The sequence below is a fragment of the Eubalaena glacialis genome, chromosome 2 (genome assembly GCF_028564815.1).
Source record: "Eubalaena glacialis isolate mEubGla1 chromosome 2, mEubGla1.1.hap2.+ XY, whole genome shotgun sequence".
Taxonomy (NCBI): Eukaryota; Metazoa; Chordata; class Mammalia; order Artiodactyla; family Balaenidae; genus Eubalaena; species Eubalaena glacialis.
This window is the reverse complement of record NC_083717.1, coordinates 55,921,499-56,411,045: the sequence shown is the minus strand read 5'-3', so window position 1 is coordinate 56,411,045 and position 489,547 is coordinate 55,921,499. Positions and strand designations below refer to the sequence as shown.

General features: G+C 56.6%; 176 non-coding genes across 176 annotated transcripts; all 176 read left to right on the top strand.

Annotated features, from left to right (window-relative positions):
• Nucleotides 1–2,344: 2,344 nt before the first annotated feature.
• On the top strand, nucleotides 2,345–2,437 carry LOC133086296 (small nucleolar RNA SNORD116). Its single transcript, XR_009700055.1, has one exon. It is a non-coding gene; the product is annotated as a small nucleolar RNA SNORD116 (small nucleolar RNA).
• A 2,688-nt stretch (nucleotides 2,438–5,125) lies between these two features.
• LOC133086302 (small nucleolar RNA SNORD116) lies at nucleotides 5,126–5,218 on the top strand. Its single transcript, XR_009700061.1, has one exon. It is a non-coding gene; the product is annotated as a small nucleolar RNA SNORD116 (small nucleolar RNA).
• A 2,687-nt stretch (nucleotides 5,219–7,905) lies between these two features.
• LOC133086576 (small nucleolar RNA SNORD116) lies at nucleotides 7,906–7,998 on the top strand. Its single transcript, XR_009700328.1, has one exon. It is a non-coding gene; the product is annotated as a small nucleolar RNA SNORD116 (small nucleolar RNA).
• Nucleotides 7,999–10,687: 2,689 nt separating this feature from the next.
• LOC133086572 (small nucleolar RNA SNORD116) lies at nucleotides 10,688–10,780 on the top strand. Its single transcript, XR_009700324.1, has one exon. It is a non-coding gene; the product is annotated as a small nucleolar RNA SNORD116 (small nucleolar RNA).
• Nucleotides 10,781–13,469: 2,689 nt separating this feature from the next.
• On the top strand, nucleotides 13,470–13,562 carry LOC133086486 (small nucleolar RNA SNORD116). The gene has a single exon (XR_009700241.1). It is a non-coding gene; the product is annotated as a small nucleolar RNA SNORD116 (small nucleolar RNA).
• A 2,688-nt stretch (nucleotides 13,563–16,250) lies between these two features.
• LOC133086295 (small nucleolar RNA SNORD116) lies at nucleotides 16,251–16,343 on the top strand. The gene has a single exon (XR_009700054.1). It is a non-coding gene; the product is annotated as a small nucleolar RNA SNORD116 (small nucleolar RNA).
• A 2,687-nt stretch (nucleotides 16,344–19,030) lies between these two features.
• LOC133086294 (small nucleolar RNA SNORD116) lies at nucleotides 19,031–19,123 on the top strand. Its single transcript, XR_009700053.1, has one exon. It is a non-coding gene; the product is annotated as a small nucleolar RNA SNORD116 (small nucleolar RNA).
• Nucleotides 19,124–21,811: 2,688 nt separating this feature from the next.
• On the top strand, nucleotides 21,812–21,904 carry LOC133086194 (small nucleolar RNA SNORD116). The gene has a single exon (XR_009699957.1). It is a non-coding gene; the product is annotated as a small nucleolar RNA SNORD116 (small nucleolar RNA).
• Nucleotides 21,905–24,593: 2,689 nt separating this feature from the next.
• LOC133086483 (small nucleolar RNA SNORD116) lies at nucleotides 24,594–24,686 on the top strand. Its single transcript, XR_009700238.1, has one exon. It is a non-coding gene; the product is annotated as a small nucleolar RNA SNORD116 (small nucleolar RNA).
• Nucleotides 24,687–27,375: 2,689 nt separating this feature from the next.
• Nucleotides 27,376–27,468, top strand: LOC133086482 (small nucleolar RNA SNORD116). The gene has a single exon (XR_009700237.1). It is a non-coding gene; the product is annotated as a small nucleolar RNA SNORD116 (small nucleolar RNA).
• Nucleotides 27,469–30,157: 2,689 nt separating this feature from the next.
• Nucleotides 30,158–30,250, top strand: LOC133086481 (small nucleolar RNA SNORD116). Its single transcript, XR_009700236.1, has one exon. It is a non-coding gene; the product is annotated as a small nucleolar RNA SNORD116 (small nucleolar RNA).
• Nucleotides 30,251–32,939: 2,689 nt separating this feature from the next.
• LOC133086479 (small nucleolar RNA SNORD116) lies at nucleotides 32,940–33,032 on the top strand. Its single transcript, XR_009700234.1, has one exon. It is a non-coding gene; the product is annotated as a small nucleolar RNA SNORD116 (small nucleolar RNA).
• A 2,687-nt stretch (nucleotides 33,033–35,719) lies between these two features.
• Nucleotides 35,720–35,812, top strand: LOC133086478 (small nucleolar RNA SNORD116). The gene has a single exon (XR_009700233.1). It is a non-coding gene; the product is annotated as a small nucleolar RNA SNORD116 (small nucleolar RNA).
• A 2,688-nt stretch (nucleotides 35,813–38,500) lies between these two features.
• On the top strand, nucleotides 38,501–38,593 carry LOC133086477 (small nucleolar RNA SNORD116). Its single transcript, XR_009700232.1, has one exon. It is a non-coding gene; the product is annotated as a small nucleolar RNA SNORD116 (small nucleolar RNA).
• A 2,689-nt stretch (nucleotides 38,594–41,282) lies between these two features.
• LOC133086476 (small nucleolar RNA SNORD116) lies at nucleotides 41,283–41,375 on the top strand. The gene has a single exon (XR_009700231.1). It is a non-coding gene; the product is annotated as a small nucleolar RNA SNORD116 (small nucleolar RNA).
• A 2,689-nt stretch (nucleotides 41,376–44,064) lies between these two features.
• On the top strand, nucleotides 44,065–44,157 carry LOC133086556 (small nucleolar RNA SNORD116). The gene has a single exon (XR_009700308.1). It is a non-coding gene; the product is annotated as a small nucleolar RNA SNORD116 (small nucleolar RNA).
• Nucleotides 44,158–46,816: 2,659 nt separating this feature from the next.
• Nucleotides 46,817–46,909, top strand: LOC133086293 (small nucleolar RNA SNORD116). The gene has a single exon (XR_009700052.1). It is a non-coding gene; the product is annotated as a small nucleolar RNA SNORD116 (small nucleolar RNA).
• Nucleotides 46,910–49,598: 2,689 nt separating this feature from the next.
• LOC133086475 (small nucleolar RNA SNORD116) lies at nucleotides 49,599–49,691 on the top strand. The gene has a single exon (XR_009700230.1). It is a non-coding gene; the product is annotated as a small nucleolar RNA SNORD116 (small nucleolar RNA).
• Nucleotides 49,692–52,380: 2,689 nt separating this feature from the next.
• Nucleotides 52,381–52,473, top strand: LOC133086474 (small nucleolar RNA SNORD116). The gene has a single exon (XR_009700229.1). It is a non-coding gene; the product is annotated as a small nucleolar RNA SNORD116 (small nucleolar RNA).
• A 2,689-nt stretch (nucleotides 52,474–55,162) lies between these two features.
• Nucleotides 55,163–55,255, top strand: LOC133086555 (small nucleolar RNA SNORD116). Its single transcript, XR_009700307.1, has one exon. It is a non-coding gene; the product is annotated as a small nucleolar RNA SNORD116 (small nucleolar RNA).
• A 2,659-nt stretch (nucleotides 55,256–57,914) lies between these two features.
• On the top strand, nucleotides 57,915–58,007 carry LOC133086292 (small nucleolar RNA SNORD116). Its single transcript, XR_009700051.1, has one exon. It is a non-coding gene; the product is annotated as a small nucleolar RNA SNORD116 (small nucleolar RNA).
• Nucleotides 58,008–60,696: 2,689 nt separating this feature from the next.
• LOC133086554 (small nucleolar RNA SNORD116) lies at nucleotides 60,697–60,789 on the top strand. The gene has a single exon (XR_009700306.1). It is a non-coding gene; the product is annotated as a small nucleolar RNA SNORD116 (small nucleolar RNA).
• A 2,659-nt stretch (nucleotides 60,790–63,448) lies between these two features.
• LOC133086291 (small nucleolar RNA SNORD116) lies at nucleotides 63,449–63,541 on the top strand. Its single transcript, XR_009700050.1, has one exon. It is a non-coding gene; the product is annotated as a small nucleolar RNA SNORD116 (small nucleolar RNA).
• A 2,689-nt stretch (nucleotides 63,542–66,230) lies between these two features.
• On the top strand, nucleotides 66,231–66,323 carry LOC133086290 (small nucleolar RNA SNORD116). Its single transcript, XR_009700049.1, has one exon. It is a non-coding gene; the product is annotated as a small nucleolar RNA SNORD116 (small nucleolar RNA).
• Nucleotides 66,324–69,012: 2,689 nt separating this feature from the next.
• On the top strand, nucleotides 69,013–69,105 carry LOC133086289 (small nucleolar RNA SNORD116). The gene has a single exon (XR_009700048.1). It is a non-coding gene; the product is annotated as a small nucleolar RNA SNORD116 (small nucleolar RNA).
• A 2,689-nt stretch (nucleotides 69,106–71,794) lies between these two features.
• LOC133086287 (small nucleolar RNA SNORD116) lies at nucleotides 71,795–71,887 on the top strand. Its single transcript, XR_009700046.1, has one exon. It is a non-coding gene; the product is annotated as a small nucleolar RNA SNORD116 (small nucleolar RNA).
• Nucleotides 71,888–74,573: 2,686 nt separating this feature from the next.
• On the top strand, nucleotides 74,574–74,666 carry LOC133086286 (small nucleolar RNA SNORD116). Its single transcript, XR_009700045.1, has one exon. It is a non-coding gene; the product is annotated as a small nucleolar RNA SNORD116 (small nucleolar RNA).
• A 2,689-nt stretch (nucleotides 74,667–77,355) lies between these two features.
• LOC133086285 (small nucleolar RNA SNORD116) lies at nucleotides 77,356–77,448 on the top strand. The gene has a single exon (XR_009700044.1). It is a non-coding gene; the product is annotated as a small nucleolar RNA SNORD116 (small nucleolar RNA).
• Nucleotides 77,449–80,137: 2,689 nt separating this feature from the next.
• LOC133086284 (small nucleolar RNA SNORD116) lies at nucleotides 80,138–80,230 on the top strand. The gene has a single exon (XR_009700043.1). It is a non-coding gene; the product is annotated as a small nucleolar RNA SNORD116 (small nucleolar RNA).
• A 2,689-nt stretch (nucleotides 80,231–82,919) lies between these two features.
• LOC133086471 (small nucleolar RNA SNORD116) lies at nucleotides 82,920–83,012 on the top strand. The gene has a single exon (XR_009700226.1). It is a non-coding gene; the product is annotated as a small nucleolar RNA SNORD116 (small nucleolar RNA).
• Nucleotides 83,013–85,701: 2,689 nt separating this feature from the next.
• Nucleotides 85,702–85,794, top strand: LOC133086283 (small nucleolar RNA SNORD116). Its single transcript, XR_009700042.1, has one exon. It is a non-coding gene; the product is annotated as a small nucleolar RNA SNORD116 (small nucleolar RNA).
• Nucleotides 85,795–88,484: 2,690 nt separating this feature from the next.
• On the top strand, nucleotides 88,485–88,577 carry LOC133086470 (small nucleolar RNA SNORD116). The gene has a single exon (XR_009700225.1). It is a non-coding gene; the product is annotated as a small nucleolar RNA SNORD116 (small nucleolar RNA).
• A 2,689-nt stretch (nucleotides 88,578–91,266) lies between these two features.
• LOC133086282 (small nucleolar RNA SNORD116) lies at nucleotides 91,267–91,359 on the top strand. Its single transcript, XR_009700041.1, has one exon. It is a non-coding gene; the product is annotated as a small nucleolar RNA SNORD116 (small nucleolar RNA).
• A 2,690-nt stretch (nucleotides 91,360–94,049) lies between these two features.
• Nucleotides 94,050–94,142, top strand: LOC133086468 (small nucleolar RNA SNORD116). The gene has a single exon (XR_009700223.1). It is a non-coding gene; the product is annotated as a small nucleolar RNA SNORD116 (small nucleolar RNA).
• Nucleotides 94,143–96,831: 2,689 nt separating this feature from the next.
• Nucleotides 96,832–96,924, top strand: LOC133086281 (small nucleolar RNA SNORD116). Its single transcript, XR_009700040.1, has one exon. It is a non-coding gene; the product is annotated as a small nucleolar RNA SNORD116 (small nucleolar RNA).
• A 2,690-nt stretch (nucleotides 96,925–99,614) lies between these two features.
• LOC133086280 (small nucleolar RNA SNORD116) lies at nucleotides 99,615–99,707 on the top strand. Its single transcript, XR_009700039.1, has one exon. It is a non-coding gene; the product is annotated as a small nucleolar RNA SNORD116 (small nucleolar RNA).
• A 2,690-nt stretch (nucleotides 99,708–102,397) lies between these two features.
• On the top strand, nucleotides 102,398–102,490 carry LOC133086279 (small nucleolar RNA SNORD116). Its single transcript, XR_009700038.1, has one exon. It is a non-coding gene; the product is annotated as a small nucleolar RNA SNORD116 (small nucleolar RNA).
• Nucleotides 102,491–105,179: 2,689 nt separating this feature from the next.
• On the top strand, nucleotides 105,180–105,272 carry LOC133086278 (small nucleolar RNA SNORD116). Its single transcript, XR_009700037.1, has one exon. It is a non-coding gene; the product is annotated as a small nucleolar RNA SNORD116 (small nucleolar RNA).
• A 2,689-nt stretch (nucleotides 105,273–107,961) lies between these two features.
• LOC133086276 (small nucleolar RNA SNORD116) lies at nucleotides 107,962–108,054 on the top strand. The gene has a single exon (XR_009700035.1). It is a non-coding gene; the product is annotated as a small nucleolar RNA SNORD116 (small nucleolar RNA).
• A 2,689-nt stretch (nucleotides 108,055–110,743) lies between these two features.
• LOC133086275 (small nucleolar RNA SNORD116) lies at nucleotides 110,744–110,836 on the top strand. Its single transcript, XR_009700034.1, has one exon. It is a non-coding gene; the product is annotated as a small nucleolar RNA SNORD116 (small nucleolar RNA).
• A 2,689-nt stretch (nucleotides 110,837–113,525) lies between these two features.
• On the top strand, nucleotides 113,526–113,618 carry LOC133086274 (small nucleolar RNA SNORD116). The gene has a single exon (XR_009700033.1). It is a non-coding gene; the product is annotated as a small nucleolar RNA SNORD116 (small nucleolar RNA).
• A 2,689-nt stretch (nucleotides 113,619–116,307) lies between these two features.
• Nucleotides 116,308–116,400, top strand: LOC133086273 (small nucleolar RNA SNORD116). The gene has a single exon (XR_009700032.1). It is a non-coding gene; the product is annotated as a small nucleolar RNA SNORD116 (small nucleolar RNA).
• A 2,689-nt stretch (nucleotides 116,401–119,089) lies between these two features.
• On the top strand, nucleotides 119,090–119,182 carry LOC133086272 (small nucleolar RNA SNORD116). Its single transcript, XR_009700031.1, has one exon. It is a non-coding gene; the product is annotated as a small nucleolar RNA SNORD116 (small nucleolar RNA).
• A 2,689-nt stretch (nucleotides 119,183–121,871) lies between these two features.
• On the top strand, nucleotides 121,872–121,964 carry LOC133086271 (small nucleolar RNA SNORD116). Its single transcript, XR_009700030.1, has one exon. It is a non-coding gene; the product is annotated as a small nucleolar RNA SNORD116 (small nucleolar RNA).
• Nucleotides 121,965–124,653: 2,689 nt separating this feature from the next.
• LOC133086270 (small nucleolar RNA SNORD116) lies at nucleotides 124,654–124,746 on the top strand. Its single transcript, XR_009700029.1, has one exon. It is a non-coding gene; the product is annotated as a small nucleolar RNA SNORD116 (small nucleolar RNA).
• Nucleotides 124,747–127,435: 2,689 nt separating this feature from the next.
• Nucleotides 127,436–127,528, top strand: LOC133086268 (small nucleolar RNA SNORD116). Its single transcript, XR_009700028.1, has one exon. It is a non-coding gene; the product is annotated as a small nucleolar RNA SNORD116 (small nucleolar RNA).
• Nucleotides 127,529–130,217: 2,689 nt separating this feature from the next.
• On the top strand, nucleotides 130,218–130,310 carry LOC133086267 (small nucleolar RNA SNORD116). The gene has a single exon (XR_009700027.1). It is a non-coding gene; the product is annotated as a small nucleolar RNA SNORD116 (small nucleolar RNA).
• Nucleotides 130,311–132,999: 2,689 nt separating this feature from the next.
• Nucleotides 133,000–133,092, top strand: LOC133086266 (small nucleolar RNA SNORD116). Its single transcript, XR_009700026.1, has one exon. It is a non-coding gene; the product is annotated as a small nucleolar RNA SNORD116 (small nucleolar RNA).
• Nucleotides 133,093–135,781: 2,689 nt separating this feature from the next.
• Nucleotides 135,782–135,874, top strand: LOC133086264 (small nucleolar RNA SNORD116). The gene has a single exon (XR_009700024.1). It is a non-coding gene; the product is annotated as a small nucleolar RNA SNORD116 (small nucleolar RNA).
• Nucleotides 135,875–138,563: 2,689 nt separating this feature from the next.
• Nucleotides 138,564–138,656, top strand: LOC133086263 (small nucleolar RNA SNORD116). The gene has a single exon (XR_009700023.1). It is a non-coding gene; the product is annotated as a small nucleolar RNA SNORD116 (small nucleolar RNA).
• Nucleotides 138,657–141,345: 2,689 nt separating this feature from the next.
• On the top strand, nucleotides 141,346–141,438 carry LOC133086467 (small nucleolar RNA SNORD116). The gene has a single exon (XR_009700222.1). It is a non-coding gene; the product is annotated as a small nucleolar RNA SNORD116 (small nucleolar RNA).
• A 2,689-nt stretch (nucleotides 141,439–144,127) lies between these two features.
• Nucleotides 144,128–144,220, top strand: LOC133086466 (small nucleolar RNA SNORD116). The gene has a single exon (XR_009700221.1). It is a non-coding gene; the product is annotated as a small nucleolar RNA SNORD116 (small nucleolar RNA).
• Nucleotides 144,221–146,915: 2,695 nt separating this feature from the next.
• Nucleotides 146,916–147,008, top strand: LOC133086485 (small nucleolar RNA SNORD116). Its single transcript, XR_009700240.1, has one exon. It is a non-coding gene; the product is annotated as a small nucleolar RNA SNORD116 (small nucleolar RNA).
• A 2,689-nt stretch (nucleotides 147,009–149,697) lies between these two features.
• On the top strand, nucleotides 149,698–149,790 carry LOC133086262 (small nucleolar RNA SNORD116). Its single transcript, XR_009700022.1, has one exon. It is a non-coding gene; the product is annotated as a small nucleolar RNA SNORD116 (small nucleolar RNA).
• A 2,689-nt stretch (nucleotides 149,791–152,479) lies between these two features.
• On the top strand, nucleotides 152,480–152,572 carry LOC133086261 (small nucleolar RNA SNORD116). The gene has a single exon (XR_009700021.1). It is a non-coding gene; the product is annotated as a small nucleolar RNA SNORD116 (small nucleolar RNA).
• A 2,695-nt stretch (nucleotides 152,573–155,267) lies between these two features.
• Nucleotides 155,268–155,360, top strand: LOC133086260 (small nucleolar RNA SNORD116). Its single transcript, XR_009700020.1, has one exon. It is a non-coding gene; the product is annotated as a small nucleolar RNA SNORD116 (small nucleolar RNA).
• A 2,695-nt stretch (nucleotides 155,361–158,055) lies between these two features.
• Nucleotides 158,056–158,148, top strand: LOC133086259 (small nucleolar RNA SNORD116). Its single transcript, XR_009700019.1, has one exon. It is a non-coding gene; the product is annotated as a small nucleolar RNA SNORD116 (small nucleolar RNA).
• A 2,695-nt stretch (nucleotides 158,149–160,843) lies between these two features.
• Nucleotides 160,844–160,936, top strand: LOC133086258 (small nucleolar RNA SNORD116). The gene has a single exon (XR_009700018.1). It is a non-coding gene; the product is annotated as a small nucleolar RNA SNORD116 (small nucleolar RNA).
• Nucleotides 160,937–163,631: 2,695 nt separating this feature from the next.
• On the top strand, nucleotides 163,632–163,724 carry LOC133086257 (small nucleolar RNA SNORD116). Its single transcript, XR_009700017.1, has one exon. It is a non-coding gene; the product is annotated as a small nucleolar RNA SNORD116 (small nucleolar RNA).
• A 2,695-nt stretch (nucleotides 163,725–166,419) lies between these two features.
• LOC133086256 (small nucleolar RNA SNORD116) lies at nucleotides 166,420–166,512 on the top strand. Its single transcript, XR_009700016.1, has one exon. It is a non-coding gene; the product is annotated as a small nucleolar RNA SNORD116 (small nucleolar RNA).
• A 2,695-nt stretch (nucleotides 166,513–169,207) lies between these two features.
• LOC133085896 (small nucleolar RNA SNORD116) lies at nucleotides 169,208–169,301 on the top strand. The gene has a single exon (XR_009699695.1). It is a non-coding gene; the product is annotated as a small nucleolar RNA SNORD116 (small nucleolar RNA).
• A 2,688-nt stretch (nucleotides 169,302–171,989) lies between these two features.
• On the top strand, nucleotides 171,990–172,082 carry LOC133086255 (small nucleolar RNA SNORD116). The gene has a single exon (XR_009700015.1). It is a non-coding gene; the product is annotated as a small nucleolar RNA SNORD116 (small nucleolar RNA).
• Nucleotides 172,083–174,771: 2,689 nt separating this feature from the next.
• LOC133086494 (small nucleolar RNA SNORD116) lies at nucleotides 174,772–174,864 on the top strand. The gene has a single exon (XR_009700248.1). It is a non-coding gene; the product is annotated as a small nucleolar RNA SNORD116 (small nucleolar RNA).
• A 2,689-nt stretch (nucleotides 174,865–177,553) lies between these two features.
• Nucleotides 177,554–177,646, top strand: LOC133086253 (small nucleolar RNA SNORD116). The gene has a single exon (XR_009700014.1). It is a non-coding gene; the product is annotated as a small nucleolar RNA SNORD116 (small nucleolar RNA).
• A 2,689-nt stretch (nucleotides 177,647–180,335) lies between these two features.
• Nucleotides 180,336–180,428, top strand: LOC133086493 (small nucleolar RNA SNORD116). Its single transcript, XR_009700247.1, has one exon. It is a non-coding gene; the product is annotated as a small nucleolar RNA SNORD116 (small nucleolar RNA).
• A 2,689-nt stretch (nucleotides 180,429–183,117) lies between these two features.
• LOC133086491 (small nucleolar RNA SNORD116) lies at nucleotides 183,118–183,210 on the top strand. The gene has a single exon (XR_009700245.1). It is a non-coding gene; the product is annotated as a small nucleolar RNA SNORD116 (small nucleolar RNA).
• Nucleotides 183,211–185,899: 2,689 nt separating this feature from the next.
• LOC133086489 (small nucleolar RNA SNORD116) lies at nucleotides 185,900–185,992 on the top strand. The gene has a single exon (XR_009700244.1). It is a non-coding gene; the product is annotated as a small nucleolar RNA SNORD116 (small nucleolar RNA).
• Nucleotides 185,993–188,681: 2,689 nt separating this feature from the next.
• On the top strand, nucleotides 188,682–188,774 carry LOC133086488 (small nucleolar RNA SNORD116). Its single transcript, XR_009700243.1, has one exon. It is a non-coding gene; the product is annotated as a small nucleolar RNA SNORD116 (small nucleolar RNA).
• Nucleotides 188,775–191,463: 2,689 nt separating this feature from the next.
• On the top strand, nucleotides 191,464–191,556 carry LOC133086495 (small nucleolar RNA SNORD116). The gene has a single exon (XR_009700249.1). It is a non-coding gene; the product is annotated as a small nucleolar RNA SNORD116 (small nucleolar RNA).
• A 2,689-nt stretch (nucleotides 191,557–194,245) lies between these two features.
• LOC133086252 (small nucleolar RNA SNORD116) lies at nucleotides 194,246–194,338 on the top strand. Its single transcript, XR_009700013.1, has one exon. It is a non-coding gene; the product is annotated as a small nucleolar RNA SNORD116 (small nucleolar RNA).
• Nucleotides 194,339–197,027: 2,689 nt separating this feature from the next.
• LOC133086251 (small nucleolar RNA SNORD116) lies at nucleotides 197,028–197,120 on the top strand. The gene has a single exon (XR_009700012.1). It is a non-coding gene; the product is annotated as a small nucleolar RNA SNORD116 (small nucleolar RNA).
• Nucleotides 197,121–199,809: 2,689 nt separating this feature from the next.
• LOC133086250 (small nucleolar RNA SNORD116) lies at nucleotides 199,810–199,902 on the top strand. Its single transcript, XR_009700011.1, has one exon. It is a non-coding gene; the product is annotated as a small nucleolar RNA SNORD116 (small nucleolar RNA).
• A 2,688-nt stretch (nucleotides 199,903–202,590) lies between these two features.
• LOC133086249 (small nucleolar RNA SNORD116) lies at nucleotides 202,591–202,683 on the top strand. Its single transcript, XR_009700010.1, has one exon. It is a non-coding gene; the product is annotated as a small nucleolar RNA SNORD116 (small nucleolar RNA).
• Nucleotides 202,684–205,372: 2,689 nt separating this feature from the next.
• LOC133086248 (small nucleolar RNA SNORD116) lies at nucleotides 205,373–205,465 on the top strand. The gene has a single exon (XR_009700009.1). It is a non-coding gene; the product is annotated as a small nucleolar RNA SNORD116 (small nucleolar RNA).
• Nucleotides 205,466–208,154: 2,689 nt separating this feature from the next.
• LOC133086247 (small nucleolar RNA SNORD116) lies at nucleotides 208,155–208,247 on the top strand. The gene has a single exon (XR_009700008.1). It is a non-coding gene; the product is annotated as a small nucleolar RNA SNORD116 (small nucleolar RNA).
• A 2,689-nt stretch (nucleotides 208,248–210,936) lies between these two features.
• LOC133086246 (small nucleolar RNA SNORD116) lies at nucleotides 210,937–211,029 on the top strand. The gene has a single exon (XR_009700007.1). It is a non-coding gene; the product is annotated as a small nucleolar RNA SNORD116 (small nucleolar RNA).
• Nucleotides 211,030–213,718: 2,689 nt separating this feature from the next.
• Nucleotides 213,719–213,811, top strand: LOC133086245 (small nucleolar RNA SNORD116). The gene has a single exon (XR_009700006.1). It is a non-coding gene; the product is annotated as a small nucleolar RNA SNORD116 (small nucleolar RNA).
• Nucleotides 213,812–216,500: 2,689 nt separating this feature from the next.
• On the top strand, nucleotides 216,501–216,593 carry LOC133086244 (small nucleolar RNA SNORD116). Its single transcript, XR_009700005.1, has one exon. It is a non-coding gene; the product is annotated as a small nucleolar RNA SNORD116 (small nucleolar RNA).
• Nucleotides 216,594–219,282: 2,689 nt separating this feature from the next.
• LOC133086242 (small nucleolar RNA SNORD116) lies at nucleotides 219,283–219,375 on the top strand. Its single transcript, XR_009700003.1, has one exon. It is a non-coding gene; the product is annotated as a small nucleolar RNA SNORD116 (small nucleolar RNA).
• A 2,689-nt stretch (nucleotides 219,376–222,064) lies between these two features.
• LOC133086303 (small nucleolar RNA SNORD116) lies at nucleotides 222,065–222,157 on the top strand. The gene has a single exon (XR_009700062.1). It is a non-coding gene; the product is annotated as a small nucleolar RNA SNORD116 (small nucleolar RNA).
• A 2,689-nt stretch (nucleotides 222,158–224,846) lies between these two features.
• Nucleotides 224,847–224,939, top strand: LOC133086241 (small nucleolar RNA SNORD116). The gene has a single exon (XR_009700002.1). It is a non-coding gene; the product is annotated as a small nucleolar RNA SNORD116 (small nucleolar RNA).
• Nucleotides 224,940–227,628: 2,689 nt separating this feature from the next.
• On the top strand, nucleotides 227,629–227,721 carry LOC133086240 (small nucleolar RNA SNORD116). Its single transcript, XR_009700001.1, has one exon. It is a non-coding gene; the product is annotated as a small nucleolar RNA SNORD116 (small nucleolar RNA).
• Nucleotides 227,722–230,410: 2,689 nt separating this feature from the next.
• Nucleotides 230,411–230,503, top strand: LOC133086239 (small nucleolar RNA SNORD116). Its single transcript, XR_009700000.1, has one exon. It is a non-coding gene; the product is annotated as a small nucleolar RNA SNORD116 (small nucleolar RNA).
• A 2,689-nt stretch (nucleotides 230,504–233,192) lies between these two features.
• Nucleotides 233,193–233,285, top strand: LOC133086238 (small nucleolar RNA SNORD116). The gene has a single exon (XR_009699999.1). It is a non-coding gene; the product is annotated as a small nucleolar RNA SNORD116 (small nucleolar RNA).
• A 2,689-nt stretch (nucleotides 233,286–235,974) lies between these two features.
• On the top strand, nucleotides 235,975–236,067 carry LOC133086237 (small nucleolar RNA SNORD116). Its single transcript, XR_009699998.1, has one exon. It is a non-coding gene; the product is annotated as a small nucleolar RNA SNORD116 (small nucleolar RNA).
• A 2,688-nt stretch (nucleotides 236,068–238,755) lies between these two features.
• Nucleotides 238,756–238,848, top strand: LOC133086487 (small nucleolar RNA SNORD116). The gene has a single exon (XR_009700242.1). It is a non-coding gene; the product is annotated as a small nucleolar RNA SNORD116 (small nucleolar RNA).
• Nucleotides 238,849–241,537: 2,689 nt separating this feature from the next.
• Nucleotides 241,538–241,630, top strand: LOC133086473 (small nucleolar RNA SNORD116). The gene has a single exon (XR_009700228.1). It is a non-coding gene; the product is annotated as a small nucleolar RNA SNORD116 (small nucleolar RNA).
• A 2,689-nt stretch (nucleotides 241,631–244,319) lies between these two features.
• LOC133086472 (small nucleolar RNA SNORD116) lies at nucleotides 244,320–244,412 on the top strand. Its single transcript, XR_009700227.1, has one exon. It is a non-coding gene; the product is annotated as a small nucleolar RNA SNORD116 (small nucleolar RNA).
• Nucleotides 244,413–247,101: 2,689 nt separating this feature from the next.
• LOC133086236 (small nucleolar RNA SNORD116) lies at nucleotides 247,102–247,194 on the top strand. The gene has a single exon (XR_009699997.1). It is a non-coding gene; the product is annotated as a small nucleolar RNA SNORD116 (small nucleolar RNA).
• A 2,689-nt stretch (nucleotides 247,195–249,883) lies between these two features.
• Nucleotides 249,884–249,976, top strand: LOC133086235 (small nucleolar RNA SNORD116). The gene has a single exon (XR_009699996.1). It is a non-coding gene; the product is annotated as a small nucleolar RNA SNORD116 (small nucleolar RNA).
• Nucleotides 249,977–252,665: 2,689 nt separating this feature from the next.
• LOC133086234 (small nucleolar RNA SNORD116) lies at nucleotides 252,666–252,758 on the top strand. The gene has a single exon (XR_009699995.1). It is a non-coding gene; the product is annotated as a small nucleolar RNA SNORD116 (small nucleolar RNA).
• Nucleotides 252,759–255,447: 2,689 nt separating this feature from the next.
• On the top strand, nucleotides 255,448–255,540 carry LOC133086233 (small nucleolar RNA SNORD116). The gene has a single exon (XR_009699994.1). It is a non-coding gene; the product is annotated as a small nucleolar RNA SNORD116 (small nucleolar RNA).
• Nucleotides 255,541–258,229: 2,689 nt separating this feature from the next.
• On the top strand, nucleotides 258,230–258,322 carry LOC133086231 (small nucleolar RNA SNORD116). Its single transcript, XR_009699992.1, has one exon. It is a non-coding gene; the product is annotated as a small nucleolar RNA SNORD116 (small nucleolar RNA).
• A 2,689-nt stretch (nucleotides 258,323–261,011) lies between these two features.
• LOC133086230 (small nucleolar RNA SNORD116) lies at nucleotides 261,012–261,104 on the top strand. Its single transcript, XR_009699991.1, has one exon. It is a non-coding gene; the product is annotated as a small nucleolar RNA SNORD116 (small nucleolar RNA).
• Nucleotides 261,105–263,793: 2,689 nt separating this feature from the next.
• On the top strand, nucleotides 263,794–263,886 carry LOC133086229 (small nucleolar RNA SNORD116). Its single transcript, XR_009699990.1, has one exon. It is a non-coding gene; the product is annotated as a small nucleolar RNA SNORD116 (small nucleolar RNA).
• A 2,689-nt stretch (nucleotides 263,887–266,575) lies between these two features.
• On the top strand, nucleotides 266,576–266,668 carry LOC133086228 (small nucleolar RNA SNORD116). The gene has a single exon (XR_009699989.1). It is a non-coding gene; the product is annotated as a small nucleolar RNA SNORD116 (small nucleolar RNA).
• A 2,689-nt stretch (nucleotides 266,669–269,357) lies between these two features.
• Nucleotides 269,358–269,450, top strand: LOC133086227 (small nucleolar RNA SNORD116). Its single transcript, XR_009699988.1, has one exon. It is a non-coding gene; the product is annotated as a small nucleolar RNA SNORD116 (small nucleolar RNA).
• Nucleotides 269,451–272,139: 2,689 nt separating this feature from the next.
• LOC133086226 (small nucleolar RNA SNORD116) lies at nucleotides 272,140–272,232 on the top strand. Its single transcript, XR_009699987.1, has one exon. It is a non-coding gene; the product is annotated as a small nucleolar RNA SNORD116 (small nucleolar RNA).
• Nucleotides 272,233–274,921: 2,689 nt separating this feature from the next.
• LOC133086225 (small nucleolar RNA SNORD116) lies at nucleotides 274,922–275,014 on the top strand. The gene has a single exon (XR_009699986.1). It is a non-coding gene; the product is annotated as a small nucleolar RNA SNORD116 (small nucleolar RNA).
• Nucleotides 275,015–277,703: 2,689 nt separating this feature from the next.
• Nucleotides 277,704–277,796, top strand: LOC133086224 (small nucleolar RNA SNORD116). Its single transcript, XR_009699985.1, has one exon. It is a non-coding gene; the product is annotated as a small nucleolar RNA SNORD116 (small nucleolar RNA).
• Nucleotides 277,797–280,485: 2,689 nt separating this feature from the next.
• On the top strand, nucleotides 280,486–280,578 carry LOC133086223 (small nucleolar RNA SNORD116). The gene has a single exon (XR_009699984.1). It is a non-coding gene; the product is annotated as a small nucleolar RNA SNORD116 (small nucleolar RNA).
• A 2,689-nt stretch (nucleotides 280,579–283,267) lies between these two features.
• Nucleotides 283,268–283,360, top strand: LOC133086222 (small nucleolar RNA SNORD116). Its single transcript, XR_009699983.1, has one exon. It is a non-coding gene; the product is annotated as a small nucleolar RNA SNORD116 (small nucleolar RNA).
• Nucleotides 283,361–286,049: 2,689 nt separating this feature from the next.
• On the top strand, nucleotides 286,050–286,142 carry LOC133086220 (small nucleolar RNA SNORD116). Its single transcript, XR_009699981.1, has one exon. It is a non-coding gene; the product is annotated as a small nucleolar RNA SNORD116 (small nucleolar RNA).
• A 2,689-nt stretch (nucleotides 286,143–288,831) lies between these two features.
• Nucleotides 288,832–288,924, top strand: LOC133086219 (small nucleolar RNA SNORD116). Its single transcript, XR_009699980.1, has one exon. It is a non-coding gene; the product is annotated as a small nucleolar RNA SNORD116 (small nucleolar RNA).
• A 2,689-nt stretch (nucleotides 288,925–291,613) lies between these two features.
• On the top strand, nucleotides 291,614–291,706 carry LOC133086462 (small nucleolar RNA SNORD116). Its single transcript, XR_009700217.1, has one exon. It is a non-coding gene; the product is annotated as a small nucleolar RNA SNORD116 (small nucleolar RNA).
• A 2,688-nt stretch (nucleotides 291,707–294,394) lies between these two features.
• On the top strand, nucleotides 294,395–294,487 carry LOC133086461 (small nucleolar RNA SNORD116). The gene has a single exon (XR_009700216.1). It is a non-coding gene; the product is annotated as a small nucleolar RNA SNORD116 (small nucleolar RNA).
• A 2,688-nt stretch (nucleotides 294,488–297,175) lies between these two features.
• On the top strand, nucleotides 297,176–297,268 carry LOC133086460 (small nucleolar RNA SNORD116). Its single transcript, XR_009700215.1, has one exon. It is a non-coding gene; the product is annotated as a small nucleolar RNA SNORD116 (small nucleolar RNA).
• Nucleotides 297,269–299,957: 2,689 nt separating this feature from the next.
• LOC133086459 (small nucleolar RNA SNORD116) lies at nucleotides 299,958–300,050 on the top strand. Its single transcript, XR_009700214.1, has one exon. It is a non-coding gene; the product is annotated as a small nucleolar RNA SNORD116 (small nucleolar RNA).
• Nucleotides 300,051–302,739: 2,689 nt separating this feature from the next.
• LOC133086457 (small nucleolar RNA SNORD116) lies at nucleotides 302,740–302,832 on the top strand. Its single transcript, XR_009700212.1, has one exon. It is a non-coding gene; the product is annotated as a small nucleolar RNA SNORD116 (small nucleolar RNA).
• Nucleotides 302,833–305,521: 2,689 nt separating this feature from the next.
• Nucleotides 305,522–305,614, top strand: LOC133086456 (small nucleolar RNA SNORD116). The gene has a single exon (XR_009700211.1). It is a non-coding gene; the product is annotated as a small nucleolar RNA SNORD116 (small nucleolar RNA).
• A 2,689-nt stretch (nucleotides 305,615–308,303) lies between these two features.
• On the top strand, nucleotides 308,304–308,396 carry LOC133086455 (small nucleolar RNA SNORD116). The gene has a single exon (XR_009700210.1). It is a non-coding gene; the product is annotated as a small nucleolar RNA SNORD116 (small nucleolar RNA).
• Nucleotides 308,397–311,085: 2,689 nt separating this feature from the next.
• LOC133086454 (small nucleolar RNA SNORD116) lies at nucleotides 311,086–311,178 on the top strand. The gene has a single exon (XR_009700209.1). It is a non-coding gene; the product is annotated as a small nucleolar RNA SNORD116 (small nucleolar RNA).
• A 2,689-nt stretch (nucleotides 311,179–313,867) lies between these two features.
• LOC133086453 (small nucleolar RNA SNORD116) lies at nucleotides 313,868–313,960 on the top strand. The gene has a single exon (XR_009700208.1). It is a non-coding gene; the product is annotated as a small nucleolar RNA SNORD116 (small nucleolar RNA).
• A 2,689-nt stretch (nucleotides 313,961–316,649) lies between these two features.
• LOC133086218 (small nucleolar RNA SNORD116) lies at nucleotides 316,650–316,742 on the top strand. Its single transcript, XR_009699979.1, has one exon. It is a non-coding gene; the product is annotated as a small nucleolar RNA SNORD116 (small nucleolar RNA).
• Nucleotides 316,743–319,431: 2,689 nt separating this feature from the next.
• LOC133086217 (small nucleolar RNA SNORD116) lies at nucleotides 319,432–319,524 on the top strand. The gene has a single exon (XR_009699978.1). It is a non-coding gene; the product is annotated as a small nucleolar RNA SNORD116 (small nucleolar RNA).
• Nucleotides 319,525–322,213: 2,689 nt separating this feature from the next.
• Nucleotides 322,214–322,306, top strand: LOC133086452 (small nucleolar RNA SNORD116). The gene has a single exon (XR_009700207.1). It is a non-coding gene; the product is annotated as a small nucleolar RNA SNORD116 (small nucleolar RNA).
• A 2,689-nt stretch (nucleotides 322,307–324,995) lies between these two features.
• Nucleotides 324,996–325,088, top strand: LOC133086451 (small nucleolar RNA SNORD116). The gene has a single exon (XR_009700206.1). It is a non-coding gene; the product is annotated as a small nucleolar RNA SNORD116 (small nucleolar RNA).
• A 2,689-nt stretch (nucleotides 325,089–327,777) lies between these two features.
• LOC133086450 (small nucleolar RNA SNORD116) lies at nucleotides 327,778–327,870 on the top strand. The gene has a single exon (XR_009700205.1). It is a non-coding gene; the product is annotated as a small nucleolar RNA SNORD116 (small nucleolar RNA).
• A 2,689-nt stretch (nucleotides 327,871–330,559) lies between these two features.
• Nucleotides 330,560–330,652, top strand: LOC133086449 (small nucleolar RNA SNORD116). Its single transcript, XR_009700204.1, has one exon. It is a non-coding gene; the product is annotated as a small nucleolar RNA SNORD116 (small nucleolar RNA).
• Nucleotides 330,653–333,341: 2,689 nt separating this feature from the next.
• On the top strand, nucleotides 333,342–333,434 carry LOC133086448 (small nucleolar RNA SNORD116). Its single transcript, XR_009700203.1, has one exon. It is a non-coding gene; the product is annotated as a small nucleolar RNA SNORD116 (small nucleolar RNA).
• A 2,689-nt stretch (nucleotides 333,435–336,123) lies between these two features.
• LOC133086216 (small nucleolar RNA SNORD116) lies at nucleotides 336,124–336,216 on the top strand. Its single transcript, XR_009699977.1, has one exon. It is a non-coding gene; the product is annotated as a small nucleolar RNA SNORD116 (small nucleolar RNA).
• Nucleotides 336,217–338,905: 2,689 nt separating this feature from the next.
• Nucleotides 338,906–338,998, top strand: LOC133086215 (small nucleolar RNA SNORD116). The gene has a single exon (XR_009699976.1). It is a non-coding gene; the product is annotated as a small nucleolar RNA SNORD116 (small nucleolar RNA).
• Nucleotides 338,999–341,687: 2,689 nt separating this feature from the next.
• LOC133086446 (small nucleolar RNA SNORD116) lies at nucleotides 341,688–341,780 on the top strand. The gene has a single exon (XR_009700201.1). It is a non-coding gene; the product is annotated as a small nucleolar RNA SNORD116 (small nucleolar RNA).
• Nucleotides 341,781–344,469: 2,689 nt separating this feature from the next.
• Nucleotides 344,470–344,562, top strand: LOC133086445 (small nucleolar RNA SNORD116). Its single transcript, XR_009700200.1, has one exon. It is a non-coding gene; the product is annotated as a small nucleolar RNA SNORD116 (small nucleolar RNA).
• A 2,689-nt stretch (nucleotides 344,563–347,251) lies between these two features.
• Nucleotides 347,252–347,344, top strand: LOC133086444 (small nucleolar RNA SNORD116). The gene has a single exon (XR_009700199.1). It is a non-coding gene; the product is annotated as a small nucleolar RNA SNORD116 (small nucleolar RNA).
• Nucleotides 347,345–350,033: 2,689 nt separating this feature from the next.
• On the top strand, nucleotides 350,034–350,126 carry LOC133086443 (small nucleolar RNA SNORD116). The gene has a single exon (XR_009700198.1). It is a non-coding gene; the product is annotated as a small nucleolar RNA SNORD116 (small nucleolar RNA).
• A 2,689-nt stretch (nucleotides 350,127–352,815) lies between these two features.
• On the top strand, nucleotides 352,816–352,908 carry LOC133086214 (small nucleolar RNA SNORD116). The gene has a single exon (XR_009699975.1). It is a non-coding gene; the product is annotated as a small nucleolar RNA SNORD116 (small nucleolar RNA).
• Nucleotides 352,909–355,597: 2,689 nt separating this feature from the next.
• On the top strand, nucleotides 355,598–355,690 carry LOC133086442 (small nucleolar RNA SNORD116). Its single transcript, XR_009700197.1, has one exon. It is a non-coding gene; the product is annotated as a small nucleolar RNA SNORD116 (small nucleolar RNA).
• Nucleotides 355,691–358,379: 2,689 nt separating this feature from the next.
• On the top strand, nucleotides 358,380–358,472 carry LOC133086441 (small nucleolar RNA SNORD116). Its single transcript, XR_009700196.1, has one exon. It is a non-coding gene; the product is annotated as a small nucleolar RNA SNORD116 (small nucleolar RNA).
• A 2,689-nt stretch (nucleotides 358,473–361,161) lies between these two features.
• Nucleotides 361,162–361,254, top strand: LOC133086212 (small nucleolar RNA SNORD116). Its single transcript, XR_009699974.1, has one exon. It is a non-coding gene; the product is annotated as a small nucleolar RNA SNORD116 (small nucleolar RNA).
• A 2,689-nt stretch (nucleotides 361,255–363,943) lies between these two features.
• On the top strand, nucleotides 363,944–364,036 carry LOC133086440 (small nucleolar RNA SNORD116). The gene has a single exon (XR_009700195.1). It is a non-coding gene; the product is annotated as a small nucleolar RNA SNORD116 (small nucleolar RNA).
• Nucleotides 364,037–366,725: 2,689 nt separating this feature from the next.
• LOC133086439 (small nucleolar RNA SNORD116) lies at nucleotides 366,726–366,818 on the top strand. Its single transcript, XR_009700194.1, has one exon. It is a non-coding gene; the product is annotated as a small nucleolar RNA SNORD116 (small nucleolar RNA).
• A 2,689-nt stretch (nucleotides 366,819–369,507) lies between these two features.
• Nucleotides 369,508–369,600, top strand: LOC133086438 (small nucleolar RNA SNORD116). Its single transcript, XR_009700193.1, has one exon. It is a non-coding gene; the product is annotated as a small nucleolar RNA SNORD116 (small nucleolar RNA).
• Nucleotides 369,601–372,289: 2,689 nt separating this feature from the next.
• LOC133086437 (small nucleolar RNA SNORD116) lies at nucleotides 372,290–372,382 on the top strand. Its single transcript, XR_009700192.1, has one exon. It is a non-coding gene; the product is annotated as a small nucleolar RNA SNORD116 (small nucleolar RNA).
• A 2,689-nt stretch (nucleotides 372,383–375,071) lies between these two features.
• On the top strand, nucleotides 375,072–375,164 carry LOC133086435 (small nucleolar RNA SNORD116). The gene has a single exon (XR_009700190.1). It is a non-coding gene; the product is annotated as a small nucleolar RNA SNORD116 (small nucleolar RNA).
• A 2,689-nt stretch (nucleotides 375,165–377,853) lies between these two features.
• LOC133086211 (small nucleolar RNA SNORD116) lies at nucleotides 377,854–377,946 on the top strand. The gene has a single exon (XR_009699973.1). It is a non-coding gene; the product is annotated as a small nucleolar RNA SNORD116 (small nucleolar RNA).
• A 2,689-nt stretch (nucleotides 377,947–380,635) lies between these two features.
• Nucleotides 380,636–380,728, top strand: LOC133086499 (small nucleolar RNA SNORD116). Its single transcript, XR_009700253.1, has one exon. It is a non-coding gene; the product is annotated as a small nucleolar RNA SNORD116 (small nucleolar RNA).
• Nucleotides 380,729–383,417: 2,689 nt separating this feature from the next.
• On the top strand, nucleotides 383,418–383,510 carry LOC133086433 (small nucleolar RNA SNORD116). Its single transcript, XR_009700189.1, has one exon. It is a non-coding gene; the product is annotated as a small nucleolar RNA SNORD116 (small nucleolar RNA).
• A 2,689-nt stretch (nucleotides 383,511–386,199) lies between these two features.
• LOC133086432 (small nucleolar RNA SNORD116) lies at nucleotides 386,200–386,292 on the top strand. Its single transcript, XR_009700188.1, has one exon. It is a non-coding gene; the product is annotated as a small nucleolar RNA SNORD116 (small nucleolar RNA).
• Nucleotides 386,293–388,981: 2,689 nt separating this feature from the next.
• Nucleotides 388,982–389,074, top strand: LOC133086431 (small nucleolar RNA SNORD116). The gene has a single exon (XR_009700187.1). It is a non-coding gene; the product is annotated as a small nucleolar RNA SNORD116 (small nucleolar RNA).
• A 2,689-nt stretch (nucleotides 389,075–391,763) lies between these two features.
• Nucleotides 391,764–391,856, top strand: LOC133086210 (small nucleolar RNA SNORD116). The gene has a single exon (XR_009699972.1). It is a non-coding gene; the product is annotated as a small nucleolar RNA SNORD116 (small nucleolar RNA).
• A 2,689-nt stretch (nucleotides 391,857–394,545) lies between these two features.
• LOC133086430 (small nucleolar RNA SNORD116) lies at nucleotides 394,546–394,638 on the top strand. Its single transcript, XR_009700186.1, has one exon. It is a non-coding gene; the product is annotated as a small nucleolar RNA SNORD116 (small nucleolar RNA).
• Nucleotides 394,639–397,327: 2,689 nt separating this feature from the next.
• LOC133086429 (small nucleolar RNA SNORD116) lies at nucleotides 397,328–397,420 on the top strand. The gene has a single exon (XR_009700185.1). It is a non-coding gene; the product is annotated as a small nucleolar RNA SNORD116 (small nucleolar RNA).
• A 2,689-nt stretch (nucleotides 397,421–400,109) lies between these two features.
• On the top strand, nucleotides 400,110–400,202 carry LOC133086208 (small nucleolar RNA SNORD116). Its single transcript, XR_009699970.1, has one exon. It is a non-coding gene; the product is annotated as a small nucleolar RNA SNORD116 (small nucleolar RNA).
• Nucleotides 400,203–402,891: 2,689 nt separating this feature from the next.
• Nucleotides 402,892–402,984, top strand: LOC133086428 (small nucleolar RNA SNORD116). The gene has a single exon (XR_009700183.1). It is a non-coding gene; the product is annotated as a small nucleolar RNA SNORD116 (small nucleolar RNA).
• Nucleotides 402,985–405,673: 2,689 nt separating this feature from the next.
• Nucleotides 405,674–405,766, top strand: LOC133086427 (small nucleolar RNA SNORD116). The gene has a single exon (XR_009700182.1). It is a non-coding gene; the product is annotated as a small nucleolar RNA SNORD116 (small nucleolar RNA).
• A 2,689-nt stretch (nucleotides 405,767–408,455) lies between these two features.
• Nucleotides 408,456–408,548, top strand: LOC133086426 (small nucleolar RNA SNORD116). The gene has a single exon (XR_009700181.1). It is a non-coding gene; the product is annotated as a small nucleolar RNA SNORD116 (small nucleolar RNA).
• Nucleotides 408,549–411,237: 2,689 nt separating this feature from the next.
• On the top strand, nucleotides 411,238–411,330 carry LOC133086425 (small nucleolar RNA SNORD116). The gene has a single exon (XR_009700180.1). It is a non-coding gene; the product is annotated as a small nucleolar RNA SNORD116 (small nucleolar RNA).
• Nucleotides 411,331–414,019: 2,689 nt separating this feature from the next.
• On the top strand, nucleotides 414,020–414,112 carry LOC133086423 (small nucleolar RNA SNORD116). The gene has a single exon (XR_009700178.1). It is a non-coding gene; the product is annotated as a small nucleolar RNA SNORD116 (small nucleolar RNA).
• A 2,689-nt stretch (nucleotides 414,113–416,801) lies between these two features.
• On the top strand, nucleotides 416,802–416,894 carry LOC133086422 (small nucleolar RNA SNORD116). The gene has a single exon (XR_009700177.1). It is a non-coding gene; the product is annotated as a small nucleolar RNA SNORD116 (small nucleolar RNA).
• Nucleotides 416,895–419,583: 2,689 nt separating this feature from the next.
• On the top strand, nucleotides 419,584–419,676 carry LOC133086421 (small nucleolar RNA SNORD116). The gene has a single exon (XR_009700176.1). It is a non-coding gene; the product is annotated as a small nucleolar RNA SNORD116 (small nucleolar RNA).
• A 2,689-nt stretch (nucleotides 419,677–422,365) lies between these two features.
• LOC133086420 (small nucleolar RNA SNORD116) lies at nucleotides 422,366–422,458 on the top strand. The gene has a single exon (XR_009700175.1). It is a non-coding gene; the product is annotated as a small nucleolar RNA SNORD116 (small nucleolar RNA).
• A 2,688-nt stretch (nucleotides 422,459–425,146) lies between these two features.
• On the top strand, nucleotides 425,147–425,239 carry LOC133086419 (small nucleolar RNA SNORD116). Its single transcript, XR_009700174.1, has one exon. It is a non-coding gene; the product is annotated as a small nucleolar RNA SNORD116 (small nucleolar RNA).
• A 2,689-nt stretch (nucleotides 425,240–427,928) lies between these two features.
• LOC133086418 (small nucleolar RNA SNORD116) lies at nucleotides 427,929–428,021 on the top strand. Its single transcript, XR_009700173.1, has one exon. It is a non-coding gene; the product is annotated as a small nucleolar RNA SNORD116 (small nucleolar RNA).
• A 2,689-nt stretch (nucleotides 428,022–430,710) lies between these two features.
• LOC133086417 (small nucleolar RNA SNORD116) lies at nucleotides 430,711–430,803 on the top strand. Its single transcript, XR_009700172.1, has one exon. It is a non-coding gene; the product is annotated as a small nucleolar RNA SNORD116 (small nucleolar RNA).
• Nucleotides 430,804–433,492: 2,689 nt separating this feature from the next.
• LOC133086416 (small nucleolar RNA SNORD116) lies at nucleotides 433,493–433,585 on the top strand. Its single transcript, XR_009700171.1, has one exon. It is a non-coding gene; the product is annotated as a small nucleolar RNA SNORD116 (small nucleolar RNA).
• A 2,672-nt stretch (nucleotides 433,586–436,257) lies between these two features.
• Nucleotides 436,258–436,350, top strand: LOC133086415 (small nucleolar RNA SNORD116). Its single transcript, XR_009700170.1, has one exon. It is a non-coding gene; the product is annotated as a small nucleolar RNA SNORD116 (small nucleolar RNA).
• Nucleotides 436,351–439,039: 2,689 nt separating this feature from the next.
• Nucleotides 439,040–439,132, top strand: LOC133086414 (small nucleolar RNA SNORD116). Its single transcript, XR_009700169.1, has one exon. It is a non-coding gene; the product is annotated as a small nucleolar RNA SNORD116 (small nucleolar RNA).
• A 2,689-nt stretch (nucleotides 439,133–441,821) lies between these two features.
• On the top strand, nucleotides 441,822–441,914 carry LOC133086412 (small nucleolar RNA SNORD116). Its single transcript, XR_009700167.1, has one exon. It is a non-coding gene; the product is annotated as a small nucleolar RNA SNORD116 (small nucleolar RNA).
• A 2,689-nt stretch (nucleotides 441,915–444,603) lies between these two features.
• On the top strand, nucleotides 444,604–444,696 carry LOC133086411 (small nucleolar RNA SNORD116). Its single transcript, XR_009700166.1, has one exon. It is a non-coding gene; the product is annotated as a small nucleolar RNA SNORD116 (small nucleolar RNA).
• Nucleotides 444,697–447,385: 2,689 nt separating this feature from the next.
• On the top strand, nucleotides 447,386–447,478 carry LOC133086410 (small nucleolar RNA SNORD116). Its single transcript, XR_009700165.1, has one exon. It is a non-coding gene; the product is annotated as a small nucleolar RNA SNORD116 (small nucleolar RNA).
• Nucleotides 447,479–450,167: 2,689 nt separating this feature from the next.
• On the top strand, nucleotides 450,168–450,260 carry LOC133086409 (small nucleolar RNA SNORD116). Its single transcript, XR_009700164.1, has one exon. It is a non-coding gene; the product is annotated as a small nucleolar RNA SNORD116 (small nucleolar RNA).
• A 2,689-nt stretch (nucleotides 450,261–452,949) lies between these two features.
• Nucleotides 452,950–453,042, top strand: LOC133086408 (small nucleolar RNA SNORD116). Its single transcript, XR_009700163.1, has one exon. It is a non-coding gene; the product is annotated as a small nucleolar RNA SNORD116 (small nucleolar RNA).
• A 2,689-nt stretch (nucleotides 453,043–455,731) lies between these two features.
• Nucleotides 455,732–455,824, top strand: LOC133086407 (small nucleolar RNA SNORD116). Its single transcript, XR_009700162.1, has one exon. It is a non-coding gene; the product is annotated as a small nucleolar RNA SNORD116 (small nucleolar RNA).
• Nucleotides 455,825–458,513: 2,689 nt separating this feature from the next.
• LOC133086406 (small nucleolar RNA SNORD116) lies at nucleotides 458,514–458,606 on the top strand. The gene has a single exon (XR_009700161.1). It is a non-coding gene; the product is annotated as a small nucleolar RNA SNORD116 (small nucleolar RNA).
• Nucleotides 458,607–461,295: 2,689 nt separating this feature from the next.
• LOC133086405 (small nucleolar RNA SNORD116) lies at nucleotides 461,296–461,388 on the top strand. The gene has a single exon (XR_009700160.1). It is a non-coding gene; the product is annotated as a small nucleolar RNA SNORD116 (small nucleolar RNA).
• Nucleotides 461,389–464,077: 2,689 nt separating this feature from the next.
• LOC133086404 (small nucleolar RNA SNORD116) lies at nucleotides 464,078–464,170 on the top strand. Its single transcript, XR_009700159.1, has one exon. It is a non-coding gene; the product is annotated as a small nucleolar RNA SNORD116 (small nucleolar RNA).
• A 2,688-nt stretch (nucleotides 464,171–466,858) lies between these two features.
• LOC133086402 (small nucleolar RNA SNORD116) lies at nucleotides 466,859–466,951 on the top strand. Its single transcript, XR_009700158.1, has one exon. It is a non-coding gene; the product is annotated as a small nucleolar RNA SNORD116 (small nucleolar RNA).
• A 2,689-nt stretch (nucleotides 466,952–469,640) lies between these two features.
• On the top strand, nucleotides 469,641–469,733 carry LOC133086400 (small nucleolar RNA SNORD116). Its single transcript, XR_009700156.1, has one exon. It is a non-coding gene; the product is annotated as a small nucleolar RNA SNORD116 (small nucleolar RNA).
• Nucleotides 469,734–472,422: 2,689 nt separating this feature from the next.
• Nucleotides 472,423–472,515, top strand: LOC133086399 (small nucleolar RNA SNORD116). The gene has a single exon (XR_009700155.1). It is a non-coding gene; the product is annotated as a small nucleolar RNA SNORD116 (small nucleolar RNA).
• A 2,689-nt stretch (nucleotides 472,516–475,204) lies between these two features.
• LOC133086398 (small nucleolar RNA SNORD116) lies at nucleotides 475,205–475,297 on the top strand. Its single transcript, XR_009700154.1, has one exon. It is a non-coding gene; the product is annotated as a small nucleolar RNA SNORD116 (small nucleolar RNA).
• Nucleotides 475,298–477,986: 2,689 nt separating this feature from the next.
• LOC133086397 (small nucleolar RNA SNORD116) lies at nucleotides 477,987–478,079 on the top strand. The gene has a single exon (XR_009700153.1). It is a non-coding gene; the product is annotated as a small nucleolar RNA SNORD116 (small nucleolar RNA).
• Nucleotides 478,080–480,768: 2,689 nt separating this feature from the next.
• LOC133086396 (small nucleolar RNA SNORD116) lies at nucleotides 480,769–480,861 on the top strand. Its single transcript, XR_009700152.1, has one exon. It is a non-coding gene; the product is annotated as a small nucleolar RNA SNORD116 (small nucleolar RNA).
• Nucleotides 480,862–483,550: 2,689 nt separating this feature from the next.
• On the top strand, nucleotides 483,551–483,643 carry LOC133086395 (small nucleolar RNA SNORD116). The gene has a single exon (XR_009700151.1). It is a non-coding gene; the product is annotated as a small nucleolar RNA SNORD116 (small nucleolar RNA).
• Nucleotides 483,644–486,332: 2,689 nt separating this feature from the next.
• LOC133086394 (small nucleolar RNA SNORD116) lies at nucleotides 486,333–486,425 on the top strand. The gene has a single exon (XR_009700150.1). It is a non-coding gene; the product is annotated as a small nucleolar RNA SNORD116 (small nucleolar RNA).
• A 2,689-nt stretch (nucleotides 486,426–489,114) lies between these two features.
• On the top strand, nucleotides 489,115–489,207 carry LOC133086393 (small nucleolar RNA SNORD116). The gene has a single exon (XR_009700149.1). It is a non-coding gene; the product is annotated as a small nucleolar RNA SNORD116 (small nucleolar RNA).
• Nucleotides 489,208–489,547: the final 340 nt, after the last annotated feature.

The window sequence follows — 489,547 nt, the reverse complement described above, 5'->3', positions numbered from 1 at the left end:
CCCTGGTTGGAGCCTGGAGCCTCAGGCCAGGCCTGTGGCCCTCTCTGATGTTGTGTGTGGTGTGGTGAGGTTCCTGAGTGGCCGGTGGGGCTGGAGCAGTGAGCAGGGGTGGGCTGGAGTTGAGCGATGGCAGAAGGGGGCCGAAGGACTAGGCCTCGGGGCTGCACATTTCAGCTCCTCTGCTGAAGCTGCTGGCACACTGTTGGTGCTAAGTGGATCATTGTGGAGTGGGCTGAGGATCGAGTGCTGCATTTAAGCCTGTGTGGTGGCTGGGGGCCTGGAGAGAAAGTTAAGGTATCATTAGGACATGTCCTATGTAATGTCGTGGGATGGGCTGTCATCATTGGGTTGCAGGAGCTGGCCCCGGCTTCCCGAGGATGTGTCTTGTTCATGAAGTGCTGGCATCAGCTGCCTGTGGAGAGGATGGCTTTGGCAGTTCATGGGGATGCAGTGAGGTAGTTAACCTGTGTAAAGTTGCGATCCCATTTCCGGAGGAGTGACTCCACACGGGTGTCTTGCGGGACGTAGAGAGATGGACATGCTGAGGCATCTGTGCCGGCCTCCTTGGGGGTAAGTGAGTTATGTGAACAAGCCCTTTGGTCGTTTTGTTCCTTCTTTTGGGAATGTGCAAAGCGATAGTGTTTCTCCCGGAGGGCATGACGCGGCCGGCCCATGTGGCATGCAGGCCGTTCGAACAGCCAGAGCTTTATCCGGAGCAGTCCATTGGCCGGGAAGAGATGGGGACACTGTTGCCCTGCCAGGTGCCCTGCCGTGGCCAACCACCTTTCCCTTCCAGGCTTCCAAGTCCCCTCGCATGGCAGAGGTCTTCCATTGAAAGTCTGTCTGTGGTCCTCGGGGACAGTGCCTGTGATCACTGTGAGTTGCTCGGTAGTGTCGCTGTGGCAGTGGAGAATTGCCAGGATGCATGCGGTGCTGTGGGCCTCATCAAAGCAGACAGGCTTGCGGTCTGTCTTCCCTGGTGTTCAGTGTCTCTGTGTTCGCATGATGTCTGTGGCTTCAAGTAGGGTTGACTCGCCCTGCAGGCAGCAGGAGGGCACTTAGGACGAGGCTGTGAAGCGTTTGAGCGTTTCCTCAGTGGTCTGGGCCGCGAAACCTGCCAGTTGGAAGCTTGCCGATACGTGGCCGGGAAGGTGGCCTAATTTCCGCTGTCAGGACCCAACCTGTGTCATGGTTGCTGAAGCCCAACACTTCCCCTTGTGGGCATTCCCACGGGGTCACGGTAAGTGATATGGTCTAGTTGGCGAGAAGAGGCACTTGGGCCGAAGTTCGTTAGCCCCTTGAGTAGTGCCGGGCTGCATCTTGCCTATAGGCAACTGCAGGTCAGAGTCAGCCCCCCAGTGGGAGGTTCCCTTGCTTCTGGGAGCGCTGGGAGTGACCCCAAGGGCACATCAGCTGTGCTTGTAGGTGGCAGGGTCTCCAGGTCCACGTAGATGTGACACCCACGGCCGGGAGGCAGGTCTCGTCCAGTCCTTGTGCTTTGGTCAGAAGGCGTGGCTGTGGGAGAGCGGGAGTCTGTGACCTATTTCAGCAGCCCCTGGGGGTTAAACTTCGCATGCGGCCTCTTGAAGCTGACAGGGGTCTTTCTCCTTTCAGTTGGGGGTCCAACCAGGGTGCTGTGTATAAACTATGGCGTTTACTGTTGGAGGTGTCTGCAGAGGGCCACAGCGACACCCAGAGACCAAGACGCGTATTCAGCGCCACACACAGGAACCCACAAGCGCATCCTCGTGCGCAGTCACAGTCACACACGCCCACTCACGTGAATACACAGATACAGTGTCTGACACACCGACCAATGTACGTGCCTAACTTCCTCCAGTCATGCTGTGAGACACGCAATCAGTTTTCGGTAATGAATAGTGTTACTTGGAAAGCAGGTTCTGGGCTCACGGCAAGGTAAGTGTTCGCAAGAATCATGTTCTCTGAACCGTGGTGCAATTCAGAAGCCTGCATGATTTCTGTCCACTTCTCAGGTGCAGCTGCAGGGTAAGGCTGGCCGTCGGCAAAGACAAGAAGACCTTCGCGTTGTCTGATGACTGGATGTCCTAAGGATAACTGGAAAAAGTGGGGTGGGCGCACGTTGCTGAGCGTGGCTGTGGATAACTCAGGACGGTAGGCATTCACCCATACTAAAATGTGTCATTGGATATTAGATTTTCATCAGATGGGCCCAGTGGCTGCAAGAGTGGATTGATTGTTGGTCTTGCCGAGTGGCCTGAAGGCTGTGGATTCCCCAGGCTGTTGGAGTACTTCCGGGTCATGGCTCCTCTGCAGAGCCCCATGGCCTGCCCGTTTGTGTTCTGCAGCGTCCCAGCATGTGCTTGGATCGATGATGACACCCTTGTATGCATTCCTTGGAAAATCTGAACAAAATGAGTGAGAACGCTCTACCGTCTCCTCATCGAAACTGAGGTCCAGCCCGTTTCCTCTCTCGGGGGTATGGGACAGTTAGGAGTGAGGGCCGACGTCCCCTGCTGACAGGCATGCAAACACCACTAAGCGTTCCAGCATTGGAGGGACTCCTGTGTGAGGGTCGACCGTGTCTGCCCATAAGCTGTGTCATCTATGAATCCCCGGTCCCTGCTAAAAGACCGCTGAGGGAATACAAGGGGGCAGGCTGTTCTGCTAGTCTTCAGAGTCGGAGCGTGTGCTGGTGGAGGCCCAGTGAGCTTGCAGCTTGGAGAGGTGTGTTTTGGGCAGGATCACGCTTTGTGCATGCCGCTTCGGAGGTTGATTCTGGAAGCCAAAATGAGCAAGCTTCCCTGGTTGGAGCCTGGAGCCTCAGGCCAGGCCTGTGGCCCTCTCTGATGTTGTGTGTGGTGTGGTGAGGTTCCTGAGTGGCCGGTGGGGCTGGAGCAGTGAGCAAGGGTGGGCTGGAGTTGAGCGATGGCAGAAGGGGGCCGAAGGACTAGGCCTCGGGGCTGCACCTTTCAGCTCCTCTGCTGAAGCTGCAGGCACACTGTTGGTGCTAAGTGGATCATTGTGGAGTGGGCTGAGGATCGAGTGCTGCATTTAAGCCTGTGTGGTGGCTGGGGGCCTGGAGAGAAAGTTAAGGTATCATTAGGACATGTCCTATGTAATGTCGTGGGATGGGCTGTCATCATTGGGTTGCAGGAGCTGGCCCCGGCTTCCCGAGGATGTGTCTTGTTCATGAAGTGCTGGCATCAGCTGCCTGTGGAGAGGATGGCTTTGGCAGTTCATGGGGATGCAGTGAGGTAGTTAACCTGTGTAAAGTTGCGATCCCATTTCCGGAGGAGTGACTCCACACGGGTGTCTTGCGGGACGTAGAGAGATGGACATGCTGAGGCATCTGTGCCGGCCTCCTTGGGGGTAAGTGAGTTATGTGAACAAGCCCTTTGGTCGTTTTGTTCCTTCTTTTGGGAATGTGCAAAGCGATAGTGTTTCTCCCGGAGGGCATGACGCGGCCGGCCCATGTGGCATGCAGGCCGTTCGAACAGCCAGAGCTTTATCCGGAGCAGTCCATTGGCCGGGAAGAGATGGGGACACTGTTGCCCTGCCAGGTGCCCTGCCGTGGCCAACCACCTTTCCCTTCCAGGCTTCCAAGTCCCCTCGCATGGCAGAGGTCTTCCATTGAAAGTCTGTCTGTGGTCCTCGGGGACAGTGCCTGTGATCACTGTGAGTTGCTCGGTAGTGTCGCTGTGGCAGTGGAGAATTGCCAGGATGCATGCGGTGCTGTGGGCCTCATCAAAGCAGACAGGCTTGCGGTCTGTCTTCCCTGGTGTTCAGTGTCTCTGTGTTCGCATGATGTCTGTGGCTTCAAGTAGGGTTGACTCGCCCTGCAGGCAGCAGGAGGGCACTTAGGACGAGGCTGTGAAGCGTTTGAGCGTTTCCTCAGTGGTCTGGGCCGCGAAACCTGCCAGTTGGAAGCTTGCCGATACGTGGCCGGGAAGGTGGCCTAATTTCCGCTGTCAGGTCCCAACCTGTGTCATGGTTGCTGAAGCCCAACACTTCCCCTTGTGGGCATTCCCACGGGGTCACGGTAAGTGATATGGTCTAGTTGGCGAGAAGAGGCACTTGGGCCGAAGTTCGTTAGCCCCTTGAGTAGTGCCGGGCTGCATCTTGCCTATAGGCAACTGCAGGTCGGAGTCAGCCCCCCAGTGGGAGGTTCCCTTGCTTCTGGGAGCGCTGGGAGTGACCCCAAGGGCACATCAGCTGTGCTTGTAGGTGGCAGGGTCTCCAGGTCCACGTAGATGTGACACCCACGGCCGGGAGGCAGGTCTCGTCCAGTCTTTGTGCTTTGGTCAGAAGGCGTGGCTGTGGGAGAGCGGGAGTCTGTGACCTATTTCAGCAGCCCCTGGGGGTTAAACTTCGCATGCGGCCTCTTGAAGCTGACAGGGGTCTTTCTCCTTTCAGTTGGGGTTCCAACCAGGGTGCTGTGTATAAACTATGGCGTTTACTGTTGGAGGTGTCTGCAGAGGGCCACAGCGACACCCAGAGCCCAAGACGCGTATTCAGCGCCACACACAGGAACCCACAAGCGCATCCTCGTGCGCAGTCACAGTCACACACGCCCACTCACGTGAATACACAGATACAGTGTCTGACACACCGACCAATGTACGTGCCTAACTTCCTCCAGTCATGCTGTGAGACACGCAATCAGTTTTCGGTAATGAATAGTGTTACTTGGAAAGCAGGTTCTGGGCTCACGGCAAGGTAAGTGTTCGCAAGAATCATGTTCTCTGAACCGTGGTGCAATTCAGAAGCCTGCATGATTTCTGTCCACTTCTCAGGTGCAGCTGCAGGGTAAGGCTGGCCGTCGGCAAAGACAAGAACACCTTCGCGTTGTCTGATGACTGGATGTCCTAAGGAGAACTGGAAAAAGTGGGGCGGGCGCACGTTGCTGAGCGTGGCTGTGGATAACTCAGGACGGTAGGCATTCACCCATACTAAAATGTGTCATTGGATATTAGGTTTTCATCAGATGGGCCCAGTGGCTGCAAGAGTGGATTGATTGTTGGTCTTGCCGAGTGGCCTGAAGGCTGTGGATTCCCCAGGCTGTTGGAGTACTTCCGGGTCATGGCTCCTCTGCAGAGCCCCATGGCCTGCCCGTTTGTGTTCTGCAGCGTCCCAGCATGTGCTTGGATCGATGATGACACCCTTGTATGCATTCCTTGGAAACTCTGAACAAAATGAGTGAGAACGCTCTACCGTCTCCTCATCGAAACTGAGGTCCAGCACGTTTCCTCTCTCGGGGGTATGGGACAGTTAGGAGTGAGGGCCGACGTCCCCTGCTGACAGGCATGCAAACGCCACTAAGCGTTCCAGCATTGGAGGGACTCCTGTGTGAGGGTCGACCGTGTCTGCCCATAAGCTGTGTCATCTATGAATCCCCGGTCCCTGCTAAAAGACCGCTGAGGGAATACAAGGGGGCAGGCTGTTCTGCTACTCTTCAGAGTCGGAGCGTGTGCTGGTGGAGGCCCAGTGAGCTTGCAGCTTGGAGAGGTGTGTTTTGGGCAGGATCACGCTTTGTGCATGCCGCTTCGGAGGTTGATTCTGGAAGCCAAAATGAGCAAGCTTCCCTGGTTGGAGCCTGGAGCCTCAGGCCAGGCCTGTGGCCCTCTCTGATGTTGTGTGTGGTGTGGTGAGGTTCCTGAGTGGCCGGTGGGGCTGGAGCAGTGAGCAAGGGTGGGCTGGAGTTGAGCGATGGCAGAAGGGGGCCGAAGGACTAGGCCTCGGGGCTGCACATTTCAGCTCCTCTGCTGAAGCTGCCGGCACACTGTTGGTGCTAAGTGGATCATTGTGGAGTGGGCTGAGGATCGAGTGCTGCATTTAAGCCTGTGTGGTGGCTGGGGGCCTGGAGAGAAAGTTAAGGTATCATTAGGACATGTCCTATGTAATGTCGTGGGATGGGCTGTCATCATTGGGTTGCAGGAGCTGGCCCCGGCTTCCCGAGGATGTGTCTTGTTCATGAAGTGCTGGCATCAGCTGCCTATGGAGAGGATGGCTTTGGCAGTTCATGGGGATGCAGTGAGGTAGTTAACCTGTGTAAAGTTGCGATCCCATTTCCGGAGGAGTGACTCCACACGGGTGTCTTGCGGGACGTAGAGAGATGGACATGCTGAGGCATCTGTGCCGGCCTCCTTGGGGGTAAGTGAGTTATGTGAACAAGCCCTTTGGTCGTTTTGTTCCTTCTTTTGGGAATGTGCAAAGCGATAGTGTTTCTCCCGGAGGGCATGACGCCGCCGGCCCATGTGGCATGCAGGCCGATCGAACAGCCAGAGCTTTATCCGGAGCAGTCCATTGGCCGGGAAGAGATGGGGACACTGTTGCCCTGCCAGGTGCCCTGCCGTGGCCAACCACCTTTCCCTTTCAGGCTTCCAAGTCCCCTCGCATGGCAGAGGTCTTCCATTGAAAGTCTGTCTGTGGTCCTCGGGGACAGTGCCTGTGATCACTGTGAGTTGCTCGGTAGTGTCGCTGTGGCAGTGGAGAATTGCCAGGATGCATGCGGTGCTGTGGGCCTCATCAAAGCAGACAGGCTTGCGGTCTGTCTTCCCTGGTGTTCAGTGTCTCTGTGTTCGCATGATGTCTGTGGCTTCAAGTAGGGTTGACTCGCCCTGCAGTCAGCAGGAGGGCACTTAGGACGAGGCTGTGAAACGTTTGAGCGTTTTCTCAGTGGTCTGGGCCGCGAAACCTGCCATTTGGAAGCTTGGCGATACGTGGCCGGGAAGGTGGCCTAATTCCCGCTGTCGGGTTCCAACCTGTGTCCTGGTTGCTGAAGCCCAACACTTCCCGTTGTGGGCATTCCCACGGGGTCACGGAAAGTGATATGGTCTAGTTGGCGAGAAGAGGCACTTGGGCCAAAGTTCGTTAGCCCCTTGAGTAGTGCCGGGCTGCATCTTGCCTGTAGGCAACTGCAGGTCGGAGGCAGGCCCCCCATGGGAGGTTCCCTTGCTTCTGGGAGCGCTGGGAGTGACCCCAAGGGCACATCAGATGTGCTTGTAGGTGGCAGGGTCTCCAGGTCCACGTAGATGTGACACCCACGGCCGGGAGGCAGGTCTCGTCCAGTCTTTGTGCTTTGGGCATAAGGCGTGGCTGTGGGAGAGCGGGAGTCTGTGACCTATTTCAGCAGCCCCTGGGGGTTAAACTTCACATGCGGCCTCTTGAAGCTGACAGGGGTCTTTCTCCTTTCAGTTGGGGGTCCAACCAGGGTGCTGTGTATAAACTATGGCGTTTACTGTTGGAGGTGTCTGCAGAGGGCCACAGCAACACCCAGAGACCAAGACGCGTATTCAGCGCCACACACAGGAACCCACATGCGCATCCTCGTGCGCAGTCACAGTCACACACGCCCACTCACGTGAATACACAGATACAGTGTCTGACACACCGACCAATGTACGTGCCTACTTCCTCCAGTCATGCTGTGAGACACGCAATCAGTTTTCGGTAATGGATAGTGTTACTTGGAAAGCAGGTTCTGGGCTCACGGCAAGGTAAGTGTTCGCAAGAATCATGTTCTCTGAACCGTGGTGCAATTCAGAAGCCTGCATGATTTCTGTCCACTTCTCAGGTGCAGCTGCAGGGTAAGGCTGGCCGTCGGCAAAGACAAGAAGACCTTCGCGTTGTCTGATGACTGGATGTCCTAAGGATAACTGGAAAAAGTGGGGTGGGCGCACGTTGCTGAGCGTGGCTGTGGATAACTCAGGACGGTAGGCATTCACCCATACTAAAATGTGCCATTGGATATTAGGTTTTCATCAGATGGGCCCAGTGGCTGCAAGAGTGGATTGATTGTTGGTCTTGCCGAGTGGCCTGAAGACTGTGGATTCCCCAGGCTGTTGGAGTACTTCCGGGTCATGGCTCCTCTGCAGAGCCCCATGGCCTGCCCGTTTGTGTTCTGCAGCGTCGCAGCATGTGCTTGGATAGATGATGACACCCTTGTATGCATTCCTTGGAAAATCTGAACAATATGAGTGAGAACGCTCTACCATCTCCTCATCGAAACTGAGGTCCAGCACGTTTCCTCTCTCGGGGGTATGGGACAGTTAGGAGTGAGGGCCGACGTCCCCTGCTGACAGGCATGCAAACACCACTAAGGGCTCCAGCATTGGAGGGACTCCTGTGTGAGGGTCGACCGTGTCTGCCCATAATCTGGGTCATCTATGAATCCCCGGTCCCTGCTAAAAGACCGCTGAGGGAATACAAGGGGGCAGGCTCTCCTGCTAGTCTTCAGAGTCGGAGCGTGTGCTGGTGGAGGCCCAGCGAGCTTGCAGCTTGGAGAGGTGTGTTTTGGGCAGGATCACGCTTTGTGCATGCCGCTTCGGAGGTTGATTCTGGAAGCCAAAATGAGCAAGCTTCCCTGGTTGGAGCCTGGAGCCTCAGGCCAGGCCTGCGGCCCTCTCTGATGTTGTGTGTGGTGTGGTGAGGTTCCTGAGTGCCCGGTGGGGCTGGAGCAGTGAGCGGGGGTGGGCTGGAGTTGAGCGATGGCAGAAGGGGCCCGATGGACTAGGCCTCGGGGCTGCCCCTTTCAGCTCCTCTGCTGAAGCTGCCGGCACACTGTTGGTGCTAAGTGGATCATCGTGGAGTGGGCTGAGGATCGAGTGCTGCATTTAAGCCTGTGTGGTGGCTGGGGGCCTGGAGAGAAAGTTAAGGTATCATGAGGACACGTCCTATGTAATGTCGTGGGATGGGCTGTCATCATTGGGTTGCAGGAGCTGGCCTCGGCTTCCCGAGGATGTGTCTTGTTCGTGAAGGGCTGGCATCAGCTGCCTATGGAGGGGATGGCTTTGGCAGTTCATGAGGATGTAGTGAGGTAGGTAACCTGTGTAGAGTTGCGATCCCATTTGCGGAGGAGTGACTCCACACGGGTGTCTTGTGGGACGTAGAGAAGATGGACATGCTGAGGCATCTGTGCCGGCCTCCTTGGGGGTAGGTGAGTTATGGGAACAAGCCCTTTGGTCGTTTTGTTCCTTCTTTTGGGAATGTGCAAAGCGATAGTGTTTCTCCCGGAGGGCATGACGCGGCCGGCCCATGTGGCATGCAGGCCGTTCGAACAGCCAGAGCTTTATCCGGAGCAGTCCATTGGCCGGGAAGAGATGGGGACACTGTTGCCCTGCCAGGTGCCCTGCCGTGGCCAACCACCTTTCCCTTTCAGGCTTCCAAGTCCCCTCGCATGGCAGAGGTCTTCCATTGAAAGTCTGTCTGTGGTCCTCGGGGACAGTGCCTGTGATCACTGTGAGTTGCTCGGTAGTGTCGCTGTGGCAGTGGAGAATTGCCAGGATGCATGCGGTGCTGTGGGCCTCATCAAAGCAGACAGGCTTGCGGTCTGTCTTCCCTGGTGTTCAGTGTCTCTGTGTTCGCATGATGTCTGTGGCTTCAAGTAGGGTTGACTCGCCCTGCAGGCAGCAGGAGGGCACTTAGGACGAGGCTGTGAAGCGTTTGAGCGTTTCCTCAGTGGTCTGGGCCGCGAAACCTGCCAGTTGGAAGCTTGCCGATACGTGGCCGGGAAGGTGGCCTAATTTCCGCTGTCACGTCCCAACCTGTGTCATGGTTGCTGAAGCCCAACACTTCCCCTTGTGGGCATTCCCACGGGGTCACGGAAAGTGATATGGTCTAGTTGGCGAGAAGAGGCACTTGGGCCGAAGTTCGTTAGCCCCTTGAGTGGTGCCGGGCTGCATCTTGCCTGTAGGCAACTGCAGGTCGGAGGCAGGCCCCCCCATGGGAGGTTCCCTTGCTTCTGGGAGCGCTGGGAGTGACCCCAAGGGCACATCAGATGTGCTTGTAGGTGGCAGGGTCTCCAGGTCCACATAGATGTGACACCCACGGCCGGGAGGCAGGTCTCGTCCAGTCTTTGTGCTTTGGGCTTAAGGCGTGGCTGTGGGAGAGCGGGAGTCTCTGACCTATTTCAGCAGCCCCTGGGGGTTAAACTTCGCGTGCGGCCTCTTGAAGCTGACAGGGGTCTTTCTCCTTTCAGTTGGGGGTCCAACCAGTGTGCTGTGTATAAACTATGGCGTTTACTGTTGGAGGTGTCTGCAGAGGGCCACAGCAACACCCAGAGACCAAGACGCGTATTCAGCGCCACACACAGGAACCCACAAGCGCATCCTCGTGCGCAGTCACAGTCACACACGCCCACTCACGTGAATACACAGATACAGTGTCTGACACACCGACCAATGTACGTGCCTACTTCCTCCAGTCATGATGTGAGACACGCAATCAGTTTTTGGTAATGGATAGTGTTACTTGGAAAGCAGGTTCTGGGCTCACGGCAAGGTAAGTGTTCGCAAGAATCATGTTCTCTGAACCGTGGTGCAATTCAGAAGCCTGCATGATTTCTGTCCACTTCTCAGGTGCAGCTGCAGGGTAAGGCTGGCCGTCGGCAAAGACAAGAAGACCTTCGCGTTGTCTGATGACTGGATGTCCTAAGGGTAACTGGAAAAAGTGGGGTGGGCGCACGTTGCTGAGCGTGGCTGTGGATAACTCAGGACGGTAGGCATTCACCCATACTAAAATGTGCCATTGGATATTAGGTTTTCATCAGATGGGCCCAGTGGCTGCAAGAGTGGATTGATTGTTGGTCTTGCCGAGTGGCCTGAAGACTGTGGATTCCCCAGGCTGTTGGAGTACTTCCGGGTCATGGCTCCTCTGCAGAGCCCCATGGCCTGCCCGTTTGTGTTCTGCAGCGTGGCAGCATGTGCTTGGATAGATGATGACACCCTTGTATGCATTCCTTGGAAAATCTGAACAAAATGAGTGAGAACGCTCAACCATCTCCTCATCGAAACTGAGGTCCAGCACGTTTCCCCTCTCGGGGGTATGGGACAGTTAGGAGTGAGGGCCGACGTCCCCTGCTGACAGGCATGCAAACACCACTAAGGGCTCCAGCATTGGAGGGACTCCTGTGTGAGGGTCGACCGTGTCTGCCCATAATCTGGGTCATCTATGAATCCCCGGTCGCTGCTAAAAGACCGCTGAGGGAATACAAGGGGGCAGGCTCTCCTGCTAGTCTTCAGAGTCGGAGCGTGTGCTGGTGGAGGCCCAGCGAGCTTGCAGCTTGGAGAGGTGTGTTTTGGGCAGGATCACGCTTTGTGCATGCCGCTTCGGAGGTTGATTCTGGAAGCCAAAATGAACAAGCTTCCCTGGTTGGAGCCTGGAGCCTCAGGCCAGGCCTGTGGCCCTCTCTGATGTTGTGTGTGGTGTGGTGTGGTTCCTGAGTGCCCGGTGGGGCTGGAGCAGTGAGCGGGGGTGGGCTGGAGTTGAGTGATGGCAGAAGGGGCCCGATGGACTAGGCCTCAGGGCTGCCCCTTTCAGCTCCTCTGCTGAAGCTGCCGGCACACTGTTGGTGCTAAGTGGATCATCGTGGAGTGGGCTGAGGATCGAGTGCTGCATTTAAGCCTGTGTGGTGGCTGGGGGCCTGGAGAGAAAGTTAAGGTATCATGAGGACACGTCCTATGTAATGTCGTGGGATGGGCTGTCATCATTGGGTTGCAGGCGCTGGCCTCGGCTTCCCGAGGATGCGTCTTGTTCCTGTAGGGCTGGCATCAGCTGCCTATGGAGGGGATGGCTTTGGCAGTTCATGAGGATGTAGTGAGGTAGGTAACCTGTGTAGAGTTGCAATCCCATTTCCGGAAGAGTGACTCCACACGGGTGTCTTGCGGGACGTAGAGAAGATGGACATGCTGAGGCATCTGTGCCGGCCTCCTTGGGGGTAGGTGAGTTATGGGAACAAACCCTTTGGTCGTTTTGTTCCTTCTTTTGGGAATGTGCAAAGCGATAGTGTTTCTCCCGGAGGGCATGATGCAGCCGGCCCATGTGGCATGCAGGCCGTTCGAACAGCCAGAGCTTTATCCGGAGCAGTCCATTGGCCGGGAAGAGATGGGGACACTGTTGCCCTGCCAGGTGCCCTGCCGTGGCCAACCACCTTTCCCTTTCAGGCTTCCAAGTCCCCTCGCATGGCAGAGGTCTTCCATTGAAAGTCTGTCTGTGGTCCTCGGGGACAGTGCCTGTGATCACTGTGAGTTGCTCGGTAGTGTCGCTGTGGCAGTGGAGAATTGCCAGGATGCATGCGGTGCTGTGGGCCTCATCAAAGCAGACAGGCTTGCGGTCTGTCTTCCCTGGTGTTCAGTGTCTCTGTGTTCGCATGATGTCTGTGGCTTCAAGTAGGGTTGACTCGCCCTGCAGTCAGCAGGAGGGCACTTAGGACGAGGCTGTGAAACGTTTGAGCGTTTTCTCAGTGGTCTGGGCCGCGAAACCTGCCATTTGGAAGCTTGGCGATACGTGGCCGGGAAGGTGGCCTAATTCCCGCTGTCGGGTTCCAACCTGTGTCCTGGTTGCTGAAGCCCAACACTTCCCGTTGTGGGCATTCCCACGGGGTCACGGAAAGTGATATGGTCTAGTTGGCGAGAAGAGGCACTTGGGCCAAAGTTCGTTAGCCCCTTGAGTAGTGCCGGGCTGCATCTTGCCTGTAGGCAACTGCAGGTCGGAATCAGCACCCCCATGGGAGGTTCCCTTGCTTCTGGGAGTGCTGGGAGTGACCCCAAGGGCACATCAGATGTGCTTGTAGGTGGCAGGGTCTCCAGGTCCACGTAGATGTGACACCCACGGCCGGGAGGCAGGTCTCGTCCAGTCTTTGTGCTTTGCTCAGAAGGCGTGGCTGTGGGAGAGCGGGAGTCTGTGACCTATTTCAGCAGCCCCTGGGGGTTAAACTTCGCATGCGGCCTCTTGAAGCTGACAGGGGTCTTTCTCCTTTCAGTTGGGGGTCCAACCAGGGTGCTGTGTATAAACTATGGCGTTTACTGTTGGAGGTGTCTGCAGAGGGCCACAGCGACACCCAGAGACCGAGACGCGTATTCAGCGCCACACACAGGAACCCACAAGCGCATCCTCGTGCGCAGTCACAGTCACACACGCCCACTCACGTGAATACACAGATACAGTGTCTGACACACCGACCAATGTACGTGCCTAACATCCTCCAGTCATGCTGTGAGACACGCAATCAGTTTTCGGTAATGAATAGTGTTACTTGGAAAGCAGGTTCTGGGCTCACGGCAAGGTAAGTGTTCGCAAGAATCATGTTCTCTGAACCGTGGTGCAATTCAGAAGCCTGCATGATTTCTGTCCACTTCTCAGGTGCAGCTGCAGGGTAAGGCTGGCCGTCGGCAAAGACAAGAAGACCTTCGCGTTGTCTGATGACTGGATGTCCTAAGGAGAACTGGAAAAAGTGGGGCGGGCGCACGTTGCTGAGCGGGGCTGTGGATAACTCCGGACGGTAGGCATTCACCCATACTAAAATGTGTCATTGGATATTAGGTTTTCATCAGATGGGCCCAGTGGCTGCAAGAGTGGATTGATTGTTGGTCTTGCCGAGTGGCCTGAAGACTGTGGATTCCCCAGGATGTTGGAGTACTTCCGGGTCACGGCTCCTCTGCAGAGCCCCATGGCCTGCCCGTTTGTGTTCTGCAGCGTCCCAGCATGTGCTTGGATCGATGATGACACCCTTTTATGCATTCCTTGGAAAATCTGAACAAAATGAGTGAGAACGCTCTACCGACTCCTCATCGAAACTGAGGTCCAGCACGTTTCCTCTCTCGGGGGTATGGGACAGTTAGGAGTGAGGGCCGACGTCCCCTGCTGACAGGGATGCAAACACCACTAAGGGCTCCAGCATTGGAGGGACTCCTGTGTGAGGGTCGACCGTGTCTGCCCATAAGCTGGGTCATCTATGAATCCCCGGTCCCTGCTAAAAGACCGCTGAGGGAATACAAGGGGGCAGGCTCTCCTGCTAGTCTTCAGAGTCGGAGCGTGTGCTGGTGGAGGCCCAGTGAGCTTGCAGCTTGGAGAGGTGTGTTTTGGGCAGGATCACGCTTTGTGCATGCCGCTTCGGAGGTTGATTCTGGAAGCCAAAATGAGAAAGCTTCCCTGGTTGGAGCCTGGAGCTCAGGCCAGGCCTGTGGCCCTCTCTGATGTTGTGTGTGGTGTGGTGAGGTTCCTGAGTGCCCGGTGGGGCTGGAGCAGTAGGCACGGGTGGGCTGGAGTTGAGCGATGCCAGAAGGGGGCCGAAGGGCTAGGCCTCGGGGCTGCCCCTTTCAGCTCCTCTGCTGAAGCTGCCGGCACACTGTTGGTGCTAAGTGGATCATCGTGGAGTGGGCTGAGGATCGAGTGCTGCATTTAAGCCTGTGTGGTGGCTGGGGACCCGGAGAGAAAGTTAAGGTATCATGAGGACACGTGCTATGTAATGTCGTGGGATGGGCTGTCATCATTGTGTTACAGGCGCCGGCCTCAGCTTCCCGAGGATGTGTCTTGTTCGTGAAGGGCTGGCATCAGCTGCCTATGGAGGGGATGGCTTTGGCAGTTCATGAGGATGTAGTGAGGTAGGTAACCTGTGTAGAGTTGCGATCCCATTTGCGGAGGAGTGACTCCACACGGGTGTCTTGCGGGACGTAGAGAAGATGGACATGCTGAGGCATCTGTGCCGGCCTCCTTGGGGGTAGGTGAGTTATGTGAACAAGCCCTTTGGTCGTTTTGTTCCTTCTTTTGGGAATGTGCAAAGCGATAGTGTTTCTCCCGGAGGGCATGACGCCGTCGGCCCATGTGGCATGCAGGCCGTTCGAACAGCCAGAGCTTTATCCGGAGCAGTCCATTGGCCGGGAAGAGATGGGGACACATTTGCCCTGCCAGGTGCCCTGCCGTGGCCAACCACCTTTCCCTTTCAGGCTTCCAAGTCCCCTCGCATGGCAGAGGTCTTCCATTGAAAGTCTGTCTGTGGTCCTCGGGGACAGTGCCTCTGATCACTGTGAGTTCCTCGGTAGTGTCGCTGTGGCAGTGGAGAATTGCCAGGATGCATGCGGTGCTGTGGACCTCATCAAAGCAGACAGGCTTGCGGTCTGTCTTCCCTGGTGTTCAGTGTCCCCGTGTTCGCATGATGTCTGTGGCTTCAAGTAGGGTTGAGTCGCCCTGCAGGCAGCAGGAGGGCACTTAGGACGAGGCTGTGAAGCGTTTGAGCGTTTCCTCAGTGGTCTGGGTCGCGAAACCTGCCAGTTGGAAGCTTGCCGATACGTGGCCGGAAAGGTGGCCTAATTTCCGCTGTCAGGTCCCAACCTGTGTCCTGGTTGCTGAAGCCCAACACTTCCCGTTGTGGGCATTCCCACGGGGTCACGGAAAGTGATACGGTCTAGTTGGCGAGAAGAGGCACTTGGGCCGAAGTTCGTTAGCCCCTTGAGTAGTGCCGGGCTGCATCTTGCCTGTAGGCAACTGCAGGTCGGAGGCAGGCCCCCCATGGGAGGTTCCCTTGCTTCTGGGAGCGCTGGGAGTGACCCCAAGGGCACATCAGATGTGCTTGTAGGTGGCAGGGTCTCCAGGTCCACGTAGATGTGACACCCACGGCCGGGAGGCAGGTCTCGTCCAGTCTTTGTGCTTTGGTCAGAAGGCGTGGCTGTGGGAGAGCGGGAGTCTGTGACCTATTTCAGCAGCCCCTGGGGGTTAAACTTCGCATGCGGCCTCTTGAAGCTGACAGGGGTCTTTCTCCTTTCAGTTGGGGGTCCAACCAGGGTGCTGTGTATAAACTATGGCGTTTACTGTTGGAGGTGTCTGCAGAGGGCCACAACGACACCCAGAGACCAAGACGTGTATTCAGCGCCACACACAGGAACCCACAAGCGCATCCTCGTGCGCAGTCACAGTCACACACGCCCACTCACGTGAATACACAGATACAGTGTCTGACACACCGACCAATGTACGTGCCTAACTTCCTCCAGTCATGCTGTGAGACACGCAATCAGTTTTTGGTAATGGATAGTGTTACTTGGAAAGCAGGTTCTGGGCTCACTGCAAGGTAAGTGTTCGCAAGAATCATGTTCTCTGAACCGTGGTGCAATTCAGAAGCCTGCATGATTTCTGTCCACTTCTCAGGTGCAGCTGCAGGGTAAGGCTGGCCGTCGGCAAAGACAAGAAGACCTTCGCGTTGTCTGATGACTGGATGTCCTAAGGAGAACTGGAAAAAGTGGGGCGGGCGCACGTTGCTGAGCGTGGCTGTGGATAACTCAGGATGGTAGGCATTCACCCATACTAAAATGTGCCATTGGATATTAGGTTTTCATCAGATGGGCCCAGTGGCTGCAAGAGTGGATTGATTGTTGGTCTTGCTGAGTGGCCTGAAGACTGTGGATTCCCCAGGCTGTTGGAGTACTTCCGGGTCATGGCTCCTCTGCAGAGCCCCACGGCCTGCCCGTTTGTGTTCTGCAGCGTCCCAGCATGTGCTTGGATCGATGATGACACCCTTGTATGCATTCCTTGGAAAATCTGAACAAAATGAGTGAGAACGCTCTACCGTCTCCTCATCGAAACTGAGGTCCAGCACGTTTCCTCTCTCGGGGGTATGGGACAGTTAGGAGTGAGGGCCGACGTCCCCTGCTGACAGGCATGCAAACACCACTAAGGGCTCCAGCATTGGAGGGACTGCTGTGTGAGGGTCGACCGTGTCTGCCCATAAGCTGGGTCATCTATGAATCCCCGGTCCCTGCTAAAAGACCGCTGAGCAAATACAAGAGGGCAGGCTCTCCTGCTAGTCTTCAGAGTTGGAGCGTGTGCTGGTGGAGGCCCAGTGAGCTTGCAGCTTGGAGAGGTGTGTTTTGGGCAGGATCACGCTTTGTGCATGCCGCTTCGGAGGTTGATTCTGGAAGCCAAAATGAGCAAGCTTCCCTGGTTGGAGCCTGGAGCCTCAGGCCAGACCTGTGGCCCACTCTGATGTTGTGTGTGGTGTGGTGAGGTTCCTGAGTGCCCGGTGGGGCTGGAGCAGTGAGCGGGGCTGGGCTGGAGTTGAGCGATGGCAGAAGGGGGCCGATGGACTAGGCCTCGGGGCTGCCCCTTTCAGCTCCTCTGCTGAAGCTGCCGGCACACTGTTGATGCTAAGTGGATCATCGTGGAGTGGGCTGAGGATCGAGTGCTGCATTTAAGCCTGTGTGGTGGCTGGGGACCCGGAGAGAAAGTTAAGGTATCATGAGGACACGTGCTATGTAATGTCGTGGGATGGGCTGTCATCATTGTGTTGCAGGCGCTGGCCTCAGCTTCCCGAGGATGTGTCTTGTTCGTGAAGGGCTGGCATCAGCTGCCTATGGAGGGGATGGCTTTGGCAGTTCATGAGGATGTAGTGAGGTAGGTAACCTGTGTAGAGTTGCGATCCCATTTCCGGAGGAGTGACTCCACACGGGTGTCTTGCGGGACGTAGAGAAGATGGACATGCTGAGGCATCTGGGCCGGCCTCCTTGGGGGTAGGTGAGTTATGTGAACAAGCCCTTTGGTCGTTTTGTTCCTTCTTTTGGGAATGTGCAAAGCGATAGTGTTTCTCCAGGAGGGCATGACGCCGCCGGCCCATGTGGCATGCAGGCCGTTCGAACAGCCAGATCTTTATCCGGAGCAGTCCATTGGCCGGGAAGAAATGGGGACACATTTACCCTGCCAGGTGCCCTGCCGTGGCCAACCACCATTCCCTTTCAGGCTTCCAAGTCCCCTCGCATGGCAGAGGTCTTCCATTGAAAGTCTGTCTGTGGTCCTCGGGGACAGTGCCTCTGATCACTGTGAGTTCCTCGGTAGTGTCGCTGTGGCAGTGGAGAATTGCCAGGATGCATGCGGTGCTGTGGGCCTCATCAAAGCAGACAGGCTTGCGGTCTGTCTTCCCTGGTGTTCAGTGTCCCCGTGTTCGCATGACGTCTGTGGCTTCAAGTAAGGTTGAGTCGCCCTGCAGGCAGCAGGAGGGCACTTAGGACGAGGCTGTGAAGCGTTTGAGCGTTTCCTCAGTGGTCTGGGCCGCGAAACCTGCCAGTTGGAAGCTTGCCGATACGTGGCCGGGAAGGTGGCCTAATTTCCGCTGTCAGGTCCCAACCGTGTCCTGGTTGCTGAAGCCCAACACTTCCCGTTGTGGGCATTCCCACGGGGTCACGGAAAGTGATACGGTCTAGTTGGCGAGAAGAGGCACTTGGGCCGAAGTTCGTTAGCCCCTTGAGTAGTGCCGGGCTGCATCTTGCCTGTAGGCAACTGCAGGTCGGAGGCAGGCCCCCCATGGGAGGTTCCCTTGCTTCTGGGAGCGCTGGGAGTGACCCCAAGGGCACATCAGATGTGCTTGTAGGTGGCAGGGTCTCCAGGTCCACGTAGATGTGACACCCACGGCCGGGAGGCAGGTCTCGTCCAGTCTTTGTGCTTTGGTCAGAAGGCGTGGCTGTGGGAGAGCGGGAGTCTGTGACCCATTTCAGCAGCCCCTGGGGGTTAAACTTCGCATGCGGCCTCTTGAAGCTGACAGGGGTCTTTCTCCTTTCAGTTGGGGGTCCAACCAGGGTGCTGTGTATAAACTATGGCGTTTACTGTTGGAGGTGTCTGCAGAGGGCCACAGCGACACCCAGAGACCAAGACGCGTATTCAGTGCCACACACAGGAACCCACAAGCGCATCCTCGTGCGCAGTCACAGTCACACACGCCCACTCACGTGAATACACAGATACAGTGTCTGACACACCGACCAATGTACGTGCCTACTTCCTCCAGTCATGCTGTGAGACACGCAATCAGTTTTCGGTAATGGATAGTGTTACTTGGAAAGCAGGTTCTGGGCTCACGGCAAGGTAAGTGTTCGCAAGAATCATGTTCTCTGAACCGTGGTGCAATTCAGAAGCCTGCATGATTTCTGTCCCCTTCTCAGGTGCAGCTGCAGGGTAAGGCTGGCCGTCGGCAAAGACAAGAAGACCTTCGCGTTGTCTGATGACTGGATGTCCTAAGGAGAACTGGAAAAAGTGGGGCGGGCGCACGTTGCTGAGCGTGGCTGTGGATAACTCAGGACGGTAGGCATTCACCCATACTAAAATGTGCCATTGGATATTAGGTTTTCATCAGATGGGCCCAGTGGCTGCAAGAGTGGATTGATTGTTGGTCTTTCTGAGTGGCCTGAAGACTGTGGATTCCCCAGGCTGTTGGAGTACTTCCGGGTCATGGCTCCTCTGCAGAGCCCCATGGCCTGCCCGTTTGTGTTCTGCAGCGTCCCAGCATGTGCTTGGATCGATGATGACACCCTTGTATGCATTCCTTGGAAAATCTGAACAAAATGAGTGAGAACGCTCTACCGTCTCCTCATCGAAACTGAGGTCCAGCACGTTTCCTCTCTCGGGGGTATGGGACAGTTAGGAGTGAGGGCCGACGTCCCCTGCTGACAGGCATGCAAACACCACTAAGGGCTCCAGCATTGGAGGGACTGCTGTGTGAGGGTCGACCGTGTCTGCCCATAAGCTGGGTCATCTATGAATCCCCGGTCCCTGCTAAAAGACCGCTGAGCAAATACAAGAGGGCAGGCTCTCCTGCTAGTCTTCAGAGTTGGAGCGTGTGCTGGTGGAGGCCCAGTGAGCTTGCAGCTTGGAGAGGTGTGTTTTGGGCAGGATCACGCTTTGTGCATGCCGCTTCGGAGGTTGATTCTGGAAGCCAAAATGAGCAAGCTTCCCTGGTTGGAGCCTGGAGCCTCAGGCCAGACCTGTGGCCCACTCTGATGTTGTGTGTGGTGTGGTGAGGTTCCTGAGTGCCCGGTGGGGCTGGAGCAGTGAGCGGGGCTGGGCTGGAGTTGAGCGATGGCAGAAGGGGGCCGATGGACTAGGCCTCGGGGCTGCCCCTTTCAGCTCCTCTGCTGAAGCTGCCGGCACACTGTTGATGCTAAGTGGATCATCGTGGAGTGGGCTGAGGATCGAGTGCTGCATTTAAGCCTGTGTGGTGGCTGGGGACCCGGAGAGAAAGTTAAGGTATCATGAGGACACGTGCTATGTAATGTCGTGGGATGGGCTGTCATCATTGTGTTGCAGGCGCTGGCCTAAGCTTCCCGAGGATGTGTCTTGTTCGTGAAGGGCTGGCATCAGCTGCCTATGGAGGGGATGGCTTTGGCAGTTCATGAGGATGTAGTGAGGTAGGTAACCTGTGTAGAGTTGCGATCCCATTTCCGGAGGAGTGACTCCACACGGGTGTCTTGCGGGACGTAGAGAAGATGGACATGCTGAGGCATCTGGGCCGGCCTCCTTGGGGGTAGGTGAGTTATGTGAACAAGCCCTTTGGTCGTTTTGTTCCTTCTTTTGGGAATGTGCAAAGCGATAGTGTTTCTCCAGGAGGGCATGACGCCGCCGGCCCATGTGGCATGTAGGCCGTTCGAAGAGCCATATCTTTATCCGGAGCAGTCCATTGGCCGGGAAGAAATGGGGACACATTTACCCTGCCAGGTGCCCTGCCGTGGCCAACCACCATTCCCTTTCAGGCTTCCAAGTCCCCTCGCATGGCAGAGGTCTTCCATTGAAAGTCTGTCTGTGGTCCTCGGGGACAGTGCCTCTGATCACTGTGAGTTCCTCGGTAGTGTCGCTGTGGCAGTGGAGAATTGCCAGGATGCATTCGGTGCTGTGGGCCTCATCAAAGCAGACAGGCTTGCGGTCTGTCTTCCCTGGTGTTCAGTGTCCCCGTGTTCGCATGACGTCTGTGGCTTCAAGTAAGGTTGAGTCGCCCTGCAGGCAGCAGGAGGGCACTTAGGACGAGGCTGTGAAGCGTTTGAGCGTTTCCTCAGTGGTCTGGACCGCGAAACCTGCCAGTTGGAAGCTTGCCGATACGTGGCCGGGAAGGTGGCCTAATTTCCGCTGTCAGGTCCCAACCGTGTCCTGGTTGCTGAAGCCCAACACTTCCCGTTGTGGGCATTCCCACGGGGTCACGGAAAGTGATACGGTCTAGTTGGCGAGAAGAGGCACTTGGGCCGAAGTTCGTTAGCCCCTTGAGTAGTGCCGGGCTGCATCTTGCCTGTAGGCAACTGCAGGTCGGAGGCAGGCCCCCCATGGGAGGTTCCCTTGCTTCTGGGAGCGCTGGGAGTGACCCCAAGGGCACATCAGATGTGCTTGTAGGTGGCAGGGTCTCCAGGTCCACGTAGATGTGACACCCACGGCCGGGAGGCAGGTCTCGTCCAGTCTTTGTGCTTTGGTCAGAAGGCGTGGCTGTGGGAGAGCGGGAGTCTGTGACCTATTTCAGCAGCCCCTGGGGGTTAAACTTCGCATGCGGCCTCTTGAAGCTGACAGGGGTCTTTCTCCTTTCAGTTGGGGGTCCAAACAGGGTGCTGTGTATAAACTATGGCGTTTACTGTTGGAGGTGTCTGCAGAGGGCCACAGCGACACCCAGAGCCCAAGACGCGTATTCAGCGCCACACACAGGAACCCACAAGCGCATCCTCGTGCGCAGTCACAGTCACACACGCCCACTCACGTGAATACACAGATACAGTGTCTGACACACCGACCAATGTACGTGCCTAACTTCCTCCAGTCATGCTGTGAGACACGCAATCAGTTTTTGGTAATGGATAGTGTTACTTGGAAAGCAGGTTCTGGGCTCACGGCAAGGTAAGTGTTCGCAAGAATCATGTTCTCTGAACCGTGGTGCAATTCAGAAGCCTGCATGATTTCTGTCCACTTCTCAGGTGCAGCTGCAGGGTAAGGCTGGCCGTCGGCAAAGACAAGAAGACCTTCGCGTTGTCTGATGACTGGATGTCCTAAGGAGAACTGGAAAAAGTGGGGCGGGCGCACGTTGCTGAGCGTGGCTGTGGATAACTCAGGACGGTAGGCATTCACCCATACGAAAATGTGCCATTGGATATTAGGTTTTCATCAGATGGGCCCAGTGGCTGCAAGAGTGGATTGATTGTTGGTCTTGCTGAGTGGCCTGAAGACTGTGGATTCCCCAGGCTGTTGGAGTACTTCCGGGTCATGGCTCCTCTGCAGAGCCCCACGGCCTGCCCGTTTGTGTTCTGCAGCGTCCCAGCATGTGCTTGGATCGATGATGACACCCTAGTATGCATTCCTTGGAAAATCTGAACAAAATGAGTGAGAACGCTCTACCGTCTCCTCATCGAAACTGAGGTCCAGCACGTTTCCTCTCTCGGGGGTATGGGACAGTTAGGAGTGAGGGCCGACGTCCCCTGCTGACAGGCATGCAAACACCACTAAGGGCTCCAGCATTGGAGGGACTCCTGTGTGAGGGTCGACCGTGTCTGCCCATAAGCTGGGTCATCTATGAATCCCCGGTCCCTGCTAAAAGACCGCTGAGGGAATACAAGGGGGCAGGCTCTCCTGCTAGTCTTCAGAGTCGGAGCGTGTGCTGGTGGAGGCCCAGTGAGCTTGCAGCTTGGAGAGGTGTGTTTTGGGCAGGATCACGCTTTGTGCATGCCGCTTCGGAGGTTGATTCTGGAAGCCAAAATGAGCAAGCTTCCCTGGTTGGAGCCTGGAGCCTCAGGCCAGACCTGTGGCCCTCTCTGATGTTGTGTGTGGTGTGGTGAGGTTCCTGAGTGCCCGGTGGGGCTGGAGCAGTGAGCGGGGCTGGGCTGGAGTTGAGCGATGGCAGAAGGGGGCCGATGGACTAGGCCTCGGGGCTGCCCCTTTCAGCTCCTCTGCTGAAGCTGCCGGCACACTGTTGGTGCTAAGTGGATCATCGTGGAGTGGGCTGAGGATCGAGTGCTGCATTTAAGCCTGTGTGGTGGCTGGGGACCCGGAGAGAAAGTTAAGGTATCATGAGGACACGTCCTATGTAATGTCGTGGGATGGGCTGTCATCATTGTGTTGCAGGCGCTGGCCTCAGCTTCCCGAGGATGTGTCTTGTTCGTGAAGGGCTGGCATCAGCTGCCTATGGAGGGGATGGCTTTGGCAGTTCATGAGGTTGTAGTGAGGTAGGTAACCTGTGTAGAGTTGCGATCCCATTTCCGGAGGAGTGACTCCACACGGGTGTCTTGCGGGACGTAGAGAAGATGGACATGCTGAGGCATCTGTGCCGGCCTCCTTGGGGGTAGGTGAGTTATGTGAACAAGCCCTTTGGTCGTTTTGTTCCTTCTTTTGGGAATGTGCAAAGCGATAGTGTTTCTCCAGGAGGGCATGAGGCGGCCGGCCCATGTGGCATGCAGGCCGTTCGAAGAGCCAGAGCTTTATCCGGAGCAGTCCATTGGCCGGGAAGAGATGGGGACACTGTTGCCCTGCCAGGTGCCCTGCCGTGGCCAACCACCTTTCCCTTTCAGGCTTCCAAGTCCCCTCGCATGGCAGAGGTCTTCCATTGAAAGTCTGTCTGTGGTCCTCGGGGACAGTGCCTTTGATCACTGTGAGTTCCTCGGTAGTGTCGCTGTGGCAGTGGAGAATTGCCAGGATGCATGCGGTGCCGTGGGCCTCATCAGAGCAGACAGGCTTGCGGTCTGTCTTCCCTGGTGTTCAGTGTCCCCGTGTTCGCATGATGTCTGTGGCTTCAAGTAGGGTTGAGTCGCCCTGCAGGCAGCAGGAGGGCACTTAGGACGAGGCTGTGAAGCGTTTGAGCGTTTCCTCAGTGGTCTGGGCCGCGAAACCTGCCAGTTGGAAGCTTGCCGATACGTGGCCGGGAAGGTGGCCTAATTTCCGCTGTCAGGTCCCAACCTGTGTCATGGTTGCTGAAGCCCAACACTTCCCGTTGTGGGCATTCCCACGGGGTCACGGAAAGTGATATGGTCTAGTTGGCGAGAAGAGGCACTTGGGCCGAAGGTCGTTAGCCCCTTGAGTAGTGCCGGGCTGCATCTTGCCTGTAGGCAACTGCAGGTCAGAGGCAGGCCCCCCATGGGAGGTTCCCTTGCTTCTGGGAGCGCTGGGAGTGACCCCAAGGGCACATCAGATGTGCTTGTAGGTGGCAGGGTCTCCAGGTCCACGTAGATGTGACACCCACGGCCGGGAGGCAGGTCTCGTCCAGTCTTTGTGCTTTGGTCAGAAGGCGTGGCTGTGGGAGAGCGGGAGTCTGTGACCCATTTCAGCAGCCCCTGGGGGTTAAACTTCGCATGCGGCCTCTTGAAGCTGACAGGGGTCTTTCTCCTTTCAGTTGGGGGTCCAACCAGGGTGCTGTGTATAAACTATGGCGTTTACTGTTGGAGGTGTCTGCAGAGGGCCACAGCGACACCCAGAGACCAAGACGCGTATTCAGCGCCACACACAGGAACCCACAAGCGCATCCTCGTGCGCAGTCACAGTCACACACGCCCACTCACGTGAATACACAGATACAGTGTCTGACACACCGACCAATGTACGTGCCTAACTTCCTCCAGTCATGCTGTGAGACACGCAATCAGTTTTCGGTAATGGATAGTGTTACTTGGAAAGCAGGTTCTGGGCTCACGGCAAGGTAAGTGTTCGCAAGAATCATGTTCTCTGAACCGTGGTGCAATTCAGAAGCCTGCATGATTTCTGTCCCCTTCTCAGGTGCAGCTGCAGGGCAAGGCTGGCCGTCGGCAAAGACAAGAAGACCTTCGCGTTGTCTGATGACTGGATGTCCTAAGGAGAACTGGAAAAAGTGGGGCGGGCGCACGTTGCTGAGCGTGGCTCTGGATAACTCAGGGTGGTAGGCATTCACCCATACGAAAATGTGCCATTGGATATTAGGTTTTCATCAGATGGGCCCAGTGGCTGCAAGAGTGGATTGATTGTTGGTCTTGCTGAGTGGCCTGAAGACTGTGGATTCCCCAGGCTTTTGGAGTACTTCCGGGTCATGGCTCCTCTGCAGAGCCCCACGGCCTGCCCGTTTGTGTTCTGCAGCGTCCCAGCATGTGCTTGGATCGATGATGACACCCTTGTACGCATTCCTTGGAAAATCTGAACAAAATGAGTGAGAACGCTCTACCGTCTCCTCATCGAAACTGAGGTCCAGCACGTTTCCTCTCTCGGGGGTATGGGACAGTTAGGAGTGAGGGCCGACGTCCCCTGCTGACAGGCATGCAAACACCACTAAGGGCTCCAGCATTGGAGGGACTCCTGTGTGAGGGTCGACCGTGTCTGCCCATAAGCTGGGTCATCTATGCATCACCGGGCCCTGCTAAAAGACCGCTGAGGGAATACAAGGGGGCAGGCTCTCCTGCCAGTCTTCAGAGTCGGAGTGTGTGCTGGTGGAGGCCCAGTGAGCTTGCAGCTTGGACAGGTGTGTTTTGGGCAGGATCACGCTTTGTGCATGCCGCTTCGGAGGTTGATTCTGGAAGCCAAAATGAGCAAGCTTCCCTGGTTGGCGCCTGGAGCCTCAGGCCAGGCCTGTGGCCCTCTCTGATGTTGTGTGTGGTGTGGTGAGGTTCCTGAGTGCCCGGTGGGGCTGGAGCAGTGAGCGGGGGTGGGCTGGAGTTGAGCGATGGCAGAATGGGGCCGATGGACTAGGCCTCGGGGCTGCCCCTTTCAGCTCCTCTGCTGAAGCTGCCGGCACACTGTTGGTGCTAAGTGGATCATCGTGGAGTGGGCTGAGAATCGAGTGCAACATTTAAGCCTGTGTGGTGGCTGGGGGCCTGGAGAGAAAGTTAAGGTATCATGAGGACACGTGCTATGTAATGTCGTGGGATGGGCTGTCATCATTGTGTTACAGGCGCTGGCCTCAGCTTCCCGAGGATGTGTCTTGTTCGTGAAGGGCTGGCATCAGCTGCCTATGGAGGGGATGGCTTTGGCAGTTCATGAGGTTGTAGTGAGGTAGGTAACCTGTGTAGAGTTGCGATCCCATTTCCGGAGGAGTGACTCCGCACGGGTGTCTTGCGGGACGTAGAGAAGATGGACATGCTGAGGCATCTGTGCCGGCCTCCTTGGGGGTAGGTGAGTTATGTGAACAAGCCCTTTGGTCGTTTTGTTCCTTCTTTTGGGAATGTGCAAAGCGATAGTGTTTCTCCAGGAGGGCATGAGGCGGCCGGCCCATGTGGCATGCAGGCCGTTCGAAGAGCCAGAGCTTTATCCGGAGCAGTCCATTGGCCGGGAAGAGATGGGGACACTGTTGCCCTGCCAGGTGCCCTGCCGTGGCCAACCACCTTTCCCTTTCAGGCTTCCAAGTCCCCTCGCATGGCAGAGGTCTTCCATTGAAAGTCTGTCTGTGGTCCTCGGGGACAGTGCCTTTGATCACTGTGAGTTCCTCGGTAGTGTCGCTGTGGCAGTGGAGAATTGCCAGGATGCATGCGGTGCCGTGGGCCTCATCAGAGCAGACAGGCTTGCGGTCTGTCTTCCCTGGTGTTCAGTGTCCCCGTGTTCGCATGACGTCTGTGGCTTCAAGTAGGGTTGAGTCGCCCTGCAGGCAGCAGGAGGGCACTTAGGACGAGGCTGTGAAGCGTTTGAGCGTTTCCTCAGTGGTCTGGGCCGCGAAACCTGCCAGTTGGAAGCTTGCCGATACGTGGCCGGGAAGGTGGCCTAATTTCCGCTGTCAGGTCCCAACCTGTGTCATGGTTGATGAAGCCCAACACTTCCCGTTGTGGGCATTCCCACGGGGTCACGGAAAGTGATATGGTCTAGTTGGCGAGAAGAGGCACTTGGGCCGAAGGTCGTTAGCCCCTTGAGTAGTGCCGGGCTGCATCTTGCCTGTAGGCAACTGCAGGTCGGAGGCAGGCCCCCCATGGGAGGTTCCCTTGCTTCTGGGAGCGCTGGGAGTGACCCCAAGGGCACATCAGATGTGCTTGTAGGTGGCAGGGTCTCCAGGTCCACGTAGATGTGACACCCACGGCCGGGAGGCAGGTCTCGTCCAGTCTTTGTGCTTTGGTCAGAAGGCGTGGCTGTGGGAGAGCGGGAGTCTGTGACCCATTTCAGCAGCCCCTGGGGGTTAAACTTCGCATGCGGCCTCTTGAAGCTGACAGGGGTCTTTCTCCTTTCAGTTGGGGGTCCAACCAGGGTGCTGTGTATAAACTATGGCGTTTACTGTTGGAGGTGTCTGCAGAGGGCCACAGCGACACCCAGAGACCAAGACGCGTATTCAGCGCCACACACAGGAACCCACAAGCGCATCCTCGTGCGCAGTCACAGTCACACATGCCCACTCACGTGAATACACAGATACAGTGTCTGACACACCGACCAATGTACGTGCCTAACTTCCTCCAGTCATGCTGTGAGACACGCAATCAGTTTTCGGTAATGGATAGTGTTACTTGGAAAGCAGGTTCTGGGCTCACGGCAAGGTAAGTGTTCGCAAGAATCATGTTCTCTGAACCGTGGTGCAATTCAGAAGCCTGCATGATTTCTGTCCACTTCTCAGGTGCAGCTGCAGGGCAAGGCTGGCCGTCGGCAAAGACAAGAAGACCTTCGCGTTGTCTGATGACTGGATGTCCTAAGGAGAACTGGAAAAAGTGGGGCGGGCGCACGTTGCTGAGCGTGGCTCTGGATAACTCAGGGTGGTAGGCATTCACCCATACGAAAATGTGCCATTGGATATTAGGTTTTCATCAGATGGGCCCAGTGGCTGCAAGAGTGGATTGATTGTTGGTCTTGCTGAGTGGCCTGAAGACTGTGGATTCCCCAGGCTTTTGTAGTACTTCCGGGTCATGGCTCCTCTGCAGAGCCCCACGGCCTGCCCGTTTGTGTTCTGCAGCGTCCCAGCATGTGCTTGGATCGATGATGACACCCTTGTACGCATTCCTTGGAAAATCTGAACAAAATGAGTGAGAACGCTCTACCGTCTCCTCATCGAAACTGAGGTCCAGCACGTTTCCTCTCTCGGGGGTATGGGACAGTTAGGAGTGAGGGCCGACGTCCCCTGCTGACAGGCATGCAAACACCACTAAGGGCTCCAGCATTGGAGGGACTCCTGTGTGAGGGTCGACCGTGTCTGCCCATAAGCTGGGTCATCTATGAATCCCCGGTCCCTGCTAAAAGACCGCTGAGGGAATACAAGGGGGCAGGCTCTCCTGCTAGTCTTCAGAGTCGGAGCGTGTGCTGGTGGAGGCCCAGTGAGCTTGCAGCTTGGAGAGGTGTGTTTTGGGCAGGATCACGCTTTGTGCATGCCGCTTCGGAGGTTGATTCTGGAAGCCAAAATGAGCAAGCTTCCCTGGTTGGAGCCTGGAGCCTCAGGCCAGGCCTGTGGCCCTCTCTGATGTTGTGTGTGGTGTGGTGAGGTTCCTGAGTGCCCGGTGGGGCTGGAGCAGTGAGCGGGGGTGGGCTGGAGTTGAGTGATGGCAGAAGGGGGCCGATGGACTAGGCCTCGGGGCTGCCCCTTTCAGCTCCTCTGCTGAAGCTGCCGGCACACTGTTGGTGCTAAGTGGATCATCGTGGAGTGGGCTGAGAATCGAGTGCAGCATTTAAGCCTGTGTGGTGGCTGGGGGCCTGGAGAGAAAGTTAAGTTATCATGAGGACACGTCCTATGTAATGTCGTGGGATGGGCTGTCATCATTGTGTTGCAGGCGCTGGCCTCAGCTTCCCGAGGATGTGTCTTGTTCGTGAAGGGCTGGCATCAGCTGCCTATGGAGGGGATGGCTTTGGCAGTTCATGAGGTTGTAGTGAGGTAGGTAACCTGTGTAGAGTTGCGATCCCATTTCCGGAGGAGTGACTCCACACGGGTGTCTTGCGGGACGTAGAGAAGATGGACATGCTGAGGCATCTGTGCCGGCCTCCTTGGGGGTAGGTGAGTTATGTGAACAAGCCCTTTGGTCGTTTTGTTCCTTCTTTTGGGAATGTGCAAAGCGATAGTGTTTCTCCAGGAGGGCATGAGGCGGCCGGCCCATGTGGCATGCAGGCCGTTCGAAGAGCCAGAGCTTTATCCGGAGCAGTCCATTGGCCGGGAAGAGATGGGGACACTGTTGCCCTGCCAGGTGCCCTGCCGTGGCCAACCACCTTTCCCTTTCAGGCTTCCAAGTCCCCTCGCATGGCAGAGGTCTTCCATTGAAAGTCTGTCTGTGGTCCTCGGGGACAGTGCCTTTGATCACTGTGAGTTCCTCGGTAGTGTCGCTGTGGCAGTGGAGAATTGCCAGGATGCATGCGGTGCCGTGGGCCTCATCAGAGCAGACAGGCTTGCGGTCTGTCTTCCCTGGTGTTCAGTGTCCCCGTGTTCGCATGACGTCTGTGGCTTCAAGTAGGGTTGAGTCGCCCTGCAGGCAGCAGGAGGGCACTTAGGACGAGGCTGTGAAGCGTTTGAGCGTTTCCTCAGTGGTCTGGGCCGCGAAACCTGCCAGTTGGAAGCTTGCCGATACGTGGCCGGGAAGGTGGCCTAATTTCCGCTGTCAGGTCCCAACCTGTGTCATGGTTGATGAAGCCCAACACTTCCCGTTGTGGGCATTCCCACGGGGTCACGGAAAGTGATATGGTCTAGTTGGCGAGAAGAGGCACTTGGGCCGAAGGTCGTTAGCCCCTTGAGTAGTGCCGGGCTGCATCTTGCCTGTAGGCAACTGCAGGTCGGAGGCAGGCCCCCCATGGGAGGTTCCCTTGCTTCTGGGAGCGCTGGGAGTGACCCCAAGGGCACATCAGATGTGCTTGTAGGTGGCAGGGTCTCCAGGTCCACGTAGATGTGACACCCACGGCCGGGAGGCAGGTCTCGTCCAGTCTTTGTGCTTTGGTCAGAAGGCGTGGCTGTGGGAGAGCGGGAGTCTGTGACCCATTTCAGCAGCCCCTGGGGGTTAAACTTCGCATGCGGCCTCTTGAAGCTGACAGGGGTCTTTCTCCTTTCAGTTGGGGGTCCAACCAGGGTGCTGTGTATAAACTATGGCGTTTACTGTTGGAGGTGTCTGCAGAGGGCCACAGCGACACCCAGAGACCAAGACGCGTATTCAGCGCCACACACAGGAACCCACAAGCGCATCCTCGTGCGCAGTCACAGTCACACACGCCCACTCACGTGAATACACAGATACAGTGTCTGACACACCGACCAATGTACGTGCCTAACTTCCTCCAGTCATGCTGTGAGACACGCAATCAGTTTTCGGTAATGGATAGTGTTACTTGGAAAGCAGGTTCTGGGCTCACGGCAAGGTAAGTGTTCGCAAGAATCATGTTCTCTGAACCGTGGTGCAATTCAGAAGCCTGCATGATTTCTGTCCACTTCTCAGGTGCAGCTGCAGGGCAAGGCTGGCCGTCGGCAAAGACAAGAAGACCTTCGCGTTGTCTGATGACTGGATGTCCTAAGGAGAACTGGAAAAAGTGGGGCGGGCGCACGTTACTGAGCGTGGCTCTGGATAACTCAGGGTGGTAGGCATTCACCCATACGAAAATGTGCCATTGGATATTAGGTTTTCATCAGATGGGCCCAGTGGCTGCAAGAGTGGATTGATTGTTGGTCTTGCTGAGTGGCCTGAAGACTGTGGATTCCCCAGGCTTTTGGAGTACTTCCAGGTCATGGCTCCTCTGCAGAGCCCCACGGCCTGCCCGTTTGTGTTCTGCAGCGTCCCAGCATGTGCTTGGATCGATGATGACACCCTTGTACGCATTCCTTGGAAAATCTGAACAAAATGAGTGAGAACGCTCTACCGTCTCCTCATCGAAACTGAGGTCCAGCACGTTTCCTCTCTCGGGGGTATGGGACAGTTAGGAGTGAGGGCCGACGTCCCCTGCTGACAGGCATGCAAAAACCACTAAGGGCTCCAGCATTGGAGGGACTCCTGTGTGAGGGTCGACCGTGTCTGCCCATAAGCTGGGTCATCTATGAATCCCCGGTCCCTGCTAAAAGACCGCTGAGGGAATACAAGGGGGCAGGCTCTCCTGCCAGTCTTCAGAGTCGGAGCGTGTGCTGGTGGAGGCCCAGTGAGCTTGCAGCTTGGAGAGGTGTGTTTTGGGCAGGATCACGCTTTGTGCATGCCGCTTCGGAGGTTGATTCTGGAAGCCAAAATGAGCAAGCTTCCCTGGTTGGAGCCTGGAGCCTCAGGCCAGGCCTGTGGCCCTCTCTGATGTTGTGTGTGGTGTGGTGAGGTTCCTGAGTGCCCGGTGGGGCTGGAGCAGTGAGCGGGGGTGGGCTGGAGTTGAGCGATGGCAGAAGGGGGCCGATGGACTAGGCCTCGGGGCTGCCCCTTTCAGCTCCTCTGCTGAAGCTGCCGGCACACTGTTGGTGCTAAGTGGATCATCGTGGAGTGGGCTGAGAATCGAGTGCAGCATTTAAGCCTGTGTGGTGGCTGGGGGCCTGGAGAGAAAGTTAAGGTATCATGAGGACACGTCCTATGTAATGTCGTGGGATGGGCTGTCATCATTGTGTTGCAGGCGCTGGCCTCAGCTTCCCGAGGATGTGTCTTGTTCGTGAAGGGCTGGCATCAGCTGCCTATGGAGGGGATGGCTTTGGCAGTTCATGAGGTTGTAGTGAGGTAGGTAACCTGTGTAGAGTTGCGATCCCATTTCCGGAGGAGTGACTCCACACGGGTGTCTTGCGGGACGTAGAGAAGATGGACATGCTGAGGCATCTGTGCCGGCCTCCTTGGGGGTAGGTGAGTTATGTGAACAAGCCCTTTGGTCGTTTTGTTCCTTCTTTTGGGAATGTGCAAAGCGATAGTGTTTCTCCAGGAGGGCATGAGGCGGCCGGCCCATGTGGCATGCAGGCCGTTCGAAGAGCCAGAGCTTTATCCGGAGCAGTCCATTGGCCGGGAAGAGATGGGGACACTGTTGCCCTGCCAGGTGCCCTGCCGTGGCCAACCACCTTTCCCTTTCAGGCTTCCAAGTCCCCTCGCATGGCAGAGGTCTTCCATTGAAAGTCTGTCTGTGGTCCTCGGGGACAGTGCCTTTGATCACTGTGAGTTCCTCGGTAGTGTCGCTGTGGCAGTGGAGAATTGCCAGGATGCATGCGGTGCCGTGGGCCTCATCAGAGCAGACAGGCTTGCGGTCTGTCTTCCCTGGTGTTCAGTGTCCCCGTGTTCGCATGATGTCTGTGGCTTCAAGTAGGGTTGAGTCGCCCTGCAGGCAGCAGGAGGGCACTTAGGACGAGGCTGTGAAGCGTTTGAGCGTTTCCTCAGTGGTCTGGGCCGCGAAACCTGCCAGTTGGAAGCTTGCCGATACGTGGCCGGGAAGGTGGCCTAATTTCCGCTGTCAGGTCCCAACCTGTGTCATGGTTGCTGAAGCCCAACACTTCCCGTTGTGGGCATTCCCACGGGGTCACGGAAAGTGATATGGTCTAGTTGGCGAGAAGAGGCACTTGGGCCGAAGGTCGTTAGCCCCTTGAGTAGTGCCGGGCTGCATCTTGCCTGTAGGCAACTGCAGGTCAGAGGCAGGCCCCCCATGGGAGGTTCCCTTGCTTCTGGGAGCGCTGGGAGTGACCCCAAGGGCACATCAGATGTGCTTGTAGGTGGCAGGGTCTCCAGGTCCACGTAGATGTGACACCCACGGCCGGGAGGCAGGTCTCGTCCAGTCTTTGTGCTTTGGTCAGAAGGCGTGGCTGTGGGAGAGCGGGAGTCTGTGACCCATTTCAGCAGCCCCTGGGGGTTAAACTTCGCATGCGGCCTCTTGAAGCTGACAGGGGTCTTTCTCCTTTCAGTTGGGGGTCCAACCAGGGTGCTGTGTATAAACTATGGCGTTTACTGTTGGAGGTGTCTGCAGAGGGCCACAGCGACACCCAGAGACCAAGACGCGTATTCAGCGCCACACACAGGAACCCACAAGCGCATCCTCGTGCGCAGTCACAGTCACACACGCCCACTCACGTGAATACACAGATACAGTGTCTGACACACCGACCAATGTACGTGCCTAACTTCCTCCAGTCATGCTGTGAGACACGCAATCAGTTTTCGGTAATGGATAGTGTTACTTGGAAAGCAGGTTCTGGGCTCACGGCAAGGTAAGTGTTCGCAAGAATCATGTTCTCTGAACCGTGGTGCAATTCAGAAGCCTGCATGATTTCTGTCCACTTCTCAGGTGCAGCTGCAGGGCAAGGCTGGCCGTCGGCAAAGACAAGAAGACCTTCGCGTTGTCTGATGACTGGATGTCCTAAGGAGAACTGGAAAAAGTGGGGCGGGCGCACGTTGCTGAGCGTGGCTCTGGATAACTCAGGGTGGTAGGCATTCACCCATACGAAAATGTGCCATTGGATATTAGGTTTTCATCAGATGGGCCCAGTGGCTGCAAGAGTGGATTGATTGTTGGTCTTGCTGAGTGGCCTGAAGACTGTGGATTCCCCAGGCTTTTGGAGTACTTCCAGGTCATGGCTCCTCTGCAGAGCCCCACGGCCTGCCCGTTTGTGTTCTGCAGCGTCCCAGCATGTGCTTGGATCGATGATGACACCCTTGTACGCATTCCTTGGAAAATCTGAACAAAATGAGTGAGAACGCTCTACCGTCTCCTCATCGAAACTGAGGTCCAGCACGTTTCCTCTCTCGGGGGTATGGGACAGTTAGGAGTGAGGGCCGACGTCCCCTGCTGACAGGCATGCAAACACCACTAAGGGCTCCAGCATTGGAGGGACTCCTGTGTGAGGGTCGACCGTGTCTGCCCATAAGCTGGGTCATCTATGAATCCCCGGTCCCTGCTAAAAGACCGCTGAGGGAATACAAGGGGGCAGGCTCTCCTGCCAGTCTTCAGAGTCGGGGCGTGTGCTGGTGGAGGCCCAGTGAGCTTGCAGCTTGGAGAGGTGTGTTTTGGGCAGGATCACGCTTTGTGCATGCCGCTTCGGAGGTTGATTCTGGAAGCCAAAATGAGCAAGCTTCCCTGGTTGGAGCCTGGAGCCTCAGGCCAGGCCTGTGGCCCTCTCTGATGTTGTGTGTGGTGTGGTGAGGTTCCTGAGTGCCCGGTGGGGCTGGAGCAGTGAGCGGGGGTGGGCTGGAGTTGAGCGATGGCAGAAGGGGGCCGATGGACTAGGCCTCGGGGCTGCCCCTTTCAGCTCCTCTGCTGAAGCTGCCGGCACACTGTTGGTGCTAAGTGGATCATCGTGGAGTGGGCTGAGAATCGAGTGCAGCATTTAAGCCTGTGTGGTGGCTGGGGGCCTGGAGAGAAAGTTAAGGTATCATGAGGACACGTCCTATGTAATGTCGTGGGATGGGCTGTCATCATTGTGTTGCAGGCGCTGGCCTCAGCTTCCCGAGGATGTGTCTTGTTCGTGAAGGGCTGGCATCAGCTGCCTATGGAGGGGATGGCTTTGGCAGTTCATGAGGTTGTAGTGAGGTAGGTAACCTGTGTAGAGTTGCGATCCCATTTCCGGAGGAGTGACTCCACACGGGTGTCTTGCGGGACGTAGAGAAGATGGACATGCTGAGGCATCTGTGCCGGCCTCCTTGGGGGTAGGTGAGTTATGTGAACAAGCCCTTTGGTCGTTTTGTTCCTTCTTTTGGGAATGTGCAAAGCGATAGTGTTTCTCCAGGAGGGCATGAGGCGGCCGGCCCATGTGGCATGCAGGCCGTTCGAAGAGCCAGAGCTTTATCCGGAGCAGTCCATTGGCCGGGAAGAGATGGGGACACTGTTGCCCTGCCAGGTGCCCTGCCGTGGCCAACCACCTTTCCCTTTCAGGCTTCCAAGTCCCCTCGCATGGCAGAGGTCTTCCATTGAAAGTCTGTCTGTGGTCCTCGGGGACAGTGCCTTTGATCACTGTGAGTTCCTCGGTAGTGTCGCTGTGGCAGTGGAGAATTGCCAGGATGCATGCGGTGCCGTGGGCCTCATCAGAGCAGACAGGCTTGCGGTCTGTCTTCCCTGGTGTTCAGTGTCCCCGTGTTCGCATGATGTCTGTGGCTTCAAGTAGGGTTGAGTCGCCCTGCAGGCAGCAGGAGGGCACTTAGGACGAGGCTGTGAAGCGTTTGAGCGTTTCCTCAGTGGTCTGGGCCGCGAAACCTGCCAGTTGGAAGCTTGCCGATACGTGGCCGGGAAGGTGGCCTAATTTCCGCTGTCAGGTCCCAACCTGTGTCATGGTTGCTGAAGCCCAACACTTCCCGTTGTGGGCATTCCCACGGGGTCACGGAAAGTGATATGGTCTAGTTGGCGAGAAGAGGCACTTGGGCCGAAGGTCGTTAGCCCCTTGAGTAGTGCCGGGCTGCATCTTGCCTGTAGGCAACTGCAGGTCAGAGGCAGGCCCCCCATGGGAGGTTCCCTTGCTTCTGGGAGCGCTGGGAGTGACCCCAAGGGCACATCAGATGTGCTTGTAGGTGGCAGGGTCTCCAGGTCCACGTAGATGTGACACCCACGGCCGGGAGGCAGGTCTCGTCCAGTCTTTGTGCTTTGGTCAGAAGGCGTGGCTGTGGGAGAGCGGGAGTCTGTGACCCATTTCAGCAGCCCCTGGGGGTTAAACTTCGCATGCGGCCTCTTGAAGCTGACAGGGGTCTTTCTCCTTTCAGTTGGGGGTCCAACCAGGGTGCTGTGTATAAACTATGGCGTTTACTGTTGGAGGTGTCTGCAGAGGGCCACAGCGACACCCAGAGACCAAGACGCGTATTCAGCGCCACACACAGGAACCCACAAGCGCATCCTCGTGCGCAGTCACAGTCACACACGCCCACTCACGTGAATACACAGATACAGTGTCTGACACACCGACCAATGTACGTGCCTAACTTCCTCCAGTCATGCTGTGAGACACGCAATCAGTTTTCGGTAATGGATAGTGTTACTTGGAAAGCAGGTTCTGGGCTCACGGCAAGGTAAGTGTTCGCAAGAATCATGTTCTCTGAACCGTGGTGCAATTCAGAAGCCTGCATGATTTCTGTCCACTTCTCAGGTGCAGCTGCAGGGCAAGGCTGGCCGTCGGCAAAGACAAGAAGACCTTCGCGTTGTCTGATGACTGGATGTCCTAAGGAGAACTGGAAAAAGTGGGGCGGGCGCACGTTGCTGAGCGTGGCTCTGGATAACTCAGGGTGGTAGGCATTCACCCATACGAAAATGTGCCATTGGATATTAGGTTTTCATCAGATGGGCCCAGTGGCTGCAAGAGTGGATTGATTGTTGGTCTTGCTGAGTGGCCTGAAGACTGGATTCCCCAGGCTTTTGGAGTACTTCCGGGTCATGGCTCCTCTGCAGAGCCCCACGGCCTGCCCGTTTGTGTTCTGCAGCGTCCCAGCATGTGCTTGGATCGATGATGACACCCTTGTACGCATTCCTTGGAAAATCTGAACAAAATGAGTGAGAACGCTCTACCGTCTCCTCATCGAAACTGAGGTCCAGCACGTTTCCTCTCTCGGGGGTATGGGACAGTTAGGAGTGAGGGCCGACGTCCCCTGCTGACAGGCATGCAAACACCACTAAGGGCTCCAGCATTGGAGGGACTCCTGTGTGAGGGTCGACCGTGTCTGCCCATAAGCTGGGTCATCTATGAATCCCCGGTCCCTGCTAAAAGACCGCTGAGGGAATACAAGGGGGCAGGTTCTCCTGCCAGTCTTCAGAGTCGGAGCGTGTGCTGGTGGAGGCCCAGTGAGCTTGCAGCTTGGAGAGGTGTGTTTTGGGCAGGATCACGCTTTGTGCATGCCGCTTCGGAGGTTGATTCTGGAAGCCAAAATGAGCAAGCTTCCCTGGTTGGAGCCTGGAGCCTCAGGCCAGGCCTGTGGCCCTCTCTGATGTTGTGTGTGGTGTGGTGAGGTTCCTGAGTGCCCGGTGGGGCTGGAGCAGTGAGCGGGGGTGGGCTGGAGTTGAGCGATGGCAGAAGGGGGCCGATGGACTAGGCCTCGGGGCTGCCCCTTTCAGCTCCTCTGCTGAAGCTGCCGGCACACTGTTGGTGCTAAGTGGATCATCGTGGAGTGGGCTGAGAATCGAGTGCAGCATTTAAGCCTGTGTGGTGGCTGGGGGCCTGGAGAGAAAGTTAAGGTATCATGAGGACACGTCCTATGTAATGTCGTGGGATGGGCTGTCATCATTGTGTTGCAGGCGCTGGCCTCAGCTTCCCGAGGATGTGTCTTGTTCGTGAAGGGCTGGCATCAGCTGCCTATGGAGGGGATGGCTTTGGCAGTTCATGAGGTTGTAGTGAGGTAGGTAACCTGTGTAGAGTTGCGATCCCATTTCCGGAGGAGTGACTCCACACGGGTGTCTTGCGGGACGTAGAGAAGATGGACATGCTGAGGCATCTGTGCCGGCCTCCTTGGGGGTAGGTGAGTTATGTGAACAAGCCCTTTGGTCGTTTTGTTCCTTCTTTTGGGAATGTGCAAAGCGATAGTGTTTCTCCAGGAGGGCATGAGGCGGCCGGCCCATGTGGCATGCAGGCCGTTCGAAGAGCCAGAGCTTTATCCGGAGCAGTCCATTGGCCGGGAAGAGATGGGGACACTGTTGCCCTGCCAGGTGCCCTGCCGTGGCCAACCACCTTTCCCTTTCAGGCTTCCAAGTCCCCTCGCATGGCAGAGGTCTTCCATTGAAAGTCTGTCTGTGGTCCTCGGGGACAGTGCCTTTGATCACTGTGAGTTCCTCGGTAGTGTCGCTGTGGCAGTGGAGAATTGCCAGGATGCATGCGGTGCCGTGGGCCTCATCAGAGCAGACAGGCTTGCGGTCTGTCTTCCCTGGTGTTCAGTGTCCCCCTGTTCGCATGATGTCTGTGGCTTCAAGTAGGGTTGAGTCGCCCTGCAGGCAGCAGGAGGGCACTTAGGACGAGGCTGTGAAGCGTTTGAGCGTTTCCTCAGTGGTCTGGGCCGCGAAACCTGCCAGTTGGAAGCTTGCCGATACGTGGCCGGGAAGGTGGCCTAATTTCCGCTGTCAGGTCCCAACCTGTGTCATGGTTGCTGAAGCCCAACACTTCCCGTTGTGTGCATTCCCACGGGGTCACGGAAAGTGATATGGTCTAGTTGGCGAGAAGAGGCACTTGGGCCGAAGGTCGTTAGCCCCTTGAGTAGTGCCGGGCTGCATCTTGCCTGTAGGCAACTGCAGGTCGGAGGCAGGCCCCCCATGGGAGGTTCCCTTGCTTCTGGGAGCGCTGGGAGTGACCCCAAGGGCACATCAGATGTGCTTGTAGGTGGCAGGTCTCCAGGTCCACGTAGATGTGACACCCACGGCCGGGAGGCAGGTCTCGTCCAGTCTTTGTGCTTTGGTCAGAAGGCGTGGCTGTGGGAGAGCGGGAGTCTGTGACCCATTTCAGCAGCCCCTGGGGGTTAAACTTCGCATGCGGCCTCTTGAAGCTGACAGGGGTCTTTCTCCTTTCAGTTGGGGGTCCAACCAGGGTGCTGTGTATAAACTATGGCGTTTACTGTTGGAGGTGTCTGCAGAGGGCCACAGCGACACCCAGAGCCCAAGACGCATATTCAGCGCCACACACAGGAACCCACAAGCACATCCTCGTGCGCAGTCACAGTCACACACGCCCACTCACGTGAATACACAGATACAGTGTCTGACACACCGACCAATGTACGTGCCTAACTACCTCCAGTCATGCTGTGAGACACGCAATCAGTTTTCGGTAATGGATAGTGTTACTTGGAAAGCAGGTTCTGGGCTCACGGCAAGGTAAGTGTTCGCAAGAATCATGTTCTCTGAACCGTGGTGCAATTCAGAAGCCTGCATGATTTCTGTCCACTTCTCAGGTGCAGCTGCAGGGCAAGGCTGGCCATCGGCAAAGACAAGAAGACCTTCGCGTTGTCTGATGACTGGATGTCCTAAGGAGAACTGGAAAAAGCGGGGCGGGCGCACGTTGCTGAGCGTGGCTCTGGATAACTCAGGACGGTAGGCATTCACCCATACTAAAATGTGCCATTGGATATTAGGTTTTCATCAGATGGGCCCAGTGGCTGCAAGAGTGGATTGATTGTTGGTCTTGCTGAGTGGCCTGAAGACTGTGGATTCCCCAGGCTGTTGGAGTACTTCCGGGTCATGGCTCCTCTGCAGAGCCCCACGGCCTGCCCGTTTGTGTTCTGCAGCGTCCCAGCATGTGCTTGGATCGATGATGACACCCTTGTACGCATTCCTTGGAAAATCTGAACAAAATGAGTGAGAACGCTCTACCGTCTCCTCATCGAAACTGAGGTCCAGCACGTTTCCTCTCTCGGGGGTATGGGACAGTTAGGAGTGAGGGCCGATGTCCCCTGCTGACAGGCATGCAAACACCACTAAGGGCTCCAGCATTGGAGGGACTCCTGTGTGAGGGTCGACCGTGTCTGCCCATAAGCTGGGTCATCTATGAATCCCCGGTCCCTGCTAAAAGACCGCTGAGGGAATACAAGGGGGCAGGCTCTCCTGCCAGTCTTCAGAGTCGGAGCGTGTGCTGGTGGAGGCCCAGTGAGCTTGCAGCTTGGAGAGGTGTGTTTTGAGCAGGATCACGCTTTGTGCATGCCGCTTCCGAGGTTGATTCTGGAAGCCAAAATGAGCAAGCTTCCCTGGTTGGCGCCTGGAGCCTCAGGCCAGGCCTGTGGCCCTCTCTGATGTTGTGTGTGGTGTGGTGAGGTTCCTGAGTGCCCGGTGGGGCTGGAGCAGTGAGCGGGGGAGGGCTGGAGTTGAGCGATGGCAGAATGGGGCCGATGGACTAGGCCTCGTGGCTGCCCCTTTCAGCTCCTCTGCTGAAGCTGCCGGCACACTGTTGGTGCTAAGTGGATCATCGTGGAGTGGGCTGAGAATCGAGTGCAGCATTTAAGCCTGTGTGGTGGCTGGGGGCCTGGAGAGAAAGTTAAGGTATCATGAGGACACGTCCTATGTAATGTCGTGGGATGGGCTGTCATCATTGTGTTGCAGGCGCTGGCCTCAGCTTCCCGAGGATGTGTCTTGTTCGTGAAGGGCTGGCATCAGCTGCCTATGGAGGGGATGGCTTTGGCAGTTCATGAGGTTGTAGTGAGGTAGGTAACCTGTGTAGAGTTGCGATCCCATTTCCGGAGGAGTGACTCCACACGGGTGTCTTGCGGGACGTAGAGAAGATGGACATGCTGAGGCATCTGTGCCGGCCTCCTTGGGGGTAGGTGAGTTATGTGAACAAGCCCTTTGGTCGTTTTGTTCCTTCTTTTGGGAATGTGCAAAGCGATAGTGTTTCTCCAGGAGGGCATGAGGCGGCCGGCCCATGTGGCATGCAGGCCGTTCGAAGAGCCAGAGCTTTATCCGGAGCAGTCCATTGGCCGGGAAGAGATGGGGACACTGTTGCCCTGCCAGGTGCCCTGCCGTGGCCAACCACCTTTCCCTTTCAGGCTTCCAAGTCCCCTCGCATGGCAGAGGTCTTCCATTGAAAGTCTGTCTGTGGTCCTCGGGGACAGTGCCTTTGATCACTGTGAGTTCCTCGGTAGTGTCGCTGTGGCAGTGGAGAATTGCCAGGATGCATGCGGTGCCGTGGGCCTCATCAGAGCAGACAGGCTTGCGGTCTGTCTTCCCTGGTGTTCAGTGTCCCCGTGTTCGCATGATGTCTGTGGCTTCAAGTAGGGTTGAGTCGCCCTGCAGGCAGCAGGAGGGCACTTAGGACGAGGCTGTGAAGCGTTTGAGCGTTTCCTCAGTGGTCTGGGCCGCGAAACCTGCCAGTTGGAAGCTTGCCGATACGTGGCCGGGAAGGTGGCCTAATTTCCGCTGTCAGGTCCCAACCTGTGTCATGGTTGCTGAAGCCCAACACTTCCCGTTTTGTGCATTCCCACGGGGTCACGGAAAGTGATATGGTCTAGTTGGCGAGAAGAGGCACTTGGGCCGAAGGTCGTTAGCCCCTTGAGTAGTGCCGGGCTGCATCTTGCCTGTAGGCAACTGCAGGTCGGAGGCAGGCCCCCCATGGGAGGTTCCCTTGCTTCTGGGAGCGCTGGGAGTGACCCCAAGGGCACATCAGATGTGCTTGTAGGTGGCAGGGTCTCCAGGTCCACGTAGATGTGACACCCACGGCCGGGAGGCAGGTCTCGTCCAGTCTTTGTGCTTTGGTCAGAAGGCGTGGCTGTGGGAGAGCGGGAGTCTGTGACCCATTTCAGCAGCCCCTGGGGGTTAAACTTCGCATGCGGCCTCTTGAAGCTGACAGGGGTCTTTCTCCTTTCAGTTGGGGGTCCAACCAGGGTGCTGTGTATAAACTATGGCGTTTACTGTTGGAGGTGTCTGCAGAGGGCCACAGCGACACCCAGAGCCCAAGACGCATATTCAGCGCCACACACAGGAACCCACAAGCGCATCCTCGTGCGCAGTCACAGTCACACACGCCCACTCACGTGAATACACAGATACAGTGTCTGACACACCGACCAATGTACGTGCCTAACTACCTCCAGTCATGCTGTGAGACACGCAATCAGTTTTCGGTAATGGATAGTGTTACTTGGAAAGCAGGTTCTGGGCTCACGGCAAGGTAAGTGTTCGCAAGAATCATGTTCTCTGAACCGTGGTGCAATTCAGAAGCCTGCATGATTTCTGTCCACTTCTCAGGTGCAGCTGCAGGGCAAGGCTGGCCGTCGGCAAAGACAAGAAGACCTTCGCGTTGTCTGATGACTGGATGTCCTAAGGAGAACTGGAAAAAGCGGGGCGGGCGCACGTTGCTGAGCGTGGCTCTGGATAACTCAGGACGGTAGGCATTCACCCATACTAAAATGTGCCATTGGATATTAGGTTTTCATCAGATGGGCCCAGTGGCTGCAAGAGTGGATTGATTGTTGGTCTTGCTGAGTGGCCTGAAGACTGTGGATTCCCCAGGCTGTTGGAGTACTTCCGGGTCATGGCTCCTCTGCAGAGCCCCACGGCCTGCCCGTTTGTGTTCTGCAGCGTCCCAGCATGTGCTTGGATCGATGATGACACCCTTGTACGCATTCCTTGGAAAATCTGAACAAAATGAGTGAGAACGCTCTACCGTCTCCTCATCGAAACTGAGGTCCAGCACGTTTCCTCTCTCGGGGGTATGGGACAGTTAGGAGTGAGGGCCGATGTCCCCTGCTGACAGGCATGCAAACACCACTAAGGGCTCCAGCATTGGAGGGACTCCTGTGTGAGGGTCGACCGTGTCTGCCCATAAGCTGGGTCATCTATGAATCCCCGGTCCCTGCTAAAAGACCGCTGAGGGAATACAAGGGGGCAGGCTCTCCTGCCAGTCTTCAGAGTCGGAGCGTGTGCTGGTGGAGGCCCAGTGAGCTTGCAGCTTGGAGAGGTGTGTTTTGAGCAGGATCACGCTTTGTGCATGCCGCTTCGGAGGTTGATTCTGGAAGCCAAAATGAGCAAGCTTCCCTGGTTGGCGCCTGGAGCCTCAGGCCAGGCCTGTGGCCCTCTCTGATGTTGTGTGTGGTGTGGTGAGGTTCCTGAGTGCCCGGTGGGGCTGGAGCAGTGAGCGGGGGAGGGCTGGAGTTGAGCGATGGCAGAATGGGGCCGATGGACTAGGCCTCGGGGCTGCCCCTTTCAGCTCCTCTGCTGAAGCTGCCGGCACACTGTTGGTGCTAAGTGGATCATCGTGGAGTGGGCTGAGAATCGAGTGCAGCATTTAAGCCTGTGTGGTGGCTGGGGGCCTGGAGAGAAAGTTAAGGTATCATGAGGACACGTGCTATGTAATGTCGTGGGATGGGCTGTCATCATTGTGTTACAGGCGCTGGCCTCAGCTTCCCGAGGATGTGTCTTGTTCGTGAAGGGCTGGCATCAGCTGCCTATGGAGGGGATGGCTTTGGCAGTTCATGAGGTTTTAGTGAGGTAGGTAACCTGTGTAGAGTTGCGATCCCATTTCCGGAGGAGTGACTCCACACGGGTGTCTTGCGGGACGTAGAGAAGATGGACATGCTGAGGCATCTGTGCCGGCCTCCTTGGGGGTAGGTGAGTTATGGGAACAAGCCCTTTGGTCGTTTTGTTCCTTCTTTTGGGAATGTGCAAAGCGATAGTGTTTCTCCAGGAGGGCATGACGCGGCCGGCCCATGTGGCATGCAGGCCGTTCGAAGAGCCAGAGCTTTATCCGGAGCAGTCCATTGGCCGGGAAGAGATGGGGACACTGTTGCCCTGCCAGGTGCCCTGCCGTGGCCAACCACCTTTCCCTTTCAGGCTTCCAAGTCCCCTCGCATGGCAGAGGTCTTCCATTGAAAGTCTGTCTGTGGTCCTCGGGGACAGTGCCTTTGATCACTGTGAGTTCCTCGGTAGTGTCGCTGTGGCAGTGGAGAATTGCCAGGATGCATGCGGTGCCGTGGGCCTCATCAGAGCAGACAGGCTTGCGGTCTGTCTTCCCTGGTGTTCAGTGTCCCCGTGTTCGCATGATGTCTGTGGCTTCAAGTAGGGTTGAGTCGCCCTGCAGGCAGCAGGAGGGCACTTAGGACGAGGCTGTGAAGCGTTTGAGCGTTTCCTCAGTGGTCTGGGCCGCGAAACCTGCCAGTTGGAAGCTTGCCGATACGTGGCCGGGAAGGTGGCCTAATTTCCGCTGTCAGGTCCCAACCTGTGTCATGGTTGCTGAAGCCCAACACTTCCCGTTGTGGGCATTCCCACGGGGTCACGGAAAGTGATATGGTCTAGTTGGCGAGAAGAGGCACTTGGGCCGAAGGTCGTTAGCCCCTTGAGTAGTGCCGGGCTGCATCTTGCCTGTAGGCAACTGCAGGTCGGAGGCAGGCCCCCCATGGGAGGTTCCCTTGCTTCTGGGAGCGCTGGGAGTGACCCCAAGGGCACATCAGATGTGCTTGTAGGTAGCAGGGTCTCCAGGTCCACGTAGATGTGACACCCACGGCCGGGAGGCAGGTCTCGTCCAGTCTTTGTGCTTTGGTCAGAAGGCGTGGCTGTGGGAGAGTGGGAGTCTGTGACCCATTTCAGCAGCCCCTGGGGGTTAAACTTCGCATGCGGCCTCTTGAAGCTGACAGGGGTCTTTCTCCTTTCAGTTGGGGGTCCAACCAGTGTGCTGTGTATAAACTATGGCGTTTACTGTTGGAGGTGTCTGCAGAGGGCCACAGCAACACCCAGAGACCAAGACGCGTATTCAGCGCCACACACAGGAACCCACAAGCGCATCCTCGTGTGCAGTCACAGTCACACACGCCCACTCACGTGAATACACAGATACAGTGTCTGACACACCGACCAATGTACGTGCCTAACTTCCTCCAGTCATGCTGTGAGACACGCAATCAGTTTTCGGTAATGGATAGTGTTACTTGGAAAGCAGGTTCTGGGCTCACGGCAAGGTAAGTGTTCGCAAGAATCATGTTCTCTGAACCGTGGTGCAATTCAGAAGCCTGCATGATTTCTATCCACTTCTCAGGTGCAGCTGCAGGGCAAGGCTGGCCGTCGGCAAAGACAAGAAGACCTTCGCGTTGTCTGATGACTGGATGTCCTAAGGAGAACTGGAAAAAGTGGGGCGGGCGAACGTTGCTGAGCGTGGCTCTGGATAACTCAGGACGGTAGGCATTCACCCATACTAAAATGTGCCATTGGATATTAGGTTTTCATCAGATGGACCCAGTGGCTGCAAGAGTGGATTGATTGTTGGTCTTGCTGATTGGCCTGAAGACTGTGGATTCCCCAGGCTTTTGGAGTACTTCCGGGTCATGGCTCCTCTGCAGAGCCCCACGGCTTGCCCGTTTGTGTTCTGCAGCGTCCCAGCATGTGCTTGGATCGATGATGACACCCTTGTACGCATTCCTCGGAAAATCTGAACAAAATGAGTGAGAACGCTCTACCGTCTCCTCATCGAAACTGAGGTCCAGCACGTTTCCTCTCTCGGGGGTATGGGACAGTTAGGAGTGAGGGCCGACGTCCCCTGCTGACAGGCATGAAAACACCACTAAGTGCTCCAGCATTGGAGGGACTCCTGTGTGAGGGTCGACCGTGTCTGCCCATAAGCTGGGTCATCTATGAATCACCGGTCCCTGCTAAAAGACCGCTGAGGGAATACGAGGGGGCAGGCTCTCCTGCCAGTCTTCAGAGTCGGAGCGTGTGCTGGTGGAGGCCCAGTGAGCTTGCAGCTTGGAGAGGTGTGTTTTGGGCAGGATCACGCTTTGTGCATGCCGCTTCGGTGGTTGATTCTGGAAGCCAAAATGAGCAAGCTTCCCTGGTGTTCCTCTCTGATGTTGTGTGTGGTGTGGTGAGGTTCCTGAGTGCCCGGTGGGGCTGGAGCAGTGAGCGGGGGTGAGCTGGAGTTGAGCGATGGCAGAATGGGGCCGATGGACTAGGCCTCGGGGCTGCCCCTTTCCGCTCCTCTGCTGAAGCTGCCGGCACACTGTTGGTGCTAAGTGGATCATCGTGGAGTGGGCTGAGAATCGAGTGCAGCATTTAAGCCTGTGTGGTGGCTGGGTCCTGGAGAGAAAGTTAAGGTATCATGAGGACACGTGCTATGTAATGTCGTGGGATGGGCTGTCATCATTGTGTTACAGGCGCTGGCCTCAGCTTCCCGAGGATGTGTCTTGTTCGTGAAGGGCTGGCATCAGCTGCCTATGGAGGGGATGGCTTTGGCAGTTCATGAGGTTGTAGTGAGGTAGGTAACCTGTGTAGAGTTGCGATCCCATTTCCGGAGGAGTGACTCCACACGGGTGTCTTGCGGGACGTAGAGAAGATGGACATGCTGAGGCATCTGTGCCGGCCTCCTTGGGGGTAGGTGAGTTATGTGAACAAGCCCTTTGGTCGTTTTGTTCCTTCTTTTGGGAATGTGCAAAGCGTCCTTCAAACTTCCGTCCCATTAATATGAATAAATTGTATTGATCTTCACACAGAAAGACTGCCACCTTTTTGCCTTTCTGCAGTCCATTGGCCGGGAAGAGATGGGGACACTGTTGCCCTGCCAGGTGCCCTGCCGTGGCCAACCACCTTTCCCTTTCAGGCTTCCAAGTCCCCTCGCATGGCAGAGGTCTTCCATTGAAAGTCTGTCTGTGGTCCTCGGGGACAGTGCCTTTGATCACTGTGAGTTCCTCGGTAGTGTCGCTGTGGCAGTGGAGAATTGCCAGGATGCATGCGGTGCCATGGGCCTCATCAGAGCAGACAGGCTTGCGGTCTGTCTTCCCTGGTGTTCAGTGTCCCCGTGTTCGCATGATGTCTGTGGCTTCAAGTAGGGTTGAGTCGCCCTGCAGGCAGCAGGAGGGCACTTAGGACGAGGCTGTGAAGCGTTTGAGCGTTTCCTCAGTGGTCTGGGCCGCGAAACCTGCCAGTTGGAAGCTTGCCAATACGTGGCCGGGAAGGTGGCCTAATTTCCGCTGTCAGGTCCCAACCTGTGTCATGGTTGCTGAAGACCAACATTTCCCGTTGTGGGCATTCCCACGGGGTCACGGAAAGTGATATGGTCTAGTTGGCGAGAAGAGGCAATTGGGCCGAAGGTCGTTAGCCCCTTGAGTAGTGCCGGGCTGTATCTTGCCTGTAGGCAACTGCAGGTCGGAGGCAGGCCCCCCATGGGAGGTTCCCTTGCTTCTGGGAGCGCTGGGAGTGACCCCAAGGGCACATCAGATGTGCTTGTAGGTGGCAGGGTCTCCAGGTCCACGTAGATGTGACACCCACGGCCGGGAGGCAGGTCTCGTCCAGTCTTTGTGCTTTGGTCAAAAGGCGTGGCTGTGGGAGAGCGGGAGTCTGTGACCCATTTCAGCAGCCCCTGGGGGTTAAACTTCGCATGCGGCCTCTTGAAGCTGACAGGGGTCTTTCTCCTTTCAGTTGGGGGTCCAACCAGGGTGCTGTGCATAAACTATGGCGTTTACTGTTGGAGGTGTCTGCAGAGGGCCACAGCGACACCCAGAGACCAAGACGCGTATTCAGCGCCACACACAGGAACCCACAAGCGCATCCTCGTGCGCAGTCACAGTCACACACGCCCACTCACGTGAATACACAGATACAGTGTCTGACACACCGACCAATGTACGTGCCTAACTTCCTCCAGTCATGCTGTGAGACACGCAATCAGTTTTCGGTAATGGATAGTGTTACTTGGAAAGCAGGTTCTGGGCTCACGGCAAGGTAAGTGTTCGCAAGAATCATGTTCTCTGAACCGTGGTGCAATTCAGAAGTCTGCATGATTTCTGTCCCCTTCTCAGGTGCAGCTGCAGGGCAAGGCTGGCCGTCGGCAAAGACAAGAAGACCTTCGCGTTGTCTGATGACTGGATGTCCTAAGGAGAACTGGAAAAAGTGGGGCGGGCGCACATTGCTGAGCGTGGCTCTGGATAACTCAGGACGGTAGGCATTCACCCATACGAAAATGTGCCATTGGATATTAGGTTTTCATCAGATGGGCCCAGTGGCTGCAAGAGTGGATTGATTGTTGGTCTTGCTGAGTGGCCTGAAGACTGTGGATTCCCCAGGCTTTTGGAGTACCTCCGGGTCATGGCTCCTCTGCAGAGCCCCACGGCCTGCCCGTTTGTGTTCTGCAGCGTCCCAGCATGTGCTTGGATCGATGATGACACCCTTGTATGCATTCCTTGGAAAATCTGAACAAAATGAGTGAGAACGCTCTACCGTCTCCTCATCGAAACTGAGGTCCAGCACGTTTCCTCTCTCGGGGGTATGGGACAGTTAGGAGTGAGGGCCGACGTCCCCTGCTGACAGGCATGCAAACACCACTAAGGGCTCCAGCAGTGGAGGGACTCCTGTGTGAGGGTCGACCGTGTCTGCCCATAAGCTGGGTCATCTATGAGTCCCCGGTCCCTGCTAAAAGACCGCTGAGGGAATACAAGAGGGCAGGCTCTCCTGCTAGTCTTCAGAGTCGGAGCGTGTGCTGGTGGAGGCCCAGTGAGCTTGCAGCTTGGAGAGGTGTGTTTTGGGCAGGATCACGCTTTGTGCATGCCGCTTCGGAGGTTGATTCTGGAAGCCAAAATGAGCAAGCTTCCCTGGTTGGAGCCTGGACTCTCAGGCCAGGCCTGTGGCCCTCTCTGATGTTGTGTGTGGTGTGGTGAGGTTCCTGAGTGCCCGGTGGGGCTGGAGCAGTGAGCGGGGGTGGGCTGGAGTTGAGCGATGGCAGAAGGGGGCCGATGGACTAGGCCTCGGGGCTGCCCCTTTCAGCTCCTCTGCTGAAGCTGCCGGCACACTGTTGGTGCTAAGTGGATCATCGTGGAGTGGGCTGAGAATCGAGTGCAGCATTTAAGCCTGTGTGGTGGCTGGGGGCCTGGAGAGAAAGTTAAGGTATCATGAGGACACGTCCTATGTAATGTCGTGGGATGGGCTGTCATCATTGTGTTGCAGGCGCTGGCCTCAGCTTCCCGAGGATGTGTCTTGTTCGTGAAGGGCTGGCATCAGCTGCCTATGGAGGGGATGGCTTTGGCAGTTCATGAGGTTGTAGTGAGGTAGGTAACCTGTGTAGAGTTGCGATCCCATTTCCGGAGGAGTGACTCCACACGGGTGTCTTGCGGGACGTAGAGAAGATGGACATGCTGAGGCATCTGTGCCGGCCTCCTTGGGGGTAGGTGAGTTATGTGAACAAGCCCTTTGGTCGTTTTGTTCCTTCTTTTGGGAATGTGCAAAGCGATAGTGTTTCTCCAGGAGGGCATGAGGCGGCCGGCCCATGTGGCATGCAGGCCGTTCGAAGAGCCAGAGCTTTATCCGGAGCAGTCCATTGGCCGGGAAGAGATGGGGACACTGTTGCCCTGCCAGGTGCCCTGCCGTGGCCAACCACCTTTCCCTTTCAGGCTTCCAAGTCCCCTCGCATGGCAGAGGTCTTCCATTGAAAGTCTGTCTGTGGTCCTCGGGGACAGTGCCTTTGATCACTGTGAGTTCCTCGGTAGTGTCGCTGTGGCAGTGGAGAATTGCCAGGATGCATGCGGTGCCATGGGCCTCATCAGAGCAGACAGGCTTGCGGTCTGTCTTCCCTGGTGTTCAGTGTCTCTGTGTTCGCATGATGTCTGTGGCTTCAAGTAGGGTTGAGTCGCCCTGCAGGCAGCAGGAGGGCACTTAGGACGAGGCTGTGAAGCGTTTGAGCGTTTCCTCAGTGGTCTGGGCCGCGAAACCTGCCAGTTGGAAGCTTGCCGATACGTGGCCGGGAAGGTGGCCTAATTTCCGCTGTCAGGTCCCAACCTGTGTCATGGTTGCTGAAGCCCAACACTTCCCGTTGTGGGCATTCCCACGGGGTCACGGAAAGTGATATGGTCTAGTTGGCGAGAAGAGGCAATTGGACCGAAGTTCGTTAGCCCCTTGAGTAGTGCCGGGCTGCATCTTGCCTGTAGGCAACTGCAGGTCGGAGGCAGGCCCCCCATGGGAGGTTCCCTTGCTTCTGGGAGCGCTGGGAGTGACCCCAAGGGCACATCAGATGTGCTTGTAGGTGGCAGGGTCTCCAGGTCCACGTAGATGTGACACCCACGGCCGGGAGGCAGGTCTCGTCCAGTCTTTGTGCTTTGGTCAGAAGGCGTGGCTGTGGGAGAGCGGGAGTCTGTGACCCATTTCAGCAGCCCCTGGGGGTTAAACTTCACATGCGGCCTCTTGAAGCTGACAGGGGTCTTTCTCCTTTCAGTTGGGGGTCCAACCAGGGTGCTATGTATAAACAATGGAATTTACTGTTGGAGGTGTCTGCAGAGGGCCACAGCGACACCCAGAGACCAAGACGCGTATTCAGCGCCACACACAGGAACCCACAAGCGCATCCTCGTGCGCAGTCACAGTCACACACGCCCACTCACGTGAATACACAGATACAGTGTCTGACACACCGACCAATGTACGTGCCTAACTTCCTCCAGTCATGCTGTGAGACACGCAATCAGTTTTCGGTAATGGATAGTGTTACTTGGAAAGCAGGTTCTGGGCTCACGGCAAGGTAAGTGTTCGCAAGAATCATGTTCTCTGAACCGTGGTGCAATTCAGAAGCCTGCATGATTTCTGTCCACTTCTCAGGTGCAGCTGCAGGGCAAGGCTGGCCGTCGGCAAAGACAAGAAGACCTTCGCGTTGTCTGATGACTGGATGTCCTAAGGAGAACTGGAAAAAGTGGGGCGGGCGCACATTGCTGAGCGTGGCTCTGGATAACTCAGGACGGTAGGCATTCACCCATACGAAAATGTGCCATTGGATATTAGGTTTTCATCAGATGGGCCCAGTGGCTGCAAGAGTGGATTGATTGTTGGTCTTGCTGAGTGGCCTGAAGACTGTGGATTCCCCAGGCTTTTGGAGTACTTCTGGGTCATGGCTCCTCTGCAGAGCCCCACGGCCTGCCCGTTTGTGTTCTGCAGCATCCCAGCATGTGCTTGGATCGATGATGACACCCTTGTACGCATTCCTTGGAAAATCTGAACAAAATGAGTGAGAACGCTCTACCGTCTCCTCATCGAAACTGAGGTCCAGCACGTTTCCTCTCTCGGGGGTATGGGACAGTTAGGAGTGAGGGCCGACGTCCCCTGCTGACAGGCATGCAAACACCACTAAGGGCTCCAGCATTGGAGGTACTCCTGTGTGAGGGTCGACCTTGTCTGCACATAAGCCGGGTCATCTATGAGTCCCCGGTCCCTGCTGAAAGACCGCTGAGGGAATACAAGAGGGCAGGCTCTCCTGCTAGTCTTCAGAGTCGGAGCGTGTGCTGGTGGAGGCCCAGTGAGCTTGCAGCTTGGAGAGGTGTGTTTTGAGCAGGATCACGCTTTGTGCATGCCGCTTCGGAGGTTGATTCTGGAAGCCAAAATGAGCAAGCTTCCCTGGTTGGCGCCTGGAGCCTCAGGCCAGGCCTGTGGCCCTCTCTGATGTTGTGTGTGGTGTGGTGAGGTTCCTGAGTGCCCGGTGGGGCTGGAGCAGTGAGCGGGGGAGGGCTGGAGTTGAGCGATGGCAGAATGGGGCCGATGGACTAGGCCTCGGGGCTGCCCCTTTCAGCTCCTCTGCTGAAGCTGCCGGCACACTGTTGGTGCTAAGTGGATCATCGTGGAGTGGGCTGAGAATCGAGTGCAGCATTTAAGCCTGTGTGGTGGCTGGGGGCCTGGAGAGAAAGTTAAGGTATCATGAGGACACGTGCTATGTAATGTCGTGGGATGGGCTGTCATCATTGTGTTACAGGCGCTGGCCTCAGCTTCCCGAGGATGTGTCTTGTTCGTGAAGGGCTGGCATCAGCTGCCTATGGAGGGGATGGCTTTGGCAGTTCATGAGGTTTTAGTGAGGTAGGTAACCTGTGTAGAGTTGCGATCCCATTTCCGGAGGAGTGACTCCACACGGGTGTCTTGCGGGACGTAGAGAAGATGGACATGCTGAGGCATCTGTGCCGGCCTCCTTGGGGGTAGGTGAGTTATGGGAACAAGCCCTTTGGTCGTTTTGTTCCTTCTTTTGGGAATGTGCAAAGCGATAGTGTTTCTCCAGGAGGGCATGACGCGGCCGGCCCATGTGGCATGCAGGCCGTTCGAAGAGCCAGAGCTTTATCCGGAGCAGTCCATTGGCCGGGAAGAGATGGGGACACTGTTGCCCTGCCAGGTGCCCTGCCGTGGCCAACCACCTTTCCCTTTCAGGCTTCCAAGTCCCCTCGCATGGCAGAGGTCTTCCATTGAAAGTCTGTCTGTGGTCCTCGGGGACAGTGCCTTTGATCACTGTGAGTTCCTCGGTAGTGTCGCTGTGGCAGTGGAGAATTGCCAGGATGCATGCGGTGCCGTGGGCCTCATCAGAGCAGACAGGCTTGCGGTCTGTCTTCCCTGGTGTTCAGTGTCCCCGTGTTCGCATGATGTCTGTGGCTTCAAGTAGGGTTGAGTCGCCCTGCAGGCAGCAGGAGGGCACTTAGGACGAGGCTGTGAAGCGTTTGAGCGTTTCCTCAGTGGTCTGGGCCGCGAAACCTGCCAGTTGGAAGCTTGCCGATACGTGGCCGGGAAGGTGGCCTAATTTCCGCTGTCAGGTCCCAACCTGTGTCATGGTTGCTGAAGCCCAACACTTCCCGTTGTGGGCATTCCCACGGGGTCACGGAAAGTGATATGGTCTAGTTGGCGAGAAGAGGCACTTGGGCCGAAGGTCGTTAGCCCCTTGAGTAGTGCCGGGCTGCATCTTGCCTGTAGGCAACTGCAGGTCGGAGGCAGGCCCCCCATGGGAGGTTCCCTTGCTTCTGGGAGCGCTGGGAGTGACCCCAAGGGCACATCAGATGTGCTTGTAGGTAGCAGGGTCTCCAGGTCCACGTAGATGTGACACCCACGGCCGGGAGGCAGGTCTCGTCCAGTCTTTGTGCTTTGGTCAGAAGGCGTGGCTGTGGGAGAGTGGGAGTCTGTGACCCATTTCAGCAGCCCCTGGGGGTTAAACTTCGCATGCGGCCTCTTGAAGCTGACAGGGGTCTTTCTCCTTTCAGTTGGGGGTCCAACCAGTGTGCTGTGTATAAACTATGGCGTTTACTGTTGGAGGTGTCTGCAGAGGGCCACAGCAACACCCAGAGACCAAGACGCGTATTCAGCGCCACACACAGGAACCCACAAGCGCATCCTCGTGTGCAGTCACAGTCACACACGCCCACTCACGTGAATACACAGATACAGTGTCTGACACACCGACCAATGTACGTGCCTAACTTCCTCCAGTCATGCTGTGAGACACGCAATCAGTTTTCGGTAATGGATAGTGTTACTTGGAAAGCAGGTTCTGGGCTCACGGCAAGGTAAGTGTTCGCAAGAATCATGTTCTCTGAACCGTGGTGCAATTCAGAAGCCTGCATGATTTCTATCCACTTCTCAGGTGCAGCTGCAGGGCAAGGCTGGCCGTCGGCAAAGACAAGAAGACCTTCGCGTTGTCTGATGACTGGATGTCCTAAGGAGAACTGGAAAAAGTGGGGCGGGCGAACGTTGCTGAGCGTGGCTCTGGATAACTCAGGACGGTAGGCATTCACCCATACTAAAATGTGCCATTGGATATTAGGTTTTCATCAGATGGACCCAGTGGCTGCAAGAGTGGATTGATTGTTGGTCTTGCTGATTGGCCTGAAGACTGTGGATTCCCCAGGCTTTTGGAGTACTTCTGGGTCATGGCTCCTCTGCAGAGCCCCACGGCCTGCCCGTTTGTGTTCTGCAGCATCCCAGCATGTGCTTGGATCGATGATGACACCCTTGTACGCATTCCTTGGAAAATCTGAACAAAATGAGTGAGAACGCTCTACCGTCTCCTCATCGAAACTGAGGTCCAGCACGTTTCCTCTCTCGGGGGTATGGGACAGTTAGGAGTGAGGGCCGACGTCCCCTGCTGACAGGCATGCAAACACCACTAAGGGCTCCAGCATTGGAGGTACTCCTGTGTGAGGGTCGACCTTGTCTGCACATAAGCCGGGTCATCTATGAGTCCCCGGTCCCTGCTGAAAGACCGCTGAGGGAATACAAGAGGGCAGGCTCTCCTGCTAGTCTTCAGAGTCGGAGCGTGTGCTGGTGGAGGCCCAGTGAGCTTGCAGCTTGGAGAGGTGTGTTTTGAGCAGGATCACGCTTTGTGCATGCCGCTTCGGAGGTTGATTCTGGAAGCCAAAATGAGCAAGCTTCCCTGGTTGGCGCCTGGAGCCTCAGGCCAGGCCTGTGGCCCTCTCTGATGTTGTGTGTGGTGTGGTGAGGTTCCTGAGTGCCCGGTGGGGCTGGAGCAGTGAGCGGGGGAGGGCTGGAGTTGAGCGATGGCAGAATGGGGCCGATGGACTAGGCCTCGGGGCTGCCCCTTTCAGCTCCTCTGCTGAAGCTGCCGGCACACTGTTGGTGCTAAGTGGATCATCGTGGAGTGGGCTGAGAATCGAGTGCAGCATTTAAGCCTGTGTGGTGGCTGGGGGCCTGGAGAGAAAGTTAAGGTATCATGAGGACACGTGCTATGTAATGTCGTGGGATGGGCTGTCATCATTGTGTTACAGGCGCTGGCCTCAGCTTCCCGAGGATGTGTCTTGTTCGTGAAGGGCTGGCATCAGCTGCCTATGGAGGGGATGGCTTTGGCAGTTCATGAGGTTTTAGTGAGGTAGGTAACCTGTGTAGAGTTGCGATCCCATTTCCGGAGGAGTGACTCCACACGGGTGTCTTGCGGGACGTAGAGAAGATGGACATGCTGAGGCATCTGTGCCGGCCTCCTTGGGGGTAGGTGAGTTATGGGAACAAGCCCTTTGGTCGTTTTGTTCCTTCTTTTGGGAATGTGCAAAGCGATAGTGTTTCTCCAGGAGGGCATGACGCGGCCGGCCCATGTGGCATGCAGGCCGTTCGAAGAGCCAGAGCTTTATCCGGAGCAGTCCATTGGCCGGGAAGAGATGGGGACACTGTTGCCCTGCCAGGTGCCCTGCCGTGGCCAACCACCTTTCCCTTTCAGGCTTCCAAGTCCCCTCGCATGGCAGAGGTCTTCCATTGAAAGTCTGTCTGTGGTCCTCGGGGACAGTGCCTTTGATCACTGTGAGTTCCTCGGTAGTGTCGCTGTGGCAGTGGAGAATTGCCAGGATGCATGCGGTGCCGTGGGCCTCATCAGAGCAGACAGGCTTGCGGTCTGTCTTCCCTGGTGTTCAGTGTCCCCGTGTTCGCATGATGTCTGTGGCTTCAAGTAGGGTTGAGTCGCCCTGCAGGCAGCAGGAGGGCACTTAGGACGAGGCTGTGAAGCGTTTGAGCGTTTCCTCAGTGGTCTGGGCCGCGAAACCTGCCAGTTGGAAGCTTGCCGATACGTGGCCGGGAAGGTGGCCTAATTTCCGCTGTCAGGTCCCAACCTGTGTCATGGTTGCTGAAGCCCAACACTTCCCGTTGTGGGCATTCCCACGGGGTCACGGAAAGTGATATGGTCTAGTTGGCGAGAAGAGGCACTTGGGCCGAAGGTCGTTAGCCCCTTGAGTAGTGCCGGGCTGCATCTTGCCTGTAGGCAACTGCAGGTCGGAGGCAGGCCCCCCATGGGAGGTTCCCTTGCTTCTGGGAGCGCTGGGAGTGACCCCAAGGGCACATCAGATGTGCTTGTAGGTAGCAGGGTCTCCAGGTCCACGTAGATGTGACACCCACGGCCGGGAGGCAGGTCTCGTCCAGTCTTTGTGCTTTGGTCAGAAGGCGTGGCTGTGGGAGAGTGGGAGTCTGTGACCCATTTCAGCAGCCCCTGGGGGTTAAACTTCGCATGCGGCCTCTTGAAGCTGACAGGGGTCTTTCTCCTTTCAGTTGGGGGTCCAACCAGTGTGCTGTGTATAAACTATGGCGTTTACTGTTGGAGGTGTCTGCAGAGGGCCACAGCAACACCCAGAGACCAAGACGCGTATTCAGCGCCACACACAGGAACCCACAAGCGCATCCTCGTGTGCAGTCACAGTCACACACGCCCACTCACGTGAATACACAGATACAGTGTCTGACACACCGACCAATGTACGTGCCTAACTTCCTCCAGTCATGCTGTGAGACACGCAATCAGTTTTCGGTAATGGATAGTGTTACTTGGAAAGCAGGTTCTGGGCTCACGGCAAGGTAAGTGTTCGCAAGAATCATGTTCTCTGAACCGTGGTGCAATTCAGAAGCCTGCATGATTTCTATCCACTTCTCAGGTGCAGCTGCAGGGCAAGGCTGGCCGTCGGCAAAGACAAGAAGACCTTCGCGTTGTCTGATGACTGGATGTCCTAAGGAGAACTGGAAAAAGTGGGGCGGGCGAACGTTGCTGAGCGTGGCTCTGGATAACTCAGGACGGTAGGCATTCACCCATACTAAAATGTGCCATTGGATATTAGGTTTTCATCAGATGGACCCAGTGGCTGCAAGAGTGGATTGATTGTTGGTCTTGCTGATTGGCCTGAAGACTGTGGATTCCCCAGGCTTTTGGAGTACTTCCGGGTCATGGCTCCTCTGCAGAGCCCCACGGCTTGCCCGTTTGTGTTCTGCAGCGTCCCAGCATGTGCTTGGATCGATGATGACACCCTTGTACGCATTCCTCGGAAAATCTGAACAAAATGAGTGAGAACGCTCTACCGTCTCCTCATCGAAACTGAGGTCCAGCACGTTTCCTCTCTCGGGGGTATGGGACAGTTAGGAGTGAGGGCCGACGTCCCCTGCTGACAGGCATGAAAACACCACTAAGTGCTCCAGCATTGGAGGGACTCCTGTGTGAGGGTCGACCGTGTCTGCCCATAAGCTGGGTCATCTATGAATCACCGGTCCCTGCTAAAAGACCGCTGAGGGAATACGAGGGGGCAGGCTCTCCTGCCAGTCTTCAGAGTCGGAGCGTGTGCTGGTGGAGGCCCAGTGAGCTTGCAGCTTGGAGAGGTGTGTTTTGGGCAGGATCACGCTTTGTGCATGCCGCTTCGGTGGTTGATTCTGGAAGCCAAAATGAGCAAGCTTCCCTGGTGTTCCTCTCTGATGTTGTGTGTGGTGTGGTGAGGTTCCTGAGTGCCCGGTGGGGCTGGAGCAGTGAGCGGGGGTGAGCTGGAGTTGAGCGATGGCAGAATGGGGCCGATGGACTAGGCCTCGGGGCTGCCCCTTTCAGCTCCTCTGCTGAAGCTGCCGGCACACTGTTGGTGCTAAGTGGATCATCGTGGAGTGGGCTGAGAATCGAGTGCAGCATTTAAGCCTGTGTGGTGGCTGGGTCCTGGAGAGAAAGTTAAGGTATCATGAGGACACGTGCTATGTAATGTCGTGGGATGGGCTGTCATCATTGTGTTACAGGCGCTGGCCTCAGCTTCCCGAGGATGTGTCTTGTTCGTGAAGGGCTGGCATCAGCTGCCTATGGAGGGGATGGCTTTGGCAGTTCATGAGGTTGTAGTGAGGTAGGTAACCTGTGTAGAGTTGCGATCCCATTTCCGGAGGAGTGACTCCACACGGGTGTCTTGCGGGACGTAGAGAAGATGGACATGCTGAGGCATCTGTGCCGGCCTCCTTGGGGGTAGGTGAGTTATGTGAACAAGCCCTTTGGTCGTTTTGTTCCTTCTTTTGGGAATGTGCAAAGCGATAGTGTTTCTCCCGGAGGGCATGACGCGGCCGGCCCATGTGGCATGCAGGCCGTTCGAAGAGCCAGAGCTTTATCCGGAGCAGTCCATTGGCCGGGAAGAGATGGGGACACTGTTGCCCTGCCAGGTGCCCTGCCGTGGCCAACCACCTTTCCCTTTCAGGCTTCCAAGTCCCCTCGCATGGCAGAGGTCTTCCATTGAAAGTCTGTCTGTGGTCCTCGGGGACAGTGCCTTTGATCACTGTGAGTTCCTCGGTAGTGTCGCTGTGGCAGTGGAGAATTGCCAGGATGCATGCGGTGCCATGGGCCTCATCAGAGCAGACAGGCTTGCGGTCTGTCTTCCCTGGTGTTCAGTGTCCCCGTGTTCGCATGATGTCTGTGGCTTCAAGTAGGGTTGAGTCGCCCTGCAGGCAGCAGGAGGGCACTTAGGACGAGGCTGTGAAGCGTTTGAGCGTTTCCTCAGTGGTCTGGGCCGCGAAACCTGCCAGTTGGAAGCTTGCCAATACGTGGCCGGGAAGGTGGCCTAATTTCCGCTGTCAGGTCCCAACCTGTGTCATGGTTGCTGAAGACCAACATTTCCCGTTGTGGGCATTCCCACGGGGTCACGGAAAGTGATATGGTCTAGTTGGCGAGAAGAGGCAATTGGGCCGAAGGTCGTTAGCCCCTTGAGTAGTGCCGGGCTGTATCTTGCCTGTAGGCAACTGCAGGTCGGAGGCAGGCCCCCCATGGGAGGTTCCCTTGCTTCTGGGAGCGCTGGGAGTGACCCCAAGGGCACATCAGATGTGCTTGTAGGTGGCAGGGTCTCCAGGTCCACGTAGATGTGACACCCACGGCCGGGAGGCAGGTCTCGTCCAGTCTTTGTGCTTTGGTCAAAAGGCGTGGCTGTGGGAGAGCGGGAGTCTGTGACCCATTTCAGCAGCCCCTGGGGGTTAAACTTCGCATGCGGCCTCTTGAAGCTGACAGGGGTCTTTCTCCTTTCAGTTGGGGGTCCAACCAGGGTGCTGTGCATAAACTATGGCGTTTACTGTTGGAGGTGTCTGCAGAGGGCCACAGCGACACCCAGAGACCAAGACGCGTATTCAGCGCCACACACAGGAACCCACAAGCGCATCCTCGTGCGCAGTCACAGTCACACACGCCCACTCACGTGAATACACAGATACAGTGTCTGACACACCGACCAATGTACGTGCCTAACTTCCTCCAGTCATGCTGTGAGACACACAATCAGTTTTCGGTAATGGATAGTGTTACTTGGAAAGCAGGTTCTGGGCTCACGGCAAGGTAAGTGTTCGCAAGAATCATGTTCTCTGAACCGTGGTGCAATTCAGAAGTCTGCATGATTTCTGTCCCCTTCTCAGGTGCAGCTGCAGGGCAAGGCTGGCCGTCGGCAAAGACAAGAAGACCTTCGCGTTGTCTGATGACTGGATGTCCTAAGGAGAACTGGAAAAAGTGGGGCGGGCGCACATTGCTGAGCGTGGCTCTGGATAACTCAGGACGGTAGGCATTCACCCATAGGAAAATGTGCCATTGGATATTAGGTTTTCATCAGATGGGCCCAGTGGCTGCAAGAGTGGATTGATTGTTGGTCTTGCTGAGTGGCCTGAAGACTGTGGATTCCCCAGGCTTTTGGAGTACCTCCGGGTCATGGCTCCTCTGCAGAGCCCCACGGCCTGCCCGTTTGTGTTCTGCAGCGTCCCAGCATGTGCTTGGATCGATGATGACACCCTTGTATGCATTCCTTGGAAAATCTGAACAAAATGAGTGAGAACGCTCTACCGTCTCCTCATCGAAACTGAGGTCCAGCACGTTTCCTCTCTCGGGGGTATGGGACAGTTAGGAGTGAGGGCCGACGTCCCCTGCTGACAGGCATGCAAACACCACTAAGGGCTCCAGCAGTGGAGGGACTCCTGTGTGAGGGTCGACCGTGTCTGCCCATAAGCTGGGTCATCTATGAGTCCCCGGTCCCTGCTAAAAGACCGCTGAGGGAATACAAGAGGGCAGGCTCTCCTGCTAGTCTTCAGAGTCGGAGCGTGTGCTGGTGGAGGCCCAGTGAGCTTGCAGCTTGGAGAGGTGTGTTTTGGGCAGGATCACGCTTTGTGCATGCCGCTTCGGAGGTTGATTCTGGAAGCCAAAATGAGCAAGCTTCCCTGGTTGGAGCCTGGACTCTCAGGCCAGGCCTGTGGCCCTCTCTGATGTTGTGTGTGGTGTGGTGAGGTTCCTGAGTGCCCGGTGGGGCTGGAGCAGTGAGCGGGGGTGGGCTGGAGTTGAGCGATGGCAGAAGGGGGCCGATGGACTAGGCCTCGGGGCTGCCCCTTTCAGCTCCTCTGCTAAAGCTGCCGGCACACTGTTGGTGCTAAGTGGATCATCGTGGAGTGGGCTGAGAATCGAGTGCAGCATTTAAGCCTGTGTGGTGGCTGGGGGCCTGGAGAGAAAGTTAAGGTATCATGAGGACACGTCCTATGTAATGTCGTGGGATGGGCTGTCATCATTGTGTTGCAGGCGCTGGCCTCAGCTTCCCGAGGATGTGTCTTGTTCGTGAAGGGCTGGCATCAGCTGCCTATGGAGGGGATGGCTTTGGCAGTTCATGAGGTTGTAGTGAGGTAGGTAACCTGTGTAGAGTTGCGATCCCATTTCCGGAGGAGTGACTCCACACGGGTGTCTTGCGGGACGTAGAGAAGATGGACATGCTGAGGCATCTGTGCCGGCCTCCTTGGGGGTAGGTGAGTTATGGGAACAAGCCCTTTGGTCGTTTTGTTCCTTCTTTTGGGAATGTGCAAAGCGATAGTGTTTCTCCCGGAGGGCATGACGCGGCCGGCCCATGTGGCATGCAGGCCGTTCGAAGAGCCAGAGCTTTATCCGGAGCAGTCCATTGGCCGGGAAGAGATGGGGACACTGTTGCCCTGCCAGGTGCCCTGCCGTGGCCAACCACCTTTCCCTTTCAGGCTTCCAAGTCCCCTCGCATGGCAGAGGTCTTCCATTGAAAGTCTGTCTGTGGTCCTCGGGGACAGTGCCTTTGATCACTGTGAGTTCCTCGGTAGTGTCGCTGTGGCAGTGGAGAATTGCCAGGATGCATGCGGTGCCGTGGGCCTCATCAGAGCAGACAGGCTTGCGGTCTGTCTTCCCTGGTGTTCAGTGTCCCCGTGTTCGCATGATGTCTGTGGCTTCAAGTAGGGTTGAGTCGCCCTGCAGGCAGCAGGAGGGCACTTAGGACGAGGCTGTGAAGCGTTTGAGCGTTTCCTCAGTGGTCTGGGCCGCGAAACCTGCCAGTTGGAAGCTTGCCGATACGTGGCCGGGAAGGTGGCCTAATTTCCGCTGTCAGGTCCCAACCTGTGTCATGGTTGCTGAAGCCCAACACTTCCCGTTGTGGGCATTCCCACGGGGTCACGGAAAGTGATATGGTCTAGTTGGCGAGAAGAGGCACTTGGGCCGAAGGTCGTTAGCCCCTTGAGTAGTGCCGGGCTGCATCTTGCCTGTAGGCAACTGCAGGTCGGAGGCAGGCCCCCCATGGGAGGTTCCCTTGCTTCTGGGAGCGCTGGGAGTGACCCCAAGGGCACATCAGATGTGCTTGTAGGTAGCAGGGTCTCCAGGTCCACGTAGATGTGACACCCACGGCCGGGAGGCAGGTCTCGTCCAGTCTTTGTGCTTTGGTCAGAAGGCGTGGCTGTGGGAGAGTGGGAGTCTGTGACCCATTTCAGCAGCCCCTGGGGGTTAAACTTCGCATGCGGCCTCTTGAAGCTGACAGGGGTCTTTCTCCTTTCAGTTGGGGGTCCAACCAGTGTGCTGTGTATAAACTATGGCGTTTACTGTTGGAGGTGTCTGCAGAGGGCCACAGCAACACCCAGAGACCAAGACGCGTATTCAGCGCCACACACAGGAACCCACAAGCGCATCCTCGTGTGCAGTCACAGTCACACACGCCCACTCACGTGAATACACAGATACAGTGTCTGACACACCGACCAATGTACGTGCCTAACTTCCTCCAGTCATGCTGTGAGACACGCAATCAGTTTTCGGTAATGGATAGTGTTACTTGGAAAGCAGGTTCTGGGCTCACGGCAAGGTAAGTGTTCGCAAGAATCATGTTCTCTGAACCGTGGTGCAATTCAGAAGCCTGCATGATTTCTATCCACTTCTCAGGTGCAGCTGCAGGGCAAGGCTGGCCGTCGGCAAAGACAAGAAGACCTTCGCGTTGTCTGATGACTGGATGTCCTAAGGAGAACTGGAAAAAGTGGGGCGGGCGAACGTTGCTGAGCGTGGCTCTGGATAACTCAGGACGGTAGGCATTCACCCATACTAAAATGTGCCATTGGATATTAGGTTTTCATCAGATGGACCCAGTGGCTGCAAGAGTGGATTGATTGTTGGTCTTGCTGAGTGGCCTGAAGACTGTGGATTCCCCAGGCTTTTGGAGTACTTCCGGGTCATGGCTCCTCTGCAGAGCCCCACGGCTTGCCCGTTTGTGTTCTGCAGCGTCCCAGCATGTGCTTGGATCGATGATGACACCCTTGTACGCATTCCTCGGAAAATCTGAACAAAATGAGTGAGAACGCTCTACCGTCTCCTCATCGAAACTGAGGTCCAGCACGTTTCCTCTCTCGGGGGTATGGGACAGTTAGGAGTGAGGGCCGACGTCCCCTGCTGACAGGCATGAAAACACCACTAAGTGCTCCAGCATTGGAGGGACTCCTGTGTGAGGGTCGACCGTGTCTGCCCATAAGCTGGGTCATCTATGAATCACCGGTCCCTGCTAAAAGACCGCTGAGGGAATACGAGGGGGCAGGCTCTCCTGCCAGTCTTCAGAGTCGGAGCGTGTGCTGGTGGAGGCCCAGTGAGCTTGCAGCTTGGAGAGGTGTGTTTTGGGCAGGATCACGCTTTGTGCATGCCGCTTCGGTGGTTGATTCTGGAAGCCAAAATGAGCAAGCTTCCCTGGTGTTCCTCTCTGATGTTGTGTGTGGTGTGGTGAGGTTCCTGAGTGCCCGGTGGGGCTGGAGCAGTGAGCGGGGGTGAGCTGGAGTTGAGCGATGGCAGAATGGGGCCGATGGACTAGGCCTCGGGGCTGCCCCTTTCAGCTCCTCTGCTGAAGCTGCCGGCACACTGTTGGTGCTAAGTGGATCATCGTGGAGTGGGCTGAGAATCGAGTGCAGCATTTAAGCCTGTGTGGTGGCTGGGTCCTGGAGAGAAAGTTAAGGTATCATGAGGACACGTGCTATGTAATGTCGTGGGATGGGCTGTCATCATTGTGTTACAGGCGCTGGCCTCAGCTTCCCGAGGATGTGTCTTGTTCGTGAAGGGCTGGCATCAGCTGCCTATGGAGGGGATGGCTTTGGCAGTTCATGAGGTTGTAGTGAGGTAGGTAACCTGTGTAGAGTTGCGATCCCATTTCCGGAGGAGTGACTCCACACGGGTGTCTTGCGGGACGTAGAGAAGATGGACATGCTGAGGCATCTGTGCCGGCCTCCTTGGGGGTAGGTGAGTTATGTGAACAAGCCCTTTGGTCGTTTTGTTCCTTCTTTTGGGAATGTGCAAAGCGATAGTGTTTCTCCCGGAGGGCATGACGCGGCCGGCCCATGTGGCATGCAGGCCGTTCGAAGAGCCAGAGCTTTATCCGGAGCAGTCCATTGGCCGGGAAGAGATGGGGACACTGTTGCCCTGCCAGGTGCCCTGCCGTGGCCAACCACCTTTCCCTTTCAGGCTTCCAAGTCCCCTCGCATGGCAGAGGTCTTCCATTGAAAGTCTGTCTGTGGTCCTCGGGGACAGTGCCTTTGATCACTGTGAGTTCCTCGGTAGTGTCGCTGTGGCAGTGGAGAATTGCCAGGATGCATGCGGTGCCATGGGCCTCATCAGAGCAGACAGGCTTGCGGTCTGTCTTCCCTGGTGTTCAGTGTCCCCGTGTTCGCATGATGTCTGTGGCTTCAAGTAGGGTTGAGTCGCCCTGCAGGCAGCAGGAGGGCACTTAGGACGAGGCTGTGAAGCGTTTGAGCGTTTCCTCAGTGGTCTGGGCCGCGAAACCTGCCAGTTGGAAGCTTGCCAATACGTGGCCGGGAAGGTGGCCTAATTTCCGCTGTCAGGTCCCAACCTGTGTCATGGTTGCTGAAGACCAACATTTCCCGTTGTGGGCATTCCCACGGGGTCACGGAAAGTGATATGGTCTAGTTGGCGAGAAGAGGCAATTGGGCCGAAGGTCGTTAGCCCCTTGAGTAGTGCCGGGCTGTATCTTGCCTGTAGGCAACTGCAGGTCGGAGGCAGGCCCCCCATGGGAGGTTCCCTTGGTTCTGGGAGCGCTGGGAGTGACCCCAAGGGCACATCAGATGTGCTTGTAGGTGGCAGGGTCTCCAGGTCCACGTAGATGTGACACCCACGGCCGGGAGGCAGGTCTCGTCCAGTCTTTGTGCTTTGGTCAAAAGGCGTGGCTGTGGGAGAGCGGGAGTCTGTGACCCATTTCAGCAGCCCCTGGGGGTTAAACTTCGCATGCGGCCTCTTGAAGCTGACAGGGGTCTTTCTCCTTTCAGTTGGGGGTCCAACCAGGGTGCTGTGCATAAACTATGGCGTTTACTGTTGGAGGTGTCTGCAGAGGGCCACAGCGACACCCAGAGACCAAGACGCGTATTCAGCGCCACACACAGGAACCCACAAGCGCATCCTCGTGCGCAGTCACAGTCACACACGCCCACTCACGTGAATACACAGATACAGTGTCTGACACACCGACCAATGTACGTGCCTAACTTCCTCCAGTCATGCTGTGAGACACGCAATCAGTTTTCGGTAATGGATAGTGTTACTTGGAAAGCAGGTTCTGGGCTCACGGCAAGGTAAGTGTTCGCAAGAATCATGTTCTCTGAACCGTGGTGCAATTCAGAAGTCTGCATGATTTCTGTCCCCTTCTCAGGTGCAGCTGCAGGGCAAGGCTGGCCGTCGGCAAAGACAAGAAGACCTTCGCGTTGTCTGATGACTGGATGTCCTAAGGAGAACTGGAAAAAGTGGGGCGGGCGCACATTGCTGAGCGTGGCTCTGGATAACTCAGGACGGTAGGCATTCACCCATAGGAAAATGTGCCATTGGATATTAGGTTTTCATCAGATGGGCCCAGTGGCTGCAAGAGTGGATTGATTGTTGGTCTTGCTGAGTGGCCTGAAGACTGTGGATTCCCCAGGCTTTTGGAGTACCTCCGGGTCATGGCTCCTCTGCAGAGCCCCACGGCCTGCCCGTTTGTGTTCTGCAGCGTCCCAGCATGTGCTTGGATCGATGATGACACCCTTGTATGCATTCCTTGGAAAATCTGAACAAAATGAGTGAGAACGCTCTACCGTCTCCTCATCGAAACTGAGGTCCAGCACGTTTCCTCTCTCGGGGGTATGGGACAGTTAGGAGTGAGGGCCGACGTCCCCTGCTGACAGGCATGCAAACACCACTAAGGGCTCCAGCAGTGGAGGGACTCCTGTGTGAGGGTCGACCGTGTCTGCCCATAAGCTGGGTCATCTATGAGTCCCCGGTCCCTGCTAAAAGACCGCTGAGGGAATACAAGAGGGCAGGCTCTCCTGCTAGTCTTCAGAGTCGGAGCGTGTGCTGGTGGAGGCCCAGTGAGCTTGCAGCTTGGAGAGGTGTGTTTTGGGCAGGATCACGCTTTGTGCATGCCGCTTCGGAGGTTGATTCTGGAAGCCAAAATGAGCAAGCTTCCCTGGTTGGAGCCTGGACTCTCAGGCCAGGCCTGTGGCCCTCTCTGATGTTGTGTGTGGTGTGGTGAGGTTCCTGAGTGCCCGGTGGGGCTGGAGCAGTGAGCGGGGGTGGGCTGGAGTTGAGCGATGGCAGAAGGGGGCCGATGGACTAGGCCTCGGGGCTGCCCCTTTCAGCTCCTCTGCTGAAGCTGCCGGCACACTGTTGGTGCTAAGTGGATCATCGTGGAGTGGGCTGAGAATCGAGTGCAGCATTTAAGCCTGTGTGGTGGCTGGGGGCCTGGAGAGAAAGTTAAGGTATCATGAGGACACGTCCTATGTAATGTCGTGGGATGGGCTGTCATCATTGTGTTGCAGGCGCTGGCCTCAGCTTCCCGAGGATGTGTCTTGTTCGTGAAGGGCTGGCATCAGCTGCCTATGGAGGGGATGGCTTTGGCAGTTCATGAGGTTGTAGTGAGGTAGGTAACCTGTGTAGAGTTGCGATCCCATTTCCGGAGGAGTGACTCCACACGGGTGTCTTGCGGGACGTAGAGAAGATGGACATGCTGAGGCATCTGTGCCGGCCTCCTTGGGGGTAGGTGAGTTATGTGAACAAGCCCTTTGGTCGTTTTGTTCCTTCTTTTGGGAATGTGCAAAGCGATAGTGTTTCTCCAGGAGGGCATGAGGCGGCCGGCCCATGTGGCATGCAGGCCGTTCGAAGAGCCAGAGCTTTATCCGGAGCAGTCCATTGGCCGGGAAGAGATGGGGACACTGTTGCCCTGCCAGGTGCCCTGCCGTGGCCAACCACCTTTCCCTTTCAGGCTTCCAAGTCCCCTCGCATGGCAGAGGTCTTCCATTGAAAGTCTGTCTGTGGTCCTCGGGGACAGTGCCTTTGATCACTGTGAGTTCCTCGGTAGTGTCGCTGTGGCAGTGGAGAATTGCCAGGATGCATGCGGTGCCATGGGCCTCATCACAGCAGACAGGCTTGCGGTCTGTCTTCCCTGGTGTTCAGTGTCTCTGTGTTCGCATGATGTCTGTGGCTTCAAGTAGGGTTGAGTCGCCCTGCAGGCAGCAGGAGGGCACTTAGGACGAGGCTGTGAAGCGTTTGAGCGTTTCCTCAGTGGTCTGGGCCGCGAAACCTGCCAGTTGGAAGCTTGCCGATACGTGGCCGGGAAGGTGGCCTAATTTCCGCTGTCAGGTCCCAACCTGTGTCATGGTTGCTGAAGCCCAACACTTCCCGTTGTGGGCATTCCCACGGGGTCACGGAAAGTGATATGGTCTAGTTGGCGAGAAGAGGCAATTGGACCGAAGTTCGTTAGCCCCTTGAGTAGTGCCGGGCTGCATCTTGCCTGTAGGCAACTGCAGGTCGGAGGCAGGCCCCCCATGGGAGGTTCCCTTGCTTCTGGGAGCGCTGGGAGTGACCCCAAGGGCACATCAGATGTGCTTGTAGGTGGCAGGGTCTCCAGGTCCACGTAGATGTGACACCCACGGCCGGGAGGCAGGTCTCGTCCAGTCTTTGTGCTTTGGTCAGAAGGCGTGGCTGTGGGAGAGCGGGAGTCTGTGACCCATTTCAGCAGCCCCTGGGGGTTAAACTTCACATGCGGCCTCTTGAAGCTGACAGGGGTCTTTCTCCTTTCAGTTGGGGGTCCAACCAGGGTGCTATGTATAAACAATGGAATTTACTGTTGGAGGTGTCTGCAGAGGGCCACAGCGACACCCAGAGACCAAGACGCGTATTCAGCGCCACACACAGGAACCCACAAGCGCATCCTCGTGCGCAGTCACAGTCACACACGCCCACTCACGTGAATACACAGATACAGTGTCTGACACACCGACCAATGTACGTGCCTAACTTCCTCCAGTCATGCTGTGAGACACGCAATCAGTTTTCGGTAATGGATAGTGTTACTTGGAAAGCAGGTTCTGGGCTCACGGCAAGGTAAGTGTTCGCAAGAATCATGTTCTCTGAACCGTGGTGCAATTCAGAAGCCTGCATGATTTCTGTCCACTTCTCAGGTGCAGCTGCAGGGCAAGGCTGGCCGTCGGCAAAGACAAGAAGACCTTCGCGTTGTCTGATGACTGGATGTCCTAAGGAGAACTGGAAAAAGTGGGGCGGGCGCACATTGCTGAGCGTGGCTCTGGATAACTCAGGACGGTAGGCATTCACCCATACGAAAATGTGCCATTGGATATTAGGTTTTCATCAGATGGGCCCAGTGGCTGCAAGAGTGGATTGATTGTTGGTCTTGCTGAGTGGCCTGAAGACTGTGGATTCCCCAGGCTTTTGGAGTACTTCTGGGTCATGGCTCCTCTGCAGAGCCCCACGGCCTGCCCGTTTGTGTTCTGCAGCATCCCAGCATGTGCTTGGATCGATGATGACACCCTTGTATGCATTCCTTGGAAAATCTGAACAAAATGAGTGAGAACGCTCTACCGTCTCCTCATCGAAACTGAGGTCCAGCACGTTTCCTCTCTCGGGGGTATGGGACAGTTAGGAGTGAGGGCCGACGTCCCCTGCTGACAGGCATGCAAACACCACTAAGGGCTCCAGCATTGGAGGTACTCCTGTGTGAGGGTCGACCTTGTCTGCACATAAGCCGGGTCATCTATGAGTCCCCGGTCCCTGCTGAAAGACCGCTGAGGGAATACAAGAGGGCAGGCTCTCCTGCTAGTCTTCAGAGTCGGAGCGTGTGCTGGTGGAGGCCCAGTGAGCTTGCAGCTTGGAGAGGTGTGTTTTGGGCAGGATCACGCTTTGTGCATGCCGCTTCGGAGGTTGATTCTGGAAGCCAAAATGAGCAAGCTTCCCTGGTTGGAGCCTGGAGCCTCAGGCCAGGCCTGTGGCCCTCTCTGATGTTGTGTGTGGTGTGGTGAGGTTCCTGAGTGCCCGGTGGGGCTGGAGCAGTGAGCGGGGGTGGGCTGGAGTTGAGCGATGGCAGAAGGGGGCCGATGGACTAGGCCTCGGGGCTGCCCCTTTCAGCTCCTCTGCTGAAGCTGCCGGCACACTGTTGGTGCTAAGTGGATCATCGTGGAGTGGGCTGAGAATCGAGTGCAGCATTTAAGCCTGTGTGGTGGCTGGGGGCCTGGAGAGAAAGTTAAGGTATCATGAGGACACGTCCTATGTAATGTCGTGGGATGGGCTGTCATCATTGTGTTGCAGGCCCTGGCCTCAGCTTCCCGAGGATGTGTCTTGTTCGTGAAGGGCTGGCATCAGCTGCCTATGGAGGGGATGGCTTTGGCAGTTCATGAGGTTGTAGTGAGGTAGGTAACCTGTGTAGAGTTGCGATCCCATTTCCGGAGGAGTGACTCCACACGGGTGTCTTGCGGGACGTAGAGAAGATGGACATGCTGAGGCATCTGTGCCGGCCTCCTTGGGGGTAGGTGAGTTATGGGAACAAGCCCTTTGGTCGTTTTGTTCCTTCTTTTGGGAACGTGCAAAGCGATAGTGTTTCTCCAGGAGGGCATGACGCGGCCGGCCCATGTGGCATGCAGGCCGTTCGAAGAGCCAGAGCTTTATCCGGAGCAGTCCATTGGCCGGGAAGAGATGGGGACACTGTTGCCCTGCCAGGTGCCCTGCCGTGGCCAACCACCTTTCCCTTTCAGGCTTCCAAGTCCCCTCGCATGGCAGAGGTCTTCCATTGAAAGTCTGTCTGTGGTCCTCGGGGACAGTGCCTTTGATCAGTGTGAGTTCCTCGGTAGTGTCGCTGTGGCAGTGGAGAATTGCCAGGATGCATGCGGTGCCGTGGGCCTCATCAGAGCAGACAGGCTTGCGGTCTGTCTTCCCTGGTGTTCAGTGTCCCCGTGTTCGCATGATGTCTGTGGCTTCAAGTAGGGTTGAGTCGCCCTGCAGGCAGCAGGAGGGCACTTAGGACGAGGCTGTGAAGCGTTTGAGCGTTTCCTCAGTGGTCTGGGCCGCGAAACCTGCCAGTTGGAAGCTTGCCGATATGTGGCCGGGAAGGTGGCCTAATTTCCGCTGTCAGGTCCCAACCTGTGTCATGGTTGCTGAAGCCCAACACTTCCCGTTGTGGGCATTCCCACGGGGTCACGGAAAGTGATATGGTCTAGTTGGCGAGAAGAGGCACTTGGGCCGAAGGTCGTTAGCCCCTTGACTAGTGCCGGGCTGTATCTTGCCTGTAGGCAACTGCAGGTCGGAGGCAGGCCCCCCATGGGAGGTTCCCTTGCTTCTGGGAGCGCTGGGAGTGACCCCAAGGGCACATCAGATGTGCTTGTAGGTGGCAGGGTCTCCAGGTCCACGTAGATGTGACACCCACGGCCGGGAGGCAGGTCTCGTCCAGTCTTTGTGCTTTGGTCAAAAGGCGTGGCTGTGGGAGAGCGGGAGTCTGTGACCCATTTCAGCAGCCCCTGGGGGTTAAACTTCGCATGCGGCCTCTTGAAGCTGACAGGGGTCTTTCTCCTTTCAGTTGGGGGTCCAACCAGTGTGCTGTGCATAAACTATGGCGTTTACTGTTGGAGGTGTCTGCAGAGGGCCACAGCGACACCCAGAGGCCAAGACGCGTATTCAGCGCCACACACAGGAACCCACAAGCGCATCCTCGTGCGCAGTCACAGTCACACACGCCCACTCACGTGAATACACAGATACAGTGTCTGACACACCGACCAATGTACGTGCCTAACTTCCTCCAGTCATGCTGTGAGACACGCAATCAGTTTTCGGTAATGGATAGTGTTACTTGGAAAGCAGGTTCTGGGCTCACGGCAAGGTAAGTGTTCGCAAGAATCATGTTCTCTGAACCGTGGTGCAATTCAGAAGCCTGCATGATTTCTGTCCCCTTCTCAGGTGCAGCTGCAGGGCAAGGCTGGCCGTCGGCAAAGACAAGAAGACCTTCGCGTTGTCTGATGACTGGATGTCCTAAGGAGAACTGGAAAAAGTGGGGCGGGCGCACATTGCTGAGCGTGGCTCTGGATAACTCAGGACGGTAGGCATTCACCCATACGAAAATGTGCCATTGGATATTAGGTTTTCATCAGATGGGCCCAGTGGCTGCAAGAGTGGATTGATTGTTGGTCTTGCTGAGTGGCCTGAAGACTGTGGATTCCCCAGGCTTTTGGAGTACCTCCGGGTCATGGCTCCTCTGCAGAGCCCCACGGCCTGCCCGTTTGTGTTCTGCAGCGTCCCAGCATGTGCTTGGATCGATGATGACACCCTTGTATGCATTCCTTGGAAAATCTGAACAAAATGAGTGAGAACGCTCTACCGTCTCCTCATCGAAACTGAGGTCCAGCACGTTTCCTCTCTCGGGGGTATGGGACAGTTAGGAGTGAGGGCCGACGTCCCCTGCTGACAGGCATGCAAACACCACTAAGGGCTCCAGCATTGGAGGGACTCCTGTGTGAGGGTCGACCGTGTCTGCCCATAAGCTGGGTCATCTATGAGTCCCCGGTCCCTGCTAAAAGACCGCTGAGGGAATACAAGAGGGCAGGCTCTCCTGCTAGTCTTCAGAGTCGGAGCGTGTGCTGGTGGAGGCCCAGTGAGCTTGCAGCTTGGAGAGGTGTGTTTTGGGCAGGATCACGCTTTGTGCATGCCGCTTCGGAGGTTGATTCTGGAAGCCAAAATGAGCAAGCTTCCCTGGTTGGAGCCTGGACTCTCAGGCCAGGCCTGTGGCCCTCTCTGATGTTGTGTGTGGTGTGGTGAGGTTCCTGAGTGCCCGGTGGGGCTGGAGCAGTGAGCGGGGGTGGGCTGGAGTTGAGCGATGGCAGAAGGGGGCCGATGGACTAGGCCTCGGGGCTGCCCCTTTCAGCTCCTCTGCTGAAGCTGCCGGCACACTGTTGGTGCTAAGTGGATCATCGTGGAGTGGGCTGAGAATCGAGTGCAGCATTTAAGCCTGTGTGGTGGCTGGGGGCCTGGAGAGAAAGTTAAGGTATCATGAGGACACGTCCTATGTAATGTCGTGGGATGGGCTGTCATCATTGTGTTGCAGGCGCTGGCCTCAGCTTCCCGAGGATGTGTCTTGTTCGTGAAGGGCTGGCATCAGCTGCCTATGGAGGGGATGGCTTTGGCAGTTCATGAGGTTGTAGTGAGGTAGGTAACCTGTGTAGAGTTGCGATCCCATTTCCGGAGGAGTGACTCCACACGGGTGTCTTGCGGGACGTAGAGAAGATGGACATGCTGAGGCATCTGTGCCGGCCTCCTTGGGGGTAGGTGAGTTATGGGAACAAGCCCTTTGGTCGTTTTGTTCCTTCTTTTGGGAATGTGCAAAGCGATAGTGTTTCTCCAGGAGGGCATGAGGCGGCCGGCCCATGTGGCATGCAGGCCGTTCGAAGAGCCAGAGCTTTATCCGGAGCAGTCCATTGGCCGGGAAGAGATGGGGACACTGTTGCCCTGCCAGGTGCCCTGCCGTGGCCAACCACCTTTCCCTTTCAGGCTTCCAAGTCCCCTCGCATGGCAGAGGTCTTCCATTGAAAGTCTGTCTGTGGTCCTCGGGGACAGTGCCTTTGATCACTGTGAGTTCCTCGGTAGTGTCGCTGTGGCAGTGGAGAATTGCCAGGATGCATGCGGTGCCATGGGCCTCATCAGAGCAGACAGGCTTGCGGTCTGTCTTCCCTGGTGTTCAGTGTCCCCCTGTTCGCATGATGTCTGTGGCTTCAAGTAGGGTTGAGTCGCCCTGCAGGCAGCAGGAGGGCACTTAGGACGAGGCTGTGAAGCGTTTGAGCGTTTCCTCAGTGGTCTGGGCCGCGAAACCTGCCAGTTGGAAGCTTGCCGATACGTGGCCGGGAAGGTGGCCTAATTTCCGCTGTCAGGTCCCAACCTGTGTCATGGTTGCTGAAGCCCAACACTTCCCGTTGTGGGCATTCCCACGGGGTCACGGAAAGTGATATGGTCTAGTTGGCGAGAAGAGGCAATTGGACCGAAGTTCGTTAGCCCCTTGAGTAGTGCCGGGCTGCATCTTGCCTGTAGGCAACTGCAGGTCGGAGGCAGGCCCCCCATGGGAGGTTCCCTTGCTTCTGGGAGCGCTGGGAGTGACCCCAAGGGCACATCAGATGTGCTTGTAGGTGGCAGGGTCTCCAGGTCCACGTAGATGTGACACCCACGGCCGGGAGGCAGGTCTCGTCCAGTCTTTGTGCTTTGGTCAGAAGGCGTGGCTGTGGGAGAGCGGGAGTCTGTGACCCATTTCAGCAGCCCCTGGGGGTTAAACTTCGCATGCGGCCTCTTGAAGCTGACAGGGGTCTTTCTCCTTTCAGTTGGGGGTCCAACCAGGGTGCTATGTATAAACTATGGCATTTACTGTTGGAGGTGTCTGCAGAGGGCCACAGCGACACCCAGAGACCAAGACGCGTATTCAGCGCCACACACAGGAACCCACAAGCGCATCCTCGTGCGCAGTCACAGTCACACACGCCCACTCACGTGAATACACAGATACAGTGTCTGACACACCGACCAATGTACGTGCCTAACTTCCTCCAGTCATGCTGTGAGACACGCAATCAGTTTTCGGTAATGGATAGTGTTACTTGGAAAGCAGGTTCTGGGCTCACGGCAAGGTAAGTGTTCGCAAGAATCATGTTCTCTGAACCGTGGTGCAATTCAGAAGCCTGCATGATTTCTGTCCACTTCTCAGGTGCAGCTGCAGGGCAAGGCTGGCCGTCGGCAAAGACAAGAAGACCTTCGCGTTGTCTGATGACTGGATGTCCTAAGGAGAACTGGAAAAAGTGGGGCGGGCGCACATTGCTGAGCGTGGCTCTGGATAACTCAGGACGGTAGGCATTCACCCATACGAAAATGTGCCATTGGATATTAGGTTTTCATCAGATGGGCCCAGTGGCTGCAAGAGTGGATTGATTGTTGGTCTTGCTGAGTGGCCTGAAGACTGTGGATTCCCCAGGCTTTTGGAGTACTTCTGGGTCATGGCTCCTCTGCAGAGCCCCACGGCCTGCCCGTTTGTGTTCTGCAGCATCCCAGCATGTGCTTGGATCGATGATGACACCCTTGTATGCATTCCTTGGAAAATCTGAACAAAATGAGTGAGAACGCTCTACCGTCTCCTCATCGAAACTGAGGTCCAGCACGTTTCCTCTCTCGGGGGTATGGGACAGTTAGGAGTGAGGGCCGACGTCCCCTGCTGACAGGCATGCAAACACCACTAAGGGCTCCAGCATTGGAGGGACTCCTGTGTGAGGGTCGACCTTGTCTGCACATAAGCCGGGTCATCTATGAGTCCCCGGTCCCTGCTGAAAGACCGCTGAGGGAATACAAGAGGGCAGGCTCTCCTGCTAGTCTTCAGAGTCGGAGCGTGTGCTGGTGGAGGCCCAGTGAGCTTGCAGCTTGGAGAGGTGTGTTTTGGGCAGGATCTCGCTTTGTGCATGCCGCTTCGGAGGTTGATTCTGGAAGCCAAAATGAGCAAGCTTCCCTGGTTGGAGCCTGGAGCCTCAGGCCAGGTCTGTGGCCCTCTCTGATGTTGTGTGTGGTGTGGTGAGGTTCCTGAGTGCCCGGTGGGGCTGGAGCAGTGAGCGGGGGTGGGCTGGAGTTGAGCGATGGCAGAAGGGGGCCGATGGACTAGGCCTCGGGGCTGCCCCTGTCAGCTCCTCTGCTGAAGCTGCCGGCACACTGTTGGTGCTAAGTGGATCATCGTGGAGTGGGCTGAGGATCGAGTGCAGCATTTAAGCCTGTGTGGTGGCTGGGGGCCTGGAGAGAAAGTTAAGGTATCATGAGGACACGTGTTATGTAATGTCGTGGGATGGGCTGTCATCATTGTGTTGCAGGCGCTGGCCTCAGCTTCCCGAGGATGTGTCTTGTTCGTGAAGGGCTGGCATCAGCTGCCTATGGAGGGGGCTTTGGCAGTTCATGAGGTTGTAGTGAGGTAGGTAACCTGTGTAGAGTTGCGATCCCATTTCCGGAGGAGTGACTCCACACGGGTGTCTTGCGGGACGTAGAGAAGATGGACATGCTGAGGCATCTGTGCCGGCCTCCTTGGGGGTAGGTGAGTTATGTGAACAAGCCCTTTGGTCGTTTTGTTCCTTCTTTTGGGAATGTGCAAAGCGATAGTGTTTCTCCAGGAGGGCATGACGCGGCCGGCCCATGTGGCATGCAGGCCGTTCGAAGAGCCAGAGCTTTATCCGGAGCAGTCCATTGGCTGGGAAGAGATGGGGACACTGTTGCCCTGCCAGGTGCCCTGCCGTGGCCAACCACCTTTCCCTTTCAGGCTTCCAAGTCCCCTCGCATGGCAGAGGTCTTCCATTGAAAGTCTGTCTGTGGTCCTCGGGGACAGTGCCTTTGATCACTGTGAGTTCCTCGGTAGTGTTGCTGTGGCAGTGGAGAATTGCCAGGATGCATGCGGTGCCGTGGGCCTCATCAAAGCAGACAGGCTTGCGGTCTGTCTTCCCTGGTGTTCAGTGTCCCCGTGTTCGCATGACGTCTGTGGCTTCAAGTAGGGTTGAGTCGCCCTGCAGGCAGCAGGAGGGCACTTAGGACGAGGCTGTGAAGCGTTTGAGCGTTTCCTCAGTGGTCTGGGCCGCGAAACCTGCCAGTTGGAAGCTTGCAGATACGTGGCCGGGAAGGTGGCCTAATTTCCGCTGTCAGGTCCCAACCTGTGTCATGGTTGCTGAAGCCCAACACTTCCCGTTGTGGGCATTCCCACAGGGTCACGGAAAGTGATATGGTCTAGTTGGCGAGAAGAGGCACTTGGGCCGAAGGTCGTTAGCCCCTTGAGTAGTGCCGGGCTGCATCTTGCCTGTAGGCAACTGCAGGTCGGAGGCAGGCCCCCCATGGGAGGTTCCCTTGCTTCTGGGAGAGCTGGGAGTGACCCCAAGGGCACATCAGATGTGCTTGTAGGTGGCAGGGTCTCCAGGTCCACGTAGATGTGACACCCACGGCCGGGAGGCAGGTCTCGTCCAGTCTTTGTGCTTTGGTCAGAAGGCGTGGCTGTGGGAGAGCGGGAGTCTGTGACCCATTTCAGCAGCCCCTGGGGGTTAAACTTCGCATGAGGCCTCTTGAAGCTGACAGGGGTCTTTCTCCTTTCAGTTGGGGGTCCAACCAGGGTGCTGTGTATAAACTATGGCATTTACTGTTGGAGGTGTCTGCAGAGGGCCACAGCGACACCCAGAGACCAAGACGCGTATTCAGCGCCACACACAGGAACCCACAAGCGCATCCTCGTGCGCAGTCACAGTCACACACGCCCACTCACGTGAATACACAGATACAGTGTCTGACACACCGACCACTGTACGTGCCTAACTTCCTCCAGTCATGCTGTGAGACACGCAATCAGTTTTCGGTAATGGATAGTGTTACTTGGAAAGCAGGTTCTGGGCTCACGGCAAGGTAAGTGTTCGCAAGAATCATGTTCTCTGAACCGTGGTGCAATTCAGAAGCCTGCATGATTTCTGTCCCCTTCTCAGGTGCAGCTGCAGGGCAAGGCTGGCCGTCGGCAAAGACAAGAAGACCTTCGCGTTGTCTGATGACTGGATGTCCTAAGGAGAACTGGAAAAAGTGGGGCGGGCGCACATTGCTGAGCGTGGCTCTGGATAACTCAGGACGGTAGGCATTCACCCATACGAAAATGTGCCATTGGATATTAGGTTTTCATCAGATGGGCCCAGTGGCTGCAAGAGTGGATTGATTGTTGGTCTTGCTGAGTGGCCTGAAGACTGTGGATTCCACAGGCTGTTGGAGTACTTCCGGGTCATGGCTCCTCTGCAGAGCCCCACGGCCTGCCCGTTTGTGTTCTGCAGTGTCCCAGCATGTGCTTGGATCGATGATGACACCCTTGTATGCATTCCTTGGAAAATCTGAACAAAATGAGTGAGAACGCTCTACCGTCTCCTCATCGAAACTGAGGTCCAGCACGTTTCCTCTCTCGGGGGTATGGGACAGTTAGGAGTGAGGGCCGACGTCCCCTGCTGACAGGCATGCAAACACCACTAAGGGCTCCAGCATTGGAGGGACTCCTGTGTGAGGGTCGACCGTGTCTGCCCATAAGCTGGGTCATCTATGAATCCCCGGTCCCTGCTAAAAGACCGCTGAGGGAATACAAGAGGGCAGGCTCTCCTGCTAGTCTTCAGAGTCGGAGCGTGTGCTGGTGGAGGCCCAGTGAGCTTGCAGCTTGGAGAGGTGTGTTTTGGGCAGGATCACGCTTTGTGCATGCCGCTTCGGAGGTTGATTCTGGAAGCCAAAATGAGCAAGCTTCCCTGGTTGGAGCCTGGAGCCTCAGGCCAGGCCTGTGGCTCTCTCTGATGTTGTGTGTGATGTGGTGAGGTTCCTGAGTGCCCGGTGGGGCTGGAGCAGTGAGCGGGGGTGGGCTGGAGTTGAGCGATGGCAGAAGGGGGCCGATGGACTAGGCCTCGGGGCTGCCCCTTTCAGCTCCTTTGCTGAAGCTGCCGGCACACTGTTGGTGCTAAGTGGATCATCGTGGAGTGGGCTGAGAATCGAGTGCAGCATTTAAGCCTGTGTGGTGGCTGGGGGCCTGGAGAGAAAGTTAAGGTATCATGAGGACACGTCCTATGTAATGTCGTGGGATGGGCTGTCATCATTGTGTTGCAGGCGCTGGCCTCAGCTTCCCGAGGATGTGTCTTGTTCGTGAAGGGCTGGCATCAGCTGCCTATGGAGGGGATGGCTTTGGCAGTTCATGAGGTTGTAGTGAGGTAGGTAACCTGTGTAGAGTTGCGATCCCATTTCCGGAGGAGTGACTCCACACGGGTGTCTTGCGGGACGTAGAGAAGATGGACATGCTGAGGCATCTGTGCCGGCCTCCTTGGGGGTAGGTGAGTTATGTGAACAAGCCCTTTGGTCGTTTTGTTCCTTCTTTTGGGAATGTGCAAAGCGATAGTGTTTCTCCAGGAGGGCATGACGCGGCCGGCCCATGTGGCATGCAGGCCGTTCGAAGAGCCAGAGCTTTATCCGGAGCAGTCCATTGACCGGGAAGAGATGGGGACACTGTTGCCCTGCCAGGTGCCCTGCCGTGGCCAACCACCTTTCCCTTTCAGGCTTCCAAGTCCCCTCGCATGGCAGAGGTCTTCCATTGAAAGTCTGTCTGTGGTCCTCGGGGACAGTGCCTTTGATCACTGTGAGTTCCTCGGTAGTGTCGCTGTGGCAGTGGAGAATTGCCAGGATGCATGCGGTGCCGTGGGCCTCATCAAAGCAGACAGGCTTGCGGTCTGTCTTCCCTGGTGTTCAGTGTCCCCGTGTTCGCATGATGTCTGTGGCTTCAAGTAGGGTTGAGTCGCCCTGCTGGCAGCAGGAGGGCACTTAGGACGAGGCTGTGAAGCGTTTGAGCGTTTCCTCAGTGGTCTGGGCCGCGAAACCTGCCAGTTGGAAGCTTGCCGATACGTGGCCGGGAAGGTGGCCTAATTTCCGCTGTCAGGTCCCAACCTGTGTCATGGTTGCTGAAGCCCAACACTTCCCGTTGTGGGCATTCCCACGGGGTCACGGAAAGTGATATGGTCTAGTTGGCGAGAAGAGGCACTTGGGCCGAAGGTCGTTAGCCCCTTGAGTAGTGCCGGGCTGCATCTTGCCTGTAGGCAACTGCAGGTCGGAGGCAGGCCCCCCATGGGAGGTTCCCTTGCTTCTGGGAGCGCTGGGAGTGACCCCAAGGGCACATCAGATGTGCTTGTAGGTGGCAGGGTCTCCAGGTCCACGAAGATGTGACACCCACGGCCGGGAGGCAGGTCTCGTCCAGTCTTTGTGCTTTGGTCAGAAGGCGTGGCTGTGGGAGAGCGGGAGTCTGTGACCCATTTCAGCAGCCCCTGGGGGTTAAACTTCGCATGCGGCCTCTTGAAGCTGACAGGGGTCTTTCTCCTTTCAGTTGGGGGTCCAACCAGGGTGCTGTGTATAAACTATGGCATTTACTGTTGGAGGTGTCTGCAGAGGGCCACAGCGACACCCAGAGACCAAGACGCGTATTCAGCGCCACACACAGGAACCCACAAGCGCATCCTCGTGCGCAGTCACAGTCACACACGCCCACTCACGTGAATACACAGATACAGTGTCTGACACACCGACCAATGTACGTGCCTAACTTCCTCCAGTCATGCTGTGAGACACGCAATCAGTTTTCGGTAATGGATAGTGTTACTTGGAAAGCAGGTTCTGGGCTCACGGCAAGGTAAGTGTTCGCAAGAATCATGTTCTCTGAACCGTGGTGCAATTCAGAAGCCTGCATGATTTCTGTCCCCTTCTCAGGTGCAGCTGCAGGGCAAGGCTGGCTGTCGGCAAAGACAAGAAGACCTTCGCGTTGTCTGATGACTGGATGTCCTAAGGAGAACTGGAAAAAGTGGGGCGGGCGCACATTGCTGAGCGTGGCTCTGGATAACTCAGGACGGTAGGCATTCACCCATACGAAAATGTGCCATTGGATATTAGGTTTTCATCAGATGGGCCCAGTGGCTGCAAGAGTGGATTGATTGTTGGTCTTGCTGAGTGGCCTGAAGACTGTGGATTCCCCAGGCTTTTGGAGTACTTCCGGGTCATGGCTCCTCTGCAGAGCCCCACGGCCTGCCCGTTTGTGTTTTGCAGTGTCCCAGCATGTGCTTGGATCGATGATGACACCCTTGTATGCATTCCTTGGAAAATCTGAACAAAATGAGTGAGAACGCTCTACCGTCTCCTCATCGAAACTGAGGTCCAGCACGTTTCCTCTCTCGGGGGTATGGGACAGTTAGGAGTGAGGGCCGACATCCCCTGCTGACAGGCATGCAAACACCACTAAGGGCTCCAGCATTGGAGGGACTCCTGTGTGAGGGTCGACCGTGTCTGCCCATAAGCTGGGTCATCTATGAATCCCCGGTCCCTGCTAAAAGACCGCTGAGGGAATACAAGAGGGCAGGCTCTCCTGCTAGTCTTCAGAGTCGGAGCGTGTGCTGGTGGAGGCCCAGTGAGCTTGCAGCTTGGAGAGGTGTGTTTTGGGCAGGATCACGCTTTGTGCATGCCGCTTCGGAGGTTGATTCTGGAAGCCAAAATGAGCAAGCTTCCCTGGTTGGAGCCTGGAGCCTCAGGCCAGGCCTGTGGCCCTCTCTGATGTTGTGTGTGATGTGGTGAGGTTCCTGAGTGCCCGGTGGGGCTGGAGCAGTGAGCGGGGGTGGGCTGGAGTTGAGCGATGGCAGAAGGGGGCCGATGGACTAGGCCTCGGGGCTGCCCCTTTCAGCTCCTCTGCTGAAGCTGCCGGCACACTGTTGGTGCTAAGTGGATCATCGTGGAGTGGGCTGAGAATCGAGTGCAGCATTTAAGCCTGTGTGGTGGCTGGGGGCCTGGAGAGAAAGTTAAGGTATCATGAGGACACGTCCTATGTAATGTCGTGGGATGGGCTGTCATCATTGTGTTGCAGGCGCTGGCCTCAGCTTCCCGAGGATGTGTCTTGTTCGTGAAGGGCTGGCATCAGCTGCCTATGGAGGGGATGGCTTTGGCAGTTCATGAGGTTGTAGTGAGGTAGGTAACCTGTGTAGAGTTGCGATCCCATTTGCGGAGGAGTGACTCCACACGGGTGTCTTGCGGGACGTAGAGAAGATGGACATGCTGAGGCATCTGTGCCGGCCTCCTTGGGGGTAGGTGAGTTATGTGAACAAGCCCTTTGGTCGTTTTATTCCTTCTTTTGGGAATGTGCAAAGCGATAGTGTTTCTCCAGGAGGGCATGACGCGGCCGGCCCATGTGGCATGCAGGCCGTTCGAAGAGCCAGAGCTTTATCCGGAGCAGTCCATTGGCCGGGAAGAGATGGGGACACAGTTGCCCTGCCAGGTGCCCTGCCGTGGCCAACCACCTTTCCCTTTCAGGCTTCCAAGTCCCCTCGCATGGCAGAGGTCTTCCATTGAAAGTCTGTCTGTGGTCCTCGGGGACAGTGCCTTTGATCACTGTGAGTTCCTCGGTAGTGTCGCTGTGGCAGTGGAGAATTGCCAGGATGCATGCGGTGCCGTGGGCCTCATCAAAGCAGACAGGCTTGCGGTCTGTCTTCCCTGGTGTTCAGTGTCCCCGTGTTCGCATGATGTCTGTGGCTTCAAGTAGGGTTGAGTCGCCCTGCAGGCAGCAGGAGGGCACTTAGGACGAGGCTGTGAAGCGTTTGAGCGTTTCCTCAGTGGTCTGGGCCGCGAAACCTGCCAGTTGGAAGCTTGCCGATACGTGGCCGGGAAGGTGGCCTAATTTCCGCTGTCAGGTCCCAACCTGTGTCATGGTTGCTGAAGCCCAACACTTCCCGTTGTGGGCATTCCCACGGGGTCACGGAAAGTGATATGGTCTAGTTGGCGAGAAGAGGCAATTGGGCCGAAGTTCGTTAGCCCCTTGAGTAGTGCCGGGCTGCATCTTGCCTGTAGGCAACTGCAGGTCGGAGGCAGGCACCCCATGGGAGGCTCCCTTGCTTCTGGGAGCGCTGGGAGTGACCCCAAGGGCACATCAGATGTGCTTGTAGGTGGCAGGGTCTCCAGGTCCACGTAGATGTGACACCCACGGCCGGGAGGCAGGTCTCGTCCAGTCTTTGTGCTTTGGTCAGAAGGCGTGGCTGTGGGAGAGCGGGAGTCTGTGACCCATTTCAGCAGCCCCTGGGGGTTAAACTTCGCATGCGGCCTCTTGAAGCTGACAGGGGTCTTTCTCCTTTCAGTTGGGGGTCCAACCAGGGTGCTGTGTATAAACTATGGCATTTACTGTTGGAGGTGTCTGCAGAGGGCCACAGCGACACCCAGAGACCAAGACGCGTATTCAGCGCCACACACAGGAACCCACAAGCGCATCCTCGTGCGCAGTCACAGTCACACACGCCCACTCACGTGAATACACAGATACAGTGTCTGACACACCGACCAATGTACGTGCCTAACTTCCTCCAGTCATGCTGTGAGACACGCAATCAGTTTTCGGTAATGGATAGTGTTACTTGGAAAGCAGGTTCTGGGCTCACGGCAAGGTAAGTGTTCGCAAGAATCATGTTCTCTGAACCGTGGTGCAATTCAGAAGCCTGCATGATTTCTGTCCCCTTCTCAGGTGCAGCTGCAGGGCAAGGCTGGCCGTCGGCAAAGACAAGAAGACCTTCGCGTTGTCTGATGACTGGATGTCCTAAGGAGAACTGGAAAAAGTGGGGCGGGCGCACATTGCTGAGCGTGGCTCTGGATAACTCAGGACGGTAGGCATTCACCCATACGAAAATGTGCCATTGGATATTAGGTTTTCATCAGATGGGCCCAGTGGCTGCAAGAGTGGATTGATTGTTGGTCTTGCTGAGTGGCCTGAAGACTGTGGATTCCCCAGGCTTTTGGAGTACTTCCGGGTCATGGCTCCTCTGCAGAGCCCCACGGCCTGCCCGTTTGTGTTCTGCAGCGTCCCAGCATGTGCTTGGATCGATGATGACACCCTTGTATGCATTCCTTGGAAAATCTGAACAAAATGAGTGAGAACGCTCTACCGTCTCCTCATCGAAACTGAGGTCCAGCACGTTTCCTCCCTCGGGGGTATGGGACAGTTAGGAGTGAGGGCCGACGTCCCCTGCTGACAGGCATGCAAACACCACTAAGGGCTCCAGCATTGGAGGGACTCCTGTGTGAGGGTCGACCGTGTCTGCCCATAAGCTGGGTCATCTATGAGTCCCCGGTCCCTGCTAAAAGACCGCTGAGGGAATACAAGAGGGCAGGCTCTCCTGCTAGTCTTCAGAGTCGGAGCGTGTGCTGGTGGAGGCCCAGTGAGCTTGCAGCTTGGAGAGGTGTGTTTTGGGCAGGATCACGCTTTGTGCATGCCGCTTCGGAGGTTGATTCTGGAAGCCAAAATGAGCAAGCTTCCCTGGTTGGAGCCTGGAGCCTCAGGCCAGGCCTGTGGCCCTCTCTGATGTTGTGTGTGGTGTGGTGAGGTTCCTGAGTGCCCGGTGGGGCTGGAGCAGTGAGCGGGGGTGGGCTGGAGTTGAGCGATGGCAGAAGGGGGCCGATGGACTAGGCCTCGGGGCTGCCCCTTTCAGCTCCTCTGCTGAAGCTGCCGGCACACTGTTGGTGCTAAGTGGATCATCGTGGAGTGGGCTGAGAATCGAGTGCAGCATTTAAGCCTGTGTGGTGGCTGGGAGCCTGGAGAGAAAGTTAAGGTATCATGAGGACACGTCCTATGTAATGTCGTGGGATGGGCTGTCATCATTGTGTTGCAGGCGCTGGCCTCAGCTTCCCGAGGATGTGTCTTGTTCGTGAAGGGCTGGCATCAGCTGCCTATGGAGGGGATGGCTTTGGCAGTTCATGAGGTTGTAGTGAGGTAGGTAACCTGTGTAGAGTTGCGATCCCATTTCCGGAGGAGTGACTCCACACGGGTGTCTTGCGGGACGTAGAGAAGATGGACATGCTGAGGCATCTGTGCCGGCCTCCTTGGGGGTAGGTGAGTTATGTGAACAAGCCCTTTGGTCGTTTTATTCCTTCTTTTGGGAATGTGCAAAGCGATAGTGTTTCTCCAGGAGGGCATGACGCGGCCGGCCCATGTGGCATGCAGGCCGTTCGAAGAGCCAGAGCTTTATCCGGAGCAGTCCATTGGCCGGGAAGAGATGGGGACACAGTTGCCCTGCCAGGTGCCCTGCCGTGGCCAACCACCTTTCCCTTTCAGGCTTCCAAGTCCCCTCGCATGGCAGAGGTCTTCCATTGAAAGTCTGTCTGTGGTCCTCGGGGACAGTGCCTTTGATCACTGTGAGTTGCTCGGTAGTGTCGCTGTGGCAGTGGAGAATTGCTAGGATGCATGCGGTGCTGTGGGCCTCATCAAAGCAGACAGGCTTGCGGTCTGTCTTCCCTGGTGTTCAGTGTCCCCCTGTTCGCATGATGTCTGTGGCTTCAAGTAGGGTTGAGTCGCCCTGCAGGCAGCAGGAGGGCACTTAGGACGAGGCTGTGAAGCGTTTGAGCGTTTCCTCAGTGGTCTGGGCCGCGAAACCTGCCAGTTGGAAGCTTGCCGATACGTGGCCGGGAAGGTGGCCTAATTTCCGCTGTCAGGTCCCAAACTGTGTCATGTTTGCTGAAGCCCAACACTTCCCGTTGTGGGCATTCCCACGGGGTCACGGAAAGTGATATGGTCTAGTTGGCGAGAAGAGGCAATTGGGCCGAAGTTCGTTAGCCCCTTGAGTAGTGCCGGGCTGCATCTTGCCTGTAGGCAACTGCAGGTCGGAGGCAGGCCCCCCATGGGAGGTTCCCTTGCTTCTGGGAGCACTGGGAGTGACCCCAAGGGCACATCAGATGTGCTTGTAGGTGGCAGGGTCTCCAGGTCCACGTAGATGTGACACCCACGGCCGGGAGGCAGGTCTCGTCCAGTCTTTGTGCTTTGGTCAGAAGGCGTGGCTGTGGGAGAGCGGGAGTCTGTGACCCATTTCAGCAGCCCCTGGGGGTTAAACTTCGCATGCGGCCTCTTGAAGCTGACAGGGGTCTTTCTCCTTTCAGTTGGGGGTCCAACCAGGGTGCTGTGTATAATCTATGGCATTTACTGTTGGAGGTGTCTGCAGAGGGCCACAGCGACACCCAGAGACCAAGACGCGTATTCAGCGCCACACACAGGAACCCACAAGCGCATCCTCGTGCGCAGTCACAGTCACACACGCCCACTCACGTGAATACACAGATACAGTGTCTGACACACCGACCAATGTACGTGCCTAACTTCCTCCAGTCATGCTGTGAGACACGCAATCAGTTTTCGGTAATGGATAGTGTTACTTGGAAAGCAGGTTCTGGGCTCACGGCAAGGTAAGTGTTCGCAAGAATCATGTTCTCTGAACCGTGGTGCAATTCAGAAGCCTGCATGATTTCTGTCCACTTCTCAGGTGCAGCTGCAGGGCAAGGCTGGCCGTCGGCAAAGACAAGAAGACCTTCGCGTTGTCTGATGACTGGATGTCCTAAGGAGAACTGGAAAAAGTGGGGCGGGCGCACATTGCTGAGCGTGGCTCTGGATAACTCAGGACGGTAGGCATTCACCCATACGAAAATGTGCCATTGGATATTAGGTTTTCATCAGATGGGCCCAGTGGCTGCAAGAGTGGATTGATTGTTGGTCTTGCTGAGTGGCCTGAAGACTGTGGATTCCCCAGGCTTTTGGAGTACTTCCGGGTCATGGCTCCTCTGCAGAGCCCCACGGCCTGCCCGTTTGTGTTCTGCAGCGTCCCAGCATGTGCTTGGATCGATGATGACACCCTTGTATGCATTCCTTGGAAAATCTGAACAAAATGAGTGAGAATGCTCTACCGTCTCCTCATCGAAACTGAGGTCCAGCACGTTTCCTCTCTCGGGGGTATGGGACAGTTAGGAGTGAGGGCCGACGTCCCCTGCTGACAGGCATGCAAACACCACTAAGGGCTCCAGCATTGGAGGGACTCCTGTGTGAGGGTCGACCGTGTCTGCCCATAAGCTGGGTCATCTATGAATCCCCGGTCCCTGCTAAAAGACCGCTGAGGGAATACAAGAGGGCAGGCTCTCCTGCTAGTCTTCAGAGTCGGAGCGTGTGCTGTTGGAGGCCCAGTGAGCTTGCAGCTTGGAGAGGTGTGTTTTGGGCAGGATCACACTTTGTGCATGCCGCTTCGGAGGTTGATTCTGGAAGCCAAAATGAGCAAGCTTCCCTGGTTGGAGCCTGGAGCCTCAGGCCAGGCCTGTGGCCCTCTCTGATGTTGTGTGTGATGTGGTGAGGTTCCTGAGTGCCCGGTGGGGCTGGAGCAGTGAGCGGGGGTGGGCTGGATTTGAGCGATGGCAGAAGGGGGCCGATGGACTAGGCCTCGGGGCTGCCCCTTTCAGCTCCTCTGCTGAAGCTGCCGGCACACTGTTGGTGCTAAGTGGATCATCGTGGAGTGGGCTGAGAATCGAGTGCAGCATTTAAGCCTGTGTGGTGGCTGGGGGCCTGGAGAGAAAGTTAAGGTATCATGAGGACACGTCCTATGTAATGTCGTGGGATGGGCTGTCATCATTGTGTTGCAGGCGCTGGCCTCAGCTTCCCGAGGATGTGTCTTGTTCGTGAAGGGCTGGCATCAGCTGCCTATGGAGGGGATGGCTTTGGCAGTTCATGAGGTTGTAGTGAGGTAGGTAACCTGTGTAGAGTTGCGATCCCATTTCCGGAGGAGTGACTCCACACGGGTGTCTTGCGGGACGTAGAGAAGATGGACATGCTGAGGCATCTGTGCCGGCCTCCTTGGGGGTAGGTGAGTTATGTGAACAAGCCCTTTGGTCGTTTTGTTCCTTCTTTTGGGAATGTGCAAAGCGATAGTGTTTCTCCAGGAGGGCATGACGCGGCCGGCCCATGTGGCATGCAGGCCGTTCGAAGAGCCAGAGCTTTATCCGGAGCAGTCCATTGGCCGGGAAGAGATGGGGACACTGTTGCCCTGCCAGGTGCCCTGCCGTGGCCAACCACCTTTCCCTTTCAGGCTTCCAAGTCCCCTCGCATGGCAGAGGTCTTCCATTGAAAGTCTGTCTGTGGTCCTCGGGGACAGTGCCTTTGATCACTGTGAGTTCCTCGGTAGTGTCGCTGTGGCAGTGGAGAATTGCCAGGATGCATGCGGTGCCGTGGGCCTCATCAAAGCAGACAGGCTTGCGGTCTGTCTTCCCTGGTGTTCAGTGTCCCCCTGTTCGCATGATGTCTGTGGCTTCAAGTAGGGTTGAGTCGCCCTGCAGGCAGCAGGAGGGCACTTAGGACGAGGCTGTGAAGCGTTTGAGCGTTTCCTCAGTGGTCTGGGCCGTGAAACCTGCCAGTTGGAAGCTTGCCGATACGTGGCCGGGAAGGTGGCCTAATTTCCGCTGTCAGGTCCCAACCTGTGTCATGGTTGCTGAAGCCCAACACTTCCCGTTGTGGGCATTCCCACGGGGTCACGGAAAGTGATATGGTCTAGTTGGTGAGAAGAGGCACTTGGGCCGAAGTTCGTTAGCCCCTTGAGTAGTGCCGGGCTGCATCTTGCCTGTAGGCAACTGCAGGTCGGAGGCAGGCCCCCCATGGGAGGTTCCCTTGGTTCTGGGAGCGCTGGGAGTGACCCCAAGGGCACATCAGATGTGCTTGTAGGTGGCAGGGTCTCCAGGTCCACGTAGATGTGACACCCACGGCCGGGAGGCAGGTCTCGTCCAGTCTTTGTGCTTTGGTCAGAAGGCGTGGCTGTGGGAGAGCGGGAGTCTGTGACCCATTTCAGCAGCCCCTGGGGGTTAAACTTCGCATGCGGCCTCTTGAAGCTGACAGGGGTCTTTCTCCTTTCAGTTGGGGGTCCAACCAGGGTGCTGTGTATAAACTATGGCGTTTACTGTTGGAGGTGTCTGCAGAGGGCCACAGCGACACCCAGAGACCAAGACGCGTATTCAGCGCCACACACAGGAACCCAAAAGCGCATCCTCGTGCGCAGTCACAGTCACACACGCCCACTCACGTGAATACACAGATACAGTGTCTGACACACCGACCAATGTACGTGCCTAACTTCCTCCAGTCATGCTGTGAGACACGCAATCAGTTTTCGGTAATGGATAGTGTTACTTGGAAAGCAGGTTCTGGGCTCACGGCAAGGTAAGTGTTCGCAAGAATCATGTTCTCTGAACCGTGGTGCAATTCAGAAGCCTGCATGATTTCTGTCCCCTTCTCAGGTGCAGCTGCAGGGCAAGGCTGGCCGTCGGCAAAGACAAGAAGACCTTCGCGTTGTCTGATGACTGGATGTCCTAAGGAGAACTGGAAAAAGTGGGGCGGGCGCACATTGCTGAGCGTGGCTCTGGATAACTCAGGACGGTAGGCATTCACCCATACGAAAATGTGCCATTGGATATTAGGTTTTCATCAGATGGGCCCAGTGGCTGCAAGAGTGGATTGATTGTTGGTCTTGCTGAGTGGCCTGAAGACTGTGGATTCCCCAGGCTTTTGGAGTACTTCCGGGTCATGGCTCCTCTGCAGAGCCCCACGGCCTGCCCGTTTGTGTTCTGCAGCGTCCCAGCATGTGCTTGGATCGATGATGACACCCTTGTATGCATTCCTTGGAAAATCTGAACAAAATGAGTGAGAACGCTCTACCGTCTCCTCATCGAAACTGAGGTCCAGCACGTTTCCTCTCTCGGGGGTATGGGACAGTTAGGAGTGAGGGCCGACGTCCCCTGCTGACAGGCATGCAAACACCACTAAGGGCTCCAGCATTGGAGGGACTCCTGTGTGAGGGTCGACCGTGTCTGCCCATAAGCTGGGTCATCTATGAATCCCCGGTCCCTGCTAAAAGACCGCTGAGGGAATACAAGAGGGCAGGCTCTCCTGCTAGTCTTCAGAGTCGGAGCGTGTGCTGGTGGAGGCCCAGTGAGCTTGCAGCTTGGAGAGGTGTGTTTTGGGCAGGATCACGCTTTGTGCATGCCGCTTCGGAGGTTGATTCTGGAAGCCAAAATGAGCAAGCTTCCCTGGTTGGAGCCTGGAGCCTCAGGCCAGGCCTGTGGCCCTCTCTGATGTTGTGTGTGGTGTGGTGAGGTTCCTGAGTGCCCGGTGGGGCTGGAGCAGTGAGCGGGGGTGGGCTGGAGTTGAGCGATGGCAGAAGGGGGCCGATGGACTAGGCCTCGGGGCTGCCCCTTTCAGCTCCTCTGCTGAAGCTGCCGGCACACTGTTGGTGCTAAGTGGATCATCGTGGAGTGGGCTGAGAATCGAGTGCAGCATTTAAGCCTGTGTGGTGGCTGGGGGCCTGGAGAGAAATTTAAGTTATCATGAGGACACGTCCTATGTAATGTCGTGGGATGGGCTGTCATCATTGTGTTGCAGGCGCTGGCCTCGGCTTCCCGAGGATGTGTCTTGTTCGTGAAGGGCTGGCATCAGCTGCCTATGGAGGGGATGGCTTTGGCAGTTCATGAGGTTGTAGTGAGGTAGGTAACCTGTGTAGAGTTGCGATCCCATTTCGGGAGGAGTGACTCCACACGGGTGTCTTGCGGGACGTAGAGAAGATGGACATGCTGAGGCATCTGTGCCGGCCTCCTTGGGGGTAGGTGAGTTATGTGAACAAGCCCTTTGGTCGTTTTGTTCCTTCTTTTGGGAATGTGCAAAGCGATAGTGTTTCTCCAGGAGGGCATGATGCGGCCGGCCCATGTGGCATGCAGGCCGTTCGAAGAGCCAGAGCTTTATCCGGAGCAGTCCATTGGCCGGGAAGAGATGGGGACACAGTTGCCCTGCCAGGTGCCCTGCCGTGGCCAACCACCTTTCCCTTTCAGGCTTCCAAGTCCCCTCGCATGGCAGAGGTTTTCCATTGAAAGTCTGCCTGTGGTCCTCGGGGACAGTGCCTTTGATCACTGTGAGTTCCTCGGTAGTGTCGCTGTGGCAGTGGAGAATTGCTAGGATGCATGCGGTGCTGTGGGCCTCATCAAAGCAGACAGGCTTGCCTTTCTGTCTTCCCTGGTGTTCAGTGTCCCCCTGTTCGCATGATGTCTGTGGCTTCAAGTAGGGTTGAGTCGCCCTGCAGGCAGCAGGAGGGCACTTAGGACGAGGCTGTGAAGCGTTTGAGCGTTTCCTCAGTGGTCTGGGCCGCGAAACCTGCCAGTTGGAAGCTGGCCGATACGTGGCCGGGAAGGTGGCCTAATTTCCGCTGTCAGGTCCCAACCTGTGTCATGGTTGCTGAAGCCCAACACTTCCCGTTGTGGGCATTCCCACGGGGTCACGGAAAGTGATATGGTCTAGTTGGCGAGAAGAGGCAATTGGGCCGAAGTTCGTTAGCCCCTTGAGTAGTGCTGGGCTGCATCTTGCCTGTAGGCAACTGCAGGTCGGAGGCAGGCCCCCCATGGGAGGTTCCCTTGCTTCTGGGAGCACTGGGAGTGACCCCAAGGGCACATCAGATGTGCTTGTAGGTGGCAGGGTCTCCAGGTCCACGTAGATGTAACACCCACGGCCGGGAGGCAGGTCTCGTCCAGTCTTTGTGCTTTGGTCAGAAGGCGTGGCTGTGGGAGAGCGTGAGTCTGTGACCCATTTCAGCAGCCCCTGGGGGTTAAACTTCGCATGCGGCCTCTTGAAGCTGACAGGGGTCTTTCTCCTTTCAGTTGGGGGTCCAACCAGGGTGCTGTGTATAATCTATGGCATTTACTGTTGGAGGTGTCTGCAGAGGGCCACAGCGACACCCAGAGACCAAGACGCGTATTCAGCGCCACACACAGGAACCCACAAGCGCATCCTCGTGCGCAGTCACAGTCACACACGCCCACTCACGTGAATACACAGATACAGTGTCTGACACACCGACCAATGTACGTGCCTAACTTCCTCCAGTCATGCTGTGAGACACGCAATCAGTTTTCGGTAATGGATAGTGTTACTTGGAAAGCAGGTTCTGGGCTCACGGCAAGGTAAGTGTTCGCAAGAATCATGTTCTCTGAACCGTGGTGCAATTCAGAAGCCTGCATGATTTCTGTCCCCTTCTCAGGTGCAGCTGCAGGGCAAGGCTGGCCGTCGGCAAAGACAAGAAGACCTTCGCGTTGTCTGATGACTGGATGTCCTAAGGAGAACTGGAAAAAGTGGGGCGGGCGCACATTGCTGAGCGTGGCTCTGGATAACTCAGGACGGTAGGCATTCACCCATACGAAAATGTGCCATTGGATATTAGGTTTTCATCAGATGGGCCCAGTGGCTGCAAGAGTGGATTGATTGTTGGTCTTGCTGAGTGGCCTGAAGACTGTGGATTCCCCAGGCTTTTGGAGTACTTCCGGGTCATCGCTCCTCTGCAGAGCCCCACGGCCTGCCCGTTTGTGTTCTGCAGCGTCCCAGCATGTGCTTGGATCGATGATGACACCCTTGTATGCATTCCTTGGAAAATCTGAACAAAATGAGTGAGAATGCTCTACCGTCTCCTCATCGAAACTGAGGTCCAGCACGTTTCCTCTCTCGGGGGTATGGGACAGTTAGGAGTGAGGGCCGACGTCCCCTGCTGACAGGCATGCAAACACCACTAAGGGCTCCAGCATTGGAGGGACTCCTGTGTGAGGGTCGACCGTGTCTGCCCATAAGCTGGGTCATCTATGAATCCCCAGTCCCTGCTAAAAGACCGCTGAGGGAATACAAGAGGGCAGGCTCTCCTGCTAGTCTTCAGAGTCGGAGCGTGTGCTGGTGGAGGCCCAGTGAGCTTGCAGCTTGGAGAGGTGTGTTTTGGGCAGGATCACACTTTGTGCATGCCGCTTCGGAGGTTGATTCTGGAAGCCAAAATGAGCAAGCTTCCCTGGTTGGAGCCTGGAGCCTCAGGCCAGGCCTGTGGCCCTCTCTGATGTTGTGTGTGGTGTGGTGAGGTTCCTGAGTGCCCGGTGGGGCTGGAGCAGTGAGCGGGGGTGGGCTGGAGTTGAGCGATGGCAGAAGGGGGCCGATGGACTAGGCCTCGGGGCTGCCCCTTTCAGCTCCTCTGCTGAAGCTGCCGGCACACGGTTGGTGCTAAGTGGATCATCGTGGAGTGGGCTGAGAATCGAGTGCAGCATTTAAGCCTGTGTGGTGGCTGGGGGCCTGGAGAGAAAGTTAAGGTATCATGAGGACACGTCCTATGTAATGTCGTGGGATGGGCTGTCATCATTGTGTTGCAGGCGCTGGCCTCAGCTTCCCGAGGATGTGTCTTGTTCGTGAAGGGCTGGCATCAGCTGCCTATGGAGGGGATGGCTTTGGCAGTTCATGAGGTTGTAGTGAGGTAGGTAACCTGTGTAGAGTTGCGATCCCATTTCCGGAGGAGTGACTCCACACGGGTGTCTTGCGGGACGTAGAGAAGATGGACATGCTGAGGCATCAGTGCCGGCCTCCTTGGGGGTAGGTGAGTTACGTGAACAAGCCCTTTGGTCGTTTTGTTCCTTCTTTTGGGAATGTGCAAAGCGATAGTGTTTCTCCAGGAGGGCATGACGCGGCCGGCCCATGTGGCATGCAGGCCGTTCGAAGAGCCAGAGCTTTATCCGGAGCAGTCCATTGGCCGGGAAGAGATGGGGACACTGTTGCCCTGCCAGGTGCCCTGCCGTGGCCAACCACCTTTCCCTTTCAGGCTTCCAAGTCCCCTCGCATGGCAGAGGTCTTCCATTGAAAGTCTGTCTGTGGTCCTCGGGGACAGTGCCTTTGATCACTGTGAGTTCCTCGGTAGTGTCGCTGTGGCAGTGGAGAATTGCCAGGATGCATGCGGTGCCGTGGGCCTCATCAAAGCAGACAGGCTTGCGGTCTGTCTTCCCTGGTGTTCAGTGTCCCCCTGTTCGCATGATGTCTGTGGCTTCAAGTAGGGTTGAGTCGCCCTGCAGGCAGCAGGAGGGCACTTAGGACGAGGCTGTGGAGCGTTTGAGCGTTTCCTCAGTGGTCTGGGCCGTGAAACCTGCCAGTTGGAAGCTTGCCGATACGTGGCCGTGAAGGTGGCCTAATTTCCGCTGTCAGGTCCCAACCTGTGTCATGGTTGCTGAAGCCCAACACTTCCCGTTGTGGGCATTCCCACGGGGTCACGGAAAGTGATATGGTCTAGTTGGTGAGAAGAGGCACTTGGGCCGAAGTTCGTTAGCCCCTTGAGTAGTGCCGGGCTGCATCTTGCCTGTAGGCAACTGCAGGTCGGAGGCAGGCCCCCCATGGGAGGTTCCCTTGCTTCTGGGAGCGCTGGGAGTGACCCCAAGGGCACATCAGATGTGCTTGTAGGTGGCAGGGTCTCCAGGTCCACGTAGATGTGACACCCACGGCCGGGAGGCAGGTCTCGTCCAGTCTTTGTGCTTTGGTCAGAAGGCGTGGCTGTGGGAGAGCGGGAGTCTGTGACCCATTTCAGCAGCCCCTGGGGGTTAAACTTCGCATACGGCCTCTTGAAGCTGACAGGGGTCTTTCTCCTTTCAGTTGTGGGTCCAACCAGGGTGCTGTGTATAAACTATGGCGTTTACTGTTGGAGGTGTCTGCAGAGGGCCACAGCGACACCCAGAGACCAAGACGCGTATTCAGCGCCACACACAGGAACCCACAAGCGCATCCCCGTGCGCAGTCACAGTCACACACGCCCACTCACGTGAATACACAGATACAGTGTCTGACACACCGACCAATGTACGTGCCTAACTTCCTCCAGTCATGCTGTGAGACACGCAATCAGTTTTCGGTAATGGATAGTGTTACTTGGAAAGCAGGTTCTGGGCTCACGGCAAGGTAAGTGTTCGCAAGAATCATGTTCTCTGAACCGTGGTGCAATTCAGAAGCCTGCATGATTTCTGTCCCCTTCTCAGGTGCAGCTGCAGGGCAAGGCTGGCCGTCGGCAAAGACAAGAAGACCTTCGCGTTGTCTGATGACTGGATGTCCTAAGGAGAACTGGAAAAAGTGGGGCGGGCGCACATTGCTGAGCGTGGCTCTGGATAACTCAGGACGGTAGGCATTCACCCATACGAAAATGTGCCATTGGATATTAGGTTTTCATCAGATGGGCCCAGTGGCTGCAAGAGTGGATTGATTGTTGGTCTTGCCGAGTGGCCTGAAGACTGTGGATTCCCCAGGCTTTTGGAGTACTTCCGGGTCATGGCTCCTCTGCAGAGCCCCACGGCCTGCCCGTTTGTGTTCTGCAGCGTCCCAGCATGTGCTTGGATCGATGATGACACCCTTGTATGCATTCCTTGGAAAATCTGAACAAAATGAGTGAGAACGCTCTACCGTCTCCTCATCGAAACTGAGGTCCAGCACGTTTCCTCTCTCGGGGGTACGGGACAGTTAGGAGTGAGGGCCGACGTCCCCTGCTGACAGGCATGCAAACACCACTAAGGGCTCCAGCATTGGAGGGACTCCTGTGTGAGGGTCGACCGTGTCTGCCCATAAGCTGGGTCATCTATGAATCCCCGGTCCCTGCTAAAAGACCGCTGAGGGAATACAAGAGGGCAGGCTCTCCTGCTAGTCTTCAGAGTCGGAGCGTGTGCTGGTGGAGGCCCAGTGAGCTTGCAGCTTGGAGAGGTGTGTTTTGGGCAGGATCACGCTTTGTGCATGCCGCTTCGGAGGTTGATTCTGGAAGCCAAAATGAGCAAGCTTCCCTGGTTGGAGCCTGGAGCCTCAGGCCAGGCCTGTGGCCCTCTCTGATGTTGTGTGTGGTGTGGTGAGGTTCCTGAGTGCCCGGTGGGGCTGGAGCAGTGAGCGGGGGTGGGCTGGAGTTGAGCGATGGCAGAAGGGGGCCGATGGACTAGGCCTCGGGGCTGCCCATTTCAGCTCCTCTGCTGAAGCTGCCGGCACACTGTTGGTGCTAAGTGGATCATCGTGGAGTGGGCTGAGAATCGAGTGCAGCATTTAAGCCTGTGTGGTGGCTGGGGGCCTGGAGAGAAAGTTAAGGTATCATGAGGACACGTCCTATGTAATGTCGTGGGATGGGCTGTCATCATTGTGTTGCAGGCGCTGGCCTCAGCTTCCCGAGGATGTGTCTTGTTCGTGAAGGGCTGGCATCAGCTGCCTATGGAGGGGATGGCTTTGGCAGTTCATGAGGTTGTAGTGAGGTAGGTAACCTGTGTAGAGTTGCGATCCCATTTCCGGAGGAGTGACTCCACACGGGTGTCTTGCGGGACGTAGAGAAGATGGACATGCTGAGGCATCTGTGCCGGCCTCCTTGGGGGTAGGTGAGTTACGTGAACAAGCCCTTTGGTCGTTTTGTTCCTTCTTTTGGGAATGTGCAAAGTGATAGTGTTTCTCCAGGAGGGCATGACGCGGCCGGCCCATGTGGCATGCAGGCCGTTCGAAGAGCCAGAGCTTTATCCGGAGCAGTCCATTGGTCACGAAGAGATGGGGACACAGTTGCCCTGCCAGGTGCCCTGCCGTGGCCAACCACCTTTCCCTTTCAGGCTTCCAAGTCCCCTCGCATGGCAGAGGTCTTCCATTGAAAGTCTGTCTGTGGTCCTCGGGGACAGTGCCTTTGATCACTGTGAGTTCCTCGGTAGTGTCGCTGTGGCAGTGGAGAATTGCCAGGATGCATGCGGTGCCGTGGGCCTCATCAAAGCAGACAGGCTTGCCTTTCTGTCTTCCCTGGTGTTCAGTGTCCCCCTGTTCGCATGATGTCTGTGGCTTCAAGTAGGGTTGAGTCGCCCTGCACGCAGCAGGAGGGCACTTAGGACGAGGCTGTGAAGCGTTTGAGCGTTTCCTCAGTGGTCTGGGCCGTGAAACCTGCCAGTTGGAAGCTTGCCGATACGTGGCCGGGAAGGTGGCCTAATTTCCGCTGTCAGGTCCCAACCTGTGTCATGGTTGCTGAAGCCCAACACTTCCCGTTGTGGGCATTCCCACGGGGTCACGGAAAGTGATATGGTCTAGTTGGCGAGAAGAGGCAATTGGGCCGAAGTTCGTTAGCCCCTTGAGTAGTGCTGGGCTGCATCTTGCCTGTAGGCAACTGCAGGTCGGAGGCAGGCCCCCCATGGGAGGTTCCCTTGCTTCTGGGAGCACTGGGAGTGACCCCAAGGGCACATCAGATGTGCTTGTAGGTGGCAGGGTCTCCAGGTCCACGTAGATGTGACACCCACGGCCGGGAGGCAGGTCTCGTCCAGTCTTTGTGCTTTGGTCAGAAGGCGTGGCTGTGGGAGAGCGGGAGTCTGTGACCCATTTCAGCAGCCCCTGGGGGTTAAACTTCGCATGCGGCCTCTTGAAGCTGACAGGGGTCTTTCTCCTTTCAGTTGGGGGTCCAACCAGGGTGCTGTGTATAATCTATGGCATTTACTGTTGGAGGTGTCTGCAGAGGGCCACAGCGACACCCAGAGACCAAGACGCGTATTCAGCGCCACACACAGGAACCCACAAGCGCATCCTCGTGCACAGTCACAGTCACACACGCCCACTCACGTGAATACACAGATACAGTGTCTGACACACCGACCAATGTACGTGCCTAACTTCCTCCAGTCATGCTGTGAGACACGCAATCAGTTTTCGGTAATGGATAGTGTTACTTGGAAAGCAGGTTCTGGGCTCACGGCAAGGTAAGTGTTCGCAAGAATCATGTTCTCTGAACCGTGGTGCAATTCAGAAGCCTGCATGATTTCTGTCCCCTTCTCAGGTGCAGCTGCAGGGCAAGGCTGGCCGTCGGCAAAGACAAGAAGACCTTCGCGTTGTCTGATGACTGGATGTCCTAAGGAGAACTGGAAAAAGTGGGGCGGGCGCATATTGCTGAGCGTGGCTCTGGATAACTCAGGACGGTAGGCATTCACCCATACGAAAATGTGCCATTGGATATTAGGTTTTCATCAGATGGGCCCAGTGGCTGCAAGAGTGGATTGATTGTTGGTCTTGCTGAGTGGCCTGAAGACTGTGGATTCCCCAGGCTTTTGGAGTACTTCCGGGTCATCGCTCCTCTGCAGAGCCCCACGGCCTGCCCGTTTGTGTTCTGCAGCGTCCCAGCATGTGCTTGGATCGATGATGACACCCTTGTATGCATTCCTTGGAAAATCTGAACAAAATGAGTGAGAATGCTCTACCGTCTCCTCATCGAAACTGAGGTCCAGCACGTTTCCTCTCTCGGGGGTATGGGACAGTTAGGAGTGAGGGCCGACGTCCCCTGCTGACAGGCATGCAAACACCACTAAGGGCTCCAGCATTGGAGGGACTCCTGTGTGAGGGTCGACCGTGTCTGCCCATAAGCTGGGTCATCTATGAATCCCCAGTCCCTGCTAAAAGACCGCTGAGGGAATACAAGAGGGCAGGCTCTCCTGCTAGTCTTCAGAGTCGGAGCGTGTGCTGGTGGAGGCCCAGTGAGCTTGCAGCTTGGAGAGGTGTGTTTTGGGCAGGATCACACTTTGTGCATGCCGCTTCGGAGGTTGATTCTGGAAGCCAAAATGAGCAAGCTTCCCTGGTTGGAGCCTGGAGCCTCAGGCCAGGCCTGTGGCCCTCTCTGATGTTGTGTGTGGTGTGGTGAGGTTCCTGAGTGCCCGGTGGGGCTGGAGCAGTGAGCGGGGGTGGGCTGGAGTTGAGCGATGGCAGAAGGGGGCCGATGGACTAGGCCTCGGGGCTGCCCCTTTCAGCTCCTCTGCTGAAGCTGCCGGCACACTGTTGGTGCTAAGTGGATCATCGTGGAGTGGGCTGAGAATCGAGTGCAGCATTTAAGCCTGTGTGGTGGCTGGGGGCCTGGAGAGAAAGTTAAGGTATCATGAGGACACGTCCTATGTAATGTCGTGGGATGGGCTGTCATCATTGTGTTGCAGGCGCTGGCCTCAGCTTCCCGAGGATGTGTCTTGTTCGTGAAGGGCTGGCATCAGCTGCCTATGGAGGGGATGGCTTTGGCAGTTCATGAGGTTGTAGTGAGGTAGGTAACCTGTGTAGAGTTGCGATCCCATTTCCGGAGGAGTGACTCCACACGGGTGTCTTGCGGGACGTAGAGAAGATGGACATGCTGAGGCATCAGTGCCGGCCTCCTTGGGGGTAGGTGAGTTACGTGAACAAGCCCTTTGGTCGTTTTGTTCCTTCTTTTGGGAATGTGCAAAGCGATAGTGTTTCTCCAGGAGGGCATGACGCGGCCGGCCCATGTGGCATGCAGGCCGTTCGAAGAGCCAGAGCTTTATCCGGAGCAGTCCATTGGCCGGGAAGAGATGGGGACACTGTTGCCCTGCCAGGTGCCCTGCCGTGGCCAACCACCTTTCCCTTTCAGGCTTCCAAGTCCCCTCGCATGGCAGAGGTCTTCCATTGAAAGTCTGTCTGTGGTCCTCGGGGACAGTGCCTTTGATCACTGTGAGTTCCTCGGTAGTGTCGCTGTGGCAGTGGAGAATTGCCAGGATGCATGCGGTGCCGTGGGCCTCATCAAAGCAGACAGGCTTGCGGTCTGTCTTCCCTGGTGTTCAGTGTCCCCCTGTTCGCATGATGTCTGTGGCTTCAAGTAGGGTTGAGTCGCCCTGCAGGCAGCAGGAGGGCACTTAGGACGAGGCTGTGGAGCGTTTGAGCGTTTCCTCAGTGGTCTGGGCCGTGAAACCTGCCAGTTGGAAGCTTGCCGATACGTGGCCGTGAAGGTGGCCTAATTTCCGCTGTCAGGTCCCAACCTGTGTCATGGTTGCTGAAGCCCAACACTTCCCGTTGTGGGCATTCCCACGGGGTCACGGAAAGTGATATGGTCTAGTTGGTGAGAAGAGGCACTTGGGCCGAAGTTCGTTAGCCCCTTGAGTAGTGCCGGGCTGCATCTTGCCTGTAGGCAACTGCAGGTCGGAGGCAGGCCCCCCATGGGAGGTTCCCTTGCTTCTGGGAGCGCTGGGAGTGACCCCAAGGGCACATCAGATGTGCTTGTAGGTGGCAGGGTCTCCAGGTCCACGTAGATGTGACACCCACGGCCGGGAGGCAGGTCTCGTCCAGTCTTTGTGCTTTGGTCAGAAGGCGTGGCTGTGGGAGAGCGGGAGTCTGTGACCCATTTCAGCAGCCCCTGGGGGTTAAACTTCGCATACGGCCTCTTGAAGCTGACAGGGGTCTTTCTCCTTTCAGTTGGGGGTCCAACCAGGGTGCTGTGTATAAACTATGGCGTTTACTGTTGGAGGTGTCTGCAGAGGGCCACAGCGACACCCAGAGACCAAGACGCGTATTCAGCGCCACACACAGGAACCCACAAGCGCATCCTCGTGCGCAGTCACAGTCACACACGCCCACTCACGTGAATACACAGATACAGTGTCTGACACACCGACCAATGTACGTGCCTAACTTCCTCCAGTCATGCTGTGAGACACGCAATCAGTTTTCGGTAATGGATAGTGTTACTTGGAAAGCAGGTTCTGGGCTCACGGCAAGGTAAGTGTTCGCAAGAATCATGTTCTCTGAACCGTGGTGCAATTCAGAAGCCTGCATGATTTCTGTCCCCTTCTCAGGTGCAGCTGCAGGGCAAGGCTGGCCGTCGGCAAAGACAAGAAGACCTTCGCGTTGTCTGATGACTGGATGTCCTAAGGAGAACTGGAAAAAGTGGGGCGGGCGCACATTGCTGAGCGTGGCTCTGGATAACTCAGGACGGTAGGCATTCACCCATACGAAAATGTGCCATTGGATATTAGGTTTTCATCAGATGGGCCCAGTGGCTGCAAGAGTGGATTGATTGTTGGTCTTGCCGAGTGGCCTGAAGACTGTGGATTCCCCAGGCTTTTGGAGTACTTCCGGGTCATGGCTCCTCTGCAGAGCCCCACGGCCTGCCCGTTTGTGTTCTGCAGCGTCCCAGCATGTGCTTGGATCGATGATGACACCCTTGTATGCATTCCTTGGAAAATCTGAACAAAATGAGTGAGAACGCTCTACCGTCTCCTCATCGAAACTGAGGTCCAGCACGTTTCCTCTCTCGGGGGTACGGGACAGTTAGGAGTGAGGGCCGACGTCCCCTGCTGACAGGCATGCAAACACCACTAAGGGCTCCAGCATTGGAGGGACTCCTGTGTGAGGGTCGACCGTGTCTGCCCATAAGCTGGGTCATCTATGAATCCCCGGTCCCTGCTAAAAGACCGCTGAGGGAATACAAGAGGGCAGGCTCTCCTGCTAGTCTTCAGAGTCGGAGCGTGTGCTGGTGGAGGCCCAGTGAGCTTGCAGCTTGGAGAGGTGTGTTTTGGGCAGGATCACGCTTTGTGCATGCCGCTTCGGAGGTTGATTCTGGAAGCCAAAATGAGCAAGCTTCCCTGGTTGGAGCCTGGAGCCTCAGGCCAGGCCTGTGGCCCTCTCTGATGTTGTGTGTGGTGTGGTGAGGTTCCTGAGTGCCCGGTGGGGCTGGAGCAGTGAGCGGGGGTGGGCTGGAGTTGAGCGATGGCAGAAGGGGGCCGATGGACTAGGCCTCGGGGCTGCCCCTTTCAGCTCCTCTGCTGAAGCTGCCGGCACACTGTTGGTGCTAAGTGGATCATCGTGGAGTGGGCTGAGAATCGAGTGCAGCATTTAAGCCTGTGTGGTGGCTGGGGGCCTGGAGAGAAAGTTAAGGTATCATGAGGACACGTCCTATGTAATGTCGTGGGATGGGCTGTCATCATTGTGTTGCAGGCGCTGGCCTCAGCTTCCCGAGGATGTGTCTTGTTCGTGAAGGGCTGGCATCAGCTGCCTATGGAGGGGATGGCTTTGGCAGTTCATGAGGTTGTAGTGAGGTAGGTAACCTGTGTAGAGTTGCGATCCCATTTCCGGAGGAGTGACTCCACACGGGTGTCTTGCGGGACGTAGAGAAGATGGACATGCTGAGGCATCTGTGCCGGCCTCCTTGGGGGTAGGTGAGTTACGTGAACAAGCCCTTTGGTCGTTTTGTTCCTTCTTTTGGGAATGTGCAAAGTGATAGTGTTTCTCCAGGAGGGCATGACGCGGCCGGCCCATGTGGCATGCAGGCCGTTCGAAGAGCCAGAGCTTTATCCGGAGCAGTCCATTGGTCACGAAGAGATGGGGACACAGTTGCCCTGCCAGGTGCCCTGCCGTGGCCAACCACCTTTCCCTTTCAGGCTTCCAAGTCCCCTCGCATGGCAGAGGTCTTCCATTGAAAGTCTGTCTGTGGTCCTCGGGGACAGTGCCTTTGATCACTGTGAGTTCCTCGGTAGTGTCGCTGTGGCAGTGGAGAATTGCCAGGATGCATGCGGTGCCGTGGGCCTCATCAAAGCAGACAGGCTTGCCTTTCTGTCTTCCCTGGTGTTCAGTGTCCCCCTGTTCGCATGATGTCTGTGGCTTCAAGTAGGGTTGAGTCGCCCTGCACGCAGCAGGAGGGCACTTAGGACGAGGCTGTGAAGCGTTTGAGCGTTTCCTCAGTGGTCTGGGCCGTGAAACCTGCCAGTTGGAAGCTTGCCGATACGTGGCCGGGAAGGTGGCCTAATTTCCGCTGTCAGGTCCCAACCTGTGTCATGGTTGCTGAAGCCCAACACTTCCCGTTGTGGGCATTCCCACGGGGTCACGGAAAGTGATATGGTCTAGTTGGTGAGAAGAGGCACTTGGGCCGAAGTTCGTTAGCCCCTTGAGTAGTGCCGGGCTGCATCTTGCCTGTAGGCAACTGCAGGTCGGAGGCAGGCCCCCCATGGGAGGTTCCCTTGCTTCTGGGAGCGCTGGGAGTGACCCCAAGGGCACATCAGACGTGCTTGTAGGTGGCAGGGTCTCCAGGTCCACGTAGATGTGACACCCACGGCCGGGAGGCAGGTCTCGTCCAGTCTTTGTGCTTTGGTCAGAAGGCGTGGCTGTGGGAGAGCGGGAGTCTGTGACCCATTTCAGCAGCCCCTGGGGGTTAAACTTCGCATACGGCCTCTTGAAGCTGACAGGGGTCTTTCTCCTTTCAGTTGGGGGTCCAACCAGGGTGCTGTGTATAAACTATGGCGTTTACTGTTGGAGGTGTCTGCAGAGGGCCACAGCGACACCCAGAGACCAAGACGCGTATTCAGCGCCACACACAGGAACCCACAAGCGCATCCTCGTGCGCAGTCACAGTCACACACGCCCACTCACGTGAATACACAGATACAGTGTCTGACACACCGACCAATGTACGTGCCTAACTTCCTCCAGTCATGCTGTGAGACACGCAATCAGTTTTCGGTAATGGATAGTGTTACTTGGAAAGCAGGTTCTGGGCTCACGGCAAGGTAAGTGTTCGCAAGAATCATGTTCTCTGAACCGTGGTGCAATTCAGAAGCCTGCATGATTTCTGTCCCCTTCTCAGGTGCAGCTGCAGGGCAAGGCTGGCCGTCGGCAAAGACAAGAAGACCTTCGCGTTGTCTGATGACTGGATGTCCTAAGGAGAACTGGAAAAAGTGGGGCGGGCGCACATTGCTGAGCGTGGCTCTGGATAACTCAGGACGGTAGGCATTCACCCATACGAAAATGTGCCATTGGATATTAGGTTTTCATCAGATGGGCCCAGTGGCTGCAAGAGTGGATTGATTGTTGGTCTTGCCGAGTGGCCTGAAGACTGTGGATTCCCCAGGCTTTTGGAGTACTTCCGGGTCATGGCTCCTCTGCAGAGCCCCACGGCCTGCCCGTTTGTGTTCTGCAGCGTCCCAGCATGTGCTTGGATCGATGATGACACCCTTGTATGCATTCCTTGGAAAATCTGAACAAAATGAGTGAGAACGCTCTACCGTCTCCTCATCGAAACTGAGGTCCAGCACGTTTCCTCTCTCGGGGGTACGGGACAGTTAGGAGTGAGGGCCGACGTCCCCTGCTGACAGGCATGCAAACACCACTAAGGGCTCCAGCATTGGAGGGACTCCTGTGTGAGGGTCGACCGTGTCTGCCCATAAGCTGGGTCATCTATGAATCCCCGGTCCCTGCTAAAAGACCGCTGAGGGAATACAAGAGGGCAGGCTCTCCTGCTAGTCTTCAGAGTCGGAGCGTGTGCTGGTGGAGGCCCAGTGAGCTTGCAGCTTGGAGAGGTGTGTTTTGGGCAGGATCACGCTTTGTGCATGCCGCTTCGGAGGTTGATTCTGGAAGCCAAAATGAGCAAGCTTCCCTGGTTGGAGCCTGGAGCCTCAGGCCAGGCCTGTGGCCCTCTCTGATGTTGTGTGTGGTGTGGTGAGGTTCCTGAGTGCCCGGTGGGGCTGGAGCAGTGAGCGGGGGTGGGCTGGAGTTGAGCGATGGCAGAAGGGGGCCGATGGACTAGGCCTCGGGGCTGCCCCTTTCAGCTCCTCTGCTGAAGCTGCCGGCACACTGTTGGTGCTAAGTGGATCATCGTGGAGTGGGCTGAGAATCGAGTGCAGCATTTAAGCCTGTGTGGTGGCTGGGGGCCTGGAGAGAAAGTTAAGGTATCATGAGGACACGTCCTATGTAATGTCGTGGGATGGGCTGTCATCATTGTGTTGCAGGCGCTGGCCTCAGCTTCCCGAGGATGTGTCTTGTTCGTGAAGGGCTGGCATCAGCTGCCTATGGAGGGGATGGCTTTGGCAGTTCATGAGGTTGTAGTGAGGTAGGTAACCTGTGTAGAGTTGCGATCCCATTTCCGGAGGAGTGACTCCACACGGGTGTCTTGCGGGACGTAGAGAAGATGGACATGCTGAGGCATCTGTGCCGGCCTCCTTGGGGGTAGGTGAGTTACGTGAACAAGCCCTTTGGTCGTTTTGTTCCTTCTTTTGGGAATGTGCAAAGTGATAGTGTTTCTCCAGGAGGGCATGACGCGGCCGGCCCATGTGGCATGCAGGCCGTTCGAAGAGCCAGAGCTTTATCCGGAGCAGTCCATTGGTCACGAAGAGATGGGGACACAGTTGCCCTGCCAGGTGCCCTGCCGTGGCCAACCACCTTTCCCTTTCAGGCTTCCAAGTCCCCTCGCATGGCAGAGGTCTTCCATTGAAAGTCTGTCTGTGGTCCTCGGGGACAGTGCCTTTGATCACTGTGAGTTCCTCGGTAGTGTCGCTGTGGCAGTGGAGAATTGCCAGGATGCATGCGGTGCCGTGGGCCTCATCAAAGCAGACAGGCTTGCCTTTCTGTCTTCCCTGGTGTTCAGTGTCCCCCTGTTCGCATGATGTCTGTGGCTTCAAGTAGGGTTGAGTCGCCCTGCACGCAGCAGGAGGGCACTTAGGACGAGGCTGTGAAGCGTTTGAGCGTTTCCTCAGTGGTCTGGGCCGTGAAACCTGCCAGTTGGAAGCTTGCCGATACGTGGCCGGGAAGGTGGCCTAATTTCCGCTGTCAGGTCCCAACCTGTGTCATGGTTGCTGAAGCCCAACACTTCCCGTTGTGGGCATTCCCACGGGGTCACGGAAAGTGATATGGTCTAGTTGGTGAGAAGAGGCACTTGGGCCGAAGTTCGTTAGCCCCTTGAGTAGTGCCGGGCTGCATCTTGCCTGTAGGCAACTGCAGGTCGGAGGCAGGCCCCCCATGGGAGGTTCCCTTGCTTCTGGGAGCGCTGGGAGTGACCCCCAGGGCACATCAGACGTGCTTGTAGGTGGCAGGGTCTCCAGGTCCACGTAGATGTGACACCCACGGCCGGGAGGCAGGTCTCGTCCAGTCTTTGTGCTTTGGTCAGAAGGCGTGGCTGTGGGAGAGCGGGAGTCTGTGACCCATTTCAGCAGCCCCTGGGGGTTAAACTTCGCATGCGGCCTCTTGAAGCTGACAGGGGTCTTTCTCCTTTCAGTTGGGGGTCCAACCAGGGTGCTGTGTATAAACTATGGCGTTTACTGTTGGAGGTGTCTGCAGAGGGCCACAGCGACACCCAGAGACCAAGACGCGTATTCAGCGCCACACACAGGAACCCACAAGCGCATCCTCGTGCGCAGTCACAGTCACACACGCCCACTCACGTGAATACACAGATACAGTGTCTGACACACCGACCAATGTACGTGCCTAACTTCCTCCAGTCATGCTGTGAGACACGCAATCAGTTTTCGGTAATGGATAGTGTTACTTGGAAAGCAGGTTCTGGGCTCACGGCAAGGTAAGTGTTCGCAAGAATCATGTTCTCTGAACCGTGGTGCAATTCAGAAGCCTGCATGATTTCTGTCCCCTTCTCAGGTGCAGCTGCAGGGCAAGGCTGGCCGTCGGCAAAGACAAGAAGACCTTCGCGTTGTCTGATGACTGGATGTCCTAAGGAGAACTGGAAAAAGTGGGGCGGGCGCACATTGCTGAGCGTGGCTCTGGATAACTCAGGACGGTAGGCATTCACCCATACGAAAATGTGCCATTGGATATTAGGTTTTCATCAGATGGGCCCAGTGGCTGCAAGAGTGGATTGATTGTTGGTCTTGCCGAGTGGCCTGAAGACTGTGGATTCCCCAGGCTTTTGGAGTACTTCCGGGTCATGGCTCCTCTGCAGAGCCCCACGGCCTGCCCGTTTGTGTTCTGCAGCGTCCCAGCATGTGCTTGGATCGATGATGACACCCTTGTATGCATTCCTTGGAAAATCTGAACAAAATGAGTGAGAACGCTCTACCGTCTCCTCATCGAAACTGAGGTCCAGCACGTTTCCTCTCTCGGGGGTATGGGACAGTTAGGAGTGAGGGCCGACGTCCCCTGCTGACAGGCATGCAAACACCACTAAGGGCTCCAGCATTGGAGGGACTCCTGTGTGAGGGTCGACCGTGTCTTCCCATAAGCTGGGTCATCTATGAATCCCCGGTCCCTGCTAAAAGACCGCTGAGGGAATACAAGAGGGCAGGCTCTCCTGCTAGTCTTCAGAGTCGGAGCGTGTGCTGGTGGAGGCCCAGTGAGCTTGCAGCTTGGAGAGGTGTGTTTTGGGCAGGATCACGCTTTGTGCATGCCGCTTCGGAGGTTGATTCTGGAAGCCAAAATGAGCAAGCTTCCCTGGTTGGAGCCTGGAGCCTCAGGCCAGGCCTGTGGCCCTCTCTGATGTTGTGTGTGGTGTGGTGAGGTTCCTGAGTGCCCGGTGGGGCTGGAGCAGTGAGCGGGGGTGGGCTGGAGTTGAGCGATGGCAGAAGGGGGCCGATGGACTAGGCCTCGGGGCTGCCCCTTTCAGCTCCTCTGCTGAAGCTGCCGGCACACTGTTGGTGCTAAGTGGATCATCGTGGAGTGGGCTGAGAATCGAGTGCAGCATTTAAGCCTGTGTGGTGGCTGGGGGCCTGGAGAGAAAGTTAAGGTATCATGAGGACACGTCCTATGTAATGTCGTGGGATGGGCTGTCATCATTGTGTTGCAGGCGCTGGCCTCAGCTTCCCGAGGATGTGTCTTGTTCGTGAAGGGCTGGCATCAGCTGCCTATGGAGGGGATGGCTTTGGCAGTTCATGAGGTTGTAGTGAGGTAGGTAACCTGTGTAGAGTTGCGATCCCATTTCCGGAGGAGTGACTCCACACGGGTGTCTTGCGGGACGTAGAGAAGATGGACATGCTGAGGCATCTGTGCCGGCCTCCTTGGGGGTAGGTGAGTTACGTGAACAAGCCCTTTGGTCGTTTTGTTCCTTCTTTTGGGAATGTGCAAAGCGATAGTGTTTCTCCAGGAGGGCATGACGCGGCCGGCCCATGTGGCATGCAGGCCGTTCGAAGAGCCAGAGCTTTATCCGGAGCAGTCCATTGGCCGGGAAGAGATGGGGACACTGTTGCCCTGCCAGGTGCCCTGCCGTGGCCAACCATCTTTCCCTTTCAGGCTTCCAAGTCCCCTCGCATGGCAGAGGTCTTCCATTGAAAGTCTGTCTGTGGTCCTCGGGGACAGTGCCTTTGATCACTGTGAGTTCCTCGGTAGTGTCGCTGTGGCAGTGGAGAATTGCCAGGATGCATGCGGTGCCGTGGGCCTCATCAAAGCAGACAGGCTTGCGGTCTGTCTTCCCTGGTGTTCAGTGTCCCCCTGTTCGCATGATGTCTGTGGCTTCAAGTAGGGTTGAGTCGCCCTGCAGGCAGCAGGAGGGCACTTAGGACGAGGCTGTGAAGCGTTTGAGCGTTTCCTCAGTGGTCTGGGCCGTGAAACCTGCCAGTTGGAAGCTTGCCGATACGTGGCCGGGAAGGTGGCCTAATTTCCGCTGTCAGGTCCCAACCTGTGTCATGGTTGCTGAAGCCCAACACTTCCCGTTGTGGGCATTCCCACGGGGTCACGGAAAGTGATATGGTCTAGTTGGTGAGAAGAACCACTTGGGCCGAAGTTCGTTAGCCCCTTGAGTAGTGCCGGGCTGCATCTTGCCTGTAGGCAACTGCAGGTCGGAGGCAGGCCCCCCATGGGAGGTTCCCTTGCTTCTGGGAGCGCTGGGAGTGACCCCAAGGGCACATCAGATGTGCTTGTAGGTGGCAGGGTCTCCAGGTCCACGTAGATGGGACACCCACGGCCGGGAGGCAGGTCTCGTCCAGTCTTTGTGCTTTGGTCAGAAGGCGTGGCTGTGGGAGAGCGGGAGTCTGTGACCCATTTCAGCAGCCCCTGGGGGTTAAACTTCGCATGCGGCCTCTTGAAGCTGACAGGGGTCTTTCTCCTTTCAGTTGGGGGTCCAACCAGGGTGCTGTGTATAAACTATGGCATTTACTGTTGGAGGTGTCTGCAGAGGGCCACAGCGACACCCAGAGACCAAGACGCGTATTCAGCGCCACACACAGGAAACCACAAGCGCATCCTCATGCGCAGTCACAGTCACACACGCCCACTCACGTGAATACACAGATACAGTGTCTGACACACCGACCAATGTACGTGCCTAACTTCCTCCAGTCATGCTGTGAGACACGCAATCAGTTTTCGGTAATGGATAGTGTTACTTGGAAAGCAGGTTCTGGGCTCACGGCAAGGTAAGTGTTCGCAAGAATCATGTTCTCTGAACCGTGGTGCAATTCAGAAGCCTGCATGATTTCTGTCCCCTTCTCAGGTGCAGCTGCAGGGCAAGGCTGGCCGTCGGCAAAGACAAGAAGACCTTCGCGTTGTCTGATGACTGGATGTCCTAAGGAGAACTGGAAAAAGTGGGGCGGGCGCACATTGCTGAGCGTGGCTCTGGATAACTCAGGACGGTAGGCATTCACCCATACGAAAATGTGCCATTGGATATTAGGTTTTCATCAGATGGGCCCAGTGGCTGCAAGAGTGGATTGATTGTTGGTCTTGCTGAGTGGCCTGAAGACTGTGGATTCCCCAGGCTTTTGGAGTACTTCCGGGTCATGGCTCCTCTGCAGAGCCCCACGGCCTGCCCGTTTGTGTTCTGCAGCGTCCCAGCATGTGCTTGGATCGATGATGACACCCTTGTATGCATTCCTTGGAAAATCTGAACAAAATGAGTGAGAACGCTCTACCGTCTCCTCATCGAAACTGAGGTCCAGCACGTTTCCTCTCTCGGGGGTATGGGACAGTTAGGAGTGAGGGCCGACGTCCCCTGCTGACAGGCATGCAAACACCACTAAGGGCTCCAGCATTGGAGGGACTCCTGTGTGAGGGTCGACCGTGTCTGCCCATAAGCTGGGTCATCTATGAATCCCCGGTCCCTGCTAAAAGACCACTGAGGGAATACAAGAGGGCAGGCTCTCCTGCTAGTCTTCAGAGTCGGAGCGTGTGCTGGTGGAGGCCCAGTGAGCTTGCAGCTTGGAGAGGTGTGTTTTGGGCAGGATCACGCTTTGTGCATGCCGCTTCGGAGGTTGATTCTGGAAGCCAAAATGAGCAAGCTTCCCTGGTTGGAGCCTGGAGCCTCAGGCCAGGCCTGTGGCCCTCTCTGATGTTGTGTGTGGTGTGGTGAGGTTCCTGAGTGCCCGGTGGGGCTGGAGCAGTGAGCGGGGGTGGGCTGGAGTTGAGCGATGGCAGAAGGGGGCCGATGGACTAGGCCTCGGGGCTGCCCCTTTCAGCTCCTCTGCTGAAGCTGCCGGCACACTGTTGGTGCTAAGTGGATCATCGTGGAGTGGGCTGAGAATCGAGTGCAGCATTTAAGCCTGTGTGGTGGCTGGGGGCCTGGAGAGAAAGTTAAGGTATCATGAGGACACGTCCTATGTAATGTCGTGGGATGGGCTGTCATCATTGTGTTGCAGGCGCTGGCCTCAGCTTCCCGAGGATGTGTCTTGTTCGTGAAGGGCTGGCATCAGCTGCCTATGGAGGGGATGGCTTTGGCAGTTCATGAGGTTGTAGTGAGGTAGGTAACCTGTGTAGAGTTGCGATCCCATTTCCGGAGGAGTGACTCCACACGGGTGTCTTGCGGGACGTAGAGAAGATGGACATGCTGAGGCATCTGTGCCGGCCTCCTTGGGGGTAGGTGAGTTACGTGAACAAGCCCTTTGGTCGTTTTGTTCCTTCTTTTGGGAATGTGCAAAGCGATAGTGTTTCTCCAGGAGGGCATGACGCGGCCGGCCCATGTGGCATGCAGGCCGTTCGAAGAGCCAGAGCTTTATCCGGAGCAGTCCATTGGCCGGGAAGAGATGGGGACACTGTTGCCCTGCCAGGTGCCCTGCCGTGGCCAACCACCTTTCCCTTTCAGGCTTCCAAGTCCCCTCGCATGGCAGAGGTCTTCCATTGAAAGTCTGTCTGTGGTCCTCGGGGACAGTGCCTTTGATCACTGTGAGTTCCTCGGTAGTGTCGCTGTGGCAGTGGAGAATTGCCAGGATGCATGAGGTGCCGTGGGCCTCATCAAAGCAGACAGGCTTGCGGTCTGTCTTCCCTGGTGTTCAGTGTCCCCCTGTTCGCATGATGTCTGTGGCTTCAAGTAGGGTTGAGTCGCCCTGCAGGCAGCAGGAGGGCACTTAGGACGAGGCTGTGAAGCGTTTGAGCGTTTCCTCAGTGGTCTGGGCCGCGAAACCTGCCAGTTGGAAGCTTGCCGATACGTGGCCGGGAAGGTGGCCTAATTTCCGCTGTCAGGTCCCAACCTGTGTCATGGTTGCTGAAGCCCAACACTTCCCGTTGTGGGCATTCCCACGGGGTCACGGAAAGTGATATGGTCTAGTTGGTGAGAAGAGGCACTTGGGCCGAAGTTCGTTAGCCCCTTGAGTAGTGCCGGGCTGCATCTTGCCTGTAGGCAACTGCAGGTCGGAGGCAGGCCCCCCATGGGAGGTTCCCTTGCTTCTGGGAGCGCTGGGAGTGACCCCAAGGGCACATCAGATGTGCTTGTAGGTGGCAGGGTCTCCAGGTCCACGTAGATGGGACACCCACGGCCGGGAGGCAGGTCTCGTCCAGTCTTTGTGCTTTGGTCAGAAGGCGTGGCTGTGGGAGAGCGGGAGTCTGTGACCTATTTCAGCAGCCCCTGGGGGTTAAACTTCGCATGCGGCCTCTTGAAGCTGACAGGGGTCTTTCTCCTTTCAGTTGGGGGTCCAACCAGGGTGCTGTGTATAAACTATGGCATTTACTGTTGGAGGTGTCTGCAGAGGGCCACAGCGACACCCAGAGCCCAAGACGCGTATTCAGCGCCACACACAGGAACCCACAAGCGCATCCTCGTGCGCAGTCACAGTCACACACGCCCACTCACGTGAATACACAGATACAGTGTCTGACACACCGACCAATGTACGTGCCTAACTTCCTCCAGTCATGTTGTGAGGCACGCAATCAGTTTTCGGTAATGGATAGTGTTACTTGGAAAGCAGGTTCTGGGCTCACGGCAAGGTAAGTGTTCGCAAGAATCATGTTCTCTGAACCGTGGTGCAATTCAGAAGCCTGCATGATTTCTGTCCCCTTCTCAGGTGCAGCTGCAGGGCAAGGCTGGCCGTCGGCAAAGACAAGAAGACCTTCGCGTTGTCTGATGACTGGATGTCCTAAGGAGAACTGGAAAAAGTGGGGCGGGCGCACATTGCTGAGCGTGGCTCTGGATAACTCAGGACGGTAGGCATTCACCCATACGAAAATGTGCCATTGGATATTAGGTTTTCATCAGATGGGCCCAGTGGCTGCAAGAGTGGATTGATTGTTGGTCTTGCCGAGTGGCCTGAAGACTGTGGATTCCCCAGGCTTTTGGAGTACTTCCGGGTCATGGCTCCTCTGCAGAGCCCCACGGCCTGCCCGTTTGTGTTCTGCAGCGTCCCAGCATGTGCTTGGATCGATGATGACACCCTTGTATGCATTCCTTGGAAAATCTGAACAAAATGAGTGAGAACGCTCTACCGTCTCCTCATCGAAACTGAGGTCCAGCACGTTTCCTCTCTCGGGGGTATGGGACAGTTAGGAGTGAGGGCCGACGTCCCCTGCTGACAGGCATGCAAACACCACTAAGGGCTCCAGCATTGGAGGGACTCCTGTGTGAGGGTCGACCGTGTCTGCCCATAAGCTGGGTCATCTATGCATCACCGGGCCCTGCTAAAAGACCGCTGAGGGAATACAAGAGGGCAGGCTCTCCTGCTAGTCTTCAGAGTCGGAGCGTGTGCTGGTGGAGGCCCAGTGAGCTTGCAGCTTGGAGAGGTGTGTTTTGGGCAGGATCACGCTTTGTGCATGCCGCTTCGGAGGTTGATTCTGGAAGCCAAAATGAGCAAGCTTCCCTGGTTGGAGCCTGGAGCCTCAGGCCAGGCCTGTGGCCCTCTCTGATGTTGTGTGTGGTGTGGTGAGGTTCCTGAGTGCCCGGTGGGGCTGGAGCAGTGAGCGGGGGTGGGCTGGAGTTGAGCGATGGCAGAAGGGCGCCGATGGACTAGGCCTCGGGGCTGCCCCTTTCAGCTCCTCTGCTGAAGCTGCCGGCACACTGTTGGTGCTAAGTGGATCATCGTGGAGTGGGCTGAGAATCGAGTGCAGCATTTAAGCCTGTGTGGTGGCTGGGGGCCTGGAGAGAAAGTTAAGGTATCATGAGGACACGTCCTATGTAATGTCGTGGGATGGGCTGTCATCATTGTGTTGCAGGCGCTGGCCTCAGCTTCCCGAGGATGTGTCTTGTTCGTGAAGGGCTGGCATCAGCTGCCTATGGAGGGGATGGCTTTGGCAGTTCATGAGGTTGTAGTGAGGTAGGTAACCTGTGTAGAGTTGCGATCCCATTTCCGGAGGAGTGACTCCACACGGGTGTCTTGCGGGACGTAGAGAAGATGGACATGCTGAGGCATCTGTGCCGGCCTCCTTGGGGGTAGGTGAGTTACGTGAACAAGCCCTTTGGTCGTTTTGTTCCTTCTTTTGGGAATGTGCAAAGCGATAGTGTTTCTCCAGGAGGGCATGACGCGGCCGGCCCATGTGGCATGCAGGCCGTTCGAAGAGCCAGAGCTTTATCCGGAGCAGTCCATTGGCCGGGAAGAGATGGGGACACTGTTGCCCTGCCAGGTGCCCTGCCGTGGCCAACCACCTTTCCCTTTCAGGCTTCCAAGTCCCCTCGCATGGCAGAGGTCTTCCATTGAAAGTCTGTCTGTGGTCCTCGGGGACAGTGCCTTTGATCACTGTGAGTTCCTCGGTAGTGTCGCTGTGGCAGTGGAGAATTGCCAGGATGCATGAGGTGCCGTGGGCCTCATCAAAGCAGACAGGCTTGCGGTCTGTCTTCCCTGGTGTTCAGTGTCCCCCTGTTCGCATGATGTCTGTGGCTTCAAGTAGGGTTGAGTCGCCCTGCAGGCAGCAGGAGGGCACTTAGGACGAGGCTGTGAAGCGTTTGAGCGTTTCCTCAGTGGTCTGGGCCGTGAAACCTGCCAGTTGGAAGCTTGCCGATACGTGGCCGGGAAGGTGGCCTAATTTCCGCTGTCAGGTCCCAACCTGTGTCATGGTTGCTGAAGCCCAACACTTCCCGTTGTGGGCATTCCCACTGGGTCACGGAAAGTGATATGGTCTAGTTGGTGAGAAGAGGCACTTGGGCCGAAGTTCGTTAGCCCCTTGAGTAGTGCCGGGCTGCATCTTGCCTGTAGGCAACTGCAGGTCGGAGGCAGGCCCCCCATGGGAGGTTCCCTTGCTTCTGGGAGCGCTGGGAGTGACCCCAAGGGCACATCAGATGTGCTTGTAGGTGGCAGGGTCTCCAGGTCCACGTAGATGGGACACCCACGGCCGGGAGGCAGGTCTCGTCCAGTCTTTGTGCTTTGGTCAGAAGGCATGGCTGTGGGAGAGCTGGAGTCTGTGACCTATTTCAGCAGCCCCTGGGGGTTAAACTTCGCATGCGGCCTCTTGAAGCTGACAGGGGTCTTTCTCCTTTCAGTTGGGGGTCCAACCAGGGTGCTGTGTATAAACTATGGCATTTACTGTTGGAGGTGTCTGCAGAGGGCCACAGCGACACCCAGAGCCCAAGACGCGTATTCAACGCCACACACAGGAACCCACAAGCGCATCCTCGTGCGCAGTCACAGTCACACACGCCCACTCACGTGAATACACAGATACAGTGTCTGACACACCAACCAATGTACGTGCCTAACTTCCTACAGTCATGTTGTGAGACACGCAATCAGTTTTCGGTAATGGATAGTGTTACTTGGAAAGCAGGTTCTGGGCTCACGGCAAGGTAAGTGTTCGCAAGAATCATGTTCTCTGAACCGTGGTGCAATTCAGAAGCCTGCATGATTTCTGTCCCCTTCTCAGGTGCAGCTGCAGGGCAAGGCTGGCCGTCGGCAAAGACAAGAAGACCTTCGCGTTGTCTGATGACTGGATGTCCTAAGGAGAACTGGAAAAAGTGGGGCGGGCGCACATTGCTGAGCGTGGCTCTGGATAACTCAGGACGGTAGGCATTCACCCATACGAAAATGTGCCATTGGATATTAGGTTTTCATCAGATGGGCCCAGTGGCTGCAAGAGTGGATTGATTGTTGGTCTTGCCGAGTGGCCTGAAGACTGTGGATTCCCCAGGCTTTTGGAGTACTTCCGGGTCATGGCTCCTCTGCAGAGCCCCACGGCCTGCCCGTTTGTGTTCTGCAGCGTCCCAGCATGTGCTTGGATCGATGATGACACCCTTGTATGCATTCCTTGGAAAATCTGAACAAAATGAGTGAGAACGCTCTACCGTCTCCTCATCGAAACTGAGGTCCAGCACGTTTCCTCTCTCGGGGGTATGGGACAGTTAGGAGTGAGGGCCGACGTCCCCTGCTGACAGGCATGCAAACACCACTAAGGGCTCCAGCATTGGAGGGACTCCTGTGTGAGGGTCGACCGTGTCTGCCCATAAGCTGGGTCATCTATGAATCCCCGGTCCCTGCTAAAAGACCGCTGAGGGAATACAAGAGGGCAGGCTCTCCTGCTAGTCTTCAGAGTCGGAGCGTGTGCTGGTGGAGGCCCAGTGAGCTTGCAGCTTGGAGAGGTGTGTTTTGGGCAGGATCACGCTTTGTGCATGCCGCTTCGGAGGTTGATTCTGGAAGCCAAAATGAGCAAGCTTCCCTGGTTGGAGCCTGGAGCCTCAGGCCAGGCCTGTGGCCCTCTCTGATGTTGTGTGTGGTGTGGTGAGGTTCCTGAGTGCCCGGTGGGGCTGGAGCAGTGAGCGGGGGTGGGCTGGAGTTGAGCGATCGCAGAAGGGCGCCGATGGACTAGGCCTCGGGGCTGCCCCTTTCAGCTCCTCTGCTGAAGCTGCCGGCACACTGTTGGTGCTAAGTGGATCATCGTGGAGTGGGCTGAGAATCGAGTGCAGCATTTAAGCCTGTGTGGTGGCTGGGGGCCTGGAGAGAAAGTTAAGGTATCATGAGGACACGTCCTATGTAATGTCGTGGGATGGGCTGTCATCATTGTGTTGCAGGCGCTGGCCTCAGCTTCCCGAGGATGTGTCTTGTTCGTGAAGGGCTGGCATCAGCTGCCTATGGAGGGGATGGCTTTGGCAGTTCATGAGGTTGTAGTGAGGTAGGTAACCTGTGTAGAGTTGCGATCCCATTTCCGGAGGAGTGACTCCACACGGGTGTCTTGCGGGACGTAGAGAAGATGGACATGCTGAGGCATCTGTGCCGGCCTCCTTGGGGGTAGGTGAGTTACGTGAACAAGCCCTTTGGTCGTTTTGTTCCTTCTTTTGGGAATGTGCAAAGCGATAGTGTTTCTCCAGGAGGGCATGATGCGGCCGGCCCATGTGGCATGCAGGCCGTTTGAAGAGCCAGAGCTTTATCCGGAGCAGTCCATTGGCCGGGAAGAGATGGGGACACTGTTGCCCTGCCAGGTGCCCTGCCGTGGCCAACCACCTTTCCCTTTCAGGCTTCCAAGTCCCCTCGCATGGCAGAGGTCTTCCATTGAAAGTCTGTCTGTGGTCCTCGGGGACAGTGCCTTTGATCACTGTGAGTTCCTCGGTAGTGTCGCTGTGGCAGTGGAGAATTGCCAGGATGCATGCGGTGCCGTGGGCCTCATCAAAGCAGACAGGCTTGCGGTCTGTCTTCCCTGGTGTTCAGTGTCCCCCTGTTCACATGATGTCTGTGGCTTCAAGTAGGGTTGAGTCGCCCTGCAGGCAGCAGGAGGGCACTTAGGACGAGGCTGTGAAGCGTTTGAGCGCTTCCTCAGTGGTCTGGGCCGCGAAACCTGCCAGTTGGAAGCTTGCCGATACGTGGCCGGGAAGGTGGCCTAATTTCCGCTGTCAGGTCCCAACCTGTGTCATGGTTGCTGAAGCCCAACACTTCCCGTTGTGGGCATTCCCACGGGGTCACGGAAAGTGATATGGTCTAGTTGGTGAGAAGAGGCACTTGGGCCGAAGTTCGTTAGCCCCTTGAGTAGTGCCGGGCTGCATCTTGCCTGTAGGCAACTGCAGGTCGGAGGCAGGCCCCCCATGGGAGGTTCCCTTGCTTCTGGGAGCGCTGGGAGTGACCCCAAGGGCACATCAGATGTGCTTGTAGGTGGCAGGGTCTCCAGGTCCACGTAGATGGGACACCCACGGCCGGGAGGCAGGTCTCGTCCAGTCTTTGTGCTTTGGTCAGAAGGCGTGGCTGTGGGAGAGCGGGAGTCTGTGACCCATTTCAGCAGCCCCTGGGGGTTAAACTTCGCATGCGGCCTCTTGAAGCTGACAGGGGTCTTTCTCCTTTCAGTTGGGGGTCCAACCAGGGTGCTGTGTATAAACTATGGCGTTTACTGTTGGAGGTGTCTGCAGAGGGCCACAGCGACACCCAGAGCCCAAGACGCGTATTCAGCGCCACACACAGGAACCCACAAGCGCATCCTCGTGCGCAGTCACAGTCACACACGCCCACTCACGTGAATACACAGATACAGTGTCTGACACACCGACCAATGTACGTGCCTAACTTCCTCCAGTCATGCTGTGAGACACGCAATCAGTTTTCGGTAATGGATAGTGTTACTTGGAAAGCAGGTTCTGGGCTCACGGCAAGGTAAGTGTTCACAAGAATCATGTTCTCTGAACCGTGGTGCAATTCAGAAGCCTGCATGATTTCTGTCCCCTTCTCAGGTGCAGCTGCAGGGCAAGGCTGGCCGTCGGCAAAGACAAGAAGACCTTCGCGTTGTCTGATGACTGGATGTCCTAAGGAGAACTGGAAAAAGTGGGGCGGGCGCACATTGCTGAGCGTGGCTCTGGATAACTCAGGACGGTAGGCATTCACCCATACGAAAATGTGCCATTGGATATTAGGTTTTCATCAGATGGGCCCAGTGGCTGCAAGAGTGGATTGATTGTTGGTCTTGCCGAGTGGCCTGAAGACTGTGGATTCCCCAGGCTTTTGGAGTACTTCCGGGTCATGGCTCCTCTGCAGAGCCCCACGGCCTGCCCGTTTGTGTTCTGCAGCGTCCCAGCATGTGCTTGGATCGATGATGACACCCTTGTATGCATTCCTTGGAAAATCTGAACAAAATGAGTGAGAACGCTCTACCGTCTCCTCATCGAAACTGAGGTCCAGCACGTTTCCTCTCTCGGGGGTATGGGACAGTTAGGAGTGAGGGCCGACGTCCCCTGCTGACAGGCATGCAAACACCACTAAGGGCTCCAGCATTGGAGGGACTCCTGTGTGAGGGTCGACCGTGTCTGCCCATAAGCTGGGTCATCTATGAATCCCCGGTCCCTGCTAAAAGACCGCTGAGGGAATACAAGAGGGCAGGCTCTCCTGCTAGTCTTCAGAGTCGGAGCGTGTGCTGGTGGAGGCCCAGTGAGCTTGCAGCTTGGAGAGGTGTGTTTTGGGCAGGATCACGCTTTGTGCATGCCGCTTCGGAGGTTGATTCTGGAAGCCAAAATGAGCAAGCTTCCCTGGTTGGAGCCTGGAGCCTCAGGCCAGGCCTGTGGCCCTCTCTGATGTTGTGTGTGGTGTGGTGAGGTTCCTGAGTGCCCGGTGGGGCTGGAGCAGTGAGCGGGGGTGGGCTGGAGTTGAGCGATGGCAGAAGGGGGCCGATGGACTAGGCCTCGGGGCTGCCCCTTTCAGCTCCTCTGCTGAAGCTGCCGGCACACTGTTGGTGCTAAGTGGATCATCGTGGAGTGGGCTGAGAATCGAGTGCAGCATTTAAGCCTGTGTGGTGGCTGGGGGCCTGGAGAGAAAGTTAAGGTATCATGAGGACACGTCCTATGTAATGTCGTGGGATGGGCTGTCATCATTGTGTTGCAGGCGCTGGCCTCAGCTTCCCGAGGATGTGTCTTGTTCGTGAAGGGCTGGCATCAGCTGCCTATGGAGGGGATGGCTTTGGCAGTTCATGAGGTTGTAGTGAGGTAGGTAACCTGTGTAGAGTTGCGATCCCATTTCCGGAGGAGTGACTCCACACGGGTGTCTTGCGGGACGTAGAGAAGATGGACATGCTGAGGCATCTGTGCCGGCCTCCTTGGGGGTAGGTGAGTTACGTGAACAAGCCCTTTGGTCGTTTTGTTCCTTCTTTTGGGAATGTGCAAAGCGATAGTGTTTCTCCAGGAGGGCATGACGCGGCCGGCCCATGTGGCATGCAGGCCGTTCGAAGAGCCAGAGCTTTATCCGGAGCAGTCCATTGGCCGGGAAGAGATGGGGACACTGTTGCCCTGCCAGGTGCCCTGCCGTGGCCAACCACCTTTCCCTTTCAGGCTTCCAAGTCCCCTCGCATGGCAGAGGTCTTCCATTGAAAGTCTGTCTGTGGTCCTCGGGGACAGTGCCTTTGATCACTGTGAGTTCCTCGGTAGTGTCGCTGTGGCAGTGGAGAATTGCCAGGATGCATGAGGTGCCGTGGGCCTCATCAAAGCAGACAGGCTTGCGGTCTGTCTTCCCTGGTGTTCAGTGTCCCCCTGTTCGCATGATGTCTGTGGCTTCAAGTAGGGTTGAGTCGCCCTGCAGGCAGCAGGAGGGCACTTAGGACGAGGCTGTGAAGCGTTTGAGCGTTTCCTCAGTGGTCTGGGCCGTGAAACCTGCCAGTTGGAAGCTTGCCGATACGTGGCCGGGAAGGTGGCCTAATTTCCGCTGTCAGGTCCCAACCTGTGTCATGGTTGCTGAAGCCCAACACTTCCCGTTGTGGGCATTCCCACGGGGTCACGGAAAGTGATATGGTCTAGTTGGTGAGAAGAGGCACTTGGGCCGAAGTTCGTTAGCCCCTTGAGTAGTGCCGGGCTGCATCTTGCCTGTAGGCAACTGCAGGTCGGAGGCAGGCCCCCCATGGGAGGTTCCCTTGCTTCTGGGAGCGCTGGGAGTGACCCCAAGGACACATCAGATGTGCTTGTAGGTGGCAGGGTCTCCAGGTCCACGTAGATGGGACACCCACGGCCGGGAGGCAGGTCTCGTCCAGTCTTTGTGCTTTGGTCAGAAGGCGTGGCTGTGGGAGAGCGGGAGTCTGTGACCTATTTCAGCAGCCCCTGGGGGTTAAACTTCGCATGCGGCCTCTTGAAGCTGACAGGGGTCTTTCTCCTTTCAATTGGGGGTCCAACCAGGGTGCTGTGTATAAACTATGGCATTTACTGTTGGAGGTGTCTGCAGAGGGCCACAGCGACACCCAGAGCCCAAGACGCGTATTCAGCGCCACACACAGGAACCCACAAGCGCATCCTCGTGCGCAGTCACAGTCACACACGCCCACTCACGTGAATACACAGATACAGTGTCTGACACACCAACCAATGTACGTGCCTAACTTCCTCCAGTCATGTTGTGAGACACGCAATCTGTTTTCGGTAATGGATAGTGTTACTTGGAAAGCAGGTTCTGGGCTCACGGCAAGGTAAGTGTTCGCAAGAATCATGTTCTCTGAACCGTGGTGCAATTCAGAAGCCTGCATGATTTCTGTCCCCTTCTCAGGTGCAGCTGCAGGGCAAGGCTGGCCGTCGGCAAAGACAAGAAGACCTTCGCGTTGTCTGATGACTGGATGTCCTAAGGAGAACTGGAAAAAGTGGGGCGGGCGCACATTGCTGAGCGTGGCTCTGGATAACTCAGGACGGTAGGCATTCACCCATACGAAAATGTGCCATTGGATATTAGGTTTTCATCAGATGGGCCCAGTGGCTGCAAGAGTGGATTGATTGTTGGTCTTGCCGAGTGGCCTGAAGACTGTGGATTCCCCAGGCTTTTGGAGTACTTCCGGGTCATGGCTCCTCTGCAGAGCCCCACGGCCTGCCCGTTTGTGTTCTGCAGCGTCCCAGCATGTGCTTGGATCGATGATGACACCCTTGTATGCATTCCTTGGAAAATCTGAACAAAATGAGTGAGAACGCTCTACCGTCTCCTCATCGAAACTGAGGTCCAGCACGTTTCCTCTCTCGGGGGTATGGGACAGTTAGGAGTGAGGGCCGACGTCCCCTGCTGACAGGCATGCAAACACCACTAAGGGCTCCAGCATTGGAGGGACTCCTGTGTGAGGGTCGACCGTGTCTGCCCATAAGCTGGGTCATCTATGAATCCCCGGTCCCTGCTAAAAGACCGCTGAGGGAATACAAGAGGGCAGGCTCTCCTGCTAGTCTTCAGAGTCGGAGCGTGTGCTGGTGGAGGCCCAGTGAGCTTGCAGCTTGGAGAGGTGTGTTTTGGGCAGGATCACGCTTTGTGCATGCCGCTTCGGAGGTTGATTCTGGAAGCCAAAATGAGCAAGCTTCCCTGGTTGGAGCCTGGAGCCTCAGGCCAGGCCTGTGGCCCTCTCTGATGTTGTGTGTGGTGTGGTGAGGTTCCTGAGTGCCCGGTGGGGCTGGAGCAGTGAGCGGGGGTGGGCTGGAGTTGAGCGATGGCAGAAGGGGGCCGATGGACTAGGCCTCGGGGCTGCCCCTTTCAGCTCCTCTGCTGAAGCTGCCGGCACACTGTTGGTGCTAAGTGGATCATCGTGGAGTGGGCTGAGAATCGAGTGCAGCATTTAAGCCTGTGTGGTGGCTGGGGGCCTGGAGAGAAAGTTAAGGTATCATGAGGACACGTCCTATGTAATGTCGTGGGATGGGCTGTCATCATTGTGTTGCAGGCGCTGGCCTCAGCTTCCCGAGGATGTGTCTTGTTCGTGAAGGGCTGGCATCAGCTACCTATGGAGGGGATGGCTTTGGCAGTTCATGAGGTTGTAGTGAGGTAGGTAACCTGTGTAGAGTTGCGATCCCATTTCCGGAGGAGTGACTCCACACGGGTGTCTTGCGGGACGTAGAGAAGATGGACATGCTGAGGCATCTGTGCCGGCCTCCTTGGGGGTAGGTGAGTTACGTGAACAAGCCCTTTGGTCGTTTTGTTCCTTCTTTTGGGAATGTGCAAAGCGATAGTGTTTCTCCAGGAGGGCATGATGCGGCCGGCCCATGTGGCATGCAGGCCGTTCGAAGAGCCAGAGCTTTATCCGGAGCAGTCCATTGGCCGGGAAGAGATGGGGACACTGTTTCCCTGCCAGGTGCCCTGCCGTGGCCAACCACCTTTCCCTTTCAGGCTTCCAAGTCCCCTCGCATGGCAGAGGTCTTCCATTGAAAGTCTGTCTGTGGTCCTCGGGGACAGTGCCTTTGATCACTGTGAGTTCCTCGGTAGTGTCGCTGTGGCAGTGGAGAATTGCCAGGATGCATGAGGTGCCGTGGGCCTCATCAAAGCAGACAGGCTTGCGGTCTGTCTTCCCTGGTGTTCAGTGTCCCCCTGTTCACATGATGTCTGTGGCTTCAAGTAGGGTTGAGTCGCCCTGCAGGCAGCAGGAGGGCACTTAGGACGAGGCTGTGAAGCGTTTGAGCGTTTCCTCAGTGGTCTGGGCCGTGAAACCTGCCAGTTGGAAGCTTGCCGATACGTGGCCGGGAAGGTGGCCTAATTTCCGCTGTCAGGTCCCAACCTGTGTCATGGTTGCTGAAGCCCAACACTTCCCGTTGTGGGCATTCCCACGGGGTCACGGAAAGTGATATGGTCTAGTTGGTGAGAAGAGGCACTTGGGCCGAAGTTCGTTAGCCCCTTGAGTAGTGCCGGGCTGCATCTTGCCTGTAGGCAACTGCAGGTCGGAGGCAGGCCCCCCATGGGAGGTTCCCTTGCTTCTGGGAGCGCTGGGAGTGACCCCAAGGACACATCAGATGTGCTTGTAGGTGGCAGGGTCTCCAGGTCCACGTAGATGGGACACCCACGGCCGGGAGGCAGGTCTCGTCCAGTCTTTGTGCTTTGGTCAGAAGGCGTGGCTGTGGGAGAGCGGGAGTCTGTGACCTATTTCAGCAGCCCCTGGGGGTTAAACTTCGCATGCGGCCTCTTGAAGCTGACAGGGGTCTTTCTCCTTTCAATTGGGGGTCCAACCAGGGTGCTGTGTATAAACTATGGCATTTACTGTTGGAGGTGTCTGCAGAGGGCCACAGCGACACCCAGAGCCCAAGACGCGTATTCAGCGCCACACACAGGAACCCACAAGCGCATCCTCGTGCGCAGTCACAGTCACACACGCCCACTCACGTGAATACACAGATACAGTGTCTGACACACCAACCAATGTACGTGCCTAACTTCCTCCAGTCATGTTGTGAGACACGCAATCAGTTTTCGGTAATGGATAGTGTTACTTGGAAAGCAGGTTCTGGGCTCACGGCAAGGTAAGTGTTCGCAAGAATCATGTTCTCTGAACCGTGGTGCAATTCAGAAGCCTGCATGATTTCTGTCCCCTTCTCAGGTGCAGCTGCAGGGCAAGGCTGGCCGTCGGCAAAGACAAGAAGACCTTCGCGTTGTCTGATGACTGGATGTCCTAAGGAGAACTGGAAAAAGTGGGGCGGGCGCACATTGCTGAGCGTGGCTCTGGATAACTCAGGACGGTAGGCATTCACCCATACGAAAATGTGCCATTGGATATTAGGTTTTCATCAGATGGGCCCAGTGGCTGCAAGAGTGGATTGATTGTTGGTCTTGCCGAGTGGCCTGAAGACTGTGGATTCCCCAGGCTTTTGGAGTACTTCCGGGTCATGGCTCCTCTGCAGAGCCCCACGGCCTGCCCGTTTGTGTTCTGCAGCGTCCCAGCATGTGCTTGGATCGATGATGACACCCTTGTATGCATTCCTTGGAAAATCTGAACAAAATGAGTGAGAACGCTCTACCGTCTCCTCATCGAAACTGAGGTCCAGCACGTTTCCTCTCTCGGGGGTATGGGACAGTTAGGAGTGAGGGCCGACGTCCCCTGCTGACAGGCATGCAAACACCACTAAGGGCTCCAGCATTGGAGGGACTCCTGTGTGAGGGTCGACCGTGTCTGCCCATAAGCTGGGTCATCTATGAATCCCCGGTCCCTGCTAAAAGACCGCTGAGGGAATACAAGAGGGCAGGCTCTCCTGCTAGTCTTCAGAGTCGGAGCGTGTGCTGGTGGAGGCCCAGTGAGCTTGCAGCTTGGAGAGGTGTGTTTTGGGCAGGATCACGCTTTGTGCATGCCGCTTCGGAGGTTGATTCTGGAAGCCAAAATGAGCAAGCTTCCCTGGTTGGAGCCTGGAGCCTCAGGCCAGGCCTGTGGCCCTCTCTGATGTTGTGTGTGGTGTGGTGAGGTTCCTGAGTGCCCGGTGGGGCTGGAGCAGTGAGCGGGGGTGGGCTGGAGTTGAGCGATGGCAGAAGGGGGCCGATGGACTAGGCCTCGGGGCTGCCCCTTTCAGCTCCTCTGCTGAAGCTGCCGGCACACTGTTGGTGCTAAGTGGATCATCGTGGAGTGGGCTGAGAATCGAGTGCAGCATTTAAGCCTGTGTGGTGGCTGGGGGCCTGGAGAGAAAGTTAAGGTATCATGAGGACACGTCCTATGTAATGTCGTGGGATGGGCTGTCATCATTGTGTTGCAGGCGCTGGCCTCAGCTTCCCGAGGATGTGTCTTGTTCGTGAAGGGCTGGCATCAGCTACCTATGGAGGGGATGGCTTTGGCAGTTCATGAGGTTGTAGTGAGGTAGGTAACCTGTGTAGAGTTGCGATCCCATTTCCGGAGGAGTGACTCCACACGGGTGTCTTGCGGGACGTAGAGAAGATGGACATGCTGAGGCATCTGTGCCGGCCTCCTTGGGGGTAGGTGAGTTACGTGAACAAGCCCTTTGGTCGTTTTGTTCCTTCTTTTGGGAATGTGCAAAGCGATAGTGTTTCTCCAGGAGGGCATGATGCGGCCGGCCCATGTGGCATGCAGGCCGTTCGAAGAGCCAGAGCTTTATCCGGAGCAGTCCATTGGCCGGGAAGAGATGGGGACACTGTTTCCCTGCCAGGTGCCCTGCCGTGGCCAACCACCTTTCCCTTTCAGGCTTCCAAGTCCCCTCGCATGGCAGAGGTCTTCCATTGAAAGTCTGTCTGTGGTCCTCGGGGACAGTGCCTTTGATCACTGTGAGTTCCTCGGTAGTGTCGCTGTGGCAGTGGAGAATTGCCAGGATGCATGAGGTGCCGTGGGCCTCATCAAAGCAGACAGGCTTGCGGTCTGTCTTCCCTGGTGTTCAGTGTCCCCCTGTTCACATGATGTCTGTGGCTTCAAGTAGGGTTGAGTCGCCCTGCAGGCAGCAGGAGGGCACTTAGGACGAGGCTGTGAAGCGTTTGAGCGCTTCCTCAGTGGTCTGGGCCGCGAAACCTGCCAGTTGGAAGCTTGCCGATACGTGGCCGGGAAGGTGGCCTAATTTCCGCTGTCAGGTCCCAACCTGTGTCATGGTTGCTGAAGCCCAACACTTCCCGTTGTGGGCATTCCCACGGGGTCACGGAAAGTGATATGGTCTAGTTGGTGAGAAGAGGCACTTGGGCCGAAGTTCGTTAGCCCCTTGAGTAGTGCCGGGCTGCATCTTGCCTGTAGGCAACTGCAGGTCGGAGGCAGGCCCCCCATGGGAGGTTCCCTTGCTTCTGGGAGCGCTGGGAGTGACCCCAAGGGCACATCAGATGTGCTTGTAGGTGGCAGGGTCTCCAGGTCCACGTAGATGGGACACCCACGGCCGGGAGGCAGGTCTCGTCCAGTCTTTGTGCTTTGGTCAGAAGGCGTGTCTGTGGGAGAGCGGGAGTCTGTGACCCATTTCAGCAGCCCCTGGGGGTTAAACTTCGCATGCGGCCTCTTGAAGCTGACAGGGGTCTTTCTCCTTTCAGTTGGGGGTCCAACCAGGGTGCTGTGTATAAACTATGGCGTTTACTGTTGGAGGTGTCTGCAGAGGGCCACAGCGACACCCAGAGCCCAAGACGCGTATTCAGCGCCACACACAGGAACCCACAAGCGCATCCTCGTGCGCAGTCACAGTCACACACGCCCACTCACGTGAATACACAGATACAGTGTCTGACACACCGACCAATGTACGTGCCTAACTTCCTCCAGTCATGCTGTGAGACACGCAATCAGTTTTCGGTAATGGATAGTGTTACTTGGAAAGCAGGTTCTGGGCTCACGGCAAGGTAAGTGTTCGCAAGAATCATGTTCTCTGAACCGTGGTGCAATTCAGAAGCCTGCATGATTTCTGTCCCCTTCTCAGGTGCAGCTGCAGGGCAAGGCTGGCCGTCGGCAAAGACAAGAAGACCTTCGCGTTGTCTGATGACTGGATGTCCTAAGGAGAACTGGAAAAAGTGGGGCGGGCGCACATTGCTGAGCGTGGCTCTGGATAACTCAGGACGGTAGGCATTCACCCATACGAAAATGTGCCATTGGATATTAGGTTTTCATCAGATGGGCCCAGTGGCTGCAAGAGTGGATTGATTGTTGGTCTTGCCGAGTGGCCTGAAGACTGTGGATTCCCCAGGCTTTTGGAGTACTTCCGGGTCATGGCTCCTCTGCAGAGCCCCACGGCCTGCCCGTTTGTGTTCTGCAGCGTCCCAGCATGTGCTTGGATCGATGATGACACCCTTGTATGCATTCCTTGGAAAATCTGAACAAAATGAGTGAGAACGCTCTACCGTCTCCTCATCGAAACTGAGGTCCAGCACGTTTCCTCTCTCGGGGGTATGGGACAGTTAGGAGTGAGGGCCGACGTCCCCTGCTGACAGGCATGCAAACACCACTAAGGGCTCCAGCATTGGAGGGACTCCTGTGTGAGGGTCGACCGTGTCTGCCCATAAGCTGGGTCATCTATGAATCCCCGGTCCCTGCTAAAAGACCGCTGAGGGAATACAAGAGGGCAGGCTCTCCTGCTAGTCTTCAGAGTCGGAGCGTGTGCTGGTGGAGGCCCAGTGAGCTTGCAGCTTGGAGAGGTGTGTTTTGGGCAGGATCACGCTTTGTGCATGCCGCTTCGGAGGTTGATTCTGGAAGCCAAAATGAGCAAGCTTCCCTGGTTGGAGCCTGGAGCCTCAGGCCAGGCCTGTGGCCCTCTCTGATGTTGTGTGTGGTGTGGTGAGGTTCCTGAGTGCCCGGTGGGGCTGGAGCAGTGAGCGGGGGTGGGCTGGAGTTGAGCGATGGCAGAAGGGGGCCGATGGACTAGGCCTCGGGGCTGCCCCTTTCAGCTCCTCTGCTGAAGCTGCCGGCACACTGTTGGTGCTAAGTGGATCATCGTGGAGTGGGCTGAGAATCGAGTGCAGCATTTAAGCCTGTGTGGTGGCTGGGGGCCTGGAGAGAAAGTTAAGGTATCATGAGGACACGTCCTATGTAATGTCGTGGGATGGGCTGTCATCATTGTGTTGCAGGCGCTGGCCTCAGCTTCCCGAGGATGTGTCTTGTTCGTGAAGGGCTGGCATCAGCTGCCTATGGAGGGGATGGCTTTGGCAGTTCATGAGGTTGTAGTGAGGTAGGTAACCTGTGTAGAGTTGCGATCCCATTTCCGGAGGAGTGACTCCACACGGGTGTCTTGCGGGACGTAGAGAAGATGGACATGCTGAGGCATCTGTGCCGGCCTCCTTGGGGATAGGTGAGTTACGTGAACAAGCCCTTTGGTCGTTTTGTTCCTTCTTTTGGGAATGTGCAAAGCGATAGTGTTTCTCCAGGAGGGCATGACGCGGCCGGCCCATGTGGCATGCAGGCCGTTCGAAGAGCCAGAGCTTTATCCGGAGCAGTCCATTGGCCGGGAAGAGATGGGGACACTGTTGCCCTGCCAGGTGCCCTGCCGTGGCCAACCACCTTTCCCTTTCAGGCTTCCAAGTCCCCTCGCATGGCAGAGGTCTTCCATTGAAAGTCTGTCTGTGGTCCTCGGGGACAGTGCCTTTGATCACTGTGAGTTCCTCGGTAGTGTCGCTGTGGCAGTGGAGAATTGCCAGGATGCATGAGGTGCCGTGGGCCTCATCAAAGCAGACAGGCTTGCGGTCTGTCTTTCCTGGTGTTCAGTGTCCCCCTGTTCGCATGATGTCTGTGGCTTCAAGTAGGGTTGAGTCGCCCTGCAGGCAGCAGGAGGGCACTTAGGACGAGGCTGTGAAGCGTTTGAGCGTTTCCTCAGTGGTCTGGGCCGTGAAACCTGCCAGTTGGAAGCTTGCCGATACGTGGCCGGGAAGGTGGCCTAATTTCCGCTGTCAGGTCCCAACCTGTGTCATGGTTGCTGAAGCCCAACACTTCCCGTTGTGGGCATTCCCACGGGGTCACGGAAAGTGATATGGTCTAGTTGGTGAGAAGAGGCACTTGGGCCGAAGTTCGTTAGCCCCTTGAGTAGTGCCGGGCTGCATCTTGCCTGTAGGCAACTGCAGGTCGGAGGCAGGCCCCCCATGGGAGGTTCCCTTGCTTCTGGGAGCGCTGGGAGTGACCCCAAGGGCACATCAGATGTGCTTGTAGGTGGCAGGGTCTCCAGGTCCACGTAGATGGGACACCCACGGCCGGGAGGCAGGTCTCGTCCAGTCTTTGTGCTTTGGTCAGAAGGCGTGGCTGTGGGAGAGCGGGAGTCTGTGACCTATTTCAGCAGCCCCTGGGGGTTAAACTTCGCATGCGGCCTCTTGAAGCTGACAGGGGTCTTTCTCCTTTCAGTTGGGGGTCCAACCAGGGTGCTGTGTATAAACTATGGCATTTACTGTTGGAGGTGTCTGCAGAGGGCCACAGCGACACCCAGAGCCCAAGACGCGTATTCAGCGCCACACACAGGAACCCACAAGCGCATCCTCGTGCGCAGTCACAGTCACACACGCCCACTCACGTGAATACACAGATACAGTGTCTGACACACCGACCAATGTACGTGCCTAACTTCCTCCAGTCATGTTGTGAGACACGCAATCAGTTTTCGGTAATGGATAGTGTTACTTGGAAAGCAGGTTCTGGGCTCACGGCAAGGTAAGTGTTCGCAAGAATCATGTTCTCTGAACCGTGGTGCAATTCAGAAGCCTGCATGATTTCTGTCCCCTTCTCAGGTGCAGCTGCAGGGCAAGGCTGGCCGTCGGCAAAGACAAGAAGACCTTCGCGTTGTCTGATGACTGGATGTCCTAAGGAGAACTGGAAAAAGTGGGGCGGGCGCACATTGCTGAGCGTGGCTCTGGATAACTCAGGACGGTAGGCATTCACCCATACGAAAATGTGCCATTGGATATTAGGTTTTCATCAGATGGGCCCAGTGGCTGCAAGAGTGGATTGATTGTTGGTCTTGCCGAGTGGCCTGAAGACTGTGGATTCCCCAGGCTTTTGGAGTACTTCCGGGTCATGGCTCCTCTGCAGAGCCCCATGGCCTGCCCGTTTGTGTTCTGCAGCGTCCCAGCATGTGCTTGGATCGATGATGACACCCTTGTATGCATTCCTTGGAAAATCTGAACAAAATGAGTGAGAACGCTCTACCGTCTCCTCATCGAAACTGAGGTCCAGCACGTTTCCTCTCTCGGGGGTATGGGACAGTTAGGAGTGAGGGCCGACGTCCCCTGCTGACAGGCATGCAAACACCACTAAGGGCTCCAGCATTGGAGGGACTCCTGTGTGAGGGTCGACCGTGTCTGCCCATAAGCTGGGTCATCTATGAATCCCCGGTCCCTGCTAAAAGACCGCTGAGGGAATACAAGAGGGCAGGCTCTCCTGCTAGTCTTCAGAGTCGGAGCGTGTGCTGGTGGAGGCCCAGTGAGCTTGCAGCTTGGAGAGGTGTGTTTTGGGCAGGATCACGCTTTGTGCATGCCGCTTCGGAGGTTGATTCTGGAAGCCAAAATGAGCAAGCTTCCCTGGTTGGAGCCTGGAGCCTCAGGCCAGGCCTGTGGCCCTCTCTGATGTTGTGTGTGGTGTGGTGAGGTTCCTGAGTGCCCGGTGGGGCTGGAGCAGTGAGCGGGGGTGGGCTGGAGTTGAGCGATGGCAGAAGGGGGCCGATGGACTAGGCCTCGGGGCTGCCCCTTTCAGCTCCTCTGCTGAAGCTGCCGGCACACTGTTGGTGCTAAGTGGATCATCGTGGAGTGGGCTGAGAATCGAGTGCAGCATTTAAGCCTGTGTGGTGGCTGGGGGCCTGGAGAGAAAGTTAAGGTATCATGAGGACACGTCCTATGTAATGTCGTGGGATGGGCTGTCATCATTGTGTTGCAGGCGCTGGCCTCAGCTTCCCGAGGATGTGTCTTGTTCGTGAAGGGCTGGCATCAGCTGCCTATGGAGGGGATGGCTTTGGCAGTTCATGAGGTTGTAGTGAGGTAGGTAACCTGTGTAGAGTTGCGATCCCATTTCCGGAGGAGTGACTCCACACGGGTGTCTTGCGGGACGTAGAGAAGATGGACATGCTGAGGCATCTGTGCCGGCCTCCTTGGGGGTAGGTGAGTTACGTGAACAAGCCCTTTGGTCGTTTTGTTCCTTCTTTTGGGAATGTGCAAAGCGATAGTGTTTCTCCAGGAGGGCATGACGCGGCCGGCCCATGTGGCATGCAGGCCGTTCGAAGAGCCAGAGCTTTATCCGGAGCAGTCCATTGGCCGGGAAGAGATGGGGACACTGTTGCCCTGCCAGGTGCCCTGCCGTGGCCAACCACCTTTCCCTTTCAGGCTTCCAAGTCCCCTCGCATGGCAGAGGTCTTCCATTGAAAGTCTGTCTGTGGTCCTTGGGGACAGTGCCTTTGATCACTGTGAGTTCCTCGGTAGTGTCGCTGTGGCAGTGGAGAATTGCCAGGATGCATGAGGTGCCGTGGGCCTCATCAAAGCAGACAGGCTTGCGGTCTGTCTTCCCTGGTGTTCAGTGTCCCCCTGTTCGCATGATGTCTGTGGCTTCAAGTAGGGTTGAGTCGCCCTGCAGGCAGCAGGAGGGCACTTAGGACGAGGCTGTGAAGCGTTTGAGCGTTTCTTCAGTGGTCTGGGCCGTGAAACCTGCCAGTTGGAAGCTTGCCGATACGTGGCCGGGAAGGTGGCCTAATTTCCGCTGTCAGGTCCCAACCTGTGTCATGGTTGCTGAAGCCCAACACTTCCCGTTGTGGGCATTCCCACGGGGTCACGGAAAGTGATATGGTCTAGTTGGTGAGAAGAGGCACTTGGGCCGAAGTTCGTTAGCCCCTTGAGTAGTGCCGGGCTGCATCTTGCCTGTAGGCAACTGCAGGTCGGAGGCAGGCCCCCCATGGGAGGTTCCGTTGCTTCTGGGAGCGCTGGGAGTGACCCCAAGGGCACATCAGATGTGCTTGTAGGTGGCAGGGTCTCCAGGTCCACGTAGATGTGACACCCACGGCCGGGAGGCAGGTCTCGTCCAGTCTTTGTGCTTTGGTCAGAAGGCGTGGCTGTGGGAGAGCGGGAGTCTGTGACCCATTTCAGCAGCCCCTGGGGGTTAAACTTCGCATGCGGCCTCTTGAAGCTGACAGGGGTCTTTCTCCTTTCAGTTGGGGGTCCAACCAGGGTGCTGTGTATAAACTATGGCATTTACTGTTGGAGGTGTCTGCAGAGGGCCACAGCGACACCCAGAGCCCAAGACGCGTATTCAGCGCCACACACAGGAACCCACAAGCGCACCCTCGTGCGCAGTCACAGTCACACACGCCCACTCACGTGAATACACAGATACAGTGTCTGACACACCGACCAATGTACGTGCCTAACTTCCTCCAGTCATGCTGTGAGACACGCAATCAGTTTTCGGTAATGGATAGTGTTACTTGGAAAGCAGGTTCTGGGCTCACGGCAAGGTAAGTGTTCGCAAGAATCATGTTCTCTGAACCGTGGTGCAATTCAGAAGCCTGCATGATTTCTGTCCCCTTCTCAGGTGCAGCTGCAGGGCAAGGCTGGCCGTCGGCAAAGACAAGAAGACCTTCGCGTTGTCTGATGACTGGATGTCCTAAGGAGAACTGGAAAAAGTGGGGCGGGCGCACATTGCTGAGCGTGGCTCTGGATAACTCAGGACGGTAGGCATTCACCCATACGAAAATGTGCCATTGGATATTAGGTTTTCATCAGATGGGCCCAGTGGCTGCAAGAGTGGATTGATTGTTGGTCTTGCCGAGTGGCCTGAAGACTGTGGATTCCCCAGGCTTTTGGAGTACTTCCGGGTCATGGCTCCTCTGCAGAGCCCCACGGCCTGCCCGTTTGTGTTCTGCAGCGTCCCAGCATGTGCTTGGATCGATGATGACACCCTTGTATGCATTCCTTGGAAAATCTGAACAAAATGAGTGAGAACGCTCTACCGTCTCCTCATCGAAACTGAGGTCCAGCACGTTTCCTCTCTCGGGGGTATGGGACAGTTAGGAGTGAGGGCCGACGTCCCCTGCTGACAGGCATGCAAACACCACTAAGGGCTCCAGCATTGGAGGGACTCCTGTGTGAGGGTCGACCGTGTCTGCCCATAAGCTGGGTCATCTATGAATCCCCGGTCCCTGCTAAAAGACCGCTGAGGGAATACAAGAGGGCAGGCTCTCCTGCTAGTCTTCAGAGTCGGAGCGTGTGCTGGTGGAGGCCCAGTGAGCTTGCAGCTTGGAGAGGTGTGTTTTGGGCAGGATCACGCTTTGTGCATGCCGCTTCGGAGGTTGATTCTGGAAGCCAAAATGAGCAAGCTTCCCTGGTTGGAGCCTGGAGCCTCAGGCCAGGCCTGTGGCCCTCTCTGATGTTGTGTGTGGTGTGGTGAGGTTCCTGAGTGCCCGGTGGGGCTGGAGCAGTGAGCGGGGGTGGGCTGGAGTTGAGCGATGGCAGAAGGGGGCCGATGGACTAGGCCTCGGGGCTGCCCCTTTCAGCTCCTCTGCTGAAGCTGCCGGCACACTGTTGGTGCTAAGTGGATCATCGTGGAGTGGGCTGAGGATCGAGTGCAGCATTTAAGCCTGTGTGGTGGCTGGGGGCCTGGAGAGAAAGTTAAGGTATCATGAGGACACGTCCTATGTAATGTCGTGGGATGGGCTGTCATCATTGTGTTGCAGGCGCTGGCCTCAGCTTCCCGAGGATGTGTCTTGTTCGTGAAGGGCTGGCATCAGCTGCCTATGGAGGGGATGGCTTTGGCAGTTCATGAGGTTGTAGTGAGGTAGGTAACCTGTGTAGAGTTGCGATCCCATTTCCGGAGGAGTGACTCCACACGGGTGTCTTGCGGGACGTAGAGAAGATGGACATGCTGAGGCATCTGTGCCGGCCTCCTTGGGGGTAGGTGAGTTACGTGAACAAGCCCTTTGGTCGTTTTGTTCCTTCTTTTGGGAATGTGCAAAGCGATAGTGTTTCTCCAGGAGGGCATGACGCGGCCGGCCCATGTGGCATGCAGGCCGTTCGAAGAGCCAGAGCTTTATCCGGAGCAGTCCATTGGCCGGGAAGAGATGGGGACACTGTTGCCCTGCCAGGTGCCCTGCCGTGGCCAACCACCTTTCCCTTTCAGGCTTCCAAGTCCCCTCGCATGGCAGAGGTCTTCCATTGAAAGTCTGTCTGTGGTCCTCGGGGACAGTGCCTTTGATCACTGTGAGTTCCTCGGTAGTGTCGCTGTGGCAGTGGAGAATTGCCAGGATGCATGAGGTGCCGTGGGCCTCATCAAAGCAGACAGGCTTGCGGTCTGTCTTCCCTGGTGTTCAGTGTCCCCCTGTTCGCATGATGTCTGTGGCTTCAAGTAGGGTTGAGTCGCCCTGCAGGCAGCAGGAGGGCACTTAGGACGAGGCTGTGAAGCGTTTGAGCGTTTCCTCAGTGGTCTGGGCCGTGAAACCTGCCAGTTGGAAGCTTGCCGATACGTGGCCGGGAAGGTGGCCTAATTTCCGCTGTCAGGTCCCAACCTGTGTCATGGTTGCTGAAGCCCAACACTTCCCGTTGTGGGCATTCCCACGGGGTCACGGAAAGTGATATGGTCTAGTTGGTGAGAAGAGGCACTTGGGCCGAAGTTCGTTAGCCCCTTGAGTAGTGCCGGGCTGCATCTTGCCTGTAGGCAACTGCAGGTCGGAGGCAGGCCCCCCATGGGAGGTTCCCTTGCTTCTGGGAGCGCTGGGAGTGACCCCAAGGGCACATCAGATGTGCTTGTAGGTGGCAGGGTCTCCAGGTCCACGTAGATGGGACACCCACGGCCGGGAGGCAGGTCTCGTCCAGTCTTTGTGCTTTGGTCAGAAGGCGTGGCTGTGGGAGAGCGGGAGTCTGTGACCCATTTCAGCAGCCCCTGGGGGTTAAATTTCGCATGCGGCCTCTTGAAGCTGACAGGGGTCTTTCTCCTTTCAGTTGGGGGTCCAACCAGGGTGCTGTGTATAAACTATGGCATTTACTGTTGGAGGTGTCTGCAGAGGGCCACAGCGACACCCAGAGACCAAGACGCGTATTCAGCGCCACACACAGGAACCCACAAGCGCATCCTCGTGCGCAGTCACAGTCACACACGCCCACTCACGTGAATACACAGATACAGTGTCTGACACACCGACCAATGTACGTGCCTAACTTCCTCCAGTCATGCTGTGAGACACGCAATCAGTTTTCGGTAATGGATAGTGTTACTTGGAAAGCAGGTTCTGGGCTCACGGCAAGGTAAGTGTTCGCAAGAATCATGTTCTCTGAACCGTGGTGCAATTCAGAAGCCTGCATGATTTCTGTCCCCTTCTCAGGTGCAGCTGCAGGGCAAGGCTGGCCGTCGGCAAAGACAAGAAGACCTTCGCGTTGTCTGATGACTGGATGTCCTAAGGAGAACTGGAAAAAGTGGGGCGGGCGCACATTGCTGAGCGTGGCTCTGGATAACTCAGGACGGTAGGCATTCACCCATACGAAAATGTGCCATTGGATATTAGGTTTTCATCAGATGGGCCCAGTGGCTGCAAGAGTGGATTGATTGTTGGTCTTGCCGAGTGGCCTGAAGACTGTGGATTCCCCAGGCTTTTGGAGTACTTCCGGGTCATGGCTCCTCTGCAGAGCCCCACGGCCTGCCCGTTTGTGTTCTGCAGCGTCCCAGCATGTGCTTGGATCGATGATGACACCCTTGTATGCATTCCTTGGAAAATCTGAACAAAATGAGTGAGAACGCTCTACCGTCTCCTCATCGAAACTGAGGTCCAGCACGTTTCCTCTCTCGGGGGTATGGGACAGTTAGGAGTGAGGGCCGACGTCCCCTGCTGACAGGCATGCAAACACCACTAAGGGCTCCAGCATTGGAGGGACTCCTGTGTGAGGGTCGACCGTGTCTGCCCATAAGCTGGGTCATCTATGAATCCCCGGTCCCTGCTAAAAGACCGCTGAGCGAATACAAGAGGGCAGGCTCTCCTGCTAGTCTTCAGAGTCGGAGCGTGTGCTGGTGGAGGCCCAGTGAGCTTGCAGCTTGGAGAGGTGTGTTTTGGGCAGGATCACGCTTTGTGCATGCCGCTTCGGAGGTTGATTCTGGAAGCCAAAATGAGCAAGCTTCCCTGGTTGGAGCCTGGAGCCTCAGGCCAGGCCTGTGGCCCTCTCTGATGTTGTGTGTGGTGTGGTGAGGTTCCTGAGTGCCCGGTGGGGCTGGAGCAGTGAGCGGGGGTGGGCTGGAGTTGAGCGATGGCAGAAGGGGGCCGATGGACTAGGCCTCGGGGCTGCCCCTTTCAGCTCCTCTGCTGAAGCTGCCGGCACACTGTTGGTGCTAAGTGGATCATCGTGGAGTGGGCTGAGGATCGAGTGCAGCATTTAAGCCTGTGTGGTGGCTGGGGGCCTGGAGAGAAAGTTAAGGTATCATGAGGACACGTCCTATGTAATGTCGTGGGATGGGCTGTCATCATTGTGTTGCAGGCGCTGGCCTCAGCTTCCCGAGGATGTGTCTTGTTCGTGAAGGGCTGGCATCAGCTGCCTATGGAGGGGATGGCTTTGGCAGTTCATGAGGTTGTAGTGAGGTAGGTAACCTGTGTAGAGTTGCGATCCCATTTCCGGAGGAGTGACTCCACACGGGTGTCTTGCGGGACGTAGAGAAGATGGACATGCTGAGGCATCTGTGCCGGCCTCCTTGGGGGTAGGTGAGTTACGTGAACAAGCCCTTTGGTCGTTTTGTTCCTTCTTTTGGGAATGTGCAAAGCGATAGTGTTTCTCCAGGAGGGCATGACGCGGCCGGCCCATGTGGCATGCAGGCCGTTCGAAGAGCCAGAGCTTTATCCGGAGCAGTCCATTGGCCGGGAAGAGATGGGGACACTGTTGCCCTGCCAGGTGCCCTGCCGTGGCCAACCACCTTTCCCTTTCAGGCTTCCAAGTCCCCTCGCATGGCAGAGGTCTTCCATTGAAAGTCTGTCTGTGGTCCTCGGGGACAGTGCCTTTGATCACTGTGAGTTCCTCGGTAGTGTCGCTGTGGCAGTGGAGAATTGCCAGGATGCATGAGGTGCCGTGGGCCTCATCAAAGCAGACAGGCTTGCGGTCTGTCTTCCCTGGTGTTCAGTGTCCCCCTGTTCGCATGATGTCTGTGGCTTCAAGTAGGGTTGAGTCGCCCTGCAGGCAGCAGGAGGGCACTTAGGACGAGGCTGTGAAGCGTTTGAGCGTTTCCTCAGTGGTCTGGGCCGTGAAACCTGCCAGTTGGAAGCTTGCCGATACGTGGCCGGGAAGGTGGCCTAATTTCCGCTGTCAGGTCCCAACCTGTGTCATGGTTGCTGAAGCCCAACACTTCCCGTTGTGGGCATTCCCACGGGGTCACGGAAAGTGATATGGTCTAGTTGGTGAGAAGAGGCACTTGGGCCGAAGTTCGTTAGCCCCTTGAGTAGTGCCGGGCTGCATCTTGCCTGTAGGCAACTGCAGGTCGGAGGCAGGCCCCCCATGGGAGGTTCCCTTGCTTCTGGGAGCGCTGGGAGTGACCCCAAGGGCACATCAGATGTGCTTGTAGGTGGCAGGGTCTCCAGGTCCACGTAGATGGGACACCCACGGCCGGGAGGCAGGTCTCGTCCAGTCTTTGTGCTTTGGTCAGAAGGCGTGGCTGTGGGAGAGCGGGAGTCTGTGACCCATTTCAGCAGCCCCTGGGGGTTAAATTTCGCATGCGGCCTCTTGAAGCTGACAGGGGTCTTTCTCCTTTCAGTTGGGGGTCCAACCAGGGTGCTGTGTATAAACTATGGCATTTACTGTTGGAGGTGTCTGCAGAGGGCCACAGCGACACCCAGAGACCAAGACGCGTATTCAGCGCCACACACAGGAACCCACAAGCGCATCCTCGTGCGCAGTCACAGTCACACACGCCCACTCACGTGAATACACAGATACAGTGTCTGACACACCGACCAATGTACGTGCCTAACTTCCTCCAGTCATGCTGTGAGACACGCAATCAGTTTTCGGTAATGGATAGTGTTACTTGGAAAGCAGGTTCTGGGCTCACGGCAAGGTAAGTGTTCGCAAGAATCATGTTCTCTGAACCGTGGTGCAATTCAGAAGCCTGCATGATTTCTGTCCCCTTCTCAGGTGCAGCTGCAGGGCAAGGCTGGCCGTCGGCAAAGACAAGAAGACCTTCGCGTTGTCTGATGACTGGATGTCCTAAGGAGAACTGGAAAAAGTGGGGCGGGCGCACATTGCTGAGCGTGGCTCTGGATAACTCAGGACGGTAGGCATTCACCCATACGAAAATGTGCCATTGGATATTAGGTTTTCATCAGATGGGCCCAGTGGCTGCAAGAGTGGATTGATTGTTGGTCTTGCCGAGTGGCCTGAAGACTGTGGATTCCCCAGGCTTTTGGAGTACTTCCGGGTCATGGCTCCTCTGCAGAGCCCCACGGCCTGCCCGTTTGTGTTCTGCAGCGTCCCAGCATGTGCTTGGATCGATGATGACACCCTTGTATGCATTCCTTGGAAAATCTGAACAAAATGAGTGAGAACGCTCTACCGTCTCCTCATCGAAACTGAGGTCCAGCACGTTTCCTCTCTCGGGGGTATGGGACAGTTAGGAGTGAGGGCCGACGTCCCCTGCTGACAGGCATGCAAACACCACTAAGGGCTCCAGCATTGGAGGGACTCCTGTGTGAGGGTCGACCGTGTCTGCCCATAAGCTGGGTCATCTATGAATCCCCGGTCCCTGCTAAAAGACCGCTGAGCGAATACAAGAGGGCAGGCTCTCCTGCTAGTCTTCAGAGTCGGAGCGTGTGCTGGTGGAGGCCCAGTGAGCTTGCAGCTTGGAGAGGTGTGTTTTGGGCAGGATCACGCTTTGTGCATGCCGCTTCGGAGGTTGATTCTGGAAGCCAAAATGAGCAAGCTTCCCTGGTTGGAGCCTGGAGCCTCAGGCCAGGCCTGTGGCCCTCTCTGATGTTGTGTGTGGTGTGGTGAGGTTCCTGAGTGCCCGGTGGGGCTGGAGCAGTGAGCGGGGGTGGGCTGGAGTTGAGCGATGGCAGAAGGGGGCCGATGGACTAGGCCTCGGGGCTGCCCCTTTCAGCTCCTCTGCTGAAGCTGCCGGCACACTGTTGGTGCTAAGTGGATCATCGTGGAGTGGGCTGAGGATCGAGTGCAGCATTTAAGCCTGTGTGGTGGCTGGGGGCCTGGAGAGAAAGTTAAGGTATCATGAGGACACGTCCTATGTAATGTCGTGGGATGGGCTGTCATCATTGTGTTGCAGGCGCTGGCCTCAGCTTCCCGAGGATGTGTCTTGTTCGTGAAGGGCTGGCATCAGCTGCCTATGGAGGGTATGGCTTTGGCAGTTCATGAGGTTGTAGTGAGGTAGGTAACCTGTGTAGAGTTGCGATCCCATTTCCGGAGGAGTGACTCCACACGGGTGTCTTGCGGGACGTAGAGAAGATGGACATGCTGAGGCATCTGTGCCGGCCTCCTTGGGGGTAGGTGAGTTACGTGAACAAGCCCTTTGGTCGTTTTGTTCCTTCTTTTGGGAATGTGCAAAGCGATAGTGTTTCTCCAGGAGGGCATGACGCGGCCGGCCCATGTGGCATGCAGGCCGTTCGAAGAGCCAGAGCTTTATCCGGAGCAGTCCATTGGCCGGGAAGAGATGGGGACACTGTTGCCCTGCCAGGTGCCCTGCCGTGGCCAACCACCTTTCCCTTTCAGGCTTCCAAGTCCCCTCGCATGGCAGAGGTCTTCCATTGAAAGTCTGTCTGTGGTCCTCGGGGACAGTGCCTTTGATCACTGTGAGTTCCTCGGTAGTGTCGCTGTGGCAGTGGAGAATTGCCAGGATGCATGAGGTGCCGTGGGCCTCATCAAAGCAGACAGGCTTGCGGTCTGTCTTCCCTGGTGTTCAGTGTCCCCCTGTTCGCATGATGTCTGTGGCTTCAAGTAGGGTTGAGTCGCCCTGCAGGCAGCAGGAGGGCACTTAGGACGAGGCTGTGAAGCGTTTGAGCGTTTCCTCAGTGGTCTGGGCCGTGAAACCTGCCAGTTGGAAGCTTGCCGATACGTGGCCGGGAAGGTGGCCTAATTTCCGCTGTCAGGTCCCAACCTGTGTCATGGTTGCTGAAGCCCAACACTTCCCGTTGTGGGCATTCCCACGGGGTCACGGAAAGTGATATGGTCTAGTTGGTGAGAAGAGGCACTTGGGCCGAAGTTCGTTAGCCCCTTGAGTAGTGCCGGGCTGCATCTTGCCTGTAGGCAACTGCAGGTCGGAGGCAGGCCCCCCATGGGAGGTTCCCTTGCTTCTGGGAGCGCTGGGAGTGACCCCAAGGGCACATCAGATGTGCTTGTAGGTGGCAGGGTCTCCAGGTCCACGTAGATGGGACACCCACGGCCGGGAGGCAGGTCTCGTCCAGTCTTTGTGCTTTGGTCAGAAGGCGTGGCTGTGGGAGAGCGGGAGTCTGTGACCCATTTCAGCAGCCCCTGGGGGTTAAATTTCGCATGCGGCCTCTTGAAGCTGACAGGGGTCTTTCTCCTTTCAGTTGGGGGTCCAACCAGGGTGCTGTGTATAAACTATGGCATTTACTGTTGGAGGTGTCTGCAGAGGGCCACAGCGACACCCAGAGACCAAGACGCGTATTCAGCGCCACACACAGGAACCCACAAGCGCATCCTCGTGCGCAGTCACAGTCACACACGCCCACTCACGTGAATACACAGATACAGTGTCTGACACACCGACCAATGTACGTGCCTAACTTCCTCCAGTCATGCTGTGAGACACGCAATCAGTTTTCGGTAATGGATAGTGTTACTTGGAAAGCAGGTTCTGGGCTCACGGCAAGGTAAGTGTTCGCAAGAATCATGTTCTCTGAACCGTGGTGCAATTCAGAAGCCTGCATGATTTCTGTCCCCTTCTCAGGTGCAGCTGCAGGGCAAGGCTGGCCGTCGGCAAAGACAAGAAGACCTTCGCGTTGTCTGATGACTGGATGTCCTAAGGAGAACTGGAAAAAGTGGGGCGGGCGCACATTGCTGAGCGTGGCTCTGGATAACTCAGGACGGTAGGCATTCACCCATACGAAAATGTGCCATTGGATATTAGGTTTTCATCAGATGGGCCCAGTGGCTGCAAGAGTGGATTGATTGTTGGTCTTGCCGAGTGGCCTGAAGACTGTGGATTCCCCAGGCTTTTGGAGTACTTCCGGGTCATGGCTCCTCTGCAGAGCCCCACGGCCTGCCCGTTTGTGTTCTGCAGCGTCCCAGCATGTGCTTGGATCGATGATGACACCCTTGTATGCATTCCTTGGAAAATCTGAACAAAATGAGTGAGAACGCTCTACCGTCTCCTCATCGAAACTGAGGTCCAGCACGTTTCCTCTCTCGGGGGTATGGGACAGTTAGGAGTGAGGGCCGACGTCCCCTGCTGACAGGCATGCAAACACCACTAAGGGCTCCAGCATTGGAGGGACTCCTGTGTGAGGGTCGACCGTGTCTGCCCATAAGCTGGGTCATCTATGAATCCCCGGTCCCTGCTAAAAGACCGCTGAGCGAATACAAGAGGGCAGGCTCTCCTGCTAGTCTTCAGAGTCGGAGCGTGTGCTGGTGGAGGCCCAGTGAGCTTGCAGCTTGGAGAGGTGTGTTTTGGGCAGGATCACGCTTTGTGCATGCCGCTTCGGAGGTTGATTCTGGAAGCCAAAATGAGCAAGCTTCCCTGGTTGGAGCCTGGAGCCTCAGGCCAGGCCTGTGGCCCTCTCTGATGTTGTGTGTGGTGTGGTGAGGTTCCTGAGTGCCCGGTGGGGCTGGAGCAGTGAGCGGGGGTGGGCTGGAGTTGAGCGATGGCAGAAGGGGGCCGATGGACTAGGCCTCGGGGCTGCCCCTTTCAGCTCCTCTGCTGAAGCTGCCGGCACACTGTTGGTGCTAAGTGGATCATCGTGGAGTGGGCTGAGGATCGAGTGCAGCATTTAAGCCTGTGTGGTGGCTGGGGGCCTGGAGAGAAAGTTAAGGTATCATGAGGACACGTCCTATGTAATGTCGTGGGATGGGCTGTCATCATTGTGTTGCAGGCGCTGGCCTCAGCTTCCCGAGGATGTGTCTTGTTCGTGAAGGGCTGGCATCAGCTGCCTATGGAGGGTATGGCTTTGGCAGTTCATGAGGTTGTAGTGAGGTAGGTAACCTGTGTAGAGTTGCGATCCCATTTCCGGAGGAGTGACTCCACACGGGTGTCTTGCGGGACGTAGAGAAGATGGACATGCTGAGGCATCTGTGCCGGCCTCCTTGGGGGTAGGTGAGTTACGTGAACAAGCCCTTTGGTCGTTTTGTTCCTTCTTTTGGGAATGTGCAAAGCGATAGTGTTTCTCCAGGAGGGCATGACGCGGCCGGCCCATGTGGCATGCAGGCCGTTCGAAGAGCCAGAGCTTTATCCGGAGCAGTCCATTGGCCGGGAAGAGATGGGGACACTGTTGCCCTGCCAGGTGCCCTGCCGTGGCCAACCACCTTTCCCTTTCAGGCTTCCAAGTCCCCTCGCATGGCAGAGGTCTTCCATTGAAAGTCTGTCTGTGGTCCTCGGGGACAGTGCCTTTGATCACTGTGAGTTCCTCGGTAGTGTCGCTGTGGCAGTGGAGAATTGCCAGGATGCATGAGGTGCCGTGGGCCTCATCAAAGCAGACAGGCTTGCGGTCTGTCTTCCCTGGTGTTCAGTGTCCCCCTGTTCGCATGATGTCTGTGGCTTCAAGTAGGGTTGAGTCGCTCTGCAGGCAGCAGGAGGGCACTTAGGACGAGGCTGTGAAGCGTTTGAGCGTTTCCTCAGTGGTCTGGGCCGTGAAACCTGCCAGTTGGAAGCTTGCCGATACGTGGCCGGGAAGGTGGCCTAATTTCCGCTGTCAGGTCCCAACCTGTGTCATGGTTGCTGAAGCCCAACACTTCCCGTTGTGGGCATTCCCACGGGGTCACGGAAAGTGATATGGTCTAGTTGGTGAGAAGAGGCACTTGGGCCGAAGTTCGTTAGCCCCTTGAGTAGTGCCGGGCTGCATCTTGCCTGTAGGCAACTGCAGGTCGGAGGCAGGCCCCCCATGGGAGGTTCCCTTGCTTCTGGGAGCGCTGGGAGTGACCCCAAGGGCACATCAGATGTGCTTGTAGGTGGCAGGGTCTCCAGGTCCACGTAGATGGGACACCCACGGCCGGGAGGCAGGTCTCGTCCAGTCTTTGTGCTTTGGTCAGAAGGCGTGGCTGTGGGAGAGCGGGAGTCTGTGACCCATTTCAGCAGCCCCTGGGGGTTAAATTTCGCATGCGGCCTCTTGAAGCTGACAGGGGTCTTTCTCCTTTCAGTTGGGGGTCCAACCAGGGTGCTGTGTATAAACTATGGCATTTACTGTTGGAGGTGTCTGCAGAGGGCCACAGCGACACCCAGAGACCAAGACGCGTATTCAGCGCCACACACAGGAACCCACAAGCTCATCCTCGTGCGCAGTCACAGTCACACACGCCCACTCACGTGAATACACAGATACAGTGTCTGACACACCGACCAATGTACGTGCCTAACTTCCTCCAGTCATGCTGTGAGACACGCAATCAGTTTTCGGTAATGGATAGTGTTACTTGGAAAGCAGGTTCTGGGCTCACGGCAAGGTAAGTGTTCGCAAGAATCATGTTCTCTGAACCGTGGTGCAATTCAGAAGCCTGCATGATTTCTGTCCCCTTCTCAGGTGCAGCTGCAGGGCAAGGCTGGCCGTCGGCAAAGACAAGAAGACCTTCGCGTTGTCTGATGACTGGATGTCCTAAGGAGAACTGGAAAAAGTGGGGCGGGCGCACATTGCTGAGCGTGGCTCTGGATAACTCAGGACGGTAGGCATTCACCCATACGAAAATGTGCCATTGGATATTAGGTTTTCATCAGATGGGCCCAGTGGCTGCAAGAGTGGATTGATTGTTGGTCTTGCCGAGTGGCCTGAAGACTGTGGATTCCCCAGGCTTTTGGAGTACTTCCGGGTCATGGCTCCTCTGCAGAGCCCCACGGCCTGCCCGTTTGTGTTCTGCAGCGTCCCAGCATGTGCTTGGATCGATGATGACACCCTTGTATGCATTCCTTGGAAAATCTGAACAAAATGAGTGAGAACGCTCTACCGTCTCCTCATCGAAACTGAGGTCCAGCACGTTTCCTCTCTCGGGGGTATGGGACAGTTAGGAGTGAGGGCCGACGTCCCCTGCTGACAGGCATGCAAACACCACTAAGGGCTCCAGCATTGGAGGGACTCCTGTGTGAGGGTCGACCGTGTCTGCCCATAAGCTGGGTCATCTATGAATCCCCGGTCCCTGCTAAAAGACCGCTGAGGGAATACAAGAGGGCAGGCTCTCCTGCTAGTCTTCAGAGTCGGAGCGTGTGCTGGTGGAGGCCCAGTGAGCTTGCAGCTTGGAGAGGTGTGTTTTGGGCAGGATCACGCTTTGTGCATGCCGCTTCGGAGGTTGATTCTGGAAGCCAAAATGAGCAAGCTTCCCTGGTTGGAGCCTGGAGCCTCAGGCCAGGCCTGTGGCCCTCTCTGATGTTGTGTGTGGTGTGGTGAGGTTCCTGAGTGCCCGGTGGGGCTGGAGCAGTGAGCGGGGGTGGGCTGGAGTTGAGCGATGGCAGAAGGGGGCCGATGGACTAGGCCTCGGGGCTGCCCCTTTCAGCTCCTCTGCTGAAGCTGCCGGCACACTGTTGGTGCTAAGTGGATCATCGTGGAGTGGGCTGAGGATCGAGTGCAGCATTTAAGCCTGTGTGGTGGCTGGGGGCCTGGAGAGAAAGTTAAGGTATCATGAGGACACGTCCTATGTAATGTCGTGGGATGGGCTGTCATCATTGTGTTGCAGGCGCTGGCCTCAGCTTCCCGAGGATGTGTCTTGTTCGTGAAGGGCTGGCATCAGCTGCCTATGGAGGGGATGGCTTTGGCAGTTCATGAGGTTGTAGTGAGGTAGGTAACCTGTGTAGAGTTGCGATCCCATTTCCGGAGGAGTGACTCCACACGGGTGTCTTGTGGGACGTAGAGAAGATGGACATGCTGAGGCATCTGTGCCGGCCTCCTTGGGGGTAAGTGAGTTATGTGAACAAGCCCTTTGGTCGTTTTGTTCCTTCTTTTGGGAATGTGCAAAGCGATAGTGTTTCTCCAGGAGGGCATGACGCGGCCGGCCCATGTGGCATGCAGGCCGTTCGAAGAGCCAGAGCTTTATCCGGAGCAGTCCATTGGCCGGGAAGAGATGGGGACACTGTTGCCCTGCCAGGTGCCCTGCCGTGGCCAACCACCTTTCCCTTTCAGGCTTCCAAGTCCCCTCGCATGGCAGAGGTCTTCCATTGAAAGTCTGTCTGTGGTCCTCGGGGACAGTGCCTTTGATCACTGTGAGTTAGTCGGTAGTGTCGCTGTGGCAGTGGAGAATTGCCAGGATGCATGAGGTGCCGTGGGCCTCATCAAAGCAGACAGGCTTGCGGTCTGTCTTCCCTGGTGTTCAGTGTCCCCCTGTTCGCATGATGTCTGTGGCTTCAAGTAGGGTTGAGTCGCCATGCAGGCAGCAGGAGGGCACTTAGGACGAGGCTGTGAAGCGTTTGAGCGTTTCCTCAGTGGTCTGGGCCGTGAAACCTGCCAGTTGGAAGCTTGCCGATACGTGGCCGGGAAGGTGGCCTAATTTCCGCTGTCAGGTCCCAACCTGTGTCATGGTTGCTGAAGCCCAACACTTCCCGTTGTGGGCATTCCCACGGGGTCACGGAAAGTGATATGGTCTAGTTGGTGAGAAGAGGCACTTGGGCCGAAGTTCGTTAGCCCCTTGAGTAGTGCCGGGCTGCATCTTGCCTGTAGGCAACTGCAGGTCGGAGGCAGGCCCCCCATGGGAGGTTCCCTTGCTTCTGGGAGTGCTGGGAGTGACCCCAAGGGCACATCAGATGTGCTTGTAGGTGGCAGGGTCTCCAGGTCCACGTAGATGTGACACCCACGGCCGGGAGGCAGGTCTCCTCCAGTCTTTGTGCTTTGGTCAGAAGGCGTGGCTGTGGGAGAGCGGGAGTCTGTGACCTATTTCAGCAGCCCCTGGGGGTTAAACTTCGCATGCGGCCTCTTGAAGCTGACAGGGGTCTTTCTCCTTTCAGTTCGGGGTCCAACCAGGGTGCTGTGTATAAACTATGGCATTTACTGTTGGAGGTGTCTGCAGAGGGCCACAGCGACACCCAGAGACCAAGACGCGTATTCAGCGCCACACACAGGAACCCACAAGCTCATCCTCGTGCGCAGTCACAGTCACACACGCCCACTCACGTGAATACACAGATACAGTGTCTGACACACCGACCAATGTACGTGCCTAACTTCCTCCAGTCATGCTGTGAGACACGCAATCAGTTTTCGGTAATGGATAGTGTTACTTGGAAAGCAGGTTCTGGGCTCACGGCAAGGTAAGTGTTCGCAAGAATCATGTTCTCTGAACCGTGGTGCAATTCAGAAGCCTGCATGATTTCTGTCCCCTTCTCAGGTGCAGCTGCAGGGCAAGGCTGGCCGTCGGCAAAGACAAGAAGACCTTCGCGTTGTCTGATGACTGGATGTCCTAAGGAGAACTGGAAAAAGTGGGGCGGGCGCACATTGCTGAGCGTGGCTCTGGATAACTCAGGACGGTAGGCATTCACCCATACGAAAATGTGCCATTGGATATTAGGTTTTCATCAGATGGGCCCAGTGGCTGCAAGAGTGGATTGATTGTTGGTCTTGCCGAGTGGCCTGAAGACTGTGGATTCCCCAGGCTTTTGGAGTACTTCCGGGTCATGGCTCCTCTGCAGAGCCCCACGGCCTGCCCGTTTGTGTTCTGCAGCGTCCCAGCATGTGCTTGGATCGATGATGACACCCTTGTATGCATTCCTTGGAAAATCTGAACAAAATGAGTGAGAATGCTCTACCGTCTCCTCATCGAAACTGAGGTCCAGCACGTTTCCTCTCTCGGGGGTATGGGACAGTTAGGAGTGAGGGCCGACGTCCCCTGCTGACAGGCATGCAAACACCACTAAGGGCTCCAGCATTGGAGGGACTCCTGTGTGAGGGTCGACCGTGTCTGCCCATAAGCTGGGTCATCTATGAATCCCCGGTCCCTGCTAAAAGACCGCTGAGGGAATACAAGAGGGCAGGCTCTCCTGCTAGTCTTCAGAGTCGGAGCGTGTGCTGGTGGAGGCCCAGTGAGCTTGCAGCTTGGAGAGGTGTGTTTTGGGCAGGATCACGCTTTGTGCATGCCGCTTCGGAGGTTGATTCTGGAAGCCAAAATGAGCAAGCTTCCCTGGTTGGAGCCTGGAGCCTCAGGCCAGGCCTGTGGCCCTCTCTGATGTTGTGTGTGGTGTGGTGAGGTTCCTGAGTGCCCGGTGGGGCTGGAGCAGTGAGCGGGGGTGGGCTGGAGTTGAGCGATGGCAGAAGGGGGCCGATGGACTAGGCCTCGGGGCTGCCCCTTTCAGCTCCTCTGCTGAAGCTGCCGGCACACTGTTGGTGCTAAGTGGATCATCGTGGAGTGGGCTGAGGATCGAGTGCAGCATTTAAGCCTGTGTGGTGGCTGGGGGCCTGGAGAGAAAGTTAAGGTATCATGAGGACACGTCCTATGTAATGTCGTGGGATGGGCTGTCATCATTGTGTTGCAGGCGCTGGCCTCAGCTTCCCGAGGATGTGTCTTGTTCGTGAAGGGCTGGCATCAGCTGCCTATGGAGGGGATGGCTTTGGCAGTTCATGAGGTTGTAGTGAGGTAGGTAACCTGTGTAGAGTTGCGATCCCATTTCCGGAGGAGTGACTCCACACGGGTGTCTTGCGGGACGTAGAGAAGATGGACATGCTGAGGCATCTGTGCCGGCCTCCTTGGGGGTAGGTGAGTTACGTGAACAAGCCCTTTGGTCGTTTTGTTCCTTCTTTTGGGAATGTGCAAAGCGATAGTGTTTCTCCAGGAGGGCATGACGCGGCCGGCCCATGTGGCATGCAGGCCGTTCGAAGAGCCAGAGCTTTATCCGGAGCAGTCCATTGGCCGGGAAGAGATGGGGACACTGTTGCCCTGCCAGGTGCCCTGCCGTGGCCAACCACCTTTCCCTTTCAGGCTTCCAAGTCCCCTCGCATGGCAGAGGTCTTCCATTGAAAGTCTGTCTGTGGTCCTCGGGGACAGTGCCTTTGATCACTGTGAGTTCCTCGGTAGTGTCGCTGTGGCAGTGGAGAATTGCCAGGATGCATGCGGTGCCGTGGGCTTCATCAAAGCAGACAGGCTTGCGGTCTGTCTTCCCTGGTGTTCAGTGTCCCCCTGTTCGCATGATGTCTGTGGCTTCAAGTAGGGTTGACTCGCCCTGCAGGCAGCAGGAGGGCACTTAGGAGGAGGCTGTGAAGCGTTTCAGCATTTTCTCAGTGGTCTGGGCCACGAAACCTGCCAGTCGGAAGCTTGCCGATACGTGGCCGGGAAGGTGGCCTAATTTCCGCTGTCAGGTCCCAACCTGTGTCATGGTTGCTGAAGCCCAACACTTCCCGTTGTGGGCATTCCCACGGGGTCACGGAAAGTGATATGGTCTAGTTGGTGAGAAGAGGCAGTTGGGCCGAAGTTCGTTAGCCCCTTGAGTAGTGCCGGGCTGCATCTTGCCTGTAGGCAACTGCAGGTCGGAGGCAGGCCCCCCATGGGAGGTTCCCTTGCTTCTGGGAGCGCTGGGAGTGACCCCAAGGGCACATCAGATGTGCTTGTAGGTGGCAGGGTCTCCAGGTCCACGTAGATGTGACACCCACGGCCGGGAGGCAGGTCTCGTCCAGTCTTTGTGCTTTGGTCAGAAGGCGTGGCTGTGGGAGAGCGGGAGTCTGTGACCCATTTCAGCAGCCCCTGGGGGTTAAACTTCGCATGCGGCCTCTTGAAGCTGACAGGGGTCTTTCTCCTTTCAGTTGGGGGTCCAACCAGGGTGCTGTGTATAAACTATGGCATTTACTGTTGGAGGTGTCTGCAGAGGGCCACAGCGACACCCAGAGACCAAGACGCGTATTCAGCGCCACACACAGGAACCCACAAGCGCATCCTCGTGCGCAGTCACAGTCACACACGCCCACTCACGTGAATACACAGATACAGTGTCTGACACACCGACCAATGTACGTGCCTAACTTCCTCCAGTCATGCTGTGAGACACGCAATCAGTTTTCGGTAATGGATAGTGTTACTTGGAAAGCAGGTTCTGGGCTCACGGCAAGGTAAGTGTTCGCAAGAATCATGTTCTCTGAACCGTGGTGCAATTCAGAAGCCTGCATGATTTCTGTCCCCTTCTCAGGTGCAGCTGCAGGGCAAGGCTGGCCGTCGGCAAAGACAAGAAGACCTTCGCGTTGTCTGATGACTGGATGTCCTAAGGAGAACTGGAAAAAGTGGGGCGGGCGCACATTGCTGAGCGTGGCTCTGGATAACTCAGGACGGTAGGCATTCACCCATACGAAAATGTGCCATTGGATATTAGGTTTTCATCAGATGGGCCCAGTGGCTGCAAGAGTGGATTGATTGTTGGTCTTGCCGAGTGGCCTGAAGACTGTGGATTCCCCAGGCTTTTGGAGTACTTCCGGGTCATGGCTCCTCTGCAGAGCCCCACGGCCTGCCCGTTTGTGTTCTGCAGCGTCCCAGCATGTGCTTGGATCGATGATGACACCCTTGTATGCATTCCTTGGAAAATCTGAACAAAATGAGTGAGAATGCTCTACCGTCTCCTCATCGAAACTGAGGTCCAGCACGTTTCCTCTCTCGGGGGTATGGGACAGTTAGGAGTGAGGGCCGACGTCCCCTGCTGACAGGCATGCAAACACCACTAAGGGCTCCAGCATTGGAGGGACTCCTGTGTGAGGGTCGACCGTGTCTGCCCATAAGCTGGGTCATCTATGAATCCCCGGTCCCTGCTAAAAGACCGCTGAGGGAATACAAGAGGGCAGGCTCTCCTGCTAGTCTTCAGAGTCGGAGCGTGTGCTGGTGGAGGCCCAGTGAGCTTGCAGCTTGGAGAGGTGTGTTTTGGGCAGGATCACGCTTTGTGCATGCCGCTTCGGAGGTTGATTCTGGAAGCCAAAATGAGCAAGCTTCCCTGGTTGGAGCCTGGAGCCTCAGGCCAGGCCTGTGGCCCTCTCTGATGTTGTGTGTGGTGTGGTGAGGTTCCTGAGTGCCCGGTGGGGCTGGAGCAGTGAGCGGGGGTGGGCTGGAGTTGAGCGATGGCAGAAGGGGGCCGATGGACTAGGCCTCGGGGCTGCCCCTTTCAGCTCCTCTGCTGAAGCTGCCGGCACACTGTTGGTGCTAAGTGGATCATCGTGGAGTGGGCTGAGGATCGAGTGCAGCATTTAAGCCTGTGTGGTGGCTGGGGGCCTGGAGAGAAAGTTAAGGTATCATGAGGACACGTCCTATGTAATGTCGTGGGATGGGCTGTCATCATTGTGTTGCAGGCGCTGGCCTCAGCTTCCCGAGGATGTGTCTTGTTCGTGAAGGGCTGGCATCAGCTGCCTATGGAGGGGATGGCTTTGGCAGTTCATGAGGTTGTAGTGAGGTAGGTAACCTGTGTAGAGTTGCGATCCCATTTCCGGAGGAGTGACTCCACACGGGTGTCTTGCGGGACGTAGAGAAGATGGACATGCTGAGGCATCTGTGCCGGCCTCCTTGGGGGTAGGTGAGTTACGTGAACAAGCCCTTTGGCCGTTTTGTTCCTTCTTTTGGGAATGTGCAAAGCGATAGTGTTTCTCCAGGAGGGCATGACGCGGCCGGCCCATGTGGCATGCAGGCCGTTCGAAGAGCCAGAGCTTTATCCGGAGCAGTCCATTGGCCGGGAAGAGATGGGGACACTGTTGCCCTGCCAGGTGCCCTGCCGTGGCCAACCACCTTTCCCTTTCAGGCTTCCAAGTCCCCTCGCATGGCAGAGGTCTTCCATTGAAAGTCTGTCTGTGGTCCTCGGGGACAGTGCCTTTGATCACTGTGAGTTCCTCGGTAGTGTCGCTGTGGCAGTGGAGAATTGCCAGGATGCATGCGGTGCCGTGGGCCTCATCAAAGCAGACAGGCTTGCGGTCTGTCTTCCCTGGTGTTCAGTGTCCCCGTGTTCGCATGATGTCTGTGGCTTCAAGTAGGGTTGAGTCGCCCTGCAGGCAGCAGGAGGGCACTTAGGACGAGGCTGTGAAGCGTTTGAGCGTTTCCTCAGTGGTCTGGGCCGCGAAACCTGCCAGTTGGAAGCTTGCCGATACGTGGCCGTGAAGGTGGCCTAATTTCCGCTGTCAGGTCCCAACCTGTGTCATGGTTGCTGAAGCCCAACACTTCCCGTTGTGGGCATTCCCACGGGGTCACGGAAAGTGATATGGTCTAGTTGGTGAGAAGAGGCACTTGGGCCGAAGTTCGTTAGCCCCTTGAGTAGTGCCGGGCTGCATCTTGCCTGTAGGCAACTGCAGGTCGGAGTCAGCCCCCCCATGGGAGGTTCCCTTGCTTCTGGGAGCGCTGGGAGTGACCCCAAGGGCACATCAGATGTGCTTGTAGGTGGCAGGGTCTCCAGGTCCACGTAGATGTGACACCCACGGCCGGGAGGCAGGTCTCGTCCAGTCTTTGTGCTTTGGTCAGAAGGCGTGGCTGTGGGAGAGCGGGAGTCTGTGACCTATTTCAGCATCCCCTGGGGGTTAAACTTCGCATGCGGCCTCTTGAAGCTGACAGGGGTCTTTCTCCTTTTCCTCTCAGTTGGGGGTCCAACCAGGGTGCTGTGTATAAACTATGGCGTTTACTGTTGGAGGTGTCTGCAGAGGGCCACAGCGACACCCAGAGACCAAGACGCGTATTCAGCGCCACGCACAGGAACCCACAAGCGCATCCTCGTGCGCAGTCACAGTCACACACGCCCACTCACGTGAATACACAGATACAGTGTCTGACACACCGACCAATGTACGTGCCTAACTTCCTCCAGTCATGCTGTGAGACACGCAATCAGTTTTCGGTAATGGATAGTGGTACTTGGAAAGCAGGTTCTGGGCTCACGGCAAGGTAAGTGTTCGCAAGAATCATGTTCTCTGAACCGTGGTGCAATTCAGAAGCCTGCATGATTTCTGTCCACTTCTCAGGTGCAGCTGCAGGGCAAGGCTGGCCGTCGGCAAAGACAAGAAGACCTTCGCGTTGTCTGATGACTGGATGTCCTAAGGAGAACTGGAAAAAGTGGGGCGGGCGCACATTGCTGAGCGTGGCTCTGGATAACTCAGGACGGTAGGCATTCACCCATATGAAAATGTGCCATTGGATATTAGGCTTTCATCAGATGGGCCCAGTGGCTGCAAGAGTGGATTGATTGTTGGTCTTGCCGAGTGGCCTGAAGACTGTGGATTCCCCAGGCTTTTGGAGTACTTCCGGGTCATGGCTCCTCTGCAGAGCCCCACGGCCTGCCCGTTTGTGTTCTGCAGCGTCCCAGCATGTGCTTGGATCGATGATGACACCCTTGTATGCATTCCTTGGAAAATCTGAACAAAATGAATGAGAACGCTCTACCGTCTCCTCATCGAAACTGAGGTCCAGCACGTTTCCTCTCTCGGGGGTATGGGACAGTTAGGAGTGAGGGCCGACGTCCCCTGCTGACAGGCATGCAAACACCACTAAGGGCTCCAGCATTGGAGGGACTCCTGTGTGAGGGTCGACCGTGTCTGCCCATAAGCTGGGTCATCTATGAATCCCCGGTCCCTGCTAAAAGACCGCTGAGGGAATACAAGAGGGCAGGCTCTCCTGCTAGTCTTCAGAGTCGGAGCGTGTGCTGGTGGAGGCCCAGTGAGCTTGCAGCTTGGAGAGGTGTGTTTTGGGCAGGATCACGCTTTGTGCATGCCGCTTCGGAGGTTGATTCTGGAAGCCAAAATGAGCAAGCTTCCCTGGTTGGAGCCTGGAGCCTCAGGCCAGGCCTGTGGCCCTCTCTGATGTTGTGTGTGGTGTGGTGAGGTTCCTGAGTGCCCGGTGGGGCTGGAGCAGTGAGCGGCGGTGTGCTGGAGTTGAGCGATGGCAGAAGGGGGCCGATGGACTAGGCCTCGGGGCTGCCCCTTTCAGCTCCTCTGCTGAAGCTGCCGGCACACTGTTGGTGCTAAGTGGATCATCGTGGAGTGGGCTGAGGATCGAGTGCAGCATTTAAGCCTGTGTGGTGGCTGGGGGCCTGGAGAGAAAGTTAAGGTATCATGAGGACACGTCCTATGTAATGTCGTGGGATGGGCTGTCATCATTGTGTTGCAGGCGCTGGCCTCAGCTTCCCGAGGATGTGTCTTGTTCGTGAAGGGCTGGCATCAGCTGCCTATGGAGGGGATGGCTTTGGCAGTTCATGAGATTGTAGTGAGGTAGGTAACCTGGGTAGAGTTGCGATCCCATTTCCGGAGGAGTGACTCCACACGGGTGTCTTGCGGGACGTAGAGAAGATGGACATGCTGAGGCATCTGTGCCGGCCTCCTTGGGGGTAAGTGAGTTATGTGAACAAGCCCTTTGGTCGTTTTGTTCCTTCTTTTGGGAATGTGCAAAGCGATAGTGTTTCTCCAGGAGGGCATGACGCGGCCGGCCCATGTGGCATGCAGGCCGTTCGAAGAGCCAGAGCTTTATCCGGAGCAGTCCATTGGCCGGGAAGAGATGGGGACACTGTTGCCCTGCCAGGTGCCCTGCCGTGGCCAACCACCTTTCCCTTTCAGGCTTCCAAGTCCCCTCGCATGGCAGAGGTCTTCCATTGAAAGTCTGTCTGTGGTCCTCGGGGACAGTGCCTTTGATCACTGTGAGTTCCTCGGTAGTGTCGCTGTGGCAGTGGAGAATTGCCAGGATGCATGCGGTGCCGTGGGCCTCATCAAAGCAGACAGGCTTGCGGTCTGTCTTCCCTGGTGTTCAGTGTCCCCCTGTTCGCATGATGTCTGTGGCTTCAAGTAGGGTTGAGTCGCCCTGCAGGCAGCAGGAGGGCACTTAGGACGAGGCTGTGAAGCGTTTGAGCGTTTCCTCAGTGGTCTGGGCCGTGAAACCTGCCAGTTGGAAGCTTGCCGATACGTGGCCGGGAAGGTGGCCTAATTTCCGCTGTCAGGTCCCAACCTGTGTCATGGTTGCTGAAGCCCAACACTTCCCGTTGTGGGCATTCCCACGGGGTCACGGAAAGTGATATGGTCTAGTTGGTGAGAAGAGGCACTTGGGCCGAAGTTCGTTAGCCCCTTGAGTAGTGCCGGGCTGCATCTTGCCTGTAGGCAACTGCAGGTCGGAGGCAGGCCCCCCATGGGAGGTTCCCTTGCTTCTGGGAGCACTGGGAGTGACCCCAAGGGCACATCAGATGTGCTTGTAGGTGGCAGGGTCTCCAGGTCCACGTAGATGTGACACCCACGGCCGGGAGGCAGGTCTCGTCCAGTCTTTGTGCTTTGGTCAGAAGGCGTGGCTGTGGGAGAGCGGGAGTCTGTGACCTATTTCAGCAGCCCCTGGGGGTTAAACTTCGCATGTGGCCTCTTGAAGCTGACAGGGGTCTTTCTCCTTTCAGTTGGGGGTCCAACCAGGGTGCTGTGTATAAACTATGGCATTTACTGTTGGAGGTGTCTGCAGAGGGCCACAGCGACACCCAGAGACCAAGACGCGTATTCAGCGCCACACACAGGAACCCACAAGCGCATCCTCGTGCGCAGTCACAGTCACACACGCCCACTCACGTGAATACACAGATACAGTGTCTGACACACCGACCAATGTACGTGCCTAACTTCCTCCAGTCATGCTGTGAGACACGCAATCAGTTTTCGGTAATGGATAGTGGTACTTGGAAAGCAGGTTCTGTGCTCACGGCAAGGTAAGTGTTCGCAAGAATCATGTTCTCTGAACCGTGGTGCAATTCAGAAGCCTGCATGATTTCTGTCCCCTTCTCAGGTGCAGCTGCAGCGCAAGGCTGGCCGTCGGCAAAGACAAGAAGACCTTCGCGTTGTCTGATGACTGGATGTCCTAAGGAGAACTGGAAAAAGTGGGGCGGGCGCACATTGCTGAGCATGGCTCTGGATAACTCAGGACGGTAGGCATTCACCCATACGAAAATGTGCCATTGGATATTAGGTTTTCATCAGATGGGCCCAGTGGCTGCAAGAGTGGATTGATTGTTGGTCTTGCTGAGTGGCCTGAAGACTGTGGATTCCCCAGGCTTTTGGAGTACTTCCGGGTCATGGCTCCTCTGCAGAGCCCCACGGCCTGCCCGTTTGTGTTCTGCAGCGTCCCAGCATGTGCTTGGATCGATGATGACACCCTTGTATGCATTCCTTGGAAAATCTGAACAAAATGAGTGAGAACGCTCTACCGTCTCCTCATCGAAACTGAGGTCCAGCACGTTTCCTCTCTCGGGGGTATGGGACAGTTAGGAGTGAGGGCCGACGTCCCCTGCTGACAGGCATGCAAACACCACTAAGGGCTCCAGCATTGGAGGGACTCCTGTGTGAGGGTCGACCGTGTCTGCCCATAAGCTGGGTCATCTATGAATCCCCGGTCCCTGCTAAAAGACCGCTGAGGGAATACAAGAGGGCAGGCTCTCCTGCTAGTCTTCAGAGTCGGAGCGTGTGCTGGTGGAGGCCCAGTGAGCTTGCAGCTTGGAGAGTTGTGTTTTGGGCAGGATCACGCTTTGTGCATGCCGCTTCGGAGGTTGATTCTGGAAGCCAAAATGAGCAAGCTTCCCTGGTTGGAGCCTGGAGCCTCAGGCCAGGCCTGTGGCCCTCTCTGATGTTGTGTGTGGTGTGGTGAGGTTCCTGAGTGCCCGGTGGGGCTGGAGCAGTGAGCGGGGGTGGGCTGGAGTTGAGCGATGGCAGAAGGGGGCCGATGGACTAGACCTCGGGGCTGCCCCTGTCAGCTCCTCTGCTGAAGCTGCCGGCACACTGTTGGTGCTAAGTGGATCATCGTGGAGTGGGCTGAGGATCGAGTGCAGCATTTAAGCCTGTGTGGTGGCTGGGGGCCTGGAGAGAAAGTTAAGGTATCATGAGGACACGTCCTATGTAATGTCGTGGGATGGGCTGTCATCATTGTGTTGCAGGCGCTGGCCTCAGCTTCCCGAGGATGTGTCTTGTTCGTGAAGGGCTGGCATCAGCTGCCTATGGAGGGGATGGCTTTGGCAGTTCATGAGGTTGTAGTGAGGTAGGTAACCTGTGTAGAGTTGCGATCCCATTTCCGGAGGAGTGACTCCACACGGGTGTCTTGCGGGACGTAGAGAAGATGGACATGCTGAGGCATCTGTGCCGGCCTCCTTGGGGGTAGGTGAGTTATGTGAACAAGCCCTTTGGTCGTTTTGTTCCTTCTTTTGGGAATGTGCAAAGCGATAGTGTTTCTCCAGGAGGGCATGACGCGGCCGGCCCATGTGGCATGCAGGCCGTTCGAAGAGCCAGAGCTTTATCCGGAGCAGTCCATTGGCCGGGAAGAGATGGGGACACTGTTGCCCTGCCAGGTGCCCTGCCGTGGCCAACCACCTTTCCCTTTCAGGCTTCCAAGTCCCCTCGCATGGCAGAGGTCTTCCATTGAAAGTCTGTCTGTGGTCCTCGGGGACAGTGCCTTTGATCACTGTGAGTTCCTCGGTAGTATCGCTGTGGCAGTGGAGAATTGCCAGGATGCATGCGGTGCCGTGGGCCTCATCAAAGCAGACAGGCTTGCGGTCTGTCTTCCCTGGTGTTCAGTGTCCCCCTGTTCGCATGATGTCTGTGACTTCAAGTAGGGTTGAGTCGCCCTGCAGGCAGCAGGAGGGCACTTAGGACGAGGCTGTGAAGCGTTTGAGCGTTTCCTCAGTGGTCTGGGCCGTGAAACCTGCCAGTTGGAAGCTTGCCGATACGTGGCCGGGAAGGTGGCCTAATTTCCGCTGTCAGGTCCCAACCTGTGTCATGGTTGCTGAAGCCCAACACTTCCCGTTGTGGGCATTCCCACGGGGTCACGGAAAGTGATATGGTCTAGTTGGTGAGAAGAGGCACTTGGGCCGAAGTTCGTTAGCCCCTTGAGTAGTGCCGGGCTGCATCTTGCCTGTAGGCAACTGCAGGTCGGAGTCAGCCCCCCCATGGGAGGTTCCCTTGCTTCTGGGAGCGCTGGGAGTGACCCCAAGGGCACATCAGATGTGCTTGTAGGTGGCAGGGTCTCCAGGTCCACGTAGATGTGACACCCACGGCCGGGAGGCAGTTCTCGTCCAGTCTTTGTGCTTTGGTCAGAAGGCGTGGCTGTGGGAGAGCGGGAGTCTGTGACCTATTTCAGCAGCCCCTGGGGGTTAAACTTCGCATGTGGCCTCTTGAAGCTGACAGGGGTCTTTCTCCTTTCAGTTGGGGGTCCAACCAGGGTGCTGTGTATAAACTATGGCATTTACTGTTGGAGGTGTCTGCAGAGGGCCACAGCGACACCCAGAGCCCAAGACGCGTATTCAGCGCCACACACAGGAACCCACAAGCGCATCCTCGTGCGCAGTCACAGTCACACACGCCCACTCACGTGAATACACAGATACAGTGTCTGACACACCGACCAATGTACGTGCCTAACTTCCTCCAGTCATGCTGTGAGACACGCAATCAGTTTTCGGTAATGGATAGTGTTACTTGGAAAGCAGGTTCTGGGCTCACGGCAAGGTAAGTGTTCGCAAGAATCATGTTCTCTGAACCGTGGTGCAATTCAGAAGCCTGCATGATTTCTGTCCCCTTCTCAGGTGCAGCTGCAGGGCAAGGCTGGCCGTCGGCAAAGACAAGAAGACCTTCGCGTTGTCTGATGACTGGATGTCCTAAGGAGAACTGGAAAAAGTGGGGCGGGCGCACATTGCTGAGCATGGCTCTGGATAACTCAGGACGGTAGGCATTCACCCATACGAAAATGTGCCATTGGATATTAGGTTTTCATCAGATGGGCCCAGTGGCTGCAAGAGTGGATTGATTGTTGGTCTTGCCGAGTGGCCTGAAGACTGTGGATTCCCCAGGCTTTTGGAGTACTTCCGGGTCATGGCTCCTCTGCAGAGCCCCACAGCCTGCCCGTTTGTGTTCTGCAGCGTCCCAGCATGTGCTTGGATCGATGATGACACCCTTGTATGCATTCCTTGGAAAATCTGAACAAAATGAGTGAGAACGCTCTACCGTCTCCTCATCGAAACTGAGGTCCAGCACGTTTCCTCTCTCGGGGGTATGGGACAGTTAGGAGTGAGGGCCGACGTCCCCTGCTGACAGGCATGCAAACACCACTAAGGGCTCCAGCATTGGAGGGACTCCTGTGTGAGGGTCGACCGTGTCTGCCCATAAGCTGGGTCATCTATGAATCCCCGGTCCCTGCTAAAAGACCGCTGAGGGAATACAAGAGGGCAGGCTCTCCTGCTAGTCTTCAGAGTCGGAGCGTGTGCTGGTGGAGGCCCAGTGAGCTTGCAGCTTGGAGAGGTGTGTTTTGGGCAGGATCACGCTTTGTGCATGCCGCTTCGGAGGTTGATTCTGGAAGCCAAAATGAGCAAGCTTCCCTGGTTGGAGCCTGGAGCCTCAGGCCAGGCCTGTGGCCCTCTCTGATGTTGTGTGTGGTGTGGTGAGGTTCCTGAGTGCCCGGTGGGGCTGGAGCAGTGAGCGGGGGTGGGCTGGAGTTGAGCGATGGCAGAAGGGGGCTGATGGACTAGACCTCGGGGCTGCCCCTGTCAGCTCCTCTGCTGAAGCTGCCGGCACACTGTTGGTGCTAAGTGGATCATCGTGGAGTGGGCTGAGGATCGAGTGCAGCATTTAAGCCTGTGTGGTGGCTGGGGGCCTGGAGAGAAAGTTAAGGTATCATGAGGACACGTCCTATGTAATGTCGTGGGATGGGCTGTCATCATTGTGTTGCAGGCGCTGGCCTCAGCTTCCCGAGGATGTGTCTTGTTCGTGAAGGGCTGGCATCAGCTGCCTATGGAGGGGATGGCTTTGGCAGTTCATGAGGTTGTAGTGAGGTAGGTAACCTGTGTAGAGTTGCGATCCCATTTCCGGAGGAGTGACTCCACACGGGTGTCTTGCGGGACGTAGAGAAGATGGACATGCTGAGGCATCTGTGCCGGCCTCCTTGGGGGTAGGTGAGTTATGTGAACAAGCCCTTTGGTCGTTTTGTTCCTTCTTTTGGGAATGTGCAAAGCGATAGTGTTTCTCCAGGAGGGCATGACGCGGCCGGCCCATGTGGCATGCAGGCCGTTCGAAGAGCCAGAGCTTTATCCGGAGTAGTCCATTGGCCGGGAAGAGATGGGGACACAGTTGCCCTGCCAGGTGCCCTGCCGTGGGTAACCACCTTTCCCTTTCAGGCTTCCAAGTCCCCTCGCATGGCAGAGGTTTTCCATTGAAAGTCTGTCTGTGGTCCTCGGGGACAGTGCCTTTGATCACTGTGAGTTCCTCGGTAGTGTCGCTGTGGCAGTGGAGAATTGCCAGGATGCATGCGGTGCCGTGGGCCTCATCAAAGCAGACAGGCTTGCGGTCTGTCTTCCCTGGTGTTCAGTGTCCCCGTGTTCGCATGATGTCTGTGGCTTCAAGTAGGGTTGAGTCGCCCTGCAGGCAGCAGGAGGGCACTTAGGACGAGGCTGTGAAGCGTTTGAGCGTTTCCTCAGTGGTCTGGGCCGCGAAACCTGCCAGTTGGAAGCTTGCCGATACGTGGCCGGGAAGGTGGCCTAATTTCCGCTGTCAGGTCCCAACCTGTGTCATGGTTGCTGAAGCCCAACACTTCCCGTTGTGGGCATTCCCACGGGGTCACGGAAAGTGATATGGTCTAGTTGGCGAGAAGAGGCACTTGGGCCGAAGTTCGTTAGCCCCTTGAGTAGTGCCGGGCTGCATCTTGCCTGTAGGCAACTGCAGGTCGGAGTCAGCCCCCCCATGGGAGGTTCCCTTGCTTCTGGGAGCGCTGGGAGTGACCCCAAGGGCACATCAGATGTGCTTGTAGGTGGCAGGGTCTCCAGGTCCACGTAGATGTGACACCCACGGCCGGGAGGCAGGTCTCGTCCAGTCTTTGTGCTTTGGTCAGAAGGCGTGGCTGTGGGAGAGCGGGAGTCTGTGACCTATTTCAGCAGCCCCTGGGGGTTAAACTTCGCATGCGGCCTCTTGAAGCTGACAGGGGTCTTTCTCCTTTTCCTCTCAGTTGGGGGTCCAACCAGGGTGCTGTGTATAAACTATGGCGTTTACTGTTGGAGGTGTCTGCAGAGGGCCACAGCGACACCCAGAGACCAAGACGCGTATTCAGCGCCACGCACAGGAACCCACAAGCGCATCCTCGTGCGCAGTCACAGTCACACACGCCCACTCACGTGAATACACAGATACAGTGTCTGACACACCGACCAATGTACGTGCCTAACTTCCTCCAGTCATGCTGTGAGACACGCAATCAGTTTTCGGTAATGGATAGTGGTACTTGGAAAGCAGGTTCTGGGCTCACGGCAAGGTAAGTGTTCGCAAGAATCATGTTCTCTGAACCGTGGTGCAATTCAGAAGCCTGCATGATTTCTGTCCACTTCTCAGGTGCAGCTGCAGGGCAAGGCTGGCCGTCGGCAAAGACAAGAAGACCTTCGCGTTGTCTGATGACTGGATGTCCTAAGGAGAACTGGAAAAAGTGGGGCGGGCGCACATTGCTGAGCGTGGCTCTGGATAACTCAGGACGGTAGGCATTCACCCATATGAAAATGTGCCATTGGATATTAGGTTTTCATCAGATGGGCCCAGTGGCTGCAAGAGTGGATTGATTGTTGGTCTTGCCGAGTGGCCTGAAGATTGTGGATTCCCCAGGCTTTTGGAGTACTTCCGGGTCATGGCTCCTCTGCAGAGCCCCACGGCCTGCCCGTTTGTGTTCTGCAGCGTCCCAGCATGTGCTTGGATCGATGATGACACCCTTGTATGCATTCCTTGGAAAATCTGAACAAAATGAGTGAGAACGCTCTACCGTCTCCTCATCGAAACTGAGGTCCAGCACGTTTCCTCTCTCGGGGGTATGGGACAGTTAGGAGTGAGGGCCGACGTCCCCTGCTGACAGGCATGCAAACACCACTAAGGGCTCCAGCATTGGAGGGACTCCTGTGTGAGGGTCGACCGTGTCTGCCCATAAGCTGGGTCATCTATGAATCCCCGGTCCCTGCTAAAAGACCGCTGAGGGAATACAAGAGGGCAGGCTCTCCTGCTAGTCTTCAGAGTCGGAGCGTGTGCTGGTGGAGGCCCAGTGAGCTTGCAGCTTGGAGAGGTGTGTTTTGGGCAGGATCACGCTTTGTGCATGCCGCTTCGGAAGTTGATTCTGGAAGCCAAAATGAGCAAGCTTCCCTGGTTGGAGCCTGGAGCCTCAGGCCAGGCCTGTGGCCCTCTCTGATGTTGTGTGTGGTGTGGTGAGGTTCCTGAGTGCCCGGTGGGGCTGGAGCAGTGAGCGGGGGTGGGCTGGAGTTGAGCGATGGCAGAAGGGGGCTGATGGACTAGACCTCGGGGCTGCCCCTGTCAGCTCCTCTGCTGAAGCTGCCGGCACACTGTTGGTGCTAAGTGGATCATCGTGGAGTGGGCTGAGGATCGAGTGCAGCATTTAAGCCTGTGTGGTGGCTGGGGGCCTGGAGAGAAAGTTAAGGTATCATGAGGACACGTCCTATGTAATGTCGTGGGATGGGCTGTCATCATTGTGTTGCAGGCGCTGGCCTCAGCTTCCCGAGGATGTGTCTTGTTCGTGAAGGGCTGGCATCAGCTGCCTATGGAGGGGATGGCTTTGGCAGTTCATGAGGTTGTAGTGAGGTAGGTAACCTGTGTAGAGTTGCGATCCCATTTCCGGAGGAGTGACTCCACACGGGTGTCTTGCGGGACGTAGAGAAGATGGACATGCTGAGGCATCTGTGCCGGCCTCCTTGGGGGTAGGTGAGTTATGTGAACAAGCCCTTTGGTCGTTTTGTTCCTTCTTTTGGGAATGTGCAAAGCGATAGTGTTTCTCCAGGAGGGCATGACGCGGCCGGCCCATGTGGCATGCAGGCCGTTCGAAGAGCCAGAGCTTTATCCGGAGTAGTCCATTGGCCGGGAAGAGATGGGGACACAGTTGCCCTGCCAGGTGCCCTGCCGTGGCTAACCACCTTTCCCTTTCAGGCTTCCAAGTCCCCTCGCATGGCAGAGGTTTTCCATTGAAAGTCTGTCTGTGGTCCTCGGGGACAGTGCCTTTGATCACTGTGAGTTCCTCGGTAGTGTCGCTGTGGCAGTGGAGAATTGCCAGGATGCATGCGGTGCCGTGGGCCTCATCAAAGCAGACAGGCTTGCGGTCTGTCTTCCCTGGTGTTCAGTGTCCCCGTGTTCGCATGATGTCTGTGGCTTCAAGTAGGGTTGAGTCGCCCTGCAGGCAGCAGGAGGGCACTTAGGACGAGGCTGTGAAGCGTTTGAGCGTTTCCTCAGTGGTCTGGGCCGCGAAACCTGCCAGTTGGAAGCTTGCCGATACGTGGCCGGGAAGGTGGCCTAATTTCCGCTGTCAGGTCCCAACCTGTGTCATGGTTGCTGAAGCCCAACACTTCCCGTTGTGGGCATTCCCACGGGGTCACGGAAAGTGATATGGTCTAGTTGGCGAGAAGAGGCACTTGGGCCGAAGTTCGTTAGCCCCTTGAGTAGTGCCGGGCTGCATCTTGCCTGTAGGCAACTGCAGGTCGGAGTCAGCCCCCCCATGGGAGGTTCCCTTGCTTCTGGGAGCGCTGGGAGTGACCCCAAGGGCACATCAGATGTGCTTGTAGGTGGCAGGGTCTCCAGGTCCACGTAGATGTGACACCCACGGCCGGGAGGCAGGTCTCGTCCAGTCTTTGTGCTTTGGTCAGAAGGCGTGGCTGTGGGAGAGCGGGAGTCTGTGACCTATTTCAGCAGCCCCTGGGGGTTAAACTTCGCATGCGGCCTCTTGAAGCTGACAGGGGTCTTTCTCCTTTTCCTTTCAGTTGGGGGTCCAACCAGGGTGCTGTGTATAAACTATGGCGTTTACTGTTGGAGGTGTCTGCAGAGGGCCACAGCGACACCCAGAGACCAAGACGCGTATTCAGCGCCACGCACAGGAACCCACAAGCGCATCCTCGTGCGCAGTCACAGTCACACACGCCCACTCACGTGAATACACAGATACAGTGTCTGACACACCGACCAATGTACGTGCCTAACTTCCTCCAGTCATGCTGTGAGACACGCAATCAGTTTTCGGTAATGGATAGTGGTACTTGGAAAGCAGGTTCTGGGCTCACGGCAAGGTAAGTGTTCGCAAGAATCATGTTCTCTGAACCGTGGTGCAATTCAGAAGCCTGCATGATTTCTGTCCACTTCTCAGGTGCAGCTGCAGGGCAAGGCTGGCCGTCGGCAAAGACAAGAAGACCTTCGCGTTGTCTGATGACTGGATGTCCTAAGGAGAACTGGAAAAAGTGGGGCGGGCGCACATTGCTGAGCGTGGCTCTGGATAACTCAGGACGGTAGGCATTCACCCATATGAAAATGTGCCATTGGATATTAGGTTTTCATCAGATGGGCCCAGTGGCTGCAAGAGTGGATTGATTGTTGGTCTTGCCGAGTGGCCTGAAGACTGTGGATTCCCCAGGCTTTTGGAGTACTTCCGGGTCATGGCTCCTCTGCAGAGCCCCACGGCCTGCCCGTTTGTGTTCTGCAGCGTCCCAGCATGTGCTTGGATCGATGATGACACCCTTGTATGCATTCCTTGGAAAATCTGAACAAAATGAGTGAGAACGCTCTACCGTCTCCTCATCGAAACTGAGGTCCAGCACGTTTCCTCTCTCGGGGGTATGGGACAGTTAGGAGTGAGGGCCGACGTCCCCTGCTGACAGGCATGCAAACACCACTAAGGGCTCCAGCATTGGAGGGACTCCTGTGTGAGGGTCGACCGTGTCTGCCCATAAGCTGGGTCATCTATGAATCCCCGGTCCCTGCTAAAAGACCGCTGAGGGAATACAAGAGGGCAGGCTCTCCTGCTAGTCTTCAGAGTCGGAGCGTGTGCTGGTGGAGGCCCAGTGAGCTTGCAGCTTGGAGAGGTGTGTTTTGGGCAGGATCACGCTTTGTGCATGCCGCTTCGGAGGTTGATTCTGGAAGCCAAAATGAGCAAGCTTCCCTGGTTGGAGCCTGGAGCCTCAGGCCAGGCCTGTGGCCCTCTCTGATGTTGTGTGTGGTGTGGTGAGGTTCCTGAGTGCCCGGTGGGGCTGGAGCAGTGAGCGGGGGTGGGCTGGAGTTGAGCGATGGCAGAAGGGGGCCGATGGACTAGGCCTCGGGGCTGCCCCTTTCAGCTCCTCTGCTGAAGCTGCCGGCACACTGTTGGTGCTAAGTGGATCATCGTGGAGTGGGCTGAGGATCGAGTGCAGCATTTAAGCCTGTGTGGTGGCTGGGGGCCTGGAGAGAAAGTTAAGGTATCATGAGGACACGTCCTATGTAATGTCGTGGGATGGGCTGTCATCATTGTGTTGCAGGCGCTGGCCTCAGCTTCCCGAGGATGTGTCTTGTTCGTGAAGGGCTGGCATCAGCTGCCTATGGAGGGGATGGCTTTGGCAGTTCATGAGGTTGTAGTGAGGTAGGTAACCTGTGTAGAGTTGCGATCCCATTTCCGGAGGAGTGACTCCACACGGGTGTCTTGCGGGACGTAGAGAAGATGGACATGCTGAGGCATCTGTGCCGGCCTCCTTGGGGGTAGGTGAGTTATGTGAACAAGCCCTTTGGTCGTTTTGTTCCTTCTTTTGGGAATGTGCAAAGCGATAGTGTTTCTCCAGGAGGGCATGACGCGGCCGGCCCATGTGGCATGCAGGCCGTTCGAAGAGCCAGAGCTTTATCCGGAGTAGTCCATTGGCCGGGAAGAGATGGGGACACAGTTGCCCTGCCAGGTGCCCTGCCGTGGCTAACCACCTTTCCCTTTCAGGCTTCCAAGTCCCCTCGCATGGCAGAGGTTTTCCATTGAAAGTCTGTCTGTGGTCCTCGGGGACAGTGCCTTTGATCACTGTGAGTTCCTCGGTAGTGTCGCTGTGGCAGTGGAGAATTGCCAGGATGCATGCGGTGCCGTGGGCCTCATCAAAGCAGACAGGCTTGCGGTCTGTCTTCCCTGGTGTTCAGTGTCCCCGTGTTCGCATGATGTCTGTGGCTTCAAGTAGGGTTGAGTCGCCCTGCAGGCAGCAGGAGGGCACTTAGGACGAGGCTGTGAAGCGTTTGAGCGTTTCCTCAGTGGTCTGGGCCGCGAAACCTGCCAGTTGGAAGCTTGCCGATACGTGGCCGGGAAGGTGGCCTAATTTCCGCTGTCAGGTCCCAACCTGTGTCATGGTTGCTGAAGCCCAACACTTCCCGTTGTGGGCATTCCCACGGGGTCACGGAAAGTGATATGGTCTAGTTGGCGAGAAGAGGCACTTGGGCCGAAGTTCGTTAGCCCCTTGAGTAGTGCCGGGCTGCATCTTGCCTGTAGGCAACTGCAGGTCGGAGTCAGCCCCCCCATGGGAGGTTCCCTTGCTTCTGGGAGCGCTGGGAGTGACCCCAAGGGCACATCAGATGTGCTTGTAGGTGGCAGGGTCTCCAGGTCCACGTAGATGTGACACCCACGGCCGGGAGGCAGGTCTCGTCCAGTCTTTGTGCTTTGGTCAGAAGGCGTGGCTGTGGGAGAGCGGGAGTCTGTGACCTATTTCAGCAGCCCCTGGGGGTTAAACTTCGCATGCGGCCTCTTGAAGCTGACAGGGGTCTTTCTCCTTTTCCTCTCAGTTGGGGGTCCAACCAGGGTGCTGTGTATAAACTATGGCGTTTACTGTTGGAGGTGTCTGCAGAGGGCCACAGCGACACCCAGAGACCAAGACGCGTATTCAGCGCCACGCACAGGAACCCACAAGCGCATCCTCGTGCGCAGTCACAGTCACACACGCCCACTCACGTGAATACACAGATACAGTGTCTGACACACCGACCAATGTACGTGCCTAACTTCCTCCAGTCATGCTGTGAGACACGCAATCAGTTTTCGGTAATGGATAGTGGTACTTGGAAAGCAGGTTCTGGGCTCACGGCAAGGTAAGTGTTCGCAAGAATCATGTTCTCTGAACCGTGGTGCAATTCAGAAGCCTGCATGATTTCTGTCCACTTCTCAGGTGCAGCTGCAGGGCAAGGCTGGCCGTCGGCAAAGACAAGAAGACCTTCGCGTTGTCTGATGACTGGATGTCCTAAGGAGAACTGGAAAAAGTGGGGCGGGCGCACATTGCTGAGCGTGGCTCTGGATAACTCAGGACGGTAGGCATTCACCCATATGAAAATGTGCCATTGGATATTAGGTTTTCATCAGATGGGCCCAGTGGCTGCAAGAGTGGATTGATTGTTGGTCTTGCCGAGTGGCCTGAAGATTGTGGATTCCCCAGGCTTTTGGAGTACTTCCGGGTCATGGCTCCTCTGCAGAGCCCCACGGCCTGCCCGTTTGTGTTCTGCAGCGTCCCAGCATGTGCTTGGATCGATGATGACACCCTTGTATGCATTCCTTGGAAAATCTGAACAAAATGAGTGAGAACGCTCTACCGTCTCCTCATCGAAACTGAGGTCCAGCACGTTTCCTCTCTCGGGGGTATGGGACAGTTAGGAGTGAGGGCCGACGTCCCCTGCTGACAGGCATGCAAACACCACTAAGGGCTCCAGCATTGGAGGGACTCCTGTGTGAGGGTCGACCGTGTCTGCCCATAAGCTGGGTCATCTATGAATCCCCGGTCCCTGCTAAAAGACCGCTGAGGGAATACAAGAGGGCAGGCTCTCCTGCTAGTCTTCAGAGTCGGAGCGTGTGCTGGTGGAGGCCCAGTGAGCTTGCAGCTTGGAGAGGTGTGTTTTGGGCAGGATCACGCTTTGTGCATGCCGCTTCGGAAGTTGATTCTGGAAGCCAAAATGAGCAAGCTTCCCTGGTTGGAGCCTGGAGCCTCAGGCCAGGCCTGTGGCCCTCTCTGATGTTGTGTGTGGTGTGGTGAGGTTCCTGAGTGCCCGGTGGGGCTGGAGCAGTGAGCGGGGGTGGGCTGGAGTTGAGCGATGGCAGAAGGGGGCTGATGGACTAGACCTCGGGGCTGCCCCTGTCAGCTCCTCTGCTGAAGCTGCCGGCACACTGTTGGTGCTAAGTGGATCATCGTGGAGTGGGCTGAGGATCGAGTGCAGCATTTAAGCCTGTGTGGTGGCTGGGGGCCTGGAGAGAAAGTTAAGGTATCATGAGGACACGTCCTATGTAATGTCGTGGGATGGGCTGTCATCATTGTGTTGCAGGCGCTGGCCTCAGCTTCCCGAGGATGTGTCTTGTTCGTGAAGGGCTGGCATCAGCTGCCTATGGAGGGGATGGCTTTGGCAGTTCATGAGGTTGTAGTGAGGTAGGTAACCTGTGTAGAGTTGCGATCCCATTTCCGGAGGAGTGACTCCACACGGGTGTCTTGCGGGACGTAGAGAAGATGGACATGCTGAGGCATCTGTGCCGGCCTCCTTGGGGGTAGGTGAGTTATGTGAACAAGCCCTTTGGTCGTTTTGTTCCTTCTTTTGGGAATGTGCAAAGCGATAGTGTTTCTCCAGGAGGGCATGACGCGGCCGGCCCATGTGGCATGCAGGCCGTTCGAAGAGCCAGAGCTTTATCCGGAGTAGTCCATTGGCCGGGAAGAGATGGGGACACAGTTGCCCTGCCAGGTGCCCTGCCGTGGCTAACCAACTTTCCCTTTCAGGCTTCCAAGTCCCCTCGCATGGCAGAGGTTTTCCATTGAAAGTCTGTCTGTGGTCCTCGGGGACAGTGCCTTTGATCACTGTGAGTTCCTCGGTAGTGTCGCTGTGGCAGTGGAGAATTGCCAGGATGCATGCGGTGCCGTGGGCCTCATCAAAGCAGACAGGCTTGCGGTCTGTCTTCCCTGGTGTTCAGTGTCCCCGTGTTCGCATGATGTCTGTGGCTTCAAGTAGGGTTGAGTCGCCCTGCAGGCAGCAGGAGGGCACTTAGGACGAGGCTGTGAAGCGTTTGAGCGTTTCCTCAGTGGTCTGGGCCGCGAAACCTGCCAGTTGGAAGCTTGCCGATACGTGGCCGGGAAGGTGGCCTAATTTCCGCTGTCAGGTCCCAACCTGTGTCATGGTTGCTGAAGCCCAACACTTCCCGTTGTGGGCATTCCCACGGGGTCACGGAAAGTGATATGGTCTAGTTGGCGAGAAGAGGCACTTGGGCCGAAGTTCGTTAGCCCCTTGAGTAGTGCCGGGCTGCATCTTGCCTGTAGGCAACTGCAGGTCGGAGTCAGCCCCCCCATGGGAGGTTCCCTTGCTTCTGGGAACGCTGGGAGTGACCCCAAGGGCACATCAGATGTGCTTGTAGGTGGCAGGGTCTCCAGGTCCACGTAGATGTGACACCCACGGCCGGGAGGCAGGTCTCGTCCAGTCTTTGTGCTTTGGTCAGAAGGCGTGGCTGTGGGAGAGCGGGAGTCTGTGACCTATTTCAGCAGCCCCTGGGGGTTAAACTTCGCATGCGGCCTCTTGAAGCTGACAGGGGTCTTTCTCCTTTTCCTTTCAGTTGGGGGTCCAACCAGGGTGCTGTGTATAAACTATGGCGTTTACTGTTGGAGGTGTCTGCAGAGGGCCACAGCGACACCCAGAGACCAAGACGCGTATTCAGCGCCACGCACAGGAACCCACAAGCGCATCCTCGTGCGCAGTCACAGTCACACACGCCCACTCACGTGAATACACAGATACAGTGTCTGACACACCGACCAATGTACGTGCCTAACTTCCTCCAGTCATGCTGTGAGACACGCAATCAGTTTTCGGTAATGGATAGTGGTACTTGGAAAGCAGGTTCTGGGCTCACGGCAAGGTAAGTGTTCGCAAGAATCATGTTCTCTGAACCGTGGTGCAATTCAGAAGCCTGCATGATTTCTGTCCACTTCTCAGGTGCAGCTGCAGGGCAAGGCTGGCCGTCGGCAAAGACAAGAAGACCTTCACGTTGTCTGATGACTGGATGTCCTAAGGAGAACTGGAAAAAGTGGGGCGGGCGCACATTGCTGAGCGTGGCTCTGGATAACTCAGGACGGTAGGCATTCACCCATATGAAAATGTGCCATTGGATATTAGGTTTTCAGCAGATGGGCCCAGTGGCTGCAAGAGTGGATTGATTGTTGGTCTTGCCGAGTGGCCTGAAGACTGTGGATTCCCCAGGCTTTTGGAGTACTTCCGGGTCATGGCTCCTCTGCAGAGCCCCACGGCCTGCCCGTTTGTGTTCTGCAGCGTCCCAGCATGTGCTTGGATCGATGATGACACCCTTGTATGCATTCCTTGGAAAATCTGAACAAAATGAGTGAGAACGCTCTACCGTCTCCTCATCGAAACTGAGGTCCAGCACGTTTCCTCTCTCGGGGGTATGGGACAGTTAGGAGTGAGGGCCAACGTCCCCTGCTGACAGGCATGCAAACACCACTAAGGGCTCCAGCATTGGAGGGACTCCTGTGTGAGGGTCGACCGTGTCTGCCCATAAGCTGGGTCATCTATGAATCCCCGGTCCCTGCTAAAAGACCGCTGAGGGAATACAAGAGGGCAGGCTCTCCTGCTAGTCTTCAGAGTCGGAGCGTGTGCTGGTGGAGGCCCAGTGAGCTTGCAGCTTGGAGAGGTGTGTTTTGGGCAGGATCACGCTTTGTGCATGCCGCTTCGGAGGTTGATTCTGGAAGCCAAAATGAGCAAGCTTCCCTGGTTGGAGCCTGGAGCCTCAGGCCAGGCCTGTGGCCCTCTCTGATGTTGTGTGTGGTGTGGTGAGGTTCCTGAGTGCCCGGTGGGGCTGGAGCAGTGAGCGGGGGTGGGCTGGAGTTGAGCGATGGCAGAAGGGGGCCGATGGACTAGGCCTCGGGGCTGCCCCTTTCAGCTCCTCTGCTGAAGCTGCCGGCACACTGTTGGTGCTAAGTGGATCATCGTGGAGTGGGCTGAGGATCGAGTGCAGCATTTAAGCCTGTGTGGTGGCTGGGGGCCTGGAGAGAAAGTTAAGGTATCATGAGGACACGTCCTATGTAATGTCGTGGGATGGGCTGTCATCATTGTGTTGCAGGCGCTGGCCTCAGCTTCCCGAGGATGTGTCTTGTTCGTGAAGGGCTGGCATCAGCTGCCTATGGAGGGGATGGCTTTGGCAGTTCATGAGGTTGTAGTGAGGTAGGTAACCTGTGTAGAGTTGCGATCCCATTTCCGGAGGAGTGACTCCACACGGGTGTCTTGCGGGACGTAGAGAAGATGGACATGCTGAGGCATCTGTGCCGGCCTCCTTGGGGGTAGGTGAGTTATGTGAACAAGCCCTTTGGTCGTTTTGTTCCTTCTTTTGGGAATGTGCAAAGCGATAGTGTTTCTCCAGGAGGGCATGACGCGGCCGGCCCATGTGGCATGCAGGCCGTTCGAAGAGCCAGAGCTTTATCCGGAGTAGTCCATTGGCCGGGAAGAGATGGGGACACAGTTGCCCTGCCAGGTGCCCTGCCGTGGCTAACCACCTTTCCCTTTCAGGCTTCCAAGTCCCCTCGCATGGCAGAGGTTTTCCATTGAAAGTATGTCTGTGGTCCTCGGGGACAGTGCCTTTGATCACTGTGAGTTCCTCGGTAGTGTCGCTGTGGCAGTGGAGAATTGCCAGGATGCATGCGGTGCCGTGGGCCTCATCAAAGCAGACAGGCTTGCGGTCTGTCTTCCCTGGTGTTCAGTGTCCCCGTGTTCGCATGATGTCTGTGGCTTCAAGTAGGGTTGAGTCGCCCTGCAGGCAGCAGGAGGGCACTTAGGACGAGGCTGTGAAGCGTTTGAGCATTTCCTCAGTGGTCTGGGCCGCAAAACCTGCCAGTTGGAAGCTTGCCGATACGTGGCCGGGAAGGTGGCCTAATTTCCGCTGTCAGGTCCCAACCTGTGTCATGGTTGCTGAAGCCCAACACTTCCCGTTGTGGGCATTCCCACGGGGTCACGGAAAGTGATATGGTCTAGTTGGCGAGAAGAGGCACTTGGGCCGAAGTTCGTTAGCCCCTTGAGTAGTGCCGGGCTGCATCTTGCCTGTAGGCAACTGCAGGTCGGAGTCAGCCCCCCCATGGGAGGTTCCCTTGCTTCTGGGAGCGCTGGGAGTGACCCCAAGGGCACATCAGATGTGCTTGTAGGTGGCAGGGTCTCCAGGTCCACGTAGATGTGACACCCACGGCCGGGAGGCAGGTCTCGTCCAGTCTTTGTGCTTTGGTCAGAAGGCGTGGCTGTGGGAGAGCGGGAGTCTGTGACCTATTTCAGCAGCCCCTGGGGGTTAAACTTCGCATGCGGCCTCTTGAAGCTGACAGGGGTCTTTCTCCTTTTCCTCTCAGTTGGGGGTCCAACCAGGGTGCTGTGTATAAACTATGGCGTTTACTGTTGGAGGTGTCTGCAGAGGGCCACAGCGACACCCAGAGACCAAGACGCGTATTCAGCGCCACACACAGGAACCCACAAGCGCATCCTCGTGCGCAGTCACAGTCATACACGCCCACTCACGTGAATACACAGATACAGTGTCTGACACACCGACCAATGTACGTGCCTAACTTCCTCCAGTCATGCTGTGAGACACGCAATCAGTTTTCGGTAATGGATAGTGGTACTTGGAAAGCAGGTTCTGGGCTCACGGCAAGGTAAGTGTTCGCAAGAATCATGTTCTCTGAACCGTGGTGCAATTCAGAAGCCTGCATGATTTCTGTCCACTTCTCAGGTGCAGCTGCAGGGCAAGGCTGGCCGTCGGCAAAGACAAGAAGACCTTCGCGTTGTCTGATGACTGGATGTCCTAAGGAGAACTGGAAAAAGTGGGGCGGGCGCACATTGCTGAGCGTGGCTCTGGATAACTCAGGACGGTAGGCATTCACCCATATGAAAATGTGCCATTGGATATTAGGTTTTCATCAGATGGGCCCAGTGGCTGCAAGAGTGGATTGATTGTTGGTCTTGCCGAGTGGCCTGAAGATTGTGGATTCCCCAGGCTTTTGGAGTACTTCCGGGTCATGGCTCCTCTGCAGAGCCCCACGGCCTGCCCGTTTGTGTTCTGCAGCGTCCCAGCATGTGCTTGGATCGATGATGACACCCTTGTATGCATTCCTTGGAAAATCTGAACAAAATGAGTGAGAACGCTCTACCGTCTCCTCATCGAAACTGAGGTCCAGCACGTTTCCTCTCTCGGGGGTATGGGACAGTTAGGAGTGAGGGCCGACGTCCCCTGCTGACAGGCATGCAAACACCACTAAGGGCTCCAGCATTGGAGGGACTCCTGTGTGAGGGTCGACCGTGTCTGCCCATAAGCTGGGTCATCTATGAATCCCCGGTCCCTGCTAAAAGACCGCTGAGGGAATACAAGAGGGCAGGCTCTCCTGCTAGTCTTCAGAGTCGGAGCGTGTGCTGGTGGAGGCCCAGTGAGCTTGCAGCTTGGAGAGGTGTGTTTTGGGCAGGATCACGCTTTGTGCATGCCGCTTCGGAAGTTGATTCTGGAAGCCAAAATGAGCAAGCTTCCCTGGTTGGAGCCTGGAGCCTCAGGCCAGGCCTGTGGCCCTCTCTGATGTTGTGTGTGGTGTGGTGAGGTTCCTGAGTGCCCGGTGGGGCTGGAGCAGTGAGCGGGGGTGGGCTGGAGTTGAGCGATGGCAGAAGGGGGCTGATGGACTAGACCTCGGGGCTGCCCCTGTCAGCTCCTCTGCTGAAGCTGCCAGCACACTGTTGGTGCTAAGTGGATCATCGTGGAGTGGGCTGAGGATCGAGTGCAGCATTTAAGCCTGTGTGGTGGCTGGGGGCCTGGAGAGAAAGTTAAGGTATCATGAGGACACGTCCTATGTAATGTCGTGGGATGGGCTGTCATCATTGTGTTGCAGGCGCTGGCCTCAGCTTCCCGAGGATGTGTCTTGTTCGTGAAGGGCTGGCATCAGCTGCCTATGGAGGGGATGGCTTTGGCAGTTCATGAGGTTGTAGTGAGGTAGGTAACCTGTGTAGAGTTGCGATCCCATTTCCGGAGGAGTGACTCCACACGGGTGTCTTGCGGGACGTAGAGAAGATGGACATGCTGAGGCATCTGTGCCGGCCTCCTTGGGGGTAGGTGAGTTATGTGAACAAGCCCTTTGGTCGTTTTGTTCCTTCTTTTGGGAATGTGCAAAGCGATAGTGTTTCTCCAGGAGGGCATGACGCGGCCGGCCCATGTGGCATGCAGGCCGTTCGAAGAGCCAGAGCTTTATCCGGAGTAGTCCATTGGCCGGGAAGAGATGGGGACACAGTTGCCCTGCCAGGTGCCCTGCCGTGGCTAACCACCTTTCCCTTTCAGGCTTCCAAGTCCCCTCGCATGGCAGAGGTTTTCCATTGAAAGTCTGTCTGTGGTCCTCGGGGACAGTGCCTTTGATCACTGTGAGTTCCTCGGTAGTGTCGCTGTGGCAGTGGAGAATTGCCAGGATGCATGCGGTGCCGTGGGCCTCATCAAAGCAGACAGGCTTGCGGTCTGTCTTCCCTGGTGTTCAGTGTCCCCGTGTTCGCATGATGTCTGTGGCTTCAAGTAGGGTTGAGTCGCCCTGCAGGCAGCAGGAGGGCACTTAGGACGAGGCTGTGAAGCGTTTGAGCGTTTCCTCAGTGGTCTGGGCCGCGAAACCTGCCAGTTGGAAGCTTGCCGATACGTGGCCGGGAAGGTGGCCTAATTTCCGCTGTCAGGTCCCAACCTGTGTCATGGTTGCTGAAGCCCAACACTTCCCGTTGTGGGCATTCCCACGGGGTCACGGAAAGTGATATGGTCTAGTTGGCGAGAAGAGGCACTTGGGCCGAAGTTCGTTAGCCCCTTGAGTAGTGCCGGGCTGCATCTTGCCTGTAGGCAACTGCAGGTCGGAGTCAGCCCCCCCATGGGAGGTTCCCTTGCTTCTGGGAGCGCTGGGAGTGACCCCAAGGGCACATCAGATGTGCTTGTAGGTGGCAGGGTCTCCAGGTCCACGTAGATGTGACACCCACGGCCGGGAGGCAGGTCTCGTCCAGTCTTTGTGCTTTGGTCAGAAGGCGTGGCTGTGGGAGAGCGGGAGTCTGTGACCTATTTCAGCAGCCCCTGGGGGTTAAACTTCGCATGCGGCCTCTTGAAGCTGACAGGGGTCTTTCTCCTTTTCCTTTCAGTTGGGGGTCCAACCAGGGTGCTGTGTATAAACTATGGCGTTTACTGTTGGAGGTGTCTGCAGAGGGCCACAGCGACACCCAGAGACCAAGACGCGTATTCAGCGCCACACACAGGAACCCACAAGCGCATCCTCGTGCACAGTCACAGTCACACACGCCCACTCACGTGAATACACAGATACAGTGTCTGACACACCGACCAATGTACGTGCCTAACTTCCTCCAGTCATGCTGTGAGACACGCAATCAGTTTTCGGTAATGGATAGTGGTACTTGGAAAGCAGGTTCTGGGCTCACGGCAAGGTAAGTGTTCGCAAGAATCATGTTCTCTGAACCGTGGTGCAATTCAGAAGCCTGCATGATTTCTGTCCCCTTCTCAGGTGCAGCTGCAGGGCAAGGCTGGCCGTCGGCAAAGACAAGAAGACCTTCGCATTGTCTGATGACTGGATGTCCTAAGGAGAACTGGAAAAAGTGGGGCGGGCGCACGTTGCTGAGCGTGGCTGTGGATAACTCAGGACGGTATGCATTCACCCATACGAAAATGTGCAATTGGATATTAGGTTTTCATCAGATGGGCCCAGTGGCTGCAAGAGTGGATTGATTGTTGGTCTTGCTGAGTGGCCTGAAGACTGTGGATTCCCCATGCTGTTGGAGTACTTCCGGGTCATGGCTCCTCTGCAGAGCCCCACGGCCTGCCCGTTTGTGTTCTGCAGCGTCCCAGCATGTGCTTGGATAGATGATGACATCCTTGTATGCATTCCTTGGAAAATCTGAACATAATGAGTGAGAAAGTTTTACCGTCTCCTCATCGAAACTGAGGGTCCAGCACGTTTCCTCTCTCGGGGGTATGGGACAGTTAGGAGTGAGGGCCGACGTCCCCTGCTGACAGGCATGCAAACACCACTAAGGGCTCCAGCATTGGAGGGACTCCTGTGTGAGGGTCGACCGTGTCTGCCCATAAGCTGGGTCATCTATGAATCCCCGGTCCCTGCTAAAAGACCGCTGAGGGAATACAAGGGGGCAGGCTCTCCTGCTAGTCTTCAGAGTCGGAGCGTGTGCTGGTGGAGGCCCAGTGAGCTTGCAGCTTGGAGAGGTGTGTTTTGGCCAGGATCACGCTTTGTGCATGCCGCTTCGGAGGTTGATTCTGGAAGCCAAAGTGAGCAAGCTTCCCTGGTTGGAGCCTGGAGCCTCAGGCCAGGCCTGAGGCCCTCTGTGATGTTGTGTGTGGTGTGGTGAGGTTCCTGAGTGCCCGGTGGGGCTGGAGCAGTGAGCAGGGGTGGGCTGGAGTTGAGCGATGGCAGAAGGGGGCCGATGGAATAGGCCACGGGGCTGCCCCTTTCAGCTCCTCTGCTGAAGCTGCCGGCACACTGTTGGTGCTAAGTGGATCATCGTGGAGTGGGCTGAGGATCGAGTGCTGCATTTAAGCCTGTGTGGTGGCTGGGGGCCTGGAGAGAAAGTTAAGGTATCATGAGGACACGTCCTATGTAATGTCGTGGGATGGGCTGTCATCATTGGGTTGCAGGTGCTGGCCTCAGCTTCCCGAGGATGTGTCTTGTCGTGAAGGGCTGGCATCAGCTGCCTATGGAGGGGATGGCTTTGGCAGTTCATGAGGATGTAGTGAGGTAGGTAACCTGTGTAGAGTTGCGATCCCATTTCCGGAGGAGTGACTCCACACGGGTGTCTTGCGGGACGTAGAGAAGATGGACATGCTGAGGCATCTGTGCCGGCCTCCTTGGAGGTAGGTGAGTTATGGGAACAAGCCCTTTGGTCGTTTTGTTCCTTCTTTTGGGAATATGCAAAGCGATAGTGTTTCTCCCGGAGGGCATGACGCGGCCGGCCCATGTGGCATGCAGGCCGTTCGAAGAGCCAGAGCTTTATCCGGAGCAGTCCATTGGCCGGGAAGAGATGGGGACACTGTTGCCCTGCCAGGTGCCCTGCCGTGGCCAACCACCTTTCCCTTTCAGGCTTCCAAGTCCCCTCGCATGGCAGAGGTTTTCCATTGAAAGTCTGTCTGTGGTCCTCGGGGACAGTGCCTTTGATCACTGTGAGTTCCTCGGTAGTGTCGCTGTGGCAGTGGAGAATTGCCAGGATGCATGCGGTGCCGTGGGCCTCATCAAAGCAGACAGGCTTGCGGTCTGTCTTCCCTGGTGTTCAGTGTCCCCATGTTCGCATGATGTCTGTGGCTTCAAGTAGGGTTGAGTCGCCCTGCAGGCAGCAGGAGGGCACTTAGGACGAGGCTGTGAAGCGTTTGAGCGTTTCCTCAGTGGTCTGGGCCGCGAAACCTGCCAGTTGGAAGCTTGCCGATACGTGGCCGGGAAGGTGGCCTAATTTCCGCTGTCAGGTCCCAACCTGTGTCATGGTTGCTGAAGCCCAACACTTCCCGTTGTGGGCATTCCCACGGGGTCACGGAAAGTGATATGGTCTAGTTGGCGAGAAGAGGCAATTAGGCCGAAGTTCGTTAGCCCCTTGAGTAGTGCCAGGCTGCATCTTGCCTGTAGGCAACTGCAGGTTGGAGGCAGGCCCCCCATGGGAGGTTCCCTTGCTTCTGGGAGCACTGGGAGTGACCCCAAGGGCACATCAGATGTGCTTGTAGGTGGCAGGGTCTCCAGGTCCACGTAGATGTGACACCCACGGCCGGGAGGCAGGTCTCGTCCAGTCTTTGTGCTTTGGTCAGAAGGCGTGGCTGTGGGAGAGCGGGAGTCTGTGACCCATTTCAGCAGCCCCTGGGGGTTAAACTTCGCATGCGGCCTCTTGAAGCTGACAGGGGTCTTTCTCCTTTCAGTTGGGGGTCCAACCAGGGTGCTGTGTATAATCTATGGCATTTACTGTTGGAGGTGTCTGCAGAGGGCCACAGCGACACCCAGAGACCAAGACGCGTATTCAGCGCCACACACAGGAACCCACAAGCGCATCCTCGTGCGCAGTCACAGTCACACACGCCCACTCACGTGAATACACAGATACAGTGTCTGACACACCGACCAATGTACGTGCCTAACTTCCTCCAGTCATGCTGTGAGACACGCAATCAGTTTTCGGTAATGGATAGTGTTACTTGGAAAGCAGGTTCTGGGCTCACGGCAAGGTAAGTGTTCGCAAGAATCATGTTCTCTGAACCGTGGTGCAATTCAGAAGCCTGCATGATTTCTGTCCCCTTCTCAGGTGCAGCTGCAGGGCAAGGCTGGCCGTCGGCAAAGACAAGAAGACCTTCGCGTTGTCTGATGACTGGATGTCCTAAGGAGAACTGGAAAAAGTGGGGCGGGCGCACATTGCTGAGCGTGGCTCTGGATAACTCAGGACGGTAGGCATTCACCCATACGAAAATGTGCCATTGGATATTAGGTTTTCATCAGATGGGCCCAGTGGCTGCAAGAGTGGATTGATTGTTGGTCTTGCTGAGTGGCCTGAAGACTGTGGATTCCCCAGGCTTTTGGAGTACTTCCGGGTCATGGCTCCTCTGCAGAGCCCCACGGCCTGCCCGTTTGTGTTCTGCAGCGTCCCAGCATGTGCTTGGATCGATGATGACACCCTTGTATGCATTCCTTGGAAAATCTGAACAAAATGAGTGAGAACGCTCTACCGTCTCCTCATCGAAACTGAGGTCCAGCACGTTTCCTCTCTCGGGGGTATGGGACAGTTAGGAGTGAGGGCCGACGTCCCCTGCTGACAGGCATGCAAACACCACTAAGGGCTCCAGCATTGGAGGGACTCCTGTGTGAGGGTCGACCGTGTCTGCCCATAAGCTGGGTCATCTATGAATCCCCGGTCCCTGCTAAAAGACCGCTGAGGGAATACAAGAGGGCAGGCTCTCCTGCTAGTCTTCAGAGTCGGAGCATGTGCTGGTGGAGGCCCAGTGAGCTTGCAGCTTGGAGAGGTGTGTTTTGGGCAGGATCACGCTTTGTGCATGCCGCTTCGGAGGTTGATTCTGGAAGCCAAAATGAGCAAGCTTCCCTGGTTGGAGCCTGGAGCCTCAGGCCAGGCCTGTGGCCCTCTCTGATGTTGTGTGTGGTGTGGTGAGGTTCCTGAGTGCCCGGTGGGGCTGGAGCAGTGAGCGGGGGTGGGCTGGAGTTGAGCGATGGCAGAAGGGGGCCGATGGACTAGGCCTCGGGGCTGCCCCTTTCAGCTCCTCTGCTGAAGCTGCCGGCACACTGTTGGTGCTAAGTGGATCATCGTGGAGTGGGCTGAGAATCGAGTGCAGCATTTAAGCCTGTGTGGTGGCTGGGGGCCTGGAGAGAAAGTTAAGGTATCATGAGGACACGTCCTATGTAATGTCGTGGGATGGGCTGTCATCATTGTGTTGCAGGCGCTGGCCTCAGCTTCCCGAGGATGTGTCTTGTTCGTGAAGGGCTGGCATCAGTTGCCTATGGAGGGGATGGCTTTGGCAGTTCATGAGGTTGTAGTGAGGTAGGTAACCTGTGTAGAGTTGCGATCCCATTTGCGGAGGAGTGACTCCACACGGGTGTCTTGCGGGACGTAGAGAAGATGGACATGCTGAGGCATTTGTGCCAGCCTCCTTGGGGGTAGGTGAGTTATGGGAACAAGCCCTTTGGTCGTTTTGTTCCTTCTTTTGGGAATGTGCAAAGCGATAGTGTTTCTCCAGGAGGGCATGACGCGGCCGGCCCATGTGGCATGCAGGCCGTTCGAAGAGCCAGAGCTTTATCCGGAGCAGTGCATTGGCCGGGAAGAGATGGGGACACTGTTGCCCTGCCAGGTGCCCTGCCGTGGCCAACCACCTTTCCCTTTCAGGCTTCCAAGTCCCCTCGCATGGCAGAGGTTTTCCATTGAAAGTCTGTCTGTGGTCCTCGGGGACAGTGCCTTTGATCACTGTGAGTTCCTCGGTAGTGTCGCTGTGGCAGTGGAGAATTGCCAGGATGCATGCGGTGCCGTGGGCCTCATCAAAGCAGACAGGCTTGCGGTCTGTCTTCCCTGGTGTTCAGTGTCCCCGTGTTCGCATGATGTCTGTGGCTTCAAGTAGGGTTGAGTCGCCCTGCAGGCAGCAGGAGGGCACTTAGGACGAGGCTGTGAAGCGTTTGAGCGTTTCCTCAGTGGTCTGGGCCGCAAAACCTGCCAGTTGGAAGCTTGCTGATACGTGGCCGGGAAGGTGGCCTAACTTCCGCTGTCAGGTCCCAACCTGTGTCATGGTTGCTGAAGCCCAACACTTCCCGTTGTGGGCATTCCCACGGGGTCACGGAGAGTGATATGGTCTAGTTGGCGAGAAGAGGCAATTGGGCCGAAGTTCGTTAGCCCCTTGAGTAGTGCCGGGCTGCATCTTGCCTGTAGGCAACTGCAGGTCGGAGGCAGGCCCCCCATGGGAGGTTCCCTTGCTTCTGGGAGCGCTGGGAGTGATCCCAAGGGCACATCAGATGTGCTTGTAGGTGGCAGGGTCTCCATGTCCACGTAGATGTGACACCCACGGCCGGGAGGCAGGTCTCGTCCAGTCTTTGTGCTTTGGTCAGAAGGCGTGGCTGTGGGAGAGCGGGAGTCTGTGACCCATTTCAGCAGCCCCTGGGGGTTAAACTTCGCATGCGGCCTCTTGAAGCTGACAGGGGTCTTTCTCCTTTCAGTTGGGGGTCCAACCAGGGTGCTGTGTATAAACTATGGCATTTACTGTTGGAGGTGTCTGCAGAGGGCCACAGCGACACCCAGAGCCCAAGACGCGTATTCAGCGCCACACACAGGAACCCACAAGCGCATCCTCGTGCGCAGTCACAGTCACACACGCCCACTCACGTGAATACACAGATACAGTGTCTGACACACCGACCAATGTACGTGCCTAACTTCCTCCAGTCATGCTGTGAGACACGCAATCAGTTTTCGGTAATGGATAGTGTTACTTGGAAAGCAGGTTCTGGGCTCACGGCAAGGTAAGTGTTCGCAAGAATCATGTTCTCTGAACCGTGGTGCAATTCAGAAGCCTGCATGATTTCTGTCCCCTTCTCAGGTGCAGCTGCAGGGTAAGGCTGGCCGTCGGCAAAGACAAGAAGACCTTCGCGTTGTCTGATGACTGGATGTCCTAAGGAGAACTGGAAAAAGTGGGGCGGGCGCACATTGCTGAGCGTGGCTCTGGATAACTCAGGACGGTAGGCATTCACCCATACGAAAATGTGCCATTGGATATTAGGTTTTCATCAGATGGGCCCAGTGGCTGCAAGAGTGGATTGATTGTTGGTCTTGCCGAGTGGCCTGAAGACTGTGGATTCCCCAGGCTTTTGGAGTACTTCCGGGTCATGGCTCCTCTGCAGAGCCCCACGGCCTGCCCGTTTGTGTTCTGCAGCGTCCCAGCATGTGCTTGGATCGATGATGACACCCTTGTATGCATTCCTTGGAAGATCTGAACAAAATGAGTGAGAACGCTCTACCGTCTCCTCATCGAAACTGAGGTCCAGCACGTTTCCTCTCTCGGGGGTATGGGACAGTTAGGAGTGAGGGCCGACGTCCCCTGCTGACAGGCATGCAAACACCACTAAGGGCTCCAGCATTGGAGGGACTCCTGTGTGAGGGTCGACCGTGTCTGCCCATAAGCTGGGTCATCTATGAATCCCCGGTCCCTGCTAAAAGACCGCTGAGGGAATACAAGAGGGCAGGCTCTCCTGCTAGTCTTCAGAGTCGGAGCATGTGCTGGTGGAGGCCCAGTGAGCTTGCAGCTTGGAGAGGTGTGTTTTGGGCAGGATCACGCTTTGTGCATGCCGCTTCGGAGGTTGATTCTGGAAGCCAAAATGAGCAAGCTTCCCTGGTTGGAGCCTGGAGCCTCAGGCCAGGCCTGTGGCCCTCTCTGATGTTGTGTGTGGTGTGGTGAGGTTCCTGAGTGCCCGGTGGGGCTGGAGCAGTGAGCGGGGTTGGGCTGGAGTTGAGCGATGGCAGAAGGGGGCCGATGGACTAGGCCTCGGGGCTGCCCCTTTCAGCTCCTCTGCTGAAGCTGCCGGCACACTGTTGGTGCTAAGTGGATCATCGTGGAGTGGGCTGAGAATCGAGTGCAGCATTTAAGCCTGTGTGGTGGCTGGGGGCCTGGAGAGAAAGTTAAGGTATCATGAGGACACGTCCTATGTAATGTCGTGGGATGGGCTGTCATCATTGTGTTGCAGGCGCTGGCCTCAGCTTCCCGAGGATGTGTCTTGTTCGTGAAGGGCTGGCATCAGTTGCCTATGGAGGGGATGGCTTTGGCAGTTCATGAGGTTGTAGTGAGGTAGGTAACCTGTGTAGAGTTGCGATCCCATTTCCGGAGGAGTGACTCCACACGGGTGTCTTGCGGGACGTAGAGAAGATGGACATGCTGAGGCATTTGTGCCAGCCTCCTTGGGGGTAGGTGAGTTATGGGAACAAGCCCTTTGGTCGTTTTGTTCCTTCTTTTGGGAATGTGCAAAGCGATAGTGTTTCTCCAGGAGGGCATGACGCGGCCGGCCCATGTGGCATGCAGGCCGTTCGAAGAGCCAGAGCTTTATCCGGAGCAGTCCATTGGCCGGGAAGAGATGGGGACACTGTTGCCCTGCCAGGTGCCCTGCCGTGGCCAACCACCTTTCCCTTTCAGGCTTCCAAGTCCCCTCGCATGGCAGAGGTTTTCCATTGAAAGTCTGTCTGTGGTCCTCGGGGACAGTGCCTTTGATCACTGTGAGTTCCTCGGTAGTGTCGCTGTGGCAGTGGAGAATTGCCAGGATGCATGCGGTGCCGTGGGCCTCATCAAAGCAGACAGGCTTGCGGTCTGTCTTCCCTGGTGTTCAGTGTCCCCGTGTTCGCATGATGTCTGTGGCTTCAAGTAGGGTTGAGTCGCCCTGCAGGCAGCAGGAGGGCACTTAGGACGAGGCTGTGAAGCGTTTGAGCGTTTCCTCAGTGGTCTGGGCCGCGAAACCTGCCAGTTGGAAGCTTGCTGATACGTGGCCGGGAAGGTGGCCTAATTTCCGCTGTCAGGTCCCAACCTGTGTCATGGTTGCTGAAGCCCAACACTTCCCGTTGTGGGCATTCCCACGGGGTCACGGAAAGTGATATGGTCTAGTTGGCGAGAAGAGGCAATTGGGCCGAAGTTCGTTAGCCCCTTGAGTAGTGCCGGGCTGCATCTTGCCTGTAGGCAACTGCAGGTCGGAGGCAGGCCCCCCATGGGAGGTTCCCTTGCTTCTGGGAGCGCTGGGAGTGACCCCAAGGGCACATCAGATGTGCTTGTAGGTGGCAGGGTCTCCAGGTCCACGTAGATGTGACACCCACGGCCGGGAGGCAGGTCTCGTCCAGTCTTTGTGCTTTGGTCAGAAGGCGTGGCTGTGGGAGAGCGGGAGTCTGTGACCCATTTCAGCAGCCCCTGGGGGTTAAACTTCGCATGCGGCCTCTTGAAGCTGACAGGGGTCTTTCTCCTTTCAGTTGGGGGTCCAACCAGGGTGCTGTGTATAATCTATGGCATTTACTGTTGGAGGTGTCTGCAGAGGGCCACAGCGACACCCAGAGACCAAGACGCGTATTCAGCGCCACACACAGGAACCCACAAGCGCATCGTCGTGCGCAGTCACAGTCACACACGCCCACTCACGTGAATACACAGATACAGTGTCTGACACACCGACCAATGTACGTGCCTAACTTCCTCCAGTCATGCTGTGAGACACGCAATCAGTTTTCGGTAATGGATAGTGTTACTTGGAAAGCAGGTTCTGGGCTCACGGCAAGGTAAGTGTTCGCAAGAATCATGTTCTCTGAACCGTGGTGCAATTCAGAAGCCTGCATGATTTCTGTCCCCTTCTCAGGTGCAGCTGCAGGGCAAGGCTGGCCGTCGGCAAAGACAAGAAGACCTTCGCGTTGTCTGATGACTGGATGTCCTAAGGAGAACTGGAAAAAGTGGGGCGGGCGCACATTGCTGAGCGTGGCTCTGGATAACTCAGGACGGTAGGCATTCACCCATACGAAAATGTGCCATTGGATATTAGGTTTTCATCAGATGGGCCCAGTGGCTGCAAGAGTGGATTGATTGTTGGTCTTGCTGAGTGGCCTGAAGACTGTGGATTCCCCAGGCTTTTGGAGTACTTCCGGGTCATGGCTCCTCTGCAGAGCCCCACGGCCTGCCCGTTTGTGTTCTGCAGCGTCCCAGCATGTGCTTGGATCGATGATGACACCCTTGTATGCATTCCTTGGAAAATCTGAACAAAATGAGTGAGAACGCTCTACCGTCTCCTCATCGAAACTGAGGTCCAGCACGTTTCCTCTCTCGGGGGTATGGGACAGTTAGGAGTGAGGGCCGACGTCCCCTGCTGACAGGCATGCAAACACCACTAAGGGCTCCAGCATTGGAGGGACTCCTGTGTGAGGGTCGACCGTGTCTGCCCATAAGCTGGGTCATCTATGAATCCCCGGTCCCTGCTAAAAGACCGCTGAGGGAATACAAGAGGGCAGGCTCTCCTGCTAGTCTTCAGAGTCGGCGCATGTGCTGGTGGAGGCCCAGTGAGCTTGCAGCTTGGAGAGGTGTGTTTTGGGCAGGATCACGCTTTGTGCATGCCGCTTCGGAGGTTGATTCTGGAAGCCAAAATGAGCAAGCTTCCCTGGTTGGAGCCTGGAGCCTCAGGCCAGGCCTGTGGCCCTCTCTGATGTTGTGTGTGGTGTGGTGAGGTTCCTGAGTGCCCGGTGGGGCTGGAGCAGTGAGCAGGGGTGGGCTGGAGTTGAGCGATGGCAGAAGGGGGCCGATGGACTAGGCCTCGGGGCTGCCCCTTTCAGCTCCTCTGCTGAAGCTGCCGGCACACTGTTGGTGCTAAGTGGATCATCGTGGAGTGGGCTGAGAATCGAGTGCAGCATTTAAGCCTGTGTGGTGGCTGGGGGCCTGGAGAGAAAGTTAAGGTATCATGAGGACACGTCCTATGTAATGTCGTGGGATGGGCTGTCATCATTGTGTTGCAGGCGCTGGCCTCAGCTTCCCGAGGATGTGTCTTGTTCGTGAAGGGCTGGCATCAGTTGCCTATGGAGGGGATGGCTTTGGCAGTTCATGAGGTTGTAGTGAGGTAGGTAACCTGTGTAGAGTTGCGATCCCATTTCCGGAGGAGTGACTCCACACGGGTGTCTTGCGGGACGTAGAGAAGATGGACATGCTGAGGCATTTGTGCCGGCCTCCTTGGGGGTAGGTGAGTTATGGGAACAAGCCCTTTGGTCGTTTTGTTCCTTCTTTTGGGAATGTGCAAAGCGATAGTGTTTCTCCAGGAGGGCATGACGCGGCCGGGCCATGTGGCATGCAGGCCGTTCGAAGAGCCAGAGCTTTATCCGGAGCAGTCCATTGGCCGGGAAGAGATGGGGACACTGTTGCCCTGCCAGGTGCCCTGCCGTGGCCAACCACCTTTCCCTTTCAGGCTTCCAAGTCCCCTCACATGGCAGAGGTTTTCCATTGAAAGTCTGTCTGTGGTCCTCGGGGACAGTGCCTTTGATCACTGTGAGTTCCTCGGTAGTGTCGCTGTGGCAGTGGAGAATTGCCAGGATGCATGCGGTGCCGTGGGCCTCATCAAAGCAGACAGGCTTGCGGTCTGTCTTCCCTGGTGTTCAGTGTCCCCGTGTTCGCATGATGTCTGTGGCTTCAAGTAGGGTTGAGTCGCCCTGCAGGCAGCAGGAGGGCACTTAGGACGAGGCTGTGAAGCGTTTGAGCGTTTCCTCAGTGGTCTGGGCCGCGAAACCTGCCAGTTGGAAGCTTGCTGATACGTGGCCGGGAAGGTGGCCTAACTTCCGCTGTCAGGTCCCAACCTGTGTCATGGTTGCTGAAGCCCAACACTTCCCGTTGTGGGCATTCCCACGGGGTCACGGAAAGTGATATGGTCTAGTTGGCGAGAAGAGGCAATTGGGCCGAAGTTCGTTAGCCCCTTGAGTAGTGCCGGGCTGCATCTTGCCTGTAGGCAACTGCAGGTCGGAGGCAGGCCCCCCATGGGAGGTTCCCTTGCTTCTGGGAGCGCTGGGAGTGACCCCAAGGGCACATCAGATGTGCTTGTAGGTGGCAGGGTCTCCAGGTCCACGTAGATGTGACACCCACGGCCGGGAGGCAGGTCTCGTCCAGTCTTTGTGCTTTGGTCAGAAGGCGTGGCTGTGGGAGAGCGGGAGTCTGTGACCCATTTCAGCAGCCCCTGGGGGTTAAACTTCGCATGCGGCCTCTTGAAGCTGACAGGGGTCTTTCTCCTTTCAGTTGGGGGTCCAACCAGGGTGCTGTGTATAAACTATGGCGTTTACTGTTGGAGGTGTCTGCAGAGGGCCACAGTGACACCCAGAGCCCAAGACGCGTATTCAGCGCCACACACAGGAACCCACAAGCGCATCCTCGTGCGCAGTCACAGTCACACACGCCCACTCACGTGAATACACAGATACAGTGTCTGACACACCGACCAATGTACGTGCCTAACTTCCTCCAGTCATGCTGTGAGACACGCAATCAGTTTTCGGTAATGGATAGTGTTACTTGGAAAGCAGGTTCTGGGCTCACGGCAAGGTAAGTGTTCGCAAGAATCATGTTCTCTGAACCGTGGTGCAATTCAGAAGCCTGCATGATTTCTGTCCCCTTCTCAGGTGCAGCTGCAGGGCAAGGCTGGCCGTCGGCAAAGACAAGAAGACCTTCGCGTTGTCTGATGACTGGATGTCCTAAGGAGAACTGGAAAAAGTGGGGCGGGCGCACATTGCTGAGCGTGGCTCTGGATAACTCAGGACGGTAGGCATTCACCCATACGAAAATGTGCCATTGGATATTAGGTTTTCATCAGATGGGCCCAGTGGCTGCAAGAGTGGATTGATTGTTGGTCTTGCCGAGTGGCCTGAAGACTGTGGATTCCCCAGGCTTTTGGAGTACTTCCGGGTCATGGCTCCTCTGCAGAGCCCCACGGCCTGCCCGTTTGTGTTCTGCAGCGTCCCAGCATGTGCTTGGATCGATGATGACACCCTTGTATGCATTCCTTGGAAGATCTGAACAAAATGAGTGAGAACGCTCTACCGTCTCCTCATCGAAACTGAGGTCCAGCACGTTTCCTCTCTCGGGGGTATGGGACAGTTAGGAGTGAGGGCCGACGTCCCCTGCTGACAGGCATGCAAACACCACTAAGGGCTCCAGAATTGGAGGGACTCCTGTGTGAGGGTCGACCGTGTCTGCCCATAAGCTGGGTCATCTATGAATCCCCGGTCCCTGCTAAAAGACCGCTGAGGGAATACAAGAGGGCAGGCTCTCCTGCTAGTCTTCAGAGTCAGAGCATGTGCTGGTGGAGGCCCAGTGAGCTTGCAGCTTGGAGAGTTGTGTTTTGGGCAGGATCACGCTTTGTGCATGCCGCTTCGGAGGTTGATTCTGGAAGCCAAAATGAGCAAGCTTCCCTGGTTGGAGCCTGGAGCCTCAGGCCAGGCCTGTGGCCCTCTCTGATGTTGTGTGTGGTGTGGTGAGGTTCCTGAGTGCCCGGTGGGGCTGGAGCAGTGAGCGGGGGTGGGCTGGAGTTGAGCGATGGCAGAAGGGGGCCGATGGACTAGGCCTCGGGGCTGCCCCTTTCAGCTCCTCTGCTGAAGCTGCCGGCACACTGTTGGTGCTAAGTGGATCATCGTGGAGTGGGCTGAGAATCGAGTGCAGCATTTAAGCCTGTGTGGTGGCTGGGGGCCTGGAGAGAAAGTTAAGGTATCATGAGGACACGTCCTATGTAATGTCGTGGGATGGGCTGTCATCATTGTGTTGCAGGCGCTGGCCTCAGCTTCCCGAGGATGTGTCTTGTTCGTGAAGGGCTGGCATCAGTTGCCTATGGAGGGGATGGCTTCGGCAGTTCATGAGGTTGTAGTGAGGTAGGTAACCTGTGTAGAGTTGCAATCCCATTTCCGGAGGAGTGACTCCACACGGGTGTCTTGCGGGACGTAGAGAAGATGGACATGCTGAGGCATCTGTGCCGGCCTCCTTGGGGGTAGGTGAGTTATGGGAACAAGCCCTTTGGTCGTTTTGTTCCTTCTTTTGGGAATGTGCAAAGCGATAGTGTTTCTCCAGGAGGGCATGACGCGGCCGGCCCATGTGGCATGCAGGCCGTTCGAAGAGCCAGAGCTTTATCCGGAGCAGTCCATTGGCCGGGAAGAGATGGGGACACTGTTGCCCTGCCAGGTGCCCTGCCGTGGCCAACCACCTTTCCCTTTCAGGCTTCCAAGTCCCCTCACATGGCAGAGGTTTTCCATTGAAAGTCTGTCTGTGGTCCTCGGGGACAGTGCCTTTGATCACTGTGAGTTCCTCGGTAGTGTCGCTGTGGCAGTGGAGAATTGCCAGGATGCATGCGGTGCCGTGGGCCTCATCAAAGCAGACAGGCTTGCGGTCTGTCTTCCCTGGTGTTCAGTGTCCCCGTGTTCGCATGATGTCTGTGGCTTCAAGTAGGGTTGAGTCGCCCTGCAGGCAGCAGGAGGGCACTTAGGACGAGGCTGTGAAGCGTTTGAGCGTTTCCTCAGTGGTCTGGGCCGCGAAACCTGCCAGTTGGAAGCTTGCTGATACGTGGCCGGGAAGGTGGCCTAATTTCCGCTGTCAGGTCCCAACCTGTGTCATGGTTGCTGAAGCCCAACACTTCCCGTTGTGGGCATTCCCACGGGGTCACGGAAAGTGATATGGTCTAGTTGGCGAGAAGAGGCAATTGGGCCGAAGTTCGTTAGCCCCTTGAGTAGTGCCGGGCTGCATCTTGCCTGTAGGCAACTGCAGGTCAGAGGCAGGCCCCCCATGGGAGGTTCCCTTGCTTCTGGGAGCGCTGGGAGTGACCCCAAGGGCACATCAGATGTGCTTGTAGGTGGCAGGGTCTCCAGGTCCACGTAGATGTGACACCCACGGCCGGGAGGCAGGTCTCGTCCAGTCTTTGTGCTTTGGTCAGAAGGCGTGGCTGTGGGAGAGCGGGAGTCTGTGACCCATTTCAGCAGCCCCTGGGGGTTAAACTTCGCATGCGGCCTCTTGAAGCTGACAGGGGTCTTTCTCCTTTCAGTTGGGGGTCCAACCAGGGTGCTGTGTATAATCTATGGCATTTACTGTTGGAGGTGTCTGCAGAGGGCCACAGCGCCACCCAGAGCCCAAGACGCGTATTCAGCGCCACACACAGGAACCCACAAGCGCATCCTCGTGCGCAGTCACAGTCACACACGCCCACTCACGTGAATACACAGATACAGTGTCTGACACACCGACTAATGTACGTGCCTAACTTCCTCCAGTCATGCTGTGAGACACGCAATCAGTTTTCGGTAATGGATAGTGTTACTTGGAAAGCAGGTTCTGGGCTCACGGCAAGGTAAGTGTTCGCAAGAATCATGTTCTCTGAACCGTGGTGCAATTCAGAAGCCTGCATGATTTCTGTCCCCTTCTCAGGTGCAGCTGCAGGGCAAGGCTGGCCGTCGGCAAAGACAAGAAGACCTTCGCGTTGTCTGATGACTGGATGTCCTAAGGAGAACTGGAAAAAGTGGGGCGGGCGCACATTGCTGAGCGTGGCTCTGGATAACTCAGGACGGTAGGCATTCACCCATACGAAAATGTGCCATTGGATATTAGGTTTTCATCAGATGGGCCCAGTGGCTGCAAGAGTGGATTGATTGTTGGTCTTGCCGAGTGGCCTGAAGACTGTGGATTCCCCAGGCTTTTGGAGTACTTCCGGGTCATGGCTCCTCTGCAGAGCCCCACGGCCTGCCCGTTTGTGTTCTGCAGCGTCCCAGCATGTGCTTGGATCGATGATGACACCCTTGTATGCATTCCTTGGAAGATCTGAACAAAATGAGTGAGAACGCTCTACCGTCTCCTCATCGAAACTGAGGTCCAGCACGTTTCCTCTCTCGGGGGTATGGGACAGTTAGGAGTGAGGGCCGACGTCCCCTGCTGACAGGCATGCAAACACCACTAAGGGCTCCAGCATTGGAGGGACTCCTGTGTGAGGGTCGACCGTGTCTGCCCATAAGCTGGGTCATCTATGAATCCCCGGTCCCTGCTAAAAGACCGCTGAGGGAATACAAGAGGGCAGGCTCTCCTGCTAGTCTTCAGAGTCGGAGCATGTGCTGGTGGAGGCCCAGTGAGCTTGCAGCTTGGAGAGTTGTGTTTTGGGCAGGATCACGCTTTGTGCATGCCGCTTCGGAGGTTGATTCTGGAAGCCAAAATGAGCAAGCTTCCCTGGTTGGAGCCTGGAGCCTCAGGCCAGGCCTGTGGCCCTCTCTGATGTTGTGTGTGGTGTGGTGAGGTTCCTGAGTGCCCGGTGGGGCTGGAGCAGTGAGCGGGGGTGGGCTGGAGTTGAGCGATGGCAGAAGGGGGCCGATGGACTAGGCCTCGGGGCTGCCCCTTTCAGCTCCTCTGCTGAAGCTGCCGGCACACTGTTGGTGCTAAGTGGATCATCGTGGAGTGGGCTGAGAATCGAGTGCAGCATTTAAGCCTGTGTGGTGGCTGGGGGCCTGGAGAGAAAGTTAAGGTATCATGAGGACACGTCCTATGTAATGTCGTGGGATGGGCTGTCATCATTGTGTTGCAGGCACTGGCCTCAGCTTCCCGAGGATGTGTCTTGTTCGTGAAGGGCTGGCATCAGTTGCCTATGGAGGGGATGGCTTTGGCAGTTCATGAGGTTGTAGTGAGGTAGGTAACCTGTGTAGAGTTGCGATCCCATTTCCGGAGGAGTGACTCCACACGGGTGTCTTGCGGGACGTAGAGAAGATGGACATGCTGAGGCATTTGTGCCAGCCTCCTTGGGGGTAGGTGAGTTATGGGAACAAGCCCTTTGGTCGTTTTGTTCCTTCTTTTGGGAATGTGCAAAGCGATAGTGTTTCTCCAGGAGGGCATGACGCGGCCGGCCCATGTGGCATGCAGGCCGTTCGAAGAGCCAGAGCTTTTTCCGGAGCAGTCCATTGGCTGGGAAGAGATGGGGACACTGTTGCCCTGCCAGGTGCCCTGCCGTGGCCAACCACCTTTCCCTTTCAGGCTTCCAAGTCCCCTCGCATGGCAGAGGTTTTCCATTGAAAGTCTGTCTGTGGTCCTCGGGGACAGTGCCTTTGATCACTGTGAGTTCCTCGGTAGTGTCGCTGTGGCAGTGGAGAATTGCCAGGATGCATGCGGTGCCGTGGGCCTCATCAAAGCAGACAGGCTTGCGGTCTGTCTTCCCTGGTGTTCAGTGTCCCCGTGTTCGCATGATGTCTGTGGCTTCAAGTAGGGTTGAGTCGCCCTGCAGGCAGCAGGAGGGCACTTAGGACGAGGCTGTGAAGCGTTTGAGCGTTTCCTCAGTGGTCTGGGCCGCGAAACCTGCCAGTTGGAAGCTTGCTGATACGTGGCCGGGAAGGTGGCCTAATTTCCGCTGTCAGGTCCCAACCTGTGTCATGGTTGCTGAAGCCCAACACTTCCCGTTGTGGGCATTCCCACGGGGTCACGGAAAGTGATATGGTCTAGTTGGCGAGAAGAGGCAATTGGGCCGAAGTTCGTTAGCCCCTTGAGTAGTGCCGGGCTGCATCTTGCCTGTAGGCAACTGCAGGTCAGAGGCAGGCCCCCCATGGGAGGTTCCCTTGCTTCTGGGAGCGCTGGGAGTGACCCCAAGGGCACATCAGATGTGCTTGTAGGTGGCAGGGTCTCCAGGTCCACGTAGATGTGACACCCACGGCCGGGAGGCAGGTCTCGTCCAGTCTTTGTGCTTTGGTCAGAAGGCGTGGCTGTGGGAGAGCGGGAGTCTGTGACCCATTTCAGCAGCCCCTGGGGGTTAAACTTCGCATGCGGCCTCTTGAAGCTGACAGGGGTCTTTCTCCTTTCAGTTGGGGGTCCAACCAGGGTGCTGTGTATAATCTATGGCATTTACTGTTGGAGGTGTCTGCAGAGGGCCACAGCGCCACCCAGAGCCCAAGACGCGTATTCAGCGCCACACACAGGAACCCACAAGCGCATCCTCGTGCGCAGTCACAGTCACACACGCCCACTCACGTGAATACACAGATACAGTGTCTGACACACCCACCAATGTACGTGCCTAACTTCCTCCAGTCATGCTGTGAGACACGCAATCAGTTTTCGGTAATGGATAGTGTTACTTGGAAAGCAGGTTCTGGGCTCACGGCAAGGTAAGTGTTCGCAAGAATCATGTTCTCTGAACCGTGGTGCAATTCAGAAGCCTGCATGATTTCTGTCCCCTTCTCAGGTGCAGCTGCAGGGCAAGGCTGGCCGTCGGCAAAGACAAGAAGACCTTCGCGTTGTCTGATGACTGGATGTCCTAAGGAGAACTGGAAAAAGTGGGGCGGGCGCACATTGCTGAGCGTGGCTCTGGATAACTCAGGACGGTAGGCATTCACCCATACGAAAATGTGCCATTGGATATTAGGTTTTCATCAGATGGGCCCAGTGGCTGCAAGAGTGGATTGATTGTTGGTCTTGCCGAGTGGCCTGAAGACTGTGGATTCCCCAGGCTTTTGGAGTACTTCCGGGTCATGGCTCCTCTGCAGAGCCCCACGGCCTGCCCGTTTGTGTTCTGCAGCGTCCCAGCATGTGCTTGGATCGATGATGACACCCTTGTATGCATTCCTTGGAAGATCTGAACAAAATGAGTGAGAACGCTCTACCGTCTCCTCATCGAAACTGAGGTCCAGCACGTTTCCTCTCTCGGGGGTATGGGACAGTTAGGAGTGAGGGCCGACGTCCCCTGCTGACAGGCATGCAAACACCACTAAGGGCTCCAGCATTGGAGGGACTCCTGTGTGAGGGTCGACCGTGTCTGCCCATAAGCTGGGTCATCTATGAATCCCCGGTCCCTGCTAAAAGACCGCTGAGGGAATACAAGAGGGCAGGCTCTCCTGCTAGTCTTCAAAGTCGGAGCATGTGCTGGTGGAGGCCCAGTGAGCTTGCAGCTTGGAGAGTTGTGTTTTGGGCAGGATCACGCTTTGTGCATGCCGCTTCGGAGGTTGATTCTGGAAGCCAAAATGAGCAAGCTTCCCTGGTTGGAGCCTGGAGCCTCAGGCCAGGCCTGTGGCCCTCTCTGATGTTGTGTGTGGTGTGGTGAGGTTCCTGAGTGCCCGGTGGGGCTGGAGCAGTGAGCGGGGGTGGGCTGGAGTTGAGCGATGGCAGAAGGGGGCCGATGGACTAGGCCTCGGGGCTGCCCCTTTCAGCTCCTCTGCTGAAGCTGCCGGCACACTGTTGGTGCTAAGTGGATCATCGTGGAGTGGGCTGAGAATCGAGTGCAGCATTTAAGCCTGTGTGGTGGCTGGGGGCCTGGAGAGAAAGTTAAGGTATCATGAGGACACGTCCTATGTAATGTCGTGGGATGGGCTGTCATCATTGTGTTGCAGGCGCTGGCCTCAGCTTCCCGAGGATGTGTCTTGTTCGTGAAGGGCTGGCATCAGTTGCCTATGGAGGGGATGGCTTTGGCAGTTCATGAGGTTGTAGTGAGGTAGGTAACCTGTGTAGAGTTGCGATCCCATTTCCGGAGGAGTGACTCCACACGGGTGTCTTGCGGGACGTAGAGAAGATGGACATGCTGAGGCATTTGTGCCAGCCTCCTTGGGGGTAGGTGAGTTATGGGAACAAGCCCTTTGGTCGTTTTGTTCCTTCTTTTGGGAATGTGCAAAGCGATAGTGTTTCTCCAGGAGGGCATGACGCGGCCGGGCCATGTGGCATGCAGGCCGTTCGAAGAGCCAGAGCTTTATCCGGAGCAGTCCATTGGCCGGGAAGAGATGGGGACACTGTTGCCCTGCCAGGTGCCCTGCCGTGGCCAACCACCTTTCCCTTTCAGGCTTCCAAGTCCCCTCGCATGGCAGAGGTCTTCCATTGAAAGTCTGTCTGTGGTCCTCGGGGACAGTGCCTTTGATCACTGTGAGTTCCTCGGTAGTGTCGCTGTGGCAGTGGAGAATTGCCAGGATGCATGCGGTGCCGTGGGCCTCATCAAAGCAGACAGGCTTGCGGTCTGTCTTCCCTGGTGTTCAGTGTCCCCGTGTTCGCATGATGTCTGTGGCTTCAAGTAGGGTTGAGTCGCCCTGCAGGCAGCAGGAGGGCACTTAGGACGAGGCTGTGAAGCGTTTGAGCGTTTCCTCAGTGGTCTGGGCCGCGAAACCTGCCAGTTGGAAGCTTGCTGATACGTGGCCGGGAAGGTGGCCTAATTTCCGCTGTCAGGTCCCAACCTGTGTCATGGTTGCTGAAGCCCAACACTTCCCGTTGTGGGCATTCCCACGGGGTCACGGAAAGTGATATGGTCTAGTTGGCGAGAAGAGGCAATTGGGCCGAAGTTCGTTAGCCCCTTGAGTAGTGCCGGGCTGCATCTTGCCTGTAGGCAACTGCAGGTCAGAGGCAGGCCCCCCATGGGAGGTTCCCTTGCTTCTGGGAGCGCTGGGAGTGACCCCAAGGGCACATCAGATGTGCTTGTAGGTGGCAGGGTCTCCAGGTCCACGTAGATGTGACACCCACGGCCGGGAGGCAGGTCTCGTCCAGTCTTTGTGCTTTGGTCAGAAGGCGTGGCTGTGGGAGAGCGGGAGTCTGTGACCCATTTCAGCAGCCCCTGGGGGTTAAACTTCGCATGCGGCCTCTTGAAGCTGACAGGGGTCTTTCTCCTTTCAGTTGGGGGTCCAACCAGGGTGCTGTGTATAATCTATGGCATTTACTGTTGGAGGTGTCTGCAGAGGGCCACAGCGACACCCAGAGACCAAGACGCGTATTCAGCGCCACACACAGGAACCCACAAGCGCATCCTCGTGCGCAGTCACAGTCACACACGCCCACTCACGTGAATACACAGATACAGTGTCTGACACACCGACCAATGTACGTGCCTAACTTCCTCCAGTCATGCTGTGAGACACGCAATCAGTTTTCGGTAATGGATAGTGTTACTTGGAAAGCAGGTTCTGGGCTCACGGCAAGGTAAGTGTTCGCAAGAATCATGTTCTCTGAACCGTGGTGCAATTCAGAAGCCTGCATGATTTCTGTCCCCTTCTCAGGTGCAGCTGCAGGGCAAGGCTGGCCGTCGGCAAAGACAAGAAGACCTTCGCGTTGTCTGATGACTGGATGTCCTAAGGAGAACTGGAAAAAGTGGGGCGGGCGCACGTTGCTGAGCGTGGCTCTGGATAACTCAGGACGGTAGGCATTCACCCATACTAAAATGTGCCATTGGATATTAGGTTTTCATCAGATGGGCCCAGTGGCTGCAAGAGTGGATTGATTGTTGGTCTTGCCGAGTGGCCTGAAGACTGTGGATTCCCCAGGCTTTTGGAGTACTTCCGGGTCATGGCTCCTCTGCAGAGCCCCACGACCTGCCCGTTTGTGTTCTGCAGCGTCCCAGCATGTGCTTGGATCGATGATGACACCCTTGTATGCATTCCTTGGAAGATCTGAACAAAATGAGTGAGAACGCTCTACCGTCTCCTCATCGAAACTGAGGTCCAGCACGTTTCCTCTCTCGGGGGTATGGGACAGTTAGGAGTGAGGGCCGACGTCCCCTGCTGACAGGCATGCAAACACCACTAAGGGCTCCAGCATTGGAGGGACTCCTGTGTGAGGGTCGACCGTGTCTGCCCATAAGCTGGGTCATCTATGAATCCCCGGTCCCTGCTAAAAGACCGCTGAGGGAATACAAGAGGGCAGGCTCTCCTGCTAGTCTTCAGAGTCAGAGCATGTGCTGGTGGAGGCCCAGTGAGCTTGCAGCTTGGAGAGTTGTGTTTTGGGCAGGATCACGCTTTGTGCATGCCGCTTCGGAGGTTGATTCTGGAAGCCAAAATGAGCAAGCTTCCCTGGTTGGAGCCTGGAGCCTCAGGCCAGGCCTGTGGCCCTCTCTGATGTTGTGTGTGGTGTGGTGAGGTTCCTGAGTGCCCGGTGGGGCTGGAGCAGTGAGCGGGGGTGGGCTGGAGTTGAGCGATGGCAGAAGGGGGCCGATGGACTAGGCCTCGGGGCTGCCCCTTTCAGCTCCTCTGCTGAAGCTGCCGGCACACTGTTGGTGCTAAGTGGATCATCGTGGAGTGGGCTGAGGATCGAGTGCAGCATTTAAGCCTGTGTGGTGGCTGGGGGCCTGGAGAGAAAGTTAAGGTATCATGAGGACACGTCCTATGTAATGTCGTGGGATGGGCTGTCATCATTGTGTTGCAGGCGCTGGCCTCAGCTTCCCGAGGATGTGTCTTGTTCGTGAAGGGCTGGCATCAGTTGCCTATGGAGGGGATGGCTTTGGCAGTTCATGAGGTTGTAGTGAGGTAGGTAACCTGTGTAGAGTTGCGATCCCATTTCCGGAGGAGTGACTCCACACGGGTGTCTTGCGGGACGTAGAGAAGATGGACATGCTGAGGCATTTGTGCCAGCCTCCTTGGGGGTAGGTGAGTTATGGGAACAAGCCCTTTGGTCGTTTTGTTCCTTCTTTTGGGAATGTGCAAAGCGATAGTGTTTCTCCAGGAGGGCATGACGCGGCCGGCCCATGTGGCATGCAGGCCGTTCGAAGAGCCAGAGCTTTATCCGGAGCAGTCCATTGGCCGGGAAGAGATGGGGACACTGTTGCCCTGCCAGGTGCCCTGCCGTGGCCAACCACCTTTCCCTTTCAGGCTTCCAAGTCCCCTCGCATGGCAGAGGTCTTCCATTGAAAGTCTGTCTGTGGTCCTCGGGGACAGTGCCTTTGATCACTGTGAGTTCCTCGGTAGTGTCGCTGTGGCAGTGGAGAATTGGCAGGATGCATGCGGTGCCGTGGGCCTCATCAAAGCAGACAGGCTTGCGGTCTGTCTTCCCTGGTGTTCAGTGTCCCCGTGTTCGCATGATGTCTGTGGCTTCAAGTAGGGTTGAGTCGCCCTGCAGGCAGCAGGAGGGCACTTAGGACGAGGCTGTGAAGCGTTTGAGCGTTTCCTCAGTGGTCTGGGCCGCGAAACCTGCCAGTTGGAAGCTTGCTGATACGTGGCCGGGAAGGTGGCCTAATTTCCGCTGTCAGGTCCCAACCTGTGTCATGGTTGCTGAAGCCCAACACTTCCCGTTGTGGGCATTCCCACGGGGTCACGGAAAGTGATATGGTCTAGTTGACGAGAAGAGGCAATTGGGCCGAAGTTCGTTAGCCCCTTGAGTAGTGCCGGGCTGCATCTTGCCTGTAGGCAACTGCAGGTCGGAGGCAGGCCCCCCATGGGAGGTTCCCTTGCTTCTGGGAGCGCTGGGAGTGACCCCAAGGGCACATCAGATGTGCTTGTAGGTGGCAGGGTCTCCAGGTCCACGTAGATGTGACACCCACGGCCGGGAGGCAGGTCTCGTCCAGTCTTTGTGCTTTGGTCAGAAGGCGTGGCTGTGGGAGAGCGGGAGTCTGTGACCCATTTCAGCAGCCCCTGGGGGTTAAACTTCGCATGCGGCCTCTTGAAGCTGACAGGGGTCTTTCTCCTTTCAGTTGGGGGTCCAACCAGGGTGCTGTGTATAATCTATGGCATTTACTGTTGGAGGTGTCTGCAGAGGGCCACAGCGACACCCAGAGACCAAGACGCGTATTCAGCGCCACACACAGGAACCCACAAGCGCATCCTCGTGCGCAGTCACAGTCACACACGCCCACTCACGTGAATACACAGATACAGTGTCTGACACACCGACCAATGTACGTGCCTAACTTCCTCCAGTCATGCTGTGAGACACGCAATCAGTTTTCGGTAATGGATAGTGTTACTTGGAAAGCAGGTTCTGGGCTCACGGCAAGGTAAGTGTTCGCAAGAATCATGTTCTCTGAACCGTGGTGCAATTCAGAAGCCTGCATGATTTCTGTCCCCTTCTCAGGTGCAGCTGCAGGGCAAGGCTGGCCGTCGGCAAAGACAAGAAGACCTTCGCGTTGTCTGATGACTGGATGTCCTAAGGAGAACTGGAAAAAGTGGGGCGGGCGCACATTGCTGAGCGTGGCTCTGGATAACTCAGGACGGTAGGCATTCACCCATACGAAAATGTGCCATTGGATATTAGGTTTTCATCAGATGGGCCCAGTGGCTGCAAGAGTGGATTGATTGTTGGTCTTGCTGAGTGGCCTGAAGACTGTGGATTCCCCAGGCTTTTGGAGTACTTCCGGGTCATGGCTCCTCTGCAGAGCCCCACGGCCTGCCCGTTTGTGTTCTGCAGCGTCCCAGCATGTGCTTGGATCGATGATAACACCCTTGTATGCATTCCTTGGAAAATCTGAACAAAATGAGTGAGAACGCTCTACCGTCTCCTCATCGAAACTGAGGTCCAGCACGTTTCCTCTCTCGGGGGTATGGGACAGTTAGGAGTGAGGGCCGACGTCCCCTGCTGACAGGCATGCAAACACCACTAAGGGCTCCAGCATTGGAGGGACTCCTGTGTGAGGGTCGACCGTGTCTGCCCATAAGCTGGGTCATCTATGAATCCCCGGTCCCTGCTAAAAGACCGCTGAGGGAATACAAGAGGGCAGGCTCTCCTGCTAGTCTTCAGAGTCGGCGCATGTGCTGGTGGAGGCCCAGTGAGCTTGCAGCTTGGAGAGGTGTGTTTTGGGCAGGATCACGCTTTGTGCATGCCGCTTCGGAGGTTGATTCTGGAAGCCAAAATGAGCAAGCTTCCCTGGTTGGAGCCTGGAGCCTCAGGCCAGGCCTGTGGCCCTCTCTGATGTTGTGTGTGGTGTGGTGAGGTTCCTGAGTGCCCGGTGGGGCTGGAGCAGTGAGCGGGGGTGGGCTGGAGTTGAGCGATGGCAGAAGGGGGCCGATGGACTAGGCCTCGGGGCTGCCCCTGTCAGCTCCTCTGCTGAAGCTGCCGGCACACTGTTGGTGCTAAGTGGATCATCGTGGAGTGGGCTGAGAATCGAGTGCAGCATTTAAGCCTGTGTGGTGGCTGGGGGCCTGGAGAGAAAGTTAAGGTATCATGAGGACACGTCCTATGTAATGTCGTGGGATGGGCTGTCATCATTGGGTTGCAGGTGCTGGCCTCAGCTTCCCGAGGATGTGTCTTGTTCGTGAAGGGCTGGCATCAGCTGCCTATGGAGGGGATGGCTTTGGCAGTTCATGAGGATGTAGTGAGGTAGGTAACCTGTGTAGAGTTGCGATCCCATTTCCGGAGGAGTGACTCCACACGGGTGTCTTGCGGGACGTAGAGAAGATGGACATGCTGAGGCATTTGTGCCGGCCTCCTTGGGGGTAGGTGAGTTATGGGAACAAGCCCTTTGGTCGTTTTGTTCCTTCTTTTGGGAATGTGCAAAGCGATAGTGTTTCTCCAGGAGGGCATGACGCGGCCGGCCCATGTGGCATGCAGGCCGTTCGAAGAGCCAGAGCTTTATCCGGAGCAGTCCATTGGCCGGGAAGAGATGGGGACACTGTTGCCCTGCCAGGTGCCCTGCCGTGGCCAACCACCTTTCCCTTTCAGGCTTCCAAGTCCCCTCGCATGGCAGAGGTCTTCCATTGAAAGTCTGTCTGTGGTCCTCGGGGACAGTGCCTTTGATCACTGTGAGTTCCTCGGTAGTGTCGCTGTGGCAGTGGAGAATTGCCAGGATGCATGCGGTGCCGTGGGCCTCATCAAAGCAGACAGGCTTGCGGTCTGTCTTCCCTGGTGTTCAGTGTCCCCGTGTTCGCATGATGTCTGTGGCTTCAAGTAGGGTTGAGTCGCCCTGCAGGCAGCAGGAGGGCACATAGGACGAGGCTGTGAAGCGTTTGAGCGTTTCCTCAGTGGTCTGGGCCGCGAAACCTGCCAGTTGGAAGCTTGCTGATACGTGGCCGGGAAGGTGGCCTAATTTCCGCTGTCAGGTCCCAACCTGTGTCATGGTTGCTGAAGCCCAACACTTCCCGTTGTGGGCATTCCCACGGGGTCACGGAAAGTGATATGGTCTAGTTGGCGAGAAGAGGCAATTGGGCCGAAGTTCGTTAGCCCCTTGAGTAGTGCCGGGCTGCATCTTGCCTGTAGGCAACTGCAGGTCAGAGGCAGGCCCCCCATGGGAGGTTCCCTTGCTTCTGGGAGCGCTGGGAGTGACCCCAAGGGCACATCAGATGTGCTTGTAGGTGGCAGGGTCTCCAGGTCCACGTAGATGTGACACCCACGGCCGGGAGGCAGGTCTCGTCCAGTCTTTGTGCTTTGGTCAGAAGGCGTGGCTGTGGGAGAGCGGGAGTCTGTGACCCATTTCAGCAGCCCCTGGGGGTTAAACTTCGCATGCGGCCTCTTGAAGCTGACAGGGGTCTTTCTCCTTTCAGTTGGGGGTCCAACCAGGGTGCTGTGTATAATCTATGGCATTTACTGCTGGAGGTGTCTGCAGAGGGCCACAGCGACACCCAGAGACCAAGACGCGTATTCAGCGCCACACACAGGAACCCACAAGCGCATCCTCGTGCGCAGTCACAGTCACACACGCCCACTCACGTGAATACACAGATACAGTGTCTGACACACCGACCAATGTACGTGCCTAACTTCCTCCAGTCATGCTGTGAGACACGCAATCAGTTTTCGGTAATGGATAGTGTTACTTGGAAAGCAGGTTCTGGGCTCACGGCAAGGTAAGTGTTCGCAAGAATCATGTTCTCTGAACCGTGGTGCAATTCAGAAGCCTGCATGATTTCTGTCCCCTTCTCAGGTGCAGCTGCAGGGCAAGGCTGGCCGTCGGCAAAGACAAGAAGACCTTCGCGTTGTCTGATGACTGGATGTCCTAAGGAGAACTGGAAAAAGTGGGGCGGGCGCACATTGCTGAGCGTGGCTCTGGATAACTCAGGACGGTAGGCATTCACCCATACGAAAATGTGCCATTGGATATTAGGTTTTCATCAGATGGGCCCAGTGGCTGCAAGAGTGGATTGATTGTTGGTCTTGCTGAGTGGCCTGAAGACTGTGGATTCCCCAGGCTTTTGGAGTACTTCCGGGTCATGGCTCCTCTGCAGAGCCCCACGGCCTGCCCGTTTGTGTTCTGCAGCGTCCCAGCATGTGCTTGGATCGATGATGACACCCTTGTATGCATTCCTTGGAAAATCTGAACAAAATGAGTGAGAACGCTCTACCGTCTCCTCATCGAAACTGAGGTCCAGCACGTTTCCTCTCTCGGGGGTATGGGACAGTTAGGAGTGAGGGCCGACGTCCCCTGCTGACAGGCATGCAAACACCACTAAGGGCTCCAGCATTGGAGGGACTCCTGTGTGAGGGTCGACCGTGTCTGCCCATAAGCTGGGTCATCTATGAATCCCCGGTCCCTGCTAAAAGACCGCTGAGGGAATACAAGAGGGCAGGCTCTCCTGCTAGTCTTCAGAGTCGGCGCATGTGCTGGTGGAGGCCCAGTGAGCTTGCAGCTTGGAGAGGTGTGTTTTGGGCAGGATCACGCTTTGTGCATGCCGCTTCGGAGGTTGATTCTGGAAGCCAAAATGAGCAAGCTTCCCTGGTTGGAGCCTGGAGCCTCAGGCCAGGCCTGTGGCCCTCTCTGATGTTGTGTGTGGTGTGGTGAGGTTCCTGAGTGCCAGGTGGGGCTGGAGCAGTGAGCGGGGGTGGGCTGGAGTTGAGCGATGGCAGAAGGGGGCTGATGGACTAGGCCTCGGGGCTGCCCCTGTCAGCTCCTCTGCTGAAGCTGCTGGCACACTGTTGGTGCTAAGTGGATCATCGTGGAGTGGGCTGAGAATCGAGTGCAGCATTTAAGCCTGTGTGGTGGCTGGGGGCCTGGAGAGAAAGTTAAGGTATCATGAGGACACGTCCTATGTAATGTCGTGGGATGGGCTGTCATCATTGTGTTGCAGGCGCTGGCCTCAGCTTCCCGAGGATGTGTCTTGTTCGTGAAGGGCTGGCATCAGTTGCCTATGGAGGGGATGGCTTTGGCAGTTCATGAGGTTGTAGTGAGGTAGGTAACCTGTGTAGAGTTGCGATCCCATTTCCGGAGGAGTGACTCCACACGGGTGTCTTGCGGGACGTAGAGAAGATGGACATGCTGAGGCATTTGTGCCAGCCTCCTTGGGGGTAGGTGAGTTATGGGAACAAGCCCTTTGGTCGTTTTGTTCCTTCTTTTGGGAATGTGCAAAGCGATAGTGTTTCTCCAGGAGGGCATGACGCGGCCGGCCCATGTGGCATGCAGGCCGTTCGAAGAGCCAGAGCTTTATCCGGAGCAGTCCATTGGCCGGGAAGAGATGGGGACACTGTTGCCCTGCCAGGTGCCCTGCCGTGGCCAACCACCTTTCCCTTTCAGGCTTCCAAGTCCCCTCGCATGGCAGAGGTTTTCCATTGAAAGTCTCTCTGTGGTCCTCGGGGACAGTGCCTTTGATCACTGTGAGTTCCTCGGTAGTGTCGCTGTGGCAGTGGAGAATTGCCAGGATGCATGCGGTGCCGTGGGCCTCATCAAAGCAGACAGGCTTGCGGTCTGTCTTCCCTGGTGTTCAGTGTCCCCGTGTTCGCATGATGTCTGTGGCTTCAAGTAGGGTTGAGTCGCCCTGCAGGCAGCAGGAGGGCACTTAGGACGAGGCTGTGAAGCGTTTGAGCGTTTCCTCAGTGGTCTGGGCCGCGAAACCTGCCAGTTGGAAGCTTGCTGATACGTGGCCGGGAAGGTGGCCTAATTTCCGCTGTCAGGTCCCAACCTGTGTCATGGTTGCTGAAGCCCAACACTTCCCGTTGTGGGCATTCCCACGGGGTCACGGAAAGTGATATGGTCTAGTTGGCGAGAAGAGGCAATTGGGCCGAAGTTCGTTAGCCCCTTGAGTAGTGCCGGGCTGCATCTTGCCTGTAGGCAACTGCAGGTCGGAGGCAGGCCCCCCATGGGAGGTTCCCTTGCTTCTGGGAGCGCTGGGAGTGACCCCAAGGGCACATCAGATGTGCTTGTAGGTGGCAGGGTCTCCAGGTCCACGTAGATGTGACACCCACGGCCGGGAGGCAGGTCTCGTCCAGTCTTTGTGCTTTGGTCAGAAGGCGTGGCTGTGGGAGAGCGGGAGTCTGTGACCCATTTCAGCAGCCCCTGGGGGTTAAACTTCGCATGCGGCCTCTTGAAGCTGACAGGGGTCTTTCTCCTTTCAGTTGGGGGTCCAACCAGGGTGCTGTGTATAAACTATGGCGTTTACTGTTGGAGGTGTCTGCAGAGGGCCACAGCGACACCCAGAGACCAAGACGCATATTCAGCGCCGCACACAGGAACCCACAAGCGCATCCTCGTGCGCAGTCACAGTCACACACGCCCACTCACGTGAATACACAGATACAGTGTCTGACACACCGACCAATGTACGTGCCTAACTTCCTCCAGTCATGCTGTGAGACACGCAATCAGTTTTCGGTAATGGATAGTGTTACTTGGAAAGCAGGTTCTGGGCTCACGGCAAGGTAAGTGTTCGCAAGAATCATGTTCTCTGAACCGTGGTGCAATTCAGAAGCCTGCATGATTTCTGTCCCCTTCTCAGGTGCAGCTGCAGGGCAAGGCTGGCCGTCGGCAAAGACAAGAAGACCTTCGCGTTGTCTGATGACTGGATGTCCTAAGGAGAACTGGAAAAAGTGGGGCGGGCGCACATTGCTGAGCGTGGCTCTGGATAACTCAGGACGGTAGGCATTCACCCATACGAAAATGTGCCATTGGATATTAGGTTTTCATCAGATGGGCCCAGTGGCTGCAAGAGTGGATTGATTGTTGGTCTTGCTGAGTGGCCTGAAGACTGTGGATTCCCCAGGCTTTTGGAGTACTTCCGGGTCATGGCTCCTCTGCAGAGCCCCACGGCCTGCCCGTTTGTGTTCTGCAGCGTCCCAGCATGTGCTTGGATCGATGATGACACCCTTGTATGCATTCCTTGGAAAATCTGAACAAAATGAGTGAGAACGCTCTACCGTCTCCTCATCGAAACTGAGGTCCAGCACGTTTCCTCTCTCGGGGGTATGGGACAGTTAGGAGTGAGGGCCGACGTCCCCTGCTGACAGGCATGCAAACACCACTAAGGGCTCCAGCATTGGAGGGACTCCTGTGTGAGGGTCGACCGTGTCTGCCCATAAGCTGGGTCATCTATGAATCCCCGGTCCCTGCTAAAAGACCGCTGAGGGAATACAAGAGGGCAGGCTCTCCTGCTAGTCTTCAGAGTCGGCGCATGTGCTGGTGGAGGCCCAGTGAGCTTGCAGCTTGGAGAGGTGTGTTTTGGGCAGGATCACGCTTTGTGCATGCCGCTTCGGAGGTTGATTCTGGAAGCCAAAATGAGCAAGCTTCCCTGGTTGGAGCCTGGAGCCTCAGGCCAGGCCTGTGGCCCTCTCTGATGTTGTGTGTGGTGTGGTGAGGTTCCTGAGTGCCAGGTGGGGCTGGAGCAGTGAGCGGGGGTGGGCTGGAGTTGAGCGATGGCAGAAGGGGGCTGATGGACTAGGCCTCGGGGCTGCCCCTGTCAGCTCCTCTGCTGAAGCTGCTGGCACACTGTTGGTGCTAAGTGGATCATCGTGGAGTGGGCTGAGAATCGAGTGCAGCATTTAAGCCTGTGTGGTGGCTGGGGGCCTGGAGAGAAAGTTAAGGTATCATGAGGACACGTCCTATGTAATGTCGTGGGATGGGCTGTCATCATTGTGTTGCAGGCGCTGGCCTCAGCTTCCCGAGGATGTGTCTTGTTCGTGAAGGGCTGGCATCAGTTGCCTATGGAGGGGATGGCTTTGGCAGTTCATGAGGTTGTAGTGAGGTAGGTAACCTGTGTAGAGTTGCGATCCCATTTCCGGAGGAGTGACTCCACACGGGTGTCTTGCGGGACGTAGAGAAGATGGACATGCTGAGGCATTTGTGCCAGCCTCCTTGGGGGTAGGTGAGTTATGGGAACAAGCCCTTTGGTCGTTTTGTTCCTTCTTTTGGGAATGTGCAAAGCGATAGTGTTTCTCCAGGAGGGCATGACGCGGCCGGCCCATGTGGCATGCAGGCCGTTCGAAGAGCCAGAGCTTTATCCGGAGCAGTCCATTGGCCAGGAAGAGATGGGGACACTGTTGCCCTGCCAGGTGCCCTGCCGTGGCCAACCACCTTTCCCTTTCAGGCTTCCAAGTCCCCTCGCATGGCAGAGGTTTTCCATTGAAAGTCTCTCTGTGGTCCTCGGGGACAGTGCCTTTGATCACTGTGAGTTCCTCGGTAGTGTCGCTGTGGCAGTGGAGAATTGCCAGGATGCATGCGGTGCCGTGGGCCTCATCAAAGCAGACAGGCTTGCGGTCTGTCTTCCCTGGTGTTCAGTGTCCCCGTGTTCGCATGATGTCTGTGGCTTCAAGTAGGGTTGAGTCGCCCTGCAGGCAGCAGGAGGGCACTTAGGACGAGGCTGTGAAGCGTTTGAGCGTTTCCTCAGTGGTCTGGGCCGCGAAACCTGCCAGTTGGAAGCTTGCTGATACGTGGCCGGGAAGGTGGCCTAATTTCCGCTGTCAGGTCCCAACCTGTGTCATGGTTGCTGAAGCCCAACACTTCCCGTTGTGGGCATTCCCACGGGGTCACGGAAAGTGATATGGTCTAGTTGGCGAGAAGAGGCAATTGGGCCGAAGTTCGTTAGCCCCTTGAGTAGTGCCGGGCTGCATCTTGCCTGTAGGCAACTGCAGGTCGGAGGCAGGCCCCCCATGGGAGGTTCCCTTGCTTCTGGGAGCGCTGGGAGTGACCCCAAGGGCACATCAGATGTGCTTGTAGGTGGCAGGGTCTCCAGGTCCACGTAGATGTGACACCCACGGCCGGGAGGCAGGTCTCGTCCAGTCTTTGTGCTTTGGTCAGAAGGCGTGGCTGTGGGAGAGCGGGAGTCTGTGACCCATTTCAGCAGCCCCTGGGGGTTAAACTTCGCATGCGGCCTCTTGAAGCTGACAGGGGTCTTTCTCCTTTCAGTTGGGGGTCCAACCAGGGTGCTGTGTATAAACTATGGCGTTTACTGTTGGAGGTGTCTGCAGAGGGCCACAGCGACACCCAGAGACCAAGACGCATATTCAGCGCCGCACACAGGAACCCACAAGCGCATCCTCGTGCGCAGTCACAGTCACACACGCCCACTCACGTGAATACACAGATACAGTGTCTGACACACCGACCAATGTACGTGCCTAACTTCCTCCAGTCATGCTGTGAGACACGCAATCAGTTTTCGGTAATGGATAGTGTTACTTGGAAAGCAGGTTCTGGGCTCACGGCAAGGTAAGTGTTCGCAAGAATCATGTTCTCTGAACCGTGGTGCAATTCAGAAGCCTGCATGATTTCTGTCCCCTTCTCAGGTGCAGCTGCAGGGCAAGGCTGGCCGTCGGCAAAGACAAGAAGACCTTCGCGTTGTCTGATGACTGGATGTCCTAAGGAGAACTGGAAAAAGTGGGGCGGGCGCACGTTGCTGAGCGTGGCTCTGGATAACTCAGGACGGTAGGCATTCACCCATACGAAAATGTGCCATTGGATATTAGGTTTTCATCAGATGGGCCCAGTGGCTGCAAGATTGGATTGATTGTTGGTCTTGCTGAGTGGCCTGAAGACTGTGGATTCCCCCGGCTGTTGGAGTAATTCCGGGTCATGGCTCCTCTGCAGAGCCCCACGGCCTGCCCGTTTGTGTTCTGCAGCGTCCCAGCATGTGCTTGGATCGATGATGACACCCTTGTATGCATTCCTTGGAAAATCTGAACAAAATGAGTGAGAACGCTCTACCGTCTCCTCATCGAAACTGAGGTCCAGCACGTTTCCTCTCTCGGGGGTATGGGACAGTTAGGAGTGAGGGCCGACGTCCCCTGCTGACAGGCATGCAAACACCACTAAGGGCTCCAGCATTGGAGGGACTCCTGTGTGAGGGTCGACCGTGTCTGCCCATAAGCTGGGTCATCTATGAATCCCCGGTCCCTGCTAAAAGACCGCTGAGCGAATACAAGAGGGCAGGCTCTCCTGCTAGTCTTCAGAGTCAGAGCGTGTGCTGGTGGAGGCCCAGTGAGCTTGCAGCTTGGAGAGGTGTGTTTTGGGCAGGATCACGCTTTGTGCATGCCGCTTCGGAGGTTGATTCTGGAAGCCAAAATGAGCAAGCTTCCCTGGTTGGAGCCTGGAGCCTCAGGCCAGTCCTGTGGCCCTCTCTGATGTTGTGTGTGGTGTGGTGAGGTTCCTGAGTGCCCGGTGGGGCTGGAGCAGTGAGCGGGGGTGGGCTGGAGTTGAGCGATGGCAGAAGGGGGCCGATGGACTAGGCCTCGGGGCTGCCCCTGTCAGCTCCTCTGCTGAAGCTGCCGGCACACTGTTGGTGCTAATTGGATCATCGTGGAGTGGGCTGAGGATCCAGTGCAGCATTTAAGCCTGTGTGGTGGCTGGGGGCCTGGAGAGAAAGTTAAGGTATCATGAGGACACGTCCTATGTAATGTCGTGGGATGGGCTGTCATCATTGTGTTGCAGGCGCTGGCCTCAGCTTCCCGAGGATGTGTCTTGTTCGTGAAGGGCTGGCATCAGCTGCCTATGGAGGGGATGGCTTTGGCAGTTCATGAGGTTGTAGTGAGGTAGGTAACCTGTGTAGAGTTGCGATCCCATTTCCGGAGGAGTGACTCCACACGGGTGTCTTGCGGGACGTAGAGAAGATGGACATGCTGAGGCATCTGTGCCGGCCTCCTTGGGGGTAAGTGAGTTATGTGAACAAGCCCTTTGGTCGTTTTGTTCCTTCTTTTGGGAATGTGCAAAGCGATAGTGTTTCTCCAGGAGGGCATGACGCGGCCGGCCCATGTGGCATGCAGGCCGTTCGAAGAGCCAGAGCTTTATCCGGAGCAGTCCACTGGCCGGGAAGAGATGGGGACACTGTTGCCCTGCCAGGTGCCCTGCCGTGGCCAACCACCTTTCCCTTTCAGGCTTCCAAGTCCCCTCGCATGGCAGAGGTCTTCCATTGAAAGTCTGTCTGTGGTCCTTGGGACAGTGCCTTTGATCACTGTGAGTTCCTCGGTAGTGTCGCTGTGGCAGTGGAGAATTGCCAGGATGCATGAGGTGCCGTGGGCCTCATCAAAGCAGACAGGCTTGCGGTCTGTCTTCCCTGGTGTTCAGTGTCCCCCTGTTCGCATGATGTCTGTGGCTTCAAGTAGGGTTGAGTCGCCCTGCAGGCAGCAGGAGGGCACTTAGGACGAGGCTGTGAAGCGTTTGAGCGTTTCCTCAGTGGTCTGGGCCGTGAAACCTGCCAGTTGGAAGCTTGCCGATACGTGGCCAGGAAGGTGGCCTAATTTCCGCTGTCAGGTCCCAACCTGTGTCATGGTTGCTGAAGCCCAACACTTCCCGTTGTGGGCATTCCCACGGGGTCACGGAAAGTGATATGGTCTAGTTGGTGAGAAGAGGCACTTGGGCCGAAGTTCGTTAGCCCCTTGAGTAGTGCCGGGCTGCATCTTGCCTGTAGGCAACTGCAGGTCGGAGGCAGGCCCCCCATGGGAGGTTCCCTTGCTTCTGGGAGCGCTGGGAGTGACCCCAAGGGCACATCAGATGTGCTTGTAGGTGGCAGGGTCTCCAGGTCCACGTAGATGTGACACCCACGGCCGGGAGGCAGGTCTCGTCCAGTCTTTGTGCTTTGGTCAGAAGGCGTGGCTGTGGGAGAGCGGGAGTCTGTGACCCATTTCAGCAGCCCCTGGGGGTTAAACTTCGCATGCGGCCTCTTGAAGCTGACAGGGGTCTTTCTCCTTTCAGTTGGGGGTCCAACCAGGGTGCTGTGTATAAACTATGGCGTTTACTGTTGGAGGTGTCTGCAGAGGGCCACAGCGACACCCAGAGACCAAGACGCGTATTCAGCGCCACACACAGGAACCCACAAGCGCATCCTCGTGCGCAGTCAGAGTCACACACGCCCACTCACGTGAATACACAGATACAGTGTCTGACACACCGACCAATGTACGTGCCTAACTTCCTCCAGTCATGCTGTGAGACACGCAATCAGTTTTCGGTAATGGATAGTGGTACTTGGAAAGCAGGTTCTGGGCTCACGGCAAGGTAAGTGTTCGCAAGAATCATGTTCTCTGAACCGTGGTGCAATTCAGAAGCCTGCATGATTTCTGTCCCCTTCTCAGGTGCAGCTGCAGGGCAAGGCTGGCCGTCGGCAAAGACAAGAAGACCTTCGCGTTGTCTGATGACTGGATGTCCTAAGGAGAACTGGAAAAAGTGGGACGGGCGCACATTGCTGAGCGTGGCTCTGGATAACTCAGGACGGTAGGCATTCACCCATACGAAAATGTGCCATTGGATATTAGGTTTTCATCAGATGGGCCCAGTGGCTGCAAGAGTGGATTGATTGTTGGTCTTGCTGAGTGGCCTGAAGACTGTGGATTCCCCAGGCTTTTGGAGTACTTCCGGGTCATGGCTCCTCTGCAGAGCCCCACGGCCTGCCCGTTTGTGTTCTGCAGCGTCCCAGCATGTGCTTGGATCGATGATGACACCCTTGTATGCATTCCTTGGAAAATCTGAACAAAATGAGTGAGAACGCTCTACCGTCTCCTCATCGAAACTGAGGTCCAGCACGTTTCCTCTCTCGGGGGTATGGGACAGTTAGGAGTGAGGGCCGACGTCCCCTGCTGACAGGCATGCAAACACCACTAAGGGCTCCAGCATTGGAGGGACTCCTGTGTGAGGGTCGACCGTGTCTGCCCATAAGCTGGGTCATCTATGAATCCCCGGTCCCTGCTAAAAGACCGCTGAGGGAATACAAGAGGGCAGGCTCTCCTGCTAGTCTTCAGAGTCGGAGCGTGTGCTGGTGGAGGCCCAGTGAGCTTGCAGCTTGGAGAGGTGTGTTTTGGGCAGGATCACGCTTTGTGCATGCCGCTTCAGAAGTTGATTCTGGAAGCCAAAATGAGCAAGCTTCCCTGGTTGGAGCCTGGAGCCTCAGGCCAGGCCTGTGGCCCTCTCTGATGTTGTGTGTGGTGTGGTGAGGTTCCTGAGTGCCCGGTGGGGCTGGAGCAGTGAGCGGGGGTGGGCTGGAGTTGAGCGATGGCAGAAGGGGGCCGATGGACTAGGCCTCGGGGCTGCCCCTTTCAGCTCCTCTGCTGAAGCTGCCGGCACACTGTTGGTGCTAAGTGGATCATCGTGGAGTGGGCTGAGGATCGAGTGCAGCATTTAAGCCTGTGTGGTGGCTGGGGGCCTGGAGAGAAAGTTAAGGTATCATGAGGACACGTCCTATGTAATGTCGTGGGATGGGCTGTCATCATTTTGTTGCAGGCGCTGGCCTCAGCTTCCCGAGGATGTGTCTTGTTCATGAAGGACTGGCATCAGCTGCCTATGGAGGGGATGGCTTTGGCAGTTCATGAGGTTGTAGTGAGGTAGGTAACCTGTGTAGAGTTGCGATCCCATTTCCGGAGGAGTGACTCCACACGGGTGTCTTGCGGGACGTAGAGAAGATGGACATGCTGAGGCATCTGTGCCGGCCTCCTTGGGGGTAAGTGAGTTATGTGAACAAGCCCTTTGGTCGTTTTGTTCCTTCTTTTGGGAATGTGCAAAGCGATAGTGTTTCTCCAGGAGGGCATGACGCGGCCGGCCCATGTGGCATGCAGGCCGTTCGAAGAGCCAGAGCTTTATCCGGAGCAGTCCACTGGCCGGGAAGAGATGGGGACACTGTTGCCCTGCCAGGTGCCCTGCCGTGGCCAACCACCTTTCCCTTTCAGGCTTCCAAGTCCCCTCGCATGGCAGAGGTCTTCCATTGAAAGTCTGTCTGTGGTCCTCGGGGACAGTGCCTTTGATCACTGTGAGTTCCTCGGTAGTGTCGCTGTGGCAGTGGAGAATTGCCAGGATGCATGAGGTGCCGTGGGCCTCATCAAAGCAGACAGGCTTGCGGTCTGTCTTCCCTGGTGTTCAGTGTCCCCCTGTTCGCATGATGTCTGTGGCTTCATGTAGGGTTGAGTCGCCCTGCAGGCAGCAGGAGGGCACTTAGGACGAGGCTGTGAAGTGTTTGAGCGTTTCCTCAGTGGTCTGGGCCGTGAAACCTGCCAGTTGGAAGCTTGCCGATACGTGGCCGGGAAGGTGGCCTAATTTCCGCTGTCAGGTCCCAACCTGTGTCATGGTTGCTGAAGCCCAACACTTCCCGTTGTGGGCATTCCCACGGGGTCACGGAAAGTGATATGGTCTAGTTGGTGAGAAGAGGCACTTGGGCCGAAGTTCGTTAGCCCCTTGAGTAGTGCCGGGCTGCATCTTGCCTGTAGGCAACTGCAGGTCGGAGGCAGGCCCCCCATGGGAGGTTCCCTTGCTTCTGGGAGCGCTGGGAGTGACCCCAAGGGCACATCAGATGTGCTTGTAGGTGGCAGGGTCTCCAGGTCCACGTAGATGGGACACCCACGGCCGGGAGGCAGGTCTCGTCCAGTCTTTGTGCTTTGGTCAGAAGGCGTGGCTGTGGGAGAGCGGGAGTCTGTGACCTATTTCAGCAGCCCCTGGGGGTTAAACTTCGCATGCGGCCTCTTGAAGCTGACAGGGGTCTTTCTCCTTTCAGTTGGGGGTCCAACCAGGGTGCTGTGTATAAACTATGGCGTTTACTGTTGGAGGTGTCTGCAGAGGGCCACAGCGACACCCAGAGACCAAGACGCGTATTCAGCGCCACACACAGGAACCCACAAGCGCATCCTCGTGCGCAGTCACAGTCACACACGCCCACTCACGTGAATACACAGATACAGTGTCTGACACACCGACCAATGTACGTGCCTAACTTCCTCCAGTCATGCTGTGAGACACGCAATCAGTTTTCGGTAATGGATAGTGTTACTTGGAAAGCAGGTTCTGGGCTCACGGCAAGGTAAGTGTTCGCAAGAATCATGTTCTCTGAACCGTGGTGCAATTCAGAAGCCTGCATGATTTCTGTCCCCTGCTCAGGTGCAGCTGCAGGGCAAGGCTGGCCGTCGGCAAAGACAAGAAGACCTTCGCGTTGTCTGATGACTGGATGTCCTAAGGAGAACTGGAAAAAGTGGGACGGGCGTACATTGCTGAGCGTGGCTCTGGATAACTCAGGACGGTAGGCATTCACCCATACGAAAATGTGCCATTGGATATTAGGTTTTCATCAGATGGGCCCAGTGGCTGCAAGAGTGGATTGATTGTTGGTCTTGCTGAGTGGCCTGAAGACTGTGGATTCCCCAGGCTTTTGGAGTACTTCCGGGTCATGGCTCCTCTGCAGAGCCCCACGGCCTGCCCGTTTGTGTTCTGCAGCGTCCCAGCATGTGCTTGGATCGATGATGACACCCTTGTATGCATTCCTTGGAAAATCTGAACAAAATGAGTGAGAACGCTCTACCGTCTCCTCATCGAAACTGAGGTCCAGCACGTTTCCTCTCTCGGGGGTATGGGACAGTTAGGAGTGAGGGCCGACGTCCCCTGCTGACAGGCATGCAAACACCACTAAGGGCTCCAGCATTGGAGGGACTCCTGTGTGAGGGTCGACCGTGTCTGCCCATAAGCTGGGTCATCTATGAATCCCCGGTCCCTGCTAAAAGACCGCTGAGGGAATACAAGAGGGCAGGCTCTCCTGCTAGTCTTCAGAGTCGGAGCGTGTGCTGGTGGAGGCCCAGTGAGCTTGCAGCTTGGAGAGGTGTGTTTTGGGCAGGATCACGCTTTGTGCATGCCGCTTCAGAAGTTGATTCTGGAAGCCAAAATGAGCAAGCTTCCCTGGTTGGAGCCTGGAGCCTCAGGCCAGGCCTGTGGCCCTCTCTGATGTTGTGTGTGGTGTGGTGAGGTTCCTGAGTGCCCGGTGGGGCTGGAGCAGTGAGCGGGGGTGGGCTGGAGTTGAGCGATGGCAGAAGGGGGCCGATGGACTAGGCCTCGGGGCTGCCCCTTTCAGCTCCTCTGCTGAAGCTGCCGGCACACTGTTGGTGCTAAGTGGATCATCGTGGAGTGGGCTGAGGATCGAGTGCAGCATTTAAGCCTGTGTGGTGGCTGGGGGCCTGGAGAGAAAGTTTAGGTATCATGAGGACACGTCCTATGTAATGTCGTGGGATGGGCTGTCATCATTTTGTTGCAGGCGCTGGCCTCAGCTTCCCGAGGATGTGTCTTGTTCATGAAGGACTGGCATCAGCTGCCTATGGAGGGGATGGCTTTGGCAGTTCATAAGGTTGTAGTGAGGTAGGTAACCTGTGTAGAGTTGCGATCCCATTTCCGGAGGAGTGACTCCACACGGGTGTCTTGCGGGACGTAGAGAAGATGGACATGCTGAGGCATCTGTGCCGGCCTCCTTGGGGGTAAGTGAGTTATGTGAACAAGCCCTTTGGTCGTTTTGTTCCTTCTTTTGGGAATGTGCAAAGCGATAGTGTTTCTCCAGGAGGGCATGACGCGGCCGGCCCATGTGGCATGCAGGCCGTTCGAAGAGCCAGAGCTTTATCCGGAGCAGTCCACTGGCCGGGAAGAGATGGGGACACTGTTGCCCTGCCAGGTGCCCTGCCGTGGCCAACCACCTTTCCCTTTCAGGCTTCCAAGTCCCCTCGCATGGCAGAGGTCTTCCATTGAAAGTCTGTCTGTGGTCCTCGGGGACAGTGCCTTTGATCACTGTGAGTTCCTCGGTAGTGTCGCTGTGGCAGTGGAGAATTGCCAGGATGCATGAGGTGCCGTGGGCCTCATCAAAGCAGACAGGCTTGCGGTCTGTCTTCCCTGGTGTTCAGTGTCCCCCTGTTCGCATGATGTCTGTGGCTTCATGTAGGGTTGAGTCGCCCTGCAGGCAGCAGGAGGGCACTTAGGACGAGGCTGTGAAGCGTTTGAGCGTTTCCTCAGTGGTCTGGGCCGTGAAACCTGCCAGTTGGAAGCTTGCCGATACGTGGCCGGGAAGGTGGCCTAATTTCCGCTGTCAGGTCCCAACCTGTGTCATGGTTGCTGAAGCCCAACACTTCCCGTTGTGGGCATTCCCACGGGGTCACGGAAAGTGATATGGTCTAGTTGGTGAGAAGAGGCACTTGGGCCGAAGTTCGTTAGCCCCTTGAGTAGTGCCGGGCTGCATCTTGCCTGTAGGCAACTGCAGGTCGGAGGCAGGCCCCCCATGGGAGGTTCCCTTGCTTCTGGGAGCGCTGGGAGTGACCCCAAGGGCACATCAGATGTGCTTGTAGGTGGCAGGGTCTCCAGGTCCACGTAGATGGGACACCCACGGCCGGGAGGCAGGTCTCGTCCAGTCTTTGTGCTTTGGTCAGAAGGCGTGGCTGTGGGAGAGCGGGAGTCTGTGACCTATTTCAGCAGCCCCTGGGGGTTAAACTTCGCATGCGGCCTCTTGAAGCTGACAGGGGTCTTTCTCCTTTCAGTTGGGGGTCCAACCAGGGTGCTGTGTATAAACTATGGCGTTTACTGTTGGAGGTGTCTGCAGAGGGCCACAGCGACACCCAGAGACCAAGACGCGTATTCAGCGCCACACACAGGAACCCACAAGCGCATCCTCGTGCGCAGTCACAGTCACACACGCCCACTCACGTGAATACACAGATACAGTGTCTGACACACCGACCAATGTACGTGCCTAACTTCCTCCAGTCATGCTGTGAGACACGCAATCAGTTTTCGGTAATGGATAGTGTTACTTGGAAAGCAGGTTCTGGGCTCACGGCAAGGTAAGTGTTCGCAAGAATCATGTTCTCTGAACCGTGGTGCAATTCAGAAGCCTGCATGATTTCTGTCCCCTGCTCAGGTGCAGCTGCAGGGCAAGGCTGGCCGTCGGCAAAGACAAGAAGACCTTCGCGTTGTCTGATGACTGGATGTCCTAAGGAGAACTGGAAAAAGTGGGACGGGCGCACATTGCTGAGCGTGGCTCTGGATAACTCAGGACGGTAGGCATTCACCCATACGAAAATGTGCCATTGGATATTAGGTTTTCATCAGATGGGCCCAGTGGCTGCAAGAGTGGATTGATTGTTGGTCTTGCTGAGTGGCCTGAAGACTGTGGATTCCCCAGGCTTTTGGAGTACTTCCGGGTCATGGCTCCTCTGCAGAGCCCCACGGCCTGCCCGTTTGTGTTCTGCAGCGTCCCAGCATGTGCTTGGATCGATGATGACACCCTTGTATGCATTCCTTGGAAAATCTGAACAAAATGAGTGAGAACGCTCTACCGTCTCCTCATCGAAACTGAGGTCCAGCACGTTTCCTCTCTCGGGGGTATGGGACAGTTAGGAGTGAGGGCCGACGTCCCCTGCTGACAGGCATGCAAACACCACTAAGGGCTCCAGCATTGGAGGGACTCCTGTGTGAGGGTCGACCGTGTCTGCCCATAAGCTGGGTCATCTATGAATCCCCGGTCCCTGCTAAAAGACCGCTGAGGGAATACAAGAGGGCAGGCTCTCCTGCTAGTCTTCAGAGTCGGAGCGTGTGCTGGTGGAGGCCCAGTGAGCTTGCAGCTTGGAGAGGTGTGTTTTGGGCAGGATCACGCTTTGTGCATGCCGCTTCAGAAGTTGATTCTGGAAGCCAAAATGAGCAAGCTTCCCTGGTTGGAGCCTGGAGCCTCAGGCCAGGCCTGTGGCCCTCTCTGATGTTGTGTGTGGTGTGGTGAGGTTCCTGAGTGCCCGGTGGGGCTGGAGCAGTGAGCGGGGGTGGGCTGGAGTTGAGCGATGGCAGAAGGGGGCCGATGGACTAGGCCTCGGGGCTGCCCCTTTCAGCTCCTCTGCTGAAGCTGCCGGCACACTGTTGGTGCTAAGTGGATCATCGTGGAGTGGGCTGAGGATCGAGTGCAGCATTTAAGCCTGTGTGGTGGCTGGGGGCCTGGAGAGAAAGTTAAGGTATCATGAGGACACGTCCTATGTAATGTCGTGGGATGGGCTGTCATCATTTTGTTGCAGGCGCTGGCCTCAGCTTCCCGAGGATGTGTCTTGTTCATGAAGGACTGGCATCAGCTGCCTATGGAGGGGATGGCTTTGGCAGTTCATAAGGTTGTAGTGAGGTAGGTAACCTGTGTAGAGTTGCGATCCCATTTCCGGAGGAGTGACTCCACACGGGTGTCTTGCGGGACGTAGAGAAGATGGACATGCTGAGGCATCTGTGCCGGCCTCCTTGGGGGTAAGTGAGTTATGTGAACAAGCCCTTTGGTCGTTTTGTTCCTTCTTTTGGGAATGTGCAAAGCGATAGTGTTTCTCCAGGAGGGCATGACGCGGCCGGCCCATGTGGCATGCAGGCCGTTCGAAGAGCCAGAGCTTTATCCGGAGCAGTCCACTGGCCGGGAAGAGATGGGGACACTGTTGCCCTGCCAGGTGCCCTGCCGTGGCCAACCACCTTTCCCTTTCAGGCTTCCAAGTCCCCTCGCATGGCAGAGGTCTTCCATTGAAAGTCTGTCTGTGGTCCTCGGGGACAGTGCCTTTGATCACTGTGAGTTCCTCGGTAGTGTCGCTGTGGCAGTGGAGAATTGCCAGGATGCATGAGGTGCCGTGGGCCTCATCAAAGCAGACAGGCTTGCGGTCTGTCTTCCCTGGTGTTCAGTGTCCCCCTGTTCGCATGATGTCTGTGGCTTCATGTAGGGTTGAGTCGCCCTGCAGGAAGCAGGAGGGCACTTAGGACGAGGCTGTGAAGCGTTTGAGCGTTTCCTCAGTGGTCTGGGCCGTGAAACCTGCCAGTTGGAAGCTTGCCGATACGTGGCCGGGAAGGTGGCCTAATTTCCGCTGTCAGGTCCCAACCTGTGTCATGGTTGCTGAAGCCCAACACTTCCCGTTGTGGGCATTCCCACGGGGTCACGGAAAGTGATATGGTCTAGTTGGTGAGAAGAGGCACTTGGGCCGAAGTTCGTTAGCCCCTTGAGTAGTGCCGGGCTGCATCTTGCCTGTAGGCAACTGCAGGTCGGAGGCAGGCCCCCCATGGGAGGTTCCCTTGCTTCTGGGAGCGCTGGGAGTGACCCCAAGGGCACATCAGATGTGCTTGTAGGTGGCAGGGTCTCCAGGTCCACGTAGATGGGACACCCACGGCCGGGAGGCAGGTCTCGTCCAGTCTTTGTGCTTTGGTCAGAAGGCGTGGCTGTGGGAGAGCGGGAGTCTGTGACCTATTTCAGCAGCCCCTGGGGGTTAAACTTCGCATGCGGCCTCTTGAAGCTGACAGGGGTCTTTCTCCTTTCAGTTGGGGGTCCAACCAGGGTGCTGTGTATAAACTATGGCGTTTACTGTTGGAGGTGTCTGCAGAGGGCCACAGCGACACCCAGAGACCAAGACGCGTATTCAGCGCCACACACAGGAACCCACAAGCGCATCCTCGTGCGCAGTCACAGTCACACACGCCCACTCACGTGAATACACAGATACAGTGTCTGACACACCGACCAATGTACGTGCCTAACTTCCTCCAGTCATGCTGTGAGACACGCAATCAGTTTTCGGTAATGGATAGTGTTACTTGGAAAGCAGGTTCTGGGCTCACGGCAAGGTAAGTGTTCGCAAGAATCATGTTCTCTGAACCGTGGTGCAATTCAGAAGCCTGCATGATTTCTGTCCCCTGCTCAGGTGCAGCTGCAGGGCAAGGCTGGCCGTCGGCAAAGACAAGAAGACCTTCGCGTTGTCTGATGACTGGATGTCCTAAGGAGAACTGGAAAAAGTGGGGCGGGCGCACATTGCTGAGCGTGGCTCTGGATAACTCAGGACGGTAGGCATTCACCCATACGAAAATGTGCCATTGGATATTAGGTTTTCATCAGATGGGCCCAGTGGCTGCAAGAGTGGATTGATTGTTGGTCTTGCTGAGTGGCCTGAAGACTGTGGATTCCCCAGGCTTTTGGAGTACTTCCGGGTCATGGCTCCTCTGCAGAGCCCCACGGCCTGCCCGTTTGTGTTCTGCAGCGTCCCAGCATGTGCTTGGATCGATGATGACACCCTTGTATGCATTCCTTGGAAAATCTGAACAAAATGAGTGAGAACGCTCTACCGTCTCCTCATCGAAACTGAGGTCCAGCACGTTTCCTCTCTCGGGGGTATGGGACAGTTAGGAGTGAGGGCCGACGTCCCCTGCTGGCAGGCATGCAAACACCACTAAGGGCTCCAGCATTGGAGGGACTCCTGTGTGAGGGTCGACCGTGTCTGCCCATAAGCTGGGTCATCTATGAATCCCCGGTTCCTGCTAAAAGACCGCTGAGCGAATACAAGAGGGCAGGCTCTCCTGCTAGTCTTCAGAGTCGGAGCGTGTGCTGGTGGAGGCCCAGTGAGCTTGCAGCTTGGAGAGGTGTGTTTTGGGCAGGATCACGCTTTGTGCATGCCGCTTCGGAGGTTGATTCTGGAAGCCAAAATGAGCAAGCTTCCCTGGTTGGAGCCTGGAGCCTCAGGCCAGGCCTGTGGCCCTCTCTGATGTTGTGTGTGGTGTGGTGAGGTTCCTGAGTGCCCGGTGGGGCTGGAGCAGTGAGCGGGGGTGGGCTGGAGTTGAGCGATGGCAGAAGGGGGCCGATGGACTAGGCCTCGGGGCTGCCCCTGTCAGCTCCTCTGCTGAAGCTGCCGGCACACTGTTGGTGCTAAGTGGATCATCGTGGAGTGGGCTGAGGATCGAGTGCAGCATTTAAGCCTGTGTGGTGGCTGGGGGCCTGGAGAGAAAGTTAAGGTATCATGAGGACACGTCCTATGTAATGTCGTGGGATGGGCTGTCATCATTGTGTTGCAGGCGCTGGCCTCAGCTTCCCGAGGATGTGTCTTGTTCGTGAAGGGCTGGCATCAGCTGCCTATGGAGGGGATGGCTTTGGCAGTTCATGAGGTTGTAGTGAGGTAGGTAACCTGTGTAGAGTTGCGATCCCATTTCCGGAGGAGTGACTCCACACGGGTGTCTTGCGGGACGTAGAGAAGATGGACATGCTGAGGCATCTGTGCCGGCCTCCTTGGGGGTAAGTGAGTTATGTGAACAAGCCCTTTGGTCGTTTTGTTCCTTCTTTTGGGAATGTGCAAAGCGATAGTGTTTCTCCAGGAGGGCATGACGCGGCCGGCCCATGTGGCATGCAGGCCGTTCGAAGAGCCAGAGCTTTATCCGGAGCAGTCCACTGGCCGGGAAGAGATGGGGACACTGTTGCCCTGCCAGGTGCCCTGCCGTGGCCAACCACCTTTCCCTTTCAGGCTTCCAAGTCCCCTCGCATGGCAGAGGTCTTCCATTGAAAGTCTGTCTGTGGTCCTCGGGGACAGTGCCTTTGATCACTGTGAGTTCCTCGGTAGTGTCGCTGTGGCAGTGGAGAATTGCCAGGATGCATGAGGTGCCGTGGGCCTCATCAAAGCAGACAGGCTTGCGGTCTGTCTTCCCTGGTGTTCAGTGTCCCCCTGTTCGCATGATGTCTGTGGCTTCAAGTAGGGTTGAGTCACCCTGCAGGCAGCAGGAGGGCACTTAGGACGAGGCTGTGAAGCGTTTGAGCGTTTCCTCAGTGGTCTGGGCCGTGAAACCTGCCAGTTGGAAGCTTGCCGATACGTGGCCGGGAAGGGGGCCTAATTTCTGCTGTCAGGTCCCAACCTGTGTCATGGTTGCTGAAGCCCAACACTTCCCGTTGTGGGCATTCCCACGGGGTCACGGAAAGTGATATGGTCTAGTTGGTGAGAAGAGGCACTTGGGCCGAAGTTCGTTAGCCCCTTGAGTAGTGCCGGGCTGCATCTTGCCTGTAGGCAACTGCAGGTCGGAGGCAGGCCCCCCATGGGAGGTTCCCTTGCTTCTGGGAGCGCTGGGAGTGACCCCAAGGGCACATCAGATGTGCTTGTAGGTGGCAGGGTCTCCAGGTCCACGTAGATGTGACACCCACGGCCGGGAGGCAGGTCTCGTCCAGTCTTTGTGCTTTGGTCAGAAGGCGTGGCTGTGGGAGAGCGGGAGTCTGTGACCCATTTCAGCAGCCCCTGGGGGTTAAACTTCGCATGCGGCCTCTTGAAGCTGACAGGGGTCTTTCTCCTTTCAGTTGGGGGTCCAACCAGGGTGCTGTGTATAAACTATGGCGTTTACTGTTGGAGGTGTCTGCAGAGGGCCACAGCGACACCCAGAGCCCAAGACGCGTATTCAGCGCCACACACAGGAACCCACAAGCGCATCCTCGTGCGCAGTCACAGTCACACACGCCCACTCACGTGAATACACAGATACAGTGTCTGACACACCGACCAATGTACGTGCCTAACTTCCTCCAGTCATGCTGTGAGACACGCAATCAGTTTTCGGTAATGGATAGTGGTACTTGGAAAGCAGGTTCTGGGCTCACGGCAAGGTAAGTGTTCGCAAGAATCATGTTCTCTGAACCGTGGTGCAATTCAGAAGCCTGCATGATTTCTGTCCCCTTCTCAGGTGCAGCTGCAGGGCAAGGCTGGCCGTCGGCAAAGACAAGAAGACCTTCGCGTTGTCTGATGACTGGATGTCCTAAGGAGAACTGGAAAAAGTGGGGCGGGCGCACGTTGCTGAGCGTGGCTCTGGATAACTCAGGACGGTAGGCATTCACCCATACGAAAATGTGCCATTGGATATTAGGTTTTCATCAGATGGGCCCAGTGGCTGCAAGATTGGATTGATTGTTGGTCTTGCTGAGTGGCCTGAAGACTGTGGATTCCCCCGGCTGTTGGAGTACTTCCGGGTCATGGCTCCTCTGCAGAGCCCCACGGCCTGCCCGTTTGTGTTCTGCAGCGTCCCAGCATGTGCTTGGATCGATGATGACACCCTTGTATGCATTCCTTGGAAAATCTGAACAAAATGAGTGAGAACGCTCTACCGTCTCCTCATCGAAACTGAGGTCCAGCACGTTTCCTCTCTCGGGGGTATGGGACAGTTAGGAGTGAGGGCCGACGTCCCCTGCTGACAGGCATGCAAACACCACTAAGGGCTCCAGCATTGGAGGGACTCCTGTGTGAGGGTCGACCGTGTCTGCCCATAAGCTGGGTCATCTATGAATCCCCGGTCCCTGCTAAAAGACCGCTGAGGGAATACAAGAGGGCAGGCTCTCCTGCTAGTCTTCAGAGTCAGAGCGTGTGCTGGTGGAGGCCCAGTGAGCTTGCAGCTTGGAGAGGTGTGTTTTGGGCAGGATCACGCTTTGTGCATGCCGCTTCGGAGGTTGATTCTGGAAGCCAAAATGAGCAAGCTTCCCTGGTTGGAGCCTGGAGCCTCAGGCCAGGCCTGTGGCCCTCTCTGATGTTGTGTGTGGTGTGGTGAGGTTCCTGAGTGCCCGGTGGGGCTGGAGCAGTGAGCGGGGGTGGCCTGGAGTTGAGCAATGGCAGAAGGGGGCCGATGGACTAGGCCTCGGGGCTGCCCCTTTCAGCTCCTCTGCTGAAGCTGCCGGCACACTGTTGGTGCTAAGTGGATCATCGTGGAGTGGGCTGAGGATCGAGTGCAGCATTTAAGCCTGTGTGGTGGCTGGGGGCCTGGAGAGAAAGTTAAGGTATCATGAGGACACGTCCTATGTAATGTCGTGGGATGGGCTGTCATCATTGTGTTGCAGGCGCTGGCCTCAGCTTCCCGAGGATGTGTCTTGTTCGTGAAGGGCTGGCATCAGCTGCCTATGGAGGGGATGGCTTTGGCAGTTCATGAGGTTGTAGTGAGGTAGGTAACCTGTGTAGAGTTGCGATCCCATTTCCGGAGGAGTGACTCCACACGGGTGTCTTGCGGGACGTAGAGAAGATGGACATGCTGAGGCATCTGTGCCGGCCTCCTTGGGGGTAAGTGAGTTATGTGAACAAGCCCTTTGGTCGTTTTGTTCCTTCTTTTGGGAATGTGCAAAGCGATAGTGTTTCTCCAGGAGGGCATGACGCGGCCGGCCCATGTGGCATGCAGGCCGTTCGAAGAGCCAGAGCTTTATCCGGAGCAGTCCATTGGCCGGGAAGAGATGGGGACACTGTTGCCCTGCCAGGTGCCCTGCCGTGGCCAACCACCTTTCCCTTTCAGGCTTCCAAGTCCCCTCGCATGGCAGAGGTCTTCCATTGAAAGTCTGTCTGTGGTCCTCGGGGACAGTGCCTTTGATCACTGTGAGTTCCTCGGTAGTGTCGCTGTGGCAGTGGAGAATTGCCAGGATGCATGAGGTGCCGTGGGCCTCATCAAAGCAGACAGGCTTGCGGTCTGTCTTCCCTGGTGTTCAGTGTCCCCCTGTTCGCATGATGTCTGTGGCTTCATGTAGGGTTGAGTCGCCCTGCAGGCAGCAGGAGGGCACTTAGGACGAGGCTGTGAAGCGTTTGAGCGTTTCCTCAGTGGTCTGGGCCGTGAAACCTGCCAGTTGGAAGCTTGCCGATACGTGGCCGGGAAGGTGGCCTAATTTCCGCTGTCAGGTCCCAACCTGTGTCATGGTTGCTGAAGTCCAACACTTCCCGTTGTGGGCATTCCCACGGGGTCACGGAAAGTGATATGGTCTAGTTGGTGAGAAGAGGCACTTGGGCCGAAGTTCGTTAGCCCCTTGAGTAGTGCCGGGCTGCATCTTGCCTGTAGGCAACTGCAGGTCGGAGGCAGGCCCCCCATGGGAGGTTCCCTTGCTTCTGGGAGCGCTGGGAGTGACCCCAAGGGCACATCAGATGTGCTTGTAGGTGGCAGGGTCTCCAGGTCCACGTAGATGGGACACCCACGGCCGGGAGGCAGGTCTCGTCCAGTCTTTGTGCTTTGGTCAGAAGGCGTGGCTGTGGGAGAGCGGGAGTCTGTGACCCATTTCAGCAGCCCCTGGGGGTTAAACTTCGCATGCGGCCTCTTGAAGCTGACAGGGGTCTTTCTCCTTTCAGTTGGGGGTCCAACCAGGGTGCTGTGTATAAACTATGGCGTTTACTGTTGGAGGTGTCTGCAGAGGGCCACAGCGACACCCAGAGACCAAGACGCGTATTCAGCGCCACACACAGGAACCCACAAGCGCATCCTCGTGCGCAGTCACAGTCACACACGCCCACTCACGTGAATACACAGATACAGTGTCTGACACACCGACCAATGTACGTGCCTAACTTCCTCCAGTCATGCTGTGAGACACGCAATCAGTTTTCGGTAATGGATAGTGGTACTTGGAAAGCAGGTTCTGGGCTCACGGCAAGGTAAGTGTTCGCAAGAATCATGTTCTCTGAACCGTGGTGCAATTCAGAAGCCTGCATGATTTCTGTCCCCTTCTCAGGTGCAGCTGCAGGGCAAGGCTGGCCGTCGGCAAAGACAAGAAGACCTTCGCGTTGTCTGATGACTGGATGTCCTAAGGAGAACTGGAAAAAGTGGGGCGGGCGCACATTGCTGAGCGTGGCTCTGGATAACTCAGGACGGTAGGCATTCACCCATACGAAAATGTGCCATTGGATATTAGGTTTTCATCAGATGGGCCCAGTGGCTGCAAGAGTGGATTGATTGTTGGTCTTGCTGAGTGGCCTGAAGACTGTGGATTCCCCAGGCTTTTGGAGTACTTCCGGGTCATGGCTCCTCTGCAGAGCCCCACGGCCTGCCCGTTTGTGTTCTGCAGCGTCCCAGCATGTGCTTGGATCGATGATGACACCCTTGTATGCATTCCTTGGAAAATCTGAACAAAATGAGTGAGAACGCTCTACCGTCTCCTCATCGAAACTGAGGTCCAGCACGTTTCCTCTCTCGGGGGTATGGGACAGTTAGGAGTGAGGGCCGACGTCCCCTGCTGACAGGCATGCAAACACCACTAAGGGCTCCAGCATTGGAGGGACTCCTGTGTGAGGGTCGACCGTGTCTGCCCATAAGCTGGGTCATCTATGAATCCCCGGTCCCTGCTAAAAGACCGCTGAGGGAATACAAGAGGGCAGGCTCTCCTGCTAGTCTTCAGAGTCGGAGCGTGTGCTGGTGGAGGCCCAGTGAGCTTGCAGCTTGGAGAGGTGTGTTTTGGGCAGGATCACGCTTTGTGCATGCCGCTTCGGAGGTTGATTCTGGAAGCCAAAATGAGCAAGCTTCCCTGGTTGGAGCCTGGAGCCTCAGGCCAGGCCTGTGGCCCTCTCTGATGTTGTGTGTGGTGTGGTGAGGTTCCTGAGTGCCCGGTGGGGCTGGAGCAGTGAGCGGGGGTGGGCTGGAGTTGAGCGATGGCAGAAGGGGGCCGATGGACTAGGCCTCGGGGCTGCCCCTTTCAGCTCCTCTGCTGAAGCTGCCGGCACACTGTTGGTGCTAAGTGGATCATCGTGGAGTGGGCTGAGGATCGAGTGCAGCATTTAAGCCTGTGTGGTGGCTGGGGGCCTGGAGAGAAAGTTAAGGTATCATGAGGACACGTCCTATGTAATGCCGTGGGATGGGCTGTCATCATTGTGTTGCAGGCGCTGGCCTCAGCTTCCCGAGGATGTGTCTTGTTCGTGAAGGGCTGGCATCAGCTGCCTATGGAGGGGATGGCTTTGGCAGTTCATGAGGTTGTAGTGAGGTAGGTAACCTGTGTAGAGTTGCGATCCCATTTCCGGAGGAGTGACTCCACACGGGTGTCTTGCGGGACGTAGAGAAGATGGACATTCTGAGGCATCTGTGCCGGCCTCCTTGGGGGTAAGTGAGTTATGTGAACAAGCCCTTTGGTCGTTTTGTTCCTTCTTTTGGGAATGTGCAAAGCGATAGTGTTTCTCCAGGAGGGCATGACGCGGCCGGCCCATGTGGCATGCAGGCCGTTCGAAGAGCCAGAGCTTTATCCGGAGCAGTCGACTGGCCGGGAAGAGATGGGGACACTGTTGCCCTGCCAGGTGCCCTGCCGTGGCCAAACACCTTTCCCTTTCAGGCTTCCAAGTCCCCTCGCATGGCAGAGGTCTTCCATTGAAAGTCTGTCTGTGGTCCTCGGGGACAGTGCCTTTGATCACTGTGAGTTCCTCGGTAGTGTCGCTGTGGCAGTGGAGAATTGCCAGGATGCATGAGGTGCCGTGGGCCTCATCAAAGCAGACAGGCTTGCGGTCTGTCTTCCCTGGTGTTCAGTGTCCCCCTGTTCGCATGATGTCTGTGGCTTCAAGTAGGGTTGAGTCGCCCTGCAGGCAGCAGGAGGGCACTTAGGACGAGGCTGTGAAGCGTTTGAGCGTTTCCTCAGTGGTCTGGGCCGTGAAACCTGCCAGTTGGAAGCTTGCCGATACGTGGCCGGGAAGGTGGCCTAATTTCCGCTGTCAGGTCCCAACCTGTGTCATGGTTGCTGAAGCCCAACACTTCCCGTTGTGGGCATTCCCACGGGGTCACGGAAAGTGATATGGTCTAGTTGGTGAGAAGAGGCACTTGGGCCGAAGTTCGTTAGCCCCTTGAGTAGTGCCGGGCTGCATCTTGCCTGTAGGCAACTGCAGGTCGGAGGCAGGCCCCCCATGGGAGGTTCCCTTGCTTCTGGGAGCGCTGGGAGTGACCCCAAGGGCACATCAGATGTGCTTGTAGGTGGCAGGGTCTCCAGGTCCACGTAGATGTGACACCCACGGCCGGGAGGCAGGTCTCGTCCAGTCTTTGTGCTTTGGTCAGAAGGCGTGGCTGTGGGAGAGCGGGAGTCTGTGACCCATTTCAGCAGCCCCTGGGGGTTAAACTTCGCATGCGGCCTCTTGAAGCTGACAGGGGTCTTTCTCCTTTCAGTTGGGGGTCCAACCAGGGTGCTGTGTATAAACTATGGCGTTTACTGTTGGAGGTGTCTGCAGAGGGCCACAGCGACACCCAGAGACCAAGACGCGTATTCAGCGCCACACACAGGAACCCACAAGCGCATCCTCGTGCGCAGTCACAGTCACACACGCCCACTCACGTGAATACACAGATACAGTGTCTGACACACCGACCAATGTACGTGCCTAACTTCCTCCAGTCATGCTGTGAGACACGCAATCAGTTTTCGGTAATGGATAGTGGTACTTGGAAAGCAGGTTCTGGGCTCACGGCAAGGTAAGTGTTCGCAAGAATCATGTTCTCTGAACCGTGGTGCAATTCAGAAGCCTGCATGATTTCTGTCCCCTTCTCAGGTGCAGCTGCAGGGCAAGGCTGGCCGTCGGCAAAGACAAGAAGACCTTCGCGTTGTCTGATGACTGGATGTCCTAAGGAGAACTGGAAAAAGTGGGGCGGGCGCACATTGCTGAGCGTGGCTCTGGATAACTCAGGACGGTAGGCATTCACCCATACGAAAATGTGCCATTGGATACTAGGTTTTCATCAGATGGGCCCAGTGGCTGCAAGAGTGGATTGATTGTTGGTCTTGCTGAGTGGCCTGAAGACTGTGGATTCCCCAGGCTTTTGGAGTACTTCCGGGTCATGGCTCCTCTGCAGAGCCCCACGGCCTGCCCGTTTGTGTTCTGCAGCGTCCCAGCATGTGCTTGGATCGATGATGACACCCTTGTATGCATTCCTTGGAAAATCTGAACAAAATGAGTGAGAACGCTCTACCGTCTCCTCATCGAAACTGAGGTCCAGCACGTTTCCTCTCTCGGGGGTATGGGACAGTTAGGAGTGAGGGCCGACGTCCCCTGCTGACAGGCATGCAAACACCACTAAGGGCTCCAGCATTGGAGGGACTCCTGTGTGAGGGTCGACCGTGTCTGCCCATAAGCTGGGTCATCTATGAATCCCCGGTCCCTGCTAAAAGACCGCTGAGGGAATACAAGAGGGCAGGCTCTCCTGCTAGTCTTCAGAGTCGGAGCGTGTGCTGGTGGAGGCCCAGTGAGCTTGCAGCTTGGAGAGGTGTGTTTTGGGCAGGATCACGCTTTGTGCATGCCGCTTCGGAGGTTGATTCTGGAAGCCAAAATGAGCAAGCTTCCCTGGTTGGAGCCTGGAGCCTCAGGCCAGGCCTGTGGCCCTCTCTGATGTTGTGTGTGGTGTGGTGAGGTTCCTGAGTGCCCGGTGGGGCTGGAGCAGTGAGCGGGGGTGGGCTGGAGTTGAGCGATGGCAGAAGGGGGCCGATGGACTAGGCCTCGGGGCTGCCCCTTTCAGCTCCTCTGCTGAAGCTGCCGGCACACTGTTGGTGCTAAGTGGATCATCGTGGAGTGGGCTGAGGATCGAGTGCAGCATTTAAGCCTGTGTGGTGGCTGGGGGCCTGGAGAGAAAGTTAAGGTATCATGAGGACACGTCCTATGTAATGTCGTGGGATGGGCTGTCATCATTGTGTTGCAGGCGCTGGCCTCAGCTTCCCGAGGATGTGTCTTGTTCGTGAAGGGCTGGCATCAGCTGCCTATGGAGGGGATGGCTTTGGCAGTTCATGAGGTTGTAGTGAGGTAGGTAACCTGTGTAGAGTTGCGATCCCATTTCCGGAGGAGTGACTCCACACGGGTGTCTTGCGGGACGTAGAGAAGATGGACATGCTGAGGCATCTGTGCCGGCCTCCTTGGGGGTAAGTGAGTTATGTGAACAAGCCCTTTGGTCGTTTTGTTCCTTCTTTTGGGAATGTGCAAAGCGATAGTGTTTCTCCAGGAGGGCATGACGCGGCCGGCCCATGTGGCATGCAGGCCGTTCGAAGAGCCAGAGCTTTATCCGGAGCAGTCCATTGGCCGGGAAGAGATGGGGACACTGTTGCCCTGCCAGGTGCCCTGCCGTGGCCAACCACCTTTCCCTTTCAGGCTTCCAAGTCCCCTCGCATGGCAGAGGTCTTCCATTGAAAGTCTGTCTGTGGTCCTCGGGGACAGTGCCTTTGATCACTGTGAGTTCCTCGGTAGTGTCGCTGTGGCAGTGGAGAATTGCCAGGATGCATGAGGTGCCGTGGGCCTCATCAAAGCAGACAGGCTTGCGGTCTGTCTTCCCTGGTGTTCAGTGTCCCCCTGTTCGCATGATGTCTGTGGCTTCATGTAGGGTTGAGTCGCCCTGCAGGCAGCAGGAGGGCACTTAGGACGAGGCTGTGAAGCGTTTGAGCGTTTCCTCAGTGGTCTGGGCCGTGAAACCTGCCAGTTGGAAGCTTGCCGATACGTGGCCGGGAAGGTGGCCTAATTTCCGCTGTCAGGTCCCAACCTGTGTCATGGTTGCTGAAGCCCAACACTTCCCGTTGTGGGCATTCCCACGGGGTCACGGAAAGTGATATGGTCTAGTTGGTGAGAAGAGGCACTTGGGCCGAAGTTCGTTAGCCCCTTGAGTAGTGCCGGGCTGCATCTTGCCTGTAGGCAACTGCAGGTCGGAGGCAGGCCCCCCATGGGAGGTTCCCTTGCTTCTGGGAGCGCTGGGAGTGACCCCAAGGGCACATCAGATGTGCTTGTAGGTGGCAGGGTCTCCAGGTCCACGTAGATGGGACACCCACGGCCGGGAGGCAGGTCTCGTCCAGTCTTTGTGCTTTGGTCAGAAGGCGTGGCTGTGGGAGAGCGGGAGTCTGTGACCCATTTCAGCAGCCCCTGGGGGTTAAACTTCGCATGCGGCCTCTTGAAGCTGACAGGGGTCTTTCTCCTTTCAGTTGGGGGTCCAACCAGGGTGCTGTGTATAAACTATGGCGTTTACTGTTGGAGGTGTCTGCAGAGGGCCACAGCGACACCCAGAGACCAAGACGCGTATTCAGCGCCACACACAGGAACCCACAAGCGCATCCTCGTGCGCAGTCACAGTCACACACGCCCACTCACGTGAATACACAGATACAGTGTCTGACACACCGACCAATGTACGTGCCTAACTTCCTCCAGTCATGCTGTGAGACACGCAATCAGTTTTCGGTAATGGATAGTGTTACTTGGAAAGCAGGTTCTGGGCTCACGGCAAGGTAAGTGTTCGCAAGAATCATGTTCTCTGAACCGTGGTGCAATTCAGAAGCCTGCATGATTTCTGTCCCCTTCTCAGGTGCAGCTGCAGGGCAAGGCTGGCCGTCGGCAAAGACAAGAAGACCTTCGCGTTGTCTGATGACTGGATGTCCTAAGGAGAACTGGAAAAAGTGGGGCGGGCGCACATTGCTGAGCGTGGCTCTGGATAACTCAGGACGGTAGGCATTCACCCATACGAAAATGTGCCATTGGATATTAGGTTTTCATCAGATGGGCCCAGTGGCTGCAAGAGTGGATTGATTGTTGGTCTTGCTGAGTGGCCTGAAGACTGTGGATTCCCCAGGCTTTTGGAGTACTTCCGGGTCATGGCTCCTCTGCAGAGCCCCACGGCCTGCCCGTTTGTGTTCTGCAGCGTCCCAGCATGTGCTTGGATCGATGATGACACCCTTGTATGCATTCCTTGGAAAATCTGAACAAAATGAGTGAGAACGCTCTACCGTCTCCTCATTGAAACTGAGGTCCAGCACGTTTCCTCTCTCGGGGGTATGGGACAGTTAGGAGTGAGGGCCGACGTCCCCTGCTGACAGGCATGCAAACACCACTAAGGGCTCCAGCATTGGAGGGACTCCTGTGTGAGGGTCGACCGTGTCTGCCCATAAGCTGGGTCATCTATGAATTCCCGGTCCCTGCTAAAAGACCGCTGAGGGAATACAAGAGGGCAGGCTCTCCTGCTAGTCTTCAGAGTCGGAGCGTGTGCTGGTGGAGGCCCAGTGAGCTTGCAGCTTGGAGAGGTGTGTTTTGGGCAGGATCACGCTTTGTGCATGCCGCTTCGGAGGTTGATTCTGGAAGCCAAAATGAGCAAGCTTCCCTGGTTGGAGCCTGGAGCCTCAGGCCAGGCCTGTGGCCCTCTCTGATGTTGTGTGTGGTGTGGTGAGGTTCCTGAGTGCCCGGTGGGGCTGGAGCAGTGAGCGGGGGTGGGCTGGAGTTGAGCGATGGCAGAAGGGGGCCGATGGACTAGGCCTCGGGGCTGCCCCTTTCAGCTCCTCTGCTGAAGCTGCCGGCACACTGTTGGTGCTAAGTGGATCATCGTGGAGTGGGCTGAGGATCGAGTGCAGCATTTAAGCCTGTGTGGTGGCTGGGGGCCTGGAGAGAAAGTTAAGGTATCATGAGGACACGTCCTATGTAATGTCGTGGGATGGGCTGTCATCATTGTGTTGCAGGCGCTGGCCTCAGCTTCCCGAGGATGTGTCTTGTTCGTGAAGGGCTGGCATCAGCTGCCTATGGAGGGGATGGCTTTGGCAGTTCATGAGGTTGTAGTGAGGTAGGTAACCTGTGTAGAGTTGCGATCCCATTTCCGGAGGAGTGACTCCACACGGGTGTCTTGCGGGACGTAGAGAAGATGGACATTCTGAGGCATCTGTGCCGGCCTCCTTGGGGGTAAGTGAGTTATGTGAACAAGCCCTTTGGTCGTTTTGTTCCTTCTTTTGGGAATGTGCAAAGCGATAGTGTTTCTCCAGGAGGGCATGACGCGGCCGGCCCATGTGGCATGCAGGCCGTTCGAAGAGCCAGAGCTTTATCCGGAGCAGTCGACTGGCCGGGAAGAGATGGGGACACTGTTGCCCTGCCAGGTGCCCTGCCGTGGCCAACCACCTTTCCCTTTCAGGCTTCCAAGTCCCCTTGCATGGCAGAGGTCTTCCATTGAAAGTCTGTCTGTGGTCCTCGGGGACAGTGCCTTTGATCACTGTGAGTTCCTCGGTAGTGTCGCTGTGGCAGTGGAGAATTGCCAGGATGCATGAGGTGCCGTGGGCCTCATCAAAGCAGACAGGCTTGCGGTCTGTCTTCCCTGGTGTTCAGTGTCCCCCTGTTCGCATGATGTCTGTGGCTTCAAGTAGGGTTGAGTCGCCCTGCAGGCAGCAGGAGGGCACTTAGGACGAGGCTGTGAAGCGTTTGAGCGTTTCCTCAGTGGTCTGGGCCGTGAAACCTGCCAGTTGGAAGCTTGCCGATACGTGGCCGGGAAGGTGGCCTAATTTCCGCTGTCAGGTCCCAACCTGTGTCATGGTTGCTGAAGCCCAACACTTCCCGTTGTGGGCATTCCCACGGGGTCACGGAAAGTGATATGGTCTAGTTGGTGAGAAGAGGCACTTGGGCCGAAGTTCGTTAGCCCCTTGAGTAGTGCCGGGCTGCATCTTGCCTGTAGGCAACTGCAGGTCGGAGGCAGGCCCCCCATGGGAGGTTCCCTTGCTTCTGGGAGCGCTGGGAGTGACCCCAAGGGCACATCAGATGTGCTTGTAGGTGGCAGGGTCTCCAGGTCCACGTAGATGTGACACCCACGGCCGGGAGGCAGGTCTCGTCCAGTCTTTGTGCTTTGGTCAGAAGGCGTGGCTGTGGGAGAGCGGGAGTCTGTGACCCATTTCAGCAGCCCCTGGGGGTTAAACTTCGCATGCGGCCTCTTGAAGCTGACAGGGGTCTTTCTCCTTTCAGTTGGGGGTCCAACCAGGGTGCTGTGTATAAACTATGGCATTTACTGTTGGAGGTGTCTGCAGAGGGCCACAGCGACACCCAGAGACCAAGACGCGTATTCAGCGCCACACACAGGAACCCACAAGCGCATCCTCGTGCGCAGTCACAGTCACACACGCCCACTCACGTGAATACACAGATACAGTGTCTGACACACCGACCAATGTACGTGCCTAACTTCCTCCAGTCATGCTGTGAGACACGCAATCAGTTTTCGGTAATGGATAGTGGTACTTGGAAAGCAGGTTCTGGGCTCACGGCAAGGTAAGTGTTCGCAAGAATCATGTTCTCTGAACCGTGGTGCAATTCAGAAGCCTGCATGATTTCTGTCCCCTTCTCAGGTGCAGCTGCAGGGCAAGGCTGGCCGTCGGCAAAGACAAGAAGACCTTCGCGTTGTCTGATGACTGGATGTCCTAAGGAGAACTGGAAAAAGTGGGGCGGGCGCACGTTGCTGAGCGTGGCTCTGGATAACTCAGGACGGTAGGCATTCACCCATACGAAAATGTGCCATTGGATACTAGGTTTTCATCAGATGGGCCCAGTGGCTGCAAGAGTGGATTGATTGTTGGTCTTGCTGAGTGGCCTGAAGATTGTGGATTCCCCAGGCTTTTGGAGTACTTCCGGGTCATGGCTCCTCTGCAGAGCCCCACGGCCTGCCCGTTTGTGTTCTGCAGCGTCCCAGCATGTGCTTGGATCGATGATGACACCCTTGTATGCATTCCTTGGAAAATCTGAACAAAATGAGTGAGAACGCTCTACCGTCTCCTCATCGAAACTGAGGTCCAGCACGTTTCCTCTCTCGGGGGTATGGGACAGTTAGGAGTGAGGGCCGACGTCCCCTGCTGACAGGCATGCAAACACCACTAAGGGCTCCAGCATTGGAGGGACTCCTGTGTGAGGGTCGACCGTGTCTGCCCATAAGCTGGGTCATCTATGAATCCCCGGTCCCTGCTAAAAGACCGCTGAGGGAATACAAGAGGGCAGGCTCTCCTGCTAGTCTTCAGAGTCGGAGCGTGTGCTGGTGGAGGCCCAGTGAGCTTGCAGCTTGGAGAGGTGTGTTTTGGGCAGGATCACGCTTTGTGCATGCCGCTTCGGAGGTTGATTCTGGAAGCCAAAATGAGCAAGCTTCCCTGGTTGGAGCCTGGAGCCTCAGGCCAGGCCTGTGGCCCTCTCTGATGTTGTGTGTGGTGTGGTGAGGTTCCTGAGTGCCCGGTGGGGCTGGAGCAGTGAGCGGGGGTGGGCTGGAGTTGAGCGATGGCAGAAGGGGGCCGATGGACTAGGCCTCGGGGCTGCCCCTTTCAGCTCCTCTGCTGAAGCTGCCGGCACACTGTTGGTGCTAAGTGGATCATCGTGGAGTGGGCTGAGGATCGAGTGCAGCATTTAAGCCTGTGTGGTGGCTGGGGGCCTGGAGAGAAAGTTAAGGTATCATGAGGACACGTCCTATGTAATGTCGTGGGATGGGCTGTCATCATTGTGTTGCAGGCGCTGGCCTCAGCTTCCCGAGGATGTGTCTTGTTCGTGAAGGGCTGGCATCAGCTGCCTATGGAGGGGATGGCTTTGGCAGTTCATGAGGTTGTAGTGAGGTAGGTAACCTGTGTAGAGTTGCGATCCCATTTCCGGAGGAGTGACTCCACACGGGTGTCTTGCGGGACGTAGAGAAGATGGACATGCTGAGGCATCTGTGCCGGCCTCCTTGGGGGTAAGTGAGTTATGTGAACAAGCCCTTTGGTCGTTTTGTTCCTTCTTTTGGGAATGTGCAAAGCGATAGTGTTTCTCCAGGAGGGCATGACGCGGCCGGCCCATGTGGCATGCAGGCCGTTCGAAGAGCCAGAGCTTTATCCGGAGCAGTCCATTGGCCGGGAAGAGATGGGGACACTGTTGCCCTGCCAGGTGCCCTGCCGTGGCCAACCACCTTTCCCTTTCAGGCTTCCAAGTCCCCTCGCATGGCAGAGGTCTTCCATTGAAAGTCTGTCTGTGGTCCTCGGGGACAGTGCCTTTGATCACTGTGAGTTCCTCGGTAGTGTCGCTGTGGCAGTGGAGAATTGCCAGGATGCATGAGGTGCCGTGGGCCTCATCAAAGCAGTCAGGCTTGCGGTCTGTCTTCCCTGGTGTTCAGTGTCCCCGTGTTCGCATGATGTCTGTGGCTTCAAGTAGGGTTGAGTCGCCCTGCAGGCAGCAGGAGGGCACTTAGGACGAGGCTGTGAAGCGTTTGAGCGTTTCCTCAGTGGTCTGGGCCGCGAAACCTGCCAGTTGGAAGCTTGCCGATACGTGGCCGGGAAGGTGGCCTAATTTCCGCTGTCAGGTCCCAACCTGTGTCATGGTTGCTGAAGCCCAACACTTCCCGTTGTGGGCATTCCCACGGGGTCACGGAAAGTGATATGGTCTAGTTGGTGAGAAGAGGCACTTGGGCCGAAGTTCGTTAGCCCCTTGAATAGTGCCGGGCTGCATCTTGCCTGTAGGCAACTGCAGGTCGGAGGCAGGCCCCCCATGGGAGGTTCCCTTGCTTCTGGGAGCGCTGGGAGTGACCCCAAGGGCACATCAGATGTGCTTGTAGGTGGCAGGGTCTCCAGGTCCACGTAGATGTGACACCCACGGCCGGGAGGCAGGTCTCCTCCAGTCTTTGTGCTTTGGTCAGAAGGCGTGGCTGTGGGAGAGCGGGAGTCTGTGACCCATTTCAGCAGCCCCTGGGGGTTAAACTTCGCATGCGGCCTCTTGAAGCTGACAGGGGTCTTTCTCCTTTCAGTTGGGGGTCCAACCAGGGTGCTGTGTATAAACTATGGCGTTTACTGTTGGAGGTGTCTGCAGAGGGCCACAGCGACACCCAGAGACCAAGACGCGTATTCAGCGCCACACACAGGAACCCACAAGCGCATCCTCGTGCGCAGTCACAGTCACACACGCCCACTCACGTGAATACACAGATACAGTGTCTGACACACCGACCAATGTACGTGCCTAACTTCCTCCAGTCATGCTGTGAGACACGCAATCAGTTTTCGGTAATGGATAGTGGTACTTGGAAAGCAGGTTCTGGGCTCACGGCAAGGTAAGTGTTCGCAAGAATCATGTTCTCTGAACCGTGGTGCAATTCAGAAGCCTGCATGATTTCTGTCCCCTTCTCAGGTGCAGCTGCAGGGCAAGGCTGGCCGTCGGCAAAGACAAGAAGACCTTCGCGTTGTCTGATGACTGGATGTCCTAAGGAGAACTGGAAAAAGTGGGGCGGGCGCACATTGCTGAGCGTGGCTCTGGATAACTCAGGACGGTAGGCATTCACCCATACGAAAATGTGCCATTGGATATTAGGTTTTCATCAGATGGGCCCAGTGGCTGCAAGAGTGGATTGATTGTTGGTCTTGCTGAGTGGCCTGAAGACTGTGGATTCCCCAGGCTTTTGGAGTACTTCCGGGTCATGGCTCCTCTGCAGAGCCCCACGGCCTGCCCGTTTGTGTTCTGCAGCGTCCCAGCATGTGCTTGGATCGATGATGACACCCTTGTATGCATTCCTTGGAAAATCTGAACAAAATGAGTGAGAACGCTCTACCGTCTCCTCATCGAAACTGAGGTCCAGCACGTTTCCTCTCTCGGGGGTATGGGACAGTTAGGAGTGAGGGCCGACGTCCCCTGCTGACAGGCATGCAAACACCACTAAGGGCTCCAGCATTGGAGGGACTCCTGTGTGAGGGTCGACCGTGTCTGCCCATAAGCTGGGTCATCTATGAATCCCCGGTCCCTGCTAAAAGACCGCTGAGCGAATACAAGAGGGCAGGCTCTCCTGCTAGTCTTCAGAGTCGGAGCGTGTGCTGGTGGAGGCCCAGTGAGCTTGCAGCTTGGAGAGGTGTGTTTTGGGCAGGATCACGCTTTGTGCATGCCGCTTCGGAGGTTGATTCTGGAAGCCAAAATGAGCAAGCTTCCCTGGTTGGAGCCTGGAGCCTCAGGCCAGGCCTGTGGCCCTCTCTGATGTTGTGTGTGGTGTGGTGAGGTTCCTGAGTGCCCGGTGGGGCTGGAGCAGTGAGCGGGGGTGGGCTGGAGTTGAGCGATGGCAGAAGGGGGCCGATGGACTAGGCCTCGGGGCTGCCCCTTTCAGCTCCTCTGCTGAAGCTGCCGGCACACTGTTGGTGCTAAGTGGATCATCGTGGAGTGGGCTGAGGATCGAGTGCAGCATTTAAGCCTGTGTGGTGGCTGGGGGCCTGGAGAGAAAGTTAAGGTATCATGAGGACACGTCCTATGTAATGTCGTGGAATGGGCTGTCATCATTGTGTTGCAGGCGCTGGCCTCAGCTTCCCGAGGATGTGTCTTGTTCGTGAAGGGCTGGCATCAGCTGCCTATGGAGGGGATGGCTTTGGCAGTTCATGAGGTTGTAGTGAGGTAGGTAACCTGTGTAGAGTTGCGATCCCATTTCCGGAGGAGTGACTCCACACGGGTGTCTTGCGGGACGTAGAGAAGATGGACACGCTGAGGCATCTGTGCCGGCCTCCTTGGGGGTAAGTGAGTTATGTGAACAAGCCCTTTGGTCGTTTTGTTCCTTCTTTTGGGAATGTGCAAAGCGATAGTGTTTCTCCAGGAGGGCATGACGCGGCCGGCCCATGTGGCATGCAGGCCGTTCGAAGAGCCAGAGCTTTATCCGGAGCAGTCCATTGGCCGGGAAGAGATGGGGACACTGTTGCCCTGCCAGGTGCCCTGCCGTGGCCAACCACCTTTCCCTTTCAGGCTTCCAAGTCCCCTTGCATGGCAGAGGTCTTCCATTGAAAGTCTGTCTGTGGTCCTCGGGGACAGTGCCTTTGATCACTGTGAGTTCCTCGGTAGTGTCGCTGTGGCAGTGGAGAATTGCCAGGATGCATGCGGTGCCGTGGGCCTCATCAAAGCAGACAGGCTTGCGGTCTGTCTTCCCTGGTGTTCACTGTCCCCGTGTTCGCATGATGTCTGTGGCTTCAAGTAGGGTTGAGTCGCCCTGCAGGCAGCAGGAGGGCACTTAGGATGAGGCTGTGAAGCATTTGAGCGTTTCCTCAGTGGTCTGGGCCGTGAAACCTGCCAGTTGGAAGCTTGCCGATACGTGGCCGGGAAGGTGGCCTAATTTCCGCTGTCAGGTCCCAACCTGTGTCATGGTTGCTGAAGCCCAACACTTCCCGTTGTGGGCATTCCCACGGGGTCACGGAAAGTGATATGGTCTAGTTGGTGAGAAGAGGCACTTGGGCCGAAGTTCGTTAGCCCCTTGAGTAGTGCCGGGCTGCATCTTGCCTGTAGGCAACTGCAGGTCGGAGGCAGGCCCCCCATGGGAGGTTCCCTTGCTTCTGGGAGCGCTGGGAGTGACCCCAAGGGCACATCAGATGTGCTTGTAGGTGGCAGGGTCTCCAGGTCCACGTAGATGTGACACCCACGGCCGGGAGGCAGGTCTCGTCCAGTCTTTGTGCTTTGGTCAGAAGGCGTGGCTGTGGGAGAGCGGGAGTCTGTGACCCATTTCAGCAGCCCCTGGGGGTTAAACTTCGCATGCGGCCTCTTGAAGCTGACAGGGGTCTTTCTCCTTTCAGTTGGGGGTCCAACCAGGGTGCTGTGTATAAACTATGGCGTTTACTGTTGGAGGTGTCTGCAGAGGGCCACAGCGACACCCAGAGACCAAGACGCGTATTCAGCGCCACACACAGGAACCCACAAGCGCATCCTCGTGCGCAGTCACAGTCACACACGCCCACTCACGTGAATACACAGATACAGTGTCTGACACACCGACCAATGTACGTGCCTAACTTCCTCCAGTCATGCTGTGAGACACGCAATCAGTTTTCGGTAATGGATAGTGTTACTTGGAAAGCAGGTTCTGGGCTCACGGCAAGGTAAGTGTTCGCAAGAATCATGTTCTCTGAACTGTGGTGCAATTCAGAAGCCTGCATGATTTCTGTCCCCTTCTCAGGTGCAGCTGCAGGGCAAGGCTGGCCGTCGGCAAAGACAAGAAGACCTTCGCGTTGTCTGATGACTGGATGTCCTAAGGAGAACTGGAAAAAGTGGGGCGGGCGCACATTGCTGAGCGTGGCTCTGGATAACTCAGGACGGTAAGCATTCACCCATACGAAAATGTGCCATTGGATATTAGGTTTTCATCAGATGGGCCCAGTGGCTGCAAGAGTGGATTGATTGTTGGTCTTGCTGAGTGGCCTGAAGACTGTGGATTCCCCAGGCTTTTGGAGTACTTCCGGGTCATGGCTCCTCTGCAGAGCCCCACGGCCTGCCCGTTTGTGTTCTGCAGTGTCCCAGCATGTGCTTGGATCGATGATGACACCCTTGTATGCATTCCTTGGAAAATCTGAACAAAATGAGTGAGAACGCTCTACCGTCTCCTCATCGAAACTGAGGTCCAGCACGTTTCCTCTCTCGGGGGTATGGGACAGTTAGGAGTGAGGGCCGACGTCCCCTGCTGACAGGCATGCAAACACCACTAAGGGCTCCAGCATTGGAGGGACTCCTGTGTGAGGGTCGACCGTGTCTGCCCATAAGCTGGGTCATCTATGAATCCCCGGTCCCTGCTAAAAGACCGCTGAGCGAATACAAGAGGGCAGGCTCTCCTGCTAGTCTTCAGAGTCGGAGCGTGTGCTGGTGGAGGCCCAGTGAGCTTGCAGCTTGGAGAGGTGTGTTTTGGGCAGGATCACGCTTTGTGCATGCCGCTTCGGAGGTTGATTCTGGAAGCCAAAATGAGCAAGCTTCCCTGGTTGGAGCCTGGAGCCTCAGGCCAGGCCTGTGGCCCTCTCTGATGTTGTGTGTGGTGTGGTGAGGTTCCTGAGTGCCCGGTGGGGCTGGAGCAGTGAGCGGGGGTGGGCTGGAGTTGAGCGATGGCAGAAGGGGGCCGATGGACTAGGCCTCGGGGCTGCCCCTTTCAGCTCCTCTGCTGAAGCTGCCGGCACACTGTTGGTGCTAAGTGGATCATCGTGGAGTGGGCTGAGGATCGAGTGCAGCATTTAAGCCTGTGTGGTGGCTGGGGGCCTGGAGAGAAAGTTAAGGTATCATGAGGACACGTCCTATGTAATGTCGTGGGATGGGCTGTCATCATTGTGTTGCAGGCGCTGGCCTCAGCTTCCCGAGGATGTGTCTTGTTCGTGAAGGGCTGGCATCAGCTGCCTATGGAGGGGATGGCTTTGGCAGTTCATGAGGTTGTAGTGAGGTAGGTAACCTGTGTAGAGTTGCGATCCCATTTCCGGAGGAGTGACTCCACACGGGTGTCTTGCGGGACGTAGAGAAGATGGACATGCTGAGGCATCTGTGCCGGCCTCCTTGGGGGTAAGTGAGTTATGTGAACAAGCCCTTTGGTCGTTTTGTTCCTTCTTTTGGGAATGTGCAAAGCGATAGTGTTTCTCCAGGAGGGCATGACGCGGCCGGCCCATGTGGCATGCAGGCCGTTCGAAGAGCCAGAGCTTTATCCGGAGCAGTCCATTGGCCGGGAAGAGATGGGGACACTGTTGCCCTGCCAGGTGCCCTGCCGTGGCCAACCACCTTTCCCTTTCAGGCTTCCAAGTCCCCTCGCATGGCAGAGGTCTTCCATTGAAAGTCTGTCTGTGGTCCTCGGGGACAGTGCCTTTGATCACTGTGAGTTCCTCGGTAGTGTCGCTGTGGCAGTGGAGAATTGCCAGGATGCATGAGGTGCCGTGGGCCTCATCAAAGCAGTCAGGCTTGCGGTCTGTCTTCCCTGGTGTTCAGTGTCCCCCTGTTCGCATGATGTCTGTGGCTTCAAGTAGGGTTGAGTCGCCCTGCAGGCAGCAGGAGGGCACTTAGGACGAGGCTGTGAAGCGTTTGAGCGTTTCCTCAGTGGTCTGGGCCGCGAAACCTGCCAGTTGGAAGCTTGCCGATACGTGGCCGGGAAGGTGGCCTAATTTCCGCTGTCAGGTCCCAACCTGTGTCATGGTTGCTGAAGCCCAACACTTCCCGTTGTGGGCATTCCCACGGGGTCACGGAAAGTGATATGGTCTAGTTGGTGAGAAGAGGCACTTGGGCCGAAGTTCGTTAGCCCCTTGAATAGTGCCGGGCTGCATCTTGCCTGTAGGCAACTGCAGGTCGGAGGCAGGCCCCCCATGGGAGGTTCCCTTGCTTCTGGGAGCGCTGGGAGTGACCCCAAGGGCACATCAGATGTGCTTGTAGGTGGCAGGGTCTCCAGGTCCACGTAGATGTGACACCCACGGCCGGGAGGCAGGTCTCGTCCAGTCTTTGTGCTTTGGTCAGAAGGCGTGGCTGTGGGAGAGCGGGAGTCTGTGACCCATTTCAGCAGCCCCTGGGGGTTAAACTTCGCATGCGGCCTCTTGAAGCTGACAGGGGTCTTTCTCCTTTCAGTTGGGGGTCCAACCAGGGTGCTGTGTATAAACTATGGCGTTTACTGTTGGAGGTGTCTGCAGAGGGCCACAGCGACACCCAGAGACCAAGACGCGTATTCAGCGCCACACACAGGAACCCACAAGCGCATCCTCGTGCGCAGTCACAGTCACACACGCCCACTCACGTGAATACACAGATACAGTGTCTGACACACCGACCAATGTACGTGCCTAACTTCCTCCAGTCATGCTGTGAGACACGCAATCAGTTTTCGGTAATGGATAGTGTTACTTGGAAAGCAGGTTCTGGGCTCACGGCAAGGTAAGTGTTCGCAAGAATCATGTTCTCTGAACCGTGGTGCAATTCAGAAGCCTGCATGATTTCTGTCCCCTTCTCAGGTGCAGCTGCAGGGCAAGGCTGGCCGTCGGCAAAGACAAGAAGACCTTCGCGTTGTCTGATGACTGGATGTCCTAAGGAGAACTGGAAAAAGTGGGGCGGGCGCACATTGCTGAGCGTGGCTCTGGATAACTCAGGACGGTAGGCATTCACCCATACGAAAATGTGCCATTGGATATTAGGTTTTCATCAGATAGGCCCAGTGGCTGCAAGAGTGGATTGATTGTTGGTCTTGCTGAGTGGCCTGAAGACTGTGGATTCCCCAGGCTTTTGGAGTACTTCCGGGTCATGGCTCCTCTGCAGAGCCCCACGGCCTGCCCGTTTGTGTTCTGCAGCGTCCCAGCATGTGCTTGGATCGATGATGACACCCTTGTATGCATTCCTTGGAAAATCTGAACAAAATGAGTGAGAACGCTCTACCGTCTCCTCATCGAAACTGAGGTCCAGCACGTTTCCTCTCTCGGGGGTATGGGACAGTTAGGAGTGAGGGCCGACGTCCCCTGCTGACAGGCATGCAAACACCACTAAGGGCTCCAGCATTGGAGGGACTCCTGTGTGAGGGTCGACCGTGTCTGCCCATAAGCTGGGTCATCTATGAATCCCCGGTCCCTGCTAAAAGACCGCTGAGCGAATACAAGAGGGCAGGCTCTCCTGCTAGTCTTCAGAGTCGGAGCGTGTGCTGGTGGAGGCCCAGTGAGCTTGCAGCTTGGAGAGGTGTGTTTTGGGCAGGATCACGCTTTGTGCATGCCGCTTCGGAGGTTGATTCTGGAAGCCAAAATGAGCAAGCTTCCCTGGTTGGAGCCTGGAGCCTCAGGCCAGGCCTGTGGCCCTCTCTGATGTTGTGTGTGGTGTGGTGAGGTTCCTGAGTGCCCGGTGGGGCTGGAGCAGTGAGCGGGGGTGGGCTGGAGTTGAGCGATGGCAGAAGGGGGCCGATGGACTAGGCCTCGGGGCTGCCCCTGTCAGCTCCTCTGCTGAAGCTGCCGGCACACTGTTGGTGCTAAGTGGATCATCGTGGAGTGGGCTGAGGATCGAGTGCAGCATTTAAGCCTGTGTGGTGGCTGGGGGCCTGGAGAGAAAGTTAAGGTATCATGAGGACACGTCCTATGTAATGTCGTGGGATGGGCTGTCATCATTGTGTTGCAGGCGCTGGTCTCAGCTTCCCGAGGATGTGTCTTGTTCGTGAAGGGCTGGCATTAGCTGCCTATGGAGGGGATGGCTTTGGCAGTTCATGAGGTTGTAGTGAGGTAGGTAACCTGTGTAGAGTTGCGATCCCATTTCCGGAGGAGTGACTCCACACGGGTGTCTTGCGGGACGTAGAGAAGATGGACATGCTGAGGCATCTGTGCCGGCCTCCTTGGGGGTAGGTGAGTTACGTGAACAAGCCCTTTGGTCGTTTTGTTCCTTCTTTTGGGAATGTGCAAAGCGATAGTGTTTCTCCAGGAGGGCATGACGCGGCCGGCCCATGTGGCATGCAGGCCGTTCGAAGAGCCAGAGCTTTATCCGGAGCAGTCCATTGGCCGGGAAGAGATGGGGACACTGTTGCCCTGCCAGGTGCCCTGCCGTGGCCAACCACCTTTCCCTTTCAGGCTTCCAAGTCCCCTCGCATGGCAGAGGTCTTCCATTGAAAGTCTGTCTGTGGTCCTCGGGGACAGTGCCTTTGATCACTGTGAGTTCCTCGGTAGTGTCGCTGTGGCAGTGGAGAATTGCCAGGATGCATGAGGTGCCGTGGGCCTCATCAAAGCAGACAGGCTTGCGGTCTGTCTTCCCTGGTGTTCAGTGTCCCCCTGTTCGCATGATGTCTGTGGCTTCAAGTAGGGTTGAGTCGCCCTGCAGGCAGCAGGAGGGCACTTAGGACGAGGCTGTGAAGCGTTTGAGCGTTTCCTCAGTGGTCTGGGCCGTGAAACCTGCCAGTTGGAAGCTTGCCGATACGTGGCCAGGAAGGTGGCCTAATTTCCGCTGTCAGGTCCCAACCTGTGTCATGGTTGCTGAAGCCCAACACTTCCCGTTGTGGGCATTCCCACGGGGTCACGGAAAGTGATATGGTCTAGTTGGTGAGAAGAGGCACTTGGGCCGAAGTTCGTTAGCCCCTTGAGTAGTGCCGGGCTGCATCTTGCCTGTAGGCAACTGCAGGTCGGAGGCAGGCCCCCCATGGGAGGTTCCCTTGCTTCTGGGAGCGCTGGGAGTGACCCCAAGGGCACATCAGATGTGCTTGTAGGTGGCAGGGTCTCCAGGTCCACGTAGATGTGACACCCACGGCCGGGAGGCAGGTCTCGTCCAGTCTTTGTGCTTCGGTCAGAAGGCGTGGCTGTGGGAGAGCGGGAGTCTGTGACCCATTTCAGCAGCCCCTGGGGGTTAAACTTCGCATGCGGCCTCTTGAAGCTGACAGGGGTCTTTCTCCTTTCAGTTGGGGGTCCAACCAGGGTGCTGTGTATAAACTATGGCGTTTACTGTTGGAGGTGTCTGCAGAGGGCCACAGCGACACCCAGAGCCCAAGACGCGTATTCAGCGCCACACACAGGAACCCACAAGCGCATCCTCGTGCGCAGTCACAGTCACACACGCCCACTCACGTGAATACACAGATACAGTGTCTGACACACCGACCAATGTACGTGCCTAACTTCCTCCAGTCATGCTGTGAGACACGCAATCAGTTTTCGGTAATGGATAGTGTTACTTGGAAAGCAGGTTCTGGGCTCACGGCAAGGTAAGTGTTCGCAAGAATCATGTTCTCTGAACCGTGGTGCAATTCAGAAGCCTGCATGATTTCTGTCCCCTTCTCAGGTGCAGCTGCAGGGCAAGGCTGGCCGTCGGCAAAGACAAGAAGACCTTCGCGTTGTCTGATGACTGGATGTCCTAAGGAGAACTGGAAAAAGTGGGGCGGGCGCACATTGCTGAGCGTGGCTCTGGATAACTCAGGACGGTAGGCATTCACCCATACGAAAATGTGCCATTGGATATTAGGTTTTCATCAGATGGGCCCAGTGGCTGCAAGAGTGGATTGATTGTTGGTCTTGCTGAGTGGCCTGAAGACTGTGGATTCCCCAGGCTTTTGGAGTACTTCCGGGTCATGGCTCCTCTGCAGAGCCCCACGGCCTGCCCGTTTGTGTTCTGCAGCGTCCCAGCATGTGCTTGGATCGATGATGACACCCTTGTATGCATTCCTTGGAAAATCTGAACAAAATGAGTGAGAACGCTCTACCGTCTCCTCATCGAAACTGAGGTCCAGCACGTTTCCTCTCTCGGGGGTATGGGACAGTTAGGAGTGAGGGCCGACGTCCCCTGCTGACAGGCATGCAAACACCACTAAGGGCTCCAGCATTGGAGGGACTCCTGTGTGAGGGTCGACCGTGTCTGCCCATAAGCTGGGTCATCTATGAATCCCCGGTCCCTGCTAAAAGACCGCTGAGGGAATACAAGAGGGCAGGCTCTCCTGCTAGTCTTCAGAGTCGGAGCGTGTGCTGGTGGAGGCCCAGTGAGCTTGCAGCTTGGAGAGGTGTGTTTTGGGCAGGATCACGCTTTGTGCATGCCGCTTCGGAGGTTGATTCTGGAAGCCAAAATGAGCAAGCTTCCCTGGTTGGAGCCTGGAGCCTCAGGCCAGGCCTGTGGCCCTCTCTGATGTTGTGTGTGGTGTGGTGAGGTTCCTGAGTGCCCGGTGGGGCTGGAGCAGTGAGCGGGGGTGGGCTGGAGTTGAGCGATGGCAGAAGGAGGCCGATGGACTAGGCCTCAGGGCTGCCCCTTTCAGCTCCTCTGCTGAAGCTGCCGGCACACTGTTGGTGCTAAGTGGATCATCGTGGAGTGGGCTGAGGATCGAGTGCAGCATTTAAGCCTGTGTGGTGGCTGGGGGCCTGGAGAGAAAGTTCAGGTATCATGAGGACACGTCCTATGTAATGTCGTGGGATGGGCTGTCATCATTGTGTTGCAGGCGCTGGCCTCAGCTTCCCGAGGATGTGTCTTGTTCGTGAAGGGCTGGCATCAGCTGCCTATGGAGGGGATGGCTTTGGCAGTTCATGAGGTTGTAGTGAGGTAGGTAACCTGTGTAGAGTTGCGATCCCATTTCCAGAGGAGTGACTCCACACGGGTGTCTTGCGGGACGTAGAGAAGATGGACTTGCTGAGGCATCTGTGCCCGCCTCCTTGGGGGTAGGTGAGTTATGTGAACAAGCCCTTTGGTCGTTTTGTTCCTTCTTTTGGGAATGTGCAAAGCGATACTGTTTCTCCAGGAGGGCATGACGCGGCCGGCCCATGTGGCATGCAGGCCGTTCGAAGAGCCAGAGCTTTATCCGGAGCAGTCCATTGGCCGGGAAGAGATGGGGACACAGTTGCCCTGCCAGGTGCCCTGCCGTGGCCAACCACCTTTCCCTTTCAGGCTTCCAAGTCCCCTCGCATGGCAGAGGTTTTCCATTGAAAGTCTGTCTGTGGTCCTCGGGAACAGTGCCTTTGATCACTGTGAGTTCCTCGGTAGTGTCGCTGTGGCAGTGGAGAATTGCCAGGATGCATGCGGTGCCGTGGGCCTCATCAAAGCAGACAGGCTTGCGGTCTGTCTTCCCTGGTGTTCAGTGTCCCCGTGTTCGCATGATGTCTGTGGCTTCAAGTAGGGTTGAGTCGCCCTGCAGGCAGCAGGAGGGCACTTAGGACGAGGCTGTGAAGCGTTTGAGCGTTTCCTCAGTGGTCTGGGCCGTGAAACCTGCCAGTTGAAAGCTTGCCGATACGTGGCCAGGAAGGTGGCCTAATTTCCACTGTCAGTCCCAACCTTTGTCATGGTTGCTGAAGCCCAACACTTCCCGTTGTGGGCATTCCCACGGGGTCACGGAAAGTGATATGGTCTAGTTGGTGAGAAGAGGCACTTGGGCCGAAGTTCGTTAGCCCCTTGAGTAGTGCCGGGCTGCATCTTGCCTGTAGGCAACTGCAGGTCGGAGGCAGGCCCCCCATGGGAGGTTCCCTTGCTTCTGGGAGTGCTGGGAGTGACCCCAAGGGCACATCAGATGTGCTTGTAGGTGGCAGGGTCTCCAGGTCCACGTAGATGTGACACCCACGGCCGGGAGGCAGGTCTCGTCCAGTCTTTGTGCTTTGGTCAGAAGGCGTGGCTGTGGGAGAGCGGGAGTCTGTGACCTATTTCAGCAGCCCCTGGGGGTTAAACTTCGTATGCGGCCTCTTGAAGCTGACAGGGGTCTTTCTCCTTTCAGTTGGGGGTCCAACCAGGGTGCTGTGTATAAACTATGGCATTTACTGTTGGAGGTGTCTGCAGAGGGCCACAGCGACACCCAGAGACCAAGACGCGTATTCAGCGCCACACACAGGAACCCACAAGCGCATCCTCGTGCGCAGTCACAGTCACACACGCCCACTCACGTGAATACACAGATACAGTGTCTGACACACCGACCAATGTACGTGCCTAACTTCCTCCAGTCATGCTGTGAGACACGCAATCAGTTTTCGGTAATGGATAGTGTTACTTGGAAAGCAGGTTCTGGGCTCACGGCAAGGTAAGTGTTCGCAAGAATCATGTTCTCTGAACCGTGGTGCAATTCAGAAGCCTGCATGATTTCTGTCCCCTTCTCAGGTGCAGCTGCAGGGCAAGGCTGGCCGTCGGCAAAGACAAGAAGACCTTCGCGTTGTCTGATGACTGGATGTCCTAAGGAGAACTGGAAAAAGTGGGGCGGGCGCACATTGCTGAGCGTGGCTCTGGATAACTCAGGACGGTAGGCATTCACCCATACGAAAATGTGCCATTGGATATTAGGTTTTCATCAGATGGGCCCAGTGGCTGCAAGAGTGGATTGATTGTTGGTCTTGCTGAGTGGCCTGAAGACTGTGGATTCCCCAGGCTTTTGGAGTACTTCCGGGTCATGGCTCCTCTGCAGAGCCCCACGGCCTGCCCGTTTGTGTTCTGCAGCGTCCCAGCATGTGCTTGGATCGATGATGACACCCTTGTATGCATTCCTTGGAAGATCTGAACAAAATGAGTGAGAACGCTCTACCGTCTCCTCATCGAAACTGAGGTCCAGCACGTTTCCTCTCTCGGGGGTATGGGACAGTTAGGAGTGAGGGCCGACGTCCCCTGCTGACAGGCATGCAAACACCACTAAGGGCTCCAGCATTGGAGGGACTGCTGTGTGAGGGTCGACCGTGTCTGCCCATAAGCTGGGTCATCTATGAATCCCCGGTCCCTGCTAAAAGACCGCTGAGCGAATACAAGAGGGCAGGCTCTCCTGCTAGTCTTCAGAGTCGGAGCGTGTGCTGGTGGAGGCCCAGTGAGCTTGCAGCTTGGAGAGGTGTGTTTTGGGCAGGATCACGCTTTGTGCATGCCGCTTCGGAGGTTGATTCTGGAAGCCAAAATGAGCAAGCTTCCCTGGTTGGAGCCTGGAGCCTCAGGCCAGGCCTGTGGCCCTCTCTGATGTTGTGTGTGGTGTGGTGAGGTTCCTGAGTGCCAGGTGGGGCTGGAGCAGTGAGCGGGGGTGGGCTGGAGTTGAGCGATGGCAGAAGGGGGCCGATGGACTAGGCCTCGGGGCTGCCCCTTTCAGCTCCTCTGCTGAAGCTGCCGGCACACTGTTGGTGTTAAGTGGATCATCGTGGAGTGGGCTGAGGATCGAGTGCAGCATTTAAGCCTGTGTGGTGGCTGGGGGCCTGGAGAGAAAGTTAAGGTATCATGAGGACACGTCCTATGTAATGTCGTGGGATGGGCTGTCATCATTGTGTTGCAGGCGCTGGCCTCAGCTTCCCGAGGATGTGTCTTGTTCGTGAAGGGCTGGCATCAGCTGCCTATGGAGGGGATGGCTTTGGCAGTTCATGAGGTTGTAGTGAGGTAGGTAACCTGTGTAGAGTTGCGATCCCATTTCCGGAGGAGTGACTCCACACGGGTGTCTTGCGGGACGTACAGAAGATGGACTTGCTGAGGCATCTGTGCCGGCCTCCTTGGGGGTAGGTGAGTTATGTGAACAAGCCCTTTGGTCGTTTTGTTCCTTCTTTTGGGAATGTGCAAAGCGATAGTGTTTCTCCAGGGGGGCATGACGCGGCCGGCCCATGTGGCATGCAGGCCGTTCGAAGAGCCAGAGCTTTATCCGGAGCAGTCCATTGGCCGGGAAGAGATGGGGACATAGTTGCCCTGCCAGGTGCCCTGCCGTGGCCAACCACCTTTCCCTTTCAGGCTTCCAAGTCCCCTCGCATGGCAGAGGTTTTCCATTGAAAGTCTGTCTGTGGTCCTCGGGAACAGTGCCTTTGATCACTGTGAGTTCCTCGGTAGTGTCGCTGTGGCAGTGGAAAATTGCCAGGATGCATGAGGTGCCGTGGGCCTCATCAAAGCAGACAGGCTTGCGGTCTGTCTTCCCTGGTGTTCAGTGTCCCCCTGTTCGCATGATGTCTGTGGCTTCAAGTAGGGTTGAGTCGCCCTGCAGGCAGCAGGAGGGCACTTAGGACGAGGCTGTGAAGCGTTTGAGCGTTTCCTCAGTGGTCTGGGCCACGAAACCTGCCAGTTGGAAGCTTGCCGATACGTGGCCGGGAAGGTGGCCTAATTTCCGCTGTCAGGTCCCAACCTGTGTCATGGTTGCTGAAGCCCAACACTTCCCGTTGTGGGCATTCCCACGGGGTCACGGAAAGTGATATGGTCTAGTTGGCGAGAAGAGGCACTTGGGCCGAAGTTCGTTAGCCCCTTGAGTAGTGCCGGGCTGCATCTTGCCTGTAGGCAACTGCAGGTCGGAGTCAGCCCCCCCATGGGAGGTTCCCTTGCTTCTGGGAGCGCTGGGAGTGACCCCAAGGGCACATCAGATGTGCTTGTAGGTGGCAGGGTCTCCAGGTCCACGTAGATGTGACACCCACGGCCGGGAGGCAGGTCTCGTCCAGTCTTTGTGCTTTGGTCAGAAGGCGTGGCTGTGGGAGAGCGGGAGTCTGTGACCTATTTCAGCAGCCCCTGGGGGTTAATCTTCGCATGCGGCCTCTTGAAGCTGAAAGGGGTCTTTCTCCTTTCAGTTGGGGGTCCAACCAGGGTGCTGTGTATAAACTATGGCATTTACTGTTGGAGGTGTCTGCAGAGGGCCACAGCGACACCCAGAGACCAAGACGCGTATTCAGCGCCACACACAGGAACCCACAAGCGCATCCTCGTGCGCAGTCACAGTCACACACGCCCACTCACGTGAATACACAGATACAGTGTCTGACACACCGACCAATGTACGTGCCTAACTTCCTCCAGTCATGCTGTGAGACACGCAATCAGTTTTCGGTAATGGATAGTGTTACTTGGAAAGCAGGTTCTGGGCTCACGGCAAGGTAAGTGTTCGCAAGAATCATGTTCTCTGAACCGTGGTGCAATTCAGAAGCCTGCATGATTTCTGTCCCCTTCTCAGGTGCAGCTGCAGGGCAAGGCTGGCCGTCGGCAAAGGCAAGAAGACCTTCGCGTTGTCTGATGACTGGATGTCCTAAGGAGAACTGGAAAAAGTGGGGCGGGCGCACATTGCTGAGCGTGGCTCTGGATAACTCAGGACGGTAGGCATTCACCCATACGAAAATGTGCCATTGGATATTAGGTTTTCATCAGATGGGCCCAGTGGCTGCAAGAGTGGATTGATTGTTGGTCTTGCTGAGTGGCCTGAAGACTGTGGATTCCCCAGGCTTTTGGAGTACTTCCGGGTCATGGCTCCTCTGCAGAGCCCCACGGCCTGCCCGTTTGTGTTCTGCAGCGTCCCAGCATGTGCTTGGATCGATGATGACACCCTTGTACGCATTCCTTGGAAAATCTGAACAAAATGAGTGAGAACGCTCTACCGTCTCCTCATCGAAACTGAGGTCCAGCACGTTTCCTCTCTCGGGGGTATGGGACAGTTAGGAGTGAGGGCCGACGTCCCCTGCTGACAGGCATGCAAACACCACTAAGGGCTCCAGCATTGGAGGGACTCCTGTGTGAGGGTCGACCGTGTCTGCCCATAAGCTGGGTCATCTATGAATCCCCGGTCCCTGCTAAAAGAACGCTGAGGGAATACAAGAGGGCAGGCTCTCCTGCTAGTCTTCAGAGTCGGAGCGTGTGCTGGTGGAGGCCCAGTGAGCTTGCAGCTTGGAGAGTTGTGTTTTGGGCAGGATCACGCTTTGTGCATGCCGCTTCGGAGGTTGATTCTGGAAGCCAAAATGAGCAAGCTTCCCTGGTTGGAGCCTGGAGCCTCAGGCCAGGCCTGTGGCCCTCTCTGATGTTGTGTGTGGTGTGGTGAGGTTCCTGAGTGCCCGGTGGGGCTGGAGCAGTGAGCGGGGGTGGGCTGGAGTTGAGCGATGGCAGAAGGGGGCCGATGGACTAGGCCTCGGGGCTGCCCCTTTCAGCTCCTCTGCTGAAGCTGCCGGCACACTGTTGGTGCTAAGTGGATCATCGTGGAGTGGGCTGAGGATCGAGTGCAGCATTTAAGCCTGTGTGGTGGCTGGGGGCCTGGAGAGAAAGTTAAGGTATCATGAGGACACGTCCTATGTAATGTCGTGGGATGGGCTGTCATCATTGTGTTGCAGGCGCTGGCCTCAGCTTCCCGAGGATGTGTCTTGTTCGTGAAGGGCTGGCATCAGCTGCCTATGGAGGGGATGGCTTTGGCAGTTCATGAGGTTGTAGTGAGGTAGGTAACCTGTGTAGAGTTGCGATCCCATTTCCGGAGGAGTGACTCCACACGGGTGTCTTGCGGGACGTAGAGAAGATGGACTTGCTGAGGCATCTGTGCCGGCCTCCTTGGGGGTAGGTGAGTTATGTGAACAAGCCCTTTGGTCGTTTTGTTCCTTCTTTTGGGAATGTGCAAAGCGATAGTGTTTCTCCAGGGGGGCATGACGCGGCCGGCCCATGTGGCATGCAGGCCGTTCGAAGAGCCAGAGCTTTATCCGGAGCAGTCCATTGGCCGGGAAGAGATGGGGACACAGTTGCCCTGCCAGGTGCCCTGCCGTGGCCAACCACCTTTCCCTTTCAGGCTTCCAAGTCCCCTCGCATGGCAGAGGTTTTCCATTGAAAGTATGTCTGTGGTCCTCGGGAACAGTGCCTTTGATCACTGTGAGTTCCTCGGTAGTGTCGCTGTGGCAGTGGAGAATTGCCAGGATGCATGAGGTGCCGTGGGCCTCATCAAAGCAGACAGGCTTGCGGTCTGTCTTCCCTGGTGTTCAGTGTCCCCCTGTTCGCATGATGTCTGTGGCTTCAAGTAGGGTTGAGTCGCCCTGCAGGCAGCAGGAGGGCACTTAGGACGAGGCTGTGAAGCGTTTGAGCGTTTCCTCAGTGGTCTGGGCCGCGAAACCTGCCAGTTGGAAGCTTGCCGATACGTGGCCGGGAAGGTGGCCTAATTTCCGCTGTCAGGTCCCAACCTGTGTCATGGTTGCTGAAGCCCAACACTTCCCGTTGTGGGCATTCCCCCGGGGTCACAGAAAGTGATATGGTCTAGTTGGCGAGAAGAGGCACTTGGGCCGAAGTTCGTTAGCCCCTTGAGTAGTGCCGGGCTGCATCTTGCCTGTAGGCAACTGCAGGTCGGAGTCAGCCCCCCAATGGGAGGTTCCCTTGCTTCTGGGAGCGCTGGGAGTGACCCCAAGGGCACATCAGATGTGCTTGTAGGTGGCAGGGTCTCCAGGTCCACGTAGATGTGACACCCACGGCCGGGAGGCAGGTCTCGTCCAGTCTTTTTGCTTTGGTCAGAAGGCGTGGCTGTGGGAGAGCGGGAGTCTGTGACCTATTTCAGCAGCCCCTGGGGGTTAATCTTCGCATGCGGCCTCTTGAAGCTGAAAGGGGTCTTTCTCCTTTCAGTTGGGGGTCCAACCAGGGTGCTGTGTATAAACTATGGCATTTACTGTTGGAGGTGTCTGCAGAGGGCCACAGCGACACCCAGAGACCAAGACGCGTATTCAGCGCCACACACAGGAACCCACAAGCGCATCCTCGTGCGCAGTCACAGTCACACACGCCCACTCACGTGAATACACAGATACAGTGTCTGACACACCGACCAATGTACGTGCCTAACTTCCTCCAGTCATGCTGTGAGACACGCAATCAGTTTTCGGTAATGGATAGTGTTACTTGGAAAGCAGGTTCTGGGCTCACGGCAAGGTAAGTGTTCGCAAGAATCATGTTCTCTGAACCGTGGTGCAATTCAGAAGCCTGCATGATTTCTGTCCCCTTCTCAGGTGCAGCTGCAGGGCAAGGCTGGCCGTCGGCAAAGACAAGAAGACCTTCGCGTTGTCTGATGACTGGATGTCCTAAGGAGAACTGGAAAAAGTGGGGCGGGCGCACATTGCTGAGCGTGGCTCTGGATAACTCAGGACGGTAGGCATTCACCCATACGAAAATGTGCCATTGGATATTAGGTTTTCATCAGATGGGCCCAGTGGCTGCAAGAGTGGATTGATTGTTGGTCTTGCTGAGTGGCCTGAAGACTGTGGATTCCCCAGGCTTTTGGAGTACTTCCGGGTCATGGCTCCTCTGCAGAGCCCCATGGCCTGCCCGTTTGTGTTCTGCAGCGTCCCAGCATGTGCTTGGATCGATGATGACACCCTTGTACGCATTCCTTGGAAAATCTGAACAAAATGAGTGAGAACGCTCTACCGTCTCCTCATCGAAACTGAGGTCCAGCACGTTTCCTCTCTCGGGGGTATGGGACAGTTAGGAGTGAGGGCCGACGTCCCCTGCTGACAGGCATGCAAACACCACTAAGGGCTCCAGCATTGGAGGGACTCCTGTGTGAGGGTCGACCGTGTCTGCCCATAAGCTGGGTCATCTATGAATCCCCGGTCCCTGCTAAAAGACCGCTGAGGGAATACAAGAGGGCAGGCTCTCCTGCTAGTCTTCAGAGTCGGAGCGTGTGCTGGTGGAGGCCCAGTGAGCTTGCAGCTTGGAGAGGTGTGTTTTGGGCAGGATCACGCTTTGTGCATGCCGCTTCGGAGGTTGATTCTGGAAGCCAAAATGAGCAAGCTTCCCTGGTTGGAGCCTGGAGCCTCAGGCCAGGCCTGTGGCCCTCTCTGATGTTGTGTGTGGTGTGGTGAGGTTCCTGAGTGCCCGGTGGGGCTGGAGCAGTGAGCGGGGGTGGGCTGGAGTTGAGCGATGGCAGAAGGGGGCCGATGGACTAGGCCTCGGGGCTGCCACTTTCAGCTCCTCTGCTGAAGCTGCCGGCACACTGTTGGTGCTAAGTGGATCATCGTGGAGTGGGCTGAGAATCGAGTGCAGCATTTAAGCCTGTGTGGTGGCTGGGGGCCTGGAGAGAAAGTTAAGGTATCATGAGGACACGTCCTATATAATGTCGTGGGATGGGCTGTCATCATTGTGTTGCAGGCGCTGGCCTCAGCTTCCCGAGGATGTGTCTTGTTCGTGAAGGGCTGGCATCAGCTGCCTATGGAGGGGATGGCTTTGGCAGTTCATGAGGTTGTAGTGAGGTAGGTAACCTGTGTAGAGTTGCGATCCCATTTCCGGAGGAGTGACTCCACACGGGTGTCTTGCGGGACGTAGAGAAGATGGACATGCTGAGGCATCTGTGCCGGCCTCCTTGGGGGTAGGTGAGTTATGGGAACAAGCCCTTTGGTCGTTTTGTTCCTTCTTTTGGGAATGTGCAAAGCGATAGTGTTTCTCCAGGAGGGCATGACGCGGCCGGCCCATGTGGCATGCAGGCCGTTCGAAGAGCCAGAGCTTTATCCGGAGCAGTCCATTGGCCGGGAAGAGATGGGGACACTGTTGCCCTGCCAGGTGCCCTGCCGTGGCCAACCACCTTTCCCTTTCAGGCTTCCAAGTCCCCTCGCATGGCAGAGGTCTTCCATTGAAAGTCTGTCTGTGGTCCTCGGGGACAGTGCCTTTGATCACTGTGAGTTCCTCGGTAGTGTCGCTGTGGCAGTGGAGAATTGCCAGGATGCATGCGGTGCCGTGGGCCTCATCAAAGCAGACAGGCTTGCGGTCTGTCTTCCCTGGTGTTCAGTGTCCCCGTGTTTGCATGATGTCTGTGGCTTCAAGTAGGGTTGAGTCGCCCTGCAGGCAGCAGGAGGGCACTTAAGACGAGGCTGTGAAGCGTTTGAGGGTTTCCTCAGTGGTCTGGGCCGCGAAACCTGCCAGTTGGAAGCTTGCCGATACGTGGCCGGGAAGGTGGCCTAATTTCCGCTGTCAGGTCCAAACCTGTGTCCTGGTTGCTGAAGCCCAACACTTCCCGTTGTGGGCATTCCCACGGGGTCACGGAAAGTGATATGGTCTAGTTGGCGAGAAGAGGCACTTGGGCCGAAGTTCGTTAGCCCCTTGAGTAGTGCCAGGCTGCATCTTGCCTGTAGGCAACTGCAGGTCGGAGTCAGCCCCCCCATGGGAGGTTCCCTTGCTTCTGGGAGCGCTGGGAGTGACCCCAAGGGCACATCAGATGCGCTTGTAGGTGGCAGGGTCTCCAGGTCCACGTAGATGTGACACCCACGGCCGGGAGGCAGGTCTCGTCCAGTCTTTGTGCTTTGGTCAGAAGGCGTGGCTGTGGGAGAGCGGGAGTCTGTGACCTATTTCAGCAGCCCCTGGGGGTTAAACTTCGCATGCGGCCTCTTGAAGCTGACAGGGGTCTTTCTCCTTTCAGTTGGGGGTCCAACCAGGGTGCTGTGTATAAACTATGGCATTTAATGTTGGAGGTGTCTGCAGAGGGCCACAGCGACACCCAGAGACCAAGACGCGTATTCAGCGCCACGCACAGGAACCCACAAGCGCATCCTCGTGCGCAGTCACAGTCACACACGCCCACTCACGTGAATACACAGATACAGTGTCTGACACACCGACCAATGTACGTGCCTAACTTCCTCCAGTCATGCTGTGAGACACGCAATCAGTTTTCGGTAATGGATAGTGTTACTTGGAAAGCAGGTTCTGGGCTCACGGCAAGGTAAGTGTTCGCAAGAATCATGTTCTCTGAACCGTGGTGCAATTCAGAAGCCTGCATGATTTCTGTCCCCTTCTCAGGTGCAGCTGCAGGGCAAGGCTGGCCGTCGGCAAAGACAAGAAGACCTTCGCGTTGTCTGATGACTGGATGTCCTAAGGAGAACTGGAAAAAGTGGGGCGGGCGCACATTGCTGAGCGTGGCTCTGGATAACTCAGGACGGTAGGCATTCACCCATACGAAAATGTGCCATTGGATATTAGGTTTTCATCAGATGGGCCCAGTGGCTGCAAGAGTGGATTGATTGTTGGTCTTGCTGAGTGGCCTGAAGACTGTGGATTCCCCAGGCTTTTGGAGTACTTCCGGGTCATGGCTCCTCTGCAGAGCCCCACGGCCTGCCCGTTTGTGTTCTGCAGCGTCCCAGCATGTGCTTGGATCGATGATGACACCCTTGTATGCATTCCTTGGAAAATCTGAACAAAATGAGTGAGAACGCTCTACCGTCTCCTCATCGAAACTGAGGTCCAGCACGTTTCCTCTCTCGGGGGTATGGGACAGTTAGGAGTGAGGGCCGACGTCCCCTGCTGACAGGCATGCAAACACCACTAAGGGCTCCAGCATTGGAGGGACTCCTGTGTGAGGGTCGACCGTGTCTGCCCATAAGCTGGGTCATCTATGAATCCCCGGTCCCTGCTAAAAGACCGCTGAGGGAATACAAGAGGGCAGGCTCTCCTGCTAGTCTTCAGAGTCGGAGCGTGTGCTGGTGGAGGCCCAGTGAGCTTGCAGCTTGGAGAGGTGTGTTTTGGGCAGGATCACGCTTTGTGCATGCCGCTTCAGAGGTTGATTCTGGAAGCCAAAATGAGCAAGCTTCCCTGGTTGGAGCCTGGAGCCTCAGGCCAGGCCTGTGGCCCTCTCTGATGTTGTGTGTGGTGTGGTGAGGTTCCTGAGTGCCCGGTGGGGCTGGAACAGTGAGCGGGGGTGGGCTGGAGTTGAGCGATGGCAGAAGGGGGCCGATGGACTAGGCCTCGGGGCTGCCCCTTTCAGCTCCTCTGCTGAAGCTGCCGGCACACTGTTGGTGCTAAGTGGATCATCGTGGAGTGGGCTGAGAATCGAGTGCAGCATTTAAGCCTGTGTGGTGGCTGGGGGCCTGGAGAGAAAGTTAAGGTATCATGAGGACACGTCCTATGTAATGTCGTGGGATAGGCTGTCATCATTGGGTTGCAGGCGCTGGCCTCAGCTTCCCGAGGATGTGTCTTGTTCGTGAAGGGCTGGCATCAGCTGCCTATGGAGGGGATGGCTTTGGCAGTTCATGAGGTTGTAGTGAGGTAGGTAACCTGTGTAGAGTTGCGATCCCATTTCCGGAGGAGTGACTCCACACGGGTGTCTTGCGGGACGTAGAGAAGATGGACATGCTGAGGCATCTGTGCCGGCCTCCTTGGGGGTAGGTGAGTTATGGGAACAAGCCCTTTGGTCGTTTTGTTCCTTCTTTTGGGAATGTGCAAAGCGATAGTGTTTCTCCAGGAGGGCATGACGCGGCCGGCCCATGTGGCATGCAGGCCGTTCGAAGAGCCAGAGCTTTATCCGGAGCATTCCATTGGCCGGGAAGAGATGGGGACACTGTTGCCCTGCCAGGTGCCTTGCCGTGGCCAACCACCTTTCCCTTTCAGGCTTCCAAGTCCCCTCGCATGGCAGAGGTCTTCCATTGAAAGTCTGTCTGTGGTCCTCAGGGACAGTGCCTTTGATCAGTGTGAGTTCCTCGGTAGTGTCGCTGTGGCAGTGGAGAATTGCCAGGATGCATGCGGTGCCGTGGGCCTCATCAAAGCAGACAGGCTTGCGGTCTGTCTTCCCTGGTGTTCAGTGTCCCCGTGTTCGCATGATGTCTGTGGCTTCAAGTAGGGTTGAGTCGCCCTGCAGGCAGCAGGAGGGCACTTAGGATGAGGCTGTGAAGCGTTTGAGCGTTTCCTCAGTGGTCTGGGCCGCGAAACCTGCCAGTTGGAAGCTTGCCGATACGTGGCCGGGAAGGTGGCCTAATTTCCGCCGTCAGTTCCCAACCTGTGTCCTGGTTGCTGAAGCCCAACACTTCCCGTTGTGGGCATTCCCACGGGGTCACGGAAAGTGATATGGTCTAGTTGGCGAGAAGAGGCACTTGGGCCGAAGTTCGTTAGCCCCTTGAGTAGTGCCGGGCTGCATCTTGCCTGTAGGCAACTGCAGGTCGGAGTCAGCCCCCCCATGGGAGGTTCCCTTGTTTCTGGGAGCGCTGGGAGTGACCCCAAGGGCACATCAGATGTGCTTGTAGGTGGCAGGGTCTCCAGGTCCACGTAGATGTGACACCCACGGCCGGGAGGCAGGTCTCGTCCAGTCTTTGTGCTTTGGTCAGAAGGCGTGGCTGTGGGAGAGCGGGAGTCTGTGACCCATTTCAGCAGCCCCTGGGGGTTAAACTTCGCATGCGGCCTCTTGAAGCTGACAGGGGTCTTTCTCCTTTCAGTTGGGGGTCCAACCAGGGTGCTGTGTATAAACTATGGCGTTTACTGTTGGAGGTGTCTGCAGAGGGCCACAGCGACACCCAGAGACCAAGACGCGTATTCAGCGCCGCACACAGGAACCCACAAGCGCATCCTCGTGCGCAGTCACAGTCACACACGCCCACTCACGTGAATACACAGATACAGTGTCTGACACACCGACCAATGTACGTGCCTAACTTCCTCCAGTCATGCTGTGAGACACGCAATCAGTTTTCGGTAATGGATAGTGGTACTTGGAAAGCAGGTTCTGGGCTCATGGCAAGGTAAGTGTTCGCAAGAATCATGTTCTCTGAACCGTGGTGCAATTCAGAAGCCTGCATGATTTCTGTCCCCTTCTCAGGTGCAGCTGCAGGGTAAGGCTGGCCGTCGGCAAAGACAAGAAGACCTTCGCGTTGTCTGATGACTGGATGTCCTAAGGAGAACTGGAAAAAGTGGGGCGGGCGCACATTGCTGAGCGTGGCTCTGGATAACTCAGGACGGTAGGCATTCACCCATACGAAAATGTGCCATTGGATATTAGGTTTTCATCAGATGGGCCCAGTGGCTGCAAGAGTGGATTGATTGTTGGTCTTGCTGAGTGGCCTGAAGACTGTGGATTCCCCAGGCTTTTGGAGTACTTCCGGGTCATGGCTCCTCTGCAGAGCCCCACGGCCTGCCCGTTTGTGTTCTGCAGCGTCCCAGCATGTGCTTGGATCGATGATGACACCCTTGTATGCATTCCTTGGAAAATCTGAACAAAATGAGTGAGAACGCTCTACCGTCTCCTCATCGAAACTGAGGTCCAGCACGTTTCCTCTCTCGGGGGTATGGGACAGTTAGGAGTGAGGGCCGACGTCCCCTGCTGACAGGCATGCAAACACCACTAAGGGCTCCAGCATTGGAGGGACTCCTGTGTGAGGGTCGACCGTGTCTGCCCATAAGCTGGGTCATCTATGAATCCCCGGTCCCTGCTAAAAGACCGCTGAGGGAATACAAGAGGGCAGGCTCTCCTGCTAGTCTTCAGAGTCGGAGCGTGTGCTGGTGGAGGCCCAGTGAGCTTGCAGCTTGGAGAGGTGTGTTTTGGGCAGGATCACGCTTTGTGCATGCCGCTTCGGAGGTTGATTCTGGAAGCCAAAATGAGCAAGCTTCCCTGGTTGGAGCCTGGAGCCTCAGGCCAGGCCTGTGGCCCTCTCTGATGTTGTGTGTGGTGTGGTGAGGTTCCTGAGTGCCCGGTGGGGCTGGAGCAGTGAGCGGGGGTGGGCTGGAGTTGAGCGATGGCAGAAGGGGGCCGATGGACTAGGCCTCGGGGCTGCCCCTTTCAGCTCCTCTGCTGAAGCTGCCGGCACACTGTTGGTGCTAAGTGGATCATCGTGGAGTGGGCTGAGAATCGAGTGCAGCATTTAAGCCTGTGTGGTGGCTGGGGGCCTGGAGAGAAAGTTAAGGTATCATGAGGACACGTCCTATGTAATGTCGTGGGATGGGCTGTCATCATTGGGTTGCAGGCGCTGGCCTCAGCTTCCCGAGGATGTGTCTTGTTCGTGAAGGGCTGGCATCAGCTGCCTATGGAGGGGATGGCTTTGGCAGTTCATGAGGTTGTAGTGAGGTAGGTAACCTGTGTAGAGTTGCGATCCCATTTCCGGAGGAGTGACTCCACACGGGTGTCTTGCGGGACGTAGAGAAGATGGACATGCTGAGGCATCTGTGCCGGCCTCCTTGGGGGTAGGTGAGTTATGGGAACAAGCCCTTTGGTCGTTTTGTTCCTTCTTTTGGGAATGTGCAAAGCGATAGTGTTTCTCCAGGAGGGCATGACGCGGCCGGCCCATGTGGCATGCAGGCCGTTCGAAGAGCCAGAGCTTTATCCGGAGCATTCCATTGGCCGGGAAGAGATGGGGACACTGTTGCCCTGCCAGGTGCCCTGCCGTGGCCAACCACCTTTCCCTTTCAGGCTTCCAAGTCCCCTCGCATGGCAGAGGTCTTCCATTGAAAGTCTGTCTGTGGTCCTCGGGGACAGTGCCTTTGATCAGTGTGAGTTCCTCGGTAGTGTCGCTGTGGCAGTGGAGAATTGCCAGGATGCATGCGGTGCCGTGGGCCTCATCAAAGCAGACAGGCTTGCGGTCTGTCTTCCCTGGTGTTCAGTGTCCCCGTGTTCGCATGATGTCTGTGGCTTCAAGTAGGGTTGAGTCGCCCTGCAGGCAGCAGGAGGGCACTTAGGATGAGGCTGTGAAGCGTTTGAGCGTTTCCTCAGTGGTCTGGGCCGCGAAACCTGCCAGTTGGAAGCTTGCCGATACGTGGCCGGGAAGGTGGCCTAATTTCCGCCGTCAGTTCCCAACCTGTGTCCTGGTTGCTGAAGCCCAACACTTCCCGTTGTGGGCATTCCCACGGGGTCACGGAAAGTGATATGGTCTAGTTGGCGAGAAGAGGCACTTGGGCCGAAGTTCGTTAGCCCCTTGAGTAGTGCCGGGCTGCATCTTGCCTGTAGGCAACTGCAGGTCGGAGTCAGCCCCCCCATGGGAGGTTCCCTTGTTTCTGGGAGCGCTGGGAGTGACCCCAAGGGCACATCAGATGTGCTTGTAGGTGGCAGGGTCTCCAGGTCCACGTAGATGTGACACCCACGGCCGGGAGGCAGGTCTCGTCCAGTCTTTGTGCTTTGGTCAGAAGGCGTGGCTGTGGGAGACCGGGAGTCTGTGACCCATTTCAGCAGCCCCTGGGGGTTAAACTTTGCATGCGGCCTCTTGAAGCTGACAGGGGTCTTTCTCCTTTCAGTTGGGGGTCCAACCAGGGTGCTGTGTATAAACTGTGGCGTTTACTGTTGGAGGTGTCTGCAGAGGGCCACAGCGACACCCAGAGACCAAGACGCGTATTCAGCGCCGCACACAGGAACCCACAAGCGCATCCTCGTGCGCAGTCACAGTCACACACGCCCACTCACGTGAATACACAGATACAGTGTCTGACACACCGACCAATGTACGTGCCTAACTTCCTCCAGTCATGCTGTGAGACACGCAATCAGTTTTCGGTAATGGATAGTGGTACTTGGAAAGCAGGTTCTGGGCTCACGGCAAGGTAAGTGTTCGCAAGAATCATGTTCTCTGAACCGTGGTGCAATTCAGAAGCCTGCATGATTTCTGTCCCCTTCTCAGGTGCAGCTGCAGGGTAAGGCTGGCCGTCGGCAAAGACAAGAAGACCTTCGCGTTGTCTGATGACTGGATGTCCTAAGGAGAACTGGAAAAAGTGGGGCGGGCGCACATTGCTGAGCGTGCCTCTGGATAACTCAGGACGGTAGGCATTCACCCATACGAAAATGTGCCATTGGATATTAGGTTTTCATCAGATGGGCCCAGTGGCTGCAAGAGTGGATTGAATGTTGGTCTTGCTGAGTGGCCTGAAGACTGTGGATTCCCCAGGCTTTTGGAGTACTTCCGGGTCATGGCTCCTCTGCAGAGCCCCACGGCCTGCCCGTTTGTGTTCTGCAGCGTCCCAGCATGTGCTTGGATCGATGATGACACCCTTGTATGCATTCCTTGGAAAATCTGAACAAAATGAGTGAGAACGCTCTACCGTCTCCTCATCGAAACTGAGGTCCAGCACGTTTCCTCTCTCGGGGGTATGGGACAGTTAGGAGTGAGGGCCGACGTCCCCTGCTGACAGGCATGCAAACACCACTAAGGGCTCCAGCATTGGAGGGACTCCTGTGTGAGGGTCGACCGTGTCTGCCCATAAGCTGGGTCATCTATGAATCCCCGGTCCCTGCTAAAAGACCGCTGAGGGAATACAAGAGGGCAGGCTCTCCTGCCCATCTTCAGAGTCGGAGCATGTGCTGGTGGAGGCCCAGTGAGCTTGCAGCTTGGAGAGGTGTGTTTTGGGCAGGATCACGCTTTGTGCATGCCGCTTCGGAGGTTGATTCTGGAAGCCAAAATGAGCAAGCTTCCCTGGTTGGAGCCTGGAGCCTCAGGCCAGGCCTGTGGCCCTCTCTGATGTTGTGTGTGGTGTGGTGAGGTTCCTGAGTGCCCGGTGGGGCTGGAGCAGTGAGCGGGGGTGGGCTGGAGTTGAGCGATGGCAGAAGGGGGCCGATGGACTAGGCCTCGGGGCTGCCCCTTTCAGCTCCTCTGCTGAAGCTGCCGGCACACTGTTGGTGCTAAGTGGATCATCGTGGAGTGGGCTGAGAATCGAGTGCAGCATTTAAGCCTGTGTGGTGGCTGGGGGCCTGGAGAGAAAGTTAAGGTATCATGAGGACACGTCCTATGTAATGTCGTGGGATGGGCTGTCATCATTGTGTTGCAGGCGCTGGCCTCAGCTTCCCGAGGATGTGTCTTGTTCGTGAAGGGCTGGCATCAGCTGCCTATGGAGGGGATGGCTTTGGCAGTTCATGAGGTTGTAGTGAGGTAGGTAACCTGTGGAGAGTTGCGATCCCATTTCCGGAGGAGTGACTCCACACGGGTGTCTTGCGGGACGTAGAGAAGATGGACATGCTGAGGCATCTGTGCCGGCCTCCTTGGGGGTAGGTGAGTTATGTGAACAAGCCCTTTGGTCGTTTTGTTCCTTCTTTTGGGAATGTGCAAAGCGATAGTGTTTCTCCAGGAGGGCATGACGCGGCCGGCCCATGTGGCATGCAGGCCGTTCGAAGAGCCAGAGCTTTATCCGGAGCATTCCATTGGCCGGGAAGAGATGGGGATACTGTTGCCCTGCCAGGTGCCCTGCCGTGGCCAACCACCTTTCCCTTTCAGGCTTCCAAGTCCCCTCGCATGGCAGAGGTCTTCCATTGAAAGTCTGTCTGTGGTCCTCGGGGACAGTGCCTTTGATCAGTGTGAGTTCCTCGGTAGTGTCGCTGTGGCAGTGGAGAATTGCCAGGATGCATGCGGTGCCGTGGGCCTCATCAAAGCAGACAGGCTTGCGGTCTGTCTTCCCTGGTGTTCAGTGTCCCCGTGTTCGCATGATGTCTGTGGCTTCAAGTAGGGTTGAGTCGCCCTGCAGGCAGCAGGAGGGCACTTAGGACGAGGCTGTGAAGCGTTTGAGCGTTTCCTCAGTGGTCTGGGCCGCGAAACCTGCCAGTTGGAAGCTTGCCGATACGTGGCCGGTAAGGTGGCCTAATTTCCGCCGTCAGTTCCCAACCTGTGTCCTGGTTGCTGAAGCCCAACACTTCCCGTTGTGGGCATTCCCACGAGGTCACGGAAAGTGATATGGTCTAGTTGGCGAGAAGAGGCACTTGGGCCGAAGTTCGTTAGCCCCTTGAGTAGTGCCGGGCTGCATCTTGCCTGTAGGCAACTGCAGGTCGGAGTCAGCCCCCCCATGGGAGGTTCCCTTGCTTCTGGGAGCACTGGGAGTGACCCCAAGGGCACATCAGATGTGCTTGTAGGTGGCAGGGTCTCCAGGTCCACGTAGATGTGACACCCACGGCCGGGAGGCAGGTCTCGTCCAGTCTTTGTGCTTTGGTCAGAAGGCGTGGCTGTGGGAGAGCGGGAGTCTGTGACCCATTTCAGCAGCCCCTGGGGGTTAAACTTCGCATGCGGCCTCTTGAAGCTGACAGGGGTCTTTCTCCTTTCAGTTGGGGGTCCAACCAGGGTGCTGTGTATAAACTATGGCGTTTACTGTTGGAGGTGTCTGCAGAGGGCCACAGCGACACCCAGAGACCAAGACGCGTATTCAGCGCCACACACAGGAACCCACAAGCGCATCCTCGTGCGCAGTCACAGTCACACACGCCCACTCACGTGAATACACAGATACAGTGTCTGACACACCGACCAATGTACGTGCCTAACTTCCTCCAGTCATGCTGTGAGACACGCAATCAGTTTTCGGTAATGGATAGTGGTACTTGGAAAGCAGGTTCTGGGCTCACGGCAAGGTAAGTGTTCGCAAGAATCATGTTCTCTGAACCGTGGTGCAATTCAGAAGCCTGCATGATTTCTGTCCCCTCCTCAGGTGCAGCTGCAGGGTAAGGCTGGCCGTCGGCAAAGACAAGAAGACCTTCGCGTTGTCTGATGACTGGATGTCCTAAGGAGAACTGGAAAAAGTGGGGCGGGCGCACATTGCTGAGCGTGGCTCTGGATAACTCAGGACGGTAGGCATTCACCCATACGAAAATGTGCCATTGGATATTAGGTTTTCATCAGATGGGCCCAGTGGCTGCAAGAGTGGATTGATTGTTGGTCTTGCTGAGTGGCCTGAAGACTGTGGATTCCCCAGGCTTTTGGAGTACTTCCGGGTCATGGCTCCTCTGCAGAGCCCCACGGCCTGCCCGTTTGTGTTCTGCAGCGTCCCAGCATGTGCTTGGATCGATGATGACACCCTTGTATGCATTCCTTGGAAAATCTGAACAAAATGAGTGAGAACGCTCTACCGTCTCCTCATCGAAACTGAGGTCCAGCACGTTTCCTCTCTCGGGGGTATGGGACAGTTAGGAGTGAGGGCCGACGTCCCCTGCTGACAGGCATGCAAACACCACTAAGGGCTCCAGCATTGGAGGGACTCCTGTGTGAGGGTCGACCGTGTCTGCCCATAAGCTGGGTCATCTATGAATCCCCGGTCCCTGCTAAAAGACCGCTGAGGGAATACAAGAGGGCAGGCTCTCCTGCTAGTCTTCAGAGTCGGAGCGTGTGCTGGTGGAGGCCCAGTGAGCTTGCAGCTTGGAGAGGTGTGTTTTGGGCAGGATCACGCTTTGTGCATGCCGCTTCGGAGGTTGATTCTGGAAGCCAAAATGAGCAAGCTTCCCTGGTTGGAGCCTGGAGCCTCAGGCCAGGCCTGTGGCCCTCTCTGATGTTGTGTGTGGTGTGGTGAGGTTCCTGAGTGCCCGGTGGGGCTGGAGCAGTGAGCGGGGGTGGGCTGGAGTTGAGCGATGGCAGAAGGGGGCCGATGGACTAGGCCTCGGGGCTGCCCCTTTCAGCTCCTCTGCTGAAGCTGCCGGCACACTGTTGGTGCTAAGTGGATCATCGTGGAGTGGGCTGAGAATCGAGTGCAGCATTTAAGCCTGTGTGGTGGCTGGGGGCCTGGAGAGAAAGTTAAGGTATCATGAGGACACGTCCTATGTAATGTCGTGGGATGGGCTGTCATCATTGGGTTGCAGGCGCTGGCCTCAGCTTCCCGAGGATGTGTCTTGTTCGTGAAGGGCTGGCATCAGCTGCCTATGGAGGGGATGGCTTTGGCAGTTCATGAGGTTGTAGTGAGGTAGGTAACCTGTGTAGAGTTGCGATCCCATTTCCGGAGGAGTGACTCCACACGGGTGTCTTGCGGGACGTAGAGAAGATGGACATGCTGAGGCATCTGTGCCGGCCTCCTTGGGGGTAAGTGAGTTATGTGAACAAGCCCTTTGGTCGTTTTGTTCCTTCTTTTGGGAATGTGCAAAGCGATAGTGTTTCTCCAGGAGGGCATGACGCGGCCGGCCCATGTGGCATGCAGGCCGTTCGAAGAGCCAGAGCTTTATCCGGAGCATTCCATTGGCCGGGAAGAGATGGGGACACTGTTGCCCTGCCAGGTGCCCTGCCGTGGCCAACCACCTTTCCCTTTCAGGCTTCCAAGTCCCCTCGCATGGCAGAGGTCTTCCATTGAAAGTCTGTCTGTGGTCCTCGGGGACAGTGCCTTTGATCAGTGTGAGTTCCTCGGTAGTGTCGCTGTGGCAGTGGAGAATTGCCAGGATGCATGCGGTGCCGTGGGCCTCATCAAAGCAGACAGGCTTGCGGTCTGTCTTCCCTGGTGTTCAGTGTCCCCGTGTTCGCATGATGTCTGTGGCTTCAAGTAGGGTTGAGTCGCCCTGCAGGCAGCAGGAGGGCACTTAGGATGAGGCTGTGAAGCGTTTGAGCGTTTCCTCAGTGGTCTGGGCCGCGAAACCTGCCAGTTGGAAGCTTGCCGATACGTGGCCGGGAAGGTGGCCTAATTTCCGCCGTCAGTTCCCAACCTGTGTCCTGGTTGCTGAAGCCCAACACTTCCCGTTGTGGGCATTCCCACGGGGTCACGGAAAGTGATATGGTCTAGTTGGCGAGAAGAGGCACTTGGGCCGAAGTTCGTTAGCCCCTTGAGTAGTGCCGGGCTGCATCTTGCCTGTAGGCAACTGCAGGTCGGAGTCAGCCCCCCCATGGGAGGTTCCCTTGTTTCTGGGAGCGCTGGGAGTGACCCCAAGGGCACATCAGATGTGCTTGTAGGTGGCAGGGTCTCCAGGTCCACGTAGATGTGACACCCACGGCCGGGAGGCAGGTCTCGTCCAGTCTTTGTGCTTTGGTCAGAAGGCGTGGCTGTGGGAGAGCGGGAGTCTGTGACCCATTTCAGCAGCCCCTGGGGGTTAAACTTCGCATGCGGCCTCTTGAAGCTGACAGGGGTCTTTCTCCTTTCAGTTGGGGGTCCAACCAGGGTGCTGTGTATAAACTATGGCGTTTACTGTTGGAGGTGTCTGCAGAGGGCCACAGCGACACCCAGAGACCAAGACGCGTATTCAGCGCCGCACACAGGAACCCACAAGCGCATCCTCGTGCGCAGTCACAGTCACACACGCCCACTCACGTGAATACACAGATACAGTGTCTGACACACCGACCAATGTACGTGCCTAACTTCCTCCAGTCATGCTGTGAGACACGCAATCAGTTTTCGGTAATGGATAGTGGTACTTGGAAAGCAGGTTCTGGGCTCACGGCAAGGTAAGTGTTCGCAAGAATCATGTTCTCTGAACCGTGGTGCAATTCAGAAGCCTGCATGATTTCTGTCCCCTTCTCAGGTGCAGCTGCAGGGTAAGGCTGGCCGTCGGCAAAGACAAGAAGACCTTCGCGTTGTCTGATGACTGGATGTCCTAAGGAGAACTGGAAAAAGTGGGGCGGGCGCACATTGCTGAGCGTGGCTCTGGATAACTCAGGACGGTAGGCATTCACCCATACGAAAATGTGCCATTGGATATTAGGTTTTCATCAGATGGGCCCAGTGGCTGCAAGAGTGGATTGATTGTTGGTCTTGCTGAGTGGCCTGAAGACTGTGGATTCCCCAGGCTTTTGGAGTACTTCCGGGTCATGGCTCCTCTGCAGAGCCCCACGGCCTGCCCGTTTGTGTTCTGCAGCGTCCCAGCATGTGCTTGGATCGATGATGACACCCTTGTATGCATTCCTTGGAAAATCTGAACAAAATGAGTGAGAACGCTCTACCGTCTCCTCATCGAAACTGAGGTCCAGCACGTTTCCTCTCTCGGGGGTATGGGACAGTTAGGAGTGAGGGCCGACGTCCCCTGCTGACAGGCATGCAAACACCACTAAGGGCTCCAGCATTGGAGGGACTCCTGTGTGAGGGTCGACCGTGTCTGCCCATAAGCTGGGTCATCTATGAATCCCCGGTCCCTGCTAAAAGACCGCTGAGGGAATACAAGAGGGCAGGCTCTCCTGCTAGTCTTCAGAGTCGGAGCGTGTGCTGGTGGAGGCCCAGTGAGCTTGCAGCTTGGAGAGGTGTGTTTTGGGCAGGATCACGCTTTGTGCATGCCGCTTCGGAGGTTGATTCTGGAAGCCAAAATGAGCAAGCTTCCCTGGTTGGAGCCTGGAGCCTCAGGCCAGGCCTGTGGCCCTCTCTGATGTTGTGTGTGGTGTGGTGAGGTTCCTGAGTGCCCGGTGGGGCTGGAGCAGTGAGCGGGGGTGGGCTGGAGTTGAGCGATGGCAGAAGGGGGCCGATGGACTAGGCCTCGGGGCTGCCCCTTTCAGCTCCTCTGCTGAAGCTGCCGGCACACTGTTGGTGCTAAGTGGATCATCGTGGAGTGGGCTGAGAATCGAGTGCAGCATTTAAGCCTGTGTGGTGGCTGGGGGCCTGGAGAGAAAGTTAAGGTATCATGAGGACACGTCCTATGTAATGTCGTGGGATGGGCTGTCATCATTGGGTTGCAGGCGCTGGCCTCAGCTTCCTGAGGATGTGTCTTGTTCGTGAAGGGCTGGCATCAGCTGCCTATGGAGGGGATGGCTTTGGCAGTTCATGAGGTTGTAGTGAGGTAGGTAACCTGTGTAGAGTTGCGATCCCATTTCCGGAGGAGTGACTCCACACGGGTGTCTTGCGGGACGTAGAGAAGATGGACATGCTGAGGCATCTGTGCCGGCCTCCTTGGGGGTAGGTGAGTTATGGGAACAAGCCCTTTGGTCGTTTTGTTCCTTCTTTTGGGAATGTGCAAAGCGATAGTGTTTCTCCAGGAGGGCATGACGCGGCCGGCCCATGTGGCATGCAGGCCGTTCGAAGAGCCAGAGCTTTATCCGGAGCATTCCATTGGCCGGGAAGAGATGGGGACACAGTTGCCCTGCCAGGTGCCCTGCCGTGGCCAACCACCTTTCCCTTTCAGGCTTCCAAGTCCCCTCGCATGGCAGAGGTCTTCCATTGAAAGTCTGTCTGTGGTCCTCGGGGACAGTGCCTTTGATCAGTGTGAGTTCCTCGGTAGTGTCGCTGTGGCAGTGGAGAATTGCCAGGATGCATGCGGTGCCGTGGGCCTCATCAAAGCAGACAGGCTTGCGGTCTGTCTTCCCTGGTGTTCAGTGTCCCCGTGTTCGCATGATGTCTGTGGCTTCAAGTAGGGTTGAGTCGCCCTGCAGGCAGCAGGAGGGCACTTAGGATGAGGCTGTGAAGCGTTTGAGCGTTTCCTCAGTGGTCTGGGCCGCGAAACCTGCCAGTTGGAAGCTTGCCGATACGTGGCCGGGAAGGTGGCCTAATTTCCGCCGTCAGTTCCCAACCTGTGTCCTGGTTGCTGAAGCCCAACACTTCCCGTTGTGGGCATTCCCACGGGGTCACGGAAAGTGATATGGTCTAGTTGGCGAGAAGAGGCACTTGGGCCGAAGTTCGTTAGCCCCTTGAGTAGTGCCGGGCTGCATCTTGCCTGTAGGCAACTGCAGGTCGGAGTCAGCCCCCCCATGGGAGGTTCCCTTGTTTCTGGGAGCGCTGGGAGTGACCCCAAGGGCACATCAGATGTGCTTGTAGGTGGCAGGGTCTCCAGGTCCACGTAGATGTGACACCCACGGCCGGGAGGCAGGTCTCGTCCAGTCTTTGTGCTTTGGTCAGAAGGCGTGGCTGTGGGAGAGCGGGAGTCTGTGACCCATTTCAGCAGCCCCTGGGGGTTAAACTTTGCATGCGGCCTCTTGAAGCTGACAGGGGTCTTTCTCCTTTCAGTTGGGGGTCCAACCAGGGTGCTGTGTATAAACTGTGGCGTTTACTGTTGGAGGTGTCTGCAGAGGGCCACAGCGACACCCAGAGACCAAGACGCGTATTCAGCGCCGCACACAGGAACCCACAAGCGCATCCTCGTGCGCAGTCACAGTCACACACGCCCACTCACGTGAATACACAGATACAGTGTCTGACACACCGACCAATGTACGTGCCTAACTTCCTCCAGTCATGCTGTGAGACACGCAATCAGTTTTCGGTAATGGATAGTGGTACTTGGAAAGCAGGTTCTGGGCTCACGGCAAGGTAAGTGTTCGCAAGAATCATGTTCTCTGAACCGTGGTGCAATTCAGAAGCCTGCATGATTTCTGTCCCCTTCTCAGGTGCAGCTGCAGGGTAAGGCTGGCCGTCGGCAAAGACAAGAAGACCTTCGCGTTGTCTGATGACTGGATGTCCTAAGGAGAACTGGAAAAAGTGGGGCGGGCGCACATTGCTGAGCGTGCCTCTGGATAACTCAGGACGGTAGGCATTCACCCATACGAAAATGTGCCATTGGATATTAGGTTTTCATCAGATGGGCCCAGTGGCTGCAAGAGTGGATTGAATGTTGGTCTTGCTGAGTGGCCTGAAGACTGTGGATTCCCCAGGCTTTTGGAGTACTTCCGGGTCATGGCTCCTCTGCAGAGCCCCACGGCCTGCCCGTTTGTGTTCTGCAGCGTCCCAGCATGTGCTTGGATCGATGATGACACCCTTGTATGCATTCCTTGGAAAATCTGAACAAAATGAGTGAGAACGCTCTACCGTCTCCTCATCGAAACTGAGGTCCAGCACGTTTCCTCTCTCGGGGGTATGGGACAGTTAGGAGTGAGGGCCGACGTCCCCTGCTGACAGGCATGCAAACACCACTAAGGGCTCCAGCATTGGAGGGACTCCTGTGTGAGGGTCGACCGTGTCTGCCCATAAGCTGGGTCATCTATGAATCCCCGGTCCCTGCTAAAAGACCGCTGAGGGAATACAAGAGGGCAGGCTCTCCTGCCCATCTTCAGAGTCGGAGCATGTGCTGGTGGAGGCCCAGTGAGCTTGCAGCTTGGAGAGGTGTGTTTTGGGCAGGATCACGCTTTGTGCATGCCGCTTCGGAGGTTGATTCTGGAAGCCAAAATGAGCAAGCTTCCCTGGTTGGAGCCTGGAGCCTCAGGCCAGGCCTGTGGCCCTCTCTGATGTTGTGTGTGGTGTGGTGAGGTTCCTGAGTGCCCGGTGGGGCTGGAGCAGTGAGCGGGGGTGGGCTGGAGTTGAGCGATGGCAGAAGGGGGCCGATGGACTAGGCCTCGGGGCTGCCCCTTTCAGCTCCTCTGCTGAAGCTGCCGGCACACTGTTGGTGCTAAGTGGATCATCGTGGAGTGGGCTGAGAATCGAGTGCAGCATTTAAGCCTGTGTGGTGGCTGGGGGCCTGGAGAGAAAGTTAAGGTATCATGAGGACACGTCCTATGTAATGTCGTGGGATGGGCTGTCATCATTGTGTTGCAGGCGCTGGCCTCAGCTTCCCGAGGATGTGTCTTGTTCGTGAAGGGCTGGCATCAGCTGCCTATGGAGGGGATGGCTTTGGCAGTTCATGAGGTTGTAGTGAGGTAGGTAACCTGTGGAGAGTTGCGATCCCATTTCCGGAGGAGTGACTCCACACGGGTGTCTTGCGGGACGTAGAGAAGATGGACATGCTGAGGCATCTGTGCCGGCCTCCTTGGGGGTAGGTGAGTTATGTGAACAAGCCCTTTGGTCGTTTTGTTCCTTCTTTTGGGAATGTGCAAAGCGATAGTGTTTCTCCAGGAGGGCATGACGCGGCCGGCCCATGTGGCATGCAGGCCGTTCGAAGAGCCAGAGCTCTATCCGGAGCATTCCATTGGCCGGGAAGAGATGGGGATACTGTTGCCCTGCCAGGTGCCCTGCCGTGGCCAACCACCTTTCCCTTTCAGGCTTCCAAGTCCCCTCGCATGGCAGAGGTCTTCCATTGAAAGTCTGTCTGTGGTCCTCGGGGACAGTGCCTTTGATCAGTGTGAGTTCCTCGGTAGTGTCGCTGTGGCAGTGGAGAATTGCCAGGATGCATGCGGTGCCGTGGGCCTCATCAAAGCAGACAGGCTTGCGGTCTGTCTTCCCTGGTGTTCAGTGTCCCCGTGTTCGCATGATGTCTGTGGCTTCAAGTAGGGTTGAGTCGCCCTGCAGGCAGCAGGAGGGCACTTAGGACGAGGCTGTGAAGCGTTTGAGCGTTTCCTCAGTGGTCTGGGCCGCGAAACCTGCCAGTTGGAAGCTTGCCGATACGTGGCCGGTAAGGTGGCCTAATTTCCGCCGTCAGTTCCCAACCTGTGTCCTGGTTGCTGAAGCCCAACACTTCCCGTTGTGGGCATTCCCACGAGGTCACGGAAAGTGATATGGTCTAGTTGGCGAGAAGAGGCACTTGGGCCGAAGTTCGTTAGCCCCTTGAGTAGTGCCGGGCTGCATCTTGCCTGTAGGCAACTGCAGGTCGGAGTCAGCCCCCCCATGGGAGGTTCCCTTGCTTCTGGGAGCACTGGGAGTGACCCCAAGGGCACATCAGATGTGCTTGTAGGTGGCAGGGTCTCCAGGTCCACGTAGATGTGACACCCACGGCCGGGAGGCAGGTCTCGTCCAGTCTTTGTGCTTTGGTCAGAAGGCGTGGCTGTGGGAGAGCGGGAGTCTGTGACCCATTTCAGCAGCCCCTGGGGGTTAAACTTCGCATGCGGCCTCTTGAAGCTGACAGGGGTCTTTCTCCTTTCAGTTGGGGGTCCAACCAGGGTGCTGTGTATAAACTATGGCGTTTACTGTTGGAGGTGTCTGCAGAGGGCCACAGCGACACCCAGAGACCAAGACGCGTATTCAGCGCCACACACAGGAACCCACAAGCGCATCCTCGTGCGCAGTCACAGTCACACACGCCCACTCACGTGAATACACAGATACAGTGTCTGACACACCGACCAATGTACGTGCCTAACTTCCTCCAGTCATGCTGTGAGACACGCAATCAGTTTTCGGTAATGGATAGTGGTACTTGGAAAGCAGGTTCTGGGCTCACGGCAAGGTAAGTGTTCGCAAGAATCATGTTCTCTGAACCGTGGTGCAATTCAGAAGCCTGCATGATTTCTGTCCCCTTCTCAGGTGCAGCTGCAGGGTAAGGCTGGCCGTCGGCAAAGACAAGAAGACCTTCGCGTTGTCTGATGACTGGATGTCCTAAGGAGAACTGGAAAAAGTGGGGCGGGCGCACATTGCTGAGCGTGGCTCTGGATAACTCAGGACGGTAGGCATTCACCCATACGAAAATGTGCCATTGGATATTAGGTTTTCATCAGATGGGCCCAGTGGCTGCAAGAGTGGATTGATTGTTGGTCTTGCTGAGTGGCCTGAAGACTGTGGATTCCCCAGGCTTTTGGAGTACTTCCGGGTCATGGCTCCTCTGCAGAGCCCCACGGCCTGCCCGTTTGTGTTCTGCAGCGTCCCAGCATGTGCTTGGATCGATGATGACACCCTTGTATGCATTCCTTGGAAAATCTGAACAAAATGAGTGAGAACGCTCTACCGTCTCCTCATCGAAACTGAGGTCCAGCACGTTTCCTCTCTCGGGGGTATGGGACAGTTAGGAGTGAGGGCCGACGTCCCCTGCTGACAGGCATGCAAACACCACTAAGGGCTCCAGCATTGGAGGGACTCCTGTGTGAGGGTCGACCGTGTCTGCCCATAAGCTGGGTCATCTATGAATCCCCGGTCCCTGCTAAAAGACCGCTGAGGGAATACAAGAGGGCAGGCTCTCCTGCTAGTCTTCAGAGTCGGAGCGTGTGCTGGTGGAGGCCCAGTGAGCTTGCAGCTTGGAGAGGTGTGTTTTGGGCAGGATCACGCTTTGTGCATGCCGCTTCGGAGGTTGATTCTGGAAGCCAAAATGAGCAAGCTTCCCTGGTTGGAGCCTGGAGCCTCAGGCCAGGCCTGTGGCCCTCTCTGATGTTGTGTGTGGTGTGGTGAGGTTCCTGAGTGCCCGGTGGGGCTGGAGCAGTGAGCGGGGGTGGGCTGGAGTTGAGCGATGGCAGAAGGGGGCCGATGGACTAGGCCTCGGGGCTGCCCCTTTCAGCTCCTCTGCTGAAGCTGCCGGCACACTGTTGGTGCTAAGTGGATCATCGTGGAGTGGGCTGAGAATCGAGTGCAGCATTTAAGCCTGTGTGGTGGCTGGGGGCCTGGAGAGAAAGTTAAGGTATCATGAGGACACGTCCTATGTAATGTCGTGGGATGGGCTGTCATCATTGGGTTGCAGGCGCTGGCCTCAGCTTCCCGAGGATGTGTCTTGTTCGTGAAGGGCTGGCATCAGCTGCCTATGGAGGGGATGGCTTTGGCAGTTCATGAGGTTGTAGTGAGGTAGGTAACCTGTGTAGAGTTGCGATCCCATTTCCGGAGGAGTGACTCCACACGGGTGTCTTGCGGGACGTAGAGAAGATGGACATGCTGAGGCATCTGTGCCGGCCTCCTTGGGGGTAGGTGAGTTATGTGAACAAGCCCTTTGGTCGTTTTGTTCCTTCTTTTGGGAATGTGCAAAGCGATAGTGTTTCTCCAGGAGGGCATGACGCGGCCGGCCCATGTGGCATGCAGGCCGTTCGAAGAGCCAGAGCTTTATCCGGAGCATTCCATTGGCCGGGAAGAGATGGGGACACTGTTGCCCTGCCAGGTGCCCTGCCGTGGCCAACCACCTTTCCCTTTCAGGCTTCCAAGTCCCCTCGCATGGCAGAGGTCTTCCATTGAAAGTCTGTCTGTGGTCCTCGGGGACAGTGCCTTTGATCAGTGTGAGTTCCTCGGTAGTGTCGCTGTGGCAGTGGAGAATTGCCAGGATGCATGCGGTGCCGTGGGCCTCATCAAAGCAGACAGGCTTGCGGTCTGTCTTCCCTGGTGTTCAGTGTCCCCGTGTTCGCATGATGTCTGTGGCTTCAAGTAGGGTTGAGTCGCCCTGCAGGCAGCAGGAGGGCACTTAGGATGAGGCTGTGAAGCGTTTGAGCGTTTCCTCAGTGGTCTGGGCCGCGAAACCTGCCAGTTGGAAGCTTGCCGATACGTGGCCGGGAAGGTGGCCTAATTTCCGCCGTCAGTTCCCAACCTGTGTCCTGGTTGCTGAAGCCCAACACTTCCCGTTGTGGGCATTCCCACGGGGTCACGGAAAGTGATATGGTCTAGTTGGCGAGAAGAGGCACTTGGGCCGAAGTTCGTTAGCCCCTTGAGTAGTGCCGGGCTGCATCTTGCCTGTAGGCAACTGCAGGTCGGAGTCAGCCCCCCCATGGGAGGTTCCCTTGTTTCTGGGAGCGCTGGGAGTGACCCCAAGGGCACATCAGATGTGCTTGTAGGTGGCAGGGTCTCCAGGTCCACGTAGATGTGACACCCACGGCCGGGAGGCAGGTCTCGTCCAGTCTTTGTGCTTTGGTCAGAAGGCGTGGCTGTGGGAGAGCGGGAGTCTGTGACCCATTTCAGCAGCCCCTGGGGGTTAAACTTCGCATGCGGCCTCTTGAAGCTGACAGGGGTCTTTCTCCTTTCAGTTGGGGGTCCAACCAGGGTGCTGTGTATAAACTGTGGCGTTTACTGTTGGAGGTGTCTGCAGAGGGCCACAGCGACACCCAGAGACCAAGACGCGTATTCAGCGCCGCACACAGGAACCCACAAGCGCATCCTCGTGCGCAGTCACAGTCACACACGCCCACTCACGTGAATACACAGATACAGTGTCTGACACACCGACCAATGTACGTGCCTAACTTCCTCCAGTCATGCTGTGAGACACGCAATCAGTTTTCGGTAATGGATAGTGGTACTTGGAAAGCAGGTTCTGGGCTCACGGCAAGGTAAGTGTTCGCAAGAATCATGTTCTCTGAACCGTGGTGCAATTCAGAAGCCTGCATGATTTCTGTCCCCTCCTCAGGTGCAGCTGCAGGGTAAGGCTGGCCGTCGGCAAAGACAAGAAGACCTTCGCGTTGTCTGATGACTGGATGTCCTAAGGAGAACTGGAAAAAGTGGGGCGGGCGCACATTGCTGAGCGTGGCTCTGGATAACTCAGGACGGTAGGCATTCACCCATACGAAAATGTGCCATTGGATATTAGGTTTTCATCAGATGGGCCCAGTGGCTGCAAGAGTGGATTGATTGTTGGTCTTGCTGAGTGGCCTGAAGACTGTGGATTCCCCAGGCTTTTGGAGTACTTCCGGGTCATGGCTCCTCTGCAGAGCCCCACGGCCTGCCCGTTTGTGTTCTGCAGCGTCCCAGCATGTGCTTGGATCGATGATGACACCCTTGTATGCATTCCTTGGAAAATCTGAACAAAATGAGTGAGAACGCTCTACCGTCTCCTCATCGAAACTGAGGTCCAGCACGTTTCCTCTCTCGGGGGTATGGGACAGTTAGGAGTGAGGGCCGACGTCCCCTGCTGACAGGCATGCAAACACCACTAAGGGCTCCAGCATTGGAGGGACTCCTGTGTGAGGGTCGACCGTGTCTGCCCATAAGCTGGGTCATCTATGAATCCCCGGTCCCTGCTAAAAGACCGCTGAGGGAATACAAGAGGGCAGGCTCTCCTGCTAGTCTTCAGAGTCGGAGCGTGTGCTGGTGGAGGCCCAGTGAGCTTGCAGCTTGGAGAGGTGTGTTTTGGGCAGGATCACGCTTTGTGCATGCCGCTTCGGAGGTTGATTCTGGAAGCCAAAATGAGCAAGCTTCCCTGGTTGGAGCCTGGAGCCTCAGGCCAGGCCTGTGGCCCTCTCTGATGTTGTGTGTGGTGTGGTGAGGTTCCTGAGTGCCCGGTGGGGCTGGAGCAGTGAGCGGGGGTGGGCTGGAGTTGAGCGATGGCAGAAGGGGGCCGATGGACTAGGCCTCGGGGCTGCCCCTTTCAGCTCCTCTGCTGAAGCTGCCGGCACACTGTTGGTGCTAAGTGGATCATCGTGGAGTGGGCTGAGAATCGAGTGCAGCATTTAAGCCTGTGTGGTGGCTGGGGGCCTGGAGAGAAAGTTAAGGTATCATGAGGACACGTCCTATGTAATGTCGTGGGATGGGCTGTCATCATTGGGTTGCAGGCGCTGGCCTCAGCTTCCCGAGGATGTGTCTTGTTCGTGAAGGGCTGGCATCAGCTGCCTATGGAGGGGATGGCTTTGGCAGTTCATGAGGTTGTAGTGAGGTAGGTAACCTGTGTAGAGTTGCGATCCCATTTCCGGAGGAGTGACTCCACACGGGTGTCTTGCGGGACGTAGAGAAGATGGACATGCTGAGGCATCTGTGCCGGCCTCCTTGGGGGTAAGTGAGTTATGTGAACAAGCCCTTTGGTCGTTTTGTTCCTTCTTTTGGGAATGTGCAAAGCGATAGTGTTTCTCCAGGAGGGCATGACGCGGCCGGCCCATGTGGCATGCAGGCCGTTCGAAGAGCCAGAGCTTTATCCGGAGCATTCCATTGGCCGGGAAGAGATGGGGACACTGTTGCCCTGCCAGGTGCCCTGCCGTGGCCAACCACCTTTCCCTTTCAGGCTTCCAAGTCCCCTCGCATGGCAGAGGTCTTCCATTGAAAGTCTGTCTGTGGTCCTCGGGGACAGTGCCTTTGATCAGTGTGAGTTCCTCGGTAGTGTCGCTGTGGCAGTGGAGAATTGCCAGGATGCATGCGGTGCCGTGGGCCTCATCAAAGCAGACAGGCTTGCGGTCTGTCTTCCCTGGTGTTCAGTGTCCCCGTGTTCGCATGATGTCTGTGGCTTCAAGTAGGGTTGAGTCGCCCTGCAGGCAGCAGGAGGGCACTTAGGATGAGGCTGTGAAGCGTTTGAGCGTTTCCTCAGTGGTCTGGGCCGCGAAACCTGCCAGTTGGAAGCTTGCCGATACGTGGCCGGGAAGGTGGCCTAATTTCCGCCGTCAGTTCCCAACCTGTGTCCTGGTTGCTGAAGCCCAACACTTCCCGTTGTGGGCATTCCCACGGGGTCACGGAAAGTGATATGGTCTAGTTGGCGAGAAGAGGCACTTGGGCCGAAGTTCGTTAGCCCCTTGAGTAGTGCCGGGCTGCATCTTGCCTGTAGGCAACTGCAGGTCGGAGTCAGCCCCCCCATGGGAGGTTCCCTTGTTTCTGGGAGCGCTGGGAGTGACCCCAAGGGCACATCAGATGTGCTTGTAGGTGGCAGGGTCTCCAGGTCCACGTAGATGTGACACCCACGGCCGGGAGGCAGGTCTCGTCCAGTCTTTGTGCTTTGGTCAGAAGGCGTGGCTGTGGGAGAGCGGGAGTCTGTGACCCATTTCAGCAGCCCCTGGGGGTTAAACTTCGCATGCGGCCTCTTGAAGCTGACAGGGGTCTTTCTCCTTTCAGTTGGGGGTCCAACCAGGGTGCTGTGTATAAACTATGGCGTTTACTGTTGGAGGTGTCTGCAGAGGGCCACAGCGACACCCAGAGACCAAGACGCGTATTCAGCGCCGCACACAGGAACCCACAAGCGCATCCTCGTGCGCAGTCACAGTCACACACGCCCACTCACGTGAATACACAGATACAGTGTCTGACACACCGACCAATGTACGTGCCTAACTTCCTCCAGTCATGCTGTGAGACACGCAATCAGTTTTCGGTAATGGATAGTGGTACTTGGAAAGCAGGTTCTGGGCTCACGGCAAGGTAAGTGTTCGCAAGAATCATGTTCTCTGAACCGTGGTGCAATTCAGAAGCCTGCATGATTTCTGTCCCCTTCTCAGGTGCAGCTGCAGGGTAAGGCTGGCCGTCGGCAAAGACAAGAAGACCTTCGCGTTGTCTGATGACTGGATGTCCTAAGGAGAACTGGAAAAAGTGGGGCGGGCGCACATTGCTGAGCGTGGCTCTGGATAACTCAGGACGGTAGGCATTCACCCATACGAAAATGTGCCATTGGATATTAGGTTTTCATCAGATGGGCCCAGTGGCTGCAAGAGTGGATTGATTGTTGGTCTTGCTGAGTGGCCTGAAGACTGTGGATTCCCCAGGCTTTTGGAGTACTTCCGGGTCATGGCTCCTCTGCAGAGCCCCACGGCCTGCCCGTTTGTGTTCTGCAGCGTCCCAGCATGTGCTTGGATCGATGATGACACCCTTGTATGCATTCCTTGGAAAATCTGAACAAAATGAGTGAGAACGCTCTACCGTCTCCTCATCGAAACTGAGGTCCAGCACGTTTCCTCTCTCGGGGGTATGGGACAGTTAGGAGTGAGGGCCGACGTCCCCTGCTGACAGGCATGCAAACACCACTAAGGGCTCCAGCATTGGAGGGACTCCTGTGTGAGGGTCGACCGTGTCTGCCCATAAGCTGGGTCATCTATGAATCCCCGGTCCCTGCTAAAAGACCGCTGAGGGAATACAAGAGGGCAGGCTCTCCTGCTAGTCTTCAGAGTCGGAGCGTGTGCTGGTGGAGGCCCAGTGAGCTTGCAGCTTGGAGAGGTGTGTTTTGGGCAGGATCACGCTTTGTGCATGCCGCTTCGGAGGTTGATTCTGGAAGCCAAAATGAGCAAGCTTCCCTGGTTGGAGCCTGGAGCCTCAGGCCAGGCCTGTGGCCCTCTCTGATGTTGTGTGTGGTGTGGTGAGGTTCCTGAGTGCCCGGTGGGGCTGGAGCAGTGAGCGGGGGTGGGCTGGAGTTGAGCGATGGCAGAAGGGGGCCGATGGACTAGGCCTCGGGGCTGCCCCTTTCAGCTCCTCTGCTGAAGCTGCCGGCACACTGTTGGTGCTAAGTGGATCATCGTGGAGTGGGCTGAGAATCGAGTGCAGCATTTAAGCCTGTGTGGTGGCTGGGGGCCTGGAGAGAAAGTTAAGGTATCATGAGGACACGTCCTATGTAATGTCGTGGGATGGGCTGTCATCATTGGGTTGCAGGCGCTGGCCTCAGCTTCCTGAGGATGTGTCTTGTTCGTGAAGGGCTGGCATCAGCTGCCTATGGAGGGGATGGCTTTGGCAGTTCATGAGGTTGTAGTGAGGTAGGTAACCTGTGTAGAGTTGCGATCCCATTTCCGGAGGAGTGACTCCACACGGGTGTCTTGCGGGACGTAGAGAAGATGGACATGCTGAGGCATCTGTGCCGGCCTCCTTGGGGGTAGGTGAGTTATGGGAACAAGCCCTTTGGTCGTTTTGTTCCTTCTTTTGGGAATGTGCAAAGCGATAGTGTTTCTCCAGGAGGGCATGACGCGGCCGGCCCATGTGGCATGCAGGCCGTTCGAAGAGCCAGAGCTTTATCCGGAGCATTCCATTGGCCGGGAAGAGATGGGGACACAGTTGCCCTGCCAGGTGCCCTGCCGTGGCCAACCACCTTTCCCTTTCAGGCTTCCAAGTCCCCTCGCATGGCAGAGGTCTTCCATTGAAAGTCTGTCTGTGGTCCTCGGGGACAGTGCCTTTGATCAGTGTGAGTTCCTCGGTAGTGTCGCTGTGGCAGTGGAGAATTGCCAGGATGCATGCGGTGCCGTGGGCCTCATCAAAGCAGACAGGCTTGCGGTCTGTCTTCCCTGGTGTTCAGTGTCCCCGTGTTCGCATGATGTCTGTGGCTTCAAGTAGGGTTGAGTCGCCCTGCAGGCAGCAGGAGGGCACTTAGGATGAGGCTGTGAAGCGTTTGAGCGTTTCCTCAGTGGTCTGGGCCGCGAAACCTGCCAGTTGGAAGCTTGCCGATACGTGGCCGGGAAGGTGGCCTAATTTCCGCCGTCAGTTCCCAACCTGTGTCCTGGTTGCTGAAGCCCAACACTTCCCGTTGTGGGCATTCCCACGGGGTCACGGAAAGTGATATGGTCTAGTTGGCGAGAAGAGGCACTTGGGCCGAAGTTCGTTAGCCCCTTGAGTAGTGCCGGGCTGCATCTTGCCTGTAGGCAACTGCAGGTCGGAGTCAGCCCCCCCATGGGAGGTTCCCTTGTTTCTGGGAGCGCTGGGAGTGACCCCAAGGGCACATCAGATGTGCTTGTAGGTGGCAGGGTCTCCAGGTCCACGTAGATGTGACACCCACGGCCGGGAGGCAGGTCTCGTCCAGTCTTTGTGCTTTGGTCAGAAGGCGTGGCTGTGGGAGAGCGGGAGTCTGTGACCCATTTCAGCAGCCCCTGGGGGTTAAACTTTGCATGCGGCCTCTTGAAGCTGACAGGGGTCTTTCTCCTTTCAGTTGGGGGTCCAACCAGGGTGCTGTGTATAAACTGTGGCGTTTACTGTTGGAGGTGTCTGCAGAGGGCCACAGCGACACCCAGAGACCAAGACGCGTATTCAGCGCCGCACACAGGAACCCACAAGCGCATCCTCGTGCGCAGTCACAGTCACACACGCCCACTCACGTGAATACACAGATACAGTGTCTGACACACCGACCAATGTACGTGCCTAACTTCCTCCAGTCATGCTGTGAGACACGCAATCAGTTTTCGGTAATGGATAGTGGTACTTGGAAAGCAGGTTCTGGGCTCACGGCAAGGTAAGTGTTCGCAAGAATCATGTTCTCTGAACCGTGGTGCAATTCAGAAGCCTGCATGATTTCTGTCCCCTTCTCAGGTGCAGCTGCAGGGTAAGGCTGGCCGTCGGCAAAGACAAGAAGACCTTCGCGTTGTCTGATGACTGGATGTCCTAAGGAGAACTGGAAAAAGTGGGGCGGGCGCACATTGCTGAGCGTGCCTCTGGATAACTCAGGACGGTAGGCATTCACCCATACGAAAATGTGCCATTGGATATTAGGTTTTCATCAGATGGGCCCAGTGGCTGCAAGAGTGGATTGAATGTTGGTCTTGCTGAGTGGCCTGAAGACTGTGGATTCCCCAGGCTTTTGGAGTACTTCCGGGTCATGGCTCCTCTGCAGAGCCCCACGGCCTGCCCGTTTGTGTTCTGCAGCGTCCCAGCATGTGCTTGGATCGATGATGACACCCTTGTATGCATTCCTTGGAAAATCTGAACAAAATGAGTGAGAACGCTCTACCGTCTCCTCATCGAAACTGAGGTCCAGCACGTTTCCTCTCTCGGGGGTATGGGACAGTTAGGAGTGAGGGCCGACGTCCCCTGCTGACAGGCATGCAAACACCACTAAGGGCTCCAGCATTGGAGGGACTCCTGTGTGAGGGTCGACCGTGTCTGCCCATAAGCTGGGTCATCTATGAATCCCCGGTCCCTGCTAAAAGACCGCTGAGGGAATACAAGAGGGCAGGCTCTCCTGCCCATCTTCAGAGTCGGAGCATGTGCTGGTGGAGGCCCAGTGAGCTTGCAGCTTGGAGAGGTGTGTTTTGGGCAGGATCACGCTTTGTGCATGCCGCTTCGGAGGTTGATTCTGGAAGCCAAAATGAGCAAGCTTCCCTGGTTGGAGCCTGGAGCCTCAGGCCAGGCCTGTGGCCCTCTCTGATGTTGTGTGTGGTGTGGTGAGGTTCCTGAGTGCCCGGTGGGGCTGGAGCAGTGAGCGGGGGTGGGCTGGAGTTGAGCGATGGCAGAAGGGGGCCGATGGACTAGGCCTCGGGGCTGCCCCTTTCAGCTCCTCTGCTGAAGCTGCCGGCACACTGTTGGTGCTAAGTGGATCATCGTGGAGTGGGCTGAGAATCGAGTGCAGCATTTAAGCCTGTGTGGTGGCTGGGGGCCTGGAGAGAAAGTTAAGGTATCATGAGGACACGTCCTATGTAATGTCGTGGGATGGGCTGTCATCATTGTGTTGCAGGCGCTGGCCTCAGCTTCCCGAGGATGTGTCTTGTTCGTGAAGGGCTGGCATCAGCTGCCTATGGAGGGGATGGCTTTGGCAGTTCATGAGGTTGTAGTGAGGTAGGTAACCTGTGGAGAGTTGCGATCCCATTTCCGGAGGAGTGACTCCACACGGGTGTCTTGCGGGACGTAGAGAAGATGGACATGCTGAGGCATCTGTGCCGGCCTCCTTGGGGGTAGGTGAGTTATGTGAACAAGCCCTTTGGTCGTTTTGTTCCTTCTTTTGGGAATGTGCAAAGCGATAGTGTTTCTCCAGGAGGGCATGACGCGGCCGGCCCATGTGGCATGCAGGCCGTTCGAAGAGCCAGAGCTCTATCCGGAGCATTCCATTGGCCGGGAAGAGATGGGGATACTGTTGCCCTGCCAGGTGCCCTGCCGTGGCCAACCACCTTTCCCTTTCAGGCTTCCAAGTCCCCTCGCATGGCAGAGGTCTTCCATTGAAAGTCTGTCTGTGGTCCTCGGGGACAGTGCCTTTGATCAGTGTGAGTTCCTCGGTAGTGTCGCTGTGGCAGTGGAGAATTGCCAGGATGCATGCGGTGCCGTGGGCCTCATCAAAGCAGACAGGCTTGCGGTCTGTCTTCCCTGGTGTTCAGTGTCCCCGTGTTCGCATGATGTCTGTGGCTTCAAGTAGGGTTGAGTCGCCCTGCAGGCAGCAGGAGGGCACTTAGGACGAGGCTGTGAAGCGTTTGAGCGTTTCCTCAGTGGTCTGGGCCGCGAAACCTGCCAGTTGGAAGCTTGCCGATACGTGGCCGGTAAGGTGGCCTAATTTCCGCCGTCAGTTCCCAACCTGTGTCCTGGTTGCTGAAGCCCAACACTTCCCGTTGTGGGCATTCCCACGAGGTCACGGAAAGTGATATGGTCTAGTTGGCGAGAAGAGGCACTTGGGCCGAAGTTCGTTAGCCCCTTGAGTAGTGCCGGGCTGCATCTTGCCTGTAGGCAACTGCAGGTCGGAGTCAGCCCCCCCATGGGAGGTTCCCTTGCTTCTGGGAGCACTGGGAGTGACCCCAAGGGCACATCAGATGTGCTTGTAGGTGGCAGGGTCTCCAGGTCCACGTAGATGTGACACCCACGGCCGGGAGGCAGGTCTCGTCCAGTCTTTGTGCTTTGGTCAGAAGGCGTGGCTGTGGGAGAGCGGGAGTCTGTGACCCATTTCAGCAGCCCCTGGGGGTTAAACTTCGCATGCGGCCTCTTGAAGCTGACAGGGGTCTTTCTCCTTTCAGTTGGGGGTCCAACCAGGGTGCTGTGTATAAACTATGGCGTTTACTGTTGGAGGTGTCTGCAGAGGGCCACAGCGACACCCAGAGACCAAGACGCGTATTCAGCGCCACACACAGGAACCCACAAGCGCATCCTCGTGCGCAGTCACAGTCACACACGCCCACTCACGTGAATACACAGATACAGTGTCTGACACACCGACCAATGTACGTGCCTAACTTCCTCCAGTCATGCTGTGAGACACGCAATCAGTTTTCGGTAATGGATAGTGGTACTTGGAAAGCAGGTTCTGGGCTCACGGCAAGGTAAGTGTTCGCAAGAATCATGTTCTCTGAACCGTGGTGCAATTCAGAAGCCTGCATGATTTCTGTCCCCTTCTCAGGTGCAGCTGCAGGGTAAGGCTGGCCGTCGGCAAAGACAAGAAGACCTTCGCGTTGTCTGATGACTGGATGTCCTAAGGAGAACTGGAAAAAGTGGGGCGGGCGCACATTGCTGAGCGTGGCTCTGGATAACTCAGGACGGTAGGCATTCACCCATACGAAAATGTGCCATTGGATATTAGGTTTTCATCAGATGGGCCCAGTGGCTGCAAGAGTGGATTGATTGTTGGTCTTGCTGAGTGGCCTGAAGACTGTGGATTCCCCAGGCTTTTGGAGTACTTCCGGGTCATGGCTCCTCTGCAGAGCCCCACGGCCTGCCCGTTTGTGTTCTGCAGCGTCCCAGCATGTGCTTGGATCGATGATGACACCCTTGTATGCATTCCTTGGAAAATCTGAACAAAATGAGTGAGAACGCTCTACCGTCTCCTCATCGAAACTGAGGTCCAGCACGTTTCCTCTCTCGGGGGTATGGGACAGTTAGGAGTGAGGGCCGACGTCCCCTGCTGACAGGCATGCAAACACCACTAAGGGCTCCAGCATTGGAGGGACTCCTGTGTGAGGGTCGACCGTGTCTGCCCATAAGCTGGGTCATCTATGAATCCCCGGTCCCTGCTAAAAGACCGCTGAGGGAATACAAGAGGGCAGGCTCTCCTGCTAGTCTTCAGAGTCGGAGCGTGTGCTGGTGGAGGCCCAGTGAGCTTGCAGCTTGGAGAGGTGTGTTTTGGGCAGGATCACGCTTTGTGCATGCCGCTTCGGAGGTTGATTCTGGAAGCCAAAATGAGCAAGCTTCCCTGGTTGGAGCCTGGAGCCTCAGGCCAGGCCTGTGGCCCTCTCTGATGTTGTGTGTGGTGTGGTGAGGTTCCTGAGTGCCCGGTGGGGCTGGAGCAGTGAGCGGGGGTGGGCTGGAGTTGAGCGATGGCAGAAGGGGGCCGATGGACTAGGCCTCGGGGCTGCCCCTTTCAGCTCCTCTGCTGAAGCTGCCGGCACACTGTTGGTGCTAAGTGGATCATCGTGGAGTGGGCTGAGAATCGAGTGCAGCATTTAAGCCTGTGTGGTGGCTGGGGGCCTGGAGAGAAAGTTAAGGTATCATGAGGACACGTCCTATGTAATGTCGTGGGATGGGCTGTCATCATTGGGTTGCAGGCGCTGGCCTCAGCTTCCCGAGGATGTGTCTTGTTCGTGAAGGGCTGGCATCAGCTGCCTATGGAGGGGATGGCTTTGGCAGTTCATGAGGTTGTAGTGAGGTAGGTAACCTGTGTAGAGTTGCGATCCCATTTCCGGAGGAGTGACTCCACACGGGTGTCTTGCGGGACGTAGAGAAGATGGACATGCTGAGGCATCTGTGCCGGCCTCCTTGGGGGTAGGTGAGTTATGTGAACAAGCCCTTTGGTCGTTTTGTTCCTTCTTTTGGGAATGTGCAAAGCGATAGTGTTTCTCCAGGAGGGCATGACGCGGCCGGCCCATGTGGCATGCAGGCCGTTCGAAGAGCCAGAGCTTTATCCGGAGCATTCCATTGGCCGGGAAGAGATGGGGACACTGTTGCCCTGCCAGGTGCCCTGCCGTGGCCAACCACCTTTCCCTTTCAGGCTTCCAAGTCCCCTCGCATGGCAGAGGTCTTCCATTGAAAGTCTGTCTGTGGTCCTCGGGGACAGTGCCTTTGATCAGTGTGAGTTCCTCGGTAGTGTCGCTGTGGCAGTGGAGAATTGCCAGGATGCATGCGGTGCCGTGGGCCTCATCAAAGCAGACAGGCTTGCGGTCTGTCTTCCCTGGTGTTCAGTGTCCCCGTGTTCGCATGATGTCTGTGGCTTCAAGTAGGGTTGAGTCGCCCTGCAGGCAGCAGGAGGGCACTTAGGACGAGGCTGTGAAGCGTTTGAGCGTTTCCTCAGTGGTCTGGGCCGCGAAACCTGCCAGTTGGAAGCTTGCCGATACGTGGCCGGGAAGGTGGCCTAATTTCCGCCGTCAGTTCCCAACCTGTGTCCTGGTTGCTGAAGCCCAACACTTCCCGTTGTGGGCATTCCCACGGGGTCACGGAAAGTGATATGGTCTAGTTGGCGAGAAGAGGCACTTGGGCCGAAGTTCGTTAGCCCCTTGAGTAGTGCCGGGCTGCATCTTGCCTGTAGGCAACTGCAGGTCGGAGTCAGCCCCCCCATGGGAGGTTCCCTTGTTTCTGGGAGCGCTGGGAGTGACCCCAAGGGCACATCAGATGTGCTTGTAGGTGGCAGGGTCTCCAGGTCCACGTAGATGTGACACCCACGGCCGGGAGGCAGGTCTCGTCCAGTCTTTGTGCTTTGGTCAGAAGGCGTGGCTGTGGGAGAGCGGGAGTCTGTGACCCATTTCAGCAGCCCCTGGGGGTTAAACTTCGCATGCGGCCTCTTGAAGCTGACAGGGGTCTTTCTCCTTTCAGTTGGGGGTCCAACCAGGGTGCTGTGTATAAACTGTGGCGTTTACTGTTGGAGGTGTCTGCAGAGGGCCACAGCGACACCCAGAGACCAAGACGCGTATTCAGCGCCGCACACAGGAACCCACAAGCGCATCCTCGTGCGCAGTCACAGTCACACACGCCCACTCACGTGAATACACAGATACAGTGTCTGACACACCGACCAATGTACGTGCCTAACTTCCTCCAGTCATGCTGTGAGACACGCAATCAGTTTTCGGTAATGGATAGTGGTACTTGGAAAGCAGGTTCTGGGCTCACGGCAAGGTAAGTGTTCGCAAGAATCATGTTCTCTGAACCGTGGTGCAATTCAGAAGCCTGCATGATTTCTGTCCCCTTCTCAGGTGCAGCTGCAGGGTAAGGCTGGCCGTCGGCAAAGACAAGAAGACCTTCGCGTTGTCTGATGACTGGATGTCCTAAGGAGAACTGGAAAAAGTGGGGCGGGCGCACATTGCTGAGCGTGGCTCTGGATAACTCAGGACGCTAGGCATTCACCCATACGAAAATGTGCCATTGGATATTAGGTTTTCATCAGATGGGCCCAGTGGCTGCAAGAGTGGATTGATTGTTGGTCTTGCTGAGTGGCCTGAAGACTGTGGATTCCCCAGGCTTTTGGAGTACTTCCGGGTCATGGCTCCTCTGCAGAGCCCCACGGCCTGCCCGTTTGTGTTCTGCAGCGTCCCAGCATGTGCTTGGATCGATGATGACACCCTTGTATGCATTCCTTGGAAAATCTGAACAAAATGAGTGAGAACGCTCTACCGTCTCCTCATCGAAACTGAGGTCCAGCACGTTTCCTCTCTCGGGGGTATGGGACAGTTAGGAGTGAGGGCCGACGTCCCCTGCTGACAGGCATGCAAACACCACTAAGGGCTCCAGCATTGGAGGGACTCCTGTGTGAGGGTCGACCGTGTCTGCCCATAAGCTGGGTCATCTATGAATCCCCGGTCCCTGCTAAAAGACCGCTGAGGGAATACAAGAGGGCAGGCTCTCCTGCCCATCTTCAGAGTCGGAGCATGTGCTGGTGGAGGCCCAGTGAGCTTGCAGCTTGGAGAGGTGTGTTTTGGGCAGGATCACGCTTTGTGCATGCCGCTTCGGAGGTTGATTCTGGAAGCCAAAATGAGCAAGCTTCCCTGGTTGGAGCCTGGAGCCTCAGGCCAGGCCTGTGGCCCTCTCTGATGTTGTGTGTGGTGTGGTGAGGTTCCTGAGTGCCCGGTGGGGCTGGAGCAGTGAGCGGGGGTGGGCTGGAGTTGAGCGATGGCAGAAGGGGGCCGATGGACTAGGCCTCGGGGCTGCCCCTTTCAGCTCCTCTGCTGAAGCTGCCGGCACACTGTTGGTGCTAAGTGGATCATCGTGGAGTGGGCTGAGAATCGAGTGCAGCATTTAAGCCTGTGTGGTGGCTGGGGGCCTGGAGAGAAAGTTAAGGTATCATGAGGACACGTCCTATGTAATGTCGTGGGATGGGCTGTCATCATTGGGTTGCAGGCGCTGGCCTCAGCTTCCCGAGGATGTGTCTTGTTCGTGAAGGGCTGGCATCAGCTGCCTATGGAGGGGATGGCTTTGGCAGTTCATGAGGTTGTAGTGAGGTAGGTAACCTGTGTAGAGTTGCGATCCCATTTCCGGAGGAGTGACTCCACACGGGTGTCTTGCGGGACGTAGAGAAGATGGACATGCTGAGGCATCTGTGCCGGCCTCCTTGGGGGTAGGTGAGTTATGTGAACAAGCCCTTTGGTCGTTTTGTTCCTTCTTTTGGGAATGTGCAAAGCGATAGTGTTTCTCCAGGAGGGCATGACGCGGCCGTCCCATGTGGCATGCAGGCCGTTCGAAGAGCCAGAGCTTTATCCGGAGCATTCCATTGGCCGGGAAGAGATGGGGATACTGTTGCCCTGCCAGGTGCCCTGCCGTGGCCAACCACCTTTCCCTTTCAGGCTTCCAAGTCCCCTCGCATGGCAGAGGTCTTCCATTGAAAGTCTGTCTGTGGTCCTCGGGGACAGTGCCTTTGATCAGTGTGAGTTCCTCGGTAGTGTCGCTGTGGCAGTGGAGAATTGCCAGGATGCATGCGGTGCCGTGGGCCTCATCAAAGCAGACAGGCTTGCGGTCTGTCTTCCCTGGTGTTCAGTGTCCCCGTGTTCGCATGATGTCTGTGGCTTCAAGTAGGGTTGAGTCGCCCTGCAGGCAGCAGGAGGGCACTTAGGACGAGGCTGTGAAGCGTTTGAGCGTTTCCTCAGTGGTCTGGGCCGCGAAACCTGCCAGTTGGAAGCTTGCCGATACGTGGCCGGTAAGGTGGCCTAATTTCCGCCGTCAGTTCCCAACCTGTGTCCTGGTTGCTGAAGCCCAACACTTCCCGTTGTGGGCATTCCCACGAGGTCACGGAAAGTGATATGGTCTAGTTGGCGAGAAGAGGCACTTGGGCCGAAGTTCGTTAGCCCCTTGAGTAGTGCCGGGCTGCATCTTGCCTGTAGGCAACTGCAGGTCGGAGTCAGCCCCCCCATGGGAGGTTCCCTTGCTTCTGGGAGCGCTGGGAGTGACCCCAAGGGCACATCAGATGTGCTTGTAGGTGGCAGGGTCTCCAGGTCCACGTAGATGTGACACCCACGGCCGGGAGGCAGGTCTCGTCCAGTCTTTGTGCTTTGGTCAGAAGGCGTGGCTGTGGGAGAGCGGGAGTCTGTGACCCATTTCAGCAGCCCCTGGGGGTTAAACTTCGCATGCGGCCTCTTGAAGCTGACAGGGGTCTTTCTCCTTTCAGTTGGGGGTCCAACCAGGGTGCTGTGTATAAACTATGGCGTTTACTGTTGGAGGTGTCTGCAGAGGGCCACAGCGACACCCAGAGACCAAGACGCGTATTCAGCGCCACACACAGGAACCCACAAGCGCATCCTCGTGCGCAGTCACAGTCACACACGCCCACTCACGTGAATACACAGATACAGTGTCTGACACACCGACCAATGTACGTGCCTAACTTCCTCCAGTCATGCTGTGAGACACGCAATCAGTTTTCGGTAATGGATAGTGTTACTTGGAAAGCAGGTTCTGGGCTCACGGCAAGGTAAGTGTTCGCAAGAATCATGTTCTCTGAACCGTGGTGCAATTCAGAAGCCTGCATGATTTCTGTCCCCTTCTCAGGTGCAGCTGCAGGGTAAGGCTGGCCGTCGGCAAAGACAAGAAGACCTTCGCGTTGTCTGATGACTGGATGTCCTAAGGAGAACTGGAAAAAGTGGGGCGGGCGCACATTGCTGAGCGTGGCTCTGGATAACTCAGGACGGTAGGCATTCACCCATACGAAAATGTGCCATTGGATATTAGGTTTTCATCAGATGGGCCCAGTGGCTGCAAGAGTGGATTGATTGTTGGTCTTGCTGAGTGGCCTGAAGACTGTGGATTCCCCAGGCTTTTGGAGTACTTCCGGGTCATGGCTCCTCTGCAGAGCCCCACGGCCTGCCCGTTTGTGTTCTGCAGCGTCCCAGCATGTGCTTGGATCGATGATGACACCCTTGTATGCATTCCTTGGAAAATCTGAACAAAATGAGTGAGAACGCTCTACCGTCTCCTCATCGAAACTGAGGTCCAGCACGTTTCCTCTCTCGGGGGTATGGGACAGTTAGGAGTGAGGGCCGACGTCCCCTGCTGACAGGCATGCAAACACCACTAAGGGCTCCAGCATTGGAGGGACTCCTGTGTGAGGGTCGACCATGTCTGCCCATAAGCTGGGTCATCTATGAATCCCCGGTCCCTGCTAAAAGACCGCTGAGGGAATACAAGAGGGCAGGCTCTCCTGCTAGTCTTCAGAGTCGGAGCGTGTGCTGGTGGAGGCCCAGTGAGCTTGCAGCTTGGAGAGTTGTGTTTTGGGCAGGATCACGCTTTGTGCATGCCGCTTCGGAGGTTGATTCTGGAAGCCAAAATGAGCAAGCTTCCCTGGTTGGAGCCTGGAGCCTCAGGCCAGGCCTGTGGCCCTCTCTGATGTTGTGTGTGGTGTGGTGAGGTTCCTGAGTGCCCGGTGGGGCTGGAGCAGTGAGCGGGGGTGGGCTGGAGTTGAGCGATGGCAGAAGGGGGCCGATGGACTAGGCCTCGGGGCTGCCCCTTTCAGCTCCTCTGCTGAAGCTGCCGGCACACTGTTGGTGCTAAGTGGATCATCGTGGAGTGGGCTGAGAATCGAGTGCAGCATTTAAGCCTGTGTGGTGGCTGGGGGCCTGGAGAGAAAGTTAAGGTATCATGAGGACACGTCCTATGTAATGTCGTGGGATGGGCTGTCATCATTCGGTTGCAGGCGCTGGCCTCAGCTTCCCGAGGATGTGTCTTGTTCGTGAAGGGCTGGCATCAGCTGCCTATGGAGGGGATGGCTTTGGCAGTTCATGAGGTTGTAGTGAGGTAGGTAACCTGTGTAGAGTTGCGATCCCATTTCCGGAGGAGTGACTCCACACGGGTGTCTTGCGGGACGTAGAGAAGATGGACATGCTGAGGCATCTGTGCCGGCCTCCTTGGGGGTAGGTGAGTTATGGGAACAAGCCCTTTGGTCGTTTTGTTCCTTCTTTTGGGAATGTGCAAAGCGATAGTGTTTCTCCAGGAGGGCATGACGCGGCCGGCCCATGTGGCATGCAGGCCGTTCGAAGAGCCAGAGCTTTATCCGGAGCATTCCATTGGCCGGGAAGAGATGGGGACACTGTTGCCCTGCCAGGTGCCCTGCCGTGGCCAACCACCTTTCCCTTTCAGGCTTCCAAGTCCCCTCGCATGGCAGAGGTCTTCCATTGAAAGTCTGTCTGTGGTCCTCGGGGACAGTGCCTTTGATCAGTGTGAGTTCCTCGGTAGTGTCGCTGTGGCAGTGGAGAATTGCCAGGATGCATGCGGTGCCGTGGGCCTCATCAAAGCAGACAGGCTTGCGGTCTGTCTTCCCTGGTGTTCAGTGTCCCCGTGTTTGCATGATGTCTGTGGCTTCAAGTAGGGTTGAGTCGCCCTGCAGGCAGCAGGAGGGCACTTAGGATGAGGCTGTGAAGCGTTTGAGCGTTTCCTCAGTGGTCTGGGCCGCGAAACCTGCCAGTTGGAAGCTTGCCGATACGTGGCCGGGAAGGTGGCCTAATTTCCGCCGTCAGTTCCCAACCTGTGTCCTGGTTGCTGAAGCCCAACACTTCCCGTTGTGGGCATTCCCACGGGGTCACGGAAAGTGATATGGTCTAGTTGGCGAGAAGAGGCACTTGGGCCGAAGTTCGTTAGCCCCTTGAGTAGTGCCGGGCTGCATCTTGCCTGTAGGCAACTGCAGGTCGGAGTCAGCCCCCCCATGGGAGGTTCCCTTGTTTCTGGGAGCGCTGGGAGTGACCCCAAGGGCACATCAGATGTGCTTGTAGGTGGCAGGGTCTCCAGGTCCACGTAGATGTGACACCCACGGCCGGGAGGCAGGTCTCGTCCAGTCTTTGTGCTTTGGTCAGAAGGCGTGGCTGTGGGAGAGCGGGAGTCTGTGACCCATTTCAGCAGCCCCTGGGGGTTAAACTTCGCATGCGGCCTCTTGAAGCTGACAGGGGTCTTTCTCCTTTCAGTTGGGGGTCCAACCAGGGTGCTGTGTATAAACTGTGGCGTTTACTGTTGGAGGTGTCTGCAGAGGGCCACAGCGACACCCAGAGCCCAAGACGCGTATTCAGCGCCGCACACAGGAACCCACAAGCGCATCCTCGTGCGCAGTCACAGTCACACACGCCCACTCACGTGAATACACAGATACAGTGTCTGACACACCGACCAATGTACGTGCCTAACTTCCTCCAGTCATGCTGTGAGACACGCAATCAGTTTTCGGTAATGGATAGTGGTACTTGGAAAGCAGGTTCTGGGCTCACGGCAAGGTAAGTGTTCGCAAGAATCATGTTCTCTGAACCGTGGTGCAATTCAGAAGCCTGCATGATTTCTGTCCCCTTCTCAGGTGCAGCTGCAGGGTAAGGCTGGCCGTCGGCAAAGACAAGAAGACCTTCGCGTTGTCTGATGACTGGATGTCCTAAGGAGAACTGGAAAAAGTGGGGCGGGCGCACATTGCTGAGCGTGGCTCTGGATAACTCAGGACGGTAGGCATTCACCCATACGAAAATGTGCCATTGGATATTAGGTTTTCATCAGATGGGCCCAGTGGCTGCAAGAGTGGATTGATTGTTGGTCTTGCTGAGTGGCCTGAAGACTGTGGATTCCCCAGGCTTTTGGAGTACTTCCGGGTCATGGCTCCTCTGCAGAGCCCCACGGCCTGCCCGTTTGTGTTCTGCAGCGTCCCAGCATGTGCTTGGATCGATGATGACACCCTTGTATGCATTCCTTGGAAAATCTGAACAAAATGAGTGAGAACGCTCTACCGTCTCCTCATCGAAACTGAGGTCCAGCACGTTTCCTCTCTCGGGGGTATGGGACAGTTAGGAGTGAGGGCCGACGTCCCCTGCTGACAGGCATGCAAACACCACTAAGGGCTCCAGCATTGGAGGGACTCCTGTGTGAGGGTCGACCGTGTCTGCCCATAAGCTGGGTCATCTATGAATCCCCGGTCCCTGCTAAAAGACCGCTGAGGGAATACAAGAGGGCAGGCTCTCCTGCCCATCTTCAGAGTCGGAGCATGTGCTGGTGGAGGCCCAGTGAGCTTGCAGCTTGGAGAGGTGTGTTTTGGGCAGGATCACGCTTTGTGCATGCCGCTTCGGAGGTTGATTCTGGAAGCCAAAATGAGCAAGCTTCCCTGGTTGGAGCCTGGAGCCTCAGGCCAGGCCTGTGGCCCTCTCTGATGTTGTGTGTGGTGTGGTGAGGTTCCTGAGTGCCCGGTGGGGCTGGAGCAGTGAGCGGGGGTGGGCTGGAGTTGAGCGATGGCAGAAGGGGGCCGATGGACTAGGCCTCGGGGCTGCCCCTTTCAGCTCCTCTGCTGAAGCTGCCGGCACACTGTTGGTGCTAAGTGGATCATCGTGGAGTGGGCTGAGAATCGAGTGCAGCATTTAAGCCTGTGTGGTGGCTGGGGGCCTGGAGAGAAAGTTAAGGTATCATGAGGACACGTCCTATGTAATGTCGTGGGATGGGCTGTCATCATTGGGTTGCAGGCGCTGGCCTCAGCTTCCCGAGGATGTGTCTTGTTCGTGAAGGGCTGGCATCAGCTGCCTATGGAGGGGATGGCTTTGGCAGTTCATGAGGTTGTAGTGAGGTAGGTAACCTGTGTAGAGTTGCGATCCCATTTCCGGAGGAGTGACTCCACACGGGTGTCTTGCGGGACGTAGAGAAGATGGACATGCTGAGGCATCTGTGCCGGCCTCCTTGGGGGTAGGTGAGTTATGGGAACAAGCCCTTTGGTCGTTTTGTTCCTTCTTTTGGGAATGTGCAAAGCGATAGTGTTTCTCCAGGAGGGCATGACGCGGCCGGCCCATGTGGCATGCAGGCCGTTCGAAGAGCCAGAGCTTTATCCGGAGCATTCCATTGGCCGGGAAGAGATGGGGACACTGTTGCCCTGCCAGGTGCCCTGCCGTGGCCAACCACCTTTCCCTTTCAGGCTTCCAAGTCCCCTCGCATGGCAGAGGTCTTCCATTGAAAGTCTGTCTGTGGTCCTCGGGGACAGTGCCTTTGATCAGTGTGAGTTCCTCGGTAGTGTCGCTGTGGCAGTGGAGAATTGCCAGGATGCATGCGGTGCCGTGGGCCTCATCAAAGCAGACAGGCTTGCGGTCTGTCTTCCCTGGTGTTCAGTGTCCCCGTGTTCGCATGATGTCTGTGGCTTCAAGTAGGGTTGAGTCGCCCTGCAGGCAGCAGGAGGGCACTTAGGATGAGGCTGTGAAGCGTTTGAGCGTTTCCTCAGTGGTCTGGGCCGCGAAACCTGCCAGTTGGAAGCTTGCCGATACGTGGCCGGGAAGGTGGCCTAATTTCCGCCGTCAGTTCCCAACCTGTGTCCTGGTTGCTGAAGCCCAACACTTCCCGTTGTGGGCATTCCCACGGGGTCACGGAAAGTGATATGGTCTAGTTGGCGAGAAGAGGCACTTGGGCCGAAGTTCGTTAGCCCCTTGAGTAGTGCCGGGCTGCATCTTGCCTGTAGGCAACTGCAGGTCGGAGTCAGCCCCCCCATGGGAGGTTCCCTTGTTTCTGGGAGCGCTGGGAGTGACCCCAAGGGCACATCAGATGTGCTTGTAGGTGGCAGGGTCTCCAGGTCCACGTAGATGTGACACCCACGGCCGGGAGGCAGGTCTCGTCCAGTCTTTGTGCTTTGGTCAGAAGGCGTGGCTGTGGGAGAGCGGGAGTCTGTGACCCATTTCAGCAGCCCCTGGGGGTTAAACTTCGCATGCGGCCTCTTGAAGCTGACAGGGGTCTTTCTCCTTTCAGTTGGGGGTCCAACCAGGGTGCTGTGTATAAACTGTGGCGTTTACTGTTGGAGGTGTCTGCAGAGGGCCACAGCGACACCCAGAGACCAAGACGCGTATTCAGCGCCGCACACAGGAACCCACAAGCGCATCCTCGTGCGCAGTCACAGTCACACACGCCCACTCACGTGAATACACAGATACAGTGTCTGACACACCGACCAATGTACGTGCCTAACTTCCTCCAGTCATGCTGTGAGACACGCAATCAGTTTTCGGTAATGGATAGTGGTACTTGGAAAGCAGGTTCTGGGCTCACGGCAAGGTAAGTGTTCGCAAGAATCATGTTCTCTGAACCGTGGTGCAATTCAGAAGCCTGCATGATTTCTGTCCCCTTCTCAGGTGCAGCTGCAGGGTAAGGCTGGCCGTCGGCAAAGACAAGAAGACCTTCGCGTTGTCTGATGACTGGATGTCCTAAGGAGAACTGGAAAAAGTGGGGCGGGCGCACATTGCTGAGCGTGGCTCTGGATAACTCAGGACGGTAGGCATTCACCCATACGAAAATGTGCCATTGGATATTAGGTTTTCATCAGATGGGCCCAGTGGCTGCAAGAGTGGATTGATTGTTGGTCTTGCTGAGTGGCCTGAAGACTGTGGATTCCCCAGGCTTTTGGAGTACTTCCGGGTCATGGCTCCTCTGCAGAGCCCCACGGCCTGCCCGTTTGTGTTCTGCAGCGTCCCAGCATGTGCTTGGATCGATGATGACACCCTTGTATGCATTCCTTGGAAAATCTGAACAAAATGAGTGAGAACGCTCTACCGTCTCCTCATCGAAACTGAGGTCCAGCACGTTTCCTCTCTCGGGGGTATGGGACAGTTAGGAGTGAGGGCCGACGTCCCCTGCTGACAGGCATGCAAACACCACTAAGGGCTCCAGCATTGGAGGGACTCCTGTGTGAGGGTCGACCGTGTCTGCCCATAAGCTGGGTCATCTATGAATCCCCGGTCCCTGCTAAAAGACCGCTGAGGGAATACAAGAGGGCAGGCTCTCCTGCCCATCTTCAGAGTCGGAGCATGTGCTGGTGGAGGCCCAGTGAGCTTGCAGCTTGGAGAGGTGTGTTTTGGGCAGGATCACGCTTTGTGCATGCCGCTTCGGAGGTTGATTCTGGAAGCCAAAATGAGCAAGCTTCCCTGGTTGGAGCCTGGAGCCTCAGGCCAGGCCTGTGGCCCTCTCTGATGTTGTGTGTGGTGTGGTGAGGTTCCTGAGTGCCCGGTGGGGCTGGAGCAGTGAGCGGGGGTGGGCTGGAGTTGAGCGATGGCAGAAGGGGGCCGATGGACTAGGCCTCGGGGCTGCCCCTTTCAGCTCCTCTGCTGAAGCTGCCGGCACACTGTTGGTGCTAAGTGGATCATCGTGGAGTGGGCTGAGAATCGAGTGCAGCATTTAAGCCTGTGTGGTGGCTGGGGGCCTGGAGAGAAAGTTAAGGTATCATGAGGACACGTCCTATGTAATGTCGTGGGATGGGCTGTCATCATTGGGTTGCAGGCGCTGGCCTCAGCTTCCCGAGGATGTGTCTTGTTCGTGAAGGGCTGGCATCAGCTGCCTATGGAGGGGATGGCTTTGGCAGTTCATGAGGTTGTAGTGAGGTAGGTAACCTGTGTAGAGTTGCGATCCCATTTCCGGAGGAGTGACTCCACACGGGTGTCTTGCGGGACGTAGAGAAGATGGACATGCTGAGGCATCTGTGCCGGCCTCCTTGGGGGTAGGTGAGTTATGTGAACAAGCCCTTTGGTCGTTTTGTTCCTTCTTTTGGGAATGTGCAAAGCGATAGTGTTTCTCCAGGAGGGCATGACGCGGCCGGCCCGTGTGGCATGCAGGCCGTTCGAAGAGCCAGAGCTTTATCCGGAGCATTCCATTGGCCGGGAAGAGATGGGGATACTGTTGCCCTGCCAGGTGCCCTGCCGTGGCCAACCACCTTTCCCTTTCAGGCTTCCAAGTCCCCTCGCATGGCAGAGGTCTTCCATTGAAAGTCTGTCTGTGGTCCTCGGGGACAGTGCCTTTGATCAGTGTGAGTTCCTCGGTAGTGTCGCTGTGGCAGTGGAGAATTGCCAGGATGCATGCGGTGCCGTGGGCCTCATCAAAGCAGACAGGCTTGCGGTCTGTCTTCCCTGGTGTTCAGTGTCCCCGTGTTCGCATGATGTCTGTGGCTTCAAGTAGGGTTGAGTCGCCCTGCAGGCAGCAGGAGGGCACTTAGGACGAGGCTGTGAAGCGTTTGAGCGTTTCCTCAGTGGTCTGGGCCGCGAAACCTGCCAGTTGGAAGCTTGCCGATACGTGGCCGGGAAGGTGGCCTAATTTCCGCCGTCAGTTCCCAACCTGTGTCCTGGTTGCTGAAGCCCAACACTTCCCGTTGTGGGCATTCCCACGAGGTCACGGAAAGTGATATGGTCTAGTTGGCGAGAAGAGGCACTTGGGCCGAAGTTCGTTAGCCCCTTGAGTAGTGCCGGGCTGCATCTTGCCTGTAGGCAACTGCAGGTCGGAGTCAGCCCCCCCATGGGAGGTTCCCTTGCTTCTGGGAGCGCTGGGAGTGACCCCAAGGGCACATCAGATGTGCTTGTAGGTGGCAGGGTCTCCAGGTCCACGTAGATGTGACACCCACGGCCGGGAGGCAGGTCTCGTCCAGTCTTTGTGCTTTGGTCAGAAGGCGTGGCTGTGGGAGAGCGGGAGTCTGTGACCCATTTCAGCAGCCCCTGGGGGTTAAACTTCGCATGCGGCCTCTTGAAGCTGACAGGGGTCTTTCTCCTTTCAGTTGGGGGTCCAACCAGGGTGCTGTGTATAAACTATGGCGTTTACTGTTGGAGGTGTCTGCAGAGGGCCACAGCGACACCCAGAGACCAAGACGCGTATTCAGCGCCACACACAGGAACCCACAAGCGCATCCTCGTGCGCAGTCACAGTCACACACGCCCACTCACGTGAATACACAGATACAGTGTCTGACACACCGACCAATGTACGTGCCTAACTTCCTCCAGTCATGCTGTGAGACACGCAATCAGTTTTCGGTAATGGATAGTGTTACTTGGAAAGCAGGTTCTGGGCTCACGGCAAGGTAAGTGTTCGCAAGAATCATGTTCTCTGAACCGTGGTGCAATTCAGAAGCCTGCATGATTTCTGTCCCCTTCTCAGGTGCAGCTGCAGGGTAAGGCTGGCCGTCGGCAAAGACAAGAAGACCTTCGCGTTGTCTGATGACTGGATGTCCTAAGGAGAACTGGAAAAAGTGGGGCGGGCGCACATTGCTGAGCGTGGCTCTGGATAACTCAGGACGGTAGGCATTCACCCATACGAAAATGTGCCATTGGATATTAGGTTTTCATCAGATGGGCCCAGTGGCTGCAAGAGTGGATTGATTGTTGGTCTTGCTGAGTGGCCTGAAGACTGTGGATTCCCCAGGCTTTTGGAGTACTTCCGGGTCATGGCTCCTCTGCAGAGCCCCACGGCCTGCCCGTTTGTGTTCTGCAGCGTCCCAGCATGTGCTTGGATCGATGATGACACCCTTGTATGCATTCCTTGGAAAATCTGAACAAAATGAGTGAGAACGCTCTACCGTCTCCTCATCGAAACTGAGGTCCAGCACGTTTCCTCTCTCGGGGGTATGGGACAGTTAGGAGTGAGGGCCGACGTCCCCTGCTGACAGGCATGCAAACACCACTAAGGGCTCCAGCATTGGAGGGACTCCTGTGTGAGGGTCGACCGTGTCTGCCCATAAGCTGGGTCATCTATGAATCCCCGGTCCCTGCTAAAAGACCGCTGAGGGAATACAAGAGGGCAGGCTCTCCTGCTAGTCTTCAGAGTCGGAGCGTGTGCTGGTGGAGGCCCAGTGAGCTTGCAGCTTGGAGAGGTGTGTTTTGGGCAGGATCACGCTTTGTGCATGCCGCTTCGGAGGTTGATTCTGGAAGCCAAAATGAGCAAGCTTCCCTGGTTGGAGCCTGGAGCCTCAGGCCAGGCCTGTGGCCCTCTCTGATGTTGTGTGTGGTGTGGTGAGGTTCCTGAGTGCCCGGTGGGGCTGGAGCAGTGAGCGGGGGTGGGCTGGAGTTGAGCGATGGCAGAAGGGGGCCGATGGACTAGGCCTCGGGGCTGCCCCTTTCAGCTCCTCTGCTGAAGCTGCCGGCACACTGTTGGTGCTAAGTGGATCATCGTGGAGTGGGCTGAGAATCGAGTGCAGCATTTAAGCCTGTGTGGTGGCTGGGGGCCTGGAGAGAAAGTTAAGGTATCATGAGGACACGTCCTATGTAATGTCGTGGGATGGGCTGTCATCATTGTGTTGCAGGCGCTGGCCTCAGCTTCCAGAGGATGTGTCTTGTTCGTGAAGGGCTGGCATCAGCTGCCTATGGAGGGGATGGCTTTGGCAGTTCATGAGGATGTAGTGAGGTAGGTAACCTGTGTAGAGTTGCGATCCCATTTCCGGAGGAGTGACTCCACACGGGTGTCTTGCGGGACGTAGAGAAGATGGACATGCTGAGGCATCTGTGCCGGCCTCCTTGGGGGTAGGTGAGTTATGGGAACAAGCCCTTTGGGTGTTTTGTTCCTTCTTTTGGGAATGTGCAAAGCGATAGTGTTTCTCCCGGAGGGCATGACGCGGCCGGCCCATGTGGCATGCAGGCCGTTCGAAGAGCCAGAGCTTTATCCGGAGCAATCCATTGGCCGGGAAGAGATGGGGACACAGTTGCCCTGCCAGGTGCCCTGCCGTGGCCAACCACCTTTCCCTTTCAGGCTTCCAAGTCCCCTCGCATGGCAGAGGTCTTCCATTGAAAGTCTGTCTGTGGTTCTCGGGGACAGTGCCTTTGATCACTGTGAGTTCCTCGGTAGTGTCTCTGTGGCAGTGGAGAATTGCCAGGATGCATGCGGTGCCGTGGGCCTCATCAAAGCAGACAGGCTTGCGGTCTGTCTTCCCTGGTGTTCAGTGTCCCCGTGTTCGCATGATGTCTGTGACTTCAAGTAGGGTTGAGTCGCCCTGCAGGCAGCAGGAGGGCACTTAGGACGAGGCTGTGAAGCGTTTGAGCGTTTCCTCAGTGGTCTGGGCCGCGAAACCTGCCAGTTGGAAGCTTGCCGATACGTGGCCGGGAAGGTGGCCTAATATCCGCCGTCAGGTCCCAACCTGTGTCCTGGTTGCTGAAGCCCAACATTTCCCGTTGTGGGCATTCCCACGGGGTCACGGAAAGTGATATGGTCTAGTTGGCGAGAAGAAGCACTTGGGCCGAAGTTCGTTAGCCCCTTGAGTAGTGCCGGGCTGCATCTTGCCTGTAGGCAACTGCAGGTCGGAGTCAGCCCCCCCATGGGAGGTTCCCTTGCTTCTGGGAGCGCTGGGAGTGACCCCAAGGGCACATCAGATGTGCTTGTAGGTGGCAGGGTCTCCAGGTCCACGTAGATGTGACACCCACGGCCGGGAGGCAGGTCTCGTCCAGTCTTTGTGCTTTGGTCAGAAGGTGTGGCTGTAGGAGAGCGGGAGTCTGTGACCTATTTCAGCAGCCCCTGGGGGTTAAACTTCGCATGCGGCCTCTTGAAGCTGACAGGGGTCTTTCTCCTTTCAGTTGGGGGTCCAACCAGGGTGCTGTGTATAAACTATGGCGTTTACTGTTGGAGGTGTCTGCAGAGGGCCACAGCGACACCCAGAGACCAAGACGCGTATTCAGCGCCACACACAGGAACCCACAAGCGCATCCTCGTGCGCAGTCACAGTCACACACGCCCACTCATGTGAATACACAGATACAGTGTCTGACACACCGACCAATGTACGTGCCTAACTTCCTCCAGTCATGCTGTGAGACACGCAATCAGTTTTCGGTAATGGATAGTGGTACTTGGAAAGCAGGTTCTGGGCTCACGGCAAGGTAAGTGTTCGCAAGAATCATGTTCTCTGAACCGTGGTGCAATTCAGAAGCCTGCATGATTTCTGTCCACTTCTCAGGTGCAGCTGCAGGGCAAGGCTGGCCGTCGGCAAAGACAAGAAGACCTTCGCGTTGTCTGATGACTGGATGTCCTAAGGAGAACTGGGAAAAGTGGGGCGGGCGCACGTTGCTGAGCGTGGCTGTGGATAACTCAGGACGGTATGCATTCACCCATACTAAAATGTGCCATTGGATATTAGGTTTTCATCAGATGGGCCCAGTGGCTGCAAGAGTGGATTGATTGTTGGTCTTGCTGAGTGGCCTGAAGACTGTGGATTCCCCAGGCTGTTGGAGTACTTCCGGGTCATGGCTCCTCTGCAGAGCCCCACGGCCTGCCCGTTTGTGTTCTGCAGCGTCCCAGCATGTGCTTGGATCGATGATGACACCCTTGTATGCATTCCTTGGAAAATCTGAACAAAATGAGTGAGAACGCTCTACCGTCTCCTTATCGAAACTGAGGTCCAGCACGTTTCCTCTCTCGGGGGTATGGGACAGTTAGGAGTGAGGGCCGACGTCCCCTGCTGACAGGCATGCAAACACCACTAAGGGCTCCAGCATTGGAGGGACTCCTGTGTGAGGGTCGACCGTGTCTGCCCATAAGCTGGGTCATCTATGAATCCCCGGTCCCTGCTAAAAGACCGCTGAGGGAATACAAGGGGGCAGGCTCTCCTGCTAGTCTTCAGAGTCGGAGCGTGTGCTGGTGGAGGCCCAGTGAGCTTGCAGCTTGGAGAGGTGTATTTTGGGCAGGATCACGCTTTGTGCATGCTGCTTCGGAGGTTGATTCTGGAAGCCAAATTGAGCAAGCTTCCCTGGTTGGAGCCTGGAGCCTCAGGCCAGGCCTGAGGCCCTCTGTGATGTTGTGTGTGGTGTGGTGAGGTTCCTGAGTGCCCGGTGGGGCTGGAGCAGTGAGCAGGGGTGGGCTGGAGTTGAGCGATGGCAGAAGGGGGCCGATGGACTAGGCCACGGGGCTGCCCCTTTCAGCTCCTCTGCTGAAGCTGCCGGCACACTGTTGGTGCTAAGTGTATCATCGTGGAGTGGGCTGAGGATCGAGTGCTGCCTTTAAGCCTGTGTGGTGGCTGGGGGCCTGGAGAGAAAGTTAAGGTATCATGAGGACACGTCCTATGTAATGTCGTGGGATGGGCTGTCATCATTGGGTTGCAGGTGCTGGCCTCAGCTTCCCGAGGATGTGTCTTGTTCGTGAAGGGCTGGCATCAGCTGCCTATGGAGGGGATGGCTTTGGCAGTTCATGAGGATGTAGTGAGGTAGGTAACCTGTGTAGAGTTGCGATCCCATTTCCGGAGGAGTGACTCCACACGGGTGTCTTGCGGGACGTAGAGAAGATGGACATGCTGAGGCATCTGTGCCGGCCTCCTTGGGGGTAGGTGAGTTATGGGAACAAGCCCTTTGGTCGTTTTGTTCCTTCTTTTGGGAATGTGCAAAGCGATAGTGTTTCTCCCGGAGGGCATGACGCGGCCGGCCCGTGTGGCATGCAGGCCGTTCGAAGAGCCAGAGCTTTATCCGGAGCAGTCCATTGGCCGGGAAGAGATGGGGACACAGTTGCCCTGCCAGGTGCCCTGCCGTGGCCAACCACCTTTCCCTTTCAGGCTTCCAAGTCCCCTCGCATGGCAGAGGTCTTCCATTGAAAGTCTGTCTGTGGTCCTCGGGGACAGTGCCTTTGATCACTGTGAGTTCCTCGGTAGTGTCGCTGTGGCAGTGGAGAATTGCCAGGATGCATGCGGTGCCATGGGCCTCATCAAACAGACAGGCTTGCGGTCTGTCTTCCCTGGTGTTCAGTGTCCCCGTGTTCGCATGATGTCTGTGGCTTCAAGTAGGGTTGAGTCGCCCTGCAGGCAGCAGGAGGGCACTTAGGACGAGGCTGTGAAGCGTTTGAGCGTTTCCTCAGTGGTCTGGGCCGCGAAACCTGCCAGTTGGAAGCTTGCCGATACGTGGCCGGGAAGGTGGCCTAATTTCCGCTGTCAGGTCCCAACCTGTGTCATGGTTGCTGAAGCCCAACACTTCCCGTTGTGGGCATTCCCACGGGGTCACGGAAAGTGATATGGTCTAGTTGGCGAGAAGAGGCACTTGGGCCGAAGTTCGTTAGCCCCTTGAGTAGTGCCGGGCTGCATCTTGCCTGTAGGCAACTGCAGGTCGGAGTCAGCCCCCCCATGGGAGGTTCCCTTGCTTCTGGGAGCGCTGGGAGTGACCCCAAGGGCACATCAGATGTGCTTGTAGGTGGCAGGTTCTCCAGGTCCACGTAGATGTGACACCCACGGCCGGGAGGCAGGTCTCGTCCAGTCTTTGTGCTTTGGTCAGAAGGCGTGGCTGTGGGAGAGCGGGAGTCTGTGACCCATTTCAGCAGCCCCTGGGGGTTAAACTTCGCATGCGGCCTCTTGAAGCTGACAGGGGTCTTTCTCCTTTCAGTTGGGGGTCCAACCAGGGTGCTGTGTATAAACTATGGCGTTTACTGTTGGAGGTGTCTGCAGAGGGCCACAGCGACACCCAGAGACCAAGACGCGTATTCAGCGCCACACACAGGAACCCACAAGCGCATCCTCGTGCGCAGTCACAGTCACACACGCCCACTCACGTGAATACACAGATACAGTGTCTGACACACCGACCAATGTACGTGCCTAACTTCCTCCAGTCATGCTGTGAGACACGCAATCAGTTTTCGGTACTGGATAGTGTTACTTGGAAAGCAGGTTCTGGGCTCACGGCAAGGTAAGTGTTCGCAAGAATCATGTTCTCTGAACCGTGGTGCAATTCAGAAGCCTGCATGATTTCTGTCCCCTTCTCAGGTGCAGCTGCAGGGTAAGGCTGGCCGTCGGCAAAGACAAGAAGACCTTCGCGTTGTCTGATGACTGGATGTCCTAAGGAGAACTGGAAAAAGTGGGGCGGGCGCACATTGCTGAGCGTGGCTCTGGATAACTCAGGACGGTAGGCATTCACCCATACGAAAATGTGCCATTGGATATTAGGTTTTCATCAGATGGGCCCAGTGGCTGCAAGAGTGGATTGATTGTTGGTCTTGCTGAGTGGCCTGAAGACTGTGGATTCCCCAGGCTGTTGGAGTACTTCCGGGTCATGGCTCCTCTGCAGAGCCCCACGGCCTGCCCGTTTGTGTTCTGCAGCGTCCCAGCATGTGCTTGGATCGATGATGACACCCTTGTATGCATTCCTTGGAAAATCTGAACAAAATGAGTGAGAACGCTCTACCGTCTCCTTATCGAAACTGAGGTCCAGCACGTTTCCTCTCTCGGGGGTATGGGACAGTTAGGAGTGAGGGCCGACGTCCCCTGCTGACAGGCATGCAAACACCACTAAGGGCTCCAGCATTGGAGGGACTCCTGTGTGAGGGTCGACCGTGTCTGCCCATAAGCTGGGTCATCTATGAATCCCCGGTCCCTGCTAAAAGACCGCTGAGGGAATACAAGGGGGCAGGCTCTCCTGCTAGTCTTCAGAGTCGGAGCGTGTGCTGGTGGAGGCCCAGTGAGCTTGCAGCTTGGAGAGGTGTATTTTGGGCAGGATCACGCTTTGTGCATGCTGCTTCGGAGGTTGATTCTGGAAGCCAAATTGAGCAAGCTTCCCTGGTTGGAGCCTGGAGCCTCAGGCCAGGCCTGAGGCCCTCTGTGATGTTGTGTGTGGTGTGGTGAGGTTCCTGAGTGCCCGGTGGGGCTGGAGCAGTGAGCAGGGGTGGGCTGGAGTTGAGCGATGGCAGAAGGGGGCCGATGGACTAGGCCACGGGGCTGCCCCTTTCAGCTCCTCTGCTGAAGCTGCCGGCACACTGTTGGTGCTAAGTGGATCATCGTGGAGTGGGCTGAGGATCGAGTGCTGCCTTTAAGCCTGTGTGGTGGCTGGGGGCCTGGAGAGAAAGTTAAGGTATCATGAGGACACGTCCTATGTAATGTCGTGGGATGGGCTGTCATCATTGGGTTGCAGGTGCTGGCCTCAGCTTCCCGAGGATGTGTCTTGTTCGTGAAGGGCTGGCATCAGCTGCCTATGGAGGGGATGGCTTTGGCAGTTCATGAGGATGTAGTGAGGTAGGTAACCTGTGTAGAGTTGCGATCCCATTTCCGGAGGAGTGACTCCACACGGGTGTCTTGCGGGACGTAGAGAAGATGGACATGCTGAGGCATCTGTGCCGGCCTCCTTGGGGGTAGGTGAGTTATGGGAACAAGCCCTTTGGTCGTTTTGTTCCTTCTTTTGGGAATGTGCAAAGCGATAGTGTTTCTCCCGGAGGGCATGACGCGGCCGGCCCGTGTGGCATGCAGGCCGTTCGAAGAGCCAGAGCTTTATCCGGAGCAGTCCATTGGCCGGGAAGAGATGGGGACACAGTTGCCCTGCCAGGTGCCCTGCCGTGGCCAACCACCTTTCCCTTTCAGGCTTCCAAGTCCCCTCGCATGGCAGAGGTCTTCCATTGAAAGTCTGTCTGTGGTCCTCGGGGACAGTGCCTTTGATCACTGTGAGTTCCTCGGTAGTGTCGCTGTGGCAGTGGAGAATTGCCAGGATGCATGCGGTGCCATGGGCCTCATCAAACAGACAGGCTTGCGGTCTGTCTTCCCTGGTGTTCAGTGTCCCCGTGTTCGCATGATGTCTGTGGCTTCAAGTAGGGTTGAGTCGCCCTGCAGGCAGCAGGAGGGCACTTAGGACGAGGCTGTGAAGCGTTTGAGCGTTTCCTCAGTGGTCTGGGCCGCGAAACCTGCCAGTTGGAAGCTTGCCGATACGTGGCCGGGAAGGTGGCCTAATTTCCGCTGTCAGGTCCCAACCTGTGTCATGGTTGCTGAAGCCCAACACTTCCCGTTGTGGGCATTCCCACGGGGTCACGGAAAGTGATATGGTCTAGTTGGCGAAAAGAGGCACTTGGGCCGAAGTTCGTTAGCCCCTTGAGTAGTGCCGGGCTGCATCTTGCCTGTAGGCAACTGCAGGTCGGAGTCAGCCCCCCCATGGGAGGTTCCCTTGCTTCTGGGAGCGCTGGGAGTGACCCCAAGGGCACATCAGATGTGCTTGTAGGTGGCAGGTTCTCCAGGTCCACGTAGATGTGACACCCACGGCCGGGAGGCAGGTCTCGTCCAGTCTTTGTGCTTTGGTCAGAAGGCGTGGCTGTGGGAGAGCGGGAGTCTGTGACCCATTTCAGCAGCCCCTGGGGGTTAAACTTCGCATGCGGCCTCTTGAAGCTGACAGGGGTCTTTCTCCTTTCAGTTGGGGGTCCAACCAGGGTGCTGTGTATAAACTATGGCGTTTACTGTTGGAGGTGTCTGCAGAGGGCCACAGCGACACCCAGAGACCAAGACGCGTATTCAGCGCCACACACAGGAACCCACAAGCGCATCCTCGTGCGCAGTCACAGTCACACACGCCCACTCACGTGAATACACAGATACAGTGTCTGACACACCGACCAATGTACGTGCCTAACTTCCTCCAGTCATGCTGTGAGACACGCAATCAGTTTTCGGTACTGGATAGTGTTACTTGGAAAGCAGGTTCTGGGCTCACGGCAAGGTAAGTGTTCGCAAGAATCATGTTCTCTGAACCGTGGTGCAATTCAGAAGCCTGCATGATTTCTGTCCCCTTCTCAGGTGCAGCTGCAGGGTAAGGCTGGCCGTCGGCAAAGACAAGAAGACCTTCGCGTTGTCTGATGACTGGATGTCCTAAGGAGAACTGGAAAAAGTGGGGCGGGCGCACATTGCTGAGCGTGGCTCTGGATAACTCAGGACGGTAGGCATTCACCCATACGAAAATGTGCCATTGGATATTAGGTTTTCATCAGATGGGCCCAGTGGCTGCAAGAGTGGATTGATTGTTGGTCTTGCTGAGTGGCCTGAAGACTGTGGATTCCCCAGGCTGTTGGAGTACTTCCGGGTCATGGCTCCTCTGCAGAGCCCCACGGCCTGCCCGTTTGTGTTCTGCAGCGTCCCAGCATGTGCTTGGATCGATGATGACACCCTTGTATGCATTCCTTGGAAAATCTGAACAAAATGAGTGAGAACGCTCTACCGTCTCCTTATCGAAACTGAGGTCCAGCACGTTTCCTCTCTCGGGGGTATGGGACAGTTAGGAGTGAGGGCCGACGTCCCCTGCTGACAGGCATGCAAACACCACTAAGGGCTCCAGCATTGGAGGGACTCCTGTGTGAGGGTCGACCGTGTCTGCCCATAAGCTGGGTCATCTATGAATCCCCGGTCCCTGCTAAAAGACCGCTGAGGGAATACAAGGGGCCAGGCTCTCCTGCTAGTCTTCAGAGTCGGAGCGTGTGCTGGTGGAGGCCCAGTGAGCTTGCAGCTTGGAGAGGTGTGTTTTGGCCAGGATCACGCTTTGTGCATGCCGCTTCGGAGGTTGATTCTGGAAGCCAAAGTGAGCAAGCTTCCCTGGTTGGAGCCTGGAGCCTCAGGCCAGGCCTGTGGCCCTCTCTGATGTTGTGTGTGGTGTGGTGAGGTTCCTGAGTGCCCGGTGGGGCTGGAGCAGTGAGCGGGGGTGGGCTGGAGTTGAGCGATGGCAGAAGGGGGCCGATGGACTAGGCCTCGGGGCTGCCCCTTTCAGCTCCTCTGCTGAAGCTGCCGGCACACTGTTGGTGCTAAGTGGATCATCGTGGAGTGGGCTGAGGATTGAGTGCAGCATTTAAGCCTGTGTGGTGGCTGGGGGCCTGGAGAGAAAGTTAAGGTATCATGAGGACACGTCCTATGTAATGTCGTGGGATGGGCTGTCATCATTGTGTTGCAGGCGCTGGCCTCAGCTTCCCGAGGATGTGTCTTGTTCGTGAAGGGCTGGCATCAGCTGCCTATGGAGGGGATGGCTTTGGCAGTTCATGAGGATGTAGTGAGGTAGGTAACCTGTGTAGAGTTGCGATCCCATTTCCGGAGGAGTGACTCCACACGGGTGTCTTGCGGGACGTAGAGAAGATGGACATGCTGAGGCATCTGTGCCGGCCTCCTTGGGGGTAGGTGAGTTATGGGAACAAGCCCTTTGGTCGTTTTGTTCCTTCTTTTGGGAATGTGCAAAGCGATAGTGTTTCTCCCGGAGGGCATGACGCGGCCGGCCCATGTGGCATGCAGGCCGTTCGAAGAGCCAGAGCTTTATCCGGAGCAGTCCATTGGCCGGGAAGAGATGGGGACACAGTTGCCCTGCCAGGTGCCCTGCCGTGGCCAACCACCTTTCCCTTTCAGGCTTCCAAGTCCCCTCGCATGGCAGAGGTCTTCCATTGAAAGTCTGTCTGTGGTCCTCGGGGACAGTGCCTTTGATCACTGTGAGTTCCTCGGTAGTGTCGCTGTGGCAGTGGAGAATTGCCAGGATGCATGCGGTGCCGTGGGCCTCATCAAAGCAGACAGGCTTGCGGTCTGTCTTCCCTGGTGTTCAGTGTCCCCGTGTTCGCATGATGTCTGTGACTTCAAGTAGGGTTGAGTCGCCCTGCAGGCAGCAGGAGGGCACTTAGGACGAGGCTGTGAAGCGTTTGAGCGTTTCCTCAGTGGTCTGGGCCGCGAAACCTGCCAGTTGGAAGCTTGCCGATACGTGGCCGGAAAGGTGGCCTAATATCCGCCGTCAGGTCCCAACCTGTGTCATGGTTGCTGAAGCCCAACACTTCCCGTTGTGGGCATTCCCACGGGGTCACGGAAAGTGATATGGTCTAGTTGGCGAGAAGAGGCACTTGGGCCGAAGTTCGTTAGCCCCTTGAGTAGTGCCGGGCTGCATCTTGCCTGTAGGCAACTGCAGGTCGGAGTCAGCCCCCCCATGGGAGGTTCCCTTGCTTCTGGGAGCACTGGGAGTGACCCCAAGGGCACATCAGATGTGCTTGTAGGTGGCAGGGTCTCCAGGTCCACGTAGATGTGACACCCACGTCCGGGAGGCAGGTCTCGTCCAGTCTTTGTGCTTTGGTCAGAAGGCGTGGCTGTGGGAGAGCGGGAGTCTGTGACCCATTTCAGCAGCCCCTGGGGGTTAAACTTCGCATGCGGCCTCTTGAAGCTGACAGGGGTCTTTCTCCTTTCAGTTGGGGGTCCAACAAGGGTGCTGTTTATAAACTATGGCGTTTACTGTTGGAGGTGTCTGCAGAGGGCCACAGCGACACCCAGAGACCAAGACGCGTATTCAGCGCCACACACAGGAACCCACAAGCGCATCCTCGTGCGCAGTCACAGTCACACACGCCCACTCACGTGAATACACAGATACAGTGTCTGAAACACCGACCAATGTACGTGCCTAACTTCCTCCAGTCATGCTGTGAGACACGCAATCAGTTTTCGGTAATGGATAGTGTTACTTGGAAAGCAGGTTCTGGGCTCACGGCAAGGTAAGTGTTCGCAAGAATCATGTTCTCTGAACCGTGGTGCAATTCAGAAGCCTGCATGATTTCTGTCCCCTTCTCAGGTGCAGCTGCAGGGTAAGGCTGGCCGTCGGCAAAGACAAGAAGACCTTCGCGTTGTCTGATGACTGGATGTCCTAAGGAGAACTGGAAAAAGTGGGGCGGGCGCACATTGCTGAGCGTGGCTCTGGATAACTCAGGACGGTATGCATTCACCCATACTAAAATGTGCCATTGGATATTAGGTTTTCATCAGATGGGCCCAGTGGCTGCAAGAGTGGATTGATTGTTGGTCTTGCTGAGTGGCCTGAAGACTGTGGATTCCCCAGGCTTTTGGAGTACTTCCGGGTCATGGCTCCTCTGCAGAGCCCCACGGCCTGCCCGTTTGTGTTCTGCAGCGTCCCAGCATGTGCTTGGATCGATGATGACACCCTTGTATGCATTCCTTGGAAAATCTGAACAAAATGAGTGAGAACGCTCTACCGTCTCCTTATCGAAACTGAGGTCCAGCACGTTTCCTCTCTCGGGGGTATGGGACAGTTAGGAGTGAGGGCCGACGTCCCCTGCTGACAGGCATGCAAACACCACTAAGGGCTCCAGCATTGGAGGGACTCCTGTGTGAGGGTCGACCGTGTCTGCCCATAAGCTGGGTCATCTATGAATCCCCGGTCCCTGCTAAAAGACCGCTGAGGGAATACAAGGGGCCAGGCTCTCCTGCTAGTCTTCAGAGTCGGAGCGTGTGCTGGTGGAGGCCCAGTGAGCTTGCAGCTTGGAGAGGTGTGTTTTGGCCAGGATCACGCTTTGTGCATGCCGCTTCGGAGGTTGATTCTGGAAGCCAAAGTGAGCAAGCTTCCCTGGTTGGAGCCTGGAGCCTCAGGCCAGGCCTGAGGCCCTCTGTGATGTTGTGTGTGGTGTGGTGAGGTTCCTGAGTGCCCGGTGGGGCTGGAGCAGTGAGCAGGGGTGGGCTGGAGTTGAGCGATGGCGGAAGGGGGCCGATGGACTAGGCCACGGGGCTGCCCCTTTCAGCTCCTCTGCTGAAGCTGCCGGCACACTGTTGGTGCTAAGTGGATCATCGTGGAGTGGGCTGAGGATCGAGTGCTGCATTTAAGCCTGTGTGGTGGCTGGGGGCCTGGAGAGAAAGTTAAGGTATCATGAGGACACGTCCTATGTAATGTCGTGGGATGGGCTGTCATCATTGTGTTGCAGGCGCTGGCCTCAGCTTCCCGAGGATGTGTCTTGTTCGTGAAGGGCTGGCATCAGCTGCCTATGGAGGGGATGGCTTTGGCAGTTCATGAGGATGTAGTGAGGTAGGTAACCTGTGTAGAGTTGCGATCCCATTTCCGGAGGAGTGACTCCACACGGGTGTCTTGCGGGACGTAGAGAAGATGGACATGCTGAGGCATCTGTGCCGGCCTCCTTGGGGGTAGGTGAGTTATGGGAACAAGCCCTTTGGTCATTTTGTTCCTTCTTTTGGGAATGTGCAAAGCGATAGTGTTTCTCCCGGAGGGCATGACGCGGCCGGCCCATGTGGCATGCAGGCCGTTCGAAGAGCCAGAGCTTTATCCGGAGCAGTCCATTGGCCGGGAAGAGATGGGGACACAGTTGCCCTGCCAGGTGCCCTGCCGTGGCCAACCACCTTTCCCTTTCAGGCTTCCAAGTCCCCTCGCATGGCAGAGGTCTTCCATTGAAAGTCTGTCTGTGGTCCTCGGGGACAGTGCCTTTGATCACTGTGAGTTCCTCGGTAGTGTCGCTGTGGCAGTGGAGAATTGCCAGGATGCATGCGGTGCCGTGGGCCTCATCAAAGCAGACAGGCTTGCGGTCTGTCTTCCCTGGTGTTCAGTGTCCCCGTGTTCGCATGATGTCTGTGGCTTCAAGTAGGGTTGAGTCGCCCTGCAGGCAGCAGGAGGGCACTTAGGACGAGGCTGTGAAGCGTTTGAGCGTTTCCTCAGTGGTCTGGGACGCGAAACCTGCCAGTTGGAAGCTTGCCGATACGTGGCCGGGAAGGTGGCCTAATTTCCGCTGTCAGGTCCCAACCTGTGTCCTGGTTGCTGAAGCCCAACACTTCCCGTTGTGGGCATTCCCACGGGGTCACGGAAAGTGATATGGTCTAGTTGGCGAGAAGAGGCACTTGGGCCGAAGTTCGTTAGCCCCTTGAGTAGTGCCGGGCTGCATCTTGCCTGTAGGCAACTGCAGGTCGGAGTCAGCCCCCCCATGGGAGGTTCCCTTGCTTCTGGGAGCGCTGGGAGTGACCCCAAGGGCACATCAACTGTGCTTGTAGGTGGCAGGGTCTCCAGGTCCACGTAGATGTGACACCCACGGCCGGGAGGCAGGTCTCGTCCAGTCTTTGTGCTTTGGTCAGAAGGCGTGGCTGTGGGAGAGCGGGAGTCTGTGACCTATTTCAGCAGCCCCTGGGCGTTAAACTTCGCATGCGGCCTCTTGAAGCTGACAGGGGTCTTTCTCCTTTCAGTTGGGGGTCCAACCAGGGTGCTGTGTATAAACTGTGGCGTTTACTGTTGGAGGTGTCTGCAGAGGGCCACAGCGACACCCAGAGACCAAGACGCGTATTCAGCGCCACACACAGGAACCCACAAGCGCATCCTCGTGCGCAGTCACAGTCACACACGCCCACTCACGTGAATACACAGATACAGTGTCTGACACACCGACCAATGTACGTGCCTAACTTCCTCCAGTCATGCTGTGAGACACGCAATCAGTTTTCGGTAATGGATAGTGGTACTTGGAAAGCAGGTTCTGGGCTCACGGCAAGGTAAGTGTTCGCAAGAATCATGTTCTCTGAACCGTGGTGCAATTCAGAAGCCTGCATGATTTCTGTCCACTTCTCAGGTGCAGCTGCAGGGCAAGGCTGGCCGTCGGCAAAGACAAGAAGACCTTCGCGTTGTCTGATGACTGGATGTCCTAAGGAGAACTGGAAAAAGTGGGGCGGGCGCACGTTGCTGAGCGTGGCTGTGGATAACTCAGGACGGTATGCATTCACCCATACTAAAATGTGCCATTGGATATTAGGTTTTCATCAGATGGGCCCAGTGGCTGCAAGAGTGGATTGATTGTTGGTCTTGCTGAGTGGCCTGAAGACTGTGGATTCCCCAGGCTTTTGGAGTACTTCCGGGTCATGGCTCCTCTGCAGAGCCCCACGGCCTGCCCGTTTGTGTTCTGCAGCGTCCCAGCATGTGCTTGGATCGATGATGACACCCTTGTATGCATTCCTTGGAAAATCTGAACAAAATGAGTGAGAACGCTCTACCGTCTCCTTATCGAAACTGAGGTCCAGCACGTTTCCTCTCTCAGGGGTATGGGACAGTTAGGAGTGAGGGCCGACGTCCCCTGCTGACAGGCATGCAAACACCACTAAGGGCTCCAGCATTGGAGGGACTCCTGTGTGAGGGTCGACCGTGTCTGCCCATAAGCTGGGTCATCTATGAATCCCCGGTCCCTGCTAAAAGACCGCTGAGGGAATACAAGGGGCCAGGCTCTCCTGCTAGTCTTCAGAGTCGGAGCGTGTGCTGGTGGAGGCCCAGTGAGCTTGCAGCTTGGAGAGGTGTGTTTTGGCCAGGATCACGCTTTGTGCATGCCGCTTCGGAGGTTGATTCTGGAAGCCAAAGTGAGCAAGCTTCCCTGGTTGGAGCCTGGAGCCTCAGGCCAGGCCTGAGGCCCTCTGTGATGTTGTGTGTGGTGTGGTGAGGTTCCTGAGTGCCCGGTGGGGCTGGAGCAGTGAGCAGGGGTGGGCTGGAGTTGAGCGATGGCAGAAGGGGGCCGATGAACTAGGCCACGGGGCTGCCCCTTTCAGCTCCTCTGCTGAAGCTGCCGGCACACTGTTGGTGCTAAGTGGATCATCGTGGAGTGGGCTGAGGATCGAGTGCTGCATTTAAGCCTGTGTGGTGGCTGGGGGCCTGGAGAGAAAGTTAAGGTATCATGAGGACACGTCCTATGTAATGTCGTGGGATGGGCTGTCATCATTGTGTTGCAGGCGCTGGCCTCAGCTTCCCGAGGATGTGTCTTGTTCGTGAAGGGCTGGCATCAGCTGCCTATGGAGGGGATGGCTTTGGCAGTTCATGAGGATGTAGTGAGGTAGGTAACCTGTGTAGAGTTGCGATCCCATTTCCGGAGGAGTGACTCCACACGGGTGTCTTGCGGGACGTAGAGAAGATGGACATGCTGAGGCATCTGTGCCGGCCTCCTTGGGGGTAGGTGAGTTATGGGAACAAGCCCTTTGGTCGTTTTGGTCCTTCTTTTGGGAATGTGCAAAGCGATAGTGTTTCTCCCGGAGGGCATGACGCGGCCGGCCCATGTGGCATGCAGGCCGTTCGAAGAGCCAGAGCTTTATCCGGAGCAGTCCATTGGCCGGGAAGAGATGGGGACACAGTTGCCCTGCCAGGTGCCCTGCCGTGGCCAACCACCTTTCCCTTTCAGGCTTCCAAGTCCCCTCGCATGGCAGAGGTCTTCCATTGAAAGTCTGTCTGTGGTCCTCGGGGACAGTGCCTTTGATCACTGTGAGTTCCTCGGTAGTGTCGCTGTGGCAGTGGAGAATTGCCAGGATGCATGCGGTGCCGTGGGCCTCATCAAAGCAGACAGGCTTGCGGTCTGTCTTCCCTGGTGTTCAGTGTCCCCGTGTTCGCATGATGTCTGTGGCTTCAAGTAGGGTTGAGTCGCCCTGCAGGCAGCAGGAGGGCACTTAGGACGAGGCTGTGAAGCGTTTGAGCGTTTCCTCAGTGGTCTGGGACGCGAAACCTGCCAGTTGGAAGCTTGCCGATACGTGGCCGGGAAGGTGGCCTAATTTCCGCTGTCAGGTCCCAACCTGTGTCCTGGTTGCTGAAGCCCAACACTTCCCGTTGTGGGCATTCCCACGGGGTCACGGAAAGTGATATGGTCTAGTTGGCGAGAAGAGGCACTTGGGCCGAAGTTCGTTAGCCCCTTGAGTAGTGCCGGGCTGCATCTTGCCTGTAGGCAACTGCAGGTCGGAGTCAGCCCCCCCATGGGAGGTTCCCTTGCTTCTGGGAGCGCTGGGAGTGACCCCAAGGGCACATCAACTGTGCTTGTAGGTGGCAGGGTCTCCAGGTCCACGTAGATGTGACACCCACGGCCGGGAGGCAGGTCTCGTCCAGTCTTTGTGCTTTGGTCAGAAGGCGTGGCTGTGGGAGAGCGGGAGTCTGTGACCTATTTCAGCAGCCCCTGGGCGTTAAACTTCGCATGCGGCCTCTTGAAGCTGACAGGGGTCTTTCTCCTTTCAGTTGGGGGTCCAACCAGGGTGCTGTGTATAAACTGTGGCGTTTACTGTTGGAGGTGTCTGCAGAGGGCCACAGCGACACCCAGAGACCAAGACGCGTATTCAGCGCCACACACAGGAACCCACAAGCGCATCCTCGTGCGCAGTCACAGTCACACACGCCCACTCACGTGAATACACAGATACAGTGTCTGACACACCGACCAATGTACGTGCCTAACTTCCTCCAGTCATGCTGTGAGACACGCAATCAGTTTTCGGTAATGGATAGTGGTACTTGGAAAGCAGGTTCTGGGCTCACGGCAAGGTAAGTGTTCGCAAGAATCATGTTCTCTGAACCGTGGTGCAATTCAGAAGCCTGCATGATTTCTGTCCACTTCTCAGGTGCAGCTGCAGGGCAAGGCTGGCCGTCGGCAAAGACAAGAAGACCTTCGCGTTGTCTGATGACTGGATGTCCTAAGGAGAACTGGAAAAAGTGGGGCGGGCGCACGTTGCTGAGCGTGGCTGTGGATAACTCAGGACGGTATGCATTCACCCATACTAAAATGTGCCATTGGATATTAGGTTTTCATCAGATGGGCCCAGTGGCTGCAAGAGTGGATTGATTGTTGGTCTTGCTGAGTGGCCTGAAGACTGTGGATTCCCCAGGCTGTTGGAGTACTTCCGGGTCATGGCTCCTCTGCAGAGCCCCACGGCCTGCCCGTTTGTGTTCTGCAGCGTCCCAGCATGTGCTTGGATCGATGATGACACCCTTGTATGCATTCCTTGGAAAATCTGAACAAAATGAGTGAGAACGCTCTACCGTCTCCTTATCGAAACTGAGGTCCAGCACGTTTCCTCTCTCGGGGGTATGGGACAGTTAGGAGTGAGGGCCGACGTCCCCTGCTGACAGTCATGCAAACACCACTAAGGGCTCCAGCATTGGAGGGACTCCTGTGTGAGGGTCGACCGTGTCTGCCCATAAGCTGGGTCATCTATGAATCCCCGGTCCCTGCTAAAAGACCGCTGAGGGAATACAAGGGGCCAGGCTCTCCTGCTAGTCTTCAGAGTCGGAGCATGTGCTGGTGGAGGCCCAGTGAGCTTGCAGCTTGGAGAGGTGTGTTTTGGCCAGGATCACGCTTTGTGCACGCCGCTTCGGAGGTTGATTCTGGAAGCCAAAGTGAGCAAGCTTCCCTGGTTGGAGCCTGGAGCCTCAGGCCAGGCCTGAGGCCCTCTGTGATGTTGTGTGTGGTGTGGTGAGGTTCCTGAGTGCCCGGTGGGGCTGGAGCAGTGAGCAGGGGTGGGCTGGAGTTGAGCGATGGCAGAAGGGGGCCGATGGACTAGGCCACGGGGCTGCCCCTTTCAGCTCCTCTGCTGAAGCTGCCGGCACACTGTTGGTGCTAAGTGGATCATCGTGGAGTGGGCTGAGGATCGAGTGCTGCCTTTAAGCCTGTGTGGTGGCTGGGGGCCTGGAGAGAAAGTTAAGGTATCATGAGGACACGTCCTATGTAATGTCGTGGGATGGGCTGTCATCATTGGGTTGCAGGTGCTGGCCTCAGCTTCCCGAGGATGTGTCTTGTTCGTGAAGGGCTGGCATCAGCTGCCTATGGAGGGGATGGCTTTGGCAGTTCATGAGGATGTAGTGAGGTAGGTAACCTGTGTAGAGTTGCGATCCCATTTCCGGAGGAGTGACTCCACACGGGTGTCTTGCGGGACGTAGAGAAGATGGACATGCTGAGGCATCTGTGCCGGCCTCCTTGGGGGTAGGTGAGTTATGGGAACAAGCCCTTTGGTCGTTTTGTTCCTTCTTTTGGGAATGTGCAAAGCGATAGTGTTTCTCCCGGAGGGCATGACGCGGCCGGCCCACGTGGCATGCAGGCCGTTCGAAGAGCCAGAGCTTTATCCGGAGCAGTCCATTGGCCGGGAAGAGATGGGGACACAGTTGCCCTGCCAGGTGCCCTGCCGTGGCCAACCACCTTTCCCTTTCAGGCTTCCAAGTCCCCTCGCATGGCAGAGGTCTTCCATTGAAAGTCTGTCTGTGGTCCTCGGGGACAGTGCCTTTGATCACTGTGAGTTCCTCGGTAGTGTCGCTGTGGCAGTGGAGAATTGCCAGGATGCATGCGGTGCCGTGGGCCTCATCAAAGCAGACAGGCTTGCGGTCTGTCTTCCCTGGTGTTCAGTGTCCCCGTGTTCGCATGATGTCTGTGGCTTCAAGTAGGGTTGAGTCGCCCTGCAGGCAGCAGGAGGGCACTTAGGACGAGGCTGTGAAGCGTTTGAGCGTTTCCTCAGTGGTCTGGGCCGCGAAACCTGCCAGTTGGAAGCTTGCCGATACGTGGCCGGGAAGGTGGCCTAATTTCCGCTGTCAGGTCCCAACCTGTGTCCTGGTTGCTGAAGCCCAACACTTCCCGTTGTGGGCATTCCCACGGGGTCACGGAAAGTGATATGGTCTAGTTGGCGAGAAGAGGCACTTGGGCCGAAGTTCGTTAGCCCCTTGAGTAGTGCCGGGCTGCATCTTGCCTGTAGGCAACTGCAGGTCGGAGTCAGCCCCCCCATGGGAGGTTCCCTTGCTTCTGGGAGCGCTGGGAGTGACCCCAAGGGCACATCAGATGTGCTTGTAGGTGGCAGGGTCTCCAGGTCCACGTAGATGTGACACCCACGGCCGGGAGGCAGGTCTCGTCCAGTCTTTGTGCTTTGGTCAGAAGGCGTGGCTGTGGGAGAGCGGGAGTCTGTGACCTATTTCAGCAGCCCCTGGGCATTAAACTTCGCATGCGGCCTCTTGAAGCTGACAGGGGTCTTTCTCCTTTCAGTTGGGGGTCCAACCAGGGTGCTGTGTATAAACTATGGCGTTTACTGTTGGAGGTGTCTGCAGAGGGCCACAGCGACACCCAGAGACCAAGACGCGTATTCAGCGCCACACACAGGAACCCACAAGCGCATCCTCGTGCGCAGTCACAGTCACACACGCCCACTCACGTGAATACACAGATACAGTGTCTGACACACCGACCAATGTACGTGCCTAACTTCCTCCAGTCATGCTGTGAGACACGCAATCAGTTTTCGGTAATGGATAGTGGTACTTGGAAAGCAGGTTCTGGGCTCACGGCAAGGTAAGTGTTCGCAAGAATCATGTTCTCTGAACCGTGGTGCAATTCAGAAGCCTGCATGATTTCTGTCCACTTCTCAGGTGCAGCTGCAGGGCAAGGCTGGCCGTCGGCAAAGACAAGAAGACCTTCGCGTTGTCTGATGACTGGATGTCCTAAGGAGAACTGGAAAAAGTGGGGCGGGCGCACGTTGCTGAGCGTGGCTGTGGATAACTCAGGACGGTATGCATTCACCCATACTAAAATGTGCCATTGGATATTAGGTTTTCATCAGATGGGCCCAGTGGCTGCAAGAGTGGATTGATTGTTGGTCTTGCTGAGTGGCCTGAAGACTGTGGATTCCCCAGGCTGTTGGAGTACTTCCGGGTCATGGCTCCTCTGCAGAGCCCCACGGCCTGCCCGTTTGTGTTCTGCAGCGTCCCAGCATGTGCTTGGATCGATGATGACACCCTTGTATGCATTCCTTGGAAAATCTGAACAAAATGAGTGAGAACGCTCTACCGTCTCCTTATCGAAACTGAGGTCCAGCACGTTTCCTCTCTCGGGGGTATGGGACAGTTAGGAGTGAGGGCCGACGTCCCCTGCTGACAGGCATGCAAACACCACTAAGGGCTCCAGCATTGGAGGGACTCCTGTGTGAGGGTCGACCGTGTCTGCCCATAAGCTGGGTCATCTATGAATCCCCGGTCCCTGCTAAAAGACCGCTGAGGGAATACAAGGGGCCAGGCTCTCCTGCTAGTCTTCAGAGTCGGAGCGTGTGCTGGTGGAGGCCCAGTGAGCTTGCAGCTTGGAGAGGTGTGTTTTGGCCAGGATCACGCTTTGTGCACGCCGCTTCGGAGGTTGATTCTGGAAGCCAAAGTGAGCAAGCTTCCCTGGTTGGAGCCTGGAGCCTCAGGCCAGGCCTGAGGCCCTCTGTGATGTTGTGTGTGGTGTGGTGAGGTTCCTGAGTGCCCGGTGGGGCTGGAGCAGTGAGCAGGGGTGGGCTGGAGTTGAGCGATGGCAGAAGGGGGCCGATGGACTAGGCCACGGGGCTGCCCCTTTCAGCTCCTCTGCTGAAGCTGCCGGCACACTGTTGGTGCTAAGTGGATCATCGTGGAGTGGGCTGAGGATCGAGTGCTGCCTTTAAGCCTGTGTGGTGGCTGGGGGCCTGGAGAGAAAGTTAAGGTATCATGAGGACACGTCCTATGTAATGTCGTGGGATGGGCTGTCATCATTGGGTTGCAGGTGCTGGCCTCAGCTTCCCGAGGATGTGTCTTGTTCGTGAAGGGCTGGCATCAGCTGCCTATGGAGGGGATGGCTTTGGCAGTTCATGAGGATGTAGTGAGGTAGGTAACCTGTGTAGAGTTGCGATCCCATTTCCGGAGGAGTGACTCCACACGGGTGTCTTGCGGGACGTAGAGAAGATGGACATGCTGAGGCATCTGTGCCGGCCTCCTTGGGGGTAGGTGAGTTATGGGAACAAGCCCTTTGGTCGTTTTGTTCCTTCTTTTGGGAATGTGCAAAGCGATAGTGTTTCTCCCGGAGGGCATGACGCGGCCGGCCCATGTGGCATGCAGGCCGTTCGAAGAGCCAGAGCTTTATCCGGAGCAGTCCATTGGCCGGGAAGAGATGGGGACACAGTTGCCCTGCCAGGTGCCCTGCCGTGGCCAACCACCTTTCCCTTTCAGGCTTCCAAGTCCCCTCGCATGGCAGAGGTCTTCCATTGAAAGTCTGTCTGTGGTCCTCGGGGACAGTGCCTTTGATCACTGTGAGTTCCTCGGTAGTGTCGCTGTGGCAGTGGAGAATTGCCAGGATGCATGCGGTGCCGTGGGCCTCATCAAAGCAGACAGGCTTGCGGTCTGTCTTCCCTGGTGTTCAGTGTCCCCGTGTTCGCATGATGTCTGTGGCTTCAAGTAGGGTTGAGTCGCCCTGCAGGCAGCAGGAGGGCACTTAGGACGAGGCTGTGAAGCGTTTGAGCGTTTCCTCAGTGGTCTGGGACGCGAAACCTGCCAGTTGGAAGCTTGCCGATACGTGGCCGGGAAGGTGGCCTAATTTCCGCTGTCAGGTCCCAACCTGTGTCCTGGTTGCTGAAGCCCAACACTTCCCGTTGTGGGCATTCCCACGGGGTCACGGAAAGTGATATGGTCTAGTTGGCGAGAAGAGGCACTTGGGCCGAAGTTCGTTAGCCCCTTGAGTAGTGCCGGGCTGCATCTTGCCTGTAGGCAACTGCAGGTCGGAGTCAGCCCCCCCATGGGAGGTTCCCTTGCTTCTGGGAGCGCTGGGAGTGACCCCAAGGGCACATCAACTGTGCTTGTAGGTGGCAGGGTCTCCAGGTCCACGTAGATGTGACACCCACGGCCGGGAGGCAGGTCTCGTCCAGTCTTTGTGCTTTGGTCAGAAGGCGTGGCTGTGGGAGAGCGGGAGTCTGTGACCTATTTCAGCAGCCCCTGGGCGTTAAACTTCGCATGCGGCCTCTTGAAGCTGACAGGGGTCTTTCTCCTTTCAGTTGGGGGTCCAACCAGGGTGCTGTGTATAAACTGTGGCGTTTACTGTTGGAGGTGTCTGCAGAGGGCCACAGCGACACCCAGAGACCAAGACGCGTATTCAGCGCCACACACAGGAACCCACAAGCGCATCCTCGTGCGCAGTCACAGTCACACACGCCCACTCACGTGAATACACAGATACAGTGTCTGACACACCGACCAATGTACGTGCCTAACTTCCTCCAGTCATGCTGTGAGACACGCAATCAGTTTTCGGTAATGGATAGTGGTACTTGGAAAGCAGGTTCTGGGCTCACGGCAAGGTAAGTGTTCGCAAGAATCATGTTCTCTGAACCGTGGTGCAATTCAGAAGCCTGCATGATTTCTGTCCACTTCTCAGGTGCAGCTGCAGGGCAAGGCTGGCCGTCGGCAAAGACAAGAAGACCTTCGCGTTGTCTGATGACTGGATGTCCTAAGGAGAACTGGAAAAAGTGGGGCGGGCGCACGTTGCTGAGCGTGGCTGTGGATAACTCAGGACGGTATGCATTCACCCATACTAAAATGTGCCATTGGATATTAGGTTTTCATCAGATGGGCCCAGTGGCTGCAAGAGTGGATTGATTGTTGGTCTTGCTGAGTGGCCTGAAGACTGTGGATTCCCCAGGCTGTTGGAGTACTTCCGGGTCATGGCTCCTCTGCAGAGCCCCACGGCCTGCCCGTTTGTGTTCTGCAGCGTCCCAGCATGTGCTTGGATCGATGATGACACCCTTGTATGCATTCCTTGGAAAATCTGAACAAAATGAGTGAGAACGCTCTACCGTCTCCTTATCGAAACTGAGGTCCAGCACGTTTCCTCTCTCGGGGGTATGGGACAGTTAGGAGTGAGGGCCGACGTCCCCTGCTGACAGTCATGCAAACACCACTAAGGGCTCCAGCATTGGAGGGACTCCTGTGTGAGGGTCGACCGTGTCTGCCCATAAGCTGGGTCATCTATGAATCCCCGGTCCCTGCTAAAAGACCGCTGAGGGAATACAAGGGGCCAGGCTCTCCTGCTAGTCTTCAGAGTCGGAGCATGTGCTGGTGGAGGCCCAGTGAGCTTGCAGCTTGGAGAGGTGTGTTTTGGCCAGGATCACGCTTTGTGCACGCCGCTTCGGAGGTTGATTCTGGAAGCCAAAGTGAGCAAGCTTCCCTGGTTGGAGCCTGGAGCCTCAGGCCAGGCCTGAGGCCCTCTGTGATGTTGTGTGTGGTGTGGTGAGGTTCCTGAGTGCCCGGTGGGGCTGGAGCAGTGAGCAGGGGTGGGCTGGAGTTGAGCGATGGCAGAAGGGGGCCGATGGACTAGGCCACGGGGCTGCCCCTTTCAGCTCCTCTGCTGAAGCTGCCGGCACACTGTTGGTGCTAAGTGGATCATCGTGGAGTGGGCTGAGGATCGAGTGCTGCCTTTAAGCCTGTGTGGTGGCTGGGGGCCTGGAGAGAAAGTTAAGGTATCATGAGGACACGTCCTATGTAATGTCGTGGGATGGGCTGTCATCATTGGGTTGCAGGTGCTGGCCTCAGATTCCCGAGGATGTGTCTTGTTCGTGAAGGGCTGGCATCAGCTGCCTATGGAGGGGATGGCTTTGGCAGTTCATGAGGATGTAGTGAGGTAGGTAACCTGTGTAGAGTTGCGATCCCATTTCCGGAGGAGTGACTCCACACGGGTGTCTTGCGGGACGTAGAGAAGATGGACATGCTGAGGCATCTGTGCCGGCCTCCTTGGGGGTAGGTGAGTTATGGGAACAAGCCCTTTGGTCGTTTTGTTCCTTCTTTTGGGAATGTGCAAAGCGATAGTGTTTCTCCCGGAGGGCATGACGCGGCCGGCCCACGTGGCATGCAGGCCGTTCGAAGAGCCAGAGCTTTATCCGGAGCAGTCCATTGGCCGGGAAGAGATGGGGACACAGTTGCCCTGCCAGGTGCCCTGCCGTGGCCAACCACCTTTCCCTTTCAGGCTTCCAAGTCCCCTCGCATGGCAGAGGTCTTCCATTGAAAGTCTGTCTGTGGTCCTCGGGGACAGTGCCTTTGATCACTGTGAGTTCCTCGGTAGTGTCGCTGTGGCAGTGGAGAATTGCCAGGATGCATGCGGTGCCGTGGGCCTCATCAAAGCAGACAGGCTTGCGGTCTGTCTTCCCTGGTGTTCAGTGTCCCCGTGTTCGCATGATGTCTGTGGCTTCAAGTAGGGTTGAGTCGCCCTGCAGGCAGCAGGAGGGCACTTAGGACGAGGCTGTGAAGCGTTTGAGCGTTTCCTCAGTGGTCTGGGCCGCGAAACCTGCCAGTTGGAAGCTTGCCGATACGTGGCCGGGAAGGTGGCCTAATTTCCGCTGTCAGGTCCCAACCTGTGTCCTGGTTGCTGAAGCCCAACACTTCCCGTTGTGGGCATTCCCACGGGGTCACGGAAAGTGATATGGTCTAGTTGGCGAGAAGAGGCACTTGGGCCGAAGTTCGTTAGCCCCTTGAGTAGTGCCGGGCTGCATCTTGCCTGTAGGCAACTGCAGGTCGGAGTCAGCCCCCCCATGGGAGGTTCCCTTGCTTCTGGGAGCGCTGGGAGTGACCCCAAGGGCACATCAGATGTGCTTGTAGGTGGCAGGGTCTCCAGGTCCACGTAGATGTGACACCCACGGCCGGGAGGCAGGTCTCGTCCAGTCTTTGTGCTTTGGTCAGAAGGCGTGGCTGTGGGAGAGCGGGAGTCTGTGACCTATTTCAGCAGCCCCTGGGCGTTAAACTTCGCATGCGGCCTCTTGAAGCTGACAGGGGTCTTTCTCCTTTCAGTTGGGGTTCCAACCAGGGTGCTGTGTATAAACTATGGCGTTTACTGTTGGAGGTGTCTGCAGAGGGCCACAGCGACACCCAGAGACCAAGACGCGTATTCAGCGCCACACACAGGAACCCACAAGCGCATCCTCGTGCGCAGTCACAGTCACACACGCCCACTCACGTGAATACACAGATACAGTGTCTGACACACCGACCAATGTACGTGCCTAACTTCCTCCAGTCATGCTGTGAGACACGCAATCAGTTTTCGGTAATGGATAGTGGTACTTGGAAAGCAGGTTCTGGGCTCACGGCAAGGTAAGTGTTCGCAAGAATCATGTTCTCTGAACCGTGGTGCAATTCAGAAGCCTGCATGATTTCTGTCCACTTCTCAGGTGCAGCTGCAGGGCAAGGCTGGCCGTCGGCAAAGACAAGAAGACCTTCGCGTTGTCTGATGACTGGATGTCCTAAGGAGAACTGGAAAAAGTGGGGCGGGCGCACGTTGCTGAGCGTGGCTGTGGATAACTCAGGACGGTATGCATTCACCCATACTAAAATGTGCCATTGGATATTAGGTTTTCATCAGATGGGCCCAGTGGCTGCAAGAGTGGATTGATTGTTGGTCTTGCTGAGTGGCCTGAAGACTGTGGATTCCCCAGGCTGTTGGAGTACTTCCGGGTCATGGCTCCTCTGCAGAGCCCCACGGCCTGCCCGTTTGTGTTCTGCAGCGTCCCAGCATGTGCTTGGATCGATGATGACACCCTTGTATGCATTCCTTGGAAAATCTGAACAAAATGAGTGAGAACGCTCTACCGTCTCCTTATCGAAACTGAGGTCCAGCACGTTTCCTCTCTCGGGGGTATGGGACAGTTAGGAGTGAGGGCCGACGTCCCCTGCTGACAGGCATGCAAACACCACTAAGGGCTCCAGCATTGGAGGGACTCCTGTGTGAGGGTCGACCGTGTCTGCCCATAAGCTGGGTCATCTATGAATCCCCGGTCCCTGCTAAAAGACCGCTGAGGGAATACAAGGGGCCAGGCTCTCCTGCTAGTCTTCAGAGTCGGAGCGTGTGCTGGTGGAGGCCCAGTGAGCTTGCAGCTTGGAGAGGTGTGTTTTGGCCAGGATCACGCTTTGTGCACGCCGCTTCGGAGGTTGATTCTGGAAGCCAAAGTGAGCAAGCTTCCCTGGTTGGAGCCTGGAGCCTCAGGCCAGGCCTGAGGCCCTCTGTGATGTTGTGTGTGGTGTGGTGAGGTTCCTGAGTGCCCGGTGGGGCTGGAGCAGTGAGCAGGGGTGGGCTGGAGTTGAGCGATGGCAGAAGGGGGCCGATGGACTAGGCCACGGGGCTGCCCCTTTCAGCTCCTCTGCTGAAGCTGCCGGCACACTGTTGGTGCTAAGTGGATCATCGTGGAGTGGGCTGAGGATCGAGTGCTGCCTTTAAGCCTGTGTGGTGGCTGGGGGCCTGGAGAGAAAGTTAAGGTATCATGAGGACACGTCCTATGTAATGTCATGGGATGGGCTGTCATCATTGGGTTGCAGGTGCTGGCCTCAGCTTCCCGAGGATGTGTCTTGTTCGTGAAGGGCTGGCATCAGCTGCCTATGGAGGGGATGGCTTTGGCAGTTCATGAGGATGTAGTGAGGTAGGTAACCTGTGTAGAGTTGCGATCCCATTTCCGGAGGAGTGACTCCACACGGGTGTCTTGCGGGACGTAGAGAAGATGGACATGCTGAGGCATCTGTGCCGGCCTCCTTGGGGGTAGGTGAGTTATGGGAACAAGCCCTTTGGTCGTTTTGTTCCTTCTTTTGGGAATGTGCAAAGCGATAGTGTTTCTCCCGGAGGGCATGACGCGGCCGGCCCATGTGGCATGCAGGCCGTTCGAAGAGCCAGAGCTTTATCCGGAGCAGTCCATTGGCCGGGAAGAGATGGGGACACAGTTGCCCTGCCAGGTGCCCTGCCGTGGCCAACCACCTTTCCCTTTCAGGCTTCCAAGTCCCCTCGCATGGCAGAGGTCTTCCATTGAAAGTCTGTCTGTGGTCCTCGGGGACAGTGCCTTTGATCACTGTGAGTTCCTCGGTAGTGTCGCTGTGGCAGTGGAGAATTGCCAGGATGCATGCGGTGCCGTGGGCCTCATCAAAGCAGACAGGCTTGCGGTCTGTCTTCCCTGGTGTTCAGTGTCCCCGTGTTCGCATGACGTCTGTGGCTTCAAGTAGGGTTGAGTCGCCCTGCAGGCAGCAGGAGGGCACTTAGGACGAGGCTGTGAAGCGTTTGAGCGTTTCCTCAGTGGTCTGGGCCGCGAAACCTGCCAGTTGGAAGCTTGCCGATACGTGGCCGGGAAGGTGGCCTAATTTCCGCTGTCAGGTCCCAACCTGTGTCCTGGTTGCTGAAGCCCAACACTTCCCGTTGTGGGCATTCCCACGGGGTCACGGAAAGTGATATGGTCTAGTTGGCGAGAAGAGGCACTTGGGCCTAAGTTCGTTAGCCCCTTGAGTAGTGCCGGGCTGCATCTTGCCTGTAGGCAACTGCAGGTCGGAGTCAGCCCCCCCATGGGAGGTTCCCTTGCTTCTGGGAGCGCTGGGAGTGACCCCAAGGGCACATCAGATGTGCTTGTAGGTGGCAGGGTCTCCAGGTCCACGTAGATGTGACACCCACGGCCGGGAGGCAGGTCTCGTCCAGTCTTTGTGCTTTGGTCAGAAGGCGTGGCTGTGGGAGAGCGGGAGTCTGTGACCTATTTCAGCAGCCCCTGGGCGTTAAACTTCGCATGCGGCCTCTTGAAGCTGACAGGGGTCTTTCTCCTTTCAGTTGGGGGTCCAACCAGGGTGCTGTGTATAAACTGTGGCGTTTACTGTTGGAGGTGTCTGCAGAGGGCCACAGCGACACCCAGAGACCAAGACGCGTATTCAGCGCCACACACAGGAACCCACAAGCGCATCCTCGTGCGCAGTCACAGTCACACACGCCCACTCACGTGAATACACAGATACAGTGTCTGACACACCGACCAATGTACGTGCCTAACTTCCTCCAGTCATGCTGTGAGACACGCAATCAGTTTTCGGTAATGGATAGTGGTACTTGGAAAGCAGGTTCTGGGCTCACGGCAAGGTAAGTGTTCGCAAGAATCATGTTCTCTGAACCGTGGTGCAATTCAGAAGCCTGCATGATTTCTGTCCACTTCTCAGGTGCAGCTGCAGGGCAAGGCTGGCCGTCGGCAAAGACAAGAAGACCTTCGCGTTGTCTGATGACTGGATGTCCTAAGGAGAACTGGAAAAAGTGGGGCGGGCGCACGTTGCTGAGCGTGGCTGTGGATAACTCAGGACGGTATGCATTCACCCATACTAAAATGTGCCATTGGATATTAGGTTTTCATCAGATGGGCCCAGTGGCTGCAAGAGTGGATTGATTGTTGGTCTTGCTGAGTGGCCTGAAGACTGTGGATTCCCCAGGCTGTTGGAGTACTTCCGGGTCATGGCTCCTCTGCAGAGCCCCACGGCCTGCCCGTTTGTGTTCTGCAGCGTCCCAGCATGTGCTTGGATCGATGATGACACCCTTGTATGCATTCCTTGGAAAATCTGAACAAAATGAGTGAGAACGCTCTACCGTCTCCTCATCGAAACTGAGGTCCAGCACGTTTCCTCTCTCGGGGGTATGGGACAGTTAGGAGTGAGGGCCGACGTCCCCTGCTGACAGGCATGCAAACACCACTAAGGGCTCCAGCATTGGAGGGACTCCTGTGTGAGGGTCGACCGTGTCTGCCCATAAGCTGGGTCATCTATGAATCCCCGGTCCCTGCTAAAAGACCGCTGAGGGAATACAAGGGGCCAGGCTCTCCTGCTAGTCTTCAGAGTCGGAGCGTGTGCTGGTGGAGGCCCAGTGAGCTTGCAGCTTGGAGAGGTGTGTTTTGGCCAGGATCACGCTTTGTGCATGCCGCTTTGGAGGTTGATTCTGGAAGCCAAAGTGAGCAAGCTTCCCTGGTTGGAGCCTGGAGCCTCAGGCCAGGCCTGAGGCCCTCTGTGATGTTGTGTGTGGTGTGGTGAGGTTCCTGAGTGCCCGGTGGGGCTGGAGCAGTGAGCAGGGGTGGGCTGGAGTTGAGCGATGGCAGAAGGGGGCCGATGGACTAGGCCACGGGGCTGCCCCTTTCAGCTCCTCTGCTGAAGCTGCCGGCACACTGTTGGTGCTAAGTGGATCATCGTGGAGTGGGCTGAGGATCGAGTGCTGCCTTTAAGCCTGTGTGGTGGCTGGGGGCCTGGAGAGAAAGTTAAGGTATCATGAGGACACGTCCTATGTAATGTCGTGGGATGGGCTGTCATCATTGGGTTGCAGGTGCTGGCCTCAGCTTCCCGAGGATGTGTCTTGTTCGTGAAGGGCTGGCATCAGCTGCCTATGGAGGGGATGGCTTTGGCAGTTCATGAGGATGTAGTGAGGTAGGTAACCTGTGTAGAGTTGCGATCCCATTTCCGGAGGAGTGACTCCACACGGGTGTCTTGCGGGACGTAGAGAAGATGGACATGCTGAGGCATCTGTGCCGGCCTCCTTGGGGGTAGGTGAGTTATGGGAACAAGGCCTTTGGTCGTTTTGTTCCTTCTTTTGGGAATGTGCAAAGCGATAGTGTTTCTCCCGGAGGGCATGACGCGGCCGGCCCATGTGGCATGCAGGCCGTTCGAAGAGCCAGAGCTTTATCCGGAGCAGTCCATTGGCCGGGAAGAGATGGGGACACAGTTGCCCTGCCAGGTGCCCTGCCGTGGCCAACCACCTTTCCCTTTCAGGCTTCCAAGTCCCCTCGCATGGCAGAGGTCTTCCATTGAAAGTCTGTCTGTGGTCCTCGGGGACAGTGCCTTTGATCACTGTGAGTTCCTCGGTAGTGTCGCTGTGGCAGTGGAGAATTGCCAGGATGCATGCGGTGCCGTGGGCCTCATCAAAGCAGACAGGCTTGCGGTCTGTCTTCCCTGGTGTTCAGTGTCCCCGTGTTCGCATGACGTCTGTGGCTTCAAGTAGGGTTGAGTCGCCCTGCAGGCAGCAGGAGGGCACTTAGGACGAGGCTGTGAAGCGTTTGAGCGTTTCCTCAGTGGTCTGGGCCGCGAAACCTGCCAGTTGGAAGCTTGCCGATACGTGGCCGGGAAGGTGGCCTAATTTCCGCTGTCAGGTCCCAACCTGTGTCCTGGTTGCTGAAGCCCAACACTTCCCGTTGTGGGCATTCCCACGGGGTCACGGAAAGTGATATGGTCTAGTTGGCGAGAAGAGGCACTTGGGCCGAAGTTCGTTAGCCCCTTGAGTAGTGCCGGGCTGCATCTTGCCTGTAGGCAACTGCAGGTCGGAGTCAGCCCCCCCATGGGAGGTTCCCTTGCTTCTGGGAGCGCTGGGAGTGACCCCAAGGGCACATCAGATGTGCTTGTAGGTGGCAGGGTCTCCAGGTCCACGTAGATGTGACACCCACGGCCGGGAGGCAGGTCTCGTCCAGTCTTTGTGCTTTGGTCAGAAGGCGTGGCTGTGGGAGAGCGGGAGTCTGTGACCTATTTCAGCAGCCCCTGGGCGTTAAACTTCGCATGCGGCCTCTTGAAGCTGACAGGGGTCTTTCTCCTTTCAGTTGGGGGTCCAACCAGGGTGCTGTGTATAAACTGTGGCGTTTACTGTTGGAGGTGTCTGCAGAGGGCCACAGCGACACCCAGAGACCAAGACGCGTATTCAGCGCCACACACAGGAACCCACAAGCGCATCCTCGTGCGCAGTCACAGTCACACACGCCCACTCACGTGAATACACAGATACAGTGTCTGACACACCGACCAATGTACGTGCCTAACTTCCTCCAGTCATGCTGTGAGACACGCAATCAGTTTTCGGTAATGGATAGTGGTACTTGGAAAGCAGGTTCTGGGCTCACGGCAAGGTAAGTGTTCGCAAGAATCATGTTCTCTGAACCGTGGTGCAATTCAGAAGCCTGCATGATTTCTGTCCACTTCTCAGGTGCAGCTGCAGGGCAAGGCTGGCCGTCGGCAAAGACAAGAAGACCTTCGCGTTGTCTGATGACTGGATGTCCTAAGGAGAACTGGAAAAAGTGGGGCGGGCGCACGTTGCTGAGCGTGGCTGTGGATAACTCAGGACGGTATGCATTCACCCATACTAAAATGTGCCATTGGATATTAGGTTTTCATCAGATGGGCCCAGTGGCTGCAAGAGTGGATTGATTGTTGGTCTTGCTGAGTGGCCTGAAGACTGTGGATTCCCCAGGCTGTTGGAGTACTTCCGGGTCATGGCTCCTCTGCAGAGCCCCACGGCCTGCCCGTTTGTGTTCTGCAGCGTCCCAGCATGTGCTTGGATCGATGATGACACCCTTGTATGCATTCCTTGGAAAATCTGAACAAAATGAGTGAGAACGCTCTACCGTCTCCTCATCGAAACTGAGGTCCAGCACGTTTCCTCTCTCGGGGGTATGGGACAGTTAGGAGTGAGGGCCGACGTCCCCTGCTGACAGGCATGCAAACACCACTAAGGGCTCCAGCATTGGAGGGACTCCTGTGTGAGGGTCGACCGTGTCTGCCCATAAGCTGGGTCATCTATGAATCCCCGGTCCCTGCTAAAAGACCGCTGAGGGAATACAAGGGGCCAGGCTCTCCTGCTAGTCTTCAGAGTCGGAGCGTGTGCTGGTGGAGGCCCAGTGAGCTTGCAGCTTGGAGAGGTGTGTTTTGGCCAGGATCACGCTTTGTGCATGCCGCTTCGGAGGTTGATTCTGGAAGCCAAAGTGAGCAAGCTTCCCTGGTTGGAGCCTGGAGCCTCAGGCCAGGCCTGAGGCCCTCTGTGATGTTGTGTGTGGTGTGGTGAGGTTCCTGAGTGCCCGGTGGGGCTGGAGCAGTGAGCAGGGGTGGGCTGGAGTTGAGCGATGGCAGAAGGGGGCCGATGGACTAGGCCACGGGGCTGCCCCTTTCAGCTCCTCTGCTGAAGCTGCCGGCACACTGTTGGTGCTAAGTGGATCATCGTGGAGTGGGCTGAGGATCGAGTGCTGCCTTTAAGCCTGTGTGGTGGCTGGGGGCCTGGAGAGAAAGTTAAGGTATCATGAGGACACGTCCTATGTAATGTCGTGGGATGGGCTGTCATCATTGGGTTGCAGGTGCTGGCCTCAGCTTCCCGAGGATGTGTCTTGTTCGTGAAGGGCTGGCATCAGCTGCCTATGGAGGGGATGGCTTTGGCAGTTCATGAGGATGTAGTGAGGTAGGTAACCTGTGTAGAGTTGCGATCCCATTTCCGGAGGAGTGACTCCACACGGGTGTCTTGCGGGACGTAGAGAAGATGGACATGCTGAGGCATCTGTGCCGGCCTCCTTGGGGGTAGGTGAGTTATGGGAACAAGCCCTTTGGTCGTTTTGTTCCTTCTTTTGGGAATGTGCAAAGCGATAGTGTTTCTCCCGGAGGGCATGACGCGGCCGGCCCACGTGGCATGCAGGCCGTTCGAAGAGCCAGAGCTTTATCCGGAGCAGTCCATTGGCCGGGAAGAGATGGGGACACTGTTGCCCTGCCAGGTGCCCTGCCGTGGCCAACCACCTTTCCCTTTCAGGCTTCCAAGTCCCCTCGCATGGCAGAGGTCTTCCATTGAAAGTCTGTCTGTGGTCCTCGGGGACAGTGCCTTTGATCACTGTGAGTTCCTCGGTAGTGTCGCTGTGGCAGTGGAGAATTGCCAGGATGCATGCGGTGCCGTGGGCCTCATCAAAGCAGACAGGCTTGCGGTCTGTCTTCCCTGGTGTTCAGTGTCCCCGTGTTCGCATGACGTCTGTGGCTTCAAGTAGGGTTGAGTCGCCCTGCAGGCAGCAGGAGGGCACTTAGGACGAGGCTGTGAAGCGTTTGAGCGTTTCCTCAGTGGTCTGGGCCGCGAAACCTGCCAGTTGGAAGCTTGCCGATACGTGGCCGGGAAGGTGGCCTAATTTCCGCTGTCAGGTCCCAACCTGTGTCCTGGTTGCTGAAGCCCAACACTTCCCGTTGTGGGCATTCCCACGGGGTCACGGAAAGTGATATGGTCTAGTTGGCGAGAAGAGGCACTTGGGCCGAAGTTCGTTAGCCCCTTGAGTAGTGCCGGGCTGCATCTTGCCTGTAGGCAACTGCAGGTCGGAGTCAGCCCCCCCATGGGAGGTTCCCTTGCTTCTGGGAGCGCTGGGAGTGACCCCAAGGGCACATCAGATGTGCTTGTAGGTGGCAGGGTCTCCAGGTCCACGTAGATGTGACACCCACGGCCGGGAGGCAGGTCTCGTCCAGTCTTTGTGCTTTGGTCAGAAGGCGTGGCTGTGGGAGAGCGGGAGTCTGTGACCTATTTCAGCAGCCCCTGGGCGTTAAACTTCGCATGCGGCCTCTTGAAGCTGACAGGGGTCTTTCTCCTTTCAGTTGGGGGTCCAACCAGGGTGCTGTGTATAAACTGTGGCGTTTACTGTTGGAGGTGTCTGCAGAGGGCCACAGCGACACCCAGAGACCAAGACGCGTATTCAGCGCCACACACAGGAACCCACAAGCGCATCCTCGTGCGCAGTCACAGTCACACACGCCCACTCACGTGAATACACAGATACAGTGTCTGACACACCGACCAATGTACGTGCCTAACTTCCTCCAGTCATGCTGTGAGACACGCAATCAGTTTTCGGTAATGGATAGTGGTACTTGGAAAGCAGGTTCTGGGCTCACGGCAAGGTAAGTGTTCGCAAGAATCATGTTCTCTGAACCGTGGTGCAATTCAGAAGCCTGCATGATTTCTGTCCACTTCTCAGGTGCAGCTGCAGGGCAAGGCTGGCCGTCGGCAAAGACAAGAAGACCTTCGCGTTGTCTGATGACTGGATGTCCTAAGGAGAACTGGAAAAAGTGGGGCGGGCGCACGTTGCTGAGCGTGGCTGTGGATAACTCAGGACGGTATGCATTCACCCATACTAAAATGTGCCATTGGATATTAGGTTTTCATCAGATGGGCCCAGTGGCTGCAAGAGTGGATTGATTGTTGGTCTTGCTGAGTGGCCTGAAGACTGTGGATTCCCCAGGCTGTTGGAGTACTTCCGGGTCATGGCTCCTCTGCAGAGCCCCACGGCCTGCCCGTTTGTGTTCTGCAGCGTCCCAGCATGTGCTTGGATCGATGATGACACCCTTGTATGCATTCCTTGGAAAATCTGAACAAAATGAGTGAGAACGCTCTACCGTCTCCTTATCGAAACTGAGGTCCAGCACGTTTCCTCTCTCGGGGGTATGGGACAGTTAGGAGTGAGGGCCGACGTCCCCTGCTGACAGGCATGCAAACACCACTAAGGGCTCCAGCATTGGAGGGACTCCTGTGTGAGGGTCGACCGTGTCTGCCCATAAGCTGGGTCATCTATGAATCCCCGGTCCCTGCTAAAAGACCGCTGAGGGAATACAAGGGGCCAGGCTCTCCTGCTAGTCTTCAGAGTCGGAGCGTGTGCTGGTGGAGGCCCAGTGAGCTTGCAGCTTGGAGAGGTGTGTTTTGGCCAGGATCACGCTTTGTGCATGCCGCTTCGGAGGTTGATTCTGGAAGCCAAAGTGAGCAAGCTTCCCTGGTTGGAGCCTGGAGCCTCAGGCCAGGCCTGAGGCCCTCTGTGATGTTGTGTGTGGTGTGGTGAGGTTCCTGAGTGCCCGGTGGGGCTGGAGCAGTGAGCAGGGGTGGGCTGGAGTTGAGCGATGGCAGAAGGGGGCCGATGGACTAGGCCACGGGGCTGCCCCTTTCAGCTCCTCTGCTGAAGCTGCCGGCACACTGTTGGTGCTAAGTGGATCATCGTGGAGTGGGCTGAGGATCGAGTGCTGCATTTAAGCCTGTGTGGTGGCTGGGGGCCTGGAGAGAAAGTTAAGGTATCATGAGGACACGTCCTATGTAATGTCGTGGGATGGGCTGTCATCATTGGGTTGCAGGTGCTGGCCTCAGCTTCCCGAGGATGTGTCTTGTTCGTGAAGGGCTGGCATCAGCTGCCTATGGAGGGGATGGCTTTGGCAGTTCATGAGGATGTAGTGAGGTAGGTAACCTGTGTAGAGTTGCGATCCCATTTCCGGAGGAGTGACTCCACACGGGTGTCTTGCGGGACGTAGAGAAGATGGACATGCTGAGGCATCTGTGCCGGCCTCCTTGGGGGTAGGTGAGTTATGGGAACAAGCCCTTTGGTCGTTTTGTTCCTTCTTTTGGGAATGTGCAAAGCGATAGTGTTTCTCCCGGAGGGCATGACGCGGCCGGCCCACGTGGCATGCAGGCCGTTCGAAGAGCCAGAGCTTTATCCGGAGCAGTCCATTGGCCGGGAAGAGATGGGGACACAGTTGCCCTGCCAGGTGCCCTGCCGTGGCCAACCACCTTTCCCTTTCAGGCTTCCAAGTCCCCTCGCATGGCAGAGGTCTTCCATTGAAAGTCTGTCTGTGGTCCTCGGGGACAGTGCCTTTGATCACTGTGAGTTCCTCGGTAGTGTCGCTGTGGCAGTGGAGAATTGCCAGGATGCATGCGGTGCCGTGGGCCTCATCATAGCAGACAGGCTTGCGGTCTGTCTTCCCTGGTGTTCAGTGTCCCCGTGTTCGCATGACGTCTGTGGCTTCAAGTAGGGTTGAGTCGCCCTGCAGGCAGCAGGAGGGCACTTAGGACGAGGCTGTGAAGCGTTTGAGCGTTTCCTCAGTGGTCTGGGCCGCGAAACCTGCCAGTTGGAAGCTTGCCGATACGTGGCCGGGAAGGTGGCCTAATTTCCGCTGTCAGGTCCCAACCTGTGTCCTGGTTGCTGAAGCCCAACACTTCCCGTTGTGGGCATTCCCACGGGGTCACGGAAAGTGATATGGTCTAGTTGGCGAGAAGAGGCACTTGGGCCGAAGTTCGTTAGCCCCTTGAGTAGTGCCGGGCTGCATCTTGCCTGTAGGCAACTGCAGGTCGGAGTCAGCCCCCCCATGGGAGGTTCCCTTGCTTCTGGGAGCGCTGGGAGTGACCCCAAGGGCACATCAGATGTGCTTGTAGGTGGCAGGGTCTCCAGGTCCACGTAGATGTGACACCCACGGCCGGGAGGCAGGTCTCGTCCAGTCTTTGTGCTTTGGTCAGAAGGCGTGGCTGTGGGAGAGCGGGAGTCTGTGACCTATTTCAGCAGCCCCTGGGCGTTAAACTTCGCATGCGGCCTCTTGAAGCTGACAGGGGTCTTTCTCCTTTCAGTTGGGGGTCCAACCAGGGTGCTGTGTATAAACTGTGGCGTTTACTGTTGGAGGTGTCTGCAGAGGGCCACAGCGACACCCAGAGACCAAGACGCGTATTCAGCGCCACACACAGGAACCCACAAGCGCATCCTCGTGCGCAGTCACAGTCACACACGCCCACTCACGTGAATACACAGATACAGTGTCTGACACACCGACCAATGTACGTGCCTAACTTCCTCCAGTCATGCTGTGAGACACGCAATCAGTTTTCGGTAATGGATAGTGGTACTTGGAAAGCAGGTTCTGGGCTCACGGCAAGGTAAGTGTTCGCAAGAATCATGTTCTCTGAACCGTGGTGCAATTCAGAAGCCTGCATGATTTCTGTCCACTTCTCAGGTGCAGCTGCAGGGCAAGGCTGGCCGTCGGCAAAGACAAGAAGACCTTCGCGTTGTCTGATGACTGGATGTCCTAAGGAGAACTGGAAAAAGTGGGGCGGGCGCACGTTGCTGAGCGTGGCTGTGGATAACTCAGGACGGTATGCATTCACCCATACTAAAATGTGCCATTGGATATTAGGTTTTCATCAGATGGGCCCAGTGGCTGCAAGAGTGGATTGATTGTTGGTCTTGCTGAGTGGCCTGAAGACTGTGGATTCCCCAGGCTGTTGGAGTACTTCCGGGTCATGGCTCCTCTGCAGAGCCCCACGGCCTGCCCGTTTGTGTTCTGCAGCGTCCCAGCATGTGCTTGGATCGATGATGACACCCTTGTATGCATTCCTTGGAAAATCTGAACAAAATGAGTGAGAACGCTCTACCGTCTCCTTATCGAAACTGAGGTCCAGCACGTTTCCTCTCTCGGGGGTATGGGACAGTTAGGAGTGAGGGCCGACGTCCCCTGCTGACAGGCATGCAAACACCACTAAGGGCTCCAGCATTGGAGGGACTCCTGTGTGAGGGTCGACCGTGTCTGCCCATAAGCTGGGTCATCTATGAATCCCCGGTCCCTGCTAAAAGACCGCTGAGGGAATACAAGGGGCCAGGCTCTCCTGCTAGTCTTCAGAGTCGGAGCGTGTGCTGGTGGAGGCCCAGTGAGCTTGCAGCTTGGAGAGGTGTGTTTTGGCCAGGATCACGCTTTGTGCATGCCGCTTCGGAGGTTGATTCTGGAAGCCAAAGTGAGCAAGCTTCCCTGGTTGGAGCCTGGAGCCTCAGGCCAGGCCTGAGGCCCTCTGTGATGTTGTGTGTGGTGTGGTGAGGTTCCTGAGTGCCCGGTGGGGCTGGAGCAGTGAGCAGGGGTGGGCTGGAGTTGAGCGATGGCAGAAGGGGGCCGATGGACTAGGCCACGGGGCTGCCCCTTTCAGCTCCTCTGCTGAAGCTGCCGGCACACTGTTGGTGCTAAGTGGATCATCGTGGAGTGGGCTGAGGATCGAGTGCTGCCTTTAAGCCTGTGTGGTGGCTGGGGGCCTGGAGAGAAAGTTAAGGTATCATGAGGACACGTCCTATGTAATGTCGTGGGATGGGCTGTCATCATTGGGTTGCAGGTGCTGGCCTCAGCTTCCCGAGGATGTGTCTTGTTCGTGAAGGGCTGGCATCAGCTGCCTATGGAGGGGATGGCTTTGGCAGTTCATGAGGATGTAGTGAGGTAGGTAACCTGTGTAGAGTTGCGATCCCATTTCCGGAGGAGTGACTCCACACGGGTGTCTTGCGGGACGTAGAGAAGATGGACATGCTGAGGCATCTGTGCCGGCCTCCTTGGGGGTAGGTGAGTTATGGGAACAAGGCCTTTGGTCGTTTTGTTCCTTCTTTTGGGAATGTGCAAAGCGATAGTGTTTCTCCCGGAGGGCATGACGCGGCCGGCCCACGTGGCATGCAGGCCGTTCGAAGAGCCAGAGCTTTATCCGGAGCAGTCCATTGGCCGGGAAGAGATGGGGACACAGTTGCCCTGCCAGGTGCCCTGCCGTGGCCAACCACCTTTCCCTTTCAGGCTTCCAAGTCCCCTCGCATGGCAGAGGTCTTCCATTGAAAGTCTGTCTGTGGTCCTCGGGGACAGTGCCTTTGATCACTGTGAGTTCCTCGGTAGTGTCGCTGTGGCAGTGGAGAATTGCCAGGATGCATGCGGTGCCGTGGGCCTCATCAAAGCAGACAGGCTTGCGGTCTGTCTTCCCTGGTGTTCAGTGTCCCCGTGTTCGCATGACGTCTGTGGCTTCAAGTAGGGTTGAGTCGCCCTGCAGGCAGCAGGAGGGCACTTAGGACGAGGCTGTGAAGCGTTTGAGCGTTTCCTCAGTGGTCTGGGCCGCGAAACCTGCCAGTTGGAAGCTTGCCGATACGTGGCCGGGAAGGTGGCCTAATTTCCGCTGTCAGGTCCCAACCTGTGTCCTGGTTGCTGAAGCCCAACACTTCCCGTTGTGGGCATTCCCACGGGGTCACGGAAAGTGATATGGTCTAGTTGGCGAGAAGAGGCACTTGGGCCGAAGTTCGTTAGCCCCTTGAGTAGTGCCGGGCTGCATCTTGCCTGTAGGCAACTGCAGGTCGGAGTCAGCCCCCCCATGGGAGGTTCCCTTGCTTCTGGGAGCGCTGGGAGTGACCCCAAGGGCACATCAGATGTGCTTGTAGGTGGCAGGGTCTCCAGGTCCACGTAGATGTGACACCCACGGCCGGGAGGCAGGTCTCGTCCAGTCTTTGTGCTTTGGTCAGAAGGCGTGGCTGTGGGAGAGCGGGAGTCTGTGACCTATTTCAGCAGCCCCTGGGCGTTAAACTTCGCATGCGGCCTCTTGAAGCTGACAGGGGTCTTTCTCCTTTCAGTTGGGGGTCCAACCAGGGTGCTGTGTATAAACTGTGGCGTTTACTGTTGGAGGTGTCTGCAGAGGGCCACAGCGACACCCAGAGACCAAGACGCGTATTCAGCGCCACACACAGGAACCCACAAGCGCATCCTCGTGCGCAGTCACAGTCACACACGCCCACTCACGTGAATACACAGATACAGTGTCTGACACACCGACCAATGTACGTGCCTAACTTCCTCCAGTCATGCTGTGAGACACGCAATCAGTTTTCGGTAATGGATAGTGGTACTTGGAAAGCAGGTTCTGGGCTCACGGCAAGGTAAGTGTTCGCAAGAATCATGTTCTCTGAACCGTGGTGCAATTCAGAAGCCTGCATGATTTCTGTCCACTTCTCAGGTGCAGCTGCAGGGCAAGGCTGGCCGTCGGCAAAGACAAGAAGACCTTCGCGTTGTCTGATGACTGGATGTCCTAAGGAGAACTGGAAAAAGTGGGGCGGGCGCACGTTGCTGAGCGTGGCTGTGGATAACTCAGGACGGTATGCATTCACCCATACTAAAATGTGCCATTGGATATTAGGTTTTCATCAGATGGGCCCAGTGGCTGCAAGAGTGGATTGATTGTTGGTCTTGCTGAGTGGCCTGAAGACTGTGGATTCCCCAGGCTGTTGGAGTACTTCCGGGTCATGGCTCCTCTGCAGAGCCCCACGGCCTGCCCGTTTGTGTTCTGCAGCGTCCCAGCATGTGCTTGGATCGATGATGACACCCTTGTATGCATTCCTTGGAAAATCTGAACAAAATGAGTGAGAACGCTCTACCGTCTCCTTATCGAAACTGAGGTCCAGCACGTTTCCTCTCTCGGGGGTATGGGACAGTTAGGAGTGAGGGCCGACGTCCCCTGCTGACAGGCATGCAAACACCACTAAGGGCTCCAGCATTGGAGGGACTCCTGTGTGAGGGTCGACCGTGTCTGCCCATAAGCTGGGTCATCTATGAATCCCCGGTCCCTGCTAAAAGACCGCTGAGGGAATACAAGGGGCCAGGCTCTCCTGCTAGTCTTCAGAGTCGGAGCGTGTGCTGGTGGAGGCCCAGTGAGCTTGCAGCTTGGAGAGGTGTGTTTTGGCCAGGATCACGCTTTGTGCATGCCGCTTCGGAGGTTGATTCTGGAAGCCAAAGTGAGCAAGCTTCCCTGGTTGGAGCCTGGAGCCTCAGGCCAGGCCTGAGGCCCTCTGTGATGTTGTGTGTGGTGTGGTGAGGTTCCTGAGTGCCCGGTGGGGCTGGAGCAGTGAGCAGGGGTGGGCTGGAGTTGAGCGATGGCAGAAGGGGGCCGATGGACTAGGCCACGGGGCTGCCCCTTTCAGCTCCTCTGCTGAAGCTGCCGGCACACTGTTGGTGCTAAGTGGATCATCGTGGAGTGGGCTGAGGATCGAGTGCTGCCTTTAAGCCTGTGTGGTGGCTGGGGGCCTGGAGAGAAAGTTAAGGTATCATGAGGACACGTCCTATGTAATGTCGTGGGATGGGCTGTCATCATTGGGTTGCAGGTGCTGGCCTCAGCTTCCCGAGGATGTGTCTTGTTCGTGAAGGGCTGGCATCAGCTGCCTATGGAGGGGATGGCTTTGGCAGTTCATGAGGATGTAGTGAGGTAGGTAACCTGTGTAGAGTTGCGATCCCATTTCCGGAGGAGTGACTCCACACGGGTGTCTTGCGGGACGTAGAGAAGATGGACATGCTGAGGCATCTGTGCCGGCCTCCTTGGGGGTAGGTGAGTTATGGGAACAAGCCCTTTGGTCGTTTTGTTCCTTCTTTTGGGAATGTGCAAAGCGATAGTGTTTCTCCCGGAGGGCATGACGCGGCCGGCCCACGTGGCATGCAGGCCGTTCGAAGAGCCAGAGCTTTATCCGGAGCAGTCCATTGGCCGGGAAGAGATGGGGACACAGTTGCCCTGCCAGGTGCCCTGCCGTGGCCAACCACCTTTCCCTTTCAGGCTTCCAAGTCCCCTCGCATGGCAGAGGTCTTCCATTGAAAGTCTGTCTGTGGTCCTCGGGGACAGTGCCTTTGATCACTGTGAGTTCCTCGGTAGTGTCGCTGTGGCAGTGGAGAATTGCCAGGATGCATGCGGTGCCGTGGGCCTCATCAAAGCAGACAGGCTTGCGGTCTGTCTTCCCTGGTGTTCAGTGTCCCCGTGTTCGCATGACGTCTGTGGCTTCAAGTAGGGTTGAGTCGCCCTGCAGGCAGCAGGAGGGCACTTAGGACGAGGCTGTGAAGCGTTTGAGCGTTTCCTCAGTGGTCTGGGCCGCGAAACCTGCCAGTTGGAAGCTTGCCGATACGTGGCCGGGAAGGTGGCCTAATTTCCGCTGTCAGGTCCCAACCTGTGTCCTGGTTGCTGAAGCCCAACACTTCCCGTTGTGGGCATTCCCACGGGGTCACGGAAAGTGATATGGTCTAGTTGGCGAGAAGAGGCACTTGGGCCGAAGTTCGTTAGCCCCTTGAGTAGTGCCGGGCTGCATCTTGCCTGTAGGCAACTGCAGGTCGGAGTCAGCCCCCCCATGGGAGGTTCCCTTGCTTCTGGGAGCGCTGGGAGTGACCCCAAGGGCACATCAGATGTGCTTGTAGGTGGCAGGGTCTCCAGGTCCACGTAGATGTGACACCCACGGCCGGGAGGCAGGTCTCGTCCAGTCTTTGTGCTTTGGTCAGAAGGCGTGGCTGTGGGAGAGCGGGAGTCTGTGACCTATTTCAGCAGCCCCTGGGCGTTAAACTTCGCATGCGGCCTCTTGAAGCTGACAGGGGTCTTTCTCCTTTCAGTTGGGGGTCCAACCAGGGTGCTGTGTATAAACTGTGGCGTTTACTGTTGGAGGTGTCTGCAGAGGGCCACAGCGACACCCAGAGACCAAGACGCGTATTCAGCGCCACACACAGGAACCCACAAGCGCATCCTCGTGCGCAGTCACAGTCACACACGCCCACTCACGTGAATACACAGATACAGTGTCTGACACACCGACCAATGTACGTGCCTAACTTCCTCCAGTCATGCTGTGAGACACGCAATCAGTTTTCGGTAATGGATAGTGGTACTTGGAAAGCAGGTTCTGGGCTCACGGCAAGGTAAGTGTTCGCAAGAATCATGTTCTCTGAACCGTGGTGCAATTCAGAAGCCTGCATGATTTCTGTCCACTTCTCAGGTGCAGCTGCAGGGCAAGGCTGGCCGTCGGCAAAGACAAGAAGACCTTCGCGTTGTCTGATGACTGGATGTCCTAAGGAGAACTGGAAAAAGTGGGGCGGGCGCACGTTGCTGAGCGTGGCTGTGGATAACTCAGGACGGTATGCATTCACCCATACTAAAATGTGCCATTGGATATTAGGTTTTCATCAGATGGGCCCAGTGGCTGCAAGAGTGGATTGATTGTTGGTCTTGCTGAGTGGCCTGAAGACTGTGGATTCCCCAGGCTGTTGGAGTACTTCCGGGTCATGGCTCCTCTGCAGAGCCCCACGGCCTGCCCGTTTGTGTTCTGCAGCGTCCCAGCATGTGCTTGGATCGATGATGACACCCTTGTATGCATTCCTTGGAAAATCTGAACAAAATGAGTGAGAACGCTCTACCGTCTCCTTATCGAAACTGAGGTCCAGCACGTTTCCTCTCTCGGGGGTATGGGACAGTTAGGAGTGAGGGCCGACGTCCCCTGCTGACAGGCATGCAAACACCACTAAGGGCTCCAGCATTGGAGGGACTCCTGTGTGAGGGTCGACCGTGTCTGCCCATAAGCTGGGTCATCTATGAATCCCCGGTCCCTGCTAAAAGACCGCTGAGGGAATACAAGGGGCCAGGCTCTCCTGCTAGTCTTCAGAGTCGGAGCGTGTGCTGGTGGAGGCCCAGTGAGCTTGCAGCTTGGAGAGGTGTGTTTTGGCCAGGATCACGCTTTGTGCATGCCGCTTCGGAGGTTGATTCTGGAAGCCAAAGTGAGCAAGCTTCCCTGGTTGGAGCCTGGAGCCTCAGGCCAGGCCTGAGGCCCTCTGTGATGTTGTGTGTGGTGTGGTGAGGTTCCTGAGTGCCCGGTGGGGCTGGAGCAGTGAGCAGGGGTGGGCTGGAGTTGAGCGATGGCAGAAGGGGGCCGATGGACTAGGCCACGGGGCTGCCCCTTTCAGCTCCTCTGCTGAAGCTGCCGGCACACTGTTGGTGCTAAGTGGATCATCGTGGAGTGGGCTGAGGATCGAGTGCTGCATTTAAGCCTGTGTGGTGGCTGGGGGCCTGGAGAGAAAGTTAAGGTATCATGAGGACACGTCCTATGTAATGTCGTGGGATGGGCTGTCATCATTGGGTTGCAGGTGCTGGCCTCAGCTTCCCGAGGATGTGTCTTGTTCGTGAAGGGCTGGCATCAGCTGCCTATGGAGGGGATGGCTTTGGCAGTTCATGAGGATGTAGTGAGGTAGGTAACCTGTGTAGAGTTGCGATCCCATTTCCGGAGGAGTGACTCCACACGGGTGTCTTGCGGGACGTAGAGAAGATGGACATGCTGAGGCATCTGTGCCGGCCTCCTTGGGGGTAGGTGAGTTATGGGAACAAGCCCTTTGGTCGTTTTGTTCCTTCTTTTGGGAATGTGCAAAGCGATAGTGTTTCTCCCGGAGGGCATGACGCGGCCGGCCCATGTGGCATGCAGGCCGTTCGAAGAGCCAGAGCTTTATCCGGAGCAGTCCATTGGCCGGGAAGAGATGGGGACACAGTTGCCCTGCCAGGTGCCCTGCCGTGGCCAACCACCTTTCCCTTTCAGGCTTCCAAGTCCCCTCGCATGGCAGAGGTCTTCCATTGAAAGTCTGTCTGTGGTCCTCGGGGACAGTGCCTTTGATCACTGTGAGTTCCTCGGTAGTGTCGCTGTGGCAGTGGAGAATTGCCAGGATGCATGCGGTGCCGTGGGCCTCATCAAAGCAGACAGGCTTGCGGTCTGTCTTCCCTGGTGTTCAGTGTCCCCGTGTTCGCATGACGTCTGTGGCTTCAAGTAGGGTTGAGTCGCCCTGCAGGCAGCAGGAGGGCACTTAGGACGAGGCTGTGAAGCGTTTGAGCGTTTCCTCAGTGGTCTGGGCCGCGAAACCTGCCAGTTGGAAGCTTGCCGATACGTGGCCGGGAAGGTGGCCTAATTTCCGCTGTCAGGTCCCAACCTGTGTCCTGGTTGCTGAAGCCCAACACTTCCCGTTGTGGGCATTCCCACGGGGTCACGGAAAGTGATATGGTCTAGTTGGCGAGAAGAGGCACTTGGGCCGAAGTTCGTTAGCCCCTTGAGTAGTGCCGGGCTGCATCTTGCCTGTAGGCAACTGCAGGTCGGAGTCAGCCCCCCCATGGGAGGTTCCCTTGCTTCTGGGAGCGCTGGGAGTGACCCCAAGGGCACATCAGATGTGCTTGTAGGTGGCAGGGTCTCCAGGTCCACGTAGATGTGACACCCACGGCCGGGAGGCAGGTCTCGTCCAGTCTTTGTGCTTTGGTCAGAAGGCGTGGCTGTGGGAGAGCGGGAGTCTGTGACCTATTTCAGCAGCCCCTGGGCGTTAAACTTCGCATGCGGCCTCTTGAAGCTGACAGGGGTCTTTCTCCTTTCAGTTGGGGGTCCAACCAGGGTGCTGTGTATAAACTGTGGCGTTTACTGTTGGAGGTGTCTGCAGAGGGCCACAGCGACACCCAGAGACCAAGACGCGTATTCAGCGCCACACACAGGAACCCACAAGCGCATCCTCGTGCGCAGTCACAGTCACACACGCCCACTCACGTGAATACACAGATACAGTGTCTGACACACCGACCAATGTACGTGCCTAACTTCCTCCAGTCATGCTGTGAGACACGCAATCAGTTTTCGGTAATGGATAGTGGTACTTGGAAAGCAGGTTCTGGGCTCACGGCAAGGTAAGTGTTCGCAAGAATCATGTTCTCTGAACCGTGGTGCAATTCAGAAGCCTGCATGATTTCTGTCCACTTCTCAGGTGCAGCTGCAGGGCAAGGCTGGCCGTCGGCAAAGACAAGAAGACCTTCGCGTTGTCTGATGACTGGATGTCCTAAGGAGAACTGGAAAAAGTGGGGCGGGCGCACGTTGCTGAGCGTGGCTGTGGATAACTCAGGACGGTATGCATTCACCCATACTAAAATGTGCCATTGGATATTAGGTTTTCATCAGATGGGCCCAGTGGCTGCAAGAGTGGATTGATTGTTGGTCTTGCTGAGTGGCCTGAAGACTGTGGATTCCCCAGGCTGTTGGAGTACTTCCGGGTCATGGCTCCTCTGCAGAGCCCCACGGCCTGCCCGTTTGTGTTCTGCAGCGTCCCAGCATGTGCTTGGATCGATGATGACACCCTTGTATGCATTCCTTGGAAAATCTGAACAAAATGAGTGAGAACGCTCTACCGTCTCCTTATCGAAACTGAGGTCCAGCACGTTTCCTCTCTCGGGGGTATGGGACAGTTAGGAGTGAGGGCCGACGTCCCCTGCTGACAGGCATGCAAACACCACTAAGGGCTCCAGCATTGGAGGGACTCCTGTGTGAGGGTCGACCGTGTCTGCCCATAAGCTGGGTCATCTATGAATCCCCGGTCCCTGCTAAAAGACCGCTGAGGGAATACAAGGGGCCAGGCTCTCCTGCTAGTCTTCAGAGTCGGAGCGTGTGCTGGTGGAGGCCCAGTGAGCTTGCAGCTTGGAGAGGTGTGTTTTGGCCAGGATCACGCTTTGTGCATGCCGCTTCGGAGGTTGATTCTGGAAGCCAAAGTGAGCAAGCTTCCCTGGTTGGAGCCTGGAGCCTCAGGCCAGGCCTGAGGCCCTCTGTGATGTTGTGTGTGGTGTGGTGAGGTTCCTGAGTGCCCGGTGGGGCTGGAGCAGTGAGCAGGGGTGGGCTGGAGTTGAGCGATGGCAGAAGGGGGCCGATGGACTAGGCCACGGGGCTGCCCCTTTCAGCTCCTCTGCTGAAGCTGCCGGCACACTGTTGGTGCTAAGTGGATCATCGTGGAGTGGGCTGAGGATCGAGTGCTGCATTTAAGCCTGTGTGGTGGCTGGGGGCCTGGAGAGAAAGTTAAGGTATCATGAGGACACGTCCTATGTAATGTCGTGGGATGGGCTGTCATCATTGGGTTGCAGGTGCTGGCCTCAGCTTCCCGAGGATGTGTCTTGTTCGTGAAGGGCTGGCATCAGCTGCCTATGGAGGGGATGGCTTTGGCAGTTCATGAGGATGTAGTGAGGTAGGTAACCTGTGTAGAGTTGCGATCCCATTTCCGGAGGAGTGACTCCACACGGGTGTCTTGCGGGACGTAGAGAAGATGGACATGCTGAGGCATCTGTGCCGGCCTCCTTGGGGGTAGGTGAGTTATGGGAACAAGCCCTTTGGTCGTTTTGTTCCTTCTTTTGGGAATGTGCAAAGCGATAGTGTTTCTCCCGGAGGGCATGACGCGGCCGGCCCATGTGGCATGCAGGCCGTTCGAAGAGCCAGAGCTTTATCCGGAGCAGTCCATTGGCCGGGAAGAGATGGGGACACAGTTGCCCTGCCAGGTGCCCTGCCGTGGCCAACCACCTTTCCCTTTCAGGCTTCCAAGTCCCCTCGCATGGCAGAGGTCTTCCATTGAAAGTCTGTCTGTGGTCCTCGGGGACAGTGCCTTTGATCACTGTGAGTTCCTCGGTAGTGTCGCTGTGGCAGTGGAGAATTGCCAGGATGCATGCGGTGCCGTGGGCCTCATCAAAGCAGACAGGCTTGCGGTCTGTCTTCCCTGGTGTTCAGTGTCCCCGTGTTCGCATGACGTCTGTGGCTTCAAGTAGGGTTGAGTCGCCCTGCAGGCAGCAGGAGGGCACTTAGGACGAGGCTGTGAAGCGTTTGAGCGTTTCCTCAGTGGTCTGGGCCGCGAAACCTGCCAGTTGGAAGCTTGCCGATACGTGGCCGGGAAGGTGGCCTAATTTCCGCTGTCAGGTCCCAACCTGTGTCCTGGTTGCTGAAGCCCAACACTTCCCGTTGTGGGCATTCCCACGGGGTCACGGAAAGTGATATGGTCTAGTTGGCGAGAAGAGGCACTTGGGCCGAAGTTCGTTAGCCCCTTGAGTAGTGCCGGGCTGCATCTTGCCTGTAGGCAACTGCAGGTCGGAGTCAGCCCCCCCATGGGAGGTTCCCTTGCTTCTGGGAGCGCTGGGAGTGACCCCAAGGGCACATCAGATGTGCTTGTAGGTGGCAGGGTCTCCAGGTCCACGTAGATGTGACACCCACGGCCGGGAGGCAGGTCTCGTCCAGTCTTTGTGCTTTGGTCAGAAGGCGTGGCTGTGGGAGAGCGGGAGTCTGTGACCTATTTCAGCAGCCCCTGGGCGTTAAACTTCGCATGCGGCCTCTTGAAGCTGACAGGGGTCTTTCTCCTTTCAGTTGGGGGTCCAACCAGGGTGCTGTGTATAAACTGTGGCGTTTACTGTTGGAGGTGTCTGCAGAGGGCCACAGCGACACCCAGAGACCAAGACGCGTATTCAGCGCCACACACAGGAACCCACAAGCGCATCCTCGTGCGCAGTCACAGTCACACACGCCCACTCACGTGAATACACAGATACAGTGTCTGACACACCGACCAATGTACGTGCCTAACTTCCTCCAGTCATGCTGTGAGACACGCAATCAGTTTTCGGTAATGGATAGTGGTACTTGGAAAGCAGGTTCTGGGCTCACGGCAAGGTAAGTGTTCGCAAGAATCATGTTCTCTGAACCGTGGTGCAATTCAGAAGCCTGCATGATTTCTGTCCACTTCTCAGGTGCAGCTGCAGGGCAAGGCTGGCCGTCGGCAAAGACAAGAAGACCTTCGCGTTGTCTGATGACTGGATGTCCTAAGGAGAACTGGAAAAAGTGGGGCGGGCGCACGTTGCTGAGCGTGGCTGTGGATAACTCAGGACGGTATGCATTCACCCATACTAAAATGTGCCATTGGATATTAGGTTTTCATCAGATGGGCCCAGTGGCTGCAAGAGTGGATTGATTGTTGGTCTTGCTGAGTGGCCTGAAGACTGTGGATTCCCCAGGCTGTTGGAGTACTTCCGGGTCATGGCTCCTCTGCAGAGCCCCACGGCCTGCCCGTTTGTGTTCTGCAGCGTCCCAGCATGTGCTTGGATCGATGATGACACCCTTGTATGCATTCCTTGGAAAATCTGAACAAAATGAGTGAGAACGCTCTACCGTCTCCTCATCGAAACTGAGGTCCAGCACGTTTCCTCTCTCGGGGGTATGGGACAGTTAGGAGTGAGGGCCGACGTCCCCTGCTGACAGGCATGCAAACACCACTAAGGGCTCCAGCATTGGAGGGACTCCTGTGTGAGGGTCGACCGTGTCTGCCCATAAGCTGGGTCATCTATGAATCCCCGGTCCCTGCTAAAAGACCGCTGAGGGAATACAAGGGGCCAGGCTCTCCTGCTAGTCTTCAGAGTCGGAGCGTGTGCTGGTGGAGGCCCAGTGAGCTTGCAGCTTGGAGAGGTGTGTTTTGGCCAGGATCACGCTTTGTGCATGCCGCTTCGGAGGTTGATTCTGGAAGCCAAAGTGAGCAAGCTTCCCTGGTTGGAGCCTGGAGCCTCAGGCCAGGCCTGAGGCCCTCTGTGATGTTGTGTGTGGTGTGGTGAGGTTCCTGAGTGCCCGGTGGGGCTGGAGCAGTGAGCAGGGGTGGGCTGGAGTTGAGCGATGGCAGAAGGGGGCCGATGGACTAGGCCACGGGGCTGCCCCTTTCAGCTCCTCTGCTGAAGCTGCCGGCACACTGTTGGTGCTAAGTGGATCATCGTGGAGTGGGCTGAGGATCGAGTGCTGCCTTTAAGCCTGTGTGGTGGCTGGGGGCCTGGAGAGAAAGTTAAGGTATCATGAGGACACGTCCTATGTAATGTCGTGGGATGGGCTGTCATCATTGGGTTGCAGGTGCTGGCCTCAGCTTCCCGAGGATGTGTCTTGTTCGTGAAGGGCTGGCATCAGCTGCCTATGGAGGGGATGGCTTTGGCAGTTCATGAGGATGTAGTGAGGTAGGTAACCTGTGTAGAGTTGCGATCCCATTTCCGGAGGAGTGACTCCACACGGGTGTCTTGCGGGACGTAGAGAAGATGGACATGCTGAGGCATCTGTGCCGGCCTCCTTGGGGGTAGGTGAGTTATGGGAACAAGGCCTTTGGTCGTTTTGTTCCTTCTTTTGGGAATGTGCAAAGCGATAGTGTTTCTCCCGGAGGGCATGACGCGGCCGGCCCATGTGGCATGCAGGCCGTTCGAAGAGCCAGAGCTTTATCCGGAGCAGTCCATTGGCCGGGAAGAGATGGGGACACAGTTGCCCTGCCAGGTGCCCTGCCGTGGCCAACCACCTTTCCCTTTCAGGCTTCCAAGTCCCCTCGCATGGCAGAGGTCTTCCATTGAAAGTCTGTCTGTGGTCCTCGGGGACAGTGCCTTTGATCACTGTGAGTTCCTCGGTAGTGTCGCTGTGGCAGTGGAGAATTGCCAGGATGCATGCGGTGCCGTGGGCCTCATCAAAGCAGACAGGCTTGCGGTCTGTCTTCCCTGGTGTTCAGTGTCCCCGTGTTCGCATGATGTCTGTGGCTTCAAGTAGGGTTGAGTCGCCCTGCAGGCAGCAGGAGGGCACTTAGGACGAGGCTGTGAAGCGTTTGAGCGTTTCCTCAGTGGTCTGGGCCGCGAAACCTGCCAGTTGGAAGCTTGCCGATACGTGGCCGGGAAGGTGGCCTAATTTCCGCTGTCAGGTCCCAACCTGTGTCATGGTTGCTGAAGCCCAACACTTCCCGTTGTGGGCATTCCCACGGGGTCACGGAAAGTGATATGGTCTAGTTGGCGAGAAGAGGCACTTGGGCCGAAGTTCGTTAGCCCCTTGAGTAGTGCCGGGCTGCATCTTGCCTGTAGGCAACTGCAGGTCGGAGTCAGCCCCCCCATGGGAGGTTCCCTTGCTTCTGGGAGCGCTGGGAGTGACCCCAAGGGCACATCAGATGTGCTTGTAGGTGGCAGGGTCTCCAGGTCCACGTAGATGTGACACCCACGGCCGGGAGGCAGGTCTCGTCCAGTCTTTGTGCTTTGGTCAGAAGGCGTGGCTGTGGGAGAGCGGGAGTCTGTGACCTATTTCAGCAGCCCCTGGGCGTTAAACTTCGCATGCGGCCTCTTGAAGCTGACAGGGGTCTTTCTCCTTTCAGTTGGGGGTCCAACCAGGGTGCTGTGTATAAACTGTGGCGTTTACTGTTGGAGGTGTCTGCAGAGGGCCACAGCGACACCCAGAGACCAAGACGCGTATTCAGCGCCACACACAGGAACCCACAAGCGCATCCTCGTGCGCAGTCACAGTCACACACGCCCACTCACGTGAATACACAGATACAGTGTCTGACACACCGACCAATGTACGTGCCTAACTTCCTCCAGTCATGCTGTGAGACACGCAATCAGTTTTCGGTAATGGATAGTGGTACTTGGAAAGCAGGTTCTGGGCTCACGGCAAGGTAAGTGTTCGCAAGAATCATGTTCTCTGAACCGTGGTGCAATTCAGAAGCCTGCATGATTTCTGTCCACTTCTCAGGTGCAGCTGCAGGGCAAGGCTGGCCGTCGGCAAAGACAAGAAGACCTTCGCGTTGTCTGATGACTGGATGTCCTAAGGAGAACTGGAAAAAGTGGGGCGGGCGCACGTTGCTGAGCGTGGCTGTGGATAACTCAGGACGGTATGCATTCACCCATACTAAAATGTGCCATTGGATATTAGGTTTTCATCAGATGGGCCCAGTGGCTGCAAGAGTGGATTGATTGTTGGTCTTGCTGAGTGGCCTGAAGACTGTGGATTCCCCAGGCTGTTGGAGTACTTCCGGGTCATGGCTCCTCTGCAGAGCCCCACGGCCTGCCCGTTTGTGTTCTGCAGCGTCCCAGCATGTGCTTGGATCGATGATGACACCCTTGTATGCATTCCTTGGAAAATCTGAACAAAATGAGTGAGAACGCTCTACCGTCTCCTCATCGAAACTGAGGTCCAGCACGTTTCCTCTCTCGGGGGTATGGGACAGTTAGGAGTGAGGGCCGACGTCCCCTGCTGACAGGCATGCAAACACCACTAAGGGCTCCAGCATTGGAGGGACTCCTGTGTGAGGGTCGACCGTGTCTGCCCATAAGCTGGGTCATCTATGAATCCCCGGTCCCTGCTAAAAGACCGCTGAGGGAATACAAGGGGCCAGGCTCTCCTGCTAGTCTTCAGAGTCGGAGCGTGTGCTGGTGGAGGCCCAGTGAGCTTGCAGCTTGGAGAGGTGTGTTTTGGGCAGGATCACGCTTTGTGCATGCCGCTTCGGAGGTTGATTCTGGAAGCCAAAGTGAGCAAGCTTCCCTGGTTGGAGCCTGGAGCCTCAGGCCAGGCCTGAGGCCCTCTGTGATGTTGTGTGTGGTGTGGTGAGGTTCCTGAGTGCCCGGTGGGGCTGGAGCAGTGAGCAGGGGTGGGCTGGAGTTGAGCGATGGCAGAAGGGGGCCGATGGACTAGGCCACGGGGCTGCCCCTTTCAGCTCCTCTGCTGAAGCTGCCGGCACACTGTTGGTGCTAAGTGGATCATCGTGGAGTGGGCTGAGGATCGAGTGCTGCCTTTAAGCCTGTGTGGTGGCTGGGGGCCTGGAGAGAAAGTTAAGGTATCATGAGGACACGTCCTATGTAATGTCGTGGGATGGGCTGTCATCATTGGGTTGCAGGTGCTGGCCTCAGCTTCCCGAGGATGTGTCTTGTTCGTGAAGGGCTGGCATCAGCTGCCTATGGAGGGGATGGCTTTGGCAGTTCATGAGGATGTAGTGAGGTAGGTAACCTGTGTAGAGTTGCGATCCCATTTCCGGAGGAGTGACTCCACACGGGTGTCTTGCGGGACGTAGAGAAGATGGACATGCTGAGGCATCTGTGCCGGCCTCCTTGGGGGTAGGTGAGTTATGGGAACAAGCCCTTTGGTCGTTTTGTTCCTTCTTTTGGGAATGTGCAAAGCGATAGTGTTTCTCCCGGAGGGCATGACGCGGCCGGCCCACGTGGCATGCAGGCCGTTCGAAGAGCCAGAGCTTTATCCGGAGCAGTCCATTGGCCGGGAAGAGATGGGGACACTGTTGCCCTGCCAGGTGCCCTGCCGTGGCCAACCACCTTTCCCTTTCAGGCTTCCAAGTCCCCTCGCATGGCAGAGGTCTTCCATTGAAAGTCTGTCTGTGGTCCTCGGGGACAGTGCCTTTGATCACTGTGAGTTCCTCGGTAGTGTCGCTGTGGCAGTGGAGAATTGCCAGGATGCATGCGGTGCCGTGGGCCTCATCAAAGCAGACAGGCTTGCGGTCTGTCTTCCCTGGTGTTCAGTGTCCCCGTGTTCGCATGATGTCTGTGGCTTCAAGTAGGGTTGAGTCGCCCTGCAGGCAGCAGGAGGGCACTTAGGACGAGGCTGTGAAGCGTTTGAGCGTTTCCTCAGTGGTCTGGGCCGCGAAACCTGCCAGTTGGAAGCTTGCCGATACGTGGCCGGGAAGGTGGCCTAATTTCCGCTGTCAGGTCCCAACCTGTGTCCTGGTTGCTGAAGCCCAACACTTCCCGTTGTGGGCATTCCCACGGGGTCACGGAAAGTGATATGGTCTAGTTGGCGAGAAGAGGCACTTGGGCCGAAGTTCGTTAGCCCCTTGAGTAGTGCCGGGCTGCATCTTGCCTGTAGGCAACTGCAGGTCGGAGTCAGCCCCCCCATGGGAGGTTCCCTTGCTTCTGGGAGCGCTGGGAGTGACCCCAAGGGCACATCAGATGTGCTTGTAGGTGGCAGGGTCTCCAGGTCCACGTAGATGTGACACCCACGGCCGGGAGGCAGGTCTCGTCCAGTCTTTGTGCTTTGGTCAGAAGGCGTGGCTGTGGGAGAGCGGGAGTCTGTGACCTATTTCAGCAGCCCCTGGGCGTTAAACTTCGCATGCGGCCTCTTGAAGCTGACAGGGGTCTTTCTCCTTTCAGTTGGGGGTCCAACCAGGGTGCTGTGTATAAACTGTGGCGTTTACTGTTGGAGGTGTCTGCAGAGGGCCACAGCGACACCCAGAGACCAAGACGCGTATTCAGCGCCACACACAGGAACCCACAAGCGCATCCTCGTGCGCAGTCACAGTCACACACGCCCACTCACGTGAATACACAGATACAGTGTCTGACACACCGACCAATGTACGTGCCTAACTTCCTCCAGTCATGCTGTGAGACACGCAATCAGTTTTCGGTAATGGATAGTGGTACTTGGAAAGCAGGTTCTGGGCTCACGGCAAGGTAAGTGTTCGCAAGAATCATGTTCTCTGAACCGTGGTGCAATTCAGAAGCCTGCATGATTTCTGTCCACTTCTCAGGTGCAGCTGCAGGGCAAGGCTGGCCGTCGGCAAAGACAAGAAGACCTTCGCGTTGTCTGATGACTGGATGTCCTAAGGAGAACTGGAAAAAGTGGGGCGGGCGCACGTTGCTGAGCGTGGCTGTGGATAACTCAGGACGGTATGCATTCACCCATACTAAAATGTGCCATTGGATATTAGGTTTTCATCAGATGGGCCCAGTGGCTGCAAGAGTGGATTGATTGTTGGTCTTGCTGAGTGGCCTGAAGACTGTGGATTCCCCAGGCTGTTGGAGTACTTCCGGGTCATGGCTCCTCTGCAGAGCCCCACGGCCTGCCCGTTTGTGTTCTGCAGCGTCCCAGCATGTGCTTGGATCGATGATGACACCCTTGTATGCATTCCTTGGAAAATCTGAACAAAATGAGTGAGAACGCTCTACCGTCTCCTTATCGAAACTGAGGTCCAGCACGTTTCCTCTCTCGGGGGTATGGGACAGTTAGGAGTGAGGGCCGACGTCCCCTGCTGACAGGCATGCAAACACCACTAAGGGCTCCAGTATTGGAGGGACTCCTGTGTGAGGGTCGACCGTGTCTGCCCATAAGCTGGGTCATCTATGAATCCCCGGTCCCTGCTAAAAGACCGCTGAGGGAATACAAGGGGCCAGGCTCTCCTGCTAGTCTTCAGAGTCGGAGCGTGTGCTGGTGGAGGCCCAGTGAGCTTGCAGCTTGGAGAGGTGTGTTTTGGCCAGGATCACGCTTTGTGCATGCCGCTTCGGAGGTTGATTCTGGAAGCCAAAGTGAGCAAGCTTCCCTGGTTGGAGCCTGGAGCCTCAGGCCAGGCCTGAGGCCCTCTGTGATGTTGTGTGTGGTGTGGTGAGGTTCCTGAGTGCCCGGTGGGGCTGGAGCAGTGAGCAGGGGTGGGCTGGAGTTGAGCGATGGCAGAAGGGGGCCGATGGACTAGGCCACGGGGCTGCCCCTTTCAGCTCCTCTGCTGAAGCTGCCGGCACACTGTTGGTGCTAAGTGGATCATCGTGGAGTGGGCTGAGGATCGAGTGCTGCCTTTAAGCCTGTGTGGTGGCTGGGGGCCTGGAGAGAAAGTTAAGGTATCATGAGGACACGTCCTATGTAATGTCGTGGGATGGGCTGTCATCATTGGGTTGCAGGTGCTGGCCTCAGCTTCCCGAGGATGTGTCTTGTTCGTGAAGGGCTGGCATCAGCTGCCTATGGAGGGGATGGCTTTGGCAGTTCATGAGGATGTAGTGAGGTAGGTAACCTGTGTAGAGTTGCGATCCCATTTCCGGAGGAGTGACTCCACACGGGTGTCTTGCGGGACGTAGAGAAGATGGACATGCTGAGGCATCTGTGCCGGCCTCCTTGGGGGTAGGTGAGTTATGGGAACAAGCCCTTTGGTCGTTTTGTTCCTTCTTTTGGGAATGTGCAAAGCGATAGTGTTTCTCCCGGAGGGCATGACGCGGCCGGCCCACGTGGCATGCAGGCCGTTCGAAGAGCCAGAGCTTTATCCGGAGCAGTCCATTGGCCGGGAAGAGATGGGGACACAGTTGCCCTGCCAGGTGCCCTGCCGTGGCCAACCACCTTTCCCTTTCAGGCTTCCAAGTCCCCTCGCATGGCAGAGGTCTTCCATTGAAAGTCTGTCTGTGGTCCTCGGGGACAGTGCCTTTGATCACTGTGAGTTCCTCGGTAGTGTCGCTGTGGCAGTGGAGAATTGCCAGGATGCATGCGGTGCCGTGGGCCTCATCAAAGCAGACAGGCTTGCGGTCTGTCTTCCCTGGTGTTCAGTGTCCCCGTGTTCGCATGATGTCTGTGGCTTCAAGTAGGGTTGAGTCGCCCTGCAGGCAGCAGGAGGGCACTTAGGACGAGGCTGTGAAGCGTTTGAGCGTTTCCTCAGTGGTCTGGGCCGCGAAACCTGCCAGTTGGAAGCTTGCCGATACGTGGCCGGGAAGGTGGCCTAATTTCCGCTGTCAGGTCCCAACCTGTGTCCTGGTTGCTGAAGCCCAACACTTCCCGTTGTGGGCATTCCCACGGGGTCACGGAAAGTGATATGGTCTAGTTGGCGAGAAGAGGCACTTGGGCCGAAGTTCGTTAGCCCCTTGAGTAGTGCCGGGCTGCATCTTGCCTGTAGGCAACTGCAGGTCGGAGTCAGCCCCCCCATGGGAGGTTCCCTTGCTTCTGGGAGCGCTGGGAGTGACCCCAAGGGCACATCAGATGTGCTTGTAGGTGGCAGGGTCTCCAGGTCCACGTAGATGTGACACCCACGGCCGGGAGGCAGGTCTCGTCCAGTCTTTGTGCTTTGGTCAGAAGGCGTGGCTGTGGGAGAGCGGGAGTCTGTGACCTATTTCAGCAGCCCCTGGGCGTTAAACTTCGCATGCGGCCTCTTGAAGCTGACAGGGGTCTTTCTCCTTTCAGTTGGGGGTCCAACCAGGGTGCTGTGTATAAACTGTGGCGTTTACTGTTGGAGGTGTCTGCAGAGGGCCACAGCGACACCCAGAGACCAAGACGCGTATTCAGCGCCACACACAGGAACCCACAAGCGCATCCTCGTGCGCAGTCACAGTCACACACGCCCACTCACGTGAATACACAGATACAGTGTCTGACACACCGACCAATGTACGTGCCTAACTTCCTCCAGTCATGCTGTGAGACACGCAATCAGTTTTCGGTAATGGATAGTGGTACTTGGAAAGCAGGTTCTGGGCTCACGGCAAGGTAAGTGTTCGCAAGAATCATGTTCTCTGAACCGTGGTGCAATTCAGAAGCCTGCATGATTTCTGTCCACTTCTCAGGTGCAGCTGCAGGGCAAGGCTGGCCGTCGGCAAAGACAAGAAGACCTTCGCGTTGTCTGATGACTGGATGTCCTAAGGAGAACTGGAAAAAGTGGGGCGGGCGCACGTTGCTGAGCGTGGCTGTGGATAACTCAGGACGGTATGCATTCACCCATACTAAAATGTGCCATTGGATATTAGGTTTTCATCAGATGGGCCCAGTGGCTGCAAGAGTGGATTGATTGTTGGTCTTGCTGAGTGGCCTGAAGACTGTGGATTCCCCAGGCTGTTGGAGTACTTCCGGGTCATGGCTCCTCTGCAGAGCCCCACGGCCTGCCCGTTTGTGTTCTGCAGCGTCCCAGCATGTGCTTGGATCGATGATGACACCCTTGTATGCATTCCTTGGAAAATCTGAACAAAATGAGTGAGAACGCTCTACCGTCTCCTTATCGAAACTGAGGTCCAGCACGTTTCCTCTCTCGGGGGTATGGGACAGTTAGGAGTGAGGGCCGACGTCCCCTGCTGACAGGCATGCAAACACCACTAAGGGCTCCAGCATTGGAGGGACTCCTGTGTGAGGGTCGACCGTGTCTGCCCATAAGCTGGGTCATCTATGAATCCCCGGTCCCTGCTAAAAGACCGCTGAGGGAATACAAGGGGCCAGGCTCTCCTGCTAGTCTTCAGAGTCGGAGCGTGTGCTGGTGGAGGCCCAGTGAGCTTGCAGCTTGGAGAGGTGTGTTTTGGCCAGGATCACGCTTTGTGCATGCCGCTTCGGAGGTTGATTCTGGAAGCCAAAGTGAGCAAGCTTCCCTGGTTGGAGCCTGGAGCCTCAGGCCAGGCCTGAGGCCCTCTGTGATGTTGTGTGTGGTGTGGTGAGGTTCCTGAGTGCCCGGTGGGGCTGGAGCAGTGAGCAGGGGTGGGCTGGAGTTGAGCGATGGCAGAAGGGGGCCGATGGACTAGGCCACGGGGCTGCCCCTTTCAGCTCCTCTGCTGAAGCTGCCGGCACACTGTTGGTGCTAAGTGGATCATCGTGGAGTGGGCTGAGGATCGAGTGCTGCCTTTAAGCCTGTGTGGTGGCTGGGGGCCTGGAGAGAAAGTTAAGGTATCATGAGGACACGTCCTATGTAATGTCGTGGGATGGGCTGTCATCATTGGGTTGCAGGTGCTGGCCTCAGCTTCCCGAGGATGTGTCTTGTTCGTGAAGGGCTGGCATCAGCTGCCTATGGAGGGGATGGCTTTGGCAGTTCATGAGGATGTAGTGAGGTAGGTAACCTGTGTAGAGTTGCGATCCCATTTCCGGAGGAGTGACTCCACACGGGTGTCTTGCGGGACGTAGAGAAGATGGACATGCTGAGGCATCTGTGCCGGCCTCCTTGGGGGTAGGTGAGTTATGGGAACAAGCCCTTTGGTCGTTTTGTTCCTTCTTTTGGGAATGTGCAAAGCGATAGTGTTTCTCCCGGAGGGCATGACGCGGCCGGCCCACGTGGCATGCAGGCCGTTCGAAGAGCCAGAGCTTTATCCGGAGCAGTCCATTGGCCGGGAAGAGATGGGGACACAGTTGCCCTGCCAGGTGCCCTGCCGTGGCCAACCACCTTTCCCTTTCAGGCTTCCAAGTCCCCTCGCATGGCAGAGGTCTTCCATTGAAAGTCTGTCTGTGGTCCTCGGGGACAGTGCCTTTGATCACTGTGAGTTCCTCGGTAGTGTCGCTGTGGCAGTGGAGAATTGCCAGGATGCATGCGGTGCCGTGGGCCTCATCAAAGCAGACAGGCTTGCGGTCTGTCTTCCCTGGTGTTCAGTGTCCCTGTGTTCGCATGACGTCTGTGGCTTCAAGTAGGGTTGAGTCGCCCTGCAGGCAGCAGGAGGGCACTTAGGACGAGGCTGTGAAGCGTTTGAGCGTTTCCTCAGTGGTCTGGGCCGCGAAACCTGCCAGTTGGAAGCTTGCCGATACGTGGCCGGGAAGGTGGCCTAATTTCCGCTGTCAGGTCCCAACCTGTGTCCTGGTTGCTGAAGCCCAACACTTCCCGTTGTGGGCATTCCCACGGGGTCACGGAAAGTGATATGGTCTAGTTGGCGAGAAGAGGCACTTGGGCCGAAGTTCGTTAGCCCCTTGAGTAGTGCCGGGCTGCATCTTGCCTGTAGGCAACTGCAGGTCGGAGTCAGCCCCCCCATGGGAGGTTCCCTTGCTTCTGGGAGCGCTGGGAGTGACCCCAAGGGCACATCAGATGTGCTTGTAGGTGGCAGGGTCTCCAGGTCCACGTAGATGTGACACCCACGGCCGGGAGGCAGGTCTCGTCCAGTCTTTGTGCTTTGGTCAGAAGGCGTGGCTGTGGGAGAGCGGGAGTCTGTGACCTATTTCAGCAGCCCCTGGGCGTTAAACTTCGCATGCGGCCTCTTGAAGCTGACAGGGGTCTTTCTCCTTTCAGTTGGGGGTCCAACCAGGGTGCTGTGTATAAACTGTGGCGTTTACTGTTGGAGGTGTCTGCAGAGGGCCACAGCGACACCCAGAGACCAAGACGCGTATTCAGCGCCACACACAGGAACCCACAAGCGCATCCTCGTGCGCAGTCACAGTCACACACGCCCACTCACGTGAATACACAGATACAGTGTCTGACACACCGACCAATGTACGTGCCTAACTTCCTCCAGTCATGCTGTGAGACACGCAATCAGTTTTCGGTAATGGATAGTGGTACTTGGAAAGCAGGTTCTGGGCTCACGGCAAGGTAAGTGTTCGCAAGAATCATGTTCTCTGAACCGTGGTGCAATTCAGAAGCCTGCATGATTTCTGTCCACTTCTCAGGTGCAGCTGCAGGGCAAGGCTGGCCGTCGGCAAAGACAAGAAGACCTTCGCGTTGTCTGATGACTGGATGTCCTAAGGAGAACTGGAAAAAGTGGGGCGGGCGCACGTTGCTGAGCGTGGCTGTGGATAACTCAGGACGGTATGCATTCACCCATACTAAAATGTGCCATTGGATATTAGGTTTTCATCAGATGGGCCCAGTGGCTGCAAGAGTGGATTGATTGTTGGTCTTGCTGAGTGGCCTGAAGACTGTGGATTCCCCAGGCTGTTGGAGTACTTCCGGGTCATGGCTCCTCTGCAGAGCCCCACGGCCTGCCCGTTTGTGTTCTGCAGCGTCCCAGCATGTGCTTGGATCGATGATGACACCCTTGTATGCATTCCTTGGAAAATCTGAACAAAATGAGTGAGAACGCTCTACCGTCTCCTTATCGAAACTGAGGTCCAGCACGTTTCCTCTCTCGGGGGTATGGGACAGTTAGGAGTGAGGGCCGACGTCCCCTGCTGACAGGCATGCAAACACCACTAAGGGCTCCAGCATTGGAGGGACTCCTGTGTGAGGGTCGACCGTGTCTGCCCATAAGCTGGGTCATCTATGAATCCCCGGTCCCTGCTAAAAGACCGCTGAGGGAATACAAGGGGCCAGGCTCTCCTGCTAGTCTTCAGAGTCGGAGCGTGTGCTGGTGGAGGCCCAGTGAGCTTGCAGCTTGGAGAGGTGTGTTTTGGCCAGGATCACGCTTTGTGCATGCCGCTTCGGAGGTTGATTCTGGAAGCCAAAGTGAGCAAGCTTCCCTGGTTGGAGCCTGGAGCCTCAGGCCAGGCCTGAGGCCCTCTGTGATGTTGTGTGTGGTGTGGTGAGGTTCCTGAGTGCCCGGTGGGGCTGGAGCAGTGAGCAGGGGTGGGCTGGAGTTGAGCGATGGCAGAAGGGGGCCGATGGACTAGGCCACGGGGCTGCCCCTTTCAGCTCCTCTGCTGAAGCTGCCGGCACACTGTTGGTGCTAAGTGGATCATCGTGGAGTGGGCTGAGGATCGAGTGCTGCCTTTAAGCCTGTGTGGTGGCTGGGGGCCTGGAGAGAAAGTTAAGGTATCATGAGGACACGTCCTATGTAATGTCGTGGGATGGGCTGTCATCATTGGGTTGCAGGTGCTGGCCTCAGCTTCCCGAGGATGTGTCTTGTTCGTGAAGGGCTGGCATCAGCTGCCTATGGAGGGGATGGCTTTGGCAGTTCATGAGGATGTAGTGAGGTAGGTAACCTGTGTAGAGTTGCGATCCCATTTCCGGAGGAGTGACTCCACACGGGTGTCTTGCGGGACGTAGAGAAGATGGACATGCTGAGGCATCTGTGCCGGCCTCCTTGGGGGTAGGTGAGTTATGGGAACAAGCCCTTTGGTCGTTTTGTTCCTTCTTTTGGGAATGTGCAAAGCGATAGTGTTTCTCCCGGAGGGCATGACGCGGCCGGCCCACGTGGCATGCAGGCCGTTCGAAGAGCCAGAGCTTTATCCGGAGCAGTCCATTGGCCGGGAAGAGATGGGGACACAGTTGCCCTGCCAGGTGCCCTGCCGTGGCCAACCACCTTTCCCTTTCAGGCTTCCAAGTCCCCTCGCATGGCAGAGGTCTTCCATTGAAAGTCTGTCTGTGGTCCTCGGGGACAGTGCCTTTGATCACTGTGAGTTCCTCGGTAGTGTCGCTGTGGCAGTGGAGAATTGCCAGGATGCATGCGGTGCCGTGGGCCTCATCAAAGCAGACAGGCTTGCGGTCTGTCTTCCCTGGTGTTCAGTGTCCCCGTGTTCGCATGACGTCTGTGGCTTCAAGTAGGGTTGAGTCGCCCTGCAGGCAGCAGGAGGGCACTTAGGACGAGGCTGTGAAGCGTTTGAGCGTTTCCTCAGTGGTCTGGGCCGCGAAACCTGCCAGTTGGAAGCTTGCCGATACGTGGCCGGGAAGGTGGCCTAATTTCCGCTGTCAGGTCCCAACCTGTGTCCTGGTTGCTGAAGCCCAACACTTCCCGTTGTGGGCATTCCCACGGGGTCACGGAAAGTGATATGGTCTAGTTGGCGAGAAGAGGCACTTGGGCCGAAGTTCGTTAGCCCCTTGAGTAGTGCCGGGCTGCATCTTGCCTGTAGGCAACTGCAGGTCGGAGTCAGCCCCCCCATGGGAGGTTCCCTTGCTTCTGGGAGCGCTGGGAGTGACCCCAAGGGCACATCAGATGTGCTTGTAGGTGGCAGGGTCTCCAGGTCCACGTAGATGTGACACCCACGGCCGGGAGGCAGGTCTCGTCCAGTCTTTGTGCTTTGGTCAGAAGGCGTGGCTGTGGGAGAGCGGGAGTCTGTGACCTATTTCAGCAGCCCCTGGGCGTTAAACTTCGCATGCGGCCTCTTGAAGCTGACAGGGGTCTTTCTCCTTTCAGTTGGGGGTCCAACCAGGGTGCTGTGTATAAACTGTGGCGTTTACTGTTGGAGGTGTCTGCAGAGGGCCACAGCGACACCCAGAGACCAAGACGCGTATTCAGCGCCACACACAGGAACCCACAAGCGCATCCTCGTGCGCAGTCACAGTCACACACGCCCACTCACGTGAATACACAGATACAGTGTCTGACACACCGACCAATGTACGTGCCTAACTTCCTCCAGTCATGCTGTGAGACACGCAATCAGTTTTCGGTAATGGATAGTGGTACTTGGAAAGCAGGTTCTGGGCTCACGGCAAGGTAAGTGTTCGCAAGAATCATGTTCTCTGAACCGTGGTGCAATTCAGAAGCCTGCATGATTTCTGTCCACTTCTCAGGTGCAGCTGCAGGGCAAGGCTGGCCGTCGGCAAAGACAAGAAGACCTTCGCGTTGTCTGATGACTGGATGTCCTAAGGAGAACTGGAAAAAGTGGGGCGGGCGCACGTTGCTGAGCGTGGCTGTGGATAACTCAGGACGGTATGCATTCACCCATACTAAAATGTGCCATTGGATATTAGGTTTTCATCAGATGGGCCCAGTGGCTGCAAGAGTGGATTGATTGTTGGTCTTGCTGAGTGGCCTGAAGACTGTGGATTCCCCAGGCTGTTGGAGTACTTCCGGGTCATGGCTCCTCTGCAGAGCCCCACGGCCTGCCCGTTTGTGTTCTGCAGCGTCCCAGCATGTGCTTGGATCGATGATGACACCCTTGTATGCATTCCTTGGAAAATCTGAACAAAATGAGTGAGAACGCTCTACCGTCTCCTTATCGAAACTGAGGTCCAGCACGTTTCCTCTCTCGGGGGTATGGGACAGTTAGGAGTGAGGGCCGACGTCCCCTGCTGACAGGCATGCAAACACCACTAAGGGCTCCAGCATTGGAGGGACTCCTGTGTGAGGGTCGACCGTGTCTGCCCATAAGCTGGGTCATCTATGAATCCCCGGTCCCTGCTAAAAGACCGCTGAGGGAATACAAGGGGCCAGGCTCTCCTGCTAGTCTTCAGAGTCGGAGCGTGTGCTGGTGGAGGCCCAGTGAGCTTGCAGCTTGGAGAGGTGTGTTTTGGCCAGGATCACGCTTTGTGCATGCCGCTTCGGATGTTGATTCTGGAAGCCAAAGTGAGCAAGCTTCCCTGGTTGGAGCCTGGAGCCTCAGGCCAGGCCTGAGGCCCTCTGTGATGTTGTGTGTGGTGTGGTGAGGTTCCTGAGTGCCCGGTGGGGCTGGAGCAGTGAGCAGGGGTGGGCTGGAGTTGAGCGATGGCAGAAGGGGGCCGATGGACTAGGCCACGGGGCTGCCCCTTTCAGCTCCTCTGCTGAAGCTGCCGGCACACTGTTGGTGCTAAGTGGATCATCGTGGAGTGGGCTGAGGATCGAGTGCTGCATTTAAGCCTGTGTGGTGGCTGGGGGCCTGGAGAGAAAGTTAAGGTATCATGAGGACACGTCCTATGTAATGTCGTGGGATGGGCTGTCATCATTGGGTTGCAGGTGCTGGCCTCAGCTTCCCGAGGATGTGTCTTGTTCGTGAAGGGCTGGCATCAGCTGCCTATGGAGGGGATGGCTTTGGCAGTTCATGAGGATGTAGTGAGGTAGGTAACCTGTGTAGAGTTGCGATCCCATTTCCGGAGGAGTGACTCCACACGGGTGTCTTGCGGGACGTAGAGAAGATGGACATGCTGAGGCATCTGTGCCGGCCTCCTTGGGGGTAGGTGAGTTATGGGAACAAGCCCTTTGGTCGTTTTGTTCCTTCTTTTGGGAATGTGCAAAGCGATAGTGTTTCTCCCGGAGGGCATGACGCGGCCGGCCCATGTGGCATGCAGGCCGTTCGAAGAGCCAGAGCTTTATCCGGAGCAGTCCATTGGCCGGGAAGAGATGGGGACACAGTTGCCCTGCCAGGTGCCCTGCCGTGGCCAACCACCTTTCCCTTTCAGGCTTCCAAGTCCCCTCGCATGGCAGAGGTCTTCCATTGAAAGTCTGTCTGTGGTCCTCGGGGACAGTGCCTTTGATCACTGTGAGTTCCTCGGTAGTGTCGCTGTGGCAGTGGAGAATTGCCAGGATGCATGCGGTGCCGTGGGCCTCATCAAAGCAGACAGGCTTGCGGTCTGTCTTCCCTGGTGTTCAGTGTCCCCGTGTTCGCATGACGTCTGTGGCTTCAAGTAGGGTTGAGTCGCCCTGCAGGCAGCAGGAGGGCACTTAGGACGAGGCTGTGAAGCGTTTGAGCGTTTCCTCAGTGGTCTGGGCCGCGAAACCTGCCAGTTGGAAGCTTGCCGATACGTGGCCGGGAAGGTGGCCTAATTTCCGCTGTCAGGTCCCAACCTGTGTCCTGGTTGCTGAAGCCCAACACTTCCCGTTGTGGGCATTCCCACGGGGTCACGGAAAGTGATATGGTCTAGTTGGCGAGAAGAGGCACTTGGGCCGAAGTTCGTTAGCCCCTTGAGTAGTGCCGGGCTGCATCTTGCCTGTAGGCAACTGCAGGTCGGAGTCAGCCCCCCCATGGGAGGTTCCCTTGCTTCTGGGAGCGCTGGGAGTGACCCCAAGGGCACATCAGATGTGCTTGTAGGTGGCAGGGTCTCCAGGTCCACGTAGATGTGACACCCACGGCCGGGAGGCAGGTCTCGTCCAGTCTTTGTGCTTTGGTCAGAAGGCGTGGCTGTGGGAGAGCGGGAGTCTGTGACCTATTTCAGCAGCCCCTGGGCGTTAAACTTCGCATGCGGCCTCTTGAAGCTGACAGGGGTCTTTCTCCTTTCAGTTGGGGGTCCAACCAGGGTGCTGTGTATAAACTGTGGCGTTTACTGTTGGAGGTGTCTGCAGAGGGCCACAGCGACACCCAGAGACCAAGACGCGTATTCAGCGCCACACACAGGAACCCACAAGCGCATCCTCGTGCGCAGTCACAGTCACACACGCCCACTCACGTGAATACACAGATACAGTGTCTGACACACCGACCAATGTACGTGCCTAACTTCCTCCAGTCATGCTGTGAGACACGCAATCAGTTTTCGGTAATGGATAGTGGTACTTGGAAAGCAGGTTCTGGGCTCACGGCAAGGTAAGTGTTCGCAAGAATCATGTTCTCTGAACCGTGGTGCAATTCAGAAGCCTGCATGATTTCTGTCCACTTCTCAGGTGCAGCTGCAGGGCAAGGCTGGCCGTCGGCAAAGACAAGAAGACCTTCGCGTTGTCTGATGACTGGATGTCCTAAGGAGAACTGGAAAAAGTGGGGCGGGCGCACGTTGCTGAGCGTGGCTGTGGATAACTCAGGACGGTATGCATTCACCCATACTAAAATGTGCCATTGGATATTAGGTTTTCATCAGATGGGCCCAGTGGCTGCAAGAGTGGATTGATTGTTGGTCTTGCTGAGTGGCCTGAAGACTGTGGATTCCCCAGGCTGTTGGAGTACTTCCGGGTCATGGCTCCTCTGCAGAGCCCCACGGCCTGCCCGTTTGTGTTCTGCAGCGTCCCAGCATGTGCTTGGATCGATGATGACACCCTTGTATGCATTCCTTGGAAAATCTGAACAAAATGAGTGAGAACGCTCTACCGTCTCCTCATCGAAACTGAGGTCCAGCACGTTTCCTCTCTCGGGGGTATGGGACAGTTAGGAGTGAGGGCCGACGTCCCCTGCTGACAGGCATGCAAACACCACTAAGGGCTCCAGCATTGGAGGGACTCCTGTGTGAGGGTCGACCGTGTCTGCCCATAAGCTGGGTCATCTATGAATCCCCGGTCCCTGCTAAAAGACCGCTGAGGGAATACAAGGGGCCAGGCTCTCCTGCTAGTCTTCAGAGTCGGAGCGTGTGCTGGTGGAGGCCCAGTGAGCTTGCAGCTTGGAGAGGTGTGTTTTGGCCAGGATCACGCTTTGTGCATGCCGCTTTGGAGGTTGATTCTGGAGGCCAAAGTGAGCAAGCTTCCCTGGTTGGAGCCTGGAGCCTCAGGCCAGGCCTGAGGCCCTCTGTGATGTTGTGTGTGGTGTGGTGAGGTTCCTGAGTGCCCGGTGGGGCTGGAGCAGTGAGCAGGGGTGGGCTGGAGTTGAGCGATGGCAGAAGGGGGCCGATGGACTAGGCCACGGGGCTGCCCCTTTCAGCTCCTCTGCTGAAGCTGCCGGCACACTGTTGGTGCTAAGTGGATCATCGTGGAGTGGGCTGAGGATCGAGTGCTGCCTTTAAGCCTGTGTGGTGGCTGGGGGCCTGGAGAGAAAGTTAAGGTATCATGAGGACACGTCCTATGTAATGTCGTGGGATGGGCTGTCATCATTGGGTTGCAGGTGCTGGCCTCAGCTTCCCGAGGATGTGTCTTGTTCGTGAAGGGCTGGCATCAGCTGCCTATGGAGGGGATGGCTTTGGCAGTTCATGAGGATGTAGTGAGGTAGGTAACCTGTGTAGAGTTGCGATCCCATTTCCGGAGGAGTGACTCCACACGGGTGTCTTGCGGGACGTAGAGAAGATGGACATGCTGAGGCATCTGTGCCGGCCTCCTTGGGGGTAGGTGAGTTATGGGAACAAGGCCTTTGGTCGTTTTGTTCCTTCTTTTGGGAATGTGCAAAGCGATAGTGTTTCTCCCGGAGGGCATGACGCGGCCGGCCCACGTGGCATGCAGGCCGTTCGAAGAGCCAGAGCTTTATCCGGAGCAGTCCATTGGCCGGGAAGAGATGGGGACACAGTTGCCCTGCCAGGTGCCCTGCCGTGGCCAACCACCTTTCCCTTTCAGGCTTCCAAGTCCCCTCGCATGGCAGAGGTCTTCCATTGAAAGTCTGTCTGTGGTCCTCGGGGACAGTGCCTTTGATCACTGTGAGTTCCTCGGTAGTGTCGCTGTGGCAGTGGAGAATTGCCAGGATGCATGCGGTGCCGTGGGCCTCATCAAAGCAGACAGGCTTGCGGTCTGTCTTCCCTGGTGTTCAGTGTCCCCGTGTTCGCATGACGTCTGTGGCTTCAAGTAGGGTTGAGTCGCCCTGCAGGCAGCAGGAGGGCACTTAGGACGAGGCTGTGAAGCGTTTGAGCGTTTCCTCAGTGGTCTGGGCCGCGAAACCTGCCAGTTGGAAGCTTGCCGATACGTGGCCGGGAAGGTGGCCTAATTTCCGCTGTCAGGTCCCAACCTGTGTCCTGGTTGCTGAAGCCCAACACTTCCCGTTGTGGGCATTCCCACGGGGTCACGGAAAGTGATATGGTCTAGTTGGCGAGAAGAGGCACTTGGGCCGAAGTTCGTTAGCCCCTTGAGTAGTGCCGGGCTGCATCTTGCCTGTAGGCAACTGCAGGTCGGAGTCAGCCCCCCCATGGGAGGTTCCCTTGCTTCTGGGAGCGCTGGGAGTGACCCCAAGGGCACATCAGATGTGCTTGTAGGTGGCAGGGTCTCCAGGTCCACGTAGATGTGACACCCACGGCCGGGAGGCAGGTCTCGTCCAGTCTTTGTGCTTTGGTCAGAAGGCGTGGCTGTGGGAGAGCGGGAGTCTGTGACCTATTTCAGCAGCCCCTGGGCGTTAAACTTCGCATGCGGCCTCTTGAAGCTGACAGGGGTCTTTCTCCTTTCAGTTGGGGGTCCAACCAGGGTGCTGTGTATAAACTGTGGCGTTTACTGTTGGAGGTGTCTGCAGAGGGCCACAGCGACACCCAGAGACCAAGACGCGTATTCAGCGCCACACACAGGAACCCACAAGCGCATCCTCGTGCGCAGTCACAGTCACACACGCCCACTCACGTGAATACACAGATACAGTGTCTGACACACCGACCAATGTACGTGCCTAACTTCCTCCAGTCATGCTGTGAGACACGCAATCAGTTTTCGGTAATGGATAGTGGTACTTGGAAAGCAGGTTCTGGGCTCACGGCAAGGTAAGTGTTCGCAAGAATCATGTTCTCTGAACCGTGGTGCAATTCAGAAGCCTGCATGATTTCTGTCCACTTCTCAGGTGCAGCTGCAGGGCAAGGCTGGCCGTCGGCAAAGACAAGAAGACCTTCGCGTTGTCTGATGACTGGATGTCCTAAGGAGAACTGGAAAAAGTGGGGCGGGCGCACGTTGCTGAGCGTGGCTGTGGATAACTCAGGACGGTATGCATTCACCCATACTAAAATGTGCCATTGGATATTAGGTTTTCATCAGATGGGCCCAGTGGCTGCAAGAGTGGATTGATTGTTGGTCTTGCTGAGTGGCCTGAAGACTGTGGATTCCCCAGGCTGTTGGAGTACTTCCGGGTCATGGCTCCTCTGCAGAGCCCCACGGCCTGCCCGTTTGTGTTCTGCAGCGTCCCAGCATGTGCTTGGATCGATGATGACACCCTTGTATGCATTCCTTGGAAAATCTGAACAAAATGAGTGAGAACGCTCTACCGTCTCCTTATCGAAACTGAGGTCCAGCACGTTTCCTCTCTCGGGGGTATGGGACAGTTAGGAGTGAGGGCCGACGTCCCCTGCTGACAGGCATGCAAACACCACTAAGGGCTCCAGCATTGGAGGGACTCCTGTGTGAGGGTCGACCGTGTCTGCCCATAAGCTGGGTCATCTATGAATCCCCGGTCCCTGCTAAAAGACCGCTGAGGGAATACAAGGGGCCAGGCTCTCCTGCTAGTCTTCAGAGTCGGAGCGTGTGCTGGTGGAGGCCCAGTGAGCTTGCAGCTTGGAGAGGTGTGTTTTGGCCAGGATCACGCTTTGTGCATGCCGCTTCGGAGGTTGATTCTGGAAGCCAAAGTGAGCAAGCTTCCCTGGTTGGAGCCTGGAGCCTCAGGCCAGGCCTGAGGCCCTCTGTGATGTTGTGTGTGGTGTGGTGAGGTTCCTGAGTGCCCGGTGGGGCTGGAGCAGTGAGCAGGGGTGGGCTGGAGTTGAGCGATGGCAGAAGGGGGCCGATGGACTAGGCCACGGGGCTGCCCCTTTCAGCTCCTCTGCTGAAGCTGCCGGCACACTGTTGGTGCTAAGTGGATCATCGTGGAGTGGGCTGAGGATCGAGTGCTGCATTTAAGCCTGTGTGGTGGCTGGGGGCCTGGAGAGAAAGTTAAGGTATCATGAGGACACGTCCTATGTAATGTCGTGGGATGGGCTGTCATCATTGGGTTGCAGGTGCTGGCCTCAGCTTCCCGAGGATGTGTCTTGTTCGTGAAGGGCTGGCATCAGCTGCCTATGGAGGGGATGGCTTTGGCAGTTCATGAGGATGTAGTGAGGTAGGTAACCTGTGTAGAGTTGCGATCCCATTTCCGGAGGAGTGACTCCACACGGGTGTCTTGCGGGACGTAGAGAAGATGGACATGCTGAGGCATCTGTGCCGGCCTCCTTGGGGGTAGGTGAGTTATGGGAACAAGCCCTTTGGTCGTTTTGTTCCTTCTTTTGGGAATGTGCAAAGCGATAGTGTTTCTCCCGGAGGGCATGACGCGGCCGGCCCATGTGGCATGCAGGCCGTTCGAAGAGCCAGAGCTTTATCCGGAGCAGTCCATTGGCCGGGAAGAGATGGGGACACAGTTGCCCTGCCAGGTGCCCTGCCGTGGCCAACCACCTTTCCCTTTCAGGCTTCCAAGTCCCCTCGCATGGCAGAGGTCTTCCATTGAAAGTCTGTCTGTGGTCCTCGGGGACAGTGCCTTTGATCACTGTGAGTTCCTCGGTAGTGTCGCTGTGGCAGTGGAGAATTGCCAGGATGCATGCGGTGCCGTGGGCCTCATCAAAGCAGACAGGCTTGCGGTCTGTCTTCCCTGGTGTTCAGTGTCCCCGTGTTCGCATGACGTCTGTGGCTTCAAGTAGGGTTGAGTCGCCCTGCAGGCAGCAGGAGGGCACTTAGGACGAGGCTGTGAAGCGTTTGAGCGTTTCCTCAGTGGTCTGGGCCGCGAAACCTGCCAGTTGGAAGCTTGCCGATACGTGGCCGGGAAGGTGGCCTAATTTCCGCTGTCAGGTCCCAACCTGTGTCCTGGTTGCTGAAGCCCAACACTTCCCGTTGTGGGCATTCCCACGGGGTCACGGAAAGTGATATGGTCTAGTTGGCGAGAAGAGGCACTTGGGCCGAAGTTCGTTAGCCCCTTGAGTAGTGCCGGGCTGCATCTTGCCTGTAGGCAACTGCAGGTCGGAGTCAGCCCCCCCATGGGAGGTTCCCTTGCTTCTGGGAGCGCTGGGAGTGACCCCAAGGGCACATCAGATGTGCTTGTAGGTGGCAGGGTCTCCAGGTCCACGTAGATGTGACACCCACGGCCGGGAGGCAGGTCTCGTCCAGTCTTTGTGCTTTGGTCAGAAGGCGTGGCTGTGGGAGAGCGGGAGTCTGTGACCTATTTCAGCAGCCCCTGGGCGTTAAACTTCGCATGCGGCCTCTTGAAGCTGACAGGGGTCTTTCTCCTTTCAGTTGGGGGTCCAACCAGGGTGCTGTGTATAAACTGTGGCGTTTACTGTTGGAGGTGTCTGCAGAGGGCCACAGCGACACCCAGAGACCAAGACGCGTATTCAGCGCCACACACAGGAACCCACAAGCGCATCCTCGTGCGCAGTCACAGTCACACACGCCCACTCACGTGAATACACAGATACAGTGTCTGACACACCGACCAATGTACGTGCCTAACTTCCTCCAGTCATGCTGTGAGACACGCAATCAGTTTTCGGTAATGGATAGTGGTACTTGGAAAGCAGGTTCTGGGCTCACGGCAAGGTAAGTGTTCGCAAGAATCATGTTCTCTGAACCGTGGTGCAATTCAGAAGCCTGCATGATTTCTGTCCACTTCTCAGGTGCAGCTGCAGGGCAAGGCTGGCCGTCGGCAAAGACAAGAAGACCTTCGCGTTGTCTGATGACTGGATGTCCTAAGGAGAACTGGAAAAAGTGGGGCGGGCGCACGTTGCTGAGCGTGGCTGTGGATAACTCAGGACGGTATGCATTCACCCATACTAAAATGTGCCATTGGATATTAGGTTTTCATCAGATGGGCCCAGTGGCTGCAAGAGTGGATTGATTGTTGGTCTTGCTGAGTGGCCTGAAGACTGTGGATTCCCCAGGCTGTTGGAGTACTTCCGGGTCATGGCTCCTCTGCAGAGCCCCACGGCCTGCCCGTTTGTGTTCTGCAGCGTCCCAGCATGTGCTTGGATCGATGATGACACCCTTGTATGCATTCCTTGGAAAATCTGAACAAAATGAGTGAGAACGCTCTACCGTCTCCTTATCGAAACTGAGGTCCAGCACGTTTCCTCTCTCGGGGGTATGGGACAGTTAGGAGTGAGGGCCGACGTCCCCTGCTGACAGGCATGCAAACACCACTAAGGGCTCCAGCATTGGAGGGACTCCTGTGTGAGGGTCGACCGTGTCTGCCCATAAGCTGGGTCATCTATGAATCCCCGGTCCCTGCTAAAAGACCGCTGAGGGAATACAAGGGGCCAGGCTCTCCTGCTAGTCTTCAGAGTCGGAGCGTGTGCTGGTGGAGGCCCAGTGAGCTTGCAGCTTGGAGAGGTGTGTTTTGGCCAGGATCACGCTTTGTGCATGCCGCTTCGGAGGTTGATTCTGGAGGCCAAAGTGAGCAAGCTTCCCTGGTTGGAGCCTGGAGCCTCAGGCCAGGCCTGAGGCCCTCTGTGATGTTGTGTGTGGTGTGGTGAGGTTCCTGAGTGCCCGGTGGGGCTGGAGCAGTGAGCAGGGGTGGGCTGGAGTTGAGCGATGGCAGAAGGGGGCCGATGGACTAGGCCACGGGGCTGCCCCTTTCAGCTCCTCTGCTGAAGCTGCCGGCACACTGTTGGTGCTAAGTGGATCATCGTGGAGTGGGCTGAGGATCGAGTGCTGCATTTAAGCCTGTGTGGTGGCTGGGGGCCTGGAGAGAAAGTTAAGGTATCATGAGGACACGTCCTATGTAATGTCGTGGGATGGGCTGTCATCATTGGGTTGCAGGTGCTGGCCTCAGCTTCCCGAGGATGTGTCTTGTTCGTGAAGGGCTGGCATCAGCTGCCTATGGAGGGGATGGCTTTGGCAGTTCATGAGGATGTAGTGAGGTAGGTAACCTGTGTAGAGTTGCGATCCCATTTCCGGAGGAGTGACTCCACACGGGTGTCTTGCGGGACGTAGAGAAGATGGACATGCTGAGGCATCTGTGCCGGCCTCCTTGGGGGTAGGTGAGTTATGGGAACAAGCCCTTTGGTCGTTTTGTTCCTTCTTTTGGGAATGTGCAAAGCGATAGTGTTTCTCCCGGAGGGCATGACGCGGCCGGCCCATGTGGCATGCAGGCCGTTCGAAGAGCCAGAGCTTTATCCGGAGCAGTCCATTGGCCGGGAAGAGATGGGGACACAGTTGCCCTGCCAGGTGCCCTGCCGTGGCCAACCACCTTTCCCTTTCAGGCTTCCAAGTCCCCTCGCATGGCAGAGGTCTTCCATTGAAAGTCTGTCTGTGGTCCTCGGGGACAGTGCCTTTGATCACTGTGAGTTCCTCGGTAGTGTCGCTGTGGCAGTGGAGAATTGCCAGGATGCATGCGGTGCCGTGGGCCTCATCAAAGCAGACAGGCTTGCGGTCTGTCTTCCCTGGTGTTCAGTGTCCCCGTGTTCGCATGACGTCTGTGGCTTCAAGTAGGGTTGAGTCGCCCTGCAGGCAGCAGGAGGGCACTTAGGACGAGGCTGTGAAGCGTTTGAGCGTTTCCTCAGTGGTCTGGGCCGCGAAACCTGCCAGTTGGAAGCTTGCCGATACGTGGCCGGGAAGGTGGCCTAATTTCCGCTGTCAGGTCCCAACCTGTGTCCTGGTTGCTGAAGCCCAACACTTCCCGTTGTGGGCATTCCCACGGGGTCACGGAAAGTGATATGGTCTAGTTGGCGAGAAGAGGCACTTGGGCCGAAGTTCGTTAGCCCCTTGAGTAGTGCCGGGCTGCATCTTGCCTGTAGGCAACTGCAGGTCGGAGTCAGCCCCCCCATGGGAGGTTCCCTTGCTTCTGGGAGCGCTGGGAGTGACCCCAAGGGCACATCAGATGTGCTTGTAGGTGGCAGGGTCTCCAGGTCCACGTAGATGTGACACCCACGGCCGGGAGGCAGGTCTCGTCCAGTCTTTGTGCTTTGGTCAGAAGGCGTGGCTGTGGGAGAGCGGGAGTCTGTGACCTATTTCAGCAGCCCCTGGGCGTTAAACTTCGCATGCGGCCTCTTGAAGCTGACAGGGGTCTTTCTCCTTTCAGTTGGGGGTCCAACCAGGGTGCTGTGTATAAACTGTGGCGTTTACTGTTGGAGGTGTCTGCAGAGGGCCACAGCGACACCCAGAGACCAAGACGCGTATTCAGCGCCACACACAGGAACCCACAAGCGCATCCTCGTGCGCAGTCACAGTCACACACGCCCACTCACGTGAATACACAGATACAGTGTCTGACACACCGACCAATGTACGTGCCTAACTTCCTCCAGTCATGCTGTGAGACACGCAATCAGTTTTCGGTAATGGATAGTGGTACTTGGAAAGCAGGTTCTGGGCTCACGGCAAGGTAAGTGTTCGCAAGAATCATGTTCTCTGAACCGTGGTGCAATTCAGAAGCCTGCATGATTTCTGTCCACTTCTCAGGTGCAGCTGCAGGGCAAGGCTGGCCGTCGGCAAAGACAAGAAGACCTTCGCGTTGTCTGATGACTGGATGTCCTAAGGAGAACTGGAAAAAGTGGGGCGGGCGCACGTTGCTGAGCGTGGCTGTGGATAACTCAGGACGGTATGCATTCACCCATACTAAAATGTGCCATTGGATATTAGGTTTTCATCAGATGGGCCCAGTGGCTGCAAGAGTGGATTGATTGTTGGTCTTGCTGAGTGGCCTGAAGACTGTGGATTCCCCAGGCTGTTGGAGTACTTCCGGGTCATGGCTCCTCTGCAGAGCCCCACGGCCTGCCCGTTTGTGTTCTGCAGCGTCCCAGCATGTGCTTGGATCGATGATGACACCCTTGTATGCATTCCTTGGAAAATCTGAACAAAATGAGTGAGAACGCTCTACCGTCTCCTCATCGAAACTGAGGTCCAGCACGTTTCCTCTCTCGGGGGTATGGGACAGTTAGGAGTGAGGGCCGACGTCCCCTGCTGACAGGCATGCAAACACCACTAAGGGCTCCAGCATTGGAGGGACTCCTGTGTGAGGGTCGACCGTGTCTGCCCATAAGCTGGGTCATCTATGAATCCCCGGTCCCTGCTAAAAGACCGCTGAGGGAATACAAGGGGCCAGGCTCTCCTGCTAGTCTTCAGAGTCGGAGCGTGTGCTGGTGGAGGCCCAGTGAGCTTGCAGCTTGGAGAGGTGTGTTTTGGCCAGGATCACGCTTTGTGCATGCCGCTTTGGAGGTTGATTCTGGAAGCCAAAGTGAGCAAGCTTCCCTGGTTGGAGCCTGGAGCCTCAGGCCAGGCCTGAGGCCCTCTGTGATGTTGTGTGTGGTGTGGTGAGGTTCCTGAGTGCCCGGTGGGGCTGGAGCAGTGAGCAGGGGTGGGCTGGAGTTGAGCGATGGCAGAAGGGGGCCGATGGACTAGGCCACGGGGCTGCCCCTTTCAGCTCCTCTGCTGAAGCTGCCGGCACACTGTTGGTGCTAAGTGGATCATCGTGGAGTGGGCTGAGGATCGAGTGCTGCCTTTAAGCCTGTGTGGTGGCTGGGGGCCTGGAGAGAAAGTTAAGGTATCATGAGGACACGTCCTATGTAATGTCGTGGGATGGGCTGTCATCATTGGGTTGCAGGTGCTGGCCTCAGCTTCCCGAGGATGTGTCTTGTTCGTGAAGGGCTGGCATCAGCTGCCTATGGAGGGGATGGCTTTGGCAGTTCATGAGGATGTAGTGAGGTAGGTAACCTGTGTAGAGTTGCGATCCCATTTCCGGAGGAGTGACTCCACACGGGTGTCTTGCGGGACGTAGAGAAGATGGACATGCTGAGGCATCTGTGCCGGCCTCCTTGGGGGTAGGTGAGTTATGGGAACAAGGCCTTTGGTCGTTTTGTTCCTTCTTTTGGGAATGTGCAAAGCGATAGTGTTTCTCCCGGAGGGCATGACGCGGCCGGCCCATGTGGCATGCAGGCCGTTCGAAGAGCCAGAGCTTTATCCGGAGCAGTCCATTGGCCGGGAAGAGATGGGGACACAGTTGCCCTGCCAGGTGCCCTGCCGTGGCCAACCACCTTTCCCTTTCAGGCTTCCAAGTCCCCTCGCATGGCAGAGGTCTTCCATTGAAAGTCTGTCTGTGGTCCTCGGGGACAGTGCCTTTGATCACTGTGAGTTCCTCGGTAGTGTCGCTGTGGCAGTGGAGAATTGCCAGGATGCATGCGGTGCCGTGGGCCTCATCAAAGCAGACAGGCTTGCGGTCTGTCTTCCCTGGTGTTCAGTGTCCCCGTGTTCGCATGACGTCTGTGGCTTCAAGTAGGGTTGAGTCGCCCTGCAGGCAGCAGGAGGGCACTTAGGACGAGGCTGTGAAGCGTTTGAGCGTTTCCTCAGTGGTCTGGGCCGCGAAACCTGCCAGTTGGAAGCTTGCCGATACGTGGCCGGGAAGGTGGCCTAATTTCCGCTGTCAGGTCCCAACCTGTGTCCTGGTTGCTGAAGCCCAACACTTCCCGTTGTGGGCATTCCCACGGGGTCACGGAAAGTGATATGGTCTAGTTGGCGAGAAGAGGCACTTGGGCCGAAGTTCGTTAGCCCCTTGAGTAGTGCCGGGCTGCATCTTGCCTGTAGGCAACTGCAGGTCGGAGTCAGCCCCCCCATGGGAGGTTCCCTTGCTTCTGGGAGCGCTGGGAGTGACCCCAAGGGCACATCAGATGTGCTTGTAGGTGGCAGGGTCTCCAGGTCCACGTAGATGTGACACCCACGGCCGGGAGGCAGGTCTCGTCCAGTCTTTGTGCTTTGGTCAGAAGGCGTGGCTGTGGGAGAGCGGGAGTCTGTGACCTATTTCAGCAGCCCCTGGGCGTTAAACTTCGCATGCGGCCTCTTGAAGCTGACAGGGGTCTTTCTCCTTTCAGTTGGGGGTCCAACCAGGGTGCTGTGTATAAACTGTGGCGTTTACTGTTGGAGGTGTCTGCAGAGGGCCACAGCGACACCCAGAGACCAAGACGCGTATTCAGCGCCACACACAGGAACCCACAAGCGCATCCTCGTGCGCAGTCACAGTCACACACGCCCACTCACGTGAATACACAGATACAGTGTCTGACACACCGACCAATGTACGTGCCTAACTTCCTCCAGTCATGCTGTGAGACACGCAATCAGTTTTCGGTAATGGATAGTGGTACTTGGAAAGCAGGTTCTGGGCTCACGGCAAGGTAAGTGTTCGCAAGAATCATGTTCTCTGAACCGTGGTGCAATTCAGAAGCCTGCATGATTTCTGTCCACTTCTCAGGTGCAGCTGCAGGGCAAGGCTGGCCGTCGGCAAAGACAAGAAGACCTTCGCGTTGTCTGATGACTGGATGTCCTAAGGAGAACTGGAAAAAGTGGGGCGGGCGCACGTTGCTGAGCGTGGCTGTGGATAACTCAGGACGGTATGCATTCACCCATACTAAAATGTGCCATTGGATATTAGGTTTTCATCAGATGGGCCCAGTGGCTGCAAGAGTGGATTGATTGTTGGTCTTGCTGAGTGGCCTGAAGACTGTGGATTCCCCAGGCTGTTGGAGTACTTCCGGGTCATGGCTCCTCTGCAGAGCCCCACGGCCTGCCCGTTTGTGTTCTGCAGCGTCCCAGCATGTGCTTGGATCGATGATGACACCCTTGTATGCATTCCTTGGAAAATCTGAACAAAATGAGTGAGAACGCTCTACCGTCTCCTTATCGAAACTGAGGTCCAGCACGTTTCCTCTCTCGGGGGTATGGGACAGTTAGGAGTGAGGGCCGACGTCCCCTGCTGACAGGCATGCAAACACCACTAAGGGCTCCAGCATTGGAGGGACTCCTGTGTGAGGGTCGACCGTGTCTGCCCATAAGCTGGGTCATCTATGAATCCCCGGTCCCTGCTAAAAGACCGCTGAGGGAATACAAGGGGCCAGGCTCTCCTGCTAGTCTTCAGAGTCGGAGCGTGTGCTGGTGGAGGCCCAGTGAGCTTGCAGCTTGGAGAGGTGTGTTTTGGCCAGGATCACGCTTTGTGCATGCCGCTTCGGAGGTTGATTCTGGAAGCCAAAGTGAGCAAGCTTCCCTGGTTGGAGCCTGGAGCCTCAGGCCAGGCCTGAGGCCCTCTGTGATGTTGTGTGTGGTGTGGTGAGGTTCCTGAGTGCCCGGTGGGGCTGGAGCAGTGAGCAGGGGTGGGCTGGAGTTGAGCGATGGCAGAAGGGGGCCGATGGACTAGGCCACGGGGCTGCCCCTTTCAGCTCCTCTGCTGAAGCTGCCGGCACACTGTTGGTGCTAAGTGGATCATCGTGGAGTGGGCTGAGGATCGAGTGCTGCATTTAAGCCTGTGTGGTGGCTGGGGGCCTGGAGAGAAAGTTAAGGTATCATGAGGACACGTCCTATGTAATGTCGTGGGATGGGCTGTCATCATTGGGTTGCAGGTGCTGGCCTCAGCTTCCCGAGGATGTGTCTTGTTCGTGAAGGGCTGGCATCAGCTGCCTATGGAGGGGATGGCTTTGGCAGTTCATGAGGATGTAGTGAGGTAGGTAACCTGTGTAGAGTTGCGATCCCATTTCCGGAGGAGTGACTCCACACGGGTGTCTTGCGGGACGTAGAGAAGATGGACATGCTGAGGCATCTGTGCCGGCCTCCTTGGGGGTAGGTGAGTTATGGGAACAAGCCCTTTGGTCGTTTTGTTCCTTCTTTTGGGAATGTGCAAAGCGATAGTGTTTCTCCCGGAGGGCATGACGTGGCCGGCCCATGTGGCATGCAGGCCGTTCGAAGAGCCAGAGCTTTATCCGGAGCAGTCCATTGGCCGGGAAGAGATGGGGACACTGTTGCCCTGCCAGGTGCCCTGCCGTGGCCAACCACCTTTCCCTTTCAGGCTTCCAAGTCCCCTCGCATGGCAGAGGTCTTCCATTGAAAGTCTGTCTGTGGTCCTCGGGGACAGTGCCTTTGATCACTGTGAGTTCCTCGGTAGTGTCGCTGTGGCAGTGGAGAATTGCCAGGATGCATGCGGTGCCGTGGGCCTCATCAAAGCAGACAGGCTTGCGGTCTGTCTTCCCTGGTGTTCAGTGTCCCCGTGTTCGCATGACGTCTGTGGCTTCAAGTAGGGTTGAGTCGCCCTGCAGGCAGCAGGAGGGCACTTAGGACGAGGCTGTGAAGCGTTTGAGCGTTTCCTCAGTGGTCTGGGCCGCGAAACCTGCCAGTTGGAAGCTTGCCGATACGTGGCCGGGAAGGTGGCCTAATTTCCGCTGTCAGGTCCCAACCTGTGTCCTGGTTGCTGAAGCCCAACACTTCCCGTTGTGGGCATTCCCACGGGGTCACGGAAAGTGATATGGTCTAGTTGGCGAGAAGAGGCACTTGGGCCGAAGTTCGTTAGCCCCTTGAGTAGTGCCGGGCTGCATCTTGCCTGTAGGCAACTGCAGGTCGGAGTCAGCCCCCCCATGGGAGGTTCCCTTGCTTCTGGGAGCGCTGGGAGTGACCCCAAGGGCACATCAGATGTGCTTGTAGGTGGCAGGGTCTCCAGGTCCACGTAGATGTGACACCCACGGCCGGGAGGCAGGTCTCGTCCAGTCTTTGTGCTTTGGTCAGAAGGCGTGGCTGTGGGAGAGCGGGAGTCTGTGACCTATTTCAGCAGCCCCTGGGCGTTAAACTTCGCATGCGGCCTCTTGAAGCTGACAGGGGTCTTTCTCCTTTCAGTTGGGGGTCCAACCAGGGTGCTGTGTATAAACTGTGGCGTTTACTGTTGGAGGTGTCTGCAGAGGGCCACAGCGACACCCAGAGACCAAGACGCGTATTCAGCGCCACACACAGGAACCCACAAGCGCATCCTCGTGCGCAGTCACAGTCACACACGCCCACTCACGTGAATACACAGATACAGTGTCTGACACACCGACCAATGTACGTGCCTAACTTCCTCCAGTCATGCTGTGAGACACGCAATCAGTTTTCGGTAATGGATAGTGGTACTTGGAAAGCAGGTTCTGGGCTCACGGCAAGGTAAGTGTTCGCAAGAATCATGTTCTCTGAACCGTGGTGCAATTCAGAAGCCTGCATGATTTCTGTCCACTTCTCAGGTGCAGCTGCAGGGCAAGGCTGGCCGTCGGCAAAGACAAGAAGACCTTCGCGTTGTCTGATGACTGGATGTCCTAAGGAGAACTGGGAAAAGTGGGGCGGGCGCACGTTGCTGAGCGTGGCTGTGGATAACTCAGGACGGTATGCATTCACCCATACTAAAATGTGCCATTGGATATTAGGTTTTCATCAGATGGGCCCAGTGGCTGCAAGAGTGGATTGATTGTTGGTCTTGCTGAGTGGCCTGAAGACTGTGGATTCCCCAGGCTGTTGGAGTACTTCCGGGTCATGGCTCCTCTGCAGAGCCCCACGGCCTGCCCGTTTGTGTTCTGCAGCGTCCCAGCATGTGCTTGGATCGATGATGACACCCTTGTATGCATTCCTTGGAAAATCTGAACAAAATGAGTGAGAACGCTCTACCGTCTCCTTATCGAAACTGAGGTCCAGCACGTTTCCTCTCTCGGGGGTATGGGACAGTTAGGAGTGAGGGCCGACGTCCCCTGCTGACAGGCATGCAAACACCACTAAGGGCTCCAGCATTGGAGGGACTCCTGTGTGAGGGTCGACCGTGTCTGCCCATAAGCTGGGTCATCTATGAATCCCCGGTCCCTGCTAAAAGACCGCTGAGGGAATACAAGGGGCCAGGCTCTCCTGCTAGTCTTCAGAGTCGGAGCGTGTGCTGGTGGAGGCCCAGTGAGCTTGCAGCTTGGAGAGGTGTGTTTTGGCCAGGATCACGCTTTGTGCATGCCGCTTCGGAGGTTGATTCTGGAAGCCAAAGTGAGCAAGCTTCCCTGGTTGGAGCCTGGAGCCTCAGGCCAGGCCTGAGGCCCTCTGTGATGTTGTGTGTGGTGTGGTGAGGTTCCTGAGTGCCCGGTGGGGCTGGAGCAGTGAGCAGGGGTGGGCTGGAGTTGAGCGATGGCAGAAGGGGGCCGATGGACTAGGCCACGGGGCTGCCCCTTTCAGCTCCTCTGCTGAAGCTGCCGGCACACTGTTGGTGCTAAGTGGATCATCGTGGAGTGGGCTGAGGATCGAGTGCTGCCTTTAAGCCTGTGTGGTGGCTGGGGGCCTGGAGAGAAAGTTAAGGTATCATGAGGACACGTCCTATGTAATGTCGTGGGATGGGCTGTCATCATTGGGTTGCAGGTGCTGGCCTCAGCTTCCCGAGGATGTGTCTTGTTCGTGAAGGGCTGGCATCAGCTGCCTATGGAGGGGATGGCTTTGGCAGTTCATGAGGATGTAGTGAGGTAGGTAACCTGTGTAGAGTTGCGATCCCATTTCCGGAGGAGTGACTCCACACGGGTGTCTTGCGGGACGTAGAGAAGATGGACATGCTGAGGCATCTGTGCCGGCCTCCTTGGGGGTAGGTGAGTTATGGGAACAAGCCCTTTGGTCGTTTTGTTCCTTCTTTTGGGAATGTGCAAAGCGATAGTGTTTCTCCCGGAGGGCATGACGCGGCCGGCCCACGTGGCATGCAGGCCGTTCGAAGAGCCAGAGCTTTATCCGGAGCAGTCCATTGGCCGGGAAGAGATGGGGACACAGTTGCCCTGCCAGGTGCCCTGCCGTGGCCAACCACCTTTCCCTTTCAGGCTTCCAAGTCCCCTCGCATGGCAGAGGTCTTCCATTGAAAGTCTGTCTGTGGTCCTCGGGGACAGTGCCTTTGATCACTGTGAGTTCCTCGGTAGTGTCGCTGTGGCAGTGGAGAATTGCCAGGATGCATGCGGTGCCGTGGGCCTCATCAAAGCAGACAGGCTTGCGGTCTGTCTTCCCTGGTGTTCAGTGTCCCCGTGTTCGCATGACGTCTGTGGCTTCAAGTAGGGTTGAGTCGCCCTGCAGGCAGCAGGAGGGCACTTAGGACGAGGCTGTGAAGCGTTTGAGCGTTTCCTCAGTGGTCTGGGCCGCGAAACCTGCCAGTTGGAAGCTTGCCGATACGTGGCCGGGAAGGTGGCCTAATTTCCGCTGTCAGGTCCCAACCTGTGTCCTGGTTGCTGAAGCCCAACACTTCCCGTTGTGGGCATTCCCACGGGGTCACGGAAAGTGATATGGTCTAGTTGGCGAGAAGAGGCACTTGGGCCGAAGTTCGTTAGCCCCTTGAGTAGTGCCGGGCTGCATCTTGCCTGTAGGCAACTGCAGGTCGGAGTCAGCCCCCCCATGGGAGGTTCCCTTGCTTCTGGGAGCGCTGGGAGTGACCCCAAGGGCACATCAGATGTGCTTGTAGGTGGCAGGGTCTCCAGGTCCACGTAGATGTGACACCCACGGCCGGGAGGCAGGTCTCGTCCAGTCTTTGTGCTTTGGTCAGAAGGCGTGGCTGTGGGAGAGCGGGAGTCTGTGACCTATTTCAGCAGCCCCTGGGCGTTAAACTTCGCATGCGGCCTCTTGAAGCTGACAGGGGTCTTTCTCCTTTCAGTTGGGGGTCCAACCAGGGTGCTGTGTATAAACTGTGGCGTTTACTGTTGGAGGTGTCTGCAGAGGGCCACAGCGACACCCAGAGACCAAGACGCGTATTCAGCGCCACACACAGGAACCCACAAGCGCATCCTCGTGCGCAGTCACAGTCACACACGCCCACTCACGTGAATACACAGATACAGTGTCTGACACACCGACCAATGTACGTGCCTAACTTCCTCCAGTCATGCTGTGAGACACGCAATCAGTTTTCGGTAATGGATAGTGGTACTTGGAAAGCAGGTTCTGGGCTCACGGCAAGGTAAGTGTTCGCAAGAATCATGTTCTCTGAACCGTGGTGCAATTCAGAAGCCTGCATGATTTCTGTCCACTTCTCAGGTGCAGCTGCAGGGCAAGGCTGGCCGTCGGCAAAGACAAGAAGACCTTCGCGTTGTCTGATGACTGGATGTCCTAAGGAGAACTGGAAAAAGTGGGGCGGGCGCACGTTGCTGAGCGTGGCTGTGGATAACTCAGGACGGTATGCATTCACCCATACTAAAATGTGCCATTGGATATTAGGTTTTCATCAGATGGGCCCAGTGGCTGCAAGAGTGGATTGATTGTTGGTCTTGCTGAGTGGCCTGAAGACTGTGGATTCCCCAGGCTGTTGGAGTACTTCCGGGTCATGGCTCCTCTGCAGAGCCCCACGGCCTGCCCGTTTGTGTTCTGCAGCGTCCCAGCATGTGCTTGGATCGATGATGACACCCTTGTATGCATTCCTTGGAAAATCTGAACAAAATGAGTGAGAACGCTCTACCGTCTCCTTATCGAAACTGAGGTCCAGCACGTTTCCTCTCTCGGGGGTATGGGACAGTTAGGAGTGAGGGCCGACGTCCCCTGCTGACAGGCATGCAAACACCACTAAGGGCTCCAGCATTGGAGGGACTCCTGTGTGAGGGTCGACCGTGTCTGCCCATAAGCTGGGTCATCTATGAATCCCCGGTCCCTGCTAAAAGACCGCTGAGGGAATACAAGGGGCCAGGCTCTCCTGCTAGTCTTCAGAGTCGGAGCGTGTGCTGGTGGAGGCCCAGTGAGCTTGCAGCTTGGAGAGGTGTGTTTTGGCCAGGATCACGCTTTGTGCATGCCGCTTCGGAGGTTGATTCTGGAAGCCAAAGTGAGCAAGCTTCCCTGGTTGGAGCCTGGAGCCTCAGGCCAGGCCTGAGGCCCTCTGTGATGTTGTGTGTGGTGTGGTGAGGTTCCTGAGTGCCCGGTGGGGCTGGAGCAGTGAGCAGGGGTGGGCTGGAGTTGAGCGATGGCAGAAGGGGGCCGATGGACTAGGCCACGGGGCTGCCCCTTTCAGCTCCTCTGCTGAAGCTGCCGGCACACTGTTGGTGCTAAGTGGATCATCGTGGAGTGGGCTGAGGATCGAGTGCTGCATTTAAGCCTGTGTGGTGGCTGGGGGCCTGGAGAGAAAGTTAAGGTATCATGAGGACACGTCCTATGTAATGTCGTGGGATGGGCTGTCATCATTGGGTTGCAGGTGCTGGCCTCAGCTTCCCGAGGATGTGTCTTGTTCGTGAAGGGCTGGCATCAGCTGCCTATGGAGGGGATGGCTTTGGCAGTTCATGAGGATGTAGTGAGGTAGGTAACCTGTGTAGAGTTGCGATCCCATTTCCGGAGGAGTGACTCCACACGGGTGTCTTGCGGGACGTAGAGAAGATGGACATGCTGAGGCATCTGTGCCGGCCTCCTTGGGGGTAGGTGAGTTATGGGAACAAGCCCTTTGGTCGTTTTGTTCCTTCTTTTGGGAATGTGCAAAGCAATAGTGTTTCTCCCGGAGGGCATGACGCGGCCGGCCCACGTGGCATGCAGGCCGTTCGAAGAGCCAGAGCTTTATCCGGAGCAGTCCATTGGCCGGGAAGAGATGGGGACACAGTTGCCCTGCCAGGTGCCCTGCCGTGGCCAACCACCTTTCCCTTTCAGGCTTCCAAGTCCCCTCGCATGGCAGAGGTCTTCCATTGAAAGTCTGTCTGTGGTCCTCGGGGACAGTGCCTTTGATCACTGTGAGTTCCTCGGTAGTGTCGCTGTGGCAGTGGAGAATTGCCAGGATGCATGCGGTGCCGTGGGCCTCATCAAAGCAGACAGGCTTGCGGTCTGTCTTCCCTGGTGTTCAGTGTCCCCGTGTTCGCATGACGTCTGTGGCTTCAAGTAGGGTTGAGTCGCCCTGCAGGCAGCAGGAGGGCACTTAGGACGAGGCTGTGAAGCGTTTGAGCGTTTCCTCAGTGGTCTGGGCCGCGAAACCTGCCAGTTGGAAGCTTGCCGATACGTGGCCGGGAAGGTGGCCTAATTTCCGCTGTCAGGTCCCAACCTGTGTCCTGGTTGCTGAAGCCCAACACTTCCCGTTGTGGGCATTCCCACGGGGTCACGGAAAGTGATATGGTCTAGTTGGCGAGAAGAGGCACTTGGGCCGAAGTTCGTTAGCCCCTTGAGTAGTGCCGGGCTGCATCTTGCCTGTAGGCAACTGCAGGTCGGAGTCAGCCCCCCCATGGGAGGTTCCCTTGCTTCTGGGAGCGCTGGGAGTGACCCCAAGGGCACATCAGATGTGCTTGTAGGTGGCAGGGTCTCCAGGTCCACGTAGATGTGACACCCACGGCCGGGAGGCAGGTCTCGTCCAGTCTTTGTGCTTTGGTCAGAAGGCGTGGCTGTGGGAGAGCGGGAGTCTGTGACCTATTTCAGCAGCCCCTGGGCGTTAAACTTCGCATGCGGCCTCTTGAAGCTGACAGGGGTCTTTCTCCTTTCAGTTGGGGGTCCAACCAGGGTGCTGTGTATAAACTGTGGCGTTTACTGTTGGAGGTGTCTGCAGAGGGCCACAGCGACACCCAGAGACCAAGACGCGTATTCAGCGCCACACACAGGAACCCACAAGCGCATCCTCGTGCGCAGTCACAGTCACACACGCCCACTCACGTGAATACACAGATACAGTGTCTGACACACCGACCAATGTACGTGCCTAACTTCCTCCAGTCATGCTGTGAGACACGCAATCAGTTTTCGGTAATGGATAGTGGTACTTGGAAAGCAGGTTCTGGGCTCACGGCAAGGTAAGTGTTCGCAAGAATCATGTTCTCTGAACCGTGGTGCAATTCAGAAGCCTGCATGATTTCTGTCCACTTCTCAGGTGCAGCTGCAGGGCAAGGCTGGCCGTCGGCAAAGACAAGAAGACCTTCGCGTTGTCTGATGACTGGATGTCCTAAGGAGAACTGGGAAAAGTGGAGCGGGCGCACGTTGCTGAGCGTGGCTGTGGATAACTCAGGACGGTATGCATTCACCCATACTAAAATGTGCCATTGGATATTAGGTTTTCATCAGATGGGCCCAGTGGCTGCAAGAGTGGATTGATTGTTGGTCTTGCTGAGTGGCCTGAAGACTGTGGATTCCCCAGGCTGTTGGAGTACTTCCGGGTCATGGCTCCTCTGCAGAGCCCCACGGCCTGCCCGTTTGTGTTCTGCAGCGTCCCAGCATGTGCTTGGATCGATGATGACACCCTTGTATGCATTCCTTGGAAAATCTGAACAAAATGAGTGAGAACGCTCTACCGTCTCCTTATCGAAACTGAGGTCCAGCACGTTTCCTCTCTCGGGGGTATGGGACAGTTAGGAGTGAGGGCCGACGTCCCCTGCTGACAGGCATGCAAACACCACTAAGGGCTCCAGCATTGGAGGGACTCCTGTGTGAGGGTCGACCGTGTCTGCCCATAAGCTGGGTCATCTATGAATCCCCGGTCCCTGCTAAAAGACCGCTGAGGGAATACAAGGGGCCAGGCTCTCCTGCTAGTCTTCAGAGTCGGAGCGTGTGCTGGTGGAGGCCCAGTGAGCTTGCAGCTTGGAGAGGTGTGTTTTGGCCAGGATCACGCTTTGTGCATGCCGCTTCGGAGGTTGATTCTGGAAGCCAAAGTGAGCAAGCTTCCCTGGTTGGAGCCTGGAGCCTCAGGCCAGGCCTGAGGCCCTCTGTGATGTTGTGTGTGGTGTGGTGAGGTTCCTGAGTGCCCGGTGGGGCTGGAGCAGTGAGCAGGGGTGGGCTGGAGTTGAGCGATGGCAGAAGGGGGCCGATGGACTAGGCCACGGGGCTGCCCCTTTCAGCTCCTCTGCTGAAGCTGCCGGCACACTGTTGGTGCTAAGTGGATCATCGTGGAGTGGGCTGAGGATCGAGTGCTGCCTTTAAGCCTGTGTGGTGGCTGGGGGCCTGGAGAGAAAGTTAAGGTATCATGAGGACACGTCCTATGTAATGTCGTGGGATGGGCTGTCATCATTGGGTTGCAGGTGCTGGCCTCAGCTTCCCGAGGATGTGTCTTGTTCGTGAAGGGCTGGCATCAGCTGCCTATGGAGGGGATGGCTTTGGCAGTTCATGAGGATGTAGTGAGGTAGGTAACCTGTGTAGAGTTGCGATCCCATTTCCGGAGGAGTGACTCCACACGGGTGTCTTGCGGGACGTAGAGAAGATGGACATGCTGAGGCATCTGTGCCGGCCTCCTTGGGGGTAGGTGAGTTATGGGAACAAGCCCTTTGGTCGTTTTGTTCCTTCTTTTGGGAATGTGCAAAGCGATAGTGTTTCTCCCGGAGGGCATGACGCGGCCGGCCCATGTGGCATGCAGGCCGTTCGAAGAGCCAGAGCTTTATCCGGAGCAGTCCATTGGCCGGGAAGAGATGGGGACACAGTTGCCCTGCCAGGTGCCCTGCCGTGGCCAACCACCTTTCCCTTTCAGGCTTCCAAGTCCCCTCGCATGGCAGAGGTCTTCCATTGAAAGTCTGTCTGTGGTCCTCGGGGACAGTGCCTTTGATCACTGTGAGTTCCTCAGTAGTGTCGCTGTGGCAGTGGAGAATTGCCAGGATGCATGCGGTGCCGTGGGCCTCATCAAAGCAGACAGGCTTGCGGTCTGTCTTCCCTGGTGTTCAGTGTCCCCGTGTTCGCATGACGTCTGTGGCTTCAAGTAGGGTTGAGTCGCCCTGCAGGCAGCAGGAGGGCACTTAGGACGAGGCTGTGAAGCGTTTGAGCGTTTCCTCAGTGGTCTGGGCCGCGAAACCTGCCAGTTGGAAGCTTGCCGATACGTGGCCGGGAAGGTGGCCTAATTTCCGCTGTCAGGTCCCAACCTGTGTCCTGGTTGCTGAAGCCCAACACTTCCCGTTGTGGGCATTCCCACGGGGTCACGGAAAGTGATATGGTCTAGTTGGCGAGAAGAGGCACTTGGGCCGAAGTTCGTTAGCCCCTTGAGTAGTGCCGGGCTGCATCTTGCCTGTAGGCAACTGCAGGTCGGAGTCAGCCCCCCCATGGGAGGTTCCCTTGCTTCTGGGAGCGCTGGGAGTGACCCCAAGGGCACATCAGATGTGCTTGTAGGTGGCAGGGTCTCCAGGTCCACGTAGATGTGACACCCACGGCCGGGAGGCAGGTCTCGTCCAGTCTTTGTGCTTTGGTCAGAAGGCGTGGCTGTGGGAGAGCGGGAGTCTGTGACCTATTTCAGCAGCCCCTGGGCGTTAAACTTCGCATGCGGCCTCTTGAAGCTGACAGGGGTCTTTCTCCTTTCAGTTGGGGGTCCAACCAGGGTGCTGTGTATAAACTGTGGCGTTTACTGTTGGAGGTGTCTGCAGAGGGCCACAGCGACACCCAGAGACCAAGACGCGTATTCAGCGCCACACACAGGAACCCACAAGCGCATCCTCGTGCGCAGTCACAGTCACACACGCCCACTCACGTGAATACACAGATACAGTGTCTGACACACCGACCAATGTACGTGCCTAACTTCCTCCAGTCATGCTGTGAGACACGCAATCAGTTTTCGGTAATGGATAGTGGTACTTGGAAAGCAGGTTCTGGGCTCACGGCAAGGTAAGTGTTCGCAAGAATCATGTTCTCTGAACCGTGGTGCAATTCAGAAGCCTGCATGATTTCTGTCCACTTCTCAGGTGCAGCTGCAGGGCAAGGCTGGCCGTCGGCAAAGACAAGAAGACCTTCGCGTTGTCTGATGACTGGATGTCCTAAGGAGAACTGGGAAAAGTGGGGCGGGCGCACGTTGCTGAGCGTGGCTGTGGATAACTCAGGACGGTATGCATTCACCCATACTAAAATGTGCCATTGGATATTAGGTTTTCATCAGATGGGCCCAGTGGCTGCAAGAGTGGATTGATTGTTGGTCTTGCTGAGTGGCCTGAAGACTGTGGATTCCCCAGGCTGTTGGAGTACTTCCGGGTCATGGCTCCTCTGCAGAGCCCCACGGCCTGCCCGTTTGTGTTCTGCAGCGTCCCAGCATGTGCTTGGATCGATGATGACACCCTTGTATGCATTCCTTGGAAAATCTGAACAAAATGAGTGAGAACGCTCTACCGTCTCCTTATCGAAACTGAGGTCCAGCACGTTTCCTCTCTCGGGGGTATGGGACAGTTAGGAGTGAGGGCCGACGTCCCCTGCTGACAGGCATGCAAACACCACTAAGGGCTCCAGCATTGGAGGGACTCCTGTGTGAGGGTCGACCGTGTCTGCCCATAAGCTGGGTCATCTATGAATCCCCGGTCCCTGCTAAAAGACCGCTGAGGGAATACAAGGGGCCAGGCTCTCCTGCTAGTCTTCAGAGTCGGAGCGTGTGCTGGTGGAGGCCCAGTGAGCTTGCAGCTTGGAGAGGTGTGTTTTGGCCAGGATCACGCTTTGTGCATGCCGCTTCGGAGGTTGATTCTGGAAGCCAAAGTGAGCAAGCTTCCCTGGTTGGAGCCTGGAGCCTCAGGCCAGGCCTGAGGCCCTCTGTGATGTTGTGTGTGGTGTGGTGAGGTTCCTGAGTGCCCGGTGGGGCTGGAGCAGTGAGCAGGGGTGGGCTGGAGTTGAGCGATGGCAGAAGGGGGCCGATGGACTAGGCCACGGGGCTGCCCCTTTCAGCTCCTCTGCTGAAGCTGCCGGCACACTGTTGGTGCTAAGTGGATCATCGTGGAGTGGGCTGAGGATCGAGTGCTGCCTTTAAGCCTGTGTGGTGGCTGGGGGCCTGGAGAGAAAGTTAAGGTATCATGAGGACACGTCCTATGTAATGTCGTGGGATGGGCTGTCATCATTGGGTTGCAGGTGCTGGCCTCAGCTTCCCGAGGATGTGTCTTGTTCGTGAAGGGCTGGCATCAGCTGCCTATGGAGGGGATGGCTTTGGCAGTTCATGAGGATGTAGTGAGGTAGGTAACCTGTGTAGAGTTGCGATCCCATTTCCGGAGGAGTGACTCCACACGGGTGTCTTGCGGGACGTAGAGAAGATGGACATGCTGAGGCATCTGTGCCGGCCTCCTTGGGGGTAGGTGAGTTATGGGAACAAGGCCTTTGGTCGTTTTGTTCCTTCTTTTGGGAATGTGCAAAGCGATAGTGTTTCTCCCGGAGGGCATGACGCGGCCGGCCCATGTGGCATGCAGGCCGTTCGAAGAGCCAGAGCTTTATCCGGAGCAGTCCATTGGCCGGGAAGAGATGGGGACACAGTTGCCCTGCCAGGTGCCCTGCCGTGGCCAACCACCTTTCCCTTTCAGGCTTCCAAGTCCCCTCGCATGGCAGAGGTCTTCCATTGAAAGTCTGTCTGTGGTCCTCGGGGACAGTGCCTTTGATCACTGTGAGTTCCTCGGTAGTGTCGCTGTGGCAGTGGAGAATTGCCAGGATGCATGCGGTGCCGTGGGCCTCATCAAAGCAGACAGGCTTGCGGTCTGTCTTCCCTGGTGTTCAGTGTCCCCGTGTTCGCATGACGTCTGTGGCTTCAAGTAGGGTTGAGTCGCCCTGCAGGCAGCAGGAGGGCACTTAGGACGAGGCTGTGAAGCGTTTGAGCGTTTCCTCAGTGGTCTGGGCCGCGAAACCTGCCAGTTGGAAGCTTGCCGATACGTGGCCGGGAAGGTGGCCTAATTTCCGCTGTCAGGTCCCAACCTGTGTCCTGGTTGCTGAAGCCCAACACTTCCCGTTGTGGGCATTCCCACGGGGTCACGGAAAGTGATATGGTCTAGTTGGCGAGAAGAGGCACTTGGGCCGAAGTTCGTTAGCCCCTTGAGTAGTGCCGGGCTGCATCTTGCCTGTAGGCAACTGCAGGTCGGAGTCAGCCCCCCCATGGGAGGTTCCCTTGCTTCTGGGAGCGCTGGGAGTGACCCCAAGGGCACATCAGATGTGCTTGTAGGTGGCAGGGTCTCCAGGTCCACGTAGATGTGACACCCACGGCCGGGAGGCAGGTCTCGTCCAGTCTTTGTGCTTTGGTCAGAAGGCGTGGCTGTGGGAGAGCGGGAGTCTGTGACCTATTTCAGCAGCCCCTGGGCGTTAAACTTCGCATGCGGCCTCTTGAAGCTGACAGGGGTCTTTCTCCTTTCAGTTGGGGGTCCAACCAGGGTGCTGTGTATAAACTGTGGCGTTTACTGTTGGAGGTGTCTGCAGAGGGCCACAGCGACACCCAGAGACCAAGACGCGTATTCAGCGCCACACACAGGAACCCACAAGCGCATCCTCGTGCGCAGTCACAGTCACACACGCCCACTCACGTGAATACACAGATACAGTGTCTGACACACCGACCAATGTACGTGCCTAACTTCCTCCAGTCATGCTGTGAGACACGCAATCAGTTTTCGGTAATGGATAGTGGTACTTGGAAAGCAGGTTCTGGGCTCACGGCAAGGTAAGTGTTCGCAAGAATCATGTTCTCTGAACCGTGGTGCAATTCAGAAGCCTGCATGATTTCTGTTCCCTTCTCAGGTGCAGCTGCAGGGTAAGGCTGGCCGTCGGCAAAGACAAGAAGACCTTCGCGTTGTCTGATGACTGGATGTCCTAAGGAGAACTGGAAAAAGTGGGGCGGGCGCACATTGCTGAGCGTGGCTCTGGATAACTCAGGACGGTAGGCATTCACCCATACGAAAATGTGCCATTGGATATTAGGTTTTCATCAGATGGGCCCAGTGGCTGCAAGAGTGGATTGATTGTTGGTCTTGCTGAGTGGCCTGAAGACTGTGGATTCCCCTGGCTGTTGGAGTACTTCCGGGTCATGGCTCCTCTGCAGAGCCCCACGGCCTGCCCGTTTGTGTTCTGCAGCGTCCCAGCATGTGCTTGGATCGATGATGACACCCTTGTATGCATTCCTTGGAAAATCTGAACAAAATGAGTGAGAACGCTCTACCGTCTCCTCATCGAAACTGAGGTCCAGCACGTTTCCCCTCTCGGGGGTATGGGACAGTTAGGAGTGAGGGCCGACGTCCCCTGCTGACAGGCATGCAAACACCACTAAGGGCTCCAGCATTGGAGGGACTCCTGTGTGAGGGTCGACCGTGTCTGCCCATAAGCTGGGTCATCTATGAATCCCCGGTCCCTGCTAAAAGACCGCTGAGGGAATACAAGAGGGCAGGCTCTCCTGCTAGTCTTCAGAGTCGGAGCGTGTGCTGGTGGAGGCCCAGTGAGCTTGCAGCTTGGAGAGGTGTGTTTTGGGCAGGATCACGCTTTGTGCATGCCGCTTCGGAGGTTGATTCTGGAAGCCAAAATGAGCAAGCTTCCCTGGTTGGAGCCTGGAGCCTCAGGCCAGGCCTGTGGCCCTCTCTGATGTTGTGTGTGGTGTGGTGAGGTTCCTGAGTGCCCGGTGGGGCTGGAGCAGTGAGCGGGGGTGGGCTGGAGTTGAGCGATGGCAGAAGGGGGCCGATGGACTAGGCCTCGGGGCTGCCCCTTTCAGCTCCTCTGCTGAAGCTGCCGGCACACTGTTGGTGCTAAGTGGATCATCGTGGAGTGGGCTGAGAATCGAGTGCAGCATTTAAGCCTGTGTGGTGGCTGGGGGCCTGGAGAGAAAGTTAAGGTATCATGAGGACACGTCCTATGTAATGTCGTGGGATGGGCTGTCATCATTGTGTTGCAGGCGCTGGCCTCAGCTTCCCGAGGATGTGTCTTGTTCGTGAAGGGCTGGCATCAGCTGCCTATGGAGGGGATGGCTTTGGCAGTTCATGAGGATGTAGTGAGGTAGGTAACCTGTGTAGAGTTGCGATCCCATTTCCGGAGGAGTGACTCCACACGGGTGTCTTGCGGGACGTAGAGAAGATGGACATGCTGAGGCATCTGTGCCGGCCTCCTTGGGGGTAGGTGAGTTATGGGAACAAGCCCTTTGGTCGTTTTGTTCCTTCTTTTGGGAATGTGCAAAGCGATAGTGTTTCTCCCGGAGGGCATGACGCGGCCGGCCCATGTGGCATGCAGGCCGTTCGAAGAGCCAGAGCTTTATCCGGAGCAGTCCATTGGCCGGGAAGAGATGGGGACACAGTTGCCCTGCCAGGTGCCCTGCCGTGGCCAACCACCTTTCCCTTTCAGGCTTCCAAGTCCCCTCGCATGGCAGAGGTCTTCCATTGAAAGTCTGTCTGTGGTCCTCGGGGACAGTGCCTTTGATCACTGTGAGTTCCTCGGTAGTGTCGCTGTGGCAGTGGAGAATTGCCAGGATGCATGCGGTGCCATGGGCCTCATCAAAGCAGACAGGCTTGCGGTCTGTCTTCCCTGGTGTTCAGTGTCCCCGTGTTCGCATGATGTCTGTGGCTTCAAGTAGGGTTGAGTCGCCCTGCAGGCAGCAGGAGGGCACTTAGGACGAGGCTGTGAAGCGTTTGAGCGTTTCCTCAGTGGTCTGGGCCGCGAAACCTGCCAGTTGGAAGCTTGCCGATACGTGGCCGGGAAGGTGGCCTAATTTCCGCTGTCAGGTCCCAACCTGTGTCATGGTTGCTGAAGCCCAACACTTCCCGTTGTGGGCATTCCCACGGGGTCACGGAAAGTGATATGGTCTAGTTGGCGAGAAGAGGCACTTGGGCCGAAGTTCGTTAGCCCCTTGAGTAGTGCCGGGCTGCATCTTGCCTGTAGGCAACTGCAGGTCGGAGTCAGCCCCCCCATGGGAGGTTCCCTTGCTTCTGGGAGCGCTGGGAGTGACCCCAAGGGCACATCAGATGTGCTTGTAGGTGGCAGGTTCTCCAGGTCCACGTAGATGTGACACCCACGGCCGGGAGGCAGGTCTCGTCCAGTCTTTGTGCTTTGGTCAGAAGGCGTGGCTGTGGGAGAGCGGGAGTCTGTGACCCATTTCAGCAGCCCCTGGGGGTTAAACTTCGCATGCGGCCTCTTGAAGCTGACAGGGGTCTTTCTCCTTTCAGTTGGGGGTCCAACCAGGGTGCTGTGTATAAACTATGGCGTTTACTGTTGGAGGTGTCTGCAGAGGGCCACAGCGACACCCAGAGACCAAGACGCGTATTCAGCGCCACACACAGGAACCCACAAGCGCATCCTCGTGCGCAGTCACAGTCACACACGCCCACTCACGTGAATACACAGATACAGTGTCTGACACACCGACCAATGTACGTGCCTAACTTCCTCCAGTCATGCTGTGAGACACGCAATCAGTTTTCGGTACTGGATAGTGTTACTTGGAAAGCAGGTTCTGGGCTCACGGCAAGGTAAGTGTTCGCAAGAATCATGTTCTCTGAACCGTGGTGCAATTCAGAAGCCTGCATGATTTCTGTCCCCTTCTCAGGTGCAGCTGCAGGGTAAGGCTGGCCGTCGGCAAAGACAAGAAGACCTTCGCGTTGTCTGATGACTGGATGTCCTAAGGAGAACTGGAAAAAGTGGGGCGGGCGCACATTGCTGAGCGTGGCTCTGGATAACTCAGGACGGTAGGCATTCACCCATACGAAAATGTGCCATTGGGTATTAGGTTTTCATCAGATGGGCCCAGTGGCTGCAAGAGTGGATTGATTGTTGGTCTTGCTGAGTGGCCTGAAGACTGTGGATTCCCCAGGCTGTTGGAGTACTTCCGGGTCAAGGCTCCTCTGCAGAGCCCCACGGCCTGCCCGTTTGTGTTCTGCAGCGTCCCAGCATGTGCTTGGATTGATGATGACACCCTTGTATGCATTCCTTGGAAAATCTGAACAAAATGAGTGAGAACGCTCTACCGTCTCCTTATCGAAACTGAGGTCCAGCACGTTTCCTCTCTCGGGGGTATGGGACAGTTAGGAGTGAGGGCCGACGTCCCCTGCTGACAGGCATGCAAACACCACTAAGGGCTCCAGCATTGGAGGGACTCCTGTGTGCGGGTCGACCGTGTCTGCCCATAAGCTGGGTCATCTATGAATCCCCGGTCCCTGCTAAAAGACCGCTGAGGGAATACAAGGGGCCAGGCTCTCCTGCTAGTCTTCAGAGTCGGAGCGTGTGCTGGTGGAGGCCCAGTGAGCTTGCAGCTTGGAGAGGTGTGTTTTGGCCAGGATCACGCTTTGTGCATGCCGCTTCGGAGGTTGATTCTGGAAGCCAAAGTGAGCAAGCTTCCCTGGTTGGAGCCTGGAGCCTCAGGCCAGGCCTGTGGCCCTCTCTGATGTTGTGTGTGGTGTGGTGAGGTTCCTGAGTGCCCGGTGGGGCTGGAGCAGTGAGCGGGGGTGGGCTGGAGTTGAGCGATGGCAGAAGGGGGCCGATGGACTAGGCCACGGGGCTGCCCCTTTCAGCTCCTCTGCTGAAGCTGCCGGCACACTGTTGGTGCTAAGTGGATCATCGTGGAGTGGGCTGAGGATCGAGTGCAGCATTTAAGCCTGTGTGGTGGCTGGGGGCCTGGAGAGAAAGTTAAGGTATCATGAGGACACGTCCTATGTAATGTCGTGGGATGGGCTGTCATCATTGTGTTGCAGGCGCTGGCCTCAGCTTCCCGAGGATGTGTCTTGTTCGTGAAGGGCTGGCATCAGCTGCCTATGGAGGGGATGGCTTTGGCAGTTCATGAGGATGTAGTGAGGTAGGTAACCTGTGTAGAGTTGCGATCCCATTTCCGGAGGAGTGACTCCACACGGGTGTCTTGCGGGACGTAGAGAAGATGGACATGCTGAGGCATCTGTGCCGGCCTCCTTGGGGGTAGGTGAGTTATGGGAACAAGCCCTTTGGTCGTTTTGTTCCTTCTTTTGGGAATGTGCAAAGCGATAGTGTTTCTCCCGGAGGGCATGACGCGGCCGGCCCATGTGGCATGCAGGCCGTTCGAAGAGCCAGAGCTTTATCCGGAGCAGTCCATTGGCCGGGAAGAGATGGGGACACAGTTGCCCTGCCAGGTGCCCTGCCGTGGCCAACCACCTTTCCCTTTCAGGCTTCCAAGTCCCCTCGCATGGCAGAGGTCTTCCATTGAAAGTCTGTCTGTGGTCCTCGGGGACAGTGCCTTTGATCACTGTGAGTTCCTCGGTAGTGTCGCTGTGGCAGTGGAGAATTGCCAGGATGCATGCGGTGCCGTGGGCCTCATCAAAGCAGACAGGCTTGCGGTCTGTCTTCCCTGGTGTTCAGTGTCCCCGTGTTCGCATGATGTCTGTGGCTTCAAGTAGGGTTGAGTCGCCCTGCAGGCAGCAGGAGGGCACTTAGGACGAGGCTGTGAAGCGTTTGAGCGTTTCCTCAGTGGTCTGGGCCGCGAAACCTGCCAGTTGGAAGCTTGCCGATACGTGGCCGGGAAGGTGGCCTAATTTCCGCTGTCAGGTCCCAACCTGTGTCCTGGTTGCTGAAGCCCAACACTTCCCGTTGTGGGCATTCCCACGGGGTCACGGAAAGTGATATGGTCTAGTTGGCGAGAAGAGGCACTTGGGCCGAAGTTCGTTAGCCCCTTGAGTAGTGCCGGGCTGCATCTTGCCTGTAGGCAACTGCAGGTCGGAGTCAGCCCCCCCATGGGAGGTTCCCTTGCTTCTGGGAGCGCTGGGAGTGACCCCAAGGGCACATCAGATGTGCTTGTAGGTGGCAGGGTCTCCAGGTCCACGTAGATGTGACACCCACGGCCGGGAGGCAGGTCTCGTCCAGTCTTTGTGCTTTGGTCAGAAGGCGTGGCTGTGGGAGAGCGGGAGTCTGTGACCTATTTCAGCAGCCCCTGGGCGTTAAACTTCGCATGCGGCCTCTTGAAGCTGACAGGGGTCTTTCTCCTTTCAGTTGGGGGTCCAACCAGGGTGCTGTGTATAAACTGTGGCGTTTACTGTTGGAGGTGTCTGCAGAGGGCCACAGCGACACCCAGAGACCAAGACGCGTATTCAGCGCCACACACAGGAACCCACAAGCGCATCCTCGTGCGCAGTCACAGTCACACACGCCCACTCACGTGAATACACAGATACAGTGTCTGACACACCGACCAATGTACGTGCCTAACTTCCTCCAGTCATGCTGTGAGACACGCAATCAGTTTTCGGTAATGGATAGTGGTACTTGGAAAGCAGGTTCTGGGCTCACGGCAAGGTAAGTGTTCGCAAGAATCATGTTCTCTGAACCGTGGTGCAATTCAGAAGCCTGCATGATTTCTGTCCACTTCTCAGGTGCAGCTGCAGGGCAAGGCTGGCCGTCGGCAAAGACAAGAAGACCTTCGCGTTGTCTGATGACTGGATGTCCTAAGGAGAACTGGAAAAAGTGGGGCGGGCGCACGTTGCTGAGCGTGGCTGTGGATAACTCAGGACGGTATGCATTCACCCATACTAAAATGTGCCATTGGATATTAGGTTTTCATCAGATGGGCCCAGTGGCTGCAAGAGTGGATTGATTGTTGGTCTTGCTGAGTGGCCTGAAGACTGTGGATTCCCCAGGCTGTTGGAGTACTTCCGGGTCATGGCTCCTCTGCAGAGCCCCACGGCCTGCCCGTTTGTGTTCTGCAGCGTCCCAGCATGTGCTTGGATCGATGATGACACCCTTGTATGCATTCCTTGGAAAATCTGAACAAAATGAGTGAGAACGCTCTACCGTCTCCTTATCGAAACTGAGGTCCAGCACGTTTCCTCTCTCGGGGGTATGGGACAGTTAGGAGTGAGGGCCGACGTCCCCTGCTGACAGGCATGCAAACACCACTAAGGGCTCCAGCATTGGAGGGACTCCTGTGTGAGGGTCGACCGTGTCTGCCCATAAGCTGGGTCATCTATGAATCCCCGGTCCCTGCTAAAAGACCGCTGAGGGAATACAAGGGGCCAGGCTCTCCTGCTAGTCTTCAGAGTCGGAGCGTGTGCTGGTGGAGGCCCAGTGAGCTTGCAGCTTGGAGAGGTGTGTTTTGGCCAGGATCACGCTTTGTGCATGGCGCTTCGGAGGTTGATTCTGGAAGCCAAAGTGAGCAAGCTTCCCTGGTTGGAGCCTGGAGCCTCAGGCCAGGCCTGAGGCCCTCTGTGATGTTGTGTGTGGTGTGGTGAGGTTCCTGAGTGCCCGGTGGGGCTGGAGCAGTGAGCAGGGGTGGGCTGGAGTTGAGCGATGGCAGAAGGGGGCCGATGGACTAGGCCACGGGGCTGCCCCTTTCACCTCCTCTGCTGAAGCTGCCGGCACACTGTTGGTGCTAAGTGGATCATCGTGGAGTGGGCTGAGGATCGAGTGCTGCATTTAAGCCTGTGTGGTGGCTGGGGGCCTGGAGAGAAAGTTAAGGTATCATGAGGACACGTCCTATGTAATGTCGTGGGATGGGCTGTCATCATTGGGTTGCAGGTGCTGGCCTCAGCTTCCCGAGGATGTGTCTTGTTCGTGAAGGGCTGGCATCAGCTGCCTATGGAGGGGATGGCTTTGGCAGTTCATGAGGATGTAGTGAGGTAGGTAACCTGTGTAGAGTTGCGATCCCATTTCCGGAGGAGTGACTCCACACGGGTGTCTTGCGGGACGTAGAGAAGATGGACATGCTGAGGCATCTGTGCCGGCCTCCTTGGGGGTAGGTGAGTTATGGGAACAAGCCCTTTGGTCGTTTTGTTCCTTCTTTTGGGAATGTGCAAAGCGATAGTGTTTCTCCCGGAGGGCATGACGCGGCCGGCCCATGTGGCATGCAGGCCGTTCGAAGAGCCAGAGCTTTATCCGGAGCAGTCCATTGGCCGGGAAGAGATGGGGACACAGTTGCCCTGCCAGGTGCCCTGCCGTGGCCAACCACCTTTCCCTTTCAGGCTTCCAAGTCCCCTCGCATGGCAGAGGTCTTCCATTGAAAGTCTGTCTGTGGTCCTCGGGGACAGTGCCTTTGATCACTGTGAGTTCCTCGGTAGTGTCGCTGTGGCAGTGGAGAATTGCCAGGATGCATGCGGTGCCGTGGGCCTCATCAAAGCAGACAGGCTTGCGGTCTGTCTTCCCTGGTGTTCAGTGTCCCCGTGTTCGCATGATGTCTGTGGCTTCAAGTAGGGTTGAGTCGCCCTGCAGGCAGCAGGAGGGCACTTAGGACGAGGCTGTGAAGCGTTTGAGCGTTTCCTCAGTGGTCTGGGCCGCGAAACCTGCCAGTTGGAAGCTTGCCGATACGTGGCCGGGAAGGTGGCCTAATTTCCGCTGTCAGGTCCCAACCTGTGTCCTGGTTGCTGAAGCCCAACACTTCCCGTTGTGGGCATTCCCACGGGGTCACGGAAAGTGATATGGTCTAGTTGGCGAGAAGAGGCACTTGGGCCGAAGTTCGTTAGCCCCTTGAGTAGTGCCGGGCTGCATCTTGCCTGTAGGCAACTGCAGGTCAGAGTCAGCCCCCCCATGGGAGGTTCCCTTGCTTCTGGGAGCGCTGGGAGTGACCCCAAGGGCACATCAGATGTGCTTGTAGGTGGCAGGGTCTCCAGGTCCACGTAGATGTGACACCCACGGCCGGGAGGCAGGTCTCGTCCAGTCTTTGTGCTTTGGTCAGAAGGCGTGGCTGTGGGAGAGCGGGAGTCTGTGACCTATTTCAGCAGCCCCTGGGCGTTAAACTTCGCATGCGGCCTCTTGAAGCTGACAGGGGTCTTTCTCCTTTCAGTTGGGGGTCCAACCAGGGTGCTGTGTATAAACTGTGGCGTTTACTGTTGGAGGTGTCTGCAGAGGGCCACAGCGACACCCAGAGACCAAGACGCGTATTCAGCGCCACACACAGGAACCCACAAGCGCATCCTCGTGCGCAGTCACAGTCACACACGCCCACTCACGTGAATACACAGATACAGTGTCTGACACACCGACCAATGTACGTGCCTAACTTCCTCCAGTCATGCTGTGAGACACGCAATCAGTTTTCGGTAATGGATAGTGGTACTTGGAAAGCAGGTTCTGGGCTCACGGCAAGGTAAGTGTTCGCAAGAATCATGTTCTCTGAACCGTGGTGCAATTCAGAAGCCTGCATGATTTCTGTCCACTTCTCAGGTGCAGCTGCAGGGCAAGGCTGGCCGTCGGCAAAGACAAGAAGACCTTCGCGTTGTCTGATGACTGGATGTCCTAAGGAGAACTGGAAAAAGTGGGGCGGGCGCACGTTGCTGAGCGTGGCTGTGGATAACTCAGGACGGTATGCATTCACCCATACTAAAATGTGCCATTGGATATTAGGTTTTCATCAGATGGGCCCAGTGGCTGCAAGAGTGGATTGATTGTTGGTCTTGCTGAGTGGCCTGAAGACTGTGGATTCCCCAGGCTGTTGGAGTACTTCCGGGTCATGGCTCCTCTGCAGAGCCCCACGGCCTGCCCGTTTGTGTTCTGCAGCGTCCCAGCATGTGCTTGGATCGATGATGACACCCTTGTATGCATTCCTTGGAAAATCTGAACAAAATGAGTGAGAACGCTCTACCGTCTCCTTATCGAAACTGAGGTCCAGCACGTTTCCTCTCTCGGGGGTATGGGACAGTTAGGAGTGAGGGCCGACGTCCCCTGCTGACAGGCATGCAAACACCACTAAGGGCTCCAGCATTGGAGGGACTCCTGTGTGAGGGTCGACCGTGTCTGCCCATAAGCTGGGTCATCTATGAATCCCCGGTCCCTGCTAAAAGACCGCTGAGGGAATACAAGAGGGCAGGCTCTCCTGCTAGTCTTCAGAGTCGGAGCGTGTGCTGGTGGAGGCCCAGTGAGCTTGCAGCTTGGAGAGGTGTGTTTTGGCCAGGATCACGCTTTGTGCACGCCGCTTCGGAGGTTGATTCTGGAAGCCAAAGTGAGCAAGCTTCCCTGGTTGGAGCCTGGAGCCTCAGGCCAGGCCTGAGGCCCTCTGTGATGTTGTGTGTGGTGTGGTGAGGTTCCTGAGTGCCCGGTGGGGCTGGAGCAGTGAGCAGGGGTGGGCTGGAGTTGAGCGATGGCAGAAGGGGGCCGATGGACTAGGCCACGGGGCTGCCCCTTTCAGCTCCTCTGCTGAAGCTGCCGGCACACTGTTGGTGCTAAGTGGATCATCGTGGAGTGGGCTGAGGATCGAGTGCTGCATTTAAGCCTGTGTGGTGGCTGGGGGCCTGGAGAGAAAGTTAAGGTATCATGAGGACACGTCCTATGTAATGTCGTGGGATGGGCTGTCATCATTGGGTTGCAGGTGCTGGCCTCAGCTTCCCGAGGATGTGTCTTGTTCGTGAAGGGCTGGCATCAGCTGCCTATGGAGGGGATGGCTTTGGCAGTTCATGAGGATGTAGTGAGGTAGGTAACCTGTGTAGAGTTGCGATCCCATTTCCGGAGGAGTGACTCCACACGGGTGTCTTGCGGGACGTAGAGAAGATGGACATGCTGAGGCATCTGTGCCGGCCTCCTTGGGGGTAGGTGAGTTATGGGAACAAGCCCTTTGGTCGTTTTGTTCCTTCTTTTGGGAATGTGCAAAGCGATAGTGTTTCTCCCGGAGGGCATGACGCGGCCGGCCCATGTGGCATGCAGGCCGTTCGAAGAGCCAGAGCTTTATCCGGAGCAGTCCATTGGCCGGGAAGAGATGGGGACACAGTTGCCCTGCCAGGTGCCCTGCCGTGGCCAACCACCTTTCCCTTTCAGGCTTCCAAGTCCCCTCGCATGGCAGAGGTCTTCCATTGAAAGTCTGTCTGTGGTCCTCGGGGACAGTGCCTTTGATCACTGTGAGTTCCTCGGTAGTGTCGCTGTGGCAGTGGAGAATTGCCAGGATGCATGCGGTGCCGTGGGCCTCATCAAAGCAGACAGGCTTGCGGTCTGTCTTCCCTGGTGTTCAGTGTCCCCGTGTTCGCATGATGTCTGTGGCTTCAAGTAGGGTTGAGTCGCCCTGCAGGCAGCAGGAGGGCACTTAGGACGAGGCTGTGAAGCGTTTGAGCGTTTCCTCAGTGGTCTGGGCCGCGAAACCTGCCAGTTGGAAGCTTGCCGATACGTGGCCGGGAAGGTGGCCTAATTTCCGCTGTCAGGTCCCAACCTGTGTCCTGGTTGCTGAAGCCCAACACTTCCCGTTGTGGGCATTCCCACGGGGTCACGGAAAGTGATATGGTCTAGTTGGCGAGAAGAGGCACTTGGGCCGAAGTTCGTTAGCCCCTTGAGTAGTGCCGGGCTGCATCTTGCCTGTAGGCAACTGCAGGTCGGAGTCAGCCCCCCCATGGGAGGTTCCCTTGCTTCTGGGAGCGCTGGGAGTGACCCCAAGGGCACATCAGATGTGCTTGTAGGTGGCAGGGTCTCCAGGTCCACGTAGATGTGACACCCACGGCCGGGAGGCAGGTCTCGTCCAGTCTTTGTGCTTTGGTCAGAAGGCGTGGCTGTGGGAGAGCGGGAGTCTGTGACCTATTTCAGCAGCCCCTGGGCGTTAAACTTCGCATGCGGCCTCTTGAAGCTGACAGGGGTCTTTCTCCTTTCAGTTGGGGGTCCAACCAGGGTGCTGTGTATAAACTGTGGCGTTTACTGTTGGAGGTGTCTGCAGAGGGCCACAGCGACACCCAGAGACCAAGACGCGTATTCAGCGCCACACACAGGAACCCACAAGCGCATCCTCGTGCGCAGTCACAGTCACACACGCCCACTCACGTGAATACACAGATACAGTGTCTGACACACCGACCAATGTACGTGCCTAACTTCCTCCAGTCATGCTGTGAGACACGCAATCAGTTTTCGGTAATGGATAGTGGTACTTGGAAAGCAGGTTCTGGGCTCACGGCAAGGTAAGTGTTCGCAAGAATCATGTTCTCTGAACCGTGGTGCAATTCAGAAGCCTGCATGATTTCTGTCCACTTCTCAGGTGCAGCTGCAGGGCAAGGCTGGCCGTCGGCAAAGACAAGAAGACCTTCGCGTTGTCTGATGACTGGATGTCCTAAGGAGAACTGGAAAAAGTGGGGCGGGCGCACGTTGCTGAGCGTGGCTGTGGATAACTCAGGACGGTATGCATTCACCCATACTAAAATGTGCCATTGGATATTAGGTTTTCATCAGATGGGCCCAGTGGCTGCAAGAGTGGATTGATTGTTGGTCTTGCTGAGTGGCCTGAAGACTGTGGATTCCCCAGGCTGTTGGAGTACTTCCGGGTCATGGCTCCTCTGCAGAGCCCCACGGCCTGCCCGTTTGTGTTCTGCAGCGTCCCAGCATGTGCTTGGATCGATGATGACACCCTTGTATGCATTCCTTGGAAAATCTGAACAAAATGAGTGAGAACGCTCTACCGTCTCCTTATCGAAACTGAGGTCCAGCACGTTTCCTCTCTCGGGGGTATGGGACAGTTAGGAGTGAGGGCCGACGTCCCCTGCTGACAGGCATGCAAACACCACTAAGGGCTCCAGCATTGGAGGGACTCCTGTGTGAGGGTCGACCGTGTCTGCCCATAAGCTGGGTCATCTATGAATCCCCGGTCCCTGCTAAAAGACCGCTGAGGGAATACAAGGGGCCAGGCTCTCCTGCTAGTCTTCAGAGTCGGAGCGTGTGCTGGTGGAGGCCCAGTGAGCTTGCAGCTTGGAGAGGTGTGTTTTGGCCAGGATCACGCTTTGTGCACGCCGCTTCGGAGGTTGATTCTGGAAGCCAAAGTGAGCAAGCTTCCCTGGTTGGAGCCTGGAGCCTCAGGCCAGGCCTGAGGCCCTCTGTGATGTTGTGTGTGGTGTGGTGAGGTTCCTGAGTGCCCGGTGGGGCTGGAGCAGTGAGCAGGGGTGGGCTGGAGTTGAGCGATGGCAGAAGGGGGCCGATGGACTAGGCCACGGGGCTGCCCCTTTCAGCTCCTCTGCTGAAGCTGCCGGCACACTGTTGGTGCTAAGTGGATCATCGTGGAGTGGGCTGAGGATCGAGTGCTGCATTTAAGCCTGTGTGGTGGCTGGGGGCCTGGAGAGAAAGTTAAGGTATCATGAGGACACGTCCTATGTAATGTCGTGGGATGGGCTGTCATCATTGGGTTGCAGGTGCTGGCCTCAGCTTCCCGAGGATGTGTCTTGTTCGTGAAGGGCTGGCATCAGCTGCCTATGGAGGGGATGGCTTTGGCAGTTCATGAGGATGTAGTGAGGTAGGTAACCTGTGTAGAGTTGCGATCCCATTTCCGGAGGAGTGACTCCACACGGGTGTCTTGCGGGACGTAGAGAAGATGGACATGCTGAGGCATCTGTGCCGGCCTCCTTGGGGGTAGGTGAGTTATGGGAACAAGCCCTTTGGTCGTTTTGTTCCTTCTTTTGGGAATGTGCAAAGCGATAGTGTTTCTCCCGGAGGGCATGACGCGGCCGGCCCATGTGGCATGCAGGCCGTTCGAAGAGCCAGAGCTTTATCCGGAGCAGTCCATTGGCCGGGAAGAGATGGGGACACAGTTGCCCTGCCAGGTGCCCTGCCGTGGCCAACCACCTTTCCCTTTCAGGCTTCCAAGTCCCCTCGCATGGCAGAGGTCTTCCATTGAAAGTCTGTCTGTGGTCCTCGGGGACAGTGCCTTTGATCACTGTGAGTTCCTCGGTAGTGTCGCTGTGGCAGTGGAGAATTGCCAGGATGCATGCGGTGCCGTGGGCCTCATCAAAGCAGACAGGCTTGCGGTCTGTCTTCCCTGGTGTTCAGTGTCCCCGTGTTCGCATGACGTCTGTGGCTTCAAGTAGGGTTGAGTCGCCCTGCAGGCAGCAGGAGGGCACTTAGGACGAGGCTGTGAAGCGTTTGAGCGTTTCCTCAGTGGTCTGGGCCGCGAAACCTGCCAGTTGGAAGCTTGCCGATACGTGGCCGGGAAGGTGGCCTAATTTCCGCTGTCAGGTCCCAACCTGTGTCCTGGTTGCTGAAGCCCAACACTTCCCGTTGTGGGCATTCCCACGGGGTCACGGAAAGTGATATGGTCTAGTTGGCGAGAAGAGGCACTTGGGCCGAAGTTCGTTAGCCCCTTGAGTAGTGCCGGGCTGCATCTTGCCTGTAGGCAACTGCAGGTCGGAGTCAGCCCCCCCATGGGAGGTTCCCTTGCTTCTGGGAGCGCTGGGAGTGACCCCAAGGGCACATCAGATGTGCTTGTAGGTGGCAGGGTCTCCAGGTCCACGTAGATGTGACACCCACGGCCGGGAGGCAGGTCTCGTCCAGTCTTTGTGCTTTGGTCAGAAGGCGTGGCTGTGGGAGAGCGGGAGTCTGTGACCTATTTCAGCAGCCCCTGGGCGTTAAACTTCGCATGCGGCCTCTTGAAGCTGACAGGGGTCTTTCTCCTTTCAGTTGGGGGTCCAACCAGGGTGCTGTGTATAAACTGTGGCGTTTACTGTTGGAGGTGTCTGCAGAGGGCCACAGCGACACCCAGAGACCAAGACGCGTATTCAGCGCCACACACAGGAACCCACAAGCGCATCCTCGTGCGCAGTCACAGTCACACACGCCCACTCACGTGAATACACAGATACAGTGTCTGACACACCGACCAATGTACGTGCCTAACTTCCTCCAGTCATGCTGTGAGACACGCAATCAGTTTTCGGTAATGGATAGTGGTACTTGGAAAGCAGGTTCTGGGCTCACGGCAAGGTAAGTGTTCGCAAGAATCATGTTCTCTGAACCGTGGTGCAATTCAGAAGCCTGCATGATTTCTGTCCACTTCTCAGGTGCAGCTGCAGGGCAAGGCTGGCCGTCGGCAAAGACAAGAAGACCTTCGCGTTGTCTGATGACTGGATGTCCTAAGGAGAACTGGAAAAAGTGGGGCGGGCGCACGTTGCTGAGCGTGGCTGTGGATAACTCAGGACGGTATGCATTCACCCATACTAAAATGTGCCATTGGATATTAGGTTTTCATCAGATGGGCCCAGTGGCTGCAAGAGTGGATTGATTGTTGGTCTTGCTGAGTGGCCTGAAGACTGTGGATTCCCCAGGCTGTTGGAGTACTTCCGGGTCATGGCTCCTCTGCAGAGCCCCACGGCCTGCCCGTTTGTGTTCTGCAGCGTCCCAGCATGTGCTTGGATCGATGATGACACCCTTGTATGCATTCCTTGGAAAATCTGAACAAAATGAGTGAGAACGCTCTACCGTCTCCTCATCGAAACTGAGGTCCAGCACGTTTCCTCTCTCGGGGGTATGGGACAGTTAGGAGTGAGGGCCGACGTCCCCTGCTGACAGGCATGCAAACACCACTAAGGGCTCCAGCATTGGAGGGACTCCTGTGTGAGGGTCGACCGTGTCTGCCCATAAGCTGGGTCATCTATGAATCCCCGGTCCCTGCTAAAAGACCGCTGAGGGAATACAAGGGGCCAGGCTCTCCTGCTAGTCTTCAGAGTCGGAGCGTGTGCTGGTGGAGGCCCAGTGAGCTTGCAGCTTGGAGAGGTGTGTTTTGGCCAGGATCACGCTTTGTGCATGCCGCTTCGGAGGTTGATTCTGGAAGCCAAAGTGAGCAAGCTTCCCTGGTTGGAGCCTGGAGCCTCAGGCCAGGCCTGAGGCCCTCTGTGATGTTGTGTGTGGTGTGGTGAGGTTCCTGAGTGCCCGGTGGGGCTGGAGCAGTGAGCAGGGGTGGGCTGGAGTTGAGCGATGGCAGAAGGGGGCCGATGGACTAGGCCACGGGGCTGCCCCTTTCAGCTCCTCTGCTGAAGCTGCCGGCACACTGTTGGTGCTAAGTGGATCATCGTGGAGTGGGCTGAGGATCGAGTGCTGCATTTAAGCCTGTGTGGTGGCTGGGGGCCTGGAGAGAAAGTTAAGGTATCATGAGGACACGTCCTATGTAATGTCGTGGGATGGGCTGTCATCATTGGGTTGCAGGTGCTGGCCTCAGCTTCCCGAGGATGTGTCTTGTTCGTGAAGGGCTGGCATCAGCTGCCTATGGAGGGGATGGCTTTGGCAGTTCATGAGGATGTAGTGAGGTAGGTAACCTGTGTAGAGTTGCGATCCCATTTCCGGAGGAGTGACTCCACACGGGTGTCTTGCGGGACGTAGAGAAGATGGACATGCTGAGGCATCTGTGCCGGCCTCCTTGGGGGTAGGTGAGTTATGGGAACAAGCCCTTTGGTCGTTTTGTTCCTTCTTTTGGGAATGTGCAAAGCGATAGTGTTTCTCCCGGAGGGCATGACGCGGCCGGCCCATGTGGCATGCAGGCCGTTCGAAGAGCCAGAGCTTTATCCGGAGCAGTCCATTGGCCGGGAAGAGATGGGGACACAGTTGCCCTGCCAGGTGCCCTGCCGTGGCCAACCACCTTTCCCTTTCAGGCTTCCAAGTCCCCTCGCATGGCAGAGGTCTTCCATTGAAAGTCTGTCTGTGGTCCTCGGGGACAGTGCCTTTGATCACTGTGAGTTCCTCGGTAGTGTCGCTGTGGCAGTGGAGAATTGCCAGGATGCATGCGGTGCCGTGGGCCTCATCAAAGCAGACAGGCTTGCGGTCTGTCTTCCCTGGTGTTCAGTGTCCCCGTGTTCGCATGATGTCTGTGGCTTCAAGTAGGGTTGAGTCGCCCTGCAGGCAGCAGGAGGGCACTTAGGACGAGGCTGTGAAGCGTTTGAGCGTTTCCTCAGTGGTCTGGGCCGCGAAACCTGCCAGTTGGAAGCTTGCCGATACGTGGCCGGGAAGGTGGCCTAATTTCCGCTGTCAGGTCCCAACCTGTGTCCTGGTTGCTGAAGCCCAACACTTCCCGTTGTGGGCATTCCCACGGGGTCACGGAAAGTGATATGGTCTAGTTGGCGAGAAGAGGCACTTGGGCCGAAGTTCGTTAGCCCCTTGAGTAGTGCCGGGCTGCATCTTGCCTGTAGGCAACTGCAGGTCGGAGTCAGCCCCCCCATGGGAGGTTCCCTTGCTTCTGGGAGCGCTGGGAGTGACCCCAAGGGCACATCAGATGTGCTTGTAGGTGGCAGGGTCTCCAGGTCCACGTAGATGTGACACCCACGGCCGGGAGGCAGGTCTCGTCCAGTCTTTGTGCTTTGGTCAGAAGGCGTGGCTGTGGGAGAGCGGGAGTCTGTGACCTATTTCAGCAGCCCCTGGGCGTTAAACTTCGCATGCGGCCTCTTGAAGCTGACAGGGGTCTTTCTCCTTTCAGTTGGGGGTCCAACCAGGGTGCTGTGTATAAACTGTGGCGTTTACTGTTGGAGGTGTCTGCAGAGGGCCACAGCGACACCCAGAGACCAAGACGCGTATTCAGCGCCACACACAGGAACCCACAAGCGCATCCTCGTGCGCAGTCACAGTCACACACGCCCACTCACGTGAATACACAGATACAGTGTCTGACACACCGACCAATGTACGTGCCTAACTTCCTCCAGTCATGCTGTGAGACACGCAATCAGTTTTCGGTAATGGATAGTGGTACTTGGAAAGCAGGTTCTGGGCTCACGGCAAGGTAAGTGTTCGCAAGAATCATGTTCTCTGAACCGTGGTGCAATTCAGAAGCCTGCATGATTTCTGTCCACTTCTCAGGTGCAGCTGCAGGGCAAGGCTGGCCGTCGGCAAAGACAAGAAGACCTTCGCGTTGTCTGATGACTGGATGTCCTAAGGAGAACTGGAAAAAGTGGGGCGGGCGCACGTTGCTGAGCGTGGCTGTGGATAACTCAGGACGGTATGCATTCACCCATACTAAAATGTGCCATTGGATATTAGGTTTTCATCAGATGGGCCCAGTGGCTGCAAGAGTGGATTGATTGTTGGTCTTGCTGAGTGGCCTGAAGACTGTGGATTCCCCAGGCTGTTGGAGTACTTCCGGGTCATGGCTCCTCTGCAGAGCCCCACGGCCTGCCCGTTTGTGTTCTGCAGCGTCCCAGCATGTGCTTGGATCGATGATGACACCCTTGTATGCATTCCTTGGAAAATCTGAACAAAATGAGTGAGAACGCTCTACCGTCTCCTTATCGAAACTGAGGTCCAGCACGTTTCCTCTCTCGGGGGTATGGGACAGTTAGGAGTGAGGGCCGACGTCCCCTGCTGACAGGCATGCAAACACCACTAAGGGCTCCAGCATTGGAGGGACTCCTGTGTGAGGGTCGACCGTGTCTGCCCATAAGCTGGGTCATCTATGAATCCCCGGTCCCTGCTAAAAGACCGCTGAGGGAATACAAGGGGCCAGGCTCTCCTGCTAGTCTTCAGAGTCGGAGCGTGTGCTGGTGGAGGCCCAGTGAGCTTGCAGCTTGGAGAGGTGTGTTTTGGCCAGGATCACGCTTTGTGCATGCCGCTTCGGAGGTTGATTCTGGAAGCCAAAGTGAGCAAGCTTCCCTGGTTGGAGCCTGGAGCCTCAGGCCAGGCCTGAGGCCCTCTGTGATGTTGTGTGTGGTGTGGTGAGGTTCCTGAGTGCCCGGTGGGGCTGGAGCAGTGAGCAGGGGTGGGCTGGAGTTGAGCGATGGCAGAAGGGGGCCGATGGACTAGGCCACGGGGCTGCCCCTTTCAGCTCCTCTGCTGAAGCTGCCGGCACACTGTTGGTGCTAAGTGGATCATCGTGGAGTGGGCTGAGGATCGAGTGCTGCATTTAAGCCTGTGTGGTGGCTGGGGGCCTGGAGAGAAAGTTAAGGTATCATGAGGACACGTCCTATGTAATGTCGTGGGATGGGCTGTCATCATTGGGTTGCAGGTGCTGGCCTCAGCTTCCCGAGGATGTGTCTTGTTCGTGAAGGGCTGGCATCAGCTGCCTATGGAGGGGATGGCTTTGGCAGTTCATGAGGATGTAGTGAGGTAGGTAACCTGTGTAGAGTTGCGATCCCATTTCCGGAGGAGTGACTCCACACGGGTGTCTTGCGGGACGTAGAGAAGATGGACATGCTGAGGCATCTGTGCCGGCCTCCTTGGGGGTAGGTGAGTTATGGGAACAAGCCCTTTGGTCGTTTTGTTCCTTCTTTTGGGAATGTGCAAAGCGATAGTGTTTCTCCCGGAGGGCATGACGCGGCCGGCCCATGTGGCATGCAGGCCGTTCGAAGAGCCAGAGCTTTATCCGGAGCAGTCCATTGGCCGGGAAGAGATGGGGACACAGTTGCCCTGCCAGGTGCCCTGCCGTGGCCAACCACCTTTCCCTTTCAGGCTTCCAAGTCCCCTCGCATGGCAGAGGTCTTCCATTGAAAGTCTGTCTGTGGTCCTCGGGGACAGTGCCTTTGATCACTGTGAGTTCCTCGGTAGTGTCGCTGTGGCAGTGGAGAATTGCCAGGATGCATGCGGTGCCGTGGGCCTCATCAAAGCAGACAGGCTTGCGGTCTGTCTTCCCTGGTGTTCAGTGTCCCCGTGTTCGCATGATGTCTGTGGCTTCAAGTAGGGTTGAGTCGCCCTGCAGGCAGCAGGAGGGCACTTAGGACGAGGCTGTGAAGCGTTTGAGCGTTTCCTCAGTGGTCTGGGCCGCGAAACCTGCCAGTTGGAAGCTTGCCGATACGTGGCCGGGAAGGTGGCCTAATTTCCGCTGTCAGGTCCCAACCTGTGTCCTGGTTGCTGAAGCCCAACACTTCCCGTTGTGGGCATTCCCACGGGGTCACGGAAAGTGATATGGTCTAGTTGGCGAGAAGAGGCACTTGGGCCGAAGTTCGTTAGCCCCTTGAGTAGTGCCGGGCTGCATCTTGCCTGTAGGCAACTGCAGGTCGGAGTCAGCCCCCCCATGGGAGGTTCCCTTGCTTCTGGGAGCGCTGGGAGTGACCCCAAGGGCACATCAGATGTGCTTGTAGGTGGCAGGGTCTCCAGGTCCACGTAGATGTGACACCCACGGCCGGGAGGCAGGTCTCGTCCAGTCTTTGTGCTTTGGTCAGAAGGCGTGGCTGTGGGAGAGCGGGAGTCTGTGACCTATTTCAGCAGCCCCTGGGCGTTAAACTTCGCATGCGGCCTCTTGAAGCTGACAGGGGTCTTTCCCCTTTCAGTTGGGGGTCCAACCAGGGTGCTGTGTATAAACTGTGGCGTTTACTGTTGGAGGTGTCTGCAGAGGGCCACAGCGACACCCAGAGACCAAGACGCGTATTCAGCGCCACACACAGGAACCCACAAGCGCATCCTCGTGCGCAGTCACAGTCACACACGCCCACTCACGTGAATACACAGATACAGTGTCTGACACACCGACCAATGTACGTGCCTAACTTCCTCCAGTCATGCTGTGAGACACGCAATCAGTTTTCGGTAATGGATAGTGGTACTTGGAAAGCAGGTTCTGGGCTCACGGCAAGGTAAGTGTTCGCAAGAATCATGTTCTCTGAACCGTGGTGCAATTCAGAAGCCTGCATGATTTCTGTCCACTTCTCAGGTGCAGCTGCAGGGCAAGGCTGGCCGTCGGCAAAGACAAGAAGACCTTCGCGTTGTCTGATGACTGGATGTCCTAAGGAGAACTGGAAAAAGTGGGGCGGGCGCACGTTGCTGAGCGTGGCTGTGGATAACTCAGGACGGTATGCATTCACCCATACTAAAATGTGCCATTGGATATTAGGTTTTCATCAGATGGGCCCAGTGGCTGCAAGAGTGGATTGATTGTTGGTCTTGCTGAGTGGCCTGAAGACTGTGGATTCCCCAGGCTGTTGGAGTACTTCCGGGTCATGGCTCCTCTGCAGAGCCCCACGGCCTGCCCGTTTGTGTTCTGCAGCGTCCCAGCATGTGCTTGGATCGATGATGACACCCTTGTATGCATTCCTTGGAAAATCTGAACAAAATGAGTGAGAACGCTCTACCGTCTCCTTATCGAAACTGAGGTCCAGCACGTTTCCTCTCTCGGGGGTATGGGACAGTTAGGAGTGAGGGCCGACGTCCCCTGCTGACAGGCATGCAAACACCACTAAGGGCTCCAGCATTGGAGGGACTCCTGTGTGAGGGTCGACCGTGTCTGCCCATAAGCTGGGTCATCTATGAATCCCCGGTCCCTGCTAAAAGACCGCTGAGGGAATACAAGGGGCCAGGCTCTCCTGCTAGTCTTCAGAGTCGGAGCGTGTGCTGGTGGAGGCCCAGTGAGCTTGCAGCTTGGAGAGGTGTGTTTTGGCCAGGATCACGCTTTGTGCACGCCGCTTCGGAGGTTGATTCTGGAAGCCAAAGTGAGCAAGCTTCCCTGGTTGGAGCCTGGAGCCTCAGGCCAGGCCTGAGGCCCTCTGTGATGTTGTGTGTGGTGTGGTGAGGTTCCTGAGTGCCCGGTGGGGCTGGAGCAGTGAGCAGGGGTGGGCTGGAGTTGAGCGATGGCAGAAGGGGGCCGATGGACTAGGCCACGGGGCTGCCCCTTTCAGCTCCTCTGCTGAAGCTGCCGGCACACTGTTGGTGCTAAGTGGATCATCGTGGAGTGGGCTGAGGATCGAGTGCTGCCTTTAAGCCTGTGTGGTGGCTGGGGGCCTGGAGAGAAAGTTAAGGTATCATGAGGACACGTCCTATGTAATGTCGTGGGATGGGCTGTCATCATTGGGTTGCAGGTGCTGGCCTCAGCTTCCCGAGGATGTGTCTTGTTCGTGAAGGGCTGGCATCAGCTGCCTATGGAGGGGATGGCTTTGGCAGTTCATGAGGATGTAGTGAGGTAGGTAACCTGTGTAGAGTTGCGATCCCATTTCCGGAGGAGTGACTCCACACGGGTGTCTTGCGGGACGTAGAGAAGATGGACATGCTGAGGCATCTGTGCCGGCCTCCTTGGGGGTAGGTGAGTTATGGGAACAAGGCCTTTGGTCGTTTTGTTCCTTCTTTTGGGAATGTGCAAAGCGATAGTGTTTCTCCCGGAGGGCATGACGCGGCCGGCCCATGTGGCATGCAGGCCGTTCGAAGAGCCAGAGCTTTATCCGGAGCAGTCCATTGGCCGGGAAGAGATGGGGACACAGTTGCCCTGCCAGGTGCCCTGCCGTGGCCAACCACCTTTCCCTTTCAGGCTTCCAAGTCCCCTCGCATGGCAGAGGTCTTCCATTGAAAGTCTGTCTGTGGTCCTCGGGGACAGTGCCTTTGATCACTGTGAGTTCCTCGGTAGTGTCGCTGTGGCAGTGGAGAATTGCCAGGATGCATGCGGTGCCGTGGGCCTCATCAAAGCAGACAGGCTTGCGGTCTGTCTTCCCTGGTGTTCAGTGTCCCCGTGTTCGCATGACGTCTGTGGCTTCAAGTAGGGTTGAGTCGCCCTGCAGGCAGCAGGAGGGCACTTAGGACGAGGCTGTGAAGCGTTTGAGCGTTTCCTCAGTGGTCTGGGCCGCGAAACCTGCCAGTTGGAAGCTTGCCGATACGTGGCCGGGAAGGTGGCCTAATTTCCGCTGTCAGGTCCCAACCTGTGTCCTGGTTGCTGAAGCCCAACACTTCCCGTTGTGGGCATTCCCACGGGGTCACGGAAAGTGATATGGTCTAGTTGGCGAGAAGAGGCACTTGGGCCGAAGTTCGTTAGCCCCTTGAGTAGTGCCGGGCTGCATCTTGCCTGTAGGCAACTGCAGGTCGGAGTCAGCCCCCCCATGGGAGGTTCCCTTGCTTCTGGGAGCGCTGGGAGTGACCCCAAGGGCACATCAGATGTGCTTGTAGGTGGCAGGGTCTCCAGGTCCACGTAGATGTGACACCCACGGCCGGGAGGCAGGTCTCGTCCAGTCTTTGTGCTTTGGTCAGAAGGCGTGGCTGTGGGAGAGCGGGAGTCTGTGACCTATTTCAGCAGCCCCTGGGCGTTAAACTTCGCATGCGGCCTCTTGAAGCTGACAGGGGTCTTTCTCCTTTCAGTTGGGGGTCCAACCAGGGTGCTGTGTATAAACTGTGGCGTTTACTGTTGGAGGTGTCTGCAGAGGGCCACAGCGACACCCAGAGACCAAGACGCGTATTCAGCGCCACACACAGGAACCCACAAGCGCATCCTCGTGCGCAGTCACAGTCACACACGCCCACTCACGTGAATACACAGATACAGTGTCTGACACACCGACCAATGTACGTGCCTAACTTCCTCCAGTCATGCTGTGAGACACGCAATCAGTTTTCGGTAATGGATAGTGGTACTTGGAAAGCAGGTTCTGGGCTCACGGCAAGGTAAGTGTTCGCAAGAATCATGTTCTCTGAACCGTGGTGCAATTCAGAAGCCTGCATGATTTCTGTCCACTTCTCAGGTGCAGCTGCAGGGCAAGGCTGGCCGTCGGCAAAGACAAGAAGACCTTCGCGTTGTCTGATGACTGGATGTCCTAAGGAGAACTGGAAAAAGTGGGGCGGGCGCACGTTGCTGAGCGTGGCTGTGGATAACTCAGGACGGTATGCATTCACCCATACTAAAATGTGCCATTGGATATTAGGTTTTCATCAGATGGGCCCAGTGGCTGCAAGAGTGGATTGATTGTTGGTCTTGCTGAGTGGCCTGAAGACTGTGGATTCCCCAGGCTGTTGGAGTACTTCCGGGTCATGGCTCCTCTGCAGAGCCCCACGGCCTGCCCGTTTGTGTTCTGCAGCGTCCCAGCATGTGCTTGGATCGATGATGACACCCTTGTATGCATTCCTTGGAAAATCTGAACAAAATGAGTGAGAACGCTCTACCGTCTCCTCATCGAAACTGAGGTCCAGCACGTTTCCTCTCTCGGGGGTATGGGACAGTTAGGAGTGAGGGCCGACGTCCCCTGCTGACAGGCATGCAAACACCACTAAGGGCTCCAGCATTGGAGGGACTCCTGTGTGAGGGTCGACCGTGTCTGCCCATAAGCTGGGTCATCTATGAATCCCCGGTCCCTGCTAAAAGACCGCTGAGGGAATACAAGGGGCCAGGCTCTCCTGCTAGTCTTCAGAGTCGGAGCGTGTGCTGGTGGAGGCCCAGTGAGCTTGCAGCTTGGAGAGGTGTGTTTTGGCCAGGATCACGCTTTGTGCATGCCGCTTCGGAGGTTGATTCTGGAAGCCAAAGTGAGCAAGCTTCCCTGGTTGGAGCCTGGAGCCTCAGGCCAGGCCTGAGGCCCTCTGTGATGTTGTGTGTGGTGTGGTGAGGTTCCTGAGTGCCCGGTGGGGCTGGAGCAGTGAGCAGGGGTGGGCTGGAGTTGAGCGATGGCAGAAGGGGGCCGATGGACTAGGCCACGGGGCTGCCCCTTTCAGCTCCTCTGCTGAAGCTGCCGGCACACTGTTGGTGCTAAGTGGATCATCGTGGAGTGGGCTGAGGATCGAGTGCTGCATTTAAGCCTGTGTGGTGGCTGGGGGCCTGGAGAGAAAGTTAAGGTATCATGAGGACACGTCCTATGTAATGTCGTGGGATGGGCTGTCATCATTGGGTTGCAGGTGCTGGCCTCAGCTTCCCGAGGATGTGTCTTGTTCGTGAAGGGCTGGCATCAGCTGCCTATGGAGGGGATGGCTTTGGCAGTTCATGAGGATGTAGTGAGGTAGGTAACCTGTGTAGAGTTGCGATCCCATTTCCGGAGGAGTGACTCCACACGGGTGTCTTGCGGGACGTAGAGAAGATGGACATGCTGAGGCATCTGTGCCGGCCTCCTTGGGGGTAGGTGAGTTATGGGAACAAGCCCTTTGGTCGTTTTGTTCCTTCTTTTGGGAATGTGCAAAGCGATAGTGTTTCTCCCGGAGGGCATGACGCGGCCGGCCCATGTGGCATGCAGGCCGTTCGAAGAGCCAGAGCTTTATCCAGAGCAGTCCATTGGCCGGGAAGAGATGGGGACACAGTTGCCCTGCCAGGTGCCCTGCCGTGGCCAACCACCTTTCCCTTTCAGGCTTCCAAGTCCCCTCGCATGGCAGAGGTCTTCCATTGAAAGTCTGTCTGTGGTCCTCGGGGACAGTGCCTTTGATCACTGTGAGTTCCTCGGTAGTGTCGCTGTGGCAGTGGAGAATTGCCAGGATGCATGCGGTGCCGTGGGCCTCATCAAAGCAGACAGGCTTGCGGTCTGTCTTCCCTGGTGTTCAGTGTCCCCGTGTTCGCATGACGTCTGTGGCTTCAAGTAGGGTTGAGTCGCCCTGCAGGCAGCAGGAGGGCACTTAGGACGAGGCTGTGAAGCGTTTGAGCGTTTCCTCAGTGGTCTGGGCCGCGAAACCTGCCAGTTGGAAGCTTGCCGATACGTGGCCAGGAAGGTGGCCTAATTTCCGCTGTCAGGTCCCAACCTGTGTCCTGGTTGCTGAAGCCCAACACTTCCCGTTGTGGGCATTCCCACGGGGTCACGGAAAGTGATATGGTCTAGTTGGCGAGAAGAGGCACTTGGGCCGAAGTTCGTTAGCCCCTTGAGTAGTGCCGGGCTGCATCTTGCCTGTAGGCAACTGCAGGTCGGAGTCAGCCCCCCCATGGGAGGTTCCCTTGCTTCTGGGAGCGCTGGGAGTGACCCCAAGGGCACATCAGATGTGCTTGTAGGTGGCAGGGTCTCCAGGTCCACGTAGATGTGACACCCACGGCCGGGAGGCAGGTCTCGTCCAGTCTTTGTGCTTTGGTCAGAAGGCGTGGCTGTGGGAGAGCGGGAGTCTGTGACCTATTTCAGCAGCCCCTGGGCGTTAAACTTCGCATGCGGCCTCTTGAAGCTGACAGGGGTCTTTCTCCTTTCAGTTGGGGGTCCAACCAGGGTGCTGTGTATAAACTGTGGCGTTTACTGTTGGAGGTGTCTGCAGAGGGCCACAGCGACACCCAGAGACCAAGACGCGTATTCAGCGCCACACACAGGAACCCACAAGCGCATCCTCGTGCGCAGTCACAGTCACACACGCCCACTCACGTGAATACACAGATACAGTGTCTGACACACCGACCAATGTACGTGCCTAACTTCCTCCAGTCATGCTGTGAGACACGCAATCAGTTTTCGGTAATGGATATTGGTACTTGGAAAGCAGGTTCTGGGCTCACGGCAAGGTAAGTGTTCGCAAGAATCATGTTCTCTGAACCGTGGTGCAATTCAGAAGCCTGCATGATTTCTGTCCACTTCTCAGGTGCAGCTGCAGGGCAAGGCTGGCCGTCGGCAAAGACAAGAAGACCTTTGCGTTGTCTGATGACTGGATGTCCTAAGGAGAACTGGAAAAAGTGGGGCGGGCGCACGTTGCTGAGCGTGGCTGTGGATAACTCAGGACGGTATGCATTCACCCATACTAAAATGTGCCATTGGATATTAGGTTTTCATCAGATGGGCCCAGTGGCTGCAAGAGTGGATTGATTGTTGGTCTTGCTGAGTGGCCTGAAGACTGTGGATTCCCCAGGCTGTTGGAGTACTTCCGGGTCATGGCTCCTCTGCAGAGCCCCACGGCCTGCCCGTTTGTGTTCTGCAGCGTCCCAGCATGTGCTTGGATCGATGATGACACCCTTGTATGCATTCCTTGGAAAATCTGAACAAAATGAGTGAGAACGCTCTACCGTCTCCTTATCGAAACTGAGGTCCAGCACGTTTCCTCTCTCGGGGGTATGGGACAGTTAGGAGTGAGGGCCGACGTCCCCTGCTGACAGGCATGCAAACACCACTAAGGGCTCCAGCATTGGAGGGACTCCTGTGTGAGGGTCGACCGTGTCTGCCCATAAGCTGGGTCATCTATGAATCCCCGGTCCCTGCTAAAAGACCGCTGAGGGAATACAAGGGGCCAGGCTCTCCTGCTAGTCTTCAGAGTTGGAGCGTGTGCTGGTGGAGGCCCAGTGAGCTTGCAGCTTGGAGAGGTGTGTTTTGGCCAGGATCACGCTTTGTGCATGCCGCTTCGGAGGTTGATTCTGGAAGCCAAAGTGAGCAAGCTTCCCTGGTTGGAGCCTGGAGCCTCAGGCCAGGCCTGAGGCCCTCTGTGATGTTGTGTGTGGTGTGGTGAGGTTCCTGAGTGCCCGGTGGGGCTGGAGCAGTGAGCAGGGGTGGGCTGGAGTTGAGCGATGGCAGAAGGGGGCCGATGGACTAGGCCACGGGGCTGCCCCTTTCAGCTCCTCTGCTGAAGCTGCCGGCACACTGTTGGTGCTAAGTGGATCATCGTGGAGTGGGCTGAGGATCGAGTGCTGCCTTTAAGCCTGTGTGGTGGCTGGGGGCCTGGAGAGAAAGTTAAGGTATCATGAGGACACGTCCTATGTAATGTCGTGGGATGGGCTGTCATCATTGGGTTGCAGGTGCTGGCCTCAGCTTCCCGAGGATGTGTCTTGTTCGTGAAGGGCTGGCATCAGCTGCCTATGGAGGGGATGGCTTTGGCAGTTCATGAGGATGTAGTGAGGTAGGTAACCTGTGTAGAGTTGCGATCCCATTTCCGGAGGAGTGACTCCACACGGGTGTCTTGCGGGACGTAGAGAAGATGGACATGCTGAGGCATCTGTGCCGGCCTCCTTGGGGGTAGGTGAGTTATGGGAACAAGCCCTTTGGTCGTTTTGTTCCTTCTTTTGGGAATGTGCAAAGCGATAGTGTTTCTCCCGGAGGGCATGACGCGGCCGGCCCACGTGGCATGCAGGCCGTTCGAAGAGCCAGAGCTTTATCCGGAGCAGTCCATTGGCCGGGAAGAGATGGGGACACAGTTGCCCTGCCAGGTGCCCTGCCGTGGCCAACCACCTTTCCCTTTCAGGCTTCCAAGTCCCCTCGCATGGCAGAGGTCTTCCATTGAAAGTCTGTCTGTGGTCCTCGGGGACAGTGCCTTTGATCACTGTGAGTTCCTCGGTAGTGTCGCTGTGGCAGTGGAGAATTGCCAGGATGCATGCGGTGCCGTGGGCCTCATCAAAGCAGACAGGCTTGCGGTCTGTCTTCCCTGGTGTTCAGTGTCCCCGTGTTCGCATGACGTCTGTGGCTTCAAGTAGGGTTGAGTCGCCCTGCAGGCAGCAGGAGGGCACTTAGGACGAGGCTGTGAAGCGTTTGAGCGTTTCCTCAGTGGTCTGGGCCGCGAAACCTGCCAGTTGGAAGCTTGCCGATACGTGGCCGGGAAGGTGGCCTAATTTCCGCTGTCAGGTCCCAACCTGTGTCATGGTTGCTGAAGCCCAACACTTCCCGTTGTGGGCATTCCCACGGGGTCACGGAAAGTGATATGGTCTAGTTGGCGAGAAGAGGCACTTGGGCCGAAGTTCGTTAGCCCCTTGAGTAGTGCCGGGCTGCATCTTGCCTGTAGGCAACTGCAGGTCGGAGTCAGCCCCCCCATGGGAGGTTCCCTTGCTTCTGGGAGCGCTGGGAGTGACCCCAAGGGCACATCAGATGTGCTTGTAGGTGGCAGGGTCTCCAGGTCCACGTAGATGTGACACCCACGGCCGGGAGGCAGGTCTCGTCCAGTCTTTGTGCTTTGGTCAGAAGGCGTGGCTGTGGGAGAGCGGGAGTCTGTGACCTATTTCAGCAGCCCCTGGGCGTTAAACTTCGCATGCGGCCTCTTGAAGCTGACAGGGGTCTTTCTCCTTTCAGTTGGGGGTCCAACCAGGGTGCTGTGTATAAACTGTGGCGTTTACTGTTGGAGGTGTCTGCAGAGGGCCACAGCGACACCCAGAGACCAAGACGCGTATTCAGCGCCACACACAGGAACCCACAAGCGCATCCTCGTGCGCAGTCACAGTCACACACGCCCACTCACGTGAATACACAGATACAGTGTCTGACACACCGACCAATGTACGTGCCTAACTTCCTCCAGTCATGCTGTGAGACACGCAATCAGTTTTCGGTAATGGATAGTGGTACTTGGAAAGCAGGTTCTGGGCTCACGGCAAGGTAAGTGTTCGCAAGAATCATGTTCTCTGAACCGTGGTGCAATTCAGAAGCCTGCATGATTTCTGTCCACTTCTCAGGTGCAGCTGCAGGGCAAGGCTGGCCGTCGGCAAAGACAAGAAGACCTTCGCGTTGTCTGATGACTGGATGTCCTAAGGAGAACTGGAAAAAGTGGGGCGGGCGCACGTTGCTGAGCGTGGCTGTGGATAACTCAGGACGGTATGCATTCACCCATACTAAAATGTGCCATTGGATATTAGGTTTTCATCAGATGGGCCCAGTGGCTGCAAGAGTGGATTGATTGTTGGTCTTGCTGAGTGGCCTGAAGACTGTGGATTCCCCAGGCTGTTGGAGTACTTCCGGGTCATGGCTCCTCTGCAGAGCCCCACGGCCTGCCCGTTTGTGTTCTGCAGCGTCCCAGCATGTGCTTGGATCGATGATGACACCCTTGTATGCATTCCTTGGAAAATCTGAACAAAATGAGTGAGAACGCTCTACCGTCTCCTTATCGAAACTGAGGTCCAGCACGTTTCCTCTCTCGGGGGTATGGGACAGTTAGGAGTGAGGGCCGACGTCCCCTGCTGACAGGCATGCAAACACCACTAAGGGCTCCAGCATTGGAGGGACTCCTGTGTGAGGGTCGACCGTGTCTGCCCATAAGCTGGGTCATCTATGAATCCCCGGTCCCTGCTAAAAGACCGCTGAGGGAATACAAGGGGCCAGGCTCTCCTGCTAGTCTTCAGAGTCGGAGCGTGTGCTGGTGGAGGCCCAGTGAGCTTGCAGCTTGGAGAGGTGTGTTTTGGCCAGGATCACGCTTTGTGCATGCCGCTTCGGAGGTTGATTCTGGAAGCCAAAGTGAGCAAGCTTCCCTGGTTGGAGCCTGGAGCCTCAGGCCAGGCCTGAGGCCCTCTGTGATGTTGTGTGTGGTGTGGTGAGGTTCCTGAGTGCCCGGTGGGGCTGGAGCAGTGAGCAGGGGTGGGCTGGAGTTGAGCGATGGCAGAAGGGGGCCGATGGACTAGGCCACGGGGCTGCCCCTTTCAGCTCCTCTGCTGAAGCTGCCGGCACACTGTTGGTGCTAAGTGGATCATCGTGGAGTGGGCTGAGGATCGAGTGCTGCATTTAAGCCTGTGTGGTGGCTGGGGGCCTGGAGAGAAAGTTAAGGTATCATGAGGACACGTCCTATGTAATGTCGTGGGATGGGCTGTCATCATTGGGTTGCAGGTGCTGGCCTCAGCTTCCCGAGGATGTGTCTTGTTCGTGAAGGGCTGGCATCAGCTGCCTATGGAGGGGATGGCTTTGGCAGTTCATGAGGATGTAGTGAGGTAGGTAACCTGTGTAGAGTTGCGATCCCATTTCCGGAGGAGTGACTCCACACGGGTGTCTTGCGGGACGTAGAGAAGATGGACATGCTGAGGCATCTGTGCCGGCCTCCTTGGGGGTAGGTGAGTTATGGGAACAAGCCCTTTGGTCGTTTTGTTCCTTCTTTTGGGAATGTGCAAAGCGATAGTGTTTCTCCCGGAGGGCATGACGCGGCCGGCCCACGTGGCATGCAGGCCGTTCGAAGAGCCAGAGCTTTATCCGGAGCAGTCCATTGGCCGGGAAGAGATGGGGACACAGTTGCCCTGCCAGGTGCCCTGCCGTGGCCAACCACCTTTCCCTTTCAGGCTTCCAAGTCCCCTCGCATGGCAGAGGTCTTCCATTGAAAGTCTGTCTGTGGTCCTCGGGGACAGTGCCTTTGATCACTGTGAGTTCCTCGGTAGTGTCGCTGTGGCAGTGGAGAATTGCCAGGATGCATGCGGTGCCGTGGGCCTCATCAAAGCAGACAGGCTTGCGGTCTGTCTTCCCTGGTGTTCAGTGTCCCCGTGTTCGCATGATGTCTGTGGCTTCAAGTAGGGTTGAGTCGCCCTGCAGGCAGCAGGAGGGCACTTAGGACGAGGCTGTGAAGCGTTTGAGCGTTTCCTCAGTGGTCTGGGCCGCGAAACCTGCCAGTTGGAAGCTTGCCGATACGTGGCCGGGAAGGTGGCCTAATTTCCGCTGTCAGGTCCCAACCTGTGTCCTGGTTGCCGAAGCCCAACACTTCCCGTTGTGGGCATTCCCACGGGGTCACGGAAAGTGATATGGTCTAGTTGGCGAGAAGAGGCACTTGGGCCGAAGTTCGTTAGCCCCTTGAGTAGTGCCGGGCTGCATCTTGCCTGTAGGCAACTGCAGGTCGGAGTCAGCCCCCCCATGGGAGGTTCCCTTGCTTCTGGGAGCGCTGGGAGTGACCCCAAGGGCACATCAGATGTGCTTGTAGGTGGCAGGGTCTCCAGGTCCACGTAGATGTGACACCCACGGCCGGGAGGCAGGTCTCGTCCAGTCTTTGTGCTTTGGTCAGAAGGCGTGGCTGTGGGAGAGCGGGAGTCTGTGACCTATTTCAGCAGCCCCTGGGCGTTAAACTTCGCATGCGGCCTCTTGAAGCTGACAGGGGTCTTTCTCCTTTCAGTTGGGGGTCCAACCAGGGTGCTGTGTATAAACTGTGGCGTTTACTGTTGGAGGTGTCTGCAGAGGGCCACAGCGACACCCAGAGACCAAGACGCGTATTCAGCGCCACACACAGGAACCCACAAGCGCATCCTCGTGCGCAGTCACAGTCACACACGCCCACTCACGTGAATACACAGATACAGTGTCTGACACACCGACCAATGTACGTGCCTAACTTCCTCCAGTCATGCTGTGAGACACGCAATCAGTTTTCGGTAATGGATAGTGGTACTTGGAAAGCAGGTTCTGGGCTCACGGCAAGGTAAGTGTTCGCAAGAATCATGTTCTCTGAACCGTGGTGCAATTCAGAAGCCTGCATGATTTCTGTCCACTTCTCAGGTGCAGCTGCAGGGCAAGGCTGGCCGTCGGCAAAGACAAGAAGACCTTCGCGTTGTCTGATGACTGGATGTCCTAAGGAGAACTGGAAAAAGTGGGGCGGGCGCACGTTGCTGAGCGTGGCTGTGGATAACTCAGGACGGTATGCATTCACCCATACTAAAATGTGCCATTGGATATTAGGTTTTCATCAGATGGGCCCAGTGGCTGCAAGAGTGGATTGATTGTTGGTCTTGCTGAGTGGCCTGAAGACTGTGGATTCCCCAGGCTGTTGGAGTACTTCCGGGTCATGGCTCCTCTGCAGAGCCCCACGGCCTGCCCGTTTGTGTTCTGCAGCGTCCCAGCATGTGCTTGGATCGATGATGACACCCTTGTATGCATTCCTTGGAAAATCTGAACAAAATGAGTGAGAACGCTCTACCGTCTCCTTATCGAAACTGAGGTCCAGCACGTTTCCTCTCTCGGGGGTATGGGACAGTTAGGAGTGAGGGCCGACGTCCCCTGCTGACAGGCATGCAAACACCACTAAGGGCTCCAGCATTGGAGGGACTCCTGTGTGAGGGTCGACCGTGTCTGCCCATAAGCTGGGTCATCTATGAATCCCCGGTCCCTGCTAAAAGACCGCTGAGGGAATACAAGGGGCCAGGCTCTCCTGCTAGTCTTCAGAGTCGGAGCGTGTGCTGGTGGAGGCCCAGTGAGCTTGCAGCTTGGAGAGGTGTGTTTTGGCCAGGATCACGCTTTGTGCATGCCGCTTCGGAGGTTGATTCTGGAAGCCAAAGTGAGCAAGCTTCCCTGGTTGGAGCCTGGAGCCTCAGGCCAGGCCTGAGGCCCTCTGTGATGTTGTGTGTGGTGTGGTGAGGTTCCTGAGTGCCCGGTGGGGCTGGAGCAGTGAGCAGGGGTGGGCTGGAGTTGAGCGATGGCAGAAGGGGGCCGATGGACTAGGCCACGGGGCTGCCCCTTTCAGCTCCTCTGCTGAAGCTGCCGGCACACTGTTGGTGCTAAGTGGATCATCGTGGAGTGGGCTGAGGATCGAGTGCTGCCTTTAAGCCTGTGTGGTGGCTGGGGGCCTGGAGAGAAAGTTAAGGTATCATGAGGACACGTCCTATGTAATGTCGTGGGATGGGCTGTCATCATTGGGTTGCAGGTGCTGGCCTCAGCTTCCCGAGGATGTGTCTTGTTCGTGAAGGGCTGGCATCAGCTGCCTATGGAGGGGATGGCTTTGGCAGTTCATGAGGATGTAGTGAGGTAGGTAACCTGTGTAGAGTTGCGATCCCATTTCCGGAGGAGTGACTCCACACGGGTGTCTTGCGGGACGTAGAGAAGATGGACATGCTGAGGCATCTGTGCCGGCCTCCTTGGGGGTAGGTGAGTTATGGGAACAAGCCCTTTGGTCGTTTTGTTCCTTCTTTTGGGAATGTGCAAAGCGATAGTGTTTCTCCCGGAGGGCATGACGCGGCCGGCCCACGTGGCATGCAGGCCGTTCGAAGAGCCAGAGCTTTATCCGGAGCAGTCCATTGGCCGGGAAGAGATGGGGACACAGTTGCCCTGCCAGGTGCCCTGCCGTGGCCAACCACCTTTCCCTTTCAGGCTTCCAAGTCCCCTCGCATGGCAGAGGTCTTCCATTGAAAGTCTGTCTGTGGTCCTCGGGGACAGTGCCTTTGATCACTGTGAGTTCCTCGGTAGTGTCGCTGTGGCAGTGGAGAATTGCCAGGATGCATGCGGTGCCGTGGGCCTCATCAAAGCAGACAGGCTTGCGGTCTGTCTTCCCTGGTGTTCAGTGTCCCCGTGTTCGCATGATGTCTGTGGCTTCAAGTAGGGTTGAGTCGCCCTGCAGGCAGCAGGAGGGCACTTAGGACGAGGCTGTGAAGCGTTTGAGCGTTTCCTCAGTGGTCTGGGCCGCGAAACCTGCCAGTTGGAAGCTTGCCGATACGTGGCCGGGAAGGTGGCCTAATTTCCGCTGTCAGGTCCCAACCTGTGTCCTGGTTGCTGAAGCCCAACACTTCCCGTTGTGGGCATTCCCACGGGGTCACGGAAAGTGATATGGTCTAGTTGGCGAGAAGAGGCACTTGGGCCGAAGTTCGTTAGCCCCTTGAGTAGTGCCGGGCTGCATCTTGCCTGTAGGCAACTGCAGGTCGGAGTCAGCCCCCCCATGGGAGGTTCCCTTGCTTCTGGGAGCGCTGGGAGTGACCCCAAGGGCACATCAGATGTGCTTGTAGGTGGCAGGGTCTCCAGGTCCACGTAGATGTGACACCCACGGCCGGGAGGCAGGTCTCGTCCAGTCTTTGTGCTTTGGTCAGAAGGCGTGGCTGTGGGAGAGCGGGAGTCTGTGACCTATTTCAGCAGCCCCTGGGCGTTAAACTTCGCATGCGGCCTCTTGAAGCTGACAGGGGTCTTTCTCCTTTCAGTTGGGGGTCCAACCAGGGTGCTGTGTATAAACTGTGGCGTTTACTGTTGGAGGTGTCTGCAGAGGGCCACAGCGACACCCAGAGACCAAGACGCGTATTCAGCGCCACACACAGGAACCCACAAGCGCATCCTCGTGCGCAGTCACAGTCACACACGCCCACTCACGTGAATACACAGATACAGTGTCTGACACACCGACCAATGTACGTGCCTAACTTCCTCCAGTCATGCTGTGAGACACGCAATCAGTTTTCGGTAATGGATAGTGGTACTTGGAAAGCAGGTTCTGGGCTCACGGCAAGGTAAGTGTTCGCAAGAATCATGTTCTCTGAACCGTGGTGCAATTCAGAAGCCTGCATGATTTCTGTCCACTTCTCAGGTGCAGCTGCAGGGCAAGGCTGGCCGTCGGCAAAGACAAGAAGACCTTCGCGTTGTCTGATGACTGGATGTCCTAAGGAGAACTGGGAAAAGTGGGGCGGGCGCACGTTGCTGAGCGTGGCTGTGGATAACTCAGGACGGTATGCATTCACCCATACTAAAATGTGCCATTGGATATTAGGTTTTCATCAGATGGGCCCAGTGGCTGCAAGAGTGGATTGATTGTTGGTCTTGCTGAGTGGCCTGAAGACTGTGGATTCCCCAGGCTGTTGGAGTACTTCCGGGTCATGGCTCCTCTGCAGAGCCCCACGGCCTGCCCGTTTGTGTTCTGCAGCGTCCCAGCATGTGCTTGGATCGATGATGACACCCTTGTATGCATTCCTTGGAAAATCTGAACAAAATGAGTGAGAACGCTCTACCGTCTCCTTATCGAAACTGAGGTCCAGCACGTTTCCTCTCTCGGGGGTATGGGACAGTTAGGAGTGAGGGCCGACGTCCCCTGCTGACAGGCATGCAAACACCACTAAGGGCTCCAGCATTGGAGGGACTCCTGTGTGAGGGTCGACCGTGTCTGCCCATAAGCTGGGTCATCTATGAATCCCCGGTCCCTGCTAAAAGACCGCTGAGGGAATACAAGGGGCCAGGCTCTCCTGCTAGTCTTCAGAGTCGGAGCGTGTGCTGGTGGAGGCCCAGTGAGCTTGCAGCTTGGAGAGGTGTGTTTTGGCCAGGATCACGCTTTGTGCATGCCGCTTCGGAGGTTGATTCTGGAAGCCAAAGTGAGCAAGCTTCCCTGGTTGGAGCCTGGAGCCTCAGGCCAGGCCTGAGGCCCTCTGTGATGTTGTGTGTGGTGTGGTGAGGTTCCTGAGTGCCCGGTGGGGCTGGAGCAGTGAGCAGGGGTGGGCTGGAGTTGAGCGATGGCAGAAGGGGGCCGATGGACTAGGCCACGGGGCTGCCCCTTTCAGCTCCTCTGCTGAAGCTGCCGGCACACTGTTGGTGCTAAGTGGATCATCGTGGAGTGGGCTGAGGATCGAGTGCTGCATTTAAGCCTGTGTGGTGGCTGGGGGCCTGGAGAGAAAGTTAAGGTATCATGAGGACACGTCCTATGTAATGTCGTGGGATGGGCTGTCATCATTGGGTTGCAGGTGCTGGCCTCAGCTTCCCGAGGATGTGTCTTGTTCGTGAAGGGCTGGCATCAGCTGCCTATGGAGGGGATGGCTTTGGCAGTTCATGAGGATGTAGTGAGGTAGGTAACCTGTGTAGAGTTGCGATCCCATTTCCGGAGGAGTGACTCCACACGGGTGTCTTGCGGGACGTAGAGAAGATGGACATGCTGAGGCATCTGTGCCGGCCTCCTTGGGGGTAGGTGAGTTATGGGAACAAGCCCTTTGGTCGTTTTGTTCCTTCTTTTGGGAATGTGCAAAGCGATAGTGTTTCTCCCGGAGGGCATGACGCGGCCGGCCCACGTGGCATGCAGGCTGTTCGAAGAGCCAGAGCTTTATCCGGAGCAGTCCATTGGCCGGGAAGAGATGGGGACACAGTTGCCCTGCCAGGTGCCCTGCCGTGGCCAACCACCTTTCCCTTTCAGGCTTCCAAGTCCCCTCGCATGGCAGAGGTCTTCCATTGAAAGTCTGTCTGTGGTCCTCGGGGACAGTGCCTTTGATCACTGTGAGTTCCTCGGTAGTGTCGCTGTGGCAGTGGAGAATTGCCAGGATGCATGCGGTGCCGTGGGCCTCATCAAAGCAGACAGGCTTGCGGTCTGTCTTCCCTGGTGTTCAGTGTCCCCGTGTTCGCATGATGTCTGTGGCTTCAAGTAGGGTTGAGTCGCCCTGCAGGCAGCAGGAGGGCACTTAGGACGAGGCTGTGAAGCGTTTGAGCGTTTCCTCAGTGGTCTGGGCCGCGAAACCTGCCAGTTGGAAGCTTGCCGATACGTGGCCGGGAAGGTGGCCTAATTTCCGCTGTCAGGTCCCAACCTGTGTCCTGGTTGCTGAAGCCCAACACTTCCCGTTGTGGGCATTCCCACGGGGTCACGGAAAGTGATATGGTCTAGTTGGCGAGAAGAGGCACTTGGGCCGAAGTTCGTTAGCCCCTTGAGTAGTGCCGGGCTGCATCTTGCCTGTAGGCAACTGCAGGTCGGAGTCAGCCCCCCCATGGGAGGTTCCCTTGCTTCTGGGAGCGCTGGGAGTGACCCCAAGGGCACATCAGATGTGCTTGTAGGTGGCAGGGTCTCCAGGTCCACGTAGATGTGACACCCACGGCCGGGAGGCAGGTCTCGTCCAGTCTTTGTGCTTTGGTCAGAAGGCGTGGCTGTGGGAGAGCGGGAGTCTGTGACCTATTTCAGCAGCCCCTGGGCGTTAAACTTCGCATGCGGCCTCTTGAAGCTGACAGGGGTCTTTCTCCTTTCAGTTGGGGGTCCAACCAGGGTGCTGTGTATAAACTGTGGCGTTTACTGTTGGAGGTGTCTGCAGAGGGCCACAGCGACACCCAGAGACCAAGACGCGTATTCAGCGCCACACACAGGAACCCACAAGCGCATCCTCGTGCGCAGTCACAGTCACACACGCCCACTCACGTGAATACACAGATACAGTGTCTGACACACCGACCAATGTACGTGCCTAACTTCCTCCAGTCATGCTGTGAGACACGCAATCAGTTTTCGGTAATGGATAGTGGTACTTGGAAAGCAGGTTCTGGGCTCACGGCAAGGTAAGTGTTTGCAAGAATCATGTTCTCTGAACCGTGGTGCAATTCAGAAGCCTGCATGATTTCTGTCCACTTCTCAGGTGCAGCTGCAGGGCAAGGCTGGCCGTCGGCAAAGACAAGAAGACCTTCGCGTTGTCTGATGACTGGATGTCCTACGGAGAACTGGGAAAAGTGGGGCGGGCGCACGTTGCTGAGCGTGGCTGTGGATAACTCAGGACGGTATGCATTCACCCATACTAAAATGTGCCATTGGATATTAGGTTTTCATCAGATGGGCCCAGTGGCTGCAAGAGTGGATTGATTGTTGGTCTTGCTGAGTGGCCTGAAGACTGTGGATTCCCCAGGCTGTTGGAGTACTTCCGGGTCATGGCTCCTCTGCAGAGCCCCACGGCCTGCCCGTTTGTGTTCTGCAGCGTCCCAGCATGTGCTTGGATCGATGATGACACCCTTGTATGCATTCCTTGGAAAATCTGAACAAAATGAGTGAGAACGCTCTACCGTCTCCTTATCGAAACTGAGGTCCAGCACGTTTCCTCTCTCGGGGGTATGGGACAGTTAGGAGTGAGGGCCGACGTCCCCTGCTGACAGGCATGCAAACACCACTAAGGGCTCCAGCATTGGAGGGACTCCTGTGTGAGGGTCGACCGTGTCTGCCCATAAGCTGGGTCATCTATGAATCCCCGGTCCCTGCTAAAAGACCGCTGAGGGAATACAAGGGGCCAGGCTCTCCTGCTAGTCTTCAGAGTCGGAGCGTGTGCTGGTGGAGGCCCAGTGAGCTTGCAGCTTGGAGAGGTGTGTTTTGGCCAGGATCACGCTTTGTGCATGCCGCTTCGGAGGTTGATTCTGGAAGCCAAAGCGAGCAAGCTTCCCTGGTTGGAGCCTGGAGCCTCAGGCCAGGCCTGAGGCCCTCTGTGATGTTGTGTGTGGTGTGGTGAGGTTCCTGAGTGCCCGGTGGGGCTGGAGCAGTGAGCAGGGGTGGGCTGGAGTTGAGCGATGGCAGAAGGGGGCCGATGGACTAGGCCACGGGGCTGCCCCTTTCAGCTCCTCTGCTGAAGCTGCCGGCACACTGTTGGTGCTAAGTGGATCATCGTGGAGTGGGCTGAGGATCGAGTGCTGCATTTAAGCCTGTGTGGTGGCTGGGGGCCTGGAGAGAAAGTTAAGGTATCATGAGGACACGTCCTATGTAATGTCGTGGGATGGGCTGTCATCATTGGGTTGCAGGTGCTGGCCTCAGCTTCCCGAGGATGTGTCTTGTTCGTGAAGGGCTGGCATCAGCTGCCTATGGAGGGGATGGCTTTGGCAGTTCATGAGGATGTAGTGAGGTAGGTAACCTGTGTAGAGTTGCGATCCCATTTCCGGAGGAGTGACTCCACACGGGTGTCTTGCGGGACGTAGAGAAGATGGACATGCTGAGGCATCTGTGCCGGCCTCCTTGGGGGTAGGTGAGTTATGGGAACAAGCCCTTTGGTCGTTTTGTTCCTTCTTTTGGGAATGTGCAAAGCGATAGTGTTTCTCCCGGAGGGCATGACGCGGCCGGCCCACGTGGCATGCAGGCCGTTCGAAGAGCCAGAGCTTTATCCGGAGCAGTCCATTGGCCGGGAAGAGATGGGGACACAGTTGCCCTGCCAGGTGCCCTGCCGTGGCCAACCACCTTTCCCTTTCAGGCTTCCAAGTCCCCTCGCATGGCAGAGGTCTTCCATTGAAAGTCTGTCTGTGGTCCTCGGGGACAGTGCCTTTGATCACTGTGAGTTCCTCGGTAGTGTCGCTGTGGCAGTGGAGAATTGCCAGGATGCATGCGGTGCCGTGGGCCTCATCAAAGCAGACAGGCTTGCGGTCTGTCTTCCCTGGTGTTCAGTGTCCCCGTGTTCGCATGATGTCTGTGGCTTCAAGTAGGGTTGAGTCGCCCTGCAGGCAGCAGGAGGGTACTTAGGACGAGGCTGTGAAGCGTTTGAGCGTTTCCTCAGTGGTCTGGGCCGCGAAACCTGCCAGTTGGAAGCTTGCCGATACGTGGCCGGGAAGGTGGCCTAATTTCCGCTGTCAGGTCCCAACCTGTGTCCTGGTTGCTGAAGCCCAACACTTCCCGTTGTGGGCATTCCCACGGGGTCACGGAAAGTGATATGGTCTAGTTGGCGAGAAGAGGCACTTGGGCCGAAGTTCGTTAGCCCCTTGAGTAGTGCCGGGCTGCATCTTGCCTGTAGGCAACTGCAGGTCGGAGTCAGCCCCCCCATGGGAGGTTCCCTTGCTTCTGGGAGCGCTGGGAGTGACCCCAAGGGCACATCAGATGTGCTTGTAGGTGGCAGGGTCTCCAGGTCCACGTAGATGTGACACCCACGGCCGGGAGGCAGGTCTCGTCCAGTCTTTGTGCTTTGGTCAGAAGGCGTGGCTGTGGGAGAGCGGGAGTCTGTGACCTATTTCAGCAGCCCCTGGGGGTTAAACTTCGCATGCGGCCTCTTGAAGCTGACAGGGGTCTTTCTCCTTTCAGTTGGGGGTCCAACCAGGGTGCTGTGTATAAACTGTGGCGTTTACTGTTGGAGGTGTCTGCAGAGGGCCACAGCGACACCCAGAGACCAAGACGCGTATTCAGCGCCACACACAGGAACCCACAAGCGCATCCTCGTGCGCAGTCACAGTCACACACGCCCACTCACGTGAATACACAGATACAGTGTCTGACACACCGACCAATGTACGTGCCTAACTTCCTCCAGTCATGCTGTGAGACACGCAATCAGTTTTCGGTAATGGATAGTGGTACTTGGAAAGCAGGTTCTGGGCTCACGGCAAGGTAAGTGTTCGCAAGAATCATGTTCTCTGAACCGTGGTGCAATTCAGAAGCCTGCATGATTTCTGTCCACTTCTCAGGTGCAGCTGCAGGGCAAGGCTGGCCGTCGGCAAAGACAAGAAGACCTTCGCGTTGTCTGATGACTGGATGTCCTAAGGAGAACTGGGAAAAGTGGGGCGGGCGCACGTTGCTGAGCGTGGCTGTGGATAACTCAGGACGGTATGCATTCACCCATACTAAAATGTGCCATTGGATATTAGGTTTTCATCAGATGGGCCCAGTGGCTGCAAGAGTGGATTGATTGTTGGTCTTGCTGAGTGGCCTGAAGACTGTGGATTCCCCAGGCTGTTGGAGTACTTCCGGGTCATGGCTCCTCTGCAGAGCCCCACGGCCTGCCCGTTTGTGTTCTGCAGCGTCCCAGCATGTGCTTGGATCGATGATGACACCCTTGTATGCATTCCTTGGAAAATCTGAACAAAATGAGTGAGAACGCTCTACCGTCTCCTTATCGAAACTGAGGTCCAGCACGTTTCCTCTCTCGGGGGTATGGGACAGTTAGGAGTGAGGGCCGACGTCCCCTGCTGACAGGCATGCAAACACCACTAAGGGCTCCAGCATTGGAGGGACTCCTGTGTGAGGGTCGACCGTGTCTGCCCATAAGCTGGGTCATCTATGAATCCCCGGTCCCTGCTAAAAGACCGCTGAGGGAATACAAGGGGCCAGGCTCTCCTGCTAGTCTTCAGAGTCGGAGCGTGTGCTGGTGGAGGCCCAGTGAGCTTGCAGCTTGGAGAGGTGTGTTTTGGCCAGGATCACGCTTTGTGCATGCCGCTTCGGAGGTTGATTCTGGAAGCCAAAGTGAGCAAGCTTCCCTGGTTGCAGCCTGGAGCCTCAGGCCAGGCCTGAGGCCCTCTGTGATGTTGTGTGTGGTGTGGTGAGGTTCCTGAGTGCCCGGTGGGGCTGGAGCAGTGAGCAGGGGTGGGCTGGAGTTGAGCGATGGCAGAAGGGGGCCGATGGACTAGGCCACGGGGCTGCCCCTTTCAGCTCCTCTGCTGAAGCTGCCGGCACACTGTTGGTGCTAAGTGGATCATCGTGGAGTGGGCTGAGGATCGAGTGCTGCATTTAAGCCTGTGTGGTGGCTGGGGGCCTGGAGAGAAAGTTAAGGTATCATGAGGACACGTCCTATGTAATGTCGTGGGATGGGCTGTCATCATTGGGTTGCAGGTGCTGGCCTCAGCTTCCCGAGGATGTGTCTTGTTCGTGAAGGGCTGGCATCAGCTGCCTATGGAGGGGATGGCTTTGGCAGTTCATGAGGATGTAGTGAGGTAGGTAACCTGTGTAGAGTTGCGATCCCATTTCCGGAGGAGTGACTCCACACGGGTGTCTTGCGGGACGTAGAGAAGATGGACATGCTGAGGCATCTGTGCCGGCCTCCTTGGGGGTAGGTGAGTTATGGGAACAAGCCCTTTGGTCGTTTTGTTCCTTCTTTTGGGAATGTGCAAAGCGATAGTGTTTCTCCCGGAGGGCATGACGCGGCCGGCCCACGTGGCATGCAGGCTGTTCGAAGAGCCAGAGCTTTATCCGGAGCAGTCCATTGGCCGGGAAGAGATGGGGACACAGTTGCCCTGCCAGGTGCCCTGCCGTGGCCAACCACCTTTCCCTTTCAGGCTTCCAAGTCCCCTCGCATGGCAGAGGTCTTCCATTGAAAGTCTGTCTGTGGTCCTCGGGGACAGTGCCTTTGATCACTGTGAGTTCCTCGGTAGTGTCGCTGTGGCAGTGGAGAATTGCCAGGATGCATGCGGTGCCGTGGGCCTCATCAAAGCAGACAGGCTTGCGGTCTGTCTTCCCTGGTGTTCAGTGTCCCCGTGTTCGCATGATGTCTGTGGCTTCAAGTAGGGTTGAGTCGCCCTGCAGGCAGCAGGAGGGCACTTAGGACGAGGCTGTGAAGCGTTTGAGCGTTTCCTCAGTGGTCTGGGCCGCGAAACCTGCCAGTTGGAAGCTTGCCGATACGTGGCCGGGAAGGTGGCCTAATTTCCGCTGTCAGGTCCCAACCTGTGTCCTGGTTGCTGAAGCCCAACACTTCCCGTTGTGGGCATTCCCACGGGGTCACGGAAAGTGATATGGTCTAGTTGGCGAGAAGAGGCACTTGGGCCGAAGTTCGTTAGCCCCTTGAGTAGTGCCGGGCTGCATCTTGCCTGTAGGCAACTGCAGGTCGGAGTCAGCCCCCCCATGGGAGGTTCCCTTGCTTCTGGGAGCGCTGGGAGTGACCCCAAGGGCACATCAGATGTGCTTGTAGGTGGCAGGGTCTCCAGGTCCACGTAGATGTGACACCCACGGCCGGGAGGCAGGTCTCGTCCAGTCTTTGTGCTTTGGTCAGAAGGCGTGGCTGTGGGAGAGCGGGAGTCTGTGACCTATTTCAGCAGCCCCTGGGGGTTAAACTTCGCATGCGGCCTCTTGAAGCTGACAGGGGTCTTTCTCCTTTCAGTTGGGGGTCCAACCAGGGTGCTGTGTATAAACTGTGGCGTTTACTGTTGGAGGTGTCTGCAGAGGGCCACAGCGACACCCAGAGACCAAGACGCGTATTCAGCGCCACACACAGGAACCCACAAGCGCATCCTCGTGCGCAGTCACAGTCACACACGCCCACTCACGTGAATACACAGATACAGTGTCTGACACACCGACCAATGTACGTGCCTAACTTCCTCCAGTCATGCTGTGAGACACGCAATCAGTTTTCGGTAATGGATAGTGGTACTTGGAAAGCAGGTTCTGGGCTCACGGCAAGGTAAGTGTTCGCAAGAATCATGTTCTCTGAACCGTGGTGCAATTCAGAAGCCTGCATGATTTCTGTCCACTTCTCAGGTGCAGCTGCAGGGCAAGGCTGGCCGTCGGCAAAGACAAGAAGACCTTCGCGTTGTCTGATGACTGGATGTCCTACGGAGAACTGGGAAAAGTGGGGCGGGCGCACGTTGCTGAGCGTGGCTGTGGATAACTCAGGACGGTATGCATTCACCCATACTAAAATGTGCCATTGGATATTAGGTTTTCATCAGATGGGCCCAGTGGCTGCAAGAGTGGATTGATTGTTGGTCTTGCTGAGTGGCCTGAAGACTGTGGATTCCCCAGGCTGTTGGAGTACTTCCGGGTCATGGCTCCTCTGCAGAGCCCCACGGCCTGCCCGTTTGTGTTCTGCAGCGTCCCAGCATGTGCTTGGATCGATGATGACACCCTTGTATGCATTCCTTGGAAAATCTGAACAAAATGAGTGAGAACGCTCTACCGTCTCCTTATCGAAACTGAGGTCCAGCACGTTTCCTCTCTCGGGGGTATGGGACAGTTAGGAGTGAGGGCCGACGTCCCCTGCTGACAGGCATGCAAACACCACTAAGGGCTCCAGCATTGGAGGGACTCCTGTGTGAGGGTCGACCGTGTCTGCCCATAAGCTGGGTCATCTATGAATCCCCGGTCCCTGCTAAAAGACCGCTGAGGGAATACAAGGGGCCAGGCTCTCCTGCTAGTCTTCAGAGTCGGAGCGTGTGCTGGTGGAGGCCCAGTGAGCTTGCAGCTTGGAGAGGTGTGTTTTGGCCAGGATCACGCTTTGTGCATGCCGCTTCGGAGGTTGATTCTGGAAGCCAAAGCGAGCAAGCTTCCCTGGTTGGAGCCTGGAGCCTCAGGCCAGGCCTGAGGCCCTCTGTGATGTTGTGTGTGGTGTGGTGAGGTTCCTGAGTGCCCGGTGGGGCTGGAGCAGTGAGCAGGGGTGGGCTGGAGTTGAGCGATGGCAGAAGGGGGCCGATGGACTAGGCCACGGGGCTGCCCCTTTCAGCTCCTCTGCTGAAGCTGCCGGCACACTGTTGGTGCTAAGTGGATCATCGTGGAGTGGGCTGAGGATCGAGTGCTGCATTTAAGCCTGTGTGGTGGCTGGGGGCCTGGAGAGAAAGTTAAGGTATCATGAGGACACGTCCTATGTAATGTCGTGGGATGGGCTGTCATCATTGGGTTGCAGGTGCTGGCCTCAGCTTCCCGAGGATGTGTCTTGTTCGTGAAGGGCTGGCATCAGCTGCCTATGGAGGGGATGGCTTTGGCAGTTCATGAGGATGTAGTGAGGTAGGTAACCTGTGTAGAGTTGCGATCCCATTTCCGGAGGAGTGACTCCACACGGGTGTCTTGCGGGACGTAGAGAAGATGGACATGCTGAGGCATCTGTGCCGGCCTCCTTGGGGGTAGGTGAGTTATGGGAACAAGCCCTTTGGTCGTTTTGTTCCTTCTTTTGGGAATGTGCAAAGCGATAGTGTTTCTCCCGGAGGGCATGACGCGGCCGGCCCACGTGGCATGCAGGCCGTTCGAAGAGCCAGAGCTTTATCCGGAGCAGTCCATTGGCCGGGAAGAGATGGGGACACAGTTGCCCTGCCAGGTGCCCTGCCGTGGCCAACCACCTTTCCCTTTCAGGCTTCCAAGTCCCCTCGCATGGCAGAGGTCTTCCATTGAAAGTCTGTCTGTGGTCCTCGGGGACAGTGCCTTTGATCACTGTGAGTTCCTCGGTAGTGTCGCTGTGGCAGTGGAGAATTGCCAGGATGCATGCGGTGCCGTGGGCCTCATCAAAGCAGACAGGCTTGCGGTCTGTCTTCCCTGGTGTTCAGTGTCCCCGTGTTCGCATGATGTCTGTGGCTTCAAGTAGGGTTGAGTCGCCCTGCAGGCAGCAGGAGGGCACTTAGGACGAGGCTGTGAAGCGTTTGAGCGTTTCCTCAGTGGTCTGGGCCGCGAAACCTGCCAGTTGGAAGCTTGCCGATACGTGGCCGGGAAGGTGGCCTAATTTCCGCTGTCAGGTCCCAACCTGTGTCCTGGTTGCTGAAGCCCAACACTTCCCGTTGTGGGCATTCCCACGGGGTCACGGAAAGTGATATGGTCTAGTTGGCGAGAAGAGGCACTTGGGCCGAAGTTCGTTAGCCCCTTGAGTAGTGCCGGGCTGCATCTTGCCTGTAGGCAACTGCAGGTCGGAGTCAGCCCCCCCATGGGAGGTTCCCTTGCTTCTGGGAGCGCTGGGAGTGACCCCAAGGGCACATCAGATGTGCTTGTAGGTGGCAGGGTCTCCAGGTCCACGTAGATGTGACACCCACGGCCGGGAGGCAGGTCTCGTCCAGTCTTTGTGCTTTGGTCAGAAGGCGTGGCTGTGGGAGAGCGGGAGTCTGTGACCTATTTCAGCAGCCCCTGGGGGTTAAACTTCGCATGCGGCCTCTTGAAGCTGACAGGGGTCTTTCTCCTTTCAGTTGGGGGTCCAACCAGGGTGCTGTGTATAAACTGTGGCGTTTACTGTTGGAGGTGTCTGCAGAGGGCCACAGCGACACCCAGAGACCAAGACGCGTATTCAGCGCCACACACAGGAACCCACAAGCGCATCCTCGTGCGCAGTCACAGTCACACACGCCCACTCACGTGAATACACAGATACAGTGTCTGACACACCGACCAATGTACGTGCCTAACTTCCTCCAGTCATGCTGTGAGACACGCAATCAGTTTTCGGTAATGGATAGTGGTACTTGGAAAGCAGGTTCTGGGCTCACGGCAAGGTAAGTGTTCGCAAGAATCATGTTCTCTGAACCGTGGTGCAATTCAGAAGCCTGCATGATTTCTGTCCACTTCTCAGGTGCAGCTGCAGGGCAAGGCTGGCCGTCGGCAAAGACAAGAAGACCTTCGCGTTGTCTGATGACTGGATGTCCTAAGGAGAACTGGGAAAAGTGGGGCGGGCGCACGTTGCTGAGCGTGGCTGTGGATAACTCAGGACGGTATGCATTCACCCATACTAAAATGTGCCATTGGATATTAGGTTTTCATCAGATGGGCCCAGTGGCTGCAAGAGTGGATTGATTGTTGGTCTTGCTGAGTGGCCTGAAGACTGTGGATTCCCCAGGCTGTTGGAGTACTTCCGGGTCATGGCTCCTCTGCAGAGCCCCACGGCCTGCCCGTTTGTGTTCTGCAGCGTCCCAGCATGTGCTTGGATCGATGATGACACCCTTGTATGCATTCCTTGGAAAATCTGAACAAAATGAGTGAGAACGCTCTACCGTCTCCTTATCGAAACTGAGGTCCAGCACGTTTCCTCTCTCGGGGGTATGGGACAGTTAGGAGTGAGGGCCGACGTCCCCTGCTGACAGGCATGCAAACACCACTAAGGGCTCCAGCATTGGAGGGACTCCTGTGTGAGGGTCGACCGTGTCTGCCCATAAGCTGGGTCATCTATGAATCCCCGGTCCCTGCTAAAAGACCGCTGAGGGAATACAAGGGGCCAGGCTCTCCTGCTAGTCTTCAGAGTCGGAGCGTGTGCTGGTGGAGGCCCAGTGAGCTTGCAGCTTGGAGAGGTGTGTTTTGGCCAGGATCACGCTTTGTGCATGCCGCTTCGGAGGTTGATTCTGGAAGCCAAAGCGAGCAAGCTTCCCTGGTTGGAGCCTGGAGCCTCAGGCCAGGCCTGAGGCCCTCTGTGATGTTGTGTGTGGTGTGGTGAGGTTCCTGAGTGCCCGGTGGGGCTGGAGCAGTGAGCAGGGGTGGGCTGGAGTTGAGCGATGGCAGAAGGGGGCCGATGGACTAGGCCACGGGGCTGCCCCTTTCAGCTCCTCTGCTGAAGCTGCCGGCACACTGTTGGTGCTAAGTGGATCATCGTGGAGTGGGCTGAGGATCGAGTGCTGCATTTAAGCCTGTGTGGTGGCTGGGGGCCTGGAGAGAAAGTTAAGGTATCATGAGGACACGTCCTATGTAATGTCGTGGGATGGGCTGTCATCATTGGGTTGCAGGTGCTGGCCTCAGCTTCCCGAGGATGTGTCTTGTTCGTGAAGGGCTGGCATCAGCTGCCTATGGAGGGGATGGCTTTGGCAGTTCATGAGGATGTAGTGAGGTAGGTAACCTGTGTAGAGTTGCGATCCCATTTCCGGAGGAGTGACTCCACACGGGTGTCTTGCGGGACGTAGAGAAGATGGACATGCTGAGGCATCTGTGCCGGCCTCCTTGGGGGTAGGTGAGTTATGGGAACAAGCCCTTTGGTCGTTTTGTTCCTTCTTTTGGGAATGTGCAAAGCGATAGTGTTTCTCCCGGGGGCATGACGCGGCCGGCCCATGTGGCATGCAGGCCGTTCGAAGAGCCAGAGCTTTATCCGGAGCAGTCCATTGGCCGGGAAGAGATGGGGACACAGTTGCCCTGCCAGGTGCCCTGCCGTGGCCAACCACCTTTCCCTTTCAGGCTTCCAAGTCCCCTCGCATGGCAGAGGTCTTCCATTGAAAGTCTGTCTGTGGTCCTCGGGGACAGTGCCTTTGATCACTGTGAGTTCCTCGGTAGTGTCGCTGTGGCAGTGGAGAATTGCCAGGATGCATGCGGTGCCGTGGGCCTCATCAAAGCAGACAGGCTTGCGGTCTGTCTTCCCTGGTGTTCAGTGTCCCCGTGTTCGCATGATGTCTGTGGCTTCAAGTAGGGTTGAGTCGCCCTGCAGGCAGCAGGAGGGCACTTAGGACGAGGCTGTGAAGCGTTTGAGCGTTTCCTCAGTGGTCTGGGCCGCGAAACCTGCCAGTTGGAAGCTTGCCGATACGTGGCCGGGAAGGTGGCCTAATTTCCGCTGTCAGGTCCCAACCTGTGTCCTGGTTGCTGAAGCCCAACACTTCCCGTTGTGGGCATTCCCACGGGGTCACGGAAAGTGATATGGTCTAGTTGGCGAGAAGAGGCACTTGGGCCGAAGTTCGTTAGCCCCTTGAGTAGTGCCGGGCTGCATCTTGCCTGTAGGCAACTGCAGGTGGGAGTCAGCCCCCCCATGGGAGGTTCCCTTGCTTCTGGGAGCGCTGGGAGTGACCCCAAGGGCACATCAGATGTGCTTGTAGGTGGCAGGGTCTCCAGGTCCACGTAGATGTGACACCCACGGCCGGGAGGCAGGTCTCGTCCAGTCTTTGTGCTTTGGTCAGAAGGCGTGGCTGTGGGAGAGCGGGAGTCTGTGACCTATTTCAGCAGCCCCTGGGGGTTAAACTTCGCATGCGGCCTCTTGAAGCTGACAGGGGTCTTTCTCCTTTCAGTTGGGGGTCCAACCAGGGTGCTGTGTATAAACTGTGGCGTTTACTGTTGGAGGTGTCTGCAGAGGGCCACAGCGACACCCAGAGACCAAGACGCGTATTCAGCGCCACACACAGGAACCCACAAGCGCATCCTCGTGCGCAGTCACAGTCACACACGCCCACTCACGTGAATACACAGATACAGTGTCTGACACACCGACCAATGTACGTGCCTAACTTCCTCCAGTCATGCTGTGAGACACGCAATCAGTTTTCGGTAATGGATAGTGGTACTTGGAAAGCAGGTTCTGGGCTCACGGCAAGGTAAGTGTTCGCAAGAATCATGTTCTCTGAACCGTGGTGCAATTCAGAAGCCTGCATGATTTCTGTCCACTTCTCAGGTGCAGCTGCAGGGCAAGGCTGGCCGTCGGCAAAGACAAGAAGACCTTCGCGTTGTCTGATGACTGGATGTCCTAAGGAGAACTGGAAAAAGTGGGGCGGGCGCACGTTGCTGAGCGTGGCTGTGGATAACTCAGGACGGTATGCATTCACCCATACTAAAATGTGCCATTGGATATTAGGTTTTCATCAGATGGGCCCAGTGGCTGCAAGAGTGGATTGATTGTTGGTCTTGCTGAGTGGCCTGAAGACTGTGGATTCCCCAGGCTGTTGGAGTACTTCCGGGTCATGGCTCCTCTGCAGAGCCCCACGGCCTGCCCGTTTGTGTTCTGCAGCGTCCCAGCATGTGCTTGGATCGATGATGACACCCTTGTATGCATTCCTTGGAAAATCTGAACAAAATGAGTGAGAACGCTCTACCGTCTCCTTATCGAAACTGAGGTCCAGCACGTTTCCTCTCTCGGGGGTATGGGACAGTTAGGAGTGAGGGCCGACGTCCCCTGCTGACAGGCATGCAAACACCACTAAGGGCTCCAGCATTGGAGGGACTCCTGTGTGAGGGTCGACCGTGTCTGCCCATAAGCTGGGTCATCTATGAATCCCCGGTCCCTGCTAAAAGACCGCTGAGGGAATACAAGGGGCCAGGCTCTCCTGCTAGTCTTCAGAGTCGGAGCGTGTGCTGGTGGAGGCCCAGTGAGCTTGCAGCTTGGAGAGGTGTGTTTTGGCCAGGATCACGCTTTGTGCATGCCGCTTCGGAGGTTGATTCTGGAAGCCAAAGTGAGCAAGCTTCCCTGGTTGGAGCCTGGAGCCTCAGGCCAGGCCTGTGGCCCTCTGTGATGTTGTGTGTGGTGTGGTGAGGTTCCTGAGTGCCCGGTGGGGCTGGAGCAGTGAGCAGGGGTGGGCTGGAGTTGAGCGATGGCAGAAGGGGGCCGATGGACTAGGCCACGGGGCTGCCCCTTTCAGCTCCTCTGCTGAAGCTGCCGGCACACTGTTGGTGCTAAGTGGATCATCGTGGAGTGGGCTGAGGATCGAGTGCTGCATTTAAGCCTGTGTGGTGGCTGGGGGCCTGGAGAGAAAGTTAAGGTATCATGAGGACACGTCCTATGTAATGTCGTGGGATGGGCTGTCATCATTGGGTTGCAGGTGCTGGCCTCAGCTTCCCGAGGATGTGTCTTGTTCGTGAAGGGCTGGCATCAGCTGCCTATGGAGGGGATGGCTTTGGCAGTTCATGAGGATGTAGTGAGGTAGGTAACCTGTGTAGAGTTGCGATCCCATTTCCGGAGGAGTGACTCCACACGGGTGTCTTGCGGGACGTAGAGAAGATGGACATGCTGAGGCATCTGTGCCGGCCTCCTTGGGGGTAGGTGAGTTATGGGAACAAGCCCTTTGGTCGTTTTGTTCCTTCTTTTGGGAATGTGCAAAGCGATAGTGTTTCTCCCGGAGGGCATGACGCGGCCGGCCCACGTGGCATGCAGGCCGTTCGAAGAGCCAGAGCTTTATCCGGAGCAGTCCATTGGCCGGGAAGAGATGGGGACACAGTTGCCCTGCCAGGTGCCCTGCCGTGGCCAACCACCTTTCCCTTTCAGGCTTCCAAGTCCCCTCGCATGGCAGAGGTCTTCCATTGAAAGTCTGTCTGTGGTCCTCGGGGACAGTGCCTTTGATCACTGTGAGTTCCTCGGTAGTGTCGCTGTGGCAGTGGAGAATTGCCAGGATGCATGCGGTGCCGTGGGCCTCATCAAAGCAGACAGGCTTGCGGTCTGTCTTCCCTGGTGTTCAGTGTCCCCGTGTTCGCATGATGTCTGTGGCTTCAAGTAGGGTTGAGTCGCCCTGCAGGCAGCAGGAGGGCACTTAGGACGAGGCTGTGAAGCGTTTGAGCGTTTCCTCAGTGGTCTGGGCCGCGAAACCTGCCAGTTGGAAGCTTGCCGATACGTGGCCGGGAAGGTGGCCTAATTTCCGCTGTCAGGTCCCAACCTGTGTCCTGGTTGCTGAAGCCCAACACTTCCCGTTGTGGGCATTCCCACGGGGTCACGGAAAGTGATATGGTCTAGTTGGCGAGAAGAGGCACTTGGGCCGAAGTTCGTTAGCCCCTTGAGTAGTGCCGGGCTGCATCTTGCCTGTAGGCAACTGCAGGTGGGAGTCAGCCCCCCCATGGGAGGTTCCCTTGCTTCTGGGAGCGCTGGGAGTGACCCCAAGGGCACATCAGATGTGCTTGTAGGTGGCAGGGTCTCCAGGTCCACGTAGATGTGACACCCACGGCCGGGAGGCAGGTCTCGTCCAGTCTTTGTGCTTTGGTCAGAAGGCGTGGCTGTGGGAGAGCGGGAGTCTGTGACCTATTTCAGCAGCCCCTGGGGGTTAAACTTCGCATGCGGCCTCTTGAAGCTGACAGGGGTCTTTCTCCTTTCAGTTGGGGGTCCAACCAGGGTGCTGTGTATAAACTGTGGCGTTTACTGTTGGAGGTGTCTGCAGAGGGCCGCAGCGACACCCAGAGACCAAGACGCGTATTCAGCGCCACACACAGGAACTCACAAGCGCATCCTCGTGCGCAGTCACAGTCACACACGCCCACTCACGTGAATACACAGATACAGTGTCTGACACACCGACCAATGTACGTGCCTAACTTCCTCCAGTCATGCTGTGAGACACGCAATCAGTTTTCGGTAATGGATAGTGGTACTTGGAAAGCAGGTTCTGGGCTCACGGCAAGGTAAGTGTTCGCAAGAATCATGTTCTCTGAACCGTGGTGCAATTCAGAAGCCTGCATGATTTCTGTCCACTTCTCAGGTGCAGCTGCAGGGCAAGGCTGGCCGTCGGCAAAGACAAGAAGACCTTCGCGTTGTCTGATGACTGGATGTCCTAAGGAGAACTGGGAAAAGTGGGGCGGGCGCACGTTGCTGAGCGTGGCTGTGGATAACTCAGGACGGTATGCATTCACCCATACTAAAATGTGCCATTGGATATTAGGTTTTCATCAGATGGGCCCAGTGGCTGCAAGAGTGGATTGATTGTTGGTCTTGCTGAGTGGCCTGAAGACTGTGGATTCCCCAGGCTGTTGGAGTACTTCCGGGTCATGGCTCCTCTGCAGAGCCCCACGGCCTGCCCGTTTGTGTTCTGCAGCGTCCCAGCATGTGCTTGGATCGATGATGACACCCTTGTATGCATTCCTTGGAAAATCTGAACAAAATGAGTGAGAACGCTCTACCGTCTCCTTATCGAAACTGAGGTCCAGCACGTTTCCTCTCTCGGGGGTATGGGACAGTTAGGAGTGAGGGCCGACGTCCCCTGCTGACAGGCATGCAAACACCACTAAGGGCTCCAGCATTGGAGGGACTCCTGTGTGAGGGTCGACCGTGTCTGCCCATAAGCTGGGTCATCTATGAATCCCCGGTCCCTGCTAAAAGACCGCTGAGGGAATACAAGGGGCCAGGCTCTCCTGCTAGTCTTCAGAGTCGGAGCGTGTGCTGGTGGAGGCCCAGTGAGCTTGCAGCTTGGAGAGGTGTGTTTTGGCCAGGATCACGCTTTGTGCATGCCGCTTCGGAGGTTGATTCTGGAAGCCAAAGTGAGCAAGCTTCCCTGGTTGGAGCCTGGAGCCTCAGGCCAGGCCTGTGGCCCTCTGTGATGTTGTGTGTGGTGTGGTGAGGTTCCTGAGTGCCCGGTGGGGCTGGAGCAGTGAGCAGGGGTGGGCTGGAGTTGAGCGATGGCAGAAGGGGGCCGATGGACTAGGCCACGGGGCTGCCCCTTTCAGCTCCTCTGCTGAAGCTGCCGGCACACTGTTGGTGCTAAGTGGATCATCGTGGAGTGGGCTGAGGATCGAGTGCTGCATTTAAGCCTGTGTGGTGGCTGGGGGCCTGGAGAGAAAGTTAAGGTATCATGAGGACACGTCCTATGTAATGTCGTGGGATGGGCTGTCATCATTGGGTTGCAGGTGCTGGCCTCAGCTTCCCGAGGATGTGTCTTGTTCGTGAAGGGCTGGCATCAGCTGCCTATGGAGGGGATGGCTTTGGCAGTTCATGAGGATGTAGTGAGGTAGGTAACCTGTGTAGAGTTGCGATCCCATTTCCGGAGGAGTGACTCCACACGGGTGTCTTGCGGGACGTAGAGAAGATGGACATGCTGAGGCATCTGTGCCGGCCTCCTTGGGGGTAGGTGAGTTATGGGAACAAGCCCTTTGGTCGTTTTGTTCCTTCTTTTGGGAATGTGCAAAGCGATAGTGTTTCTCCCGGAGGGCATGACGCGGCCGGCCCACGTGGCATGCAGGCCGTTCGAAGAGCCAGAGCTTTATCCGGAGCAGTCCATTGGCCGGGAAGAGATGGGGACACAGTTGCCCTGCCAGGTGCCCTGCCGTGGCCAACCACCTTTCCCTTTCAGGCTTCCAAGTCCCCTCGCATGGCAGAGGTCTTCCATTGAAAGTCTGTCTGTGGTCCTCGGGGACAGTGCCTTTGATCACTGTGAGTTCCTCGGTAGTGTCGCTGTGGCAGTGGAGAATTGCCAGGATGCATGCGGTGCCGTGGGCCTCATCAAAGCAGACAGGCTTGCGGTCTGTCTTCCCTGGTGTTCAGTGTCCCCGTGTTCGCATGATGTCTGTGGCTTCAAGTAGGGTTGAGTCGCCCTGCAGGCAGCAGGAGGGCACTTAAGACGAGGCTGTGAAGCGTTTGAGTGTTTCCTCAGTGGTCTGGGCCGCGAAACCTGCCAGTTGGAAGCTTGCCGATACGTGGCCGGGAAGGTGGCCTAATTTCCGCTGTCAGGTCCCAACCTGTGTCCTGGTTGCTGAAGCCCAACACTTCCCGTTGTGGGCATTCCCACGGGGTCACGGAAAGTGATATGGTCTAGTTGGCGAGAAGAGGCACTTGGGCCGAAGTTCGTTAGCCCCTTGAGTAGTGCCGGGCTGCATCTTGCCTGTAGGCAACTGCAGGTCGGAGTCAGCCCCCCCATGGGAGGTTCCCTTGCTTCTGGGAGCGCTGGGAGTGACCCCAAGGGCACATCAGATGTGCTTGTAGGTGGCAGGGTCTCCAGGTCCACGTAGATGTGACACCCACGGCCGGGAGGCAGGTCTCGTCCAGTCTTTGTGCTTTGGTCAGAAGGCGTGGCTGTGGGAGAGCGGGAGTCTGTGACCTATTTCAGCAGCCCCTGGGGGTTAAACTTCGCATGCGGCCTCTTGAAGCTGACAGGGGTCTTTCCCCTTTCAGTTGGGGGTCCAACCAGGGTGCTGTGTATAAACTGTGGCGTTTACTGTTGGAGGTGTCTGCAGAGGGCCACAGCGACACCCAGAGACCAAGACGCGTATTCAGCGCCACACACAGGAACCCACAAGCGCATCCTCGTGCGCAGTCACAGTCACACACGCCCACTCACGTGAATACACAGATACAGTGTCTGACACACCGACCAATGTACGTGCCTAACTTCCTCCAGTCATGCTGTGAGACACGCAATCAGTTTTCGGTAATGGATAGTGGTACTTGGAAAGCAGGTTCTGGGCTCACGGCAAGGTAAGTGTTCGCAAGAATCATGTTCTCTGAACCGTGGTGCAATTCAGAAGCCTGCATGATTTCTGTCCACTTCTCAGGTGCAGCTGCAGGGCAAGGCTGGCCGTCGGCAAAGACAAGAAGACCTTCGCGTTGTCTGATGACTGGATGTCCTAAGGAGAACTGGAAAAAGTGGGGCGGGCGCACGTTGCTGAGCGTGGCTGTGGATAACTCAGGATGGTATGCATTCACCCATACTAAAATGTGCCATTGGATATTAGGTTTTCATCAGATGGGCCCAGTGGCTGCAAGAGTGGATTGATTGTTGGTCTTGCTGAGTGGCCTGAAGACTGTGGATTCCCCAGGCTGTTGGAGTACTTCCGGGTCATGGCTCCTCTGCAGAGCCCCACGGCCTGCCCGTTTGTGTTCTGCAGCGTCCCAGCATGTGCTTGGATCGATGATGACACCCTTGTATGCATTCCTTGGAAAATCTGAACAAAATGAGTGAGAACGCTCTACCGTCTCCTTATCGAAACTGAGGTCCAGCACGTTTCCTCTCTCGGGGGTATGGGACAGTTAGGAGTGAGGGCCGACGTCCCCTGCTGACAGGCATGCAAACACCACTAAGGGCTCCAGCATTGGAGGGACTCCTGTGTGAGGGTCGACCGTGTCTGCCCATAAGCTGGGTCATCTATGAATCCCCGGTCCCTGCTAAAAGACCGCTGAGGGAATACAAGGGGCCAGGCTCTCCTGCTAGTCTTCAGAGTCGGAGCGTGTGCTGGTGGAGGCCCAGTGAGCTTGCAGCTTGGAGAGGTGTGTTTTGGCCAGGATCACGCTTTGTGCATGCCGCTTCGGAGGTTGATTCTGGAAGCCAAAGTGAGCAAGCTTCCCTGGTTGGAGCCTGGAGCCTCAGGCCAGGCCTGTGGCCCTCTGTGATGTTGTGTGTGGTGTGGTGAGGTTCCTGAGTGCCCGGTGGGGCTGGAGCAGTGAGCAGGGGTGGGCTGGAGTTGAGCGATGGCAGAAGGGGGCCGATGGACTAGGCCACGGGGCTGCCCCTTTCAGCTCCTCTGCTGAAGCTGCCGGCACACTGTTGGTGCTAAGTGGATCATCGTGGAGTGGGCTGAGGATCGAGTGCTGCATTTAAGCCTGTGTGGTGGCTGGGGGCCTGGAGAGAAAGTTAAGGTATCATGAGGACACGTCCTATGTAATGTCGTGGGATGGGCTCTCATCATTGGGTTGCAGGTGCTGGCCTCAGCTTCCCGAGGATGTGTCTTGTTCGTGAAGGGCTGGCATCAGCTGCCTATGGAGGGGATCGCTTTGGCAGTTCATGAGGATGTAGTGAGGTAGGTAACCTGTGTAGAGTTGCGATCCCATTTCCGGAGGAGTGACTCCACACGGGTGTCTTGCGGGACGTAGAGAAGATGGACATGCTGAGGCATCTGTGCCGGCCTCCTTGGGGGTAGGTGAGTTATGGGAACAAGCCCTTTGGTCGTTTTGTTCCTTCTTTTGGGAATGTGCAAAGCGATAGTGTTTCTCCCGGAGGGCATGACGCGGCCGGCCCACGTGGCATGCAGGCCGTTCGAAGAGCCAGAGCTTTATCCGGAGCAGTCCATTGGCCGGGAAGAGATGGGGACACAGTTGCCCTGCCAGGTGCCCTGCCGTGGCCAACCACCTTTCCCTTTCAGGCTTCCAAGTCCCCTCGCATGGCAGAGGTCTTCCATTGAAAGTCTGTCTGTGGTCCTCGGGGACAGTGCCTTTGATCACTGTGAGTTCCTCGGTAGTGTCGCTGTGGCAGTGGAGAATTGCCAGGATGCATGCGGTGCCGTGGGCCTCATCAAAGCAGACAGGCTTGCGGTCTGTCTTCCCTGGTGTTCAGTGTCCCCGTGTTCGCATGATGTCTGTGGCTTCAAGTAGGGTTGAGTCGCCCTGCAGGCAGCAGGAGGGCACTTAGGACGAGGCTGTGAAGCGTTTGAGCGTTTCCTCAGTGGTCTGGGCCGCGAAACCTGCCAGTTGGAAGCTTGCCGATACGTGGCCGGGAAGGTGGCCTAATTTCCGCTGTCAGGTCCCAACCTGTGTCCTGGTTGCTGAAGCCCAACACTTCCCGTTGTGGGCATTCCCACGGGGTCACGGAAAGTGATATGGTCTAGTTGGCGAGAAGAGGCACTTGGGCCGAAGTTCGTTAGCCCCTTGAGTAGTGCCGGGCTGCATCTTGCCTGTAGGCAACTGCAGGTCGGAGTCAGCCCCCCCATGGGAGGTTCCCTTGCTTCTGGGAGCGCTGGGAGTGACCCCAAGGGCACATCAGATGTGCTTGTAGGTGGCAGGGTCTCCAGGTCCACGTAGATGTGACACCCACGGCCGGGAGGCAGGTCTCGTCCAGTCTTTGTGCTTTGGTCAGAAGGCGTGGCTGTGGGAGAGCGGGAGTCTGTGACCTATTTCAGCAGCCCCTGGGGGTTAAACTTCGCATGCGGCCTCTTGAAGCTGACAGGGGTCTTTCCCCTTTCAGTTGGGGGTCCAACCAGGGTGCGGTGTATAAACTGTGGCGTTTACTGTTGGAGGTGTCTGCAGAGGGCCACAGCGACACCCAGAGACCAAGACGCGTATTCAGCGCCACACACAGGAACCCACAAGCGCATCCTCGTGCGCAGTCACAGTCACACACGCCCACTCACGTGAATACACAGATACAGTGTCTGACACACCGACCAATGTACGTGCCTAACTTCCTCCAGTCATGCTGTGAGACACGCAATCAGTTTTCGGTAATGGATAGTGGTACTTGGAAAGCAGGTTCTGGGCTCACGGCAAGGTAAGTGTTCGCAAGAATCATGTTCTCTGAACCGTGGTGCAATTCAGAAGCCTGCATGATTTCTGTCCACTTCTCAGGTGCAGCTGCAGGGCAAGGCTGGCCGTCGGCAAAGACAAGAAGACCTTCGCGTTGTCTGATGACTGGATGTCCTAAGGAGAACTGGAAAAAGTGGGGCGGGCGCACGTTGCTGAGCGTGGCTGTGGATAACTCAGGATGGTATGCATTCACCCATACTAAAATGTGCCATTGGATATTAGGTTTTCATCAGATGGGCCCAGTGGCTGCAAGAGTGGATTGATTGTTGGTCTTGCTGAGTGGCCTGAAGACTGTGGATTCCCCAGGCTGTTGGAGTACTTCCGGGTCATGGCTCCTCTGCAGAGCCCCACGGCCTGCCCGTTTGTGTTCTGCAGCGTCCCAGCATGTGCTTGGATCGATGATGACACCCTTGTATGCATTCCTTGGAAAATCTGAACAAAATGAGTGAGAACGCTCTACCGTCTCCTTATCGAAACTGAGGTCCAGCACGTTTCCTCTCTCGGGGGTATGGGACAGTTAGGAGTGAGGGCCGACGTCCCCTGCTGACAGGCATGCAAACACCACTAAGGGCTCCAGCATTGGAGGGACTCCTGTGTGAGGGTCGACCGTGTCTGCCCATAAGCTGGGTCATCTATGAATCCCCGGTCCCTGCTAAAAGACCGCTGAGGGAATACAAGGGGCCAGGCTCTCCTGCTAGTCTTCAGAGTCGGAGCATGTGCTGGTGGAGGCCCAGTGAGCTTGCAGCTTGGAGAGGTGTGTTTTGGCCAGGATCACGCTTTGTGCATGCCGCTTCGGAGGTTGATTCTGGAAGCCAAAGTGAGCAAGCTTCCCTGGTTGGAGCCTGGAGCCTCAGGCCAGGCCTGAGGCCCTCTGTGATGTTGTGTGTGGTGTGGTGAGGTTCCTGAGTGCCCGGTGGGGCTGGAGCAGTGAGCAGGGGTGGGCTGGAGTTGAGCGATGGCAGAAGGGGGCCGATGGACTAGGCCACGGGGCTGCCCCTTTCAGCTCCTCTGCTGAAGCTGCCGGCACACTGTTGGTGCTAAGTGGATCATCGTGGAGTGGGCTGAGGATCGAGTGCTGCATTTAAGCCTGTGTGGTGGCTGGGGGCCTGGAGAGAAAGTTAAGGTATCATGAGGACACGTCCTATGTAATGTCGTGGGATGGGCTGTCATCATTGGGTTGCAGGTGCTGGCCTCAGCTTCCCGAGGATGTGTCTTGTTCGTGAAGGGCTGGCATCAGCTGCCTATGGAGGGGATGGCTTTGGCAGTTCATGAGGATGTAGTGAGGTAGGTAACCTGTGTAGAGTTGCGATCCCATTTCCGGAGGAGTGACTCCACACGGGTGTCTTGCGGGACGTAGAGAAGATGGACATGCTGAGGCATCTGTGCCGGCCTCCTTGGGGGTAGGTGAGTTATGGGAACAAGCCCTTTGGTCGTTTTGTTCCTTCTTTTGGGAATGTGCAAAGCGATAGTGTTTCTCCCGGAGGGCATGACGCGGCCGGCCCATGTGGCATGCAGGCCGTTCGAAGAGCCAGAGCTTTATCCGGAGCAGTCCATTGGCCGGGAAGAGATGGGGACACAGTTGCCCTGCCAGGTGCCCTGCCGTGGCCAACCACCTTTCCCTTTCAGGCTTCCAAGTCCCCTCGCATGGCAGAGGTCTTCCATTGAAAGTCTGTCTGTGGTCCTCGGGGACAGTGCCTTTGATCACTGTGAGTTCCTCGGTAGTGTCGCTGTGGCAGTGGAGAATTGCCAGGATGCATGCGGTGCCGTGGGCCTCATCAAAGCAGACAGGCTTGCGGTCTGTCTTCCCTGGTGTTCAGTGTCCCCGTGTTCGCATGATGTCTGTGGCTTCAAGTAGGGTTGAGTCGCCCTGCAGGCAGTAGGAGGGCACTTAGGACGAGGCTGTGAAGCGTTTGAGCGTTTCCTCAGTGGTCTGGGCCGCGAAACCTGCCAGTTGGAAGCTTGCCGATACGTGGCCGGGAAGGTGGCCTAATTTCCGCTGTCAGGTCCCAACCTGTGTCCTGGTTGCCGTTGTGGGCATTCCCACGGGGTCACGGAAAGTGACATGGTCTAGTTGGCGAGAAGAGGCACTTGGGCCGAAGTTCGTTAGCCCCTTGAGTAGTGCCGGGCTGCATCTTGCCTGTAGGCAACTGCAGGTCGGAGTCAGCCCCCCCATGGGAGGTTCCCTTGCTTCTGGGAGCGCTGGGAGTGACCCCAAGGGCACATCAGATGTGCTTGTAGGTGGCAGGGTCTCCAGGTCCACGTAGATGTGACACCCACGGCCGGGAGGCAGGTCTCGTCCAGTCTTTGTGCTTTGGTCAGAAGGCGTGGCTGTGGGAGAGCGGGAGTCTGTGACCTATTTCAGCAGCCCCTGGGCGTTAAACTTCGCATGCGGCCTCTTGAAGCTGACAGGGGTCTTTCTCCTTTCAGTTGGGGGTCCAACCAGGGTGCTGTGTATAAACTGTGGCGTTTACTGTTGGAGGTGTCTGCAGAGGGCCACAGCGACACCCAGAGACCAAGACGCGTATTCAGCGCCACACACAGGAACCCACAAGCGCATCCTCGTGCGCAGTCACAGTCACACACGCCCACTCACGTGAATACACAGATACAGTGTCTGACACACCGACCAATGTACGTGCCTAACTTCCTCCAGTCATGCTGTGAGACACGCAATCAGTTTTCGGTAATGGATAGTGGTACTTGGAAAGCAGGTTCTGGGCTCACGGCAAGGTAAGTGTTCGCAAGAATCATGTTCTCTGAACCGTGGTGCAATTCAGAAGCCTGCATGATTTCTGTCCACTTCTCAGGTGCAGCTGCAGGGCAAGGCTGGCCGTCGGCAAAGACAAGAAGACCTTCGCGTTGTCTGATGACTGGATGTCCTACGGAGAACTGGGAAAAGTGGGGCGGGCGCACGTTGCTGAGCATGGCTGTGGATAACTCAGGACGGTATGCATTCACCCATACTAAAATGTGCCATTGGATATTAGGTTTTCATCAGATGGGCCCAGTGGCTGCAAGAGTGGATTGATTGTTGGTCTTGCTGAGTGGCCTGAAGACTGTGGATTCCCCAGGCTGTTGGAGTACTTCCGGGTCATGGCTCCTCTGCAGAGCCCCACGGCCTGCCCGTTTGTGTTCTGCAGCGTCCCAGCATGTGCTTGGATCGATGATGACACCCTTGTATGCATTCCTTGGAAAATCTGAACAAAATGAGTGAGAACGCTCTACCGTCTCCTTATCGAAACTGAGGTCCAGCACGTTTCCTCTCTCGGGGGTATGGGACAGTTAGGAGTGAGGGCCGACGTCCCCTGCTGACAGGCATGCAAACACCACTAAGGGCTCCAGCATTGGAGGGACTCCTGTGTGAGGGTCGACCGTGTCTGCCCATAAGCTGGGTCATCTATGAATCCCCGGTCCCTGCTAAAAGACCGCTGAGGGAATACAAGGGGCCAGGCTCTCCTGCTAGTCTTCAGAGTCGGAGCGTGTGCTGGTGGAGGCCCAGTGAGCTTGCAGCTTGGAGAGGTGTGTTTTGGCCAGGATCACGCTTTGTGCACGCCGCTTCGGAGGTTGATTCTGGAAGCCAAAGTGAGCAAGCTTCCCTGGTTGGAGCCTGGAGCCTCAGGCCAGGCCTGAGGCCCTCTGTGATGTTGTGTGTGGTGTGGTGAGGTTCCTGAGTGCCCGGTGGGGCTGGAGCAGTGAGCAGGGGTGGGCTGGAGTTGAGCGATGGCAGAAGGGGGCCGATGGACTAGGCCACGGGGCTGCCCCTTTCACCTCCTCTGCTGAAGCTGCCGGCACACTGTTGGTGCTAAGTGGATCATCGTGGAGTGGGCTGAGGATCGAGTGCTGCATTTAAGCCTGTGTGGTGGCTGGGGGCCTGGAGAGAAAGTTAAGGTATCATGAGGACACGTCCTATGTAATGTCGTGGGATGGGCTGTCATCATTGGGTTGCAGGTGCTGGCCTCAGCTTCCCGAGGATGTGTCTTGTTCGTGAAGGGCTGGCATCAGCTGCCTATGGAGGGGATGGCTTTGGCAGTTCATGAGGATGTAGTGAGGTAGGTAACCTGTGTAGAGTTGCGATCCCATTTCCGGAGGAGTGACTCCACACGGGTGTCTTGCGGGACGTAGAGAAGATGGACATGCTGAGGCATCTGTGCCGGCCTCCTTGGGGGTAGGTGAGTTATGGGAACAAGCCCTTTGGTCGTTTTGTTCCTTCTTTTGGGAATGTGCAAAGCGATAGTGTTTCTCCCGGAGGGCATGACGCGGCCGGCCCATGTGGCATGCAGGCCGTTCGAAGAGCCAGAGCTTTATCCGGAGCAGTCCATTGGCCGGGAAGAGATGGGGACACAGTTGCCCTGCCAGGTGCCCTGCCGTGGCCAACCACCTTTCCCTTTCAGGCTTCCAAGTCCCCTCGCATGGCAGAGGTCTTCCATTGAAAGTCTGTCTGTGGTCCTCGGGGACAGTGCCTTTGATCACTGTGAGTTCCTCGGTAGTGTCGCTGTGGCAGTGGAGAATTGCCAGGATGCATGCGGTGCCGTGGGCCTCATCAAAGCAGACAGGCTTGCGGTCTGTCTTCCCTGGTGTTCAGTGTCCCCGTGTTCGCATGATGTCTGTGGCTTCAAGTAGGGTTGAGTCGCCCTGCAGGCAGCAGGAGGGCACTTAGGACGAGGCTGTGAAGCGTTTGAGCGTTTCCTCAGTGGTCTGGGCCGCGAAACCTGCCAGTTGGAAGCTTGCCGATACGTGGCCGGGAAGGTGGCCTAATTTCCGCCGTCAGGTCCCAACCTGTGTCCTGGTTGCTGAAGCCCAACACTTCCCGTTGTGGGCATTCCCACGGGGTCACGGAAAGTGATATGGTCTAGTTGGCGAGAAGAGGCACTTGGGCCGAAGTTCGTTAGCCCCTTGAGTAGTGCCGGGCTGCATCTTGCCTGTAGGCAACTGCAGGTCGGAGTCAGCCCCCCCATGGGAGTTTCCCTTGCTTCTGGGAGCGCTGGGAGTGACCCCAAGGGCACATCAGATGTGCTTGTAGGTGGCAGGGTCTCCAGGTCCACGTAGATGTGACACCCACGGCCGGGAGGCAGGTCTCGTCCAGTCTTTGTGCTTTGGTCAGAAGGCGTGGCTGTGGGAGAGCGGGAGTCTGTGACCTATTTCAGCAGCCCCTGGGCGTTAAACTTCGCATGCGGCCTCTTGAAGCTGACAGGGGTCTTTCCCCTTTCAGTTGGGGGTCCAACCAGGGTGCTGTGTATAAACTGTGGCGTTTACTGTTGGAGGTGTCTGCAGAGGGCCACAGCGACACCCAGAGACCAAGACGCGTATTCAGCGCCACACACAGGAACCCACAAGCGCATCCTCGTGCGCAGTCACAGTCACACACGCCCACTCACGTGAATACACAGATACAGTGTCTGACACACCGACCAATGTACGTGCCTAACTTCCTCCAGTCATGCTGTGAGACACGCAATCAGTTTTCGGTAATGGATAGTGGTACTTGGAAAGCAGGTTCTGGGCTCACGGCAAGGTAAGTGTTCGCAAGAATCATGTTCTCTGAACCGTGGTGCAATTCAGAAGCCTGCATGATTTCTGTCCACTTCTCAGGTGCAGCTGCAGGGCAAGGCTGGCCGTCGGCAAAGACAAGAAGACCTTCGCGTTGTCTGATGACTGGATGTCCTAAGGAGAACTGGAAAAAGTGGGGCGGGCGCACGTTGCTGAGCGTGGCTGTGGATAACTCAGGACGGTATGCATTCACCCATACTAAAATGTGCCATTGGATATTAGGTTTTCATCAGATGGGCCCAGTGGCTGCAAGAGTGGATTGATTGTTGGTCTTGCTGAGTGGCCTGAAGACTGTGGATTCCCCAGGCTGTTGGAGTACTTCCGGGTCATGGCTCCTCTGCAGAGCCCCACGGCCTGCCCGTTTGTGTTCTGCAGCGTCCCAGCATGTGCTTGGATCGATGATGACACCCTTGTATGCATTCCTTGGAAAATCTGAACAAAATGAGTGAGAACGCTCTACCGTCTCCTTATCGAAACTGAGGTCCAGCACGTTTCCTCTCTCGGGGGTATGGGACAGTTAGGAGTGAGGGCCGACGTCCCCTGCTGACAGGCATGCAAACACCACTAAGGGCTCCAGCATTGGAGGGACTCCTGTGTGAGGGTCGACCGTGTCTGCCCATAAGCTGGGTCATCTATGAATCCCCGGTCCCTGCTAAAAGACCGCTGAGGGAATACAAGGGGCCAGGCTCTCCTGCTAGTCTTCAGAGTCGGAGCGTGTGCTGGTGGAGGCCCAGTGAGCTTGCAGCTTGGAGAGGTGTGTTTTGGCCAGGATCACGCTTTGTGCACGCCGCTTCGGAGGTTGATTCTGGAAGCCAAAGTGAGCAAGCTTCCCTGGTTGGAGCCTGGAGCCTCAGGCCAGGCCTGAGGCCCTCTGTGATGTTGTGTGTGGTGTGGTGAGGTTCCTGAGTGCCCGGTGGGGCTGGAGCAGTGAGCAGGGGTGGGCTGGAGTTGAGCGATGGCAGAAGGGGGCCGATGGACTAGGCCACGGGGCTGCCCCTTTCACCTCCTCTGCTGAAGCTGCCGGCACACTGTTGGTGCTAAGTGGATCATCGTGGAGTGGGCTGAGGATCGAGTGCTGCATTTAAGCCTGTGTGGTGGCTGGGGGCCTGGAGAGAAAGTTAAGGTATCATGAGGACACGTCCTATGTAATGTCGTGGGATGGGCTGTCATCATTGGGTTGCAGGTGCTGGCCTCAGCTTCCCGAGGATGTGTCTTGTTCGTGAAGGGCTGGCATCAGCTGCCTATGGAGGGGATGGCTTTGGCAGTTCATGAGGATGTAGTGAGGTAGGTAACCTGTGTAGAGTTGCGATCCCATTTCCGGAGGAGTGACTCCACACGGGTGTCTTGCGGGACGTAGAGAAGATGGACATGCTGAGGCATCTGTGCCGGCCTCCTTGGGGGTAGGTGAGTTATGGGAACAAGCCCTTTGGTCGTTTTGTTCCTTCTTTTGGGAATGTGCAAAGCGATAGTGTTTCTCCCGGAGGGCATGACGCGGCCGGCCCATGTGGCATGCAGGCCGTTCGAAGAGCCAGAGCTTTATCCGGAGCAGTCCATTGGCCGGGAAGAGATGGGGACACAGTTGCCCTGCCAGGTGCCCTGCCGTGGCCAACCACCTTTCCCTTTCAGGCTTCCAAGTCCCCTCGCATGGCAGAGGTCTTCCATTGAAAGTCTGTCTGTGGTCCTCGGGGACAGTGCCTTTGATCACTGTGAGTTCCTCGGTAGTGTCGCTGTGGCAGTGGAGAATTGCCAGGATGCATGCGGTGCCGTGGGCCTCATCAAAGCAGACAGGCTTGCGGTCTGTCTTCCCTGGTGTTCAGTGTCCCCGTGTTCGCATGATGTCTGTGGCTTCAAGTAGGGTTGAGTCGCCCTGCAGGCAGCAGGAGGGCACTTAGGACGAGGCTGTGAAGCGTTTGAGCGTTTCCTCAGTGGTCTGGGCCGCGAAACCTGCCAGTTGGAAGCTTGCCGATACGTGGCCGGGAAGGTGGCCTAATTTCCGCTGTCAGGTCCCAACCTGTGTCCTGGTTGCTGAAGCCCAACACTTCCCGTTGTGGGCATTCCCACGGGGTCACGGAAAGTGATATGGTCTAGTTGGCGAGAAGAGGCACTTGGGCCGAAGTTCGTTAGCCCCTTGAGTAGTGCCGGGCTGCATCTTGCCTGTAGGCAACTGCAGGTCGGAGTCAGCCCCCCCATGGGAGTTTCCCTTGCTTCTGGGAGCGCTGGGAGTGACCCCAAGGGCACATCAGATGTGCTTGTAGGTGGCAGGGTCTCCAGGTCCACGTAGATGTGACACCCACGGCCGGGAGGCAGGTCTCGTCCAGTCTTTGTGCTTTGGTCAGAAGGCGTGGCTGTGGGAGAGCGGGAGTCTGTGACCTATTTCAGCAGCCCCTGGGCGTTAAACTTCGCATGCGGCCTCTTGAAGCTGACAGGGGTCTTTCCCCTTTCAGTTGGGGGTCCAACCAGGGTGCTGTGTATAAACTGTGGCGTTTACTGTTGGAGGTGTCTGCAGAGGGCCACAGCGACACCCAGAGACCAAGACGCGTATTCAGCGCCACACACAGGAACCCACAAGCGCATCCTCGTGCGCAGTCACAGTCACACACGCCCACTCACGTGAATACACAGATACAGTGTCTGACACACCGACCAATGTACGTGCCTAACTTCCTCCAGTCATGCTGTGAGACACGCAATCAGTTTTCGGTAATGGATAGTGGTACTTGGAAAGCAGGTTCTGGGCTCACGGCAAGGTAAGTGTTCGCAAGAATCATGTTCTCTGAACCGTGGTGCAATTCAGAAGCCTGCATGATTTCTGTCCACTTCTCAGGTGCAGCTGCAGGGCAAGGCTGGCCGTCGGCAAAGACAAGAAGACCTTCGCGTTGTCTGATGACTGGATGTCCTAAGGAGAACTGGAAAAAGTGGGGCGGGCGCACGTTGCTGAGCGTGGCTGTGGATAACTCAGGACGGTATGCATTCACCCATACTAAAATGTGCCATTGGATATTAGGTTTTCATCAGATGGGCCCAGTGGCTGCAAGAGTGGATTGATTGTTGGTCTTGCTGAGTGGCCTGAAGACTGTGGATTCCCCAGGCTGTTGGAGTACTTCCGGGTCATGGCTCCTCTGCAGAGCCCCACGGCCTGCCCGTTTGTGTTCTGCAGCGTCCCAGCATGTGCTTGGATCGATGATGACACCCTTGTATGCATTCCTTGGAAAATCTGAACAAAATGAGTGAGAACGCTCTACCGTCTCCTTATCGAAACTGAGGTCCAGCACGTTTCCTCTCTCGGGGGTATGGGACAGTTAGGAGTGAGGGCCGACGTCCCCTGCTGACAGGCATGCAAACACCACTAAGGGCTCCAGCATTGGAGGGACTCCTGTGTGAGGGTCGACCGTGTCTGCCCATAAGCTGGGTCATCTATGAATCCCCGGTCCCTGCTAAAAGACCGCTGAGGGAATACAAGGGGCCAGGCTCTCCTGCTAGTCTTCAGAGTCGGAGCGTGTGCTGGTGGAGGCCCAGTGAGCTTGCAGCTTGGAGAGGTGTGTTTTGGCCAGGATCACGCTTTGTGCATGGCGCTTCGGAGGTTGATTCTGGAAGCCAAAGTGAGCAAGCTTCCCTGGTTGGAGCCTGGAGCCTCAGGCCAGGCCTGAGGCCCTCTGTGATGTTGTGTGTGGTGTGGTGAGGTTCCTGAGTGCCCGGTGGGGCTGGAGCAGTGAGCAGGGGTGGGCTGGAGTTGAGCGATGGCAGAAGGGGGCCGATGGACTAGGCCACGGGGCTGCCCCTTTCACCTCCTCTGCTGAAGCTGCCGGCACACTGTTGGTGCTAAGTGGATCATCGTGGAGTGGGCTGAGGATCGAGTGCTGCATTTAAGCCTGTGTGGTGGCTGGGGGCCTGGAGAGAAAGTTAAGGTATCATGAGGACACGTCCTATGTAATGTCGTGGGATGGGCTGTCATCATTGGGTTGCAGGTGCTGGCCTCAGCTTCCCGAGGATGTGTCTTGTTCGTGAAGGGCTGGCATCAGCTGCCTATGGAGGGGATGGCTTTGGCAGTTCATGAGGATGTAGTGAGGTAGGTAACCTGTGTAGAGTTGCGATCCCATTTCCGGAGGAGTGACTCCACACGGGTGTCTTGCGGGACGTAGAGAAGATGGACATGCTGAGGCATCTGTGCCGGCCTCCTTGGGGGTAGGTGAGTTATGGGAACAAGCCCTTTGGTCGTTTTGTTCCTTCTTTTGGGAATGTGCAAAGCGATAGTGTTTCTCCCGGAGGGCATGACGCGGCCGGCCCATGTGGCATGCAGGCCGTTCGAAGAGCCAGAGCTTTATCCGGAGCAGTCCATTGGCCGGGAAGAGATGGGGACACAGTTGCCCTGCCAGGTGCCCTGCCGTGGCCAACCACCTTTCCCTTTCAGGCTTCCAAGTCCCCTCGCATGGCAGAGGTCTTCCATTGAAAGTCTGTCTGTGGTCCTCGGGGACAGTGCCTTTGATCACTGTGAGTTCCTCGGTAGTGTCGCTGTGGCAGTGGAGAATTGCCAGGATGCATGCGGTGCCGTGGGCCTCATCAAAGCAGACAGGCTTGCGGTCTGTCTTCCCTGGTGTTCAGTGTCCCCGTGTTCGCATGATGTCTGTGGCTTCAAGTAGGGTTGAGTCGCCCTGCAGGCAGCAGGAGGGCACTTAGGACGAGGCTGTGAAGCGTTTGAGCGTTTCCTCAGTGGTCTGGGCCGCGAAACCTGCCAGTTGGAAGCTTGCCGATACGTGGCCGGGAAGGTGGCCTAATTTCCGCTGTCAGGTCCCAACCTGTGTCCTGGTTGCTGAAGCCCAACACTTCCCGTTGTGGGCATTCCCACGGGGTCACGGAAAGTGATATGGTCTAGTTGGCGAGAAGAGGCACTTGGGCCGAAGTTCGTTAGCCCCTTGAGTAGTGCCGGGCTGCATCTTGCCTGTAGGCAACTGCAGGTCGGAGTCAGCCCCCCCATGGGAGTTTCCCTTGCTTCTGGGAGCGCTGGGAGTGACCCCAAGGGCACATCAGATGTGCTTGTAGGTGGCAGGGTCTCCAGGTCCACGTAGATGTGACACCCACGGCCGGGAGGCAGGTCTCGTCCAGTCTTTGTGCTTTGGTCAGAAGGCGTGGCTGTGGGAGAGCGGGAGTCTGTGACCTATTTCAGCAGCCCCTGGGCGTTAAACTTCGCATGCGGCCTCTTGAAGCTGACAGGGGTCTTTCCCCTTTCAGTTGGGGGTCCAACCAGGGTGCTGTGTATAAACTGTGGCGTTTACTGTTGGAGGTGTCTGCAGAGGGCCACAGCGACACCCAGAGACCAAGACGCGTATTCAGCGCCACACACAGGAACCCACAAGCGCATCCTCGTGCGCAGTCACAGTCACACACGCCCACTCACGTGAATACAAAGATACAGTGTCTGACACACCGACCAATGTACGTGCCTAACTTCCTCCAGTCATGCTGTGAGACACGCAATCAGTTTTCGGTAATGGATAGTGGTACTTGGAAAGCAGGTTCTGGGCTCACGGCAAGGTAAGTGTTCGCAAGAATCATGTTCTCTGAACCGTGGTGCAATTCAGAAGCCTGCATGATTTCTGTCCACTTCTCAGGTGCAGCTGCAGGGCAAGGCTGGCCGTCGGCAAAGACAAGAAGACCTTCGCGTTGTCTGATGACTGGATGTCCTACGGAGAACTGGAAAAAGTGGGGCGGGCGCACGTTGCTGAGCGTGGCTGTGGATAACTCAGGACGGTATGCATTCACCCATACTAAAATGTGCCATTGGATATTAGGTTTTCATCAGATGGGCCCAGTGGCTGCAAGAGTGGATTGATTGTTGGTCTTGCTGAGTGGCCTGAAGACTGTGGATTCCCCAGGCTGTTGGAGTACTTCCGGGTCATGGCTCCTCTGCAGAGCCCCACGGCCTGCCCGTTTGTGTTCTGCAGCGTCCCAGCATGTGCTTGGATCGATGATGACACCCTTGTATGCATTCCTTGGAAAATCTGAACAAAATGAGTGAGAACGCTCTACCGTCTCCTTATCGAAACTGAGGTCCAGCACGTTTCCTCTCTCGGGGGTATGGGACAGTTAGGAGTGAGGGCCGACGTCCCCTGCTGACAGGCATGCAAACACCACTAAGGGCTCCAGCATTGGAGGGACTCCTGTGTGAGGGTCGACCGTGTCTGCCCATAAGCTGGGTCATCTATGAATCCCCGGTCCCTGCTAAAAGACCGCTGAGGGAATACAAGGGGCCAGGCTCTCCTGCTAGTCTTCAGAGTCGGAGCGTGTGCTGGTGGAGGCCCAGTGAGCTTGCAGCTTGGAGAGGTGTGTTTTGGCCAGGATCACGCTTTGTGCACGGCGCTTCGGAGGTTGATTCTGGAAGCCAAAGTGAGCAAGCTTCCCTGGTTGGAGCCTGGAGCCTCAGGCCAGGCCTGAGGCCCTCTGTGATGTTGTGTGTGGTGTGGTGAGGTTCCTGAGTGCCCGGTGGGGCTGGAGCAGTGAGCAGGGGTGGGCTGGAGTTGAGCGATGGCAGAAGGGGGCCGATGGACTAGGCCACGGGGCTGCCCCTTTCAGCTCCTCTGCTGAAGCTGCCGGCACACTGTTGGTGCTAAGTGGATCATCGTGGAGTGGGCTGAGGATCGAGTGCTGCATTTAAGCCTGTGTGGTGGCTGGGGGCCTGGAGAGAAAGTTAAGGTATCATGAGGACACGTCCTATGTAATGTCGTGGGATGGGCTGTCATCATTGGGTTGCAGGTGCTGGCCTCAGCTTCCCGAGGATGTGTCTTGTTCGTGAAGGGCTGGCATCAGCTGCCTATGGAGGGGATGGCTTTGGCAGTTCATGAGGATGTAGTGAGGTAGGTAACCTGTGTAGAGTTGCGATCCCATTTCCGGAGGAGTGACTCCACACGGGTGTCTTGCGGGACGTAGAGAAGATGGACATGCTGAGGCATCTGTGCCGGCCTCCTTGGGGGTAGGTGAGTTATGGGAACAAGCCCTTTGGTCGTTTTGTTCCTTCTTTTGGGAATGTGCAAAGCGATAGTGTTTCTCCCGGAGGGCATGACGCGGCCGGCCCATGTGGCATGCAGGCCGTTCGAAGAGCCAGAGCTTTATCCGGAGCAGTCCATTGGCCGGGAAGAGATGGGGACACAGTTGCCCTGCCAGGTGCCCTGCCGTGGCCAACCACCTTTCCCTTTCAGGCTTCCAAGTCCCCTCGCATGGCAGAGGTCTTCCATTGAAAGTCTGTCTGTGGTCCTCGGGGACAGTGCCTTTGATCACTGTGAGTTCCTCGGTAGTGTCGCTGTGGCAGTGGAGAATTGCCAGGATGCATGCGGTGCCGTGGGCCTCATCAAAGCAGACAGGCTTGCGGTCTGTCTTCCCTGGTGTTCAGTGTCCCCGTGTTCGCATGATGTCTGTGGCTTCAAGTAGGGTTGAGTCGCCCTGCAGGCAGCAGGAGGGCACTTAGGACGAGGCTGTGAAGCGTTTGAGCGTTTCCTCAGTGGTCTGGGCCGCGAAACCTGCCAGTTGGAAGCTTGCCGATACGTGGCCGGGAAGGTGGCCTAATTTCCGCTGTCAGGTCCCAACCTGTGTCCTGGTTGCTGAAGCCCAACACTTCCCGTTGTGGGCATTCCCACGGGGTCACGGAAAGTGATATGGTCTAGTTGGCGAGAAGAGGCACTTGGGCCGAAGTTCGTTAGCCCCTTGAGTAGTGCCGGGCTGCATCTTGCCTGTAGGCAACTGCAGGTCGGAGTCAGCCCCCCCATGGGAGGTTCCCTTGCTTCTGGGAGCGCTGGGAGTGACCCCAAGGGCACATCAGATGTGCTTGTAGGTGGCAGGGTCTCCAGGTCCACGTAGATGTGACACCCACGGCCGGGAGGCAGGTCTCGTCTAGTCTTTGTGCTTTGGTCAGAAGGCGTGGCTGTGGGAGAGCGGGAGTCTGTGACCTATTTCAGCAGCCCCTGGGCGTTAAACTTCGCATGCGGCCTCTTGAAGCTGACAGGGGTCTTTCCCCTTTCAGTTGGGGGTCCAACCAGGGTGCTGTGTATAAACTGTGGCGTTTACTGTTGGAGGTGTCTGCAGAGGGCCACAGCGACACCCAGAGACCAAGACGCGTATTCAGCGCCACACACAGGAACCCACAAGCGCATCCTCGTGCGCAGTCACAGTCACACACGCCCACTCACGTGAATACAAAGATACAGTGTCTGACACACCGACCAATGTACGTGCCTAACTTCCTCCAGTCATGCTGTGAGACACGCAATCAGTTTTCGGTAATGGATAGTGGTACTTGGAAAGCAGGTTCTGGGCTCACGGCAAGGTAAGTGTTCGCAAGAATCATGTTCTCTGAACCGTGGTGCAATTCAGAAGCCTGCATGATTTCTGTCCACTTCTCAGGTGCAGCTGCAGGGCAAGGCTGGCCGTCGGCAAAGACAAGAAGACCTTCGCGTTGTCTGATGACTGGATGTCCTACGGAGAACTGGAAAAAGTGGGGCGGGCGCACGTTGCTGAGCGTGGCTGTGGATAACTCAGGACGGTATGCATTCACCCATACTAAAATGTGCCATTGGATATTAGGTTTTCATCAGATGGGCCCAGTGGCTGCAAGAGTGGATTGATTGTTGGTCTTGCTGAGTGGCCTGAAGACTGTGGATTCCCCAGGCTGTTGGAGTACTTCCGGGTCATGGCTCCTCTGCAGAGCCCCACGGCCTGCCCGTTTGTGTTCTGCAGCGTCCCAGCATGTGCTTGGATCGATGATGACACCCTTGTATGCATTCCTTGGAAAATCTGAACAAAATGAGTGAGAACGCTCTACCGTCTCCTTATCGAAACTGAGGTCCAGCACGTTTCCTCTCTCGGGGGTATGGGACAGTTAGGAGTGAGGGCCGACGTCCCCTGCTGACAGGCATGCAAACACCACTAAGGGCTCCAGCATTGGAGGGACTCCTGTGTGAGGGTCGACCGTGTCTGCCCATAAGCTGGGTCATCTATGAATCCCCGGTCCCTGCTAAAAGACCGCTGAGGGAATACAAGGGGCCAGGCTCTCCTGCTAGTCTTCAGAGTCGGAGCGTGTGCTGGTGGAGGCCCAGTGAGCTTGCAGCTTGGAGAGGTGTGTTTTGGCCAGGATCACGCTTTGTGCATGGCGCTTCGGAGGTTGATTCTGGAAGCCAAAGTGAGCAAGCTTCCCTGGTTGGAGCCTGGAGCCTCAGGCCAGGCCTGAGGCCCTCTGTGATGTTGTGTGTGGTGTGGTGAGGTTCCTGAGTGCCCGGTGGGGCTGGAGCAGTGAGCAGGGGTGGGCTGGAGTTGAGCGATGGCAGAAGGGGGCCGATGGACTAGGCCACGGGGCTGCCCCTTTCAGCTCCTCTGCTGAAGCTGCCGGCACACTGTTGGTGCTAAGTGGATCATCGTGGAGTGGGCTGAGGATCGAGTGCTGCATTTAAGCCTGTGTGGTGGCTGGGGGCCTGGAGAGAAAGTTAAGGTATCATGAGGACACGTCCTATGTAATGTCGTGGGATGGGCTGTCATCATTGGGTTGCAGGTGCTGGCCTCAGCTTCCCGAGGATGTGTCTTGTTCGTGAAGGGCTGGCATCAGCTGCCTATGGAGGGGATGGCTTTGGCAGTTCATGAGGATGTAGTGAGGTAGGTAACCTGTGTAGAGTTGCGATCCCATTTCCGGAGGAGTGACTCCACACGGGTGTCTTGCGGGACGTAGAGAAGATGGACATGCTGAGGCATCTGTGCCGGCCTCCTTGGGGGTAGGTGAGTTATGGGAACAAGCCCTTTGGTCGTTTTGTTCCTTCTTTTGGGAATGTGCAAAGCGATAGTGTTTCTCCCGGAGGGCATGACGCGGCCGGCCCATGTGGCATGCAGGCCGTTCGAAGAGCCAGAGCTTTATCCGGAGCAGTCCATTGGCCGGGAAGAGATGGGGACACAGTTGCCCTGCCAGGTGCCCTGCCGTGGCCAACCACCTTTCCCTTTCAGGCTTCCAAGTCCCCTCGCATGGCAGAGGTCTTCCATTGAAAGTCTGTCTGTGGTCCTCGGGGACAGTGCCTTTGATCACTGTGAGTTCCTCGGTAGTGTCGCTGTGGCAGTGGAGAATTGCCAGGATGCATGCGGTGCCGTGGGCCTCATCAAAGCAGACAGGCTTGCGGTCTGTCTTCCCTGGTGTTCAGTGTCCCCGTGTTCGCATGATGTCTGTGGCTTCAAGTAGGGTTGAGTCGCCCTGCAGGCAGCAGGAGGGCACTTAGGACGAGGCTGTGAAGCGTTTGAGCGTTTCCTCAGTGGTCTGGGCCGCGAAACCTGCCAGTTGGAAGCTTGCCGATACGTGGCCGGGAAGGTGGCCTAATTTCCGCTGTCAGGTCCCAACCTGTGTCCTGGTTGCTGAAGCCCAACACTTCCCGTTGTGGGCATTCCCACGGGGTCACGGAAAGTGATATGGTCTAGTTGGCGAGAAGAGGCACTTGGGCCGAAGTTCGTTAGCCCCTTGAGTAGTGCCGGGCTGCATCTTGCCTGTAGGCAACTGCAGGTCGGAGTCAGCCCCCCCATGGGAGTTTCCCTTGCTTCTGGGCGCGCTGGGAGTGACCCCAAGGGCACATCAGATGTGCTTGTAGGTGGCAGGGTCTCCAGGTCCACGTAGATGTGACACCCACGGCCGGGAGGCAGGTCTCGTCCAGTCTTTGTGCTTTGGTCAGAAGGCGTGGCTGTGGGAGAGCGGGAGTCTGTGACCTATTTCAGCAGCCCCTGGGCGTTAAACTTCGCATGCGGCCTCTTGAAGCTGACAGGGGTCTTTCCCCTTTCAGTTGGGGGTCCAACCAGGGTGCTGTGTATAAACTGTGGCGTTTACTGTTGGAGGTGTCTGCAGAGGGCCACAGCGACACCCAGAGACCAAGACGCGTATTCAGCGCCACACACCGGAACCCACAAGCGCATCCTCGTGCGCAGTCACAGTCACACACGCCCACTCACGTGAATACAAAGATACAGTGTCTGACACACCGACCAATGTACGTGCCTAACTTCCTCCAGTCATGCTGTGAGACACGCAATCAGTTTTCGGTAATGGATAGTGGTACTTGGAAAGCAGGTTCTGGGCTCACGGCAAGGTAAGTGTTCGCAAGAATCATGTTCTCTGAACCGTGGTGCAATTCAGAAGCCTGCATGATTTCTGTCCACTTCTCAGGTGCAGCTGCAGGGCAAGGCTGGCCGTCGGCAAAGACAAGAAGACCTTCGCGTTGTCTGATGACTGGATGTCCTACGGAGAACTGGAAAAAGTGGGGCGGGCGCACGTTGCTGAGCGTGGCTGTGGATAACTCAGGACGGTATGCATTCACCCATACTAAAATGTGCCATTGGATATTAGGTTTTCATCAGATGGGCCCAGTGGCTGCAAGAGTGGATTGATTGTTGGTCTTGCTGAGTGGCCTGAAGACTGTGGATTCCCCAGGCTGTTGGAGTACTTCCGGGTCATGGCTCCTCTGCAGAGCCCCACGGCCTGCCCGTTTGTGTTCTGCAGCGTCCCAGCATGTGCTTGGATCGATGATGACACCCTTGTATGCATTCCTTGGAAAATCTGAACAAAATGAGTGAGAACGCTCTACCGTCTCCTTATCGAAACTGAGGTCCAGCACGTTTCCTCTCTCGGGGGTATGGGACAGTTAGGAGTGAGGGCCGACGTCCCCTGCTGACAGGCATGCAAACACCACTAAGGGCTCCAGCATTGGAGGGACTCCTGTGTGAGGGTCGACCGTGTCTGCCCATAAGCTGGGTCATCTATGAATCCCCGGTCCCTGCTAAAAGACCGCTGAGGGAATACAAGGGGCCAGGCTCTCCTGCTAGTCTTCAGAGTCGGAGCGTGTGCTGGTGGAGGCCCAGTGAGCTTGCAGCTTGGAGAGGTGTGTTTTGGCCAGGATCACGCTTTGTGCACGCCGCTTCGGAGGTTGATTCTGGAAGCCAAAGTGAGCAAGCTTCCCTGGTTGGAGCCTGGAGCCTCAGGCCAGGCCTGAGGCCCTCTGTGATGTTGTGTGTGGTGTGGTGAGGTTCCTGAGTGCCCGGTGGGGCTGGAGCAGTGAGCAGGGGTGGGCTGGAGTTGAGCGATGGCAGAAGGGGGCCGATGGACTAGGCCACGGGGCTGCCCCTTTCAGCTCCTCTGCTGAAGCTGCCGGCACACTGTTGGTGCTAAGTGGATCATCGTGGAGTGGGCTGAGGATCGAGTGCTGCATTTAAGCCTGTGTGGTGGCTGGGGGCCTGGAGAGAAAGTTAAGGTATCATGAGGACACGTCCTATGTAATGTCGTGGGATGGGCTGTCATCATTGGGTTGCAGGTGCTGGCCTCAGCTTCCCGAGGATGTGTCTTGTTCGTGAAGGGCTGGCATCAGCTGCCTATGGAGGGGATGGCTTTGGCAGTTCATGAGGATGTAGTGAGGTAGGTAACCTGTGTAGAGTTGCGATCCCATTTCCGGAGGAGTGACTCCACACGGGTGTCTTGCGGGACGTAGAGAAGATGGACATGCTGAGGCATCTGTGCCGGCCTCCTTGGGGGTAGGTGAGTTATGGGAACAAGCCCTTTGGTCGTTTTGTTCCTTCTTTTGGGAATGTGCAAAGCGATAGTGTTTCTCCCGGAGGGCATGACGCGGCCGGCCCATGTGGCATGCAGGCCGTTCGAAGAGCCAGAGCTTTATCCGGAGCAGTCCATTGGCCGGGAAGAGATGGGGACACAGTTGCCCTGCCAGGTGCCCTGCCGTGGCCAACCACCTTTCCCTTTCAGGCTTCCAAGTCCCCTCGCATGGCAGAGGTCTTCCATTGAAAGTCTGTCTGTGGTCCTCGGGGACAGTGCCTTTGATCACTGTGAGTTCCTCGGTAGTGTCGCTGTGGCAGTGGAGAATTGCCAGGATGCATGCGGTGCCGTGGGCCTCATCAAAGCAGACAGGCTTGCGGTCTGTCTTCCCTGGTGTTCAGTGTCCCCGTGTTCGCATGATGTCTGTGGCTTCAAGTAGGGTTGAGTCGCCCTGCAGGCAGCAGGAGGGCACTTAGGACGAGGCTGTGAAGCGTTTGAGCGTTTCCTCAGTGGTCTGGGCCGCGAAACCTGCCAGTTGGAAGCTTGCCGATACGTGGCCGGGAAGGTGGCCTAATTTCCGCTGTCAGGTCCCAACCTGTGTCCTGGTTGCTGAAGCCCAACACTTCCCGTTGTGGGCATTCCCATGGGGTCACGGAAAGTGACATGGTCTAGTTGGCGAGAAGAGGCACTTGGGCCGAAGTTCGTTAGCCCCTTGAGTAGTGCCGGGCTGCATCTTGCCTGTAGGCAACTGCAGGTCGGAGTCAGCCCCCCCATGGGAGGTTCCCTTGCTTCTGGGAGCGCTGGGAGTGACCCCAAGGGCACATCAGATGTGCTTGTAGGTGGCAGGGTCTCCAGGTCCACGTAGATGTGACACCCACGGCCGGGAGGCAGGTCTCGTCCAGTCTTTGTGCTTTGGTCAGAAGGCGTGGCTGTGGGAGAGCGGGAGTCTGTGACCTATTTCAGCAGCCCCTGGGCGTTAAACTTCTCATGCGGCCTCTTGAAGCTGACAGGGGTCTTTCTCCTTTCAGTTGGGGGTCCAACCAGGGTGCTGTGTATAAACTGTGGCGTTTACTGTTGGAGGTGTCTGCAGAGGGCCACAGCGACACCCAGAGACCAAGACGCGTATTCAGCGCCACACACAGGAACCCACAAGCGCATCCTCGTGCGCAGTCACAGTCACACACGCCCACTCACGTGAATACACAGATACAGTGTCTGACACACCGACCAATGTACGTGCCTAACTTCCTCCAGTCATGCTGTGAGACACGCAATCAGTTTTCGGTAATGGATAGTGGTACTTGGAAAGCAGGTTCTGGGCTCACGGCAAGGTAAGTGTTCGCAAGAATCATGTTCTCTGAACCGTGGTGCAATTCAGAAGCCTGCATGATTTCTGTCCACTTCTCAGGTGCAGCTGCAGGGCAAGGCTGGCCGTCGGCAAAGACAAGAAGACCTTCGCGTTGTCTGATGACTGGATGTCCTAAGGAGAACTGGGAAAAGTGGGGCGGGCGCACGTTGCTGAGCGTGGCTGTGGATAACTCAGGACGGTATGCATTCACCCATACTAAAATGTGCCATTGGATATTAGGTTTTCATCAGATGGGCCCAGTGGCTGCAAGAGTGGATTGATTGTTGGTCTTGCTGAGTGGCCTGAAGACTGTGGATTCCCCAGGCTGTTGGAGTACTTCCGGGTCATGGCTCCTCTGCAGAGCCCCACGGCCTGCCCGTTTGTGTTCTGCAGCGTCCCAGCATGTGCTTGGATCGATGATGACACCCTTGTATGCATTCCTTGGAAAATCTGAACAAAATGAGTGAGAACGCTCTACCGTCTCCTTATCGAAACTGAGGTCCAGCACGTTTCCTCTCTCGGGGGTATGGGACAGTTAGGAGTGAGGGCCGACGTCCCCTGCTGACAGGCATGCAAACACCACTAAGGGCTCCAGCATTGGAGGGACTCCTGTGTGAGGGTCGACCGTGTCTGCCCATAAGCTGGGTCATCTATGAATCCCCGGTCCCTGCTAAAAGACCGCTGAGGGAATACAAGGGGCCAGGCTCTCCTGCTAGTCTTCAGAGTCGGAGCGTGTGCTGGTGGAGGCCCAGTGAGCTTGCAGCTTGGAGAGGTGTGTTTTGGCCAGGATCACGCTTTGTGCATGCCGCTTCGGAGGTTGATTCTGGAAGCCAAAGTGAGCAAGCTTCCCTGGTTGGAGCCTGGAGCCTCAGGCCAGGCCTGAGGCCCTCTGTGATGTTGTGTGTGGTGTGGTGAGGTTCCTGAGTGCCCGGTGGGGCTGGAGCAGTGAGCAGGGGTGGGCTGGAGTTGAGCGATGGCAGAAGGGGGCCGATGGACTAGGCCACGGGGCTGCCCCTTTCAGCTCCTCTGCTGAAGCTGCCGGCACACTGTTGGTGCTAAGTGGATCATCGTGGAGTGGGCTGAGGATCGAGTGCTGCATTTAAGCCTGTGTGGTGGCTGGGGGCCTGGAGAGAAAGTTAAGGTATCATGAGGACACGTCCTATGTAATGTCGTGGGATGGGCTGTCATCATTGGGTTGCAGGTGCTGGCCTCAGCTTCCCGAGGATGTGTCTTGTTCGTGAAGGGCTGGCATCAGCTGCCTATGGAGGGGATGGCTTTGGCAGTTCATGAGGATGTAGTGAGGTAGGTAACCTGTGTAGAGTTGCGATCCCATTTCCGGAGGAGTGACTCCACACGGGTGTCTTGCGGGACGTAGAGAAGATGGACATGCTGAGGCATCTGTGCCGGCCTCCTTGGGGGTAGGTGAGTTATGGGAACAAGCCCTTTGGTCGTTTTGTTCCTTCTTTTGGGAATGTGCAAAGCGATAGTGTTTCTCCCGGAGGGCATGACGCGGCCGGCCCATGTGGCATGCAGGCCGTTCGAAGAGCCAGAGCTTTATCCGGAGCAGTCCATTGGCCGGGAAGAGATGGGGACACAGTTGCCCTGCCAGGTGCCCTGCCGTGGCCAACCACCTTTCCCTTTCAGGCTTCCAAGTCCCCTCGCATGGCAGAGGTCTTCCATTGAAAGTCTGTCTGTGGTCCTCGGGGACAGTGCCTTTGATCACTGTGAGTTCCTCGGTAGTGTCGCTGTGGCAGTGGAGAATTGCCAGGATGCATGCGGTGCCGTGGGCCTCATCAAAGCAGACAGGCTTGCGGTCTGTCTTCCCTGGTGTTCAGTGTCCCCGTGTTCGCATGATGTCTGTGGCTTCAAGTAGGGTTGAGTCGCCCTGCAGGCAGCAGGAGGGCACTTAGGACGAGGCTGTGAAGCGTTTGAGCGTTTCCTCAGTGGTCTGGGCCGCGAAACCTGCCAGTTGGAAGCTTGCCGATACGTGGCCGGGAAGGTGGCCTAATTTCCGCTGTCAGGTCCCAACCTGTGTCCTGGTTGCTGAAGCCCAACACTTCCCATTGTGGGCATTCCCACGGGGTCACGGAAAGTGATATGGTCTAGTTGGCGAGAAGAGGCACTTGGGCCGAAGTTCGTTAGCCCCTTGAGTAGTGCCGGGCTGCATCTTGCCTGTAGGCAACTGCAGGTCGGAGTCAGCCCCCCCATGGGAGGTTCCCTTGCTTCTGGGAGCGCTGGGAGTGACCCCAAGGGCACATCAGATGTGCTTGTAGGTGGCAGGGTCTCCAGGTCCACGTAGATGTGACACCCACGGCCGGGAGGCAGGTCTCGTCCAGTCTTTGTGCTTTGGTCAGAAGGCGTGGCTGTGGGAGAGCGGGAGTCTGTGACCTATTTCAGCAGCCCCTGGGCGTTAAACTTCGCATGCGGCCTCTTGAAGCTGACAGGGGTCTTTCCCCTTTCAGTTGGGGGTCCAACCAGGGTGCTGTGTATAAACTGTGGCGTTTACTGTTGGAGGTGTCTGCAGAGGGCCACAGCGACACCCAGAGACCAAGACGCGTATTCAGCGCCACACACAGGAACCCACAAGCGCATCCTCGTGCGCAGTCACAGTCACACACGCCCACTCACGTGAATACACAGATACAGTGTCTGACACACCGACCAATGTACGTGCCTAACTTCCTCCAGTCATGCTGTGAGACACGCAATCAGTTTTCGGTAATGGATAGTGGTACTTGGAAAGCAGGTTCTGGGCTCACGGCAAGGTAAGTGTTCGCAAGAATCATGTTCTCTGAACCGTGGTGCAATTCAGAAGCCTGCATGATTTCTGTCCACTTCTCAGGTGCAGCTGCAGGGCAAGGCTGGCCGTCGGCAAAGACAAGAAGACCTTCGCGTTGTCTGATGACTGGATGTCCTACGGAGAACTGGAAAAAGTGGGGCGGGCGCACGTTGCTGAGCGTGGCTGTGGATAACTCAGGACGGTATGCATTCACCCATACTAAAATGTGCCATTGGATATTAGGTTTTCATCAGATGGGCCCAGTGGCTGCAAGAGTGGATTGATTGTTGGTCTTGCTGAGTGGCCTGAAGACTGTGGATTCCCCAGGCTGTTGGAGTACTTCCGGGTCATGGCTCCTCTGCAGAGCCCCACGGCCTGCCCGTTTGTGTTCTGCAGCGTCCCAGCATGTGCTTGGATCGATGATGACACCCTTGTATGCATTCCTTGGAAAATCTGAACAAAATGAGTGAGAACGCTCTACCGTCTCCTTATCGAAACTGAGGTCCAGCACGTTTCCTCTCTCGGGGGTATGGGACAGTTAGGAGTGAGGGCTGACGTCCCCTGCTGACAGGCATGCAAACACCACTAAGGGCTCCAGCATTGGAGGGACTCCTGTGTGAGGGTCGACCGTGTCTGCCCATAAGCTGGGTCATCTATGAATCCCCGGTCCCTGCTAAAAGACCGCTGAGGGAATACAAGGGGCCAGGCTCTCCTGCTAGTCTTCAGAGTCGGAGCGTGTGCTGGTGGAGGCCCAGTGAGCTTGCAGCTTGGAGAGGTGTGTTTTGGCCAGGATCACGCTTTGTGCACGCCGCTTCGGAGGTTGATTCTGGAAGCCAAAGTGAGCAAGCTTCCCTGGTTGGAGCCTGGAGCCTCAGGCCAGGCCTGAGGCCCTCTGTGATGTTGTGTGTGGTGTGGTGAGGTTCCTGAGTGCCCGGTGGGGCTGGAGCAGTGAGCAGGGGTGGGCTGGAGTTGAGCGATGGCAGAAGGGGGCCGATGGACTAGGCCACGGGGCTGCCCCTTTCAGCTCCTCTGCTGAAGCTGCCGGCACACTGTTGGTGCTAAGTGGATCATCGTGGAGTGGGCTGAGGATCGAGTGCTGCATTTAAGCCTGTGTGGTGGCTGGGGGCCTGGAGAGAAAGTTAAGGTATCATGAGGACACGTCCTATGTAATGTCGTGGGATGGGCTGTCATCATTGGGTTGCAGGTGCTGGCCTCAGCTTCCCGAGGATGTGTCTTGTTCATGAAGGGCTGGCATCAGCTGCCTATGGAGGGGATGGCTTTGGCAGTTCATGAGGATGTAGTGAGGTAGGTAACCTGTGTAGAGTTGCGATCCCATTTCCGGAGGAGTGACTCCACACGGGTGTCTTGCGGGACGTAGAGAAGATGGACATGCTGAGGCATCTGTGCCGGCCTCCTTGGGGGTAGGTGAGTTATGGGAACAAGCCCTTTGGTCGTTTTGTTCCTTCTTTTGGGAATGTGCAAAGCGATAGTGTTTCTCCCGGAGGGCATGACGCGGCCGGCCCATGTGGCATGCAGGCCGTTCGAAGAGCCAGAGCTTTATCCAGAGCAGTCCATTGGCCGGGAAGAGATGGGGACACAGTTGCCCTGCCAGGTGCCCTGCCGTGGCCAACCACCTTTCCCTTTCAGGCTTCCAAGTCCCCTCGCATGGCAGAGGTCTTCCATTGAAAGTCTGTCTGTGGTCCTCGGGGACAGTGCCTTTGATCACTGTGAGTTCCTCGGTAGTGTCGCTGTGGCAGTGGAGAATTGCCAGGATGCATGCGGTGCCGTGGGCCTCATCAAAGCAGACAGGCTTGCGGTCTGTCTTCCCTGGTGTTCAGTGTCCCCGTGTTCGCATGATGTCTGTGGCTTCAAGTAGGGTTGAGTCGCCCTGCAGGCAGCAGGAGGGCACTTAGGACGAGGCTGTGAAGCGTTTGAGCGTTTCCTCAGTGGTCTGGGACGCGAAACCTGCCAGTTGGAAGCTTGCCGATACGTGGCCGGGAAGGTGGCCTAATTTCCGCTGTCAGGTCCCAACCTGTGTCCTGGTTGCTGAAGCCCAACACTTCCCGTTGTGGGCATTCCCACGGGGTCACGGAAAGTGATATGGTCTAGTTGGCGAGAAGAGGCACTTGGGCCGAAGTTCGTTAGCCCCTTGAGTAGTGCCGGGCTGCATCTTGCCTGTAGGCAACTGCAGGTCGGAGTCAGCCCCCCCATGGGAGGTTCCCTTGCTTCTGGGAGCGCTGGGAGTGACCCCAAGGGCACATCAGATGTGCTTGTAGGTGGCAGGGTCTCCAGGTCCACGTAGATGTGACACCCACGGCCGGGAGGCAGGTCTCGTCCAGTCTTTGTGCTTTGGTCAGAAGGCGTGGCTGTGGGAGAGCGGGAGTCTGTGACCTATTTCAGCAGCCCCTGGGCGTTAAACTTCTCATGCGGCCTCTTGAAGCTGACAGGGGTCTTTCTCCTTTCAGTTGGGGGTCCAACCAGGGTGCTGTGTATAAACTGTGGCGTTTACTGTTGGAGGTGTCTGCAGAGGGCCACAGCGACACCCAGAGACCAAGACGCGTATTCAGCGCCACACACAGGAACCCACAAGCGCATCCTCGTGCGCAGTCACAGTCACACACGCCCACTCACGTGAATACACAGATACAGTGTCTGACACACCGACCAATGTACGTGCCTAACTTCCTCCAGTCATGCTGTGAGACACGCAATCAGTTTTCGGTAATGGATAGTGGTACTTGGAAAGCAGGTTCTGGGCTCACGGCAAGGTAAGTGTTCGCAAGAATCATGTTCTCTGAACCGTGGTGCAATTCAGAAGCCTGCATGATTTCTGTCCACTTCTCAGGTGCAGCTGCAGGGCAAGGCTGGCCGTCGGCAAAGACAAGAAGACCTTCGCGTTGTCTGATGACTGGATGTCCTAAGGAGAACTGGGAAAAGTGGGGCGGGCGCACGTTGCTGAGCGTGGCTGTGGATAACTCAGGACGGTATGCATTCACCCATACTAAAATGTGCCATTGGATATTAGGTTTTCATCAGATGGGCCCAGTGGCTGCAAGAGTGGATTGATTGTTGGTCTTGCTGAGTGGCCTGAAGACTGTGGATTCCCCAGGCTGTTGGAGTACTTCCGGGTCATGGCTCCTCTGCAGAGCCCCACGGCCTGCCCGTTTGTGTTCTGCAGCGTCCCAGCATGTGCTTGGATCGATGATGACACCCTTGTATGCATTCCTTGGAAAATCTGAACAAAATGAGTGAGAACGCTCTACCGTCTCCTTATCGAAACTGAGGTCCAGCACGTTTCCTCTCTCGGGGGTATGGGACAGTTAGGAGTGAGGGCCGACGTCCCCTGCTGACAGGCATGCAAACACCACTAAGGGCTCCAGCATTGGAGGGACTCCTGTGTGAGGGTCGACCGTGTCTGCCCATAAGCTGGGTCATCTATGAATCCCCGGTCCCTGCTAAAAGACCGCTGAGGGAATACAAGGGGCCAGGCTCTCCTGCTAGTCTTCAGAGTCGGAGCGTGTGCTGGTGGAGGCCCAGTGAGCTTGCAGCTTGGAGAGGTGTGTTTTGGCCAGGATCACGCTTTGTGCATGCCGCTTCGGAGGTTGATTCTGGAAGCCAAAGTGAGCAAGCTTCCCTGGTTGGAGCCTGGAGCCTCAGGCCAGGCCTGAGGCCCTCTGTGATGTTGTGTGTGGTGTGGTGAGGTTCCTGAGTGCCCGGTGGGGCTGGAGCAGTGAGCAGGGGTGGGCTGGAGTTGAGCGATGGCAGAAGGGGGCCGATGGACTAGGCCACGGGGCTGCCCCTTTCAGCTCCTCTGCTGAAGCTGCCGGCACACTGTTGGTGCTAAGTGGATCATCGTGGAGTGGGCTGAGGATCGAGTGCTGCATTTAAGCCTGTGTGGTGGCTGGGGGCCTGGAGAGAAAGTTAAGGTATCATGAGGACACGTCCTATGTAATGTCGTGGGATGGGCTGTCATCATTGGGTTGCAGGTGCTGGCCTCAGCTTCCCGAGGATGTGTCTTGTTCGTGAAGGGCTGGCATCAGCTGCCTATGGAGGGGATGGCTTTGGCAGTTCATGAGGATGTAGTGAGGTAGGTAACCTGTGTAGAGTTGCGATCCCATTTCCGGAGGAGTGACTCCACACGGGTGTCTTGCGGGACGTAGAGAAGATGGACATGCTGAGGCATCTGTGCCGGCCTCCTTGGGGGTAGGTGAGTTATGGGAACAAGCCCTTTGGTCGTTTTGTTCCTTCTTTTGGGAATGTGCAAAGCGATAGTGTTTCTCCCGGAGGGCATGACGCGGCCGGCCCATGTGGCATGCAGGCCGTTCGAAGAGCCAGAGCTTTATCCGGAGCAGTCCATTGGCCGGGAAGAGATGGGGACACAGTTGCCCTGCCAGGTGCCCTGCCGTGGCCAACCACCTTTCCCTTTCAGGCTTCCAAGTCCCCTCGCATGGCAGAGGTCTTCCATTGAAAGTCTGTCTGTGGTCCTCGGGGACAGTGCCTTTGATCACTGTGAGTTCCTCGGTAGTGTCGCTGTGGCAGTGGAGAATTGCCAGGATGCATGCGGTGCCGTGGGCCTCATCAAAGCAGACAGGCTTGCGGTCTGTCTTCCCTGGTGTTCAGTGTCCCCGTGTTCGCATGATGTCTGTGGCTTCAAGTAGGGTTGAGTCGCCCTGCAGGCAGCAGGAGGGCACTTAGGACGAGGCTGTGAAGCGTTTGAGCGTTTCCTCAGTGGTCTGGGCCGCGAAACCTGCCAGTTGGAAGCTTGCCGATACGTGGCCGGGAAGGTGGCCTAATTTCCGCTGTCAGGTCCCAACCTGTGTCCTGGTTGCTGAAGCCCAACACTTCCCGTTGTGGGCATTCCCACGGGGTCACGGAAAGTGACATGGTCTAGTTGGCGAGAAGAGGCACTTGGGCCGAAGTTCGTTAGCCCCTTGAGTAGTGCCGGGCTGCATCTTGCCTGTAGGCAACTGCAGGTCGGAGTCAGCCCCCCCATGGGAGGTTCCCTTGCTTCTGGGAGCGCTGGGAGTGACCCCAAGGGCACATCAGATGTGCTTGTAGGTGGCAGGGTCTCCAGGTCCACGTAGATGTGACACCCACGGCCGGGAGGCAGGTCTCGTCCAGTCTTTGTGCTTTGGTCAGAAGGCGTGGCTGTGGGAGAGCGGGAGTCTGTGACCTATTTCAGCAGCCCCTGGGCGTTAAACTTCGCATGCGGCCTCTTGAAGCTGACAGGGGTCTTTCTCCTTTCAGTTGGGGGTCCAACCAGGGTGCTGTGTATAAACTGTGGCGTTTACTGTTGGAGGTGTCTGCAGAGGGCCACAGCGACACCCAGAGACCAAGACGCGTATTCAGCGCCACACACAGGAACCCACAAGCGCATCCTCGTGCGCAGTCACAGTCACACACGCCCACTCACGTGAATACACAGATACAGTGTCTGACACACCGACCAATGTACGTGCCTAACTTCCTCCAGTCATGCTGTGAGACACGCAATCAGTTTTCGGTAATGGATAGTGGTACTTGGAAAGCAGGTTCTGGGCTCACGGCAAGGTAAGTGTTCGCAAGAATCATGTTCTCTGAACCGTGGTGCAATTCAGAAGCCTGCATGATTTCTGTCCACTTCTCAGGTGCAGCTGCAGGGCAAGGCTGGCCGTCGGCAAAGACAAGAAGACCTTCGCGTTGTCTGATGACTGGATGTCCTACGGAGAACTGGAAAAAGTGGGGCGGGCGCACGTTGCTGAGCGTGGCTGTGGATAACTCAGGACGGTATGCATTCACCCATACTAAAATGTGCCATTGGATATTAGGTTTTCATCAGATGGGCCCAGTGGCTGCAAGAGTGGATTGATTGTTGGTCTTGCTGAGTGGCCTGAAGACTGTGGATTCCCCAGGCTGTTGGAGTACTTCCGGGTCATGGCTCCTCTGCAGAGCCCCACGGCCTGCCCGTTTGTGTTCTGCAGCGTCCCAGCATGTGCTTGGATCGATGATGACACCCTTGTATGCATTCCTTGGAAAATCTGAACAAAATGAGTGAGAACGCTCTACCGTCTCCTTATCGAAACTGAGGTCCAGCACGTTTCCTCTCTCGGGGGTATGGGACAGTTAGGAGTGAGGGCCGACGTCCCCTGCTGACAGGCATGCAAACACCACTAAGGGCTCCAGCATTGGAGGGACTCCTGTGTGAGGGTCGACCGTGTCTGCCCATAAGCTGGGTCATCTATGAATCCCCGGTCCCTGCTAAAAGACCGCTGAGGGAATACAAGGGGCCAGGCTCTCCTGCTAGTCTTCAGAGTCGGAGCGTGTGCTGGTGGAGGCCCAGTGAGCTTGCAGCTTGGAGAGGTGTGTTTTGGCCAGGATCACGCTTTGTGCATGCCGCTTCGGAGGTTGATTCTGGAAGCCAAAGTGAGCAAGCTTCCCTGGTTGGAGCCTGGAGCCTCAGGCCAGGCCTGAGGCCCTCTGTGATGTTGTGTGTGGTGTGGTGAGGTTCCTGAGTGCCCGGTGGGGCTGGAGCAGTGAGCAGGGGTGGGCTGGAGTTGAGCGATGGCAGAAGGGGGCCGATGGACTAGGCCACGGGGCTGCCCCTTTCAGCTCCTCTGCTGAAGCTGCCGGCACACTGTTGGTGCTAAGTGGATCATCGTGGAGTGGGCTGAGGATCGAGTGCTGCATTTAAGCCTGTGTGGTGGCTGGGGGCCTGGAGAGAAAGTTAAGGTATCATGAGGACACGTCCTATGTAATGTCGTGGGATGGGCTGTCATCATTGGGTTGCAGGTGCTGGCCTCAGCTTCCCGAGGATGTGTCTTGTTCGTGAAGGGCTGGCATCAGCTGCCTATGGAGGGGATGGCTTTGGCAGTTCATGAGGATGTAGTGAGGTAGGTAACCTGTGTAGAGTTGCGATCCCATTTCCGGAGGAGTGACTCCACACGGGTGTCTTGCGGGACGTAGAGAAGATGGACATGCTGAGGCATCTGTGCCGGCCTCCTTGGGGGTAGGTGAGTTATGGGAACAAGCCCTTTGGTCGTTTTGTTCCTTCTTTTGGGAATGTGCAAAGCGATAGTGTTTCTCCCGGAGGGCATGACGCGGCCGGCCCATGTGGCATGCAGGCCGTTCGAAGAGCCAGAGCTTTATCCGGAGCAGTCCATTGGCCGGGAAGAGATGGGGACACAGTTGCCCTGCCAGGTGCCCTGCCGTGGCCAACCACCTTTCCCTTTCAGGCTTCCAAGTCCCCTCGCATGGCAGAGGTCTTCCATTGAAAGTCTGTCTGTGGTCCTCGGGGACAGTGCCTTTGATCACTGTGAGTTCCTCGGTAGTGTCGCTGTGGCAGTGGAGAATTGCCAGGATGCATGCGGTGCCGTGGGCCTCATCAAAGCAGACAGGCTTGCGGTCTGTCTTCCCTGGTGTTCAGTGTCCCCGTGTTCGCATGATGTCTGTGGCTTCAAGTAGGGTTGAGTCGCCCTGCAGGCAGCAGGAGGGCACTTAGGACGAGGCTGTGAAGCGTTTGAGCGTTTCCTCAGTGGTCTGGGCCGCGAAACCTGCCAGTTGGAAGCTTGCCGATACGTGGCCGGGAAGGTGGCCTAATTTCCGCTGTCAGGTCCCAACCTGTGTCCTGGTTGCTGAAGCCCAACACTTCCCGTTGTGGGCATTCCCACGGGGTCACGGAAAGTGACATGGTCTAGTTGGCGAGAAGAGGCACTTGGGCCGAAGTTCGTTAGCCCCTTGAGTAGTGCCGGGCTGCATCTTGCCTGTAGGCAACTGCAGGTCGGAGTCAGCCCCCCCATGGGAGGTTCCCTTGCTTCTGGGAGCGCTGGGAGTGACCCCAAGGGCACATCAGATGTGCTTGTAGGTGGCAGGGTCTCCAGGTCCACGTAGATGTGACACCCACGGCCGGGAGGCAGGTCTCGTCCAGTCTTTGTGCTTTGGTCAGAAGGCGTGGCTGTGGGAGAGCGGGAGTCTGTGACCTATTTCAGCAGCCCCTGGGCGTTAAACTTCGCATGCGGCCTCTTGAAGCTGACAGGGGTCTTTCTCCTTTCAGTTGGGGGTCCAACCAGGGTGCTGTGTATAAACTGTGGCGTTTACTGTTGGAGGTGTCTGCAGAGGGCCACAGCGACACCCAGAGACCAAGACGCGTATTCAGCGCCACACACAGGAACCCACAAGCGCATCCTCGTGCGCAGTCACAGTCACACACGCCCACTCACGTGAATACACAGATACAGTGTCTGACACACCGACCAATGTACGTGCCTAACTTCCTCCAGTCATGCTGTGAGACACGCAATCAGTTTTCGGTAATGGATAGTGGTACTTGGAAAGCAGGTTCTGGGCTCACGGCAAGGTAAGTGTTCGCAAGAATCATGTTCTCTGAACCGTGGTGCAATTCAGAAGCCTGCATGATTTCTGTCCACTTCTCAGGTGCAGCTGCAGGGCAAGGCTGGCCGTCGGCAAAGACAAGAAGACCTTCGCGTTGTCTGATGACTGGATGTCCTACGGAGAACTGGGAAAAGTGGGGCGGGCGCACGTTGCTGAGCGTGGCTGTGGATAACTCAGGACGGTATGCATTCACCCATACTAAAATGTGCCATTGGATATTAGGTTTTCATCAGATGGGCCCAGTGGCTGCAAGAGTGGATTGATTGTTGGTCTTGCTGAGTGGCCTGAAGACTGTGGATTCCCCAGGCTGTTGGAGTACTTCCGGGTCATGGCTCCTCTGCAGAGCCCCACGGCCTGCCCGTTTGTGTTCTGCAGCGTCCCAGCATGTGCTTGGATCGATGATGACACCCTTGTATGCATTCCTTGGAAAATCTGAACAAAATGAGTGAGAACGCTCTACCGTCTCCTTATCGAAACTGAGGTCCAGCACGTTTCCTCTCTCGGGGGTATGGGACAGTTAGGAGTGAGGGCCGACGTCCCCTGCTGACAGGCATGCAAACACCACTAAGGGCTCCAGCATTGGAGGGACTCCTGTGTGAGGGTCGACCGTGTCTGCCCATAAGCTGGGTCATCTATGAATCCCCGGTCCCTGCTAAAAGACCGCTGAGGGAATACAAGGGGCCAGGCTCTCCTGCTAGTCTTCAGAGTCGGAGCGTGTGCTGGTGGAGGCCCAGTGAGCTTGCAGCTTGGAGAGGTGTGTTTTGGCCAGGATCACGCTTTGTGCATGCCGCTTCGGAGGTTGATTCTGGAAGCCAAAGTGAGCAAGCTTCCCTGGTTGGAGCCTGGAGCCTCAGGCCAGGCCTGAGGCCCTCTGTGATGTTGTGTGTGGTGTGGTGAGGTTCCTGAGTGCCCGGTGGGGCTGGAGCAGTGAGCAGGGGTGGGCTGGAGTTGAGCGATGGCAGAAGGGGGCCGATGGACTAGGCCACGGGGCTGCCCCTTTCAGCTCCTCTGCTGAAGCTGCCGGCACACTGTTGGTGCTAAGTGGATCATCGTGGAGTGGGCTGAGGATCGAGTGCTGCATTTAAGCCTGTGTGGTGGCTGGGGGCCTGGAGAGAAAGTTAAGGTATCATGAGGACACGTCCTATGTAATGTCGTGGGATGGGCTGTCATCATTGGGTTGCAGGTGCTGGCCTCAGCTTCCCGAGGATGTGTCTTGTTCGTGAAGGGCTGGCATCAGCTGCCTATGGAGGGGATGGCTTTGGCAGTTCATGAGGATGTAGTGAGGTAGGTAACCTGTGTAGAGTTGCGATCCCATTTCCGGAGGAGTGACTCCACACGGGTGTCTTGCGGGACGTAGAGAAGATGGACATGCTGAGGCATCTGTGCCGGCCTCCTTGGGGGTAGGTGAGTTATGGGAACAAGCCCTTTGGTCGTTTTGTTCCTTCTTTTGGGAATGTGCAAAGCGATAGTGTTTCTCCCGGAGGGCATGACGCGGCCGGCCCATGTGGCATGCAGGCCGTTCGAAGAGCCAGAGCTTTATCCGGAGCAGTCCATTGGCCGGGAAGAGATGGGGACACAGTTGCCCTGCCAGGTGCCCTGCCGTGGCCAACCACCTTTCCCTTTCAGGCTTCCAAGTCCCCTCGCATGGCAGAGGTCTTCCATTGAAAGTCTGTCTGTGGTCCTCGGGGACAGTGCCTTTGATCACTGTGAGTTCCTCGGTAGTGTCGCTGTGGCAGTGGAGAATTGCCAGGATGCATGCGGTGCCGTGGGCCTCATCAAAGCAGACAGGCTTGCGGTCTGTCTTCCCTGGTGTTCAGTGTCCCCGTGTTCGCATGATGTCTGTGGCTTCAAGTAGGGTTGAGTCGCCCTGCAGGCAGCAGGAGGGCACTTAGGACGAGGCTGTGAAGCGTTTGAGCGTTTCCTCAGTGGTCTGGGCCGCGAAACCTGCCAGTTGGAAGCTTGCCGATACGTGGCCGGGAAGGTGGCCTAATTTCCGCTGTCAGGTCCCAACCTGTGTCCTGGTTGCTGAAGCCCAACACTTCCCGTTGTGGGCATTCCCACGGGGTACGGAAAGTGACATGGTCTAGTTGGCGAGAAGAGGCACTTGGGCCGAAGTTCGTTAGCCCCTTGAGTAGTGCCGGGCTGCATCTTGCCTGTAGGCAACTGCAGGTCGGAGTCAGCCCCCCCATGGGAGGTTCCCTTGCTTCTGGGAGCGCTGGGAGTGACCCCAAGGGCACATCAGATGTGCTTGTAGGTGGCAGGGTCTCCAGGTCCACGTAGATGTGACACCCACGGCCGGGAGGCAGGTCTCGTCCAGTCTTTGTGCTTTGGTCAGAAGGCGTGGCTGTGGGAGAGCGGGAGTCTGTGACCTATTTCAGCAGCCCCTGGGCGTTAAACTTCGCATGCGGCCTCTTGAAGCTGACAGGGGTCTTTCTCCTTTCAGTTGGGGGTCCAACCAGGGTGCTGTGTATAAACTGTGGCGTTTACTGTTGGAGGTGTCTGCAGAGGGCCACAGCGACACCCAGAGACCAAGACGCGTATTCAGCGCCACACACAGGAACCCACAAGCGCATCCTCGTGCGCAGTCACAGTCACACACGCCCACTCACGTGAATACACAGATACAGTGTCTGACACACCGACCAATGTACGTGCCTAACTTCCTCCAGTCATGCTGTGAGACACGCAATCAGTTTTCGGTAATGGATAGTGGTACTTGGAAAGCAGGTTCTGGGCTCACGGCAAGGTAAGTGTTCGCAAGAATCATGTTCTCTGAACCGTGGTGCAATTCAGAAGCCTGCATGATTTCTGTCCACTTCTCAGGTGCAGCTGCAGGGCAAGGCTGGCCGTCGGCAAAGACAAGAAGACCTTCGCGTTGTCTGATGACTGGATGTCCTAAGGAGAACTGGGAAAAGTGGGGCGGGCGCACGTTGCTGAGCGTGGCTGTGGATAACTCAGGACGGTATGCATTCACCCATACTAAAATGTGCCATTGGATATTAGGTTTTCATCAGATGGGCCCAGTGGCTGCAAGAGTGGATTGATTGTTGGTCTTGCTGAGTGGCCTGAAGACTGTGGATTCCCCAGGCTGTTGGAGTACTTCCGGGTCATGGCTCCTCTGCAGAGCCCCACGGCCTGCCCGTTTGTGTTCTGCAGCGTCCCAGCATGTGCTTGGATCGATGATGACACCCTTGTATGCATTCCTTGGAAAATCTGAACAAAATGAGTGAGAACGCTCTACCGTCTCCTTATCGAAACTGAGGTCCAGCACGTTTCCTCTCTCGGGGGTATGGGACAGTTAGGAGTGAGGGCCGACGTCCCCTGCTGACAGGCATGCAAACACCACTAAGGGCTCCAGCATTGGAGGGACTCCTGTGTGAGGGTCGACCGTGTCTGCCCATAAGCTGGGTCATCTATGAATCCCCGGTCCCTGCTAAAAGACCGCTGAGGGAATACAAGGGGCCAGGCTCTCCTGCTAGTCTTCAGAGTCGGAGCGTGTGCTGGTGGAGGCCCAGTGAGCTTGCAGCTTGGAGAGGTGTGTTTTGGCCAGGATCACGCTTTGTGCATGGCGCTTCGGAGGTTGATTCTGGAAGCCAAAGTGAGCAAGCTTCCCTGGTTGGAGCCTGGAGCCTCAGGCCAGGCCTGAGGCCCTCTGTGATGTTGTGTGTGGTGTGGTGAGGTTCCTGAGTGCCCGGTGGGGCTGGAGCAGTGAGCAGGGGTGGGCTGGAGTTGAGCGATGGCAGAAGGGGGCCGATGGACTAGGCCACGGGGCTGCCCCTTTCAGCTCCTCTGCTGAAGCTGCCGGCACACTGTTGGTGCTAAGTGGATCATCGTGGAGTGGGCTGAGGATCGAGTGCTGCATTTAAGCCTGTGTGGTGGCTGGGGGCCTGGAGAGAAAGTTAAGGTATCATGAGGACACGTCCTATGTAATGTCGTGGGATGGGCTGTCATCATTGGGTTGCAGGTGCTGGCCTCAGCTTCCCGAGGATGTGTCTTGTTCGTGAAGGGCTGGCATCAGCTGCCTATGGAGGGGATGGCTTTGGCAGTTCATGAGGATGTAGTGAGGTAGGTAACCTGTGTAGAGTTGCGATCCCATTTCCGGAGGAGTGACTCCACACGGGTGTCTTGCGGGACGTAGAGAAGATGGACATGCTGAGGCATCTGTGCCGGCCTCCTTGGGGGTAGGTGAGTTATGGGAACAAGCCCTTTGGTCGTTTTGTTCCTTCTTTTGGGAATGTGCAAAGCGATAGTGTTTCTCCCGGAGGGCATGACGCGGCCGGCCCATGTGGCATGCAGGCCGTTCGAAGAGCCAGAGCTTTATCCGGAGCAGTCCATTGGCCGGGAAGAGATGGGGACACAGTTGCCCTGCCAGGTGCCCTGCCGTGGCCAACCACCTTTCCCTTTCAGGCTTCCAAGTCCCCTCGCATGGCAGAGGTCTTCCATTGAAAGTCTGTCTGTGGTCCTCGGGGACAGTGCCTTTGATCACTGTGAGTTCCTCGGTAGTGTCGCTGTGGCAGTGGAGAATTGCCAGGATGCATGCGGTGCCGTGGGCCTCATCAAAGCAGACAGGCTTGCGGTCTGTCTTCCCTGGTGTTCAGTGTCCCCGTGTTCGCATGATGTCTGTGGCTTCAAGTAGGGTTGAGTCGCCCTGCAGGCAGCAGGAGGGCACTTAGGACGAGGCTGTGAAGCGTTTGAGCGTTTCCTCAGTGGTCTGGGCCGCGAAACCTGCCAGTTGGAAGCTTGCCGATACGTGGCCGGGAAGGTGGCCTAATTTCCGCTGTCAGGTCCCAACCTGTGTCCTGGTTGCTGAAGCCCAACACTTCCCGTTGTGGGCATTCCCACGGGGTCACGGAAAGTGATATGGTCTAGTTGGCGAGAAGAGGCACTTGGGCCGAAGTTCGTTAGCCCCTTGAGTAGTGCCGGGCTGCATCTTGCCTGTAGGCAACTGCAGGTCGGAGTCAGCCCCCCCATGGGAGGTTCCCTTGCTTCTGGGAGCGCTGGGAGTGACCCCAAGGGCACATCAGATGTGCTTGTAGGTGGCAGGGTCTCCAGGTCCACGTAGATGTGACACCCACGGCCGGGAGGCAGGTCTCGTCCAGTCTTTGTGCTTTGGTCAGAAGGCGTGGCTGTGGGAGAGCGGGAGTCTGTGACCTATTTCAGCAGCCCCTGGGCGTTAAACTTCGCATGCGGCCTCTTGAAGCTGACAGGGGTCTTTCTCCTTTCAGTTGGGGGTCCAACCAGGGTGCTGTGTATAAACTGTGGCGTTTACTGTTGGAGGTGTCTGCAGAGGGCCACAGCGACACCCAGAGACCAAGACGCGTATTCAGCGCCACACACAGGAACCCACAAGCGCATCCTCGTGCGCAGTCACAGTCACACACGCCCACTCACGTGAATACACAGATACAGTGTCTGACACACCGACCAATGTACGTGCCTAACTTCCTCCAGTCATGCTGTGAGACACGCAATCAGTTTTCGGTAATGGATAGTGGTACTTGGAAAGCAGGTTCTGGGCTCACGGCAAGGTAAGTGTTCGCAAGAATCATGTTCTCTGAACCGTGGTGCAATTCAGAAGCCTGCATGATTTCTGTCCACTTCTCAGGTGCAGCTGCAGGGCAAGGCTGGCCGTCGGCAAAGACAAGAAGACCTTCGCGTTGTCTGATGACTGGATGTCCTACGGAGAACTGGAAAAAGTGGGGCGGGCGCACGTTGCTGAGCGTGGCTGTGGATAACTCAGGACGGTATGCATTCACCCATACTAAAATGTGCCATTGGATATTAGGTTTTCATCAGATGGGCCCAGTGGCTGCAAGAGTGGATTGATTGTTGGTCTTGCTGAGTGGCCTGAAGACTGTGGATTCCCCAGGCTGTTGGAGTACTTCCGGGTCATGGCTCCTCTGCAGAGCCCCACGGCCTGCCCGTTTGTGTTCTGCAGCGTCCCAGCATGTGCTTGGATCGATGATGACACCCTTGTATGCATTCCTTGGAAAATCTGAACAAAATGAGTGAGAACGCTCTACCGTCTCCTTATCGAAACTGAGGTCCAGCACGTTTCCTCTCTCGGGGGTATGGGACAGTTAGGAGTGAGGGCCGACGTCCCCTGCTGACAGGCATGCAAACACCACTAAGGGCTCCAGCATTGGAGGGACTCCTGTGTGAGGGTCGACCGTGTCTGCCCATAAGCTGGGTCATCTATGAATCCCCGGTCCCTGCTAAAAGACCGCTGAGGGAATACAAGGGGCCAGGCTCTCCTGCTAGTCTTCAGAGTCGGAGCGTGTGCTGGTGGAGGCCCAGTGAGCTTGCAGCTTGGAGAGGTGTGTTTTGGCCAGGATCACGCTTTGTGCATGCCGCTTCGGAGGTTGATTCTGGAAGCCAAAGTGAGCAAGCTTCCCTGGTTGGAGCCTGGAGCCTCAGGCCAGGCCTGAGGCCCTCTGTGATGTTGTGTGTGGTGTGGTGAGGTTCCTGAGTGCCCGGTGGGGCTGGAGCAGTGAGCAGGGGTGGGCTGGAGTTGAGCGATGGCAGAAGGGGGCCGATGGACTAGGCCACGGGGCTGCCCCTTTCAGCTCCTCTGCTGAAGCTGCCGGCACACTGTTGGTGCTAAGTGGATCATCGTGGAGTGGGCTGAGGATCGAGTGCTGCATTTAAGCCTGTGTGGTGGCTGGGGGCCTGGAGAGAAAGTTAAGGTATCATGAGGACACGTCCTATGTAATGTCGTGGGATGGGCTGTCATCATTGGGTTGCAGGTGCTGGCCTCAGCTTCCCGAGGATGTGTCTTGTTCGTGAAGGGCTGGCATCAGCTGCCTATGGAGGGGATGGCTTTGGCAGTTCATGAGGATGTAGTGAGGTAGGTAACCTGTGTAGAGTTGCGATCCCATTTCCGGAGGAGTGACTCCACACGGGTGTCTTGCGGGACGTAGAGAAGATGGACATGCTGAGGCATCTGTGCCGGCCTCCTTGGGGGTAGGTGAGTTATGGGAACAAGCCCTTTGGTCGTTTTGTTCCTTCTTTTGGGAATGTGCAAAGCGATAGTGTTTCTCCCGGAGGGCATGACGCGGCCGGCCCATGTGGCATGCAGGCCGTTCGAAGAGCCAGAGCTTTATCCGGAGCAGTCCATTGGCCGGGAAGAGATGGGGACACAGTTGCCCTGCCAGGTGCCCTGCCGTGGCCAACCACCTTTCCCTTTCAGGCTTCCAAGTCCCCTCGCATGGCAGAGGCCTTCCATTGAAAGTCTGTCTGTGGTCCTCGGGGACAGTGCCTTTGATCACTGTGAGTTCCTCGGTAGTGTCGCTGTGGCAGTGGAGAATTGCCAGGATGCATGCGGTGCCGTGGGCCTCATCAAAGCAGACAGGCTTGCGGTCTGTCTTCCCTGGTGTTCAGTGTCCCCGTGTTCGCATGATGTCTGTGGCTTCAAGTAGGGTTGAGTCGCCCTGCAGGCAGCAGGAGGGCACTTAGGACGAGGCTGTGAAGCGTTTGAGCGTTTCCTCAGTGGTCTGGGCCGCGAAACCTGCCAGTTGGAAGCTTGCCGATACGTGGCCGGGAAGGTGGCCTAATTTCCGCTGTCAGGTCCCAACCTGTGTCCTGGTTGCTGAAGCCCAACACTTCCCGTTGTGGGCATTCCCACGGGGTCACGGAAAGTGACATGGTCTAGTTGGCGAGAAGAGGCACTTGGGCCGAAGTTCGTTAGCCCCTTGAGTAGTGCCGGGCTGCATCTTGCCTGTAGGCAACTGCAGGTCGGAGTCAGCCCCCCCATGGGAGGTTCCCTTGCTTCTGGGAGCGCTGGGAGTGACCCCAAGGGCACATCAGATGTGCTTGTAGGTGGCAGGGTCTCCAGGTCCACGTAGATGTGACACCCACGGCCGGGAGGCAGGTCTCGTCCAGTCTTTGTGCTTTGGTCAGAAGGCGTGGCTGTGGGAGAGCGGGAGTCTGTGACCTATTTCAGCAGCCCCTGGGCGTTAAACTTCGCATGCGGCCTCTTGAAGCTGACAGGGGTCTTTCTCCTTTCAGTTGGGGGTCCAACCAGGGTGCTGTGTATAAACTGTGGCGTTTACTGTTGGAGGTGTCTGCAGAGGGCCACAGCGACACCCAGAGACCAAGACGCGTATTCAGCGCCACACACAGGAACCCACAAGCGCATCCTCGTGCGCAGTCACAGTCACACACGCCCACTCACGTGAATACACAGATACAGTGTCTGACACACCGACCAATGTACGTGCCTAACTTCCTCCAGTCATGCTGTGAGACACGCAATCAGTTTTCGGTAATGGATAGTGGTACTTGGAAAGCAGGTTCTGGGCTCACGGCAAGGTAAGTGTTCGCAAGAATCATGTTCTCTGAACCGTGGTGCAATTCAGAAGCCTGCATGATTTCTGTCCACTTCTCAGGTGCAGCTGCAGGGCAAGGCTGGCCGTCGGCAAAGACAAGAAGACCTTCGCGTTGTCTGATGACTGGATGTCCTACGGAGAACTGGGAAAAGTGGGGCGGGCGCACGTTGCTGAGCGTGGCTGTGGATAACTCAGGACGGTATGCATTCACCCATACTAAAATGTGCCATTGGATATTAGGTTTTCATCAGATGGGCCCAGTGGCTGCAAGAGTGGATTGATTGTTGGTCTTGCTGAGTGGCCTGAAGACTGTGGATTCCCCAGGCTGTTGGAGTACTTCCGGGTCATGGCTCCTCTGCAGAGCCCCACGGCCTGCCCGTTTGTGTTCTGCAGCGTCCCAGCATGTGCTTGGATCGATGATGACACCCTTGTATGCATTCCTTGGAAAATCTGAACAAAATGAGTGAGAACGCTCTACCGTCTCCTTATCGAAACTGAGGTCCAGCACGTTTCCTCTCTCGGGGGTATGGGACAGTTAGGAGTGAGGGCCGACGTCCCCTGCTGACAGGCATGCAAACACCACTAAGGGCTCCAGCATTGGAGGGACTCCTGTGTGAGGGTCGACCGTGTCTGCCCATAAGCTGGGTCATCTATGAATCCCCGGTCCCTGCTAAAAGACCGCTGAGGGAATACAAGGGGCCAGGCTCTCCTGCTAGTCTTCAGAGTCGGAGCGTGTGCTGGTGGAGGCCCAGTGAGCTTGCAGCTTGGAGAGGTGTGTTTTGGCCAGGATCACGCTTTGTGCATGCCGCTTCGGAGGTTGATTCTGGAAGCCAAAGTGAGCAAGCTTCCCTGGTTGGAGCCTGGAGCCTCAGGCCAGGCCTGAGGCCCTCTGTGATGTTGTGTGTGGTGTGGTGAGGTTCCTGAGTGCCCGGTGGGGCTGGAGCAGTGAGCAGGGGTGGGCTGGAGTTGAGCGATGGCAGAAGGGGGCCGATGGACTAGGCCACGGGGCTGCCCCTTTCAGCTCCTCTGCTGAAGCTGCCGGCACACTGTTGGTGCTAAGTGGATCATCGTGGAGTGGGCTGAGGATCGAGTGCTGCATTTAAGCCTGTGTGGTGGCTGGGGGCCTGGAGAGAAAGTTAAGGTATCATGAGGACACGTCCTATGTAATGTCGTGGGATGGGCTGTCATCATTGGGTTGCAGGTGCTGGCCTCAGCTTCCCGAGGATGTGTCTTGTTCGTGAAGGGCTGGCATCAGCTGCCTATGGAGGGGATGGCTTTGGCAGTTCATGAGGATGTAGTGAGGTAGGTAACCTGTGTAGAGTTGCGATCCCATTTCCGGAGGAGTGACTCCACACGGGTGTCTTGCGGGACGTAGAGAAGATGGACATGCTGAGGCATCTGTGCCGGCCTCCTTGGGGGTAGGTGAGTTATGGGAACAAGCCCTTTGGTCGTTTTGTTCCTTCTTTTGGGAATGTGCAAAGCGATAGTGTTTCTCCCGGAGGGCATGACGCGGCCGGCCCATGTGGCATGCAGGCCGTTCGAAGAGCCAGAGCTTTATCCGGAGCAGTCCATTGGCCGGGAAGAGATGGGGACACAGTTGCCCTGCCAGGTGCCCTGCCGTGGCCAACCACCTTTCCCTTTCAGGCTTCCAAGTCCCCTCGCATGGCAGAGGTCTTCCATTGAAAGTCTGTCTGTGGTCCTCGGGGACAGTGCCTTTGATCACTGTGAGTTCCTCGGTAGTGTCGCTGTGGCAGTGGAGAATTGCCAGGATGCATGCGGTGCCGTGGGCCTCATCAAAGCAGACAGGCTTGCGGTCTGTCTTCCCTGGTGTTCAGTGTCCCCGTGTTCGCATGATGTCTGTGGCTTCAAGTAGGGTTGAGTCGCCCTGCAGGCAGCAGGAGGGCACTTAGGACGAGGCTGTGAAGCGTTTGAGCGTTTCCTCAGTGGTCTGGGCCGCGAAACCTGCCAGTTGGAAGCTTGCCGATACGTGGCCGGGAAGGTGGCCTAATTTCCGCTGTCAGGTCCCAACCTGTGTCCTGGTTGCTGAAGCCCAACACTTCCCGTTGTGGGCATTCCCACGGGGTCACGGAAAGTGATATGGTCTAGTTGGCGAGAAGAGGCACTTGGGCCGAAGTTCGTTAGCCCCTTGAGTAGTGCCGGGCTGCATCTTGCCTGTAGGCAACTGCAGGTCGGAGTCAGCCCCCCCATGGGAGGTTCCCTTGCTTCTGGGAGCGCTGGGAGTGACCCCAAGGGCACATCAGATGTGCTTGTAGGTGGCAGGGTCTCCAGGTCCACGTAGATGTGACACCCACGGCCGGGAGGCAGGTCTCGTCCAGTCTTTGTGCTTTGGTCAGAAGGCGTGGCTGTGGGAGAGCGGGAGTCTGTGACCTATTTCAGCAGCCCCTGGGCGTTAAACTTCGCATGCGGCCTCTTGAAGCTGACAGGGGTCTTTCTCCTTTCAGTTGGGGGTCCAACCAGGGTGCTGTGTATAAACTGTGGCGTTTACTGTTGGAGGTGTCTGCAGAGGGCCACAGCGACACCCAGAGACCAAGACGCGTATTCAGCGCCACACACAGGAACCCACAAGCGCATCCTCGTGCGCAGTCACAGTCACACACGCCCACTCACGTGAATACACAGATACAGTGTCTGACACACCGACCAATGTACGTGCCTAACTTCCTCCAGTCATGCTGTGAGACACGCAATCAGTTTTCGGTAATGGATAGTGGTACTTGGAAAGCAGGTTCTGGGCTCACGGCAAGGTAAGTGTTCGCAAGAATCATGTTCTCTGAACCGTGGTGCAATTCAGAAGCCTGCATGATTTCTGTCCACTTCTCAGGTGCAGCTGCAGGGCAAGGCTGGCCGTCGGCAAAGACAAGAAGACCTTCGCGTTGTCTGATGACTGGATGTCCTAAGGAGAACTGGGAAAAGTGGGGCGGGCGCACGTTGCTGAGCGTGGCTGTGGATAACTCAGGACGGTATGCATTCACCCATACTAAAATGTGCCATTGGATATTAGGTTTTCATCAGATGGGCCCAGTGGCTGCAAGAGTGGATTGATTGTTGGTCTTGCTGAGTGGCCTGAAGACTGTGGATTCCCCAGGCTGTTGGAGTACTTCCGGGTCATGGCTCCTCTGCAGAGCCCCACGGCCTGCCCGTTTGTGTTCTGCAGCGTCCCAGCATGTGCTTGGATCGATGATGACACCCTTGTATGCATTCCTTGGAAAATCTGAACAAAATGAGTGAGAACGCTCTACCGTCTCCTTATCGAAACTGAGGTCCAGCACGTTTCCTCTCTCGGGGGTATGGGACAGTTAGGAGTGAGGGCCGACGTCCCCTGCTGACAGGCATGCAAACACCACTAAGGGCTCCAGCATTGGAGGGACTCCTGTGTGAGGGTCGACCGTGTCTGCCCATAAGCTGGGTCATCTATGAATCCCCGGTCCCTGCTAAAAGACCGCTGAGGGAATACAAGGGGCCAGGCTCTCCTGCTAGTCTTCAGAGTCGGAGCGTGTGCTGGTGGAGGCCCAGTGAGCTTGCAGCTTGGAGAGGTGTGTTTTGGCCAGGATCACGCTTTGTGCATGGCGCTTCGGAGGTTGATTCTGGAAGCCAAAGTGAGCAAGCTTCCCTGGTTGGAGCCTGGAGCCTCAGGCCAGGCCTGAGGCCCTCTGTGATGTTGTGTGTGGTGTGGTGAGGTTCCTGAGTGCCCGGTGGGGCTGGAGCAGTGAGCAGGGGTGGGCTGGAGTTGAGCGATGGCAGAAGGGGGCCGATGGACTAGGCCACGGGGCTGCCCCTTTCAGCTCCTCTGCTGAAGCTGCCGGCACACTGTTGGTGCTAAGTGGATCATCGTGGAGTGGGCTGAGGATCGAGTGCTGCATTTAAGCCTGTGTGGTGGCTGGGGGCCTGGAGAGAAAGTTAAGGTATCATGAGGACACGTCCTATGTAATGTCGTGGGATGGGCTGTCATCATTGGGTTGCAGGTGCTGGCCTCAGCTTCCCGAGGATGTGTCTTGTTCGTGAAGGGCTGGCATCAGCTGCCTATGGAGGGGATGGCTTTGGCAGTTCATGAGGATGTAGTGAGGTAGGTAACCTGTGTAGAGTTGCGATCCCATTTCCGGAGGAGTGACTCCACACGGGTGTCTTGCGGGACGTAGAGAAGATGGACATGCTGAGGCATCTGTGCCGGCCTCCTTGGGGGTAGGTGAGTTATGGGAACAAGCCCTTTGGTCGTTTTGTTCCTTCTTTTGGGAATGTGCAAAGCGATAGTGTTTCTCCCGGAGGGCATGACGCGGCCGGCCCATGTGGCATGCAGGCCGTTCGAAGAGCCAGAGCTTTATCCGGAGCAGTCCATTGGCCGGGAAGAGATGGGGACACAGTTGCCCTGCCAGGTGCCCTGCCGTGGCCAACCACCTTTCCCTTTCAGGCTTCCAAGTCCCCTCGCATGGCAGAGGTCTTCCATTGAAAGTCTGTCTGTGGTCCTCGGGGACAGTGCCTTTGATCACTGTGAGTTCCTCGGTAGTGTCGCTGTGGCAGTGGAGAATTGCCAGGATGCATGCGGTGCCGTGGGCCTCATCAAAGCAGACAGGCTTGCGGTCTGTCTTCCCTGGTGTTCAGTGTCCCCGTGTTCGCATGATGTCTGTGGCTTCAAGTAGGGTTGAGTCGCCCTGCAGGCAGCAGGAGGGCACTTAGGACGAGGCTGTGAAGCGTTTGAGCGTTTCCTCAGTGGTCTGGGCCGCGAAACCTGCCAGTTGGAAGCTTGCCGATACGTGGCCGGGAAGGTGGCCTAATTTCCGCTGTCAGGTCCCAACCTGTGTCCTGGTTGCTGAAGCCCAACACTTCCCGTTGTGGGCATTCCCACGGGGTCACGGAAAGTGATATGGTCTAGTTGGCGAGAAGAGGCACTTGGGCCGAAGTTCGTTAGCCCCTTGAGTAGTGCCGGGCTGCATCTTGCCTGTAGGCAACTGCAGGTCGGAGTCAGCCCCCCCATGGGAGGTTCCCTTGCTTCTGGGAGCGCTGGGAGTGACCCCAAGGGCACATCAGATGTGCTTGTAGGTGGCAGGGTCTCCAGGTCCACGTAGATGTGACACCCACGGCCGGGAGGCAGGTCTCGTCCAGTCTTTGTGCTTTGGTCAGAAGGCGTGGCTGTGGGAGAGCGGGAGTCTGTGACCTATTTCAGCAGCCCCTGGGCGTTAAACTTCGCATGCGGCCTCTTGAAGCTGACAGGGGTCTTTCTCCTTTCAGTTGGGGGTCCAACCAGGGTGCTGTGTATAAACTGTGGCGTTTACTGTTGGAGGTGTCTGCAGAGGGCCACAGCGACACCCAGAGACCAAGACGCGTATTCAGCGCCACACACAGGAACCCACAAGCGCATCCTCGTGCGCAGTCACAGTCACACACGCCCACTCACGTGAATACACAGATACAGTGTCTGACACACCGACCAATGTACGTGCCTAACTTCCTCCAGTCATGCTGTGAGACACGCAATCAGTTTTCGGTAATGGATAGTGGTACTTGGAAAGCAGGTTCTGGGCTCACGGCAAGGTAAGTGTTCGCAAGAATCATGTTCTCTGAACCGTGGTGCAATTCAGAAGCCTGCATGATTTCTGTCCACTTCTCAGGTGCAGCTGCAGGGCAAGGCTGGCCGTCGGCAAAGACAAGAAGACCTTCGCGTTGTCTGATGACTGGATGTCCTAAGGAGAACTGGGAAAAGTGGGGCGGGCGCACGTTGCTGAGCGTGGCTGTGGATAACTCAGGACGGTATGCATTCACCCATACTAAAATGTGCCATTGGATATTAGGTTTTCATCAGATGGGCCCAGTGGCTGCAAGAGTGGATTGATTGTTGGTCTTGCTGAGTGGCCTGAAGACTGTGGATTCCCCAGGCTGTTGGAGTACTTCCGGGTCATGGCTCCTCTGCAGAGCCCCACGGCCTGCCCGTTTGTGTTCTGCAGCGTCCCAGCATGTGCTTGGATCGATGATGACACCCTTGTATGCATTCCTTGGAAAATCTGAACAAAATGAGTGAGAACGCTCTACCGTCTCCTTATCGAAACTGAGGTCCAGCACGTTTCCTCTCTCGGGGGTATGGGACAGTTAGGAGTGAGGGCCGACGTCCCCTGCTGACAGGCATGCAAACACCACTAAGGGCTCCAGCATTGGAGGGACTCCTGTGTGAGGGTCGACCGTGTCTGCCCATAAGCTGGGTCATCTATGAATCCCCGGTCCCTGCTAAAAGACCGCTGAGGGAATACAAGGGGCCAGGCTCTCCTGCTAGTCTTCAGAGTCGGAGCGTGTGCTGGTGGAGGCCCAGTGAGCTTGCAGCTTGGAGAGGTGTGTTTTGGCCAGGATCACGCTTTGTGCATGGCGCTTCGGAGGTTGATTCTGGAAGCCAAAGTGAGCAAGCTTCCCTGGTTGGAGCCTGGAGCCTCAGGCCAGGCCTGAGGCCCTCTGTGATGTTGTGTGTGGTGTGGTGAGGTTCCTGAGTGCCCGGTGGGGCTGGAGCAGTGAGCAGGGGTGGGCTGGAGTTGAGCGATGGCAGAAGGGGGCCGATGGACTAGGCCACGGGGCTGCCCCTTTCAGCTCCTCTGCTGAAGCTGCCGGCACACTGTTGGTGCTAAGTGGATCATCGTGGAGTGGGCTGAGGATCGAGTGCTGCATTTAAGCCTGTGTGGTGGCTGGGGGCCTGGAGAGAAAGTTAAGGTATCATGAGGACACGTCCTATGTAATGTCGTGGGATGGGCTGTCATCATTGGGTTGCAGGTGCTGGCCTCAGCTTCCCGAGGATGTGTCTTGTTCGTGAAGGGCTGGCATCAGCTGCCTATGGAGGGGATGGCTTTGGCAGTTCATGAGGATGTAGTGAGGTAGGTAACCTGTGTAGAGTTGCGATCCCATTTCCGGAGGAGTGACTCCACACGGGTGTCTTGCGGGACGTAGAGAAGATGGACATGCTGAGGCATCTGTGCCGGCCTCCTTGGGGGTAGGTGAGTTATGGGAACAAGCCCTTTGGTCGTTTTGTTCCTTCTTTTGGGAATGTGCAAAGCGATAGTGTTTCTCCCGGAGGGCATGACGCGGCCGGCCCATGTGGCATGCAGGCCGTTCGAAGAGCCAGAGCTTTATCCGGAGCAGTCCATTGGCCGGGAAGAGATGGGGACACAGTTGCCCTGCCAGGTGCCCTGCCGTGGCCAACCACCTTTCCCTTTCAGGCTTCCAAGTCCCCTCGCATGGCAGAGGTCTTCCATTGAAAGTCTGTCTGTGGTCCTCGGGGACAGTGCCTTTGATCACTGTGAGTTCCTCGGTAGTGTCGCTGTGGCAGTGGAGAATTGCCAGGATGCATGCGGTGCCGTGGGCCTCATCAAAGCAGACAGGCTTGCGGTCTGTCTTCCCTGGTGTTCAGTGTCCCCGTGTTCGCATGATGTCTGTGGCTTCAAGTAGGGTTGAGTCGCCCTGCAGGCAGCAGGAGGGCACTTAGGACGAGGCTGTGAAGCGTTTGAGCGTTTCCTCAGTGGTCTGGGCCGCGAAACCTGCCAGTTGGAAGCTTGCCGATACGTGGCCGGGAAGGTGGCCTAATTTCCGCTGTCAGGTCCCAACCTGTGTCCTGGTTGCTGAAGCCCAACACTTCCCGTTGTGGGCATTCCCACGGGGTCACGGAAAGTGATATGGTCTAGTTGGCGAGAAGAGGCACTTGGGCCGAAGTTCGTTAGCCCCTTGAGTAGTGCCGGGCTGCATCTTGCCTGTAGGCAACTGCAGGTCGGAGTCAGCCCCCCCATGGGAGGTTCCCTTGCTTCTGGGAGCGCTGGGAGTGACCCCAAGGGCACATCAGATGTGCTTGTAGGTGGCAGGGTCTCCAGGTCCACGTAGATGTGACACCCACGGCCGGGAGGCAGGTCTCGTCCAGTCTTTGTGCTTTGGTCAGAAGGCGTGGCTGTGGGAGAGCGGGAGTCTGTGACCTATTTCAGCAGCCCCTGGGCGTTAAACTTCGCATGCGGCCTCTTGAAGCTGACAGGGGTCTTTCTCCTTTCAGTTGGGGGTCCAACCAGGGTGCTGTGTATAAACTGTGGCGTTTACTGTTGGAGGTGTCTGCAGAGGGCCACAGCGACACCCAGAGACCAAGACGCGTATTCAGCGCCACACACAGGAACCCACAAGCGCATCCTCGTGCGCAGTCACAGTCACACACGCCCACTCACGTGAATACACAGATACAGTGTCTGACACACCGACCAATGTACGTGCCTAACTTCCTCCAGTCATGCTGTGAGACACGCAATCAGTTTTCGGTAATGGATAGTGGTACTTGGAAAGCAGGTTCTGGGCTCACGGCAAGGTAAGTGTTCGCAAGAATCATGTTCTCTGAACCGTGGTGCAATTCAGAAGCCTGCATGATTTCTGTCCACTTCTCAGGTGCAGCTGCAGGGCAAGGCTGGCCGTCGGCAAAGACAAGAAGACCTTCGCGTTGTCTGATGACTGGATGTCCTAAGGAGAACTGGGAAAAGTGGGGCGGGCGCACGTTGCTGAGCGTGGCTGTGGATAACTCAGGACGGTATGCATTCACCCATACTAAAATGTGCCATTGGATATTAGGTTTTCATCAGATGGGCCCAGTGGCTGCAAGAGTGGATTGATTGTTGGTCTTGCTGAGTGGCCTGAAGACTGTGGATTCCCCAGGCTGTTGGAGTACTTCCGGGTCATGGCTCCTCTGCAGAGCCCCACGGCCTGCCCGTTTGTGTTCTGCAGCGTCCCAGCATGTGCTTGGATCGATGATGACACCCTTGTATGCATTCCTTGGAAAATCTGAACAAAATGAGTGAGAACGCTCTACCGTCTCCTTATCGAAACTGAGGTCCAGCACGTTTCCTCTCTCGGGGGTATGGGACAGTTAGGAGTGAGGGCCGACGTCCCCTGCTGACAGGCATGCAAACACCACTAAGGGCTCCAGCATTGGAGGGACTCCTGTGTGAGGGTCGACCGTGTCTGCCCATAAGCTGGGTCATCTATGAATCCCCGGTCCCTGCTAAAAGACCGCTGAGGGAATACAAGGGGCCAGGCTCTCCTGCTAGTCTTCAGAGTCGGAGCGTGTGCTGGTGGAGGCCCAGTGAGCTTGCAGCTTGGAGAGGTGTGTTTTGGCCAGGATCACGCTTTGTGCATGCCGCTTCGGAGGTTGATTCTGGAAGCCAAAGTGAGCAAGCTTCCCTGGTTGGAGCCTGGAGCCTCAGGCCAGGCCTGAGGCCCTCTGTGATGTTGTGTGTGGTGTGGTGAGGTTCCTGAGTGCCCGGTGGGGCTGGAGCAGTGAGCAGGGGTGGGCTGGAGTTGAGCGATGGCAGAAGGGGGCCGATGGACTAGGCCACGGGGCTGCCCCTTTCAGCTCCTCTGCTGAAGCTGCCGGCACACTGTTGGTGCTAAGTGGATCATCGTGGAGTGGGCTGAGGATCGAGTGCTGCATTTAAGCCTGTGTGGTGGCTGGGGGCCTGGAGAGAAAGTTAAGGTATCATGAGGACACGTCCTATGTAATGTCGTGGGATGGGCTGTCATCATTGGGTTGCAGGTGCTGGCCTCAGCTTCCCGAGGATGTGTCTTGTTCGTGAAGGGCTGGCATCAGCTGCCTATGGAGGGGATGGCTTTGGCAGTTCATGAGGATGTAGTGAGGTAGGTAACCTGTGTAGAGTTGCGATCCCATTTCCGGAGGAGTGACTCCACACGGGTGTCTTGCGGGACGTAGAGAAGATGGACATGCTGAGGCATCTGTGCCGGCCTCCTTGGGGGTAGGTGAGTTATGGGAACAAGCCCTTTGGTCGTTTTGTTCCTTCTTTTGGGAATGTGCAAAGCGATAGTGTTTCTCCCGGAGGGCATGACGCGGCCGGCCCATGTGGCATGCAGGCCGTTCGAAGAGCCAGAGCTTTATCCGGAGCAGTCCATTGGCCGGGAAGAGATGGGGACACAGTTGCCCTGCCAGGTGCCCTGCCGTGGCCAACCACCTTTCCCTTTCAGGCTTCCAAGTCCCCTCGCATGGCAGAGGTCTTCCATTGAAAGTCTGTCTGTGGTCCTCGGGGACAGTGCCTTTGATCACTGTGAGTTCCTCGGTAGTGTCGCTGTGGCAGTGGAGAATTGCCAGGATGCATGCGGTGCCGTGGGCCTCATCAAAGCAGACAGGCTTGCGGTCTGTCTTCCCTGGTGTTCAGTGTCCCCGTGTTCGCATGATGTCTGTGGCTTCAAGTAGGGTTGAGTCGCCCTGCAGGCAGCAGGAGGGCACTTAGGACGAGGCTGTGAAGCGTTTGAGCGTTTCCTCAGTGGTCTGGGCCGCGAAACCTGCCAGTTGGAAGCTTGCCGATACGTGGCCGGGAAGGTGGCCTAATTTCCGCTGTCAGGTCCCAACCTGTGTCCTGGTTGCTGAAGCCCAACACTTCCCGTTGTGGGCATTCCCACGGGGTCACGGAAAGTGATATGGTCTAGTTGGCGAGAAGAGGCACTTGGGCCGAAGTTCGTTAGCCCCTTGAGTAGTGCCGGGCTGCATCTTGCCTGTAGGCAACTGCAGGTCGGAGTCAGCCCCCCCATGGGAGGTTCCCTTGCTTCTGGGAGCGCTGGGAGTGACCCCAAGGGCACATCAGATGTGCTTGTAGGTGGCAGGGTCTCCAGGTCCACGTAGATGTGACACCCACGGCCGGGAGGCAGGTCTCGTCCAGTCTTTGTGCTTTGGTCAGAAGGCGTGGCTGTGGGAGAGCGGGAGTCTGTGACCTATTTCAGCAGCCCCTGGGCGTTAAACTTCGCATGCGGCCTCTTGAAGCTGACAGGGGTCTTTCTCCTTTCAGTTGGGGGTCCAACCAGGGTGCTGTGTATAAACTGTGGCGTTTACTGTTGGAGGTGTCTGCAGAGGGCCACAGCGACACCCAGAGACCAAGACGCGTATTCAGCGCCACACACAGGAACCCACAAGCGCATCCTCGTGCGCAGTCACAGTCACACACGCCCACTCACGTGAATACACAGATACAGTGTCTGACACACCGACCAATGTACGTGCCTAACTTCCTCCAGTCATGCTGTGAGACACGCAATCAGTTTTCGGTAATGGATAGTGGTACTTGGAAAGCAGGTTCTGGGCTCACGGCAAGGTAAGTGTTCGCAAGAATCATGTTCTCTGAACCGTGGTGCAATTCAGAAGCCTGCATGATTTCTGTCCACTTCTCAGGTGCAGCTGCAGGGCAAGGCTGGCCGTCGGCAAAGACAAGAAGACCTTCGCGTTGTCTGATGACTGGATGTCCTAAGGAGAACTGGAAAAAGTGGGGCGGGCGCACGTTGCTGAGCGTGGCTGTGGATAACTCAGGACGGTATGCATTCACCCATACTAAAATGTGCCATTGGATATTAGGTTTTCATCAGATGGGCCCAGTGGCTGCAAGAGTGGATTGATTGTTGGTCTTGCTGAGTGGCCTGAAGACTGTGGATTCCCCAGGCTGTTGGAGTACTTCCGGGTCATGGCTCCTCTGCAGAGCCCCACGGCCTGCCCGTTTGTGTTCTGCAGCGTCCCAGCATGTGCTTGGATCGATGATGACACCCTTGTATGCATTCCTTGGAAAATCTGAACAAAATGAGTGAGAACGCTCTACCGTCTCCTTATCGAAACTGAGGTCCAGCACGTTTCCTCTCTCGGGGGTATGGGACAGTTAGGAGTGAGGGCCGACGTCCCCTGCTGACAGGCATGCAAACACCACTAAGGGCTCCAGCATTGGAGGGACTCCTGTGTGAGGGTCGACCGTGTCTGCCCATAAGCTGGGTCATCTATGAATCCCCGGTCCCTGCTAAAAGACCGCTGAGGGAATACAAGGGGCCAGGCTCTCCTGCTAGTCTTCAGAGTCGGAGCGTGTGCTGGTGGAGGCCCAGTGAGCTTGCAGCTTGGAGAGGTGTGTTTTGGCCAGGATCACGCTTTGTGCATGCCGCTTCGGAGGTTGATTCTGGAAGCCAAAGTGAGCAAGCTTCCCTGGTTGGAGCCTGGAGCCTCAGGCCAGGCCTGAGGCCCTCTGTGATGTTGTGTGTGGTGTGGTGAGGTTCCTGAGTGCCCGGTGGGGCTGGAGCAGTGAGCAGGGGTGGGCTGGAGTTGAGCGATGGCAGAAGGGGGCCGATGGACTAGGCCACGGGGCTGCCCCTTTCAGCTCCTCTGCTGAAGCTGCCGGCACACTGTTGGTGCTAAGTGGATCATCGTGGAGTGGGCTGAGGATCGAGTGCTGCATTTAAGCCTGTGTGGTGGCTGGGGGCCTGGAGAGAAAGTTAAGGTATCATGAGGACACGTCCTATGTAATGTCGTGGGATGGGCTGTCATCATTGGGTTGCAGGTGCTGGCCTCAGCTTCCCGAGGATGTGTCTTGTTCGTGAAGGGCTGGCATCAGCTGCCTATGGAGGGGATGGCTTTGGCAGTTCATGAGGATGTAGTGAGGTAGGTAACCTGTGTAGAGTTGCGATCCCATTTCCGGAGGAGTGACTCCACACGGGTGTCTTGCGGGACGTAGAGAAGATGGACATGCTGAGGCATCTGTGCCGGCCTCCTTGGGGGTAGGTGAGTTATGGGAACAAGCCCTTTGGTCGTTTTGTTCCTTCTTTTGGGAATGTGCAAAGCGATAGTGTTTCTCCCGGAGGGCATGACGCGGCCGGCCCATGTGGCATGCAGGCCGTTCGAAGAGCCAGAGCTTTATCCGGAGCAGTCCATTGGCCGGGAAGAGATGGGGACACAGTTGCCCTGCCAGGTGCCCTGCCGTGGCCAACCACCTTTCCCTTTCAGGCTTCCAAGTCCCCTCGCATGGCAGAGGTCTTCCATTGAAAGTCTGTCTGTGGTCCTCGGGGACAGTGCCTTTGATCACTGTGAGTTCCTCGGTAGTGTCGCTGTGGCAGTGGAGAATTGCCAGGATGCATGCGGTGCCGTGGGCCTCATCAAAGCAGACAGGCTTGCGGTCTGTCTTCCCTGGTGTTCAGTGTCCCCGTGTTCGCATGATGTCTGTGGCTTCAAGTAGGGTTGAGTCGCCCTGCAGGCAGCAGGAGGGCACTTAGGACGAGGCTGTGAAGCGTTTGAGCGTTTCCTCAGTGGTCTGGGCCGCGAAACCTGCCAGTTGGAAGCTTGCCGATACGTGGCCGGGAAGGTGGCCTAATTTCCGCTGTCAGGTCCCAACCTGTGTCCTGGTTGCTGAAGCCCAACACTTCCCGTTGTGGGCATTCCCACGGGGTCACGGAAAGTGATATGGTCTAGTTGGCGAGAAGAGGCACTTGGGCCGAAGTTCGTTAGCCCCTTGAGTAGTGCCGGGCTGCATCTTGCCTGTAGGCAACTGCAGGTCGGAGTCAGCCCCCCCATGGGAGGTTCCCTTGCTTCTGGGAGCGCTGGGAGTGACCCCAAGGGCACATCAGATGTGCTTGTAGGTGGCAGGGTCTCCAGGTCCACGTAGATGTGACACCCACGGCCGGGAGGCAGGTCTCGTCCAGTCTTTGTGCTTTGGTCAGAAGGCGTGGCTGTGGGAGAGCGGGAGTCTGTGACCTATTTCAGCAGCCCCTGGGCGTTAAACTTCGCATGCGGCCTCTTGAAGCTGACAGGGGTCTTTCTCCTTTCAGTTGGGGGTCCAACCAGGGTGCTGTGTATAAACTGTGGCGTTTACTGTTGGAGGTGTCTGCAGAGGGCCACAGCGACACCCAGAGACCAAGACGCGTATTCAGCGCCACACACAGGAACCCACAAGCGCATCCTCGTGCGCAGTCACAGTCACACACGCCCACTCACGTGAATACACAGATACAGTGTCTGACACACCGACCAATGTACGTGCCTAACTTCCTCCAGTCATGCTGTGAGACACGCAATCAGTTTTCGGTAATGGATAGTGGTACTTGGAAAGCAGGTTCTGGGCTCACGGCAAGGTAAGTGTTCGCAAGAATCATGTTCTCTGAACCGTGGTGCAATTCAGAAGCCTGCATGATTTCTGTCCACTTCTCAGGTGCAGCTGCAGGGCAAGGCTGGCCGTCGGCAAAGACAAGAAGACCTTCGCGTTGTCTGATGACTGGATGTCCTAAGGAGAACTGGAAAAAGTGGGGCGGGCGCACGTTGCTGAGCGTGGCTGTGGATAACTCAGGACGGTATGCATTCACCCATACTAAAATGTGCCATTGGATATTAGGTTTTCATCAGATGGGCCCAGTGGCTGCAAGAGTGGATTGATTGTTGGTCTTGCTGAGTGGCCTGAAGACTGTGGATTCCCCAGGCTGTTGGAGTACTTCCGGGTCATGGCTCCTCTGCAGAGCCCCACGGCCTGCCCGTTTGTGTTCTGCAGCGTCCCAGCATGTGCTTGGATCGATGATGACACCCTTGTATGCATTCCTTGGAAAATCTGAACAAAATGAGTGAGAACGCTCTACCGTCTCCTTATCGAAACTGAGGTCCAGCACGTTTCCTCTCTCGGGGGTATGGGACAGTTAGGAGTGAGGGCCGACGTCCCCTGCTGACAGGCATGCAAACACCACTAAGGGCTCCAGCATTGGAGGGACTCCTGTGTGAGGGTCGACCGTGTCTGCCCATAAGCTGGGTCATCTATGAATCCCCGGTCCCTGCTAAAAGACCGCTGAGGGAATACAAGGGGCCAGGCTCTCCTGCTAGTCTTCAGAGTCGGAGCGTGTGCTGGTGGAGGCCCAGTGAGCTTGCAGCTTGGAGAGGTGTGTTTTGGCCAGGATCACGCTTTGTGCATGCCGCTTCGGAGGTTGATTCTGGAAGCCAAAGTGAGCAAGCTTCCCTGGTTGGAGCCTGGAGCCTCAGGCCAGGCCTGAGGCCCTCTGTGATGTTGTGTGTGGTGTGGTGAGGTTCCTGAGTGCCCGGTGGGGCTGGAGCAGTGAGCAGGGGTGGGCTGGAGTTGAGCGATGGCAGAAGGGGGCCGATGGACTAGGCCACGGGGCTGCCCCTTTCAGCTCCTCTGCTGAAGCTGCCGGCACACTGTTGGTGCTAAGTGGATCATCGTGGAGTGGGCTGAGGATCGAGTGCTGCATTTAAGCCTGTGTGGTGGCTGGGGGCCTGGAGAGAAAGTTAAGGTATCATGAGGACACGTCCTATGTAATGTCGTGGGATGGGCTGTCATCATTGGGTTGCAGGTGCTGGCCTCAGCTTCCCGAGGATGTGTCTTGTTCGTGAAGGGCTGGCATCAGCTGCCTATGGAGGGGATGGCTTTGGCAGTTCATGAGGATGTAGTGAGGTAGGTAACCTGTGTAGAGTTGCGATCCCATTTCCGGAGGAGTGACTCCACACGGGTGTCTTGCGGGACGTAGAGAAGATGGACATGCTGAGGCATCTGTGCCGGCCTCCTTGGGGGTAGGTGAGTTATGGGAACAAGCCCTTTGGTCGTTTTGTTCCTTCTTTTGGGAATGTGCAAAGCGATAGTGTTTCTCCCGGAGGGCATGACGCGGCCGGCCCATGTGGCATGCAGGCCGTTCGAAGAGCCAGAGCTTTATCCGGAGCAGTCCATTGGCCGGGAAGAGATGGGGACACAGTTGCCCTGCCAGGTGCCCTGCCGTGGCCAACCACCTTTCCCTTTCAGGCTTCCAAGTCCCCTCGCATGGCAGAGGTCTTCCATTGAAAGTCTGTCTGTGGTCCTCGGGGACAGTGCCTTTGATCACTGTGAGTTCCTCGGTAGTGTCGCTGTGGCAGTGGAGAATTGCCAGGATGCATGCGGTGCCGTGGGCCTCATCAAAGCAGACAGGCTTGCGGTCTGTCTTCCCTGGTGTTCAGTGTCCCCGTGTTCGCATGATGTCTGTGGCTTCAAGTAGGGTTGAGTCGCCCTGCAGGCAGCAGGAGGGCACTTAGGACGAGGCTGTGAAGCGTTTGAGCGTTTCCTCAGTGGTCTGGGCCGCGAAACCTGCCAGTTGGAAGCTTGCCGATACGTGGCCGGGAAGGTGGCCTAATTTCCGCTGTCAGGTCCCAACCTGTGTCCTGGTTGCTGAAGCCCAACACTTCCCGTTGTGGGCATTCCCACGGGGTCACGGAAAGTGATATGGTCTAGTTGGCGAGAAGAGGCACTTGGGCCGAAGTTCGTTAGCCCCTTGAGTAGTGCCGGGCTGCATCTTGCCTGTAGGCAACTGCAGGTCGGAGTCAGCCCCCCCATGGGAGGTTCCCTTGCTTCTGGGAGCGCTGGGAGTGACCCCAAGGGCACATCAGATGTGCTTGTAGGTGGCAGGGTCTCCAGGTCCACGTAGATGTGACACCCACGGCCGGGAGGCAGGTCTCGTCCAGTCTTTGTGCTTTGGTCAGAAGGCGTGGCTGTGGGAGAGCGGGAGTCTGTGACCTATTTCAGCAGCCCCTGGGCGTTAAACTTCGCATGCGGCCTCTTGAAGCTGACAGGGGTCTTTCTCCTTTCAGTTGGGGGTCCAACCAGGGTGCTGTGTATAAACTGTGGCGTTTACTGTTGGAGGTGTCTGCAGAGGGCCACAGCGACACCCAGAGACCAAGACGCGTATTCAGCGCCACACACAGGAACCCACAAGCGCATCCTCGTGCGCAGTCACAGTCACACACGCCCACTCACGTGAATACACAGATACAGTGTCTGACACACCGACCAATGTACGTGCCTAACTTCCTCCAGTCATGCTGTGAGACACGCAATCAGTTTTCGGTAATGGATAGTGGTACTTGGAAAGCAGGTTCTGGGCTCACGGCAAGGTAAGTGTTCGCAAGAATCATGTTCTCTGAACCGTGGTGCAATTCAGAAGCCTGCATGATTTCTGTCCACTTCTCAGGTGCAGCTGCAGGGCAAGGCTGGCCGTCGGCAAAGACAAGAAGACCTTCGCGTTGTCTGATGACTGGATGTCCTAAGGAGAACTGGAAAAAGTGGGGCGGGCGCACGTTGCTGAGCGTGGCTGTGGATAACTCAGGACGGTATGCATTCACCCATACTAAAATGTGCCATTGGATATTAGGTTTTCATCAGATGGGCCCAGTGGCTGCAAGAGTGGATTGATTGTTGGTCTTGCTGAGTGGCCTGAAGACTGTGGATTCCCCAGGCTGTTGGAGTACTTCCGGGTCATGGCTCCTCTGCAGAGCCCCACGGCCTGCCCGTTTGTGTTCTGCAGCGTCCCAGCATGTGCTTGGATCGATGATGACACCCTTGTATGCATTCCTTGGAAAATCTGAACAAAATGAGTGAGAACGCTCTACCGTCTCCTTATCGAAACTGAGGTCCAGCACGTTTCCTCTCTCGGGGGTATGGGACAGTTAGGAGTGAGGGCCGACGTCCCCTGCTGACAGGCATGCAAACACCACTAAGGGCTCCAGCATTGGAGGGACTCCTGTGTGAGGGTCGACCGTGTCTGCCCATAAGCTGGGTCATCTATGAATCCCCGGTCCCTGCTAAAAGACCGCTGAGGGAATACAAGGGGCCAGGCTCTCCTGCTAGTCTTCAGAGTCGGAGCGTGTGCTGGTGGAGGCCCAGTGAGCTTGCAGCTTGGAGAGGTGTGTTTTGGCCAGGATCACGCTTTGTGCATGCCGCTTCGGAGGTTGATTCTGGAAGCCAAAGTGAGCAA